The sequence below is a fragment of the Camelus ferus genome, chromosome 23 (genome assembly GCF_009834535.1).
Source record: "Camelus ferus isolate YT-003-E chromosome 23, BCGSAC_Cfer_1.0, whole genome shotgun sequence".
NCBI classification, from domain to species: Eukaryota; Metazoa; Chordata; class Mammalia; order Artiodactyla; family Camelidae; genus Camelus; species Camelus ferus.
In genome coordinates this window covers 6,814,179-7,325,096 of record NC_045718.1, presented here as the reverse complement: position 1 = coordinate 7,325,096, position 510,918 = coordinate 6,814,179, and the positions used below count along the sequence as shown (strand labels likewise).

General features: G+C 39.4%; 5 protein-coding genes and 2 long non-coding RNA genes across 33 annotated transcripts in view; 2 read left to right on the top strand and 5 right to left on the bottom strand.

Moving 5' to 3' along the window:
• Positions 1-46,362: 46,362 nt before the first annotated feature.
• RGS2 (regulator of G protein signaling 2) lies at positions 46,363-49,620 on the bottom strand. Its single transcript, XM_032466779.1, has 5 exons — positions 49,463-49,620; positions 48,355-48,456; positions 48,193-48,254; positions 47,473-47,639; positions 46,363-47,194 (listed from the first exon to the last, which is right to left on the bottom strand). Exons 1-5 carry the CDS (start codon positions 49,570-49,572, stop codon positions 47,000-47,002), a joined length of 636 nt encoding a protein of 211 aa, XP_032322670.1. The 5' UTR covers positions 49,573-49,620; the 3' UTR covers positions 46,363-46,999.
• Positions 49,621-49,747: 127 nt separating this feature from the next.
• Positions 49,748-264,429, top strand: LOC106729812. 7 transcript variants are annotated; one of them, XR_004314676.1, is made up of 11 exons: positions 49,750-49,942; positions 56,984-57,095; positions 59,679-59,763; positions 60,005-60,235; positions 60,889-60,988; positions 70,245-70,396; positions 134,725-134,840; positions 214,261-214,654; positions 217,578-217,957; positions 219,912-220,039; positions 223,892-226,144. It is a non-coding gene; the product is annotated as an uncharacterized LOC106729812 (long non-coding RNA). The 7 variants fall into 7 exon arrangements; XR_004314675.1 differs by lacking the exons at positions 214,261-214,654; positions 223,892-226,144 and adding an exon at positions 264,319-264,429; XR_004314679.1 differs by lacking the exon at positions 214,261-214,654 and having other exon boundaries at positions 60,951-60,988.
• On the bottom strand, positions 136,718-159,615 carry RGS13 (regulator of G protein signaling 13). Of its 2 annotated transcripts, XM_032466782.1 has the most exons (7): positions 159,473-159,615; positions 158,097-158,167; positions 152,583-152,651; positions 149,377-149,438; positions 141,678-141,844; positions 140,313-140,524; positions 136,718-137,721 (listed from the first exon to the last, which is right to left on the bottom strand). In XM_032466782.1, exons 3-6 carry the CDS (start codon positions 152,645-152,647, stop codon positions 140,339-140,341), a joined length of 480 nt encoding a protein of 159 aa, XP_032322673.1. In that variant the 5' UTR covers positions 152,648-152,651; positions 158,097-158,167; positions 159,473-159,615; the 3' UTR covers positions 136,718-137,721; positions 140,313-140,338. The 2 variants fall into 2 exon arrangements, with proteins under 2 accessions (XP_032322673.1, XP_032322672.1); XM_032466781.1 differs by lacking the exon at positions 136,718-137,721 and having other exon boundaries at positions 138,224-140,524.
• RGS1 (regulator of G protein signaling 1) lies at positions 202,906-207,122 on the bottom strand. Of its 2 annotated transcripts, none has more exons than XM_006186118.3 (5): positions 206,904-207,122; positions 206,450-206,530; positions 205,977-206,038; positions 204,455-204,618; positions 202,906-203,732 (listed from the first exon to the last, which is right to left on the bottom strand). In XM_006186118.3, exons 1-5 carry the CDS (start codon positions 207,038-207,040, stop codon positions 203,547-203,549), a joined length of 630 nt encoding a protein of 209 aa, XP_006186180.1. In that variant the 5' UTR covers positions 207,041-207,122; the 3' UTR covers positions 202,906-203,546. The 2 variants fall into 2 exon arrangements, with proteins under 2 accessions (XP_006186180.1, XP_032322671.1); XM_032466780.1 differs by having other exon boundaries at positions 206,450-206,583; positions 206,904-207,040.
• Positions 264,430-265,938: 1,509 nt separating the features above from the next.
• Positions 265,939-496,499, top strand: LOC106730317. Of its 18 annotated transcripts, none has more exons than XR_004314664.1 (27): positions 265,939-266,151; positions 270,174-270,243; positions 271,163-271,345; positions 272,001-272,749; positions 273,808-274,041; positions 311,437-311,538; positions 313,307-313,415; positions 314,247-314,356; positions 318,609-318,740; positions 328,045-328,096; positions 336,114-338,443; positions 339,390-339,529; positions 340,126-340,304; positions 343,493-343,691; positions 343,808-343,902; positions 344,445-344,549; positions 355,165-355,432; positions 358,383-358,611; positions 358,825-359,181; positions 359,989-360,090; positions 369,525-369,856; positions 452,413-452,490; positions 488,361-488,559; positions 488,704-488,914; positions 489,029-489,067; positions 489,373-489,475; positions 492,127-496,499. It is a non-coding gene; the product is annotated as an uncharacterized LOC106730317 (long non-coding RNA). The 18 variants fall into 18 exon arrangements; XR_004314661.1 differs by adding an exon at positions 356,035-356,156 and having other exon boundaries at positions 271,163-272,749; XR_004314665.1 differs by adding an exon at positions 340,817-340,852 and having other exon boundaries at positions 271,163-272,749.
• RGS21 (regulator of G protein signaling 21) lies at positions 356,884-378,367 on the bottom strand. Its single transcript, XM_032466783.1, has 4 exons — positions 378,355-378,367; positions 373,823-373,899; positions 370,509-370,675; positions 356,884-357,087 (listed from the first exon to the last, which is right to left on the bottom strand). Exons 1-4 carry the CDS (start codon positions 378,363-378,365, stop codon positions 356,884-356,886), a joined length of 459 nt encoding a protein of 152 aa, XP_032322674.1. The 5' UTR covers positions 378,366-378,367.
• A 6,367-nt stretch (positions 496,500-502,866) lies between the features above and the next one.
• The window catches only part of RGS18 (regulator of G protein signaling 18), an 18,880-nt gene continuing 10,828 nt past the window's right edge, over positions 502,867-510,918 (bottom strand). For both annotated transcript variants that reach the window (XM_032466778.1, XM_006190156.3), the window contains 2 exons: positions 506,270-506,436; positions 502,867-504,325 (listed from right to left, as the gene is read on the bottom strand). In XM_032466778.1, the coding sequence (XP_032322669.1) occupies positions 504,068-504,325; positions 506,270-506,436 (425 nt within the window). In that variant the 3' untranslated portion in view covers positions 502,867-504,067. The remainder of the gene's footprint in view (positions 504,326-506,269; positions 506,437-510,918) is intronic.

The following is a 510,918-nucleotide window of genomic DNA, read 5'->3' as shown; positions in this document are numbered from 1 at the left end:
AATAATTTGCCCACTGTCACACCAGCAGTGGCAGAGTGGTGATTAAAACTCAGCTCTGAAATCCACATACTGGACCACTCTCCTCTGTTGGTTGAAATAACTATTTGGTTTGAGAGGCTTTGGGTTTGAAAATTTCAAATGCTTTTTTTTTTTTTTTTAATTATTTTTGTAAATTGAAGTACTGTCAGTTACAATGTGTCAATTTCTGGTGTGCAGCACAATGTCCCAGTCACGCATATACATACATATATTTGTTTTCATATTGTTTTTTCACTGAATGCTCTTTTTAATTTGATGACCAAGAAAAGGAGTGAACTCTAAAGTGTCTTTCTCAGATGATTGCTGGGGGTGGTATGATTTTGTTGAATTTGAAATGTCAGTTAGATATGTCAACTGAAAACATAGGTCTGGGGTTCTGAAGACAGGTCAGAGAAAAAGGACAGAATACTAGAATTATAGAGTCAAGAGTTATCTGCATAGAGATGGTAGATCAGGGGATTATAGAAAGTCACCTAGTATATTTACATAACATTAAGATACCTCCACTTCATATTTTAAGCCATTTGAGCCTAGCAAACCAACATCAAAAGAGAGACAATTACATGAATTAATACCATTTCTGATTTTAATATGCCTGAGAAACTTGAAGATATCATAAGTTTAATAATATTAAATTACTATACATTAGGATTGTAACTTATATAATAATAACAGTATTGTAATATGAATTAATAATATCAGTATATTATTCAGTATTAATTCTTTATGTTACTGTGCAAAGAGGTTAGAGTATTTCTTAGCAAAGATATTGTCCCTGTGATTAGTGCATATCATGATATTAAATTCCAATCAGGGCCTGACAGGCAGAAGTTTACTAATTTATAGAGTTGGACAGAGTCTTTCAAAATTAGGGTGGTCACAGAAAACCTAGCTCATATACTTGCTGTATTATGGAATGCCCTATTCTCTGAACAACTTTGAAGGAAAGACACCACAGTTGCCTCTGGAATCCTTCTTGGAATTCTAAAAATTTAGTCTGCTCTCTTTGAACTTTTATACAAAATGGTCTATGGTAGTAAAATACTGAAAAGGCTATCTTTCAGCCATCTGAAATCACCTCTCTCCAGGGCAGCATTAAGGACCTGTGATTATTCATTAATGGTCTCTCTCAAGGAACTTCTGAGGAATATGGTAATTCATTTCTTTCAAGATGTGTGAAGTGTTAAAAGGGACATTCACCAAAATTTAAAATGAACATTGTCATTCCAAGTGAAGTCAGCCAGAAAGAGAAAGAAAAATACCATACGATATCACTCATATGTGGAATCTGAAAAATAAATAAATAAAAGAGACAAACCATCTTATTTACAAAACAGAAATAGACTCACAGGCATAGAAAACAAACTTATGGTTGCCAGGGTGGGAAAGGGGTGGGAAGGGATAAATTGGGAGTTTGAGATTTGCAGATATAGACTAACTAAAATGTATAAAATAGGTAAACAACATGTTCATACTGTATAGCAAAGGGAAGTATATTCAGTATCTTATAGTAGCTTATGGTGAAAAACAGTATGAAAATAAATATATGTATGTTCATGTATGACTGAAGCACTGTACTGTACACCAGAAACTGACACAACATTGTAAACTGACTGTACTTCAATAAAATATATAAATACAAAAAAATTTAAAATAAACAGATATATTTGCTTCATATATAAAGCTAGAGAAAGTCGAACATTTTTTCCTAAGAAACTTTTGATTACTTTAAATGACAATTATAATAAAAACACCCACAATTTCTGGGACAGGGTCAGGTAAAAGCAGGTTTGACTAAATTTCAGGAAGGTCTCTAGGAGGGAAAAGTCAGCATTGAAAAAGTTACGTTTTGAGGACTGTGTGTGGCAAGTGAGGAGAGGCAGTCCCCCTCTATCCTGGAGAAGATGTTGTGAGGGGAGTGGTTGGGTTGGCTGGCGCTGCCCAGACGAACGAGATCCCTTCAGGGCCTGGGGTGACTGCAGGGGGAATGCGTCTCCTCACTGTCCAGCACCCGCTGGACACAAAGGGGTAGATTTGTTACTCTTAATATTAGCAATTGCAGTGACGAGGACATTTCAGTTAGCCCCAGGAGCAGGTGCCATTGTCGTGAAGTCTGACTTTGCTCTGAGACGCTTATGGGTGCAACCATATATTTTATTACAGCTGATTCATGAGACTAACTCACGCATTTTATTGTCTAGGATCCTGCTGTAAACTTTATTCATCTTTAATCTTCATGCTTATCAGTTTTTGTGCTAAAGTGATAAGTGCCTCCGTGGAGTCAAGACTGATTTGTAAACGTGATAATTTCAACATTCTGCAGCTACATGGAGTCCAGCTCTCTTGTTATACAGATGATAAAATCGGAACCCTAGAGAGATAAGGAATTTATCCAGAGTCACGTAGCTATTTAGGGCCAGAATTAACCTGGAACCCAGACTTCTGAGCTGAAGCTTTTCCTGTCGCCTGTACACTTTGATGGGGTCAGTTTTCTGACAGATGAGTTCTTGTCTTCAGTGATTATGGACGTTCCTCTTCTGAGAGATCAAGTTATTTCCATCTTCTGTATTACTAATAGCAAGATTGGGTCAGCTCCCTAGGAGAATTAGCATTGTATCTGTCTAGGTGTATTATTTGTGATCATTAAAAAAAAAAAAAAAGAATGGCGTTTAGAGGCGTTTTATTTTCCTGGAGGACTGGAGATATGCAAAAATAGGAAAATGCAGTGGAAAGAAGTTAGAGCCAGAAACTTGGACTGTAGTTCTATCTTAATCACTGAGCCTGCAGAAATCACTTAAATTCATGGCATCTCAAGTTTTAAATCTGTAACATAGAGATCGTAACATCTACTTCAATCTCCCATATAGAGTCAGGACGAGAATCAGCTAAGAATGGTGAAAACCTGTTAGACAAGTGTAATATATTTAATATATATATCACAAAGCTAGAGAACACTCAAAAAGATCATCCAGACATGTGGTAACATGACTAACCAACTAAATGATAAGCCTGTAAAGAGATACTCATATTATTTGCTTTGGGAATTTCTAAGGAACAGGCTGACTTCTAAACCATTGGTGAATTTCAAGGTGTGGTGATAAAAAGAAACCTCCTATTTATCCTGTAATGCAATTCTGATGAGACACGTCAGGGTGAGTCTTAAAGAGCAATGACACCTGCTAATTAACATTGTGCCAAATTTTACAACATCCTGAGGAAGGCTGGACAGAACTGACTCATTTTCACTGCAAGTGGTGTTCTCATTTTGCAAACAAGAACACAATGGACTCTTGAAAGTTGAGACGTGAACGTTTTCTATTCATTTCAAGGAACCTGTACTTTGTTTGCACAGCTGTCCCCTCATGTTCCTTTTACAGGAGGCAGAAATTTCTTTACAGTCCCTCAGTAATAATAATGATACAAATAATGGCCATCATTCATTGGTCTATTTTATGTCATTCACTGCAAGAGTTTTACATGCATTATTTTTAAGTCTTAAAGTAACCCTATGAAAGATGGGTATCATTATGCCGATTTTGCTTATATAATATCCTTATAGAAAGAAAATAAAATATATTATAATTTGAATGTCTCAGTTCCCATTTGTACTACAGCGGGTAGGCTTGTTTCTCATTTTTCTCATGACTCTTGGCTGAGCAGAGGCAAACGCTATTCATTCCAACTAGCAGATAAACCAAGATAAGATAAACTTAAATAACTGACTCAAATATCAGAGTCGAATCTATGACTGGGGCCTTAATTTCACCTTTGGCTCTTTTTTTTCCCCATTAGATCAATGGTTTTCAAATTAACAAATTCAACAGTTATCTGCCTGGCATGTCTGGGATACAGGGAATGGGAAATGTACACAGCCCTGCCCTGTTTGAGTGGGGATGAATTGAAATCAGAACTCTTTGAACAGGCTTCTCTTCGAGGGTTTGGATGGTATCATCTTTCCTTCTCTTTTCCCCACAATATGTTTATGCCACTTAACACAGTTTTCAGCAGTCAAAATAACTCATCAATACCACTATTTGTTTTTTTTTTTAACTGACATATAGTCAGTTACCATGTGTCGATTTCTGGTGTACAACATAATGTTTCAGTCGTACATATACGTACATATACATACATATTTTTGTTTTCATATTCTTTTTCATTACAGGTTACTACAAGATGTTGAATATAGTTCCCTGTGCTATACAGAAGAAATTTGTTTTTCATCAGTACCATTGACTGAAAACTGTTTTAAACTGTTTAAAGTGCGCTCCATATAGTATTTTATTTAATCCCTTCAACACCTTGGGAGAAAGGATGATCATTTTTTCTTGTTTGTTGGTTTTTTTTTTTTTTTCAAACCAGGGAAGAAGAGAAACATGGAGAAGATAGGACGCAGAACAAACAAGAGGCAGAGATTAAGAATGGAAGGGTGATCGCATGTTTTAAAGCTGGCCATTCTGTCTCTTACCCCAGATGGCGTCTTGGTGAAGTTTTTAAGTGGCATCAGGGGAATCCACCTTCTCTCCTGATCTCCACCCTTTTGGACTGAAAGTGCAGGGAGAAGTGAGGGGTCTAGGGATTTGGAGAAGGGGGCAATTCAGGTCCACTGCCTGCTCTAGGATTGTCACGGGAAAGCTATACAGAGGCTTGGTAGCAGCAGGCTGGAGTTGTGGGTTCGACCGAGGGGGAGATTTGACCTTTAAACCCTCTGTGAAGTAGCCTAACTGTGATACAGGTTCCGTCCACTCCCTGAAAATAGAGCGTTCCCTATGAAACCTTTCCTTACACGAAATGATGTAAAGCAAAGAAATAATTCCCTCAGGACACATCTTGCACAAAGTAAATGGACATAAAGCACAGATGCTCACAGACACAGTTCAAAGCGATGACAGCTGGATGCTGAGATGCTGAGATGCTGAGTGTGGTTCCCGGAGAAGGAGCCTGGTGGGACTGCTCTCACTGCTCGGGGTGCTGAATGCTATTTCCACTTTTCACCTTTTTTTTTTTTTTTTTTGGTAAAAGCAAAACTTCTTTCTGGATTCTTCTGGTTGGTGGAAACAGGTACCAGTGTAGGCATTTCATAAAAGCAAAGTGATGTAAAGTTGACCCTTTGATCTTCTGTGATCTAGCTGATTACTGATCCCTGTGCCTCCACCTCTATACTAACTCAGCAGATAGTGAGTGTTAAAGCTTTGTGTTAAAGCCCGTTAGAAGGATGTTTCACTTGTAATTACTGGGAGTATGTGATAAAATAAAATTTAATTACATAATCATCTAGTGGTAGAAAAGTAAATGAATAACTTGGCTATATTTTTACTCTAATCATATCTCTAGGTAATTTAAATAGGCAAACCGATGATCATTTCTAGGGTAATCTGTTTGACATTATACTAGCCAGTTGAAACATGTTTAATGGACTACTGTAATTTTGTTCTAAAATTCATTTAAAATTTGAATCTTATGATTATTTTGTGCTTCATTCATTCCTTTAAGTATTTGAAATATATTAAATGAATACTAGGTGTCCGTCTTGGGTTACATTGTTTAGAGACTTAATGTACACTTAGTATTAGGCTACAGGGAATGATGATAAAAGATTGTGTAAATCAGTTATCCTGATTATTTTATTACTCAGAATTCAAAGCAATATTAAACATGTCTGTGTGCCTAATAAATATTTAAACATTGCTTGGGTTGTTGATAAATGATTGCATTCTAGTTCACTGTTGACAAGCTCTTCATAAAAAAAGTTCCTATGTTAGAAAATAATAACTAATGGTATGTTTTTCTAAGGCCTGGATCAGGAAAACGGAAGAGTTCCGGCAAGAAGCTAAAGTTAAAACCAGTCTCTCAGTGCTTAGATTTTTTTTTTCTGTCTAATATAGTTGAATTTCTTTAATGATCTTGTCCAGCAACTTCATTTTATAAATTAACCAAACCTGATGACCAGTTATTTCAGCTGAAATTTCCTCATACTCTTAAACTCTTATTTGTAAGAGTTTACTTATAAGAGTAAGAATTTAAGTGATTTTCAGAGATTTTAAAAAGCCTGGAGATCGATCATACCCCAGATTTACTTGATCAGGGATTAGGATCCCTAGGGAGGTGGAATCCAGCCCTTGACAATTTTTTTAAAATAATCCCCCACCCTTTGAAGGTATCTCCAATGTGCAAACAGTGCGGGAACTGGTGACGGAAACTCTACTTCCCAGTCTCACTCAGGTGCCTTCTCCCTGCACTTTTGAGCTTTTCTTCCACAGCTGACTCCCTGGAAGGGTCAATATCGTCTAAAGTCAATTTAGTCCATTCCTTTTAGGACACTCGTAAATGTATATGCCTGCCATTTCTTAAAAAAAAAAAATCTGTTCTACTCTATTACTTTAACTTTTTTTCTGTTTTCTCTTTCTTGCTGTCTCTACCCCGTGAGTGACAACCTTGACCTCTCAGAGCCACCATCATTCTAAAATGTGTACAGAAACCTATGAGTTAGAAATATTTCATGCAAGCTATGCATTCCACCTTAACAATATGATCTTAAGATCAAACAATTTAAGAAATCAGTTCTAACATCCTGATTCTTAGCTCCATAAATTTGTAATCTCTCTTTCATCTCTTTAGCAATAGAAGGCTGATTCTGAAGTTCAAAATTCTTCAACGTTTTCCATGATTTTGGAAAATATGTCTATTTGAAATATATGCATTAAATTATAGATTTCAATTGTAGCTGTATTCATTTACACTTCTCAAAAAGACAAGTCATTCATGGGGAGGGTACAGCTCAGGGGTAGAATGCTTGCTTAGCATGCATGAGGCCATGGGTTTGATCCCCAGTACCTCCATTAAATAAAAAAGTAAAAAAAATAATAATAGAGGAAAACCTAATTATGCCCTCCAAAAAGACAATTCAAATGGATTAACTATTAAATGACACCAGACTTACCCACGACTTTTATGTTATAACACTTCCCACTAGAGACCCTCACTAAGCTCAGTTCAGTGCTTCTTTACTCTAAACTGAACTGTTAAGAGAGAGAGAAAAAAACAACAACATTGAACCATAAACCATTTAGATACAACTTAAATCACAAGAAGAAACCTGGGCAGTGTGACTTGCTTGGTTTGCTTGGCGTTTATCGTAGCTTCTCCTTAGGTATTTTTCCCTCCATTTTTCAATCTCAACCTTCTGATCACATCACAGCTCCCATCTGTCTTCCAGGCTAGTCTTCTCTGATAGTTTTTTATGCCAGTTGCTTGCTTGGGTCACAAGTCATCAACTTCCATTTACGTCATTATTTTGACCTGTCTCAGTCCTCTGTGAATATTCCTCTTTGTATTTGCTCTTGCTTTGTATCTACTCTTTATAAACTACCTCTGCTTATGTGGGGATGGAATTGGTGCCTATGTGTCTAGGGGAGGTCTGGCTGGGGCAGAGAGGGCCAGTAGTGTCTTGACTGGCTACTGTGGAACTTGTCCTCTGTTTTGAAGGCCAGAGACTCATTCTTGTTGGTGTCCAGGTCTAAACAGATCCTGAGAGACTGAGTAACAACAACTAAAACCCAGACATGGCTTAGGCAGGTGCCAAAATGCCAATTTAATAATTTACTGTGAGAAATAACTGTTATGAGAATGGAGAAACCAAAAACCTGTGTGGTGAGCTTCTGTTCTTCTTGTAGTTAACCTACATGGGAGTCATCATTAGAGAGGTTTTTTGGAGAGGTTAAGATCAAAATAAAAAGTTGATGGGAAGTCCTTCTATAATAGAGTCAGACACATCCATGGTCGGCTAGGGGACGTACAGGAGTCATGTCAACCAGGAGGGGGAATGTGGGAATTGGAGGAGGCAAGCCTGCTTACATTTTTCTTAATGACTCTGATCCACAGAATTATTGCCCCGTGTTCTCCAGAGCACTGATTTTTCCATAAAAGCCAGAAGTCAGCCAGAAATCCGAATTTTGTAAAAATCATCATTTGGTGACTAAATCTGAGCATCGATTTGAGCATCCAAGGAGATGACTGCAAAAAATTCTAATCCATTATTTATATGTGTTACGACCTATTGCGTGAGTTTATATTGATATTTAAACAAAGAAAAATCACAGGGAAGGAGGGAAAGATCTTCCCTCTAGTCAACAGCCAACTAATAAATGATGACAGAATGGATGGCACTTGTGAACGACCATTTGGCAACCTTGTATTAGTGATTAACTTAGGCAGGAGTCACCATTAACTTCTAACTCATGTGTGAAAGTCTGAGGAGTAGCCGGATATTCACGTAACGGCTCCCCACCAAGTTCTTGTTAACTCTGATGGGAGAAAGAGTCCGCTTACAGTGGAGAAACCTGGCGGAAAAGAGCCGAACACGTTGATTGAAGTTCCATCAGCAGTGGGAGGGCAAACGGACACGAGTGCCTCCTGACACAGTCACCACGAAGAGAAGACGCCACTCTGTGACCTGCCTGCCAGCGGTGACCTAATCGCACGGAAGCACCAGTTGAGGGCCAATCTATCAGAAGAGTGACATATACTGTTCAAATGTCACTGGCATGAAGGGCTGAGGAAGAGTTCCAGGTAAGAGGCTAACACAACAGCTGAATCAATGCTCGCTCTTCGGTTTTTGGTGTTGTTATGAAGGACATTACTGGGATAATTGATAAAATCCAAACAGTGTCCACAGAAGAGGTGATACTTATTAAACCAATGTTAATTTCCTGATTTTGATCATTGCACCGTGGCTAGATCAGGAATACACGCTGAAGTATTTAGGGAGAAAGGGATGTGAAAAAACAAAATTCAACCAAGTTTGAAGAACTAATGGGCTTTGTTCAGTGAGTCATGCATTGGGCACCATCCCATCCGGCAAATAGGAGGAGGCTCCAAGGAATGGCAAAAAATAGGATTTTATAGGCAGAGGGAGGGTGGGGCGATGAAGTTATTGGCAAAGGGAAAGAAGGACTTGTTTGGGGACAGGCAGTCTTCTTTTGTGGGGCAGGGAATGGCAGGGATCCTGTTACAAAGATCACCTCCCCAGTGCTGGTCAGGAAATTTCAGATGGTCTATTCATAGGGCACAATCCTGGGAGGGGTTGACACTGCAGTTAAGTCTTGGTTTGTTGTCATGGGGGCAAATGACTCCATACTGGGCTTTTTAATAGGGGCATTACAGCTGCAACCTACAAGGAAATAACGCAGGGAAAAAGTCGTGCGCAAGAGAGAGAGAGGAAATACTAACATAAACGAAATGTTGCCAACATCTAAATTTAAAAGCAACCCCCAGTTTGAGTCAGTGCTCTGTGAAGAGACCACGCTCCTGGAAGTCCTGCTCTTGGTGTCCCTTGGATGGACCTCTGAAGTCACAGGGTGACAGGACGCACAGGTCTTGGCACCTGTACCTTCCCCTTTCTTCTCCCCGTTAGATACATAAACACCATCACGGCCCCCGTCTTCAGCACTGAGAGAGTCCCAGCTAGATCTACACCTCATTCACACCACAGAGGAAAGCCTTCAGCCTCCCGCTTACACGTCATCGTTTAGGGGCACGACTGCTACCTTGGGGAAAAACTTCCATCTCCAAGCGTTAACTTCTCACTTTAAGTTTTTTCAGGGAGCAATCCCTAATTCCAAGTTTCGGGGTATGATTTCCAAATACAGTTACCCTCCCTTCCCCCAGGTGGACTAAATACACGGCAGCCCCAGCCCTATTAGGCCGCTATCACATCTGCGATCCAGAGAATTCCCTGAAGGTCTGAAGGCTCCCCCCCCACCACCCCAATTTCCCGGTTTCTTTGTCTCTGATCTAGTTCTGGGCAAACGCAAGGGTTCGCCTACAAAAACATTTATTATAGTCACATTCCCTTAAAAGTAAATGCTTTCAGTGCACGAATACTGTATGATCCGGCAGGGACTCCCGAATGATAACGAGTATTCCCATTTTAATGAGGTTTGAGGAATGTGTGCTGCCTCGGTAAATTTCCTAAAATGACACAGTACCTGGGGTAGAAATCCCAGGCACGCCGATGCTAGGGACCAGCAGAGGATTACTTATTGCCACCCTCGTTTCTCTTCCATAAAAGGGAAGAATTGCTGGGTAAGCCACTTTATTTAATAGCAGAGGAAGGCGCAAATTGATTTTTTGACAGGATTACTGAGGAGAGTGATGAGGAGTGGGTGGAACTGACTGAGAAACAAGAGAGAAAAGGCAACAACCAAGAAGCAGCCAGAAACGCTGACAGTCGCAGTTGGATGTAACATCGAGTATCAAAAATGTCGGGTCTGAAATTGTTTGGAGGGAGGGAAACCATATTGATGTGGATTTTCAAATGGCAGTAGGCTGAAGCAGTTTGAATTCTGTAATGCAAGGCTTTTCTGTGACTGGGATAGGAACTATTCTGGAAAACAAAACGTGGCCTCTGTCAAATGCGGTTTCAAAGGACACAGGGCTCTCTCCTGGGAATTGTGATGTGCAGGACAGTGCTGTTTGGTCAGAAAATGATTAGAAAACATGGGTGGCCAAGAGGAGGAAGGGGAACGTGGGGAAGAGAAAGGCTTTGATGTTGTCTTGGCAGAAACGGCGGGTGGAGGGGGACCGGGGAGGGAAAAGAGCATCTTAATAACTGGTATTTTGGAAAAATTGTTCTCTGAAACAGTTTCCAAGTTTGATAGGAGCAGCAGTCACTGATGTGAAGTTGAAAACCAGAAATGCTCAATAGTTAGAGTCTGAATTAATCACATGGAAGGGCCAAGAAAAGAGACCAAGTGGAACGGGTTCTGCTCCCACTTGCCGTGGGGCGGGATTTGGCCTCCTCGACCTGTCCTCAGGACAAGGGAAACTATCCTTTCTGTCCTTGGCTGAAGTCTCTGACCACGATCCAGTGAGGAGGGGGCTCCGGGCGGGATGTCTCTCCCAAGGCTGGGCCAGGTCGTGGCCTGTTTCACCCCGGGGAAAAGTGATTCTCCAGGTTGGCCAGAGACCCCCCCGCCCCAGCAATTGGAAGTCGTTTTTTAAAGGCTGTGGGTCCATGGCCAGGGTGCTTCGGTGTGGCCAGACCCGGGTTCAGCAGATTTCTTGATCGTCCTTCCCATTGTCACATCCACCACCCAGACTACACGGGTACCTGTTAAGGAAGAGGTGGCTGGGGCTCTAACACGAAGGGCAATTGTCTCCCTTGGGTCATGAGCCCACGTTCCCCACGGTCAGTGTTCCCTGCAGTAGCTGATGCTCCTTTCTTCCGGGGCATTTGTATCTGCTAACAAGACTTCACATCGTCTGTTAAAGGAATTCAGCAAGGAGGCCACCAGCTTGAGGGCTTTAATTCCTTAGCAGCCTGCGTAGGCAATCCAGAACCAAAGCCTGGAAGGGTAAGAAATCCAAACCTAAGGACACCCCATCATAGACCGCCAGCCATGTAGGATTTTCCAACTGAGGCAAAAGCTAGAGTCACAGCCCATCAAGTCATGTCCTTGCTTTGCTTTCTCCTCTTCTCCAGAGAGGTCCCTCCCTCAGCTCCTTTCCCTCAGGTGCTCCTCACCACTTCTGGTTTGGGGCTGCCTGGTTCCAATCGATTTTCTGCTCGAATAAACTCTGCATATTCTTTAATTCTCAGCTTATCTTTGAACAGAATTTCTTACTGCACACACGTCTTTGCACTTCTCAGCTCCGTCATCATCACACGCTTCCTTCCTCCATCTCCTCCCCTCTCGTGTGTCTTCAACCCCTCCACCCCCGCCAACTTGTATTCTACTGTCCCTCCTAAAAACTGTCACCACATTTGTTAGTAAATTCCATGTAGCCAAACTCAACCGATGATTTTCTGTCCTTGTTTTTCTCAGTCCTCATCAGCATTTGGTATAACTGACTGGTCCCTTTCTCTCTCTCTCTCTCTCTTTTTGTCTTTTTTTTGTTTTTAATAGAGGTACTGGGGATTGAACCCAGGACCTCATTCATGCTAAGCATGCACTCTACCACTGAGCTATACCCTCCCCACCCCAAGTCGCTTTCTTTTGATGAACCCCTGTCCTGGCTTTCTCTGACCACATGGGACAATGCCCTCCCCCCTTTTTTCTGCCAGCTTCTCATTCCTTATCTAAAGGGTCAAGTTCTTTAGGGCTTCTGGATCATTTTCTCTTCTCTTCCTCCCTGACCTCAATTCTCCTAGGTAATCTCATCCGTCCCCGGAACTTTCAATACCATCTTTACACTACTGACCCCCAGCTTATGTCCACAGCCCACAGTTCTCCACGAGGTTCCAACATTCAGTTCTCTAATATTCCTAACAAAATATTGCCAAAAGAGAATTCTTGATTCTTAATGGACTTGTCTCCCCTCTGTCTCTGATTCTTCCCCCCTCCCAATTCTTCTTCATCCATTCTGATGAAAATTTCTCCTCCATCTCTCCCCAGAAACTTCCTCTGTCAGGGTTGTTAACTGACTCATTGTCAGCTGATATGTCAAATTCTTGATTCTGAACTTCCTTGACCAATCAGGACTGGAATTGCTGGATCATATGGTAGTTCTATTTTTGTTTTTTTGAGAAATCTCCATACTGTTTTCCACAGTGGCTGCACTGGTGTACATTTTCACCAACAGAGTATACATGTTCCCTTTTCTTCACATCCTTGCCAGCATTTGTTATTTGTGTTTTCTTTTCGATAACAGCCATTCTGACAGGTGTGAGATGATATTTCATTGTGGTTTTGATTTGCATTTCCCTCATGATTAGCAATGTTGAGCATCTTTTCACATGCCTGTTGGCCATCGGTATGTCTTCTATGGGAAAATATCTATTCAATTTTTCTGCCCATTTTTTAATTGGGTTGTGTTTTTGTTTTTGTTTTTGTTTTTTTGTATGTTGAGTTGTGTGAGCTGTTTATATATGTTGGATATTAACCTCTTACTGGTCATATTTCTTGCAAATATTTTCTCCCATTCAGTAGGTTGTCTTTTCATTTTGTTTATGGTTTCCTTTGCTGTACAAAAGCTTTTAAGTTTAAGTAAGTAGGTCCCATTTGTTTATTTTTGCTTTTATTTCCTTTGCTTTAGGAGATGGAGCCAAATAAATATTGCCATGATTTATGTCAAAGAGTGTTCTGCCTATGTTTTCCTCTAGGAGTTTTATTGTTTCTGGTCTCACACTTCAGTCTTTGTCCATTTTGAGTTTATTTTTGTATATGGTGTTAGAGAATGTTCTAATTTCAGTCTTTTACAGGTAGCTGTCCAATTTCTCTCGCACCATTTATTGAAAGGACTGTCTTTTCTCTATTGTATGTTCTCCCTCCTTTGTCACAGAATACTGACCATAAGTGCATGGGTTTATTCCTGGACTTCCTATCCTGTTCCATTGATCTATGTGTCTGTTTCTGCATCAGTACCATACTATTTTGATGACTGTAGCTTTGTAGTGTAGTCTGAAGTCAGGGAACATGATTCCTCCAGATCTGTTTTTCTTTCTCAAGATTGTTTTGGCATTTCAGAGTCTTTTGTGTTTCCATCCAAATTTTAAAATTATTTGTTCTAGTTCTGTGAAAAATACCATTGGTATTTTGACAGGGATTGCAGTGGATCCAACTTTATTTCTGAAAGGCTTTTGTTCAACTTTAAATCATTCTGCACATTGCAGTGGATAAGGATCACTGTTGAATGACTCATTACCTGGCTCCCATCACTTCAGGCCCTCCTTTCTTAGCTCCTCCCTATCACCTCATAATTGACTATTTAAAATAGTCCTGAAGAGGAAAATCTTGTTTTGAAGCAGGACTCCATGTGACTCAGACGTGATAAACATTTATCACCTTTGGCTTCTTATCCTCCCAGAGGTAGGCTGTTTAATCTCCTGTTGGGTTGGGGGCCAAATGAGATTTGGTTCCTATTTGAAGTTCAGATGTGCTGATGACATAATGCTGATTAGGACACCTGTTGAAAGACCATGGTCTCCTTTCTAGGAACAGAAAACTGTAAACTATGAAACCTCCCAAGTGATTTTATCCTAAGGCCAGGCCTACATACAGAATTATTTGTATAGCTAGTGATTTAAAAAAAAAATTAAAACTCACTTTATCCTCAAATATTTCTTCTCTTTTTCCTACTTTCTCCTTATTATGAACCAGATCCCTGGAACCAAACTGACATGTTTCTGTCAGTTTCCCACATATCTTGCATTTTAGAGTAAGCCTAAATGCCCATCAAAACTCTCTTTAAAATAGTTTCAGCAATCTTATGATGTATCAATTGTAATAACTTGAAGTTTTTGAAGATGCCTTCTATAGAAAACCTGAAGTTACGTTTGCTCGTCTTCTCCCAGGGACATTTTTACCATGGAGAGTCAGTAGACATGCACGCTAACACTCTCTGAATCTGGTAGATGTGTTTGGCAGCAACTTAGATGCTGCTGCTGATAATAATTACAAACATCATAATTATAACATTTGTTTAGTCCAACTTGTGTCCGCAAGTCATGTGGTGGGTTAATTAATCTGTGAGTGTGTTTTGAGTGCCGACTTTAACTATCATCTTGTCTTTAAAAATAGACCTGTAAGAGCTGCTTAACTTCTACTAAAACAAATATAGAGAAGGTTTAACTTTCCTAATTTATAAATGGTCTCCCCACCATCAGCCTTTCCTCTCTCTAGAGCATCTGGCTTAGCTACATAAATCTTTTTAAGAAATTATTTTTCGTGTCATGTCAGTATTAAAAGACTTTAATTGCTTTACACTTCCAGTAGAAGCCAACTCAGTTGCGCGTGCACACACACACACACACACACTGAGTAACTACTCTCTAAGAGGCAGTGGGCTAAGCTAGCAGAAAATTACCAGAATAAATAAGATACAGTTCTCCTCAAATGCAGTCTTAACGTTTGATAAATCTCTACATTTGATGGCTTTTAAAATCTGATCCTAGTCTACTTTCCTAAACTCGTCTCCCACCAAATCTTAGCTAAACCCTCTGCTGAAGTGCAAGTGTCCACATGTTCTCCCTGAATGTGCTTTGTGCATCCTTGGTTCTTACGTGGGTAAATATTTTTCCTTATCTATTTTCCCACTCCTTTCCTTTCAGACCTGCTCAAATCATGTCTCTTTTTCCCTTAGAGTTCCCTAGTTCCTAATCTACACAGATTTCTCCAGCACTTTGGTGTCATGCTTGTCTTTGTTAATCAACTTTTTATTTATTCATGGATCTTATCTCTCCAAATTGACTGTGACTGCTCTGGGGACAGGAACTATGTCTTGTTTATTTTTTATATGCCTCACATATAGAAAGTGTTCAATATTTTATTTATTTTGGTCTAAGAGTTTATAATTTTATGTATTTTTCTTATGGAACTTTTTACAGTTTGAAGTTCTTTCAACTTTCTATGTAGCTGGGCCTTCAATGTAAAAAATAGAAAGTATCCACTTATATGGGCATCACATCACAGGCTTGGAGATTCTGCTTATGTGAGCGCTATTTGCCATGTTTGTAAATGTTTATAAATGGTCTTGATTTAGAAATGAACCGGCAGCAGTTAAGTAGAAAGCGGGATTGACAGTCAGACTCGAGTATCACAAACTGGTGTCCCTTTGTTCCTAGTCTGGATTTTAGGCCTTAGATGCTCTTAATTGATTTGTGCTAAATGAATTCACAAATTTATTGACTTATAAGAGCAGATTCTGCCCAAGATATCATCTTCCTGGAAATTTCCACTCAGGAAAAAAATATTGCTTAGGAATTTGGTGAATAGAGAATAAGCAAAGGAAATTGAATATTTTAAAGACATCTTCTACCAAGTTATGACATCCTGAAGAGTCTTCCTTCTCTGGTTAGCCAGAGAGCACTGTCTGGGCTCTTAAGCCAGGACTGACTCACTTTTATTTTTCAGCTCTGATTTTCTTAATGATCTTTTGTGATCATTACACTGGATTGGCGCCGACTACCAGTTACCTCTCTCATGTTCATGTGCTGTCACGGTCTCTTACAACGTCTGTGCTTTAGACCATATCCCTTCTGACTGATGCCTTTTCAGGTGGTTTGCTCATGACTAAGCACGTTGCGGAGTGTGTTCCTTCTGGGCTAGTCTTCAGGGGACAGCTAATCCACTCTCCGGGGTGAGGATTTTTATTACTCTGACCCTTCTCCAATTTCTGGTGTATACTTTACTGTTACACCAAGCTGTTGACTAGAGAGAACATATTCTAAAAACTGATTTGTACATATTTATTGGTAAGGCGTATCATCTTTTACAAAAAGTGAACTTAAGACTTTTAAAAGCAGATAATGTGTTTTGTATCCTTGCTTCTTAACAGTTATTAGGGCATTTGAATTATAGCGTGCTCTGTAGAAAAATGAGCCAAGATTTATCATCTCTAATAGTGAGTGGTAATAAGAAAAGTCCAAACATGCAGCCCTCACGATAAATAAATACAATGGGGAAGCTGGGCGTGGGAATAGCTCTCATCCATGTTAAACTACGATGGTCACTTCATGGATGCTCAGCAATCCATCCATTTCTTTCTCTAGCAACAGTATTTATCACTTTTAAAGATATCCCTATGCAGGAGTAAAATTTTTTTAAAAATCTTGCAGATGTCAAGATTTGATACATGAGTATTAATTGCTTTGTTTCAGTTGGACATTGTGTTACAAGAGAAGTCAGCCCTGTTTTAGAATAGCTGAGTCTGACACCCTCCTCCCCAATCTATGTGGCATTGGCCAACAAAACAAAATAAGTAAAATTAATCTTTGAGGAGATGCAGTAAAAGAAAAATCTCCCTAAATATAAATAAGACTAAAACAGAATGTGCCCATTAAAAAAGACAAAAACAAACAAAAAACAAAACAACTGACCACAATTGTTCAAAGCCAACTGAAGAATTTCCTCTCCTGTTTCAGCAGACTCCTTCCTTCCTCTATTGTATAAAGTGTTTAACAGTATATACAATGAAATCATATGGAAACTGGTTTGGTCATAAATCAAGAGGTATTTCCTATAAATGATACCCCCATATTAACTGGTCAAACATAGATCTACAGTTTACATATTGTGTCTTCTTTGAGTTCATTGACAAAAAAGAGGAGTGAGTGATATCAGGCAATCTGAAAAAATAGGAGATGATTTAGTCAAATTAGTTTTGATATTAGTTATCATTACTCATTTAGCTGCTGTAAAATTCTTGTAGTACTTTTAATTATATCTTCACAAATATTTTATTGAACAGCTCATAAGCTCATTGAAAGCTTTCTATAAATTTGGTTTTTTTTTTAATTTCTCTTATGTGTGGAAAAGAAATTTTTGTGTGTTCTGTGCTTCATAAATGTGTTTTGGATTTTTGAGGAAGGAAATGTGTAGTTAAAAATGTGATTTATATCCTTCCTGAATTCGTAATTTACTGAGAATAAGAACATCATTAGATACACTTTAAATCTAACTTGGGCATATTTCAGTGGGTACCTAAGGGCCTAATCTAGATGCTAGATTGATATCAGAGTGATATCACTTTATTTCTAAATGTAAAATTAGTAGCTGGAAAAAGGCGCTAATTAACAATGGAGTAAATAACAGGATTGATTTTATCATGTACATAAACTCATGACTAATACAAAGGCATTTGTTATATAGTCAAATTGTTCACAGTTCAAGATGTGATAAATCACATAAACATTAAATTAGACAAGCATGTAGAAAACAAGTTAGAAAGACTATATTAATAAAATGATCTGTGATTGGTTCTTTTTGGGAAAATGTCAGATGATTTAAGTTAAAATTTAATGCTTTTTATGATTTTTTTCTATTGTACCATTTTTTTGAAAGGATAATCTAGTACCAAACAGAGATTAAGAAAAATGTTTTAGGGGGTGGATATAGCTCAGTGGTAAAGCACATGCTTAGTATGCATGAGGTTCTGGGTTGAACCTCCAGTACCTGCATTAAAAAAAAAAGGAAAAATGTTTTATTCCCAAAAAAACTGGAAAAAAAAATTACAACTTCATGGCTGTTCCTTCCTTAAAGCACATATAAATTATGAGAAACAGGAAGTTTTGAAGGATGAATGTTTGATATACATTACTGGACATTTAATAATTTAATATTGATAAATTATTTAGAAAGTAACAACCATATATACAAAACCCATAAAGGAAATGGAAGAGTAACTGAAAATCCTCATCTCTGTTAATTATTTTATTAATTTACAAAAAATGAAAATGGTGATTCATAAATGACTGTCAAGACACATGGCGTTATTCACCATATTTGTAGAATAGAAATGTCATGTGGTTCTCCACTGATGAATTGAAAAAGAACATAAGATAGTATATTGGGACTGAACGAGCTGTAATAAAGTTTCTCTATTCTTAAATGCCGTAATTTATACCCTCCTTTTGTTCTGAATTTGCTGAAAGTTTATAGTCACCATTACGTGTGTGTGTAAAAAATTATCAGCTCAGTTTTTAGGGATCTCAAAATGTTTTATGCAAACCTGTTTCCCATGATAGCAATGAACCCCAACAAGCTTAACAGCCATCAGACCCCCAGCGATTGCCTGTACATCCATCTGGAACACCAAGCTTAACATTTTAGAGATGACTCTTAATTTGGGAAAGATAGTCTCCACTTGGCCAGACTCTGTGTTAGCCCACATGGGTCCTCATTCTGCCCTGTGTCTGGCTCTGGGAAATCTGTCTCCCGCCCCATTCCCTTTTCTGTTAGATTTCAAGTTTTTTCATAAAGCTCCCCTGGTTTTTGCAGGTCCTTAACTGTCACGCTGGTTGTTTTATTTTACACCTCTTTAGCTTATCAGGAACATCCTTTTTAGAGCTTAACACCTGGAACTGGACACACGTCTGGGTGGTGTAAGTAGCATGCTTAGTGTGGTATCTTTCTTTATTCTGGACATTAATTTTCTGGTAACACAGCCAAGCACGACATTTATTTTCAGCAGCTACCTAGCACTAAGCTTACATTAATCTTATGGTTCATTAACAGTCAAAATCTGTTTCTTATGAACTATTAGTTCAGTTTTGATGCAACTTGAACTTACGAAGTATCTATTTTTAACCTTAAATGCATAGCTTTCCAAATATGTTTTATCGGATTTCATCTCATTGGTTCTTTTCTTGGTCTTCTTAGCTCTAGCCTGAGTGTCTTTTCTCTACATTGCCTCCTTACGGACTGCTATTGGACTAGACATTTCCGTTCTGTTTATTTAAATCTTCTGCCCAAAAAACAAATCAAGTCAAACACTCCAGCCTGGCGTCCGGTTACAAGTGTCTGTGTAACGGGGCACTTTGGTGGCTCCCAAGGGCCTGTGGAGAAAGCACGGCGTTGGGGAAAGGGCCAACAGGCTTGGCTTCTAATCTGACCTGATATTTGTTGGCTGGTAACTTGGCTGGTCACTCAGACTCAGTTTCCCTTTCTGTATTAAATTAGGGGTAATTTAGGACATCTACCTACTTTCAAGGTCTGGGTGACTTTCAACTGAGATGACGCACGTGGAAATAAAGGCGTATAAAGATGTAAGGTCTTGTTGATACAGAGAGTGCCAAGCCTCCTACCGTGCGCTTAAAAACCTTTTATGATCTGACCCTGAACTGACTTCCCATCCTGTTTCCTGCTCCTGGCCACCGACTCCTTTCCTGAACATCTAAACATATTTTATTTCTTACACTAAAACACATTTTTTATTTCATACAAGCCTACTCCTGCCTCTGCATCTCCCTAAAACCATCTGGAGTGTCTCCCCGGGGATCCCTCTCCCTTCCTCCCCTCCTACCTCTGATCCAAGGCCGGACTCACAGGCCATCACGTTGATGAGGCTTTGATTTCCCGAATCAGAATTAATCTCTATCTTCCCAACATTCTTGTGGAAATACGTCTGCACCTGCGCTATTTCATTCTCCCAGCTCGTCCTTTATTCTAGATGGACTTACTCCTATCTGTTTGCCCACGACCAGGAGCTGGAACCACATATTTTTACATTCCCACAGTACTTGGAACTGTGCGTTATAATTATTCCCAATTTTAGAGGTGATTCTGTCAAGGTAGAGAGGTCAAGCTATTTGCCAGGCTCATGTTGTCTTTTAAGTGGCAGGAAGACCCCAGTCTGCCTAATTTCAAATTTGGGGCTCTTCCTCCAGTGTTATTTATACGCACCCAGCCCTCTCCACATCTTGAGGACTCCTGACAAATGTTCGTTGATGTGAATGAGCACCAATCCTCCCGTCCTCCTCTGCCTCACCCTCCTCTGTAGTGTCCCGAATACTCGGTTATAGTCACCCTTGCTCAAGAATTCTGAAATGTGCTCTCGTGCAATCTGGAGCGCACATTTGACTGTGCTTGTGTTGGCCCTTTTTGCTAGTAAGAATGTTAAGGTGATATTTTTTTCTCCTCCAAGTTTTTTTCTTTTTCTTTCTTCTTTTGTAATTCCTATGTCGCCAGTTCGAGAGTTCTTGCTGGTCAGAATAAATCTCGAGCATCAATCTCTCAGGACTTCCTTTAACTTCTGAAATAAGATCGTTAGTATCACATGTCCTCCTGCTCTGGTCTGACTCACGCTGAAAGCCTGCTGATTGGGAAGCCGCGTGCAGCTCTCGCCCGGTGTGAGCCCCTGGGCCCTGCCCCCCGACCTGGCTGGCTCGTCCTAGGTGGGTTCTCGTGGCTTGGGCGTTTTCCAGCTTCTTCCTGTGCCTGGTCTCCTGCCGGTCTCTTCCCACCGGGTGGCCAGATGCTGAGCTCAGTGCGGTTTTTGTCTTGGTTATGTATCACCTTATCCTTTGACCACTAACTCTAGTTCCTCGGCTCTTGTGCCTAATAGATATAGAATGTAGTCTTGGGCTCTTCAGCTTGTTAATAATAATGCCTAGAATTGGCATTTATTGAGTGCTCACCCTGTGTCAGGCACTGAAGGCCTGACACGTGTTCTCTCTTTCCATCCTCAGAGCGCTGAAAGTACCCACATTTAACAGATGAGAAAAATGAAGCTTCTAAAGGTTAGGTGACTTGATTAAGGAGAAATAGGACTTGTTTCTATGGCTGCCTGGTGCCCAAACTCACGGTCTTGACCAGGACCCACTCATCGTTGTGTTTTCCCACCTGGGAGCTTAATCATGAACTGGCATTTCTACCTGTGTTATTGAAAATCAGTCATTATTTACATTCAATTTATATATGCAGGTATATGTGGCTTGTACATAGGTGCAGTAGCTTTTGTATTTTTTTCTCATTACAATAATAATTTTACTAGGAATAAGCAAGCTCTCCAACAACCATTAAAAATATTTGCAACTATTTTTGTCACTGGATTTAATATCAAGTGTCAGTGTTAACCATGAATTTTTTGTAACAATAATAAATGACATGTACCAAGTTTTCCACGTGGTAGGTACTATTCAAAGTACTTTTCATGTATTATTTCATTTATCCCCTGAATAAACCAGTGAAATAGGGTTCACATTGTTATCTTTTTTCTTTTTTACAGTAAGTAGGACTAGACTTCAAAATTCTGGGGGCTGGTATAGAACACATACCCCAGAGTTATTTTTCACCCAAGGGGTAGGGAGTTGGAATATTTAATACCCTAGCTTTTTTCTGGAAGGGAGCGAGGTAATTAGGTTTTCTATGTATTTACTTTTTAAATTTTATTTTTTATTTATTTATTTTTAAATTGAAGTATAGTCAGTTTACAATGTTGTGTCAATTTGAGTAGAGGAATTACTTGTTTGTATTTATATATTTTAAAAAGTCATTTTGGCTGGAGTAGAGGGAATCAATTGAAAGAGGTGGGAACATAGGCAGGGGGTGTTGAAAAGGACTCCAGGGAGAAAAGATGAGGGTGGAGGGAAAAAAAATTTGAGACAGTTTATATGGTCAAATGTTAGGACTTGGTGGAGGGTTTGCTAAAGGAGGTGGTGGAGTGGCAGGAGAGACTCCTGGTGACTGCAAGACTGGGTGACTGTAGGTGGTGGCATTATCAACCACAAAAAAGCCACACAAGAGGAGGCAAGAGGAGGAGGAGCACAGGGGATCTTCGAGAGTAGAGAGAAAATGCGTGTAAGAGGAGAGACTGGGGTGGGGAGGGTATAGCTCAGTGGTAGAGTGCATGCCTAGCATGCACAAGGTCCCGGGCTCAATCCCCAGCATCTCCATTAAAGATAAATAAATAAAAACCTAATTAACTACTCCCCCCCCCCCAAAAAAAGAGGAGAGACTGGGGCTGAGCTAAGTTTGGGGTGTCTGTGAGTCATCCTGGAAGACAGGTTTTACAGGCAAAAGAATATATGGCTCTGGTGTTTGGAAGTGCCATTAAGTGGTTTGTGTATTCTCTCTGTCCACAAGGAAATCTAATCCAACACACCTAGATTTTATGGCTGGGCTAACTCCTGAAAATAGGAGAAAGAAAGCTGGAAAGAAGAAAAGCATGTATTATTTCATCAGAAACCTGAATCCCTAACAGCTGGTGCTTTGGGAGTTGAGATAACTAGGAAGCACCACTCCAAATCAACTTTCCCAGCAGTTATGCCTGGAATCACAATCCCTGATGTAAGGAAATACTGCTGGAGGCAGAAATGCTAAAAATGGCTTACCTAAAAGATGATTTTCAAACGGAAATTCCTCTGCAAGTCTTACTCAGCCTAAAAGGAGTTGAGTCATTTAGAATGAAAAATTCAGACCACGCCTCATTGATTCTCCCTCTTTGCCGTCATTTCAAATGCACTAAGACATTGATCCCTTGAGCTCTTGCCTGGGGTTGTCAGAGCCATACATTCCTAATCACCTGGGACCTGGAGTGGCCTCACGGAGCATACCCTGTGGTCCTGACCCCTCAAAATGTGATTTTCTAGATGTACCACCATATGAAAAATGTTGGGAAGCATTTTGTAAGGTATGCTTAGGGTCACTATTCATTCATTAACAAATATTGATCAATACTCTGTTCTCAGTACATGGTGTTGGCTCCTTTTTATAGTTTCATAACAAAAGGTAACCTTGGGGAGTGGGTGTAGCGCAGTGGCAGGGCACACGCTTGGCATGTACAACATCCTGGGTTCAATCTCCGGTACCTCCATTAAAAAATAAAAATAATTATATAAATAAAGACAGCCTTAAATTAACGATAGTCAACTAAATACTTTGAGACAGAATAAGAAAATACTTATGAAGGGAGCATATATTGGTTTTTTTTTTTTTTTCATTTAAGTACATATTGAACATCTTTTAATTTATGTACTGGCCAGGAGGGGAAAAACAAGGTATACAATGTTTGACTTTTTCTATAATCTCTCAAATAGTTCTTCAAACAAACTAATGTATTCAAATAGTGAATGAAGGAATGAGAAAATCTCAGACTTATTCCTCATTAATCCACTTGTTGCATACAGATGAAGGAGTTTTGACTCTGAGATAGGTACCAGAATGGTTGTTGGAGACAGTGACTTGAAAACCAACTCCAGCTCTAAAAGGATGCTCGCTGTCTTCTCAGGGAACACACGTGGAGATGGCAGAGATAATGCAGTCAGGTGTGCTGATGGGCACTCGTACAAAGTGCTTCTGGAGCACAGAGATGCTCAGAAGGATTTTAGCCAAGTGATGGGGAGAAATAGAAGCTTTCTTTTGCTTCTTTCTTTCAAGTTCCAGGTTGGTAGTTGCTGTTTTTATATACAGTTTCAGCTTTAGAGCAAAATTTATACTCTGAATGTGTCATGCGGCCAATATTGTGCAAAACAGACGGTCATAGGTACACGTTGCATACTTCCTGGAGGGTCTTCTCAGCCATCCCCTCTTGGGAACTGCCCCACAATCTACCCCCCATGGAGTCACCAAAGTGGATCCTTGGGAGCCCTTTCACATAATGGAACTCCAGCACATGACTGGGGAGTCACCTGACACAGACTGTTAGAATCTTTTTCCTGGAATTCCAAAACTGAGATGTGCAGCATTTTCTCCGGGAGCTGGACCACATGTCCAGTCAGGAGCCATTGGAAGTCTTACCTGCCACGTGGATGTTAGAACAAACGAAACCAGTGCACACACAGAGAAGAAGCCGTATACACTCGGAGGAGAAGTAAAAGGAGGAGAGAAAATGCCAGTGACTTTCATCCTCTGTTCCCAACCCTTCCAGAAGTCCAACAGTTTTCATGCTTTTAAACCTAAGAGGTGGTTGTTGTAGTTTGGGTTCATATAATAAAGTTCCGTTCTCTGCTTAGGCTAGTTAGAATTGGTTTCTGCAATTAAAAAAAAAAAGGAATTCTAAATAATTGGAGCGGGCATCAATTGCTCACCTCCTCCTCAGAATTCTTCCTTGACCCCTCTCCACCCATGGCCCCCTTTTCTACCAGCATCTAGATATTTCTTTGAGGGAGTTTTTATTTTAACATTCTCAGTCATCATGGTGGGTGGAGTGGATGGGGCTGACTTCATCCTCAGGCCCAGGGAAGGGCCCTCATTGCCAATCAGCTAAGCCCTTGGTCTTGCTCACTGTGGTTGGTTTAAGAAGAGACTTGGAACGAGCCCTCTTCCCCCTCCTCCCCCACCCAGCACGACTTAAGTGGATGGGTGAGGAGGGTGTAGGGCAGATAGCCCCACTCTCATTTGGGAGAGTGATGGAGATGCTCCCGTTTCTTGCAGACTCTGGTGGTGGGGAGAGTGTGAAGTCTGGAGCGGCAGCACATCTCTCCGCGCTGAGAGCAGCCGGACCCAGGACAGCGGGGACGGCAGGTAGAGGGCAGGGCTGAGAGGACCCAGAGAGACCGCCGCAGTGTGGGCTTCGGGGTCACATCAGGACTGAACCCAGCATTGAGTCTGTCCTTTTACTTATTGCTCATTCTTTATTTTTCTTTGAGTTATTGGAGTCAGCTTGGCTACTTCAAAACAAAAGAGTCATAACCAACAGTAAGGCATTCAGAATACTTCCCCCAGGTCTTTATTTTTGTTGCTAACATCTTGGAGCCTGAAAACCCTCCTGAATCATAGACTCCGGATTTATGAACGCAGTCGCCTCTGGGCTGTTCTTGGGAAATGTTTATCTGATGGTGTTGTTCTTGCTTAGATGTCACGATGAGGCTGCACTTGGATGGGCCACAGTGACAAGGGAGGAACAGAGTGACAAAGGTGAGCGAGGGACCTCGGCTATGCTCTTCTGATCCGGAGTCTCCCAATGCTGCGCTGCAGGCTTCAAATGTACGGACTCCTCAGAAGCCTTAGTCTCCAGAACTCTATTTTTTGGTGAATACTTTCAACTCATAGTTTTAGGATTTTAGGCCTTGACTGAAGATTGGAAAACTTTCTGGTGAGGCATGTGGTGGATAAAGTTAGACCCCCTGAAGCAGGCCACCTGCTCCCCAAATTGTTAAATGATAGTCTTTGACTCAGAGAGCCAGTCATTGTAAAGAGGGATGAGAAACATTTTTGACAACTTAAAATTAGACTGTCCCTCTAGAAAATAATCAGGTATCCTGTGCTTGGGCTGGTCTTCCTATCCGGTTAGCTGCCTCAGAGGAGAGCGAATTGTGTCTTTTACCAGCACCAACCATTGGGCACTGTTTCCTAAGCGGGAGGTGCGCAGACCTCTCATTTCCTGGAAATGTGGAAAATTCCCTTCCCTTTTCCATTCCTTTAACGCCTCCTCTCTCCCTCTTCCTTCCTTTCTTATTCTAACAGACCCAGAGAATGTTCTTACTAGAAACATCCATCTGTCTTTAAACTTCTAGTAATAAAACCAGTACATTGAAAACAAATCCATCCGACCAAATCTTTATTCACGCTTAACTTCAACTACCAGAAAGCAGTGGCTAAAATAAGCCTAAATGATCTGCTTACCAACTTCTCTATACAAGTGTTAGCTGCCTTATCTTTCCTTGGAAGGTGAGTAAATTTGGACGAAGATGTCTTATGTATCTTTTTGACTGTTTGTTCCTTTGCCACAGATCTGTCTGGTACATTGGAACCTTGGAAACTTGAGAAGACATGCTGTTAGTGTTACTAGTTAAAAGAACTGGCTTAAGACTTCTTTTTCAGATACCATGAGGGGATTTAGAGAAAAGTAATCACTCTCCTTTCTCATATAGTGACATTTAGCAGTCCAATTCTAGACAACAACTTATTTTTTTTGTTACAGTGTAACTTTAAAACATCAGAATTTTTTTTATTGAGATATAGTCAGTTTACAATGTTGTGTCAATTTCTGTTTGCAGCACAATTCCTCAGTCATACATGAATACACACATATTCACTTCCATATTCTTTTTCACCGTAAGCTACTACAAGATATTGAATATATTTCCCTGTGCTATACAGTATGAACTTGTTTATCTATTTTATATATACCAGTCAGTATCTGCAAATCTCGAACTCTCAGTCTATCCCTTCCCATTCCCTGCTCCTCTGGCAACCACAAGTCTGTATTCTATGTCTGTGAGTCTGTTTCTGTTTTATATATAAGTTCATTTTTGACAATAACTTCTTAAGTGTGTTGTGATGAATAAGACTTGAGGCTGAAATGTCAAGTTTAGAAAAGAATTTTAAGATGTAATGTTCTTTCCAGTAATATTAAACACAGGTGTTGAAGAATGATGAACCGGGGAAACTGCACAGTGAGGCATAGTGACTTGCCCAAGGTCACACAGTGAGTGATAGAGCAGGAATTCAAGCTCAGGTCCTCCTGATCCCAATATCTAAGCCCTCGGCCACGATAGTAAGAATTCCGAAGACTCACTGAGCACTTTCTGTGAGCCGGGCACACCTCATGTGCTGCGACTTGACAGCAACTTCGGATTCCTGAGCGTAGGAGACTGTATCTTTATTTCTGTATGTCTGGTGCCTACACGGAGTGGTAGCTCGATAATTCTTAGTTTAAATAGACCCCCAGTGGGCCTAAGAGATTCAGTAGGATTTTGATGGAAGTGAAGCTGGGGGTGGGGGGCTTGGGAGAGGACCTGTTCTTGGGATAAAGAGAAGTGGGGATTTCTTTTTTAATTGTTGATGGGACCCTTAATATGAGAGCTACTGTCTTAAATTTTTAAGTTTAGGCTGTACTGCAGGTCTCTGGAATGTATTCATCTTGTGTAACTGAAATTTTACACTGATTATATAGCAACTCCTCAGGAACCCCCTCCCCAGCCACTGGCAAGCACCATTCCGCCTTCTGCTTCCACGAGTTTGACTGTTTTCAGTTTCTCATGTAAGTGGAATCATGTAGTATTTGTCCTCCGTCTCCGGCTTATCTCACTAGCATGAAGTCCTCCAGGTTCATCTGTGTTGATTCATATGGCAGGACTTCAGCAGAGAGTTCTAATAAGAAGAGCTGCCCTGCCCTGATGCTGGTGCTCAGACCTCTCGGGCTGTGGCAGAGGTGGGATGCTCTTTCCCCTTCTCCCATAGTAAACCCTTCGGCTAGCCGAGCACACCTGTACAAGTGGTGTGTGCCACCTCCAGGAAACGTCTTCAAAGAGCAGGAGGATGTCAGAATGGCCACCATCAAAAAAAAAAAAAAAAAAAAAACTACAAGTAACAAAGTCGGCAAGGATGTGGAGAAAAGGGAACCCTCCTACACTGTTGTTGGGAATGTAAATTGGTGCAGCCAGGGTGGAAAACAGTATGGAGGTTCCTCAAAAAACTAGAAATAGAACTACCACATGATCCAGCCATTCCACTCCTGGGTATATACCCAGAGAAAATGAAAACATTAATTATAAAAGACATATGCTCTCCGATGTTCATAGCAGCATTATTCACAATTGCCAAGATATGTGAGCAACCCCAGTGTTTGTCCATAGATGAATGGATTAAGAAGATGTGGTATGCATATATATATATACATATACATATATATATGCGCATGATGGAATACTACTCAGCCATAAAAATAATGAAATTTTGCCATTTGCAGCAATATGGATGGACTTGGAGGGTGTTATGCTTAGTGAAATGTCAGACACAGGATAGGAGATTATGGGGTACAAGTTACTAGGTATAAAATAAATAAGCTACATGGATATATTGTACAACATAGGGAATATAGCCAGTAGTTTATAGTAACTATAAATGAAGTATAACCTTTTTTAAAAAAGAGTGAGAATGTGCCCTTCTCTTCCGCCCCTGTCCTCCTGCGTGGAATGGGGACTGAATCACATACCATGAGAGAGGCTTGAGGCTGAGGCAACCAGGTAGACACTGTCTGAGCCTCTGATATCACAGAGGGCCATGCCTGTCCTGGAATGGATATCTTTGGACATTTGAATGTAAGAGTAAAAGAAACTTCCATATTGTCAGAGTCAGTTATTTTTTTAAATTCATATTCATAGCTATTCATAGCTGAAACCATCCTAACTCACACACACGTACCATTTCATTTGACCCTGACAATAACCTTCTGAGACAGGTGCAGTGATTATCTCCATTTGTAGGTGAAGAAGTTGAGGCCCAGAGAATCTAAGTAACTTTCTCAGGGTCACACAGCTACTGGGTGTCAGATTCTAACATCCCCTCTGAGGCACTGAAATATATTCATCATCTATAAGATGAATGAGACAAAAGACCCCTACTGGTCTTAAGTCTCTAGTTAGGGTACCTTTTTAGTAAGACTGAATCATGGATCTGAGCATTTGGTGGCCCATTTGGTAAACGTGGGTAGTTCAGGGCAAAGCCCTTGCCACAGTCAAACACCTAGTACAGAGTACATGATGTTTTGGTAAGGATGTTTTTGACTTTGTTACAGAAAATCCAATTCAAACTGGTTTGAACAAATTTAGACTTTTGTTAGCTGGCGTCCAAGGAGATTCAGACATTGAGTAGTCTTCTGGGTTGGTTGACTCAGCAGCTCTGTGATACTAACAAGGTCACATGGCCCCACCATCAGCTTCGTGCAGAAGATGGTTCTCCTTGTGGTAAAAGGAAAGCTGCTTGTTGCAATTAGATTACCCACATTCTTATTCACATCTAGCAGAAAGAGAGAAGGCAGAACTTTCTCAGAAGCTTCCCACCAACATTCTCCTATCCAACAGCAGTTGGTTGTAGTTCTGGTCTGAAGGCAGATGTCAATAAACAAATGATAGTTGAAGCCATAGGAGTGGATGAGATGCAGGGCTGCCTGCTGGCAAACACAGCATTTGTGATGTTTAAACATGCCCTCTGAGCCAAATAATTAGAAAGCCACACTTCACCCCTCCCTCCCCTAAGGCCAACTCTGCTCCTGCTGACTAGGACTTCAGCTGTGGCTAAATTCCCCTCCTCCCTTGACCAGGTGCCTTTGTATAGGACACACCCTTCCCAACTGACCAGATGTGCCAACAGAGACGAGATGGTCTAGGGAAGAGGGAGACTGCGAAAAGAAGAGGTACGTGGCCGGAACCACAAAGAGGACAGGTTCTGTGCATTGCCTAGAGTCCAGAACTGTAGTGGTGCTCGTACTGTGACAGGTCCACAGCAGAGTCAGTCTATCACCTCCCTCATCCTACATAGTCCATCTCTATTAATACAGCCTAAGGCTGTGCTTGATTTTTGGAGACCACAGTCAATTTATGTCATCTTGAACTCTCGGTCTTTTTCAGAAGGACTACTGCTCAGATACATTCCTCTTATCAGGCAAAGAGGTTCAGGGGAAAAGCCTGGAATTTAGAAAGAGACCACAAAAGTGAGGCCAGAGAGTCAGAAGAGTGGCCAAGAGAGTCTGATGCTTCAGTCTTGTAGTTCACTAACATGCGAATGAAAATCTCCTTTCTAAGGTGACAGACTGAGGGTATATTGATGCATTTAAACTCATGGCCCAATTTCTAGCATCTTGAAGGTATTCATTCACCACATTAGACTTTGCTGTATGGAGAGGACTGTCCAACCTTGTTACCTGGTTGTCTGTCTCTCTGAAGCAGGGAAACCCATAAATGTGAAACACAATCCCCTGTGCGACGCTTCCAGGACCGGCCCCACCCCTGTCCCATCTAATACTGGCAAGCGGGTTTACTTTTCACTTTGGCACTTATTTGCCATATGACCTTAAAAAAGGCACCTGCACTCATGGGGCCTCAGTTTGGAGTCTTTAAAATATGGGCTAATCTATTTCAGGCAACCAGTTTGGATGGAAATGACCTGGATCTGAAATCTCATCTGGGCTCTGTCCCAAATGAGCAAAGTGACATTGGCAGGTCATTCCACCTCCCCAATTCTTTCTCTCTGATGAAATAAGGAGATTGGATTAGTTCCTCTTTCTGTTTAAAAGACTCATTTCTACACACAACTATTTCGTTGTAAGTTTCACGTGAGTGTGGAAGTGCTTCGTAAACTGTTAGACATACAATTCTGAAGTATTAGCGGTGTAAATAATCAAACTGGCACTGAAGATGAGAGGTTAAATAATCAAGAGTTGCTAGGCTTTGGGGTTCTATTAGGATCTATAAAGATTAGAATCATTTGAGTTCATGAGCAAGTTTCCCCCCCAAATTTAAATGTTTAATTAAAACATTTAAATGTCAAAATGGATGCAAATTCATATACTAGTTTTGAAGTTAGAGCTTATCTATTTATTTATTTTTTATCACAAGGCTGTCTCCTTTCTTGGGTGATGGTTTTTAAGGGACTAAATTTTTCATCCTTTAATAGCTGTGGCCCTTGGGAGAAGGAGGTCTATTTCTTTCTTCCACTGGCAAGAATGCCAGGAGCCCTGGCTGTCCTGAGGAAAGAGAAGGAGCCAGGAGCAATTTTTAAGTTAAAAATAGAAACACTGAATTTCTAGTCAGCATCAGTATAATTACTAATATTTATTGTTTATAACAGTTCAGTGTTGGTAGCATAGTTCCTTATAGTATATTCCTAAACTGTGTACCATAGCGCACCCTACACTTAGGAAGTGTAAAGGTGCCATTCTGTATTGTTTCTCTTACTTCTAGCAGGTTGCTTCTTAAAAAGTGTCATTAAGCATTTTTTGCTTTAAATGAATGATGAATGAGATTAGCCGCTGCGGAATTGAGCACAACCAGGAGGAATACTTAAAATAGGAAAGTATAAAAATCTAGTAAAAGATAAAAGAAACTGTATCATGTAGAAATCTTCTGATACAGTAAAGAGATCAGTTACTATATGACTCAGAATTCTCAAAAGTTTTATAGGAGGAAGGAGGTTCTAACCCTTCTAGGCTGACATAACTTCTCTGTTCCTATTTTCTGTTCCATTCAGGCACCAGTTGAAAGCTCAAAGTCTTCATCTTTTTTTCTAGGCAATGATTGTAGGACAGATTTGAGAAGCCACCCGTCCTCCCTTCAAGGTCCAGTCTGAACCAGGATGAACACACACACATACACACACACACACACAGAAAATAAGTCTGTTTGAAAATGACATCAATCCATTTGGAAGTTTAACCCACCTAGGCAACTTATTTGATGCTGCATTTATCACGTCTTATGCAACCTGGGACTTACAACTCTATAATGCTAATTTTATAGCAATAAAGCAAGACAGTTTTAAAACATTATCAATTACAAAATTAATATCCATGTTTTGCATGCACTCTGCTTGTAGTGCATTACATCTAAAATCTGTCTTTTATCTCATCAAAACTTTTTATTTACTTCCGATATTTGGTTTTTAATTCAAACAACAAATCTTTTCTGTTTAAGCATAGAATATAAATTTAAAAGCATATATCTGCCTTTAAAAATTTTTAATTTTTAAATTAAAATTTTCTTTTAATTCCTTTATCTATCTGGGTCATGCAAAAGGTGTTCTTCCTGAGACCTGAATCTATTAATTCCTCAGCTGTTCCTATCGCACTGATGAAGAGTTCCAGGCGGGTTATTCACTAATTACTGTCGTCCGTAGCCTCACTCACAGTATTAGCTGTCAGATTCACTGCCAAGATTCCTTTGTTATTGGCCTTCATAAGACTGACCTGAGTTTGTCTTTCATGACAGTTCACGGGCCTTCCTCATGCCCTGCCCAGAGAGGAGGCGAGGAATGCCACCCTCATTTGTAAGGTGTCATTCCTGATGCCGCCAACCATTTCCCAACTCTTCCTGACTCATTTCCTTTCAACTCCTGGGCAATGTTTGTTTCATTTCTTGGACTTGGTTGAGTAGCTAGTTAACCCTGAGATGTGCAAATCCTTTCTTTATATTATTGTTTGCTTTCAAGGAGAGTTTGTTGTCGAGGAGGGCTACATGGGTTAAAGGTTTATGAGACTCTGCTCAAGATTTTTATCTTTTTGTGTTTCCAGACTCTAGTTAACTGAAGGTATTACCATCCATCATTGGCAGATCACTCGAGGTTATCTGAATCAGTCTTGTTTCTAGCACGATACTATCCAGGCTGTCGCCCCAAGATGTGTTCACCTTGACCCTTGGTTGGGTGGGGGTGGTGAAGAGGAGGCGAGGAATGGCAGTGTTGTGACTGGAGCTGGAAACCTTGAGCCACTCGTTAGCATATTTATGTGGTGGCAGCATGCGTGATATCTGTGCCAGCCTGGGAAATGGAGAAAGTATGCATACATTTTACTGTACAACTTCAGGTGAGTCATAGTGGACGGATAAGAAGAAATTACAAACAGAAGTCCAACAAATGACTGAAATTTGTCTGAAATAATCCAGGAATGTTCTTCTGACTAAAATAGAAATATACAAGCTTGAGATCTTTTGGTAAATTCTGATATATGCCATTTCTCTACAGGATAGATTTGCTTATGTGTCCATTTAAGCCAACTTACTAGGCTTCTGCCATATGCCTCGGCCTGTGCTAGGCACTGACAATTACATATGTAAATATATAAACTGTAATATGCATAATATTTTATATATATCTTCTTTTGGGGAATTCACAGCCTAATGCAAGGATAGATATAGCTTCAGTATAATGTGATAGTGGTTGAGCAGTCCCTCTCAAGTCCTAGTGTGTGATCTTCCCCTTCTGTTTCTCCACCTGCCATCAGGGTGACCCGGACAGCTGTCCCTTTCAGGGTGGGAGGCATGCCTGTGAGTATTTTAGGTCACTGAGAAGGGGATCTCCAATATAGTACAATTAAGAAGGGGCTGTCCCGGGGAATGGAAAACCCACATGCAAAGTGATCAGAAGAATGGCTAACTTGACTACTCTCAGGATGACAGGCGGTGTTCTCTGGAGTTTAGAGGAAAGTCCACAGGCTTGGGCCACCTGCTAACCATGCCACAGCCTTGCCTGGTGAAGGACAGCTCCCTACTCCTCTCCACGTTATAGTCCTGGTTCTAGTTGTAGTCTCCCTTCTCCACATAGCCCTGGGTGGGGTAGGAGAGGATGCGTCGAAGTTAGAAGAGGCAGTGTGTGCTCTGGAGAAGGGAGCTGAGCCAAATGCATCATCTTCGAATATAATTTTGTGCTGCTTCCTTTGGGTGTCCTTTAAAACTTTTCTCTAAAGTGATGATTCTGTGCTCTAGGTCTCTCTGGGGCTGCTGGTGATTCTCAGAATACTGCTCATAAGTGCATCAGTAAAACATAGGATTGCAAAGGAAACCAATTACACTGAAATATAGTAATCAAAATACTTAAAAAATAGGAATGGAGGAGACTCCCACTTCCTGGAAGATGAAACTGATATACTTTTCCTATTCCTTCCACTAAATACAACTAAAATCCCTGCACACTTTATAAGAAACAAACATAAATAGACTCTGAAAAGTGGAACAAAGTAGGAAGACCAACTGGAGACTTTAGGGCCCAAGGAATAACATGACGATGAGCTTCCTAGTCTTTTTGTTTCACATATCCCGGATTCGGAGTTGAAAAAGCTGGCAACCCAGAAATGTCAAGGTGTGCAACAGAAAAGTCTACAAAAGCCTTCTTTCTTTAGCCAAAGGATGGGGAAAGGGGCAGCCTAGCAACGCAGACTTTTCAACAATAAGCACTCCACTTCAGCCAGACATCACACACACACACAAAGTCTGTGGCCCTCCTCATGCTCATGCCAGCAAGGCTGAATGGTGAGTACAGACCACCTCTGTCAGATTGTAAGGCAGGGATGTATCAGTGAGGTCTAGTGGGGAGCTGAAGCTCCCACCCCCTACCCAGCAGTAAGAATGAGCATCTTCTCCTCTCAGGTGTCAACAGAGGCCAAGTGGGAAACTTGGACTTCTAATCCACCTGAAAATAATAAGGCAGCATCCACCTTCTCCTACTGGCGCAGGAAGACAGGAAACCAACTAACACAGAAGGTTTAAAGAAGATCCAGGATCTCATAACAAAATAACTTAAGCTTTCCAGATTTTAACACAAAATCATTTGTCATGCAAAGAACCAGGAACATCTCAACTTAAATAGAAAAAGGCAATCAGTAGATGCCAATAATGAGATGACAGAGACATTAAAATGATCTGACAAAGATTTTAAAGCAGCCATTATAAACACACTTCAATAAACAATTATGAACACACTTAAAATCCGTGAAAAATAAAAAGTTTCAGCAAGGAAATAGAAGACATAAAGAAGAATCAAATGGAAAAATTAGAATTGAAAAATATAATAAACTAAATAAAAACACTCAATGGATGGGCCCAATAGCAGAATGACTGAGACAGAGGAAACAAGCCAGTGACCTTGAAGATAAAATAGGAATCACTCAATCTGAAAAAAAAGAGAAAAAATAGACTGAGAAAAAAAATGAACAGAGCCTCAAGTACCTGTGGGACTGTAACCAAAAAATGAACATCTGTGTCATTAGAGTCCTGAAAGGAGAAGAGATAAGGTGGGGCTGAAAGCCAATGGCTGAAAACTTTCCAATTTGACAAGAGAGCTAAACCTACATATTCAAGAGGCTGAGTGGACCACAAAAAGGGTGAACCCATAGAAACCCACATCAAACATATCAAAGTCAAACTTTTAAAACTAAAATGGAGGTTTCTTAAAAAACTAAAAACAGAACTACCATATGATCCAGTTATGGAGAAAATGATTTGACTGACAGCAGCTTTATCAGAAACCATGGAAGTTAGAAGGCATATCATTTTTCAAGTGCTGAAAGAAAGAACTGTCACCCCCAAATCTATATCCAGCACAAATGTCCTTCAGGAATGAAGTGGAAAGCAAGACTTTCTCTGATAGGAAAAGGTAAGATCACATTATTATTAGACTTCTAGCTCTTATCTCATGAAAGCAAGAGGAAATACGACAGGCATATCAATAACCAATTCAAAACATGAGAGGCAAAGAGAGTTTAATATTATTAAAAATCAGATGTTAGACATTCTATTTCTTCTTTCACAGTAAAACGAATAAACAAAATAGAAAAAGAACACAATGACATGAAAAAAGACATGAGTAGACATTCCACAAAAGAGGATATTCAGGTGAGAAGTAAGCTCATGAGAAGAGGTTCAACACCATCAGCCTTCAGGGAGATGCACACGAAAAGCACCATGGCTATCACTACACAGCTACCAGGACAGCTAAAATAAAAAACTATTTTAATGCAAAATGTTTGTGAGGATGGGAAAAAACTAGATTATTCATATGTACACTGCTCATGAAAATGTAAAATGATACAGCCATTCTGAAAAACAGTTTGCAGTTTTCCTACAAAACTAAACATGCAACCGTGTATGTACAACCCAGCAATTGCACCCTTGGGCAGTTATTCCAGAGGAATGAAAACTTGTCACAACAACTTGTACATGAATGCTTACAGCGGTTTTATTTATTGACCAAACAGGGGGCAATCCAAATGGACTTTAGTTGGCAGTGGTTAAATAGATGGTGATACATTCACACTATGGAATATTATTCAATGTAAAAGAAATAAACCACTGATACACACACCACTGAATGAACCTCCACAGTATGATGCTGATTCCATTTGTGTGACATTTTAGAAATGGCAAAATTACAGAAGAGGATAGGGTTGTGGTTGCCAGGGTTTAAGGATGGGGTGGGGTGGGTGGAAAGTATGTGTGGCTATAAAAAGGACAAGACAAGGGACCGTTGGGGTGATGGAAGTAAGTTCTGTTTCTTGGCTGTGTCCATGTCACTCTCCTAGTTGTGACATTTTACTGTAGTTTTGCAAGATGTTACTATTGGAGGAAGCTGAGTAGAGAGCACACAGGATCTCTTTGTATTATTTCTTACAACTGCGTGTGAATCTACAATATCTCAAAATAAAATATTTACTTAGAAAACCACAATATAGTAATATATGTACTTCTTTCTTAACGCTTTGAACAAGATCTAGTGGGGGTCTAATTGCTATTAAAATTTGGAAGTGATAATGAATGTAAATAATACTTCAAAATATCTTCGACAATTGTAACGTCATGTAAAAACATCTGAGGTTTCTATTTGTGACAGGGTCACATGCCTAGATTCACAATGGAAGGAAACGCTAAATTTAGTTGAGGGCTAGTGAAAATAAAGAGGTAATTCTTCCCTCTCCAAGGGCACAAACCCCTAAAAGGTCTGTGGCCAAGTTCACAACCTCTGCTCTAGAGCATATGTGAAGTGTTAAAAATAATAAATAAACAAGTAAACTGAACACTGAACAAGAGATAGAGTTCTCTCCTCCCCTGGATCAGTCGTACATCTTGCCCAAGCAATGAGAATGCTAATGGTTGACAGAGAAATGTCTCTACAAGCAAGTACAGAAGAGAAGATATGATGGTTTTGGGATAGATAATACCTCAGTGAAAATGCTGTCATGGAGGTGTGAACAGAGTAATGTGGGAGATCAGATGAAGGAAGTATTCACTCTGCCAGGGTTTGTCTGTGAAATTTTAAAGAGTTCAAATTTTTACCAAGGATTTGAAGAGAGAAGAAAGACCTCTCAATGGGAGGAGGGAAGAAGGGCATTTCAGACAGGAAAACAATACATGCCAAGGCCTGGGACATGGAACCCTGGACAAGCTCGTGTGGTCTGGGGACACTGAGATGTCCGCTTTGGTGGCAGGCCAGGGTGCCCTGGTGGAGAGTGAAGAGAATAATGGGAGAAAATCTGAAGGAAGGCTGGAAACGTAACTGAACAAGAATGAGAAGACCTGCAGGCAGATTTGGGGCTGAAGATGTAAGTAATAATGAGGCTGTGAAGAGGCTTTCCTAGGGGGAGAAATGAAGTGGTCTGATTGGATGTTTAGGAAGGGAAGGGGAAGTAATAGGGAAGAGGATGCCAGCATAGTGCATGCAATGCTTCTTCATTTCTTAAAAACATTTATGGGATTGATACAATTTGCAAGTGAGAAAACAGTCTGAGAGAGGTTCAGGGCTAGGCCAAAGACTGAACAACAATTAAAATGGTGGAATCAAGATGACAGCTAGAGTCTGATGGTTCTTTCTGCTCCGTTATCTTTCCACCTCATTCTTAGAATGAACTGAACATGCCTAGTCTGTAGATGGGAGAACTTTCAGGAGAGTCCTGTAGTCCTGAATCCAAGTGAGAGGTGGTGAGGACCAGCCCAAAGGCACACTGTCTTTATGTAAAAAAAAAAATTTTTTTTAATGTAAATGGTGTTACCTTGGAATTACTTATGATACTACTGTTGATGATTGTCTTCATGTAAATTATTTCTCTACTGTTCTATTTTATTTTCCAGTTTTATTGATGTTTTCAGGTTGTAAATGTAAGGTGTAGAGCTGTAAGGAGAATCTCTGGGGTTTAGTAACTCAGTAATGTGAATGACTGAAGTTTCTAACTTTCATAAAAAGTGTCTGTAGTGGCAGAGTTTTATTCCTGGGAATAAAGTGAGTGATGAAGTCAGTAATATGGTAGGGTACTAGGAAGAGAAGCAGGGTGATACCAGAGGAAATAAACCATCAAAAAATAATAAGAAGGACAGAAGCTCTCTGGAAATATTAGCCTGGAGTATCAAAATAATATTATCAAAAATTTGGATAAACCTGTTATCTTTAGTGATTTGAGAACTACTTCAAGGGGTTTTAATTCTTTTAGATTTTTGAAAATACTGAATGTGATATATTGATGAAAAAAGTTACTCTTTTTTTATGGATAACAATTATTTTGGAAATAATAGAAAGCTATGGCTTAGCTAAAACAAGTTTTATATCTCTTTTATTCAAAAAGGATTTGTTATTGCAAAGCAGAACCAGGCTTTTGTTTAGTTAGTGTTGGTCAATACAAATTCACAGAGCATCTGAGAATCCCACACAGCTAAAATGTGCCTTCCCAGACCACCCAGTCTCCTCTCTATCTCACCCCTTAACGTACTTTTTTTGGTAAACATTTGTCATAGACTAGAATTATCTTGTTTGTTTACCTGTTCATTATCTATTGACCCCAGTGGGATGTCAGTTCCACAGGGGCAGGAAACCTCTCTCTCTTTTTCAGCATGGTACCCCCGGTGCTTTGTGAGATTAATAAACTGGGAACGTGAGTTGGGTCTTGAAGTGTATATGGAATATGGGCAGGATAAATGGAGTTGGGGACCTATTCAGACTGGTCAATATGAGTGAAACATTGGTGGCTTTGTTTGTGGGGGTAAGGAGGACAGCAGAGGGATTAAAGCAGTGATTTTATGTAGATTGTTTGGGGAAAAAAATGAAGGTTGTTAGGCGAGGGAGAGATTACAGGGAATATCCAAAGCCAAGCAGAATTTTCGAGCTGGAAGAGATCTTTGATATCCAGTGAACGCCCTTAAAAATGCAATGGCTGAGGTCATGAAAGGTGATGGATTAACTAGATAGTTAATGCTGTTACGACCAGAAATCTCATTCTGTTGACCAATCCAGTGCTCTTTCTATGCTACTTTGAAAACAGGAAAGCAATGAAACTGAATGAAAGACAACGTATGCTAAATTTGGTGTTTATGGAAAATAATCTGACTCCATGTGTAGGGTGAGTTGGTAAAGGGACAACACCAATTTCAAGAAAAGAGGCAAAAGACTAGGAAGTAATATTGTAAGAGGTGGAGCTGCAAATCAAATGTCTAAATCTATTCTTCGTTTTATATTTATTTGCTCATTTAGTACTTTCCAGCCCTGTTTGAACTGATAGAGACAATAGTCCGTGTGTGTCCTAAATTTCATTTTACAGTGACCCATTTTGTGATTTCTCCCCAAGTACATACTGTGTCATGGACTGCCTCTTCAGTGACCTTAGAACAATTATAGAAATAAAGGTTCCTTTTAAGCATCGTGTGATAGAAATTGTTGATTGTCGGCACAGTTTCAGATCCTCATTACTAACAAAATTCTACTTTCCTTCAGTGACCCCCCCTAACCCTAGGTAGGCAGTAGTATTGGATGGTGAATAATATTGGATGGTGATGATCTCATACCTTTGCCAATGATCCTTTAAAAACCCAACCTGAAGCCAATCCCAACCTTCATTTCTTCTCTGGACTGCTGCAAGTTGATCCAAGTAGACTTAAGAAAGCTTTTTCACTGTAGTTGGAGGAGCAATCTTTTTTTCTCCATTGCTCCCCTCTCTGGTGGCAGCCATTCGTAACCAAGGTGGAAGCTGGTCTGTTGACAAAGCTGAAATATAGAGAAGGACCTATGAAACATGTCACATCATGGCAGGAGCTCTGAATGCACAATGACTGGGGTCAATCCTATCTTTGAATTTCTGAATCTTGCAAACCAGCTTAATTGGGGTTTTCATCTACTTATAGACAAAAGTCACTCTAATGATCAGTGTAAGCAAGAAAAAGATAGAGGGGAAATCCACTGAAACAGATGTTTCCCCGATTGCAGACATCAAGTGCCTTGTTCGCTGCTTAGTTGTGTACCTGGCTCAGCATTGTTGAATGTGTGAAAGCAACACTCTAATCCTAACCCTAATTCTAATCCCAATCCTAATTTGCTAAGGAGTCAGTTCCCTTCCAGTTCAGGATTTTCTAGTGATCTTCCAGTCAATAATATTTACTGATCTCCACCAGGTCTAGAAAATTATACGAAGTAGTGTTAATAGCTAACATTTAAATGTTACTGTTACAAATCATTTGCTAGTACTATCATAAGAATTTTACATGTATCAACCCACTTATTTTGGGAAAAAATTAAAAGAGAAAAAAAAAACCTGTAAGGGGTCTATTACTCTGTTTTATAGATGAGAGACAGTGAGTTTGAGAGGTTCCGTATTATGTCCATGTTTGGTTGCATAACCAGGAAGAGATGGAGGTGGGATTTGATCTCAGGCATTTGAGTTGACTGACTTTATGCAGAAAATAAAAGGTAATTTTCCCAATTAAAAGCAACAAGGTGGTAAAGAATTTTGAGAATGGCCAGTTATGAAATGTATTTTGGGGACTGGAAAACAGAAGACCAAGGGTAAACTTATTCTAATTTATAATCTATCATCTCAGACTGAGCTTTTACTGCTGTGCGCTTCAGTAAGGTAGCCACCAGCCACTGAGTACTTGAAATGTGGCTGATGTGGATCTGGATGTGCTGTTAGTATAAAACATACACCAGATTTTGAAGACTTAAGTCTCTTAATAAGAAAAAAATATATAAAATCTCTCATAATTTATTATATGGATCACATGTTGAAGTGATAATATTCTGAATCTACTGCATTACATGAAATACATTGTTAAAATTAATTTTATTTGTTTCTTTTCACATATTTTAATGTGGCTATGAGATTTAAAATTACACATGTGGCATGTTATGTTTTATTATATTATTGTATGTTATCTTTTTTATTGGACAGTACTACTTTACTGATTTTGTGTTCAGTGCTGTTTCTGCGTTCTTTCTACATTCTCTGGATGTAAAAAAATTCTCAAGGTTCAGAGATACTTCATTAATATTAACATTTTCAATAGTAGTTGAATTATCAACTTTTTTCCTGAAAATCATTGTTATGAGGACCAACATTATTTTTGAAATAACTGTTATCAGCTTCTCTTAAACTGTTAACCATCTTCCTAGCACTTTTGTAGAATGTTGTAGGATTTGTGAAGTTGTGGAATCTGAACACAGGAGTAGAAGAAATTAGAAAGAGGCAGAACTTCGTCCTGACATTTAAATCACCATGCTCAGTGGCCACTTCTGTAAGACATCACTCTCTATGAGAAGGCACAGGTTTGTGCCAAATGGAGATTTAATACTGTAAACTTCCCTATTTTTGTATTGTAAACAGGGCAAAGGTCTACTAAGTACCACCTGCCTTTCAAACCAAAGCTTTCTATCTGGTCTTTCTCAGACTACGCTGTGGCTCACATAAGCTGCATATTTTTCTTAGTTCTTTCAATGTTGCAGTTTAAAAAATGCACTCATTGTAGATAAATTGTGATTGCATTCTAAAGCTAAAGACTGAGAGAGTAATTTGGGATAGAAATGGGAGGAGGCCTTCCAGAATGGAAGTGGCAAATGCATTAGAAAAAAAAAAATCAGTTCCCCTCTTATCCCAAAGTAGACTGCAATAAATTGTTTTTTCTTGCTCTCGTTTTTGGCCCGCTTCTCTCTCATTATTTTGATTCTCGTATGACGTCTGTACATGTCTAAGATATACAACAGCTAAATAAACACCCAGCCCCACTTAAGGGAAGTTTCCATATAGGTCAGTGAGCTTTTTAAACTATATAAATGTCAGATTAACTTGGAATTCGAGGAAACCTAATGTTAGGATCTTATCCAAGATCCACACAGTTACTCATTTTTTTCCTTTTTTTCCCTAAATTTACAAGGCAAAAACATAGAGATGGAATGAAAAAGTGTGTTGACTCTTGAAACAATATTGTTTTGCAAATGAGTTTAGTAAATTTAAATGAAATTGTTTATATTTCTGCATGCATTTTTACTGAGGAGTTTGTGAATCAATCAGTCAGTGAGCAAATTAGTTAATCAGTGATCAGTGAGCACTGAATATCTTCCTTGTCTGACCAGTTACTCCAAAAATTAAGAATAAGCCTAAATGATCCAGTTATTGACCATTTAGTTGGAAGGTAAGACTCTCACTCCCTTGGCAATATTTCATAAAGGTGAAACTTGATCTGAGCCTTGAAAACTGAGTAAAATTTAATGGAAGAGAGGGAAATTCTAAGGGGAATAATTTGACCTACTAATAGAAGAAAAATAATACATCTCAGTAACAGTGAGAAAATCCAGCATTGAATGTTTCTGGTCAGTAGTGAGAAATAAGATCGGATGGACAGAAAAAGGCCAAATGGTGAAGTTTTAGCCTTAGGTATAGCAGTTTATCTTGATTTGGGAGATATCAGAGAGTTCATATATTTTAGGTGAGAAAATCAGTGTTTAACTAGCAGCCTAGAACATGGATGACAAGCAGACACAGGATCTGACCCATCAAGCTCCAGTTGAGAGGACAATGACAATGGCGTCCTCCATGACCAGGCTGGTTGATGATCTTACAGAAAAGTGTGTAACAAAAATAAAGCATAGCTTGTAGTTGTGATTATGGAACATTCAGCCCCTCTGTCCCTTTCCTTTTCAGCAGGTGACCATTTCTTCTGCTCTTTTACATCTTCCTTGCTCAGAGAAACTCTTCATAAATATTTGCCGAAAATGAATCAATGAAATAAATTTCAAATATACATTCCCCACCAAAAATACCTGCCTACAAAAATACCATGGCACAATGCAAAATGCAGCCCTGCTTTCCCCCTTTCCCTTTATTTAAACTTTCTCCACCGAAATACTCTCCCCTTCATCCTTACTAAACCTGTCCATTCTTTAAATCTCATCCAAAATGCTGCTTCCTTTTGTTTCTTGATTCATTCCAGCTAAAGGTATTTGCAATTCTAAGTGGGATCTAACAACAACAACAAAAAAAAGATACAAATGAACTTATTTACAAACCAGAAACAGACTCATCACAGATATTGAAAAAACTATGGTTACCAAAGGGAAGTTGGTGGGGAGGGATAAATTAGGAGTTTGGGATTAACATATACACACTACATAAATAAAATAGATAAAGAACAAGAACCTACTGTATAGCAAAGGGAACTATATTCAAAACTTTGTAATAACCTATAACAAAAAAGAATCTGAAAAAGTATATATACACTGAAATGTATATATACATATATAAAACTGAATCACCTTGCTGTACACCTGAAACTAACACCACATTGTAAATCAACTATACTTCAAAAAAAGGCATTTGCACTTTTGTTTTGGTAATTAGTCATCAATTATAGCCCACCTCATGTTTTAAGCTTTGTACATTTCTTCAGATACTTAACTGGTGTCTCTTGGTGGACAGGAATGTATCTTACACGTCGTTCTCTTCAGTCCTGTCTGGTTTAGATCAGCACTCTGTACAGAGCAGGTGATGCATAATTTGCTATTAAGTTATGGTGAATTATTTGGTCCTGGTTGGGCACATGGCACGTCTCATCTGGGCCATAACTGCATTCTCTTATCTCCTTGACTCCAATTCACCCCTCATTTGCCGCCCAGGTTTATTTCGTACATTTTGGTTGAGACTGGTATCTGTTGCCCCAGGAAAAAAATTCCAACTTTAAGTCTTCAAGGCTCTCTATCACCTGGTCCTGGGCCACGCTTTGACCCTGGGCCACAACCCATCCCAGGCCTTGTCCTCCCAGGCGGTCTGGTCATGCTGCATCGTGGACCCAGAATGGTTAATACCAGGCCTTCATTTAATGCTCTCACCTTAGGCTGGAATGTACTCCTTATGCCTGCTGGTGATGCCTCTTTTCACCCTTCAGGTCACAGGGGAAGTCCTTTGGGGCTGTGATTATAGCCCCAAGCAACTCTAAGCTACTCCTTAGGGAGGATGCCAAAAATTAGATAAACCTTATTTCCTTGCCATTGACAAAAGCATTGTCTCCTCACTTGACAAACCTCTAAGGTGACAATCACTGCCAGAAATGATCAGATAATTGTGGTTAACCGACCCAATCCCAAAGACCCATTTCCTGTATGATTCTGAGTGATCACTTTAAGCTACCTCATTGAAATCCATATATTGCCTCTCTGTGCTCATGTGACAGATAATACATAATTCTGTTTTTTTTCCCCTCCAGTGGGACTGTATGAAGTTACACTTTGAAATGCTCCTCAGCTTTGAACTATGTGAAAAATGAAATATTATCAGAGTGGACCATGGATCCTAAGTGTAAGCACTCGGAGGAACTGGAACACTAAGTAATATTTATTTGTGGAGGTATGTGGTTCCTAATCTTAAATCTATTTCAGCTTGTTCCACCCTAAAGAACATTGGAAAATACCACCTGAATAAAGCCTGTACTTTTAGCAGCCCTGAAAAAAATCAAAACTCTTGCTTTCACTCACTGTAATCTGGCTTCTCCTTCTATTAAAGGGCAAAAGTTGGAGAGAATGTGCTTGGTAAGAGGTATTTATTTTTTGCCCAGAAAAAAACCTCTGCAGATATTTCCAGACATCTGAGCCAATGGGGATTTTAAAACCTTGTGCTTATTTCCTTGTGCATTGGTAGATACTTGGTCAACCAAAATCTGAGTTTTTCATCTTTATTCATTTATTTGGCAGTGATTTGTGCAGCTGGCATTGTGTGCCAGGCCAAGAAGCTGGGTGTTGGGATTCAGCACTGAGCAGAAAAAGAGCTGGAGCCTTCAATTTGTGACACCCACAATCCAGGAGGAGAAGAGGTAGAATTATCATATTTTGTATAAATTCACGAGAATTTTATTAAACGTGCTAAGTTAGAGAAGCTGGTGATCTGACCCAGGTAAGGAGGTCAGGGAAGGCTTCCCTGAGGAAGTAACAATTGCACTGATCTATGAAGGATGAGTAAGAGCTCAGACTGCATTCTGTGCAGAGGAATTGTGATGTACAAAGGCCTGACAGGACCGGTGGGCACGGCACCTGCTGGGGAACAGAAGGAGGCCGGTGTGGCTCTCAGAGAGAGCTGGGGGCCAGGGCCGCGTGGTGGAGACAAAGTTGGGTCTGAAGAAGGGGTCAAGCCAAGCAGGTGTTAGACCATATTAGGGATTATGCATTTATTCTGATTGTTTGGGAAACCTCTCAAGGATTTATAAACAATAGGAGATGAGATCAGGTCTCTGTGCTGAAAGGATCCCTAGAGTGAAAAAGCAGGGAACACCCCAGAAGAGGGAGAAATGAGTGAGTGGAGACTGATGCAGTTGTCTGGGCAAATGGTGGCATCTTTGATCAGGGTGGTAACAGAAAGAAGGCTAGACAGAGATCTAAAGTAAAACAAGACTTGGTGACAAACTGGATCTATGGTGTGATTCCTGGGTCTCTCTGTTGGCCAGAATCTTTCCAAATTAAGGCTTGTGCAGATCTGACATATTTATTCTCCAGAGAAACATCTCTTCCAGGGACCCTTCAGAATTTTTGTTCTATCATTCTTTATGGGCCACCTGTTACAGATTATTTTGGCTGCTGGTGACACAGCAGAAGACAAATTAAAGGCTTTCATGGAGCATGCTTATTGGTCCCAGAAAGCCAGGTGAAGATGAAAGAAAATTAGTGCCAGCACAATGAAAACAGTATATAAACTACGGGAGGTCAATTTTTCTTTTGGAAAATCAGAATAAATGCTTTTTTCCCCCTCTTAGTTCTTTACACTTTCTAAAGCTCCTTACGACCCCCCAGGAACCAATGGGATAGGCAGAAAGGAGTAAATCAAGGGACCAGAGAAGATGAGGACTCCTAAAGTCACAGAGGTGTGAGAAATCATTACATGGGCTCATGTTTTCCAAGTCCAAGATGAAGGTTCGGCCTCCTTTTCAAAATGAAAACCATAATCAAGGTTGAAACAGCAGCCTGCTGTTTGGGGAAGGGTATTCCTTTACTGAGTAGCCAGCTGTAAATGTAACAGATCCAAGGCCTCAGTCAACTAGAAAATTCCATTTCTAGATTCAGTCTAAGTAGCAGAAGTGTGCTTCTTGCTTTCATTGTTAAAGCAACATCACCAGATTCTTTACTGGCCAAATGAAGGCAGGACAATCGGGAAAATTCTGCTTTTGTATTGACCCATCATGAAAGTGAAGTTTCAGGAGGGATCTCGGGAGTTCATGCCAATCCGTGGGGGAACTGGAACCAAGAGGGGAAAAAAAAGGCAGGCCTACTTTCGCTTTATGTGACTTTATTTGTGAATAACTTTGGTGCTTGGTCTCCATGACATTATTTTACTTTTCATATTTAGCTGGTCTTTAATTGATACTCATGAATGGACTTTAAGCCCATGTTCTTGTATTTTCATTAATAGGAAGCTTGGTTTTTACAAGATTATATTAGGAAGCTTGATCCTAGCGTGGTTCTAAGGATGTGCTCCACCCTCTTTTGAGATGTGAAGGCATCCTAGACATGGGGTATGTCTTCCCTGCAGCTGTAATGTCTCAGTTCTGAGGACTGTCAATGTTCACTGAGTAGGATCATCAACTGATACTTCTCTACCAGAGAGGAGGTATTTTACCTTCTATCTGCCATATTTGATTACCACCCCCCCAATCACACCTGGGCCAAAGTATTCAATAATATTATTTATCAAAATAAATTTATTAGACGTATTCAAAGACCACTTCGAAGTCTAGCTGCCATCAGGACAGGTTTTGGCACTCATAATGGACGTTGTTTTCTACACAACAGCACTCATTCTATTACACACAACACTTGACAATTCCAACACAGACTGTTTCAGTCTTAGAGTTACATGACATAACAGTACTGATGATCTGTAGGCATAAGAACTTCAATACCTTTGCACATAGTAAACACGTTACTTAGTACTAAAAAACCCCCAAACTACACCACTATGTGGTAACACGGACTGATTCACGGAAAGATGTACAGCCAGCTAGCTAAGGCCACATGATCCCAGACCTATTGATTTTAAATGCTTTTGGACCAATAGCGTCACATTGTTAACTTTCAGTCTCACGTTCCTGCATTTCCAGTGTGAGACACGCCACGTTTCGCCTGCTCTCCCTGTGTTCCATCACACTTGTGGAAGCTACCGGCTTCCTGCTTCACTGTCAATAGTTCTGAGTGATGTGTGCTGAACACCCAGGCTGAATTCAAGGTCAGTCTTTACGGCAGGTCACGTCCTTTCCCCTTAGGAAAAAAAAAAATGAAATGTCCTTTGCCCGTGGGCTTCCTTTCTCATCTCATGTAGCATGGGGCTCTGTGGTGGGCTGAGGCTGTTTACACAAGTCCTGGTAGAATTCCGACTCCAAGAAACGAGGGTAAGAGTTGTTCTCCATCAAGCTGTATACCCTTTTCTGGGCAGTTGTAAAGCAGCCACTTGTAGCCTCTTGTATGTTTTGGGCGATCAGAGTTTTGGTTTGAAAGTCTATGTTTATCTGAAATAAAACAAGAAAAAGTGGTTTATTCCATATTCAGAGATAGAGACTGAAAACCTACTGAATATCTGCAAACAACAGAACAGGAAGTATGTGATTAGCTTCAGCAGCCACGTCACTCATGAAGTGTAATTCACCTCATTGAAAGCTAGAATTAGGCAAAAAACATTTACCCCCGCCTCTTTTTAGTTTGAGGTCTCTTTAATTCTTTGGTTTCACTTTGGTGCTAAGAATGTTCCAAATATGCTGAAATGAGGAACTTTTTTTTCCCTTCTTACCTCTTTCGGAGCTTCTTTTTCTATGAAGTCAGTATATATTTTCCGTGCTTTCGAGGACAGCTTTTGGGGTGACTTGGTTTTTTTGAAATCTTCACACGCCAGCCAGAATTCAATATTTTCTTCACAGAACTCAGATTTTAAAAAAGCTCTGAATGCAGCAAGACCATCTAGGGGGGAGAGGGGAGAAAAACAAGCATGCAGAATGTGAACTGAGTGACCAAATAATCCCACACGTTTTTCCTAGAGCTCCTCCTCTACTGTATTTTCTGATTTCTAGGTAGCAATTTTCTAGATTTCCCTCAAACCTGTAATCCTCAGAACTTAGTTCTTTAAAGACTAAGATGCCAGTCGGCAAAATCCTTAAGTTGGCACACTGCTACAAAAATATACTTAGCTTTGCTATAGATGGAAATCCTTATAGGGGAGCCCTAAGATCTCCAGGAACTAAGCCTCTTGAAAACACTGTATGCAGAGGAAAAGCTGACTCAATCTTAACAAAGAGCAATTACCACTGCAATTTTTTAGGCTAGTATTCCCCCCTGGAGTGAATAAGCCATGCATTTCCGTGGTCAATCACTGGGAATTTAAAGAAAAATAAGCCTCATGTCATAGGGATCTTAAGTCCAATTCCCCTGGGGCAAGCTGCTCTTGCTATGCAGACGCAAGCTTTCTAGACTCCTGTGATACTGGAAATGGATCAAATTCAAGAGGTTAACTTACATTTACTGGCTAGCAGCTCATCAAATGCTTCTGACCACAGCTGTGCTTCCTCAGGAGAAGGCCTGCAAGAGAGGTTCTGCACATTAGCTCACGCATCTCAGCTTCCCTCTTCAGCTCGGCAACTAGTTGTGCATATTGGCAAGTACAGGATTTTTAACTTACTTGATAAAGGTTTGCTGTTTGCTTTTCTTGCCAGTTTTGGGCTTCCCAGGAGAGGAGGAATTTTGCAAGAAGTAGCTCAAACGGGTCTTCCAATCTTTTAATCTTTTAAAAAAAAAAAGATTCACTATGTGGCAACACTTGACATTGCCATTGCAGCTGAAGGCATTTTTACCAAATAAAGTCACCCCCAGTAGGTACAAAACCAAGTAAGACAAAACAACTTACTCCTTTAACGTTTAAACCCAGCACCTAGGTACTGAACACAATTAGTTTCACCCATTCATCTGAACATAATTACTAGTTTTCTAACTAAGGGTAGGACTACATAAAATTAAAATGACAGGGTATTTTAATGAATTTAGTTTGCATGACTGGGCAGATGCTATTTCTGGCCCACAAAAGGCAGCAGTTTTTCTGCAACGTTAATTACAATTCTGAGACATGCACACTTGAAGAAACCGAGGTGGAACTGCCCTGAGCCAGCCGGTGCTCATTTCCCCTTTACCCTTAGAGCAGGAGGCTCTGGACCACCCTAGAAGCTGTGTATAATGGGTGTGCATTAGTGAGAGAGAGAATTCCCCCCTCCCCCAACTACAACACTCGTTTTAAGCAGATGATGCAGAATAATTTGTTCCACAGTCCTGAGTGGGTGAGATCTGCTGTTTAATTAAAAAAATAGATTTAAGAAGCATATATTTAGAATCAGCAGCACTATCTCCATCCCAGCAGGTGTGTAAGCTAATCAGAATTTACAAGGCAATGGACTAATGCTGGGGACACGCTTCGGGCGCAGGATTCTCTGGTGTCATTTTAAACGCAAGGAGACAAAAAGACAACCCGCGATTCTTTAGTGCATTTACCATCGCCTCTGCATCAAGAATTGTCTGCAGTTCGAAACTCTACCTAAGAGTCCTCTCAGTAACAGAATTACCTACCACACAGCTTAACCCTACTTAACAAATTAACCTTTTTCGCATTGTTTTTTCCTGCAGAGGCGCCGGCTACACAGTTCCAATGTCGAAGCCGAGCGCGAATGTACCGCGTCTGCAGCCACCCGGGACACGGAGGTCGGCAGAGGCGGCGAGGGAGAAAAGAGAGCAGTACTCACAGGGTCCGCTTCATTTTTTCCCGCTTTTCCTCGCCCTTGGGGCTGGTGCCTGCGCTCTTGTCCATGGATCCGCAGTCGTGCTGGACAGCCAGGAACATTGCACTTTGCATTATCGTCTTCCCGTTGGGGTTGCAATGCCTCCCGGCCGGCCGCGCGCCGCTGCATTTATAAGAGGCGGAGGCGCGGGGGCGGGGCCCCACGACGCCGGTCCCGCCTCCAGCGGGCGCCGATTGGCCGGCTATGGCCGGGCACGGGGGCGGGGTCAGCGCCGCTCCGTACAGTCACGGGCGCCGCCGAAGGGTCCGGAACGGGGTGCGCCGCTGACGTGAGCAGTCCCGGAGTCGTGCGCACTCCGGCCGAGCGCGGAGACTGGCTGGGGCCGGTGTGGGAGCAGACACAAATTTTCCCTGGAGCGGTCGCCGGCGGTCTTGGCCGAGTTGTGGTGGCCAGGCGGGGTCGCGAGTGGAGGCAGGGAGCCAGGTTGGCGGCAGGCCCGGCAGGGGCGCTCGCCCTTCCCCGTCCCCTCCCCCGCCCCTCCCTTCCCCCACGCTCACGTGCTCCTGGTTTCAAAGGTGTGACGATTCCTGGGCTCGCAGGGAGAGGTTGTTTCCTAGGAACCTGAGTTCAGTCACCTTATCTTAAATGAGGATGTGTGTCCCCATTTTGGAGCGCATGCCCTCTCCTCATAGCTCCTTTTTGGTCTGTATCCTAAGGCAGCGCTTTGGTCTCACCTGTTCCTCTGTGAGACTGTTTAATTTGGGGGAAGGAAACGGTGAACGGGAGGAACGGTGAAGTCCAGGGGCTGCTACTCCGCAGCTTACCTGAGCATCTTGGAGCACTTCGGGGAATGAACGTTAGTCAGGGAAGGGGCAGGAGAAAGTGCTCTAACTGGTTGTGCAGATTTGTTCGCCAGCAGACACGTGGCTGGGTCTGTTCCTGGGGGTGCAGACATAGTCCTCAGGAGTCCTTGGCTGCCTCTCCTTCCAGAAGAGGAAGAGAAATCACAGATCTTCTTGTGATGAGATAGAGGGAAACACCAAGATCTCGCAGCTGGCATGCACCAGCATCACTTAGTGTAAGAGTGCAGGGATGCAGGATTTCCTCATGATTCATTCTTAGTTGGCTTAGAATTTACCAGAACACATAATTGGCAAAAAAAAAAAAAAAAAAAAAGGTGGTGGGGGGAGGGAAGGGGGGAAGTTAACAGTTTGTTGGAACGAGCTTAATTTGTTAATTCTTCAAAAATCATCTTGTTACAGCACAATTTTAATGGTTTGGTTGATAAGGACAAGAAGATAACCTCAACTCCAAAACGATTTGCTGTCAGGTAGCATTATTAGAACCGTGGAGTGGACTTTTCAGGGGGATTCCCTGTGAAGCATCTGAGTGACAGTAAGATTAACAGCAAGGTATTAGGCTGCGAATATTCTCTCGGCTTTGCGTTAGAACTGTTAAAAGAAAATTGAAACTAGTTTACCATATTCTGATGATGAGCTGCAGGTAGTTGGAGCTCTAAGTTTGATTTGGAGAGGAAAACCTGCAACTGTTAGTAAGAAGAACAGACATATACTCAATTATGGAAAGGAAAATCATTTAGATTTCAGTAGTAAGGACTTGGAAGCATTTTGTGAAATGTAAGAATGTAATTTTTGTCAAGCATTTGCTCTTCTTCATCTTGCAAAGAACTTTGCGCGGTATTTCCTACATCTATTTTCACTTTCTGTTGATTCAGTGCTCATTTGTTAAATATGTATAATATGCAGACACTTGCTTTTTCTTGCTAATATAAACCCCAATATATTTTTCACTTAGAAGCTTGGATGGTAGAATTCACTCATAGTGGAAAAGACAGGAGTTCTGACAAAGAGGCAGTGAGGAGAGCGAACTGTCAGGATCTCTAGTTAGACTCGCACCTTAACCAGTAAATGCTAAGTTACTACTGGGACACTTCCATCCCACCTTCTTGAGCACCAGTTTCTCATCTGTATTAAAGAGTAATGTGTCTTTCTTGCCAACCTCATTGAATATTATGTGAATCTTTTGTGAAAGGCCCTTGTAAATTCTAAAGTACTGTAGGGAAGTTTGTTGTTTTTCTTAATTTGCATGTGTGTGAAAAAAGAAATACCTGGAAGCATAGTTATTCAAGCTAGAAAAATCATTAAAGGATTCACTTAGGTGGATTATACATGTGTTAAGTACTATTAAAATGTCAGGATAGCGTCACATAGATTTGTAGAGTATCAGGCTCGTAATAGATACTTGATAAATGTTCTCTGGATAATAAATAAGAAAATAAGCAAACTTTCATATTTAAACTTTTCAGAGATCAACGAGCCAGAGAAGTTTAATCATCTCAATACATTCACGAAAGTGTATGTGTATCCATGTCAGTATCTGGTTTAAGTATATAGACTATTCTAGACATTATTTTGTAAGTGTGTAACATAATTATTTGCCTTTTTCACAAACCATTTCAGATTGACAGCTGATGTTAAGACAGGCAGACCATATATTTAAAGAGAAAGCTAGTGTTGATGACTTCCTTTTGTTTTTTAGTTGCAGCTGGCTTTTAGGTAAATGGGATTGCTCAATATTAAGATGACACGTATTTTCCATTCTGTGGTGGAGGAAGAAGCAATGCAATAGGTTGTAACTACTGCACAGGAAAACCACGGCTTGAGAGTGATGTGGGAAAGGACGCATAACATTTTCCCTGCTGGGTCTGTCTCGCCCCCTACTGGAGAGCATGTTAGTGGTGCAAGTTTGCAGGCTGGTTCTTGAACTTTTTGCACTTAAAAAAAATTTAAGTTACAAAAGAAGGCAAACAAACAAACAAAAAATCAGTTTCGAGGAATACCGTGGGGAGACTATGAAAAGCTCAAGTCGCTGCTGCCCAACTTCTCTCTCCCTCTCCCGCTATGTGCTGTGATTAATAAAAAACAATTATGATTAGCTAGAAATATTTATACACAACAACTTTCATACTTGTGCTTTAGAAATTTAGGAAACAAGATACGTGCTTAAAAAAAAAACCACAAAAGGATCATTGTGTGTGTTACTCTATGCTTTACTTTTTTTGGTCAGTAAGATATCTAAATTTGCAAAAGCTGTAAACCTACTGCTTACCTCGTGAAAGCTTCAATCGGGGGAAGTTAAACAAAAGGAAAAACAGATTTAGGGAATTAAGTGCCATGTGGCAAAGGGTGATGAGGAACTGGGAAAAATGAAAGCTTTCAGCATCCTTGTGGTTGACCGTATTTGAGGAAGTGTGACACCTGTCTTGTTTTGCCTGTCTGTCTTTCTTTCTTGTCTTTTTTTTTTTTTCCCCTTTGGTCTCATTCTCATTTAACTTTAATTGGTGGAATATTACTTTAACAGAAGGAACACATGACCCCACAGGATATTGTACGCCACTCTTCACCCCTAATATAATCTGAGACTTTAAAATCTTAATTACCGTCTTTCTTAGAATGCAATTTGCATACCCAGAAGCTGGTAAGAGAGAAAGTTAGTATTTTATTCAGGAATGAATCAGAGTTTCAGCCAAGTACTTGACATGTGTTATAGAGGAGTTAATAATTTTACTAGTCCTTGTGTTGGTAATTCCAGTAAGAGCACTTCCATGGTTCTGCCTTAAGTTCACCCATAGTAAGATGTATGTCGTACTTCAAATGCAGGCAGGACCTACTTGAATTTAACAAGTCCCCCCTTACTAAATAAAGCATATGGATTCTCTTTGGAAACCGACAACAGAAGCATCACAAATTATATTTTCTCCCTGAACTAATGTGCAGTGCAGTATCTCTAGTAGGTTTCTGTAGTTGAAGAACAGTTAGTGTGAAGTCTGGGTTTGGGGCATCGTTCCCCCCATGTGCCTGTTGCTGTCTCCTGGGACAGTGGACTTCCTGGGATCGCAGGGGAGGGGCAGCAATTAGAAACACTTCCTTAAGAAATGAGTTGCATAGATGGCATATTGTAAGCTGCAGAGGTAAAACTAGGAATTTCTTTCCTGACTTTTGTTCTCCTGGTTTTTTAATTTTTGTGCACAGAATTTTGTCAAATTATTAAAAAGACAAGTGTCTTATTGACCTTTTTTTTTTTTTGAAATCTTAGGATATGGGCTTCATAATATACACGATTTCAAAGGTCTGCATGTTATCAGTTGCAGAGAACCCAACTTTCAAAAAAATTTTTTTTCTTCAAGTGTGAAGAAAGCCGCCTTTTCATCTAGTAAATAAGGATTCTGTTTGCACTGGTATTTCCAACTTACTTACTTTCCCTAGGTAGAGAGTATTAACCCATATTATAAATTGGTTTTCAAAGATCTTTGATCCATGGACTACTTCACAAGAACCTAAAACTTTGTGGATTTTTGCTCCCAAACACATTTAAAAAAAAAAAATAAAAGAAACCCCCAAGTTGTAACCGAATTAATTGGAAGAACAGTGCTTTCCAGGAGATACCAGTGGGCCCTGATACAGCTGCCGTGAAATAGACACTCAGGTAAATGCTGAGCTGACATTCTCAGCTTCAGAAGACAAAATAATTTTGCCTTTCTTTTCATAAGTTATCCTTAGGAGAGCAGGATCATTGGAGGGTTTGTCCATAATTGGGATACTTGCCTTTAGTTCCCAGTTGCTGGCATTGTTTTAGTTATGACCCTAGGCAGATTGCTTCGCCTTTTTGTGCCTAGACTTCATATCTTTTGGGGAGAAGTAATTAAAGCAGGCTTCCTCTGCAAGGAAATGAAGACATTGCCGGGAATGCCCCGCATGTCTGGGCGATGACAGTGCACGGTGTGCAGGTCTGGCACTCGCAGCACTTTGCAGCAGGACTGGTTTCTTCCACGCGACTCTCTGCCAGTTTAGTTGCTGCTTTCCTAGCACCCGCTATTTGCTGCTGCTCCAAGGGTGGCAGGTCTCCCATTCAGGTGGGAGAGTTAGCTGAGAAGAAGGCCCTGAGTGTCTAACAGTTCGAGGACAAGCTCTGTCTTGCTTCAGTGGAGGACGAGCTGCGTTAAGTTTGGGGGTGGTCTATTGGGGGGCTCCTTGGTCTGTGGTCCTGACCGTGGGAGGGTGCGTCTGCTCCATGCCAGGCACTGGACCTTGGATCCCGCGCCTTCACTGCCTGATCCTGCTGCTTTCCTGGGAGTTTGTTCATCCATTGGGTTCCCTGTTGGTCCACTTAGCCTCTTCCAGATGCCCCATTGGGAATATCACAGATGTAAGGTTACTTTTGGAAATGTTTTAGGTTCTTCCTCAAAAATGTTTTGGAAATGTCCAGCTCTTCACTTGCTAATCTTTTCATCTATTTTGGAAGAATTCTCCACTGTCTTCACTGGGCAAATTCATTTCTCTTTCTCAGCGCAGCGCAGGAGGATGTAAAGCTGCTGCTTCTGCCTCTTCCTTTCTAACTGCATCCCGCCACCCACACCCCCCTCCTGATTGTAGTCAACCTTTCTTATTTGGAGACTTACAGTGCTTTAATTATTTTATCTTCTTCAGTTACTTCAGTTTATATTTGGTTTCATATATTCAAGAGGTTTTAAATAGGCTTAAAATAAACGCAGCTAAGGTGGGCATAGTCACCTGGCCTAGCCAAGCCTGGATCAGCCATATTGAAGCCAGCAGCATGAAGCAGTTTCTTAACTCTTGAATTCGTCTGACTAGAAGTCTCCATTTTCTGATCTGTGTCTTACACCCAGTTTCAAGGCTCCACCGTCCATGTTGTCTTCATCATGGTCAGTCTCATCTTTAGCAATGATCTGACTTTCTTAATCATTTAGAACTTACTCTATATGCAGTAGAGTTAAAAAAATTTTTTTTTCAGAAGAGTAAGTTTGCTCACTCTTTCTAACCATTATTTAGTTTCCTGTGAAAGTAGTTTTATACTTCCCCGAAGATGGAGATTTTCACCTGAAGCATCTTTTTAGTGCTGTCTGAAGTTGTTCTTCACTTTTCTGATGTAGTTCACTGGTGTACTTTAAAGGCTGTTTTGCTTGTAGTTACTTAAAATTGGATGTGTTTTGATGCATTTTTAAAGACTGAATACTTCGTGTATTATCAACTTGTTCTGAATGTTTAGATTTCTCTTTGCTAAGTCCTTGAGTAAAAATCTGTGTTTTAAGCCCAGGCAGAGAGTTGGAGTTTTCCAGCTCTTTGTTAACGCCCTCCAGTTTTTCTATTGCTGATCGTTTGTTCTTGAGTCTGGCTTCCATGAAAGTTGGTCCAGAGCCTTCAAATTCTTTTTAAGTTGGGTTGAACTTGCCAAAATTTTGGAGGGCAGAAACTTTAGTGACTAGTTCTCTGTCTTTATTTCTATAAGGTAGGCTTTTAATTATGAAAAATCTATGACTACACATAACACCATCTCTGGTCTGTGGGGATCTGGGTCTGGTTTAATGGTGTCTGGCGGGGCTGCCACTGGCTGACACTGTGTCTGCAGAACCAGGGCAACACAGAGCATCGTGGCCATGAGCAGGCCCTGTGAGATCCCCTTGGCTGTTCTGAGCCAGTCTAGGTTGCCAGCCCTCGGATGTCTTCACCGGCTGTAGAGAACACTGGTGAGCATCTGCCTGGAATCAATCCCGTGTCTGGTAACGAGGGCAGACCTTAACGCAGGTGCAGGAGAGAGGACAGATGCACTAAATTCTTGGTTAATGTTCCTTTTTCTCTTGACTGACTTTTCATCCTGTGGCTCTTTGAGGTCTTATTTTTTCTACTCTCAGAATCCCTCTGTGTCTGCGTGGCCTTGAATGTATGTGGGAGGAGGCTGGGGAGAGATAATGGAGGACCCTTCCAAGGCTTCAGCTTACTTGTCCAATTTCACCTTTGAAAAACAAGAAAGAAAGAAGTGGCATTTTAAAAAGTTTTCACATCTCAAGAATCTACAGTCCGACTATGAGCAAGGAAATCGTGATTTTTTTCAGGCTCTACTTACATGTAGTGAAACGTTGATTGATACAGAGGCCCCTCAGTTGCTTCCTTTCAGAACCGTCGTTTTGGGAGGTGTTAGACGTTGGATGCAGAGGTCCTCACAGAGGCCCCTAGGCCATGGGGGACCGAAACTTTGTCGAGCAAAACAGCTCAGTCTTCTTGTCAGTCAGGCTGCAGGTTGGTTGGAAGTTCACTGGCTTTGGCTGGGCCGGGCACCTCTGCTGACCTGGCTGGGATTGGCTGGAGATTGGTCAGTCTGGGCCAGCTGAGTGTGGGTGGCTCTGCAGGGTCTTGGATGGGTTTCTCATGTGGCTGGAGCTCAGCGGAGGGTCAGCTGATGTTGGCTCTGGCCCTTGTGTCTCTCATCTTTGTCTTGTAATCAGGCGATGGCACAGCACAGGACAACCACTGGAGAGAAGTCAGCTGATGTGCATTTCGAAAAGTTCACCCCAAGAGATGTCAACATCACATTTGGTGGCCTTTTGTCTTCTTGAAGTCATGATCCTGAGGGAGACTATAGGTTGTCTGGAATAGGAGTAGGAGTCGTAGTCACCCATTTCTCCTCTTTCTCTGGCTCGGTTCACAGGCCACTGTGCGGCTGGGACATGTGGATGACAGAGGTGAGCTCCTGCTGCAGGGGACAACAACCCCGAAGTGGCGGAACGAGCATTCCCAAAGCGCTGCGCTCTGCTGACCAGGTGAGGAGACCCTCTGCACAGCACGCTGTCCAGAGGGGATAACGACAGTGTGGGTGTCAGGACGCTGAGTCAGGGACCAAATGCCGAGGGACTGCTGCACCCCAGGGGAGCCCTTCCTATTTGCAGGCCTCTGTTTCCCTCTCCGCAGAGCAGGAAATAGGTGAACAAAACTCAGATCCTGAATCTGGTGGAGCTCAAGCTGGTGTGAAAAATTCATCTTGGGCAGGATTGAAACCACTTTTTCCCGAGAATGCTACATTTTTTTTGGTGGTGGTGGGGTACCTATTGTAGAGTTTTCTTGAAAGAATAAATCAACATCAGTGTCAAAGTGCAGGGAGTGATGCTCTGAGTTATTCCTTGTGTTGTCTTTCCAAAAGGTGATAAGCCTCTAATTCCTGTTCGGAAATGTCTGGCTGCAGCTAAGAGCTGCAGAATTTCAGTCAGCTTGACATGTTGCTCTTTATCTTCTCTTTTCCACCTCTGGGAGGCCCTGGCCATCCTTCCCCCTGGGGGACATCCCGATCCCTTGGGCTGGTGGATGCCTGTAGCAAACCTGAGGGGCTTCTTGGAGGAAGCTGCCTCTGCTTTGTGAAGATACCAGCAGGATGGAACATCTCCCTTTCTTTTAAATATTACATAGTTAAGGTATCTTTTTGCCATAAACATAAACAGACCTTCTTAACAGACTGCTTTTTGATTTTAAAGAGTGCTTACAAACTTCGTGAAAAGGCGAAAGTGAGTCCTTGTGTGTTGGGGGAGGGTGGAGAAGAGGCAGGTGATGGCGGCGGGGAGGTGTTGGAAAGCTCAGCAGAGGTGTGAGTCAAGGTGGTCTGGAGAGCTTTCCCCGTGGGTCTCCCGGGTCTGGGCCGGGGGCTCTTTCTAGGGGTATCACATTTACTTTCTGTCTGGAAAGGGATTCTTCTCACAGCGTCCTCTGCAGCGTGTGCTCATTTGTCCCTTGGAGGCTGACATTCCTTACATGGCTTCTTTTTTCCTTCCGCACGTCCACACTCTGCATTCACTCCTGTGAAGTCAGCTGTGGTCTGTCTGCCAATGAATGTCACCGCTGGTCTCTCTCTTCCCACACAGTTGTCCATCTGCTTGGTTCACTTAGATGACTCATGGGCGGTTCGAATGAACTTGTTGAAAACAGCGTTTCCCATTTTTGCACCGAAACCTGTTTCTTGGCCTTTGTTCTCCATCTCAGTAAATGGTACCATCATCCACTCAGTTTCCTATGACGAATCTGTCCTGCTTATTAATTTTACTTCTTAAGTGTATCCTGAGACCATAAACTTCTCTGCATTCCCATTTCCACTTTCTTAATTTTCTCTTCATCCCTGTCATGGATCCAAGCAAGACATCACACCTTCTAACTGATCCTCTCTCATGAATTATCTGTTTTCAGCCAGCGTGATTTCAATAAAATACTTATCTGATCATTATTGCTTTTCTGATTAAAACCCCTAATGGCTTTCCATTACCGTTAAGATAAGTTCCACATTCCTTGAACTGACCTGCAAGATGATTTCTGGCCGCTGCAAGCCCTTCTGGCCTCATCTTCCGTTCGGCTGCCTTGCTCTCTGTGCTCTTGTCCTGCTGGATGTTTTTCAGTTTGTTCCATGTGCTGTGCTTCCTCCTTCCTTTAGCCATTTGCTCGTGCTGTTCCCTCTGTCTGGGCCTTTTCCCCTTCTTCCCACTTTTTATCCATCTTCTATATCGTTCATCTTTTTCCAGGTATTGTTTAAATGACTTTTCTCTCCGGCACGTCGCCAACACACTGTTCCTCACTCCACTAACACATCCTCCCAATATGATTACCTGGTTTCTTGTCACTGTTCCTCACTAGACAATTTCTTCTCCCCCATCTCCTCCTCCTCTGTCGTCTTCTTTTTCTTCTTAAAAATGATTGTATCCTGGAACATAGAGCATACTCAGTCAGCATTTGCTGAGGGAATGGAGTGAATGAAGGGGTGGCTACTTTTCCAGGGCCTCTGCCATCTGTTGTCAGTGTGACTTGTGTCAGAGGTTCATATGTCCTCATATCTATAATTAAATTTCTATTGTAACCTTGTAAAGGTTCCATATTAACACTGAATTTTGCAATGTTTGTAAGTAAGTTTTCTATTGTTTCTCTTGATACTTTTTCCATTTGCAATGTGTAAAATAATCTATTTGTTTGTGTTTAAAAAATCTGACTTTTACCTATTGTAAATAGGTAGAATAAACTTTGTTTATAAAACCACTTAACAGAGATCCATATTAGGAGGAAGATTGACAAGGTAGTGATATGCAAGCTATACACTTAAAACATTATGAACCAGGGAATAAGCTCACATTTCCTCTAATAAGGATGTTTTAAAAAAAAACCCCATAGGATTAAAAAGTCACATGGTATTGTCATTTGTTCTCATTTCACTGTCTGTTACAATATATATTTGAACGAAGTCATGTGTATGTGTGTATATGTATTTACTTAATAATAAATTAAATCTAATATAAAAGTAGCTTGTTTCTGAGGCTTTTTAGGAAGTTCCTTTTTGGACTGTTACCTAATAGGTTGCTTCTTTTTGTTTTTGTCAGGCGAGTAGACTGAGGCCTAACACATTGTAGATTTTGAAGGACGATGTTTCCTGATGGTTTTGAAGCTTTCATAATGATAGAAGACGTAAGTTCCTTTATACTTTCACTGCTTTTAAGCTCTGAATTTCCTATATAAACACTATTATTTGGATTATAATGTTCAAATTTATTAAAACATTATAATATACAATATATAATATATCCAATGATCAGTTTAGGTAATTTTCTTTGGTTCAAGAAGAGGAAAAAGGAAAGCATGATTAAGAGTACAGTTGATTGGGTAGCATTTGAAAGAGTTAAAAAAAATTCTGGGCTTCTGCTTTAAGGTCTTGTCTTGAGCCTTCTTCCTCACAATCTGCTGAAAGAACTAAAAACGGAAAAAAATAAAAGAGAGCAAAAAGGAAACAGGAAAACCTCATAGGAGCGCTAAAGAGGAGGAGAAGGTACCACTGACATACGAGAAATGTGGAACTTGGGGAACATGTGAAACAGAACGAACCAGACTGAAGCAAAACCAGTCAGACTTGAATAGCAGGTGAATTCGAGCCTCTTGAGAAGTAAGTGGTTGGTTTCCTCAGTGTAACCTAAAAAAGTTTCCTTCTAGAGCAGTAGAGGTTTAAACAGGGCTGTGCTGCAGGGTCACGGGTGAGGATGCTGCAGGGTCACAGGTGAGGATGTGCTATAGGGTCACGGGTGAGGATGAAATTGCATTATTTTAGAAGCTGTACCAGTGACTCACATAACAAGTTTCCCCAGGTTTTGCTTTACACAGACAGTTTACTAAATAAAGTACTTGTAGGCCAAGGAGGGAATAAAAGTAAAAGTCAAAGGCTTTTTAGAAATTATTAAAAATAATATAATCATATATGAAAATCTATGGGAGGTGGCCAAAGTCATACACGGAAAATAATGTCTTAGTTTCTTTTTTTCTTTTTTAAATTGAAATATAGTTGATTTACATTATTATGTTAGTTTTAGGTCTACAACATAGTATTTTTATATGTTATACTCCATATAAATTTATTATAAAATATTGGCTATATTCCCTGTGTTGTACATTACATCCTTGTAACTTACTTTATACCTAGTAATTTGTGCCTCTCAATCCACTTGACCTGTCCCTCTGCCCACTGGTAACTACTGCCTTGTTCTCTGTATCTGTGAGTCTCTTTCTGTTTTGTTATATTCATTCATTTGTTTTATTTTTTAGATTCCACATATAACAGAAGAAAGAATGAAAATAAATTAACCCTGTCTGTCTTTGTCACCTAGTGGTCATGTGGAGTGCTGTGTTAAGAGGGAGTCTGAAGGTGAGTCTGTACTAACCGGAGCACTGCTGTTGGTGAGTAGTGACTTCATGGCTCCCTGACGCCCGCTTGCCCCAGTTCTGCATGAGCTCACCCGGGTGCTGCCGCAGCCTGTGCTTCCCTCTGCGGGGGCATTTTATCCGCTGGTAGACAGTGGGCACTTGAGGTCAGAATCTGTCCTCTCCATCCCTGCATCTGCAGAGACCAGCCCTGGGCTGGCACACAGTACAAGCTGATCACGCTCATTATGTGAATGAGTGATTTAACTTCTCTGAGCGTAATTTTTTTTCCATTTGTAAAATGGGACTGCTAATACTACATGATAATAGAGTTTTCAAGAATCTTCCATAGGAAAAGTCTGGCCTTACCCCCTTTAATAAAAATGGCAGTCGATTTTGTATATTAAACACCGATTATGTGCTCCAAACCCTGACCAGGCACTTTACATATATTATCATCATCTCTTATCCTTACACCTCCATCAGATAGCTACTGTTATCTCCATTTTATAGATGCTTGGAGACATCAAGAAACTGCCCCCAAATAAGTAGCAAGGAGGTCTGGCAGAGCCAGGATTTGAATTCCAAGTCTGTAGAATTGAAGTTTCTATGGGAAGTTCAGTTTGGGTTGTCATCATTAGGTCTGTCTCCTCCTGGATACCCTGCCTGTGTAGTTGTGATCTGTAAAAGGTTAACCTAGAAAGTTGAGCTGGTGAAATCAGGCCTTGAATACGTGGCTTGGCACATGGTAATTATATGCTCAATGTAATTGTTGAGTGAAATAATGAATTAGTTAATTAATAGAAAGCCCGTGAATGGCATTAATGATTTATGTTATACACCAAGAGACTGTTCGTATATGTGTGTTTCAAGAGTTTTTAAACACCCACAGCTTCAGTTCAGATGCTGTGCAGATATGCCTAAGAAGGTAAAACTGGAGTTTGATTTTCATTTAGTGAGTGAGAAAATGTGAAATAAAAGAATTGGTGAGTCATCTAGTGATCTCATTAAAGAGGAAGATTTCTAGATTCTATTCCCAAAATAGAACTGTTATTTTTATATTTTCTTTTTGTGAATGTGAAATAAAATGCTTTGTAAATTGTGGAGTGCTGTATACACAACATATTAGCAAGAAACTGGGTTTTTTTGTTTTGTTTTGTTTTGTTCTGTTTTGCATGAAGCTTGGAGGAAGTATCTTCTGGGACCTGTTGAAACCAAAAGAGGGGAACAATTTAGAGATTCTGGTAAATCGACAAAAGAAAAGGGCTCTTTCATTCAGTGAAAGCAATGTTTGTTTTGTCAGCATCTCCTAGAAGCAAGGCTGGTTGACTAACATGTAACAAAGAGATTTCACTGGTGTGTCTGGTTATTTCACGGTTGAGACCTCAGCGGTAACCCCAGGTGATAGCGGTGTATTGTCACCACGTGCACGCAGTCTGAACGGAGAGTCAGGGGACTCTGAGACAGGCCACAGTGCTCAGAAACCCAGGCAGCTCTGGGAGCCAAGGGTGACTCCACTTGTCTGTCATGCTTGTGACTCAGCCCCCTCTCTGTGCTTCCTTCTGGATTTCTTCCTGTTCCAGCATTGGTTACTTCTTTTGTCTCTCCTTGTTTCTGCCTTATGGCTTCTGCTTACTACTCTCTGTCTTTAAAAATACCAGTAAGCAGCATTTATTGAGGCTTACTGTGTACCAAGCAGAATTTCATTTTTATTGTCAGAACAGTCTTTTGAGGTAGGAATAGGGTGCCTTCCTTCTTTGATTATTCATGATTGTCATCTCCACGATAAGTGCACAGGAATGCAAAAGCCATCAAAACAGAAAAACTTCCACTAATGAACTGAAAAGCAATGCATTTTACACTCAATACCCTCTCCCCACTTAATAGTGGTAATTAACAGTCACTAAGATACAATGTAGATGGAGGGCAAAGCCTAAGAGCAAAATTTGCAAAAGATGCAGAATGTCAAGAAATTGCTGTCAATAGGAAAATTATTGGTCAACGAGGGTCTGGGAGTGTGGCGAGTTAACAGAGAACAGGGAACCAACAGGTCTGGGTTAATTTTGTTACTTGGAAACTGGGTTTGCTGTTCTGCTGATATGAAATATACTTTGCTTACCTTTGGTATGTGCACTATTATATAATTGAATGTAGGCACTAACATAGGCCAGATTTTTATCCTTTTTGGGTCTGTCAGGCTTTCATGGAATAAGAATTAGGCTTCTGAAACATAATGCCCATGATTTTGACTGACACATGCTTATGGGGTTAGGGAAACATGGATACTTGGAGTCCATATACACTGAGGGTCATCTAAGATTTATAAATGATGGAGGCTGTGACAAATTATTAGACCCAATTAGTGTCTTTAGCTTTCATTTTGAAGTCCTGATAGTTAGCATCCTACTTTTACATAGGATGTTACAACTTGAAATTGTTTTTCATGTGCATTATGTCATTTCATGTTTACAGACCCATGTGAAGCACAGAAGGGAAATAGCATTCCTTTGTGTTTTGAAGATGAGGATACACAGGTTAGTGTGATGTTGTTAGTCAGTGACAGTCCAGCACTAGAACAATTTTCCTGAATCCCGGCTCAGTGCTTTTCCTACTCCCCAAAATAAAAAGGGAGAAAAAGGAAGGAACACTATCATCTCTATTTTATGAAGGAAGGAATTATAGATAACAAACAACGTAGATGCACATGGGGAAATTCAGTTGGCAAATTAAATAGAATAATCATGTGTCCACAATCTGGCAATTACTAAAATAACGAATAAAAGTGGAGTTATCCAGACTAATTACCCTTTGTACCCAGGGCAGCTTTTAAAATCTTACCTGATTTTCTCATCTTTTTCAGCAATATGTTTTGTTGCATTTTTTTTTTTCTTTTTGAAAATTTGTTAACCATGATACTACATGATTATAGATCACTACAGTTTTTGTACTTTTTGTGAAAGATAACATGTGGTCCTAAGCATTTACTAAACGATATAAGTTAAAAACAAAATAAAACAAGACAGCTCCAGCCAGGAGAGACTTAGTCTTGTGGTGATTGATAACTGATCATATGCAAATTGTTTCTTTTGCACAAAATCAGTGGTATACTTGTAATTACAGCTTCGGTTCAAGGGGCTAGGGAAAGAACAATGAACAAAATTTTTGTGAGTCCTTACCTTTCTGATGGTTGCCCTTTATTATTCTTTATTTAAGTAATTAGGAAAGTGTAGCTTGTGCAGAAAAGGTTGGTTACTGGTGATAACTAAGTCAGCTCTGATTTTGTTGTAGGCAATTGTCTGAAGGGGAAAAGTCCTGAAGGTTGAACTGATGGTGTCATGTTACCCACTTCATATTTAAACCAAGTTTATAGACTGAAAAATGTAGCTTATGAGCCTCTTTTAGTAAGCTCCTGAAATAAACAAAGCTTTTTTTAGACATGTCCGTGATCTCAGTGCTTATCAGAGCGGCATTTTTGTGACTCTTGGCACATTCAACTTTTCTGATTTTCCTGACTGGTCATTTAAGGACAAATTAAGAAAAGACTCAGATAAAAAAACGTCTCTGAAGGCAGTTGTATCTAGTGCTAAGGTGAAATAAAAAGCTGTCAAAATACCATGTCTGACTTTAAAGCAGAAAAATATCTGTGACTTTCTGAGACCTGATCTCCAGGCAGGAGAGTAGACTGTCAGTCTGAGAGAGTTTCCTTGGGATTAAAGTTCCTGTTTTGTCAAGGAAAACACACGCAGGAAAACATTCCATTCCCCTGAATAGGACTAAACATTGCTCAAGTATACGAACATCTTATACACAGTTATTTTATAAAAATATTTATTAGGTTTTGGTCATATATTTGGTTTGTTTAACTTTATGTAGCTAAATCACCCCAACATACAGCTAAATAGAATTTCTGGCTAAGTGTTCAATTTTTTGTCACTTTTGCACATTATTATCTTATACTCTTAAGACCATCAAAATCTTTCATTTAACAAAATTTAATTTTGAAATCACTGAGAACATTTATCTTTAAATTTGTATCGTGTTTTAAAATATTTTAGATAAAACGATATTTGCTGTATGAACAGTTTAGGCGTATGCTATAAAAGTTACAGTAGTTATTAATTAAGGTTTTTATGAAGTCAAAGAAAGAAAAATGAGACATAGTCATTTTGGACAGGAAGAAATTTCCCTCTACCCTTCTAGGTTCTTCTGGCTGGTCTAAGAATTAAATTGACATGAGACAGATTTACAGGAGATAATCAAACAAAATTTTAACAACATGTATACAATGGGAGAGACCCAGAAAAACTGAATAACTCCTCCCAAATGGCTGAAACCCTCACATTTAAATACCATCTTCAGCTAAAGGCAAGAGAGGTTATTGGGGATAGTGATTTGGGAGTTCAAAGAGGAGGAAGTCAATGCAGATGGAGATGGAAAAGCAGATGTTTGGTAAACAGTGTTTGCTGGGCAAGGCAGATGCAGTGAGACCCAGAGAGGAATTTTAACAAACAGACTTTGCCAGGTCCCTTGCTGTCTCCAGGCCTCGCTCGCCCTGTAGGTATCTTTGCGGTAGCTCTCTTCCTGGGGTAGGTCCTCTGTCCTCTCTCTGAAGTTTTTTTAGGCCGTTAGGGGGAAGGTCAACGTTTCTTCCTGCGTCTTTTGGGCCTTCACTGTTTTCAGTTCATCATAATCCGCATGCCAAAGAGACATTTTGTGGTGGCAAGTTTTGCTCCTCTACATTCATGTGGGAGGTACTGTAGGGTTGGGGAAAATAACACAAGGTTTGCACCCTGCTTCTATTATTTATAACAATGGCAGTGATTCAATTAGTCTGGGTCCCTGTTCTCTGAATTATAAAATCTTTATCTCAGGTAGTATTTGGCATATGTATTAATTTCTGCCTTTTTATGTATTTAATATACTCTATATTATTTTATACTTGTAAAATATGATTATATAAATTAATAGGCTTTTTTTAAATTGTGAAAAGTCACAATATGTTGCTTATATATGTTTTGTAAGTTGGTTGTGTTTTTAGGATCAGTGAGTTAAGAATTCTGACTTTTCAAAATTCTTTAGTGTTTTTCATTCTTCCCAGTAACTTTGTAGTAGAACAGGTAAGCCAGAAGCGAATGGCTTTTAAAGAAAACCAGATATAATCATATCACTCTTTGTTGGAGCGTCCCAGTCCAAGTTAGACAGCTGTGCACCGTGTAACCTGTGCTCTGCCTTCTTAAAGTGGAAGTCCCTTTGCTCACCTGTGCACCTTGTAATACGAAAATTATAAGAACTCTCTCTATATTGAGAAAGTTAGTTTTTTATTTATCATATGTTATTAATATTTGTTTGTTTTTTACGTGTTTTTCTTTGTTTAAATCTTTTTCTATTTTCTTTTCTATATGGCTGTTTTACTCTATAAGTAGTCATTATCTTCCTCCTGACAACCTTGGGCCTTTATGTCATTCTCAGAAAGGCCTTTTCCACTCCAGGATGATAAAAATGTTTGTCCATATTTTGCCTGGTACATTTATGGTCTTATTTAAAAATAAAAAATCTTTAGCTCACTTGGAATTTATTTATAAATAAGGAACAAGGTAGTGTTACAGCTTTCTCTGCCACATGACCAACCAGTTATCCCCATGTCATTTATTGAATAATCTCATTTTAGGAATCTTGGGATTTCAACATATGGAAATAGCAAAATAGAAACTTACTAAAGCTCCAGTGTGTCTTTTCACATGAATTCATTACACAGTATGTTAAATTCTGCAATACAAGTATGAACAAATTCTATGGGAGTACAGAGGAAAAGACTCATTGACTCCTGGGGAAATCTTGGAAGCCTTTTGTGATGGTTTTAAAATATGTCTGAATTCTTTGATAGTCCTCGCTGCAAAGGTGGAGACTTTTCTTAAGCATTATCAGGACTTAGTGATTCACTTCCAATGACTAAAATGTGGCTGAATAGGTAAAAGACACCATAGTTTCCTCCTTGTACTCTTTCTCTCTCAGCTTTCTCATCTAGGCCAACTGCCATGTCATTAGAACACTTAAGTGGCCCTAGGAGAGGTCCCCATTGTGAAGAACTGAGGCATCCTTCCAACAGCCAACAAGGAACTTTTGCCAGTAGCCCCATGAGTGAACTATCTTGGAAGGGATTCACCAGCCCAGTCAAGGCTTCAGATCACTGCAGCCCTGGTCAGCACCCTCACTGCCTGAGAGTCCCTCTGTTGGAACCACCAGTTAAGCTCCATACGTGTTCCTGACCACAGAAACTATGAGCTAATGAAAATTTCTTGTTTTGAAAGTGGCTGTGTTTTAGAGGGAGTTACTACAGACCATCAGGGAGACAGAACACTTTGAAGATAAGGTATAATTTGAGTTGGTTCTTAAAGGACCAATAGGAAAATCTATTTTTATTTTTTTTGGCACAGAAGTTGGGGGGAAGGCATTCTAAACGTAGTAGATGGTATATGTAGAGTCAAAAAAAGTCCTGCTGTATCCAGGAATAATTTTCAAAAATCTAATGCATATAATGAGACCAGAGATTACTCTATACAGTGGGGAGCGGCATGAATTGAGTTTAAAGCTTGTAAAAGGTCTCTTACAAAGCTCCGAAGTTTAGACTTTGTCTTTAAGGTCACGCAGAAGCAACAGAAGGTTTTAATTCAGCAGAACATGATGAGATTTGGATTGAAGAGCAGTATAGTCTGATAGGTAAATAGTCTGAAAATGATGCTCTCATGAGAGACATGATGAGTTGGATTTACTGCTCCAGTAGTAGAGATAGAGGAAAAGCATAAGAATATTTCTGAAGTTAAATCAGTAAGATTTGAAGCCCAAGAGTCAAATTACGTAATTGAATCAAATAGAACTGGTGTTAATATTTCATGGCATACCATAGGTATGTATTGATTTATGTATTGATTTGTTTCAATGAAAGAGTAAAATTTTGTGAAGAAATTTTGGGAGGATAAAAGCCATTGTATTTAGACAGTACTATTACATTTTACATTTGCATCAAAACTCTGTGAAGTCATCAACTAGAGATTTTCAGAATGACCCTTCCACTTCCATTCAGTATTGTGAGGCATCCTGTTCGCTACAATGTGAGAGTAAGTTGGAACACGTTGTTTTCTCCGAGGTAACAAGAGCCTGAAAGAAAGAGAACACTCAGGAAACATTTGGTTCAGTCTCCATCGGAACACTGTGACTGTTCCGTTGGATGTTTTGTTTGTATCTGTTCTCTCAGGAGTCCACCTTTGAAAAATCTTACAAAAAAAGAAAGACTTGTGTTTTTCTTCATTTCAGAAGTTCCATATGTGGGAAGGCACGAGGGTAGAGCAGGACCACTGAGACCCCCTCAGCCTATACCCCTGCTCCCCAGGCCCCCCAGGGCTAGAGACTAAGGGCTCAGCGGACACCCCAGAAGAGTGGGGTGGGGATGCGAGCTGATTTGAAAATCCTCCCTTGGTGACTTGAATGCACCTTCTCTCACCTCCCACTGTCTTACTCCCTGCTCCTTTCTGAAAAGGTGGTTGAGTACAACCCTCCTGTGCTGAAAAAGTGTGCAGTTAGATCCTAGGAATTTATGTTGTGAAAAGGCACTGAGCTGGAGACCTCTGAATATACGTGTCTCAGATTGTTGCTGGGCCTTAGTGCTGATGGAAGCAGGGTTTGCATTTCGCTAGGAGCCCGTCAGGCTGGTGGGCAGGCGTGTGTGTTTGGTTGTCCTGGGAGACCTACGTGAGCTGCACTGAGGCAGCGCAGAGTGGAAAGGCTTGGATTCCGAACATGCTGCTTTGTTCAGCTCAGTGAGCCATTTAGTAATTACCTTACCTGTGTGCGTTTGTGGGCTTACCCCAGTACTTTTAGGTGCTGGCTGGAGCTTTCCCCTGTTCCACGGGTGGTCATTGATGGCTCTGCCTTGTTTACTGTCCTTGGCAGTGAGTGCTGTTGCTTTTCGTATGCAAATCTAAGATATTCTTATCTCATCACTTTTTTTTTTTTTAATGCAAAGAAACTGATTTCTGGTCCTTCTGGTCTGTGTTGCCCTAAATGAGCAGATGACACTTATGCCTGTTCAGTATGGCTGACCGAGAAAACATAGATACAGTTCATTGGTTCTCTTATCTAGATGCACATTGTCAATGTCTCTTTTATGTCCATGAATTTAAACACTAGTCTGGGATGTGCAGTTATTTTTTATTTTATTTTATTAAGATTCATTCTTTTATACCATGCTTTCTCTAAGGCGATGAATGAGAGGTCCCAAAAATACACTTGTCTAACTCATAGGCTAAGTAAAGACTTTGTTTAAATAACAAGGCCCAAAGTTTCCATAGAGATAAGCATCTTTGTAGTAAATGGATTGCAATGCTATGGAATTCGAAGGAGGAGAAAGTTGGAAGGTGCTATATTAGTCAGGGAGGCTGGGGTGTGCTTCAGTAACAAAGCAACTCAGAAATCTCAGTGTGTTGTTACATAAAAGCCTTCAGTGTGTCAGCTGGCTCTCCAGGGCAGCTTGCTTTAAGCAGTGATTCAAGGTTCCATCTTGACTCTGTCATCTCAACACCAGTTTTCTGTTCACTGAGGCAGAGGATGAAAATCTGCGCAGTATCCCTCTGGGATTTCTCGCTGCCTCAGCCTGGCAGTGACACACATTACTTCTCAGGTTTCGGTCAAAGCCAGTGACACAGCATACCTCTCTCTGGTGGGACTGGATCGTGAAGACGTGCATGGGTTTTAGGTGAGAATTGCGGGTCTGTGCCACGGCTGTTATGTCATTATGACTGAGGTAAAGGCAAAAAATAATGAAATATTTGTGGGGTCAGAAGCATAGTGGGTTTTTTGTTGTTGTTGTTTTACTTTTGTTTTAAAATATGATTTTAAAAAATATGTGGTGTGGGCATATAATCACAAAAACACCCCTGTTACAGGTGCTGGTTCTTTCTGTGATCTAAAGGTTTTGTGAGTTCTCACATGTGCTGGAATCTTTGCATCCTTTTGACTTCTGGTTGTCGTGCATGTAGGTAATCAGTATTTTTAAACTGACATGTACGTCTGCACTGTGATGCTGTACTTGTGATACTGGATCTAAAATGTAGCAGAATACTTACTAGCATTTCCAGATAACTATTGTAAAGAAGGAGACCTTTTTTATCTGGTAGGAAAAGGTAACTTTTTCAAAGTCACAAGAAGTAAGAGGAAGATTATTGAGATTGAAAGATTACAATTTTTTTCTTTGTTCTCCCACACAGAGTCTACAGTTGTCCCTTGAATAACATGGGTTTGAACTACGTAGGTCCAGTTATTCATGGACTTTTCTCAATAAATATATAAAAAATATGTGCAGAACATCATGTGTAAGATTTGTATTGAAGTGGATAGCCCATCCTTACACGGACATAGGGTAAGTGATATTTAATATAAAATTAGTCGTGTGTTAGTTTTCTTACTGTTTTATAACTTGGCTTTCAAAGGATTACATTACTGTACAGCATGCCTTCCAGGTTATCATAGAAATCAAAGAGAGTGGGGGAAACACAACAATAAACTCCTTGGCCTGGAAATGATACACATTCACATTATATGGGCCCAAAGTAGTAATGTAGCTTCACTTAGAGGATTGGAACTTGAAAATTGGATAATCACCCCCCAGCAGCAACTTTGCACCAGAGACAGAGTGTGTGGACCTGTGGGTCAGCTTGCTGACTCTCGTACCACTGTTCACGTGTGTCTTTCCAGCTATCCCTAGACTCACACACATACCCTTTCAACAAAAATGGTGTCACACCGTAAGACAAAACATAAACATTCAATTTGCAAGCTAGGTAAATAGTTCTTAGAAGTGAAATGTGCCTTGTCAAGTTTCATTCTCCATTAAAATGTATATAAGGAAACTAAAAGGAAAAGGAAAGATTGGTTTCATTAGGTGAGCAAAACAAGAAGATTAAAACAAATTATAAAGTAACTCTTTGCTTTCTTTTTATAAAATTCATTGAAAGATTAAGAAACCAGGCAGGCAGTTGGGGTTTTGAGAAATTAGGGAATTTTCTGTGTTTTATTTTATCCCATTTGGAGTATGCTTAATTTTAGCCAAGTTATTAGAATTTAAAGATACGTTGCTGGAATACTAGTGATGTCACTAAAGTACATCCAGCTGTCTATAAGGAGGGAAAGGAGAGTCTTAAGTCTTAGGTACCAAATTTGCAACATTTTCTTGTGTGACTCTCAGATTAACATACTTCCTGTTTCTTGGTCTCTGTGGCTGGCATTTGGTAACATTTAATAATACTTTAATAGTATTTTTTAAAATAATATTTTGGGGGGGAATAATTTTAGGTTTACAGAAAGGTTGCAAATATAGAACAGAGTTGTTGTGTACTCCTCATCCGGTGTCACCTAATTGTAACATCTTACCTAAGCACAATGTATTTTGTCAAAACTAAGGAGTAATTAACACTGATGCAATGTTATCAACTAAGTCACAGACCTCCTTTGGGTTTTGCCAGTCTTTCCACTAGTGCCATGTCTCTGCCTGTATCCGACCCAGGCTGTCATGTGGCATCTGATTGCTGTGTCCTCAGCCTTCTCCCGTCTGTGACAAATGCTTAGTCTTTTCTTCCCATTTGTGACCTGGAGACCAAATTTTGAAGAGTTCTGGCTTGGCATTTTGTAAAGGGTCCCTCATTCTGGGTTTGTCTAATGTATTAGGATTATACTGGGATTTTGGATTTTTGAAAGGACACCCAGAGCGAGGTGTTCTTCTCATTGCACTGCATCAGGGGCTGCATGACACGAGTGTGGTGTGAGCCTGGTGACCCTAACCTTGGCCACTTGGTTAAGGTGTGTCCATCAGACTCCATGGGTATGTTCCTTCCAGATTAGAAGATAACATAGATAACAAATATAAATAGAATATAAATATTAATCCTTGTGCGTCTCTGTGCAGGGCTGGAGCCCCTCCTCAGTATGTTCTGTTGGTGATTTGCATTCAGCTCTTTTGGGCAGCATCTGTGGCCACAAATCCTCTTTGTGACCTTGAGCGCACATATGTGTGCTCCTGTATGTTTAAGTGAATATCATATGTGCTACTTCAACATTCCTTTAAGGGGAAGTAAAAAGTGACCCTTTTGCACAGTTAGTGTGAGTCAGTTTCAATATCATGGGCCTCAGGCTAGAGAGTGGGGTGTAGAGGAGGGAACACGTGACGCAGTTGGAAGTCCTCTGCATTTGCAAGTTACATGGATGCTTCTGAATCAAAACACGGAGACCTGGGGCAGCAGGCCAGCAGACAGCCACTGCACGTTCATGATCGAGTGTTTAGGTGACCCCAAATTAGAAACTTCTGTGATGTTTCCTGTAGCTAGTACTGGGCCTGGTCGTGGCACCTGGAGCCGTAAGCGATCTTACAGTCGATGGGCAGAACGCACCCGTCTCAGCGTGAGCGTCCTCCCAGCTGTTGGGAGGCTTTTCAGAAACTAACGTGTGAGATACAGGAGTTGGTACATTTCATGCTGAATGCACAGATTTTTAATTAGTGTTGCCTTAGAATTTGTCTTGTCTGTCCTTCTAGCCAGTGAGAAAGTCCTGGAAGAATCACTGCTCTTTCCCTAAGTACTTTTCTTTGTAAGGAAGTTGATTTATGATTTGAATTTATACATTGTCTACAAATTAACATATGATCATGAGAACAGGTACAGAAAAAGTATTATTTGTAGATAAGATGACAGTTATCCTTTCATTTGACTTTTACTTTAGGAAATTTTATCCCTTTTCTATAAGTGTAAATAATAGTTCCTTCTATAAGGAGAAATTATTTTATTTGGAGGTTTTTTTGTGCTTATAAGGGGAAATTGTTACCTTTTCTTTCTGGAATTGGAGATTTACACTGCTGTTATGGAAGCATGGTTTGACTGGACTTTCAGTGATTAATGGTTCAGTACAGAAATGCTATACTGGTTGCAACTGACCTAGAGCTTCTCTTCTTGGAGAACGTGCAGTCACTGCCCTTTGGTGTTGCTGTGGAAACAGGAGATCGGGTGCTGTCCTGACTCACAGCAGCAGCGCTCTCTCTTCTGATCAGACGGTAGCGTCTCAGAATGCAGGGAAAGCAGAGTCTCTGTGCTCAGAGTTAGGCTCAGCTTTGTTTGCCCCAAGTCCCTGTGGCTCTGGCCTCCCAAGGTTACCACATTTCAGTCACTAATCCCAAGGCACATCCCCGTCCTATGGTAGCTGAGTCCGATCCGTGCAGTACCTGCAGCCAGCCAGGCTCTCCACATGAGAGTCTAGGCTCTTCCCTTGAGCCTAAGCCACCACACAGCTAAATATTTATCAAGAAAGAGTAGTTCAGGGATGAGAGATGTTCTAATAATGTTGAACATCAAAAGAAAAAGCAGTTGGGGTCTTAAGCTCTGTGCAGATTTGGACTGACCTTTCTCCGGTAGCTTTTGAGTTCCACGTTCTAAGGGATGTGGTGGTGGGGTGACTTTAATCAAGCTCTAAACTTTATCTGTTACCCCACGATACTGAGTTAGGCTCTCATTCCATTCGTTCTATTTTCTCAACTACTTTCCTTTAGGCATCTCTTTATTTTGCTATATTTTATATAGATGGCATCCTCATGGTCACTAGACTATATAGATGAACCAGAACTTTCCTCCATTTTTGTCATTACCCTTAGACATACTTACCAGGTCCAATTTAAAACACAACATGCAAAAATATCTTCGTACGTAATGGACTGAAATACAGACATGTGCTAAACAGGAGTTCCCAAGGACTGTCTCAGACACATGATGTAAGGAAAATTAGAGAAGGAGGTTGTCAGGGAGGGAGGCTGCCTCCTCTGGAGTAGGATTGCCAAGTGTTCAGATACAGAACGAGGAAGATGAACAGTGATGGCCTCTCTGTGGCCTGTAGCTTTTCACAGGGCTGCACGTCAGTGGCATTTACTCTGGGGTGATTCAGAGGAAGTTCTTTGCCTGGCTCCAAGCCTCAGCGTGAGCAGCGTGTGAAAGCAAGCCTGGGGGAAGGAATGGATGACAGAGATGCTTCCAGTAAGGAGCTTGATGCAGACGGGAGTGAGGACAGCAGGGAAGGTATGAGACTTGCAATGTGAAGCACCACCCTGCAGTTTTGAATGTGGACCTGTGGACGGTTAAAGAGTGATTTAGGTGCGTTAGCTGGACAGTCACAGTTTAACAGTTCTCACTGCCTGCACACTTACTGTTTGATCAATGACCTTGAAATATTTGGGCCAGTTCACTTTCTTAATCCAAGTGTTTGGTAAGAGTTTATCCTGTATTGTAGATATTGTTAATAACAGATGGTGACCATGGAATAGGTACCATTCAGTGCATCTAATTTAAGAAGAGAGTGTACATATCAAGGTTTTATTGATTTCCTTTTAGCAGTAGTTTTAAGGAGTTGTTTCCATTCATAGGAAAGTGAAAAATAACAGTCAGACCACTGTGGCTGTAACAGAGAAGTATTGTTCCCCAGGGTGAATGAGCAAGTGGAAACATGGTAGGGAAAAAGGAGAGATGACTGTTTCTCTTGGTTGGGGAATAGAGAAATTGTTAGATTATTTAAACATCATAACAAAAGTATTGCCAATATTTGCAATTCATCATATAAGAAAGAATTCTGAGTTATAAAAATGACTATTCTTTAAACTTATTCTCCCAGTATCCCACTGCCATCCCGAAAAGATGTAGGCCACTGTCTCCTAAAAGCCTAGAGAATCACGAAGCTAAATATTGGGATTTAAAACCAAAATGCTGCAAAAACTCTAGGGAGGCCACCAAGTACTCTGGAAGCAGTCTCCGTTCAGAAAACTGACCCGTCATAGGGCTTGTAAACAGTGTTTATGCTCAGTGAACTAAGTGGCTTCTCCAAGCCCTTTTCTGAAAATGGTAGACCCTGACATCATGTGCAGTATGTGTAACAAAAACATTGAGGGCAAGGAATCAAAACAGTTTAGACAGATAACATCTCTGAGACCATCAGATAATGTGTGTGTCCCAGAGTTACAGAGGGAAGGAAGAATGAAGCAGGGTCATAGGCGTCTTCCCGCAGCATCATAAATCTGTTGACAGTCACCAAACTTGGAAAGCCACATGAGAAGAGAGAGGGTCAGAGTGAGGAAAGTCAGAGGATGTCTTTGACTGTCATTTCTGGTACGAGCATTGGTAAATGTGCTCATCTGAATTCATGGCAATGTGATAAGGAAGGTTTTGTGCCCAGTGACTTTATCTAAAGACAGAGAGTGAAAGAAGCCCCCACTAAATCTTTGATAAGTTGTTCTTACGTCAGCGTGCTCACAGAACTGCAGAACGGATTTCTTCCACTAGTTGTGAAATTGTGATGTGTTACAGACAGTATATTTATTTAGAGGTCCACCTCGACCGCCACAGAGAGTCTTTGGAACATTTGCATGTAGCATATATATTTCTTCCCAATTGTAGTGGTTGGCTGGATGACTCCTTTTCAGGCTTATATTTATGCTAGACGGAAAGTAAATTGTTCACTGTTTGGCACAGGGCTGGGGAGCCCGGGAGGTGATTCTCCACAGCCACTTGCTAGCTGAGGAATCTTGGGCAAGTCACTTAGCTTCTCTGAGCCAGCAGGTAAAGATAACCATGGATTGGGTGTGGAGTATAAGAGGAGAATAGGCGTCAAGAATGAAGCCATATTTTCGGCTTCAGCAGTTGGAAGGGCAGAGTTGCTGTCAATAGGGCTGAGGGTTTTCGGGGAGGGGATAAGGGTTTGGAGGTGGTGCTCATTGTTGGCCATATTAGATATAAGATGCATTTCAGATATCCAAGTGAAGATGTGGAGTAGGAGGTGGAATATAAAGGTCTGGAAAGAGGGAGATAACTGTTTGGGAGTGGACAGCATGTGGACGGTGTTCAGAGGCATCACTAAGGGAGCAGGGTACATAGAAAGATGTTCTGGAGCTAAGAGGTTGGAGGGAAGGGGAGGGCTGCACAAAGGAACCTGAGAAGGTACGGCTGTGAAATAGGAGGAAATCAGGAGAGTCCTGGTATCCAAGAGAAGTAAAATATCCCAAGGAGGAGAGAGAGCATTTACTTGTGTTACACCCTGCACTTAAGTAACATGAGGACCGAGAAATGCCAGGTGGATTCAGCTCCTGGATTACTGGTGATGCTGACTAGAGTTGTTTTTAGAGGAGTGGTGGGGATACAGTTTGTGGTGGATTTGAGACAGAATGAGAGGTGAGAGGAGAGAAGTTGAGATGGTGAATACAGGCAGAGTTGTCAGGAGTTTGCTGCAGAGTGGAGCAAAGAAACAGGACTTTAACTGCAGGAAAAGCGAGGATCAGAATCCCCCCCCCCCTTTTTTTTTGTAGTGGTAAAAAGAACAGTGCTGGCATGTGATGTGGAAGACCCGGGGATGGTAGGAAAGGAAGAATTGCCGACAGAGGAGAGAGAGAAGCGCGGGGAGGGTTCCTGGGCGGCTGCGAGGGAAGGGGGTCTGGGTTCCCTCTGCTTGGAGTGCAGACATGCCTAGATGGTAATGGGGAGAAGGACAGAATGTGGCCCAGACACGGGGTGGAGGGTGGGTTCTGAAGCAGGAAGGAAGGCCATTGGCTGAGAGTGAGTCTGGGAAGGGGCATTAGGATGTGGGGAGAGGAGCAGTGATGACAAGGCATCAGGGAGGGCAGGGGGCACAGGGTGGTGGACCATCAGCTCGGAAGGACCCCTCCAGGCAATGATTAGATCATACAGGAGTCGAGTTCTTTTATTTTGTGTAGACGTTCCAGCCTTCCAGATCCTCTAAAGGGTTTCAAACAATGGATGCATTAAGTCTGAAACAGTGACATTCTCCTGAGACTGAGTTTCTGTCAGCCTTCCCTGTCACTGCAAGTTTGGCCTGTGCCGTCCCTGGAACTATATGTTGCAATCAGGCTTTGCAGCAGCACCAGGCCCTGTCCTGTCGAGAGAATCAGGGCTGAAGAGAGAATTTAAAATGCATGTAAACCACGTCCACCTGCATGTGAACTGAGCATTTCAAGCTCAGCACATCCAAGACCGAATTTCCGAGTCAGTTCCCCAGCCTCCGCCTCACCACTCCTGTCCTGAGCCTTTCTGGGTCTCCTGGGTCTCAGCAGGTGTCACCACCATCCATTTCCTTGCTTTTAGCCAGGCGTCCTGTCAGCATCTCCCCGCTCTTATGACTGTAATTCAGGCCACGCTTGCTCCTCACCCAGAGACTGCAGTAAGCCTCGAAGGCGTCTCCCGCTTCTGCCGGCGACTCCGCCACGTCCCCAGCTGAGCCAGACAGGCCCACAGCGCCCTGCTCGAGACTGTCCAGTGGTTTCCCATCCTGCTGAGAATAACACCTACTCTGTGCCTAAGTGGCTGTGTCTGAGCTCGTATTTCACCACGTTCCACGGGTGCCCTTGCTCACTAGCTTTGCGTCATCTGGGTCGCCTTTTCTTTCTTTTCAGGGCTTTGTGCAAATTAAGGGCTTTCCTCTCTCAAGGCCTTTGTAATTTGTTACTTCCTCTGCCTGAATCCTGCTCTCTCCGCTCCGTGTAGCAGGTTTCTGCTAATTGCCTTTGGGAGACTTTTTTTAAAGTTCTAATGCCGCCTCCTCAGAGAGGCCTTTCCTGGACACTGTACTCAAAGTACCCCCTTGTGTCAAAGGGACTCGCTGTTAAACTATTCAGTTTTCCTTCACAACGTGTGGCATATTCTGAGTCTGTCTTGTTTACAGTTTTACTCTCTAGACAGAAGTCAGCCCTGTGACGACAGGAGCCGTGTCTGTCTCATTCATGCAGCTGCTGACACAGTGCCAGGCGTGTGGGGTCACCAGGAAATGGTACAAGGTGTTGATAAAAAAATGGAAGCCCGAGCGTGGGTGTTTTCCTGACTGTTAAATGTGCTATTTATCTGTCAGGAAACTGGTTGAGTTGTGTGTATGCGTTGGATGATTTAGTTGTACTGCATATGATGGGGTTGAAAGCGTGCGCTCCGGAGCTGTACTGCCTGAATGGAAATGACTGGCTGTGTAACTTTGGGCAAGTTACTTAACCTCTCTGAGCCTCATTTTCTTCATCTGTAGAGCAGGGCTGACAATAATGTATACCTGTAGTACTTTTCTAAGGACTGAATGAATTAATTTAACATAGTGTCTGGCATGGTAAGGAATTCCTTACCATATAAAATTCCTAATATTAATGTTTAATTCATACATAAATCATACCATTTCCTGTCCATAGAATTGAAAGCTGAGGAAAGATAAAAATAGTTCAAATAGTTTCTAAAGATATTTTGAATATATTCTATGTTAGGAAATAAGCTGCTTTAAATGATCTTAAAAGTTCCTGTTTGATAAGACGGAAGTATTTATGGGAAAAGATGATTGTCTCTCTGGCTTCAGTGTCGAGTGGTTCAGTGTGATCTGCTGACAGTTGTAATGGTGTCTGGCCGTGAGCCACAAACAACCAGTTCATGCAGGTAAACCGATGGTTAGGAGCACCATGTTGAAAATACTGTTGAAGCATCCAGTGTGGAAGTTGTTCCATAAAGACGTTTCTTGTAGCGTGATTGCCCTGCTCAAAGAAGAGGAAGACTAGCTTACCCTGTAAACTGGTAACGGCGTAAAATGTTTGCCCTCTGAAGAAACACCTGCCTGCATACTTCTCTTTAAATCTTCTGTTATATGTAAGTTTTTGTTTAAGCTTTGCTGAGGTAATTAGGGCTTGTTTTCGTAAGGAAAAAAGCCATTAACGTTCCTCATCAGAATGTGACAGCAAATCTCTGTATTAAAGCCTAAAACATAATCTTCATTCAGCACAAAGTTACGTTCACGATACTAGTTCCCAATCTCAACATAAAGGGGGGAAGCTTTGTCAACAAGGTAGTCTTCTCCTTGGGTTCCATTCTCTTTGTCTTTTGGACAAAGGAGTGAGAATACAAGGCAAAAAGGCCCAGAGAACCATTTAGACACAAACTTTGGGGTGAAGGAGTTTTCTGTTACAGGTCCACATTATAATTAAAAGTAGGCTCAGGAAGTCAATGCTTGCTTTTTGAAAAGGCAAACAGAAGGTTCCTGGTGTCTTGCCCAATATTCAGAGAGCTGGTCACCACCACAGGAGAGCAGCTCAAATCCCGAGGGGCCAGGCCAACTCTTCTTGGCTGAGTAGGAACTGGAGGAGCTGGGGCAGGACCAGGAGAAAGGAGGCAGCGAAGAAATGACAGCTATGCGGAGATTTTCAAGCAACTGAAAATAATCAAGCTGCTCTTAACCTTTGTTTCTTCAATTCAGTGGCACCTGATGTTCTTTTTTTTTTTGTATGGAAAATTTTTATTATACAGAAAATAGCTCTTCACATGATTACATGAAGTATACAACAATGAGGTGAAAGTAGCATTATTGTCACTGTTTGTATATGTGACAACTGCGACCCAGGTTGATTTTGCAAAGATCTAGCTGCTCTAGGATTTGAACATACTCTTCCTGAGGTATAATTAACATACAGTAAAAAATTCAAATCTTAAGTGTATAACTTACAACTTTTTGACAAATAATAACTTTTAAACATTGTAACTACCAGCAAGGTCAAAAGACAGAAAATTTCCATCACCTGAAAAGCAATGAAAACTGAGTTCATTTGCCACAGGGCATCTGCCATGAAAAAGAAAAAAAAATTAGTAATTTATTTAATAATTGTCTTTAACAGTTATTTTTGTGCACAGCTTCCATCATTAACAGCATTTGTGCGATGAACTTTGCCAGCCAAGTTAATGGCACAGATGGACAGAGTGATCAAGTTTGAAACTCTGTTTTGTTCTCTACCTATTACCCCTTAAATAGTTTATGGCATATTTGGAAGACACTGGAGTAGAATGTGGTGATGGATGGGCAGGGGTGGGAAGGTTCCTGAAGACATTCATTGAGTTCATTGAGCTGCCTTTTTTTAGATCACTTTTTTTTTTTTAATCAGTCAAAAGATTTTGAGAGAACAAATTTGGTGCATAAGTGGATCTTAAATTGTGCCTTTGTATGATGTGACCAGAAATCTGAGCATACTGAACTTTAAAGAAAAGAGCAAAATGAATTGTACTAATGTGTTCAAGGAAATATAGGTATTTAGGCTAAAACTGGGTGTGTGAATAAACCAGATGCTAAAAGAAAGTTGAATTTTCCTCCCTTGCTTGAATGTTCTGACTTAAATGGAGCAATATGTTTTGGAGAATTTCAGAGCTTTCCAAGTGGAAACAAAGCTGCAGTTTTAGAGATAAGTCACGGGATCTGAGTATAAATTATCCTCAAGCTTTTGCAGATATATTTCTTGAGCTAACCTTACAAGTTAGCTAAGTACCTGTCCTTCAAGAGAGTAGAAAAAGTGTATCTTTGAATTCCTAGAATTTTTATTTTTTTAAACAAGTGTATCAATCTTAGAATATCCTTATGATTTGGAACATATGACGAATCTGTAGACATAAGTCCAATGGCTTACACACTCTTTTTCATGGAATTTCTAAAATCCAGTGAAAGTTTTTAATGACTGATGTAGACCTTGAGTTATAAATGAGGTATTCTCTAATAGAACCCACTTGTTTCTACCTCCCCAATCTGTTTCCAGGTCTCAAAATATTTTAGTCTGTTAATGTTTCCCTTAAACTTTATCAATATAAACTAGAAACAGTACTGGTCTTATAAATTAGTACGTTTGTATACATCAATTTGATTAAACTTTTGGAACCACTTCCATATTATTTCTAGAAAATGAAAATATACAAAAGGCTCTCACATCAAAAGATTTTTGTATAGCTTGCTGTAGAAAGTATTCATTTGACTGCAGGGAAGAAAAGAGTTGTGTGGGTTTTTTTTTTTAAGTATAAATTTGCTTTATAAATTTGTACATTTGCTTAAATACAGTTTAAGTCAGCAAGCATTGTACAGTTCCTTGTCTTTAGCAACCAGTGTGTGCTGTTCTAATTAAGAAATATCCCTCAGCGTTGAGGAGGGATCTGCACTTGAACAACCTTCAAACAAGTGTATGTATATCTACAAACACACACACACACACACACACACACACACACAGGAATACTACTCAACTGTAAAAAAGAATGAAAGAATGCCATTTGCAGCAACATTTGCAGCAACATGGTTGGACATAGACCTGGTATCATGCTAAGTGAAGTAAGACAGAGAAAGACATGTATCATATGATGTCACTTATATGTGTAATCTAAAATGTGATACAAACAAATTTATTTACAAAACAGAAACAGACTCATAGCCATAGAAAACAAATTTATGCTTACCAAAGGGGAAAGGGGATGGGGGCATAAATTAGGAGTTTGGGATTAGGGGATACAAACTACTGCATAAAATGAACAATAAGGTTGTAATGTATAGCACAGGGAACTATATTCACATCCTGTATTAGCCTATAATGAAAAAGAATATGAAAAACAATATATACATAGACACATACACATATGCATATATATGTATATAAATAACTTAATCACTTTACTGTACACCAGAAACTAACACAAAACTGTAAATCAACTATACTTCAATTTTAAAAGAAAGGAGCACGCTGGTGGGCTGGTGGCGAGACCTCCAGGAGCACCAGCTGCTGTGGGCTCAGGAGTGTATAGACCACTTCTTACCCTGCCAGTCAATGGTGCTTAGCCTCGTTGCGTAGCACCCCATATTCACACACAAGACATGCCAGGGATTGACTGAGATTTGGGCCATCCAGATGAAGAACGAAAATAAGTTCCCAGGGATGAGCAGTTCCTTTGTATAAGTTCCCAGGGATGAGCAGTTCCTTTGTATAATCACAACTCCGCTCCTTTCCCACTGCTGATCGCAGCAGGTCATTGTGTCCCTAGGCAGCCAGGCTGAGAACCGCTGGCCCAGATTAGCTCACACAGGACTGTGTTTACTGCTCTTGGCTGCTTTGTAAATGGCCGTAAACTGAACTGAAAAGGAGCAGAGGTCCTTCCTGTACAGGCCGTCAAGCTGTATACAGTGGTGCCTGGAGTGGGGGAACTGGTGATGACCCTTTACATGGCACTTGACCGGCAGGGAGGTCCCTCTCTACTCAGGCAGGGCTGACTTTACTGGCAGAGCGACTGGGCATCTGGGTGATTTGATTTGAGGGGTTTCTGTTAGAAAGCGTCTCTCCCCGAGTACGCTTCTGGTTTTTAGAGTCAGAAATTAAATTCTTCTACTAATGATTAAAGCAATTTGTCTGAAAACATATCTATTAAAATATGAACCCCCAGTCCCCATGCTCTCCCAAGGGTGTAACTTATGTTATCATTCATTTGAATCTTATGAGTATTCTTTAATGGACTTCAGTTAATTTACAGAAATTTGAATAATGAGGACTGATTGAAGGAAAGGCAGAAACAGGTTTTCTGAACACAAAGCTCCCCACATTTAGGATCTAGGACACTGTAAAGTATAGCCTTGTTCTTTCAGGAGGCTGTCACATGGGATCAGAGGCATTAAAAAAAAAAAAAAAAAAAAAACCCAAACTCCCAAATTATTTCCTCCACAGTTTTGTCTCTGGCCAGTTCTAACTCTTGCTGTTGTAATTCCCATCTGCAAGAGACTGGACACTGGAGTTGAAAGCAGGTTTCATCATTAAAAGATGGTAAATGTTTTCCTATATCTGTATTTAGATGTGCTTCATACACATTTTTAGGTTTGGTCCTGAACCAGATCTATACTGAAGGAAAAGAAAATAATGAATGCAGGTCAGAGAGGATCCATTATTCTCCACTTCTACGACTCAACTTTTCTTCTAGGGTAATAGATTTCTACGAAGACCAAAAATTACTCATTTATCTCAGTGTGATGTCTAAAGAAGGACTTACATGCCATATTTTAATATTTTTAGTTAATCACAGACAAAAAGAGTATATTTTAAAATCTGAACTGAAATACATGGAAGCCTGTATTAAATTTTAGATTTGAAATTTTTAAGAGTTCTGAAAATTTAAAACAAAAACTTCTATTATTTTATTTTTTATTTTTAATATTTCAGAAGACATAAACTGTATAGGAATCCTTGGTATGCCCTAAAATCACTTTGAGTTAAGTGTTACGAAATTTAATTTGGTGTGCTTATCTAATTAATGAGATCTGATGGTAGCTGGCTTGTATTTGGAGTGATGTAATACTGAAGCCATTTTTTTCAAGACTAGGCACACAGTTGACTCATTAGGTAATTTCTGTTTACCATTTTGTTATTCTCTTCTACTTAGAGACCTTAGTAGGCCAGACATGTTTAGTTTCTTAGGTAAAAGCAGAATAACTATCACATTATCCGTTGAAAGTCAAAGAGCCCTGTACATCTATCTGAAAATGGAATGTGATGGGGCAGAGACGTAACTGAGATGCACGGTTCAGAAAATCTAAACGTGCTTCTAAACAGGTCAGAGACTTTAATTAACATCTTGGATTTTATTCTTGAAAGTTTGTTGTTGGGGGGAGGGATATAGCTCAGTGGTAGAGGGTGTGCTTAGCATACACGAAGTCCTGGGTTCATTCTCAAGTACCTTCATTAAAAAAAAAAGAACAATAAAAAAATTAAAATAAAGAAAGAAAAAAACTCTTAAGTTTGTTGTCAAAAGATAAATTTTGTAAATTTGTATGAATATTTTTGATAAACATGAAGAATCATCAGTCTCTTATTGCTGCCTGTTGCTGATACAGTGCAGATTATTTTGCCTTTTACTCAAAGTTCCTAATAATTTGGCCTCTACTTTCTTTTCCAGTATTACATCCTAGTCGGCTTCAACCCACACGTCTGCTCTAGTTAGACTGGTCCAGCAAAGTGACACGTCTGTCCTTCCTCTATTGCTCCATCCAAGCTGACTATAAAGTACCTGTCATCTCCGCGCATTCATATCCTAACCATCTTTCAAGTCCCCGTTCAGGTCCTCTCTCGTGTTTGAAGTTCTCTTTGACTGCTCTGTTTCATTGCACTTCTGCTCCGCTTCCAAGTTCTTATCACCTGATCTGCATGACTCATTTGGTACCAAGTGACAGTAGACAACATTTCCTGAGTGCCCAGTAAGCGCCAAGCATTGTGCTAAGAGCTTTGCTAAGAGCTTTTTCTTATTTAATCCTCAAATCCCATAGGAAAGGTACTGTTCTTATCCTCATTTTGCAGATGAGGAAACACCTCAGATAATTTAAATGAAGGCCACCAGCTAAAATGGGTAAAACCTGGATTCAAATACATTTTCTTACCTACCAAATAATATTACCTGACATTAATAATTAACCTTTTATCCATTTCAATCCCCCTCCCCCATTGTAAATTCTTCTGGAATTTTGGAATTTTGGAGTGTTGTAATATACATCTTGGGCCTTTCTGATGTTACCCCTCTCCTGCCTGTGATTTCCAGCATAATGCTCTGAATTCGGTTGAATCTCAGTAAATATTTGTTCACTAAAGAAAGGAAAACATAATCAATGTACTTTTACCATGGATTTGTGTCTTGTTTCCTTACCTTTTTTGCAAACAAATACTTCTCCCTGTAATAAACAATGATTTAATATTCCTCAGTGATGTGAGATATTCAGTCTACAAATGCCTTAGAAATGTTACTAATTTTCTTTTTTTTACCCCAGAAACATTGAGGTATTTTCAACTCTAGGGCACTTTATTGCAGTTATATGATAGACTTTGAATGTATACAACAAACCTTACACAGAATTTTGTTCAGTTTACATTGTCATACGCCAACAAATGTTTGTTGGAAAAAAAAAAAAGAAACTCTCCATGGAGAAGAACTAGGAATCAGCATAAGGGGAAGAAACTTCCATGGCGTCTTCCATGCCTTGAACATTTTTCTCAGTCTCTGTGGTCATGATTTGATCACTTTAGTGTTGAGACAGGGGAATGGGTCAAAGCTGAAGGGAAAGAGAAAGGAGTTATGAACATTAAAGATGTCTGTATACTACAGGTACACTGTGTTTTGGTTTTTTTTTTTCATTAAAAAAGTCTTAGTTTTTCTCTAGTAGAAAAAGAAAAGAGAAGAAAAAAGTGAATAAATGAATGAGCAAGAACTAAAACTACAGCAGTGCCTTTCTGGCAAAGATTAAAAATGGGCTAATGTCTGTGTGTAGCTACTTTTAGTGTCTGTTGCTAAATAAAACCTTGATACCGTGTTTACATCATCCCTGTAAAGCCTACTGCTATTCATTATTACTGTAGGAACAAAACCTTGCATTCATCTGCAAGTTAAGATGGTTATAGGTATGGTATCAATGAAATATTCTGTAATATCACGTCAGCAGATCATCACACATGATTAATCTTATCTTATTTCCCCAGAGGCCAGTGTGGCTTCTTGGGTTCCAGGGTAACTATCAACACAAAGGTATAAACAGTAGCACAGAGCATTGCATTTGCAGACAGAATAATCTTGCTCATGGGTCTGATTTCTAAACTCTTTCACTTTGGGGCTTGGTAATAAATTGGGTGAGTGGAGAGAACTTTTTGCCAAGACACATTCCCAAACTGAATGAATGTGTTAGGCTATTTAAGAGGGTGGAGGTGGAGGGGGGAGAATCAGTTTCTAAAAACTACCATGGCAAGATTATTCATGCATACACAAACATGCTTAAGTTCTTAATTTCAGCTCCAGAGTTAAAACATTAAAGAGTCTCACATAACAATTTATGTTGAAAATGCTTCCTGGCTAGTATTGCATTATTTGTGGATGCATCATTAATTCACACATGGACTACTAACTACTCAAATGCCAGAGATTCTTGTTGGATTACTTGTAGATTGCAGTTCCCTCATACACATCGATAATTTTAGAAGTTACACTCGCCTATCATCTGGCTTGAACTGAGTTAAGCTGATAAGCCCCATGATAGCGAAGGAAATCATGTGCTCTAAGAACCTGGAACGGAGGCCTCATTTGTATTTGTAGGGAGTGGGTAAGCTCAGAACTTCGTCTCTGGTTTCTATCTTTAACCCTCTCCATTTTCACCATCAAATAGAAAATCTTAATTGCTGGGATGACTAGAAACTTCCTTGTTGAGGGCACTAGAGGAAATCCTTACTTGATTATGAGAATGTCACCTGACTTCCCTTGGAAAGACATTATGATAAAGCAAAAATTCAGAATTCATAAATAAAATGAAATCTAATATGTATTCTTGTTCAAATGCTCTCCTATTTTAAATGATATTTAAAAATAATATTAGATATCTGTTCAAACTGCTTTTTAAAAAGGAGGATCCAAATGTATTCAATGAATTCAATTTTTATTTTCACTGAACATGCCCAATGGAAATAGAAATTGTATGCTACTATGATTAGCTAATTCTTAATTCATATAGAAGAATAACTTTTTGATTACCAGTACATATATATTCAATTCTTCAAACTTGGATTGCATACATAAGAATTAAGCTCATAATTTTCTGTCATTGCTCTTGTTTTAGACAAATAATATCCAGTGTTTTTACTAAATACATTTATCACAGTTGGAATTTGCAGGCCCCTTGTCTGTTTTTTTAATTGATTTTAAATTTTTAATTGAAGTCTAATTACTTACAGTATTATATTAGTTTCAGGTATACGACATAGTGATGTAACAGTTTTATACGTTAGAAAATGATCATTGTGATGTCTATTTAACATGTGTCACCATACATAATTATTAGAGTGTTACTCACTGTATTCTGTATGTTGTGCATTACATCCCGTGATTTATGTATCTGATAACTGGAAGTTTATACCTCCTACTCTTCTTCACTGATTTCACGGATCTGCCCACCACCCTCCCCTCTGGCAACCGCTAGTTAGTTTGTTCTCTGTGTCTGTGAATCTGTTTCTGTTTTGTAATGTCTGTTCATTTGTTTTGTGTTTTAGATTTCACATATAAGTGAGGTCATATGGTATTTGTCTTTCTCTGTCTGACTTATTTCAGTTAGCATAATACCCCCAGGTCCATCCATGTTCTTACAAATGGCAAGATTTTACTCTTTTTTATGGCTAATATTCCATTGTGTGTGTGTGTGTGTGTGTGTGTGTGTGTGTGTGTGTGTGTCTGTGTACACCACATCTTTTTTATCCATTCATCCATCAGTCGGTGTGTAGATTGTCGTTTTTTCCCTTTCATCACTTTGAATATATTGTGCTAGTCCCTTCTGGCCTTCAAAGTTTCTGCTGAAAATTATCTTGTGGCCTTAAGGAAGTTCCCTTGTATGTAACGAATTGTTTTTCTTTTGCTACTTTTAAGATTTTCTCTTTCTCTTTAATTTTTGCCATTTTAATTGTAATGTGCCTTGTTATGGACCTCTTTGGGTTCATCTTGTCTGGGATTCTCTGTGTTTCCTGAACTTGAATGTCTGTTTACTTCCACAGGTTAGGGATGTTTTTAGCTATTAATTCTTCAAGTGAGTTTTCTACCCTTTTCTCTCTCTGTTCCTTCTAGAACTCCCATAATGTGAATGTTAGTATAGCTATCTTAAACTATCCTCATATTTCAAAATTCTTTTTTCTGCTCAGCTTGGGTGTTTCCACTGCTCTTGTCTTCCAGTTCGCTGATCCATTCCTCTTTGTCATCTAATCTATTGTTGATTCCTTCTAGTGTATTTTTCATTTTAATCACTGTGTTCCTCAGCTCCATTTGGTTCTTTATATTTTATAACTCTTTGTGAAACTTTTTACTTTATTTGTCCACTCTTCTCCCAAGTTCATTGAGCAATTTGATGATCATTGCCCTGAACTCTTTATTGGGGGATCACTTATCTCCACTTTGCTTAGTTTTTGTTTTGCAGTTTTGACTTGTTCCTTTGTTTGGAAGCAATTCCTCTGTCTCCTTGCTTTGCCTAATTCTTTGTGTTTATTTCTATGTATTAGGTAAGTTGGTTACATTTCCTGCTCTTGGAGAAGTGGCTTTATGTAGGAGATGTCTTATAGGACCCAGCAGCACACTCCCCTCTGGTCAGAACTGCATTCTCTAGGAGTGCCCCCCACGTGGACTGCATAGGCCCTCCTGTTGTGGTGGGGTTGGCTACTATGGGCATGCCGGTAGGTGAGTCTGGTCCCTGGCCCAGTTGACTGCCAGGCCCTGCGTTGTGCAGTGGCTGCAGGCCCACTGGTGGGTAGGGTTGGGTCCCATCCAGCTTGCTGTGCAGCCTGGGTTGGGGGTGGGGTGTCTCATGGCTGGTGCCGGCCCATTGGTGGGTGGGGTCAGGTCTCACCATGCCCCTTGTCTTTGAAATTCCATCCCAGGATAATTCAGCAAATGTCTGTGACTGTTAAAGGTGGATAGGCAAATTTTGAGATTTTGGCTTTGTTATGCAAAGTCATTATTTGGTAAGAAAGAAGTAAAAAGAACCTTGAGTTTGCCCTTCAGATTCAGAAAACAAAGGAACAAAGGAAATGCTTTTAAATAAATCCATCCAAACTGTCTTTTACTGAGTAAGAGGCTATCCTTTGGGGTTTAAAGCAGTTGTAGATCTGATCATTCATCCTCAGATATCCTGTGTGTAAGGTTAGGTGGTATCCAACTCACTTAAAAGCTGATGAAAATCGCGTGACCTGGCAAGTAAGTCCACAGGAAAGAGTTGTTTAGACCTCATCTTGTGCTTTTATATACTTCATTCTAGACTATGCTGACATTTTTTTACCTATGAGTTTACATAAACAAAACCTTAGATCGAAGTGTTTCGGTTGATGTAATTAATCCTTGAGAAAGATGTTAAAGTGAGATAGAGTTTGTGAAAGAATAGTAGTGAAAGTATGTATGGTATATGGTAGAAAACATTGATTATTTTGTAGAACAGATTTATTATAGCAGAGTTAGCTATAAAATATATTTCTGTGAAGCAAACTTGTAGGATTTCCCTGCCAGCTTTTATTTTTCTTTGAAACGTGGTGAGATTAAAAATTGAGCATCTGGTAACATGCTGGTGACACAGTGGCTAATGTGACTCTTGTTTATTAGAACACCAGTGGAAATTTTATCTGTTGAATATTGTAGTTCCATTTTAACAGTTTATTTTGTTTTGGCAGTATGTTCCAATATCTCATTTCGACCACCAGCTGTTTCTGGGTTCCTCCTTTCTGTCTCCTTTTGTTTATGTTTATGAAATAGTAAAAACTCTCAAGCTTCTCTTCCTTGAGTAAGACTTGAGTGACAAACAGGTCCAAAGCAAAATCAGACTTCCCCAGTAGGTTGTGTGTCTGCCAGGGTTAGTGAGCTGGTAAGTTAGTCACCCACGTTGTGTGATTGGAGAAAGTGCTGAGAAATACCTCTGCCCAGAAGTGGTATCTCACTCATTGTTCTGTCATTGTGTCTACATCCCGGATACAAGATTTGTTTTTTTGAATCTAGAAGGACCTTCAAATTCAAGAGCCTGTCACTGAAAGGTAATTAGTCCCAGAAGGAGAAATTTGTTTGTTGTTTAACCAGCTAGCTTTGGCCTAGTGGAGATGAATTGAGAACTCTTTGAGAGTAAGACATTTTAGAAAAAGGGAGGTAATTGGCTTGAGGGACTATTTTCATGATTTTTTATGAATGCTTTAATTGAATGTTTTTAATTAGAATTTCTTCAGTGGCTGGGAAAAACACATTGAAGTGCTGATTTTTTTTAACCTTTTGCTAGCTAGACTTTTTTTTAAGCAATTACTTTTGCAAGAATGAAAGTTATGATATGTGGCAGAAAAAGAAATGGAAGAAGTCAAAACAGTTTTCACAATCTCATAACTTAAGTCTTACCATTGTATTGCTTTTTAAATGTCATGTCACAAAATGAAAAATTAGATCTACCTTTCTTGGTGTAAACACCCCTATTAATTTGACTTGGATTTCCTGATAGGGATGACTAGAGTTGATTTCTTCAGAAGATTGCCTGCTTTGATTTTGTCCTGGAGTCCACTGGACCAAGAAGCTTCACAGGACTTTCCCAGTGTGTTATAATGCTTTGTATTTCTTTTATTAGTTCCCTCAGTCATTTCCTTATTGGAACTCAAGAGTATTTAGTAATTATAGAAATAATTTATCTGATGACAGTCTGCCTCATGGGCTTTTTTAGAACAAAGGGAACAGTGACTGTTTCATTTTGGGGAAATCCACAGATGAAAACTATTGCCATGTGACATTAGGAAAATAGTTACCTGAAACAGGTAACTCACCTTGGGGAGTTTCTAAACTTACCTAGAGAGTGTATTCTAGGAGATCAAAAATTTTGCAGTCACCTTAAGGTGGCTGTCACTTCCCTGGTTCTTGACTTATATAAATTACTATCTCTTCTAAAAGTTGATTTCCTATGGCTTTAATTTAATGGCCTAAAATTAGCTTCCTAAAAAGTGACTACAGTTTATTGTTTAAATAAAGTTAAGTCTCATGACAATAATCATTTTTCAATTTTATGGTTGCTTGTAGAGTGGTTCATGATTAATAGTGGAATTTAAGTATCCAACTGAAAAGTCAATTTGTGAAATCCTGGATGAGAAGCAAGTTTTAAAAGGAATGCTGTAGTTGTAATAGTGATGTTCATGGTGGTGCTTGTGTTTGGAAAAACTATATACAAAAGCAACGTTTAAATAATTGATGTTTTTGGTGTGTACTTAAGGAAAAAGTGTTCACATTTTGTAAAAGCATATCATTTAGATTTAAAGCAAAAACTATTTTTTAAAAAGTTGCACCTGTTACAGATTTAAAAACCTAAATCTTTGTTTAGCCAATGTTTTAAGGTACATTTATTTAAATGAATAAATTATAAAGTTTTTGAGAAATCTATCAATTGATACTAATATTAATATATTAACAGGTCTAGACAGTCTATTATTTTATAATGCTCTTGATTTTAATACCAATTTCTGAATGATACAGGACAGATGTCATTTTTATGAAAATTCACAGTTTAGAAAGTTATAGCCAGTTATTTTTATAGATATATGTGTAATATGTCTTGTTTCAATTCTAGAAAGTTTCATTTGTTCCTGAGTCTAGAGTGAATTTACCCTACATTTGAATCTGAGCTATGGTATTTAATATCAGTATCACTTCAGAGAATCTAAACCATGGCTAAATTTTCTCATCTGTAAAATGGGTTGATAATAGTATCCATTTCATAGACTTATTGTGAGGAATAAATGTATTAATTAGAATTAATGAATTACCCCAAGCTCCTGGTATTGTGCCATATACACAGTAAGAGGGCATTAAATAGTTATCATTATTTGATTATAAAGAATAGATTACCAAACAATACAGGAGTCATAGAGATCTGGGTTTAATTCCTAATCCTAGACTTTTTAGTTAAGTGACCTTAGACAAGTTAGCGAACCTGTCTGATCTCAGTCTTAACATAAATACATAAATATAACTGGGTTTTATTTATGTGTTTAAATATAAGATAAGCTTATCTCATTTCAACTTATTAGTATACCTTTTGGTAGGTATTAGATATGATAAGAGGTAGCTCAAAAGAGAACGTAGTTAATGGCAGAGACTAAAGTAGTTGCAGATAACACCTGTAAAAATACGGGCTTAAAAGATCTGTATAAAGACACTGAAAGCCATTAAAAAGTAAATAAAAATATGCAACTGTAAGGGTTTTTGAAAACCTATAACTGGAATGGGTAACAATTGTGAGTTTGCAGCTTATGGTACAAGGCTGATGCCCAGCTCCCACAGATACACAGCTGTGGAAAGTGGTGATGCAAATAAATGGAAGCCTCACCAGCTGAGGATACCAAGGTTAGAGTTTGGAACTGGGAAAGCAGCTAGAAATTTCAAGGAAAGTCCAGCAGCATGAGACGCTCAGAAGCGAGACACATTTGGAGCATGAACTGTCTAAATCCGTGTTTGACTGCTGTGCTACTTATGTACAGATGGGCTTAATGAGACAGCAAGCAGACAGCGGAGAGAAGTCTGCTTCTGAAAAGTACAAGTGTGTAGATGCAGATCTGTGAATTGGACACTTTTCTGAACCGAGTGCGTTTTTCAGCTGTGCACAGCGCGGGTGCAGAAAGCTGAAGCAGGATGGATTTGGTGTATCGTGATACAGAGCCCAAGGGTTAGTAGAGCTGCTGGAAAATAGGGAGAAATCCCTAGAATCAAGGATTCACGGAGCAAGCAAGCCCCATCTCTGCCTAAATCTTTGGTTTATCAGAGAATTTTATAGAACAGGGAGACTTACAAGGATCAGGCGAAAAAATAAGCTGTAAGAAACCACAGGGCCGTACAGGGAAGCAATAGTTTTAGTTTGAATCCAGGGAAGTTAATTGCCTGATAGAATAAAATTTCAGTAATTCTCAGAAGAGCAAATCAGAATTATGAGTAGCTATAACATATTAGCTCCAGTATCAATTTTCAACCAAAAATTTATGATATAGGCAAAAAGACAAGAAATTGTGACAAATACTTGGGGAAAAAGGCAGTCAATAGAAATTAACTCTGAGTTGGCCCAGGTGTTGAATTTACTAGATAAAGCCTTCAAAGTAACTATGATAAATATTTTCAAAAAATTTAAAGAAAATATATTCAAAACATTTAAAGGAATATTTATTTATTTAACAGAGAATTGGTAACTATATAAAAATGCAAATTCTAAAGCTGAAAAATAAAGTAAATGAAATTTTTAAAATGCTAGTTGGACTTAACAGAAGATTGGAAATAGATTAAAAAAGAGTTAGTGAATTTGTAAAAAGATCAATAGAAATTACATAATCCAAAAAAAGAGAAAACAAAGATGAAAGAAAAATGAACAGAATCTCAGAAACCTCTGAGCCATTATGAAGCAGTCTAACATATGGAGTTGGAATTCCATAAAGAAAGGAAAGAGAAAAGAATCAGAAAAATTATTTGAGGAATAAATGGCCCAAACTCCACCCAATTTAATGAAAAACACTGATTTACATTTCAAAAAACTCAACAAGCCCAAAGTAAGATGAGCACAGAGGATGTTCCTCCTGAGCACATTACAGTCCTGTATTGCACATGACAGAGTGGTGTTAGGGATGCAGGGTACTTGGAAGAGATGGAGCAATGAAGACACATCTGTGTTTGCCTGCCTGCCCTCCTCTACTTTCCTTGGCGTCCAAGCTGACAGACATCGGTGAACCACCTAATGACGTTTAGGGTGTGGAATACCAGGAGGCTAATTATTTTGGATTCATTACCTCATTTACATCATATATTAATTAGCTAAAGTCAACTCCTCTCTTTCTGTACACATACACATATATGTGTGTATATATGTGTCTCTGTGTGTGTGTATGTATGTTATTGGTAGACTTTAGAAATTGTGATCATTTCCTAAATTGTGAAGGAAATTTATATATTTTTAATATATAAATATTTATATAATATGTTTAATATACATTTTCTCTATAATGTAAGAAATCGTCGTATTTTCTAAACTTTACTGAAAATATAACGCTTCTAAAGAAAACTTGATGCTGTTTGGTAAAAACTAAAATCTGTGAAAGGCTGAGTAGCCATTAATTTAAATTGTAGTCGTGTGAGTTTGTATTGAAAAAGCCATGTAAGTACAGTTCCTGACAATAATATAATAGTTTGTGTTGTGAAGTTAGAAATGTATGGAGTGTGTGTGTGTTTAATCTAGGAGGACTAGTACAGCAACTTAATTTTTATTTATTTATTTATTTTTTTAATGTGCTTTCTAACTGCATGTTTCTTTTTTTTTTTTTAACATTTTTTATTGATTTATAATCATTTTACAATGTTGTGTCAAATTCCAGTGTTCAGCGCATTTTTTCAGTCATTCATGAACATATACACACTCATTGTCACATTTTTTTCTCTGTGAGTGATCATAACATTTTGTGTGTATTTCCCCGTGCTATACAGTGTAATCTTGTTTATCTATTCTACAATTTTGAAATCCCAGTCTATCCCTTCCCACCCTCCATCCCCCTGGCAACCACAAGTCTGTATTCTCTGTCTATGAGTCTATTTCTGTCCTGTATTTACACTTTGTTTTTGTTTGTTTGTTTTTGTTTTTGTTTTTTTAGATTCCACATATGAGCGATCTCATATGGTATTTTTCTTTCTCTTTCTGGCTTACTTCACTTAGAATGACATTCTCCAGGAGCATCCATGTTGCTGCAAATGGCATTATGTTGTCAGTTTTTATGGCTGAATAGTATTCCATTGTATAAATATACCACCTCTTCTTTATCCAGTCACCTGTTGATGGACATTTAGGCTGTTTCCATGTTTTGGCTATTGTAAATAGTGCTGCTATGAACATTGGGGTGCAGGTGTCATCCTGAAGTAGGGTTCCTTCTGGATACAAGCCCAGGAGTGGGATTCCTGGGTCATATGGTAAGTCTATTCCTAGTCTTTTGAGGAATCTCCACACTGTTTTCCATAGTGGCTGCACCAAACTGCATTCCCACCAGCAGTGTAGGAGGGTTCCCCTTTCTCCACAGCCTCTCCAGCATTTGTCATTTGTGGATTTTTGAATGACGGCCATTCTGACTGGTGTGAGGTGATACCTCATTGTAGTTTTGATTTGCATTTCTCTGATAATTAGTGATATTTAGCATTTTTTCATGTGCCTTTTGATCATTTGTATGTCTTCCTTGGAGAATTGCTTGTTTAGGTCTTCTGCCCATTTTTGGAATGGGTTGTTTATTTTTTTCTTATTGAGTCATATGAGCTGCTTATATATTCTGGAGATCAAGCCTTTGTCAGTTTCACTTGCAAAAATTTTCTCCCATTCCGTAGGTTTTCTTCTTGTTTTACTTCTGGTTTCCTTTGCTGTGCAGAAGCTTGTAAGTTTCATTAGGTCCCATTTGTTTATTCTTGCTTTTATTTCTTCTAGGAGAAAATTTTTGAAATGTATATCAGATAATGTTTTGCCTATGTTTTCCTCTAGGAGGTTTATTGTATCTTGTCTTATGTTTAAGTCTTTGATCCATTTTGAGTTGATTTTTGTATATGGTGTAAGGGAGTGTTCTAGCTTCATTGTTTTACATGCTGCTGTCCAGTTTTCCCAACACCATTTGCTGAAGAGACTGTCTTTATTCCATTGTATATTCTTGCCTCCTTTGTCGATGATTAGTTGACCAAAAGCTTGTGGGTTCATTTCTGGGCTCTCTATTCTGTTCCATTGGTCTATATGTCTGTTTTGGTACCAATACCATGCTGTCTTGATGACTGTAGCTCTATAGTATTGTCTGAAGTCTGGGAGAGTTATTCCTCCAGCCTCTTTCTTTCTCTTCAGTAATGCTTTGGCAATTCTAGGTCTTTGATGGTTCCATATGAATTTTATTATGGTTTGTTCTAGTTCTGTGAAATATGTCCTGGGTAATTTGATAGGGATTGCATTAAATCTGTAGATTGCCTTGGGCAGTGTGACCATTTTAACAATATTGATTCTTCCAATCCAAGAGCATGGAATATCTTTCCATTTTTTAAAGTCTTCTTTAATTTCCTCATCAATGGTTTATAGTTTTCTGTGTATAATTCTTTCACCTCCTTGGTTAGATTTATTCCCAGATATTTTATTACTTTGGGTGCTATTTTAAAGGGGATTGTTTCTTTACTTTCTTTTTCTGTTGATTCATCATTAGTGTAAAGAAATGCAACTGATTTTTGAACGTTAATTTTGTAACCTGCTACCTTGCTGAATTCTTCAATCAGCTCTAGTAGCTTTTGTGTGGACCTTTTAGGGTTTTCTATATATAGTAACATGTCGTCAGCATATAGTGACACTTTTACCTCTTCTCTTCCAATTTGGATCCCTTTTCTTTCTCTTGCCTGATTGCTGTGGCTAGGACTTCCAAGACTATGTTGAATAGGAGTGGTGATAGTGGGCATCCTTGTCTTGTCCCAGATTTTAGTGGGAAGCTTTTGAGTTTTTCACCATTGAGTACTATGCTGGCTGTAGGTTTGTCATATATAGCTTTTATTATGTTGAGATATGTTCCCTCTATACCCACTTTGGCAAGAGTTTTTATCATAAATGGGTGTTGAATTTTATCAATTGCTTTTTCTGCATCGATTGAGATGATCAGCAACTTTAAATATTTTTAAAAAATCAGCTAGGATAATATGTAAAGAAATATAAATATTTAGGAACAATTAGGATTTCTTACTAGTTCAATCCTTTTTCTAATAAATATTTAATATTGCTTCATATGTAGAGGATACTGTACCAGAATCTTGGTCGGGAGTATGAAAATATGAATTGTGATTTCTGTTTTTAAGGTTATTAAATCTACGGTGGGAAAAAAATGTATTCAAAACAATTAGGAATGTTCAAAACTACGTCTAGACCAAAAGTTGTTTCAATTTGAAGTCTTTAGAGCACTTGCATCAAAATTACCTGGGTGCTTTTTAAAAATATAGCTTTCTTGGCTCCAATTACTACCTATTTATTGAATCCCAGTCTCTTGCAGTGTGATTTTGGGGTTGAGCATGTTTAAAAACACCCGAGATGGTTCCAGTGCTCACCAAAGTGTTGACATTGTAGTCTAGAATGGTGGCACGGTGAGAGTTTACTTACAGCGGGTGGGGTCTGCTCAGTCGTCAGGATGATGCTTTCCCTGGACCTTCAGTGGAAGGTTGAATTTTAAAGAGATTGAGATAAGAGTGGAGGATATATTCCAAGAGGATAGAGGGATGTGAACAGCCTGAAATTTTATCATTTTGCAGAAGAGCTAGTATTCTATTTTGTCTTAGGTTTGCTGTATTCGAAGGATAAAAATTGAAAAAATACTGGAAAATTAGGTTGGTGTCATTTTGAAAGGGCCCTTGGTTTTTTCCCATAGATAAAAAGGAAAGCATGTGTATTACACCTGCTGACAATAAACCTCCAAGATGATAATGTGGTCTTAGAACCTTTTTTGTCAGAGGCTGCCTTCCCATTGTTAAAGAGAAAAAACACAGGCCCCAAATGGCATCACTTGTGCTGAAGCCCATGATACCAACCCTAGATTTAATGTCTAGCCTAATTGCAGTTTCGAACTTCACCAGAAATGTAATCTTAATCAACCAGCCTGGAATTTCCTGGTCAGCACCGGTGAGGTCATCTGTCATGGGTGTCCTCTCCATCCCCCAGGGGAAGAAGATGCAGTCTGCATACTGAAACCCTCTTCCCTTTCTTTCCCCAAAAAAGAAGTTGCTCTGGCTCAAAATAACCCTTTCTTTTCTTTCCCTGATGACTTCCTTGCTCCACCCTCTTTTCTGTGGAACCGTCTGTTTGTACCGCTCCTTGAAGGGCCCTTCTGCTTGCTAGACGAGATGCTGCCCAATTCATGAATCATCTAATAACGCCAATTAGGTCTTCAGATTCACTCGGTTGAATTTGATTGATTTAACACCATATATACCTTCTGTTATCTTTGTGCCTCCTTTTAAAAAAGATATTTTAAAATAAATACCAAAGGTTCTATTTATCCCAAATACTTCACTGTACATATCAAAGAAGAAGGGATATTTTCTTACATAACCACAGCACCATGTTAAGTTGATACAATTGTCTCGTCAATGATTTCCCCAGCTATGCCATTTTGTTTTTTACAGTTGCCTTTTCCTGCCCCCAACAAGATCAAGTTAAGCACCACTCACGACATTTGTTTCTGATATTACTTTCATTCCAGACTGCTGCTCTCCCTGACCAAATGCCCTTTTTTTTTTCCCTCTGCAGGGCAACTTTTGAATTTTAACTAACAGGATTGGAGAGATTTTACCTTTTTCCATTTTCCCAATCATTTATTCATTCACTCATTCACTTTTAAAATTTTTTACTCATTTTTTATTGAAATATAGTTGACATAACAGTATTATGTTCAAGTGTACTACATAGTGATTTGTTATTTGCATACATTGTGAAATGTTCACCATGATAAATCCAGTAACCATCTGTCCCCGTAAAAAATTATTACAATATTATTGATCATTTCCTTATGTTGTATATTATGGCCTGTGGCTTATTTATTTTATAACTGAAGATTTGTGCTTCTTAATCCTCTTCACCTATTTTGCCCCCACCCACTAACGCCATTCCCTCTGGCAACCACAAGTTTGTACTGTGTATCTATGGATCTGTTTTCCTTTTCTTTTGCTTCTTTTTAGAGTCTGCATGTAAGGGAGATCATGGTATTTGTCTTTCTTTGTCTGACTTATTTCACTTAGAACATTACCCTCTAGATCCACCCATGTTATCACAAATAGCAAGAAAATCATTCTTTTTTATGGCTGAGTAGTATTTCATTGTGTATATATACACCACATGTTCTTTACCCATGCATCTGTCGATGGGCACTTAGGTTGCTTCCCTATTTTGGCTATTGTAAATAATGCTGCAGTGAACGTTGGTTGCATCTCTTTTTTGAATTACTATTTTCATTTCCTTTGGATGAATACCCAGAAGTGAAATTGCTGGATCATATGGCAATTCTGTTTTTAATTTTTTGAGGAACTTCTGTACAGTTTTTCATAGTGGTTGTACCAATTTGCATTCCAAACAACAGTGTTCTGGGGTTCCCTTTTCTCCACATCTTTGCCAATACTTATTATTTGTTGTCTTTGTGATGATAGCCATTCTCATTGTGATTTTGTTCTGTATTTCCTTGATGATTAGTGATGTTGAGCTTTTTATTTTGGATGGATGTTGGATTTTGTCAAAAGTTTTTTCTACATCTATTGAGATAATCATATAATTCGATTCTTCAGTGTTCTAATGTGTTCTATCACATTGATTGATTGGTTGGTGGTTACTGAATCATCCTTGCTTCCCTAGGATAAATCCCACTTAATTATGGTGTATGATCCTTTTAATGTCTTGTTGAATTCAGTTTGCTAATATTTTGTTGAGGATTTCTGCATCTGTGATCATCAGTGTTATTAGCCTCTAATTTTCTTTTCTTGTGGTGTCTTTGTCTGGTTTTGGTATAAGGGTGATGCTGGCCTCATAGGTTGAGTTCAGAAGTACTCCTTCCTGTTTAATTTTTTGGAATAGTGAGAAGGGTAGGTGTTCTTTAAATGTTTGGTGGAATTCCCCTGTAAAACAGTCTGGCTTGGACTTTTGTTTACTGGGAGTTTTTAAAATTATTGACTCAGTTTTGTTACTGGTAGTTGGTATGTTCATGTTTTCTATTTCTTCCTGACTCATTCTTGGGAGATTTTTTGTTTCCATTAATTTATTACTTTCTTCAAAGTTGACCATTTCATTTCCATATAATTCTTTGCAGCACTCGCTTAAGTTCCTTTATGTTTCTGTGGTGTTGGTTTTAAGGTCTCCACTTTCATTTCTGATTTTATTTGGACCCTTTCTCTTTTTTTCTTGCTGAGTCTGGCTAAACTTGTATCAGTTTTGTTCAGTTTTTCTAAGAGCTAGTTTTTGGTTTTATTGATCTTTTCTATTGCTTGTTTAGTCTCTATTTCATTTATTTCTGCTCTGACCATTTAATTTCTTTTACTCACTTTGGGTTTTATTTTTCTTTTTCTAATTCCTTTAGGTTTAAAGTTAGATTGTTTGATTTTTCCTTGTTTTCTGGGGTTGGCCTGTATCACTATAAGCCTCCCTCTTAAAACTGCTTTGATTGTGTCTTACAGATTTGGGGTTGTTGTGTTACCATTTTCATTTGCCTCAAGGTATTTTTTTTTTCCTCTGTGATTTCTTTATTGATCATTAGTTGCTTAGTTGCATGTTGTTTAGACTCCACGCGTTTGTGTTTTTTTCCAGTTTTCTTCCTGTATTTTGATTGGAGTATTTAGTCCAATACATTTAAAGTAATTATTGATAGTTGTGTATTTATTGCCATTTTATCAATTGTTTTTGGTTGTTTTTATAGTTCTTTTTTGTTCCTTACTTCTTTGCTCTCTTCCCTTTGTGATTTGATGACTATCTCAGTGTTACATTTGGATTCTTTTCTTCCTTTTTCTGGTTATCGATTATAGGTTTTTAGTTTGTGGTTGTCAGGAGGCTCTTATATAACAACATAAATATATTACACGTATGTTTCATATTTTTGTTTGTGTCACCTTTAACTACTTTTTGTAGATATAGATGGTTTTACTGCTTTTGTTTTTAACCTTCCTATTAGCTTGGTGAGTAGTTGATCTATTACCTTTAGTGTATATTTGCCTTTACCTGTGAGATTTGTCTGTTCATAATTTTCACATTTCTAGTTGTTGCCTTTCCTTTTCTACTTAGAGAAGTCCCTTTAACATTTCTTGCTTTTAAAGCCAATTAGTGCTGCTTAACACTTTCAGCTTTTGCTTTTCTATAAAATTCTTCATTTCTCCTTGAAATATGAATGATTACCTGGCCAGGTAGAGTACTCCTGGTTGTAAGTTTTCTTCTCTCTCATCACTTTGAACGTATCATGCTACTCCCTTCTGGCCTGCACGGTTTCTTCTGAGAAGTCAGCTGATGGTCCCGTGTTCCCTTGTATATTACTTGTTGCTTTTCTCTTGCTGCTTTTAAGGTTCTCTCTTTATGTTTAATGTTTGCCATTTTAATTATAATTTGTCTTGGTGTGGACCTCTTCTAGTTTATTGGTTTGGGACTCTCATTTCTTTCTGGACATTAATGCCTGTTTCCTTCCCCAGGTTAGGGAAGTTTTCAGCTATTATTTCTTCAGATAAGTTCTCTACCCTTTTCCCTCTTTCCCTTTTGTGACTCCTAGTATGCTTGATGTTGTCCCAAAGGTCTCTTAAACTATCCTCATTTTTAAAAATTCTTTTATTTTTCTGTTCAGCTTGGGTGATTTCCAGTAATCTGTTTTTCCAGTTCACTAATCTGTTCCTCTGTGATCTAATCTACTGTTGATTCCTTCTGGTGTATTTTTTATTCTAATTATTGTATTCTTCAGCCTTGTTTGGTTTATCTTTATGTTTTATAACTGTTCTTCTCCCGAGTTCAGTAAGCATCTTTATGGCTATTATGATGAACTCTTTATTGGTAGATTGCTTATTTCCATTTTGTTTAGTCCTTTTTCTGAGGTTTTATCTTGTTCCTTTGTTGGAATGTATTCCCATCTCCTCATTTTTCTCATTCTGTGTTTATTTCTGTGTGTTAGGTGGGTCAGTTATGCTTCCTGATCTTGGAGAAGTGGCTTTATGTAGGAGACATCCTGTGGGGCCAGGAGCACACTCCATTCTGGTCCCCCTGCATGGGCTGCCCGTGCCCTTCTGCTGTGGTGGGGCTGACTGCTGCAGTTGCACTGTAAGTTGGGCTGACCTCCAGCCCAGTCAGACGCAGGACCCTGCCTTATATGGGGACTGTGGTGGGCCCACTGGAAGGCGAGGTAGGCTGTCTGCATGGTTGGCCTGGGAAGCATGGGGCTGCGGCCAGCTGCTGGTGGGGAGAGCTGGTTCCCTGTACAGCTGTGCCTGGGGCTGGGGCTGGCCTGCCGATGGACAGATGAACTCTTGGTGCTGCTAGGCTAGTAGGAGGCTTCTAAAAGTGGTTCTTGCCAATACCAGCCTTGTCATGGTAGAACAAGCTCTCGAAAATGGCGCCATCAGCGTCTGTGTCCCCAGGGGGAGTCCCAGCTGCCTCTGTGTCTCAGGGAGGCCCTCCATGATCAGCCTGGGGGTCTGACCCAAGCTCCTTTCAAACTTCTGCCTCTCCATCGGGACCTGGGGCATGTGAGACTTTGCACATGCTCTTTTAAGAATGGAGTCTCTGTTTCCTATGCCCTCCTGCCTTCCAAACAAGTATTGTTGGTTTTCAAAGCCAGATGTTCTGGAAGCTCGTCTTCCTGGTGCAGGTCGCTTCCAGGGGCTGGGGAGCCTGACATGGGCTGGACCTTTTGCTCCTTGGAGAGGACTTCTTGGATTGTGATATTCCGCCCGTGGTTGGTGGGTCCTGACTTCAGGGGTGTGGCTCCTGACTACATTGTGTCTCTGCCCCTCCTACCCATCTTGTAGTTCCTTCTTTGTGTTCTTAGTTGTGGAAAATCTTTTCTGCTAGTCTTCAGGTGGTTTTCATAGACAGCTGCTCTATAAGTAGTTGTAATTTGGTTGTGCTGTGGGAGGAGATGAGCTCAGGGTCTTCCTGCTCTGACATCCTGCCCCCCCCCCATTCATTTATTTTTTTCAAGAATTGTTGAGCCGCTTCTGTGTGCCAGGCATTGCACTTACCAGTGCACGGATGAGAGGATAACAGTGTCTTCCTTATGGAGAGTGGGAATTATTTTGAAGGAAACGTATTGTTTTATTAATGAAAACAGAAGTTCTGAAATATCATTAAAATACATACATACACCCCCACATGCTAAACAGATGGTAGCAAACTTTTAAGCAGGGTATAAAATGGTCTTTATTTACTAAAACTCTGTTGCAGCGTTTACGTTACACAGCCACAACATTGCAACTACGTGAATCAAATGACATGATTTTCTAAGTTGTAACTTGAAAATAGAAACCTGTGGTTAGGACCAAGAATGAGACTCCTCTAACTTAGGCATCTAGACTTGGAATTTAGACCAAACAAATAATAGACAACAAACAAGACCCGTTCAGAAATGAGTGTCGTACAAACACACTTGTCTTCCGAGTGTGGGAAAGTGTCAGGAAGTTGGGAGATTTCATTCCTGGAATCTTACTGAGCTTGAGAAGAAAAGCCAGTTGAGGAAACCTGGCAGAGGAGCTGGCAGGCACCAGTTCAGAGGAAGAACTTTATCTTTGTCCTTCTGTTGTTCTCTTTCCATGTAAGCACATTTAGAAGGTGGCGCTGGGCTCCGGGTACCCTGAGGCCTCACTGCCCGGGGCTGTTCCTCCCTCCCTCATCTGCCTGGACCTTCTGGGGCCGCCTGGGGAGCAGACAGTAGGAGGCCTTCCCTGGGGAGGCTGTTAACACTGGAACTGAGAAAAGCACACTAGGTTCTGAGTTCCTAAAATGTAAGATGTAAAACTTACAGCGAGTCAGCCCTTGTTTCCCGCCTGGTTTCAGAGAGGAGGAAGCCATTTTGCAAAGAGAGAGAGAAGAGAGAAGCTGTCCTGGAGAAGGGCAGTGGGTGAGCCCGGCGGGGTGGGAGTTGCCTGGGGCTCACCGGGGCTTCTGACCAGGTGCTCCACAAGACATGCACCTTTCAAGTTCTCTTTGCCTAAGTTCCGCTGAAAAATCCAGTCTGAGTTGGGTGTCTGTCTCCTACAACCTAGGATTCACAGTATTTTATTTTCACCTATTTCTCTCCACATTTACATACAAATTAACATAAAAATATTGGAATGATAATGACCTATGCTGATAATATGGCAGACACTGTTCTTTATACTTTACTTAAATTAACTTATTGAATCCTCAGAATGATCTGGTGAAGAACCCATAATACTATCTCCATTTCCCACAGGCAGCACAGTGAGATTAAATCACTCGTCCAAGTACCTGTGTGTGTACTGGCACCAGCACGCCAGCCCGAGTGGTCCGGCCCTGCTGTGTGGGACCCGCTGCACTCTCGGCCTCGGTCTGATGTGTGTCTTTCCTTCCCTCCCATCTTTCTGTCCCGCGGTGACTGTGTCATCTCACAATTAAGTGAGGAGACAAAACAGAGGTGCCTGTTTTGAAAGCGATAGCCCCATTTCGTCAGTTCATGTGTTTGTGGTCAGCGCAGGGCTTATTCTCCTCTGCATTTATTAATTCTCTCACTCCTCATGCAACAGCGTTCAGATACAGACTGTTCGGCCTGGGAGTGACAAGATGAATGGGGCATGAGAACTCGCTCTGAAAGCGGTGCCAAGTGTGATAAGGTCAGCTCATCATCTAGGAATTAAACTTAAGTGGAAGGTAATGTTCTAAGAATGTCTGGGACTGATCTGCTCTAGACTAAGACATTTCCCCAGTTGTTTACAGATATTTTAGCCTCTCAAAAAGCTCATCAGTCACACACACAGACACACACACACACACGTTTATCCACACCTCACACTCCCCCACCCAGTCAACAGCTGGAAATTGTCACAACTCAGGCATTACCAGGGCTCTGCTGTGACATTCCCCCATCTTCCACTAAAATCTGCCTGATCTCATCTGCATCTTGTGGCCTGGCTGTTTGCTGCCTGATGAATCTCATCATTATTGTATGATACTCCCCATTTTAACCATGATTCAGTTTTCATAAGGTCATTATTTTTTTTTTTTTGAATACATGATCATGAAAGATTTGTTTCAAATCGTTCTGTTCCTTGAACATTAAAAGTATTTAACCTCCAGATAGGTACCCCGATGTTCACAGTGTCACCGGAGAGGTAAAAATGGCTGAGAACTTTTCTCTGGAGGTGATCTTCAAGGTGGGGTGTGTGTGTGAGGTGTGCTGGTGGTGGCTTTACTTCTTGTTGACTGAATTATTTTATGACCCTGATTTTCCTAGGAACTTTTCTCCTTTAAATACATGTCAAATCAGCGGTGCCTTCTTCTTCTAAAATGTCACAATCATAGTATAGCGATTGCTTATGCATGAGTATTTTGTTAAGAGTTGCTTTTAATTTTTAAAGACTGTGGAAAAACCTGCTGAGATTCTTGTCTCAGTGAGGCCGTATAGAAGACTAAGGAGTTTTGCCGTCAGGCTGTGCCAGAGCCACTCCCATAATGAGAAGAGTCCTGATAGAACTGGTTGCGTCGGAAAAAAAAGTTTGGAAACTAGTAGTTCAGGGAATAAGCTGATTTCTAATCAAAGATGGAAAATGAGGGCCTTGCTGAAATTTAATCAAGGCAATCAAGGTGAAGTCTGGGGTAGTTAAATACCATTTATATACATAAGAATCTGTAATTTATATAGCAACCTACTTAAAGAATTTCTGAATAAAAGGATTGCAAAAGCGGGCAAGAAAGGTTTTGGCGGGGGGCGGGGACTGGTTAGATGGATATGCTCATTGTCCTGATTGGGCTCAGAGATTTTTCGTTGCAGAAATGTGTAAAAACACACATATAAACGCGCTGAAGCGTAGACTTTACACTGTACATGCGTACGGTTTATTGTATGCTAACTGTACCTAAATAAAGCTGTTGAGAAGTAAAAATAGTAAGGCTCCAAATCATAGTGAGGCTTTCAGGTGCTCACCAGGGAGTCCACACCAGACAGGCCTTCCCTTGCTGTCTAGGCTGGAGGCGGGGTAGGGGGCCAGGCTCCTTCATTAGGGAGCGTTACCTGTCCCACAGGGAGGGACATGTGAAATGCAGCCGGGGGTCACCAAGCGGGGGGCTTTAAGAACCACTGCATGTGAGGACGGCGAGGGGTGGGGACTGAGAGGTTCTCTAATTCCCTGGGAACATACATTTACAGTTTCCAGTGACTTGTCCAAGAGAACACAGCTGTTGATTGGAAAGACAAAGAAAGCAAGTGATTTTGGAGAAGGGGTCAGTGAGCTACTCTGGAAGGCTAGCTGGGCTGGAACACGTGGGGAAGGGCCTTGCAGCCAGAAGTGCAGGTGGCCAGGCACAGAAGCCAAAGAACAAGAGGTGCAGGGGCAAGACTTTTAGTGAAGGCACAGAGCGCTGAGAACAGCAGTGAGAGGCACAGTTGGAAACTTCTTTTTTCTAATGAGAGAGTAATGAACCAAGAGAGCTGCTTTCTTCAGCCAAGATTCTTCTAATTCTCTTATTTGACACAGATCACTTTCTGCTCAGGAGTTCTTGTTATTAAGTAACATACGTACGTGGGTGTCTGCACGTTTGAAGAATTTATTTTTTTTTACTTGAATAAACCAAGTTGTAACACATCATTTAATTCTTGCATAAATACTTCAACTAAAAAACCTAAAGCTACCTCCATGTGCATTTATATGACTATAAATGTATTTTTTAAAGGACTGAAAGCATTCACATCAAACTGGTTACACCTGAGGAAGACAGTGGGATTGGATGGGGCCACAAAATCTGTGTTTAGAAACGTTTCAGTGAACAGAGGCTATCTTCATGTGTTAACTGTGTATTTAAAAATAAGTTTCAGAAAGATGCAAGAGAAAAGGATACAGTGAGGAACAGACTAAATAATTTAGTGCCTTGAAGCCTGGAAATAGAAAATTAAAAGTGATTGTGTTAAAATCTATTATAAATGGATTAGTTAATAAATGGAATTGTAAAATGAATATAACTTTTTTGTTGTTGTTGATCAAATCACAAAATACATAGGAAATGTGAGAAAAATCTAGACTGTGTGTGTGTGTGTGTGTGTGTGTGTGTGTGTGTGTGTGTGTGTATGTGTGTGTACATCTTCACATAGTGGAGAGTAAGCTTACAGAACCCACTTTTCAGTGGCAGCCAGGCTGATAATACAAATGAGTGAATAGAGAATTTAGATGAATCCAGAGATGGAAGACCTATACTGGCTTGTAAAGGAAAATTATGAGGTTTGGGCTGTATTCCTAAATCTTGGGGTATTATCAAAGAAGATATTTTCAGAGCTAAATTACTGAGTTACATGATATCTGAGTATTTCCCAGGACAGGTTTATCCATGTTCTCCAGGTGTGACTCTGGCTTTTCTTTGAGCACCTGCAAGAGAAGGAGATTCAGTTTCACCCTCTGTGAATTCTAAACTGAGCTCTTTTGCCATCCAGTCTCATCTCTGATTGTCAGATCACCCGGGAGGGAATCTGCCCTTCCTGTGATTTTAGTGTATTTAGTCCTCATTGTTCCCAAAGCTCTTCAATGTCTTTAAGGGTGTGATTTTTGGTAATTTATTTGGCTTTTTCTAATTGTTGCAAGCGTTACCTTGCCATGACCTACTGCATCTTTCATGGAATGGAAATCCTACACATTGTGCTTAAAACCTCATTTTGATGTTGCATATAATTATTGATAGCATATCTGACATGCAATATTTCGCCCATGATTTTTATTTGCCTGCAACTGGGAACACAGTTGCATGGGCTGTGGGCTGAATTTCTGCAAAGAATGCTTTGTTGGCCCACATTCCTTCTAGGGTGGGTAGTGCTCTCTGCTAGGGGGCTGCCTGCTCTCTGTTCTCCAGGTCCCCACTGCAGCCCTGTTGGTTGTACCTGGCTGTATCACAGCCTCTGCTGACTGCCTGGATCCTGCAGTCATCTGAGTTTGTGATAACCGTCTACTCCAGCCCTGAGAAAAATGGTATCTGTTCTGTCTTTGTTTCAGCATCTTTGTGTGGGTGAAGCTATCACATTGGAACTCCTGGAATGTTGTCATCATGGTGCATCTCCATAGAGACTTTCTGGTTTATGTTTTGAAGATTATTCAAAGGGGCTGTAAGAATATATTTCCTTTTTATTCACCAGTTTGCTCTCCTTAACCTATAAACTCTTGGTCAGTTTAATGCTGGGAAAAATTCTTTTTCTTTAAAGAGTTGACATGGTTTTTCCAGTGCAATAATGGGAAACAGCAGTGTCTCTCTGTCTGTCTGTCTGTCTGTCTGTCTGTCTGTCATGTATTCTAACTTCGTATGAGTCTGTGCAGAATCACATTTGAATTTCAGTGGCAGCAGTGATGTTATCGTGTGGTTAAAATGTTTGTGTCTTCTTTTTAATCCTCTGCTTGGAAATTTTTTGTTTTTCTTAGTTGTATCTTTTGTGGTAATCTAGTTTAAATTCTTTTGGGAAGAGGGAGGGATGTAAGTCATTTGACACCTCGGAGGAATTTGTGTAAAAATGAAAAATCACACTTATTCATGCAAACCGGAGTTTGCTTAAGTAGCACAGCAACAATTATGCGTGTTTTAAATGTCCATCTACAGAGCATCTTCCTTAAGGCGTATAGGATTGTGCTGTTGCATTCTGCTCACACATTTGAGTAGTTTAGAATCCCTGAGGCAAACTCTATTCTTAAAACAAAACGAAGAGAGCCAACATTTATCATGTGTTAATCTCTGAATTTAGCAGTTGCCTTATTCTTTAGAATAATCTTGGGAGATAGAAAATATCCCTAAGAAAATTGAGAGAAGATGGAATGGCATGTCTTAGAGTTCAGGGCTGCACAGTTTGCTGTATTACATTTTAAATGGAGCCAAGATTATGCACTATTCATGCCTCTGTGGATAGACAGAAATTGCTTCTTATCATCATTTGTTCAGAAACAGAAGACATCTGGTGGGAGATTGTGCTGAAATCATTTGGCTGGAAAAAAAAGGGAAGAAATTATTCATTTAACAGCCTGCCAGATGGTTGACAAAGAATGCCTTTACTGATTTGTGAGACAACTTTTCTTAAGTACTGGGGTGTTCCTGAGACCAGAATGCTCAAATGAGCAGAGGGCCTCAGACAAAAGCGGAGCCATCCTGCAGTGTCTTGACAGGTATTACCGAACTTTTCAGTCCTCAGCTCATTTGCTTTAGAGTGAGGTCTTCTGAGTGAGGGGAGAACAGGATACCTTGGATTTCAAATCCAAAATCTTAGAATACTACATTGTTACTAAATTTTAAGCATCAGATCATTCCCAGTTTTCACACGTACTTGTTGACTGAAATAAAATGCACAATGTAAAAGCTGAGAAGTAGGTTTTATTTGGTGGACATTTCTGAGGACTTGAGCGCTTCGAGCCCAAGGTGACAGCTTCCCAGATCTCTCTGAGGGACTGCTCCAAAGAGGTTAGGGGAGGAGCCAGGACATACAGGAGTTTTACAGCAAAGACCAGGTCGTCGGAACATTAAAATATGTATATGCATGACTGGAACATTGTGCTGTACACTGGAAATTGACACATTGTAATTGAGTGTACTTCAATAAAGATTTTTTTGAAAAGGATAGAAAATGCAAAAAAAAAAAAGATTACCGTTAACTAAAGAAAATCAGATTATCTCAGGTTAAAGAATTTAGCACTTTTCTATATATGAGAGGGAACAAATGTCGGGGCTCATTGAAATCATTCCTTTGACAAGCACCTAGCTGTCTAGGGCAAGTATCCTATCCTTTCACACCCTGAGTTCTCGCGGAGTGCACTCTCGGGGGTGACGGCAGCTGCTGATGACTTCATGGCGTCAGCATCCTTTGTTTACTGTTATGGCTGACAGAACTTTTCGTTCACATACCTGAAAGGGAACGTGATCTAAGATTGAGAAACATGAGCACATGATTATCTGGATCAGACAGAGTCCCTTTCAGAATCTTTTGAGATTGATCACTGTCTCCATGTGCAGCTTTGGCTGATGCTTTTCACCTGGATTAATTTAAAAGGGAGAATCATGTTACAGAGAAGAAGCTGCTATTTCCCTTTGTCTCGGCAGGCGCTAAAGAGAAGTACCTTTTATTCTTTCTGAACGTCTTGAATCTAGGTGTTGTTTGCTGGGTTTCCACCCTCCTGGAATTCAGCTGCTCAGGGAGCTTCGCCAGAAACCCCCAGACTTGTCCTGCCACCTTCCGCAGGATGCGAGGCAGAGTCGGGGCTTTGGAGTCAGAGCCAGGGTCCCGTCCCTGTCCTGCCAGTGGCTGCTGTGTGCTCTGGGGAGATGGCTGAGTCCCTCTAAAGTTCAGTGTGTGGGGGGTTGTTTTGAGGATTAAATGAGAAAGTGTTATGTTAAATATTCAGTAGGTGGTAGCAAGAGTAATAATGACAATAGCCGTGTGTCTCAGTGATAAACACCTGTATTCCCTGTTTACCGTCTCTGTTAAAATGCATAAATACTTCCCCCAGTGAACTTCTAACTGAGTAAAGCCAACAACCTACTTGTCACCTGGGAGCAACTGGTGTTTCAAACCCAGTTGTGTTTTGTGTGTGTCTGCTGAGCCCCTGATTCTTTGACAAGTGATTATAGTGGAATATGCATGAATTTTCATCTCTTTTTATGACCCTGTGTATTGAAATAGTTTAATATCTTGAAACAGACATTGGTCTTTTTGGAAATAACTCAGAACAATGTAATGTCAAAAAGTGTAGGGAGATCTCCATTTGAAGATGTCTTAGCACAGACGGGACTGAGAGGATCTTGGCCGGCAGACTAAGCTCCACGAGAGAGGAGCTGTGTGCGGCTCGCTCAGGGCGGCGCCCAAGCCTAGCACTCTGCCTGACACACATTAAGCATCCCTGCTCCTCTGTGTAACCCAGTTAGGAGTCACTCAGCAACAACACTCGTTTACTTGACACATGTTTTTCAGTATGTGTCACGTGCCAGCCGCTGTCCCAGGTGTCAGGGAGCACAGTAAACAAAAGTCCCTGCCTTCCAGCATGGTGAGACAAACACTAAGGGGAATCAGCACGCGATGAGCGATCAGGTGGCCCTGATGCTCTGGAGGAAAGTAAAGCTGATTAAAAGGATAGAGGACCATCCAGGGTGCTATTTTGGAGGCAGTGCTCAGGAACATTCTCTCTGTGATGGTAACAACTGAGCAGAACTGGAGGAAGTGAAGGAACAGCGTGGCCACCTGGACACATTCCAGGCAGAGGGACAGGATGTGCAGGCATTGTGCTTGATGAGTTCGAAGACTGGCAAGCAGATACCCGTGGTGGAGGCAGAGTGATGTCGGTATTAACCACCTTTATAATCCTTGTAGAGGTAACTCCAGAAAAGAACCATATTCATTCTGTGAAACCTGACTAACATCTACAGTTCCATTTCCCCCCAGAGTTGTGCATAAACAGTTTTATGAGGGATAAACATTGCCCTGTTTCAGTCACTTTACTAGTGACTGCATGTGGGTGGCCGCATGGAATACTCAGAACGACCTCATTTTCATCCTCATTTCTATGTCCACTTGGAAGGACCAGGGGATGGAGGCTTTCAAAGCTTCCACTGGTCACAGAGCTGGTGATTGTCAGAGCCAGGACTGACCAGGCAGCCTCACTGCGGAGGTGGTGTGCTCAGCCCGCAGAGCTGGCTTCATATCCAGGCCTGTGAGCTCCTGGGACCTTCAACTCTGCACTGTCTAGTTTCTTTCTTAGAGTGTGGGAAGAAGGGATGCTTTGGGCCACAGCCTGAAAATGGATTCTGGGGACAGTTTCTAGGCTTGGTCATTTTGCTGGGGGCTTATTCTGTATATCTTTTTCTATGGGGAATTAAATGATCAATCTTAGAAAAAGAAAGTGTATGACTTTTCTTTAGGACGAACTCTGTCTGCAACTCTGTTAGCTTTATATGCAAAGGCCATAATGGAAGTTAACAGCAGCATGAGTCCACTTTGGGCTTTGTTGTCAGAGGCGGAGGAATAACCTTCATTTGTCAGGGTGCACTCACGGTGTGGGCATAGCAGATTCATGTCCATGAGCCATCCTTCTACAGGGACAATTAAAAATTCAACTGTACTGGCAAAAGTCAAGGAGTGTCATGAATAGATTCTTGAATCTGGGAGCAGAAATGAAGCTCAGAAATGGTTCAGGTCTCCTAACGTTAGGTCAAGGCTGGTTCAGAAAAGCTACCTGGCAGGAATTAAAGCCACACAGAGCTTAGGATGCAGTGCACGTTGTTGAAGGCTGCCCCTCCAGGCACCTACTGGTGAGACCCGGGTTCTCGGGCCCCAGCCCTGTGGGTGAAGTGACAGGAGCTGCGTCGGAGGGCTGGGTCTCCTGTGCCGGCAGGTCCTCTCTCTTTCTGGTCCTAACAATTTGGGGGCAGAAACTCCGATTTTGAGCGTTTTCAATGCTGCCTGACTGGGCACTGGGCACTGTTTTCAGATAGCGCTCTGTTATTTCTTGTTTCCTGAGGAAAGATGCCTTATTTGAGATATCTTTCTCAGTGCTGTGGTTACTTTATTTTCCCTCAAAGGAAATAATTAAAATTCAATCTGTTTTTGAATCTGGAGTGCCGTTGTAAGTCATATTCGCTGATTTTGGCAAGTGTTCTCCTACTGTTAGGACTTTCCGTTTACTTGCTCGGTTCTTTATGACGTGAGAAATGGGAAAAGATTTGATATTAAGTAACGGTGCTCTTGAGTCATGGATATAGCATTAAGTAGCACAATGTAACAGTAAGTGAAGACTTTGTTGTTGGGCCTGACCTACTTAAAATAGATAATAAGCGAGATAGTTTAAGGGCAGACAAATACCAAAGATGACGCATACAACTTTCAACCCAAAACAAAGAGCTTTCTTCATATCAATGGTCTGAGGAAGGCTGTGTCTGGGTTCTTGCCTCTTACCTTATAGGCATGACGAACTCTGTCTGAGAAGACAGACCAGATATTAATTACAAGGGATACTTCTGGATATGAATCACAAGTGAGGTTATCTGTAGATCATTTGATTTGTTTTTCCATTATTGATTTGGAAATAGTGATGGTTTTAATTCAACATTTTTGTTGTTCTGTTACTTTCCCTATTAAATGCCTGTAACATTTTGGCTTAATATATTCAATGATTAACTATGATAAATTCCAGGAAGCTGAAATAATGACTAATTTCCATCTTGATTATGGTCTCTCACATTGAAATAGAAACTTGAGAAGTTAATTTTATAAAAGAAAATAAATAAAAATACTAATCATCTTCTAAATATTTGATTAGAAATCATATCAGGTATCAATGAGACTCTTCCATTAATTAAAACATTCTTTTTTTTTGAATGATCAGATTTTATATAAGATTAATAAAAAATACAAGAAAAAATGGGTTATGATGTAGTTTCATGAAATTATGTACTCTAGGTCAAAATGTTCCTTTAAATTCTTAAAACAACATAAAACTGACTCATCAAGATATTGTGTGCACTTTTCTGAAAAGGGCACTATTACTAGACTTTAGAAAGGTACTGAGCTATTTAACTTTTCTCTTAACGTCTATTGTAATATGTTAGAATAGATTTAACTTCCTGATACTTGGTTTACTCTGTTTATCTCAGATTATTTATCCCTTGATTATTTAGTGAATCAGGTAAAAGACGAGTCATGTTCTGCAAAGAATAGAAGGTAACGTAGAATATAAATAGGAGTAAAAATTCATAAAGTATCAATTTTATTTTCCATAAAGACAAACAAGTTGATGGTTATATTCACAGGTCAAATACAGAACATTTTCTGTACATTTTCTATGTTAATGATGGGTAAATAATAACTTTTTATAAAAGTCTCATTTATGTTACCTCTCACCTATCTGGGAAACTCAATCACCAGTATAAACAGACATGTAAAAAGGAAGGAAAGACTTTTGGGTAGCCAGGTGCAGTAACACAGAACCCACATGCCTAACCTAAGTCCTGTTCCTCGTGGGTGAGCACTCTGGCTGTCACCTCCAGGCATTTCCCTTCCACGTTACACTCAGAACTACGTATCTCTTTCTTATCCATCTCTCAGAGGACTAGAAACGGGAAATCAAAGCAGGGGAGAAGGAGAGGTGACAGAGGCAGGTACAGTGCCTTCAGTGAAAAAGCAACACCTGAGAGCTAAGTGGGAAGGAAAAGGCAAAATGATGATAATGTTACTAATACTGTCTGTCTAGGAGGAGTTGTACAGATCCGTGTATATCTGTGATGATTTTAGGTGTCAACTTGACTAGGCCACCTTGAATAGGTACCTAGCCATTTGGTCAAATATTAGTGTAGACGTTTCTGTGAAGGTGTTATTTAGATGGTATTAACATTTAAATGAGTAGATTTTGAGTAAAGCAGATTAGCCTCATAATATGGATGGATCTCATCAATCAGTTGAAGATCTTAAAAGAAAAAAAAAAAAAAGGGACATCTGTTGAGGAGGAGAATTCTGCCAGCAGACTGCCTTTGGATTTGAGCTGCAATATTAACTCCTACCTGGGTCTCCAGCCTGCTGGTCTGCCCTTCAGATTTTGGACTTGCCATCTTCCACCAGCACGTGAACCAGTTCCTTAAAGTACATCTTCGTCCCTCTCTCTCTATATGTACATGTGCTAGTGGTTCTGTTTCTCTAGTGAACTCTGACAAGTCTCTGTCTCCCATCTATCTGTCATGTATCTATAGCAGTCGTAAGAACCAAAAAGGGTTTGGGAAAGGTGTCATTTAACATAGGGGTTAAAAAATGAGAAGACACCTGAAAGCAATGAGTTAACTGAAAAGCGCCATTTGAGTTATTAGCACATAGTTTTTACCTATCTTAGAAGGCCCTGAAATGATCAGTGAATCAAAAGTACAGTATATTAGGCTAGTTGTTATAATAAACATCCCAACGTTCCAAAGGCTTAGTAAGTGTTCATTCCTACTCCTTTCGTAGTGCAGTACAGATCAGGCCAGGGGAGACGGTTTCACTCCTCGTGTCCCTTGTTATGTGGTGCTACCGTATCCCAGGACCTTGGAGCCCTCCACGGGATGCTGTGTGTTCAGGTGAGGAACAAGGGAAGAGAGGGCATGGGTGATCACGTGTGAGTGTGTAGGGCCCAGGCCGAGAGTGGTTTACACCTTTACACTTACATCCCGTTGACCAGAATTTAGTCACCTAGGCACAACAGATTGCAAAGGAATACGGGAAAATGTGATTTTTGCATTTGTTCAGGAAGAAAATGAAATGTGGTTTGATAAACATGCATCATTGTTTCTACTATAGACTGTAAAATAGTTACTGTAATGACTCAAGTCACTGCAAAAAAGTCTAATCTTTAGAAGAAGGGATGAGGGCCCTCCTCTTAGAGAGACCTAGTCTTAAAATTATTAATAAAAACTTAAAATTAGATATGTAGCAAGGAAGGGAAGAGCAAAGGGATAGTAAACAATATTTCCATTCTGAAAATGGGTTCTCTGAGCAAAAGTAACTCAAAGACCCAACTTGTCAGCAAAATGTAATGAAGCTGGTGAACATATAAAAATAAAATGTCATTCTACTGCTCTTGTAAAAATTTTGATATATGACAAGAATTTTATTTCCCATAGAATAAGAATGTTGCTTAAGGGTTAAGGTCACATACTCCATCTTTACATGCTCCAAAGCATATAGAAAAGGCTCAAAAAAAAATGCCTCTTAGATAAATGAAAGGCAGCAATTCAGATATCCCCCCACTGTCACTTTTCCCCCCACTTCATAGATACCCTCACTATCCAAGAAGCAGTCACAAATGTTCCTTAGGTTGTTCACCTGTTTGAAAATTTTTAAGAAGGATTTTGAAATCAGGAATTTCTAAAGAAGAAATGTCTCTATTTGCTCCTTTGATGAGGTTTCACTTCCAAATTGATATTCTTGATATTCATTTAGCACATGGTTTAATTTTGTGATTCTAAATTGTTTGCTCATAGTTAGCTTCTTCTCCTGGAGGACGTAGATAGAAGGAAAGAAAGTGGGATTCCATGATCTGACACGCCATTACTTTCCTTGCATCAAATGTTGAGATTAGTTTGTTGCAAAATGTTAGAAAATGCAGGGCAAAGGCTACTTAGGTTATTTCTTAATGTTGAACAGTCTTGAGGTGCGTTTGTCAATTAGATTTGTCATTGAAATAATATCTTACCAGTCAACAAATTGCTTTTCTAGTCTATTCATTGTCTGAATCCAATGTTAGCAGTTTGATGTTTCAAAAATAGTTAGAATATAATATTTATCTTTTGCAAAAGGATAGTCATTCAGAAATTTTAAACTATTTACAGTTGCTTAAGTTCAAATCACGTTCAGAAGAATTCTATGGTTTAATTGGTTCATGAGTCACATTCTATTTAGATACTTGTTAGAGTGGATTCTAAGAATATGTAGGATTTTTAACGTCATTTAATTGAAGAATGTGATGACAGCTGCAGGGCTGCCAGGGCACAAAGGGCCTCTTTGTGGGAGATGTCTTAGACACATCCCCTGGGTTTCTGAAAGCCTGTAGGTGCATGACTAGGGGAGACAGCTCAGCCTGGCTTTCAGCCCCCACTCACCCCCTTTGCTTTGTGCCTTTGTACAGAGAACTACCTGTCGAACCCTTTGGCGTGGCCCTGACCAGCTTTATTTAGAAGTGAAGAAATATGGGTCCCACAAGTATTCTCACTATTAGTTGACTGCTTAACCAGAAGGATCATCTGAACAAAGTGCTTTAACCATTAATGTGATTTTATTTGCACTATGTTAATGACATGATCATTAAATCAGTTGCTTTCTATACAACTACTATAATCAAGAAAGTGAACATCAAACAGTGTCAGCAGTCTAGGTGCTGTCTTGTTTTTTCTTTAATAATTTATTCCATCAACTAATGAATTACACACAGTCAACTGAGTATTTTGACCATGGTAGAACTATTACTCATAACCATCCATCCTGTGTGACTAGAACATGGTACCAGTGAAGTTTTGGCATCTTATTTGAACTTCATGCCAGTGGGAGCACTTCATTATTTTCAACAATCATAGCAGTAAGTGCTTACCCTAATCAGTTTGTCAACTAAATCCTACATGGCAGGTAATTCAATATCATGATTTTGTAAGTTATGTTTTGTTTCACTTACAACGAATTTGCCACACAAGACTTTGTAGATAAATAACATTGCTCAATATTCTTCCTATGATATATGCTATAACATGGGTTGTGCTATGCAGCAGTGAATTGTATTTGTTTATTTAATTTTGGCAAGAAACCAGAAAGTCTTGCATATGTATGTATTTTATAAGGTCATAGTAGTAAAAAAATGTTAAAAATACAATTTTACCATAGTCATTTAAGAAGATTTCTTGGGGATGTACTCTCAAAGAAAGCTCAAATTCAGATCTACATTAGTAAAAAACCAACAACAATTGCAAAAAGACAAAACAAAACATAGCAAAAACTGTTCCACGGAGTTTATATTTAGTGATCTGACTACATCAAATTGAATACAGAGATCCAAACTCTTAATGACCCAAGAAAGTTGTAAAGGGAAATGTTATTCAAGCTGCTTCTAGTGTTTCTAAAAGTGTACTAGAATCATGTATGTACCTGCAGTATGATTGCACAGATTAATTGAAATGTCAAGCTATTCTCACCTTGAAAAATATACTCAGGTTCACACACACACACATTTTTTTTGTATATAGGAAAATAATATATGTTTTGTTTGACAGATTAAGTACACAAACAAACACAGTTAGCAGCAAGTGCTTGGGGTGCAACTCAGGGGAATAAATAATAAGAAAGTGCACTATAGCAAAATAACTGGGAACCCCTAACAAGCCCATGTTCCATCATACAGTGTCATAACTCTCCTCTTAGGTTACATAAACCTCATCCAGTCAGACTATTATTTTTGCTTGTACAGTGTGTAGAAGTGTACAAATTATGTAGCTTATTTTTCAGTTATGTGCTTATTTTCTGGTTAGTTTTCAGGTTCTCCTGTTTTCCCTGCCATTCTTTGGATTTGCAGTGTATGTATTTGCTAGGGCTGCTGTAACAAAGGACCACACTCTGAGTGGCTTAAACAACAGAAATTTAATTCTCATGGTTCTGGAGGCTCAAAGTCCAAGATTAAGGCTGGTTTCTTCTGAGGCCCCTTTCCTTGGCTTCCAGAAGGCCACGGTGTCCCTACACGGTCTTTCCTCTGGGAGTGCACATCCCCAGTGTCTTGCGTGTGTCCAGACTTTCTCTTCTTATAGGGACATCAGTTAGATTGGATTAGGTCTCACTCTAACTTAATCACCTAAATCTCATTTAACTTAACTGTCTCTTTAAGGAGCCTTTCTCCAAATACATTCACATTCTGAGGTTCTGGGGGTTAGGACTTCGGCATATGATTTTGGGGAAGACACAATTCAGCCCGTAATATGCATTAAATCTACGTTGATCAACTTTTTGAGTTACTTTAAAAAATTCCATTCAGTAATATTGTGGTGCTCACAGTAGTATGTATATGTTGTGTGTTACTGTGTATATGTGTGTATGAGAGAAAGAGAAAGAGAAAGATGATTCCTGCCCTTTTCTGGGAAAGGAAGACCTACAAAGATTTACTTCATTTCACCCTTCCCAGCACCTTGTTTGTGTCTTCCTGTGATGTAAAATCTGCCTGCTGTAGTTGATTGTTTAGATTGTAAATTTTTGAGGAGAGACACTGTCTGAGTCATTTTGTTTTCCCTAGTACTTGCCTGGTACAGAGAAGAACCTCCAAAATGTTTATTAGATTGACCTAGACCTACTATAATTTAAAATGGTATGTAATAGGTACCCTAGCAGAGATGCAGACAAAGTATAATGAGGAAGAGAAGAGGAAGACAGTTACTCTGACTCAGGGAGGTGAGAAGAGTTCAGAGTTCAAGGACATTAACAGGATTTCAAGGTGCAAGTAAGGACAGGTCAGAAGAAAGGCCATTCCTTGAAAGATAAAGGAAGTGGTCTCAGGTAGTAGAAAGTGTGTAATTGGAATAGATTAATTCACGGTAGAGACCAGGGGAGGAGCAGTGAACTGGGAGACACAAGCTGTGTTGGACCCACTTAGGGGAAGCTCTGGAGTATCCAGACCAGATGCCAGAATCCTCGTCTTTGGATGTTGGGAGCCACTGCTATGTGGGGGAGGTTTAAACTCATGTCAGGACGAGTGGTAAGAAACTTGGTGAAGTGAAGTGAGACGTGAGACGTGGTGAGAGAGACACTAGGGAAGTGTTCATGGAAACGAGGAGAAAGTGAACGTGGGGAATAGATGAAATGCGAATGAATGCAAGCGTGAGGTGAAATGAGTTAGATGAGCAGACAGACCGACTGGCGGGGAGAGTGAGAGAAGCGGGTGGGGGACGCTTTGAAATTCTGAGATTTCAGACGTGGGCAGCTTGGCGTGTGATGAGGCTGTAACATGCAATGTGGAATACAGGAGGGAGGCCGCATCAGGAGGAAGGTGAGGAGTTTGAAGCTTTGAGGCATTTGATCTGCTTCTGGAAACAGACCTGAAAGCTGGACGTGTGGATTTGGAGTTAAGAACACACAACATGAGAGATGTAGATTTAGAAGTTGACCGTGAAGATGGGTCATTGGAGATGAAATTGTTCAGAAAGTTGAAGAGAAAAGCACTGATCTTTAAAAATATTTAAAATAGTTTAGACAGACAGTTAAGCCCTGCATGTGTGCGCGCGCGCATGCAAATAAGTGTGTAGGAATATACATGAGGTAATTCATACAGAAAAGGTTAAAAAGGAGAAAACAATATGTACTTTCAAAGCACTAATTTGCGGTTTAGTCAAGCCCACTATTTCAAAATCAATCAAGTAGTGTCTTGCTGCATTCTACTGCAATTGTATCAAATTAGTACCAATTACCAGTTAAAATTTTAAGTCCAAGGGACTCCAGAAATCACTGTGTAAGATTTCAATTCTGTTATGTCAGATTCATAAAATAAAGATGCAGGTAGAATCCCATTTTAATTTTATTAATGGTTTCAGATTTAAGTTATTATTATTGCTAAAATATGCCTGGTGATGGGGGGAGTAGAATTGTTTATATGTGCAAAGACGTTGCACATATAAACAATGTTTTTGCTAAGAAATTGAAGTCATATCCAGCTTTTTACTTCTTCCGTGGGCAATGCCTGTTACTCTGCAACTAGGTAACTCCAGATGTGAGGGTAACCTCTTTACTGCTGAGATAGGAATCTATGAGGAGTGTGTTATTTGACGTAGTTCATTGCAATCAGGCAAGCTGAGCTTTTTGCTACCATTCTACTGGCACGTGCAGGATAGTGGAAACAGTCATGTTTTACAGAACCACGGACTTGTCACTGCATATAGTACAGCAGGTGGGTTTCCTAACGTGCAGTGTGACCTGTGTCCTCACTGTTCAGTGAAGATTTACCCTGATTTTCGTGGAGCTTGGCTGCCTTAGAAAACAAAATGATCTAGTCTGAGATCTGAGTTTCATTCATCGGAGACACCTCAGCTTTCTGAGTTATTGTTTACTTATTTACAGAATGAAAAGTGTAATGATAATAGTCTCCCCAGTGGAGGAGAAATGACTGTGAAGATCAGATACGTTTATGTGTAAGAAAGATGTTGCATCAATAAGGGAATGGATAAATACTTTTTGGTATGTTCATTCAATGAAGTAATACTCAGCAATAAAAACAACAAACTATTTGATACATGCAAGAACACGGATGAATTTCGAAGGTATTACTCTAAGTCAAAGAAGCCAGACTTGAAAGAGTCTGTCTTCCATGATTGCACTTAAATATAATTCCACAGTAAGCAAAATTGATCTGTAGTGACAAAAAGCCTATCAGTGGTGGCCTGGGGCTGAGAAAGGATGGTATGGAGTTGACCTGAAAGAGGCAGGAGAGAACCTGTTGCTGTGATGGACGTGTTTTATAACTTGATTTGAGTAGTGTTACATCAATCCTTACATTTGCCAAAATTCACACTATACACATGAAACAAGTGTATTTTATTGATGTAAATTATACCTCGATGACATAATGTTACAGGGGAACACTAGAGTATTAGAATGAATGCTGGATGATGTCTGAATTTAGTTAATGTTCTGAAACTTAAGTGAGGATGCTTGCAATTTTCTTTTTTTATCAGAATACCCTAAGTTTCTGGCTTTTAAATCCTGTTTTGTGTTTGTCCTGTTTTTCCTGTGATTACCTTTTTAAGCTAGTGAATCAGTTTTTCTGAGCTTTATTAATTCATGTTAAAAGCAATATTCTGGGATTTGGTGAATGGTTAAAAATGGTAACAAAAGTACACTATAAAATAACATGCAGGAAGTGTAGAATTTTAAAAATAAAACAATTGACTGGTTTGTGGGGGAAAGTTGCTATGACTTCCAGGGTTCATACAGGTATGATTTCACCTCCCCAACAAGATGGAGTGTTGCAATCTGTATTTGGCGTTTCTCTTCTTCCTGGCAAGGATTTTAGAAGAGTGTCAGTTTATTTTCAAAATAAGCTATTAGTACTTCATGTTCTAAAATCCTTCCAGGATAGCAATCTCTCCAGGAGGAGGAAGTATTTAACTGTAAATAGTAGATATATTCATCCCCAGCCAAGTACGTGGATTCTGGCTGAAATGTACTCCCATGTCTGTTAAAAGCTGCATTATAGTAGATCCCTGATGTGTGACTTCTAGCGTACTGCTGTACACACAGTTAGACTTACAAATCCAGGGGGCACATTTCTACCGCAAAATCAATTTCTCAGGATAAACTTTAAAAACTACGTTTAATTTGGGTTTTTTTTTTAAATCCTCAAAAATTACTATATAGTGATTCCTCTAGGCGTTTAGACTGGCAGAGTAAACCCGTCTTGCTTTGAAGACCAAATAGTCTCATTGTAAAACCAACGGGACTATTAGCATGGTATGAAGAAAACCGAGATTGTGAATTTAGCTCAGGCAGACCAGTTATCTTCATAATACCACAGAACTACATTTTTACAAGTACCTGCCGTTGCTTTCAGCAGGACCCGGGTAAGAAATGGAGGCAGACGAGGGAAATTCTTCTTCTTCCTCTTTCTTGGGAAACTCAACATAGCAAATTGAAAAGAGGCTACAGATTTCCTCTGTGTACATGGCAGAGTATTTTTCAGTATGTGAATTAAGACATTTTCCATTAGAAGTTTAAATTTGCACTCGAAGTATTTTTAAGGCTCTTTGATATCCTTGAGTCTAGGAAAACTTGGACTTAAGGTGGAATTAACTTCTGCATAATTTAATTATTATAAATAGCTGAGGTTATTTTACGTTATTCATTTAAATGATGTTAACTAAATAAGTTATCGAATTTAATTAAATATGTAAGTTGTATAAAATGTGTAACTTGATAAAATCGGTAAGTTGATTAAAATGTAACCTCTGTTTAGGTAGAATTAACTCAGAATACTCCTGAGCACTTTAACTGGAGACATTTAATGCTGCCCCGTAGGAAATATTTGCCCAACGAATGACCCATTTTTAACTTAATCGTTAGTCTGGAAGAAATGCTTTTCTCCATGGAAAACCACATTAGTCTTCTTTCCTCTGCAGGGAACTAAATAAAGTATTCTTTCCTTTGGCACAGAGAGAGTAGTTGCCTCACCGGGAGCTTGAAATGCCGTGTAAACAGAGGAAGAGAACACGTCGGGGTTAGCGTGGAAAGCATGCAGCTGACATTTTGCAAAGCTTATTGTTAGAGAAACATTCCCTTCTCAGCTGTCCCACAGGTGGTTGAGTGTGCAGCTTGGAATTAGACAGTTCTGCATCGGAATTCCAGTCCACTGTTTCCCAACTGTCTGACTTTAGAATATCCGTAAGCCTCAGTTTCTTCAACTACACGGTGGAGGTCAAAGTAGCTACCTTGGCGCAGGGAGGGCATAGCTCAGTGGTAGGGCATGTGCTTAGCATGCATGAGGCCCTGGGTTTAATCCCCAGTACCTCTGTTAAAAAAAATCTGCCTTACAAAGGTCTATAAATATGACATGAGTTAATAAATGCAATAGGTTTAACAAAGGGATTAGCAAATACTGAGTAGTCAAGAGTAAATATTAGAATGAAATGAAAAATCTCGAACTTTCACCATGTGCAAAATTAGACTGAGAATAGAGGTCCTGGTGCTCAGTAAACCAGCGTTTCATAATAGACTAGGATGGCACAAGAATAGCGAGATATTCACTAAAGGAGAAGAAGATGCTAAAAAAGGAGAGCTCCAGACCAGAATGGAGACCATTCTCTTTGCTGCACTAGTTAAAGTGTATTATTACTGGTTCACTGTGAGAAAGCCATGGAAATTTATTCAGATCCTCATTTTATCCACTGAATATTTGTCATAAATGTTACACATATGATGGATGCTATTTATTTGCTTAGTGTATTCTAACATATAGTAACATCTCTACACATACCCTTATATATTTTACTCATATTGGGTGTTATTCATTCTTGGCATTCTCAAATACAGTTTTGATGATCTCATAAAGTGCCAAAAAATTTTTTTAAAAAGAACCCTTTGGGATGATTGTGTATTGATACCTGAACCAGGTGGATGCTGCTGGCAGGTGCAGTCAGGAGTCCTTTGCTGAGAGGGAGAAAACGCACGCACAGTTTACGTAGTTTAAAGACCACAGACTTGGAGTCAGACGTGCCTGAGTTTAGGTTCTGCATTTTCTACTTAGGAAGTTAGATGGTATTTGTTCTTAGATTCTCTGAGATTGCATTTTCCTGTCTGTAAGCTGAATATAATATACAGCAGTAGTTGTGAGGATGAGAAAAGACCTTATTATCTGAAAAGAGGCTTTCTCAAGGGAGGGGTGTCTGGCTGTGCTGTAACATTGTAAAGTGTTAGATGTAAGAATAGAAAAAGGGAAAAGGAAAGGAGTGAGATGATCAATGACGTGATTTATGTTTATTTACAAAAAGCAGATGGTTCACTAACACATATATATGTTTTCCTGATATATTTATTCTAGTTCAGGAATTTTTTTTTATGCTGTTAAAGACTTTCAACATAAAATAAATAGGCAGATAATAAGATATTTTAATAAAATGTTGCCAAAATTTCCCCTCATTTGTATTTTAGGAAAAACTGTAAAATATTCCTTACATATTACAAACTGGATTTAGGTAGAATTACTTTTAAGTGACTTAACCTGCATTGATAATAAATGCACAGATATATCACTGCATTTTCCCAGTGCATTTATTAATCATTAATTTGTTATAACTCCTATTATGTTTATTAAGCCTTGCTGAGAACAGCCACTCTTCACCTAACTTTGTATTTTGCCAACATTTGCTTTTATGATGTTCTTGATGTCATAGGATAGGGTTTATTTTTAGAAACCTGTGAAAGCTTAAAATTTTTTTTTTTAGCTAACAGTTCACAAAAAATTCCCTGTACCCTTTGCCTAGTACAGAGAGCTTCATAGATTGCTACGTAAATGGACACCCCCATGTGAATTTTCCTTAAGAACTCTATCTTCTCTGGCCTTGCTCTTTTAAGAATTGCAGGACAGCTCAACCTCTGTATTAACCTGCATGAACAGTATTTTAGCCAGTCTGACTATTTATGATTTGTGACTATTTTAAAGAATAAGTGACTTTTGTATATTGTGGTTTAATAGTTCTGTGAACAGGAGCCAGTTATGTTGCAGGGAATTTTGGTGCCAGAATTGTGTTGTACTTCTCTTCTGTTTCCTTCTCTCTTTCTCTGTCTTTCCCTCTCCTTCTTGCCTTTTTCTTTTTCTTTCTTTTTTTTTTTTTTTTTGGCTTTAGAGTGCAAAACTTCTCCAGAGAAGGAAAAGTCAGGTTAATATGGAGATAATGAGTGGAAAATTTTATGGAAAGATTACATGCTTAGTATTAAGGTGCAGGTTTCTAAGTAGGTTCTCACCGGGCCTGGCAGGTAGCGGAAATGAAGGCACAGGAAGAGTGCGAGACTCTAAGGTAACCAGGGCTGTAGGACCTTGGTGGTCTGGGAACTGCATTCGCATGGACCAAACAAATCGCTTCTGAGAGCTCCATTTTGAGGGGCTGATAGCTACCTTGTCTTAAAGGATGGCTCACGTTTGAGTGGGAGAGCAGAGAAGGGAACGTCTAAGACTGGGGCCCACTGTAAGCAGAATTAAAGACAGAAACGTGCTTAGTGGTTGGGGGTGGCCTTCAGGAGGGAGCCTGGCATGAAGCCCTAGTGCTCAGCACCGGGCTGGCTCCCCTACCCGGGACATGGGTGATGCCTGCAGATGTGTTCGCTTAACACAGCTGGAGGAGGGTCCTGCTGGCCTCATGTGTAGACACCAGGGGTGAGCCCAGCATCCTGTAACGCACAGCCCATCACCCCGGACAAGAGAGGCATCCAGTCCCAAATGTCAGCAGAGCCGAGGTCAAGAAACCCTGCTCTCAGTGTGTGTGGTGAGGGGAGGGGGTAAATCAGATGTTAGCTCCTGCCATTGGTGTTAAATGCTTCAGCCTAGAAAGTGCTAGTTAATTTTATCTACATTTTAAGGTCAGTCAGTTAACATTTTCGACACCTCAGCCAGGAATATGCACTTGAGTGGTGGTTGGTCAGTATATGAAAGACTAGACGGAGGCCCCGAGTCCGGAGGCCCCCCTGGCAGTGAGCTGTGTTGTCTTCATTTCAGATCATAGCAGTTACCTTATTAATTCCTATAGTGGATGTTAGATACTATTTTTTTAATCCATGAAAGGGCTGTTCAGTCTAGAAATATCATATAGACGTGGCCTCTGGTGCATAAACAAGGACCGGAGATCCCACAGACAGGTGCTTCCTTTGGAAAGACAGCCTGGGCTCAGGTTTCTGCACCTGATCTGTGCTCGGCCATTCCACAGAGGACACTGTGCCCAACTCTGACCTTGGGAGTTGAATCCTGCCCTTAGAATAATGTAGGGGTGGGGAAAGTGGGAAGACGTTGGTCAAAGGGTACAAACTCCCAGGTATATAACAAGTAAGTTCTGAGGACCCCATGTACCACATGGTGATTGCAGTTAATACTACTGTATCATGTGCTTGAAAGTTGCTAAGAGGGTAAGTCTTAAATGTTCTCACCCCCAAAAAGAAATGGTCGTTGTATGATGTGAGGGAGGTGCTCAGTAACATCGTGGTGGTGATCATCTTGTAATATATGTGTATCATACGCACGTGTTGTGCGTCTCAAACTTACCCAGCGTTGTATGTCAGTTACATCTCAGTGCAGTTGGGGAAAAAGAATAGTGTAGAGTCTGCTTCAGGCAAATGTTCCACTCAGAACGCTGGTGGAACGACAGGAAGGACAGAGAGATGGGTGTCCTCGGCTGACAGCACGGCTCATCTGGCTGACTGGGGTCAGGCAGGTGGCAGAGGTGGTGAGGCACCCGCAGTCCTGCTTTCGTCTTGGTGGAACTGAGGGCCAAGGCCGTGGGAGTAATACGTTTTGCTTGGCCCTAGGATCTTTTAACACAGGAACTGGAATTTGTTTCCATTCTCAGTTCCTGCAATATGTCAGACATTAATTTAGGCAACAAAGGGAGAGCTGTGAACAGGACAAGTTCCCTGTCTTCAAGAAGCTTCTACTCTGAAAATTTAGCAGACTCACCAGACTTGATGATGGGTCGCCTAACGTGAAATTCACGTGCAGATTCACTTGGTGAAGAGATTAACTGGGATCCAGCGTCACTTTGGCAGATTACAGAGAAAGCTACACATGAAGCAGGTCATTAGAGACCATGGTTTTTTTGCCCTGGAAAAAAATACCGAGCTCCCGTGTTTACTGTTCACTAGCACATTAGCGAGATGTACCAGTCAAAACGAATCAATTGCAGCTGCTGGAGAGCAAATACTTAACATGTCTCATTATAGAGTTCATCCTCTCAGCCAGCAGAGAGTTGATCATGGGGTCTCTGTGTGCTCCTTGACTGTTTGCATTTAATTTGAATTGTAATCAGAAAATACACAAAGATTCTCCAGACATTTGATGGCAGAAGATCCTAGTCTGAGCTTACTGACACAGAGATCTACTCATTTCTTCTTAAATAATCAGTCTTTCCAAGAAATATTAGGGAATGAAAGAGATACCATTTACATGAACATATTTACTGAAATAAATTATCGTGAAAATTGGTCCTTCAAACACTTGGACGTTGTGCAGGTGTGCTGTCAGAGAGAAGGCTTAGTCCGTAATGTAATGAAGGCCATCATAATCTGGGTTTTTATGAGGTTATTTTGCTTTTTCTACAATCCCAGATGCAGATTATTATTGTAAACAGTGCAAACAGGCCTGCACTTGTCACTGTTCAGATTGCAGACTAACAATTGCTGTGTTACATACCGCTTAAGTGACAGTGTGGAATGGTCACACTCTCCAGGCAGCTGTGTTCTCCCATTTACAGAAAGTAGAATGGGAGCAATAAGGGGGAAAAAGATGTGTTTGTGAACATTTATTGAAGGCTTGTAATAGCTTGGTCAGTTTATTAGATACTTTGCATATGTTACTGAGAATAATTAATACTCATAGTAACTCTGTGGAGCAACTTTTATCCACTAATACTGCTTTTATTATTTTTTAGGGCAGTTTTAGGTTCACAGAAAAATTGAGCGGAAGGAATCGAGACTTCTCATATACCTCCTGCCCCCCACCACACACACATGCGCGGCCTCCTCCCCCATTATCAACATGCCCCACCAGATGGCACATTTGCTACAACTGATGAACCTACATGGATGCATCATTGTCACCCAGAGTCTGTTTACATTGCATTTCACTGTTGGTGGTGTACATTCTATCGATTTTTTACACAAATGTGTCATGGCATGTATCATCATGGTATCATACAGAGTATTTTCAGTGTCCTAAAAATCCTCTGTTCATGCTTCCCACTTCCACCAGGCCCCACGACCACTCATCTTTTTACTGTCTCCATGGTTTTGTCTTTTCCAGAATGTCATGTAGTTGGAATTACATAATATGTAGCCATCTCAGATTAACTTCTTTCACTTAGTAATACTCACTTAAGGTTCCTCCATGTCTTTTCATGATAATTTATTTCTTTTTAGCACTGGAACTTTTTAGTTTATTTCTTTTTACACACAGACCATTGTCTCTGTCTTCTCTACAGCTTATCCATTCATCTGCTGAAGGACATCTTGGTTGCTTCCAAGTTTTGCTGATTATGAATGAAGCTGCTCTAAACATCTGTGTGCAGGAGTTTGTGTGGATGTCAGTTTCACTACTTTTAATCCCTAACCTTTCTTCTCAGCAGCCCTACTTCATTGCATTTTGCAGTTGTATTTTTGGACAATTTCATTGTTGAGAAATTTGCAAAATGACCAACTAAATATATATTAAAAACTTCTTAGTATATATTATTTACTTATTTATTTATTTTTCTGTAACTCCTATCAGGTAGAACCTACCAAGAACATACTTTTAAATATATACTCTGTGTGTGTGTGTGTGTGTGTGTGTGTGTGTGTGTATGTATGTTTATATATATATATGTAATATGTTAGGAATTGCATGTTGTATAGAATAATGAGGTCAGGGGAATAGAAAGAAAGAGGTGGTAATGATGATATGTTACTTTATTTAGGGTGATCAGAGAATGTCTCCCTAGGGCATTTGAGCAGAGAACTGACCTGAGAGCATCCCAGGCACAGGGACAAGTAGGTGCAGATGCCTTGGAGTAGAGAGAGAAGAGAGTGATGAACTCATAGAGGAGCAAGGAGACCCCAGTGTCTGGAGTAGAGGGAGGGGTGCTGGATCTTTGAGCAGGAAAGAATGATAGGAGGAATACGAGTTAGGCTTGACGGTGAGGTATCGGTGGGCCTAGCGGTCCATGGCAAGGATTTTGGGTTTTTTCCTTGAGTGCTGTTGAAATTATTGGATAATTTTGAAGAGTGACATCATCTGACACATTTTCAAAAGAATACTCTGGCTTGTATGTGAGAATACTCGCATGTGTGTGTATTGGGAAAAATGATGGAAGTGGAGAGGTAGAAGCTGGAAAGCCAACTAGGAGTCTACTGCAAAAATCCAAACACAACCTGACGGTGGTTTGGTCAAAGTAGTGAAGACAATGAGTTGTGACAGGATTCAGGGTACAGTTCAAAGGAAGAGATGACCAGGTTGACTGATGCATTGCATGTGGGATGTGACAGAGCAGATTTCAGGAAGATTCTGAAGATTGGGGCCTAAATTTTTATGGCCCATGAAATGCCTTTATGATGGTTGGTGTGGGCACTCAGAGGTGAGAGAGAGATGGTGATCATGAGGACTTTGGGAAAACCTGGTAGGATTTGAACTGGACATTGAGGGAGGAACAGGATTTGTTTAAAGCCAAGAGGAAGGGGCCAGACATTTCAGGCCAGTGAAACAGGGCCTGAGACAGAGAAAAGCACAGAACTAGGAAGAGTCGGTGGCATTTTCTGAGGTGAGGAAAACTGGGGAGGAATAGCTTTTGGAGGAAGATCAAGAGTTCATTTTCGGGCATATCAGTTTTGAAATAAATGTCCTGTTGGACACCCTAACTGTTTACAGGTCCTTAAGTATTTCATACTCCTTTTATGTGTAATAATTCTTTGTCTGTCAGAAGCAATAAACCAAGAACAGACAGTATTGTACTCAGAGTACTTGATAATCTCTTTGTCTCTGTCTTCAGTTATGATTCATGTGTGGATGATTTCACCCATTCCAGAGCCTATTAGGTTTTTAAAAAAAACTTTTCTCTCTCGCAGTGATTTAGTTGACAGTGATTATTTTATTCCATGTTGTACTTTTTAACTGCCTAGTTGTTTTTCAGGGTTATCACTAGCTCTGTTATTTAGAAAACTTTGTGTAATATTTATCATTATTTATTGCAGACTTCTGGTTCATTATGTTTTCTATTAATGTGATTTAGGTTTTTTTTTCCCTCTGAAGATTTATGTTACTTCATTAAAACCATGAAGCAACTTTAGCATCATCCACTTCTTACTTATGGGGACCATACTGGAGTGCCTGCTCGTTGCTCTCAGGTGACTTAGACAGTTGAAGGGAGAATGATTATTAATAAAGAATACTTTTCCTAAAACAGTGACATCAAAAAACATAATAAAATTATGTGTATCTGAGGAAGTCCTAGATGCGCATTCCTGCAAGTAGAAATTTAACGCTGGGGATAAAACTAAGTTCTGGTTTTCCTATTTCCATCTGTGTGGCCTAGATTAAATGACTTAACACCCCTGAACACTCTAAAGTCTGTTTTATCTGCAGAAAAATAAAGGTAATAATGGAACCAAATTCTTAAGTTTATGTGAGAGTTAAAGGATGTAATCCACATGAAGTGATTGGCACAGCGCCTGCACATAGGAAATGCTTAATAAATTTTATTATTATTATCATCATCATCAAAGGGAAAGCACCATATCAAATGTGCTTTTAGCATTTACTCCTTGCAGACCACCACTGATGTGGTCTCTGGTGGATAGAAAGATGGGAAACATAGTCAGCTTCCTCCGAAAATTTATACGCTGGTGGCAGAAATAAGAGTACTATTCTCGAAAAGAATATGGTGATAAAAGTATTAGAGTAGTTCAGTGAGGATGCAAATTGGAACAAAAGGCCACCAGGTTCATGGCCCATGGTTTCACTGATGGTGGTTGCTGTGGGCACTCAGAGGGGAGAGAGATGGTGAGCATGAGGACTTTGGGGAAACATGGTGGGGTTTGAACTGGACATTGAAGGGAGAGCTGGATTTATTTCAAGCCGAGAGAAAGGGGCAGATGTTTTGTTTTACTTATGGTTCTTTGAACTCTTTATTTGGTAAATTTCTTATCTACATTTTGTTTAGTTCTTTTTCTCAGGTTTTGTCTTGTTTTTTCGTTTGGAAGGTATTACTTTTTCTCCTCATTTTGCCTAACTCTCTGTGTTTTTTTCTTTATATTAGGCATATGAGATGCCTCTCCCGGTCTTTAAGGAGTAACCTTATGTGGAAGGTGTCCTGTGGGACCCAGTGGCTCATTCACCCCTGGTCACCAGCACCAGGTGCCCCAGGTGTATCCCCTGTGTGGGCTGCGTGTGCCCTTTTGCTGTAGTTGGGCTGGAATTGCTGCACGTGCTCTGGTGGGCAGGGTTGGCCCTTGACTGGCTGGCTGAGAGGACCTCATGCCAGCGCTGTGGCTGTGGGCATGTGGATGTGTTGTCCCCCAGTATAACCGGCCGTGAGGCCTAGCCGTGACTCTTGTGAACGTGCTGTGGCAGGGCTGGGAGCCGCGTTGGAGAGGGCAGCTGGGGCAGGCATGTTGAGCGGGGCTGGTCCTGAGGAGAACACTGGGGTGGGCGCGTGGTTTTGGCCGAGTTGATGGAGAGTGACAGAAATGGCCCCTGCCAGGCCAGGCCAGGCCAGGTAGGTGGACAGAGAGTGAAAGAAAATGACACCTGCCAGTGCTTCTGTCCCTGAAGACCGTTTAACAGATCCCTGCCCCTCCAGCGCACACCCTGAAGTTAGTCACAAGTCTCCTTCTTCTCCAGTTGGCACTTTTCGTGAGGCCCTTTTCACGTTGCTGTCTCTGTGCTGAGAATCAGTGTGAGTGAGCAGCGTCCCAGTCTCCCGCCTCTCTGGCTCTCCCCATGTAGGTCCCATGGGGCTTCAGGGCAGACGTTACTGGGGCTCATCTTCCCGGTGCAGATCCCCCAGCAGGGGACCCAGGGTGGCTTGGACTCTCTGCTCCTCAGGGGCCCCTGTGGTCGGGGTACCCTTCCAGCCTGTGGCCGCTGCACTGGGGTGCGGGCGCTGAGTGGGCAGCCTCTCTCCTCTCCTGCCAGCCTCGGTTGTAGGACGTCTGCTCTGCTGGTCTTCAGGTTGCTGTCAGAGAGGGTTGTCCTGTGTGTGGTTGTAGTTCTGCTGTGTCTGTTGGGGGAGAATCTGAGCTCAGACACTTCCTGCTCTGCCATCTTGATCCCCAGAATGGAAGACTGTCACTTTAAAAGGGATGACAAATGATTAACCTTTGACTGGCCTTTTAATTAGGAATGTGTGAGGTAAATAAATGGGAAAAGGGCACTCCTTGTGCAAGAAACCACACACTGGATAGAGAGAACAAGGGTTTAAAGGGCTTACAGGCAGTTTCTGATGGCTGGACCACACTGTGTGTGTGTGTGTGTGAGAGAGAGTGTGTGTGTGAGTGTGTGTGTATGTGAGAGTGTGTGAGTGAGAGTGTGTGTGTGAGAGAGACAGAGAGCCAGCAAGTGATGAGAAGATTGGTAAGCAACAGTAGGAGCTTTGAAGACAAGTATCTGGTGGAGCCAGTGAGGGGTCACTGAAGAACCAGGTCACATTTGGTAGACAGTGTTGTAGATAGGAACCACCTCAGTGAGAAGGGTGTTTACATCATTAAGAAGAAAACTATAGTCATCCAGGCAGGAGTGGTGGGGAGAGTAACTAAGGCAGTAGTCACTCAGATGGAAAACTGAAGACAGCCTCAGGAGACATTTAAAGTAGAACAGACAAGACTTGGTTACTAACTTGGTTACTTGGGGGCAGAAGGAGAAGAAAGTCTCGGATGACCCCTGTGGTTCTGGCTAAGGTGACTGGGGAGCACCATTTATTAAGAAAATATTTACATATTAAGTGTGTCAAACTGTGTGTTGGGCTCTCTGACGGGTTGTAGGCACACAAAGGTGACTGAGAGCTTAATAGGAGGGACTGACACGTCAACATGCGCATATGTCACACTTGTTAAGTGATGCCGTTCATTCTGACCAAGAATACAGGAGAGAAAGAAAGCAGGCATGAATTACAAGGAGAAAAAGTGCATTCAGTTCTAGACACAAAAAATCAGGAGAGCTTTGGAGCCACGGGTAGAACGAACGGTGGAAACACCCTTCCCTCTGAGGTGGTTCCCATCCATAGCAGAACATTCCCAGAGGCAGTCAGGGCAGGAGGGACAAGAATGAGCCTTGGAATCAGAAAGACCTGGGCTCGAATCACTGCCTGGCTCCACCAGCCATTAGGTTTATGGCTGCAGGTAAGTTAACAGTCTCATCACCTGAATAATGGGATTCAGATCGCCCACTTTGCAGCGTTACCAAGGATGCATGATGGTGATGTATTGCATATTTAGCACAGGAACTGTTCTGAAAGGTGGTGGCATTGCACAGCTCAGGTCTGGGGTTCAGGTACAAGATCTAGGCTGGGGGAAGTAAATGATGGATGATGCTTTGTTGGGTGAGAGACCAGACAAGTCTAGCAAGCAGGAGGGGCCTGGATGCTTTCTGAACATCATCCTGTTTCTGAAACATTATTCAGTTCATTTGTCTGAATAATTTCCCTGCCTTTGGGAAGACAGGAAATTACTGAAGACAGTAATATCTTTTAAAATTAAGTCTTTGTTTCTTTTTTTCTTAAAATGCACATCAGAGCGCACATATCAGTAACTTGCATGTTGCGTAGAAAAAACTTTATAACTGGTATATCTTTAGGATAATCCTCACGATATAATTTGAATAATGACAGTAGCTCTTCTGAGATTGATCAAGAAAATCAGTCAGTACTCAGTTACACGGGAGTCTTTGCAGTTTCAGGGGCTAATTCATAAGCATGTGACTGAGAGAGATTTCAGTTTTGGTCTTTAATAAGCAAAATCTCACTTGATTTATGGGAAGAGCATGGATTTCAGAAGTCAGAAAGTTTAATTTTAGTCCTGGCTTGGTTTCTTAGTCCTTGAGTGAGCTTGGACAAGTTTTTAATCTCTCTGAACCTCAGTTTTCTCATGGTTGAAATGTAGTTAATAACAACTTCTTTGCATGTTTATTGTGAGACTGAAATGAGATAAGAAATGCAAAATGACCATCACAGTGCCTGGCACCTAGTCACTTCCAAGTGTTTTCCTGGAAGCAGAACCTCCATATCTTTTTTTCCATTCCTCTTCTCAAAGAAGATGCATCGATGACATTTTCTGCCAAAACTTTAAACTAATAAAATAACATTCATCTGTGGCAACTCTAGAAACAAACTGCCAGGCTGAGACATAAAAACTGAGCTAGCACATACAGTCCAATTTTAGGTTCAATCACTTGGGATGGAACTTGCATATGAAGCCCCGAAAGGCTTCTTCTCCTCACTAGCAGAGGCCTGGGGGAAAGCACTCAGTTACCAGCACTGCCAGAAAAACACATCTATGCATCCACTAATACAGCTAAATGCAGTATTAATTAGAAGCAGCAAGACGAGCTGTAATCCTGACAAGAAGTCAAATTATCCCGTAGGGCTTCCCATCTCGTTGTGTCTACCATTCCTTTTAGAGGATACGTTTCAAACTAAGTGTGTTTACAGATCTGGCAGATTCCTTTCTGGTATTGAAGAGTTTCCTTTCCTCATTAAGAAAGGAAGCTCGCTAATGGTGGGTGTTTATCATCGCAGGGCTGCTTATTTACTCTCGTTTCTCCCCGCTCCCTGCTAGCGTTGGACGTCAGGGCTGCTGCTCCCATCTGTCTGTTGACAACACCACTTCTGCTGTTTCTCCTTGCGTGTTTCACCTGATTTTCCTCCTGTATCTGACTTACTGCGTTCCTCCATTTTCATTCTCACATGCCAGTGCTGCCTCAACTCCCATGCTGTCTTAATACCTACCTTTTTAGGCTCAGAGTGATCTGCTGGGTACAGTGGTCTGGACATCTGAATCCATCAACACACTTGTTTCACATGACACCCATGCAGGGCAGTTCCTGCTACCACCCTACTGCCGGGCTTTCGTTGTCATGCTGGAGCCTCACCGCTCGGCCGCCGCCCATGTGCTCTCTGGGTCTCAGTACTTTCCTCCTCTATGTATTGAGGGTAAAAATGCATCCTGGTAGGATTGTCTTGAGGCTCGAGTGAAATATGATTTTTTAATTTGTTAATTGTTAATTTATCAAGAGAAACTGTCCCTTAGACCAGATATTCATAGTTTATGGTTTCATAGTTCAGGAACACAGGTAAGTGACAAACTTCCATGGAACTGAACCCAAAGAAGTTCTTTACAACCAGGATCACTGTGCACTCTAGAAGATACCAACCTTCCTCTTCCCTTGAAATCTTCAATGGAATTATAATTTCCATAGAAATCTGCATATACCTTCTTTCTTGGTTCAGCCATAGCAAACTTATAGAAAGCTGCAACTCCCAGGGATTTATTGATTTTTGAAGCTGAGTTCTTCTTTCTAAGGCCTTCTGCCCATAAACTGCTAAAATTTGGAAATGCCACTGGTCAAATCCTTTTTATAAACATGCTTCTTTATACTTAGAGAAATGATCTAAGCTCTAAGTGACTGGTTCCTAATTTTGAGCAAAACGGTAGGACAGGGTCACAGTGGTAGGTGCCGGATGTAGGGTCGTGTCTTCAGAAAGTAGCAAATGCTGCTCTGTGTCTGGCTGATAGAGTTTAAAAAAAAAAAACCCATATGAAAAAGATGCTGCTAGTTAAAGTAAATAAAATGCCTTCATGATTTCATACTTCATTTTCTCTAAATTCATTGGCCATAGATGGCAGATTCTTTCAGCAATTCCGTTCTTTGGTTTTTGGTGTTTCTCATGATATTTTTCACCATTAGCCCACATCTGTCCCTACAGGCTCTCAGATGGAGGATGTGGCAGTTGGTACTGACTGACCGAGACTGTGGTCCTGAGCCTGGATCTCCTGCTCATTCTCATCCAGGACAGTGATGACCGCCACGGAATGCTGCGTGGTGAGTACCGTGACCTCCAGCCTCTTGACAGGCCAGTCGCCTGGCTCTGCCCCCCCCCCACAGCTTTCATAAATATATGCTGAGTGACCATATGTGTGTTGCACTTGCTGTCTTCAGCAACACATTTGCGAATGAAAGAGAGGAGGTTTCAGCTTATTATTGGAACTTGCGGTGCCATTACATCAATCAGTTGCCTGATGATTCTTCTTTCTAGTAGAGACCTGAACTGAGAACATGAATGATGTTTTAAAGCAGTCTGCCTGAGTCTATCAGCAGCAGTGCCTAGAGAGAGCTGCAGTAGTGCCCTTCCATATTGAAACAGCCTGTAGAGGTAGCGGCATTTTTCATTTGAATTCACACTTTGTATATTGGATCATTGTGCGTTTACTTCACATTTAGCTTGTTTGTGGGAGGCTTATGGTGGGTAAGGTGTTAGGGTTAGAAGAAATTTTGTTCTAGTCCAGAGGCCCTGAAAAAGTAATAACTTCTCAAAGCCTTGGATTCCTCATCCCCAACTAGGGTTGTCAGGACGGAGGTGCCCAGAAAGTACGTGGAGAGGGTCCCCTGACTACTTTCTCCAGTATGTCCGCGTCCTGCCTCTGCTTCTCTTATCATACGGTCTGTTTTTCCTTCTTTATAGCACTTGTCATAGGCTGGTGTGACTTCATCTATTTGGTCACTGCTTTATTACATCATGGCAATGCAGACTCTGTGAGGGTAGCCATGTCTTCTGCTTGGTTTGTGGGTGAATCCGTGTCTCTGGGAACCAGGTTGGCATCGGGCAGGTGCCCCTGTAACTGTTTGTTGAATGAATGAATAATGTATCTACACACATAGCACCATATCCGCTACATGGTAAGACTCAATAAACGGTCATTATCAGTGCTATAAATACCATGACGAGCCTACGGTGAGAATGTAGGAGTCATTAGTTTGTTATTTTTCTCTGAGGTTTGATTAGGTGCTTTGGGTTTCTGCTCCCTGTTCTGCAGTTTCCCTCTAAGACCTTCTCTGGTCACTGACTCAGCTCTGCCAGCGGTTCCTGGGTCTACATTTCCACCTCTCTCTGGAGTCCCAGGTACGGCACGTGGACCCTCACACCGAGCAGGTCCCCCAAGCCTACTCATCTTCCCAAGCTGCCTTTCTCCACTCAGGGCATCAGAACTTACCCTGATACTCCTATTAGAAGCTTTGGATCAGCCTTGATCTCTCCTCACGTCCCTTATCTGACCAGCTAACCATTCTTCCCTCAGAAATGTCTCTCTTTTCCTCATTCGCCTAGCTTGGACTATCACCACCTCCCATTTGAACTTTTATGGCCACTAATAATATGATTCAGTTTTATTGAACAGAGAATCAAGACTTGCTCTGCCTTTAAATATACAAAAACCTACAAGGTAGACGTTATTAATGTTACTGTTATTATCATTTTACAGTGAAGAGAAAACAAGGTTCAGAGAGCTGAGTGCTAACTGTTTTGGAGCCAGGATTTGAACTTAGATCCGATTCAGAGCCTCCACTTTCTTTTAAATCTTCCTAATTGCCGCAGGATTTCCCTTCTTCGGTCCTCGTTTCAGTCCGCTCTGCCTCCCCTTTCCTCTGCATGATTTCTGCTTACTCTTCAAGAACCATCTGACACATCACCTCTCCTGCCCCCTCTAGGTTCTGGGAGGGGAAGACATGCTTCTGCTGGGAAGCCGCAGCTCTCTGTACACATGCCAGCCTTGGCCGTTACTGTTCTGTGTTTTGATTACCAGCTCACACATCCTTGAGAGCAGAAGCCTCATCTAATTAATGTTCATATGTCCAGTATCTGTATTCGATAGGAGTTGGGTAGATTTTTATTAAAGGAATGCATTTACAAATACTGTTTGTTTGGGAGTTTAATACTTGCTTTTCTATTTTTATAGGAATGGTATTCATTTTTTCTGTTAAAATGTATAATTAGCAATTAGGGATAGCTGCTTTTTTTAATCATCCAACATCAGTTTTTTCAGTGGGAAAGAGTAGTTCAGAATAGCCTGAACAGGCACATTTTTTTCCATATACTTTATTTTATTATTATTTTTTTTTATTGAGGTATAGTTGATTTACAATATTATGTTCATTTCAAGTGTACAGCATAGTGATTCAAGATTTTTTAGATGATATTCCATTTGAAGTTACTATAAAACATTGGCTGTATTCCCTGTGCTGGACAATATATCCTTATAGCTAATTTATTTTATATAAAATAGCTTGTACCTCTTAATAACTGCTTTTTAAACAAAGGCCCCCCCTTCCCCCTTTGATTTTCTGTTAACAACATAGGGAGATTTTAATAAGAAATCCCCTTCTACTTGTCCTGTTTGGCATCTGCTGGCCGTTCGTCACCAGCAGCCTTGTTCTCTCAGCCTGTTTTCCTGTGCCTGTTCCATGCCTGCAGTCTCTCTCCTCGAGTTTCTCCTTCTGCTAGGCAGCGGGTAAGGTGTCAGCACGAGTGTTCACTCTTCACTTAAAGCTTGGATTCAGATGCCACACTTCATCTTTTATGACCATGACGGGAATTTCAGGTCCCAGATATGAGAAAGATATTTGGAGGCAGTGAGATCTCATGATTTTCTTCACATCACACCCTATTATGTCTTTGAAGACAGCTTCATGCATCTCTTTTCTATAATCACTCTTCCAAAACTGGTAAAAAGCCCTTTGCAGTTGATGAAACTATGGTGTGACTGATAAATTATAAAGAGTAAAGTGTTCGTCTATGCCAAGATGCTTGAATCTGAGTTGTACAAATTCCTGTCACTATCTTCTTTTGGAGAAGTTAAGGCTTTATTTTTTTTTATGAGGAGACAATGAAGGCTTATCTTGTACATCTCCAGAGTTTGAAAATGTATGTCTAAAAACAGGAAAAAAAAAAATCTTAAATATATCCAGGTTTGATATCAGAAATCTAACAATATGTTTTAATTTATTAATCCGAAAATACTAAGGATAAAACAAATGTCATGTGAAAATGTGTTAATGTGAACATATCTTTGTAGCCATTTGATAAATAACATCAATTTTTGAATTATTTTAATAAACTGAAATATTTATTATTTTTAAAAATCCCAAGAAAAATGAACAGGATTTTACATATTAAGTTAAAATGATCTGAAAGCTATTTTAACTATTAGTCATGTGAAATACATACTTCCATGTAGAATTCTTGAAGAGATAGCACTTTAAGTTTAAATTCTCTACAGACTTGTGGTTACCAGGGGGGTGGAGGGTGGGAAGGGATAGACTGGGATTTCAAAATTGTAGAATAGACTACACTGTATAGCACAGGGAAATATACACAAAATGTTATGATAACTCACAGAGAAAAAAATGTGATAATGAGTGTGTATATGTCCATGAATAACTGAAAAATTGTGCTGAACACTGGAATTTGACACAACATTGTAAAATGATTATAAATCAATAAAAAATGTTAAAAAAAAAAAAGAAAAGAAAAAAAAAAGTTTAAATTCTCAGTTCCTAAGTAGAAAATTTCAGAACTCCCTTAACCAGTGTTAAACACGAAATGAGTAGTTCATTATCCACTTTCCCATGAAAATGTCAACTTTAGGAGGAGTTACTCTTCAAACTGAGTATTGTAGGAATGAGCTTGAGGGAAATGATGAATTCATTAGTAACAGGATGTAATAGAACATACTGCACGGGGCCCACTCCATCAGCTAGTCCCGTTTTTTGTTTGATAGATGAGGAAACTGCGGCCTCTTGGTGCTGAGGGTACAAAGGCATCAGGTGAGTGAACAGGCACTGGTCCAGTTGCTTTGTGCCTCCGTCCAGAGCTCTTTGTTCCTTATCACCAGGCGGCAAAAGCACAAGCAGAACTGAAAACTCCGACCTGTCCCGTACTGCAGTACAGGGGGAGGAATAAGCAGCAGAGGATGCTGAGAATCTGTTGTTCTGCCAGTGCTTGGCTGACTTAGTACAAGGTGGACGAGAAGGGCCTCAGGTGTTTGAAGCCACGTGCATCACGGCCACGTGTGTATGGGCTTTCCGACTTGCCCATAGATAGACTGCTGGTGGAGTGAGATGTGGAGACTGTTTGAAACATGTGGAAACTTTTTTTTTCTGGCTTATTGTGGCTGGGGATCATTGTCACATTCAGATATCTAAGACTTTAACCTGTATTCTTACATGGGTATTTTTAAAACAAAATAAATAATTCAGTGGGTTAGGTAAAATTGGACTACTGTGGTAACACCTCCTACAAGTGACTGGAGACCCTGTTAACCAGCTATGTACTTTTTAACAACAAAAAAATGTTCTTTTGCATAGCTGATTCTCCTTCTCAGAAATGAAACTCCAAGTATTGGTTCTGTGTTATAATAATTCTTTGCTTAATGAGAATAATTCCATTTAATGTTCATTTTTATGTGATGCATCTTAGGTTTAGTGTAATTTGGAAATAGTAATGCTGTTTCAGTCAAATTTGAGATCTGAGAAACACTTTTCTCACAGTAAAACTAAACTTTTTCCTGCACTTAATTCTTTGGAAAAAAACTGTGATTAAATATTTTAGGTATCTTACTCTTTATCAAAAGCACAGATTGTTCGCCCACTCCTCTGGCGCAGTCACCCTACGCCGTATGCTGATTGCAGCAAGTGAAATAGAGATTCTTTCTTCTAGAATCTTCCAAGATACTCTAAGAATCTTCTATGACAGGACAAATAAAAATAGTCTTACTGGAAAAATAACTTTATCATGTCTTTGGAAAAAAATCATATACTTACAAACTTTTTAGTTTATATTTGGATTTACTGATTATCAGGACCATGAGGGATTCAAATTGTGAGAGCAAAAAAATTCTCAAAACATAGGAACCAAAATCTATATAAGTATAGAAATAAATGAAGAATTTCATACATTTAAATAGCTTAGACTCTTGGAATTTTTCACATGTACGAGATGCATGCAGTATAGAAGTTCAGTTATGGACATAATAGAAGGAGAATTTTACAGATAAAATATCTTCCAAGAACACATCTTTTTATATTGCTCATGATATAGTACAGCTGATTATACTTTGAGTACCAAGTTTATCTACTAATTAAAGTTATTATGAGCACTCTAAAGAATACGTTCATGCTAGAGACACAGCTCATTTAGCTACAGTTTTTAAAGAACTGATCTGGGCAGTATGACAGTAAAATTTCATTAATAAGGAGACATCCATTAGCTGACTTATACAGTAATAATTTTATAATTTTGATGTCATGAAGAAAGACCTTCCTTTTTCTTATGTATTAACTGAGCTACATATGTGTGTCGTACATTATGTTATTCATGTTATAAGAGTCCTAGAGTCCATCCTTCTTGGGATCTGTTTCTCCTTGTTGACAGTTTAATTTCTTCTATTTCATTCCTACTCTATTTCTGATTTTATGGGGTTTTTATATTAAAAGAACAAGCCCAGTATTTGAATATACCACCTTCAGTTGAAACGTCTGAGTGGTGGTCAGGAGTTGCTGTTGGGCCGACTGGTCTTCAGAAGGGCCTGGTACATTTCTGACTTCAGAAACCTGGGATAGGAGTCCCTCTCCATGTGCATATACACTATTTTCTGAGCTTCTTCAAAACATGTCTGAGTGGGTTCTTGAATATTCCTGATGATGGTTTCTCTTGTCGAACTGTCGATGTTAATCTGAAAAGGGAAAGTACACGTCGAGCGTAAGAAGGCGTGACTGAACGTGAAAATGGGATGGAAAGGTCTGACTTATACCCCACCCCTCCCCTTTCAGTGGAATACGGTAAATTTTTTTGCAGCTTCGTTGGTATCTAAAAAGACTTAACAAGAGATAAACTTCTTGCTTTTTATAAAGTAAACATCCAACTTCACATCTTAGATTTAAAAAACCCCCATAAAACACGAGGCCCCAAACCAGGGAAATCTCAGAAACCACTGCTTACTTAGGTGGTTGCAAGTGGTTTGTTAGTGAAGTCTACAAACAAGGAAGTTTATAGGATGGCGGCCTCTCTTTTTAAAAAAGGGAAGTTGGTGCTATTTTGAAGTTTATCTTCCTTAACAGTCCTGAATGTTGATTTAACTGAATATGCCCAGAAATGAGAAAAAAGTGAAGTAGACAAACAGAGGCGAGAAGTGGTTATTTCAGTAAACCAATACTCTATGCTTTTGGTAAGTGGTTATTTCAATAAAACAGGTATTTCCAGACAGAAGTTCTGAGGGACAAGTCAGTAACGTAGGACTGTCCTCTGGAAGCATCCTCTGCCCTTCTCTCCTCTTGGCAAGAATCTTCATTCCTCGCTCTCTCTCCGCCAGGAGGAGTCTCAGTGTTTCTGTTTCACTCATGACTCTATTTTCTTTCTGTAGTTGTAAGTGATTGGCAGTAAGGTCAGTGTGGGTGTTTGCTGGGTTCGCTGGATTCCAGCAGAGGTGAACAGTGAGCTCTGGTGTGGCGTGGACTGTGCCCGACTCCACGGGGGAGTCAACATGTCTGTTTATGGTGTGTCTGTAGTTCCTTGTAGCAAAGTCAGTTCTTCCTATTAGGTCTACTTTTTTTTTTTTTTTAATTTCCTGAGTATTAAGATAATTTAATGAGGAGAGACTTTGGAGTCTAAGACCTAACTTTCCCACTTAACTGCTTTGTGACACTGAACATGTTAATTAACTTCTCAGATTCAGGTTTCTTATCTGTAAAGTAGGGTTAACACTACTGACTGTATAGCACTGTAGGAGACACTGGGCGTGAAGTGCTGGCACTTATCCGTGCCTGGCAGATATTGACACCTCCCCGGGATGCGCTGATTTCTGGGTACCAGCGTTGCCAGGTAGTTACCTCTCTAGGTGACTGTGGCTGGATGTAAATTTTATAAAGCTTCTTGGCCCTGGAAGTTCTGCTCCATCGTGATGCAGTTTTCTTATAGGTTTCACATGCCATCCAGAATTTAATATTCTCATCACTATGCTCCATTTTTAAGTACGCTGCATAGACTACTGGCCCATCTAAAAGTAGAGGAGAAATCAGTTTATTCTCATGGGTCAAAATCATAAAAAATCTGAACAATGTTTAATGCAGGTTGAAACTGAAGCCTGAATCAAAGCTCCCAAATTATTTAACAAGTGAACATTGTATAATGATACACACAGACACACAGATACACACACACCCCGCCACATACACACACACCCCGCCACACACACCACACTTAGATCTGTACTTCTGAAGCTTGTTCTAACAACGCCAGTCAGTGGTAGTAGGGTCATCCCTTTATTCCCTTTTGCTGAGGTACTCAGAGCAGAATACCCACTAGTGTGAGTGCGTCTAGGATGGGCCACAAGGACCCAGAAACAGGGCTTAAATATGATCAGCGGGCAGAGCTCTGATCATGAAACTGACATGAAAATCTAAAACCCCAGGACAAACTGCAGGGTGAGAGCAAGGTTTAAAAGCTAAACAGACAGGTCAGGGTTGGAAAATACCCAAACTGTGTAGAAGTGATACATTGATTAGAATGTATAGCCTGGGGTGTTTCTCAGTATCCGGTTAGAGCAGAAGAACCTGGATAATGAAAAATACAACTTCCTAGTCATGGTTTGTGGTTCACACGAGCAGTGAAGGACTAGGCAAAGAATGGAATTCAATGGGGTGTTGGAAACTGCCTCAGAATCTAGACCAGGACGGTGAGTATGTGTGGAGCAGCCATCAGGTGACACTTGATGCCAGAAATGCTCCTCCCCAGCTCCGGTCTGCCGCTGCCTTTCTGCAGTCGGTGGATAAGGGCAGGTGGGTGGGAAGAGCTTTTCTGACTGAGCCACTATGTTGTAGGTGCTCCTGTTTGAAGAGGGGGTTAGGTGGGCGCTCACAAATCCAGCACAGAAATAAGACACATTGCGGAGACCAGGTGTTCTCAATATTCAAGATGAACACTCTGAGAAAAATATTAAACTTCTTTTGGCAACTAGGAAGTCTCCTGGCCTATCTGAGAAATTGAATTGCTAACTGATAAAACAGCGATGTAACTTTCCATCGATAGTGACAGAAATGTGTATGTAAGCACGTAGACTGTGTGACCAAACATACGATTTTTGATGGACAACACTTAGTCTCATTAACTGTTACAAGAAATAATAGTAAATCAAAGGGAATGGCCATGGTGAGTAAAATCAGATTTTCCCAGATCTTTGCATGAGAGATTGAACTGCATTTCCCAGCACTGGAAGACCAGGCTCCTTGATGCCTTGGCTTCTGCTGGCTCTGTCAGCAGTGATGCAGAAATCAAGGTAACAGTTAGGGTATTTTGTATAAAGAGAAAAACTCAAAGGGAGGCAGACCTCTTCTAAGGAGGCATTAGGGTTCAGAAAGGCTGGCATCTGCAAGAAATGTGCCTCCTAGGGAGACACATAATTACAGCGAAGTTCGTTACTCTTGTGTGAGCAGGTGTACGCTTCACGACGTGGGGTGGGAGATGATTCAAAAGAAACATAGTTTAAATTGAGAGGACAGACAAGGTGGGTGTAGGGCATGTGTAAAAATGTCACATAGGAAATGATATTGATTGGATATTTCCACCCAATGGGGAACATATTTTAACTTCAGTTTAAAAGAAGGAGTTTGTTTTCAGAGCAATTAACTTTAACAACGTGCCTCACCTCATCACCGGCACAGACAGAAAGCTAGGGTCAGAGAACAGATGTAGCAACTGGGGTTCCTGTCAGAGAAACAGCTGAATGCGGAGGCCAGCCAAAAAACAAAATGCAGCAAAACAAAAACCCATTTCTAGCCTCACAAGTAAAGCTGGAAGCTGATAATTTGCCATGTGTATTGAAAGAAGTAGAGTTCTCTTTAAGAAAATGAAAAACAGTTTGATATACTTTGGACTTAGAGAAATTCTGACTGCTTTATTAAGAACAGAAAATAAGGCTCCTAAAATAAAGGAATGAGTTATGGACCAGGAAGAAGGTGAGATACCAGATAAAATCTACAGATCCTGGAATGAGAGTTAGCCACCGAGGTACCTGGATGGGTTGAGTGGAGGAGTGGGTGGGGTTAGGGAGATATTTTGGAAACAAGCGTTAGATTCCATGGTACAGTATTCTGAATTTGTGTTTATGTTTATGTTGAACTTAACTGTATATGAAATGGTTTAAAGCTGTTTAATTTAGAGCATTCCAGCATCTGTATCTGTATTCTTTAACTTCCCTCCTGACTGAGGGAAGGAAGGATCTTTTGGGGCTGACCAGAGGGTTCAACAGTGCTCAGCCTACCCAAGTTCTCTGCTAATGAAGCCATCTCTGTGTTGTGATATATATTTTTATATAGATACTTGATGTGGTAGATTGTAGTATTATTCTCAGTTATTCCTGCCCTTCTTGTCAGAGGATTGTACTTTCAGGCCCCACGTGTATCAGCCTTGCTTATTGGACTTGTGCTAGCCAAGGAAATGCATGCAGAGTGCCACGTGCAGGTGCGTGCAGAGGCTTAAGGACCATCAGGTGGCTCTGCCATTGCTCTTCCCCCACTGTGAGAAGGACACATCCTGGAAGAGCTGTTCCTTTAGCCTGAAGTCCAGAAGAAAGACATGGAACAGTTGACCCCAGTCGTTGTGTAGCATGACCAAGAAATGCAGCTTTTTTATAAATTAGTGGGATTTTGATGTTGGGTGTTACTGTATCACAACCTAGTGCCTGCTGACCTGGACCACCTGAAGCTGTCTGATATTTCCGATGTGATTTTGGTGTGTAGCTCAAGTAGACCCATGTGATTTGGTACGTTTTACAGATTTTTGTCTTCGTTGGGCTAATTTTTATGGTAACCAAGTAAGCAGCCCAAAACCCATTTGTACAAAAGTGTTCCAGGAATCTGAGCAATTATTAAAGTCAGAACTGAATTGCTCTGTTTAGAATTTCTACTGATTCATATACCAAGGGAAACACAAGGTGGGAAAGCTTTTTCCAAATGAGGCCACGCAGCCCAGTGTAGCCTGTTCTGAAGTTCTAAATGATGCTCTTTTCTGAGCATTCTGCTCTAGAGATCATGATTCTACTTGAGCACAGTAATAGGGATGAACCACGGAATTGCTCATTCTCATTAAACTGAGAAGAGGGAAGAAGTAGCTTTATGTCATACACAGTGTACATCTTTTTCTTGAAGAATGAGCGTGGTGCCTTTGGGACTCCCTAGCATATTCTTTTTAAACTAGTTACTGAAATGAACATTTCTATGACACACAAGGTGACACAGGCTGGCGTCTTGATGCAGAAAGGAGACGTGACACTCCTCTTGGCTGAGTCAGAACAGTGGCCCAGGTACCTTTTCTGGGATGGTTTTCTGCGGAGCGGCAGGGCTCATGCCATGCAGTAAACCCTAAAAGTGAGCTATGTTGCAATCTGCCATCAGAAATGTGTTTAAAACAATGTTAAATCCATTTTATTTTCAATATGTACCACTGGGGAAAATGAATCCCATAATTCTACCAGCCTCTGTGTCAAGCTTTAAAATAAATGTTTCATTGAAATTCTCTGGTTAAAAAAAAAAAAAGAAAGTCTCTGGTTTGACTTCTGTGATATTCATCACTTCTGATTTTTCTCCTAACTTCTCTTTGCTGTATTATTGTAAAAGTAACTTGCAGTACCATACATTGTTTTTAATACAGAAATTTGTTTAACAATTTGGTATATTTTCTTTTATTATTTCAGTCTTTTGTTTCTGTTTACCTTTTTTTCTAGCCAGTATTCGTTCATCTTTACAAATACAGATACACATTCAAATTACTTTATTGGCATCCTTGTATCTGGTTTATTTTATACCTAGTAGATTGACCCCCCCCAGCCTCAGAGGGTATTTTAAAAGCATATGAATGCTTGTTACTCAGCAGTTTAAGGCCATTCACGTGGCCTCTAAGGCCCTGTGCTCCTGTCATGTTGAATTTCTTTTTGTTACTTGAAGGCACTAACCTCACTCATGTCTTGGGACTTTTGAACATGGTGTCCTCTGCTTGGCCCACTCTGCCCCCAGGCCCCAGTGCTGCTGCCTGCTTCTCACTGTGCAGTTCTTAACTCAAATTTTACACCTTCTGACAGTTTGGTTCTAATCATCCCATTGAATTGCCCTTTTACTCCTGCCTTTCTTTGTCCTATGGCCTGGTTTTATTTTCTTCAAAGCACTATTACTTTCCGAAATTAATTTATCTAATTATTTGCCTGTTTGTCTGTCCCTTCCCGCTAGAGGGAGCACGTGAGCCGAGCACAGTGACCCTGTAGGCAGCCAGAGGCGTGGGAGGACTGGATGACTCATCCACAGGCGTTAGTTGCAGTTTTGAACTTATTTTTATTTACATTAAATATGCTTTACTTGAATATTAGTGGGCAACCTCTATCCTGATCTTTTGAGATTTAGCTAATAAATATATGTATGAGCCTTCTGCACTTTTTCTGACATTGTTTTCTGACATTCTAATCAAAATCAAAAATACAACTTTGATTAGTCAAAAGTTTTGTTTTTAATTATTTTTCAGTCTTCACCTTGCCAATTGGAAGAGCCCTCAGATTTTAGGTGATTGTTGGTTCCCTGGTCATTTTAATGCACATTTTTGTATCTTTTCTAGTTCTACTAGATTTAGACATAAGAAATATAGATTCTTCTAGGTTCGCATCAGAAATACCCACAGGATTTTCTTCCCATTTTTCACCTTAGTGATGCCTAACACTTTGATGATATTTTGTGGTGCAGCATCATATTTTAGGTCAGCCCTCACTCAAGGAAAAATCTTTGGCAAATCTCAGGTATTTTGGCGGGTAGATAAATAGCTCAGACAGATTTTTTCCTGACCCATTTAAAACTTTATTACTACTTTTTGTCCATTTGAAAATAATTTTTTGCTAAAAACTGGGACGTTTGAGAACTTGGAGGACACTCTGTCATCTGTAGACTTGGAAATTTTGCAGGGTACTTTCTGCTTAATTCATTGTGGAGATTGTTTTAATTAGATCACTTTTCACACCAAATCCTGAGGAATCCTACACACTAGATTTCCTCATTGAAAGAAGCACTCATTTATCTTTACTGTACTTCTTCTAAGACCATTTTCTATCTTTAAAATACAATCAGACCTCTTTATCATTTTATAACACTCTGAGTCCTTTGAATCCCAGCTCAAAATTTGCCTCTTGTGAGAATCTTTCCCACATCATTTCTGAACTACACGTTCTTTAGACACAGGCTTCTAGTCCGTGTAGAGGCATCCGCATAGCTTAGCTATGGGGTGCGTTTTACTCCTGTCCTTGGTTGATGTAAACACACTCTCTTCTCTGGCACATCTAATGTTTCTATTCTTAGTTTTATCTTTCTGATTGCATGTCCCATAGAATGATTTGTTTTATAGCTTTTTTTATTTTATGTGATTGTTGAATTTGTACGTGAATTTCGCAGTAACTCAGTTTCTGGTAAGATTCTTACCCTGTTTTTGCTGGTTTTTATAAAGAGCAATATGCTGTCTTCCTGTCTTCATCTTTTCTGTAGACTTAACTTAGTCTCATGATGCTTAATCTCTAAATTGCTAATTCTAGCCAAGCTCCCACTTGAAATTACTTCTGAGTAATTTTATTCACTTTGTTGACGAGGCCTCCAGGACTGGCACAGGCAGTCTTACATAATATGGCTTAGTGTTTTGATCTTTTCTATTTGTCTTGTGTTTATTCGCTGAACATTTATTGCATGCCCAGTGGGTCCAGAACACATTTTTTGTCTCTGAGAGGAAAGATGAAAGGTGAATTAGAGGTGATCTGTGCTCTTAGGGAATTTGCATTTAGTGAGAAAGTGGCTGTGGAAAAAACCTTGAATAGTTATAATTAGAAGCAAAATAAATAATGGTATTAACAAACAGAGGAGAGAGAAAAAAATATTTCCAAGAGGTTTCCAAGAGGAAAAGGTGGAACTTGAATTTTGCTTTTAAGGGTGGGAAGAATTGATAGAGGAGGCAGGGGGTACTTTGTGTGAAGCCTGGACCAGGAGAGCCGTCCACGTACAGGATGGAGGAGTAGTCGTGGTGACAGAGGGCACGTGATGTGAAGGGACAGGGCAGGGCAGTGTGAGAAAGTCTGCTGGGTTAGGGTGTAGAGTCCTGGAAACCAAGTGAGAGCTTCTGGACTTTTTGATAGGCAGCAGAGAAAAAGGAAGGATATTCAAGACCAGCATTTTATGACTGTGTGCCTCATCTGTCTCGGGCATTGAGCTGGGGGCTTGTATCTAACGTGCACCGTGGTGCTTGAGGGACAGATGATACAATCCCATTTTGCAGATGAAGAATCTGAAACTCCACGAGGGAGATTAACCTGGCAATGTTGCAAAATATGGATTACGGGGGGTTGGGACTGAAATCTGAATTTATAGCAGAGGATCAGTCATTACGGCTGACTAAACACTCTTGTCTCTCCCTCCTAGTCCAGTGTCCTAAAGTTGACCAAACAAATACTTTAGAAAAAAATTTACAAACATGCTGGCAAACTGGATGAAGAACACCTGAAAAGGGAGAGGTAGGGGTGGTTGTGACAAAGAAAGAAACCGAGGCCTTAATTGTTCACTGGAAAGGGCTGCTGCGTGGGGTGGGGGCTCCGGCAGAACGAGCCTGGAGGTGTGGGTCCCTGCACTGAGCAGGCGTGAGGTCACAGCCAGGGTGGCTGTCAGGGCTGTTCAGTGCGAGTTGCCAGGGGGCCACTCCTGCTGCCACTGCCCAGCAGGCCAGGCGGTGACGGCTGCCTCCTCCCCTGGAGGGCCTGGCCTAGGGTCGGAGGAGCAGGCGGTGCCCCAGGATCCAGGCCGCCCCCTGGGGGTGGGGAGAACAGGAGGAAGCGGATCCAGAGTCACCGCCAGCACCCCCGCCGGCACAGCACCCAGTCCCCTCCTTAGTCAGTGCATAGTCAGGTTGTCAACCTATCTGATAGTTAACATTTCCTACAACCTCCCAATTTCCAACCCCAAACACAAGGGACTGCACCTTCTGTTTCTGGCATCGAGCCTCTGACTTCACCTTCCTGGGTCCACTGCTCTCACCTTTCTGTTCCGTCTGAATGTGGGTACTCACATGCAGTCAACACAGACTCATATAAAGTCTTAAGTCACACACTGATAGAAGTTAGAAGTAAACTTTGAGGAGTTCTAGAACATCAAAACTCAAATTTATTCATACTCCTCAAGGCATGAAGAACAGCAAATTGTTCATTTTTCAAAAAAATTATAACTTTAGAAAGTGATGGGAAGGCAGTGTATTTCGGTGTGTTACTATTTAAGCACATTTTCCAAGGGCTTTTACACATAGACTTGTGAAGAAGAAATATTCACAGTGACTAATCTTGTTTTAATTAACACCAAAGAAAATAATAGTGGTTGACACAGCAAACCATTTTCAGGTTTTCTTTTTTTAACTGTGGCAGTTACCGTTGAGAAGTCTGAACAGCACACGTTCAGCACAAGTGCCCGCCTGTCCCCCCGAGAATAAAACTGACTAGTTATTAAAAACTGACATGTATGTAATACTCACATTTTGTAGCCATCAATTTTTCAAAAGACTGTGCCCACTGTAATACTTCCTCCGAAGTCAGGCTTTGAAAAGAAACAGAAGGTGCTCATTGTATTGAAGGGTTCTCAAGGTTTGTGCTGAACTAAACAGAAGTACACTGTCTTGAAAATGATGCTAAAATATAGCTACACTCTATTTGTGCGTGGTTTTGGATGGAAATTTATCTCCTAGTGATCTTTTACATTTAATTTTTACTTTCTAAATGATTAGAATTATCAAAAATATAAAAGTAGAATAAACCTGAGAATCTGATAAAATAAATTTCAAAAAGTTAAAGAACCATAGTCCTGTAATCTCTGTGGTCCCGAATTACCATTGTTACTGTTTTGTTGTATTTCTTTTCAGTTTTGTTGTTGGGTGAATGCCTGTGTTCTTTTAACCAAGAAGTAATCATTGTGTGCTTGTGTGTGTGTGTCCTTTATGTGTGTAGGGGGATGTGTATGTACATTTTAATAAGCTTTATATGTCTTCATAGCTGTCTTAGTGACCACCTATAGAGTTATAATGTATAATTGTTAATGTATAGCAGCTGATAGTCACTGTCCTCGTGGTGATGGCGTATTCTACAAGGGCATTCCATAGTTTACATAATTATTCTCAGTGAGCATTTTGATCATTCCTCATTTTTTACCATTAAAATCAAATGTAGCCCAGTTGTGATTAAGGCTTGCTGTGCCCACAATTAGGGTTGTTCCTTGGGAGATGAACAGAAGTAGAATCGATGCTTAATTTTAAAAGGATCACACACTGTGTGCTGTGGCCACCAGCAATGTGTCCGCCCCTTTATCTGTTAGAATCTTAGAGTTTATCCACAAAACTTGTTTGCATGTATTCATCTAATAAAGTTAATAACTCTGTATTTATTATGAATAATTATTTTCTCAGTTATTTGCTCTGTATTATTTTACAATGATGGTTTTAGTTTTTTACTGCTATGAATAATAGATCAAATTACATTTGACCTAAACAGTATGAAAAAAATTATCATTTTTGATAGTATTTGTGAAAGACGCTGGCTTTGAAGCTTCATTTCTGTTCATTTTGGTGAGCCTTTTGAAGTGAATTGGCAAGTGACTGTTCTTACATATGAATCTTTATTCCTCCCTCTTTAACATACTTAGTGTGTTCATTGCTATTCAGTTTGTGGTATGTTCTTGATTTTCCTGTTTTCAATAACCGTGTGTAATCACAGGCAACAAGCAAGCCCTGCCCATTGGCTGTTACCTGGCATAGTGAGCTCAGTGCTTGGAGTTGGGGGAACAGCCACCAGCATTAGCAGGTGCTTAACACAACAAAGGACGGTTAGTTAAAGAGGTTAAAAAATAACCTGGGACATGGAACAATATTGGGAGTCCTAAGAAAGTCAAGTATCTTTTGTTTTCTAAAAATTCAGATGGCTCTTGCTAGTTTCAAATGGACGGTTTGCATCAGTGCTGAGGCTTAACAGCTTACTGCCGTGAAGATTGCTTTCCACAGACATTTCCATGAAACGGTGTCTGACTCATTGTTCCTTTCTCTTATTAGAACTCTGGAAATAGAAACCTAAAATAACCTTTTCAATCCAGTGGAAGAAAAGCCCTTGGCAAAGTGTACTGCAGACCTCTGTCCCACCAATTGCTGTCATATAGAAAAGAATCACATCTACATATGGGTGGAGATGCCAGCGCCGTCCTGGGTTAGCTTAAACTTCAGTGTTGGTGACCGTTGGCAAGGGAATTCCTTTGCGTCTAGGATTCATGAGATTTGTGGAGATACATCATGATTGGGGTAATTATAGTTAGGGATAAACTTGAGAAGGAAAATTTGGTTTTGGTTTAATCCCATTTTTGCTTGTAATTTTTTCTGAGTGTTTCACCAGTTTCATGCTATCCTGTGGCTACCAGTTTCCCTTTGTCAGAATAATTCGAAACAGCTTTGTCCTTGCATCTGCTAGAACTTTTTGTTTCCCCTCCCTTCTCTGGTGAGAGAGAGAGCAGGTACCAGATGGACACGGGAGCATCCTGTGATGTCAGCACGTTGCGGAGAGAGGAGTGAGGAGTTCTTGGAGTCCGGTGGTCCCAGGTCTAATTCCAGTGCTGTACTCAATAGCTTCTGGCCTCACATAAAATCTCCAAGCTTCATTGTTACTGTTCATGAAAGGGGGATAATACTATCTACCTCACAAAGGTATCGTGACAGTTAAGTTAGGTTATGAATGTAAAGCACTTATCAAATGACTGTCATCCCCGGGTTTGCCAGGAACGTGACTCTCTTTCCCTGGCCTACGCCTTCCCTGATGGTGGGTCCACATGGCAGGTACAAGGAAATATGAGCATTGATGGAACCATCCACGGAAGAGAAGGGAACTGTCCCGACTAGCCTGTTCCATCTTTCCTCTCACACGTTCCTGTGCAGTTCAGCTGCCTTAGTGCGTCAGTTAAAATGCTCAGTTTTGGGTCTTGCTGTCTCTTCCACCCACCACTGTGGCCTCCTCCTACCCACCCCCTCACTCCTCCTCCACACACATAACAGCTGGTAAGCATTTTTGGACATTTGGGTGCCTCAGGACAGGAGCATGTGCACCAGGAGCTCTGACTGCAGCAGGACGTGTGGCCAGAACTGAGGTCTCCACGTGGACCGGACCAGGCACTCTGCTTAGCCTCCACCAGGCAGTCTGCTGAGGTGAGCACATCCAGTCAGTGCTTTGTTACCCTCCTCAGGTGTTGCCCTTTCCCATCCAGACGCTTCATTTTCAGTTGTGGCGAATGTGGAAGAGACTTGGGAGCTTGGTGAGCATCTGGTAACCCCTCCAGTCTCACCTCTTCCAACTGGGGATGAAGGTGTCTGGCACTTCGTAGATGGAGAGTTTGAACCATGTAGATATACTGGATCAAAGAATCTCATTTTAACATATAAAGTTTTAACACTATAAAAAATCTAAGAATATCTTTTCATAATAGACTCTCTAAAAACATTAAACGTGCTGAATTCTCAAGTGGAAACCATGAATGATGAAAACGGAACCTTAGTGTAAGGCATGACTGGCCTTCTGGTGGAATTACTCATGTGTAAATGCAAATTTTACTTTCTGAGCAAAATATATTAAGATAGCAGTTGAATAAACATACACTGATTTATCATGTGATAAATAGGCATTATAATGGTAATAGAACTTAAATGCTACTTACTTTGAAGGGAGCCTCTTAGATGCATCTCTGCACATCTTACAAATCCAACAGTTCCGCCTACTCATTTTTCTAAAGAAATACAGCATATACTTGGTATAATTTAGTCATTTAAAACGATTATATGTTAGAATCAATTTCTAAAGAACACAAAGTTATAAGTCACAAAAATGTTATAAATCATGAAAAAATAAGGATAGGTTCTTGAAGTTAGTGGGGTATAGTCACTGGCGGGGGTGGGGAGGAGGGAGGAGAATGAAATGACTCATAAGTATTTTACGGGAAATCCAGGTGCTCTGAGCTGTGACGTTAGAACTCATCTGGCCCACCTAGTCATCAAGTGACGGCTTTAAAAAAAATACAGCTCTTTGAAGAAGATCTCCCCATGTCGGGTCTCCCGACAATGAATTTGCCAACTCCCAAGTCTTCCCTTTTTGGATAACTCTTATTTTCAGAAAGATCTCTCAATATGCTGAACAAGAATTAGCCTCTTTGTAATGAGCCTAATAAAATAGTGTAAATGGCCAAATTAAAAAAATAAGCCTTTGAAGGGTGAATTCTGGGCGGGGTGTTGCTTCCCTGGCTTTCCCCACTCTGGATGGTGTGATCTTGACCTTAAAACTCAGGTGGAGTTAATTCAGCCTAGACGCTGTCTAACAGAGTATGTCACAGAGGGTTTTTAACTCCTACTTTGAGAAACAAACTAAAACATTTGTTAAAAATTATTAACTCCACACTTTATAACAAGAGCTGGATGTATTTTGCTAAACATATATTCACACTTATCTCTAATGAGTCATTAAGGATGAACAGTGAGTTTTTATGTCAGTCTTTATTGATTCATTCACAACATCTGGTGAACCCTTGTTACGTGCCAAGTTCTGGCTGCCAGGGGTCTAAGTAGGTCCTCTTCCCTCTTCTGTCCTCACTAACAAGCTGGGGAAATTTACTTGGTGGGGACTTTGAAGCAGGGAGTCCAGGGGCCCGTGAGTACACACAGGAGGAGAACCTGACCCCACGTGGGGAGGTTAGGGAAGTCGTCCCAGCAAAGCAGGAGCTGAGCTGAAACCAACAAGGTGTGTGGCACCTGCTGAGGGAGGGAGGGAGCAGCTTGTGCCAAGATCAGGATGCAGCAGTCAAGTCCTAGTTGAGGAAATGGAAGTGATTTGGTCACCACGTGAATCCAGAGTATTGGCAGGGAGAGAGCTCGAGAAAAAGGCTCCAGAGTGTTCATTGCAGCAAGAAGGTGGTGGGAGGTGAGGTTAGTTGTAAGGACAGACAGAAGCCAAGCAGGACAGGCCTCACTCATCATCCGTTTCATAATAAGAAATTGAAAAATCATTGCAGGTTGTAAAATACAAAACAGAAATGCTAACATTTGAAACTGTTTTGTGGTAGAACAGATTGTGGTGTGGCCAGGGTGGAACTGGGACCAGTTAGGAGGTGACTGCAGGTGTCCAGGTGAGGGACATTAGGGGCTGAGGTGAGAAAAGTGGCTGTAGAAATGGGGGAGAGGGGAAAGAGTTTAGATGTTCTGGGGGAGGAACTATCATTGGATGTGCACAGTGGATGAAAGAAAGGAAGCAAGTTCAGATGAGAGATTCACCCTCAAGGTGAAGGTGGGCAGTTTTCCTAAAACACATCAGAGAGGCCACGAGAAAAGATGCGACGGTATAGGAGACAGTGTAAACTGAGAAGAGCAGGTGGCTCAGGACGGACAAATGACAGACACATTTAAAGGAGACTGAGGAAGAGGCACTTGCGAGGAGAATCAAAAGAATCTACTGTCACAGAAACCAAGGATGAGTTATCAAGAAGTAAAGAGTGGCCAGTTGAGAGTTAGAGGCTGGGAAGACATGAAAAGAGCAAAAGACCGAAAAATATCTGTCAGATTTGTTAGTAAGAAGGTCATCAATGACCCTGGTGAGCGTGGCTTCAGTGGAGGGAGGAGGGTGGAGACCAGGAGATGGAGACCAGGACAGATGTGCGGATACTTGCACAGCCCGCCTGCACTTTTCCCCTCCCTCCCCCAACCTCTCCCTCCACCCCCCCTTTCCTTCCTTCCTTCCTTCCTTCCTTCCTTCCTCCCTTCCTTCCTTCCTTCCTTCCTTCCTTCCTTCCTTCCTTCCTTCCTCCCTCCATTTCTTTCTTTCTTATGAAAGCTATGGACAGAAAGGTTTACTAGAAATGGAGAGGCAGGACTGTGACCTGTGACCCTTCTGGCCTGCCCATCTCCGAGGACATCAGTCATAAAGTCTGCAGTGTGAGTGATTCAGCCTGAGGTTGGCTGCGGTAGCCATGGACAGAGGTTGAAGACACAGGGAAAGAGAAAATCAGTAGAATTTCAGTTTTCTGAAAAATAAGGAGGAGCGAGGATTCAGAATGTGGGGACTGGGACCTTGGAGAAGTCCCAGTGGAAGCACAGGAAGAAGTGACCATTCCCTGGTCAGTGGAAGGGCTGGGGAAAGCATAGGAGCAGGTCTAAGAATATTCGTGGTTTTGGGGGGAAGAACTTCTGGGCGTCGTGGTCTGATGGTGTTGACTTTCTTTGTGGGTCTCCACTGTGAGGAGGACCAAGGGACAAGGTGGTTTAATATACCTACAGGATGGAACAAAATTGGGGTTCAATGGCAAATATAGATTCAAACTAGTTTAAGCAAAAGGGAGAGTTTATCAAAGGGATGTGTTCATGTGTGCAGGTGGATTCTGGAGGGCCTTGAATGGTGGACTCTATCCTGTTGGTGGTGATAATTCGTTGAGGCCTTTAATAGTGTGATGAAAATAAGTCTTTTTCTGGAAAGATTAATCTGACTGAAGATGATTAACACTGAAATAACTGAGGCTGAGAAAACCGTTAGAGTGACTAGCTATCCATAACTGATCCTGTGTGTGATTGGACCCTGAACCACATTAATGTAGTTCAGGATCTGAAGATACTTCATCTCTGTGATCACCTCTAAGACACAGATTACCCAGTCAGTCCCTGCTTATCTTCTCAGAAGGAGGACAGTCGAGAACTTCTTTCCTTTATGTGTCTTTTCTGTCTGTGGAGCTGGTCAGCCCTGTCTTCTCCCGGGCCTTTACTTGTCCTCCAAGCTCTACCTCTAAGAGTAGTTTTTACATCTCATTGTCTCCTCACTTGACCTGGGGATCCACATGCACGCACTGGTGGTTTCTGCAGCTAACATTCCTGTCTGTTTACAAGTTACCCTGTTTCCTTCTGTCAACTCAGTGGAACTGTTCGACAGAAGCAGAATCGTCTCAGCATGCAGCGCCCACGGAGGGCGAAGCACAGGAAAGGTAAAGTCATTTCCAGATGCACTCAAGCCTGGGGGCTCCCGTGGCTCCTCAGAGGTACCAGGTGTATCAAAATAATTCTGGGCTCTGAAAACAGACACGTGCTTGAATCCAGGCTCTTACTAGCTGTGTCAACTTGGGTATATTAATTGCACTCTCAGTTTCCTAATTTCCTTTTTTCTGAAATGGAACTGTAAAATTAGAAAAGTGCACATGTGCAGAAACTTTCTGTTCCAGTGAATCTGATCCTTCAGCCTCTTGAGCTCTGTCACTCAGGAAGTATTTCCTAAGCCCTTTTGTATGTGCAGGAAACACACGTTCTGTCAGATTGCATTCATTCCTCTTTTTAAATTTCAACTCAGACCTAATACGTTGTTCCAGTTAATCTTCCTCATCCCTCAGTGTGCATGTACTCCCAGTAAGTTCTCCTTCCTTCACTTGTGTTTGTTCTTGTGTTCCTGTCCTTCTGTTGTTCACATACAGCATAGTAGCGTAGGTTCCAGCTTTATAGTTAGCTGGGTCCCTGCTGCAGGCATCCAGACGCATTGGGCATGTGCATCAGACTGAAGGGATGGGGCTGTCAGGGAGGATTTGTTTGGCCAGAAGAGCTCTCGGGCAGGCCTGAGTGCAGGGGGGAAGGGACGAGAGGATGTCCCCTTACATACAGTTTTGCAGGTTGTCCCCCGACACAGATACCTGGAGAAGAGGACTGAGCTCCACCCACACTCGCCTTGCCGGGCTGTGGCCCCCAGGTAGGGTTTCATCCGTGTCGTGGAAGGGCTACCTTTGTAAATTCCAGCTAAGGCCAGTAGCAGCCGTGTGACTAATTCAGACGGAGGTTCTCTGGCCCAAGTGGCTCATTAGTTGGGTGACGTTGGAAAAGGAGTGGAATGTAAATATAAATATGTATAAAATACAAAAATGTATACAAGTATACCAAACTAATGTCATTTGTATTTCTGACTTAACCGCTCCTGCTAGACTGTGCTTTCCCTGAAGCATTATGTTCACATGCTATTTGCTAGTCACATCTAAGTAGTTGTCTAGTCTTCTGAGTCAGACAGTCACGGATTTACTAAATTATGGGATGCCAACAGAATATAAGGACATAAAACCATTAACAATTAAATTAAAGAAAATACTTAGTGGGGGAATTATGTACAAGATGTATTCTACGTAGGAAAAATAGACCAAACAGTCTTGCTTTATGAGGTCCCCTGGTTTTCTCGGCCATTGAGAAATGGAGCGTACTGGATAGACGCTGTCCCAGTGGCTGGAGCCCTGCTGCCTGTCTTCTCAGATTTCTGGGACTGGATGTCCGTTGCCTGCCTGCATTCTATCTCTTGATTATTGCTGGGTTGACTGTCACTATGCACCACCACTTTGCTGGAATATCACAGAACATTCTGCCTGTCCCCATGTCCTCATAATGCTTTCTGTGCACAGGTGTGCACAGGTATGCAACCCCGCGTCTGGTGATAGAACAGACTGACCCCCTGAGTTTCTTACTTCTTCAGAGTGACACTGCTGAACGTACAGTAAAGGAACTTACAAGGCTAAACGTGGAGGAAAGGGGTGGGTCAACAAGGAGTCAGAAAACAAAATATTTCAGACTAATTCTGGAAGGTAGAAAGCAGACAAAGTAATAGAAATTAAAATGTTCACACCTTGAAAATGAGAAGAGAAAAAGCCTTTGGAATTTCATCTGACAAAATGAAGAAAATATAATTCACCATGTGAGGACTATGAACTTCCAAAATAATTAGCGGTTTAAAAAGAAATATCTGCAGTCCTGCATTCAGCGATACTTGTCATTAAACAGTGTATGCACGTCTATAGTTTAATAATACCAAGGTACAGAGTGGCAGAGTAAAGCACTTTCATATTTATAATTACAAACTTTTAAGAAATATTTTTGGTGATTCCAAAAGGAGTACATTCTTAAAAAAAATTAGAGTATAGTTCCTCACAGAGTTTTATTAAAATATCCTATTGATAAGCTCATATTTATTTTGCTTATAGTTAAATCCAATTAAGAACATTTGCAGTTAAATTGTACCCTTCAAATTAGAGGACACATGATCATTTACTGGTAAAAATAAACAGGAGCTTCAAATATTCCATAGAACTACAATTCTATTTTGACAAAAAGAGAGTTCCCTGTGAAAGAATGACTTAAAGTGATAGGATATAGAATGTATTTAAGTTGGAGAAACTCACCAAGCTTCAAATCAACAATAATCATTTTTTTCTCATGTTGGTGGTATGATATGTGGAAAAATTCCATTGACCTAAAAATAAAATAATAACAAAAACAAGCAAAAACAAACAAAATTATTGGGTGCTTCCTGGAGAATGCACATTTGGCAAAGATTTCTATAAATACCCTGCCGTATATTTTAAGGAAATAGTTATTCCACTTTGTAAGTGCCAGATTATGGTTATCTTCATTTTTGATTTATTAACTCCTTATTTAGAATTTTGTTAGTTTCATGAATTGATATTATACAAATTCCTATACTTTTTATTTGCATTTTCCATTGCTTTTTCTTTCAATATTTTATGTATTATATACTATGTACATGTAATACATAATGCAATATTATGTATTAATTGACCTATCTTTTTTATTTTTCAACATCCTCTCAGTAAAACTAATGTGCACTTTTACTATCTAAGTATAGAATATTTAGAACAAGTTAGTTTTCCATATGATTTTTCCTCCAATGTTTTAAAAAAGGAATACATTTTATCTGTGGAATCCAATTCTTAGAGTGAGTATAAATGCATTAGTTATCAATTGAATTGGGTATATATTATGCCAGAAATAGATTCAAGCTTCCCCTAACATTTAAATGAAATCTTCCTTCAAGTGATACGAAAATAAATTTCCTTAAATTGAACCTTTTAACATATTTAAACATTTTTATTATCCTGATAGGCAATTGATAAATTCTTTCTGTTCATATACAATATCTGCATTTATATGTGTTTATTTTACGATGTAGCATGTCACGTAAATTTTAGAAAAACCTAGAGACATGTTTTATTTTAGCGAGATTTTGTTTTCCATAGCACAGAAAATTCTTGCCTTTTAAAAAACAAGTCATTTGTGTGTAGTTGTGCTTAAGCATAGGATTAAAGAATGAAGAAATTTCATAAAATCAAGTTAACAATGTTTCATAGAAACCTAACAACTACATCTGAAATCAGTACAGCTAATTACATGATGGAACTCATCATTTGGTAATGCATGATTTTTAAAACAAACAATTCTGAAACACATGACTTTATAATATATCTTTAGCTAAACATATACACACGCGCACACACAAAACATAAAATGAAAGACCATATTCTACAATAAAACTGGAATATATATTTTATTGCCTAGTTTAGAAGCTTCATTCATACAGGGGTGACTGTAAGTTTTGTGGAAGTACGGACAGCCTAGGCCACACAAACATAGGTGTGTACTAGTTTGTTTTTTTGTTTCCCTTAGAAGAAACCTGCTGAAATAAACATCCAACCACTGGTCATTCACATCAAGTCACAGTATTGTATGCATAGACTGCTTGATAGAATCTCATACTTACGAATATATGCTGTAGAGTAGTCCAGCATGCTAAACTTTATTTCCTTCCTCCATGATCCTTTTGAAGTCAGGTTCTGAAATTCTCTGGGACACCCAGCATTTATTTTTTTCTGGCATCAAAGAACTTTACTGTCTCTATAATTACCTTCAATGGCACTGTGGCTTCTGTACCAAACGTTCTGTTTTTACACACATTTCTATGCAAAGAGGGAGTTTGTTGAATATGGAAATTAGAGCTTTGGGATCCATTGTGACGCACTGGTGATGAAGAGGTTTTATCTAACATTACAGCCCATCTGAAAAGGTCTGATGATTGGAAACAGTAACTCCATGAACTCTTCATGCAGTAGTCAAAGCTTTTTTCCCCAGATAACTCATTTTTCTAGTTTTAGGAAATATATAGCTTAAAGTAAAATCCCCCTTTAAAACAAGACAGAGAACTGACTACCAAAAAGTATCACATTGTGAAGAACTATTAAAATCAATCTGTATGGAATAGTCAAATTACTAAGGACTTGTCACAATTGAGAGATCTGAAGAGGCCCCTTTTCTCATTAAAACTTTCTAGTTCTTTCAATTGGTCCTCATAGGGCAGTTTTTGGATTTTCCATCATTCTCTAGTTTGTTAAAATACCTTTTAAAATCTGAACGGAACACAGGGGACTGGTGTGAAGACTGGTGAATGCAGAGGATGGCAAGCAAGGTTGCTAATGCCTGTGTCCTGTATCTTATGTAATTGTGTGTAGGGACTGGGGGTGATTAAGGGGAGGAACAGAGCTGGGGGGTGGACCGATGCTAAATAAAACAGCAGGGAAGAGGGTAAGGTGTGATTGATGGACTCTTTCTTTAAGTATTTAGAAGCCTAATGATGTAGAAGATTCCCTTTACTTGTATTTTATGATTTTGAGGTTTAAACCCAGGGAAATTGAGTCCATCAAGCCTAGGATAAGTTGTGGACTAGAAAAGGCAGATGAATTTCAGAAACTCAGAAGCTGAGTAGGTGTAGCAGTGACACAGGAAGTAAAGGGTGAGGTGTGGATTATTTGGGGAGGACCCAGGTGTTTGTGGAATGCATGCACTTTCTTTGGTTTCTAGTTCCCTACCTCAGGACACTTGGGACTCTCCCCAGGCGTTGTGGCTGGGGTTCAGGAATGATCCCTCTTTCTCATGGTTGGGGGCAAGGAGCAGGCAGGAAGATTCTGAAAGTAACACCCTCTATGAGTGGCCGTTTCAAAGCCTGCATAATGGAAGAAAACTAGAGCATCTTCCCATATGGAGTGAAAACTGGGTGCCAACAGGAGCTGGGAAACAAGAAGGCCACAGAGTGAAGAGTAACAGAGTGGGCAGGTGGAAGGCAGCCCTGGAGAACTGCAGAACAAGGTGTAGATGCTCATGGCAGGTTTCTAAGCTTTTGTAGCATCTCTGGAAGAGGGTGGTTAAGTACAGTTAATGGAGTCAGAGCGATGTAATCCTTGGTGCATCAGTGGGTCCGACTGTCTCAGAGCTGTCAGGTCAGGGCAGGTACCAAGATCACTGTGTTCTCACTGGTGCAGCTCAGGAGTGCCCTTGCCTTTGAAAGCCTGTTGCTTTCTGATAGCTTTGATCTGCAGACTCTGCATAAGCATTTTTACTCTTTTTCAGCCAAACTAGACTAAGTCTACAGTAACACAAGTTCACATGTGCACAGTGAACATTTAATATTTTTGTATGGTTAAAATCCAAAGTGAGCTTCATATGAACAGAATAATGAAGTGCTGGAAGTTTGCTGTGGGTGGTGGTGATAGTTTAAGAAATAAGTCTACTATTTACAGTGCATCTTATTTCTGTTGTGTTGCCAATCGTAACACGTTTTAATATACCCTGGAAGCAAAAGAAACCCCTGGTGAATCGGCTGAGAGGCACAGGTGAGTTCTTCAGTAAAATGTATTCTGCAGTCAACAGTTTGTGGCAGTGTTTTCATTCCCACGTGGGAGACATTATCCGACACGTCCACAAATACAGTCACCTCTTCGAGGACTGAGGAATGGTTACCACACATGCTGCTCTGGGGGGTTTTCTGTGTACGTGGAAGCATAACCTTTTATCTTCTGCCCACCTGCCAGTGTAGACTACTTTTCAGACCAGATTTTGTAATCATAGTCAGCAGCTATTTCTGGATATGCTCATCTGATACTTAGGAAGACTCATTTAGCATATGCTTTCATTTCCTTTAACTAAACTGAAATCAAGTGGTTAGAAAATAAATTATAAAAACATTTATAAATGTGCTTAAGTATGGTTTAAACATACTAATTCCTTTTCACTAATCTAAAAAGACAAGTGAAAAGAAAGATGTATTGGAACAATCTGTCAAAGACAATATTGTCTGACATATGTCAGACTTTAGTCTTTAACGGAAGCTTTTTATTAAGCAATTGTTTTAGCTCTACTTTCTTTCATTAAAGGATTTAAAAATATCTTATTCACGTTCTTATTTACAAAGATCCAAAATGTTTACCTAAAGTTAGGAGACGTTTGAGGCTTGTGTCATTTATAGATGATCATACCTTGCTCTAAGAACCCCTCCCAACTGCTAGTTTCTCCACCAGAATCCTCATTGTATCACCAAATAAGAGACAAGGCCCCTTTTCTGGAGTGAGCAGGTGTCTGTGATCTACCCTGCGTGAGGACACAGCGGCCGTTCCCCTTCCTGAGATGTCCCTCTTAGCTTCAGCGTGGGTGTCCCCGTGGTCTACCTGTGCCCTTGGCTCAGGATCGTTGGAATCTGCTGGTGCCTCCCTTCAACTCTGGATCTGGCTTTCTTAACCTTTGTTCTGGTCCTGTCTGCTTGCCTCTCCTTCCCATGTTACATCGTTGCAGAGCAAGGACCTTTCTCAGTAGCCTCGAGGCCCGTGGCTTGGAGTGTGGTCCACCGTTCTGCTGCCGAGAGCTGGCTCGTCGCCCTGTCTGGTCCCTCTGGCTTGCTGCCGGCTAGAAACACTCTAACTTTGGCTTCTCCCCTGTCTGAACCAGAAATACTGTGATGACAAAAATTAGAAACGCTTCCTGAGAACCCCACACTGTTGCCGGGGCAAAATGCACTGAAATGGCCGTTAAAACTAGCTACCAATTTTGTCTGCGTTTATTCAAATGGCTTACTCTAGAGATGTCGCTGTTACAGTCACGGTCCCGCCCATCTGTAAAGTTCAGCCACTAACTCCCAGTCACCCCAGTTTCCACTGGCGGCGGCTCTCAGCATTCTCTCAGCATCCCAGGAAAGCAGGGTTGCTCTCGGGTTTCTGATCTCCAGCTTCTGATTGCAAAGCCACAGCCGCCCTACTTGGTTTCTTTCCATTTTCCCTGAGCGCTTTGTAGTCCCATTCCGTCTTTACCAGTTAGGTTCCTGGGGATCAGTCAGAATTTTATTGTTTTCCCCAGTGTGTTTAAGGCGGCATTCACATAGCTGGGAAAGTGATGTTCTTTTCCTGGAAAAAAGAACACAGTGCACAGTTGTCTAATTTGGACTGGGGGGCCCTTATTAGCTTTTTGTACATTCATCTTGTTTATCTTGGAACCTCCCTTTGAAGATTTGCATTGGCTCTGTCAGGTGGCCCAGGCCTTTCCAACACAGGGCAGCTTTGTGATTTTGTTGACTGGATGAGTCGGGTTTGGGGGAGTTGGGAGGTGGGTGGGTTCATGGACCACACAGGCAGGGTAAACCTAAATGATAAACCCAGCAAAGAATACACCTGGGATTATGCTGAATCCAGCGCGCACTTGCTTTGTCCTGCTGGCAGTCCTTGCAGGTAACTGCTTTTTCCCACCTGCTTTTTCACGAAGGTGCAGCCCTTTGAGGGTCCTCAGCTCACCTTCCTACCCGAGGTCTCTTTTTCTGGTTTGCGAAGGACTCCTCAAAGCCAGCCCTGTACGTAGACGAGATGAGCGAGTACTGAGCTCAGCTGTGTGCATGGAGTGTTTACTGCTCTGCTGGAGGAGCCCCTGACCCCGCATTCTTCCTTGGGGGTTTCTCTCACTTTCTGTGAGCTCAACTGTGCATTTAACTGGGGCTATTTGTTATATATTTTTCTCTAGCATTTGTAGGTGTTTGATAGTGAGAATATCTTTCAAGATATGTCTTGTCATAAAAGAACAACAACAGAAAAAGAAATAAAAGAATGTGTCTAGTCTACTATAATTCATATTTTCTCTTAGATGAAATAACATGATGTATTTATTTTATAACAAGATCAAATGCAGTGAAGTATCAGGAAAGCTGGGACTTCAGTATTTCCTTGTTATCTCATATGGAAGACACAGTTATTTGCTTCTTTAAGTGAGAAGTTATTTGCTTCTTTAAGTGAGAAGTGCCTTAGACATACTGGGCCCCCTGGAAGTGGTTGCAGAGCAGAGGCCTGTCTGGTTTCTCATCACCTAAACAATTCACCTCACTGCCCTTATTCTTTATATGAGCCTGTCGTCTTATGCAACATATGTGAATTTTCTGCTGTAGGTGGGCAGAACAAACACACCTGGGCCACATTTCCTGTGTTTTGTTTAAAAAAGAATTTTTTTTTAATCATAGAGATTCAAACGGCTCTTCTGCAGATCACTATTCCAAAACTTGCTGACAGTCTGGAAGCAAAACAGATCTGTCCCCAGAGCAGTGTTGAGTGGTGATGAGAGCCCCATTTCCCCCATTCAGGGAGGTCTGTGTGGTGTCCAGGGGCAGGAAGGCAATTGGCTGGGTAGTGATTCAGAGGCATGGGCAGCTGTAGAAGAAGTAGGTCCTTCCGCCGGCTGGTAGGGGGCACATAAAAGGGGAGAGAACTCAGGTTAGCCTGGTATCTCTCCCTCCTTTACCAAAGGAACTCCTGCTTTTCTCACAGGTGTTTCATGTGCATATATGGACAGAGCCCTGAGACTGGCGTGGTAGGTGCTCAGGAAATATTTGAATAGTTAATGAATATATTCCCTTTCCAACAAGATCCATGCAAAATAAAAACTCTCCTTAATACTCTTTTAACCAGTTCTCACTTACATAAAAATTGTGGAGTTTAGCAAGAAGGATTATATTGTGTAACTTTTCCCATCACAAGCCTTCCTTGCGGACAGTCCTGGTTCTCTGCTGTAATCTTTTTATAACCTATAATTGGTGTAGTAGTTAATGAGATGTATCCGCAAATGCTAAGCTTTGGAAGTATAATTTACTCAAATATGTATCTTTATGAAGCATGCAAATCTGAACAATGAAGTCCTTGTGAGTCTATCAAACAAGGAACTACAATAAGACACAAAGCAAACATTTGTCTTTAGAATCTGAAAAATAATGGAAAAAAAACTACATCTTAAAGCCTTTGGAAGGACATGATATGCAAATAAGATTACTTAAAACATATTTAATTTTTCAGAAAGGCAAGGAATTAAAAAAATTGGAATCCTAAAGGTTTAGAAATCTACTCTGATATGTTTTCCTCCATAAAAAATACATGTTTTCCCCCAACTTAAGTTTGAATATTTAGGGGTTGCTTTAACAACTGTGTAAGTCCATCAAATAAGTGATTTTTTCAGATACAGAAAATAAACCCTTAAAACATTTTTGCATAAAGGAAGAGTAATTTGGCCCAAAGAAAATTATGCCCAAAGGAAAATGAGAAGTAATTGCCATTATAAAGTGTATAATCCTGGAGGCTAGAATCAAGGACCTCAGAGCAAAGGAAATTATCGAATGGTTTCTATAGGTGAAGCCAAGGAAAAAGGCAGAATGCGAATTAGACAAGGGGGACTGAGACACAAGGAAGTGTGACTTTAGTCTGAAGAGGAAACATTCCTGGGCTGTAATCACAAACATCCATTTTTTTCCAAATATAATTTCAAACAATATTTAATAAAACATGAAAATTTTAAGCTTTATTGAAACCTTCCAAAATAATAATACAGGAAAAATGGAATTTTTTTGAGGTTAGTGGACATTTATCCCATCTTACTGCTTCACTAAGTGAGTAGGCAGAGGGTAAATAAAAGTGTGAAATTTATATTAATTGGTTGTTTTCTTAATACCTTTGCTGAACAGCTTTGTGAAAGAGACTTTTACAAACAGGGTGCTATTTCTGTATTTAAGTCTTGGTTGTCTATGTAAGGAGTTGAAAAGCTTGTATTAGAGCTACTTCTCCAACCTCATTTTAAAGTAGAAATTCTACCACGAAAATTTAGAGTTTAAAGGAAACTTGGAGATAATCTAGTTCAAAGCTTTCACTTTATTGACGAAGAAACTGATCTCTTTTACATTGTTCCAAATCACACTAAAACCCAGGCTTCCAACCCATGCGTTCTGTGGGCTTTTTACTATAAGGTCTCACATCCTTTTTTCTGATTTACTTCTGATTGAAAACTGAGGAATTATACACATCTTATGTTCCTATTTCGACATATGTAATAACTGAGAGTTCTCAGGAACATGTGTCTAGGTGTCCACCACCCCCGCCTTTCTTTCTTTACCAGAAAGACATGTGACAGAGATGTACTTACGCAAATTCTGCTCCATTCTCACTGTATTATCTTCATGGCAATTAATTAGTTTCATGTTGAGAACTTGGCATCTCCATTTGAGTGTTATTAACATGGTTTCATGAGTTGAATACATAGAATGCCATACTTCTAAATCTAGTTTATCTGTCTCAGATGATGCAGTTTTGGGCATCATTCTTTGCAGAATGTATAAAATACTTGACAGAAAATCTAGATTAAGGGATGATTATTCATGTTGAAAAATAGTGATTTATTTTACCAAAGAATTCCAGAAGAATTCCTTTAAGTGAATTCCTCTAGTGTAAATTTCTGAAACATCAGTTGTTGCTCAGTATTTCAAGAACTTAACATGAACGAAAAAGTGCTTGAATTTGATGATACATGAAAAAAGCCCAGACTTTTTGAAGTAACTCTAGCAGTTCAAAACGCTAGCCCTGTCTGATTATATGAACAATAATATACTTATATTTCCTATTATTTTATTTTTGTTTTCTGCCAGGGCGCCGAGTGGTTTGGTAGGATGAATGATACTATCTGTAGATTGGAAACAGATTTAAAATTGCTGAATTGTAATGCCTAGTAATACCCTGGAGAGTCAAACATGCCTGAGAAAAGAGAGTCAAAAAAAGTATTATGAAACAGCGGTAATTAAGGAATATTCCACTTGGCTCTGGTTTAAGTCAAGCAGCGCTCCAGAGGGACTGGGTGGCTTTATTTTTAGGCTGCAGTTTATTGATTCAGCCTGTGGCCTCTGCTAATTGTCAGGGCTGCTCTTAGCTCACAGATGTGTATTTGGTTTTAGAGAATGAGAAATTAAAATTTTATCTGTTATCCTGGAGAAAGAAAACCAATTCCTTTGCTGGGGAGACTTTCTCCAGGCCTAAGCCGTGTCTCTAGTGGCTGCATGCAGGGTCACTTGACAGATGCTGGGAGTCACACTGTCCACACACACAGGGTGTCCCCTGGGCCGGTTAGGGACAGACGTCTCAGTACAGTGCAGCCAGGGTTCCAGGGACTGCTTGAAGCGGGGTGTGAGGGTTAGGAGATGGTGCAGGTGACTCAGGGCACAGTTCACCTAGCCAGTCAGCTAGCTGGCAGCTTGGTCTCTGAGGGCTTGTGACAGAGCAGATGTCAGTGGTGCACATGATGAAGGCCCTGACAGACAGTCCCCGGAGGCTGCTGTGGGGGGAGAGGCGGTGTTTCAGGGTTGATGAGGACACTGGAGTGTATGTCGTTAGAAGAGACACTGGGAGACAGGGCCCCTTCGTGTGCCATGACCTGTCCCACAGGTGCACAGGGCCCAGAGCGTGGTTTATGCTCTGCTCTATTGTCATGATTTTAGAATTCTTCAGGTTTTTTTTTTTTTAACAAAGGGCTCTGTGTTTTCATTTTGCATTGGGCCTCACAAACACTTTTGCTGGTCTTGCTTGATAGAATGGGAGATAAAAGGTCAGGAATTGATGTCAGAAGGCAAGTTCTGTGTAAACCTCAGCTTGAGCTGTGGAAAATTCTATTCTCTGTGATGGAGTTCAGAGGGCAGGCGTTTAAATAATCCTTCTAGCATCACGATTGGATGCAGTGTCTGGAGGGCTTTTGACCATAGAGGTGCTGAGGGGAGGGAGCCCGTGACAGTGGGGCTGACAGCGGCGCCTGGGGCGGGGTGGTGGTGAGGGGCAGGGCGGCGAGGAGGCCGGGTTGGGTGCTCAGGGGAAGAGGCTCAGCAGGGGCCCCAGGGCAGCAGTCCACTGACACTGGCATCCTGGCTGCCCGGACAGTTGCAGGTGATCAGGAGTCCTGAGCTGTGGAGATAGTTTGTAGCTACGTGGCCTTTGACTTAATGTGGTGCTCAAGGGAAAGTCACTTGACTTTCAGGGTTGCAGATCCCTTATCACTAGAAGGATTTTTCTGCACTAGTTGGTCTCTAACGATGACCAGTTTTAATGTGACAGTAATCTGTCAAGGGCTCCGAGCCCCCAGAGATAGGCTCTTTATCAGTCAGTACAGTAGCCTGTTCTTTTCAACAGACAGTGAATTTGGGGTCTCGCAGGGCTGCCTGGGAGGATGTGGTTTGAAGAAGTTCAGGGGTTCTACTTAACAGTTATCCGGGGAGACATCTTTTTATTTTACTTTTTTATTTTATTTTGTAAAATTTGTTTAATTGACATACAGTCAATTACACTGTGTCAATTTCTGGTGTACAGCACACAGGGAGATATCCTATATGCAGGCCTCCTCTCCCCCGAAGCTCCAGTCACGTGTGGGGTCAGACCCAGACACCAGGGCTCGCAGATGTTGTAGGTGGGCCCTGCTTAATCTAGAGGATTCATGAAAACGATAGTCTGGGGGCTCCGGAGCTTTTACAAAACAATTTGGTTCTACTCCTTAAATTTTCAAATGACAAAACTGGGGGAGAGAAAGGTGATGAGTGGCCCAGGTCGCATGGCCAAGGGCGTAGAACCTTGTCTAGTGACCAGATCTTGTAGCTCCTGGTTCAGGGCTTTTCCCTACTATCACAGGTCTTCTGGGCAGTCAGGTCCATTGTCGGTCTGTTTGAGGAGTTCTGTTGCATTTTGTGTTTACACATGTCCCAGACTTATTACGGGGTGCTTTTTAATCAGAGCATTAATAATAATAATAGGTACCGTTTATGTAGGGCCTGTGATGGGCACAGGGAGCTCAGAACGTCATCCAGTCCTTTCAGCCACCTTTTGAGGCAGGTCTTATTATTTTCAATTTTTTGAAGAGGAAACCTGGGGCTCAGTATCCTGTGGCTCTTAATTAGGGAGATTTCAGGATTTCATCAGCCTTCTAGTGGTTCTTAGCAGCTGCCCATGCTGGGCATCCTCCAGGGCGTTCAGTGGGGGCTCCTCCATCCCGTCCTTCTCTGCTGAGCAAGAACTAGAGCACTAATTACAGGGATGTTCATCTTACAGCATTTAGTCTTTCATTATATGCATTAACCCGTGGTATTTAATGTCACTGTTTTTCCAGTTGATGACACAGAGGACTTAATTCTAGTGAGAGAAATAGGAGTGAATAAGAGCTCTGAGGGCCCCCTTATAGCACTGCTGTGGTGACTTCTCTGTGTTTGTCGATTACCCGGAAGACAGGGTCAGACGAGGTGTTTGGGTTATAAGAAAGGACACTATTTGAAGTCGATTTAAGCAGACTTGACTAGGAATTGAAAAGAAATGGAAGGCTTTTCTAGGTCCTACTTGCCCAAGATGTTCAGCATTTAGGCTTCAAGTCAGAGCAGGCATAGTGACCCCTCTGTGGGGTGCAGAGCAGAGTCAGAGGAGTGTGGTCCATGCCAGTCTGGGGAGGGTTGTAGACGTGGTGGCCCTGCCCATGCAGCATGGTGCCAGACCTGTGCAAAGGACATGGCCCCTAGGAAGGAACTCAAGGCCCTCTGTCACCACTGTCATTTGTGCTAAACAGTGGAGCCACCAGACTTCATTTACCTAAACTTTTGTTGTTTCTTCCCCCCGGAACATTCTTGGTCGGCGAAGCTGCTGGAAGTCCAGCGAAGTGTAAAACAGCCACACAGGTTCCTGTCCGACCAGGGGGAGCAAGTCTCTCAGTCACTCCCCAGGGGCCACTTATAATGAGAAACTGGCCTTGTGAGCTTTGAAACTTTTCCACTCACCACCCTGTATGTCTTTTATTATTTTGCCTTTTAAAATTAGCATGCTATTTCAGAAAATAAAGACAGCCAGCTTCAGAAGCACAGCAAGGGCATCTGCTCTGCGGAAACTGCTACTCAGTCCCCATCCTCTCATGTTGTCCTAACTTGTTACCAGAAGAAAATAGGCCAATACAAGCCCTGCGTGCTGATGACACTTTTATCTTCAGGCTCTTCTGCATGTCTGAAGGGGGCTATCTGTGTGCCGACTTGATTCCTGTTTCTTCAGATGACCGTGCTTGTGGATTCTGGAGTGTGGCATGCCCCGGAAGGCATGCTCATTCTCTCTTGTGGTACTTGGCACCTTGTGCTGTGCCCCCAGCGTGGGACCATGACATGGGTTTCATGTTAGTACGGACCATGCTTTGTAGGTACTGAGTTTTCACTGCTGTGTGAAGACGTGAGGAGAGTGAGGACATTGGTTCTGATGCTGTGGGGGCCCCTCATCGGGGCCCCGCGGGCCCCCTGTACTTGTTGCTGCCTCTCCGGGCGGCTCCCAGGGTCTACATCTGCGTGTTCGAGTGTGTCTCCTTCACTCGGCTCTAAGCTCTTTGAGAGCAGGGCTGTCCCAGTCTGGTTTATTCTTCGGTCCTCAGGGCAAACTCGTGCGTAATCCTGAGCGAGCACTCAATAAATATTTGTTTAATTGATTTGGTACCTTTCATTCAATATTTATTAGTACCTTTTTCATGTTGGGCATTCGAAAGAGTGTCTTAAACACATTTGGAACTCAGATAGGGTAAGCAGCATGCCTGGGTGGTCCAGCTGAGCTACATTATTTGGAACTGGGTCTGTGTGACTGCAAGGCACTCACCTTCTCTGTTTTGTACGTCAGAAGGTAAAGGGATATAAAAACCACTCCAGATACTGATGAGGATATGCAAAACACGACAGACGGGGGGTTGTGTAGAGACATTGCCGGAAGGACACTGGGGAAGAGATGGGCCCCCTTTGAGATTTTCACAGAGAAATTATTTTCTTTGAGTAGAAATATTTTTTGCTCCTTAGATAAAGAAACTAGATGAGACATGTTTGTTCATTGTTTCTGCTGTTTGAATTCATTTACATGGATATTGTAATTATAGGTAAGAACGGCATACCCGTTACTACTTGATTTAATTGACATTATTGAGCAATTTCTAATTCTGAGAATGATACCGGGTGAGACAAAGGGTTGCGATCACATTTGAGAACACATAGTACAAAATACCTCTTATTTTCATAGGCTTATAGTATAATGGAGAATAAGAAAAATAATCAAATTACTATATACTAAAAGAGAACATAACAAAAGTGGTACAATATAGAGAGGGTATAAAAGGAGTAAGAAATTATATCTGGTTGGGATAGAATTATATTATGGAAGGGTAGTGTTGGGATAGATTCTTGAAATATGGGTGGACTCAAACAGCTGGACATTTGAAGATGAGTAATGACATGGTCTCTGCAGTTAAGAACAGCTAAGACTCCTTGGCAGAAATGAGTACTGAGTGAGTATTGATTGGTCAGAGAACAGTGGACCAGAGAAAGCAGTTTCTGTTGCAGCACTGTTCACAAGAGCTGAGATGTACAAGCAGCTCATAACACTCCTGTCTATGCGAGTGTCCACGGATAAAGAAGATGTGTTGTATACACACACACACACACACACACACATACACACAATGGAATACTATACAGCCATAAAAAGAATGAAATCTTGCCATTTGTGACAATATGGATGGACCTAGAGGGTATTATGCTAAGTGAAATAAGTCAGAGAAAGACAAATACTGCATGATTTCACTTACATGTGGAATCTAAAATATAAAACTAACAAACATAACAAAACAGAAACAGACTCATAGATACAAAGAACAAACTTATAGTTGCCAGAGAGGAGAGGGGTGGGAGGATGGGAGAAGTAGGTGAAAGGGATTAAGAGGTACACACTTCCAGTTATAAAATAAATAAGTCACAGGGATGTAATGTACAGCATAGGGATTATAGTCAATAATATTTTAATAACTTTGGTAACAGATGGTTACTAGACATCATGGTGATCATTTCATAATGTATAAAAATATTGAATCACTGTGTTGTATACCTGAACTAATATAATATCAAAAGTCAACTATACTACAATTTAAAAAAAGAAATAATTATGCAAGGTAATATTTAAAAGGTCATGTGGGACTTTGTGTCTTTCTCAGGGAAGTAAAGATGTCCAATATGGGTGGTCAGCAGCCCAGGAGCCTGGGGTTTTAGGTTGTGTTCATCTGGCCCTTAAATTTTGTTCCAAGAAAAGGATCCCAAGGGGGTTTTAGAGGCACGTAGGTTGCTCAGCTAACATAAGCTCCTGGTCAGTGACTCAGTCTTCATGAGAACTCAGGATGCTTAAAGGATGGAATCCATGATGCCAGGAAGGGAAAAGGATTCTTCCCTAAACAGCGGAGAGTATTGTAACGCTACTCATCAGAGTTGGCAGAGGAGAGTCAGGCCACATTTGGGTTGCATTATGTTGACATCATGTCAGAGCCTGAATAATTAAAACCGCCTTTAAAAGGAAGTACAGCATTCCCCCTTGCAGTACACATGTGACTCTGACACAGAAACATTTTTCTAGTTAAATTACGTTTCATTTCCCATTTAGGATTTGTCATGGTAAATAAGCCTTTCTCAAGTGGCAGTATCTTGAACATAAAATATAGGGGGTGCTGTCCAAGTATTAGGCAGCCAGCCCCATTGTGGGAGCAACTACTTCTCCTTAGATGAATGTTGTGGAACTAGTAAAGCAGCACACGTGATCCAGTGCCAGGAGTGTTTCCATGGTGAGGTTGGCCAGCGATGCTTTCACTAATGGAAGGAAATGGGGTGGACATGAGAGATGTTAATTAGCTGTACTACGGCAGCAGCTTCTTTTTGAACAACCCTAAGTGTCTCCATTTGTCTCCCATGTCTGCAGCTCTGTGTTGCTGGCTATGAACATACAAGTCATAGAGACGTGTTTTATTAAAAATTATCACTATTATTTTTAGCAGCCTTATTGAGAAATCATTTATATACCATAAAATGTACTCATTTTGATTGTATAACTCAGTGAGTTTAGTAAAAAGTACAGTTATGCAACCAACACCACAATCTAGTTTTAGAACATATCCATCACTCCCAAAGGGTCACACATGTCCGTTGCAGCCTCTTCCAGCCCCTGGCAACCGCTGATCTGCTTTCTGTCTATAGATTTATCGTTTTTGGACATTTCACAGTAAGTTATCCTTGATTAAATTCTGTAAGCTGGGGACTATGGGATATATATATATATAAAAGAATAAAGCATGTTTCCTGTTTTTAAAAATCTGACAAACAGCTAAGGAAGGTGAGATTAACATCATTATTCTTTCAAAAGTGAATCATAAAATTAAAGGTTATATTCTGTATAGAGACCAGATACTGAACTAAAAAGGGCCAAGAATTATTCGTGTAGAGATGAAGAAATGAAACATCAGACACCAAGACATTTCACCAGAAATGTCCAGTTTATTTAAATGAAAATGTTTGATTGAATAATGCGATAGTCCCTTTAACTCTGTTTTTTAGTGAAGAAAAATATTTATTGGGATCGTGTGAAATCCATCTGAAGTTGTAGTTGACCTTGATTTTACATGTTGGGCAGGTATTTTTGAGCTGGAGGGCATGTGATGCACATCACATCAAGCCTGTCCTGCCTGGATGTGGGGGCGGGAAGCCTGCTTGGCAAGGGTGGAGAATTCACAGGCTGCTGGGTCATGTCACTCCCCACGGATGGGACATCCGTGCAGAACGAGGCCAGTGCCCTCTCTCCCTGTGGTCCTTGGGGAGGCGATTCTTTCTCAGACCACACTGGAAAAAGGAAAGTGGGTGTTTTCTTAGAGAGAAAGTAGGTTTATTTTAGACTTCGTGGTCCTGTTTCAGGTTAGGAGTGTTTTATCCAGTGTATCAGTTTCCCAGAGCTGTTGTAACAAAATACCACAAACTGGGTGGCTTAAACAACAGAGATGCATTGTCTCACGCTTCCAGAGACAAGATCGAGGTGTCAGCAGAATCGGTTCCTCTGGAGGGCTGAAAGGGAGAGTCTGTGCCACAGCTCTCACCGAGCCCCTGGTGGTTAGCTGGAAGGCTCTGCCGTTGGCTAGTAGAGGCATCCCCAGTCTCTGCCTTCATCCTCACGGGGTGCTCGTCTGAGTGCACGTTTCCCCTTCTTGTCCCGCCCTACTCCTGTATGATTTTATCCTAACTGACTTCAGCATATGAACCTTTGGGGGACACAAGTCAACACATGATGTCTAACAATAATAGTAATAAACCACAAGCACACAGCACAGAATGTGCCAAGCCCTGCTCTGCCAAACACTTACAAACATTAACTCACTTAATCCTCGTAAAACGCTCTGACATGGGCGCTGTTATTATCATGTCTATGTAGATTAAAACAATTGAGGCACAGAAAGGTCATATACAGCTTGCACGTGGTGGCTCTTGGGTTAGAACCAGGATCCCTGACTCCAGCGTACATCCTCTCACGCCCCGTAGGACATGGTGCCACCTTCTAGGATATTCATAGTCTGTCCAGGATGGCTCTTATGTTATGAAATTTCATAGATGATGGAGAGTTGATGAGCCTAATCTCTGCAATGGCTCTAGGAAAGGAATTATATTCCTTCTCTACAGAGGAATATAGATTCTGTAGATTCAGAATGGTCCTCAATTTCCCTGTTAGCGAATCGGTTAAGCTGGTGAACTGACTGATTCTAACACTTAGGTTAACCTATAAGAAATCATCCTTTTATAAGGTAAAAATGATAGTTTATGTTAATAATTTTGTATGATTCAAGCTAGTATCTTTACTCATGTTTGAAGCCAACTCTTGTTGGCTTCTAAGACTTGTCTCTTCTTTGCAAATAGTGCAGGCACATCACCTCATTTCTTTGGAAATTTCTTTATCCTTCCATATTCTGCCACCCCAACCTGGCCCAGAGATTTGGGAAGTTAGTCAGGCTGCCAAATTCTTTGCTTCAGGGAAGGATGGTACACAACACAGGAAAAAGAGCAACAAGAAAGTACAATTCAAACACTTAAATCAAAATATAAAATATAGATTTTGAGGACAAGTAGAAATGCTGCTACTTCTGTTCCCAGATTAAAGGTTCTTAGTACCACAAAAGGAGAGGAAGTTCTGTGTGGCAGCAAGAACCTCCTGTTCTGAGGAGATGGGAGCTGGTTACTGAGCAGGGGCTGTGCCGTCCTTCCCAGGCTGTTCCTGGAAAGGGTGGACGGTTAAGGATGATAGAATTGTGCTCTGGGTTTTAGTTGGTGCTGTGGAAAAGATCAAGATGTTCTGCTGGGATCACATAGTCTGAGTCACATTAGGGTAATAAGTCTTAGTGGTTCATTTCATGGTAAGTCTAAGCTTATTGGTAGACAGTAAGTTTACTTTAAAAAAGTAAAGTGTTTTGCACATTTGAATTTGTTGACTGACATAATAGCTATGTGATAAAATTATGATTTTGAAGTTTTAGATCTTAAATTCAGTTTTGCTCTTTATTTTTACACTAAATAAAAATTTCTTATAGACATAGTTGCCAAGGACTGAAGTTTCAGTAATCTCTAGGGAAATGTTATATTTTTATTTTATTTAAAGCTGTAGGTTATGCTGTTAAGTACTTAGAGAAAATATTTTCAGATCATTCTGACTTCATTTTGCAAAATCAGGCACTATGAGGATGTGGGATTAGATAGATAAGTAAGACAGAATCTCTATTCTTGGTTGTATTTTAAGTATTTTTTTTATGACTTAATCTCTATTTGTGATAACTTATGCAAGTTGACAGATTAAAAAAAATAAATTCTGGATGTACAAGCTGATGGAGGTGAACCTAGTGGATAAAGGGAAAAGTACCATGCGTTTTACTTGGGTAAGCTTGAGTGCAAGAGTTCACAAATAAACATCCAGAATAAGCAAAGTGCTCCATGATTGTGACCCACGAATGATACATGGAAGTTCCTGTGCAGGAAGCTTACCAGCTTTGTTGTCAGAAAGAGATGGATCTGGGTTCCCAACTCAGTCATCAAACTAGCTGAAGACTATGAACAAGTTCATAAATGCTAGTTTCCTGAGGGAAGTTGAGAATTATTATAAGGGTTAGTAGCAGCTGACACATTGCAAGTTCTTTTTTTAATTGAAGTGTAGTCAGTTTACAATGTTGTGTTAGTTTCCCGTGTAGTGATTCAGTTATACATATATATGTGTGTGTGTATATAAATATATATGTGTGTGTATATTCCTTTTCATATTCTTTTGCATTATAGGTTATTAAAAGCTATTGAATCCAGTTCCCTGAGGACCTTGTTGTTTGTCTGTTTTGTATATAGTAGTTTGTGTCTGCTAATCCCAAACTCCCAGTTTCTCTCTCCCCCACCCCTTTTCCCCCACTGGTAACCAAAAGTTTGTTTTCTATGTCTGTGAGTCTGTTTCTGTCTTGTAAATAAGTTCATTTGTGTCATTTTTTAAGGTTCCACATATAAGTGATACCATACGTTATTTGTTGTTCTCTGACTTACTTAGTATAATAATCTCTAGGTCCATCCATGTTGCTACAAATGGCATTACTTCATTCTTTTTTATGACGGAGTAGTATTCCATTGTGTATATACACCACATCTTCTTTATCTAGTCATCTGTCAATGGACATTTAGGTTGCTTCCATGTCTTAGCTATTGTAAACAGTGCTGCTATGAACATTGGGGTGCTTGTATCTTTTTAAATTAGAGTTTTCTCCATTTATATGCCCAGGAGTGAGATTGCTGGATCATATGGTAAGTCTATTTTTAGTTTTTTAAGGAATCTATATTGTTTTCCATAACGGCTGTACCAAACTACATTCCCACCAACAGTGTAGGAAAAGCCCCATAAATTTAGAGCCCAACCTCACATTGTACACAAGAATATGGGTTCAAGACATAGATGTTAAAGCTTTAATTTAAAAAAAATTAATAGAGACTCATTTTATGACCTTAAGCTAGAGGAAAATCCTTTAAAAATTAAAAGTATAAACCTTATTGGAAAAGATTGGTAAATTTTACTGTTGAAATGTACAGCTTCTGTACAGACCAAAAAAAGATATATACTTATATAGAAAGTGTATATAATGTTTAAAAACATGCAAACCAATACACTTACTATTTACAATTATATTGATAAAATATAGATACACAGGTAGATTATAAGCCACAACTCTAGACAGTGATTTTCTGTAGATACTGGATATAGAGGTGGGTACACAGGGTCTCAAGTATACAGTGTTCTATATTTTACTAAATCAAATATGACAAAATGTCAAAATGTTCTCCCAAAACATGGTGGCTCCATGAGCCTTTGACATATCATTACTTAAACTTTCTCTCTGCTCAAAATAGTTACTCATAATTTTTTATAGAAAAAAATGAAAACTAAAATAACAAGAGACTGAAGATAAGAAAAGTGGTGGGGACACCTAGTGGGGAGTGGGGGAACTGTGAGAAGAGCCCAAGCAGGATGTAGGCAGTGCAAGACTGAGAAGACTTGGTGGAGCTACACAGAACTGAGAGTTTCACGGGTCGAGTATATAAAAAGATCTGTTTTTTAAAAAATACTAAGTAAAAGGTGCGAGTGATTCCTTTTTCATTTTAGTGAAGTTGAGTGGAGAAAGCATTCAAAACGAATATCACATTATTCAACAGCTAATGAGATCATGAAACATTTATTCAAGGTTGAGACCTTAAATGAACTAAGTTTTAAGGACCTAAATTTTATGACCTAAAAGAAAATTCTTGTGCCAGAAATGCTGACATATATTAAAACTGTAATCCTGAGTCACAACAGGGCGCTTAGATGTTCTGTAGTGTTAGGAACAGAGGTCAAAGTAAGGAAGACTGTGTAACAGATTGTTGGAAGCCTCTCAGAAGTCACCTAAATTCTAACCTTCTTACACTTCTTACACTACCAATTATGGATTTGTGGCACAGAGAAGTTACACAATTTTCCCAGGGTCACAATAGCTAATTAGTGGTATAGTCAAGCCCATAAATCTGTGACTTCCACACCAGTACTTTTATATTAAATAAGTCGGCCTCATATTGTGATACTTTTTGGGGGGAGTTAACTGATTATCATGCATGCATTCATTCTGAACTTGCATAATTTTATTTTCTGTGTTTCTTTTTAACTATTTGTGATTAATAGCTGATATCAAAAGCTTTATTTAAGTAGAATTTTAAAAGGTGTCCTTTCTTAATTACAGAGTGCTCTTATGAGCATGTCTGTCTTTGTGATGGGAAAGGGGAATTTCATATATTTATTTTCTTCTTTAAATGTGCCAGAATCCATACGTGGAAATATAGCTGCATTTATTAAAAAAAAAAAAAATTGTTTAAATTGATCAAACTGGGGATTTCAAAATATGCCCATTAGCCACTAGGTGGCATCATAACCCACTGTAATTAAAAGCGATACAGTAATTTTGTAGAAAAAGTTAATAGCACCATTTGTCCTGAAGCTTAATAAGTGATACCTTTAGAGGGCTAGATGCATAGTTCTATCTTTTTGATCCCTAGGATTCTATATCTAAGCCCTAGATGGAAAAATTAATTAGGAATAGAATTCATGTAGTTATTCTCATGGTCCCTGAACTAGTGATAATTATAGAACTGAGAGGATTTTAGTGACCAAAATAATGTGTTCTATCAGTGTTAAATAATGACAGCCTTCCTCTTGCCCTGGAGTTCCACGTGTCAGGTGTGTGTTATTCCCCAGAGAAAGCAGGCTGGGGGAAGACTGGTCCTGTTGTGGGGCGGGGCTGGGCGTGGTGGGGGCTGCCAGGAGGAGGAGGCCCCTGCGCTGGTTCTGCAGGACTGCAGCTTTGGTGCTTACCAGGCACATCCAGCTGGGCATCTACTCTCTCCTACACTGGTTTGCAGTACTTCGGTTTAACCTAGATGCAAGTTTATTTTCTTCAGGTAAAACACTCTTGGCTGAAAATGAAGGTGTTAAAGAGCTTTTAGAATGGGTCTGTCACATCCAACATTGATTTCTTTGGTCTCTGAGTCCCTTGTTTCAGAAAAGAAAACTCGGACAGGGTGAGACACTTCGAGTTCTCATCATTTCCGCCACAGTACTCATTGCTGAGTGTTTGTCGTTCTGTTTGATTTCTCAGCATCTGAACCCCATGAAGAACCCCATACTCTCCAAGATAGAACCCATCTCCCACTTTGTAAGTGAAAATTTAAAATCCTTCACACTCCCTTGTGGCAAAGACATAGGTACAAGTCATAGCACCTGCCAGTCAGGTGTGTCTGCACGTTCATGGGTGTGACTCAGAATCAGTCACGTGGAAAAGGGGGACCGCAGAGCCTTCTGGTGAGAGTGGTGGGCGAGCGGCAGCTGCCCTCTGTTTCCCAGGGCAGCAAGGCTGAGCCTCCTGGAAGCAGCATGTGGTGCCTGGTGTTAGGAGTGTTGGTGAAGCAAGGAGCAATGCCTGTGCCTGGGCGCACAGAGCTGTAATTTGCTTTCTTAATTACGCTAGGGTATCATTTACCTGGCATGTCCAGGATTTGGTCTGTACAAGATGGATGAAGTATCCAGAGTTTAGATAACCTTAATCCCCAAGAATATAGAGCAATTAAAAAAGATATCATGGCATGCAATGTATATATTCCATGCCAAATGTGTATTTTGCGTCTGTATATAAATCTGTGTATTTACATTCTTGTTGTCCTCAACATTTGAGTAAATATGGATTTCAGTCCATTAACTCATGCATTCACAAAATTTCTCATATCCTCTAGCTTAATTTCAAAATCTCTCTGGCTGTTCTAGAGGTTTCCATAGAACTGTGGCATCAGAGTAAGGAGTGTAAAAAGATAAGCTGAGGCATATTAAAGATTTTAAGAGTTTTTCTGAGTACTAGTTGGTTCAAATTGGGGAGCATCTAATTTAGCAGATAGAAAGGAGCTCTAAGGAGCTGTACAAAATGAAAGACTCATAGTCAGAAGGAAGCAGGAACAAGGAAGTCGAAACAAAATCGTGTTGGTTTTTGCAAGGTTACTTTCCTGCTTTCCTTTAGGGGATGGCAGGGATCTACCAGGCAGGTTACCTAACTGATAATCAGTGCTGATCAGGTGATTCCTGATTCACTCGTTTAAGATTCCATTTCTGGAAGAGCCAAAACTGTATTTAAGTCTCAGTTTGGTGATGTGAGGCTTATCATAAGGGACTCCATTTGAGGCCCACTGTCTTGTTTTTGCCAGGAAAGACTGCCTGGTCTGAGGCTCCGTCCTCTGTCCATCCTGAGTTCCCTCCATGCTGCCATTGGTGGCCCAGCCACACTGATGGCCTAGTCCTCCCGGGTCCTGCCTAGTCCTCAGCTGTTGGTCCAGGCAGGTAACTGCTAAGCTCCCCTCATCTCTGGCTGCAAGGCCTTCCCAGTCCAACTCTCAGCTATTTCTGTGCGCCTCGTAACTCAAGGAGAGGGGCATTCTGAAGCTTCCAGAGCCCAGCAGCCTAGGGACTCCAGGCAGTTCTCTGCTGCAGGAGCAGCAGAGAGGGTATGGGGTGTCTCTCCTGGACACACTGCTTTTTCAGACTCAACCCAGCACATCCCTCAGCACCCGGAGTCCCAGGAACCACCTGAGAATGTGTGATATTCCTCCCCTGCCGCCATCAACCCCTCTTGGTAGGTTGGTCTGGGAGACTTAGGATCTTTTGCTGTTTCTGTTAGTTGCAATCAGTGTGACATTGAGCAAGTCATTAAACTTTGAGTCTAATCCTAAATAAGAATAGTAAGAATGCCCACCTTTTTAAACTCATAATTTCTACAGCTAATAGGAAGAAAGGGAAGATAACATTTTACTGATGTATCAGGAACTGCTATAAGCAGTCTTAGTGCTTCACTGACTCTTCCAAACAGTCTTTCCTGGCAAACATTATTATCTCCGTTTTACACATAATACATGTAACTAAGTTCACAGGGCTAGGAGTAGGATCACTGGAATTTAAACCTCCAAATTGTTGCTCAGTCCAGGATAGTGTGCTGTTTGCACATAAGCTCTTTGTTCTCTCTAAAACACTGTACAAAACTCATAATCCCAGAATGTGGAAGATGTTTTAGCCAGTCCATCTGACCACGCATTCCTGAGTCTCCGCCCTGTGTTCTCCATCGAGGCTGCAATTAGCTGGAGTGGCAGAGAGCAGGCGTCCCCTGCACATTCGCAGCAGAGACGCAGCCTAAGCTGGGATTCGACGTGGTTCTAAAATTCCGTTGTTTGGCAGTTAATGCTTTTTTATTCAGTTAGAGTTGGACAGAATGGCAGTTTGTTGTCATTTCATAAACTTTCTTTGGAAACACTTTTATTATTAGTTAAATAAATTAGGTTGAGAACCGTTGGCCAGCCTGTTTTCATATCAGAACTTCACAGACTTGAGGAAGTAGTGGTCTGTGCCTACCTCAGTGTTGTGCGGTCATCTGAATGTTTTCCAAACTACCCAAGTAGAAACACATGTTAAAATGATATTTTTTTTTAAAAAAACCAAAAACCAAAGAAGAAGTACGTTGTGATCAAACACGTCACACATCTCTGTCTCAATACAGATGATGACTCTTCTGTGTGGAGTGAGACGTCACCAGAAGGCCTCGGCTCTGGTTAAAAATAGTTGCTGTGGTCAGACATGTGAGACCACAGAGCAGAAGAGGGCTGATCTTAGGCCACATGTGTTTTTTTAGATACATCCTACTGCCCATTTATTTACAGCAGCAACCTTGGCCGTTCACTGGTAACCAAGGCAGAAGGATGTCATCTGATATTAATGTGAAATTTTAGCTGTTTCAATTTGAATGACTTTAATCTTGAAAGATTTAGTTTTTAGATGGTTATGTTTATTCTTAAAACAATAATTAAATTTTATATAAAAACATTATTTGTATAGCATTTTAATATATATTATCTTATATGTTTTTCGTAATATTGAGGAAGGAAGGGTAATTGTTTTTATTATTTCTATTTTACAAATGAGGGAATAAGGTCAGAGAGGTTAAGTGCCCTGTCCTAGGAATGAGGCTATTTATTGGTGGAGCCCAGACCTAATCCAGTCTCTAATCACGAAGACTGAAGTCTTAGAATAAAGTTGGAAACCATAAAAAATATTATCCAGGCCTGTTTCTTTGCATATAGTCTACCTATTATTGAAATTAAACTTATCTCAAGAACCTGTTGGCAACAGATAGTTTAGTATTTTATTAACCCTGTAATTGTAAAACCAGGTAGATCCTAGAGGTCTAGCTGGCCATCTTCCTTTGTTTTGTGTTGTAATATTTCCTTCCTGTTTATCCATAAAAACCAAATTTTAACTATTCATGTTTGTTGAAAAATACCAAATAAATGTAGTTTGTAACAAGTTTGGTCCTAGGATGATAAATACTTTTTTTTTAATGTGCAAGAAGGTCGCATCACCATGTACTAGAACAATTACTATAATCTCTCAAGAGAGAATATAACTTAAAGCAGTTTATCCAACATCTGTTTACATCAAATGGTTTATATTTTACTCTTCCTAGTGTGTCTTTAGTCTACTTAATATACATGCTTTGGATAAGCACCAACAGCAGAATAGAATTTATGCTGGAAGGTGCTTGAAAGCTTGAGGCTAAAATTTTTCTACGGCTTTGACATCATGTAGATCATCTATCTCTCCATCTGTATACTTGGGTTAAATTTGTAGTATGACACTTTGTGATTTATTTTATACAAAAATCCGCACAACGCTCCTATTTTGAAATATGCTGAATATTGAAATGCAGTTTATGCTGAAATCAAATTTTGTTCTATAAATGCAGTATTATTAGCAACAATTGTGTTTCACACTTGAGGGAATAGAGAAGGAATTAATTTGTTTTTATCTGTTTATTTTCTGGTGTGCAGCACAATGTCCCAATCATGCATGTGCATACATGTATTCATTTTCATTTTTTTTCCATTAAAGGTTATTACAAAAAAAAAAAAGGATGCTATGAACTCATCTACAAAACAGAAACAGACTCACAGACATAGTAAACAATCTTATGGTTACCAGGGAAAGGGGGTAGGAAGGGATAAATTTGGGAGTTTGAGATTTACCAATGTTAGCCACTGTATATAAAAACAGATTTTAAAGAAGTTTCTTCTGTACAGCACAGGGAACAGTTGTTCAGTATCTTGTAATAATCTTTAATGTTTTGGTCTATTTTTATGTATAGTGGTTAACATTTACAAATCTCAAAAAACCAGGACTTTTGACTGTTGGGAGAAAGCAAAGTGGGTGACTCATCAAGGGTTCAAAACAAGGACGAGTCAGGGAGGAGAGAGTATAACTGTCAGCAGAGGTTGCAGCAGCAGTCAGCAAACAGAGGTCCAGGGAGGCAGCAAGTTGGGAGATCCATCAGTGGAGGTCTAGTACTAGTGCCTGCGTGCATGGGGTTGATAAAAAGTAAAGTACATGAGTATGAGGTACTGGTGGCCAGAAGGAAGGATGACAGTTACTCATGTCAGAGTGGAAGTAAGCAGCAAGACATGGCCCACGCACCACCAGTGAACTATTACTCGTGGGATCCTCGTGTTCCCCTGCTGTAAGTGTAGGACTGTGCAGAGCCTAGAGACATAGTTGAACATGTGAGTAGGGTTACTGAGGCTTCAAGGTGGAAGGGATGTAGGGATTAGGAACCAAACACACCATTCTTCCTGATTGGATTTGGGAGCATGAGCCGGAGTGTGGGAACTGCAGTTGGAGATGAACACCTTAGAGACTGCGAGAGGAGTTCAGGTTCGGTGTGATTGGTCTTCAGTGGGTTCTTCAGGGGAACAGCCAAGTCAGGGTGGTTCTTCATGCAGACTATTCTGGCAGGGGCACGCAAAGTGACTTGGAAAGGGAGGTTGAGCAAATGTAAGTGTGGGGTCCTGGGACACATTAACTTCGTTTGTCAGGCAGTCTCAGAGAAGTTGTGGGGGTAGAAGTTTCGATGCATTGGGTTGTAAGTGAACGGGAAGTGAGTCAAGTGAATGCCTGGGCGAAAGGGAAACAAGTAGGAAAGTAGTTGGAGAAGAGCTCAGGACATCATTTTTTTTTTTTTTTTCCAAAGGCAGGGAGACACTGACCATTTTTATTTCCATGTGGACTCTTGAGGAAAAACACTTCTGCTTTTAGGACCAAGAAGAATGGTACTTCTGAGCATTGCTGTGTCTGTTTGTTTGTTTAATGTCAGAGACACTTTTGATTGTGAAATTGATCAGAATTTTCCATTTTGCCTTGACTGAAAACAATTCAAATTAACTCTGATCCACCTATGGGAAATTTATAGATCTTCATGGGATGGATTTTAAACCTAATTCCTGATTCCATTTTATAGCCTTGTTCTTAATTTTCTCCCATTTGCTTCTATTTTTAATGTCATGTTCTTTCTTTCTTTCTTTCTTTCTTTCTTTCTTTCTTTCTTTCTTTCTTTCTTTCTTTCTTTCTTTCTTTCTTTCTTTCTTTCTTTCATAAACATATACATCATTTATATTACTTTCTGGAATGAGATGGTTATATAAATAAATTAATTATACCCCTGCTACCTATAAATATATAGCCTTCACAGGGTGAGATCCTAATCAGTGTTTGTTAAGTAAATTAAATAAACTGAGCCTAGAATATGAAGACAAAGAAAAGTCTTACTGACACTTTGAAGGATGACATGACAGGGTTTAGTAGCAGACTGGATAAAGGCAGTGAGGACAGGAAATAGTGAAAAATACATATTGGTTCTAACCTGGATCTCTGGTGGGGAAACCTGGAACATGAGTGGGTACTAAAACAATGCAGATTTATAGAAAAATGATTCACTTAGATTTGAATAATCTCTAATTAGCTATCATGTGTGAAAAGTTTCTGCTTTTTGACAGTCAGATGGTGACTCTTGTGCTCCTCATTTATGAGTTTATCTGGGCGGGGGAGGGGCATTCTGAGTGGGAGCGTGGGCCCTTGCAGAGGAAGAGAATGGTGATGCTTCATGTCCTTCAGCATCACCTAGGGGCCTCGTGCATAGGGCTGTGCTCACACCCAGCTGGACATAGTTAGGGACCTTTTTCTTTAAAATTATGTTACTGGGTCCAAACTCATACTGCTTGCTGCACAACAGGCCAGTAAATTGGAAGGCAGGGTGTTGGGGCAAGGAATAACGACTTTATTGGAAAGCCAGCAGACTGAGCAGATCTGGGACTGATGTCCTGGAGAACCATCTTCCCCAAGTCAGAATTCAGGCTTCCTTTTATACTAAAACAGGAGGGGGTGTGGATGGTTGTTGCAAATTTTTTGCTGTCAGAATCCTTTGTTCTTGCAGCTGTCCACGTGGGTCAGGTCATTATATTCCTGTAAACCTCCAACAGGACAGATGTTATTCCCTGTTCTGCAACTTTTCATCTGTATGTGAATGGAAAAGTGTTGTACTCTTGAAGGTCAGAGCTTTGAGAATGGGCTACCCTGTATATTTCAGACTAAAGGCAACATTCTTTTACAAAAGGTGCAGAACTAGCATGACTAAGCCCAGGAAACAGAGCACTGAGTTAGAACCAAAGGAACAGATCTGATATGGAGTCAGGTTTGTTCTTCCCTATTACAATTAGAGATAAATTTTTAAAATTCTGATTCTACACCGTCAGCATGATCACTTCCTTCAATTCTAGTCCTTCTCGGTGCACATGGCACTAACGTGTGTGTGGGGAGGATAGGGGCATCGTGAGAGAGAAATGAGAGAATCAAGAGTAAACAGGGTTCTTAATACCGTAGAATACAAACTGAAAAAGTTAGCAGGAATAAATCTAAATCTGGCATTTAGGTTCAAACAATAGAAAATGCTTCCTTCAAAAAAAAAAAAATTCACATGGCCATAAATGAGAACTTAATGCAGTACAGCTCAAAAAACATCATGTGATTAATTAAGGAAGGGATACAAACACAGACTGCGTGGACAGAGGTGAATTGGGCTCACGGGGGACAGGACTTCCTTTCTGTTCTGCTGAAATCCTCTGCTCTCAGTCTTTGTAACACTTTTTAGGGGATGACCTGCGGCACATTCTAGGGACAGAGACTCCAATGGAACAGGTTCTGGGGCAGTCAGATCAGGAGTTGCCACGGGATATGGGGTTGTTAATTCTGGAGAAAAGAAGGTCTGTTAAATATCCTAAAACATGTAAAGGATGTCACGTGGAAGAGTAACTGGATTTATTCTGCAAATCTCTAGGGAATGTACCGAAACTATTAAGCATGAAATCACGAAATACTGACTCCGTATCTCCTGCTAGGTGCTGGAGAGAGCAAGGAACAAGACAGGCACAGCCCCTGCGTGGGGAAGGTGACAGCTTGCAGCACTTAAAGGAGGTGAATGCCGAGGGGTGGGCCCACGGCACCATGGGTGCCTTGGGAGCACATACGGGGAGTTAGATATCTAAGTAATTAGCATTATACATGAATGAAGGGCCCTTCCCAGCCCTTCGTCCTCAGCCTCCGGTTGGGAGTGCCTCCTGGATGGATGAGTTCTGGGCGCTGCCAGATGGCTTTCTGTGCCGGAGCTCACAGAATCTTTTCTTCAGGTGCAAGACTGAATGAGAGAGCCTCTTAATTAATCTCCCAACTCCAAGACTGTATGTACAGTGTTAAAGGTTTCAATTGCAAATTTGTATACCTATTGAAGTTACTTAAAAGTCTTTAACACACCAGGTAGTGAAGCAACCATCAGTCTCCGTGACTTCCTTTTCTTCTGTGACTGAGTGGTCTCATTTACAGTAAGTGTTGAGTGGGCGGGAGTAAGGCAGTGTCTGAGAAGGAAAGAGAGTGCCTAATTCCTTTCAAAAGCTGATTGCCATCCTTAGGTTTTAAATAAACTTGAGAGGAAAAAAATGCCTCATCTAGTCTCCTTTTTTTCCAGAAGTTTCCCAACGGCTGGTGTTTTCTCACCTCTTGAGTAACCACAGTAAGAAGGAAGGGGGTCACACGGTTCATGGTTACGTCACTGAGCCACCAGAGACTGATGCTGGTCATCTCTGGGCGATGCCTTACGAGCCCACACCTCCTGGCTGCCCTGCTATAATTTATTCTTCTCTGGATTTTCCTTTGAGGCTTTCAGAAAATTCTCTCTGGCCGTTAGAGGCCATGGGCTGAATCATGCAAATTTATCCTTTTGGATTATTTTCAAATAAAATTAGATTTGAATCATCAAAATGCAAAAGAGAGTAAAACATCATTAAAAGAGCACCTGACTGAAATCCCAGAGAGCTGAGCTCTAGTCCCCCTTTGCTTTGGATGATGTTGAAAATAAGAGCACATCTCTTCAAGGGTTGTGAGTGAGGATTAAATGAGAAGCTCCGGCAGGACACTTAGTGGAGAGCCTGGTACCTGGGATGACAGCCACACGGGCCATCGGTCACCTTTACCTGTGCCTCTCAGGTAGTGACCGGAGACCTTGTCAGTAAGCCCAAGTCATGTTAGAGGGAAAAGCACTGTCTTTTCTACTTTTACAGGAAGAGTCTAGGTGTTAGGATTTGTTTTAGGAATAGCATTTACCCTTTTGAATGGTCCTAAAGTATGGAGAGAAATTATGAGTGATGGAGAGATCCTGTCTCTGAGCCCATCGGTTGTCCTCACTCTGCCCCTAACTGATTAGTGCCCGTGGAGGAGTTATTTGGCTTTTCTAAACTTTTATAAAATGTCTAGATGATCAGTACTTCTTTCAGATCTGATAGCCCATGATTCTCATGCATCTATATATGTACCTATTATTTATATTTATAAGTTATACATATATAATTGTATTAAAATCTATCTATCTATTTGTATCTATATTTATTTTTTTCCTGAAAATTTCTCTTTATAGTGTAACCATCACATGCTGGGAATTTTCCTTTGGATAAACTTATGGTTTGAGCACATCCTGAAATCACCCCTAAAGAAGGGAAGCCCGTTGATCCTGGCAGAGGTGCGCTGCGATAAGCATGAGGAAGTAGCATTTAGCCGGGTGGCTACTTTGCTTAAGGAGTTTGTCACCTCAGAGATAATGCAGCTTTCAAGTGTCAAGTGTACCAAGTCCGGCCACCATTTATTGCTGATTTTCCACATGCTGACCACCGAGTCGCAGGCTTTGCTAACAGTGCTTTATCACACACACACACGCACACACACGCACACACACATGTCAGTGAGGTATTTCTCTCATCTTATAGTTGGGAACCTTGAGGTGCAGAGATGTTAAGTACCTTGTCCAAGGTCACACAGGTGGTAGTGATGCCAAGATGTAGGCTTGGGTCTGTCTGACAGCTCTGACCTTGCCCTTGACAGCCATGCTGTCTCCATAAAATAGTCTAAGTGCGTAATGGTTCAGAAGCCAAACTAAACTTTCTGGGGAGATCCTGCTAACTTTCTGAGTTTGACGTAAATCAGGGATAGTCTTTTTCTCTAGCATGTGTCTGAGCAGCAGTGGCAGACACCAGGCCAGATAAACTGCGGCTGCTCCCACCAGGGAAGGATGGTGGGTGTCTTCCCCGGTGCCTACACTCAGCCCAGCACTGCAGTGTGGGGGGGTCCCATCAACAGGTGTGGAGAGACTCACATTCAGGATGCTGATTTATCCATTCCTTGTTCAGCAACCATTTCTCGTGCCTCTTCTGTGAGGAAGGCATTCTAAGACATGTTCCTAGCCTTCCAGGAGCTAGTAATTCGGGGCAAAATAGACATGTATGAAGTGGCATGTTTTCCTCCAAATTATTATTGCTTCATTCAGCCTTAAAAGGTAGACAATAATCAAATTGTCTTTAGCAAACTTTCATGTTGCTTGACTTCCTTTTTTTTTAATTGGCTTTTATCTAATTTCTCAGCTCAAGAAAATATTCTTATGTGTCTACTACCTAAAAAACTGAGCAATTAAATTCTTTTGCTAGGTTAGCCACCTCTCTCCTATCTATCCTCGTCAGTATTTGGCAAGACTGTTGCCAGTAGCCTGGTGCAGTCTGTCTACTGTATCAGAATTTTCCACAGAAACAGAGCCAGTAGGAGATACATATGTCTCTTTCAAGGAATTGGCTGCTGTGATTGTGGGGCTGGCAGGCTGGGAACTCCTGGGCAGGAGCCAGTGCTGCTGTCTTGAGGCAGAATTTCATCTCCCAGGGAAACCTTGATTTTACTCGTAAGGCCTTTCAACTGATTGGATGAGGCTCACCCACATTATCAAGTGTAATCTTTACTTAGAGTTAACTGATTATACATCTTAACCATATCTACAAAACACCTTTCACAGCAACACCTATATTAGTATTTGATTGAATAACTGGATGCTATAAACTAGCCAGGTTGACATAGAAAATTAACCATCATAGTCAACTTTTTGATTATGAAGAAAATTGCCCCCAAAATAGAGTAATAGAATAAGCAGTTTTTTGGGTTTTTTTGTTTGTTTGGTTGCTTGCTTTTTGGCAAAGTGTAAAGGATTCCTTTCATGGATTGTTACATTCAATCTCCAGATTAAATTTTGGGGGTTAGAGTCTTCAGGAGGAACCATAGAATCTGAGAGATGAAAAGCAGTGTTTTGCTTCCAATAAAAAACAAAAAATTATATCCTTTCCAGGAGTACCATGGCAAATATTTCTAAGAAATCTCTACTTCATAATACACAATTGAAAAGCACACCATTTTGGTTAAGATTTCATTTTCATTTCTTCCTGCCACTTTGCACTCATTGAAGCAAAAACATCTTCTTGTAGCAAATCAAGTGAAGTCTGGCCTTTGGAGCTCATCCCTTGAGACAGTTTCTTGTAAACCAACACAGACCTTTAGCTCTTCTTAGACCCAGTTTCTAACTGGCTTTCACTGTGAGATGAGTTTGGGTTCAAAGTCAAGACTGATTCCACATCTAGTTTAATAAGATTTCTGTGCATTGATCTATGTATTTCTCTGAAACCATTTTTTAATAATTTTATTTCAGTTCACATTAGAGCGTTCGTTCTCAGAAACCACATGAAAATGATACCTCTTTTGGGGCTTTCTTTCCCCCACTGAGTTCTTGGTAAAAATGTTCCTGAAACTGTTTCATAGCCAGTGTAATCCAAAAGCCGTACAGGATTTCCTGTGAATTCCGGGGGTGAGGGAGGGTTGGCTGAGGAGGGTTGGCTGAGGAGGGTGTGGACAGCTTACAGTGCGTGGTTTCCACTGCTTCCTAAGTGTCTTTTCTTTTCCGTTACAGGCTTTGCTTATTCTTTAGCACCTTGACACAGACAAGCTCAAACTCCTCATATAAGCAACAACACGAAAATATTGTCTCTGTTCACACAAAGCATTTATTAGGAGAAAATTTGAAAAAAAACCAACAACTGTGTTGAAATGAAGGGGTTCAGCGCATACCAAGTCAGAGAGAGTTCAATGAAACCTTAGCTCTCCAGTTTGCCAGGTTCCCTCCCTCCCTTCTCCCTGCCCTCTCTGTTTCTCTGGCCCTTTTCTCCTTTCTCCTTTTTCTCTCTTCTGCATTTATAGCTATCACTTCCTTCGAAGATCTGTTATAGCAAGTGTCTCTCCTTTCTTGTATGGAGCTTCTTTCCTCTCCCATATTCCTTCTTTTCATAATTTTTTTGCATATTTTAGATGTTTTAAATTGAGGTAACACTGGTTTATAACATCATGTAAGTGTCATGTGTATAACATTATAGTTCTACTTCTGGGTGCTGTATAGCCTGCTCACCACTGAAACTTTAGTTTCTTCTCTCACCACACAGTTGATTTGTTTGACCCATTTCACCTGGTCCCCACTTCCCTCTCCTCTGGAAACTACGACTCTGTTTGGTTTGGTTTGTTCATTTATTTTGTATGTTTTTTAAAATATATTCCACATATGAGGGAAATCATTTGATATTTGTCTTTCTGCCTCTGACTTCTTTCACTTAGCTCAGTACCCTCAAGGCTCATCGATGTTGTCACAGCTGGCAAGATTTCATCTTTTTTATGGTCGAATAGTATTCCATTGTGTATATCTCTATCATATCCTCTTTATCCATTCATCCACTAATGGGCATTTAGGCTTCCGTATCTTGGCTATTGTAAATGATGCTGCAATGGACACAGGGGTCCAGAAATCCTTTCAAAGTAGTGTTTTGTATTCTTTGGATAGAAACTGGGATAGCCTGATCACCCCATATTCCTTCTGATGCCTATGTCTTTAGATTCTAATTTTACCCTAAGGAAAATGCTGACTTTTTATCAGATATGCTGTAATTATCCTAAGACAACAATAAGATATTAAACACAAAGACTACCTAATGAAAAGGGCACACATTTACTGCGAATGATGAAAATAATACCAGCTAAAATAATACTTCCACCAGAAGAACATATAGTCTCCAGGTAAGGAATGCATCACCTTCTGTTCTGTGCAAAGCTGCTCCTGAATCAAAGGAGGAAGTTCTTTCCCTTCCTCCACTCTTTTAGGGAAATGTTCAGTGTTGTTCTTCTTAGCTCTACGTCCACAAAGTACAACAGTGGGCACTGTGGTTGGGACTTACTGATGGAGTGAATGATGTTTTCATTTATTAAGCAAACCCGCATGTTTATCAGAAGCAATAGGGAACAGTGTACAGAAGTAAAGAATATGTTTTGACTTCAAAGATGTTACAGTCCAATGATTAGCATTTAAATAAATTGTACAAATACATGTTGTCAGTGCTCCAATAAGCTCGTGTTTGGGGTCGATCAAGGCCACCAAAGACTCTCTGGACAGATCTTCATTGACAGTGTTTGGGGGTGGGTGACACAAGTCATTTTGAAAAACAAGTAACTGTTAAGTGCTGTGAAGGTGGAGAGTTGAGTGCTGGGGAAATGGAAAATGCTTTTCTAATGAATGAAGGTAGGTATTAGTTAAGGATAAGGGCAAGTGCAGAGAAAGATGAGAAATGATAGAAAAGTGGAATAAAGATGAAGGGAAAGTGAAAGACAACAGAAATTGTGCTCAATTTATTCAGTCTGCTGCAACCCAGTCAGATTACTGGCAGCAATTTGGTAGAGGTAGCTAGTGGAATTTTGCTGTTTTCCAGCAAAATTTGAGGGTAATAGTGCATGGAATTTTCACTAACAGGGTAGGAGATAATGGGGAGTGTGTAAGTGGTGGGTCAGCAAATGGGTCTTCGTGAGTATGATGTAGAGTCAGGTTGAGGTCATGTGTCTGATGCTCGTGTGTAGAAGAGTCATTGGCCAGACACGAAATTGATGCTTCATAAGTTCTTGTTTAACAGAATGTGTTCTTTCCTGTCCCACCTCGAGAAGCTTTGAAAGCCGTAGATGTGCTACTGATGTGTAATCGTGTATGTGGTAAAGTGCTTTGTTCTAATGCACTGAACGGATAGAGGGAACAGGCTCAGCGTGTCCTACTGAAGACTTCCCAGGCCGTGGTTTGACTGGAGTATCGCTGGACTGTGACCATGTTACACTTGCATGCACCAGCTTTCATTTATAAGTAAACTCTCATATGTCGAGGCAGGCTCCGGGGTACAAACAAAGTTAAAAAAAACTTGATCTTTTTGCACTGGGGCTTCCTAACCTACAAATAAGAAGAGTAGATGGGACAGCACCAGATCTGAGAGTCTGATCCCAGACAGCAGCAAACAGCAGTGGGATTTTGTTTCCCTCCCACAGAGTAGATGCGGGAGCACTTAGCTAGACAGAAAGCCCACTGGCACTGCTCCCCGACCTCACATTCTGCCCCAGACGTTGTTGGAGTGGAACAGACTGGTAGTGGTCCTTGTCTGACCAACTCGTGTTCTTCCCGATGGTCAGGAGCCCTCAGAGAGTTTTGCAAATAGTCTCTAGATTTGGACTCCAGTTTATTAAAGGAAGATGCCCTGTTTTGTTAAGTAACATTCTTTTTATGATACAGCAGAAAGCTTTGATTTAGCTTTGGGGGAAGGTGAGTAAAGTTGTTTCAGTCAGGCATGTTTCTGGAATAAATTTTAACTTCCAATTATAATTGGAATTTTTTCCTGTTGTGATTATATTCTAAAGGCTGGGACATGGGTTCATTTTGACAAATGGGAAAGTATTAAGTCATCCAGGCTAAGGAGATTCATGTTTGAAAGAGAACCAGGTGGAAATACAAGACAATCCCACCTCAGAAACTTGATGAACAAACCCCCAGGGAGAGAGACAGAAACCACAGATGATAGAAAAGGGCTCTGAACTGTAAGAAGCAGGAAGAATGTGAAAGGAAGGGCCTGAGTTCTGACCACGGGAGGAGTCACCTGAATCTCCCTTTGTGGTTTCCAGGGAAAGGGAAATGAGTGGTGACAGTCTTTCAGTTTCTCATTTTAGTCGAAAGGAAAATCTGTCCTGTTGCATGTGGCTCATGCAGAAAAGAGGGAAATTAAAGGGTGAGGAAGCCATTTAAAAGGGGGAAGTAGCTTTCAGCTAGTGTTTTTGATTGTTTTCATCTACCACGTCTGGATGAGACCATACATGTGACTGAGGATGGAGGACCATGTAAGGATATGAAGTGAAAAGTGGAAATAGTCATTTGAAAGAGAAGCTTAAGAACTTTGGGGGACATGTTTAGAAAACTCTAAGTTAAGGCCTTTCTAACCTTTTTGCATCATAGCACACCTCTAAAAAACATGATAAAATGTATCCACGTCACCGTGGTGAGCGCTTGAAGACACCCGTTGTCAAGGATGACAGGCCAGCTCTGGGACTTCGGCCGCCCCGGGCCCAGCCTGGCCAGACCTGAGGGCCAGGGGATTAAACATCCTTGTTCACCTGCAGTTTAAATACAATGATAATAAATATATCAGTGTCTTAGCAAGGGGAACGGTTCTAACAAAGAGACTACAGAGGCAATGGAACATCTCCCTCAAGAATTAGGGCAGGTGGGCCTCCCCTACCTCCCAAGGTTATCCAGAGACTCGGGCTGGAGAGTAGCTCTGTCCTCCTCCTGGACCTTGTCATCATCTGCAGACTGAAAGCGGGGTGGGTGCAGGTCTGAGCTCCAGCCGGCAGGGAGGGGAACACAGTGTGGGGGAGGCCTGCCCCCGCCTTGTAGCCTGGGCATCAGTGGGACATGTCACTGCCACCCACGGTCCACTTCAGAGGACTGAGCTCAGCCACACCTGCCGGCACAGGGGGAGGAGACGGCAGATTCTGCCGAATATTCAGCATTCTACACCATGGTCACCACTGTAGCCTGTCCTTAAAAAAAATACTTACAGTTTACAAAGCACTTTTATACCTGTTTTCTTTATTTTTACCCTACGAGGTTGGGTATATCAATTAAAGAACTAGAATTTCTCACAAAAATTTTCAAAGGTAAGTATATTTATAAGAAGTTATTATTGAAAACTTTATGCTGCGTGTGCTTTTATAAGATTAAAAAACATAATTAGCACATGGACTCTTCTCTCTAGGAACTTCCATAGGAGATAGAAATGCAAAAAAAAAAAAAAAAACCCAAAAAACAAAAAAAAAACCCCAAAACAAAAAAAAAGCAGGTTAAGCTAACAATAGAAGGGGCACAAAATGAGTCCCTATAGAGGTGATTGCCAAGCGGGGGTGGGGTAGAGGTGGGAGTAGAACAGAGCAGAATAATTCAGAAGAGGACAGATTAACTGCAGTTTTGATTGCTCTGAGAGGGCTTGATGGAAAGGATGAAATGAACTGGAGTTTGAAGGAATAGTAAGATTTGGATGGGAAATAAAGAGAGGGAACTTATTCTGTATGAGGGAAAACGGCTACCCTCAGGTCCCCTTACACAGTATTCTGGGACTCACATGGAATTTGGCATATTAATGAAGTTTATTGAAGAAATCGAAGCACAGAGATAAGAAATTAGGAGGTTTACTGATGAGATACTTAGTTACCTTCTTGGATTCAGGCAGTCAGAGACTAACAGATGGCCGTTTGGGGTATGTTGCAAATATAAATGGCTTTTTATAAGAAAAATATTGGATAAACAGACAGTTGCTTGTTATTAGCAATAGTTACTGCAAACTGTGGCATAGATATAGTCCTTTCTTTTCCTTTTTCTTATCCAGAAAGGCTTCCTGAGGATTTTGCCCAAAGGAGGGACCCGTTCTTGAAATTATCTGCTTCATTTGTCTCTTCCACACTTTAAACATCCTGGGGCAGAAACGGTCTGCTCTATGTTCCTGTTTCACTTTTATCGTATACATTCACTGCTGGAAAGTGGCTGTCCAACTAGGGACCACGATTCCTAGACTTCCCTGAGGGCTCCTGAGGCCATGTGATTAGTTCTGGTCAAGAGAATGGGGGCTGAAATGATCATACTGCTTCTAGGCCCTGCCCATGAAAATCCATAGGTTTCTTTCTTCACTTGCCAGCTGGATACTGACGGCCAGGGTACCATGTGAGCACACGCTGGGAGTGCCAGGCAGGTCTTGGAATGCCAGGTCCGGAGCAGAACTTCTCTAATCCTCCTGGCCAACAAAACAAACAAACAAAAATTAGACTTTCTGTGACTGAGAAATAAACTTCTTTACTTAAGCCACTGAGATTTTGTCTTTTTCCCTTGTTAATACAGGTGGAATTGACCTTATCTAATATACTTTTGATTCCAGAAACATTTGGTCTGTGATTTTCTTTTAATACGCTTCTTAAGGTGCCTTACTTATGACACACTTAATAAATTCTTATGTAAAGATTAGACTATATGCATTGAGTTCTTTGAAAGAGGGCATCAAGAATCCATTTTGAGTTTTTCTTATTGTTTCAGCTGAAACTTAAGATTTTTTTGTGATAAATACAAATACATGGAGTTGATTAATAAATGGAAATAACAATAAAAATCAAGTTTAGATTTTAAACCCACACCCACCTCAAGGTGGTTTCTAAACTCTGAGGCATAGGGACTCAAAGAGAGAAGAAAGTAGAGAAGAAGGAAACCAGGCATCTGTACGTGCTGTTTGCTCCCAGGGCTGGTTTTGTCACCCTTGTATCAGACCATCCTTGCATTCATGATATGGGTAGGGAGGGCAGGTGATTGGGTTTCCTCCTTGCTTCCTATTTTGGTCTCCCTCTTCCTCCCTTCCTTGCTTCCCTTGTTTCAGTTCCTGTCCTCTTGCTGCCAGATTAGAACCAGAAGCTTCCCATCAGCTTGAGATAAGGCAGGTTTGGAATTCAACAGACTTGACCACAAATCTTTGACCAGTAAGTTAAAATGATGCTCCAGGTGTTCTGTCTGCAGCTGGACATCTCAGATGGCTCCTCGGGGGGAGCCTGCACGTCACAGGGCTCATCTCATGTCCCCTCGCCGGTGTTCTCATGTTCCTGCCCTGTCCTCATCCTCGTCCTGTTCAGCCCTTGTTTTAATACCCTTTGTCTGTTTTTTCTTTTTCTTCTTCTTTGCCTCTTTGCGTTGTCCCTCCTAGTCCTGATCCTTAGCCTGTTTTCCAAGTGAGGACCTTTGATCATTCAAGGGAAGGGGCTTCACGTCCCTGTCAGCAGTGACCCTCTGGGCAGCTGCTCTGTCTGGCGGCTCTCCCCCAGCCCCATTCTGCATCTGCCAGCTTCTCAACAGCCCAGCCCCAGCCTGCATCTGCCCTGCTTCTCGACAGCCCAGCTCCAGGGGCAGTGGTCCTCCTGCTGCTGCTTTTCTTCCCTGCCTTTCCCGCTCCGCTTCCTCCTGTTAGGAAGTCAGGTGAACCTTCTCCTCTTGATGATTCACCTCCTGCTGCAGGCAGCTTTGTCAGAACCTAACCCAGGAACTGAACCTTCAGAAAACAGAACTCTGCATTCTTTATTTTTACCATTACTATTACTAGTAAGCAGAGATCCTTCCGTGAAGTAGCAGTTTCATAATAGTGGAAATACCTAGGATATGAGTCAGCAGTTAGCCAAGTTGTCATTTTAATCTCATGAACCTCGAAGGATTCATTTAGCAGATGGTATCTAGCATTACCCAGAGACGCTGAATATTTTTAAAATGTTGAAAAAAATAATGCAGGATACCAAGCAAGATGAACCAAGTTCTCAAAATGGTTAGTGTCGCCCCCTCTGTCCCAGCACGCTTGCTTGGAATCATGATTTTACTTGGTGATTGGCCAGTTTAAACCTCAGAGCATTTGTGTCAATATCTATCATATGTCGCCCTAAATAGAGTCAAAGCCAGTGAGCGGGAAATACAGGCAGCCCAGCCAGCTCATTTTCACTTAACGTTTTCATCAGTTGCAAAATTTTCCATCATTTGTTCTTTCCCTGCTTAGCCCTCACCTCCCTTTTCTGTGTTGTTTTTGGCATTTTTCTATTCTCAGTTGCATCTGAAGGAAGCTTTTCACATTTTGTTCTCGTCTGTAGCTTACATCCTCTCTTCCAGGCAGCTCTATCTGGAAGAACATCACAAGGTCGCAGAGATAACCTTTGCCTAATGTGGAAACTAAGTAACAGGGCGCTATGACCAAGACATCACCCTGGTTTTTTCCAGGATGGCTCCACCTGTCTTTAGAGATGAAAGAAGAATCATTTCTTTTTGAAAGAAACTTAAATGTATATCAGCGTCTTTTTATTTATCAGGATACCCCTCCCAGTTACTCTGACAAATCACCCCCAGATCTTAGAGGCATTTAGTTTTCACTCACACAAGTGTCAGTCTTCCGAGTGTGGCAGTTTCTCCACGCGGCTTTGCAGTGTCAGAGCCCTTTGCTTCCAGCAGTGCATGTGGGGAAGAGGGCAGGCCTTCTGGATGCCTTATTGGCAGCCCTGGGACCGGTGCCCTCCCTTCTGCTCACCACACAGAACTCAGTTTTGTGGCCCTAATAAGTCAAGGTAAAATATCAAATTGCAGTTCAAGAAAAAAAATTCTAGTAAAAAAGCTACTGAGACATCTGTACCCAAAAACTGATTGTATAGAAACACTCATAGAAGGTTCTGTATTTGCCACTTGCTGTAAGTGGGGCTGGGAAATGTCATTTTCCTGGTGCCCAGGGAGAGGGCCTAAGATTGGTGAGCCTGTAAGCAGACTCCGTTACACCCTCCTGCAATGAAAGAGAAAAAGAAGTCATTATCTGGGGACAATATAATGATCAAAAGCAAAAAGACATCAATGTGAGCAGAGTAATGTTAGTAAGTAGGAAGGCAGACTTATTCCAGCCCTTTTGCAGCCCAATAATGGCAGACTTTACATTTATTTATGCTTTTCAGAGCTTGTAGGGAATCCAGTGATACCAGTTGAAGATGTAACCTGGGTTACTTTGCATTTAATCCGCATTTTCTTGGGCGTCTGTCACTTCTCTGAAGCCACACTGGACTTGCTGTTCCCTCCACTGAGCTCTGTCTGCTGAGAGGAGGCTGGGACAGACCCCATGATGCCACAGGAGCAGAAGGGCAGGACATCTGTGGTGGCTTCGCCTCGCAGCATCCCGTGAGGGGGCAGGTGTGGGCGGCTTTCGCCGCTCCCTCTTGAACAGGCGCCTGGGAAAGGAGCACGTGGCACCCGCCTGAGTCCGTGGTGCTGGAGGCGAGAGCTTGCTAAAGGAGACACACTTGATGTGACTTGAAGCCCAAGGAAGCTGCACGTGGTGGTGGCATAACAGCGCCTCGGCAGCTTGCCACTGCAGTCTTTCCCATGAAGGGGAGGACGGGCCACCAGTCCCACGTGGCTTTTCCCCAGGGACCTGGAAAGAGCCTCAGGAGAAGCCATCTCTCAGACAATCTTTCTGATTCTCCTCTGCACCTCTCTCAGGAGGCTTAGTCTGTTTGACTGCAATTCTTTCTGCCTTTTTTTCCCCCAAGAGTATGTGAGCCTCTCACTAACTGAGGGCAGTATCTTGGTCCTCTGTCTCCCTGGCACTGAGCACAGCTTTTGGCACCTAACAGGTGTCACTCATTGGAGAGTCTATCAAGGAGGCGGTCCCCTAGACTCTTCCAGGGGTGTGCAGTGGAGCCTCGAGTTCTGAAGATGGGCTACGTAACCCCTGAGCAAGGAACGTGTTGTGCTTCTCCCCCTCAGCTTTGGCACTTTAATCATCCCATAGGTAGTGTGAGTTACAATCATTCTAGTCAAAATCATGCCAGATAAGCATTCTAGGAAGCATCTGATTGAGTTCTCAATATGGGAACCTGTTCTCCCAACTCCTTGTTCACGGTGGGTCATTTGTAAACTGAATTAACAGATTTAAGAAAAAAGCACTGGACTAGAAATACAGTTTTTACAGCTGATTCAAGCTGAGGGGTTCAAGGCAGAGGTTAGAAGGTAAGACCAGTGGAGAGCAGGCCAGTCTGACTGATTTACACCCAGCCCCCTGAATTTGCACCTTCTAGGTTTGAAAGAGCAGCAGACAGTTTGGAGGGGGCAGGTGGGAGAATATCTGAAATCCATGGTATTGCTGTCTTTCCTTTTCTCTATCCAGAAATAAAAGATTAAAAATAACCACCTATTTTGAGCAGTTAAGGTAAGAATGATTGAATGGGAAAATGTGCCAAGAGACTAACTGGCTTCCTTCAGGTTTCCTGTCCTCTTTTTTGTCTCTGTTGCCGAGAAGTGGACACTAGAACATTCCACCACTCACGCAGACCTGCTGTCAAGCTCATGGCCAGGCCTGCCTTGTAAGGAGGCAGAAGACCTGCCCCCAGCGCTGGTTGCATCACACTGTCTCCTGCTGTCTGGTGCTGGGAATGTCTTGGAAGTTTCTGTCTCTGTTTGACAGCTGCTTTGCCGGTCTCTCACCTAGACTCCAGTTTGGTCTCCCATCTTTAAACAGTGCTCTCAACCATAGAGCAGTTTCCTGCTGCAAATCTGTTGAGTCTTTTGGTCCTTGGTTTTTGTTCTCAGCCTGGATGCTGGCTTGCAAGCCTCTGCTTTTGTCCAAGAGGAAAGTGAGCTTTGAAGGAAAACATGTGGAATGTTTCCTTTGTAAGGGAATTATGAGTAAGCTGTTATCTGTTGAAAGCACTACATCATTTATTTTGCACGTGGAACCTTTGAAAAGCATGTGCCTCATCTTCTGCAGTGTCAGCTCTTCCGTTCCCACACTGTTTGATGCACATTTGTAACTGAAGGACCTCAAAAATGGTATGTTTAAAATTCAGCCAGAAAGGGCTGTGCTGTGGTTGTGAGGGCCCAGGCTGGACACCCCAGAGGTATCCTGTATTTCTCGTTTAATTATTCCTCCCAGTGCATCACTCACCAAGTCCTGTCTGTTCACCCTGTCCTTCCCATTGCCTGGGTTTCCACCCCATCTCAGGCCCTGATTCCCTCCTGCTGGGCTTTATGCTTTCCTTCCTCAGCTATGTCTTCCTTTGTACACTTCCTTCCACGCTAAACCCAGAGCTAACTTCTGAAAACACAGGGCGGTCATGTCACTTTCAGGACGAAGCACAAGAGAAGGGTCTTCGGAGACATACGTCCTGCGTTGAAATCCTGGGCCTGCTACTCACTAGTTATGTGTCCTTAGAGAAATTTCTTCCCCTTTCGCTTTCTGCATTTGTTGATCAATAAAATGAGGTTGAGAGTGTTTATCCCGAAGAGTTCTGGTGTGGACCAAACACGTGACTTGTGCATCTAGCTAACAGTTATGTCTTTTTTTTATTTACTTAACATGTCAGTAGTTGCCTGTCATATAAAAGATAAACTTACCCTCTTTGGAATAGACTGTGTCTCTTCTCAGAGTCTCCCCTAAACTACCTTTTTACTTTTCCCTCTTTATACGCTCTTTTCCCCCAGGTATTCCAGCCGTGCTAAATAAATCACCATTGCTGAACAGAGTATTTTTTTTAATTGAAGTACCATCAGTTACAATGTGTCAATTTCTTGTGTACAGCATAGTGTCCCAGTGATGCATATGCACACATATATTTGTTTTCATATTTTTTATTAAAGATTATTATAAGATATTGAACATAGTTCCCTGTGCTATATAGCAGAAACTTTTTAAAAAATCTATTTTTATATATAATGGCTAACATTTGTGGATCTCAGACTCCCAAATTTATCCCTTCCCACCCCCTTTTCCCGGTAACCATAGGATTGTTTACTATGTCTGCGAGTCTGAACAGAGTATTTTTTTTTTTCCTGATTTCCTGATTCTCTTACAGACTTTTCCCTGCACCTGAAATGTTCTCACCTCCTTTCTACCCTGGTTGGGTTTTATTTATTCTTCAAGATCCACCCCAATTATCTCTATCCTCTGGGGAAAAAAAGGAGAAAATCATCCAGCTAACATTATAACAAATAAAAATTCATATTAAATGTATAACAAAAGTAAATACTTTTCCTGGATGAACAAATGGAATGTCTATTAAAATGCCTAGTTATTTTGGTAAGTATTTTTCTGCTAAGAAACCTTGGAGTCAAAGGCTTTTTTAGGAGGCTTACATCTTTCACTTGAGAAGTGGGAAGTTGGTTGTTCTCTTGGGTGACATAAGGGAGGGTCAGTTGGAGTGTCCCTAAGCGCTTTGACATGGTACATACTCAGCTGCGTGGGCCCTAGACATCTGACTCTGCTTGTGAGCCTGACAGGAGGAGAAGGGCTAGGTGAACCCTTACTTCTGAATGTGGCAGTAGGACTAGAAATGGGAGCAGAGTGCCTTGTATTTATATGGCCTCAGATCACCTCCGTTAGACATTCAGAATAGCTGCACGGTGGTAAAAGGTGTTAGAAACCCTTTGTGGAAAGGAATTCTACCTGGGCCTTGAGGAATTCATTGGACTTTGAAAACTGGAAGAAGATAGAAAAAAGGATTTTAGATCGTAGGTTAACCAAAGGCTGGAGACAGTGAAGACAAGGGCTTCTCCAAGAAAAGGCAGTTAATCCAGTGTGCTGTGTAGGGGGGAGGGGTGCCTGCAGGGGAGTAATCCTGGGAGAGTTTTGGATTCTGGAAATTTGAACGTTATGTTGTATGTCATGGGAAATGACAAGGCCAAATCTGTGTTGGAGAAGGTGACATTTGTGGCTATTCAAAGGATGGAAGAGAAGAGGCTGGAAAGAAGGAAAGCAAATCACATGACTTAGCAGGCAGTGAGCGTGTAGGCTAGGGCAGGCGTGACAGCACGAGGGCGCGAGGCGTGCCAGCTGCGCACATGCTTGTAGGGGGAGGACGGATGGAATCTGGAGAAGGAAAGGGTGAGGGGAAGAAGCACCTGACGACGGCGACGACGGTGAAGCTAGCTAGGCTCCCTTCCGAAGCTTCCGTTACTATACGACCTGCTGAATCGTGGGATTAAGGTTACAGTAGAGACGACTTGGATTTTGTCCCATGGAAACTGAAATGTATACTTTTTAATCCTGTCTCCCCATTGCCCCTTACCATTGCTGTGTGCCTGGGGACTGGACAAGCCTGTGCTGAGAGTGCCTGCAGTGTTCACTGTGGTGTGAGGATGGCTGGTTATCTGTAATGTGCAGGGCACAGGCACCTGGGAGGGCACACCCCTACTGGCTCTGCTGGGGTCGTCGTTGTCATCATCTTGACTATCTTCTGCTCTCACCTACTGAGCAGTCTTACGTTCCTGCTTAGGTGACACTTAGGACTGTTGAAGATTTGGGTGATTTGGGAAATGTCTTCTGGCCAGTGGGGGGCAGTGTTGCGTAGTAGACGGCGCCCAGGTTGTGCAGTCAGAAGATTTATGTGTAATCCCCGGTAGTGAGACACCAGAGCATCTTCAGAATCACCTGGCGTTTCCTTTTAAAATACACATTCTCGTGCTGTATCCCTTGGGAATTCTGATTCAGTCAGTCTGGGGTAGGGCCCTGAAATTGGTCTTTTTTTTTTTTTTTTTTTAACATTCTAGGCAGTTTTGATAGCTAAATTTGGAAACTAGTGATTTAATCTTCCTTAGTCTCAGATTTCACAGGACAGCTATGAAAATTAATGAGAAAATACTCTGGGTTTTGTAAACTTTAAATCGCAATAAATTATTAGTTGTTAATTAAATTACTTCTTGAAATAAAATTTCCATCCCTTTTTAGAAGACTTCTTAAATTTCTCATCAGTTTGAAGCTTGACTACATGAGAGCATGTTATATTGGTTTGATCTTTATGTGTTATGATAGCAGAGACAAAACTAATGAATTTGTCCAATACATACACTTAATACATAAAATTATCAGATTAGTTGGATGATAATTTTCATCAACAATGATGATAGAAAGTAGAATTACTTAAATTGTTGTTAAATCTGAAAAATAAATGTCAGATTTTATAGATGGCAAGGAAATACAAATAGAAATTGCTTCTATATTTTTTAATACAAAACTCACATTTATTATTGGCACTGTGATAATTTAATTTACAAATACAGTCTGGCTTCCCAATTTTAAGGCAATAGCTTAAGATAAATACATTGTTCTCCTCTTCAGCTCTTTCAAGCCCCAAACAATCAACCAAACAAAACAACATGGAAAAACACTGTATCAATAACAGCAATGGTGTTTTTCAAACACATGCTTTTCCAATAGTCATCCAAGTAAAAGAGATTTCAGCAGCTCGATGCAATCTCTGTACGACAATATGCAGCATAAATGTCAGTTGACCTTGAAGCTTATAGCATATTCTAATCAGTTTCAAAACCTTTATTCACAGTTTCTGTGCAGCTGGAGTTACCAGCCTTCTCAGTTCCCAGGGACTTTCTAATGCACAGGGCCACTGCATTTCAGGACAGTTTCAGGTATCCTTCCACCATCTCTGTTCTCACCTCATGCTTCCTTAGCCCGGAGCCTGGATGACCTCTGTGTTAATCCGTTCTGAACCCGTAGTTCTTCCCCTGGGCCTGTGAGCCATCCAGAAAGGCCAAAGTGTCCCACGGGGCACTATCCTGGTACATTCCTTCTGTGCCTCACGTCGCTGTGAGTCCTTCCAGTGGGGAACCAGTCACTTTAGACTATTGGCCTGAAGGTCATTCAGAAGATTTAAGTATGTATTTGATTTGAGGAACCTAGGATAGGAGTCCTTTTCCATAAGAGTGTATATGACTTTTTGGGCTTCATCAAAACACGTGGGCGTTGGTGCTTTAATCTTCTTGGCTGTCGATTCTCGAGTGCGAAAGTCAATATTGATCTGAAAAGAAATCCTCATTAGTTCACATGTACTTCCAATTCATTGCACACTTTCTGCTGTTACTGTTGTTTTTGAAGCAACTCAAGACAGTGGCTTTAGGCCCTCATTTAAATCAGCCCAAATATCTCTTGAATGCCTTACACTAGGTGTGGAGGAGTGAAAAAGAAACATCACAAAAAAGCAAAAATATCCTTGCTCCAAGTTAACTCACAGTATATTTGGGAGATGCCAAAGAGGCAGATATGGAAAATTTAAATATTTATACAAGGGCGATACATGCATCAAAACAGTGATGCTCACATTTAAGATTTACAGGAGGAGGGGACACTTTGTGCAGCTAGTTGCTGCTTGAAGCAGGAATGTTTAGCTGGAAGCTGGGCGCTACTACTAGGTGGAGACATTTTTGCTGATGCAATCCGTTATTGCATTAATCTGCATTTTATCCTAATCTGAGACCCCCTAATATGCAATTCTAGTCACTGACACCGGTATTCCTCCCCCCTTCACATTAGCTTGTTTTACAAAGCCAATCTTTCATCCAGTCTTTTCACAAACGTGGAAAACTAGATTATCATTGCACTGAACTGTATGAGTACACCTAAATATCTAGCAGTGAAAAATGGTGATACTCAGAAAGGATGTCACCTTGCTAGAATGTTCAATGTTGCTCTGTATCTAAGTGCCTTTACATAGAAACTGAGGGTAATGAACTTGATACTCACTTGTTTGGCAGCATCTGACTGCACAAATGCTTTATATATTTTCTCTGCTTTGCAGTGCAGAAGATCAGACTCCGTTTTTTTATAGTCTTCACATGCCAGCCAGAACTCAATATTCTCCTCACTAAACTCAGACTTTAGGAAATTTCCAAAGACATCTTGACCAGCTAAAAAAAAAAGGGGCGAGGAGTGAGATAAATTAATTGAGCCAATAAATGTATACCTTGAAGAATTTTGCAGGAAAAATACTCTTGCATTCTCAGCATACAAAGGTAAGATGGCTGCTGAAATATCTGTGTCATAGTTCAAAGAGATGGGGAGGCCTGAGAGATTCCTTCATTTGTAGTTTATTTGGGATCAGACTAACTTGTCCGCAGTTACACAGCTGCTCAGTGGTGGCCAAAAAACTGTGCTGTACTTCCAGCTGCTCATTAAACTAAAATTCTGCTCTGCAGTCTCTTTTCTTCTAATACCGACTCTTAGCCAGAGTGCAGGGTATCTTAGGGAATCAAACACGCTGACGAAGGCATTAACACCATGTTACTCGTTAACATGTATAATGTCTCCATCTGGTTCACATCAGTCGGAAGACATGAGGCCTATGTATTACCTACTGCAATGTCCTGATTGTGTTTGCTACTGTTCCTGAGACTTTCCAGTGGGCCACTCTGTAGCATTATTTGTTTGGCTGAATCTAAGTCAGATAAAAAGTGGAGGAACCAGGTTGCACTACTTGAAACCAAGCTCTGTAGGCTCTGTAGGGTGACTGTCGGGGCGGGGGGGGGGGAGTCCGCTCACCCTGGGATTGGGACAAGCTGCCCTATCTGCTGGGGTCCCAATCCCGACAGAACCACAATGTCTGTGATGAGGTTAAAGCAAGCTGATTTCATGTTTTATCTTTTCTCACCGGAAACTACCCACAAGACACTGTGTTGAAGTCTTTTTATTGTATCTGTGTTAGAACATGTGTCATGTTGTGCATCGTACAGTTATATGCTGTGTCTCAGCTACCTTCAAGGCCGTAAAGCACTGTGTCTTTGTTTTTGTATCCTTAGTGCTTCTAAAATGCCTCCACATAAAAGTGGGCTGAATGAGTGACAACGCATGAATGAATGAAAAAATAATGAACTGATGGAGTGGAATCCTACCCCTTACATCCAGTGCTACAAAAATACATTCCTGGGGTAGCTCTCAGAATAGCCGTTCACATTTTGAGATGTGTGGTTTACTTTTAAAAACTTTAAACTTCGGAACACCAGCAGAATTTTAAGTTTTGCTTCTCTAATGATCCATGGAAACACCTACGTCTCTTGGCAGATTGTCTAAAGGGCTGGCCGAACTGAGTGCTAAGCCCACACAACACCACTGTGAGGCGTTTGTGCTAAAGCTATTAGTGCTACAGAAAGACTTGAGTACAACTTTTCACACGCTCTCCCATCCAGAATACTGTGTTTTAATGAAACCATTCAATCTGTTAGCACATTGAGATAAACCCAGAGACATTCAGCAGTTAAACTGTACTTACTTTGGTTAGCAAGAAGTTTTTCCAGAGACTGAGACCACTGCATTACTTCATCGACAGAGAGTCTGCAGGGGACAAGATTTACATAAATTAGTAAAGTATTTTTTCTGTATAAGCACAAGTGAAATCAGAATGGCTGCTGCATTTTGATAACTTCACTAAGACTCTAGTTCCAATAAATTTTATTAAAATTTGTAAGAAAACAAAAATTTCCTTAGACTACTATAGTTTTGAAAATATCTGCCAGTAAAATGTGAAAAAATCCAAATATACTCCAACGGTATAATAAATAGCAAATATATGCACACACATTTGTATTCAGTTTACATTGTTACTAATGTAGTTTAATCTTATTAGGTTTTTACTTAAAAGAAATAAAATCCATTATGTGTAGTATTAGTCTTGCTAGAATATAGACTATAGAACTAACACGTAGGGCTTTTATACTGATAGTTCAGTGTATTCAGTGTACATACATGTCCTTGGACTTGGAAGGTTTCATTCCAGATTCCAGATGTGGGAGCATAGATCTCAGGTACGCTTTCACATCCATCCCACTACGAAAGATACAGAAGTGAGTACTCATATTTCCTCAGTAGAAGACATTTTACTTGTAAAAAGAAAAGAGCATGAAATAAACATCTCCAAGGAATAAGGCAGAATAAACCTAGTTGATGCAACATTCATTCTGCAGTTACTAAGATTGAGCCAATTTTTCTGAGCCCAGATCTGGAAGAATTCCCACCTCATTTAATGCCATATCATGATTCATTTTTAAGTAAAACTGAATATACTTATAATTCACAACAGGTTATTGCTCAGATCCAGCTAAACTAAAGACCCAGATTTTCTACCATTCATTCTCAGTCCTTCTGCTGTGAAAGATCATCCAAGTCAAAATCCACAAAGCAAGACACTGAGTGAACTTACAAAGTCTTTGGCCTCCTTTTTTGCGTCTTGTCCTCTAGAAGGGAGTGATCAGTTCCTTTCAATTCCTTTGGACTCGCAGAGAAGAACATGCCTGGCATTGCATCCAGCCTCAGCGCGGAGGTGGCCCCTGCTCGCATAGTCCCCAAGAGGCAAATGTCTGCTAGTCCACATCTCTGCTGCTTTATATAGTGACGGCTCCCAGGCCCTGGCTGTTCAGACGAGTCTGTTTATCAAGTGATGTTACCACAGACACTGGAAGTTCCCCCTTTCTTGGTGTGTCGTGACGTGTATCTTGAAAAAAAAAAAGCACACAGTGATGTTTTGTGGTTGAAACTTAACTAGATGAGACTGGGTCACTTGATTAGATAGAAAGAAAGAACATTAAACCTACAGAAGCCCCACACGCACCACTAAGGCCTCAGCAGCGTCAGTCTTTGGTTCTAGGGGACTTTTTTTTTTCATAAAAAAATGTATATTGCAATAAAATGTTTCATTTGGGGTATTTATTGTTATCGCATAGAAACTCAGTATTAGAGCTGGATCCCCTCAATGGTTTGAATAGTCCTTGACTGTAAAATTCTTCTGATCACAGTATTTTCAAAAAGAGGTATTTCTTTTCCTTTCAGGAAGCAATGTAGACACATACTTTTTTGTTTATTTGTGCATATATCTGGTAGGAAGGAGAGTGCTGAGAAGTTATTTTAACTTTCCCCTTCTCCAAACCTCATCCCTTATTTCCATGGCAAGAAATTTCCATTTAGTCTTTTCCGTGGTGTGTACTGGGCATTCTACTGCTGAGATACAAATGTTTTTAAGCAGTACTTGGATTTTAATATGTATTTGGAATATAACTAATATATCAAACTGGGATTTTTTTAGTGTATTACTGCTTAGGGTAAGGAATAGAGTAAAATTTAAAACAGAACTATAAGCAAAAGCACAGTTAACACAAAATTGTGACCTAATATGTAAATATACTGATATGAAAGAATTGCACAATATCCAAAGAAAAACTGCTCTTGGTAAAATAAGAGTATAATTGGACAGGCAGTAGTGTGCTTCTTAGGTGATCTTCCAGATTTCAGCAGGATCTCTGGAGAGATACAGTCTAGCTTTAATTATGATTAAGGGTTAAAATAAAACCCCAGGGAATTGGATGACTAATCACTGATCATGATATAGGAGCTGATACAATATAAGCTCTTACAGAGTTTGTATATAGAGTATGGTTTATTTATTGAGTGTCCAGTTTAGTTTAAACCTCCTTTGGTTTTTATGCCTGAAAAGACAAACATTTTACTTAGAGGGGCTCCTGAAGATATTAGATAAAGCTGACAAAAGGGAATTAAGTATTATTTTTCCTGTCTTAGTTCTATTGTCATGATAAAAAGTATTTGAAGGAATCACATTTACACTTAAAATTTTACTTACTACACAGTCATGCACATATATCACATTATATGTAGCAAGCATCATTTGATGTTCGAAAGATAACATAATGCATTGAGAAAGAGAACTAGAGAGATATGCTGGCCATTTTGGAAGTTACCCAAACAAAAATAATGGGGTTTAGAGACTGATGACGTAAAGTTATTTGTTGTGTATTTCTTGTGGTTCAGTCCACATTTACTTTTCTGTTACAATCTTCAGCATTGTTTACGTTTGTTTATTTAGTAAACTCTCATTCCTCTAAATAATTGTGGATATGTTATGTCAGGGAAAATGATTAAAGCTTATTTTTAATGGCCACTATCATTATTATCCAAATACACTGATAATTTCCAAAGCATGTTTCTGCAACAATAATTCCTTTGGATGTTAATAAGCATTGCAGGGACTGTGACAGCAGCAGCAGCAGCAGCAAATGTCCTGGGGCTACCTAAGTTTGGGAAATGGGTTAATGATCAATGCAGATCTTCTGAGAACCTTTATTATGTCAATGCACATTTTTCAGTCTCTAAAAGGAGGTTGGAATATGTGGCATATGTGTCCTAACATTTTTGAGAACTGAACTCTCAGTAGGAAAAAGAGTTTGCAGAAATAATGTTCTCCTGACAACACGTTAGAAAGCTCTGGTCTGAGACAGAAATAAATATTTGCCTCTTACATAGTAATAATTCCTTAAACCTCCAACCTCTTACTACCTCAGTATACTTTCAAGCTTAAGCATTCACAAGCAATTACAATTGGGTGCTTCCCAGCCCAAGTGGTAAATTAAACTCCTGATAGAGGGGGTCTGTCTGAGATTCCTGCATCATGGTTGGCTGTTGAAGCCTCCTCACTGGCACTGTAACGTAGCTGTTCTTTCAAAGGCTGCTTGGAAGCACGTGCAGACCTTGTGTGTGTCAGAACTGGGCAAACCTGGAGAAGCTGTATCCGCAAGCGCGGGCGAGTCCAAGGCAGGGCACTGAAATTGCCTGTCAGTCACACGCACAGAGTCACTGTCTGGTCCCTTTTTGTGAAATTCATTAAGAAAAGACACATGATCAAATAGTGTCTTCACTGAGTTAATAATTTGGGTTGAAATTGTAGATGATTTGACAAAAGTCAATAGAATAAACAGTGGCTCTCATAAACAGTTGAACCGAAAGCACAGAGTTCCCACAGACTCCCGCCACCCCCCACAGCCTTCCTCACCATCGCCAGCCCACATCGGTGTGGTGTGCTTGTTACATAATCAGTGATGAACCTGCACTGACACATTCACTATCACTCAGAGTCCTTCAGTTTTGGTGTTGTAAATTATTTGGGTTTTTGACTAATGTATAATGATATATATATCTACCATTATAGTGTCATAAGAAGTTTCCCTGACCTAAAAATTCCAGTGTTATATTTTAAAATGTCAGGAGATCAGTTCAATGAAGCATTGCAGATTATGGCTATCAATTTCAACAGGGTAAATTTTAATCTTTGCTCAGGTGATTTTGCATTTTGTTTCCACTCATTCCAACTGCCTGATTTTAGTAGGGAATGCTTTGCCGAGTGACTTTTTCAACCTTGATATCGATTAAACTGATGTTGAGCCTTCATAATTTTGCTGATGTTTTATTGTGGACATTAGGAATTATAGGGAAGAGGACAAAAATAAGTATGAAGTTATATTTTAAAAGCAGAGTTATATCTATATGGTAAGAGTCAATGACATGAACAGAAATTTTGATCCATTGAAACAAAATGTCTTGACTTAACAAACTTGAACTGCAGTCCTAAGAACTGCAAATAGAAGAGTGCATCTCCATCCAAAGGAGGTCAAAGTATAGTCTGGGTAGACAGGTACTTAAGCAAGTAATCAAAGTGAAGAGACGCCAGAGAGGAATGTGCGGAGGAAAGATTAACGCTGAAAGTGCGGGCCAGGGAAAGTGCTGTTGCTGTTAACTCAAAGTCAGCACGCGGTGTTCCCTGCCTGCTTCTGCATTCGAGGTCAACATCCCTTGGAAAGCACAAAAACACTGCAGTGGAGAAACTGGTCTTTAGCAGGTAGACAACCCCTACGTGCATAAAGACCATGGCGGAGTGAGTGTGAAGACACAGAGCTTTGCAGAGTTCACAGGGGCTCTGAGAGACTTTGTTCAGTTCACACAGCCACTCAGTGGTTAGGGAATTAAGACAGGGGGTGACTGCCTGGTCTTTTTTGGCTCCTGCACCCCCTAGCCTTTGACAGTGTTTCAGCTACATTTCAAAGAATTTGTCTGGAAAGCTTCAACAAAGGTGAATTTGGAAGGATTTTTCTCTTTGTCTGGGTAGAGCATGGGTGGGGACATTGATACCTTCTTTATGCCATTTATGAAAGGATTAAATGTTTTAGAACTGTTTATGATTTTATCTTCTAGATGAAGAAATCAGAAGATAGGCTTTAGTAAGAGAGAATCTTTGCAACTAGGGGAAATTCAATGATCTCAGTAAAAGCAAACTGATCGAGATAAAAATCTAGTTTCTTTTTCTTACCCAGTTCTAATCTGCTTATAGTAAACACTGAGCGCCTCCTTTCTGTAATATAAGAGTTTATAGAAAATCGAATGTGGGACCTTCAGTGCACTGGGCTCATGTGATTCTATAAACCTCACCCAGCCTAGATCTCATCTTGCTGATAAAGTTATTAAAGGCCCATCTTTCAAGTTGTTCTTAAAGTCCTAAAGAAATCTTTGATTAATGTTATCTCTGATATACTTCCTGCACCCTATGATTTATAATCACCCTATAATTTATAATCATTGCCACAAGGGAGAATAGTCATGTCAGACTCTATTTGCTTTGTCAGACTATGCTTTGCAAATAGAATTGAGCCAGTACTGAATAAATGGAAAACTGTGCCATAAGAACATTGGCACTTTACTTGCAGTTGGACTGGAATGTTCTGTTACATAACACAGGCCGTAACTGCAAAAGCAAAGATGTTCAAAGGTCAGTCAGGAGAGGCAATTTGTAAAGGAAAGTGTATTTTAATTATCAGAGAACAACTTCAGTAAATGACTTAATTTTTCAAATTTCTGATAAACATGACTTCAATAATTTGCCTTTGCTTTTACTAAATGGTTAACAGGAGTGACTTACATCCTTTGCCTTTCTCTATTAATTATATAATTTTCCTTAAAAAGTTCTATCAGGGTTGCTCGACACGCTCTGTCCTTTGCAAAACCACGTCGCTGACTCCGTGTGACTGTATTGACGCCATTTTCTTCATATACTTTCTAATGTTTTGATTTTGTGTTTATTTACCTTTTTTTTCAAACTAGGTATTGATGTCTCAGACCCATGGGACATTTATTTCATAATAAATGTCTTACTCTTAAAATAAATTATGGTCTTCCTACTTAGGTAAACACTTCTGAGTCAGTAGTGACCATGCTATTGTGAGTCTTCTGTTCTTGTGGGCGCAGGTGGTCTGTGGTGTCCCACCGTGTCCTCTGCCTGCTCCGCCCTCTCCAGAGAGAGGCTTGATTCTTTATCCTGTTTTTCCTTTTTTCCTGTTTTATTTAGATGAAAAGTTTTGAGCCCACTGAAGCTCAGTGACGGGCTAATCTTGCTGCATTTCAGAGACCCGTGGGCTCAATACCAAGCTCTAACTCTGGCCTGATTTGTGAGTTTGATTGTATCAGCTAACTTCTTGCCAGTTTCCTGTGTGTAGAAGTGAGAGATGATGGTTAAGCAGTTTGCCGCTGTGACAGTGGGGTCGGGAGATTTTGGCTTCTTCCCAGATTCTACAGTGATCAGAGCTAGGCCCCAAAGTATGAGCATTTAGATGGAATTCCTTATAGGTAGTATGTGTTCCACTTTTACTTCTAGGTTCGAGCCCTTTACCTCGACTTCTCAAAACACTGTGAATGTGGCAGCCCAGCTGCTCCGGAGTCAGGGCTCCTGGCCCCACGGCTCTGCACGCACTGGGTGGGCCTGTCTTCCACGCCGGTCCTTGCTCTGTCAGTATTTATTTGTCATGGGGCTCCTCTGCTCTCAGCTAGTGTATTTTTGTAAAGTAATATGTTAGACACGTACAAATGCATGTTCAGATGTTAACGATGTGGAAACATCACAGACTCTTCTGGCCAACCCCAATCTAATTTTCTCGCCATCTGCTTTTTGATACTCATAGCTGGAAATATGGATCACTCCCAACTGCAGACCTTAGCCAGCTCCAGTTTCTGAGTCAGCCCACAATGAGGCTGGAAAGCGCAAAGTTATTTCAGTTTGAATTAGGAGTGGCGGCAAGTTTCTGTTGGGAGTCTGCTGTTGGAAAACAGGATTTTCATGGTTGCCAAGTGTCAGCAACCCCATTTTGAGGGTTAGGTAACTCAGGCAAACAGAGATGAATGAAGTATCCCAGGAGTACCTTGAGTCGTGAAAGGAAATGCTGAACAAACTCTCTCTTGGAAGGCCAGCTAACCCTAAGCTAGGCCTTGGTGTGTTGCAAGTTTTGAATTTGCTTTGGATCGGGGGGGGGGGGGGGAGCGCCTCATTGCGTAAGCACGGCTGCCGCCAACCGTGAAGTCTGCATACAGCAGTTCCAAAGGTGGCCGCCTCCCAACGTGTAAATAGCCCTCCTCCCAGTCTCTTCTCATCCCTCTTTTCTTCCCCTATGTGTCTTGTCTTGTTTTCGCCTGGATTTGTGGAAGCAGGAAACTAGGGCCATATATTTGGTGGGAACTGGAAGTTAGAACAAGCTCATAATCTTATTTGACCATTTATCTCCGACAATGTGGAAGATCAGGACATAGAAACCTTCAAACTGCCCTGCCCTTCTGTCATTTTCCTTGTGAATATCAGGTCATTTTGACTTTGTGAAATTTTTGTCTTTTATTTATTTATTTATTTATTTTTACCATTGTGAGGTTTTAAGTTCTAGTTCATCTTGGTTTGGTGTCTTGTTGATGACTCTTTGGCTTTTTCCTCTTGTGATTCTGTTTTGCCCAAGCTCTCTGTTGAGACAGTGAGATCTCAACACACCAAAGACAGTGCATAGAGCTGTTAAGAGCAGCCTGGTATGTGTGGGAGTTTGTTCCATTCTTCTAGCCTGGGGGTTTTCTTCTCACATTTTGTCTGAGCGAGGTTGAGGTAGATTTGCTTCCCCCGCTGAAAGAGTGGGCAGGCAACGCAAACAAAGTGAGGTGACTAGTAAAGCCTGCACTGAATTATAGCAAGAGGTTGGACATGTGCAGGAAGCCCGGGAAACTAGGTTGGAATGGGATAAGGATTGGAAATGTCATAGTGGGGCGGGTGACGCCCATGACTATCTCTGCACTGATCTGCCCCTCTTCTGACTTCACTGCCCACCATGGGGCAGCTGTTGATTCCTGAGAAAATTAAAACCTCTTTAGAGTTGCAACATGAATTACATGGTCCTATCCAACCCTGGAAGTCACATTCTTTTTTTTTTTTTTTAACTTTTTTTTATTGGGTTATAGTCGTTTTACAATGTTGCGTCAAATTCCCAAATTCTCTTTTAATTTTAATTTTTTTTGATTTACAATGTTGCATTAGTTTCTGATTCAGTTTTATACACACACACAAACACACACACACACACACTTTCTCATATTATTTTCCATTTCAGGTTACTACAAGCCATTGAAGATAGTTCCCTGGGCTATACACTAGGACCTTGTTGGTATCTGTTCTTTACATAGTGGGTTGTATCAGCCAATCCCAAACTCCCAATTTATCCCTCCCTCCCCTCTTCCTCCTCTGGTAACCATAAGTTTGTTTTCTATGTCTGTGAGTCTCTTTCTATTTTGTAAATGAGTTCACTTGTGTCATTTTTAAGATTCCACGTGTAAGTGATGTCATGCAATGTTTGCCACAGTCTTTACAACAAGTGCCTTGCAGACGTTTGCATTTGTACTTTGTCCTTCTCATCTTCCAGTGAATCATCGCTCGCCTTGCATAGACAGTGAAAAGCTCCTGAGAGGACGTGCACATGAAAATGTCCCCCTTTATGCAGAATCCGCCTGATCTGGGACAGCTATAGAGTCAGTGGAGCAGCCCCAGGAGTACCAGGGAGAATGTCTCCGTTTCACTTCTCTTTTCATGAGCAAAGTTGTTCTACACAGTGTGTCGCTTCAGAGCTCAGGATGAAAGAGGCTGAACATGTTGAGGTCGTTTCTTTTTTTCCTGGTAGAAACCATACCCAACTATCAAATCACACACCAGTCAGTCCACAGGAAGAAGGTCTGGATGTCTCCAAAACCAGTGTCATCTGACAGCAGAAGGAGGATGCTGAGGGTGTCTGTGATCACAGAAGACTTAAAGTCCCCATGGTTATGTCAAATTAAAGTCTATTTTAAGCACAGCCTAACTCAGTAGCAACAATTTGATATTAACCAATGATTAAACTGTACCAAATATTGCGGAGTAAGCAGGCCGTTATCCATATTTGTTTATTCTTTCTCAGAAACACTGTTCAGTCCCCTTTTCTCCCCTCTTTAATTTGCCTTTTTTGCTCAGATCCTTGTATTTTGTACCCCAAAATTCTTCTCTTCCATTTTCTCCCTTCTGCACCCCTCTCCTCTTTTTTCTTCCCTAACCTTTTTGGCCTCTGGATGTGTGGATGGACTGTGGCTACCTGATTTCACTGTGAAACCTTTACCTTTATGAACTGTCTGTCATTGTGAAATTAGAAGAAAGAACAGAACAAGCCCTTGGTCAGTTGAAAGCTTAGGGCTCCTTAGGGCTCTGTCTCCCAAGCTCCCATCGAGTCAGTCGTCTTTTAGTCATAATCCTCAAGCAAAGCAAATGTCTTCTAAACAGACTTTTTTTTTTTTAACTTGATTGTAATGAAGCAGGAGTCTGTGTTGCTCAAATGTCCAGAACAATGCCTGGAACCAAAAAGAGCTTGTTGAATAAGGGGTTAAGGGCTGAGCCTTACACTCATTTCTTCAACTATTCAACAAATATTTATTGAGTGCTTGCCGCATGCTGGTTGGTCTGGTAAGCATTAGGGAATCTAGGGGCGGATCTCATCCTGGAGAGAGACAAATGGATGGGAAATTTCAAAACCCGCGTTGAGCGTATGAGATAGGGTTTGGCACAGGGTGTTCTGGAGGCAGATATAATGTGGCACCTGATTCAGTGTCAGCAGCGTTATGAAATGTGTATTCACTCAACAAACAGTGCTTATGAGGTGCCAGTTACCGTTCCAGGCACTTTGAGAAAGGCCAGACTCAACGGGCATATGTCTTTGCCCCTTTCCTTCCTGCCATCTTGCTACTGTGAGACTTCAAAGGATGAAAGCCAGAGGCTGAGGATGGCTGAGCAGAAATATGGAGGGACTTGAGGCTCTGCTGCCATCACAGAGCCACAGGGCCTGCCTAGTCAGCAGATCTCAGATCTCTTGAACGTGAGAAGAAAATGGTCAGACTTGCTTATCTCACCACGTTCATTATGTTAGGCTTTCTATTCTTACCATTTTTTAAATTGAAATATAGTCAGTTACAGTGCATCAGTTTCTGGTGTACAGCACAATGTCCCAGTCAATCAATGTCTTGTATTCTCATCATTTAAAAATACACAGTGTTATTTTTTGCTATTGTTTTAGTTTGTGTTTGTATTCCTCCTGATTAATTTGGAGGGTTGCCTTTTTGTCCTAGTGGTTATCTTTGTAACTATGACGTCAGATTATATGCCTCACCCTTCACTGTTTCAGTAGTGTCTGTTACTGCCTATGAATTATCATCCCCATAGTATATTTTCCTTTCCCTACATCTCTCCTTCCCCTCTTCAGTACAGTTTTGGAAGTGATATTTTCCTGGATTGTCCCTTAATACTTTCAAAGACTTTTACCACTATAACTTGACAATATCTTTAAGAGATATTGTGTGATACCCAGCAATGAAACAGAAGACAGTCAGGGTATCTCCAACTACTTCCCGCTTCTTTCCTTGTCCAGCTCCTGCTGGTCGGAGCATCAGTCCCAGGTGATCGGGGACGTGTGGGAGTGGTGATGGGAGACGGGCTCCAGCCTTTCCGGGGGGAGCTCCTGCTCTAGGTGGATGTGAGGCAATGAAAAGCTCCGCCCCTCCCCGTATTTTTCTGATTGTTTTCATCAGCAGCTGTGCACTGCAGACTTCTTTTCACAAAGCCGTGGGGGCAACTTAAAACAGTGAAGTGTTGGAGATTTCATTCAGCTTTTCAAGGTGAGGCAGCCAACCCCCTGGGCAGCAGAAGCACAAAGCGGATGTCCTGTGTGGAAAACTGGCTGTGCTTTTGGGACTCCAGTGGATTCTAATCCATTATGTCAGCCCGTGTGGCCATTGAAAACTCTGCTGTTGTCTTCACTGTGGCGTTTTCTCTGCCTGGTCCAAAACCCTCCCCTCCACCTGCGCCCGGCTGTGGCAAAGAAAATGACTGTGATCTCAGCCCACCTAGGAAGGGCTCTTCCCTCTCTGACTTTTAATTAATCTAGTCCTCTTTGCTTCTCTAACAATTGGTTATCTTTAAAAATAAGATTTTTTTGAGATTACTATCTTGGAAAGATATTTGCACCCCCATGTTCACAGTAGCGTTATTTATAGTAGCCAAGACATGGGAACAATCTAAGTGTCCGCTGATGGATGACTAGAGAAAGAAGATATTATATATCTATCTATAGATAGTGAAGTAACATTCAGCCATAAAAAAGAAGACCCTGCAGTTTGCGATAGCATGCTTGAACCTTGGGGACGTTGTGCTAAGTGAAATAAGTCAGACAGAGAAAGACAAATGCTGTATGATCTCATAAATGGAAACTAAAAAAAATGAACTCATAGATACAGAGGACAAATTGGTGGTTGACAGAGGTGGAGGGGGAGTGGAGTGTGGAGGAAATGGGTGAAGGAGGTCAAAGGTACAAACTCCCAGTTACGAGATAAACAAGTCCTGGGGACGTAATGTGCAGCGTGGGGACTGTAGTTAACGGTACTGTGCTGTGTAGTTTGAAGTTGCTAAGAGAGTAGATCTTAAAAGTTCTCATCATGAGAAAAAAGCTTGTTAACTATGGGAGGTGATGGCTATTACTAAGCTTATTGTGATCCTTTCGCAATATATACATATATTGAATCACTACAATGCACACGTAGAACTAATGTACTGTTACCTACCAATTATTTTTCCATAAAACTTGGGGTGAGGGAGAAGTTAAACACTTAATTAGTACAACACTGAAAAAAGAGATGTTTTGGTGTTCTCTTGTTCTTATTTTCCTAGCTGTTGCCGCAGGAGCCCTATTACCACTGCCTGTTACATCCTACGCAGAGGCCGTATTCTGAGCTCTTCGAGAGTGAAATTCCGGAGATGTACTGGGATTCCAAACGGAAGGGGCTTTTCTCTGGAGCCTCAGGAAGAAGCACGTGCGGGCGCTGCTGTTTGACAGCTCTCCTCGGCCACGGTGCCTTTCCTGTCCTGATGTGATTTTGCAAGAGGCACTGCTCACAGCTACTTGTGGAGACCACTTGTGGAGTCTTTAAAGATGGGAAAAGAATAAGCTTGTTAAGCTGACATGAAACACATGTGAAAAGACAAGGAGACAAGCAATGATTATAGAAAAGTCAACCTGAGCATCGCGCTGAGCTTAAGGAGCCAAGCTGGTACGTCTGGGCATCTCAACTCACTTCTACCTACGCACCCAGCCCCACCCTCAGCTCCCGAGGAAGCAGGTCCTGTTGAGCAGTCTGATGAGGAAAGTGATATCACTTAATCTTTAAAGCAGTGTACGAGGTCTGTATTATTACTTCCATTTTAGATATGGGAATGGAGGCTCCTGAGGACTGAACGGCACACCCAGTATCCTTCCCACCCCCTGCTCAGGCCCTGCCCGTTCCTGTGCTCTGAGCCCAGGCCAGCTCCCCCCTGAGAAACCATCTGCCTTCACTTGGCTGGGGGCCCCCTGCAGGCCTCGACCCACCGGAGACCCTCCCCAGCCCCTCAGCTCTGCTTTCGTTTCTGTGCCTTCCCCTTGTGAAGGAAAAGAAACGCCCACCATTCGTGCTTCTGAAGAAGGAAATCAGAGTCTCCCATCTAAAGTGATTTTGCCCTCTTTTTTTTTTTTTCTTTTTGGTCTCAGAGTTAGGACATTATATATTCCTATTAAGGCCTCTCTGTTGCTCTATAAAGCCCTAAGGTTTTATATCTTGAGGCGCTGCCTGTAATGTTCTTTTCAGGAATTGCAGTAAATGGGACTCAGACACACACACACACAAACGTACACGCTCACACACCTTATTTTCTCCTCTGCAGTTTAGTCTTCATGTAATACGACACTGTCCCATCCAGTGCATTTTTCGTTTTGGATGTTGTCGTTTCTATCTCTGAAAGTTTAGTTGGTGTCTTTTTTTTAATTGAAGTGTAGTCAGTTTATAATGTTGTATCAATTTCTGGTGTCCAGCATAATGTTTCAGTCATACGTACACATACATATATTCGTTTTCATATTCTTACTCATTATAGGTTACCACAAGATTTTGAATATTGTCCCCTGTACTATAGAGTATAAACTTGTTGTTTATCTATTTTATATGTAGTAGTAAATATCTGCAAATCTCGAACTCCCAGTTTATCCCTTCCCACCTCTTTTCCCCACTGGTAACCACAAGTTTGTTTTCCATGTCTGTGAGTCTGTTTCTGTTTTGTAGATGAGTTCATTTGTGTCTTTTTTTTTTTTTTTTTAAGATTCCACACATGAGTGATATCATACGGTATTTTTCTTTCTCTTTCTGGCTTACTTCACTTAGAATGACGATCTCCAGGTCCATCCATGTTGCTACAAATGGCATTATCTTATTCTTTTTACGGCCGAGTGGTATTCCATTGTATGAATATACCACAACTTCTTTATCCAGTCATCTGTCGATGGACATTTAGGTTGTTCCCATGTCTTGGCTATTGTGTCTTTTCTTAACATCTTCAATCTTCTAACTTCTTGAATGTATGGGATACAGTTTTAACGACTGTTTTGATGCTCTCGTGTACTAGATGTGTTATCTGTGTCATTTCTGGAGAAGTTCCAGCTGATTGATTTTCATCACCATGACAGGTCACATTTTCCAGGCTTCTTTGCACGCCTGGTAATTTCTGATTAGATGGCAGGAGTTATGATTTTACCTTTTTGGGTGCTAGATATTTTTTCATTCTTATAAATATTCTTAGACATGGTTACATTATTTGAAAACATTTTGATTTTTCCAGGTCAGGCTTTGTTATATGGGATCAAAGCGACGATTTGTCACAGGTTGATTTTTTCCTGCTTCTGAGGCAAGACCCTCTGCAGTACTCTACCTAAGGCTCCTTGAATTTTAGGTCTTCTGCCCTGGCTTTTGGGACAAGTTCTGTCCCTGTGTGATCTGAGTGTTGTTCCTTCTTATCCTCTTAACTGGTCCTTTCTTGGCTTCTGGTGGTTTCATCACAGATAAGCACTAACCAGCATTCAGCTAACACTGCAGCGGGTCCCTGGGCAGAGTCATTTCCCTATGGCTGGGTTTTTTCTTTTTCTTTTCCTTTTTTTTCCTGCTGACTCTAGTCACTTTGTTCTCCCTGAACTCCCAGTGCCGCCGCCTCAGCGCAGCTGGGATGTCTGCTCCCGACAGTCAGCTCTGCAGTCACAAGGCACCGGGTTTCCCGTCTCGCAGGGATCGCTGCTCTTCGCTGTCTGATGTCCCGAGAGCCCGAGAATGGTAAGTCTTTGAGGAAAGAAATCCCCAGCTTGGTGACATCCTTAAACCCAGCGACTGTAGTTTTTGTGTCATTTTTATGTGGATATCAGTAGTACCTGGTCCTGGCTCCGTCCTGCTACGACATGACATGTTGATAACGACTCATTCATTTCAAAATTTCACTTTTCATTCATACATTTATTTGCTTACTATGTTGACCTTCAGAGAACTGTTGTGCTGATCCTGCTACCCTTACTGATAAATATAATATAATACATATACAGATTATATAGAATAGAATCACACTGATTATCAAGTGACCTGGATTTATAGTTTTCGGAGTTGAAGTGTTGGACTTTGTCTCCGGTGTGGTGGCATTTGAGGTTTAAAAGAAGTAGTGTAAATGATCACATTGGCTCACAACTGTCAAATGACTAGTCTGACGTCAACCAGCGTGTCACTGTCAGAGGCAGGGACACCTCCTGGGAGCATGACTTCCAGCCACTTGTCCTGACCACTAGACCACACTTTCCATCATTCAGAACCCTGTTCACCGGTTAAGGAAGTGTCACTTGCTTTGTTGGCGTACTTAATTCAAATGGTAACTCTCAGGTTTGGATGTGTCACAGGTAGTTCTAGAAATTCATTCATAAAATAACATGCACCAGTTTCCCCTTCTTCTCACTGCAGGAAATAGCACATTATATTTGCAATAGTTTGACCAGTAAAAAGACACCTTGCTACAGTACAGGCATCTGAAAATGAAAATTGCATCCAAGACTGATTTCACGTAGCGGATCCTGCTCTGTTGTGTCTGGAAAGGGATAAACTCAGGGAAGTAAAAAGATCTGGAAGAGGCTGATTGTCAGGAGACTTCATGCTCCCTCCTTGCTGGTGCGACTCTCTATGTCAATTTTTTATTTGTTATGTACTCCCGTGATTCAAAGGAAATAGTACCCTAGCCCACACAGGCCAATTTTTTCCCTTCCGATTTGGTATAGAAGTAATTTTATGCTCATTGTGGAATTAATAATGATAGCTAATAATAAAGTGAGACAACAGCTGTAAAATCATCTCTGGTATTTTAGATGACTTAATCCAACCTTTGACATTATCCTTTGAGACAAATGTCATTATCCCCATTTAATAAACAACTGAGTTTCAAAGAGATTAATTTTCGAATTGATGTGTCAAAACTTGGAATAGAGCTAAAGTCTGACTTCAGAGTCCCTGCTTGATCCATGGTTTTAAGCTGATTCTCAAAATCGGTGCTTTGTGTGATGAAAGCTGACAGGACTCGGAGGTACCAGTTCCCTTCAGTGTGTGAGTGCAGTGAGCCCCGAAGACTCTCAGCTCCGTGAAGAGAACGTCTTTCCCACGCAGATCAGGGTTTTCCCATCCTGTGTAGTCCTGAGGGCCACCTTGTAGCTTCTTTTATGCATCTGTGTCTTTCCCAAGTTGGAATCTGCTTTGGGGATTATCTCCCATGTGTGGAGCCCTCAGCTCATCACTGAAGCTCTTTTCTGGCCACTTATCTTCCGGAGCTGCAAGGGACCACTGTGTCCCCGCAGGTCTCCTCATGGAAATTTTCGTCAGTGTGTGAGGGGTTAGGGCCTTTATGTAATTTTCAAGTCTGATTTAGAAGCTTGAGCTCTTTCAGTTCAAAATTAGAATAACAATGTACCATCTTATGGGATTTTTAGGACATGGCTTGTGGGCTGCCTTCCTCACTGGACATCCCTCATCAAGAATCCCTCTTGCTACAACTCACAGACACAGAGAACACATTTATGATTCCTAGAGGGTAAAGGGGGTGGGAGGGGATAAACTGGGAGTTTGATATCTGCACCTCCTGGGGAGTGATGGAATTGTTAGGGATCCTGATTGTGGTGGTGGTGGTTTCATAGGTGTACACAGCTATCAAAACTCATCAAATTGTATGTCTGAAATATGTGTAGTTTATTGCACAGAAATTATACCACAATGAAGTTGTTTAAAAAAAGATACTTAATATGAAAAAAATCCCTCTTGTTTTGGGTTTCAAATTCATCTATTGCATAATGACTTTGAGTGTATTTTGTGACTTTTAGTGTAGGGAAATTCTGTGCAGAGTTCTTCATGCTAATGTTTCAAGATCACTTAGTAGGACAACGTTTTGTGCTGACCTGAAAATATGAGAAGACGTTTTGATGGCAGCAAGCTCAGAAAGAAGTGTGAGATCGACTTTAATAATATGATTCCAAGGTGCTTTATGAGAACCCTGCAAACCATGGGGGTTTCCATTAGAAAAACATTAGAATTGAGTTCTGTGAAATCTAGGGGCTTTCTGTTGCTCAGCTGTAACACATCTGGACTGAAAATTTAAATCTCGTTTCACAAGCATCCTGTGTCAGTTTCTTTGCAGTGCAGGAAACAGGTTGAAAAAAAGATGAGAAAGATATACAATAGCTGTGCAGGATGCCCTGCACACTAGTTCATATTAACGTGGCCATTTCCAGGAATCAGTGGTTGATTATTTGTCACTGTGATATACTTACAATACTGTGATGGGAGAATATCCACGTTCAGTCAAGTTCTCAAGCGTCTTTGCTCGTGCAGTCACGTGCTCTTAGACTCACCTTAACGCTGACATGTAGACACATGCATCTGAATGTCTACATGCTTTCTCATGTTCCTCTTCTTACTTATGACTCAAGAAACATTTTAAGATAAGTCCCTTCACTTCTGATATATCACACTTCTCCTGAAGAATCTCAAAAGATCTTTACTAGAAGGGCACACTGGGTTACAAATGTAGGAATTGCCTCATAGATTTTTAGAACTTATGCACCATTTTCCCCCACATATATCAGTTCATCTTTACTACAATACAATGAGATAGATATTTTTCTTAGTTTTTACAGTGGAACATCTAGGCTCAGAGATTTTTTTTTAAACCTGCTTAAGATCACACATGGAATAAGAAATATATATATTGAGAACTCACTCTGTGCATTCATCAGACCTCATAGGGACCCAGGAAAAAAGGACAGTTTCATCTCTGTTTGATAGACACGCAGTCACTGCTGTGAGAGGTTAGGTAGCAAGTGAGTGTTAGCATAGTTAGTACAATTTAGGGCTGGAGTTCTTGGTGCTGGGTGTCTGATTGGATACTCCAGGGCTGTCCATGCCACCGTATTTTCTTTCCCTGGTTCATTGAGCAGGGCAGAGCAAGGACACACACCCAGAGCCTATGACTCCGTTGACCACAGAGTATCCACTCTAAGACATGTCAGTTTTATAAGTACTAGAATTTAATTGGTGCGGAAGTTTCAACAAATTGATGGTTAGAGTTAGCAAGTATCCCCACAATGGAATTACTTTTTCACATGATTTATTACTCAGAGGAATAGAGCCACAGGCATGTCTGCCCTGAGTCACATCCCTAACTGAGGGTGACAGAGATGTGACAGCAGTCAGTGCCTGGAACAGCCTCTTATCTAAAACGGCACCTCCAGGGGTGACTGCTTGCTGCTATGATCATAAACACGTACAAAACAGAACCAAAACAAAATCTCTCCAGGGCACTTCCCATAACTGTTTGAAGCATGAACCCTGGGTCCTTTGCAAAGCCTTGACTTTGATTCAGCCAAGAACACCCTGGGAGAGAAGTGGTGATGGATTACTCTGGTGTCCTACCCCGGACCTTCCCATCCCATAAACTGAGATCAGATTCCCCGGTGATCAACTTCAGACCTGGGTGTATGAGAACCCACTGCCCTGTCTTCAAAGGTCCATTCTCCTTCTCAATTTCAGTCTCACTTTGGAACTTCCCCCATGACAACTGATATGAGGGAAGTGTTCCAGCTAACAGTTGGCTAACTTCTCTTCCAGGGTGGTGCCAATGTAGGGGGTTCTATTTCAGACTGAAAAAGTGGCTCCGAAGCTTTGAGAAATGCTGGTGTGAAAGCTAGTGGCCACAGTCAGTCCTGGGTGGCATCAACCAAAAGAGAGCCTTGCTCTGTCACCTCCACTTGGACACCCTTTACTCAGTGAGGGCTTCAGGGTGGACGCCGTGGCTGAAGGCCCCAGTCGGATGCCTCAAGCAGGACTCAGGCAGCTCCCGAAAGGAAAACTGTGACTGCAGACAGACACCCTGTGTGAGTGAATGCTGGGAATTACATCTTTCGCCGGGGAGGAAATGCGACTGGAAACCTTAATCTTGAGAATTCTGGCAGAAAAATCCAATGTAAGTCACAAGTACAATCATGAGTTAGATGGAACTGATGGCGGGGGATGCCCCATCGTCTCTCTCTGGATGGACCTTCCCAGCTCCCTCCACTGTGCTGCCTTCATGGATCTCTTGGGTAGCGTCACAGGCAAAACACTTATTCCTGGTGTGTTTTGACGGTTCCTGTGATAATTAAGGGAAGGTGCTTCAGCTCAGGACTGTCGCTGCCTGAGCTACCCCAGCCCCTCCCTGATGCTTACTCTGAACAGCCTGCAGTTTTCAGACCTTCAAAGCTCATCTTAAAAGGGAACTTGCTATAATGAAAAAGAATATGAAAAGGACTCTATGCATGTATGTGGATGACTGAAGCATTATGCTGTCCACCAGAAACTGACACAACATTGTACACTGACGATGCTTCAGTTTTTAAAAAAATGGTTAAAAGGGGGGTTTGCTTGGCTATTTACTAGTCAAGGGAGTGCTTATTGCGTATTTTGTTAAGCAGAGGAGGCTCACTCATCACAGGAACTGTAAGTAGGGTTTAAAGGCTGGAGGATGCAGAAGGGAACTTTCTGGAGAATCTCAGATCTGAAAGCGGCACAGACATGGGCATCTGTGCCCAGAGAGCTCGAGAAAAACCACGACTTCCTCACCAAACACCCTCGCCTCGTCCGCACAGCTGCCTTCCGCGGGCTCACAGGAGGTCACAATTTCTAAATAACTTTAAGTAGGGCAGCATCTGGCCACGGGCTAGGAGCTTTTTACTTATTTGTTTTTTCTTCTTCTTCTTGGTTAAAACCTTTAGTCAGTGGAAGGCAGTTTTGAAGACTTCTGAGGAATACTGTGGGGAAAAAGACACCACTTATGGTTACAGATAAGTACGAGTGAAAGGAAGCATGGTATTTCAACCTCTAACTTATGTTAAGGGTTGGAATGTTACCATCATCATCTATTCAGGTTAAGACATTTCATTAGCATGACCTGCACGCTATTCAAAGGAATACAGTGGTTTTTTATTTAACCCAATAGAGAGAAAGCGCTCTGTGCTAATTGCTCAGTTATGTTTAACGCAAGGCAGACTAAGCCCAGCGTTTTTAGAGGAGTACAGGAAAGTGGCATGAGACCGAAAAGGTGAGGACTCACAACAGAGGCACCAAGTGCAGTCCCCAGAGGCTGCTTCCGTCCTCTCTGGCCTTGCCTCCGGGGTTCACTGACACCAGAAGGTGTGGCCGATCTTCGTTACAGAGCAGACTGAGAGTGAGATCTTAACCTCTTTCATCTCCCATTGTAGTTAAATAAAAAATGCCTCCAATTCGCACGTCCAGACTTTGGAAGGCCTGTTGAAGTGGTTATACCTGGTGACCTGTAGGAAAAAAGGAAATCCAAGTTCAATTAAGGAGTGGTTTTTAAAAACTTTCTATTTCAATATAATTTTTGACTTAAAGAAGACTTGGAAACATAGTACAGAGTTCATATGAAATTTTTACCCATGTCCCTGAATTTTAACTTCTTATGTAACCAAATTTACAATTAGTAAAACTAGAAAATTAACTTTGGCACAAGACTAACTAACCTACAGACTTCTAAATCAGATTTCTCCAGTTTTCCACTGACATCTTTTTCCTGCTTAAACTTCAGACGGGCAAAAAATGGAAAATATTTATTGCTAACAATTGTTGATAAGGATATACAGTAATTGGAAGTCTCCTATATTGGTACCAGTACTTGGGCAAGTAATTCAGTGACATTTAGAACCACACTGAGCCAGAGAGTAGCCACTAGCCACATGTGGCTGTCGAGTGCTGGAAATGTGGTAAGCTGCGCTGAGCTGACCTCGAAGGATGACCTACACATGGGATTTCAAAGAAGGAGTACCAAAACAGAATGTTAGATATATTATTGATAAGTTTTATGAGCTACATTTTGAAACAATATTTTGTGTATATTGTATTAAGTAAAATATGTTATTAAATAATATTAAATAAAATATATTACTGATGTTGTTTCTTTTCAATTTTTTAAAATATGGGAACTAGGAAATTTAAAATTGTGTGTGTGGATCACATTATATTTCTGTTGGACACACTGATCTTGGTTGTAAAAGGAGCACTTACCTTACAATTCAGATGTTTTAGATACATTATAAGGGAGTCATCATACTTTTGCATGAAAGGACGTATGCAAGACTTTTATTACATTAATTTTGTGATAACATAAAATTGGAAACAACTGACATGTTTGTCAGTAGGAGGATACATAAATAAATTATAAATATTTATATAATGGAAACAATTCAGTAGTAAAAAATTAAAAAATCTAAATTTATTGATGAGCATGGATAATCCTTACAAACAAAATGATTACAAGAGGCAAAATGTACTAGGTTAAATAAATTATTGTATCACTTTACTGTAAATTTTAAAATTTGAAAATACTCAAACGACTAATTCGATGTTTATGGATCTAGACATAAACGATAGAGTGTGAAATCATGGATGAGAGCTGAGATGGACTGCATTTTTGGCCCCAGTTTTTCACCCTTTGGTAGCCACAGCCCACTTGACCTGTAACTGTGGCCAACAGTGCCCTCCCATTATGTGTGAGCTGCACTTTCCCCCTCTTAACTTTGGATTTGGCCATGTGTCTTGTTTTGACCGTAAGTATGTGGTGGAGATGATGGTATCACAGTTCCTGGCCTGGGCCTCAAGAGGCTGTGGCATTTCTGTTTGCTGTCCTTTGCCCCTGCACAGTGAGGGAAAGGGCTCATCTAGGCTAGTGGCCAGTCCATGGGGAGACACACGGAGGAGAGCCAGGGGGCCCCAGCTAAGCCCAGCCCTCCTCAGCTGTCCCCCTAACTCTCACACATCTGAATGGGTTCACTCAGCAGAGCCCAGCCTGCATTTGCCGAATCCTCAGCACTTCCTCAGGTCTATGAGAATAAAAGATTGTAGTTTTCAGCCACTGAGATTTGGGGTAGTTTGTTACACAGTATTTTTCATGGTGACAGAGCACACAGAAGCTGTAGTGTCATTATTTCTTTCTCAGATAGAGGAAAGTAAATGTTTTGTACTCAATTATTTTCTTTTAAAAGTTTCTCATATAAATAGAAAAAAGTTAACATTGATTAAATTGGGATAGTGAATATATGAGTGCTGTAATTCAAAATTTTCTATATATATTTGAAATATCTTAATTTTTTTAAAGAGAAAATATTTTACAAAGTAAAATTAAACTGTGATACGTCCAGGCATGGAATATTATGCAGCCCTAAAAAGAAATGTGCTATCAAGCCATGAAGAAACACAGGGGAACCTTAAATGCAGCTAAGTGAAAGAAACCAACCTGAAAAGGCTATATACTGTTTGAGTCCACCTGTATAACATTCTGGAAAAAGCAAAACTATGGAGACAGTGAAAAGGGCAGTAGTTGCCAGAGGCTAATGAGGAATGGAGGTATGAAGAGGCAGAGCCCAGGGGATTTTTAGAGCAGTGAATCACTCTGTGTGGTTGCACGTCATTACACATTTGTTCAGACCCATAGAATGTACGACACCGAGAGTGAACCATAATGTAAACTAAGGACTCTGGGTGATCCGGATGTATCAATGTAGGTTCATCAGTTGTAACAAATGTACCGTCTGGTGGGGGATGTTGATAATAGGGGAGGCTATGCACATGTAGGGCAAGGGGGTACATGGGAAATTCCTGTATCATCTTCTGCCTGTTGCTCTGAACCTAAAATTGCTCTCAAATATAAAGTGTATTATAAAGAAATAGGAAAAAAAAAAGTAAAATTAGAGTATGAATTGCCTGCTTTCCTATTACTTCACTTGTGATTTCATGCCAGTATTCATTCTTTGATATTTTTTCCACACTCGTTACTGGTTTACGTAAATAGCTCTGGCTTATGCTTCATATTCATGTTTATGTCCAGTCATCTTTTCTGGTTTAGCATTTGTCCTGACCCAGATTTTTCATGCTTTCATGAAGTACTCTCATGAATCACTGCATTAAAATACAATAAAGTGGACTCTGTGACCTTTCTATGTGTATTTCCAGCTTGTGTTGTGATCTTATCTAATAGCTTGTGAATCAGTTGGCAGGGAAGAGAGTTCTTCCTTCACACATGGTTAAATCTGAAAAGCACTGAGTGATAACTCATCTCTCATTTTCCTGCATCTTTTCAGAGCTAATGGGACAGCCACAGGAGCTAGAGACAGCTAAATTCCTCTGGTGTGGGGATATCCATAGAAGCACTTGAAGCTTTTTTTCACAGCTAGTGTCTTTTTACACCAGCCGTTTGTGCCCTGCTGTAGTCTGTGTCATGAGTGTGATGTGAAAAGAGCTGCAAAACCTCACATGGGTGGGGTCATTGGGGAACGTGGACAATGGGAAGTTCATTGTATGTAAAGCGTGGCCAGGAAATAGAAACTGAGTGCTCCTGCTGAAGAACGTGTCCATATGCTTCTGCAAGAGTGTTTCACTTTTTTATTTATCGTGTAATATAAATGCACAATCCCTTGTTTATTTATTTTTTAAATTTTGCACCAAAACCTTTTCGGCAGCAATAGGCTAAAAAAGTTCATGTTTAATTAAAAATGGAGATATTTCTGTGGCTCAAGATCGATGATGGACGTGCACTTGTACAGAAAGCTTGTCAGCGTTTTCTGTGGATGGTGGGGGCTGTAGCGCTGTCACTGACCACGTGAAAATGGAAGACACGAGCAGACTGAGGAAGCAGCGGCATCTCCTTCATAAGTGAGTAACTGTGTTATGAAAAGTAGGCACAGAGACTGGATCTCAGCCACTCAGATGTTAATGAAAACCTCTGTGATCTTAGTGAAACAGCACCTGGCAACCATAAACTGCTAGATCTGTCAGAAGCCACCTCAACCTATCGCCGGAGGGTGATTCAGAGCCCCCTTAATGGACTTAACCAATAACGCAGTAACTCTGAGCCCTCAGGCGATCCTCAGATGCAGGTCCTTCCTCAGTCTGCCATCTGCCTCTGTACATCCACAGTTCTCCTTGGCTCTCATCTCAGGTCATGATTTTGATGGAAACCTAAAATACGGCTTTCAATCAGGATTGCGTCCAGAAAGTCATCTGCTTCCTCTCACCCTGTCTTCTGTGCCCTCCTATTTTTGACAGTTGAGTCATAGTTTTTGTACAGGAGTGTTTTTTCCAATTGCTGTTAATGTGTAACAAGGAAGTGATGGGGGAAATCTCAGGGAAATGTTCTTAAAAGGTGGGGACATGCCATCTGTCATTTTAGCTAAATTTCTTGGTACAGAAAATCTCCTCAGGAATGGAGATTCTAAGGGCAAAGATTCTTCGCCTGGTCAAACTTTAGTCGGGCTTCTAAGCCTTCTGTTAGGCCCACTTTCTTGAAAAATCCAGTTTTAGCAAGATTCATACTAGGTTAGTTTAGCAAGACTGCCCCATGCTGTGCTCCGTGTCCAATCGCTCTCAATGTCTAACTGGTTTCCTCATCCTCCATCTTCCCCAGGTGATGTCTGATCACCTGGCCAGTCTTCAGCAGGAATCCTGTTGTGTCGGTTTGGCCAGAATACTCCCTTACCCCTGATATTTCCTCTTAGTAATTTCATCCACTGACCCTTACCCCGCCGCTTGGCTATAAATTCCCAAGTGCCCAAGCTGTGTTCAGAACTGAGCCCAGACCTATACTGAGATCTCTTTTCTCCTCTTGCAATACTCCTGAATGAAATCCGTTTTTATTGCTTTAACTACCATCTAGCTCTGTTTTTTTTTTTTAACACTACCTTGGTATCTCATAGAAATGAAAGATATTTATGTCAAGATAGAGTTGGCATAATTGGAAATAATATTTGTAGTTCCAAAAGGCTACCTTCCTTCCCCTATTATGAATATTGTAAATTATTGTTTTTATAATATTGTTATTCCAAGTAATTAGCATTATAATCCCAATATTGTGTCACAAATATAATCTCTCTTGAAGACTTCATATCGTTTGGTGAAGGCTCTTTTTTTTTTTTTATACAAGGTCAGGATTGCTTGAGACCAACGGATTCTCAAGTCATACCTCATAGAGTGTTCACATTTTCCATGGGTTCCTCATTAGAAATGACTAACAATAGTGAAAAAATTATAATAAGGTTGTTATATTAGTACTGGAAATTTCCAAGTTGTCCATGGAGGTGCTTTCTTTTTAGGAAAGAATATTCAGTGAATCACAGTTCCTTGCATGAATCCCTTTGAAGGAAAAAAAAAGAGTTCAAAGGGGATGTCCAGAGGCCAGCTCTTGGGACTACAGCGAATTGATTCTTAGTCAACAGGGGAATTTCTCTAACGTTTTTCAAGCTTAACCCAGATCCGCACCTGTCAGCAGTGTCTGCCTTCCAGGTCAGAAACATTTAACAAGTATAAAATTTTAAGTATCTACAAGTCCCTCTTAAACAACTGTTTTCACCTCCTCAAGAGAACTGAAAATCATGGGACTCTGCATGTTTGATGAATTACTCATTTCCTGCAAAGGCACAAATCTAACAGTGACATGAAATGAGGATAGTTATAGGTGGTGTCTTGTAAATGTGTGTTATAAATTTCAAAGAATTCAGGCTACTCTGAAGCATTTCTGTTTAATCAAAGGCCAAAGAAAGAATGGGACTTCTATCTCTACTCCAAGAAATTTCCATTTTGAACCACCAATGGGAATTTCTTTTTGCAACCAGTTGGCAAAAATGACTCTATTAGTGTGAGTTTATTTCGTGGTTTATAGGTCCTACGCTAAATCACAGTTTTTTAGATGAAATTTGAAGGGAAGCTTTCCACTCGTATTCAACCTGAAACTGTAAGCAGACTAGAAATTTCTAACATTTATTGACTGGTTCATAATACTGAGTGGTACTTGAGATATTTACCTCATCTGTCAGACTTTAGGTAAAAATCAGGAAAAAGCTGATTCTGGAGAAAATCTCTGGAATTCTGGAAAACGTCTCCCCTGTTAAAAGATACATTGAAAATGTGCTTTTATAGACATAGCAAATCATTATGGCATTTTGTAATCTTCATAACTTAAAATAAAGCAATATAAGGTTTTCATAGAGGAAATAAATTAGATTCTTATGATTTGATAGGATAACAAGTGAATCTAATAAGAGTAGAAGAAAAAGAAAAAAAAGAAGATAAATCCTTCTCTTGTCAAAGATAAGCAAAGCCGGACTATTAGTAAAACTGGTACAAACAGATTTTATTCAGTAACTACTGACAGTGGGAAAAAATGCTGAACTCCATTCAGATTTGCACAAAGAGACCTGGGCGTTTTAAAGGCAGAATGAAGGAAAAGGGAGGGGAGCGAGTGGGGGCTCGGATAGAGTCAGGTAATTGAGGATTGTAAGGGGTTGGTCAGGGCACAATTGAAGCCATGGTGTCTGCGAGCTGGCGGTTGTGGAAGTTAGGATCTGTCCTCAAACAGAGACTGGGAGACAGAGACCCTCTCCTTCCTGATGGTTACATTTCAGAGGAATGGCTTTTGGGTCCTTGAGAATGACACTCCGGGTTGTAGGATATACAAATACATCTCAAAGGGACAGAGGCAGGATTCACAGTTGTAGATCCTTTCTAGTAAACGCTCTAAGAAAGGGAGGTCAGGTGGCCATCATCAGGGGTCACGTAGCACAAGTTCTTTTCACAGCCTGAGCTTTTCCAGACAGGGGCACCACCCCCCAGTCTCTTTGCTCTCTCGCCCACTTCCGCTCCCCCGTCCTCTCATTCCTTCTTACTGTATTGGACAGGATGAATAAGAAACAGAAACTATCACTGTAGGTATTTTAAGCAAGAAAGGTTTTAATACAGGAAATTATGTGCTTACACAAATATTGGAAGTGACAAGCAAAGCTTCTGGGCTGGGCCTCCAGGTTGATCCCACCTCCGAAGTCTTTACCAGAGCTCTGACTTCTAGAATAATTCCTGGAGCTGCACTGCAGCTATTTGTATGTTGGAATTAAGAAACTGTCACTGCTGTCCCTGTGACTGTCTTCCAACACTCGGGACTCTAGGAAGTGGATTCCCAGAGCTGCAGGCGAGGCAAGGAGTTGTGAATAGGGGCTGGGCAGGAACGCTCCTGTTTCCACAGCCTCACCCACAAGCAGAAGGAGGAAGAACATTTTGACTTTGCTGTGCTTCTAAATCTTTTAAACAACAGAAACTAATTTGCATCCAGAACACTAGCTGCAAAGATGTCGTTGTGTCTTGCCACCTTCCTCCCCTCCCCCATCTTTTAAACATATTAGTGTATAGTTGCTCTATGAAAAGTGCTAAACATCGCTGAGCTTTGAAAAGTATACATGAGGTAGGTGAACTCCACGCGTTTGTGTAGTTTGTGGTCTATCAGGGAGATAGACACGAGTCTCAGTCCCATGGGTTAAATGCTTAAGTAGAGTTCTGCCTGCAGGGTTTTGGAAACATAAAAGAAGTTAAGTGTGTGTGGAAGCAGAGCAGTCATCACAGAAACGACCCTAATGCTGTCTGTGGAAGGATGACTACAGAGTAGTCCACTGGGGAGTAGGTGGAGGGTCTTCTTAGAACAAAAATTTTAAAATTTAGGTTTAAGAAAATCTGGTAACAGATGACTGGATAAAGAGGTCGTGGTTTATTTATACAGTGGGATACTGCTTGGCCATAAAAAAGAATAAAATAATGCCGTTTGGAGCAACGTGGATGGACCTGGAGATCGTCATCCTAAGTGAAGTCAGCCAGAAAGAGAAAGACAAATGCCATGTGATACCACTTATATGTGGAATCTTTAAAAAAAAAAAAAAAAAGGAACAAATGAACTTATTTATAGAACACAGACATAGAAAACAAACTTATGGTTACCAAGGGGGAAGGAGCTCAGTGGGATCCATAAGTACTAACTACTATGTATAAAATAGATAAACAACAAGGACCTGCTGTATAGCACAGGGAACTATATTCAATATCTTGTAATGGTCTATAATGAAAAAGAGTATGAGAAAAAAAAAAAAAAATATATATATATATATATATATATATATATATATATATATAATCACTATGCTATACACCAGAAACTAACACAACATTGTAAATCAAATATACTTCAGTTAAAAAAAGAAAATCTGGTGAGCTAAGAAATAGCAAGTTCGATACAGTCATAATATGAGGGTAGTGGCTCTAACTCTGAAAAGTGTAGTTGGAGACAAGATGTTACCTCTAAGCGTGAGGCTCCGACTCCTGAAACAGCAATCATGTCTCAGCAAGATGCCGCTTGGCCTTTCTCCAGCCTTGCTTTGTAGTTGCTGGAGGAATTAGGCCCAGGCCAATGGTACCCAGATCCTGTTTCCCTGGTGAGCTTTTCCCCTCTAAGCTTCAAAGTCTGTATTTGTTTTCTTAAGTTTAGCAGGGTACAGAATGTCTTCATTAGTACGGGCATGCACATTTAATTTTTTGATTCATTTAACACATACTAAGCTCCAGTTGTGTGATGGGCCCTTCAGTCAGTGCAGAGGAAAAGCAGACAGTTGTGTCGTGATGAGGAGTCTTCCGTAAGGGAACAGGCGTGCAGACACCAGCGATATCATCAGACAACTGATGTGAAGGAGTAACGTACAGAATGTGCTAAGAAGCCCAAAGAGGGCTCTCCTCCATCACGTGGAGACGTCAGCCAGGACCTCATGGAAGAAGCAGTGTTTTACCTGACAGATGGCTTCATATGTGGGTGGGAAAGCATGTCCCAGGGAGAAGAAACAGCATTTTGTGTATCAGCTGTCCTCAGTGAGGAGACACTGAGTGTTGGGGAAGGGGTGATATGGGACCAGGATGATACCATGAGGATGTACAAAAAAATGTGTGCTAGGAGCTGCCAGTACTCTGAGGACTTCGAGAAGAGAGGTTTCCTGAGGTCCCAGAAAGTCAGCGAGGGCTCTGAGGAGGGGGTAGAATTTGATGAAGGCTGAGATTTGGAAAGACCGCAGGGACACTGCACCAGGGCTGGAGAGCAGTGGGAACTACCGTCCAGAGGTAACGTTGAGTGCAGTCCAGCTGCTGGAGAGCAGGCGACAGAACCTGTCTTTGGCAGAGACACATCTATGAGACTGGCCAAAATTGACATTGGACAGGTCACTGGCACATATTATGGAAAGCTAAAAATGCTGGGGGCTTTTAAAGGAATAAGGTTGAAAAGTGTAGCAGAAAATGCTGTATCTGAAGTCAGTAGATTCAAGTAGTGACCGAGTCTGTAATCAGGTCTGCAGTGTCGGACATGGTCCCTGAGTCTCTGGAGCTGCATTGTATGAAGTGGGGTGCTGGTAGATTTTGTCATCTGTGAGGTCGTTTCCAGTGCTAAATTGCTACATGTCTTCTGGACATGTTGAAATTTTCAGTGGGTTTTATTGTGGTGCTATTGTTACTTGGCCTTAAGAAGGCAGAAATAGTTTGGGGAACTGGGATTCCGGCCAGAGCTGCAGCTCTGCAACCTGGTAGCTTCACGACCCTGAGAAAATAGTTCACTCTCCCTGAACCCATTTCCTTGTTGGCAAAGCTGAGATGATGTTTGCCTTGCCTATCGCACAGGTTGTTTTGAGGGTCAAATGTGATGTACTGTATAAACTATTGTGTTTTTTATAAAAAATATTGTGCTACTCGGAACATTTGAAAAGAAATAAAGAATCAGGCCATCATGTTAACCCCACGTGAGGAGACATAATCTGGACATAAGCAGTGCCTGTGTGAATAGAGAGTCACAAAAATTTAGGAAGATATTTTGAACAAAATGCAAGTAGAATATAGGTAGTGACTTGGCTCATAAGATTGATGGGAAGAGAATCAGGTAGAGAGGGGGCCGCCAACAGTGACGAGAGGCAGTCAACAACATTTACTTAAAATCTCTGTGCTTGGTGCAGAATCTCAGGCTCATCCCAGAACTAAGGAGTTAGAATCTGCATCTTAATGAGGTGCCCACGTGACTTGTGCACACATCAAAGTCTGAGACCCCACAGCCCTAGAAAGCACCAAGACTGAATGTCGTGTTTTGTCTTCACTGGGTCTAACCAGCTGATGCCGATGGAGGCCTGGGGACTTTGAGTGGTCCCTCTGCCCCAGCCTGACCCCTGGACCTGATGCAAGGCTCCTTTCTGATCAGTGGTATATGGGGATGTTTTCAATCAGTGGCCCCGCTTTCCAAGGAAATCAGGAGACTAAATAGTTCAGCCAGAGGGATGACGATATCTTAATGACAAGTGGCACAGAGGATTTAAACTCAAAAAGAAAAAGAGAGGCGAGAGAGAATCTGTTGAACACTGTATAACAAAGCCAAGAATATGAAAGATGATGACTTACAGTCCCAGCAAATAGCTTGACCAGAACCTCATGAGAAACCCTGAGTTGGAACCACTCAGCTAAGCTACTTCTGAAAAAACTGTGAGAAAATAAATACTTGTTGTTTTAAGCTACTAAAAAAATAAAATAAGATAAAGTAAAATCTCTATGCCAGACACTGTAGAAAACATATTTTAATGCAAATGGATAGTATAATAAAGTAAATTTTTGTTGTCTGGGTCAACAATAAGCCAAAACAAGAAATTTACTTTTGAATTTCAAGAAGCATATGGAAAGAGAACCAGGTTTTAGGAAGATATTTGCATCTCTGTAATCTCCACTAATATTTTTTATACCAAACATTTTAGATAATGAAAAGGTGATAATCTATTTTTCCACTGTGAAAAGAGCAAGAAAGGTCAACTATGAAGTAGTCAAATGTTATTAGCCCATTTCAGAACTGAAGAAGAGGATTTCTGAATGCCTTATAAACAAAAGCTGAAGACTGCAAGCACGAGGGGGACGTTTCTAGAACTGAATACAAAGCCCTAAGATGCACTTCTGCTCCAGGTTTCTGGAGTGACTACCATAAAGGGAACATTCCAGATGCAGCGCTCTGGGGTGGGGTTCCAAACTCTCAGGAATGTCTCTAAGCCCTGACACAGAGCGGGAGGAAAGCAGACCTGTGGGGGCTGTGTTTTCAGCGTTGCTATGGAACTGTCTAAATATTGTGAGCAGAGCAGTGGTATATGACATACAATGGTCTAACACCATGAAATTATGGAGGCTAGAAATCATCTTCCTGTTTCTGAAATGTAAGCTTCTACTTGAAAAGAATGACCTGAGTATCTTTAATAAGTGAATTATTCTTTATTGCACTAAATTAGATGCTAGGTGGAGATATGAAGGCTCAGACGCCAAAGCTCTAGTCCAGGGAGAGTCCCGCAGACCCTAACAAGGAAGTGCACGGCAGGCCAGGCAGGGCCCAGTGAGTGTGGGGCCTGGGAGAGAGCTCGGTGCTTCAGGGATCTCAGCTAGGGCTCTGATGTTACAGACAGAGCTGCTTTAAAGGTGTGTTTGGAGGTAGACAAGGCACCCTCAACTCGAAGCAGCGCAAGCCTCCCTCTACTAAATCCCGCGTTTTGATCAGTGAGACCCCAAACCCTCTGCTTCTCAGGCTTTGGGGTCTGGTTCTTTCTCAGATTCCAATCATTGTTTATGAAACTTTGTTCAAATTTTACATCAGAAGTTACCTACCATAAAATACACCTGCTATTCCCCCGTTAGAGCTAAGCTAAGGTTCATTTAAACAAGAAGTACAGTTCTCTGTGATTCTTTTTGAATAACATTTCTGTGAAAGCTGTTTTCTTCTGCAGATTATGCCAAAGCCAGTTTCCTCTCTGAATGAATGTTTCTAATATGTGAATTCAAAATACAGCCAGCCTACGTCACCAGCTGCCCTGAGTGAACAGGAACTAAGTGCGACTGGGGCTTTGTGGCTTCTCTTGTTTCTTTCCTTTTTTCTCCCCTTCCTCAGACAGTTGCTGTTGAATATATATATGTATATATATTTTTTTAATTAAAGAAGGAAGAATGTTTCTCAAAAATCTTTCGACCTGCCTCAAGAAATTCAAAGTAAAAAAACTGAAAACTTTCAAAAGAATGAAGAAGTTTTACTTTGCAAGATGTGGGGAAATCCATCCATGTCCTTATCTGGATAAGTTTCAATACAGTAGAAAGTCTTCACTTCTCTCCACTTCTCTGTTCTCTGGTCTACCCTGCCGAGGAAGAGAGGAACAATGTGTTCCCTCTTTCCTTGTTGGTTCCTTATTAAAACAGCATGGGAATAAATTTTTAAGATTGTTCTTCTTTACATCAGTTTTTTTTAGATGTGGCACCACCTGGGTATTCTTGTCTGGAAAACTCCTTTAAAAGTGTGGGAGGTCTTGAAAAAAGTATAATGGGTAAAGGAAGTTTAAAAAATTTCTGTTGAATGAAACATTATCTCAGAATTATTTGCAAACATCAAACTGCCTGATTTTCCTTTTTTCTTCTTAAGGCCTTTGATGCACAATGGAGTGAAGTCAGCAAAACAGGCTCAAAGTTCAACCACGATCAAGCGTAAACATAATAAATCGTAAGCCCTGTTCAAACTCGGTGACACTGGTGGTATGATCTTGCACCAAATGTTGCTTGAAATAAGTGGCTCATTGATCCAGTCTTGCAGATAATCTACATGAATAGGCTTTGCTTCAGAGATCCTCATTACAGTCCTCATAAGAAATAGTATATGTGCATGAAGTCTGTACAACTTTGGCTTTTCATCAAAGAGCAAGCCAGAATGTAATAGGTAAATATGAAAAAAAAATAGCCTGGATTTATTTATAGTCCAGTCGTTTCAAAGTTTCTAACTGTTGCCTTTCCCCTATGAAGTAGAAATCTAAGCAATTAACATAAAGCTTCTTAAATGTCAAGACATGAAAAGGAATATTTTGAAAAGGTATCTGTGGTAAAGTTTGCTCAAAGTTAAACTGTTATCAGTAAACAGATTAAAACCCAGCAGGGTTCGACAGCCCCGTGTTGTGGTCTTCCTGCCCGTTGCCCAGCTTATTGAGACGCAGGTCCTACTGAGTGGACAAAAACCGCCTGATACTTGCAGTTTCTAGGCTGTTGCATTTCTGAAGAAGGAAGTAGATTAGTCAACGGTGTCGCCTGTGAGCAGCAGGGCTATCGCTGTGACACAGAGATAACCGATCACATGTGTGCTTCATCAAACGACAGTGTGCGTGGTCCTTTGATGATCTGGGGAGAGAAGATGTTTTACATTCTCGTTTTGGCAAAGCCTTGCCATCTTCCCTCGGGTGACAACGTCAAAAAGGTTGCTCAAAATTAAAGAATAACAAAATGTACTATGAAAATGAACTTAAATCTCTGTTGTCATTGTAGTAATGGGTTCTATGTCAGCCGTTCTCAGCCAGGGATGATTTTGCCACCCAGGGGACATGGAACAACTTCAGGAGACACTTTAGATTGTCATGACTGGGGTTGGTTAGAGACCAGGGCGGTGGTCAGCATGCTCTAGGGCATAGGACAGCCCGTATTTTATATGACTTTATCAGAATGAAAAAGTTACCTAACATATGTGATACAATCCTATGTATTTTTGTTCTTTTTAGATTACAACAGAATGTTTTTTCCATGTTTTTAGAGGTTTATTATCAGATAAAACAGTGAAGCATGTTACACTCAGTTTGAAACTTCAGAACATAATTTTATATATATATCTATATTTTTATTATAATTTACCACTCTTCTGAGGGTTTATTTATTGACAAGGGCTTAAAGAGCTCTAAATAAATGAATACATAAATCCTAGGACATGACAACAAAAATTGAAAAATCATTTACTTATCACTGATGTCAGTTACCTAAGTTGCCATGGTAACTGCTGCTACAGGCCCCACAGGACAGTTGACTGTGCTTCATGGACTGATCCACAGCCCTGTTCTGAACACTGACAACCGCGCCCTTCCTGCAAGCACCGGCCATCCATGCAACTTTGGATTGCAAGACGAGTCTGTCACAGTCCTTGCCTCCGTTCTTGGGCTCTGGCACTGTGTACCCGCTCCTGCACCAGTGTGTGCAATTGGTCCCACAAGTAGACCACTTGCTTCATGAGGTCCACCTGCCGTCCACTGGGCAGAACGTGGGACAGGCTATTTTCTGCACACTCTGACCTTCACGAGAGGCACCACCACTGAGTGGGGCTGAGTTGGTGCAGGTCCTTGTGTGCGTCTGATGCCCTGGTCCACAGCGCCTGTTACACACAGACCGCCCTGCTGGCTGGGCCAGCCACCGTGTGCATGGACTGTGACAGTTGCGGCTGTACTTTTCCTCTTGGCGGCAGTGTTTTTAGCAGCACGACTATAGTTTGCAGTATCCAGGGGCGAGGCCTGCTTGGTGACAAGGTTGTGATCAGTAGTAATGTAAACACTCCACTCCTCAGCAGAATCGAGGGTGTCTGCATTTTCCTGCCATTCCGCCTTCCCAGTTGCCATGCAGCCCAGTTGTTTTACAGGATATCGGAGACAGCTCCTGCCCAGTGCAAGTGGCTACAGCTGGTTGGGGCCCCTTAAAACTGGCCACAGGCCTGGTTTCAGGTGATGAGTGGCCTGTAGACTCCATAATTGTATTTTTAAAGACAGGAAAAGGAGACTTATGTCTTCTTCCGTTGGTGTTAGGACCAATTCACCTTTTCTACCCATTCATAAACCTTCCAACTGAGGCCGTCTTCAAACCTGGGAATAAACTGAATGCAAATTTCAAGGGGGGGAAGCTCTATTTCACATTGAAATACTGGAAACATTATTATAATCCATATTATACTGAGTTTTTAAACAGTAACATCTCTAGGTTTTCCTCATCTGGTTGAAGTGTGAGAGTAGGGTGAGGAATATAATATTATTGCACAAAGATTATCACTGCATTTCGGACTAGAGTGAGCAACGGGAGTCTGTCTTCATTCTGGATTCCAATCATAGAAGTTCTCTTCCCACCCATCTCTCCCACTGTGACTGAGGGCAGGAGAAAGGAGATAAGGCAGAAGACTGGAAAGAATTCCAGTTACAGCTCCCTCAGCTTAGAGAGATGGACTGGTTCTGCGTTATTTCACCAGAGCTAGCAGACCATGCTGGAGGAAATCAGCTGCTAAATTCACAGGACCTCAGGCCCTGTTTGTTGTATATATATATGGGTATATATATATATATAATGGGTAAAGGAAGTTTAAAAATATCTATTGAATGAAACAGCGTCTCCGAATTATTTGCAAACATCAAACTGTCCAATTTTCCTTTTTTCTTATTGAGGCTTTTGATGCACAGTGGAGAGAAGTCAGCAAAACAGGGTCAAAGTTCAACCATATATATATATATATATATTCATCTTTTACCAAGCTAAGGGTAAAAGTGGTGTCAGCAATGAGCTAAATTACAGTGACCCTGACTGTCTTTTGTTATAATTACTGAATATCACTCCTCTTCTGTAAAACATTTTCAGATTACTTCTGAGCTCCTGAAGGGGTGCTCACATCTCCTCCTCTCTCCTCTCCTGCTGCACCTGCTTGGTGTTTCCTGTCTTCACACTCTGTCCCCATTCCAAGGCCCCTCTCTGGGGTTGACAGGGTCCTGCTAAGGGAGCCATCTCCTGATTCTCCTAAAACTGCTGCTCTCTGTCTTCCCGGAAAGACATGCTGGAGTCGTGCGTTTGGTTCTGAACAGGCTTAGGGAAAGTGCCCCTCTCTCCAATTTCTTGCCTCCTTTTGCCACCCAGAACCTCCTACAGCGTTGCTTAAACTTAGAGATTCATGATGTCTTTGTAAAGGCAGCTCCTTCTCTTCCGTATTTCCCAGAAGCAACTGCTAAAACTAATTAATTACTTCAGCAGGTACAAGCAGAAATCAAGACACGGTCCACTGCTGGACCTTTCCATCCCTGGACACTTCTTTTTTCCATTGACAAACATGAATAATATGCAGCCTCTGCTCAACCTACTAGTTAATGTTACCAAATATTTATTGTTTATTCCCAAATATTTGTTATCTGCATTTAGATTAGTGATGACATCATGGATGTATTAGATGAAAATTTCTTTACATTTATGTAATGTAAGGGTCATTCTGGAGATTTAAAAAGTAGATAGTCTGTTCCAAAATCAAATAGAAAGACTGAAGCTGGTACAAAAAACAGATTGTGAGATTTAGAAACAGTTTTCCCAACTTCTTAATCATGTTTCAAACTCCTTGGTGTTGCAGTTTCAGTCAAGACATTCTCTTAAATGAGGAGGAAAAAAGACTTTAATCAAAGGGAGATGGAATAAAAAAGTAAATACTAAACTCCAGATGTCATGAGCCAGGATCAGTGTGGCACACAAAGAAGAATTTTGGTTAGTCTAGAACTTTTGGAGAATCTAGAGCAGTTGAGACCTTTACTTTTAGTCGCACCGCAGAATGAAGGCTTTTCTGATTACTTTCACATTTCTCTCCAGCCTGAGCACTCTGGTGAACACCACACGCGTGTATCCAACTGCCACCTCACTCTCTCCACTACTTGAGTGTCTAAGCGGAATCTCAGACATCTGGGTGGGAACCCAACTCCTGATCGCCCCCCTGCACCACCTCCACATCTGTCTAGACTTCCTTGTCTAAGTTCTTGACAACTTCCATTTTTCTGTTCCTCAGACCCCAAAACCTTAGAGTTATTCTTCATTCTTTTTGAAATTTCTCTTTCTCCCACGTAAAACCCATCATTGATCTGGTGAGTTTCATCTTCAAGATGTCTCCAGAGTCTGGAACTTCTTACAACCCCTGCAAATATTATCTTTGGGCCAAACCACCATCATCTCTCTCCTGGATTATTGCAGGAGTCTCTTATGTAACGTCCTGTGTCAACTTTGGGCCCCTTAGACTAATTTCGGCATAGATGCTGTAAGTCAGATAGCTTGAAGGCCTCCAGTGAGGTGCCGTTTTCCTCAGAGTCAAAGTTCTTCAAGGGCCTGACCTCAGCTCCTACCAAAGCTGGCTTTATGGGGTGTGACCTGTGCTCAGAGGGTCCCTGTGCATGGTTGAAGAATCTGCTAGAGCTATCTTGAAATTCTTAATAATTCTGAAGAAGAGGCCACCCATTTTTTTGTTGCACAGGGCCCCACAAATTATGTAGTCATTCCTGTCTTCTGCTGTTCTCTCATCACCCACTATCCTTAGGCTGACCCCCTGCACATCTGCAAACCCTCCAGCACCCTCTCCCCTCCAAGCCTTTGTACTTGCTGTTCCCTCTGCCAGGTTCTCTTTTCCCCAGTGAACTTACATGACTCACAGCCTCATCTCCTTCAAGTCTTTGTCCCAGTGTTAACTTTTCAATGAGACTTACTTTGACCACACCACTTATCTTGCAACTTGGCTCTCCATTCTACTGACTCGCCTACATTGTGCTTATGACCTCTTGTGTATGAATTTTTCTTACTTATTAAGTTTATTGTCCATTATCTGTATTCCTCTTGAATATAATAAGCTTCATGCAGGCAAAGATCTTTATCTATTTTTTCACTGCTTTATACTGTGATACATGGTAGGTAGTTTAAAAATCTTTGTTGAATGAATAAACATTGGAGATTGATAACAGAGCCCCAGATGTAGTCTCTATAGTTAATTACATATAATGTGGAATAATAAGCTATTATATATTTTTGTTGAATAATGTGACTCATTTCTTTCACAGCAAATCTTTTTGTTGTGTTCATATAGTACTTGTTTCACTCTAATTCAAAAAGTAGCATGTCAACACTTAAATTTCCTTCAAATATGAGAGAATCCCAGTCTGTATATTTTTTTAAAATCCATTTGGCGCCAGTTTTGAAACAGGAAATATTTTGTCCAGAAGAGCATGGATAACTTTGCAACAGAAAGATAAAAACCTAGTAAGTTAGGATGTCTCATTAAAAATAAGCAAACACGATACAAACCCCTCCATTCCTCAACATACCCCCCCCCCCCAGGTTTAAGTACATAAAGAACTTTTTGCTTTGTAAAACTGAAACTTATTTATAGTGATGGCCGAGTCTGGACAGAAGTGAAGGCAGAAGTAAACAGCCAGATCTGACTTAGCTTTACCAGGTTTCATTTCCTTTAAGTGCGTCTCTGAGTGCACAGCTCTCCTCACCTCTGCACAGCGGGCAGCTGCCGCGGGTGGAGACATCGTGCGCATCAGCACATCTTGTCCTTGCGCAGATGCTTGTCTGTAAAGAGATGGCAGCTGACCAGCACGTCTCAGCCTTTTCTCTCTGGACTGGGGTTTTGTTTTTCCCTTGAATGATCTTATGGGTTTTATTCTCTGAACCTTTCCTATCAGGGGCTGATCTTGTTTCCCGTTTCACTGAGAGAATAGAGGCAATTGGAGGATAATTTGTGCAAACGCCCACTCCCTCATCTCCCCAGCTTCTGGCCTCCGTGCCCACATACTCTACTTTCTCTCCTGTTACCGTGGAGGAATCGTCCGTGTTGAAGTCCCAAGGCCAGCTCCTCCCCTTCCAGAAGAACTTGCTCCAACAGTTCTTCTCTCTCTGAAATTTCCCCCATACTAGCCTGATCTATTCCAACTGCAGGTAAACAGGATCGAGTTCTTACTTTTCCTTTCCTATCAAAAAAAAAAAAAAAAAAAAGAGAGAGAGAGATCTCTTGATCTCATTACCCCTCTTCAACTACTTCTACATTTTTCCTCTTTTTTTTTTTTAATGGTAAATCTCCATAGAAGTCATCTGTGCTCACAGTCCTCAATTTCCTGGCATCAAACTTTTGCTTCTGGTATTTCACAGAGACTGCCTTCATCTGCATCACTAAGATCTTGTGTCACTAAAAACCGAGATCTGTGTTCAGTCCCTCTCTTACCTGAATTATGAGTAAAATCAGACAGTTTATTATTACTTCCTTCTTGATTTTTTTTTCGCTTTTCTTCCAGGACAGCCTGGTTTTTCTTTTACTTCACCGGCCTTTTCTTTTCATTTTCCATTGCTGGTTCCTCTTTACCACCTAACTTCTTAATTTGGAAGTGGTCCAAGGCTCAGTGCTCAAATCTCTCTTCTGTTCTGGCTTAATTCCTGAGTGATCTCATTCATTCTTATGGTTTTCATCCCATTGATATGCTGAAGAAATCCCGAAATTTATATCTCTCTCTGGATCTCTCTTTTTAACTCAAGATTGAAGCGTCTCAACTTGAATGTTTAATTGTTTGCTCAAAATTAGGATGTCCGTATTTCTTATCACCCTTCACGTGCTCTTGTGAACTTCTGTCTGATCTCTGTGGACATATAGGAACTCCATTTTTCTAGGTGCTCAGGCCACAAGCCTTAGAGTCAATTTCAGTGCTTCTTACATCTCGTCTCTAGCACATCCTGTTAGTTTTGTCTTCAGATAATTCAGAATCTCATTCTTTGTTATCACTGTCGCCGCTCCTAACCTTGTCTAAGACATCATGATCCCTTGCTTAGATTATAGCAATAACCACTTGTTTAGTCTTTTTTAATCTTCCATTCCATCTCTCACCTTTAGTCTATTCTCAATATAGCAGCCAGCGTGATCTGTCTTTTAAAAGTCAACTATTCACTCCTCTGCTCAAAACCCTCCATTGACTTTCCATTTGACTCAGAGCAAAGCCAAAGTCACTACAAGGCTCTCAGCAGTCTGACCTTCTCTGATCTAACGTCATCTCCTTCTTGAGTGCTTCGCACCACCCACATGTCTTCCTTGACCACGCCAGGTACATTTCCTTGGCACCAACTGTCACTCCCACTTAGGAGAATATTCCTTGAATATCTGAATGACTTGCCCTCCTACTTCTTTTAGATTTTGCTTCAGTCTTTTCTTCTCAATGAAGTCTTCCTTAATGTTTATGTCACAACCCTTCAAAACACCTAATCCTTCCTCCCTGACTGGTTCTCCTCCACAGCAATCATAATGATCTAACATTCTACGTATTGACTTGTTACTTATTTATCATCTGTCTCCTTACATTAGAATGTAACTCCCACAAGAACAGCTGTTTTTATCTTTTTGTCCACTGCTCTGAGTCCCTGTCTGAACGGTGCTTGTCACAGAGTAGGTGCTCACTAAGTATGTGTTTAATAAGTGAGTAAATATATTTGGTGCCTATTTGATTATAGACATATACAGTATTTGATGAGTAAAGGGGAAAAGTTGCAGATCTTATTTTAGGCCTCTGAGAATAGGTGGATCAGGACAATGTGAGATAGATTTTTTTTATGAGTGATCCTTTTAAAATATAAGCCAACCACTTATTCAAGTCCTATTACCTACTACTTTCCTATCTAGTTTCATTCCTGCCTTTTGTCGGTTTCTCCCTGGGATTAGAAGGCATGTTCCAGAACCACATCAAATGACATCTTTAGTAGTTATTTTATAATAGTAATTTTCAGCTCAAGAGTTAGTGTGGGCTGGGAGCAACTCCTTGATACAGGCCACTCACAAGGCCCAGGCTGAAGAGGAGGACATTCTGCCTCTGCTCTCACTCAGCTTGTGGGCTATGAATGAAGGATTAAGAAGAAGGTAGAAAATACTTGAAGTTACTTAACAACCTTCTTTTCCATGATTGACTCTTCCCCAAATGTACACATACCCTAATTCTCAGCTATATTAGTCTAATTATCCTTTTCAAAACATGCAAATGATAAATCAGAAAAAAAAAAAAAAACTAAAAGGAATATATGAATGATCCACATGTCCCCTGTAATCTCTTGTGGTATATCTGAGTTAGCATTTGTCGGTGTATTTATGTGTGTGCGTGCGTGTGTGTGTGTGTGTGTGTGTGTGTGTGTTTACACCTCTGCACGTATGCCTAGTTTCTGGATACATTTGAAGCGGCTCAAGAGGTGGGGACTATCCTCCAGAAATCCCCAGCATTTGGTCATGAGAGCTGCACAGATGGTTTCCCTCATGACTTTCCTGATCCTTGTCCAGAAGTCAGTGGCATCGAGCCCTGGTGAAAGTGACTAATGGCGAAAGTCTTTTAGTTCCTGGAATCTCCAAGAAGGCTTAACTTGATATTTATGAAAAACTTCCTTTCGGACACCTCTAATCCATTTAAGGTGTGTGCAGAGGCCTGGATTCGTTAGTTGTCATTCAAGGAGTCCCCCAAAGTATTTCTTCTTGGACCAGTTCACTGAAAGATTTCATGGGTAGACATCATACTATCTTCTAAAAATTCTAGAGGAAAGACAATAAATGGCCCTAGAAGTTTCCCTGTTTTCTGTGGAAACTGTGTAGGTTGATCATGTGGAAGTAAGTCAGACGACCTGGCCTTGATCTTTTCCTGCCATGGTTGGTGATCTCAGGTTGATACCACACATGTGAGTACTAACCTTCGCTTTTCCTGTGTGTGGTCCCTTAGTATTTGTTTGGTGTCTCTTTGACTCTGTGTGACTTCAGATTTATTGATCATATTTTATTACTTTTTAGTTCAGGAGGCACTAGTTAGCATCCAGGTTTCGTTACTACTGATGTAAGTAACACTAGCATTTGTGTATACGTGATGTCTTGCTCATACAGATAGAAATGGGTGCCAGAACCTTGTCTCCTGTTGCCAGCCAGGTCCACAGGGATTCAACTGGGGACTTTATAAAGCCAAGAGAATTCATTGGGATGGACTACACCCATATTATAAGCCACTTGTAGCTTAGTAAATAAGTAACACATATTCAATTAGTGGTTATGTTATTTAAAAAATTTATCAGTTCCCATTGTGTTTGGGGGATTGTTCTAGATGCTGAAAGAAGAGCAGAGAAGAAAACGGAAACCTCTGTGCCCTCGTGGAGCTTACGTTCTAGTGCGAGTGGTGGGGCAGACAGTAAGCAAGTAGATGGGTAAATGATATAATGGCCTGGTAGTGATATGCGAGCCAGGAGAGAAAAAAATGTAGAGGCTAACATTAGAGAGAAAGGAACAGGTGTCAGGGAAAGTCTTTAGCAGGATGCTGTGTTTAAACAAAGACCTGAAAGAAGTCAGGGCATAAGTTATGGGACTGTCTCAGGGAAATGTATCTGGACAGAAGGAACAGCAGGTCCACAGGCTCCGTGGTAGGAGATTATGAAGTGAGGGACAGTGAGGAAAGTAGTGGCAGGGTTCAAGTATTAGCTGTTTGGGATGCTGGAGGACCTTGTAGACCAATCTGAAGAGTTTGGGTTTTATTCTTAGTGATGTGGGAAGTCACTAGATGTTTCCAAGGAAAAACACTGTAGGATTTTATCTACATTTTAAAAAGAATACCTGTGTGCTCTAGAGAACAGACTTAGATGGGAAAGGGGCATAAACATGGAAGCAGAGATATCGGATAGGAGGCCGTATAGGGATCTCGGGGAAAGCTGGTGGCGCTTGGTCTAGGATGGGGGCACTGGACAAAGTGGAGATCTTGGACGTGTCCAGATTCACAGTAAAATCTGGACAAAGAGTGGCCAGGATTTGCAGAAGGAGTTGAGATAGGATGAGAGAGAAAGAGGAGTCAAGAAAACTTTAAGGCTTGGGGGCTGAGCAGCAGATGAATGATAATGGCACTGAGCAACATGGGGGAGACTTTTAGGAGGAGAAATAGGTCTGGATGGGTGGCGGGAATCAAGAGTTTGGCTTGACAGATGTTATGTTTGCGCAGCCTCTTAGGCAATATTGAAGTCAGTTGGATACAGGAGTCTGGATTTTCTGGGAGAGGTGAGGGCTGGAGGTGTAAACGTGGAGGACACCAGCACACAGAGGGGACTTGGCGAGAGCACCTGTGAAGTAAGTGCAGAGAAGGGAAGAACCTCAGTGCTGAGAAATCGGGAAGGAAGAAGGGGATGATCCAGCGAAGAAGCAAGAAACAGGAATGGGGAGAAAGGCTGAAGGGTGATGTCTCTCTGAACAAAGTGAAGGAAGAAAATGTTTTTAAAAGGAGGAGGCCTGTATGTGTTAAATGCAGCTGATAGATCAAGTAAGAAGGAATGATAATTAACCCCCAGAATTTGAAATATGAAGGTCCTTAGAAGATAATTAACAAGGTGTGGTAATAAGTTTCTAAAAGATCCTTTGCTTTTTTCACCTCAACTCTCCATTGTCTGCTAATATTTTCCTGTCTTTCTCAGAAATCAAAATCCTGTGGTCACCTAAGTTGCAATGATTAATTCTTCAGAGAAAGCTTTTTACCCCCCCCCTTTCTTAACTTAATGTGAGGGCTTCCTGCTCTCATGTCATTGTTCAAAATTCAGATTTTAGACTGTTTATCCATGATCACACTTTCAAGCATATATTACTTCCCACTCTCTGGGATTTCTGTGTTGGGAATTGTAAGTTTTGAAAACCAAATGCAATTTATCTTACTAGTGTCCAAATATCTACTTCAAATTTCCTGTTATGACCACTTGCCAATGTTACTCCAACTATGTGCTTGTTATTTGGTATCTCAATGTTTCAGAAAGACTGATTTCTCCAGAAGGGATAGACTAGTCTCCAGGTGTTTCAGGTAAATTGGTGCTGTAAGTAGTATTTCCTGGGGAAATTTCACTGCCCCTCCTCCTTTTTCCCAGTATTTCAGTTAGCAGCTTGCTTATGTCATCACTGATTATTCAGTGGGAAAAATGAAACATTATGGTTCTTCAGATGGTGAAGAGGGAAAGACCTTTAGAAAGGGCAGAATGTCAGTGAGTTTGTGTTAGGGGAAGCCACTGTTTTCCCCAGCACCTTCTTACTAACTGCCTGGAGCACTGAATGAAGAAGAATTGGGAAAATTCTGTATTTTAGTTGGTAGTTGGTAGAACTTTGTGGCTTTGGGGCTTGATAGCTCATGGTATATTTCTAGGTGGGAGATTTCAGGGCACTGAAGACAGAAGACTTTTTTTCTTGGCTAGAATTTTTGAGAAATGAAAACTTTTCAGTATACGTTAAAAAAAAAAAAAAAAACCCTACTGCTGTGGGCATGAGCATTCTGGCCATTCTGATTTAATCAACTCAGCTGCCATTTTGAGCACTTAATCTGTACCTAGCACTGTGTGAGACCCTCTTTATTAATTTTCTCACTTAATTTTCCCAACTATCCTCTTAAACTACTGGCGACATTATAGAGAAGAAAATTCCCATGCCAAGCATGTTTAAGTAACTTTGTTAAAGGCACACAGGAAGTAAATGATGGAGACCCAACTTCCTGAATCCAAAGCCCGTATCTACCATGCTGCACACCTGAGTGCAAGACAGACACATAGACAGCGAACCAGGGCACCATCTGATAAACACGCTTCTGAACACATTGTGATGAACCAGTGGCAGAATCAGGTAATGATCTTTGGAAAAGGCCTCAGAGGTAGGTTTTCTGCAGGGTGTTAACAGGTTAGGTCATGGCGTTCCTGACTTCTGGAGATGCATAAGCAAAGGCATAAAAATGCAACAGTGATAACTTTTGTGATCATGCACATCTCCACGAACTAGTAAACCAGTTGTTGAAAACCTTCCGAAGTGGAATGTCACATCTCTTTGTATTCAATTATCCATCCATACCCTTTGGAACTGGATATACGCTGGTTGTGTTGGGGGTTGCTAGTACGGTGCGTATCCAGAAGCTTACTTGAACAATCACCAGCAGAGAGGCAAACTCTAGGCAAACTCCTCAAAATCCTGGGCTATCAAGTTACCTAGAGGACCAAGAGTTGAGATATGGAGAAGAAGCGGGAGGCAGGAGGGCAGGTTGTCCCCCGTACAGTTCTGCACTTGCTTGTAAACATCTCGTTTGCCAATATTTTTTTATTGATGTATAGTCAGTTTACAATGTTGTGTCAATTTCTAGTGTACAGAATAATGTTTCTGTCATACATATACATACATATATTCCTTTTCATATTCTTTTTTATTATAGTTTACTAGAAGATACTTGAATATAGTTCCCTGTTCTATACAGTAAAAACTTGTTTATCTATTTTATATATAGTAGTTAGTATCTGCAAATCTCTAACTCCCAGTTTATCCCTTCCCACTCCTTTTCCCCTCTGGCAACCGTAAGTTTTCTATGTATGTGAGTCTGTTTTGTAAATAAGTTCATTTGTGTATTTTATTTTTAGATTCCATATATAAGTGATATCATATGGTATTTTTCTTTCTCTTTCTGGCTTACTTCACTTAGAATGACAATCTCCAGGTCCATCCATGTTGCTGCAAATGGCATTATTTTATTCATTTTTATGGCTGAGTAGTATTCCATTATAAATATACCCCAGCTTCTTTATCCAATTATCTGTCAGTGGACATTTAGGTTGTTTCCATGTCTTATTTTTTTCCAGGATTGATTGCCCTTATAATATAACATCAGAAAGGTAATATTATTTGACAGTCTGAAGTCAAGTCCAACAAGATTAATTAATGTAGGAAAGAGTAAAGGGCATTGCAGGTCTAGGAGATCAGAAAATCCAGTCCAAACCAAATCCAAACTGACTTGGAGATTAAGACAAAAAAGAAGGATGAAGCATCTAGGTAAAAAAATCTTCTTATTAAAGTATCTCCATCTAGGCATCAATTGGGGAAGTGGCAGTGGGTAACCATAGTTACGAATATATGTGGTTTGATCCTGAGCCAAAGCCTTTCTGGTGCAGGATGGAACACCTCTCCTTTCCAAGGATAGAACCACCGCAAGGTGGTTAGTTTTGATTTTATAAGTGAGGCTTGTTTTATGTTTGGCCAGACTGAGAGAATAAAGCTGGAAGAGATAGGTGGAATTCCTAGATCTGAGCTTGCAGTGACTAAGATCACTTTTCCCGGATCATTTTTCCCAGTGGGCTTTGAGGTGCATTCTTGGCACTCCTGTGCTCTGTTCATTTGTTTCTTGCTCTGCTTTTCTCTGTGTTTCCCATGCAGTCTCTTATAGAAATGTTGGGCAAAACTCCACTGCATGAATCCTCACCAAATACTGGTTAGAACGTCTGCAGTGTCACTCGGTCTGAGCTAAGTGTCCTGACTAGTGCTCCTTCATGAAGCCCATGTAATTCATAGGGGTTTGGCCTTACTTCTGCTTTGCAGGGTGTACCATGGAAAGGCATCTAGTTATGCAACTCAGAAGCTGGTATTTCCCTTGACTTCCGGCACCCGGACTCCTTCCCCAGCCCTTTATGGGTCACATTCTGCATGCTGACAAGATAGTGTGCTAATTACATTTTCAAATATAGCTATCTTAGCACTTAGACTGTACTGTGAGGTCCTGGTGGCCAGGGAACATGGGGGTCTGTTTTGATACTGTATGCAACACCTAGCGTAGTGTGCAGTGCCGCAGTTTGCACATTCGTTTGCCCACCGGAATCACCTGAGATGGTTGTTACAGATGCATATTCCAGGATCCCTCCTCCAGATACTGTGATTTAGTAATTCCAAGGTGGAGTCCTGGAACATACTTTTTTAAACCAGTTATCTCTGGGGATCATGATTATATGTTGAAAAACACTTGAGTCAGTAGTAAGAACTCAAAAAACACATATGGAGTGATTATTGATGCCTAGGAATAAGTAGAGGAAACAGCAAGGAAAATTAAGATGTATTAATGTTGTTTCCTGTGGTGACTGCTGGCTCTCTTAGTGGGCATTGCTGTTGAACATTGCTGCAAAGTGCAAAATGTTCCTTTGTGCCACGTCACCTGTTCACAGTTCACACACCTCTACTCCCACCTGCACTTGCCCGATTCACTCTTTCCTATCTTTCAAATTTGGACTTAAATGTCACTTCCTCTGAGACTCTCCCTAACTTCTTTAAGCACTTGAAGTAAACCTTTCCCCCACTCAGCTCTTCTTCTGTTGTAGCACCTATTTCAGTGGTAATTTTTTGTAAATAACACACACACAAATTATCCTTCATGGGCAGATGCAGAACCTGAGATCTAGAAAACTGTCTGATTCGTAATGTCATAGGTAATCAGTGACAGTGTCTGCCTGTCTTCTCACCCCAAGTCTAGCATGTGTGCTTCTGCAGGACATTGTACAGACCAGGTGATCAACCCTGCTCTCGTGAGAGTGTCTGCCTGTCTTTAGAATTAAGGACAGGATCTCATGATTAGTAACTCAAACTCCATATTTCTGGAACTATGTCTTGAAAAAGTTTGTGTGTATCTCTTTTTGTTTCTTTAAGACTGTATCTTGGTTCTGCTAACAGTGGTCTTCAGAGTATGGTGGTCTGTCAACCCTCGGATAGCAGCTGTTGAGGAAGGCTCTTTTTAGGGAGAAATGGCTTCCCTTCTCCAACTCAGGATAATGTAGACAGAGTTTAAGCTTTGGATTGAATAGTGTAGCAGCATGAGAGGACACGTTTGGGGAGAACTCAACGTTTCTGTCGGCTTGCCGACTGTAGGAAGTACTTCTCAGTGACACCTGCCCTGCCTCTCCCACCCCAGGGCTGCTGGCTAGGTCTTTACTTTCAGTGGTGGTATGGGTTTTCTTATATTCATCTTTGGTTTGTGTGAGAACAAAAACCACTAATTCATTCTTCACAAGTGACGGAACCTCATGCAGATTGGAATTGTTAACATCCTTGTTTATCACAATATTCTATGCGTGCAGTTGGATCAGTTCTGAAACTTAGAGTTGTATAGATCCCTTACGATGGTCTCCTAGAGATCTAAAGTTTCTAATTATGATAATTTATGTATATTTATGGCCTCAAATAAGAATTTTTGATGAAAATATTTAATGAAACACAATGTTGTCAAGGCTTGTATTAATCTTTTTGTTTAGAGTTTTGTTCTGTAATTTTTTTTTTTTTTTTTTTTTGGAAAATATATTGTTCAGCATGGGCATGAAGAAACGGGTAGGATTCTTTCAGGGTCTTAGATCTACTAAGGTAGCCTACATTTTAAAAAGATTGCAAATCAATACCACAAATTATGGTGCCTCATTACTTATGCATTTCATTTCTTTTTAGATGTTTCAGTGTTAAAGAATTTTACAGTCCAGTAAGGTTATAGGAAGTCATGTGATTTAATATTGCATCCAGGAAAGACTATTCCACTGCCTACCAACTCTTTTAGCAGACATGAGTAAGAACTGAAGAGGTAACCCCAGAGCCACCTTCTCAAGTTCAGGACCAGATCAGAGAAGGTGACATCCAGTCAAATTTAACCTTACCCTTGGGTGACCTACAGTCTATCATCATGCAAATCTGAACCTTGGTGCATGGCCTTACCTGGTTTCTGACTGAGTGGGTGGCAATCATTCTAGAGTGATCAAACTGACTTTATTAAACTGAATAGTTGAGAGGGAGGCTGGATTGGTCCAGACATGGGTGAGCCAGGCAGCTCTCTGGACACCTGTCCACGTGATGTTATCATGTCTCTACAGTGCATCACAATGAAGGGCCGTGCCAGTCAGTTCTCCAATCATATCTTTTTCATAACTGGGGACACGAATCTTACTTCTGCCAAAAGAGGCAATGCCCGAGAATGAGAATCGAGCAAACAACATCCTGACCAGCACTGACCCATCTTGGTTTAGTAGTCTGATGACACGTGCATAGGAGGTTGCACAGCACACACAAGGCCACACCATCAACCCTGAAAAAATCCAGCGGACAGTCCCTCTGGGTACGTGGCTCAGGGCACTGACATTATGAAAATGCATAGTGCACTGTGTAGCACTATTTACCGGGGTGAACGGTGGGCTTCCTGCTCCACGTTTTTAAACCCACGCCAAGAATTTGAATGTTCCAAGGAATTAAGGGGGCGGGAGGAGAGGGAAAGCATGGATTCTAAAAAGTGGGAAACATTTTTAGCTTAAAAACCAGAAAGTTCCAAAAGAGTGACGATGTTATGGTTGGTGAACATAATACACCTATTTTTATACTAGAGTGGTACATAATCTACACTCAGAGGAAGTTCCTTCACATCTTGTGAAATAGATACTGAACAAGCTATTTAAAGACTGTCTTCATTTGAAGACAGTCCAAAGGATTAGTCTAATGGGCCTCTCACATCTCTCCTCACACACCCGGTCCTAACTCTGACTCCTGCTCCTTCTCCTGCATGTGACCTCCAGGTTGACCACATCACTCAGTGGCTCAGCATTACCTGTGGAAGGAGGTCTGAACTCCTTGGCTTTGCATTCATGATCTTGCTCATCTAACTTCAACCTGATTCTCAGTCCTACTCTTTACTCTTCTCCCAGGGCCTTTCTGCTCCAGCCAAGGAAGTCCAGTCCTTGTTTCCTAAACTTCCCTAAAGCTTTTCCACTTTCTTACTCCTTTGCTCCACTCTCCTTTCCCCCCATTCTTACTCCTGTATATCTTATTCTTCTGTTTTATCCAAATGGTACTCTTTTCCAAAGCTCACATCAAGTACAATTTCTTCCTAGACTGTGCTAACTCCTAATTATGGTTATTTAACTATCTACGTATCTCTGATTATCAGCAGCAGTCATTTGGCAATGGATTGCACGCACCTTGTTTTGCTACTTCTTTTTTTATCACATGCCTAAAACTTCCTCCCCAGTTGGATTGCAAATTCCTTGAGGATAGGAAGCATATTTGATATACCTTCTTCTCTGCAGCATCTCCAAGAGTACTCTGCAGATAGTAGGTATTCAGAATAAAATTTCATCTAGAATCATTTTGGGGAGTTCAATGTAAATAAAAATGGCTGAATCATTCTCCCCAAACTTGTTATATGGTTCTACATTTTGATCTGAGATTCTCAGAGATGCTGTCTGTTTAAGCTCAGCATCTTTTGGCTTTGTTTTAAATTTTAACAGATGGAATCCCCACAACCAGTCGACAGAAATGTGTCCTAAATTAATGTGGGTGACCTAACTAACTTTGCTGTGTCTTGTACAAGTTTTCTGTGTTGCATCAAAAAAAGCAAACGATTGGTGAAATGAGTAATACAGAGCTTCACTGGTTAGTCAGTCTTCCTATTCCGGAAGCAAAGACTTCCACGCGAGGCTCATTTACATTTGCGCCCTGAGAAAGGAAGTTTTGGGCTAAGTGTCTGTAGTCTCTGTTCAACATGCGTGTCCTACACAACCACATGGTCCTTGTAAAACCACCTATATCCGTTCTCAGACCCCACGTCTCGCCGTTGTGTTAATCATCACTGACAGCTGCACTTTTTTTTAGCTTCTGAGTTCTTCTGTGGTGATGCGAGATGTGGTGGATAGTAAGTCTAGAAAATGCCACTTTAAAGGGAACCAGCCCCAATATAATGTTTACATCCCATCAAAAAGAGTTACTTGACTCCGTATCCATGTCCTCCTTTAGACTCTGAGTTCTTCAAAGTCAGGAACTGTTTCTTACTTATTTCTTCATCATCTCCTGTACAGGGACTGACAGGGTGCAGGTGCTCAGTGAATGTTTATTGGGTGAATATTTGGTGAAAGGATAAAGCCATCAATGAAGTGTGTATGGGAGGTGAAGGAAAAATTGGTTCCCTCAACCAATGAATCAGTTGGCACCTGTATGCTGAGCTCGTGTTTACAAGCTGTGGGCTTCAAAGAGTGCAGAAGAAGTATGATAAGACAGCCTCATTAAGGCTCACTTTTTACCCAGTTTACAATGAAAGCAAGTAGAAAGACAAAGTATGAAGAAAAGAATTGTCTGTTCTCCCCTAATTCCTTTACTGAGTACAGATCTTGTATGGATGGTCTTATATGTTTGAATGCTTGTTTCTTCACTTTATCCCATTATTCCAGAAGGCACAAACTAGTGGTTTGTCTTTCCCTCTTGATGTTTAAAAACACAGAAGAATTCTATATCAATATTCAGATGTCTGTCTATTCTTGAAAAATAACCAACTGTGGGTCAGCATTTCGGCAGAGCAATGATTATCTGAACAGTAGCTGCAACTGTTCCACTGGGCATGTGGATAGTATTTGCAGTCTGTCACTACATACATTTTGAGACACATGGCACTATACAATCGTAGTTTCCACTACACATGGGTTTTGAAGAATTCTTAATTAAGTTTAGAATGGGAAGAGGCATGGAGGGTGAGTAACACATGAACTAATTTTTAATTTAGCTGTGTACTTTAGCTAGGTATAACAGAAACGGCATTACATTTGGGTGTTTTTGGTTTTACTAAATTTGCCACCATTTAGCTTTGCTCATGTCTTCAAACACTTTGGACCTTGTTCTCTTCATTTGATAAATGAGGTCACTAAGGCTGCTTTCATTTTGACCATTTTCTGATTTTTTTAGTTAACCATCCAAAGAAATGGCATATGAGATGGGAGAGAAACCTGTAGGGAGAGAGGAATGAGAGGAAGAAGTGGAACTTACAGGAGACAAACTGACATTGAGTCCCTACTTCCCAGTTGCTTTTGGCATTGTCTCCTTGAATCTTCACTCACACATCACAAGGTAGTTTTATTACCCCCAGTTTATAAATAAAAAGCAAGGCTCTGAAATTCAGGAACACACTGTAGGGGCAGAATGTGTGCCCTCGTTTCTTTGATCCTCAACTCAGGATGCTTCTAGCCAACCCTGTTGTTCTGAATGCCTTTCCTTCCATGGAGATTGGGCTGGTGATGCAATAGCTTTATATAAATTCTGAATGATAGGGTGAGATTAGAATGCTGTGAAATTTTAAAATAAGAGAACAAATATGAATCACCTGGCATGAAACCAAGTACCTAATAGGTGCTTAGTAAACGTAAAGCCCTCTCCCTTTTGACTGCCTTAAATTAAAAAGCCATTGCATTTAAGTAGTTGACTGGGCAAATTCACAACCTTAGATAATTAATAACTGAAAGAATTAATAACAATAAAATGTGAGTGTTTTCTATTACAGAGGCAAATAGCCATGCATCTATATGCAGGTATCTGTGAGTATCCAGCTATGTCTTTGCCTCTCTCAGGACACGTACCCCTTTGAGTTTGAAGACTCGAGCTGAGGGCATAGCTTCCTTAGGTCAATATAACGTATTTACTATAATATAATAATAATATAGTTGCTACAGTTAAGATAGTTGCTATTTCCCATCACTGACTGGAATCACTGAGCTCATTATGTGTATGAGCGGGAATCACCATAGCAGAGAGACTCTAACGTAAACGTTGGCATAGTGGTTACTAAATATACTTGGAAAGGGCAGTATAACAAAGCTCTTTGGTCTCCAAGGTGCTAACACAGACTGAAATAATAAACTGCTCTGTTTTTTGGAAACCAGGAATGTCTCGGGGAATCCTGGAGAAGGGAGACAAAAATCTCTATAAGTCCATCAAGCCCAAACTGTTGCCAAACAGAATTAACTCAGATAACACGGCCACGGCCCTACTGCATAGCCCATTTTCTCGTGATTGGGAAACAGATTTTGCTTTGCACTGGTGAGTTGTAGCCCAAGTGAATTCATTATTAGTGATTAAGAGAAACCCTTAGAAACAAAAAGGGGTCTCCTGTTTAATGATAACGAATGAACCTGCATTGGTGGCAGGTCATGGGAGGAAACGCAAAGGAAAGGGCCAGGTAGAGAAGATGCCTGTCATTGGTTTGATGGGCGTATGTGACCTGCTTCCGTCCTGAGGAGGGTGAGCAGGACCTGAGCACCAGCTCCTTGCCCCCGTGGGGGTCAGGGATGCAGCAGTGCGATGAAGAGCAGCCTCGCCCTGCACCTGTGCTGTGGGACCCCTTACCCCGCGAACAAGCAGCCTGTGCCCTGTAAATTCAGAAGCAAAACCTCTCATTTTCATTGCCTGTTTCTATTTTTCTTGTCCTCTAATGCCAGAGGAATTCTTTAGATTTAGAAGTGATAAACATCAAGAAAGTAGAATTTTTCTTTAACTTTAAATAATTTAAAATGAGAGAGCATCAAATTTGATCATACTTGACCTATGAGCCTGTCCGCAAATGTCTAAAGAAAAATACATGTGATTTTTATCTTTGTATTTCATTTAGCTTGAATAAAATGAAACTAGTTCCTGGGTTCCTGGTGTTTTGTTTTGTTTTGTTTTGGGTGTGGGGCATCAGGGAAGGGAATTAAGTTTACTTATTTATTTATTTTAAATGGAATTACTGGGGGTTGAACCCAGGACTTTGTGCTGCTAAGCGCACACTCTGCCACTGAGCTGCACCCTCCCCTCAACACTAGCTATTTTTCTTAACCCATGAAGTCCCCATACTCAATGCAAAATCATACCAGTGTTAACCGAACCAAAGAGCTCAAGTGTTTTACTATTCAAACAAGGCTATTTCTCCTGTGGCGTGTGTTGTGGGCCACAATGCAGTGGGCCAGTGACACAGGTTGGTAGAAGAATTTACCAGAGGCCAAGGAAAGCCAGGAAGGTTTACTAGGCACGCTGCCTGTAGGCAGCAGCAGGCCACACAGACCCGAGGTGTCTGTGTGTGCACTGAGGGTGGGCGTGCAGGGTACTTTTATTGGGAGAGGGGGCTGTGAACACAAAGAGTAGGGGCTGAGTGATCAACTCGTGCACAGGTCCCTGCTTGGCTGTAAGATCTGTCAGGGACTTCTCTGAACACTAGGATTTATGACTTTGATAAGGGCAGGATGTGAGACCTTTCCCCTAGGGTATTGTGAGCCAGACTATCTTGTGGGGTGGAGAGCCCTGCCAGGGTAAACCCACAAGAGATGTTTTTATCCTGCGAAATGCAGGTATGGGACGGGTCCTAGAGCGGGAAGTGAGGGTTAGCGTGTCAGTGGCTCCAGGTACACAGAGAGCCCAGGGATGGGGGTTTTATGACTCCAGAGAGAGGAAGAGCGCCAGCCAACTCCACAGTGTGGATATCAGAAGGCTTTTGAACTAATTGTTTTTAACTCCTGTAATTTCTAGTTTGTCATTGTACAGGCCTGATGGAGGCACAGAGTAGAGAACTTTAGAATTAGCAGTTCAATGTAAACAGTGCCAGCAAGATGAAAGATGCTGGAATTTTGCTGGCTGATTGTTCATCCTTCCATCCACCAACTTGAGTGGCCATGCTTGTCGTCAGCCCTGCCCTTCCCGAGTGTTCTGAGGTAGAGCCTCCAAGAGACAGATTTCTCAAGTTTCAGATCAGACAGTTTGATCCTGACCCCAGACGGCTGTGGGTGAGTTCTGTTTGGAGGGAATGCTCCTGCCCGTGGTCCTTTGTTGACTGGCCGCTAAGGAGTAGTGTTGTTTCCCATGTCTCCTCATTCTTATCATTCAGACGGAATGAGAGCTAAGAAAGTAGGCGTGTGGAAGGTTGAAGATGAGGGTTCTTCACCTTGTAAAAGATAAGATTTTACTTAAAGTAAGTAGTACGTTCTAGACAAATAAAGGGGAGTCCAGTGGAAGGCTGTCACACGGAAGGGACAATTAGACGCTCTCTTGGAGCAAGAAGGCTCCAAGGCCAGCCGCGCTTCCTGTGGGGCCTGTGATCATTCTCTCGTGGCGTCGGAAGTGAGGAAAGCTCAGCTGTGGGAAGGGGTTTCTCCCCCTTGTCCCTGTGGGTGGTTGTGAGGTGGGAGCAGCTGGAAGTCAGCATTAGAGATACTTGTGCACCCACTTCCCCGAATCTACTGTGTTTCCTCAGTGCATCACACTGTGGGCGGAGTGGGGGCAGGGCCTTATTTTCTGTGTCAGTCCTAGGGTTTGGGAAAAGGGTCCAGAAATACAAATTACTGACAAATCAGAGATGGAAGAAGGGAGTCCCAGTACAGTTTAGACTTCCTGTCTTTTTGATATTTGGATGAGACCTACGGCTCAGAGAGATTGGGGAACTGGTCTGAGGTTGCATGGCTGGAACATGCAGAACCAAGCTTTGGACCAGTATCTGTCCACTTCCGAAGCATACACTCTCTCCACTTCATTGTCCTGAACAGCAGGATATAGAAAAGGCTGCCAAGCCAATCAGCGGGCATCTTTCCTGGCGAAAAAAATCAAGCAAGCAAACAAATCTTGTTTATGTTATTTCATTTCATACAATGGCTTGTTTAGAAAGAGATTATAAGCAAGGTCTTCCCAAGAAGGCTGCTTCTAACTTTTGCTTCTTGGAGACATTCTTAGAGTAAGGGGTGTCTGAGAAGACTTGGATGGTCCTGGAATAACTGTTATGACAGGTGTAGCTAGGGCTGTGAGGTGACCTCCTGTTTGATAGAATGCCTGAGGTGATTATATACACGTACACATACAGGCATGTGATTATATTACATATAAATTATTTAGTAACTCTGTTGAATTTTAAAACATCTCAATCAAAAACTCCGGTTCTATGTCTAAGAACCCATTCTGGGTTGTAATTAAATAGATTTTGAGGGTAGTTAGAGCAGTTCTTCTCAGATTTCAGGGCTCCTGAGAATCCCCTGTAGGGTTGTTAAAACACAGTGTCTTGGGCCAGCTCTGCATTTCTGGTGCAGGTCATTGGCAGTGGCATCTGAGATGTGCACAGACAACAAGCCCTCAATTGTGCTGATGCTCTGGTCCAGAGACCACCTTGAAGGAGCCTGGCTGAGAAAGTGAGCAGGGCAGTAAAGAAGAGGGACAAATTCTGAACATCTTTTTGGTATTCAGGCTTTGTCAGCTTGGGAATGAGACTAGAATTTATTCTTTTTCTTTGATAATTGCTTGATTCTGTTCAATTCAATTCAGGAGATAATTTTGAGCATCTTCTCTTCCAAACATGGTACCATGTCCTATGGATGAAACTGAATCTTAAAGCCTTTTCAGAATTATTCTGCTTAGCGTTAATTCAGATGGTTAGTCAGTCGGTCAGTGTCTTTCATCAATTTTTGAAAAATTTTGGCCATTATCTCTTCTTGATGAGTTACTTCTCTAATTCCTTTGTCTGATTCTCCGTCCTCTCTCCTTGTGAAACCCGTTATGTGTGTAGGAAAGTTTCATGTTGCCACATAGATCTTAGATATTCAGTTCTTTTTCTTCTTTTTTTTTTCCTTTTTCCTTTTTTTGTATATATATTTTTCTTGAAGTGTAGTCAGTTTACAATGTTGTGTCAGTTTCTGGTATACAGCACAATGCTTCAGCCACACATAAACATACATATAGTCATTTTCATTCTTTTTTTTCTTTTTGTGCGTCAGTTTGGATAATTTTGATTGACCTGTGTTCAACCAAATGGCTTTTTAAAATCTGTGTCCAGTTTTCAAATTAGCCCATTGAATAAACTTTCTATGATACTACATTTATTATTTCTAGCGTTTTCTTTTTTTTCAAATAGTTGCCCTCTTTTTTTTTTTACTGTAATTCATCATCTGTTTTCATTTGTTGAGTAACATTTCCACTAGTTTCTTTAGAACATTTATTGAAACATTTTAAAGTCCCTATGATAATTCCATCTTGCCATCCATCTGTGGGCTTGTTTCTGTTAATTATTTATTATTTTAAACATAGATCACTTCTTCTCACTTTGGATGTCTCAGAATTCTGGGTTTTATGATGGGGATTGTAAGTAAAAGAACAGGACAGACTGAAGCAGTGTTATTTACTACCCCCTCCCTGCCCGGATCAAGCCTCTTTTTTGCTGTCAGGCCTCTAGCACAGGCAGCTAAATTGGCATAATCTGATTAATGTCAGCTGCCTCTGCTTTGCTACAGCTTTAGTGAGATTTAGATCACCACTGTCTTCAAACGCTTTGAAGGCTGGATCAGGACTTTCCCTTCGGTAGGACTTGGATCTGAGCTCTGACAAGATCTCAAGGTTCTCATTATGCTTTACAGTCGAGTTCCCTTCTGCACGTGGGCTGCTAGCTTTTCGGATTGCTCAGGGTACTCTTTGTTATTTATTCACACTCTCGGTTTCCTGACCTTTGGGAGATCTCTTTTCATCTCCCCGCCTCACCACCAACCTTCAGCAGCAATTACTTGTATCCACTGAGAGCCTGAAGTGCCTCAGGCAGATTTTTCTTGCCCTGTCCCTGGTCTTCAGTGGGCTGCTTCTGTGAGAGAGGGCCCAGTGTGCTTTGCCCCGTCCCCAGTGGTAAGTCCATCTGCAGTGATGCTCTGTGGGAAAATGGCGGGTGGGCGAGGACTTGCTCCGGGGCCCAGACCCCTAGGGACTCTAAGTCATCACCAGCCTTCACACAGTCATTAAGACATAATGGGAAGTTTGGGTAATTTCTTCTTACTCTCATCTGTGGTAGCTTCCTCCTCTTTCTACACCATTCCCTCATGGAGGAAAGCGGGTTGGCTCACCTCTCTACCAGGAAGAGCCCACCAGTTTTTGGAATTTGTTCCTTTAGGATCTTTTCATCCTCAACTCTGATTATTTTTAACTATGTTTTTGTAGCTTATGCAATATATTCTCATTAGGGCTGTTCTCCTGTGAATTTTCCCATGCTTCTTTACAGCACAAGTCCCAATTCAATTTCATGGCAATTACAAATAATTTAATAAAGGCTCTTACTTGAGTGGAATTAAGGCAAAGGATGTTTTAAACAAATCCATAACAGATGAAGGTTAATTTTACAGAAGTTCTTTATGGTCAGGAAACATATCTTTGAAAAATTCATAGCCCAGTACAGAATTAAAAATTTGTTTTGATAGAATGAGAGAAAAAGTTGGTAAGAACAGATCACTAAAACTTGTAACACCAACAATGCTATTCTTTTTTTAAGGCATATTTATACTTTGTCTCATTAAGTAAGAATATATATATATATATACACACATGCACACATACATATACATATGTATGCACATACACACTTATATATAATATATATTAAATTCTTGAAAAAGAAGTATTTTCACCTCACTAAATATTAATGCATACTCATAAAAAATCAAAAAGCACAGGAATATGTAAAATACAAAGTATTTCTTTAATCTTACTCTTTAAAGATGATCATTGTGAACTTTTTGTATATATATTTCCATGTTTTTAAATTGTCTATATACAGAACTACCTAGATTTTTAAAAACAAAATAGAAATTGCATTAGGAATTGTGTTTTTTCCCTAGATGATTACAAAGCAAATACCAGATAATTGTATCATTTCTCCTGTACATATTTCAATATAAATCTCTAATAATGACTTTTTAAAAACTCAATTTAGTATTATTTTATCACAAATAACATTTTATAAGTACTTACTACCATATCATCTTTTAACCAGTCCATGTTCTATTTTCTTCATGGTTCTAAAAAAAAGTCTTTTTACAGTTATTTGTTTGAATCAGGTGACACATTATTTGTAGTTAATATGCCTCTAAATACCCTTTTATAATGTTATATATTTGTTAAAGATAGTACTTCATTTGTCCTGAAGAATTTCCCACATCTGGATGTGCTGATTTCATTCACTTATCTATCTATCTGTCTGTCTGTCTGTCTGTCTATCTATCTCATCTGTTATCTGTCTATTTATCTATCATTAAAGGAACCTATGGCTGTTAAACTTAGCTTTTAATTGTAGATTAATCATTCTTAATTTTTATTTTTCCAAAGTATCACTTAACCTCAGCCAACCCTGTTCCTTATGTTATTATTTCTCCCGTATTTCTCAAATGTCTGACACCCTGCACGAGCTAATGTATGTCCTTCCACCAGGGTACCAAACTGGTGAAAATATTAGCAGTTACACTACCACCAGTGCTAACGTCCATCTAAGCTCCACCTGCCATTCGTGAAGAGGTTCTAATTGCCAGCTAGGGAACAAGAGATTTGGCTCTAAAATCCTATCTTAGCATTTGTTTTCTTAGACCAGACATGGCAGTCATTGCTTGCAACAGGTTGGGTCTCAGAGGATGCAAACTCCGTGATGGAGATTAGCATCTGGGGTATTTATTAGGTAATGCTCTTGGGATAAGAAGGAGGAGGTGTGACGAGGGAGAAGCTGACCTGTGATCAGTGTCAACAGTGGCTTCAACAATGAATGACCTTATTTCCATGGTGAGCTTTGGCCCCCTGCTGACCCGAGTTGTACCAAGTTGAAGCAATGGTTACCCTAGAAAAACAATGTGAAATAAACCATATAAAGGAACAGCAGAATAGGTCATGCATAATCCTTTCCCTTTTATTAAATCAATTTTTTTAACCTTCTAGTAGCTATCAAAGATAACCAATGAGTGTGTGCCGTTTTTGTGTGTGTAATTACTAACTCGTGATTTTATATACACAGAAGATTTATTTCAGGCTTTTCCAGTCATTTCTGTCGATGCCCAAACTGTTCCACAAATGACCCAGTGGGAGCTGCTCTCATTGTCTCCTCTGTTGCTTTGCTTTGACCTCTATAATCTTTGACAACTTTCTTGCTTTGAAGCACAAGATGCCACAGATTTATTCAACATATTTTTTCACTCAGACACAGACTCAATCAATTTCCCATGGAGAAAAATAAAGTTCTGAGACCAGAATCAAAGAGGTGGTCATTGCTTCGGATCTGTCACTGCTTCTGGAACGGCTCAGTGAGCAGATATTTACATAATATGCATTTTTTAAGAAGATGAATGTAGATGTCTTTGTCAGGCTGCTGTAACAAATATGATAGACCGTTGGCTAAACAACAGCATTGATTTCTCACAGTTCTGGAGGCCAGGAAGTCCAGGACCAAGGTATGTTTATGTCAGTAATTGGTTATGCAAAAAAGATTCTTTTTTTTTTTTCATTTTAAGGAATTGCTCAGCTTTTTATTTCTGAAATAATTATATTGTTTGATTATATAAGGTTTTTACAGAGTCCCAAAGTCAACTATATAGAGACATCCACTTCTTATTTCTGTTTCTTGCCCCATGGTAACTATTTTAAAATAGCTTTTGGTTTATCTTTCTAATTTATATTTTTATTCCCTATTTGAAAGCATTTTTTTTTAATTTGAAAATTAGAAGAACTTTCAAACATAGTCATATACTTGTATGATCTGGCCCTGTAGTTGGACAACTGTATCAGATAGAAAACTGCTTCATTTTGTGCTAGCAGAGACTCAGAGAATCAGACTTCTAATTAGAAAAAGCAAGTGTTATAAATCTTCAAGGAAGCATATTGGAATATAATAATAAAAATAGAAATGAAATCATATTCACATAGTGCATTTCAGCTTATACAGCAATTTCACTATGAGTTTATTAATTTGATTTTCACAACAATCTTGTCACTTTATCTCCATTTTGCAAATCAGAAACTGAGGTCTGGGGACAAAAATGCTTTGTCCAGGGTCTTGCCAATTACTTGTCAGCTAATTACTGGCCGAGGTAAGGGAAAAATTCAGGCCGTCTGCCTCCCGTCTTACGTTGTAATGCCCCTGCCTCTCAGATTACTTGCAGAGACATCTGTATTTGCATCTTGTGTCTTAAGCCAGGGTTTCTGTAGTTGTCCTAAGCTACTCCAGGTAAGTTTTCAAAGTAGGAAACCCTCCATTCCCTTTCTGAAGATTCACATACAAAAGAACATTCAGTCAAGTCTCTGAAAATTTCAGAATTTTTTGTAATTTGTATAATGTTGCATTTTTGAATGTTTCCTGATTTTAAAAGACCACAGAACATCTCCCTTGCTCCCCAACCCCCACTCCGGACTAAGCCTGAAAACATACCAAAACTCTAAGACTTGTTACTGTTAAAAGCATATATGAAAACTAAAAAAAAAAAGTGCAGTATACTGTATATATGTATTTACATGCAATATGATGTGTATATGCAGTTAAACTGTAATAATTGTACATAATAAAACTGAAAAGGAAAAAAAAAAGCATAGATGAATGCTCTTCATGGCAGCTTCAGTAAGCGGTCATTCTCTTGACATAAGCCACACTTGAGAATTGTATTTGGTTTATTTAGATGGACATCTACGATGTGTCAGAAGCCAAATTTTGAAGATCAATTATGTTAAAATTTGATTCAGTCAGTCCTTTAGCAAGTTCATTAGGCCCTGATGTAATTTAAAAAGGCATTTATTTGTAGTGTTTTCCATATGGGAAAATTTACCCATATTTAGTTAACAGACTGACAGGAGAATCTGTAGCAGGCGTCAGTGCTTCTGTGTGTCCGTAGCAACGAGAAACTGTGATGGACCACGGCCTCCCTGGAGCCTTCTGCATATTCTCATCTGTGATGAGGTTAAGTTGATGCTGGAGATTAATGAATCTGAAGACAGAAGGAAGCAGCATTCACCACGGGAAAGCATGCTCTATGCTAAAACAGAGGTGAGGGTAGACGCAAGCTGAACATAGTATGTGGAGCTCTCAAGCCCTGAGATTTTAGGAATTTATGTACAAAGTAATAAAGAATGGATATACAATTACTTGAGATAACATGTTATTCTTTATTGTCTCAATTTTTTTTGTTATTTTTGTTATGATTATTTCAGATCCACTGACCTTTTTAAAACTTCTTTTTTTAATCGAGGTACTGGGGATTGAACCTAGGACTTCGTGTGTGCTAAAGCAGGCACTCTACCACTGAGCTATTTCCCCTCCATAACTGACCTATTTTTGAAGAATATAAGGAGTGCTGCTTGAAAAAAAGAGGAGGGACTTTTTAAATTGGATGTTTTTCTCCATTCTTAATTTCTGCAAAATGTCCTTGAGAATTTAAACTTTCCTTAAAAAGTTTTTTCAGAACAAAGTACAGTTATATACAGAAGTAGGAAAAAATGGCCCTCTGGGGGCTAAATTGAAAACACTGTTTTCTTGGATGAGTTCTTAAAGACAGTGGGGCAATTAATTGCAGGATAGATTTTTTTTCCTAAGATAATGTCAATTTGCTCCTTCATCAAGGGTTACAAAATTACTGTTGATTAAGTGCTCTGAATTCTGATAGTCTCTTCGGGGAATAAAATCCAAATGTAGCGAATTCTAGGTCCATGGAGTGGCTTTCTAGTACAATTGTGGTAAGTTTAGTATTAATACAAGGAGAGCTATTTAGTTGTTTGTTGTGATGCAGTACTGGGTGGGTTTTAGACAACGGGAGGAATTTTGGAGATAGGCGTGTATGCCTGGAGGAGTATAGTACAGAAAATTTTTGTGGTAAGTGGTGGTATTTGAGTCGAGAAGTGAAAGAAAGGAACCCTTGGGCAGCTGGGGAAGAGCAGAGAGAGCAGGCCACACAGGAGGGCTGTGTTAGCAGAGGCAGGAGAAGGTACCTCCCCCCCTCAACCCCAGTTGATTCAGGGTTGATTCATTGCAAGCATTTCCCTTTTTTTTAAGTGTTCACAAAGTAACAGACTTGGGTGTGGGGTGCACTGAGGAACGTTTGAAGGGAGAAACTGACATAACGATGCACCAAGAAGGACACACTTCATCTGCGTAGTGTTCGTGCTCAGAGTGTTTAAACTGAGGCTAATCATCGGAACAGTCCAAACTGTAGCACATTCTGGATGACCACTTTAAACAGACCTTTAAACATGTCAACGTTATGAATGGCAAACAAGGCTGGGAAACTGTCCCAGATTAAAGGAGACTGAAGAGACGTGACAAGTAATTGTGATGTGTGATCCTAGATTGTAGCCTAGAGAGGAAAAGTAAATTTTAGAAAACAAAGGACTTTATTGGGATCATTGGGAAAATTGGAAGTTGGCCTGTGTATTAGATAGTGGTATTGTATTAATGTTGTATTTCCTGAGTGAGATAATTGTATTGTTATATAGGAGAAGGCCTTTGTTCATAGGAGACTCGCATTTAGGGATGAAGTGTTATAATATCTGCAAGTAATCCTCAAATGGCCGGCGCGCGCGCACACACACACACACACACACACACACACCACACACGCACACACACAAGAGAAACAAATACAGCAAAAGATTAACAGTGAGAGAACCAGATAAAGGGCATATGGGTCTTTCTTTTACTGTTTTTGCAACTTTTCTGTGGATTTCAAAATTTTCAAGATAAAAAGGAGAGAGAAAATAAATTTTCTGTGAACATTTGGATGTTCATAATTTTTTTGTTTTACAACTTCTTTTATTTACTTGATACTCATTGAACCTCTGTTAGTAAATGACCTGATGGCTATATCACTAGGTTTATGGTGATTATTTTTGCAGAAATATTTGCTTTGTGATCATAAGTAATGCATTTTAAGGTAGTGTGATTGCACTGTAATCTTCGAAATGATTGGATAACTATGCACCATTTTTTCTGTTGAGTGATAGCCTCAGGTAACATGGCAGTCTTTTAAAATGGTCCAAATCCTTACCACCACTATAAAACATCTTCCTGTAAGCATTTCACTCTTTTTAAGTGTTCATGAAAGAGGATAGATTGATTCATTGTGAATAAAGAATTCAGTACATATGTATTATATACCTGTAACTTGGCCAAGTGCAATTCTTGCCTTCAGGGAACGTACACAATTGCAGATACATGCCTGGCCAGCATGCTCCAGGAAGTATGAGGAACAATGGGATGATGATTTTCATCTGCCTCAGGATGAGAGAGGTGGTATGATTTTCTGATAACAGTGAGATTTAGAGAAACACACTTGGATGAATTGCATTGAGGCCAAAGATCTGAGCTGTTCCCGAGCAATTATGGCTTCCAGAAACTGCCAGCAATGGATAATTCTCCTTATTGAGAGTTGTCCCAAGTGCCTTCCCCCTTAGTCATGCTATCTGAAGAGTTTGGGCTGTAGCAGTTCTTTGGTAACCTGCTCTCTGCTAGCATCTGGAAGGAGTCATTTTTTAATAGGCTTTCCGTCTACTAAGATGGTTAATAATACCAGCTCAGACAGTCCTAGTTACCTTCTCTGGCGGAGTTTGTGGGGGTGTGCTGACTCATCCGCCGTTTTATGTCCTGTCCCCATTGTGATCTTGAGCACACATTTTCAAGAGGACTTGACAGGTGAGAGCCAGGCTCTACCCGTGGAACAAAAACAAGTTAAATGTTGCACAACCTAAAAACTTGGCTGTGGAAGTGCCACACTCCAAATAATAAATCTGCCATTCTGTGTGAGAATTATCAGTTCATTTCATCTGGTTTTACCTTCCATGGAGGGAAGTTAGCATTAAGAAAATTCATCTCACCATTCAGCAGGGTCCAAGTAATGTAGCCACAAAATTAAATTAAAATCAGCATCATTGTAAATTGAAATCATGGTTCATTTTACCATATAATGCTGATAAAGAGAATTGATTGGAAGGTAGATATTGAGTTGATTTCTTTAAAACATTCTGAAGCCTAATCATCTGTAAAATAGGACACAGAGAAATACAAAACAAAAACTGTAAAACAAACAAAAACCAAAAACCACAATTGTGAGGAAAGGTTTCATGGTCAGGATGGGAATTCAGAAGCTGAGTAACAGGTGGGTCAGGTGTTCTGTTGACTGCAGAGCCTGGGGTAGACCAGATGTGCCATAGAATGGAGCATTCCACAGTGAGAATTGGAGTGATTACATCCAGTGTGTTTGGAGATGGAAGATCACACACCAAAGAAGAGAGCAGACATGGAAGATTAGGAAAGGCAAGGTCTAAGGGCTTAGGAGAATAATTGTAATCTACACAATATTATAGAAATGATTAAAGAATTTGATTTCAGAATGAGGATACTGGGAACTTTAGTTGAATAATTTAATTATTTTCCAACAAAATTAATTATTTCCATTCTTATTGGAAATTTATATCGAAATGCCATTATGCATATATTTAAAAAGAAATTCTAAGAATCAACTAGGTCTCCATTTCAATGTCAGATTTTGGGAAAAGAACAGCAAATTAAATCCAAAGAATATATGACAATGTACAAAAATAATGGAATAGAAGAAACACGTAATAAAAGGGATTAATAATGTCCAAGTTGCTAAATTGAAAAATTAATAAAGCTGCTGAACTCTTAGCAAATGTTGAATGTAATGGTAAAAAAATAACTTCTCAATTCACGTCAGGAACAGGGCTAGGATACTGCTGTCACTGCTTTATCTCCTAGTATACTGGTGGCCCCAAGCAATGCGATAAGGAAAATAAAACACTTTAATGTTAGCAGAGGAGGAAATTGACATTATTTGCAGAAGATATAATCATATACACAGAATTTGAGATTTTATACACATAGTATCGATTAATAATTAAGCAAGCTTGTTGACTATAGCCAGTGTATAGAAATCATTGCATTTATATATATATATCAGTAATATAGTTAGAAATTAAACTTTAAGAATGAGATACAACTTAAGGCAGTATAAAAAATATTAAGCTTCTTTATTCTACTCTCTCTATTTGTTGCTGCAGCAGGATAAACTGAAAAATATGGCTTCCACCCACATTCAAAAAGCAGACCAAGAATTTACTGCTTTGCCTGGTATGTACTGATTTTTCCACTGTACTTGTCTGCCCTCTCATGGTTGTAGAGCAAAGTCCAAAGAAAAAAATTCCACAGGTCAGAATCAGACGATTAATTTTTGAGAAACTATTATTATTTTTTTTTAATTTAGCCTGGCTCTCTCTGTAACGTGTTACTAAGTCATACGACACATCAGTAGCCTAGACATCAGCATGCACCTGTCCGATGCTGCTACAGAGAGTGTGGTCCAGGGCACAGGATTTTCACCTCCATCCTAAATTAGAAGACTAATATCAAAATAATTCATACATTGATAAAAATGATAAAAAAATAACAATGGAAACAAGTCAAAATGATAAATATAGATAAAATTTTGGAGCCCTTGCTCATTGTGCTAAGAACTTTCTATACGTTATCTGATTTTATTTACACAGCAAATTCAGAAGCAGGTCACCATTTTACAGTTAAGGAAGCTCAGGCTTAATGTCATTAAGCAAGTTGATTAAGGTCAAATACATGATATCACTTATACAGGGAATCTAAAAGATAAAACCCACTAGTGGATATAATAAAAAGGAAACAGTCTCTCAGATATGGAGAACAAACTAGTGGTTACCAGTGGGGAGAGGGAAGGGGAGGAACAAGACGGGTCAGGGATTAACAGGTACAAACCACCGTGTATAAAATAAGCGACAAGGATACATTGCACGACACGGGGAATACAGCCAGTATTTTACAATGACTATGAATGGAATAGAACCTTTAAAAATTGTGAGTCACTACATTGTACACCTGTAATTTATAATATTGTACATCAACTATATCTCAATAAAAAAAGTTTTTAAAAGGTCAGATATAAATAATAATAATAACTAGCATTTCTAAAGCAGTTTCGAAGTGCATGAACTCTATTAAGCTCTTTGTATGTCTGTATTAGGCCGGGCTCAGGATCAGAAACAGAAGCTGCTCCAGAGACGTAAAGTGGAAGTGAGTTAAGGCAGCAATGAGGTCCTTACAATCAGCGGATGGAAGGGCCACAGACGTAGGTTCTGGGGTGGACCTTCTGGGACAACCGCCAAAGCGTTCCAGACCCGACTCACCAGGAGCTCCCACCTCTGAGGTAATCCCTGCTGTAATGCCACAAGTCTCACGACACTGAAAAATCCGGAAAATGGACAGACCCCACTCCAGAAAACCTCCTAGTTCTAACACCATGCTTGCCAGCAGAGACGGCCAAGCACTGAAGGAACATAGTCTCTTGCTCACGTCCAGCTTCTGCCTCTGATTGACAGAACACAGTTCATGCCCGGAGCCCCTGCGGCAGGGACTCGGGGAAAGGAGATGTTTGGCTTCCCAGCGCAGTGGACCGGGAAAGGCTGGGAGTGGATGTGGGGCTGTGGACCACATCCTACAGAACGTGTTGTCCTGTTCAGTCTCCGCAGAGATACATATTTTTGTTTCTCCACTTTGTTAGATGCAGAATAGAGGTGAAATAATATGCTGGCAGGTCAGGGTGGGAAGCTATGGCTCTTTTATTCCAGAGCACAGCACACCCCACTATCCTGATGTCATGAATTCTGTGTTAGAAAAGTGTGGAAACAGCCCTCACTACAAACACTTTTTCTTCCTACTTATATCAGGATGAGAGGTGGATTCAAGGAGAAATGAAGGAAGATGGTGCCTTCCTGTTGTCTCCTGGGGGGGGTTGGCTTCCAAGGCTTGGGGGGAAAAAAGATGTAAAATCAAAACGCAGCCCTCCTGCTGTGTTCTTGCAGGAAAAACAGACATGTTCACTGACACGAGTTTGCTGGGCAAAGGGAGCCCATGGCGTTGCTGGCGCTGAAACGTGGATGTGGCTGGCATTTTAGGAGGACTCGAGGTGGGCTATTTGCTCAGAGCAGAAGAGCATGGTGTGGTGTGGAGGGAGGAGGCGGAGGGGTAGGTGCTGTTCCTGTCCGTCCAGGCCCCCCCTCCACGTGTTCACCAGACGTGATTCTCCGGCTTCAGAGCTGGACATGGATCCACATCAGGCCAGTCTGACGTCTCAGCTCAGGAATGAGACCCTTGACAAAGGACCCGAAGGGACTGAAGATAGACCTGAAGCATTTCGTGGCAGCCTTTGAGGCAGTTATTTGGTAATTATGCTTTAAGGAAATGCCCACGTGTCCTACAGTGATTCCTGGGCATGTCCTGATTCCTGTCCTTTCTGAAGCACAGTTGTGCAAAAATATAAATGTATATTTCAAGGCTGGTTGAAGACACTGGCCTTTGTCCTCATCCATGAGTGTATCAGAAGCACTTGGGGATCTGCTAAAAACCTCATGAGTTAGTGCTACACCCTGGTGGTTGCGATTTAATGCATCTGCTGGATAGAGTGCGACTCAGGAGTGCGTATTTTGAACATTCTCTGGCGTGGTTCTAGTGCTCACCTAGTTGGTCACTGATCATTCATCACGTGAGTCATCAGCCTGACATGGATAGCACTGCGATCTCTCCACGGAAACTGAAGACAGGAGTTACGATGGTGAGTTAAATAAAAGTAATTCATGAGTTAGTGACGTCAACTTCCTGGATTAGAAATAGCTCCTTTGAATTTTAGGAACTGGAGATTTATAAGTGTCAGAATCAAGGATTTGTAGAGAAATTAATTCTTGCCTTTTTGAAAGGTGCTCAGCATTTTTTTAAAGAGTGCCTATAAAAGAGCTGAAGTGCCCTCAAGTGGCTAAACTGTAAATTACACTTTAGTGAAAATAAGGTTTATATGAAAATTATGAGCAGGGAGGGAAGAATTCTTCGGAGTCCAGGATTTTGAATTCGTGCAGTTTGAAAAGAAGATCTGGAGGCCATGAGATGTGCCTTTTATCTGAAATTTCCTGCAAAAACTGGTGGTGAATTATCTCCATACCCAGACCCCAGGTGCACCAGGGATATATATCACCTTAGAAGGTCCAGACTTCACTTCCAGGTGGGTTCCCTTGTTGTAATCTGGACTGGCCTCCCCAGACTCGCTTCCCATTGGAATACACGAGGATTCTACCTTCTGGGTTGACACTAAAAAATAATCACATATTATCTTGCATCAATTTATCCAACAAATATTAACTCAGGAGGTATTTTGTGCCAGCATTGCTCTGGGCATTGGGATTACAGTGGTCACCTAGACAGGAGAGATCTCTGCCCTCAGGGATGTGTGGGAGGAGTGTGTAGAGAGAAGACAACACCCAAATCATACCCAGCCCACCTCACCAGCACCGCTTAATAATAAACACAGTCAGTGCAGATCATTTACTTTGAGGGCAGTAAATGTGGGGGTGTGACAGAACCTGGTGGGTGTGCAGGCACCTTTAATAGGATTGGCAGGGATGGGCTGAGGTGCCATTGGAGGTGAGATATGATCAAAGTCAGCTGCATGGAAAATAGGGGAAGAACAATAAGGTAGAGAAAGAGCAGAAGGGGAACAGCTTAGCGTGTTTCCAGGAAGAGGACCGAAGGCAGAAAAGCCAGCACACAGTGAGAAGTGTGGCCAATGGGTCAAGAAGAGGCAGGTGAGGACCTGACCTTTTCCACTGCACTTCATTCCAGGTTCACGAGGAAGCCATGGAAGGTTTTTAATAAGCAGGATGTGGAGTGAGTCCATTGGATTTGCATTTTTAAAAGTCATTCGTGTGCTCTCGGGAGTATTGACTGGAGAGAGGCAAGAAGAAGGAAGAAAGAGATCAGCTGGGAAGCTATTGCTAGAACAGACCAGGCGAGAGAAGATGCTGGCTTGAACTGAGAAGGTGGAAATGGAGGTGCAGAGAAGTGGACAGGTTCAAGGTAAGTATCTGAGGGGAAAATCGACACATCTTGTTAATGACTTAGATTATGATTTAAGGGAGGAAGGACATGAGGGTGGCTCTGGAATATTTGTTTAGAGGTACTGGGTGGTGGGAGGTGCAGTTTATTGAGATACATCACACAGAAGCGGAAGTTGGGATGAGGTGGGAAAGCCCCTTTGGGGCTTGTTTCCTTTGAGATGCGCATGGTGTATATGCCAACGTGTCAACAGGCAGCTAACACTAAGAACTTAGAGCTCAGAACAGAATTAGGAGCCGGGGCTATACATTTGGCACTTGGAATCTCGTCATACGCGTTATTTAAAGCCATGGAAATGAATGAAATTATCTAGTAAGAGGTTAGAAACACAAAACCTGGAATGAACCTGAGGAATTCTAACTTTTTGAGGTCAGATGGATGCAGTGAAGTCATTAAAGGTACCTGAGGTGAGATATGGTGAAAAGCAGAGGAGTATGACATCCCAGAAACAAAGGGTAGTGTTTTGAGGAGTGAGTGGCCAAGTGTGTGAAATGCTGTCGAGTGTAAAATAAGATGAGAATTAAAAAACGTCTGCAGAATTTGGCAGCATGGATTATTCCAACACTTTGACAACAACAGCTCAGTGGAGTGGTTGGAAGACAGCCAGGTTAGAACAGGTTGAAGAGTGACGTTGTACCATCACCAAGAAGAAATGTCACGTAGAAACTGACAAGAATTGTGCTATAAAGGGGGAACAAAGAAGTGCATGGCAGCTTGACATTTTTCCAGTAATTTCTTTTTCAAAATAGGACTTGCAAAAGAATGTTTTCATACGTTATGGCCAGCATCTCAATGGAGAAAAATATCAATAGAAAACTGGTGATACAGGAATAAGGTTTTGGAGAAAGTAACAGGGGACGGCAAGCAGAGTGCACATGGAGGGGTCAGTCCTTATACAGGAAAGGGGCACCTTTCACTCAGGCAGGAGACACGGAGACCATGGGTATAAACATGCATCATGTTCATCTGTAGCTAATTCGCATGGTCACCTTTACAAATCGTGTGCTTTTGAGTTACAAGATCACTTTTTTTGGCCAACATTTCTTTGTGCTTTCCAAAATTTAGGAAACATTGGGCTAAACAAACTGTCTTTACCGTGGGACTTTTCATGCTGTTTGATTTGCTCATGTGTGTTGTGAATTTCGGGAAGGGAGTTTGTAGAGTGCAACATTCTCCAAACCAATGTGACCCCATAAACCTTAATTCATGAACGATCCTTTATATCTGTGGGAAGAAGTTTTCCAAGGAACAAACTGTAGGAGATTCTGAATCATCAAAAAAAAAAAACAGAGTTTCTTTTATTAAAATCGTTTTTTTTTTTGAAAGGCAGTTTTCTTTATATTGTTTCTCATAAATCCCATTTTCTAGCACTTCTCAAGAGGAAGAAAATCAATACGTGGGTGCATGAAATTTTTATCCAATTCCTGACTTTTCCTTAATGAACTGAACACTAATAATGTCAGCATTACTTTTTATGTGATATTGACATAGGTAGACAAGTCTCTACCATCTTTGTTAATCTTTCGTATTTGTCATTCTCGTTCTTTGTTCCTGTCTTTGTCTTTCACTCTCTTTCTGCCTTTTCTGGTTTTAATTGAGCATTCTATGAGATTTCATTTTCTCGGCTTTCTTAACATATCAGTTATACATCTTTTTTAACTTTTTTAGTAGTTGTCATAGAATTCTCAATATACATTTATAATTAATCCAAGTCCACATTCAGATAATGCTACACCACTTCACAGGCAGTGTGAGTGCTTTATAGTAACAAAATTATCCTAATTCCTCCCTCCGGTCCCTTGTGTCATTGCTTTCTTTTCACTTACACACAAGCACCCACAAGCACATATGTACATAAGATGTATGCACCAGCATATGTAATTGAATACATTGTTGCTGTTACTTTGAACATGCTGTTATTGGTTGGATCAATTAAGAATAAGAGAAATGAAAGTCTTTACTTTACCTCCACTTATCCCTTCTCTGATGCTCTTCCTTTCTTTATGTAGATCCCAGTTTCTGACCTGTATGCTTCCTTCTCTGTAAAGACTTTCTTTTGACATTTCTTGCAAGGTAGGTCTACTGTCAACCAATTCCCTTCACTTTTGTTTGTCTGAGGGTCTTTATTTCTCCTTCACTTTTGAACGATTCATTTCACAGGGCACAGAATTCTAGGCTGGTGGCTTTTTCTCTCAATACTTTCAATATTTCACTCCACTTTCGTCCTGCTTGCGCGGTTCCTGGGGGGAAGCTGGATGTAATTCTTATCTTTGTTCCTCTATAGGGAAAGTGTTATTTTCCTCTGGCTTCTTTCAAGATTTTTTCTTTATCTTTAATTTTCTATAGTTTGAAGATGATATGCCTACGGGTAGCCTATGTTGGCATTTATCCTACTTGGTGTTCTCTAAGCTTCCTAGATCTGTGTTTTGGTGTCTGATTTTAATTTGGGGGAATTCTCAGTCACTGTTATTTCTAGTGTTTTTCTGTTCCTTTCTCTCTTTCTTCTCCTTCTGGTGTTCCCGTGATGGATCTGTTACACCCTTAGCAGTTGTCCCACAGTCCTTGGATTTTCCATTCTGTTGTCTTCAGTCTTTGTTATCTTTGCTTTTCAGTTTTGGGGGTTTCTGTTGGGATGCCTGAGGCTCAGAGATTCTTTCCTCAGCCTTGTCCAGCTTACGAACAAGCCCATCAGAGGCCCTCTTCATTTCTGTTACAGTGACTTTTATCTCTAGCATTTCTTTGGGGTTCTTTCTTAGATTTCCATCTCTCTGCTTACATTGCCCATCTGTTCTTTTTGTTGTTGTTGTTCTTTTTTTAAATTGAAGTACAGTCAGTTACAATGTGTCAATTTCTTGTATACAGCATAATGTTTCAGTCATACATATATATGTGATTTTCGTTTTTTTTTTCATGATAGGTTATTACAAGATATTGAATATAGTTCCCTATGCTATACAGAAGAAATTTGTTTTTTATCTATTTTATTTATAATAGTTAGTATTTGCAAATCTTGAACTCCCAATTTATCCTTTGCATGCTGTCTACTTCACCCATTAGAGCCCTTAGCATATTAATCACAGTTTTAAATTCTAGGTGTGATCATTTCAACATCCCTGCCACGTCTGGTTTTGATACTTGCTCTGTCTCTTCAAATTGTGTGGTTGTTGTTTTGTTTTGTTTTGTTTTGTTTTGTTTTGTTTTGTTGCCTTTTGGTGTGCCTTGTCATTTTTTCTCCATAGCAGGACATGATGTACCAGGAGAAAGGAGCTGCTGTAAATAGGCCTTAGTAACATGGTGGGGAGGGTGCTGGGGAGCGTTCTGTGGTCCTGTGATCAGGTCTCAGTCTTTAGTGAGCCTGTGCTCTGGGCCGTGAGCTTCACAAGTGTTTCTTAGTCTTTACTCCCCTCTTATGTGGGACAGGATGGCTAGAGTGGGCTGGAGTTGGGTGTTTATTTCCCCTCCCCAGGTCAGCTGGGGTCTGATAATCCCCGAGCAAGTTAGGCTCTGGTTCTGTGTTCTGGGTTTGCAGGAAGTTCCCGCGGGGTTCTGTGAAGTCTGGTATGTTTCTGTTTGGGTACAAGGTGGAGGTGTGTGTGTACATATGCATGCACGAGCATGGGTTTGTCCACACACACACACACACACACACACACACAGGCGTGCTGAGATCTTTTTTTCTTCTCCAGCTGGCAAGATGAGCAGCTGCAGGGCTGCTTGCTACCCATATTTTATTCCCTGTGCTGTCACTTCCATGGCACACAGCTATTTTATATATTTCCTCTTTCAGTTCACTTTCCTGGCCACTTCGTTGCAACACAAAGGCGTCCCAGAGTCTCCTGCTGCCCATCCTCCCTGAGAACCTTGCTGTTCTCACTGGGTACCGCTGCTTGCCCTGAACACATCACAGGGTGCTGAACACATCACCTGGGTTCTGCTGAGCTCTCGTGCAAACTTTCAATGCCCTGGTCTAATTTTCATTGCCCTTTGGAACTCTTCTTTGTGTATTTTCATCCAGAGTTATAGACTTTCATCAGTTTTTAATGATGATAAGGTGGCCTTTTCTGTCTTTCTCCTTGTTATTTTTGGATAGTTTCTAAAAAGGAGAGGGATGGAGAAACTTTCGCTCTGCCTTCTTTTCCCAGAATTCTCTCAAAAGGCTAAAAAAGTCGTTGTAATGGGAGTGAAGAAGAGAGAGACAGAATGCTAAAAATTGCTGGGGATGGAGAATTAAAGTTTGAGATTTAAAAGGTGAAGTATTAGCTAGTGACATGTTTAAACATGCTCTGGGTATCTGTGGTTATGTGGAGATGAAAAATAATGGAGATGAGGTAAAAAACTGTCAGGCTGGGGTCTTGATTCAATCATCCATGTGAAAACTGGGGGATAATTGCAGTAATCGGGGTTGGAGAGAAGGCTGTGGATCCTATAGCAAAGTCCTCAGAGAATATGCAGTTAATTGGAAACTGTGGGGTGATGAGAGAGAATGCAAACATTTTATGCTGTGTTAAACCCATGACAGTTTAAGAGGAAAAATCATAAAGTGCAGTTAAGCAAGGGCGGGTGTGGAGGGCAGAGTCTGTGTGCATCACCTGGGGCTGGCTGGCAGTCGGAGGACTTGGGGGATGACGGATGCTGGAGATGCAGCTCTGTGTTAGGAGAGATGGGGTCTGCTTTCACATAAGTCACAGGAGCTTCGCTGTGTCTGGGCTTTTTATACCGTTGTAGGCATCTTTCATGACACACAGAAACTGCCAAAATCTGTGCAGGAATTTCTGATTTCATTAAATCTTCCCAGTTGTATTTTCCCTGCTTCTTAAATAATGATAAAATAGCAAGAAAAATACTATTTAAAAATGTGTGGTGGCTACTGCTTCCTTCTAATGGAATTGCTTAAATGATCTTGGGGGTAGATGGTTCTTTTGCTGATGAAAACTACTGTGGTGGGCTCTGATGGCATTTTTGCTTGAGAAATGCGATGCAGTGGGTTTTGGGTGGATGGCGTGAGTGAGAGGAAGACAGGCACGAACTGTTTGACAAGATAAAGTGAGAGGAATCTCAGTTACAGTGAATCAACAAGAAGAGATCGTTTAAGTGATTGACAATCGGTCGAGGAGAAGGAATGCCTGTGAACATGATGGAAGGCAGGGCACTTGTGGGTGATGTGGACGTGGATGGATATTGCTGCAGCAGAGAAGTGGTGACAGAGATCTAGGAATGGTGATGTCCTCCACTGAATTTGCAGTAATTTCTTTCCATTTTATACGTTTATGTGGTTACCATCAGGCTTCCGCTTAAAGTTTTTTTCTACAAAATAGCCTTGTGTTGTTTATAATCTGGGGAGAGAAAGTGTTTCAGTTGTATGTGGCAAAAACTTGAAAGAACATGGCTTAAATATGATGGGATGTTTACTTATTTGTCATACAAAGAATTCTCAGGGAAGGTCCTCCAGGGCAGGTGTGCCAGCCCCAGAGTCATCCGGGACCCACGGTCGGTCCTCCCTGTTCTCCATTCAGCCACCCTGAGGGTTCGGCTCTCATCAGAGCAGTTCCCTGCGGTCCCTACAGCAGCGCATCCTACCTGCATCCAGGGTGCAGAAGGGGGAAAGGGAGGAAGAAGGGTGTGTTTCCTCTTTTCTGATGAGGTTTCCGGGACATTCCACAGAACACTTTCCATTTACACAGAACTGTATATACGTCCCGCTCACCAGCACTTGGAGACAAGGAAGGCTGGAAAACCAGGACTTCCAGCTGACTGCAAGTCATCTAGCTACAAATTAGGAATCTTTATTTTGAGAGACGAGGTGAGCATGTGTGCTTGGAAGGAGGCAAGTACTGGTGTTTCTGCCATGGAACAATGAGCCCCAGCAGGGAAGGCCACGGGGTCAGCGGGGACCACAGCTGGGTGAGGCCGGCAGCTGCTGAGAACCAAGTGGGCCGACCCAGGAGAGAAACCCCTCTCCCTCCTTATCCCCTCCACCTGTCCCTCAGGAATGTTCAGGAATTTCCTGGAGGGGACTGGCAGAACCGCAGGCCAGGAGGGCTCAAGCCATCTTCCTTGAATATTCTGCTTGATCTCAATACAAAGACCTACACCCCGGTGGGTGGGGGGCAGACCGGGAGTTCTGGTGCCAGAGGCCCCTTCGCCCACTTAGGCGGGTGGGAGGGCTCAGACCTGACTCTCTCCAGCTCTCCTCCTTACCCACTCCACACGTTGACGCCTCTATATCCCCTGTCTTGGTAAAAGTATTTAGTTAGGTACCTTTAAGTAGTATTTCTAACAAACATCATCTCTTTCTGTCTCTTTTTATTAAAGAAATACACGTTGTATGAATTCAGGATCTTTGTCAAGACCTTGGCCAGTTTTATAAACCTTGACCTACGGACCAAAAGTCTGGTTTTCACTGCGTATGTCCCATTGCAGGCTTCCTTTGGGCTGTCTTGGGAAAATATGGAGGGAGCTTCCGGGTCTGTGTCTGTACGATTTTGTAGGATTAAGATTCCCGAAGGAAATAGGAAAGCAAAAGACTATTGTCCAAGCCCCCTTGACCTGTGCTCCAGGAAAAGAGTTTTCCAGTGTCGGGCGTGGGAATGAAAACTGTTGTATGAGGGCTGCCAGTGCAACACTGGAGTCATTGCAGAAGTCCCTCAGTCCTGCTTCTGGAAGACTTGATTTACAGAGTTTTGAAAAAAGTAACGGGAAAGGAGAGGGACGAACAGACTTATAATTTTATTACAATCAGATTGTTTCAAATATTTTAAAGTAAAACCGAAGCCCTCGGTATTTTTTCTTTGGTGTATCTTGTGAACTAAGGGCAACATAACATTTAAAATTCAGTAACTTAATTTGCGGCCATAATAGAAATCGCAATTACAGGTGCATTTTGCTCAGCTAAAGCAATTCTCAAAACTGTGGTTTTAGAGCCCCTTTGCACATTGAAACACTATTAAGACACCAAAAAAATTTTGTTTATATATTAATATTTAGAAGAGTAGAAATTAAAACAGAATTTTAAACATTAAAACAGAATTTTAAACATTTATAGTAATTCATTTGAAAACCAATAATAATCTAATTGCATGTTAAGGTAAATAACATACTTTTAATGAAATAACTTGATTTTTCAAATAAAAATTTTGTGAGAGGAGTGGCAGTATTTTACATTTCTGCAGATTTCTTGAATATCTGCCCTCTGTAGGTTTGCTGGATTAGCATATCTGCTTCTGCATTCAGTTTTTTGTGATACGTTGCTTTGGTTGAAGTAAATGAAGAAAATCCAGTGTTGCACACATCTGTGTAGTTGAAAAAGGGAGGACTATTTTAATAGCCTTCAGAAGTAGTTGTGAAGAACTTCCTTTGATACTCCACCCAAACTCAGCACGTGGTGGATTCTTAAAGGTTAATTGTAATATGGAATCTAAAACTGTGTCAACAGACGTATCACATTAAAATCCATTCATTTATCTCGTTATTTGAATGTAGTTTTTTACCCATGCATGATTCTGTAATATGGTGCATTGAACATTTGGAAAACATTGTTGAGTTTTGCAGCTCTTCCAAATGTTGATGAAATTTCATTACACAGTATAAAGAAATTTCATTAATATCACTACCAAGTTTATCAGAAAAGTCTGAAAGCATTGGAAAGCTGTCAAGCTCATGGAAGCTTTCACTTGAGGCTTAAATTGTATTGTTGGCAATGAATACTGTTGGTTGTTTTCCTTAAGTGACAGGTGCACTTTGTTCATTTCTGAGAAAATGTCTTCCAGATATTCAAGTCTGAATAATATTTGTCTGCCAGTTGCTCTTTTCAGTAACAGTGATGTTTCGTGAAAATGGTAGAAAGTTCAGCTCACAACTTAATTGCACAAATGTTTTTTCCTCATGGCAACCTCATACTTTGGTGTGATGGCAACAGAAGTGCCTTTTGTGTACTTCCCACTTGGTCACATAGAATATTGAAAAGACATGTATGTACTCAAGGGTCCACACTTGATAATACCAGTATTTTTGCTGCTTCATCAAGGACATCCTTGAGTGGAAATGGACATGTTGGTGTGAAAAAAATAATGACCACTATACAGTTGGGTACCACTGCCTCCCTTCATTCTAATGTGCCAGCTGTTTAATCCATCATTGCTGTGCACATTCAGTACAGATGTCAACACAGTGAAAATGACAAATAAGGTCTGAGTCTTATTATTAAAATGGCTCTAACCTTGCTGGCCACCTGAAGGGTTTGGGGGACCCTCAGGGTCTACAGACCATATTTTGAGAACTACTAAACTAAATTATCCAATGATATGTTTCAGCATAACTTAGTGTCCACTAGATTTTAGTGTTCAATTCTATTTTTGAACTCCTTGAAAATTAATGATTTTTGTATTCTTAATCAAATAAGTAGTTTATTGGATAAAATTATATTTTGATGATTAAAAATGTCTACTAGCAATTAAAGTGGTTGAATATTATCCCTTCCCTGCTCAGCCCCTTCCTTGGAGAATATAATTTATGAAGCAGGAGACAGAAGGTGACACTGCCTCTGAGGTCCATCTTGGGGAAGCTTGATGGCGTCAAAAAACCTGTTCCTTTAATATGCTATTTAAAATTATAGCATAATAGTTACCACATTTTCTTCAACGATTACTGATCTCTTATTCTTTTTAAAAATGTCTTTCAGTCATTCATTGAATTAGTTAAACCTCATTGTCCAGTGAGACATATTATTTTCACACACTGAGCATATCTTACATGTAGCAGAGGTTTTATTTTTTTCGGCTTTGTCACATGTATCTCTGTCTCACTAGCCACAGGGCACGACTTCACTGGGGAGCCCTTGGGGATCTCTTTCAGAGCCTTTGTTCACCTTTTCTTCTCTCTTGGAAACTTCATGTATCAGTCGTTCTTCTTCAAAGCCACCAACTTCTTTCTGACCCCAAGTTTTCTCTGTCCTCAGGTGTCTTTGCAGAACACCCCCAATCTCGTTTGTTCTTTTCTGCCTGTAGAAAATAAGCATACAGATCCTTATTTGTTTTTGGATATTAACTAAAAATCAATATGGGAGATATTAAAAATTAAAAAGTCAATTCAGTCATCCCATCTTCCACCTGTTTTATTTGAGCTGAGTTGCTCCCATAATAGTCTGTCACCTCATCAGGGCTCCACCTGTTTCTCCCTTGCAGTGAGCCCGCTGGTCTCCACTTCCTTTCCCAGTCACTGTAGACTTTCATGGGCCAGCTCTTGAACATTTTTAGATCACGTATTTAATTATCTTTCTTTTTTACCTACTGTGTGCTGACTTGTGTCCCCCCAGATTCATAGGCTGATGCCCCAGTTCCCAATGTGATGGTATTTGGAGATGGAGCATGTGGGAGATAGTGAGGTGCAGACGAGGTCGGGGGAGGGCCCCACGATGCTCTCTCTCTCTCTCTCTCTCTGCCGTGTAAGGACACAGTGAGAAGGTGGCCATCTGCAGTCCAGGAAGAGAGCACTCAAGGGGGAACTGAGTTGGCCAGTCCCTGGATCTTGGGTTTCCTAGCCTCCAGAACTCTGAGAAATATTTATAATCCATTGTTTAAGCCACTCGGTCTACAGTATTTTGTTACAGCAGCCTAAACAAAGACACCATCTATCTGGAAAAATTTCTATCCTAGATCATTTCAGCCACCTGCGTTTTCCATGTCCACACTTGACTGACATGTTGTTGAGCACATCTTGAGATTTCTGAGTGGCTGGTGACACAATCTAATTCTATTCATCTTGAGCACTACCTGGGTGCCCTTGTCATTAGAACAGGAGAAGCTGGTGGCAGTATTGATACTTTTTCTCCTCCCCTAAAATTTCTATCTCCATTTCCCTCTGACTCTCACAACAGAGAAGTCCTTCTTCTGCTTTACTGGAGGAAGTGGAAAGGAACACGTGGTATAGAGACTCTGAATTCATATCTCTGACTCTGATCAAGAACAAACTATTTTCTCTGAGATGTTCTTTGTTATCTGCAAACTGGATATTCTGTTAGCAATGTCATAGAAGGTTCTGAGTATTAGATAAACTCTAATCACACTGATTGAGACAAAGAATATACTCCATACTCGATGAATATTGATGACTAGGTTTGTTCCTATTAAAAACCTGAAACCACTTTAGGGGAATCTCTCAAAGTTCCCGCCACGGCGCCTTTCAATTTGTTTACATTCTTGTTTCTTCTTTCCGTCCATCCCACCGTGCTGGTCCTCCCTCAGACTCACTGCCCCGCCGTGCTCTGCCCTCTGCAGGGCCTCTTCCAGCTGCTTTGCCCTCTGTTCCTCTGGCTGCATGCTCGTCCTCCACACGGGACCCTTCTCTTTGACCTTCAGCCCTGGACAGGATTCTCTCACGTCTTCAAGTGAAGTTACTTGGTTCTCTCTCATTCTCGCCCTATTTTGCTCCATTTCTTCAAGCCACCCACCCGCCTGCACCTGGCTAGTGGCTCACCACTCGAGATTCAGCTTAACGTGGGGGAGAGGGGACAGCTCAGTGGTAGGGTGCTTAGCGTGCACAGGGTCCTGGGTTCAATCCCCAGCACTGCCATTAAATAAATAACTAAATAAACCTAAGTACCTCCCCCCACCAAAAAATTAAACAAACAAACAAAGGGATTCAGCTTAGATGTCACTTTACCTAGAAATCCTTCCATAATTCCTGCAGCCTTGTCTAGATGCCTTTTTCCAATGCCTTCCCTTAGCAGACTGGCCCTCCCTGCCAAAGCACATACCACACTGGAGTTGCCTCATTACTGCGTGTCTCTCTCCAAAATATCGCAAGCTCTCTCAGGGCAAGAAACCCATATTTATTGTACTTACTATCATATCTTCAATACTGTGCACAGTGCTTGGGATACAGTAGGCATTCAATAACCATTTATTAACTGAATAAAGAAAAAGAGATAAAGCTTAAGGAAAAAACAAGAGAAGCTGAAAATGTTAGAGCTATTTAAAAATCATTGTCTGGACTGCTCGCTGACTCACGTGCTACCCTGAAGCTCTGTTACAAGGTGTGAGATATATTTAAACAGTTAACAACATGGAGACGGTGCTGTGGAGGCCTGATGTTAGTCCTTATGTAAAATGTGACTTAAGAGTAATTAAATGGTCAGTGCACTTTTGAACTTACTGAATTGCTTTCCCATTTTCTGTCTGCCATCAGACTTAATTTCTCCCAGGAGTCCTAATGGCCAGAAATTTATGTGAAAGCTTTCCTTTTCTTTTTTTTTTTCCCATTCACAAATAATAGTCTTGACATTCTCCACATTCTGAATGGACTTAAAAGGGGACTTGGGATGTTCTGAGCATGACACAATATATTGAAGGCTGATAAATCTTGGGCCGTTGAACGAGGCAAGGCCGTAGTTTCTCAGATAAGGATCCTCCCACTCCTTTCGTTTCGTCATAGAGGTGGAGGGCTCCCAGCCGGGAGCACCCTGGAGAAGAGAGTGTACCATTTTGGCTCATAAGATTTTAGGAAATCTGTGTTCTCTGAGTTAAATTATACTGCCTGACTGCTAGGGCACAGAGGATGCCCTGTGGCCAATAAAATAGTTTAACATTCTTTCAGTCATGGTCTCTGCTTCCTTTTAGAAATTATGCCAGTCACAAAGGGCCATGATGACGACAATAAAAAGGTAGTGGGGTTGATAGGTATATGTAGCCACAGACAAATAGCTCTCACTGCTTTTATTGCTGTGGCTAGACCTTAATTATTAAGACTTCTCCATCATATAAATCTTCAGCCACCTCAAGGTCAAGGAAAGCCCCTCTTCCCAGGAAGCAGTGTTGAAACAGACATTAGAGAGAAAAGACAGAAATGCTGCACAGCTTGATCCGTACCCATAAAATGCCTTCTTACTCAGGTAGGTGATTTGCAATTCAGTGGTCCGCATGCTAGTGGCACCCAGTCTCCACTGCCTCCAGCCACTCCGAGAGCATCGTGGTCCTCTCCCTCTCCTCTTGAGAACAACTGAAGGAGGAGAGAGGTGACTCCCTTTACTGTGCTGTGTGACGGTTGCAGAGGCAGAGCAAACAAAAACATTAAAATGAACAGGCCGGGATGTGTGTCTGAGCCCACTGTCTCACAGCACCTCCTCTGGCCTGACTTGAAAATAAAATCAGAGAAGGATGAGTATTTCTTGTCCTGTTTATTACAGTGTAGAAAATGGTGATGTGTTATAATACTTCTCTAATATGTTTTCTAAACTGAACATTTTTGCTGATCAATATAAGGGTTAGCCAAGATTCTTAATTTGTGACCATGGGCTTGGAGGTGAATGCATATATTGTAACATTGGTTTCTGTGTCCGTACACGGGTGCATTTTCTGTAGGAGTTTGTGTATCTCTCTATGTAGAAATATATAGATGTAGCTACAGATAAAAATATGGATATAGACCTTATCAACTAAACTAAATATATCTATATATATGTGCATGCGTGTACACGTGTGTGAATACACATGAATACACATATATATGTGCTTATATTTTCACATAGGCATATAATACCTACAAACATAGAAATTTGTTGACATTTAAAACAACCAAAGTTTTTCCAGAAAGAGAAATACTGAATACATTGAACATTTTTCTCCTAAGGAGACATAGATCATGATATGTTTATGTCAAGGTCATTAGGATGATAAATCGCTTGGGAAAGAAAGAGATGCAGAGATGGTTTGCAGTGAGGTCAAAGCACATGAAAGAAAGAATAAAATCAAGACTTTTGTGAAATTTCATCTTTCTTATTCCTTTCATTTTCTTGATTTTCCTTCTTAGTTTTATTTTACCAAAATGACTATCAATAAATGGCTATGTCAATATTAACAATGAATGAAGTAAGCCTAAATTATTAATTTCATTAATGTCTTTTTGTCACTCACCAAGAGCACGTATATCACTCTAGAGTTAAGTCAGGGATGAAACTCTTCAGATGTCTTCTACCCCTCATGATACATAGAGAAAACACTGAAATTATATTCTCTGTTCAAAGGGCCAGAGAAAAATCCAGCATTTTTATCATGGAAACTTTACAGATGAATTCCACAGACACAGTCCGAGGGCCTATAACACGACATGGAGTTTCTAAGTCTTTCACAGACACCTCGGATTCCCCTGACCATGCTTTGGGATTTATCCTCCCTGTGGCCGGCAGGAGGGACACATCCCAGGCGTTCAGCGTTTTGCTCTGTATTCAGTTGGGGCAAAAGTGTTCAACGATGCAGAGAAAATATACTCTGAAAGGGCCTCTAAGCACCGTTTTGTTCACAGCCAGTGCTGCCCTTTAGCCAGCAAGGGTTCAGTTCTAACTTAATGAAATTACCAAAATATGGGCTTTAAAATAGGTGTTTAAGGACTGTCTCTCTGGGGAGGGATTGCGGTCCGCTGCACGGAAGGTGAGACTGAGTGGCAGGGGTACTTACTGACAAAGAGCATCTGCTCCTGGGCCTGAGAAGCCTCTTGCCTATAAAACAGACCCAGGCCTAAGCGCAGCAGGAGGGGAAGGGCGGGGAGGGCTCAGCATGCACTGCCTGCGCCTCCGGTGGGGCCAGCCTGGCCCTGACAGCATCCCTGAAAGCCACTTGCAGGCGCTAATGCTCAGCGTCTGCTGGCTCGCGCTGGTTTATAACTCTGCTCGGCCACGTCCGGTTTATTCAGTCTAACGTAGGTAATGAACACGAACACTTTAGGGTCGCTAGGGGCATTTCCTAATGAATATGAGACCCTTAGAAAGGGACATGATGGTAATGGATGCTGCAGTGTTCGCTGAGTCACTAGACCAAATAAATTGGACAAGACATAATAGCTTCTTGTTTTTTGCCAGAGTCTCACTCTGGTTCCTTAGAGAGGAATTCAATCATTTTTGTTTCGGTCAACTTTTTATCAGCCGTTTGAATGATTTGATGAATAGCTCCAATGAATATTCTGGGGCTGGGAATTTTTATGAATAGCTTAGGGTGCTTGTCTGTGTCATGGGAGAATTCAGAACAGTTTGATTCAGCATATTTTCCTTGCCAAATCTTGCATCCGAAGTTAAGGGTAATGAAGTGGTGAGTCTACTTGGTGTCTTTGGAGAGTTGCTTTCATTTTCACCTTTTTATTTGAGAGGAGTAATACCAATGATCACACTCTGAACGGGAAGCATACCACCAGTTTCCAGTAAGATCAACCACCCTTTTTAAGTAGATGATACTGTTTGAAAACTGAAATACAACCCCCTCGTGTTCCAATTACTGTCTCACTTAACAACAGGGATAGTGATAACTTGTTCTCATACAGTGCTGATTATCAGCTGAAGTTCTAAATGCTTTCCCTATGCAATTCATTTGATTTTCACAAAAACTGTGTGAGGTAGATACAATTAATATCTGTTTTCCAGAGGAGGAGACTGAGGGCCAGAAAAGTTTAGGAACATACCAAGATCACAGAGCTACGGGGCAGCAGAGTTGAGATTTGAACCCGTGCCCCAAGGCTGTGTTCTTCACATCTGTGCTCTATTACCTCTTGAAAATTTGCAACACAAGGGAAGATGACTTAGTGTTGCTCATTAACTATGCAGGCATTTAGAGGAAAGTTTGAAAATATTTGTGTCATTACAGAAAAGAGCAATTAGCACTGAAATCCAGTGTTTTTTTACCCTATTTTTAAAAGCAGATATTTTCCCCTTTTTACTTATTTATTTTCTTAACGGAGGTACTAGGGGTTGAACCCATGACCTCGTGCATGCTAGGCATGCGCTCCACCTTTGAGCTGCGCCCTCCCTGCTCTTACCCTATTGATCATGCTTAGTGAAGGGTGTTTAAAGCGCTTGGCCTTATGGATTTTTGAGGCTGCAAGGAACAGAGCTGTGTTTGGCTATGGTATGTGATGGGGCTCTTGATTAAGGAAGGTCAGGAAACAGCCGGAAAAGCTACACATCCAGGTCCCACGCTCCGAATAAAACTATGATTTCTGTAGGCACGCCTTCAGAGGAGTGGAACTTTGCTTAGCTGTTCATCATTGCTCCGGTCGTAACCTGGCTCTCTGGTGCTGCCTCCAGGAACCCCAGCCCATCTTCCTTCCCAGTGAGTCTGCTGTTTCACGCCCCAGCCCGTCTCTGTTTCACCTGCTGAGACTGCTGCTGCTGCTAACTGACTCTCTCTCTGGGTGCTTCCCATTCAAAGTCCCAAGAAAGACTGTTTTGGTTGAGCAGTCACTGTCCAGCGTAAGGACATTTCTTATGGACAGAATCCGGAGACAGTCACCTGTGGGTGGCCGCCGTAAGGTACAGCAGCCACCCCTGCTCCAGACAGCCGTGCCCAGGACCGACAGCCTGTGCGTGTGAAATGCCTCGGTCAGTTCCCTCAGAGGAAGACTGAGGACATCAGCACATCGCGTCCCAGTTATACCTCCTGCATCCCCACTAACCTGTGTAAATGCCATCAGCAGAGAAGCTTCTCTCAGTTCAGCTAGATAACAGTTATGGTCAATGAATTTCTTATTTAACGTGAACAAAAGCAGTGTTTTCTAGAGACATAAGGTAAAGCTATTTGCTAAGTATTAGACTGGAACACATATTACACAATATGTATAAATTTAAACACGGGTGGGAAGGGATAAATTGGGAGTTTGAGATTTGCAGATACTAACTACTATATATAAAATAGATGAACAACAAGTTTCTACTGTACAGCACAGGGAACTATATTCAATATCTTGTAGTAACTTATGGTGAAAAGAATATGAAAATGAGTATGTGTATGTATATGCATGACTGGGACACTGTGCTGCACACCAGAAACTGACACATTGTAACTGACTATACTTCAATTAAAAAAACTAAAAAAAAAAAAATCTAAAATACAAATAAATAAATAAATAAGCATGGCCAACCTCCTAATCCTTCCACGTCCTTTCCTACAGAGCTTTAAGAACTGAGAGTAGACGTGAGTTCAGTTAAGGAACTCCAAGTTTAATGTGGAAGGCAATTCTTTTCAATAAGCCTTCAGTTATTCAGTTCTATTGCTGTTGGTTTCTTTTTTCATTTGGCTGTTAATAAAAAAAAAAGCAATTACACTGTAATTTCTAGGGCATGAAGTGCCTTTCAAATTTTAAAGATTGTTGGCACATGTCATCCTATCTGTTAACCAGAAAGGATTCAGTCTTGGTGGATAGATGTGTCCTCCTGAGTGTCTTGTGACCTTGACTCAGTGTCAGCTCTTCCCTGATGGATCGCTCACCTGAGCTCCCCTCACTACTGGGAATCCTCCCCCGTCCCACGCTTTCCTGTGGCAGTTTAGTGCGGCAGCCCTCCACGCTGACCCTTGCAGAGCAAGGGAAACGATCTGTTGGGATCAGACAAGAAGCCAAAGTGGGAATGAAAATGAGCTGTGGCAAGCTGATCGTTCTCAGAAAACTGAGACACTTCGTGCCAGAATATTTTTCAAATGTTCTTCCTTTTGTTCCAATTTGATCTGTTTTAGAAACAACAGGTTTTCTTCATCAATTTATTTCTTCTTTAATCTTTAGTTGATAGTTGTGGAATTCAGGTTCCATATGCCACATTTTTTTTTTTGTTACAAAGAATTTTACTTCATATTTGTCATTGAGAAAAAAATGTCTCCAGTACATTTTACCTCAGGTGAATGCAAAACTGTATTATGTTTTTTCCTCCCTCTGCGGATCCCTGGAAATGTGTTGCGAATTGTCGATTATACTAAATTCCTGCTGAACTTTGGTTCCGAGTAGCTTAGAGACAGCTCTGTGCTCCTCATTAGTGGAAATGTGTTAAAGCCCATGGTGGCAGGTAAGGGAGAGGGTCATAAAATATTTATAAAAAATAGAATAAACTGGATTAGGAGGGGAGAATCAGCACTAAATTGCACCACGATTCAAGGTGAGTCAGTTAATCCCTCAACCCCCAGTTTCTTCACTGTACTAGTATTTGTCACCACAGATGGTGGTGAGTTTGAAATATTAATACCAGCTATTTGGTACACAGTGCCATTTCTGGGTCATTTGAAAATACTATTTTTTTTTATTAGAGAAATATGATTCCCTGAGAAATAGAAACTCTGTTAGCTAAATGATGCTCTATTCCAAGAGAAGTAGTCTGAAAATAGAGCTAATGTGTAGACAGTCCGTCTGTAATTTAGCCGCTATACCCGAGACTGCCAGACCCTCCCAGGCAGAAGGGACTGATGGAACTCAGGGTATTCAGGGTTTGATCTTAGGTGCCCTAGAGGTTTGCCTAGGTCCCTTGGGGACCCCAGAGCTGTAATGAGTGAAAGAGGCAAGTCAGTGGGATCTGACTTTTCCCTCCTCTATTTCCATAAGAGAAGTTCAGATTTCTTTTACCCATATTTCTGGCGTGTCTCCAAATAATTTCAAAGTATTATGCCAAAAAACTTTTGAATATTACTCATCATATTCAGCGTCCTCATTTACAGATAAAATAGCTGACCTCTGAATCTGCCCCTAAATTACACAAGACATTTAAGATCTTAGAGCAGGGTTTTTCAACCTTGTCTGTAGACTGGAATCACCTTGAGAGATTTAAAACTCGCGATGCCCAGGTGGCTCTCCAAACTAATTATCTCGTCTCCACAGGTGATTCCGATGAGCAGCTGAAGTTGGAAACCACTGGCTTGGCGGGGGGAGAGGTGACTTTGACTTAAGTTGGTGGGGAAGTGTTTATGGAGAAAGAAGGCTCTGAGGAGGATTTGACAGATGGGCTGAATTCTTATGGAAAAAGAATATTAGGTGATACATTAACATTTGCTTCAGGGAATAGAGAAGGGTGAGTAGAGAGAGAAAGACAAAGCAAGAGAAGACAACCAGAAGTACAGTGTGGCATTAAGAATCAGATAACTCCATATATCAAATTCTGGCTCTGCCATTTACTGGAAGTGGCAGAAATGTGGCCAGGTTACTTCATCTCTAAATCTCTGTTTCCTCACCTGCAAAATGGGAAATAAAAGAGCCCGCTGATGAGGTTTAGAAAAGGCTAAATGAGAAAATTTATGTGACGCACTTTTCTCAGTGTTGAGTTACAGAAAGTGCTCAGTATTTCTTGTCTTTCATAATAGTCGTCGTTACCAGTGGGTGTCACTGAGACCGCTTCACTAGACGGATTAAGGAGTTAGGTGGGGCCCAGACTGTGGGAGACCTTGAATGCCAGGAGAAGCAGCCTTCTCTTTTCTTTGGTCCTTGGCACTTGAGTTTTTGAGCACGAGACCAAAGCAACGGATCTGTTAGGTGTGTGTGACGGTGAAGGGCAGGGATGATGGGGGAGGGGGGAGGAGGGAGGGCAGGGGCTGGGGGCTCGTGGGGGAGGTTTAGGGTCACCCAGGAATGTGGTTCCTGGGCTATAGCAGTTGGAATTGATGAGAAACACCAGATAGTGACACATTGTAACTGACTCTACTTCAATAATAAAAAAATACATTGTTCAAGAATATTAGAGTAGAGAGCAGGAACTGATCTGATTTCTATGGCAGCAGGAAAATCTAAAGAAACAAAAAGTCAAAGTGACTTTGAGGTTGACCCAGTGACCAGAGGAGACAAGAGTTTGGAAGAAAGGACGAGGTCCTTGTAGACCTTTCAAGTCTTGGGTTAGGGCAGAACCATTAAAAAGAAGAGGTCAGAGGCTTGAAAATGTAACATGGGGTCAGGAGGGGTCAGATGTGGTGATAGAATTTGATGGTCACTCAGGCAGAGTCACGGCTGATGGCAGGAGGGTAACTCAGATCCCACGGGAGGCCTGTAACGTCTGGGGAGCAGAAGACTGTTCAGATTCTACTGGTGATTCAGAATTTGGCTTCACAAACCCCTCCCATTCTCCCTTTCTCTCTCCTCCCACTGTTTCTCCTCCCTTCAGTCTTACCTTCCCAGACCTGTCGTTTCAGTCACATGGAGCTATTCTCCATTCTCTTTCATATGCTGGAGAAAACAGTTTCATAGTGTTTCCTCTGACTGGAACGTTCCCTCAGTCTCCTGGGCTCCTCTCCGCTTCCTTCAAAACTGAGAGAAGTCGTTTCCCTCCTCTTTAGAGCCGTCTCCATCCTCCCTGTCATTTCCTCCTTTTTCTTTCTATTAGCACTTTGTATATATTTTTCTGTAACATAAATTGAGTTGTCATTTTATGTTTGTTTTGTTTTTCCATTTAGTGAATTCTTCTTATGTATTATTGGATTCTAATTTAGATACTTAATAAACTTTTGTTGACTAAATGAGTATTTCTCTAGTGTGTACTACAATGCTCATCTCTATGCTGTAAACCTCTAGGGAGCATCTGAACGTGTATAGAAGTGTTATATTTTGTTTTAAAGGCTGGTAAGGGCTGCTGGTATTTGGTGCCTAAATCCCAGGAATGCTGAAATACACTGCGATGTGTGGGACACTGTTTCCAGTGAGCAGTTGTTTCTTCCCAGATGACAAAAGGGGTATGGAAACTGCTGGTCTAAACAGTGCTAAGTGGATAGCAGCTGCCACCAAATACAGCTGCTGAAATGAGTAAAGGATTTCTCAGCCGACAGCAAAGCATGATACGGCCCTGCTTGGGGAGCAGAATTGGGTTTGAAGTAGTTTTCAGGTACCGTGGGGGCAAGAGAGAAAGAGATAGAGCAGAGAGTGGGAAAGGGAGTTCCAAGTGAACTGAGTTCTGCTGTTGATACTGTTACTTATTTAATGAAACCAGGATGCTCTTTCTTACCTGAAAATGTAAATTATACAATTTGATAGCTTTCAAAATAATCAGCTGCTTATTTAGATTATTAATCTCTTGGCAGTTGCATGAAGAACGGTTAGCAGAGATATACCTCTGCAGCTTCCCGAAGCAGATGAAGTCGTTCAGTTACAAGACAGTTTTTCAGTCTGACCCAAATGATGATAAAGATACAGAAATGGTTTCCACTTCTATTATAGGTACTGAAACAGTGTGTTATTCTCTTTAAATCTCATCTTTGGTCCCTCCCTCAAAACACATATCAGAAATGACATCCCTTGAGGAAATGTCCATTGATTATTTCTTTTTGCGAACCTAATGACTAACAAGATTTCTGATCCCAATATAATGCTCAATAAATAGTTGTTGAACAGATGCTTGAGTATAGTATTTAAAATTTTTCTGTAACAAAATTAGTGATCCATTTTTCAGTAGGCTGTCATATGGAAATTAACCACCAGGTGGCACCAGAGTATTTGAAGTAAGTACATTTTAGCTCTCCCTATTACAAAACAATGATGGGATAGTGTTCTTTTAAAAAATAGTTTTAGATTTATATGCAAATGACTTAATAAAAGCATGATTAAAATTTTAAATTTCAAATATTTTCTGGGTACTGTCTTGCTCTCAGATGTGAGACCACACTGAGTAAGCATTTTAAAGAGCAAAACTGTGGATCAAATCAGAAATGGAGGACCAGAGAAGGGATGTGTAGCAAAGAGCGTTCCACAGGCTGGTGAAGACGGCTGCCTTGCTCAAAAGGATGCAAAATACATATATGTATCTATCTATCTCTATATATTATTTGTTGTGTATATGTATGTGTTATGTATAAACATCTATTTTATACTAATTTCATATAATGTACATATGTAATAGAATATGTCTGCTCTTTTCTCTATATTCATCTATTCTTTATCTATCAAAGCAGAACATTTTCTTCAAAGGAGGCAGTCTGGGCTGTTTTGTGCCTTCAAATCTTTTCTGGAACAGTCTCCATCTCACATTCTTTTCCAGACCCCACTCAGAAACCCCTTCCTTTGTGAAGCCTTTTCTGATATCTCTCCCAGGTGAAAAATGTATTACTTGCTTTGTTGTCTCTGCTCCATTGTTTCCTTGTACAATTTTCCATCAGTATCTAGGCCTTTCAAGCACACTTATTTACTTTCCTACCTGCCAGATTTTATTTAAGTGTGAGTCCTTTGAGAAAGGAATTGTACCTTATTTGTTTTCAGCTCCCAGGCCTGGCACTTAATAGGGACCTAAGAAGTGCTTTGTGAGTGACTCTGAGGTCTACCATGCTGACAGAACACTATGGAAAAAAAAAGTACAGAACAGAAGATATACTTAAATTGTGGCCCAAAATGTCAAAATTTTCTGGATAATGTTGATATCAGTCACATTTAATCAATAATGATGATCATGAATTTATGAACTCATCATGATTTTTACTAATATCGTTAATATGAAAACTGTCATTTGATGGTTACTATTCTTCCTATTTCCTGGGATGTGGGTGGAAGAAACTAATCTTAGTAGATATGAAGATTAGGTGGAAAACCATTATCTTAGCCATTTTGCATATTAACTTGTAAAACTTTCCGACCTCCATTCACTGCATCTATAAACCAGATCAATTAAAACTAGACTCACCATTGATCCTTCCATATGCTGGTTGGTACTCCTTCTTCAGCTAGGAGGTTAGATTTCTAATTTTTCAAACCTCCTATTTCCAAACCTTCTGCTTATTTTCAAATAATGCAGCAATGCTAAAATCCCAAGCCAACAAGACTTCATTTTCAAGAACCAAATGCTCAGCTAAATAAAGGTACAGTATCTTGGAGATCTGTAGACTAATGAATACCTTTATGAGTAGTTTCTTTGAAGAAAACTTTTAAATAATTAAGTTTGCATTATATAATATTGGAATAATATTTTCAGTAGCAGTATTGTAACAAACACAGTATTTTGTTTTATTTTTTAATTTTTATGCAATTTTCAAGGTCGTACTCCACTTACAGTTATTACACAATGTTGGCTCTATTCCCCGTGTTGCACAGTACATCCTTGTAGCCTCTTTTACACCCAGTACAAGCACAAGTATTTTAAGTTTCCATTTTAAAGATGGAAAATGGAGTTGATCAAGCTCTCACTTCTGCTGCATACCAGTACACTAAAGAAACCAAACACACACACACACATAATTCTCTGTCTCCACTAATTAAGGTCTTTAGTGACTTGAGATTAAAGACGGGTAACGATGATGCATTCTGACCAAACACAGAAGTCTCCCATGGTGTTCCCTGGGAAAACTGGGAGGTGGTACAGAATCTGTAGTCCCCATGCTCCAAGTCTGCCGTCCTCTTAGACGTCTCTTAAGCTTTCTCAGATTAAAAAATAATAGAGATTTCAGGAAGATGGTGGAGTAGAAGGACGCTCGCAGGTCACCCTCTCCCACAGATACACCAAGACCCACAATCTACAGACCCACTCAGCCAACCAGAGCACCTGTGGAACTCCGACAGAACATCGCCCTCTTCAAAAGATAAAGACGCCAAAAATCTGGGAGGAGAAAAGGAAAAAAGAAGGAACAAAAGGCAAAGCAGCGCGGGGCGGGTCCCGCGGGGAGGGAGCGGCAAAGGAGGACTGGCGCTCGCTCGCTGGGTCTCCCCTCTCCAACTGAGAGGCCAGCGGGATGGAGGGGGAGCCTCCGAGGCTCGGATCTGTACAGAGCAGCCCTTGACTGACAGAACTAAGTTAAACGGGCACAGAGTGTCCCCCTGACACCCAGCCTGAGACGCGGGCCGGCAGCGGCGGGCAGGGCCAGGCTGCACAAGCCGGGCGGAGGACGGGGGCGGCTGCACGGAGGCAGCCCCAGGGGAACGCAAGGGGCTGCGCGCCGTGGCTGTGGGTGCACAGGGCAGAACAACCTGGGCCCTCCATAAAACAGCAAGGTTGATGTGCTCTCGGGGGAAGGGTGCACACCCCCATCTCTGAAAACCCGCGGAAAGTTTTCGGGGGAAGAGAGGCGGGGCTCTGGCACAGCCGCCATATCCTCCGCGCTGAGCACTCAGGCGGGGGCGGGGGCGAAACCTGCATCCGCACCGAAGGGCTTAGCAGCCTCAAAGGCCAGACTGGGACTGGCCTGCAGCCCGGGGCAGACAGGATCCTTCCATCCTGGTCCCTCAGAGAACTTGCTCCTCGAAGACAAACAAGGAGCTGGGTTTTGGCTCGGAGCAGGGACAGGGCTGTCCCTCGGTCTTCCCCGAGCCCACCTGCGGAGCGCCGACCAGGGCGGAGCGCCGACCAGGGCGGAGCGCCGACCAGGGCGGAGCGCCGACCAGGGCGGAGCGCCGACCAGGGCGGAGCGCCGACCAGGGCGGAGCGCCGACCAGGGCGGAGCGCCGACCAGGGCGGAGCGCCGACCAGGGCGGAGCGCCGACCAGGGCGGAGCGCGCAGCCGCACAGAGAGCGGAGCTACCGGCGGCGGCGCAGGTAGAGCGAGAGCGGCCCCCCGCCTTTCGGGCAGGAACACAGCCCCTGACCGAGGTGCTGGGAGGGAGCACGGACCCGCCCTCCTACCCGGCCAGTCTGCAACATCTGACTGCGGCATCCGGAGGGGCAGCGACCCGCCCGCCCACAGCAGAGAGCTGCACCTGACCCAGTGTTGGGAGGAGGCGCGATCTGCTTGCCGACAGGTGCTGGGAGCAGCACAGAAGAGGGCGCCAATGGAGGGCCTCTGAAAACAGCAAGCTGAGCTTCCAAAACAGGACGAAGACAGAAAGACTTCACATTAAAAGCACACAGACTCCAGGAGAAAACAACCCCCCTCCCTTTTTTTTTTTAAATCTGTTTTTACCTGTTCTATTTTATATTACTCTCTTAATCTTTACTTCTTAATTCATTTCTATTTCTCTTGGGTTTTGATGTCCTGCTATTGATTAGACACAGGTTTCAAATACATCTATTCATATCCCCCCCCCCCTTTTTTTTGTAAAGGTTTCAAAAGGACATCTCAACCCGATTAATACTCTGCTTCAACTCACTCTTCTATTATTCATTATACATTTTTTTCAAACCCTCTTTCTCCCTTCTTTTAAAATTCTTTCTCTCTCTCTCATTTTTTTTTTCTTTTTTTTTCCTAAGTTCTATTCCTAAATAGGCATCAGATACATAAAATCCTTAAGGACCAAAATAAACAACTGATACTCCATAAACCACAGTGCCAAAGAAGTATGAGCAAGATGAAGAAGCAGAGAAACCTTTCCCAATTAAAAGAACAAGAGAAATCCCCTGAAAGAAAGATCAACGAAATAGACATCGATAGCCTACTAGATCAAGATTTCAAAAAAGGAGTGATCGAATTGCTGAAGGAATTAAAAGAGATAGTGTTTAGAGGTATAAAATATGTCAAAAATGAAATTGAAGCTATAAAGAAGAGCCAAGTAGAGTGGGTAAACTCATTGACAGAGATGAGGAATGATCTAATAGCTGTGCAAAGCCGACTAGATAATGCAGAGGAACGAATTAGTGATCTAGAAGACAGGGCAATAGAAAGCACCCATTCAGAAGAACTACAAGAGAAGCAAATAAAAAATAATGAAAATAGCATAAGGGACCTATGGGATAATATAAAGCGTCCCAATCTTCGCATAATAGGGGTCCCAGAAGGAGAAGAAAGATCAAAGGGGATTGAAAAGGTCTTTGAAGAAATCATGACTGAAAACTTCCCAAACTTAAAGAAGGAATCAGATATCCAAGTACAGGAAGCTCAGAGGGTCCCAAACAGGAAGAACCCAAATAGACCCACACCAAGACATATCATAATCAAGATGGCCAGAGTCAAGGATAAAGAAATGATTCTAAAGGCAGCAAGAGAAAAGCAAAGAGTAAGTTACAAGGGAACCCCCATAAGGCTCTCAGCTGATTTCTCTACACAAACACTACAGGCCTGAAGGGAGTGGCAAGATATATTCAAAGCCCTGAATGAAAAAAAGATGCAGCCTAGGATCCTTTATCCAGCAAGGCTATCCTTGAGGATAGAAGGAGAAATAAAGAGTTTCACAGACAAAAAAAAAGCTGCAGGAGTTTAGCAACACTAAACCCATGCTAAAAGAAATATTGAAAGGGCTATTCTAAATAGAAAAGCAGCAGGATACTACAGAAATGGGAAACACACAACTGGAAAGGTGATAACTCATGAATTACAAATAAAGTAAACATGAAATTATAAAAGAAGACATAGAAATCACTGAGAGTGGGAGAGGGAGGCAGGGAAGTATAGAATATTTTTTTCTTTCTTTTTTAAATTTTTTTAACAGTAGGATGGGTTTGAGGTCATGTTACTATCAGTTTAATAAAAACAGTTATAGTGATGGGTTGATAGATTTACAAAAAAGGGTAACCACAAGCCAAAAATTTACAAAGGAGTCACAAAAATTAAATAAAATCCATGATAATACAAAGGAAAATTACCAAACCACAAAAGGAAGAAGAAAGGAACAAAGAGGATATACCAATTCAACTGCAAAGATAAGTTCAAAATGGCAATAAACACACATCTATCATTAATTACTGTAAATGTTAATGGACTAAATGCTCCAGTCAAAAGACACAGAGTGGCAGACTGGATAATAAAGCAAGAACCTTCAATATGCTGCATACAAGAGACCCACTTTAGGGAGAAGGACACACATAGATTGAGAGTGAAAGGATGGAAAAGGATATTCCATGCAAATGGAAAAGCCAAAAAAGCAGGTGTTGCAGTACTGATTTCAGACAAAATAGACTTTAAAACAAAGGCCATAAAGAAAGATAAAGAAGGACATTTTATAATGATTAAAGGAGTGATACAAGATGAGGATATTACACTCGTTAATATATATGCACCCAATATAGGAGCACCTAAGTACATACAAGAATTACTAACAGAGATAAAGGGGGATATTGATGGGAATACAATCATAGTTGGAGATTTTAACACTGCATTAACATCACTAGACAGATCTTCCAGACAGAAAATAAACAAGGCAACAGAGAAATTAAATACTACAATAGAAAAACTAGATTTGGTGGATATTTTCAAAGCATTACACCCCCCAAAAATAGGATATACATTCTTTTCAAGTGCACATGGAACGTTTTCCAGGATCGATCATGTACTTGGGCACAAAAGAAACCTCAACAATTTTAAGAAGATAGAAATTATCTCAAGCATCTTTACTGACCACAATGCCATGAAACTGGAAATCAACAACAGAGAAACAAAGGAGAAAAAAAGGAAAGCATGGAGATTAAACAATATGTTATTGAAAAAACAATGGATCAATGAGGAAATCAAAGCTGAAATTAAAAAATACCTTGAGACAAATGATAATGAAAGCACAACCACTCAAAACCTATGGGACACAGCAAAGGCAGTGCTAAGAGGGAAGTTTATAGCGATACAGGCCTTCCTCAAAAAAGAAGAACAATCTCAAATAAACAATTTAACCCACCACCTGAATGAATTAGAAAAAGAAGAACAAAAAGCCCCAAAAAGCAGCAGAAGGAAGGAAATAATAAAGATCAGAGAGGAATTAAATACAATAGAGATTAACAAGACCATAGAAAAAATCAACCAAACCAAAAGCTGGTTTTTTGAAAAAGTAAATAAAATCGACAAACCTCTGGCCAAACTCACAAAGAAGAAAAAAGAGAGAGCACAAATTAGCAAAATAAGAAAGGAAAATGGAGAAATTACAACAAACAAAATAGAAATACAGAATATCATACGAGAATATTATGAAAAACTATATGGAACCAAACTGGATAACCTAGAGGAGATGGACAAGTTTCTGGAAACATACTGTCCACCAAAACTGAATCAAGAAGAATCTGAACACTTGAACAATCCAATCACTAGAAAGGAAATAGAAATAGCAATTAAAAACCTCCCTACAAATAAAAGTCCAGGACCGGACGGCTTCACCGGGGAATTCTACCAAACATACAAAGAAGAACTCATACCAGTCCTTCTCAAACTCTTCCAGACGATTGAAAAGGAGGTAATACTCCCAAACTCATTCTATGAAGCCACCATCACCCTGATACCAAAACCAGGCAAAGACACTACAAAAAAAGAGAATTATAGGCCAATATCACTGATGAACATAGACGCCAAAATCCTCACCAAAATTTTAGCAAATAGAATCCAACAACACATAAAAAAGATTATACATCATGACCAAGTGGGGTTCATCCCAGGGACACAAGGCTGGTTCAACATACGCAAATCAATCAGTGTAATACAGTCACATCAACAAGAGAAAGGACAAAACCACATGATCATCTCAATCGATGCAGAAAAAGCAATTGATAAAATTCAACACCCATTTATGATAAAAACTCTCGCCAAAGTGGGTATAGAGGGAACATATCTCAACATAATAAAAGCTATATATGACAAACCTACAGCCAGCATAGTACTCAACGGTGAAAAACTCAAAAGCTTCCCACTAAAATCTGGGACAAGACAAGGATGCCCACTATCACCACTCCTATTCAACATAGTCCTGGAAGTCCTAGCCACAGCAGTCAGGCAAGAGAAAGAAATAAAAGGGATCCAAATTGGAAAAGAAGAGGTAAAAGTGTCATTATATGCTGATGACATGTTACTATATATAGAAAACCCTAAAAGGTCCACACAAAAGCTACTAGAGCTGATTGAAGAATTCAGCAAGGTAGCAGATTACAAAATTAACGTTCAAAAATCAGTTGCATTTCTTTACACTAACGATAAATCAACAGAAGAAGAAAGTAAAGAAACAATCCCCTTTAAAATAGCACCCAAAGTAATAAAATATCTGGGAATAAATCTAACCAAGGAGGTGAAAGAATTATACACAGAAAACTATAAACCATTGATGAAGGAAATTAAAGAAGACTTTAAAAAATGGAAAGATATTCCATGCTCTTGGATTGGAAGAATCAATATTGTTAAAATGGTCACACTGCCCAAGGCAATCTACAGATTTAATGCAATCCCTATCCAATTACCCAGGACATATTTCATAGAACTAGAAAAAATCATAATAAAATTCATATGGAACCATCAAAGACCTAGAATTGCCAAAGCATTACTGAAGAGAAAGAAAGAGGCTGGAGGAATAACTCTCCCAGACTTCAGACAATACTATAGAGCTACAGTCATCAAGACAGCATGGTATTGGTACCAAAACAGACATATAGACCAATGGAACAGAATAGAGAGCCCAGAAATGAACCCACAAGCTTTTGGTCAACTAATCTTCGACAAAGGAGGCAAGAATATACAATGGAATAAAGACAGTCTCTTCAGCAAATGGTGTTGGGAAAACTGGACAGCAGCATGTAAAACAATGAAGCTAGAACACTCCCTTACACCATATACAAAAATCAACTCAAAATGGATCAAAGACTTAAACATAAGACAAGATACAATAAACCTCCTAGAGGAAAACATAGGCAAAACATTATCTGATATACATTTCAAAAATTTTCTCCTAGAAGAAATAAAAGCAAGAATAAACAAATGGGACCTAGTGAAACTTACAAGCTTCTGCACAGCAAAGGAAACCAGAAGTAAAACAAGAAGAAAACCTATGGAATGGGAGAAAATTTTTGCAAGTGAAACCGACAAAGGCTTGATCTCCAGGATATATAAGCAGCTCATAGGACTCAATAAGAAAAAAATAAACAACCCATTCCAAAAATGGGCAGAAGACCTAAACAAGCAATTCTCCAAGGAAGACATACAAATGATCAAAAGGCACATGAAAAAATGCTCAATATCACTAATTATCAGAGAAATGCAAATCAAAACTACAATGAGGTATCACCTCACACCAGTCAGAATGGCCGTCATTCAAAAATCCACAAATGACAAATGCTGGAGAGGCTGTGGAGAAAGGGGAACCCTCCTACACTGCTGGTGGGAATGCAGTTTGGTGCAGCCACTATGGAAAACAGTGTGGAGATTCCTCAAAAGACTAGGAATAGACTTACCATATGACCCAGGAATCCCACTCCTGGGCTTGTATCCAGAAGGAACCCTACTTCAGGATGACACCTGCACCCCAATGTTCATAGCAGCACTATTTACAATAGCCAAGACATGGAAACAGCCTAAATGTCCATCAACAGGTGACTGGATAAAGAAGAGGTGGTATATTTATACAATAGAATACTACTCAGCCATAAAAACCGACAACATAATGCCATTTGCAGCAACATGGATGCTCCTGGAGAATGTCATTCTAAGTGAAGTAAGCCAGAAAGAGAAAGGAAAATACCATATGAGATCACTCATATATGGAATCTAAAAAACAAAAACAAACAAACAAACAAAAACAAAGTGTAAATAAAGGACAGAAATAGACTCACAGACAGAGAATACAGACTTGTGGTTACCAGGGGGGTGGAGGGTGGGAAGGGATAGACTGGGATTTCAAAATTGTAGAATAGACTACACTGTATAGCACAGGGAAATATACACAAAATGTTATGATAACTCACAGAGAAAAAAATATGACAATGAGTGTGTATATGTCCATGTATAACTGAAAAATTGTGCTGAACACTGGAATTTGACACAACATTGTAAAATGATTATAAATCAATAAAAAATGTTAAAAAAAAGAAATGTTAACTACAGTTATCACATAAAAATAATAATAATAATAATAAGTATGAGCTATTTGACGTAGAAAATGTAGAAGAGCTAGGGACTGTTTCTACCTCTTAAAGAGCCATCCTTATTTTCTCTGGCACAATTGACAAAACCCTTTTTCATTCCTCAGAACACCTTGTGTGGAATTTGTAAATAAAACTTGACAAATAAACAGCAGAATCTTAAATCTGTGCATGTAAACCATTCCCCTAAATATGAATAACTGAATGCCGCATATTTAATGTCAATTTTGACTTATTCTTCCCAGAACAGTCCTGTGTGTGCTTCCTCTGACCTGAATCTCTCCCCCTCCCACCTGGGAACGTACGTACCCCATTTTAGTCATTTCTCTCCTGCTTCCTGTAATCTTTTAGAATCTGTTTTTCTGAGTGAGTCGTGTATCACTTTGATGAATCATTTTCTCAACCTTCAATTCTAATATGTTTTTCCTTTTATTAGCAAAGTGCTTTAGAGATCTTAGAATAGATCCTAGATTTAGATTTAGATTTAGAGATCTTAGAATAGATCCTAGAATAGAACACAGATGGCTGATTTATCAAGGTGCCCTCCTTCATTTCACTACTTACTGTTCTCTCTGCCTATTCTGTTGGCTGGTTTTCTTTCTTTTTATTGAAAGTCAGTGTACAATGTTGTGTCAGTTTCTAGTGTACAGCATGATAGTTCATTCATACATATATACACATATTCTTTTTCACTATAGGTTACTACAAAATATTGAATATAGTTCCCTGTGCCATAGAGTATAAACTTGTTGTTTATCTATTTTATATATAGTAGTTACTATCTGCAAATCTCGAACTCCCAATTTATCCCTTCCCACCCTCTTCCCCTCCTGGCAACCATAGTTTGTTTCTATGTCTGTAAGTCTTTTTCTGTTTTGTAAGTTCATCTTTTTTTTTCTTTAGATTCCACATATGAGTGATATCATATGGTATTTTTCCTTCTCTTTCTGTCTTACTTCACTTAGAATGATGATCTCCAGGTCCATCCATGTTGCTGCAAATGACATTATTTTATTCTTTTTTATGGCTCAGTAGTATTCCATTGTATAAATATACCACAACTTCTTTATCCAGTCATCTGTTGATGGACATTTAGGTTGTTTCCATGTCTTGGTTATTGTAAATAGTGCTGCTGTGAACTTTGGGGGTGCATGTGTCTTTTTGAATTAAAGTTCCCTCCACAGTATATGTCCAGAAGTGTGATTGCTACATCATATGGTAAGTCTATTTTAATCTTTTGAGAAATCCCCATGCTGTTTTCCATAGTGACTGCACCAAACTACATTTTCACCAACAGTGTAGGAGGGTTCCCTTTTCTCCACACTCTCTCCAGCATTTATCATTCATGGACTTTTTAATGATGGCCATCTGACTGGTGTGAGGTGATACCTTGCTGTAGTTTTGATTTGCACTTCTCTTATAATTAGCAATATTGAGCATTTTTCATATGCCTGTTGGCCATTTGTATGTCTTCATGGGAGAATTGCTTTCTTAGGTCTTCTGCTCATTTTTGGATTGGGTTGTTTGCTTTTTATTATTAAGTTGTATGAGCTGTTTATATACTCTCGAAATTAAGCCCTTGTCAGTCTCATCTTTTGCAAATATTTTCTCCCATTCCGTAGGTAGTCTTTTTGTTTTGCTTATGGTTTCCTTTGCTGTGCAAAAGCTTGTAAGTTTAATTAGGTCCCATTTGTTTATTTTTGCTTTTATTTCTATCGTCTGGGTAGACTGCCCTAGGAGCACATTGCTAAGATTTATGTCAGAGAATGTTTTGCCTATATTTTCTTCTAAGAGGTTTATAATGTCTTATCTTAAGTTTAAGCTTTTAAGCCATTTTGAGTTTATTTTTGTGTATGGTGTGAGAGAGTGTTCTAGCTTCATTGATTTAAATGCAGTTGTCTAGTTTTCCCAACACCATTTTCTGAAGAGACTGTCTTCTCAATTGTATGTTCTTGCCTCCTTCATCAAAGATTAGTTGACCAAAAGTCTGTGGGTTAATTTCTGGGCTCTCTGTTCTGCTCCATTGATCCATATGTCTGTTGTTGTACCAATGCCATGTTGTTTTGATTAGTGTAACTCTGTTTAATATAATGTTAGGCATCCAGTGGCCACTTACTGAATTAAAGATTTTGAGAAAAGAGAGATGCCACGTATATATGTCTTGATTCCTTATTTTGCTTAGAGAAGTAGCAAAGAGAGGGGTTATTTCATACATTTACTTCATATTTACTCAGTGCCTAGCAGAGTTCCATACCCGTAGTGTGTAGTATAATGTCTTTTACCATTTCTGACTCTGTAACTGTGTTTGAATCATGGTTCTATCATTTATTATCTGCATTAACCATTCTTAAGGCTCAGTTCCCATTGTAAAATGCAGAGAATAATCATACTAGCTAATAGATTTCTTTTGCAGATTAAATGAGTTAAATGGCAGGAACATAATTGTTCCTGTTACTGTTGCTGCTTAACAAACCACCCCTAAATCTGAGTGGTACAAAATGGAAACTGTTATATAATGCTCAGAAATTCAGACAGGAATCAGTGAATTCTGGGGCCTCAGCTCAGAAGACTCAGATAGCTGGGGCCGCACCAAATGCTGGGGGTGGAATCCCATGGAGGGCTCTTTACGTAACACCTGATTGGTGATAACTTCAGGAGCAGGCATCCCTGTGGTTGTCCACTGCAGCTGCTACGTGTGGCCTTTCCATCTTGTTTGTGCTTCTAACAGCAAGGAGACTGGGTTCCAGGAAGACCCATTCTGACAGTGGTGTCTGGAAAGCAGGTGTTCGGAGAGAACCAGGTGGAAGAGGTATAGCTTTTCTGACCTAACCTTAGGTGTCACACGAAGTCACTTCCTTTAAGTTCTTTTGGTTACACACTGGTCACTAAGTCCAACCTAGATCCCAAGGAAAGAAGAATGAGACTCCATCTAGGAATAGATAAGGGCCTGTGGCAGGAAAGCCCACAGGTGGAAGATACTGTTGTCATCTTTGTTTAATGCACTGTCTACATAGTGCTTGGTATAGACTAAGTGATCAAAAACACTTTGCCAGTATCGTAGAGGGTGATATAGCATTACATATTTATGAATATTTTTGCATTTGTAGGATTAACAATGTGTTCAGAGTTTATCCAGCACTCAGAGTTCATCACCTGTGACAGCAACTTATATATATGGCCTCCAATCATTATTAGTTGAAAAAATATAAATGATTTGGTGACTGAGCTAGTTATGTCTCCTGATCACACTTTTGGTTCTTGGTCACCAGTGCTCCGTGATACCTTTTCCTGGAATGAACTACAAGAAGTTTGGCCACTATTGATTCATGATTCTATGTGACAAGGAATGGCACCCAGTTCTAGGCTGTGTCCTCCCTTCTCATGGCAACATGCATTTGCTTCAGCCCCTTGGATCTCATATTAACACTCATCCTTGTTAATATAAGTTTTAATATATATGTATAGCAACTCCATCTAGGTCTCCTTTGCTGATTTCTCATCTTCTCAACCTCTAACCGGAGTACCCCAGGACGCAGTCCTTGCACCTTGTGCCTAAACTCCCTGACTTAGTGATTTCATTCAGTGCCATGGCCTTAATAAGTCATCTATCTACCTATCTACCTGTCTGTCCATCTGTCTGTCTGTCTGTCTGTCTCTCTCTCTCTCTCTCTCTATATATATATATATATATAACAAAAACTTTAACATACACTTCATTTCTGGTTCAGACCACATATCTACATCTCCGCTTTGCTGTCTAATAACAATCTACACCTTAATGTGCCACAAACTGAATTGCTGCCATCCCATTACCCTCCTGACTTGCCAACCTGCACCCAGAAACCTCCTTTCCTTTCAGTCTTCCCCATTCTCCAGTTGCTCAGGTTAAAACTCATCTAATCACTTTGTCTCCTCTCTTTCTTCTGCCATCTGCTCCAGGATGAAAGGTAATTTTCTTGACTCTGCCTTTAAAACACATTGTCACCATTCCTCGCATCTGTGGCTGTGGCCCCATTCCATTCCATTATTACCCCCTCCTGCATTATATTCCCATAGCCTCCCCCTGGTCTCTGTGTGTTTGCCTTCTGGTCTATTTTCAACGAAGCAGTCAGAATAACTTTTTACAAATTTAAACTAGTTCATGTTACTTTTTTGTTCCTAACCCTGCTATCTTAATGTCTTTCTGTTTTACCCAGTGCCTTCCTATCTTACTCAGACAAAAGTCAAAGTTCTTTGATTTACAATGTTGTGTTAGTTCTGGGTGTACAGCAAAGTGAACCAGTTATTTATTTATGTTTTTTCCAGGTTCTTATCTACTGTGGATTATTACAAGATATTAAGTATAGTTCCCTGTGCTAAAAAAACAAGTTGGCCTCGAAGGCCCTGCAGGCACACACACGCGCGCGCACGCACACGCTCTCATCTGGCCTCCTTCCTAGTGTTCTCCCCTGTTCTCACCATGTGTGCGCGGTCCTCCTACCCAGCATGCCTACTTCAGGGCCTTTGCAATTGCTGTTCTCTTGTCCTGGACTTTTCTTCTTCTAGATGAAGCCACAAGACCAGCTCACTCATCTTCAGGCCACTGTACAAATGTCACCTCTTCAATGAGGTCTTCCAGACCATGCTGTTTAAATCATAGCCACTCCATCAGTCCCTGCCATCCCACTCTGCTTCATTTTTCCCCACAGCACTGTCTCACCATCGGACATACTACGTATTCACTTGTTTTGTCGATGGTTTATCCCTCCCCTGGAAAGCAAGGGCTCTGAAGGCAGGGATTTTTGTCTGCTTTGCTTTCCTTGTTTTCTCCCAGCTCCCAGCACAGTGTCTCTCCTCGGCACTCAGGAAATATTTGTCGAATTACTCAATGAATTAATAATGTATAAAATATAGTAACATGTTCATATTCAAATAAACTTAAAAGAATTGACCATCTATCATATATTTAACAAAAATAATACCCATCAGAAATCTCCATATGTGTTTTTTTCTTTCGTTAGCTAGAGTTTCTGACAATCCTAGGTTTACTGCAGGTTATTTTGCTTCCCCAAGAGCCTCGGCAGCTGCAGGTCCTTTACTAGCTGCTGTGAGCATGTTGATGCAGCTTCTCCAGTGCAATAACATACATTAGGAGCCATTGGAAAGCCTTTAAGAACCTGGCTCAATTTGTGTCTTCATTTTAAATAAATTATTATTCAAGATAAAAATTCCCTTCATCATTTTGGGAGATATTACCATGCACTTTAAAAATACTATCTTCTAAATTATTTTTTTAACACATACAGGAAAATATAGAGATTTTAACTGTAAGCCAAATGCAGACTCAGTCAAGTCAAAGTTTTAACCAATATTACCAAATTATAAATGTTCTGGTCTTACAGATCCGTTTAGTGCAAGACGACATAGCCAAGTGTAAATTGATTCTTCTTGCATTCACATAAGATCAAGAACATAAGTTAACAATCTTCTAAACCTAGGCTAGTAACAATTGTGAATTATGTGCATCCTAAAATTTAGATGCATAATCCAGCCATGTGCTCAGTTTTTTCAGAGCTTAAATGAAGAACTGTGCAAATACTGCTGTTATTTACTGAGCTCTCCCACAAATGGATTGCTTTATCTTTGTAGATTTCTCTTCACAGCCAGAGAAAATATGAAAAAACTCAAACCCATATGTGTCATTTAAAAGGCGAACTCTTATGCTGTATTTAAAAGACATTTATTTTGTTCTATCACTTTACCTTAACTTTTAATTCAGTTGTCAGTTCTGTGATATATATAGCTTGAAAAAGCTGAGTTTAAATTTCAGTTATTAGACATGATTGGTTTAAAAAGTAGGAATATTGAGAATTGAATAAACATTTATGGGCTAGTTTATTTACCATCACAAAGCTTATAGGATACATATGCAGGTGTATTTACATAATGTAACTAATTCTCTGTGATGTGAGAAATGTTTCTTAGACTGTATTAAGTAGGATGAGTGTAAGATAAACAGATCCTGATCAGAAGGGAATATGCCTGTAGGAATACTGTCCTCTAGGCAGGTGATGGGCTCATCACAGAATCCCTCATGCTGTAGGACTCCAACACAATCTAAACTGGACTCGGATTATGTAGACACGCTTGGGAAAGTGATGGGGGTGGAAGTATTCTTAGGGATCTTCCTGAGCAGGGACTATGAGAGTTCCTGGGAGATGGCACGTAATACACAAGGGTGAAGCCAGACATGGTGGCTGTGCTCAGCCACAAAGCCTTGATGATCTTAGTGAAGCAGTGGTCCTGAGTTCAGAGTAGTGGCTGGCACATGAGTTCATTCAAGGCTGATGGCTTGTGTCTGGGATTAGAACAAGAGTAAGCAAAGCATGGCACTTAGAGCCACCTCCTCTAATGGCCTCCTTATTTAATTAACTTAACAAACTAGGAGCTCCGAGCCCAGCAGCACTTGTGGCAGCTGGGGGAGTATCTGTCAGTCCTGGGAACTCTGGGTGGTTCATCAAGGGTCCAGACCAGCTGTTCATTCCTAATTGTTCAGGTCACAGCTTTTGTCACTTATTCAGAAGGGCTTTCTTGACCTCTGTGGAAGACACACCCTAAGGTGATCTCCAGTGAGTTACTGCTGAATCATCCGTTCCCCCTGAGTGTGAGTAGAATCTGTGGCTTGCTTCTCATAGGTGGAATATGGCAAAGATGTGGGATGCCACGCCCCTGGTTAGGTTGTTATGTAAGAGTTCATCCTAGCAGACTGGATTGAGAGGCTCTCACTGGCTTAGAAGAAACAAACAGCCTTCCCTATGGAGACAGCCACGGGGCACAGAATTTGGCATCTTTAGAACCTGCGGCTGCTTCCAGCTGATAGGGAGGGAGGAAGCAGGGCTCCCAATCTTGTAGCCCTGATGAAGTGATTTCTGGCAACCAGGGTGCTTGGAGGAGGCCCCTGAACTCCAGAAAGAAAGCAGCTTGGCCAACCCCTTGACTGCAGCCTGGTGAGACCTGGGCTGGGGACCCAGCAAATCTGACCCAGGGAAACCCAGATAATACATGGGGGTTGTTTTAAGTCGCTCAGTTTGTGACAATAGAAAAGTAAAGCAATCATGCAATCTAGGGAATGCACGTATGCCCTACCCTATCTCTCCGTTTAATTCTCTGCATCGTACTTCAAGCCATACAATATTTGGTCATCTACATGTTGTCCGCTTCCCATCATCAAAGTGAAAGCAATCTGGAGACAGTTGTCTTGATGTCTTATTTCTAGTTTTGTTCCCAAAATGTAGAGCTGTGTTGAGTGACATGAATAAGTGTGGAAAGACACGTGGAAATTCTCCTTCCTAACCCTCTCTGCCCCTGTTCCTTTCCCCAGAGCTCACTTCTGGTATCATCTTCCAGTTCTAATTTTATTCACTCATGGATATACGTGTGCAAATATGTACATTAAAACACTTGAATGTGATTTGACTTTTTATCTCATTCTTTGACCCGCTCTTTCCTTTTAGAAATATTTCACATATTAAAAATATTTCCATGTCACTTCCCAGCAGTGTAATTGTCTTTTAATTACTGCATAGCATTGCATAGTATGGATATATTGTCATTTATTATTTCCTGGATAACACTTAGGTAGTTTTCCATTTTTAAATACTATCACTATTATTCAACAGTCGGACAATTTCTTCTTCATACTTACGTGTAAGTACACCAGTATCCGTGTGTCACAGATCCTAGGAATGGAATTGCTAGACTGAAAGTGCATTGCATTTTCACCATTTTTTTTTAAACCTGAGCTGTTTCAGTAATTTATGAAGAGAGCGTGTCATCCCCAGGTGTTCCTCACTCCTCCAGCCCACAAACTGTTAGTGTTTCACTAAGGTGTCTCTGATCATGCAATAAATAACCTTAAAACTTTCAGTGTTTCCTTATAGTCTAGGAAACAAGGTCTCAGCGCCTGAGTCTGGCATTCTGGGCATCCTTTATTGTCTTCACCTACAGCCTCACGTGGAACTCTCTACCTTACGTGCTTTATGGTGAGTTTATGGGGAGATCTTCTATTCTCCAAGCATCCCTGACCGTTCATCTTTCCCGTGGCTCACTCACCCTCCCTCCCTCCCCTGGAAGGCCATTCTCTTCCTACCCTCTGCTGCCCCTGCCCTTTCGTGGAGCTCAAATGCTGTCTCTTCTAATTAAATATTTCTTGAGTTTCCTAGTCTTTGATAATGCTTTTACATTTGTAGGATTTTTAAAACATAGTTCACAAGTCCTTTACATATTTATTATATTCTTTAATTCCTAAAACAATCTTTTGAAACAGGTAATAGTATATTTTTGGCAGGTAACTGAGGTTGAGAGTTGCGCACTTCGCAAGGGCAGGGCTGCAAGGAAGAACCTCTGACCCCAAGTCTAGGCACAGCCTGCTTGGCCGCCACTGCCTGTCTCCCGTCCGAGCCCCGGCAGTGCTGCGCTCGTGCCAGCCTTGGTGCTTGTTCAATTCCGACATACATTTTAAATATTATTTTTGTTATCATTTTTCCTTGAAGTCAGGAACTTCTCTTAATTTTTGAAAAATTCCCCACGACTTCTTATTGTCTCAGTTATGTTTAACTAGTGAGCGAGGATGGAGGATTCGATTATATATCCTTTGCATGCCATAGGGAAAGAAAGTCATATTTGGTTGGATAAAAGCCTGTCTGAGTCTGGCCAAGCCAAACACCTTTTTGGATTACGTACTCAGGTTCGCATATCACTGGCATCCTTGATGCGTTGCTCTCCCTGCCCAGGGTCTGTGTGCACTAGGTCCCCAGGTCCCCAAGCACATGGCTCAACCACTATTTTTACAAACCAGCTTACAAGTTATGGATGTAGCGTATTTTCTAAATACCACCTGATGATCAGTAATCAATCCGAGGAACTCGGCAGAGATTTTAGCCATGCTGAGACTCTGAGTCACCTCTGGCAGGCTGAGGGTTAAATCCCTCTCCCTCCCAGTGCCAGAGGCTTTGCTGGGGACAGGTCAGGCCAAGGCTGTTCTTTGATGTGTGGGTTTCTCCTGTGTGGATTTCTCCTGTTTTTCACATGAGAATCAGCAACTCACTAGTTTACAGAGAAATCCCTAAAACCACCCATGCATGCTCAGAGACAAACTCACAGACAAAAATGAAAAATGAAGATAAATGTATATTTGCTACATAAATATTTTAAATATTGATTTTCTTCATTCTCTTAAGAATTCTTGACATATAAAATATCATTAATTCCCCCTTCGAGCCATGCTATCAAAGATTATTCGTCTTGGTAAGAAAACATTCTTAATGAAATCATGGATTAATTACTGCTTTTACTTAGACCAGTAACTTTTCTGTCTTTCCAATCCCCAGTGGTCTCCCTGACAGTTAGGTAAAAGAAATTGTTCGAGGTTATGACCAGGTCTTAAAGGCCAGAGCATATTAAAAACCTGTGAACAGACCTCTCTTTTTTGCCTCAATGGTAATACACGATTCTAAGCCTTCCTCATGTTTTAGTTTGTTGTTAAATTACAGAAGGAGTGTTTGTAAAAAATGTATTTCCAACAACACTGAAGGATGGAAAACGAACTGTGACAGTCTCTATTGTCCCCCTACTTTCATTTCCATGAAAACAGTAACTGTTAATATTTTTGGTTATATCTTTCCAGATGTGAGAGAGTAAGTGTGTGTAAGATATACTCACTCTATTCCACTATTTTTGCAAATTATTATTTTTTCCCCAGAATATATCACAGATCCCTTCCATGTTAATTTCATACCTTCTACCCTCCAGATCCCTCTGGGTACAGGCTGACTTTTATCCAGCTTCCTCTGCAAGGCGGGCCTTGTTTATATTCATCGTATTTCCTTGTCCAACCATCGGGGAAAGACCACGGTCAGAGGTGAGGCAGCGCACGTGGCGGTATTTGCATCGCCCTGGGGTTCCGCGGAGGGGGTGGGGGGGACGCTTCTTGTCCTTTGACCCCACCTTGTGTGAGTGCAAAATGATCTTTCCTAACAGTAGGCTGATCACCCCTCATGCCTGAGAGTAATCTGTAAAACAAAATAGAACAGTTTTCTTTTTAATTATTGATGACTGGGTCATACCATCCTCTGGACACTTCGGTGATCTGGAAGAAAAGGTCTTGAGCCTGTCAGTGCATCTTCATTTCATAACATTAACTAGAGGTTTCTCATGGACTGCATGTTTTTAGTAGACTTTATTTTTGCAGTAGTTTTAGGTTCACAGCAAAATTGAAAAGAAGGTGCAGAGATTTTTCCCTAGATCTCCTGTGTTCACATATACATCCCCTTCCTATCACCAATCTCCCCCATCAGAGTGGCACACTTGTTGAATCTATGGACTTAAATTGGCATATTATTATCACTCAAAGTCCGTAGTGTACATTAGAGTTCACGCCTGGGGTTGTACATTCTGTGGGTTGGGGCAAATATTTAATGACATGAATACATCATTCCAGTATCATACAGCATAGTTTCACTGCCCTAAAAATCCTCTGTTCTCTATGCATTAATGTCTTTCCCTCCAATCCCTGGCAACTACTTATCTTTTCAAGGTCTTCATAATTTTGCCTTTCCTAGAACATCTTATGGCTGAAATCATACTTCTTTCATTTAGTATTAGTCATTTAAGTTTCCTTGCCTTTGCATAGCTTCATTAACTCATTTATTTCTAGTGCCGAATAATATTACATTTGCTGGTTATATCACAGTTTATCCATTCACCTACCAAAGGACTTCCTGGCTTCTACGTTTTGGTAGTTACAAACCAAGATGTTATAAACATCCATGTGCAGGGGACGTAAGTTTTGAACTCCTGTGGGTAAGTGCCAAGCAATGTTATTGCTGGATCCTATGACAAGAATGTGTTTAGTTTTGTAAGAAGATGGCGAACTGCCTTCCAAAGTGTCTGTACCATTTTGCATCCCCACCAGAAATGAATGAGCGTTCCTGCTGCTCCACATCCTCATCAGCCTTCGGTGTTGTCAGTGTTCTGGATCCGGGCTGATTTAATGGGTGTGTAGTGGCATCGCATTGTTTCAGTTTGCATTTCCTTGATGACATATGACTCGAAGCATCTTTTCATATGCTTATTTGCCATCTGTGTGTCTTCTTTTGTGAGGTGTCTGTTGAAGCCTTTGGCCCATTTTGTAAGCAGGTTGTTTGTTTTCTTGTTGAGTTTTACTGGTTTTTTAAAAAATATTTTAGATAATAATTCTTTATCAATTATGTCTTTTGCAAGTATTTTCCCCACTCTGTGGCTTGTCTTTTCATTCTTTTGACAAAAATCTCATGCAGCATGGAAAATTTGGATTTTAACCAAGTCCAACTCATCAATTATTTCCTTTATAAATTGTGTTTTTGGCGTTGTATCTAAAAGTCATTGCCAAATACAGTATCATCTAGATTTTCTCCTATGTTATCTACTAGAATTTTATAATTTTGTATTTTACACTTAAGTCTGTGATTCACTTTAAGGGTTCTTTTGTGATGGGTGTAAAGTCTGTGTCTAGATTTATTTTTTTGCATGTGGATGTCTAGTTTTTCCAGCATCATTTGTTGAAAAGACTGTCTTTGCTCCATTGTATTTCCTTTGCCCCTTCGTCAAATAACAGCTGACTGTATGTATGGGTCTGTTTCTGGGCTTTCCGTTCTGTCCTCTGGATCTATCTGTCTTCCTTTGTCAATACCACACTGTCTTGACTACTGCAGCTTTATCGTAACTCTGAAAGTCGGGTAGTGTCAGTCTTCCAACTTTGTTTTTCTCCTCCAATGTTGTATTGACTATTTTGGGCCTTTTGCCTTTCTATATAAATTTTAGAATCAGTTTGTCAATGTCCACAAAATAAGTTGCATGGATTTTGACTGGGATTGTGTTGAACCTATAGATCAGGTTGAGAAGACCTGACATCTTGACACTATTTAGTCTTGCTACCCATAAACATGGAATATCTTTTTATTTAGTTAGTTCTTTGATTTGTTTCATCAGAATTTTGTACTTTTCCTCATATAGGTCTTGTATATATTTTGTCATATGTATACCTAGGTATTCAATTTTTTTTATTCTAATATATATTGTACTTTTAATTTCAAATTCTATTTTTTTCATTGCTGTTTTAGAAGAAAATGTTGAACTTTGGTATATTAATCTTGAATCCTCTCATCTTGCTATAATTGTTTTGGCCTACATGTTGTAAATGTCTCATGTATAAATATAATCAAATTATTTAGGATATTTAAACATTCAGAAGATGTTATATGTAAACCTGTGCTTACTTAACATAGTCACCTATTCTGCATGTGACAAATCATGTCAAAATTTCATTTCCATTTATCTTGACTAATCAAGATTTGAAGATTTTTTGTTTTTCTTTCTATTTTCCTACATACATATATGTATATTTATATAGATATAGATAGATATTTATGAACATAAATAATTATTTGTTTAATTAAGTATAATTTTTTAATAACTTCTTTCTAGGAATCCTCTTCCTTTTAGGTAAAGCACAGAAAGAATCACATATTTGAATATGGCTTAAAAAAAGTAAAAATGTCTCTTAATTTAAAGGAAACATTTCAAGTTAATGGAGAAGAGGTTTATTTGGTTTATTCACTTTCATTTATGTCTTTGTAAATTTACCTCTTCTCAAATACAGTTTTGTATATGTAGGGTATAACCTTATTTTTTTACTTTTTTAAAGATCCCTCAAGGTTATTGTTGAAAGATACTCTGCCTTTCTAAAAAGGAGTAAAACTATCTTCTGGGTGTAGATTTCATTCATCGCTCTCAGAACAGGGAATAGAAATTCTCTATTGTTGATAACATTCCAGATTGACTGCTGTTCAGGTTAAAGCCTGAACAGTCATTATGATTTCCCCAGGAATACTTAATTACTCTTGATATCCAAGTCAGAAAGTCTGGTTAGAACATGTAGTTCTTCTCAAATTGTCGTTTGGCCTACACTGTTGGCATTCGTGAGGGCCATGCCATTTCCTACAGAATAGCACACAATAAATATGTGTGCCTTCACATGCACACTTAGAGGTTTTTATTATTCATGTCTCTATTTTAATTATTAGTTTTGGTTTTCAACTTCCCTTTTGAAGGTCTTTCAAGATAGTATTTGTCCTGCAGCTCAGAGGTCAGCAAACATTTTCTTTAAAGGGCCGAATGTTAAATATTTTAGACTTTGTGGACCAGCTGGTCTCTGCTGTGAGCACTCAGCGATGTCTTTGTAGTGCTGGTTGTGCAAAAGCAGTCACAGACTAAGAAAAAAAATGGTCATGATTGTGTTTCAATAAAACTTTATTTACAAAAAAGGTAGTGGATCAGATTTGGCTCACATGCCTTCATTTGCTGACTTCTGCTTCTGGTTCAATGCTATTCATAGTTATTACTATTCTAGAAGGAGATAAACAGCTTCTACTGGAATGTAAATCTACACAGTGCTTTCTCACTGAGGAAGTCTTGTTATGAAGATAAGGAAGTTGAACTGACTATTGCTGGGGGACTGTAGTTGGCTTATATTCCGTTGCAAGCTCCTTATCTCACGATGGACTGGGCTTGGTTTTTCAGTCCAGCACTGGAGCAGGAGGACACTAGGGGCGGCACTGCTCAAGCCTATTCTCCTATATTTCAGTCCCTGGAAACTTTGGGATCTATGATGAGATTAAATCTATTTTTTCCAACATAGAGAATATTTTTTCTGCTACTTATTTTGTTGTTATTGCTAGGAATACAGCTCAAATAAAAGGCAAAAAACACAAAACAAAACAGGAGTTATGTTAAAGACCACCTACTTCTCCAGCAGCTGTGATAGTCATCTCCTCAGCACTTATGGACACCCTCACCTCACTCCCTTTATGTCTTGATTCAAGGAATACTCATGTTGTTTTGTCTTTAGGGACAGCAGATGTGCAATCCTTAACGTTCAGTAGATTGTTGTGAAAAGACATATTTAGGGGGTGATAATTAATTTTAACTTTTTATGTCAGAACGGACAATTAGAGAAAACATATACATTTACCAATTGATTTGTTTATTCATATCAAAAACATACAGTTAAAAATGTTATGATCTGTTGTCTTGATAAGTACACATGAAAGTGTTTCCCTTCATATTATAGATAATTTAGGGGAGTGTTGAGGAATGGGTGTATAATATTTGCATGACTTTGCCAGCCAACACCTACAATTTAAGACTGTTTTTATATATGTATTTCCAGCATGTCCAGTCTTCAAACAATACAAGACATGCAATTTTAAGTGTGTGAAATTAGGAGATTGTATTCTTACCTCCTTCTGTCCTTATCTCTGTGATAGAACTTCCCACTTCTCAGAATCTGAACTATGGGGTGTTTTCCTGTACTGTATAATCTTTTTCTAATTGGCCATTCAGTTTTGAATTTATGTCTCCAATTTTTTAATCTATCAAATGACAGGTTAAAATTAACTAAATGGCTTGCATATCAAATCTATGATCATCTTACATTTTTTGTTTTACTGGTCGTAGCTAGAGGATACTTTGTGGGATGTTGTGACATTTCACTACAGCAAACAAATAATACATATTGTATTTCTATTCACACTTTAAAATAACTCCTCAATATTCAAAATGCATAGGATTTCTTCTGTGAATAGTATAGCACCCTTTTCTTCTTCCACAAATCACTCGGAATAGGTTGCCAGTCTTGGATAAAGTTGGGTTGGTAGAACCATATATTCATTCCTTTATTAAAGCATTTATTGGTCCATTATTCAGTGTTCAGAATTTCTGTTTAAAACACCTAAAGATAACCATTCAGCTTGATAGAACTTCATAAATGTGCTTTATAATTTAGATTTAGGTTTTCACGGCTTTTATCAATTTAGTCACATACAAGCAGGGCTGTTTGATCATAGTCTATTTCCTGGCTTCAACGTTTCCAGCCTCTCCAGGGCAGAAATGAAAGATTATGAATGTGCTACACTTCTATAGCTCTTTCATTTCTACCCCAACCCTAGCTTACTTTCATGTCTGCAATAAAAATTTTGATCCAGGTCGGATTTATGTGAACATTACTTTTTTTCAGATTGACCTACCCTGTGACTGAGTTTTGCAATGAAACCTTATCAGGTTGTTATCCACCATGGCAGCTGGGCACCTTAACATTAGATGGAGGAAACAGAATATGCTACCAAAGGATGTGCTGACTGGATAAAAAGTAGGTTTTACCTTGTTTCATTTTTTTCTTTTTTGAGCCTAGAAGCCACTTTAAAAAGTTTGCAAGTCTTTAAAGCATTAGCTCCAGATATTTTAAATGTGCTCGGGTTAGAAAGTACAGTGAAAAACATAAAACATTGTGTGAAGATTTTGCTGTACTATTACATTAAAGAAAGTAGATGGAGGTTCAGGAACATACTGGAAAGAAACCAAAAAAGCCATGTTTTCTTGTTTTAACTTTCCTACCCAGTGGTTGATGATGGTAAGTCATGATCTTCCTTAATTCTCAATATGTCTACAGACTCCAGATCATAATTTGTAATTAGTTAGCGTTACCACTCTGCATTGACGTAATTTTGACCAAAGTCAAAGAAACAGTGTTTTATTTAGTTCGTCCAAAATAGAGAAATGTGCAATGTCTAAAAGACAGTCTGGAATTCAGAAAGCTCACAGACTTCCCATGACTATCTTGAGAGGTGATATGCATAGTGATTAAAATATCTCCGTTGCTTGGGTTCAAATTTAACTCAACCAGTTATATGGAACAGTTTCTGGAATACAGTAGGCACACAGTAAATGTGTTGTCTTCTTATTTTATCTATATAATCATTAGTATTATTATTGTTTTTTTGGAGTCTATTTTGGTGTGAACCCTGGAGTCCAGGGTTCTAGATTGAAAACCATTGAACCAAACTCATAAATTCAGTAAAGCTGAATTTTAATTTAGAATAATAATTAAAATTCATCAAATAAGGATGTGTAAAATGATGTTCTCATTTTTATTAGAAAAGTTATAAACCATTAGGCATTGTATACATATGGTCTAAATACTTAATTCAAAATAGTTTGCCTCTGTATTTTGATTTTCTACACTGAGTTGACAAAGATCAGTCCATGTATGAACCTTATTTGCTGACAAATACACAGAAGACTTTTCAATCTAAGGATGTCCACAGGTTGAAAAATAAATTATTGTTTTGGGATTGACACTACTTTATCCAGAAATCACTTTTATTTTTAATTTCCAGAAGTGTTTTCTTTTTTATTTTTCATTTCCTTTTTTTTTTCTGTACTGATAACTATAAGGTAAGTTTTCTGTTCTACACCCTGAGGATGCCACACTTGGCCCATATATTCAAGTGTATCAAAGAGTAGAAAGTTTTGAGTTATTTATAGTCATACATACCATATAAAAGACTTGTGGTAGAAAAAACGTGTATAAAAGAGCCCATAGTCTAATATATACCATATTATGATGGATAAAAATATGCTAAATTTATTCCAAATTGTAGACTTCACTGTGTGATATGCTTCCACAAAATCCCATTTAGTAACGCACACTTCTGGTTTATTAGTTTGCATGGGAAGGTTGGTTTCTCCTGGGCAGCTCTGCCTTAAAAGTAGAACAGCTTCTACCTAGTGAAGCATGTTAACCTAAATGTTGCTTGAAAAATTTTGTGTTCTATAATAGACACAAAATAATGTAAATTTAAACAGGTGCTGGTCTGATTTTATTACATTTAGTTCTGAGTTACATAACATGTATTATCTAAGATCCACTTGGCACCATATAATAATATATTATTGGTACAAAAAATGTTCTGTAAGAGAAAAGCATCACTGTTCTTTTTATTTGAATGTATAGATTTGCCCTAGAGCCACACTGTCACTTCTATTTATTAAAATACATTGCCTTAAGAAACACTATCATAATATGATTCAGATCCTGTAGAAATCTCTGGATTTTAAAGTTTTATATTCTGGTATTTTCTTCTAGTAATAAAACAGTCCCAGTTCCTCATAAGGACTAACACACTTGCAGAACCTCATAGGAATTCTAATTTTTAAATTGGAAAAATTTATGATACTGGGAAATATTATAACTATTTTCATTCATTTTTACTTTAAAAGAAATGGCCTGAAAGAGTTTTAAACTTTCTTTTTTAAGGTCTTTTACTTTTTCTCCTTTCCAAGTTCATATTTTTTCAGCTCTTTTACATCATTGTCAAGAAAAAATACCAAACATAAACATGAAAAATAAACTACTTAATAGTTACCAAATGAAATATACTTCATTTTAATAGGAAATAATTAAAAGTCTCTAGTATATGTCATACAATTTGGTCTATAATGGTAGATTCATATGGGAAACCCAGAATATTTCTTTTTTCTTCTATAATAACATCTTTTATTCACTTATAGTTAGTTTTAATTAAAGTTGAAATAGTATTCATATCATAAGGCAAATAGCTAATTTGTATACATTACTTTGGGGCTTCTGTATTAAATTTCATTTTATGTAAACTTTGGACTCATATTTGTTGGGTTTTGATCATTGATTATGATACTTTGTTTATAAAGTGGTCAATCATTTTATGTCATATTTAGCAATATATCTGTGTATGACTTTTCTGACAGTCAGATCACGTCTGATAGACTTGTATAGAAACTCTTTCATAAGAATTCAACAAATCTAATTCTCACAATTTGATTTTTGTAATTAAATATTTCACTCAGTCTTTTTGTACGTGTCCTGGGTAAGATCACAGAGATCGCTAATAGTCCATGTTTGTTTTTAAACAATAGTTGAAAATATATGATGACATAGGAATTTATCAACCTATTCGCAATATGATTAACAAGAATTATATTAATGATTATTTGGCATCTAGCAAAACAGTTAAGTACTTCTTTAGTTTAATATCTCAGGAAGATAAGGTAGTAAAAGTGTGACTGGTGTACTTTAAAGGTGATGTAGTGATACTGTCACAGTAATCATCTGGAATAAAAGCTCTATTTTATCTTTTAACATTGGATTATATGTTTTTGATATTCATTATCTTTACTCTTCTCACCATTCAAACATCAGTGAGGGTCTTTTTTATGTCCACTGCATCAAGCATACAATAGTCAGAAATATACCTACTATTGTTAAGAGTCAGGTGCTTTAAAGAGAAAAGCGTTCAATGAAATTTATTATCTTATTAAAAAATATCAACATCCCAGTAGGATGTGGGTTGTTGGGTGACTCAGCACATGGGGATTATACCAGTGAGAGAGAACTGGTGATGGGTAGAGACAACACAAAGACTGGATTGTCCAATCAGGCTCACTCACGTGGGAAATCGTACCCGAGTTCAAGGAGACATATAATCATGAGGCACAGGTAGAACAGGGAGAGATCCAGGACCTTCCGTGCAGGTACTCAGATTACTTCTTGCCAGTAAGGCTGTGCTCTGGCTCAGGTTACTACATGGGCCTCTGAGTGATATTTGTGTCTACATAAATGATACAAAAGAGGACCATTTTGCTATGATACTATCATCTTATTTCCAGATGGTTGTGTAGCTTATGTGACATTTTCCAGGAAGCCATGTGTTATAAATTTGTAGATTCCAGGTTTGCTTAGTGCAAACAATCATTGACAAATCAAGTGTATTCTGCTAAAATGTTTTCCTAGATGAAGGCTCTCTTGGGAGAGAGCATCACTAGTGTGTGTATCAGGAGAACTATCATCCACATGTTTGCAAGATTTGGCTGGATTAGCTTCTTATTTTCAGGGTATCTTCCCCATTTCCCTCCTCCTGCAACAAGGGAGAGTGCGCATTGCAGGCATCCTGCTTAATGATTCTCTTCCCAGGAGCCATTCTTGAAGAAGATGGGTTCAACTGCAGGGCAGGAAAGAGATTGGAGGAAAGTGCGTTTAGTTTAATGGTTGCTGGGTTGATAAAAATAGTGATCTGGAGAAGCAACTCTGTATTTGTATATCTTGGGATTTATGGTAGGAAAAATGGAAATTATGAAAGTTTATATATTTGTTTTCCTGGAAATTCACTGATATGAGATTGAAAAAATCAGAATGAAAATAAGACGACTTGGTTTTTATTCTTGGGTCTGTCACTAACTAGTTCTTTGAACCTAGGCTCTCATTTTCTTCCTTGAATCTGTGTTTCTCTTTGGCAAAATGAAGACAATGAAAACATGGTGTCAAAAGGTCTCTAATTTAACTTAGAATGATGATTTTAAGTGAATTAAGCCAGAAACAGAGAGAAAAATATCATATGTGGAACCTAAAAAAAAGGACATTAATGAACTCATCTACAAAACAGGAACATATTTGCGGACATAGTAAACAATCTTATGGTTACCAGGGGAAAGGGGGTGGAAGGGGATAAATTTGGGAGTTTGAGATTTGCAAATGTTCACCACTATATATAAAAATAGATAAAAACAAATTTCTTCTGTATAGCACAGGGAACTATATTCAATATCTTTAATAACCTTTAATGAAAAAGAATATGAGAACAAATATATATATGCATGACTGGGACCTTATGCTGTACACCAGAAACTGACACATTGTAACTGACTATACTTCAATTAATAGAAAATCTCTAATTTCCTTGTTGTTCTAACATAGTCTGAAAGTAAATTGCTCTATCATTTTTTCTGAACTTCTGACTTTCTCAACACTTGGCATAACTGTCTGATGGTTTTTATCTTTCATAACTATGCTTTTGACATGACATTCTTGTGGCAATGTGCATGGACATAAGATCCATTTGGAATAATATACCGAAATGGACATTATTTTAATAGCAAAAACAAAAAGAATGTTTCATCACTGGAGCTGGAACTCCCAGGTTCAGTGAGAAGCTTGAGTTTTCCTGTACACCATTAGAAATGCATTAGGAATCCAGTGACAAATTGTGCTTTTTCTTACTTGCACAGGATTTTTCTTGAAGTCAGCGGCAACTGACTTTATGAAAGGCGGTTAGAATATCACCTTGCAACAGGTGTCACTGATACCTGTAGCTCACGTTCTTATTCAATAAACCTCCAAAGAGTGCTTGTCAAATTCAGTTGCACATCTGAGAATCCAGTTGTAATGAGTTGCTTTCACACTGTGGGCTGAAGTGAGCAGCAGGGGAGGGGCTGACAACCACAGGGTAAATTTACTGGCTTAGAGTCACTAATTACAGAGGCTGAGATGAAAAAATCTGAAGCTCTAAAGAAGATTGGAAGGAACATTTTCATCTAACAAAGCAGTGGAATTTTAAATTAAACACAATTGGGGGATGACTGTATACTAGTTTAAAGTCATCCCAGCCGTTGCACTGTTATAGACTTTGAAATGGTCTTTTTGTGCAAGAATAATAGTTAAACCTGGTTTTATTATTCTTTTCTTCAGAAATCTTGAGATGAAAGAAGGAGTTTTCGTTATGATAATAACTGACATAAAACTGGAATTAGAAATGAGAATAAAGTTAACATTCTAGAAGAAGGAACAGACCTATATCCACAATGGCCTGGACTAGATCTGTATTTGCTATGGAGAGCAGATAAAGCCTCTATTCAAAATTATTTCTTGAATTGGATCAGTGTGGTCAGTTCACAAGAAGTTTTTAAGCCAGTCTAACAAAATCAAAACAGACAAATTGGTCATCTAGATGGTATCAGTCTGAGAGGTTTAAAGGAATCCAAAGAGAAAACTGGAATTTTACAAGATAAAATGTACCATTTATATTTAAAAAGCTTGATGACATATCAAATTTGTTGTGAAAGCAAAAATTTGAATCCATCAGTTTGGCTAAGAATTCATTTATTCGGTATTTTTTTCTTCCTAGATTAAGGATAAACTTCAATTCATTATCTAGGTTACCATAAATTTTGAATTAACAGAGCCTATATTGTAAAAGGTTTTACAAGTCTTTATGAAGATGAGTAAATACGTAGAATGTTTTCTCCACATATCGACAATTAAAATGTGTGTCTTTCCAGGAAACCTGCAGATTTATAACAAAAGCATAGCCTGGAGAGTAAAATTAAAATTAGTATCTCTCCAAGGAAACTACGCACTTGTGAAGAATGACCAGGCTGTTTACTGTGAGTAGTGCTTACGATCCAAGGAGTGATTTAGTGTTGTGCAATTGCTTTGTCTTTCCCTCTGGTTTTACCAAGTGAATTATTGAGCAACAACTTTGTTTATGTCATTAAGATTAAATCTCTGTCAAAATTGTCCTGGAGGAATTCTTAAAGGTCTGGGAAAATGTTTTGGTATTAACAACAATACCAATTTTTCATTAAAAAATGTTGCTTTTCCTGACATCGTAATTTGTGTTTATTTATGGAGAGATGTGTATGTATGTGGTGTGTTGTGTGTGTGTGTGTGTGTGTGTCTGTTTGCAGGGCAGAATGAAAAATAAAACTTAAGAGTGGGTAGATAGATATTTCGTTAGAAATATCCCATTTCTTTTTGTATATACAAGCATGCAAAATTTTGGTGTGTCTGAAGATGGAAGACTGACTTGTTAGATACATTTATAGGTGGCACATTTTTCTGTCGATATGCGGTTCACACTCTGAAATGCTAAAAGACATAGTAGTATTATAATCTCTTGAGAGTGACATAGGTATTAGAATGAGAGATATGATAAGTTGGGCTACTATCATTCTACTTTAATTTCCAAAATTAATTTTAAATAATGTTTAATATATGTTGAATGCTGAAAGTAATCATGCTTGAAAGACAACCACTTTTTTTAATTGAATGAAAAATTCTTTAAATCCTGTAGTACTTTACAGTTTTCAAAAGTTTCACATACATGATTCCATATAATCCCATAATAACCCTTTTTTAAAATCACGTACGCCTATATTGCCCCTCCTTCCTTCCCTCTCCCCACTGGTAACCACTAGTTCTCTATATCCGTGAGTCTTTTTTTGTTGTATTCACTCTTTTGTTGTATTTATTAGATTCCACATGTAAGTGGTATCATACAGTATTTGTCTTTCTCTGTCTGATCTATTTCACTTAGCATAATGCCCTCCAAGTCCATCCATGTTACTGCAAATGGCAAAATTTTAGTCTTTTTTTATGGCTGGGAAGCATTCCATTGTGTGTGTGTGTGTGTGTGTGTGTGTGTGTGTGTGTATGTATGTATATATATATGTGTGTGTGTGTGTGTGTGTATATACCAGATCTTTGTATCCATTCATGTGTTGATGGACACTTAGGTTGCTTCCACACCTTGGCAATTGTAAACAATGCTGCTATGAACATTGGGTGCAGATATCTTTTCAAATTAGTGGTCTTGTTTTTTTCAGAAGTATAATTCAGAAAAGGAATTGCTGGAGCTTATAGTTCTATTTTTAGTTTTTTTGAGAAATCTCCATACTGTTTTCCACAGTGGCTGCTCAACTGACATTCCCGCTAACTGTGTACAAGAGTTCCCTTTTCTCCACGTCCTGGTCAGCATTTGTTGTTTGTGTTCTCTTTGATGATGGCCATTCTGGCTGGTGTGTGGTGATACCTCATTGTGGTTTCGATTTGCATTTCTCTGATCATTAGTGGTGCTGAGCATCTTGTTCTGTGTGTTGTTGGCCGTCTGGGAAAGACAACTACTTTTGATCTTGGGGGTTCTGTGCCTACACACTGTGACAAAGTCTTGCATTAATAAACTGCTAGTGAGAATTCATTTTCTTCCAAACCCAGATTTGCTGTTGTTGTTGTTCTGATTCTTTAGCTTAAGGAAAGAGGGAGAATTTTAAAAATATTATTCCAAATTTCCATTTGGAAGATTTTTGGCATTATAAGAAAAACCTCTTGATCTTAATATTCTTGCAGTTCATGGCCACACAGTGCAGCGCTCTGCTTAGTCAGTCGCCTCAGTAGCAGCACCTGATCTTCTCGAGAACAACAGTGTCTCAAAATGTTAAGTTATTTAACAAGCCTCACCGTTTTATCTAATGATCTCACTTTATTCTTAGAATGCATTCTAGGGAAATGTGAAGTAAAGGAACCGTGTGGGAATTCAGCACACTAAGGGACAATAGGGAGCAGAATCTAGTCCTTGAACCTTTATTGACATAAAGTCCCATTAACCGAGTTTTCTGTACATCATTAATTGATTACTACTCTCAGCAATGAATTCTGCTTGGAAAGAGATGGTAATTCATATATTAGTGTTCTGTTGCCACACCTTCCTTTTGTGCGTCTCCTCTGTGATAACCTTTTATGTGGTTATCATAATTTAATATGTATAAGAATTGTATGAGATGATTATTAAAAATCAAATGGAAACCCTCAGTGCCGGTGTGTTTGTGTTGGGTAAATACTGTGGGAACTTACTCTTGGGAAGACTCTGTTCAGAGTCATATTTGATAGCCTTATAAAACAGACCAAAGCTCATTTGATGTATACATTATTAGATACTTGATAGAGTTTGAAATAGTAGAAGTGGTAGAAGTCATAGCAACAATTATTAAGATAACATATTTATGTTCATAGTTTTATAGACACATTTATGTGCATCATTTCACAGGTATGACTAATTTCATGATAACTTAGTCTGTATTTATTGATGATGCAGGTGCTCAGTTGGAGATGAAATCCAAAAGACTAGACAGCTCCACTCAAAACTACCACGAGGTTAACTTCCACTCTTAGCTCTGAATTTTCTTGCCTACTTTAATTTTCTCATTCAAATTTTTATTTCTCCAACATTAAGAATTTCTTGAGAGATTACATAGTCTAGGAATTGACTACACAATGTTGAGAATAATATTTCTATGAAACAAGGAAAGGAAATAAATGTAGACTACTTCTTGAGGTCAAAATAACAGTGACAGATGAAAGTTTTAACACAATGTTGTAATTATTTCTTGGGAAGTCACCATAACATTTCAGTGAAAAAGGCACTATGAAAAATAACAGCTTCCATCAGGATTTTGAGTTAAAAATGTGACAATAAGACAAAAGCATCTTAGCAGTTTCACTCTGGGGGAGATAATGCCTCGTGATGATGTCAACATCCCAATTTAGAGTTTAACTGCCTTGTACTTCCAGTTATGTGAACAAGTCTGATAAAGGACGGGGGTTGCATGTAGTTTTTCCTTGATGTGATGTCGTATTTTAAACTAATTGTTTTTTACTGAGCTGCTCTTTTCTTGTTTGGACAAAAGAACCAAATGAATGGAGTTCAGGGTGGTATAAGAGCAGGTCTTGGTTTAAACCAGAAATTCTGAGCTCATAATCTGAACATTTGTCTTACTTTCAGGTGACACAGTGAAACCAAAATCCAAAGCTTGTTCTCTTGGTTCTTTAAGACTGTTTTGGAATTGATATAATTGGGGGGTTACTTTTTGCTCTTGAGTATGGAGAAAAAAGCAAATAAATTCACCCTTGTCTTGTGAAGCCAAACAGAAAAACCTAGTTTTAATACTGAATTCCTGTTTTTACAGTTGTTGTGCATCAAACAACTATGGCTTGGGAATAATTCTTTTCATTTTTCAAACCCCTTTAGGACACTGTGATGCTGAGAGCTGGCTTTGAAGTTAAGAAAACTTTGGATACAGGTAAGATGTCTGAGAAAACCTGAAAGTGTTAAGTCAGACTAAAACTGGCAGATCAAGGTGAAGTAATAATGGGGAATATTCATTTTGTTGTGAAAGGTGCCAAGATGGTCATGTCAGGACAGCTGATAGGCACTCGGGTTTGTATTCATGCTGTTCACATGAGGGATCAGGAGAAATTCTCAGGGGCTCTGCCACATTTCTCTCCCGTTATTTTTCTTATTTTAGAACTTTGATTTTGCTTTCAAGAATGCATGAGATGCCTACCTCAGGGCAAACTATCTCACCCCATGTGTCTTATCTGGAAATAGCTGCAATCTGCAGCTTCTGTAGATAAAGAGATCAACTTGTTTTATATAATATGATATTATTTGGGAAATAACCTTGGTTTTTAGATTCAGGACCCAAGGTTTCAAATATTTGCTCTTTCCCTAGGAGTGCCCCATGGATTTAATAGCCACCTATTCCTGGAGCCACCATGCATCTGGGTCCCCTGCTCTCCCTGTCTCTCCCACCCTCTTCCCCATCTTCTTCCTGAAATGTCCTTCCCGCTGCACACCATGCCGGACTTGAAGTGGACAGACAGTGAACCTTCCTGTTAACAGGGAGATTCGTACACTTCATAGAGCAGTGGTAAAGGCAGGTGAGCACCTACATAAGGCTTTCTTCTTATATAATCAGAAGGATTAAAAATTCAAAAGAGGAACCTTTGGAGAGCAAAACAAAACAGGACCAGTAGACCCTTGTCTGAAATGTTTTGCATCTGGAATAAATGTTTGCAACTTTGTTCTCCTCTCGGGCATCTCCTGTCACTGGGGCAAGTATTCCATAGGAATGTTTTGTTTGAAGAAGCCAGTACAGTTGTTAATTTACTTAGTCTCATTTCATAAAAACTTTAAGGGGCTTGCAAGAAATTACCACGACAAATGTGAAGCCAGGTAGGTAGAGTTTACCACATATAAACTGTTCTCAGTTGAGATTGTGGATCTTTCTGTGTATTTTTTGCTTAATGGTAGTATTTGGTAACTACTAAAAAGCCCAACTGGTAACTACTAAACAGTTATAAATTCCTAGAGCTCACTGTAAACTCTGAGTAGCTGTTCTGTTGCTGCCCAATTGGAGGGCAAGATCCATGGTCTGGACGCCAGGATTGATGCTACCACGCATACACTATGAGAGCATGAGAAACGTATTACTCACGTGGAGAGGAGCTCTGGGAACGCAGGGCAGGCAGTCAGGTTGGTGTGAAAATGGCTTGAGAGGTGGGAGAGGCAGATGGCTTTGGTTGTCTTGTGGAGAGGGCGTGGGTGAGGTGAGGGTTCCCAATGTGTGATTTGAACTTGTCCCTGGTGTTACTGGAAGGAGAGCACGGGGCTTGCTAACTGGGGGCCCAGTTGAGGGACTAGAGGAAAAGTGAGAGACATAGGGCTTAAAAGCCGTCAGTGGTCAATCATCAAACTCGGAGTCTAACTCGGTATTGCCATAGCAGTGAAAATTACCCAGTCCCTTGATGATTATGTCCCCTTTCTTCACCTGCACTGTCATCTGTGTGTCGCTGTCACCTCACTCTGCTTCCTTATTATTTTCATGGACCTGATCCCTGTCTGACGTAGGAGTGTCTTTGTTTATTGTTGCCTCTTCCAGCTGCAGTTGTAGCCCCTGGGAGCTAAGGTGGCATCTGTTTGGTTTACTGCTGAATCCTCAGCACCCAGACAGTGCAGGAAGCATAATAGGCACGCGGTAATTTAAGAAATAAACAGATGTCTGTTAGCATTACTAGACTATATGCTCCATGAAGGTAAGACCGTGGCTGTTTCTACCATGACTGATTCCAATTCAGAGGGATGCTTTGTGCTTCAGGAAATACTGCTGGAAAGAATTCATTCTTTCAGTTATTTTAAAAGAGCACTTTCGCAAGGTTCTCATAGCTTTTACTTTCAAGGGAGAGACTAAATATATCTTTTATGAAATCTTGGCTCATTTAAGTCCTGAAATTGAGAAAATTTTATTGCTTGTTGATTCGTTTAAAAGCTTGGGCAGAGTAGCAACTTTCCCAAAGTAAGAGTTGGGAATTCACTTCTGATGGCAAAAAGATGCTGAAATTTTAAACAATTTAGAGGTGACACAGACATGGCTACTCTTTTGTTCACAGAAAACAATAAGAAATATCTTAATTTCTGGAACACTAAGTGAATTTTTGACTTGGAATCAACTATATAAATTGAGGACAGCACAATTAACGTCAGGGAAAAAATCTAGTGTTAGCCTTCAGATGAAATTTGTTATGTGTGTTTATTAATAAACCAAAATATCCCCTCCAACATAAGTGAATAAATATATAGATGAATAGACGCATAGATTAATAAGTAAATAAATAAAATGTACAAATTAGATGTCAGTCTGCTTTCTAGACTAACCCGCATGAGAACACAAAAGTTATCGTCTTGAAACTAAACAGTACTTTTTGATTTATTGTATGTTCTGAGTCTTAGGCTGGCTGTTTTCTGTACTTCTGAAACATTTAGTTCACTCTAATGTAGTCAATGTTATTAGGAAGGCATTTGATATTCTGCAGCTGTGCAGTTATATGGCTGCCAAAGCCCACAGTTGATTGCAGCGTTGTCATAGAAAGCAGATATCCTCTGAAAAGAAATCATTCTGGATGGATCTCTCCAGCCCACAGAGAAACCAGTTAATCTCATTAGACAAGGGGTTAAAATCTGTTTGCTAGGAAGGCTCTTTGCACTGTCACCTGCAGGAGAGTTTTAGTGGTTTTAAATAGCAGCTAAACCCAATAGCATTCCATTTGATAAAGTTAGAAATTTCAATGTGGTATGACCATCGTCTCAAGGTCAAACAGAGACTTCACTCTTGAAAGACAAGAATGGATGTTTTATCTCATCTAGTTCACTTATTATTAGTTATTCAGAAGCACTTAGATGTCATAATAAATTCTAGCTTTTTCTCATCACATGAAAAATTCCTTGAAACATCTTTCTTCTCCTGTCACTTAGGACTTCTGAATGATAGTATTTGTCAGGAAAATCCCAAATGAAAAACTGCATTGTAGAATCTCGAGTATCTTTAACTGAAAAATTTGACACAGAAAATACTCTTTTAATGAAATTTTTTTGCATGTATTAAATGAGGTGAACTTGTGATAACTGTATGACATTTGATGAATTTACAGTCTAAAAAATTAAAAATAAGTTCTGCAAACATATGGTAAAACAGAGACGTTTTGGCTAGGAAAAGTAGTCAGAAAAAAGAATCCACGATCCTTTAAAAGTCCACCTTTACCACTCTTCTTAAAACAAATTTTCTTTTTAAAAACATTTTGTCTCAGCTGGTATAATTTTACATGCTAAACTGTCACACGTTTTTTTCCTATACTACGTGACTGACGTGCTGTTTAAGAGGGACGCTATGCCGCTTCAGTTACTTTTTAGTTAAGACCTTTTTAGTGTTCTCAGGAAGTAGAGTTTCTCAGTGGTAAGGCTGAAGTCACTTAAGAAAAGTGGTGTCACCTCACAAGGAATAGCCAGGTGTCAACGCAGGATGCTGTGGGTACTTCTGGATAGGTACTGATGACGCTGCCAGAATCTTAAACTGGATTGATGTCGTTACGTATTCGTCGATTTGTTTACAATTCATTCATTCATCTACGATTCCACTTGCACAAGGCCAAGGAGAAATACGAATAAATTAATTTGGCAATGATTTATTGATTCTTAGCTTGAAAAGAATATATTGGCTTTGAGAACTGAAGACAAGTGAGATTTAAAGCCCGTAGAAAAATATGGAGGGAGAGTCAGCCCTCATTTTATTTATGATCAGCTCACTAGATTACAAATTGAGAGATGTACCTCTACTTCGTCTTCTGTAAAATGGGGTTTAATTCCTCTTACATCTTTGAAGAGGTACCCTTTTGGAGATTTTATTTTTGAGTGTATTTGAGATCTTAGTTTTAGTTAACTACATTATAATTAAGAACAATCTTGTTACCTAACCAATAATAAATCATTCTAATCTATGTATAATATACACATATTTATATGCATATTTATATATGTTTTATGTATTTTTTGAGTTTAGCTCATGTAAATTGCTGTAATTTTCAATAAGTTGTAATTATTGTGATTTGTTCAATATTGCTACATGATGAATAATGGGAAGTTCTTTATCACATACACACATGTTTATATTTTACTGTGACCCTGTAGAATTAGTTTAGCTGATCATAATTGTAATTTAGATTTAATGTCTCTGTCTTCGTATCTATCTTTAGAGCTGGAACATTTCCATCCACATCTTTTTCACCCCCACTTTTCTGTTCTCATGCTGGCAGTTAAATCTCAGAAGCATCCACCCACTTCCAGGACTATGTTCTGACCTCTTGTGTTAGTTTTCAGCATCCTTTGCTAAAACCCAAAGAGGTCACATTCTGTGTGAGTGATAGCCTTCCTCAAAACCCATAAGATGTAAGACAAATTCCCATAGGGTATTTATATTTTAACACAGCCTGGTTGGGTTTTACTGGGGGGAAAATGTGGCAAAAATATGCTTCTATTATTTCGGCACAATGTCCTTTTTTTTTTTAAATAAAAAAATAACACAAGCTCATATAACTTGTGCTAGGCAGCTCTACCTAACCTCTGGAATCTCTTGCTTTATAAGATTTCTTCACAACTGTGCAGACTGGCAGTGTATCAAACAATTTGCATTTAAACGTGATGATCAGGAAAAAGAGATTCTTTAAAATACAAAAGCTCAGATTAAGAATACATTGGACATGCAAATATGCTGATTTAGATGCAGAGGGCGAATTCTAACAGTGAGCGACTATAGAAATTAGGGCTAATGCTTTTCCTGAGTGCCCAGAAATGTAGAATTACAATTGAACACCTATAGAAATAAATGTGACATCCAAATGGTTACCAAATGAATGTATTATGCTCTGTGATGTTTCACTGAATCCTAAATGAGTTCAGAATGATGACATACCAAGAGGTGCTGGAGTACTTCAGACACACTCAGTCAAATACGTGTGGTTAAATAAAAATCCGTGGAATGTTCCTTATATAAATGAGTTTTTCCTGTTTAGAAGGGAAGTAGAGCAATTTGGTTTTTCCTTATACAGACTCATCACAAGTAGGAGTTTACTTTCATCAACTGGCTCTAGCTTTTAAAGAAACTCTCGTGGTTTCAAAGTTACTCTGCAATATTTTCAGATTCTGATGTGGTAAGGTACCATCTCGCCTTCACTGTGCCCTGTAGCATTTCTTAAGCTACATTTTCTGTATGTAATAGGAGAAGCAGTAGTGACCTGGATAAGTGGGCTAATGGGCAGAATAAGTTTATGCTACCAAACGGCTTCCCAGCAAACTGGGGAGCTGGGATGTTCTAATTAGTTAAATATGCTGGTTAATATTGTTTACCATATATACAAGAACTCTTAAATGTTCTACATTTGGATTACATTAAAAATGCACTTAGATTCCAAGTTCCTACTCCTTTTAATGGGTGTGAATCAATGATTAGGGAGCAAATTTCAAAGAGTGAAGAGTGGCCCCTCTATATGGCACAAAGACTGCGTGACCAGTCAATGCAGTTGTTACTGTTATTTCGCTGGGTCTCCTTGAATCGTGGCCCCTCCCATCCTTGGAACCCCCACGCTCCTCCACCACCCCATCTGATTCTCCCTACTTCATCCCTGGTGTATTAGCCCGTGGTTCATCCCTCCTACAGTCGAGCCCTTTGCCTCAGGGTTCACTCCAGCTGCTCTCTTGATCTTCAAATGGGTGCCTTCTTCTTGTGTTCTTAGCTTAAGTATCTCCATCTCTGTTAGGCCTTCAAATCTAATTATAAAATAATATGAGCAATTTTATCAAATCGCCCTATTTTAATTTTCCCCTAGCAAGCATTACCATTTCACAGTTTCCTGTTTGCTATATTGATCAGTTGACCGTTTTTGCCCCAGGAGAATGGACGCCGTCGGACAGCAGAGTTTGCTTCACCTTCTCTCCTGCACCTCCTCTGCCGACTCGGTGCTGGGACATGCTAGGTGCTCAGTGAAGATTTGCTGGATGAATACGTTAGCTCTGGAGTTACATCTGTGTTGCTTACGTGTGGAGAAGTCTTCCTACTCTGTGCAGGCCTTAAACTCTCCCCGTTTAGATTAGGGATTTCAGATTTCTTCAGGATATACTGAGGACATTTTTCTCTCAGCTGGGAGCTGAATACTAATGACTTCTCCTTTCCCTCATCCTCCTCCTTATTTTCTTCTGTTCCTTCTTTTGTTCCTCCTCCTCGTCCTCCTTCTGGCCCAATTTACCTTAATTTGTCCCGAGACCCAGTTTAAGTTCTCCCCACTGAGAGTCAGTGTAGAAAGCAGTCATCTGGAGAGTCTGGTCGACAAGGAATAAATTAAGAATAGGAGGCTTGTGAATTCAGGTTTCTGTACAGGGCTCTCAGCAGAAGTGCCGAGCTAGGAACTGCCTCGTGTCCACTGAAAAGAAAACACCACTGAGTAAAAGGCAGAAAATACTCTCCATCAGACCTCTGATGGCCTCTTTTTTTTTCAAAGACACATGGAAGCTGCCCAGAGAAACTACTGGCCCCTCACCAGGTCCCAGACTTGCGGGCTGGCAGTTCCCGGAACATGGCAGCAGAAATCCGCTGAGATCCTAAAACTGAATGAGACTACAGGAGAGCTGTTTTCTTGAAACGAATGTCTTGATTTAGTCTCTAAATTTGCAACTCATTGACTTCCAAGAACATCTGATTCAGATAATCATATGTGATTAATTCTTTGTATGGAACATAAATTAAGAAACATCCAACGTTGACTAATGGGAAAAACCAGTTTCTTCCCCGCTCTTTCCCCTTCAGTAAAATTGAAGAGGTGCCATGTTGGTGGTCTGCCCTGAAGTCCATCCTGCTCTCAGCCTCCATACAAGCCTCAAAGACTCTGCCCTCCTGATGAATGCTGTCCTGGTCCTCTTCTCCCAGTGTTCTTTCTCTCCTCTTGTATATAAATCCTGTTACCACTGAATGTACTCCTTCCACTGTAGAGGGTGGATACATGACAGCTTCCAGAATTATGGAATAAGAATATATTAGCTACAACCTTCCTTTAGTACCCTCTCCCCCTATGTTTTTCATCTGGTGCTGACAGGTTAAATCCTTGAGAATCAGACATTCCGTTATCTTCCAAAACCATTTTCTGGCACCTTGTGTCATCTGCTCATTTTCCGTCTCCCACCACCACAGCACAGAGAGGCCACATTCTGTGTGAGGAGCAGTATTCCTCAACTCTCACCTGTTAAAAAAAAAAATTTGCACCAGACAAGATGTGCAGAGAGAAGCTGATTTTTTCTGATACTATTTCCAGCAATATGGAAGCCAGCACAGACAGACCAAGTCTGGATATCAGCTCCCCCAAAACAAAGGGCAGGAGTTTTTAAGAGCTGGGGTGGGAGCATGTGTTTGCTAATTGACCTTCACCAAAGGAAAAGTAAACTTTCTCCTATCGTCATGACAAGAGGAAGTTTCACTACTTGGAGCAAAGTGTCCAGGGAGGTTAGACTCCTCCCTGCCCACTGAGCCTGGGAGAGAAGGGTGTTGTCTTCCATGATGTTTACATTCAAGGGCTCCTAGGTCCTTGCGAAAGACTTTTCTGGTTATAAAATGACAAGAGGCTTTGAAAAGAACATTTATTTCTCAAATGAAAAAAACATTTACCATCACAAGTTTTCTCGAGTGAGTGCTCTAAGAAAAACAAGGTCGGGGGCCTCGAGTCTAAAGTTAAGTCAAGCTGCAGAGAATGTTAAGGCCCCCTGGTCATCAAATGTGTTTAATTTCCCTTAGGACTAAACTCGTGCACTTTACAAGGAGAAGTTCATCTTGCAACCACATGCCAACAATTTGCTTGTATTTTCTCTATTTTTCTTGCCTGGAATGTTATGATTTTGGCTAGTTTAAAGGTGTGCCTGGTTTAATGGTATATTTATTTTCTCAGCTTTACTTCCAACAGGTCACAGAGCTGTTGGAGGAGGCTGTCAAAAAGACATGACCTCTACTGACCTGCCAGCTGGTCCCTGGCGTTGGAGGCTCCCTGACCCCCTCTCCTGTTCTTGGAACTTGTATCTACTTGCTTTCCTGCTCCCAGAAGCTGCTCCAAGGATACAGCCTTGAAATAGAAACATGGTGTTGAAGCTATCAGGGTGAGTACACAACTGAACTCTGTTAAGGTCTCTATATAAACTTTCAAGATTCTGGCAGGTGGGTACGGAGATCAACTCATCTTACAGCTGCTCAAGACAAGCCTCATGCAAATTCCTTTGTTTATTAAACCTTCCACCTACCAATTTGGGGTGACCTGCCTCTTTCTTTGGTCTCTCCCTGCCCTCTGTGTACTGGGCGGTGGGAGGAGGGAGGGTGTCATTTCGGATTATAACCAGGCAGCTCCAAGGAGGTTCTGAGGCAACAAGAGTGCACGTTCTCAGATTAACAGGACAGTGAATCATGCTGGTTCTTTGCCTACCATCATAGAGGGGTTTTTTTCATATTTAAAAATTCCATTCCATAGTTACTGATTTTAATCACTATCATTGCCACTTTATGAATGCTTGAATAATATTACTGGAATTTTTTTGAAGGTTTATATTATTTTATGTTAAAATAGTAGCCAAGTGGTAACCCTAATCATCTGTAGAAGTTCCTATGTGTATAAACAACAGCTTGGATCACACAACATTGTAAGTTTAGAGGTGGGTATTTCTATGTATCTGCAAAAGTACTGCCTACAAGGGAGGCTAAGGCTTGAGCAGACGTTACAATCTCATCACTCGTGTCCATGGGGGATTGGTTCCAATAGCTCCCACACATGCCGGAATTCTCAGATGTTCAAGTCCCATTGTTGACCCTCCATATCCATGGATTTCACATCTGTGGATTCAGCCAACCTTGGATGGAAATTTTGATCTATGGTTTGGTGAATCCATGGATGCCAAGCCCAAGAATACAGTGGGACAACTGTATGTTTATTTGAAAAAAACCTGCCCCTAAGTGGACCAGGGACAGTAAAACCCATGTTGTTCAAAAGTCAGCTGTAATTCATTTAGCGTGCCGACTTTGCCATCTTGCCATTATTAACTGAACTTTACAATCTTTTGAGGTTTCCATTATTTTAAAATTTCTCATGAAATGGATTAACAATATTAATCTATAGCAATGCACAGACCTGTATTTTCATTTTCAAAGAGCACAACTGTACTTTAGTTACAGATGGCTACTATCTTAGCCAGTTACATTTTGAAAAAGCAGAACATTTCTCTAAATGCTTAGGGTCAAGTACACTAATGCCTGACAGTATGTACTCTCAATGGCTTGTGGCAATTATCTGAACCATCTTTGCAAATATCAGCATGTGAATAATGCTCACATTTGGTCATTAGCTGAGGGTGTTATTGTCTTCGTTCACCTGCCAAATGTGCAATAAGGAAGGTCATCTTTAGACGGCTATTAAATCTTTTCCTTAATGTTCCGTTATTTCCAAGTCTGCGGCCACTGTTTTATGCCATGTGGTTATCTTAATGAAATTATTGAATTACAGTTATGAGGTGTCATGTGGCATGTCTAATATTTAATGAATGTCTGACATGACTTGAATGATTTCTGTTCTTGTTGAATTGATCAGTCAGGTCTCCTCAGTACAAGATGTTCTGTGTTATTCTGTAATAGAAGTCACAGTAAAGAAGAGCGCCCTGGACTTGGTAAGACACATATAAAGGAAATGACCAGTGTCCTCTCTGCACAGTTTGGTGGTGAAATGGTAGTGCTCGGAGCCTATGACCACTGTATGGGACAAAGATTTTGTTTTGTTTCGTTTTGTTTTCAATAAAGAGCACATTGCCTCACACTTTTAATTTCAATTTAAATGAAATTTTGGAATATAAAATTCCATAATTATGAAAATTGTGAAGCAAGTGTGGCTTACACCTTTATGCGTGTTTGCTCAGACTCAGCATGAGTGGGACTGAAGGAGGGTCCCCACTGGAGGGACCCTTGGTTTTTCTGGTGGGTCTGGGGAAGAGGGGATGGAAGAGGTATGACTATGCCTTCTTTCCCTTTCTTTCTTCTGCACATCACCTCAGCTTTCTTTTTCCTGCCTAATGTGGTGGTCACAGGACCAGGGCTGCAAATCCACCTGCCGAAGACAGAGACGATGAGTCCAAGCAAGGAGCTGTAACTGTGCCTCTAAATTCCAAAGAACCTGCTGAGGAGGCTTGCGCCTTCGCCCATCTGGCAAAACCGGGATGACCGTGAATGCAGCTGTATTGCCTACTGGTCAGGGGGGCCCACTTGTTTGGCACCCATTGTAACCTTACCCTGTGTGAATGGGAGTGGACTGAGGGGGATACTTGCTAGACCAGCAGAGCGGCCAAACCTAAAGTCCCTTCCAAAGGTGGAAAAGTTTGGACATAGTTGAAGAGAAGGAGGAACAGTGGTTGAGGGTAAAGGAATGAATACACAGATTATCTAATTAGGGAAATCCAATATTACATGAACACCTCAAGAGAGGCGCAGGGCAAGAGATGATATTGTTTTGTAGCTCAATCATACTTGATTCCTTGAAGGGTGAAGCTGTATCTTGCTGAGATCACAGCTGCTCTTGGAAGCTCAGAGACAGTTAGAGGGAAGATGGCCTCATTCAGTGCCCATATTGAAATCAAAAGAACCAACACTGTAGCTACAAACGCACATTCACATTCTAACCATGATTTGGCTGCAGCAAAATGACATTTCTGTCATGATAAATCAGTGTTGTTAATTTACATTTATTTTATTTGTATAGAATTTATAATTTTGTTTTTGTCTGATTAGTGTTATGTGAAGTATTAAGAAATACTTTTCTTCTGTTACTCACTTAGCTAACATTAAAACAAAAACAATTCATGTTGGCTGTCTGTTAGCATATTCTGCCCTTTAAAAGAACCTCGTACCTGTTATGGGTCGAATTGTGTACCACCCAGATCTCATAGGTCGAATTCCTAATCCCCAGCACCTCAGAATATGACCTGACTTAGAAATAGGACTGGGGCAGGTGTAATTAGCTAAGATAAGGTCATGATGGAGTGGAGTGGGCTTCTAATTCGGTATGACTGGTGTCCCTGTAAACGGGGACATTTGGACACAGGCTCACATACGGGAAGAATGCCATGTGAACATGAAGACGGCCACCAACAAACCAACAATAGGCACTCAGAACAGATCCTTCCCTCCTGTCCCTCAGGTGGAACCACCCTGCCACATCTTGATTTCAGACTTCTAGCCTCCCAGACCGTGAGACAATATGTTCCTGTTGTTTAAGCCAGCCAGCTCGTGGTACTCTGTTATGGCAGCCCTCGCAGCCCTGGACTGAAGTTCTGAAAAGTGTGTAGCTTTCTTCTCCTCTGTAGATTTGCTCAATGTTCTTGAAGCTCTCTACCATGATTAATTGCTTAGTAGAAAATTTTTATATGTATCTGTTTTTAAACCTCTTTTTCTCATTGTCCTATGCATTTACTCGTAATGTTATTTATTTAATTAAACTAGAGCTTAAAAAGATCTGATTTAGAATAATTTCCATAATGTCCCTTCTTTTTCTGCCCTCTTTTCTCTTTTCACACGTTCACACAATTTTAGAGAATCAGAAACCTTAGGACCATCACAGAGAAAACTGCCAAGGTATAGTATGCATGAATGTGGCACGTGACTAGATTGTGACGAAGCTTATATCAAAGAATGCGAGGTAGAACCCATTACATTCTTTATCAGCATCATTGGTAAAGTAGTTACATAACTGCCTTTCTCTTTTCTTTTCTTTTTATCCTTTCTACCTGTCTGGGCATTGACGCTTGTCTTTTTTCTATATTTCTCTCATTTACATATATTCTTCCTGTCCCAATTCACATACAATTTTTTTCGTGAAAGATGGTAATTTTGAATGATGTTTTAGAAAATTTCTTGCCTATCATTTGCGTTCCTAGAACTAAAGAGAAATGAAAGGAAGTCAAGAAATCAGTAATACCACTGAAGAGGAAAAAAATGGCCTCCAGATTCCATCATTTCCTGTACGTCGCCTTTGCTTGTTTCTATGGCAAATGAATGCAGAATGGAAATTACTCACACTCCACCAGGAACCTGGATGCAAACCCACTTGCAGAAGGTTGGAATAAGAATATCATTAAGGATTCGTTCATTTTCAATGCAAATTGTGGAATCTGAGGAGGACTAGAGGGTCAGAGGGAAAGGGTGTGTTTTCAGCGCTGCCGAAAGCTGTCACGGTGACTGGGAGGCATAGCAACTCACTTACTTATAAAAATAAATCTGAAAAGAGAGTGGGTCAGGCGCAGGTTTGCAATTTTACTCCTGTCACTATTAGATGGATAATATATCCTGAAAAATCTTAGTTGTCAGGATCCTGAAAAAAAAAATTAGGAGAGGACTAGTAATAGAAATCCCTAACTTTGCAAGGGCGGGGACATAAAATATACTCACCTTCAGATTATTTGAGATTTCTATAACTGACAGTTTTTGGAATGTTTTCTAAATTAGAGAAAAGGAGTCGTTTTTTTGTGTGTGAGATTCAAAAAATAACTGTGTAGTGAGTTCTGGATTTTATTAAATTGTGCGTTTTGAGTTTTATGATGATACTTTTGTGCTCACCTTTTCCCACAGGTGTTTTTCTCCAGCATTAATCTTGTTTATCAGAAAGTAAGTAAATAGCAAAGACCAGGGAATATGTTAAAATTCAGAGAAGAAAATTAATTGAAAATCAATCTTAAATAATATGGCAATATTCTGAAGGTAGATGTGCCCTCTCTTGGGTTGAGTGCATTAGGGTAAAATGTCACTGAGATTAGTGTGGAATTGAAACCATGCTCTGGACAAAGAAGTCCCTGAAGCTACGGCTGTGAGTTCTGTAAGGGCCAGACCAGCAAGGCCCTGGCTCTCAGCCTGAAGCCTAATTGGCTACCCGCCTTCTGTGGGGGATTGTGAAAGGTACTCTCTCACTTCCTCCCATATTTAGACTTTGAACTGAGTTAAAGTTTAGAGGTAAAATTTCCCCCCTAATGGTATGAATTTTGATGTGGATTGATCAGACAGGAAGTTGGTCTCATTGTAAAATACGTATGTGGGTCCCACTGGGAATCCCACCTGAAGATTAGCCGGAGAGGTTCTTGTGAGAGTTTACTCTGTGAGAAGTGTTAGTGGTTTCCCCATCTGCGAACCCCACTCCTAGGGGATAGACCAAGGAAATAGGCAAAAAGGAGGCTAGTTGATATTTTTAAGGAACTGGCTACAGAATTTTAGTCAAACTTTGGCATAATTTTAAAATTCTGTGGCATATGGAATAAGAAAGCCTTACAAAATCAAGGTGCTTATAATTGCATTAACCATTATTTGTAATCACTTTTAGGGTTTGTGATGAACGTATTTATTGTTCACAGAACAGACACTGCCACCTTCAATTGTTGCATTTTCTGGGTTTGGATTAGATATCACAGGAGTATTTGAAATGTGTTTACTGTGTGTGAAGCACTGTCTCACTACTCGGTGAAAGGAAAGTTACGTGTCCTAAAGTTGCTTGTAACTTGTGTGTGGAAAAGACATTGAAGAAATAGAGTATTTGGGTGACCATCCCTACATTATATGCATTACATATATAAGATCATTTGAAGCAGGAGTTTTGGTCATTTCCAAGGCATGTCAACACTCTAGACATTTATCTTTCTACAGAAAAATTTTAATTTTGTTACTTTGTTGCTTAAACCTTTTGACTAGCTTTCTCCTCTCTTGTGCGCACAGAATCTTAGACGCCTGTTGGAGGCTGTACCTGAGCTTCCATCGCTGTCAGAGGCTCTGATACATCCTCCCGTGAGCCCTGTCCTTTCCCTTTAGTAGAAAATATTACTGTGCTCCTTTAGTTTCCTCTCCGCTGCTCAGCTGTCCTTTCCGAGGAGGTGGCTGTCCTGGCCGCCCTTTCCTTCTTGTGCCCCTGGAAACTCGCACATTGCATACCTCATAGCAAGTATTCAGTGAACGTTTCTGGAAGGTGCGACTATGAATACCTGTGACTGGTTGCAGTCAGCAGGCAACAAAGCAAAGCCAGAAGGGGATGTTCTGTTCCTCCTTTGTGCTACACCTACAATCCCGGCTTAGCAGGTGTTGGCTGGGGAGAGGAGTGGTAGGATTTCTAGGGCTGCATGTGTCTCCGCTTTCAGGTTCAGCTCAGAAGTGAGGAGACCAGTCACCGAGACCGGACAGGGCTGCAGATGGGTCACTCAGTTCTGGAGCTGTCTGGATGTTGAGATTTTCTGAACTCGTATGCTTTCTCTCTCTCTCACTCTCTCGTTTTTGTCCTTAACATAATTTTCATATCCTGTCATGCTGTCCGGTAGCTTTTTAGGATTGGTTTAAGCCTACCTGATAACTTAGATTTTCCTCTGAGACTCTTCCTGTTCCAAACAGATACACACAGGCACATTCACACACACACACTCTTTCTCACTTTCTTAAACTCTCTGCCCCATCCCAGCTGACTCTCATACATGGCCTTCTATCATTGTGTTCCTGTAACAATTTCCCTATAATGTGATCCGTGAAAGTAACATGTTATGTAACCCATTCAAAGAAGTCCCTCCTCACACGCTTTTCTATCAACCACAGTTATGCAGCAACTCAAAAATTAATTATCTACTGAATTAATTAATGGTTGAAAGGGTTGTATAGATGACCAAATAAATGGGTAGATGGATGGATGGATGGATAGATGGATGGATGAATTGGAGCAGTAACTGCTTTTTTACGTTATCTTGTTTGCATTCTCTTGTCAACTTGGATTATCCTTACATTCCAACAGTAGATTAGGTAGATAAGAGTAAAAATGCTGCAGGAAAGAATAGCAAAACAATAAGCAAAATAAAATACTCTTATTACAAGCAGTATGGTGCACAGCCTTAAACTTTTATATTATAGTATTATACAACAGTACATGAATTACTTAAGATATTTCCCTACTTTGTGGAGATTTTTGTGAGGGTTAGAGTAGAGATAGTATAAATTTTAAAGAGGAGACCAATAAAGAAAAGAAAGTAAGTTATTTTAATGCATCGTTATGATTATGGTTTTCCTTAAACCTCCTACTATATATTTTATTTAGTGCATGCATAAATTATATCTGTGTAGTTGATGAGTGAGTGGATTGGTAAGGAGGTATCCTGTGCCACTTAGAGTGGAAAATGTGTTTAATTATTTTTAAAATGTATGTAGCACCAGAATTTAGCATTACTCCCAACAGACATACATTGATTTAAACACACATGGAATGGTTGCTTTGATGTCTTCTCAAAGGGCCTTCAGAACTCGAGCAGCACAGGAGCTGAAGCTCACTCCAAGAGGGCAGCGTTGTCCCGCCGCAGTGTTGCATAACTGAAGCACGGAGCTCCAGGGCTGTGGCACACGGAGACTATATATGGTGCATTTGAGAGCTGAAACGATGACTTCTTTTTAGAAGACAGCAAACAGCAGATCGGGGAGCAGTGAAGTTTCAGTTGAGTCATCTCACTTGTGACACTTATTTTAAATGCAATCTGTTTAACTCCAAGTATTACCATCTTTAGAAAGTATAGGCCTCTTTTCCAGGGCACTTCTCTTAACCATTTGCAGGTAGCTTGCTGAAGAGCTTCCCAAGAGAAAAGTCCATCTCCTCCGAAGGAATAGACTTTGCCATATTTTTATGGAGAGCATCTTCTCTAAGGAAGGTGACTGTTACCTTTTCTCTGTTGATCATTGCCCCTGCTCTCAGGGAAGGGCTTCCTGCAAGCTCAAGTGCAGCTCTGCATTCACCATCCACAGAGCAAAGATGCCTCAGCATTTTCCCCATGTTCCCTGTGGTAAGGCTAGTTATTTTCCAGCCTTTGGGTGGTTGTTGAGAGTCTTTGCATGGTTGTTGCAGGGAACCATGGCCCCTCACATTTCCGCCCATCTTGCAGAGGCACAGGCTACTTTTGTTCTGCTTTAATTTTCTGAGAATGTTTGTGTTGCAAATAGCCTTAGAAAACAGTGTGTCTCTCTCCAGAGCAAAGGGTAGGCATGTTTACTGCCCATTATAGAGATTCAGGTTCCCTAAGCTGAGGTTTTCCCTCTTGTAATGCAAACCAATGAGTATGTAACACAAACCATTGAATAAGCGGGTGTCACCTGGCCCTCTGCACATTACCCTGTGGGAGGTGGGACTCGAGGGCCCTGATACTTTGGTTACTGTTACTGCTGTGACTAATAACATCTTTTGTTTCGTATTCAGGAGTCTTGTGTTTTTTGCTAGCATCTGTGGAGTTGTAGCAGGCTAACTTATTAGCCTGAAAGTAGGATAACATCTCAGATCCTTCCAGTAAGTGAGAACAGTAAGGTAAGATATATTATTTTAAGCATTGTGATATAGAATTAATTAATTAAACTTTTGGTTTTAACAAATACTTATAAAATATATTAAATAACACTTTAACTGATGGCTGAGTTATATGGTAAGTTTAAAATAGTACTAAGAAGAAATGCTTCATTATGACACTATATGTGCATTTATTCAGTGTTACAACGAGGGTAAAATTAAATTTGCATAATGTATTGCATAGCTCTTGACAGCCTGCATGTTTCGTTGAAAAGTTGAGACTTTTCTAAGCGTAACATTTTCATCTTGAGAGAGAAGTGATCTTAAATTAAAAGAGTTTTACAGCTAAAAATTTTCCAGTACTTTCCTCATAAAATTCCTCAATTATTTTCTTGTATTTCATGTCCCCAAGAAATTATTCCCCCCAAGGCATGTTTTCTGAAGTACTCATGCTTAAAAAAACTCCCTATGTTTGTTCACATTCAAATATTCTGCTGAATATTATTTTAAATTCAAGGAACAATTGTAATCGTTTATAAGGTTGGTAGCATTCTCTTAAAATACTACAGAAGCCTAATTTAAACAACAGTTTTAAATAACTCAAATATAGTTTCATAATAGATGCATTGCATAAAATAAATTTTTTCATTAAGCACTTTACTTGGATTTAAATATCTTTTATTTCATGCTGTAGATTTAATAAAAAGTAATCCAGCACAATAATTTTGTTATACTTCAAATTTAGAATTATCTGAAAATGCAAGTTCAGTGAGATGTAACAGTGTTCTTTCTCATGCAAGTTTACATTTTTTTAATAGTGTCTGATAATTGTTCATAGTGATAAATATGTTTGAGATTAGTGGGTTTTGTATATTGTACAGTTTTTTGTTTCCCTTTTTTTAACACCCTGTCTTTCATAGATTAACTTGGGAGGCCTGTTAGGGACTGGTAACGTCCACTGTGCAGCAATGAAAGCTTCCTCTCGAGAATAAGCGTGCTCTGTTGTGCACTGTGCTTTCTCCTCTCTTCATTCCTCTTTGGTTCTTGTTTCTTCCCTACTTCTATTTCCATATTTACCTTACTTTCTTCTTCTTCTTTTTTACACACTAGAAGGGTTGGCTTGTGGCGCTACAGACAGGGATTGGTGGGCGGAGGGGGCAGGGAGACTCCAGAATGCTTTCCCCCCTCTCTGTCCTGGGTGGTGTCTCCATCAGTGACTGTGCCTTCTTGCCTCCAAGTGTAGCCTGCCTTCTGTGGTTCCATCTACCGCCGGTCAACCCTCACATGGTGTTCTGGCCCCAACAGACACTTCCGATTCTTGAGGCCTTAACACCCCCTCCTCTGATGTACCTCCTGCCCTAAAACAGCAGTGCTGCTGCTGATGTTAGTCTCCGGGTTTCACCACCATCCTCTGCTTAGCTGTTCAGCTCACCCATCACTTTAATAATTAGTTCCATGTATCCAGCTTCCTCTCATTAACCTACCCAGAATGGCTTCCGTTTTCCCTACTGGACCCTGACAACTCTCTTGAAGGGATAAAACATCTTTTTGGCATTTCCTAGTCAGAGTTTCTTCATTCCCTTTTATTCCTTCCTTCTGGGTTCTTCTCTCTTCTCTCATTTTTGATTCTTTGACTGGCATCGATGTTTGCACATAGAATAGACTGTGATTGCAACTACCTAATGTAGCAACATGGAAAACAACGTTAACTGAATTTATTAACCATCTTATGCATCACGATATAGAATAAGTAAGTAAAACAAAGTCTTTTAAAAAATGGTTCATTAAAACTGTGTCATTTTGTGTGTGTGTGTGTGTGTGTGTAGGTACCGTATGCATGTACATGATTTAGACAGACAAGAGAACAGGGCACTGAAGTCCAGCTCCAGTCCCAGTTACGCACCTTGCTTTACAGCTTTGGGCTAATTAACTCTTTCTGCCTCTGCTCCTTCATTTCTTTGATTAGCCAATTACCCAAAACTTGGAAAACAGGCGAGGGAAGACTTTTTTTTTTTTTTTTTTTGGTGTCACACTAGAGCCTTGTGCAACTGGTTCATTCAAGGATTATTATATTGTCTAGGGAAGCAAGTTGGCAAATTATGGCCCACAGATGAGATCTGCTTAAGGGCCTGTTTGTTCAGCCTTTGAACTAAGTATGGATTTTACATTCCTAAAAAATGGGGGGAAAAAAAGGAAACTAAGACTAATATGTGACAGAGATTTTACATGGCACACAAATACTAAAATATTTACTATCAGGCACTTTACAAAAAAACATTTGCCAATCCCTTCTCTGAGGGAATGAACCATTGTGTGATTTACTAGTTACTGTTGATCAGGATTTAAAAGGTAGATGACAACTTATAGATTGATAAGTTGCAAATGAATTTTGTCCAGTGCAAAGGCAATAGATTTGTGTCTGGTAGGAAAGACAGTCCTAAAGCATATGGCTGTGGCACCCTCCAGGACATGAATTCACTTCATATATAACTTTGTAATTCTATTTCAGCATCTTCAATTGATTGTAAGTAGTCCAGTGTCTCTCATTCTCTTTCAAAACAGCTTTAATATCCTGCTGGTTCCCTTATTAAGAAGTCGAATGATTTTGTCAATATGTATTTATTTTATATTTGCATTTGGATGATATTTTAAACTCTTAGAAATGTAAGCTTTGACAGTAAATGAGCCACCTCCATCTTCCCTGTCTAGGTATCGGTTCTCACAGTGTTTTCATACAGCGTGATGTTGGTGACTAAGTGTGGGTTTTCCTGTATTTCTCATCGTGGAAGCCACTCTAGGTATTCTCTCCACAAAACTCCAGTCAAAGGCGTCTCTAAGTTATTCCACTTTCTCTGTTTTTCTTTTTAACATCCTGTCTGATGTCGGCAATACTGAGTCTTTGGATCTAGTGCTCATCTCCTCAGACCAAGAGTTGTATGTTTATCAAGAGACAGTGATTTTTTTCCCTTTTTTCTGTATGTAAGTCTTGCTTATTGTTAACTCATGATTCGATCAAATAATAAACAAATAAAATCAGTGGTGGGAAGAGAGAGTGAATTTAATGAAGAACACATTGAAGGCTTTGATAAGATTCAACAAAGATGAATTGCTAAATAATCGCCATGCAGTTAAGTCTGGGTGAAGCAGTGGCCAAAGGCTGACGTGCGTGGCTGTGACTGGGCTTCTGCTTGGAAGTGCACAGTTTTGAAAACACCAGTGCTCCTTGCAAGCCCCTCTGTTAAATGTGAACATCTCCGTGTTCATGGCGCATAACAACCAGAAAGCTTATTACCTTTCGTGTGATATGGTAATAACAGGGTAGTTACATCTTCTTCTTACGTGGGGATTAGGGCTAATGGGAATTAACTGGGGTGAAAATCTCAGTCACCAGGAGACTCTCCTCTCTTAACTCCCCAGCCCACAGATCCAGAGCACAGCTTGGGAGGCATCAGGAAGGCACAGAAAGCAGGTGTGTCTGTTGCTCTAAATAGCTCAACTCTTCCCTACCCAAGTTAGGAGAAACGTAGGGACTCACTGTGAATAGTCTGAGTGCTGACCCCACAATGAGACTGGGCTCCCAGGCTAGGAAAATAAAAATCAGGGAGAATTCCTGCACTCAGACTACTTCTCTAAGTTCTCCTTCCCTTTAAAGAAACTGGAACTGTGATTTGAAGAATTTTTACAGTGGGTATGAAGTCAAAAGACAAAGGGGACAAAGTTGAAACCAAACTCATAGATTAAACGCAGAGGAAAAATATTTTAGATACTACTTACTTATTTACTTCTGTATTTATTTTTGTGATTCTCCACTTTAACTGGTCCTGATCTTGTTGAATAAGGGTTTGATGCAGTCAAATAAGGAGCTTAAAAAGCACAAAGATGTTTAAGCAGATTTGATCTCTGAGATTTAAAAAATCTGAGTTTATGAATGTTACACAGCTTCTGCCTTCATAGGACACTTGGATTATTATCAGCTCTCATGGAACATTAACAAGATATCAGTATGTTGTCAAAAGACAAACTTAAACCCATCACAGTCCCCTCCAGTGAGAGCATTGTATACCAAATTAATGTATTTTTTAAATGTGAATGTGGATATAAATTATAATATATGATTCATACCCTAATAAAGGTACAAAATCGATTTATCTGGTGAGCCTTGATTAAAGGTTAAAGAGATAAAGAGTGATGTCAGTGGTGAAAAAAGACATCTTGGAAAGGAATTCAAAAGGCCAGAGTTTAACCAAGTCGTTCAAGGGGTGAGATTTCTGGCAGAAGGAGCAAAGGTACATATACTTGATCATGGTGTAGCCAGTTATAATATTTCATATTATTGGGATGTAGGTGGTGTAGAGATGAGGAGTAGATAGTAGATGCGAGGTGAGGCTCAAAAAGAACACAGGAGCTATGTTATGAAGGGGTTGGCCTGCACGACTAGGAAGTTTGGAAATGAGTGTCCATTAAAGGTTTAGGTAAGAGGGTGACTTGATATGACTTTCCATTCAGAGAGCTCTGACAAAATACAAAAGTGGATCACAATGTGTTAAGACCAACAAAGGGGGTGCCAGTTAGGTGGCTGTTGGAAAGGCAGAGGAAACAATGGGGCTCTGACGTACAGTGGTGACCGTGGTGATGGGAACCCACCAAATCAGCAGCACCTACCAATTAATTAGACCTGAGACTGAAGGAGAAATGTTCAGATGACTCATTGATTTCAGGCTTAGGCATCTCGGTGATGAGTGGCTGGTAAGGGAAGGAATGCTAGAGGGTATCAGAGGTCTTACTGCCTGAAGGGCACATCATTTTCGATGATGAGATGTTTGTGTAGCAGGCAGGTGGGGATGTCCATCTGGATTAGACAAACCCGGTCCCCCTCACTTGCATGACTCTGGGAGGGACATACACTTTTGTAAAATGTGCACAATGAGATATCTCAGCCTCCGCTGTCTATGGCCGCTGCCCTTCCCTCTGACTTCTCTTCCCCACACTCTCCTTCTCGACGGTGGCTGGGTGAGTGTGGGGGGCTCCAACTGAAAGGTGTGGAGGAGAGACTAGTTTAGGTTTAGAATCAAGTGTGTGGGGGGTTTACAACCCTGGTGCTAGCCATCCTGGCTCGGGAAAGGCTTTCAGGCACATGTGTATGGTCCCCGGTGCCAACTCACCTGACCTTAGGATGTGAAGGGGCAGGGCTGTGTCCCAGGTTGCCTGGCATAGAAACACATGGGTCACGGAGGAGAAATAAAATCTCAATGGATGGAACCACAAGACGTTTTGTGGAAAGTTCTTCCAGTTACCCAGATGTGAAAGCCTTTGTGTGGAAGATGTGGCTTTAAATTAGTGCTTGATCAAAACAGCAGCTCTTTTCTTTTATGAATATATTTGATAATGAAACACATGATTATAAATGCACCATGTTTCTTGCTTTCAAAGGGAATTCAAGAAATGAAGTTATCTGAATTCCCCTGAATTTGCTGGACACAAATCTCTAATAGTATTACACACAACGAGTTCATCTGTGTGAGAAGTCTCATGTTTTCTGCATTCATTCCAACTATCAGTAATAAGGAATATCTGACTAACCATGCCAGATGAAAGACTGATTTATCTTTCTATTCTCTATATAATATTCTAAGATAATCAATGAAAATGGAGTGAAGTATGGAGTTGTGTCAGACAGTTAATGAAAATGTGTTTCTTTTTTGGCTTCTGTGATATTAGGTATTTGTCAGCCTTTTAAAAAATCTTTTTGTTCAAATACGTGTTCACTTTTTAAACTAATTTCATATTCAGAGTTCTGTATTCCTTTTCATAAGGAAGGTCTTCTATATCATATAAGCTTCAGACCTCACAGGACCTGAATCCCTCCGGGAGTCAGAATACTCACAGTGATGGAGATTGGGGGTGAGGAAGCCCTGGGGAGAGTGCACTGAGGGGTGGGGAAGGAGAACGAGAATGGAAACCCAAATTTGGGAAACTAAGGAGCAGGCAGAGGAAGAGGAGTCCTTGAAGCAGATGGAAAAGGAGCAGCTAGTGGGGAAAGGTGTCACAGAGTCGAGTCACGTGAGTTGAGTTTTCAGAAGGAAGTGGTTAGTAGTTTTCAGTTCCACAGAACGGCCGCCATGAGTGGGCTGAGAGCTGGTCACTAGATTTATCTCAAACAGTCATGGCAGTTTTGGTGAAAAGTGAGTGCTAATGACAAGTACAAGTTGTCATTGTACTAAGTCATGAACTTAAGATGAGCAAGTGAAGACAAAGTGCAGACACCATTTTCATGATGCTTGGTGGTGAGGACTAAGAATCATGGCACAGCTAGACCGGGGGTTAATAATGAGAGACAGCTGTTCCATTGGAGAGCGGGGGACTCAGGCGTCTGTACTGCTCACGCAGCTGAAGGACAAGCATGTACTTCCTTTACATCCTTCTAAGTCACAGGACACGGGCAGTTCGACAACTTTACTTGTGAAACGGAATTCCTTCAACATAAACCTAAGTCGTGGTCTTTGAGTCAGTCATTTCTCTTCTGCAAGATTTCCTATGCGTTTTAGCATGATTCTACCATTTTTCCAAGGCCCAAATCTTGACAATCCACCTTCCTTCCATTTGTTAAGCCAATCACAGGTGACCTGCACTGTTTCTTCCCCAGACCTCTCTTGACTGCGCTCACCCACGTGCTCCCTGCTCTCATCTCTGGTAAATGGCCACTGTGTTTTTCACGTGTTAGTGCACAGCCTGTCTTTTCTAAGTCTCAGCTAGCCCCTTTCAACTAGTCCATGTCTTTATATTTGCATATTTTGTATACAGTGATATTAATCATCAACATTCATCCTGCGTACACGTTAGCCTGCAGTTAACGTTTATGCCCTAGTTCTTTTAATTGTGTATTTTACGCAAAGGAAAAAGCTTACTCTTCTCTGTGAAAATACTTTAAGCTATGAGCTGCTGTCCAGATTCTGCTGTCTTTCCAGTTTAGACTTTTAAAAAATCTTTTGCATTTTTCACATTAATTACCTCAGAATTAATTCAATGAAAAATTCTTAAAACTCGATTGATCAGACAGTGGATATCAAACTCTTATACTGTTATAGCCTTTCAACATTGACTTAAGAAGTGTTCATTTATGTTTCAGGGCTAATGACTACATTTCAATTTTAATTGCAGAATGAGAAAATGAATGTATTTTGCTTATATTTAGCCTCTTTCTTCAAAGCTTTTGATTTAGAAAAATAGGTCTAATTTGATTAACACTTGCTTGCATTTTGTTTTTTCTGAGGCTTTATTCTTGTTTGAAATGGACGTGTCATGAATCACAATTTATATGGGCTTAAAAATAACCACTTGAAATAAGTAGGTAATGCTTTCACAAGACAGAAACTTAAACAGAAACAGTTCCCTAAATGGATGTATGTATGTGTTCACATATATGTATAACCTTAGATTTCTCAAAGAAATTCTAAGTTTACTTGAAGCCACTATGTAACAATACTTTTTACTCTTCATTGGCTTCTGCCATTTAATATAAAAACTACATTTGAGAGAATGACTTTTATCTGGCTTAAAACACAGTGAAGGCTCATGGTTTGAAGTTTCCAATCAATCTTTAACTTTCTAGTGTTGGGGCTCATTTATTCATTTTAAAGCACTGCTTCTAACAAAAAAAGAAAATCTAATAATAGAATCTATAGAATTGTTAGACAATAAACAGTGCTTTAAAAGCAAATTTTTAGTAGCTCCATCATAAATTCAACATTTACATCTCCCTTGAAGTGCTCCTGGTTTTCAATAGTGGATTTTGGTATGATCCCATAAAAGATTCATATTCAGACATTAAACAACACTGCTTTGAATGATTAATTTTAAAATCTATTTTTGTCTACTACATAATAGGAATTTCCCCTATCTTTCTTGTTTATAAGAAGTGAGGAAAACCAGTCTTGTGATTTTGATTCATGATTATGTCTTTGTGGTAAACATGACATATTTGGAAAGCAGAACAAAAACAGTAATTCAAAGGCGTTATTGACAAAAATATTTACTTCATAAAGACCTAAAGTGATACTCTAAAAATAAGACATTTTAATTAAAATCTATGTGAAACAAATGTAAGAATATGTAATATACCTCCTTTAGGACATTTAATTTTTTTCTTCTTAATTTTTAAAAAGAGCCAGATATTTATTGTATTTTATATCTAAGCCATCATCAGTCACAAAATTAATTATCCAAATATTACAACTTATTTTCCCTAATGCACAAAAAGAACAAAAGTATTAGAATAAAGAAACTACACCATATTTGTAAAAAAATTAATTGCTTCAGAATTCTTATTTGTAAAAATATAAGTTGATGAAAAGATACTTTATGTGAGATATCCAGAAATAAACAATCATCACCCAAGAAAAAAATGTGAACTTAACAAGACAGTTTTCTTTTTTCAGAAATATTCATAGCTGACTTTTATCTGAATATAACACAAGGCATAAATATTCAATATTCAAGGCTAAACAATAACCCTATTAAACTTCATTTTTTTTTCTCTACTAGACATCCAGTTCTGTTTTTGGATCTTAAATGAAATAAAGAGGAAAAAAATGATGTGGTTTCTTAAATAAATTAGGTTATTTAAAAAATCTGATTTTCCCACATTCTGTATTATACTTTTGAAACGCACCAGTATCTGTTCATTATTAGGATTAATTATGCATATGTATTTTATATTCAAATGCACACTATAAATAGTATTTTTAATAAAACATAAAATTCCTCTGAAATGGAGTAGCCAAAGTAAATAGTTATTCCTTAATACTCATTCCCACCCCTTCCCCATGAAAATGAAATGGCAACTCTGACAGAATAGGAGGGACCCAGAGTGAGTGACTCTATTCATCTACTAACTGACTACTGCTGCGACATCATCCCACCAGTTTCACATCGTTGTGAAAAGAGTTCACTTTAAACTAATTGGCATCACCGTGAAGTAAATTACATGACTGTGTCGTTGGGCAGCAGATCAGGCCCATGCTAGGTATAGTTGGGGTGACACTCTTCTGTAGGGATAGTGTGGGTGAAGGCTGAAGAGGGAAGTTTTGCATAGGAAATAAATGTGTGAAAGCTACTGACACTGAGGCTCAATTGTCTGTTTTTGTTTTTAAAGAGACTTTTTTTCTTCTTTTTTTTTGGAATGGATCTTTTTAGTTTTCTGACAATGATTCATATTGATTACTCATGTTAGAACATGGCCTATATGATTGGGAAGATTAGCTGATCAGCTTCCATTTAAACAACGAGAAGGTCCATTTAATCTAAACCTCAAGTCTAGGATAATGGATTTGAACTTTCCTTGAAATTCCAGAAAATAAATCCAGATTGCTCTCCAAAGTTATGGGCCAGAAAACTACTATTGTTTAAAAGCCAAGATGGTACCAAGCTTATTGGAAATGATATTGGAAAGGAAATAGAAAAACAAATTTCTTTGCTTTTATTCTGTCAACATGTCCTCTCATCAGGAATATTATGGATAGACATAGTTACTACATCACACAAAATTAGAAAAAAATCTAGGAAAAGGTAAAGCAACAATGGTGAATAGAATGAATTCTATATATACACAGACTAAGACAAAAGTTTGGGAAAATAAAGTTTGACACTAGCTTATGCTTGTAATGCCCTAAAGGTTTTAGATTTTCGTAATATAGTGTTTAAAAAAATCTGATTATATTTTGAGGCTGAAATAGATCCTTCTGATGCAAGTATAAGAAACTATTTTCATAAACTTTTAGGAATCAGTACTCATTACTGATGAATTATCACTATTTGATATTTAAATGAATTCAAAAGAATTTTAGATTAACTGATGGATTGTGGCTCCATATTGGATTGTTAAAGAAGCTCAAATTCTTTGTGGAATACATATATCATTTAATTTCTTTGGGTCTTATCAAATGCAGGTCAAGTATAAATTGCTTTAAAATATATTTCGTAGGAAGTGTCAGAAAGTGGAAAACACTATGCTTGGAAAAACCCTCCTTATAATTTGAAGATCATATCTATGCCACTATCTTGTCATTTTACTAGTGCTTAGTTTAGTTTTTAATATAAGCATAATCACATCTTAAAGCTGATGTAAATATTTTTAGAAAGTGGCATTACACAATTATTAAATATTTAAGTATGTTACCAGGAACGTTAATGTTGTTATTCATTTTTCACAAGTCAATTTTTATATAAAAATCCCATCTATAAAATCACTTATCAGTGATAACTGATGAAATAAAGTAACCTGTGGAGTGAAAGAGACAGAGAACAGCATCTGAAAGATGCACTTCTGATATTTTCCTGAAATTCCTGAACACCAAGTGGTCCAAAAACCTGAAATTATTTTTATTCCAAAAACTTGCAATTGTTTTCTTTTCTGTTCTGTTAAGCCAGGAAATCTATCATTATAGTTTGGGAGGGGGACTGAGTTGAGGAGATGAGGGAAGTTTTGCTATTGAGGGTCTTTGGTTGGGATCTATTAGGGGCCATTCAACATCCAATGTTTTTAACAGATCATTTAGACACGTACTGTATTTTTTACGCACTGGCAGTCGTCTGCTTCTAGGTGATGAAAGTTTGATTTGCGACTCCTCTGTGTCCTTAGAGAAGAGGCAGTCGTGGAACATGAGGCCTTACTCTACACTAACAAGAAGGAGTTTGCAAACTGACTGTGAAAGGACAATTCCAACATTCGATGAAAGGAACAGCGCCTGGGTATTTGAGGACGCGTAGAACTTTAGACTCCCAGGCTGCGGCGCAGTTTTAATTGGGAAGGCGATGACTCTGCTGTTGTGGGAACAAGCAGCTGGCTGTGGCACCGTGGGAAGATCATGTTCCTACCAGCTCTGCCACTTACCAGCGTGTGACCTTAGGTAATAACCGAGATTTTTTTTTTTGTCTTTTCATGTCTAAAAGGAAAGATGTGGTTTTCATTTCTAAAGTCCCCTTTGTCTTTTAAAGTCTTTTTCATCTGTAGGAATAATTTTAAAATTTCCTATTTAAATAGGGACTACATTAAGGCTGGAATCTTCAGAAGAAATGTTCAAAAGGAAGTAACTCTTTTCTATTAAGTGCACCTTAAGATGCACTGAATACTTCACGACCAGTTCGTGTTGTCTTTCCTTTAAAGAATTTGCAAGTGTACAGGGACAGTTCCATTTGCATGTGTTTAAATCTTTATTTTTCAAGACAAAAAGGAGGCAAAATTTTGTCTATCAAATAGGTAGTCTGTGGAAACAAAATAAATCATGCTATTTTTCCTCCATTTTTAATGTTTAAATAACCTGCAAAATAGAGATATCAACAAAGTTAAATAAATCTCAGAAAATGAAATGGAAGCATGAAAGATCTATTGAATCTTAATAGTTTCTCATATCGACATGAAGTTATTCTTACTGATTGTGGGACATTTACATGTAAAAAGAAGCAATTTTAGGAACATCTAAAAATAAATGCATTTTAAAATTTCTTTGAGTTCTATAAACAAGTCCCTATGCTGAAGGACCGAGTGGATACTCAGCTCCGCACTCACTTGAGGAGGCGATGTTGCAGCAGTTTTTCATTTTATGGGACAGTTACTGCTGTGCAGTTCACCGTGTAAGGACTTAGCCATACTCCTTGCTTCTCCTCTTTCCTTTGTATTTTTATTGCTCTAAGAAAATCAATCGTCCCCACCCTCAGGGCCTTTTCCATACATGCCTATGTGATGCCATTGAATTAAACCAATTGATATATTTTGACAGTTTGATCAATTATATATATATTTGCCATTTTTCTTTTTCATTAACCTGAAGGCCATAGTAGTTTTGATAACCACCACATTATTATGTAGCAGATCCTGGCTGAAAAGAAGTAGTTGAATATGCTAAATGAAGGGTTATGTTTTGGTTCAGAATTTCTCTTTTTACAGAAGTGAGGTATTGAATAACGCAAGTGGTATTTAAAATCATGTATATGATGCTAAACAGACTCCCACTCAGCAACATGAAGATATATAGTTTCTTGAATTTGTAATGTCGTAGGAGTATTCACTTATGGTTAAGAGTGTATTATATTTCGATAAACTTCCTTTGTGTTCTCCCAGTAGGAGATTTTTAAGTACCTGGTAAAATAAATGCATTCCAAACAAATAACTTAGACATTCAGACTTCATATATAAAATATTATTTGCCTATTGGAGTACGACATGTTCTCTAAATCCTAAAAAAAACTTATGTTGTGGTTGAATATTTAAAACATTCTAGCCTTGAAGTATAGTCATGAAGAGTTAATCTATGCTATCACTTGTTTTCCCCCAATTATAACCGATTGTCATTTACCTTCTTTACAGGAAAGGGAGCCATTTTTTATGATTGCCAACCTGTTTGCTATTTACCAGTTGCTTATAAATCTCTGACTTTAGAAATCGAGGGAAAGAATCCTTGGCCATGAGACTGTAGATTAACTTCTGAGCCTCATCAAAGCATTTGAGAGTTGGTTCTGAAATGTTCTTTGAGATGAGGTCCCTGGTACTGAAGTCAATGTTAATCTGTGGAAATAAATTGCACAGCATTAGTTTAGTTTAATCAAAGAGTGCGTGTTTTGTACAGATGATAGATGCACAAATGATTTGAATTTTTTTCTAAACACAAAGTTAATCCGATGCAAAGCAACAGAAAGTCAGTGTTCATTTTCTGAAATGCAGAACACGTGCTTGGTTTAATTACTTTTCCTAGGTCGAGAAAGTTGGCATTGACAGAGAAGAGAGGTCAAACCTTATTTTCAGATTATGAAAAATGGCAAAGTGAAAAGGCAAACAAGGTATTTTATGATTGTGAATCTCTTTTCCCACCCATCCTTTATTTCTTTCTAGTACTTTGACCTTAGTATCTAATATGTGATTTCCACAGACAGGATAGTAATTAGAATTGACTAGGTTGCTCCCATCACCCATCCCCACCCTCCATACCTCCTCGTGTTGTTTCCCAGAATGTTGCTTTTCATTCTAATTTGTTCTTCTTGTTTGCCAAAATGGACCAAATAACAGCGCCCCCCCCCCCCAGTTCACAGACCCCCATGCCTCCCACATAATATACATATATATGTGTGTGCATACATCCTTGTCCCCATAACACTCCCACAGAGTGCTCTCAGCAAGGTCTCATAGAGATCTGTTATGCTGGAACACACCATTCATCTGCAAATGCCCAAACTTTGTGGAGATACTTCTTCAGTTCCTCCCTGATTCCAGGCTATATTCTGAGAAGCAGAAAATTTCATATCCAAGTTGTTTCACTTCAACTGAAGATATTCATGAAGTGCAAAAGAGATCTGAATCTTAAAATTCAAATCTCACCAAAGGCAGGTGCTAGATTCGTCTTATTCATCAGTTTATTTTTTGGCACTTAGCAGACTGTCTACCCCACAGTAAGCCATCAATAAGTATTTGTTGAGTAGAATTAAAATGTCTTTTGGCAAAATGGGGGAGACTTTAAAAATGCCAGAATTTGGGGGTCTGGTAAAAGACTGTAAGTGACCACTTATGCTTATTGAATTGAAGCTAAAATACAGGCAGGCAGACCTTCAATCAAATCTCTCCTCAGCCGCCTACTTGCTATTCAGATGAGTAAAGCAAGTTCTGTAATTTGCTTCAATCTTCAATTTCCGTGGTGTAAAAGGGAATGGTAATAGCATCGATCTTAAAGTGTCCTAAGGACTAAATGAGATAAGTCACGTCAAACTATTTTAATATTGTTATTCTAGGAAGAAGAACAGAAGAAAAAATTCATTTTGAAAAGAATCATCAAAGGCCACTATTTGCTCACTGATGTTTTCTTTCTTTAGGGATTTCAGCTCCTCAGGGATCCCAGGATACACCTGCCCTTTTGTTTTTCTGATCATCCTCTCAGGTCCTCCAGCAAAGTTCCAGATCAAATGCTGCAACTTCCTTGAAGGCCTCAAAATCTGGGATCAGTTTCTGCTTCTTTGTACAGGAAGATGGTGTGGAGTAGTGGGAACATTTTAGGATACTTTTCAAGTCTGCGCTCTAAAACTTCTGAGCTTGTGACCAGAGGTGAGTTACTTTCATGCTTCCAAGCTCAGCTTTTTTCATCTCTAAGCTAGGCAGTTCTCGACTGGGTTGTTAAAAGGATTAAAGTGAGATGACCAGTACATTCACTGATTCCACAAATATTTATGCGTCTGTTATGTGCCAGATTCTTTCTGTATTTGGGGAGAGACCACCCAGCACTAAATAAATAGTATTATTTTAAATGTGCACTTGAAGGATGAGAAGAAGCCAGCTCTCTGAGAATCTGAGGAAGAACATTTCCTGGCAAAATACGACAAAGGCAGAGTCCCTGATGCAGGAAAGAATTGGTTATGTTCTGCAGAACCCCTGAGCTTGGACGGTGCGAGCAAGAAAGTTCCTGTGGTCAGGCTGGAAGAGGAGACTCAGGCCGAGTCCCGTAGGCCTGTCTCCTGTGGCGAGGGCTTCTCAGCTTTTCTACTGAAAGCAATGGGAAGACACTGGAGAGCTTTGAGCAGGGAAGCGGCATAACAACACATCGTGAACCTAGGACAGTGCCTCCCTCGTGGCGGGAACCAGTGAGTGGCGGGTGTTGCCGAGATCGGGGAGTGGCTGGTAAGCGGGGAGTCTAGTCTGTTTCAGTGCATCCTGCCTTGTGTTGTGGGGATATGAGGATATGGGAATATGCGTTGCTTGCTCTCTCCTTTAACTGTGTGGTTCATGCTGTCATGGCCTCGTCTGCAATTTGTTTAACTTTATATCCCCTGTAATGATGAATATAGCAAGTTCACTCCCTCAGGCATTCATTCACTGATATCGGGGCCTCTGAGTGCTGGCTTCTATTACTATTCTGTTATTTCGGTCACAGCTGAACCTCTGCAGTAACTCCTCATTCCCTATTTAAAAAGCCCAAAGCCATCACCTTGGCATTCACGGCCTTCGCAATATGATCCAAATGGATACATGTCCTCTCCTCCCCTCAACTTCCTTGTACTCTCTCAGCAATGGACGTTTTCCCACGCTATCCCCACTGAGCTGAAAGCCACTCCTGCTCAGCTAAGTCTTTCACAGTCTTTTGTGTCCTTAAGGCTACATTCAAATACCATCTGCCTTGTGAAGTTTACTTGTAGATTTTTTTTCCCCTTGTCTGACTTCTCAAAAGACTTTGTGTTACTTCCACAATATTTACATTTCACCCGTCCCTCACCATGTTTTGTGCAGCCTTAAGGACTCAATAAATATATGTTGTATAAATAAAGTGAAAAAAGTTTCTACATTTGTTACAAGTCATGTTAAGATTTTAAACAGAACAATTCCATTTTAGTCTGATACTGATAATTAATATTATTTGTTCAATATATTGAGATTGTACTTCTGACTTATCCATCCCATTTTTTCCGATTTGCCTGTTTCCCTACCAAGGAGCTGCCAACATCAGCTTTTGATTGCTAAGTGATGAGCAGAGATACCGTACCCAGGAGATAATCAGTAGTATTATGATGTGACTTGGCAGTTCAGTTTAATGTAAGTGACAAAATATCACACCCACATTATTTGTATAAATGTCATTATTTTTCTCCAAGTTGTTCAAGCTCAAAATGTAAGAATCATCTCTGACACCTCTTTTTCCCTCTGATCTCTCTGTCTCTGTCTCTCTCTCTCTCTCTCTCTATATATATATATATGCTTTCCTTATTCACCTTTTATTTTGTAGTTTCACGTGCTCTTTTTCATTCTCACTCCTGTGTCTCCAGTTTAATCTCCCATAACCTAACACTTCCCCTAAACCATGGAATTTACCTCTTACCTGATGCCTCTTCTTACAATGTCTTTCCTTTCTAAACACTGTGGACACCATTACTAGATCAGTTTCACCAAAACATCACTTTCATTGTTTGAATATTCAGCTGACAATGCATTACTTACTATAACATGAAAGTTTAAACATCTTACCCCATCATTAGAGCTTCCTCACACCTGGACTCTATGTGTTGTTTTGAAATCATCTCCTACGTATCTTCAGTGCTGTCCATAAAGCTGGCCTACTTTCTGTTCCCAAAATGAATCTTGCATTTAAAGCCCTGTTTATACTGTTTCACCATCTGAAATCCCTCTTGCCTCCAAAATTTTACTCTGTGCAGAGTATCCTCAATCCCTGATGATTTACCTTAAATTGAATAGCCTCCAAGAAGCCTTCCCTGATCACAGAAGGAAAGTCACTATAATTTCCTTATCATCATACATTATTTTGATTTAAAAATCTTAAGAAGTTTGACTTCTTGCTTAAACAGATTTGGATACAGTTGTTTCTGTTACTGTTAAGTATTCAGTTTGATAATCAGAGAAAGAAGATTTGTCACTACCAAGGAAATTCAGTAGTTTGTGACAAGGAATTAGTTAATCTGTCTTTTATCTGCTATCTTTTCCTTATTTTTTTCATGAATTCTTTTTTTTTTCCTACATGTCCCTCCAAGCATGAGCAAAGCAGATAAGCATCATCTAATGTCTGTCCCAAGTCTTCTTCTCTCCCTGGATTTTTTTCCTTGTTGACTTTGTCTCTCCCATTTCAAAATATTTGAGCAATGGCATTAACTCAGAAATAATCATAAGGATACTTAAATATGATTATTTTATAATAATAATAATAGTAATGATAGTAGATAATAATAACTAATGTTTATCAACTATTACTGCTAAGTTGTGCTAAGTCTCAGTCTTCATACAGCTACTTGGTGTCACGCAGACGACTATGAGATAGTATTATTACCCCTTTTTTCTGAAAAAACAAAACAAAAACTCATCTGAAGAAGTAGTTGGTTTTTGGTAGTCATTTCTAGAATTTATTCATTTAAAGTATTTCATTGAATTGTGCTCAGGTTTGATGATATAAAGATGGTTAAGTTGAAAGTCAATCAAGAAGACAGATTTTGAGAAAATAATTCAAAGGGAAAAATATACCTTCTGAAAAATAAAAACCACTTTCTGAAAGAAGTGAGATTTTAAGCTGAGCCTCAAAGTATTATTATGAGTAGAGAAGGTGAAGAAAGGGACTTGTTCAGGGAGGGAAAACGGAAGGAAGCCCAGTGGGTTTTCAGGGAAAGAAGGGCCACAGCCTGGAGAGGCATGAAGGTCCAATCACACAAACTTCTATAGGTCTTGGTAAATAATTTTTACTTAACCTGAGAGCAAAAGGAAAATTTTAAGTAAGGGACTGATGTAAACACGTGTTTGAAAAAAACATATCACTGGCTGCTGTGTGGTATAATAACTAGGTGTGGATAAAGGGAAGAAAAATTAGGAAGTCATACCAGAAACTCAGGTGGTCAGTGATGGTGGATCAGGCTGGGTCATGTCACAGAGAATGGGGGGAAATGCATAGATTTCAAAGATATTTAGAAAGTAGAATGGGTGGAGCTTACGATTGAATATTTATCAAGGAACAATACCTTTAAAAATGGTGTTTAGAAATATTCTGAAGAATGAGATGATAGCAAGTATCTGATGGATTGGATATGGTGTATAAACAGAAGAAAAGAATCAAGGGTGACTATTGATTATTTAGCCAGAGAGAATAGAAGAGTGGAGTGGCCAGGAACTCGGCTGCAGAGGCTCAGGGAGAAGAAAGTTCTGAGCAGAGAATCAGGACTCAGATTTGTGTTTAAGTTTGAGATGCCCTTTTAAAGCCATAAGACTGGAAGAGACCACCGAGCAGCAAATAGGTGAGGACCGCCTCCCCTCAGGATGGTGTGTGCTGGGTCATGAGTGGAAACAGCACAGAGTAGTCACTAAGAGGAGGAAACCCAGTTCTGGAAGCCAACTGAACATAGCGTGTCAGTTAGGAGAGGTGATCATGTTGTGAAGTGCTCCTCAGGAGTCTGTCCTGGTGAGCTTTGAGAACTGTCTGCCCAAAGTGCCTTGTCTTGTCTTCTTGACTCCCCTGAACTTTCAGTGTCAAGAAAAAAGTGAAAATATCAGGCCTCATTATATATTTTGAGACACATATTCCTTTAATATAATCACTTTTAAGCACGTGTTTGCGAACTGCAGCCCCAACTTTGCACTCATCTCAAACTTGATTTTTGGTTGGGTTCTGCTGGAAGATTCATTCATATCCATTCATTGCTAAGTTTCTATCTCAAAAAGTACAGCAGAGGAGGTGATGATCTTGGAGTGGATTGAAGGCGGGGCCGCTGTGAGGAGGTAACCCTCTACCGAGGCAGACCTTCCAGCTACATGGTCTCAAGGCCCTCCTGAGCACTTGGGAATTACAAAGTTTGGCTCCGTATCTCAAACTCGTGGGTCCAGAGAATGGGCTGAGTGGCATATCAGTTGATGAAATAAACAGAGTTATATCTATATTATTTACTGACACGAATAGCCACTTGCATTTTGTTTCTATGGATACACTCAAGTTTCAAAGGTGCTGAGAAATACATTTAATCTGCTTATTTTTCAAAAGGTCACAAATTATCTTAGATTTCTGAGACCACAGCACTGCCAATCTCAGAAAACAAGACTCAGGATTGTGATTCTTACTGAATGACAGCTGAGATGTCATCGCGACTGTTTAGCGGCTTTTAAATCCTGTCAGTTTTGAAAAGGCCTTGACACAGCTGACATTGACGACAATCCATTGCATTAATATGACTGCCTTCTGAATGATGTTCGTGGTAGCTGTTTAAAAACGGTTTTATTATAACGAGCCAGGGGTATTTTAATAATACTCAGGTGATTTTGATATGTGCAAGTTATGCATGCCAATTCTTTTCTACACCAGCAGTTTTAAATTCTTTTGGCTTCCAACAAATTATTTTAGCAGGAAGAATACATTTTTAACTATACCTTTTGGCTTTCCTGTGACCCTAAACAGTGCTTTATGTATTTTTACATAATTTGAATGAAAGTTTTCAGTTGAGCTTCTCACATTCAAATTAGGTGGCCTTTTCCTCATTTAGAATGTATAGCGAAGCTGGAAACTGTCATTATGCAAAAAGTGTGCACATGCATATGTAAAACGCCTTACTCAAATGGGGCAGGCAGCTTCCTAGACCTCATTCACAACCAAGCTTAAAAATTACTATTCAAACGAAAGCTACCTATAATCATGTTTTTGGTTACATGAGTCTATTTAATCACCACTAGCACCTCCAGTCTTACTGCGTTTTTGGCATCATTAAAGGTGGACGAACGTCCTGAAATACATTCTCAAGGGTGGCTATTACAGTTGAAAAGAGCCAAGTTTGTAACATGGAGATGGAATTACCCTGCACAGGACAGGATTCTTTTGTTGGGATTGGTTTTAAAGGCAGAAATAAAGAACATGGAACTAACACGTTAAACTGGTCAAGAGAAAAGGGGAAAAAAAAATCAAATGTATGCCATCATAATGCATAAAAGCATAATGTACACGGATTGCTAAAAATAGATATAGGTAGCAAATGCTATGGGGGCAGCTGAAAAGGAGTTAGACTCACAGTTTCCTTCACCCACCCCAATATGCTAATCCAAGATTAATTTCAGTGGCGCAGGGACCTGTGGAAATTCAAAAAACCCCTGAGCATTTTGTTCTCGAGTAGAAAATGCAGCCGTCGTTTTTTCAGAGGGCCACAGTGATACTGCAGGTTATTAGAGGAAATATTCCTGCCACTTTTTTTTTTTTTTGCTTTATATTTTAAAAAGTTATACAAATTAGAGAGAATATGAGAAAAGAAAGAAAGCTTTTGATAGAAAGGAAGATAGAATCTTTGTGAGAAGGTAATTGTATGCTTTCGCCTTTAGCATAAACATCAAGGTTCCCAGGCTGTGTCATGAACCTTGAAACTAGTCTTAGATCTAGAAAAAAGAATTTGAAATGTAAAAGCTTGGATGGAAGACCTCTCTCCTTGTGATCTGTGTCTCTTAATGACTGCAGGCCTCATCATTTTACCTCTAAGTCTCAGTTCATTTTTCACCTGTACAACGTGGATGAGCGTCATGCCTCCCTAGGAGCGAATGTGGTGATCAGATCAGGTCGTCCATGCGAGGGCACTGGGCAGTTGTTGCTTCTAGTTTCTTCAGCTCTGCTCCCTTGTCTTTCCCTCTCTTCTTCCTCCTCCTCCTCTCCCTCACTCCTACCTTCTCTCTCTTTCTCTTCCTTTATAAGCGATCCCTTTAAGATGAAATAAACAAGAATGCAAACATCACAGGGGTGCAGGAGACCGACACGCTGAGACTCACAGTGCTAGGCTTCTTTCACTCCCGGACTAACCTTCTGGGCACTGGCTGGTCCTCTGGTTGACTCATCTGTCGTCTTCCTCCCCTGTTGTCCTTCCCTCCTCCCGTTTTGTCATAGTTCCTTCTATACTCAAATTTCTTTTTATTTTTTAATTCTTTTTTTAATTTTTAAAAAATTCTCAGGGGAGGTAATTAGGTTTATGTATTAATGGAGGCACTGGGGATTGAACCCAGGACCTTGTGCATGCTCAGCACACACTCTACCGCTGAGCTCTACCCTCCCCCCACGCTCAAACTTCTGATCAAAGCTTACTGATTCTTTTGAGCTACATTTGCCTGATGCCTTCAACTTGGATTTTCCTGTTGATGCTACCATATCACCTGTATTTCCTTCCCGATCACGACACTCATGAAAGTTTATTATAATTCTCTATTTCCTATACTAGAATCTTCCCACCAAGAGGGTTAGCTTCATTTATTCAGGGACTCTGACTGTCTTTTTTTGTTAGCTGCACCAACATGGTGCTTGGTATATAATAGACACCTAACTATTGATCAGTGTGTAAAAACTTAGGAAATTAATAATCAGCAAACATTGTATCTGGAGGTGATTCTATCGTTGAGGGGACACTGTGGGCCAGCAGCAAGTTGTGGGGCAGGACTAAGACTGAAAATAACATCAGCACATTGGGGAAGTGGCACTGAAAAATGCAAAGAAAATACGGATATAAAGTGGAGAATACAAAATTGGCTTTATAGTAATATCAGGAAATGCCTGCAGATGCCCATGGGCTTCCCACTACCAATAAAACGTCAATCTATTTCTTCCCTCAAGACTCAGCTTAAAACTAACCTTATTTAAAATACAGGCCTTCTCTCAATGTCCTGCCTCAATACTTCTCAATCATTATATCATTTTAGGTATAATGCAAACCATTTCATCTGCTACTTTTTAAAAAATTTTTGCACTTAATCATTTATTGCTTTGCTGTTTTTTCTTAGTTCTATAAATTTCATTTTTTAACCTGAGAAGGAAAGTTTCCTTTGAGCCAAACCATAGTTTCAACCTATTGTATTTTCTTGCATTTTCTTATCAAGCTGCTGAGTTCACACAACATAGTGCATTATATGTATGTGTTTACTACCTGTTCTCTTGCTTAGACTGGGCTTCCCTTTCATGGGGGGAACTTATCTTGGGAAAGTGAATAGTAGGCACAGAATAAGCATTTGTTGAAGTGAAATCAAATATGAGTCAATAAATAATATTATACTGCATTAAAAATAAATGCAAAAAACCCAGACACAGATATTTAAACAGTGTCCTGCAAAGTCCCATTAAGATATCTTTTGCTTTCTGACAATAATTTCCTGTTTTATGAGTTATGATGTCCTCACATTGAATAAATACATTTAAGAATCAAATATTTTGTATTAACATTTTTTTTAATTTAAAAAATTGCCATTGTATTTGTTCCTGGATTGGTCATAATATTAAGTTGAATTTATATAATTTTAAAATATTTCACTGTATTATAACTTGGAATGATTTCTCATCTCACAGAATGACAATCAAGATAAATGTTTTCTCTTTAATCACATATTTTCCATCCTGACCAATTTTCTTTTTAATATAAAGAAGCAATGATATAAATACAATATATATAAATGATAGAAATGTAAATATTTAAAACAATGTCTTAGCTGACTATGAAAATATTATTTTAATTTTTGGAAGATTTACATTCTTTTAAAACCAAGTAATAATATTATCTCCTCAAAATTTCCAAATATTATGAAACTAGTAGTCCAAATTAAAGGAAGAACAAATACAAGAATTGTTTTCTTTGCCACTCACTGGTTCTTACTGTGTGCAAAGTAAGGACACTTTAAAATATATATTGCTTATCTAATAATTTTCTTATTTTCAAATCACTTAGTCATAACTAATTTTTTTTCTGCAGTATCTTCTCCTGAAAATATCTAGGTACAATCCATTGAATGAGTAGCTCTTTCTGTCTGAAACTAGTGATTTGTTAACATGTTTTTCTAATATGTGTTCACGTATATATATTTGTCAAGTCCTTTAAAGTTGCTTGTCCTCAAATGTTCTTAGAAGCTAATGGTTGTTTTCAGGGTGATTTAGTGGTACTTACAGTGACTTGTGTAAAGAAAGAAAAGGATTAAACTTTTTAAAAACTATTCAGCATGATGTAAACCCTAGACACATGGTCTTGTTTATCATTGTCATCTGTCCTGTGTGGTTGTTATATGATTTTTTATAGATGAGGAAACTGAGGCCCAGAGGGATGAAAGAGGTCACAGGATTTGAATCTGTTAACTCTAACCTTTAGGTTTTCCACTACGTCACACAAACTCTATTAGTGTAGAAACCAGAGAATGTAACACTGTAAAGTAGAGGGTTGAGGTCCATTGGGGTTATTACCATCTCTCATAGAGACCTGGAAGTTCCAATGCTGTGGGCAGTTTTGCCTATTAGAATAGGAAACTGAGAACCATTAGTAACGTCAGTCTATCGACAGCGGTCATTTGGTAAATTTAGTATAGTCTAATTGTAAATTGTGTGATTGCATCAATTAAACATATTGTCATGTTAGCAATTTTATAGATAGGAAATAAAGACATGAAAAGTTGAAAAGAAAGTAAATGGAATTTAATAGACATCTGGATAATGTGACTTTGTCATTGTACTCTACTTTTGAGGTTTTCTGTCAAGGAAATTGGTTATAATTTTGCTTCTTTGTAAGAATCAGGTATATAACTAGGAGTATAAAACATGGAGAATACTCTCATGAAATCTCATTCTTGAATTAATTTTCTGCTTATGACAATCATATTTTCCAACCTCCACATGAAATATATCACCTTGTCTTGTTAAGTCTGCCTACCAAATAAATCCAGACCTCTTCCCAGTCTTTCTTTATCTCTCCTGCTGCCTATCCCTCTGTAACCGCCTCCTCCTCATTAGCAATATCAACATGCTTGTGATTTCTGGAGAACACTAGGGGGCTTTGTTCATCCCTACTACACCTGTGCCCTCAGTCTGAGATATTCTTTCTTCATTTGCTCTCTTGATAAATATTACTTATTTTTTCATGACATACCTTTTTCATGTGAACTACCCTGAAAAACCATCCCTTCAACTCTCCAAATAGACTTAATTCGCTCTTTCCCACTGTGCTAATAACAACTTCAAATTATTAAATTATTATATTGCTTATTATGTATTTGACTGGTTTTTTCACATGTCACTCTCTCCTTTTACTCCAACTTCATTATGGAAACAAGCACTCAAAAAATTAATTTAATGAAGTAACATACTAAGAGTTGGATTATATTTAATATATAACTGAGGAATTATAAATACCTTGAAGACTGCAATTGGTAAATAAGAGACAAATGCCCATTAGTAATTTAAATTGGAAATAACTAATGGCAAATAATAGGAAAGATAATGACTATTTCAAATGTAGAAATACACTTTGCTTTCAATGAGAATTTTGTCATATCCAAAAACAACATTTTTAGATACTTTAAGGAGGCAATATAATCTACTATTTGAAAATCAGCCATAAATTTAATTATGTTTTATGTAGTAAAGATTAATTAGATGGACAAATTATTAAAAACTGTGAAAGTTTTATATCCTAAAATAGTAATTGTATTATTTAAAATTATTACCACATAAAATTATTTTGGAAGGAAAGAGGAAAATAAGCAAACCTCTTTTGTCAATATTGATAATTTATTATATATCATAACTTTGAATTCAGCTATAATTAAGAGATTACCTTTCTTATTAGAAGATTTTTTCATACATAATGTTTGAGAAGGTTATCCTAAAATAATCATTATTAAGTAGACAAATTCATAAAGAAGAAAAAAAATCTGGCTTTCAAACTAATATTACAGAAAATAGGATACTTTTAGAGTTGATTTCAGAGCCTTTTAGGGAATGACACATTAATCAACATGACAAATCTTATATACTACAGTTTCAGTTTTCCAGAATTATTTATTGATTCTTAGATAGTGACTGATAAATGAGTGCTGAAATAGGTCCATAGGAGTTAAGTCATTTTCTCTTTCCCCCTTTGAATTCCAGGCTAAGTTTCAGTGCTTCATATGTCTGCAATGTTGTGCTCTGCCAATACATACAGCAGTAATTAATGTTCATCTAAAACTTGTACTGTTGATCCGGCAACTTTATGCCCTAGGTTTTCGGAAAGTGTTTGCCTTTCATCTATTCTGTCCTCTGTCTTCATAAGCACAATAACTTCTCATACCATGAATTTTAATTTCGGATTAGAAAATACAGTAACTGTCACTTATGAGGATATCAGTATTTCAACTCTGTAGGGAAAGATGACGTCTTGTACTAGTAGTTTATGTTTGGTGCCAGAAGTTTAATGTAGCTTCCCCTTTGCTGCTTATCATTAAAACTCTTTGCTTGTATGTTATGTTCAATGAGGAACCAAAACAGTTTTTAAATATAAATAGCTTAAACTTTGAAGTTAAGCATTAAAGGGATATGCAGAGATGATCGTGGTGTGGTTCTGGATATTAAGTCAAAAATAAATGATATGTTACACACGTAGAACACTTTTTGGGGGACTATTCTCTGTGTCATTTCAGGTTTTCTATTTTCCTGATCTTAAAGCAGCATTGGTGGGTCCTGACCACTGGAGACAATGCCTCACATCTTTGGCTCATTTTCACCGTTGTAGGGTCAGGCCGCTCAAGACGGCTGTGCTCTTGCCCTCTGCACATCCCCTGCACATCCCCTGCTGGACCAGTGCCTGCTTCACCTACAGCTCTCACCTGCCTGGCCGTCCTATGTGCCAGCCCCAGGCCCCAGCTGGTGCTTGTTCTCATCAAACAGGCGTGAAGGGCGTGTCCCTCTGCGGGTTTCCCTGGTAACCAACGAGGCACCCTGACGTCACTTCCGATATAACCGCTAACCTCCCCCTGACCCCGGGGAGCGAAGCCCGGCACTACGTCCTCCGCTGCGGTCCACCACACACGCTGGGGAGTCGCTGCAGGACATTGCTGCCGACAGGTAAGCTCCCCGTCCACTAAACGACTGACGTCTCTGTCGCTGACTCGGGGCTCCTTCCTGCGTCTCCAGGCTGGGCGGGCACAGGCCTTGCAGGCCTGCGGAGTGCCGCCCAGCAACCCGCCAACAAATGACGGTAGGCGAACCCCTCTTTTGGAAGCTAAGACATCATTATATGCTGTTATGTGGGCCTCCAAAATATTAAATGTAAAGAATTTATACTGTGGTTAGTAGTTTTTTCCCTCACATAGATATTTTAATTTAAAAAATTTACTCAAGAAGACTATTACAAACTGACCTCCTGGTTTACAAAAGGAAAAAAGAAAGTGAATTTTAAATCCAGCAGCACATTTAAGTGAGATTTCTGTAGGGTTAGCTGTAGAGCTGTTTAATTTGAGATAATTAGACACTGTTTTTAAGAGACTGCCTGTTGTGCGCAGAAAACAGAAACGTTTAAGCACATAGAAGTGCTTAAAATATTTGCTGAATCAGTACTAGAGGGTCATCTTAAGGAAATTCTGTTGGTATTTACAGACATTTTCTGTTTGAGAACCTAGTGACAATTTAATTTCCCTTGAGATGGACTTAGCGTCTTTCACCTGGGAGCAGATTTGTTAATGGAAAAAGATTCACTGTCGTGGAATATTTCACTCACCTCTTTCGGGGCATCAGCTTCAATGAATTCAGAATAAATCATCCTGGCTTTGGAAGCAATTTTTTCTGCACATTCCGTTTTCTTAAAGTCTTCACAGGCAAGCCAGAACTCAACATTTTCTTCACTAAACTCTGATTTTAGGAATGTTCGAAAAGCATCTAGACCGGCTATAAAATATGTGAGAAAAACTTTTGTATATCACACAGTGCAGTAATAAGGCCAAAACTAGTACCTTGGATAGTGTGAGCATTTGAGTATTCAGTAGCAAATATTTGTCATCCCTCTAAATAAAACACTTATGTACTTTATTTTTTAGCTTTAGAGAACTGTATTTTGGATCAGTAGTCATAAACATTAAATATTTATATCTATACTTCTGCAATTAGCATTTTTTAAATTGAATAGCAACAGGTAACCTTTGAAGCCTGGGATTCCCATTGCTCCCACCTCTTCCTGTTATCTTATTTTCAACCAAATTTACCCATTTATTATTCCTTGCTCCCATAAATATTTAAGTTTGTGACCATCTGTTTAGACTCTTCCTTTCTCTACTTTCCTCATCACAGTGTGCCCTGATATACTCTTCTTTGGAATATACCTAGAGCTCCTTTGAGAGGGTAATTTTTCTAAATCTTTCAGGGCTAAGGATGGTTAAGAGTGCGCCTCTACTTAGGTAGGTTAGAATCATCATCATCAAATTCCTGCACCTGACTGAACTAAGCCAGGACTTTAAGTTGATGTTTGACACTTGGCACCTGCTGACCACAGTATGTGTTCCTAAGCGAGTGTATCTCAGAGGAGGAGACACCGTCGGCAGGCTTGGTACTGGGAGGGCTTTGCTCCCAGTTTCCTCCTCCACCTGCCGTGAGGGCCCCACTGCCTGCGCTCAAAGCAGCTCTTCCCTGGCTGTGTGCTGGGAGCGGACTCTTCAAGTTGCCAAGCAGGGAGAAATAAATTTATGGGGAATCAGGGGAAAGGAAACATGGACTAGGAAAAAAAAAAAAGGAATGATCCGAGGAAAGTATACGGAAAAGGGGCCTGAGTTAGTCTGTAGCTGTTGCTGCAGGAAGGAAGCAAAGTGAAGGTTAGTGAAAGAAAAGAGAAATGGGCTTTATGCAACAAGATGAAAGTGTCTAAAAACACTGGATTAAAAATAGATTTAACCATTTTTTTAATTATTTGAAATAGAGTTGAAATAAGTCGTTGTGAAAGGTTATCAGGTACCAATTAAAATTCTCAGTAGACATACTGGAGAGTGCAGATGTGGTTAATTTGTGAGCACTATAAAAATTCAATTAACTGCATGTTTCTTACATTTAAAAATATATCTGAGAAGCTTCTGTGATACAAATTCGGGTTATAAAAATTCTGTTAATAGCACAATTAAAATTTTCCATGAATTTGGTCCAAACAATGGTGGATTCGAGAGGTCCAAATAGAATTTATACTAAAACCTATTTTATGTAAAAGTTAAAGTATGCTTTAGTAATACTGAAAGAATATTGTAGAGTCACATTGGGCACTATTTCATATGTGTCACTAAGGCATAGGAAGCTTTTTCCCAGTGAGGATTAGCTGCATGCATTCCAGAGAGCTGGGAAGTTAGACATCAAGGAACTGTTATGTTTTCTCCCATCCTGCCTTGTTAATGAAGGGCCACATTGAACTAACCACTATCAGGGTCTTTTCTCCTCCCATTGTTCTGTGTAGGATACAAGGGAACAGAATAAACAACAGAAGCTGGGGCAGTTGTCTGTGTCTTGGACACACTGTTGTTGAACTACTTTCTATTTCTGTACATGCAATCTGAATGTTCAAAAGATGTCAGGGGACTTTGGAATAATATGCTGCAGATAGTCACGATGATATTATCCGAGGGTGCTCTCCGTAGTGGGGCGTGGCTACCGGTTGGGTGCTGCAGGGGTGACAGGTGGAGCAAGTCACAGTAGGTGGTGGAACCAACACTTGGACCTGTGCCCAGTACCCGCCAGGCATATGCTCAGGTCACAAAACGAGTAGATAATATGGTGAATATGGTCTTTAAAACATTAAAAAACATGGGAGCTATTTCTCTGGTATTACAAAAAGCAAACACCAATCAGCTTTGCAAATGAACCTAGGACGTTTCTACTTTATGTGGGCATGAGGTATAAAAGCCCAGGAGGTTTGCAGATGGAAGCACTTGCCTTCCTCACAACACCTCCCGCGCCCTTTTCTGTGATGCTGTCCCCAGAGCCCCTGGCCCCCAGGGAGCCAGCCAAGTTACCTCCTGCAGAGATGCTCTCCTGAAGCCCTTAGCAAACCTCGCCTGTCCTGCCACGTACATATTTAAGGAAAAAAGAAACACTCCATCCAGAACTTACAAAACACAATTCCACATTCTTGGCATCTTTAACATGTGTTCTTAGTTGGCTTCTAGGGGTATTGCGGATTATTTTATGTCTGTGCTTTAGGAATTAGTTATTTCAGAATCATAGAATCGGAGTGTAATTTCATCTAATTCAGTATAACTTCATATCATACAAATAAACAGTTGTGAAGAATTTATTCAGCTTTATCATGTTCTAAAATAAACTTTTCTAATATTCTCATACTTTATACATTTAAAGTGGAAATGCCATTTGATTAGAACAAATAGTACTGCATTTTCAACATTTTCTACATGTGTATAATGTCATGTCTGTTTCGTGTGAGACATGTTGCAAAGCAGGATTATTTATGATGAAAACTGAAGTTCTAGATATCTTTGTAAGTGACTATTTTGAATTAAATTCTGGGCTATTTTATTTATAACTGACCAAGATTATCTTTTTAAACCGTGATATCAACAATAAATATATAGCCACAATGTACATATTAATAAATACACATACATTTAGGTATGTTTTTATATTCACTAAAATAAGAACAACTCAGTTGAAATAAATACTTAAACTATATTTTAGCCTACAGGACATGGGAAACAAGTGATTTATTTAAATTTTCAACTTTTCAATAGTTTGTGCATTTCTTTTCATTTGTAGCAAAGGTAGTCATGATACATATCAAATAATAATGAGTCTAAGGAAATGACAAGTTTATCACTTACATTGGGGGTTTTCTTTATGTTTTACTGTTTGGAGTTCCTATAATCATACCTTATTTTAGGTCCAGCCTAAGTCCATTTAAACATGTGTAACTTTGTGTGGCTTTTGGGAATCTTATACTTCCAATATTGATCAAACTCATACTTTGTAACATGTCTACAACTTTCAGAATTTAATGATTCACTTTTAATCATTGTATTTTTAAACCTATTTTTAGTGGGGTCTTACCTTGGCTGGTTAAAAGCGTGTCCATATTTTCAGACCACGCCACTGCCTCTGCCGTTGGTGACCTGTGGAAACAACATCTGCCCTTGACAATAGCATTGTGATCTTTTTCTTCCGTAACCTGTAGTAATATCTGAGTTACGTGTACTTGTTGAATTACGTCATGTAAGTGAGCTTTGCATTGTTAATTAAACTGCAAAAGGTCAACAAGAATTATATATTTTTCCACAGTGTACAGCAGTAGCAAAGCAAAGCGAGATGCAATTTGACATGAGCAAATTATTTATTATTCTAGCCAACATTGTGAACAATGTTTGCAAATTCCTGGGCTCTCATAAAGGCACGAGAGAGAGATTACTCATCGTTCTATGGAGTAGAGTGAATTTCTTCCCGATTCTGTTAGTTTCTGTGGCATTACTCCAGTCTATTCCTGAAAAGTCACCATGATAGCAGTAGTGATGATGAACTATTTTCAGCAGTAGTGGTGGAAGAACTATTTTTCTGTGTTTCCACATTATACAGAATTGTCCATTTCATAATTATGCATCTCAAGAAAGTTTTTAAAAGTCTTGGTTAAGGATCTCTAACATGGGATGATCTTGAAAAAGCTTATTTATAGTATTTTGAGAATTCCTTTCCCCATTCTGAGACAGCCTTTATTTCTCTTTAGACTAGTATGTTTCCAGCTCTGGGTTGATTTATTTAAATCTAGGAATCTGTCAGGACAGAGTAACATCTTTTCCGAAGCAGTCAAAAGATTTATTGACTTAAGTCTTCTGAAGAAGGTATACTTTGGGGGATGTGATGTAGAAATAATAAATCAGGTTTAAGATAGAAACTTTTTGAGATGTAAATATATCATGCATTATTCCCCTTAATAAACAAAGATCCTGCAGAAATCAGCCCCCATCCATGGAAAGCCTCTGCTGCCCAGAAAAAAAATCGCGGATGACGGCTCTGTGCTGTGCAGAGGACTTAGTCACGGAAAGGAATGGTCTAATTGTAGGTTTCTGTTAAAATGGTTGATAATGAAATAGTCTCACATCCTATCATTCTTAGAAAATTTTATATTTGCATATCAAGGCGACTAATCTGAAATAGGCTAGTGTGAGCGATGCTGGTGTGAAGCAATCTCTATGCTTTTGTATTGTATTACTTCCTGTACCTTTTCCGCAGTTTTTGTTACTTGTGTTGACATTGCCTGTGCTCCCTTCTGCTGTTGCAGTTGTGGTTGTATTTTCAGACAGTGAAGTCTGTTCTCATAGAGGCTACATGGGGTACGGGGGTGGGGTATGTGATTGAGAAATTATTTTACCATCTCCCATTAGTTTTACTTCCTATCTCCCATGTCTTTTATTTCCTTCCCCAATGGTGGGCAGATGATTTTCCCTTCTCCCTTGATCGACTAAATCCTGGGGACACAAGGTTTCCTGTAAAGCCATTTTGAAATGGTGGTTTTTCACTCAAGTGAACATTTAAAAATATATTGAGTGTTCAGTTTCGATTTTTCATAAATGGAGAACAGGACCCAATCCTAGACTTCATTTTGCATTGAAGAGCTTGTGTGTGCTATAAAGCCTGTTCCTCTATTACAGTTATGTTCTACTTCATATATGACTCAAATACTAGGTCTTCCATCAAATATTAAAAATTCTATCAAACAGTGCAAAGATTATCATAGAATCTCTTAAAATGCACATGTTTAAAGTGCTGTCTCTATTTGTAGACTAAAGTTGGCATGGTATTCAAATTTCTACTCAGTTCATGTGGGATATATGTTAATGAATAAGGCAGAGAAGAGTTGGACTCCAAGTCTGGCCGTATAGTAAACCCCTTCTGAATGAGGAACAGCCATCAGAAAAAAAAAAACAAAAAACAAAACAAACAAACAAAAAAAACAAAACCCAAAACCCTGAGAAACAGAATCTAGGCAAAATTCATTCAAGAATGAACATAGGCTCCTCCATTAGTATGTGAGTTCTCTGATGACAGGGAAAAAAACATTGTCTTCCAGCACCAAGAACAGTGTGTCTGGTTCAAGAAATATTTGTTGAACATATAAATAAATTTTGAATGAATGGCCAAACCCCAAATAGAAGCAGGCACGAAAGCCTTCATGCAACAGGGTATTGTGGCTTTCAGGCAGCTGGGAGATGATGCTGATAAGGTTATTCAAGATATAGCTGAACTGCGTTAGCTTCAAAGTGTGTTCTGGGTGAGGAAAGAAGAGAAATGGCATGGAAACATCCCTGAGCAGTGACAGACCAGGGAGCTCACTCTTGCCCCTGAGCATGTGAAATTGGAGGAAACGGACAACATCCATTCTGAAGGCATCAGGGCAGCCACGTGCTTAGGGAGAGCCAGAGCTGGCATAAGCCAAAAGCAAAAGGAATATTCAGTGAAGAACTTACTGGATACAGAGGAGTGTCTTTGGAATGCAAGTGTTTAAGTAAATGGAAGCTATTCTTACCATCTTCGATAAGGTAGGAAAACAGTGGAAAAAAAAAAAAAAAACCAGAAAGATGAGAGCAAAGTCTGAGAGATGGTGTAGAACCAAGGGCAAAAGAACAGTCCTACTGTTTTGAATTAGATATACTGAAGTATTCCAGATATTCCTTAGATACAGAATATTAGAGGTAATGGAATTAGAGATACCAGGGTATTCTAGCATTATTTAAGGTCCGCCAAATGGTAACATTGTTTTAAAGGGGAAAGTTGCCCTTCAAGCCTCTGGGAAAAGTGCCTGCATACCCCTGCTGACATGTAGTAGTGCCTGGAATGCCCACAGCTCACTGTTTTCTAATAGATTTCAAATCTGACTCGAAAGCTTCAATCTTGACTATCTGATATGATGGAAGGATTGGTGGTAACACAGTACATAACTTTTCAGAAATTAGGTGAAATGCAACTATTGAGAAACAATGTGAATTTACTGTTTAAATGTTTTAATTTGGGGTTGATTGTATATAATTCTGTGGAAGAGTAACTTACTGCTATATATGAATAAACTGAAAGCTAATTTTTATAATAGCATTAAAATGCACAACAATGTATTGAATGTTTACAATCTATACCACACTGTGCTAAACATGTCATATACTTACCTCACTGAATCCTGAAAATGACAGTCGTTTTAATCCCACGTTACCCAGGGGTAAGGAGGCACAGACATGCTAGTAACTGGTTAATATCACACACGTATTAATGGGCAGTTAGAATTCAAACACAGGTTTGTCTGCTTGTAAACCAGACCCCGCAATTCTTCTTAGAACGGTTGAGTCAACATACATACGCTTGCACTTTGTTCATATTTTGGAACATCTGTAATAAATGTTTCACGTAACTTTTAGAGTGCTTTTTCTGTAATAGGATTACTACACTTCACACAAATATTTCCTCTACATAACAGTTACATTGTAATTTCTACTCAACAGAAAGTTTTCAGAAGACAGCGATTCTTAGATTTTGTACATTATCAAATGAAAATAGGACATGGTATTAGATGTGACTGAGAAATATGTTGTACGTTTTTGGAAATGCAACTGTATGAATGTTAAGAAAAATCTATAGAATTAAAGTTGGGAGATAAAAGGGTAGCTTGATTGAAAAACAAACAGATTTGAATTTTACTTGACACATGTTACCTTAAATAAATGGAAAATATGTCACTCCCTCCCTCACTTCTCTCTCTCTCTCTTTTTCCCTTTTATTCAGATTTTAGTTGTAACTTTACAGAGCTCTTCCCCTTTGTGCGAGCGCGTATCTTTCCAGTTCAAGTTGTGATGCACCATCAGAGTTACTTTTTTTGTGCTTTTGATTTGTCGTGAAAATTCACGATGTATCTCGAGCCAAAATCGCACTTAGTATTGAATGGGGTTTTGGCTGACTTCCTTCCTGTTTCCCTCATTAAGCGAGTGCCATCAAGACCAGCAGTCCCCACATTCTGTGTCCGAAGAACCAGGCCAGATGGGAACTGCGTGAAAGCTACCAGTTATCTTGCTAATTGCGCCAGCTAGGACCAGTTGTACTGCATGAGAAAATGTGCGCTCCCACAAGTGAGCTCGCCACACTCAATTAGCGGCGTGCCGGAGAACGGGGGATGCGCGCGAGGAGCCCGAGCGCTCGGGGAAGTGACGCTGCTGCCTTACCCGGCACTTAATACCTATTTTCACATTTCTCAGTCAATGTTGCAACAACAAACACTTTTTGCAAGGATCGTATATATCATATGCCTTTAACTCGAATTTTAATACTTTGGAAAATCTTCAGATAAAGAGAGCTCAGAGGTTTTTCTCCACTTTGTCACCTTCCTGGATCTTAAGTAGAAAGAACTGACTGTAAAAGCAAGCCATGCATCGTTAACATATTTTAGAAAAGAAGAGTGCAATGGAGAAAGGAGAAAAAAATAAATCAGGGGGAAAGACAATTAGCATATTTATCATAAATGAAGGAAACAAAACATCGAGACTAACAAAGACTCAAGTGTTTCATTTGTACATCTTCTGAGATAAAAATAGCTTTAAACAGCAACTCACTTTACTGGCATTTTTCGTTCCACTGTCTGACTGTCACGGATGACGCCGAGTTTCTCCTTCTGACTGATCTTCAGGCTGAAGGGAATGTAACAGCACGAACATTACAATTAGTATGCAAATACCTATCCCCTGGGTTACAAATTGGCATTCTTTAATCATGCAATTCTTGGCTTGTTTCATTTTGTTAACTTTTCAGTGGTCAGATCACTTAAACTTCTAAGTAACGAATAACTCTTTGAGTAAAGTGCGACATTTCCTTGTGTCTGTGGCATAACCGAAAAGAATTCCATTTGAAAGTTTGGTTTCTAAAGTTCATATGTATCTGCTTACAGGGTAACTGTTGTTCACATGGGGTAGATCAACTCAGGAAAAAACATTAGGTGAAATTCACTATTCACCTTTAGGTCTTTGTCTCAAAGATCATTGTTTTTCCTTTGTTCTTTGATTTTCGGGAAGTCTGAGGAGGACTTTTTCATACTCAGTTTTACTGCATATGTTTAAGGATTTTTACAGTTTTATTCATGGACTGAAATATTCTAGCACAAGGCATCATACTTCTTTTAAAAAAAGTGTGCATTTATTGCAGCCTAATAACACACATTTCTCTATTTAACCATGCAGCCAAAGGCATTTTGTGCCAATATTTCTTTATGCAATGCTAATGTTTGAGAAAATAATACTTGAATATATTTATCACCATAAAGGCCTTATATTGGTATTTTTATTTGTAGTCAAAAGTTTTGTGCATGTACCCCCGACGCTTCGTCAAGCTCTCATGTCAACACAACAGAGTTCTTCAGCAGTAAAATCCTACTGGTATATATTCATGACCCTTGGTGTCAATTAAACCCCCCTGAAAGACTGACAATTTTCTGGGTGGAAGAAAGAAAGGAGTTGGAAGACAGCAGAAAATCTGCATCTCCTTGAGTTAGCATTGTAACAACCCCATTTCACTGATCTACAGAAATGCCAGAGGACACTTCCTCTGCAAGTGGTCCTGGGCTAATGAGACTCTTAGAAATTGAAAAGATGACCTAAAAAGTCAGTGTATCGTTAGAAAGGGAGGCTATCAGTTAGATCAGTTCATTTGGTTAATTCAAGCACCATTAAGTCATGTGCTTATGATATGCAAAAATGGAGTCATTAGACATGTTTCGCCTTGTTTTGCTGAAGGAGGATAATGAAGTGCTCACTTTATGATAGATGCTTGAACATGGTGCATTTTAGAAAAATAAACTGTCCAATTTTAAAGACCCTCATTGTAAAAACCATGTTAAGTCAGTAAAAAAAAAAAATATTAGCCAGGCATAGACTTATTTTACGTTAAAAGTTTAAAACAAAAATTGATAACTCTATGTTGAGTTCAGTGAAGATGCTAATACACTCTTTCTCGTACCTCCTTGGACACACACAGTTGTTATTTGTTTGATGTGTGCTTCCTGTTTCTTCCAAGCTTCTTTTAATTGTTCAGGAAGAATAGAATTGAATTTTATTTACCAGAGTGGAAGTTCATAATAAACAAGCAGGTGAGTAAATAAACTGTCTTCGTAGACTATGTGGTTCTTCGTTGCATTCAGTACATCTTGAGGAAGGATGGCCGTGTGTAGGTATTGTTGGGATATCTCATTATCACCAGCTCTTATTTTCAGGGGATTCAGGCTCCCTTATCAGAGCTCATGCCTGGTGGGGGCTGAATGATGCCCCCAAAGGTGACCGGGTCCTAATGTCCAGAACCTGTGAATGTATCACCCTACACACAAAGGGATGTTGGTGTTCTAGATTAGTCAGATGGGCCCAGTGTAAGAGGGGACAGGGGTGTTAAAGCACATAGTAAAATACGTGAGCGCAGAAGCAAGAGATTGGAGTGACGTGAGGAAGGGGAAAGAGCCAAGAAATTCAGGAAGCTTCTGGAGGCTGAAAAGGGCAGAAAAACAGATTTTCCTCTCAGAGCCTCCAGAAGCAACCAGCCCTGCCGACACTTTGATTGTAGTCCAGTAAAACTGATTTTGGACTTCTGACCTCCTGGACTCGAAGATAACAAATTTGTATTGTTCTAAACCACTGAATAGGTGGTAGCAATGGGCAACTAATTAATCCAAGGAACCTGAGTCTTTAAAACACGGCTTAAAAGAAGGTAGGAGTGGAATAAAATAGGCAGAGCGGTGAGTCCATATAGAAGGGTGGCTGCTTCCTGCTGAACAGTAATCTTGACCTCTCTGGGCCTCTTTACTGCTGAAATGGAGACAGTACTTTTTTCGCAGGTTATTGTGTGAGACTAAATGGAAATATACTAAGACAAAGCATCTTACGTAGTGCTACTTGTACATGTTTGTTTCATATCCTTTCCCCTTACTTGACATTCGCAGAACCATAGTTAACATGTAGCATGGGACTCTTGCAGACAACACTACTGTCAATCAATGCAGGTGTCTGTGTAAGGATACAAATTTTTGACAGTTTACATTGTGTAATAAATTACAGGTGTACAATATGATGGACATGATAGGAATATGAAATTTTAATCAGGCAGTATGAAATTGATGATTTTGGAAAATGATGAGGCTGTGTGTGGAATGATTTGAAAGTGTGAGGAAGAAGGCCGGTGGGAGAGTTAGAAGTAGAGTATAGTGGTCCATGTATGGGATGACAAGGGTTTGGACAAGGGCGATCAGAGAGGGATGGAAAAGTGAGCATCAGTCGTGTGGTGCCTGGGTAGAAGGGGTGGGATAGAGAGGGTCAAAGGACCAGATTTCAAACCTGATAGCCCGAAAGAATGGTGTTCCCAATGGTGATCATGGCAATAAAATAAGAAAAGCACGTTTGGGGAAGTCACTAGGTAAAAGAAAGCTTAGAGATAATGCAGAATGTTGACATGGTTTGATGAACTTTACAGTCAAAGGTCACAGCGTTTTGACAACATGCCCCAAGAAAATGCAGAGCTTTTGTGTCTATCTGAAGCCTCTCTGTTAACCTAGGAAAACTATTGCTGTCTACACTTCACTACTCAAGGTAGGAGAAAAATAATTAAATAATTTAACACTGGGTACTTGCATAATTTAATCTTAGTGAAAGCATAACATTTTAATTTGGTGCAAGTTCTAGAAAATGTTTACATTAAAAAATACGCTAAATTGATTTTTGTGACATCCAAGTGAGGATGTCCTGAAGGATCTGGGAAAAAAAAACAATATTTAAAAATAATTCAACATTTAAAATCTATCAGAAGCTTCCTAACCGTGATTTCTCTAGTCATTACTCCATGAGATAAACAATATTTTTGTCGTCACTTTACATATGAGAAAACCAAGACTCAGAAGTTAAATAACGTGGTCACAGTTACATAGCTAGAAGGTGACGGGGTGGAGTGAGGCTGAGAAGTGGGACATAATATTTGAGTAGTGGTGGCAGTTAAACCTGTAAAATTTACTTTAATAAGGGAAACAGCACAGAAGAAGAGAGCAGAGAACCAAGAGCTTAACTATTTATTTATTTATTTATTTATTTATTCATTCATTCATTCATTCATTCATTCATTCATTCATTCATTCATTGTTTAAACAATTTAGTAATTCTGAATGTAAAGAAACACCTAAACTAGGGAAGAAGACATAGCACAGTAAGTCAGAGAAAGACTAAGGATGTAGACTGGTACGGAGTTTCCTTCAAGAACACTGTTCATGGGATTTTAGAGGGGAAAGGGTGATCAAGAACATCGGGTGACTAAGAGAAGTTAAGACTGAGGAGAAATGAAATACTGGAATTGGCTGAGGTGGTCACGAGAAGAGCAAATAGAAGCATGAAGAGTGAGATCAGGTGAGAGAGGCAGCTTACAAAAAAGTGGGCTTACTAGTTTATACTATGTTCTTGTTCAAATTATAAGGGGAAAGGAAGGATGATGATTTTTGTATTATTTTTACAATTGTCTTTCTGGCTTTAAATAATAGGCTTATAAATGCAGTTTATTTGGGAACTGAATAATTGAGCACTGAGAGATAATTGAGTTTCTTTTTGTAAACGAGAGAGGAGAAAATTGTATATTTCAGCTCTGCTTTGCCCCATTTTGCTGCTGTATGAGGCGCAATTTATAAAGCAATGAGCCCGAGTCTTGCATGCTTCATCCGTCATTCCTGAGAGCATTCTAAAGGAGAAGTTTGCAACATATTGAGCACTGTTATCACCACTGAGATACGTCTGATCTCCCATAGTAGCTGCTTAGAAATAGCATGCTCATTTGGGTGGCCAAGTCAGTGATGGCTGACAAATCAGCCATCGTCACATCTCATGATTGTAGGTCCTACATGTACTTTTTTTGTTGTTATCTCAGAATACCAAGTCACTGATAGAGTCAAACATCTGCCTCCATGAAGTGAAGTCTTTAGTTTACCAAGCTTCTGATCCAAGCAGAAATGTCTCTCACATTTTAAAGTTTAAATACCATTTCACATTGTAATGATTCATATACCTAAGTTAATTAATTAGGATTAAACTTGACTAGATGATAGAAATGAGTAAAGCTACATGTATTACCCAAATCAAAACATCAGCTATTTTTTCCTTTGGTAAAGAATGTTTACCACTACATTATAATTGCACAGTCTTTATAATATTTGTTATTAATTGGCTCCTTGTGCTTTTTCTTTACTCTAGCTGTGTATTTTAACAACGTAGAGAAAAATAACCATTTTGTGTGTTGCCATCTTGTACACGCAGCATCTCTCTGACTTTTCCCCTGAGCTGAACTTCCCTTTCCTTACTGCCTGAGATTTCAGTAATCAATGCAAACATACGTAAGTCATGGGAGATGTTAATAAAGCTAAGTACTGTAACTTTTAAAAGAATATTTCAACTGAAATCTGTGTACATCTTTTGGCTAAAAATATTTTGGTCACTTTTTATGACCCAACAGAATATTTAAGACATTTTAGTAGGGAGTACCAGTCTGAGTAACAGAATTTTGATGTGATGAGAAGAATGATTCTCTGTACATTTTAATTTTAAAATACACAATAGAAAGAAGATGCTAAAGTTCTCCTTGTATTTGACGGCATTAATCCCCAAAAAGAAAGGGTGAAACACAAATTCACACTATGAATGTCTAAATTGAAACTCTGTTATATCCAAGTGTATTTTAAAAATAGCATACAATATCTCATACGATTTTATAAGGCACTGGTTCCATTTCTTTCATTGTGTATTACTAGAATCAATTATCCAAACAGTGATATAAATTAAAGTTTATTTAATTCTGTTATTACAGCCAGATTCAAATTCCTGCTTCGGGATAACTTGATCCACCTTACTTATCAGTTAGCCAAAATAAAAAAGGAAAATGGCAAAAAAAATTCTCACCAAACCAGTCAACTTTCTCCCTCAACCCATAGCAAGATTATTTTTATTTGTTGTCTTCATAACCATGTATTTCCCTTTGCATAATAATTTGCTTTCATATATAGTATATATGTGAGTATATACATATATATGTATATATTTTAACTTTTAAACTTGTGAAATTTACTTTGCTAGAATGGGGAAGGAACAAAGGCAATGAAAAACTATTCACTCTTTGTAGCAAGTGTTAGTAAAATATCTGACTGGGTACTTAGAGATATCCAACCATTTAATTTTTTTGACAGGTTGAATGGGTTTCCTCTTAATTTGCAGATTATTGCTGGAAGAACTCTCTTTTCAACATTATAAAGTAGGCAGGAAGTCATCAAGTATGTGCACTGCTGGGAATCAGACAGGAGCAACGTCTTCCATTGAATTTATCATTCTTTGACTACTTGAGCCTTTTAATCTTCTGATCAGTGGTGCTTAGGCTTGACTTATAGACTGGCTACAGGAAATTCAGAAATGTCATTCGTACATTAATTTTCAATCAATTGATTTTTAGACAGTATGCTTTACACAGAAGGATGTTATATGGAGCTGTTAACCTAAATGCTATTACAGCGAGTACACTTTCCTGAGCACTGGTTTCCCATTGCTTATCCAGTAAGTCCACAGTTCTTAGCTTAGCAGTGTGTAAACCATTTCTCTAAATCACAGATTTTTTTTTCCTTTAGACAAACTGACTTCCTGTATTCCCCCCGCAATCTAACCACTGTTCTTTATGGAATTGATTCTACTTGGAATTCTCTATCCATTTTTTGTCTTCTGAAATATGTCTAGAGTGTAGCTTAAAAAATTGCCTTTACTTAGAAGCCTTTGGTGTTCTCCAAAAAAAAATCATCCTGTCAGTCACCTTCAGCCGGTAGCACCGCAGTATACTAACCACCTGTTTCCTACGTGTGATCCTGTGTCCCAGTTGTCCTTTCTTGTGTGAGGCAGAGTTGTAGTCGTGGGCATTTCACAGCACATGGCTTAGTAACTCGTGCTCCAAGAATGCCCACTGAATGTTTGTGAACAGAATAAGGTGAGGTGGATATGGTAGGAACTAATACGTAAAACTAAGGGGCACACTGAAAGTGCTAATGAACCCACAGGTAGCAATGAGGAGGAGGCTAATATATAAAGTAATTATGAAAGTGATTGCCATTAGTAAGCCTCTGCTGTATGCCAGATAGGATGTATAGCTTTACACAGAGTGTTCAAGTTCACTCCCATACAAGTTCTAAGATTCTCATTGTATATGAGGAAACAAGCTAAAAAAATCAGTTCTTTCTTTCCAAATGTCACTTGGTTTAGGTGACAGAGCAAGGATTCAAATACAGGCTTAACTGATTCCGAAACCTATATTCTCTCCTTGCGCGTGATTTAAAATCTCAAATTATATGCATCCTTTGCTGTGAAGGTATTTGTCGTAAATTTAAAAGAACAAAAGTATCAGGTGTTATTCTGATGACTGTGACATTGTTATTTTATGGAAGACATGTGTGAGAATAATATAATGAACACGTCTGTTCAAGATCATATCTGAATACTATTATTTGAAAGTCCAGATATGGTCATAAATATTTAATTGGAAGAGTTTATGAAATACAACTTAAATAGGATTTAGGCAATCTCATTAGCAAACTTTTAAGTTTTGCACTGACATAATGATTTATGATTTATTTTGAAAGTGCTACTCTGGTGTCAACCCAGTCTTGGTGGGAGAAGGGAAAGAAAGTGAAGGGGTAGGTACAGAGCACATCTTCTTTTGCAGTTGTAACAGTGTGATTTCACACACTTCATGCCTTTATTACTTGGTTAGCTAAATACACACACTGGTAATCACCATGTATTATCTCCTTGTGTCTGTTCAGAATTTAACTCATTCTTTATTCAAACATCTTTTCCCTCTTCAGCATTTGTCTTTCCCTGATTTTTTCTTTTTTTTTTGCGGGTGGGGAGTGAGGGATGTGGGGGGAGTCCTAGTTCTCCTGCTTATATTCCAGCATAATTTAAACATTACTTGTTCTCTTTATTTGATAAAGTTTCTAAATTAGAAAAAAAAAAAAAGCACATGTTAGGTGGCCTTTTATGACAGTCATAAATGTAGGTTATACTCATTGTTCTGTGAAGGGATGTAAGTTCTTCCCAACATAGATTCAGTTCTAACACTAAAATGGAAGAATGTTAGTCGAAGTCATTTCATAAATTGTGTTTTATCTGGACCACAAAGCCACACAATCACTATTATTATCTACTTTTTAAAGATTATAAATGGAAGCTCAGGAAATGCATTAATAGTTTTACATACGGTTACACAAGTAGTGAACTTTGTAAATGAATAACTGCTGGATCTTGGATTGAAGCTCAGAGCTCACTAAATATAAGTGTGTTTTCTACTACACTTCTGATGGGAAGTTTTCCGTTTTAAAATAGAGCCTAGATTAGCAAAGGACATGCAGACTCGGAGGCGATGCTCTATATACAGGAAATCTGTCTTTTTGTAACCACAGCATGTTTAGGGAGCCATATGTTAAAGTAGTTCACTCTTTCCATAAGATGAGTGATACAATTTTGAGTTATATTTTAAGTCATACAATATGTTTAATTTTACTTTTTATAGCTTTGTATTTTGACATAATGATGGATTCACAGGAAATGATAAAGATAGAACAGAGAGGTCCCAGATACCCTTCACTCCGTCTTCCCCTGTGCTTGCCCTATAAATGGCCAACAGGTATATGAAAGGTGCTAAACATCACTATAATCATGAGGGAAATGAAAATCAAAACCGCAGTGAACTATCATCTCACACCTGTTAGGATGGCTATTCCCAAAATGCAAGAGATAACAGGTGTTGATGAGGATGTGGAGAAAAGGGAACCCTTGTACACTGTTGACAGGTATGTAAATTGGTACAGCCACTATGGAAAACAGTAGGAAGATTCCTCAAAATTAAAAATAGAACTGTCGTATGATCCAGATATATATCCACAGGGCATTAAATCTTGATTTCAAAGAAGTATCTGCACTTCCATATTCATTGCATCATTATTCATAGTAGCCAAGCTATGGAAACAATCTAAATGTCTGTTGATGGATGAATGAACAGAGAATGTGATACATATATATGCATATATATTAAGACTGAATGATATTCCAATATATTTCTTTAAAAAAGAAGAAAATCCTACTATTTGTGACTATGGATGAACCTTGATGGCATTGTGCTAAGTGACATAAGCCAGACACAGAAAGGCAAATACTGTATGGTCTCATTTATATGTGGCGTTTGAAATAGTCAGACTTGTAGAAGCAGTGGATAGAATGGTGGTTGCCAGGGGTGGACACAAGGTGGAAATGGGGGATGTTGGTCAAAAGTTACAAAGTTTCAGTTATGTAAGATGACTTTGTTCTGGAGAGCTAATGCACAGCATGGTGACTACGGTCAGAATTGTGTGCTTACAGTCTGCTGGAGCATAGACTCTAAATGTTCTCACCACACAGACCCACAAAGGAAGAAATTGGAAACTGTATGCCATGGTGGTTATGTTAATTAGCTTGACTGTGGTGATTATTTCACAATGTAGACCTGTATCAAAACACCAAGTTGTATACTTAAAATGTACGCAATTCCTTCCTGTCTATTATATCTCAATAAAGCTGAAAAAAACAGTTTAAATTATACACACCCACTTTTATTTAAAGTAGTAAAATTTTTATCAGATCACCTATACCTTTTTGGTCCAGGAAGAAGGGAGAAAGTAAATTGTGCAAAGTTTGCACGGCTCCATGCAGCTAGATTAAACAGGAATGCAGAAAATCCTGTCTACCCAGGGCTACATGTGCTCCACTGTAAGTGTTCTAGGTGGCACTGCCAAACTGTGTACATCCACCATAACTATTAGCTAAAACTATATATATAGGAATCAGTACACTCTGCTATGTTATAACCACTCAATTAATTACCAAAATAAGTCTCGGTGCCCCATTGCCAATCGTTACACACCTCCATCCTGGTTATCCCTCAGCTCATCAATTCAATATGTCAAAAAAATGAATTCTTCATTTTCCATCTTCCATCATTCATTCTTCAGTGTTTGCTTATGACTCAGCTGTGCTCTCAGTGTCTCAGATGTAAACTCAATAGTCATCATCAATGTTACATCACACAAAGGTAATATATTATCAGATCTCATTTAAACATCTCTCACGTTTATGTGTAGCTCCCAAGTCTTTCGACATTACTCAAGTAACCAACTAAACCAACACGTCTGTCTGAACTGATTGCACTGTCTCCAGATTATTTTCTCTCCAACCCATCCTACACATCTTAGAAGAAAGAGTCTTACAGAAAAGTTAGAGTCTCATTATTTTCTGTCCTAAGACCTTAGATGTCTCTCTATTCGTAAATTATGTATAATCCTTTTAGGATGACTTTCAACATCTTCCACAACCTGGTTTCAGTCTGATTCTCTCCATTTTAGTGTCTCAAAGTAGATTGTGCTTTAGGAAAACTCTTTTTCTCCACTTTAATTTATTCACTGTGTACCTTTGTCCATACTTTAACCTCCCTCTGAAATTGCTTAAATCTCACCATCTTTAATTTTCTAAATTCCGTCCATGACTCAAGTTTGGTTTGCGTCCTTTCCTGTCTGGGATCTGCAGAACTGCAAGTGATCTCGTTCCACTGAGCGTCCGCAGCCGCTGCAGAACACATAATCGCGTTCTACCTGGGGTGCTTCTACTGTCTCTCCTAGATTTTTATCCATGAGGATAAGTTTGGTTTTCATTTCAGCTTTGAAGTTCTTCTCTGTACCTAGCATTCTACTTGATACCTAACAACAAAACTGGTTGACATGTAATATTACTAACATTGGATGTAAGAATAGAATTCAATAGAACAGAATAAAAAATAACTAATGTTTTCCTTCTTCCCTCAACTGCTAGGGAGATTTTCAAGGCAACATGGCTTTAACTTGCCATGAACCTATCTGCAAGGTGGAATCTATCATTGAATTAAAATATCTCTGTTAATAAAATAAACTCCTCTCCTAGTCCTGTTCATCATGTGGAAAAGGCGAGGAATGTCTTATCCTGTATGTGTAGATTTGGGGAGTTTGGGAAAGATTCAGTTTTGTGCTCTCTCCTGTCTCTGCTGACCACCTTTCCTCATTTGTATTACGGCCTCAGGCAGAAAGATTATAGCACAAAGATTTGACTACAGTTTTACACTAATTGCACAACACACCTCATTTGAGAAACATCCCTCTCCTTTAGATAGTCCATGACGTTGCCTTAAAACTTTAATTCCTCAGAAATATTTGCTTCAAGTCAGGGTAGCAGGGATGTTTTTCTTATGTAAGTTGCAGTTTGCATAGATACCTCTTTTTCCTCCTAACAGTAGTCAGCAGATAAATTAAAAGACATTTCCGTGTTTTATTCTTTTCAGAAATGGACACTCAGAATCAGAAGCAGTCACAATATTGCTTTGATGCTTGCAGGAGACCTGGTTAATCTCAGGGTAATGGCCTTGAGAGGCAAAATTAACAATGGAATGATGTACAGTTTGTGTTCATCACAAAGCTAACATACATCCAAGGGGAAAAAGAGAATAAGGAATTGGATTTTGTGCTCATGCTAATGGGTCAGTCCTATATAATTTGGGTGCCCGATATCTACTTTTTTTCACTGAATTTAGCGAGGGGCTAATCATTTATTTCCGATTAGACCTGGTGATATTAAGTCACTAAATGTCCATTTGTTAATATTTAATTTGTGATTTATTAGATGAGATAACTTTTATCTGCATGACTCTGATTGCCATTAACTTCTCTGAATCTCTGTTTAAAAGGAGACAAAAGTGGCTCATGGAATTATTGTAAGAGTTGATCTATTTGAATTCATCTAAAATCATATAATGCTTCACAAATCAATTAAATTTAATCATGTGTATATTATGAAGTATGACAGCCTATTAGTATCAAATTTTAATCTTTCCATATCAATAAACATACTTCTTGAGCATAGTAGCTAGTGTCTGCAAATTATTTCATGATTTATTTAATCAATCCTCTATAAATTGTGGCCTGTTTTCCCTTTTTCACTATTGAAGGTAATACTGTGGTGAGTATTTTTGTGTGTACATGTTTTACACATGTGTCGCTATATCAGTGTAACTTCCTAGAAATGAGATTGCTGCATCAAATTTTATGCATAATTTATATATTTTGATACTTACTGTCAAACTGCCCATTTGAAACTTTTTACCAATTTGCATTTACATCAGTAGCATTTCCCCAAACTTTTTGTACCATGAGTTTTTATTATTTTTTTACATATTTGCCATTCTGATTGAAGGAAGTGATAAAGCGTCACAGCATAAGGAATGGCTTATTTGGTTGAAACTCTTATTTGCAACTTGTAAATATGTCTGATTCAAGAGAAAAACATAGAGACAAATTATTCACGGAACTTACTAAGCACTTAAATTACAAATAATAAAACCAACTAATTTCAGGTGAGTGATAACCATCTGTGTTTAACTTTTGTCTCCAGTTCTTTTACCTCCAATTTTATAAGTTGAGTTCATAATATAAAATTACATAATATGTATATAATCATAATATGAAATTAGTGTTAATTTCAGTAGGTCTGCATCATTGTGTATGTGTTCATTTTTTTTTTACTTTGAGAATATTGTATTTTATTTTGCATATGGGATATAGTCATATTGGCAATTACTTGCATTTTGCTCATCAAAGTAAAGACAGCCTTCTTGGTTTTCACTTGATTAGGCAATGTGACTTAAAAATAATACACATCTCATAAGGAATTTTAAATACTCTATTGCTACAAATGATGAAGCCAGAATTTCAATTTTTTGTCATGATGATTTTTCCTCATGTCGTCATTTTGAGGTTATAACTGATTTTCCATATGCACTAAGTACTCAGTTAACTATTTAATAAAACTGATTTCCGGATAGCAAATTCTTGTAAGATACTTTCACTTTCCTTTCAAAAATACAATAGTCCTTATTTCATGTATTTTTGAGATTCAGTATTCTTTACTTTTTAATTTCCTGCTTTCTAGATCTGCTTTATACAATCTGTACATTGTATAGTCTGCTTGTGGTTCGAGTGTTGTGACGTCCCTGCCCCTCCTGATGTCTTCTGCAAGGCTGTAGGCACTTTCCTGGGCTCTGCTCTTTTTTTTTTTTTTTCCCACCTTGTTTCTTTTCACACAGTGCCCTTTACCATTTGGTAACACACATATCTACCTGCTTATTAAGGCTATTTGTCTGATTCTTAACAGCTTCCTAAGAAGTTTAATAATACCCCTATTATTTAGTGCATATTGAAAGAGTTAATGTGTTTCCAGAGATTCTATTTTTGAAAGAAATTGTTGACATTGCTAAAGGAGCCGTTGTAGTAAACATTTCATCAGAAGACAAAGCATATTTTGGTTCTCCTGCCATCCTTGATAATACTCTAAAACAGACCCAATGGGGACTAGAGCCTTCTGTCTGCTAGAACTTTTTGGAAAGCTTTGTTGACTTCACTTTCTACTGTGTTGGTATTATGCACATATGTACATCTATTTATTGGTGTTACTCACCTGCTCTGAGCAAGTGGCTGGTACATTTGATGTCCTTATTGACCTGAATGATGGGTAGGTACATCTAAATGCAACTTTCAAAGCTTAGGAGGAATGCTGTATTTGAAAAAGCAGTTGTATGCATGTTATAAATGGAGTTAGTACATCCTGCATGTGAAATTAGTGTTAATTTTAACAGAACTGTATCATTGTGTATGCTTTCACTTTCTAAAATTGAGAAAATTGTATTTCATTTTTGCATATGGATTATTCACACTGCCAATTATTTGGGTTTTACTCATCAAAGTAAATAACAACCTTCTTGGTTGATTTTGTTTGATTAGCCAGTACAACTTAAAAATAATAAGCACACACATATATTTGAGTACTTAGAAAATTATTTCCATTAATCATCTCAAAGTTAACACTGAGATAGATAACTGGCTTCTTTTTTTTTAAGTATGGAAATTGACTCACTTAGTTCATAAAACTAGCAAACAGAGTTAAAATTGGAACCCCGGTTTGTCTAAAAGATTTGGGGGAGACTAACTTGGCTTCTTCCTTTCCCTATCCAGTCCAGTAGCCTGGGTACACCACCATTGTTTATCTTATAACTGTATTTTAAGATAAGGTTTGTCTCATCAAATGATACAACATAAAGAGGAATACCATCACTTTAAGGTCATGCCTAGCATTTTTCTAATCCAGTCCCACAGAGCTTACACAGATTTGTCAGTCCATTTAGACAAGTCATTCTAAATTTTTTTATGCTAGAGTTGTAATAGTTATAGGATACATACCTTTTAGTATTAATTATTAGCTGCAGACTAGCCATATTTTATTTCTACAATGTAATAAATAAAGTTACAATCTTCCATAGGATATTCTTTCTTTTTCACAAAATAACCTAAAAAAATCCATATTCTTCCTTCAGGATCTGTCTCCAGTTAATCAAAGCAAAATTCTTTTTGGCATCACAAGACATTTTTAAAGTATAATAGTAAGATATACAAGCTAGAATGTCTTTATTCACAGGAATAGTGCAAGTTAAAGACAGAGAGAAGAGGGAAATTTTATCCCTGCTATCACAAATGTTTTTTTTGAAAGACATTATTTTTTAAGAGTAGTTTTAGGTTCACAGCAAAACTGAGAGGAAGGTACTGAGATTTCCCATATACCCTCTGCCCCACATATGCATGGCTTTCCCCATTGTCAACATCACCCACCAGAGTGGGACATTTGGTACAAATGATATCTGAAAAATCTACACTGATAAAACAAAACCACCCAAAATCCATGATTTATCTTAGGGTTCCCTACTGGTGTTGAACATTCTATGTATGGGTTTGGGCAAATGTAAAATGACATGTATCCATTATCATGGCATCATATAGAGTATTTTCACTGCCCTGAAAGTTTCCTGTGCTCTGCCTGTTCTCTCCCACACCCTCCCCCCAACCCCAACTCCTAGCAGCCACCAATCTTTTTTTCTACCTTCTTAGTTTTGTCTTTTGCGGAATGTTATATATTTGAATTCATGTAGTAGATAATCTTTTCAAACTGGCTTCTTCCAATTAGTAATATGTGTTTAAGTTTCCTCCATGTCTTTTCATGGCTTTTCAGTACTGAATAACACTTCACTGTTTGAATGTATCACAGTTGATTTACATATTCACCTACCGAAGGACATCATGGCTGCTTCCAAGTTTTGGCAATTATAAAGAAAGCTGATATAAATATTCGTACACAGATTTTGGTGTGGGTATGTTTTTAACCCCTTTGGCTAAATACCAAGGAGCCCAAGGGCTGGATTGTATGCTAAGCGGATCAGTTTTGTAAGAACCACCAAACTGTCTTCCAAAGTGTTGCACCATTTTGCATTCCCACCGGCAAAGAATGGGTGTTCTGCTGCTTCGCGTCCTTGCCAGCATTTGTTGTCGGTGTTCTGGATTTTGGCCATTCTGGATTTTAGCCATTCTAGTAGGTGTGTAGTGGTATCTCATTGTGTTATTTGCGTTTCCTGGATGACATATGGTGTGGAACATCTTTCTTATATGTATTTGCCATCTGTTTATCTTCTTTGGTGGGGTGTCTGTTAAGATCTTTGTCTAGTTATTAGTCAGGTTGTTTTCTTATTAATTTTTAAGAGTTCTTCGTGTATTTTGGATAACAGCCTTTTATCAGATGTGTCTTCTCCAAGTTTTTTTTCGCAGTTTGTGACTTGTTACTTGTCTTCTTGTTCTCTTGGGAAGTGATTTTTCATAGCTTAAGAAGTCTCACTTTCTCAGTCTGTTCTTAGAAACATTAGTTTCCTATTATTTCAGGGCAGTTACTGAATGATTACCTTGTGACTAAGACATTTGTTGGCATGGGATAGATTTTGTAGGCTTACCTTTGGTGAGATTTGATATAACTTATTTTTCAACATTCAAGTTAAAAGAGATAAGTAGTTTTTAACTAATATAGATGGAGCCAGTATATTTTTTTTGTGTGGATAGAGATTCTTATATAGGTTAAAAATTTTATAAATATATATCCCTCTGTGAATACTTTTGGTTTTTTATGTGTAGATTTCCAAGTGCGACATACTCATTATTTCTATTTTCCCAGTGTGAAATTCACATCAAGGTGAAATACTATTCCAAAGGGAACACCGTATCATGTTTTTGACTTTTAGTTCGATTTCACAACCAGTACAACATGAAATCACTACTAAGTGCAACTACTAATGTCTTATCCTTCTGTGAAATAGATCTCTTTCACAAAGAAACCTAAGTAAGGGGAAAATTATACCAAATGTAGACTAATAATCAAAGTGAGGTGAAAACTCTCCTAGGGAGAAAATGACTTAAGTAGAATAATTGTAAAATTATTCTCATAGAATTCATCATCATGCTAGGGTTTTACCAACTTCATTTTAACCAAAATGAAACTATATAGAGTTGGTCACAAGACTCATGGTACTTTTACTATTAAAGAAAACTCTGTGTGCTAATTTTTGACACTATGACTTATAGAGAAATATACATGTGTCTGTGGAAACAATACCTATTGCATGTGGTTCCTTTCAGTTTGTATTTATGTATTTGCCTTTCTTTATCATTTGTGGTATTTATTAGGAGTGAATAATGAAACATAATATAATCATTTACATGAGGCAGAATTGGCTTTTAACAATCAGTCTTTCCCTACAAGCTACACTTTTTTGTATAAATTCCATAGCCTAAGGCTATGAATCTTCTCTAATAAAGAACTTGGTGTCTGATCATAGGCTGTGCGTTTCTCTGACTTGACAGTTGACTTTCTTCTGTTCTGAATGGGCATTCTAATTGCATCATCCCAGTAACTATTTGAATAATCTTCAAAAAATTCCTCCACACCACATTAAGGCTGATGATTTTCAAACCTTCATTTGTAGCTTGGCCTTTTCTCCTGAGCTGCTTCTCTAATAAAATTTCCGTAGCCTTTGAAGTCTGTGTGTGTTTATCATCTTGGTCCTCTGTCTAAGTGGCTCTCTTTTTTGTAATTTCTTCGTCGGTCAGTTGTCCTGTTATTTACTCGGTGGCCTGAGCAAAAGCAGTCTGGGAGTCCTCTCTCTCACTTCCTCTGTAGTTTTTTTTCAAATTTCTTTTTTATTGAAGTTTAGTTGATTTACAGTGTTGTGTTAGTTTCTGATGTGCAGCTTAGTGACTCAGTTATACGTGTATGTATTTTCTTTTTCCTTATAGTTAATTGCAAGATACTGAATATAGTTCCCTGAGCTATACAGTAGGACCTTGTTATTTATCTATTTTATATACAGTAGTCTCGTGCTGTCTCTTGATTCATCATTTTACGTTCTCTTTGTTTTCAGTAGTTCAGGACAGCTTTTGTCTGATATTTGTACACTGTTCACCTGGTGTCCTCTTGACTTCTAAAGGCCACGCTCCATGAAGCAATACGGTTAATCTTTCTGAAAAGTAAATCTGAGATGATGTCGGTGCCTGACCAGATGTCATGCAAATCAGTGCAATTTCCTTCACAGCCAACCTTTATGCAAAGGCAGAGACAGGCAGCTGCCTCTAAAAGGTAAAGCAAGGAGTGACTGGAGTTTCTCCTTCTCAAATATCTCTCTTTGCAGAACCATCACTGTATCTGAAATTTCCATCTTCCTCATTCTTTGTGTTAATTAATTGAAGTCTTGTTTTAAAATGCAGTACTTGTTTTTTAAAATAAACTCTTTACTTTGCACTAGTTTTAGTTCTACAGAGAAGTTGCAAAGCTAATACAGAGTCCATTCTAGACCCCTCATCTATTCTGCCCTCCCCACCCTTAACACACTACATTTCATGGTATGTTTATCAAAACTAAGAAACCAGCATTGTCATATTACTGTTAACTAAACTCCAAAATGTATTCAGATTTCATCTGGTTTCCCATTGATTTCCTTCTTCTCTTCCAGGACCCATGTCAGAATGCTACAGTGCCTTTAGACAACACTTACATTGATAAAGAAAATTAAATGTAGTTATTGAAAACTTAAGACAGTTTATTAGATGAATGAGCCAATCACTGTTTATACTCTGCAGAAATGAATGCAGAATAGGACAGTAGGCAGCAAAATTTAGGTAGAGCATGTTGGGGTGTTGGAGTGTCGGCTCTAGTGTGGGATCCAGGCCAGGCTGGGTATGGCATTGGTGGGAGGCCCTGGGAAACCAGGAAACACCTTGAGGACAATTGATTCAGCAGATATAATGTGAAGGTGGCAATGAATAAAGGAGCAAAATGAATCATTGCAAGCCAACATTTCAATCCCTAGTTTGTTTGTGAATAATATTTATTGATTCATAGATAATGATCAGATTGTTCCAAGTCCAAAGTGGGAAGATATTTGAAGAAAAAATAAAAGTATATGTACCATTGACTAGGACTGCAATTCTACAAATGTCTTCTTAAGAGACGCTTTGTGCATTTGAAGGAGATACCCGTGTGAGGATGGGAAGAGACACTCAGAGTAACTAGTCTGATTACTGTCTTGTCATGATAGGCTTTTCTTCAGCTGCCACAAAACTGATGATTGACCTTAAGTATCTGAATGTCAGGTTTCTAGATTCAAATGAATCTAAAGGGGCAAACTGAACTCTCTGGCTGGCTCATCTACATAGGAAGCTGGGGGACTGTCTGTGTGTTGTCAACCTCCCTGGAAGCATCAGATGTAGACCCCTGCAAGGGCAGGATATTGGATTAGCTGTTCCACTTTTAATTTCCTGGGAACATATTGTGTGGTTCCAAGGACATCATAAGAAAAACCTGCATTAAATTCCTTTTTAAAAATGAGATGTTAACAAAAGATTTGCATGCTATAATCTCTGTGTGGAGGAGGTAAAGAGTTTCTGGGTGTGGATTTGTGTTTTTGTTGTTTTATGGAGTTAAATTTTCCATTCCAAGATAATATAATGTGCTGCTGAAAATGAGGGGTTTGTTCAAGTACTAAAAATGAAAAACATACTCAGAAAGCACATTATCCTCAGCTGAGGGCTCTTATTTTTATATCAGTGTGTGTAGGTAGTATTATGGAGAAAATATTTTGATTTATACTAATTGTGCAGTCATATAGTACATATTTTAATTTATCATCATGTTTATATTTGAATATATAAATAATTCATAAAAAAGCAATAGTGAGGCATAAAAAGAAAATCAATTAGGATTTACTCCTTCTTATAAGGTGTCAATAACTTTCTTATTTATATTTTTAATGTTTAATACCTAAAGTTGTAGCTAGAAAACAGCAAGGCCAAGGATGATTTTTGTTTATTGGAGCTGGGTTTTATCAATATGCTTTGGGATTAGAAAAGTCTCACATCATAAACCTTTCCACTAGTTCCAGTGATAATTCAGCCATAATGTCAAATCATAAGTTTATCAGGCATTTGTCATAACAACACTAATGATAAATTAGAGCATTTTATATTCTTGAGAATGAGGAAAGTAATTAAATTGGTGGTTTCATTAGTTGATGGACAGTTTAAAAGAGTTAATTTCTTCTGGAAAATCCAGGTGTATTGTTCTTTCCTCTTCTAAGTAAGTGCTTAGTAGAAAAATGGGTTTAATAGAAATCTCAATTTAACAATAAAATAATGTTATAAATATTGACTTGATTTTATTAATAAACTTTAATATACTTATTTTAAAGATGTAAAGCCTTAGCTTGGAATTTAAATATTAGAATTTTTCTGCATTATATTAGATTTCATTTTTAAAAGATAATTAGATGAATTCAAGACCAAGTCATGATAATATTACCTGTTGTATGGTCTGTTCTTTGAAAATATGCTAATTGCAAGCTTTACAAAAAGACGTGGAGATTAAAACCTTTGTAAATCCTTAAGCTTTGTAATTAGCCTTTCTGATTTTTTTTTTTTTGCTAGCCAGATTTAAAAGCATATAAATGATTAATTTGAGATCAGCCAAGCTGAAAAAGAATTTTTCAATATTTTTAGTTAGTTAATTCTAAATTGGCTTTGTTTGCTCTCGTGCTATTTCCTTATTCTCACTTTTTCCTGAAACTGCTAATATCACAGAAGGAAATTAAAATAACAGTATAGTAAATTATAAATACCTTGTTCTGATGTTTTAAAAATCCATCGTTTGTAGCCCTGTTTTAGATTACCAGTGTTTTTTTTTACCAGAAAAACTTGAAGCATGACTACACATTCTCACACATTCTTTCCTTTACATTTTTTATGCTACAGAATTAGCATTTAGTGAGCTTCTACTGTATATTGTCCTCTGATTCTCCACCTCTCATGCGATCATTGAAATGTGAAACATTGCGTGGGCATATACTCTTGCAAAACGTGCATTGCTATGTGTATGCATATACTTCAATTTAAATAACTAAATGATGTTTGTGCTGTATTTCATCCTGTTTCTTAATGTCTCTCTTCAGTTTTATGCTTTTTTAAAAGACCCAAACATGTTGCTCTGTAATACACTTCACCCCTCCCCCATCTGCCCTATAATCAAATGCTTCCAGCTCCCAGCAGCCACAGGTACAGCTCAACTGAGCATCCTCCTTTGACTCCCCTCCATCACTGGTTTTCAGATGAGGAGACCGAGGCTTGGAGAATTGCACAGTCTCATCAGGATTGCATGGCTGGGATTAGAATGTGGGTACTCCACCCCCAGACTCCCCCAGTGCTCCCAGCATCTCTGGTGCACTGTTCTGATTTCAAAGCCATCTTGTGCAATCCAGTCCAAATGGCTCTTTCTGGAAGGACTACACTAGCCTTTAATACTTAGCTTAAACAGAATAACTCAGTGGTTGATACAACAGTCTAAACTATTAGCATTATAATAAGGTGCATAGTGTGCAATGAAAGAGCTGAAAATACCATGTTGTATGCATCTAGTCAAGACTGAAGTGGCAAGGGAACCGGCAGTTGTTAAGTGTCCACCACGTGTCAGGCACGGTAGCAGAAATTTTATGTTCAGTAATTAACTCTGCCCACTTAGGTGCCCTTTGAAGTAGCTAAAATCACTCTCTTCTAACAAATTAGAAAAGCAGCCTGAATTCTCATCACTCCTCATCAACAGAGTCTGAAGTTCAACCAATATTGGTCGGCCCCCAAAGCTCATGTTTTTCTTAATAAACCACAGTATCTCATTTTAATGAATCTACTTAAAATTAAATAAATAAATAAAAAGACTGTGGCAAGTTGGCTGGATGAGCCAGGTGTTTAACTCCTCGCAAACTACAGGCACCGTCAGCCTTAGCAAAGATTTGTGTGAAATTCTTTTCAAATGCCAAATTCTATACGTCTGTGTTTTCTTATTGTTAAATAACCTCTGGGAGGTATCAAGAGTAGAAAATACATGTTTTAAAAATGAATTGGAGATTCATTTTCCTAGAAAACAAACATCAAAACTAAATTGATAAATCAGTTGGAAACAGGATCTCGTATCACCAAGCCTGTTGCACGCGGAAGGTTTGGACCTGGCCCTCCTGTGTTTGTTGGTGTACAGATGGACACCCAGATGAAGTTAGAACATTGTTTCTGTCTCCCATTTACCTCTCAGTGAAAACGACCTGCAGGTCTTCATGGTGATTGTGACAGGGAGTTACTAAGGGTCTCTATTAGTTCTTGGAAGGACCATTTTGAGAATTCCTGAATATTGTTGAACAGAAACTCTCTTGTTCTCTCCATAGATAGTTTTTCTCCTATGCTTGAGCAGTGATGAACGTGATGGTGAGTCAGTAACAGTGCAGGTATCAGAATGTCTCCCAGATGACAAATCCCACCAATAAAGACGGAACTGACGTAGTGTAGCCAAGACTGGGAAGTAAATTCAGTTTGGCACAGGAGTTTCTCTTCCATGAGAAATATCTCTCCCCTTTTTTTCTGCTACGTAGACCAATCCCAGGAGAGAACAATGTTGCAAAAGGGCCAGAACCAAGAGCTGAGCTCAACACAAAGTTTGGCAGATCTTGCTAATGTAGGAAGGTCAGAGTCCAGCCCCAGGGCAGGGGGAAGTTGGAGACAGGCTGATAGAGTGAGATCCTGTGACGTCCCTCAAAGCAAACCTGCATAGGAGACCACTCTGCTTCTGCCCCACAGTGTGCACTTGGCTCAGAGGTAATTAGCAGACGTAATTAATAATGTTACTTCGAGGATGTTGTAGCTGCTTGATTTATTTTCAAGTCAAATGGAAAATTGTAGTGTCCCCTTCACAGACCCAAAAGCATACTTGACATTTCTAAGTTTAATGACTATGTTTTTTGGATAATGCAATATTTTGAGTGTCTGGAAATAGCAAGGCATGGGTTTCTTTAAAATACAAATAAATGAGGAAATTAATTATGAATATTTTATAATATGATATATATTAGAAACAAAGGGAAAGAGGTGTCAGCATTTGATGCTATACATTTTAGAGCATGTTACCAATCACTAATATGTGACTGTATGCACATATATGCTAGTACAGTACATGTAATAGTAAATGTACAAATATGGTGACACCACTTCTTGAGTTAGAATGTGCATGCTGACTACCAAAATCTTACTAAATTACCAGTTAAAATATATAAACTATTTATAAGGAATGCATTATTTTAAAAGACTTACACTTTTATTTATGATGGTATGAGGCTGTGTTTTTCAAAATTATTTTAAAAAGAAAAAGTTGAAGAATAGTGAAAATACTAAGATAAATGTATCTTTAAAATTTTAAACATTGTAAAAGTAGTACTTTTAATCCTTTTAAGTTCTGCTTAAGTTATTTAATGATACATGAATACAGATAGAGGAAAAATAATTTTATATTTAACTTGCCTTGTATACTCTAAATAACATCACACTTCCTTTATTTATATAATACATTACTTGAGACGATGGTAATCAGCCACCTGCTCACCGTTCCCTTGAGTAAGGTCTACTTAGTATCGTTCTAGTTGCTTTTCTAAAAAGATCTAGGAAAAGGATGCGGTAGTTTCTTACGTTTTCTCTAGTTCCAAAATTCTGTGGGTTCTGTGAGCCTACGTCTTGCCTCTTTTCTTCCTCCCTGTGAAGTCTGATGTCCTTTGTGGACCTTACTCTTTTACAAATTTGAATCAAAGACTTCTTGGCAGACTATCAGTTCTCTGACAATCTGTGACAATATATTATTTTGTGCAAATGTTACCAAATGAATAGCTACTAAAAGTTTTCCATTTTATGATTCTAAACTTGCTGAGTTTGATGAGTAGGATCTAATATTTGGCATTTTTATCTTTGCATGTCATCATTTTAGTCTTGGTAGCAAGTTCATTTATATAACAAACGTTAAATCTCTGTACTCACACCAATGCAGTGCAGGGAAAATTGCTTTCCTTCTTGCTCCCTTGATTTCTTCTTTGTTGACCAGATGGATGGAAGAATCTGTGTTGCTTTTAGATGAATTTTTTTTCCAAGTGGAAGCTTTTCTATATTGACATATTGCCTATCGTATTTTTTCGTACACAATCTTCATCTAACTGCATTATTTTTGAGGTCAAGTTTAATATCTAAACACCACTGAATCCATTCCATACTCAAGATGTTTAGATTTTAGATTTGGGTGGTGTTTCTTCTAAGTGTATAATAAATCAAGTTCAACAATAATCTTAACTATCTGAGTGTCGTTTTTTAATTGTCTGGTACGTATAGTGTCAGTGGGTCCTGAAATCTTCACATTGTGAAGTCACTTACCTTGTGATATGTAAATGAATTTTTCAGTCAAAAATATGTAAATCTCAACTTTGCAATTGTGCTCTGAGGAACGAGCTTCATTTGAGAAAAAAAAAACCAAGCTTTTTTTTCCTGCTTCTGAAAGGAGCATTTGCATGACTAACATATGGTATAAATGTTTGCATAGGAAATTTATCTTTTATTTTACATCTGCATGGCTTATAGTCTTTAGTTTCAATGATTCAAAGCTTATCTGAAGGACATAGAAAATACTTAAAAGCTACATACCATTTTTATGATTTCAGCTAATTAGGAAATAATTTTTAATGCATAAACACCATCTTCATCAAGTTAAATAGACTTGGAGGGAAATTGTCACACAAGAGTATTTTTTTAAAAGGACTGAGCCTAAAATTGGAGAGACTTACTTGAAGTGGTGAAAGAGGAAGAAATAGGCACTGCATCTGCCTAGATCTTTGAATCTTCCTTGTAGGAATAAAATACCCAATCTGGCAGTGGTATAGCTGTCGTATCATTTTTAATGCCCATCCTATTCAAGCATTTAAAGGCACTAAAGATTAATTTATGGAATATGGTTTATCTTCTGTGTAACACTGATGTTACATAAAAAGCTAAATAGATTAGCTTATCACACTTTGTTTTTTGCTCTTGACCGACCTCTCCGGATTTAGTTCAAATAATTAACTCTTCTCTCTCTCACATACCCTCAAACTGAGTAATGTTACTTCAGTATCACGTTGCGTGGGGAGGGAGATTCGTATTCTTTTATTTGGTAGTGCACTTGGCATTTCATTTTGCCCTGTGAGTGAAGGATTAGCAACGTGATACACCTGTAAAGGAAAATGCTGAGCACAATTGTTAGCTTTACCCAAACAATCCTTGAAATTTGACTCTTAATTTTGGCTTCTGTCTCAGTGTCTGAGCATTTAACGTGGTTCTCGGCCCCTAGGGGGCTACATACAGTGACTCGAGAAGTGAGCTTCATGAGAAGAAGCCAGTTCATGTGGAAATGCTAAGTCCTCAGAACTGAAAAATCAAAGGGGAAAGTCAATGCCAGATAATGAGGCAGGCCGTCTGTAACAGAGGAGCTTCAGCTGACACAAGCGGGCCATTTCATCAAGAAGAACAAAGCGGGACCGGACAGCTCAGGACAGAGAAACAGGAAACGCATCCTCTGTAGAATGTCTCACTCCTCTTAAGAGCTCCCTAGTGGCTTTACTTTACTTTAAAATACATATTGAAGGTAATTAATTAGTTTAATTCTGGTTAAAGAATTAAATGGCTTATTTTAAGCCTGAAAAAACTTTGACATTTGAGTACTGGCAATCTTGTCTAAGTAAATGGTCAGATTTCAGAGCGACTTTCTGAATTCCAGGAGTTAGCCATGAAATGCAGTGTTTTATAGATAATTGATGAATTCTGAGGAAAAGTAATATTGCTTTAAAAAATTCAACCTGAGATCGTTGTGTAGAGATGACGTAGAGTGGCAAATAGTGATATCTTCTGGCTACTTCGGTCCAAGTCCATGTTCAACTCCTTTCTATGTTAATCCTCTGGGGCAAGTTATTTAACCTTTGAAAACCTTAGTTTTTCTATCTCTAATGTATAGGAAGTAGGACTGAGCTTTTATGCCTATAGTGAAAATTACATCAGTCAGTTGACCTGAGCATTTATACAGGCAACTACTTCGTGGTAAACATTTACAAATGCTGTCTGTTACTAGCAAGGAATCAGCATTTCAAAACACATATTTGGCATGTACATAAAAATCAAATAAAACTTAGACTTTTAATTTTTCATCATTAGTAGAAAAAGAAAATAAATTGAAATGGGACACAGCTATAATTTAGAGCAATGTGAGTGACACAGTTGAGAAAGCAGGTACCACATGGTATCAAGTCAAATTATTTCATTTTCCTGAAGGAGAAGTTCCAGAGAGGAGTGGCAAGACTTCAGTACCAAAGGCCCACCAGGTCGATGGTGGTAAAGTTTTAAAATAAAAACGGTGAATCCTGAGAACCAGGTTAGAAAGAAACGTCATTTGAGTGATAGAATTATGCTTATTTCTCCAGATGCAGGATTCTGAAAATGTGATTTACAGAGTTTACAGGAAAGGCAGTCAAGGAAGGAAGAACTAAAGATACGGATTGAGGTTTCAACCGAGGCATAGTTTCGCCGGGGCTATGGGTGTTGTGAGAGAAATTTTAAGGATGAATGTGGTAATATATATGAAACACTCTCTGTTCCCTGGAAGAAAGGTTCTATAAAAACATAACATATTGCTGATTCTTAGAATGAATGGTGAAGGTTGAAAGATTTTCAGACACAGGAAAAGGGCATTCACAATCCAGCGAGAAGCAAAGGATATTGAAAATGGAAGGTCAGAATCAAGAGAAGGACCTTTTAAAGCTCCTTATAAGAATACACACACACACACACTCATGCACGCACAAAGAGCAGTTTTAAAGAGAGCTGTCTTCATTTTGAGTTACTCTGTACAATAAATAATAGGCTGTATTTTTAAAGGATTTTTATTTCCAAGATCACTGCACTTAGAATTGAATAATTTAAGTGCATGAAGTTAAAATGAATACAGTGATCAAAAAGAACAGAGTGAACTTGGGATAAATGTTGAAGGAAGCAATGTTGTCAAAGAAAAAAGTATAATAGAAACAGGAAAGAAGTTTCTTCAAGAAAAATTATTTTGCCAAAAACTTCAGGAGAATGTTTTGTAGGATGAATTTTTTTTTTTTTTTTTTTTTAGAACTTCCCTAAAAAGGTCTGCACATAGTGGGTAGAGAGAGCAAAAGCTTGCAAGAGGATTTATGGCCACTTTTAGAAAGACAAAATGAGTTGGAGGAAATACAAGGAAATGAGAGCGTGCCACCAGGGCATCTCTTGTGGAGCAGCTGATTGCATATCTGGATATCAGAACTGATGCAGAGGTGGCTATCAGGTAACTTGGCCAACAGGATGCCTTTGAAACAAATGAACTGTCCGAGTTACAGACACTGTTGACTTGAAATGTGTTGCCATGAAACACCCATACTTCCTTCGTGATTTGAATCTGGATATAATGTTGACTCTGAATAATTAGGCAACCTTCTTATGTTTTTACTGAAACATTGTTAATTGAAATTTCATAGTTAAATAGAATTGGGATTCTAATGGTAAATGTCTGAAGACTTAAGGAAGGGACATTTGGAAGACAGATTTAGCAAATGCTCACAGGGAACAATTCAGTACTCTAGTACTATCATAAATTGAAATCATGTGTTTTGTTTTGTGTCTAATATACACTTGGAAAGATGATAATAGATTTTTCATTTGCAACTACCGTAAATCTTATGAAAGAAGTAATTCAATGTCCTTGATTTCAGAATGTTATCAGAGTCTTTTATTATACCAATCTGTCACATATTTAAGTGCAAATAAGGAAAGAATAATCTCTAGCTATCTCATTAGAATTTTCTCAGGGACTTGCAGAGAGGAAATAATTTTGACTTTGTAGACTTTTCCTTTAACTCTTTTTTTTCTTTCACACTCCTCTTCCATTTAGTTACCAAGTTCTTTTGCTTCTACTTTCAAAATGCATCCACCACCTGACTTTTGCTCATTCACATCCATCACCACCACACTGATCAAGCGTCAGTTCTCTCTCCCCTGGATGACAGCTCTTGTCTCTGTGCCCCGTCCTTGTCTTCACCCCTGCAGTCTTTTCTCACCCTGGTGACCAGGGTGACCCTTTTCTTTTTTTTCTCCTTTTTCCTACCATTTCTCTGGTAAGCTGGGAAGACATAGGAGGGACAAAATCAAAGCTATATTATAATAAGATCCCTATAGGTATTGTATATAGAATGAAAAGCTGGAAGTGGTAAAAATCTACTGAAATAATTCGGGTGAGAATATATGGTAGCTTCAATGAAGGTAACAGCAATGGAAGTAGTGAGGAGTGATCAGATTTACTGAAGACTTTGACATGCGGTGAAATTTTACCAAAAAATTAGACGCGTATGAGTAAAACAAAGGAGTTTTTCTTTGTTTGTTTTGCAGATCCTAAATTAAGTAGATTAAACTAATCCCTAATTTTACTGATGGAATTTTCATATAAACAGCTTAACTGGGTTACTTAAAGGCACTGATTTTATTAATTGAAAAAAATGCATTTTGTCTTTTTATAGTTGACCTGCTCTTTATCTGAGTTAGAATTCTTTATAACTTGAACACTAAAACATTTACACATATTTCTGAAATATCTTTTTCTCACTAAGTACTTTCTTAAGAAACCCGCCTCAAAAAAATTTGGTAAGACTGATTCACATCGATTTTCACTGTTTATTTTGTTTATATGTATATAATATTTGCTAAAATATCTGCATGTAAGTCAGATCGTATTTCTCTTCCACTCAGACCTTCCCATTTCCATCCCACTTGGTGCTACAGCTGCGCGCTGGAGTGAGCTGAGTCCCCCAGGATTTGTCCCCCGTCACCTCTCTGACATTGTCTCCTTCACACGACCTTTGGCTCTCTCCCTCCAGTGACATGGGTCTCGTTGCCACCTTCTGTTTTTCCAGCCCTCATTCTTCCTCAGCTACGTGTCCTTCTTTCTGGACATTTCTCCCCTGACCATCTTGGTGACTTACCACCTCACCTGATTTGCTCACATGTGAGACCTCACCTGAAAGCGACGTCTAACACATTAATACGGTGCAGCCTGTCTGCTGCCCTTATGATTGGGGCCCCCTGCCTGTGTCACTTAATCCATACACACAATAGCATTTATACCATCTGGCAAACTAGCCTGTTTTTTTGACTTTTTTCTCTCTCGCTACTTGAGTGGAGAACTCCAGGTAAACTGGGGTTTTTGTCTTTGTTAACTTTTGAATCACGGAAGCTAAAACATTTTTAGTATGTAGAGACATGTAAAAGTTTTTTCCTAACATACAAATCAATGATGTTACACCCAGACGCTTGTTAGTGTAAAGACTCTTTGATAAAACCTCATTGTCTTAAAGTTGTAAAATACTGGGAGAGGTTGCTGGATAGAGTCAAGGAAATGGTACGCAGTGGGAGGGGGGAGTTAGAGAAGAGGATGGAATAAAGACAGTGAAAAGCCCACAAAAGTGTGCAAAAGAAATGAAATATAATCAGACTAGCTTGCTAATTTCAGAAGACACCTTGGCTTTTCTATTTTTAAGAATTAAGAGTACCATGTATTTGATGAGCTTAACTAATCTTTGGGAAAATTAACAAATAAAGTTTTCCAAATTTGAAACTTGTTCTCCAGCTACACGTTTAATCTTTTTTACAACAACAAAATTGGTGCTTTTTAATTTTTTTTCCTCATAAGATGACAGCTATTTAAGCCACTTCTAACATAACTTCAGTATTTGGGGTTACAGATTTTAAATAGTCCTGTTGTTATATAACTTAACCAAAGCTATAACTGAACATTAATTTCTAAATAAACTTTTAATATTCAAACTAGAGCCCTTAAAAAATGCTACCCAGTTTGTAAGTGAACCAAAATTTGTCTGCTTACTTTTGCCAATAGATGTCAGTGGTGACCATGTTAGTGAAGTCACTGCAGATGTACGTGTTTTATGCCGCTGTTAAAAGGCTTGACTTTAAAGGAATGTCTCATTCCTTAAATGGTCCTTTTTATTATTTCACCTTGAGAAGTAACATATTTATGACATGATAAAGTTGACAATAGGAAATTTTAATAGATTCCCTAATTGATTGCAACTATTGAAATATTTAAGAGCTATAGGAAGTATTCACAAAATTAAAATGACTTTTTAAAAAGCTTGTTTTGTTTACATAGATTTATGTCTATTCCTCCAACCAAGCAATTTTCAAAGTGCAGGAGCAGCTGTTCACACGCACAGGGTTTTATTCACATTCATATCTGCAATGGAGGTTTTTATTGAGGTTTCTTGCAACTTATTCAAAAACAAAACCAGGAACATCGTCCAAGGCAGTTTGAAAATAAAGCTTTTTTTTTTAATACATGACTGTATGGTAGTTGAGTAGTCATCATGGTCTTCCTGTTAGATGTAATTGTGAACATTGCATTCGACATGAAATCGTCTCGTTCTAAAGTCTTCCAATGAGATACAGTGTTGTTCCATTCCCTTGTCTATTTAGTGTTTTTATCCTCTCAGTGTTTTTTTTTTTTTCCTTTAATATATTGTCTTCAGTTAGATGTAATGTTAAAGTAAAACAGTGTATGGCATGTTTACTTGGACTAATAATTTGAAAAAATTTGAAAAAATTATTAGTTCTTCAGAATTTTCAGGAATAGTAATCCACACATCTCTCCTTTGGTCAATGGGAAACGCTCAAACCTCTGAGATATTTCAAAACTTTCCTCATTCGAGATTTTTTTCTCCTAGAAAACTGCCGTTACTAGATTGAATAAAATATTGAGGTGATATTTTGATAAGGACTTTATTGAACAGAATTGAAATGTATGCTGTCATTTATTAATTCAACACATACATACTGAGCTCCCACTCTATACCACGGTCTTAAGATGATTTCTTTCTTACCTGTGGTTATCTGATACCCTGTAGAGATCTTTGCTCTCTTTTTCCAATGTGTAAGATCACTGTGTGTGTGTTTTCAATAAACTCCTTGAGTGAATGAAAATACCAGCCACAGAGTGGGAGGCAATATGGGCAATATAGAATCTGACATAAGATGTGCGTGCGGAACATAGAAGGAACTCATAAATAAATCAAGAAAAAGACAGCCCAACTGAAAAAAAAAACAAGCAACAAGGTTAAGAAGCACACTTCATAACAGAGGTCATCTTTAGTTTCTTTTACAGATGTCTTTGCTCACTTTTTACATAAGACTGTGAAAATATTAATTGTCTCTGTGCTTTTTTTTAAAATTGTTGTCGATTTACAATGTTGTGTTAGTCTCTGGTGTACAGCAGGGTGATTCAGCTAGACACACACACATATATATTCTTTCTCATCTTTTCCATTGTAGGCTATTACAGGATACTGAGTATGGTTCCCTGTGCTATAGAGTAGGCCCTTGTTGTTTATCTGTTTGATGTACAGTAGTTAGGGTCTGCAAGTCTCAAACTCCCAGTTTATTCCCACTCCTTTTACTCCCCTGGTAACCACAAGTTTGTTTTCTGTGTCCTTGAGTTTCTTTCTGTTTTGTAAATAAGTTTATTTGTGTCACTTTTTAAGATTCCACATATAAGTGATAGTTATCTTTCATAGCAGAAGTTATCTTAATGGCTGATAAACTATTAAAAGATACCTACAAATTTGAGTCATTAGAGAAATAAAAATTAAAACTTAACCCCTTAACACAATAACTAAAAATTTTAAAAGAAATAGCAGTATCAATTGTAGGCAAAGCTGTGGAGCAGCAAGGTCCCTCACACAGCTCGGATGGGAGTGTAAATTGTTAGAACCATTTTGGAAAGCTGTGTGCAAATTATCTTTAAAGCTGAACATGCGCAAAAAAACGTGACCTGGTAATTCCAAGAGAGTGGCACACACACGTGTCCTTAAAGATACGCATCAGAATGACGTTGGCAGACTTGTTTGTACAAACCACACGCTAGAAATAACCCTCATGTCCACTTACAATAGGAGGGATAAATTAATAGTGGAATTCACACAAGGAATACTCTACAGCAATGGAAAGAAGGAACTGTCACTACATGCAGCAACGCAGAGGCATCTCACAAACATATTAGGTGAAAGAAACTAGTCGAAAAAGTCTACAATTTAATTCCATTTTTATAAATTAGTTCAAAAGCCGTCAAAACTATAGAGGCAGAAACAGCAATGCCTTGAGGAAGGTAATGACTAAAAGGGCTCTTGATGGAGGCTTCCCAAGAGACAGTAACCTTTCTGGATTTGAGTGGCTTTACACAGGATGTGCACTGTGACATAATTGTGGTTCCTCCACTTTTCTGTTCAAGTGCTGTGCCCCAGCACAGTGCTCGAAAATTGAACTGTGATTATGCTTCGTAATAGTTCACTGAGTAATACTGTTACATTGTCTGTCACTTCATTAAGCACTCCATTCCAGATAAAGGATTTTTTGAAACTCTTCATAAGATATGCAGATGAGTTTCCTTATTCACTCGTTAATATTTTTACCATAATCTGTTGGTGAAAGGACAGGACTCTGGTGGCGGACAGGCAGAAGTGAAATAACACAATGGCGCTCCTGCCCCAAGGAGAGTCATTTAAAGCACAAACTTAGTTCTGAAATCTTTTGGAGATCCCATCAAGAGAGAAACATAATGGAATATGGAATTTTTTTTGTTTTGTTTTTGCCTGATAAAATAAAGACTATCAAAAGAAACAAACTTTTTTTTTTTTTTTTTGCCACGTCTTAATGTTGAGGAAATCATGTTTTATGGGGTTTTTTTCTTTTCCTTTTTAAATAAAAGTCATTAAACAACATAATACCTGTAGTTTATGGCTGTTTGTACAAGATACATATACAATGAGAAAAATTCAAATTAGAAATTATCTTACCTGCTACTGTTTCCTGGCAATAAGAGTTGACATTTAATTCCCAGTGGGTACTTGAATCCTATCACGAGACACAACTGAAACAGCCAACTTCCTTGTTTCGCCAAGGATTCTGTGAAAGATGCCACTCCTTTCTTTCTTTTCAACAATATTTTGGACATTTATTACTTAATTCCACAAATATTTACACATTGCTTACACTTTGTGTAATAGGTACATAAAATAATAATGAAAAACAGAGGCTTTTCTATGAGAAAAACGTTTAAAGATGCGATTGTGACAGTCCTTTTTTCCATGTTCATTCTGTTCCAGCCTGACTCTCGGTAGCACACACACCACTTAGGTTCAGTTCATCTGTCAGGTGTTTTTTGTTTTTTTTTGTTTGTTTGTTTGTTTAGTGTATCATTTTCTTAAGTTCTATATTTAAAATAACAGAAGGAAATAAGTGAAATGAGTCAGACAAAGAAAGAGAAATTCTGTGTGATTTCACTTATATGTGGAATCTAAAAAACAAAATAAATGAACAAACCTAACAAAAGAGAAACAGAGTCCTAGGCACAGAACAAGCAGACGGTTGCCAGGGAGGAGGGAGTCGGGGGGTGGGGGGCAGGGATCAGATGAGGGACTTTTAAGAGGTACCTACTTCTGGTTACAAAATAAATGAGTCATGAGTCTGAGACGTACAGCAGGGGGCATACAGTCAGTAATGATGTGGTATCTGTGTATAGTGGCAGGTGGTGTCTAGGCTTAACATGGTGATCGTTTTGAAACGTATAGAAGTATCGAATCACTGGGTTGTATGCCTTGTATACCAGGAACTGTCACAGTGTTCTAGGTCAATGACACTCAGAAAAAGATGAACAAATTCAGAGAAAAAGAGATCAGATTTGTGGTTACCAGATGTAGGGGTGAGGGGGAGGAGAACTGATGAAGATAGACAAAGTGTATGAATTTCCAGTTATAATTAAAGAAGTACTAGAGAGGTAATGTACAATGGAGCTTGTTAAGAGAATAAATCTTAAGAGTTATCACAGGAAAGTTTTTTTTTAATTTCTTTAATTTTATGTCTATATGAGATGATGAATGTTCACTAAATTTATCCTGATAATCATTTCATGATCTATGCAAGTCAAATCATTATGCTGTACATTTAATTTTATACAGTGCTGTATGTCAATTATGTCTCTATAAAACTGGAGGAAAAAATATGGTGAAAAAGAATATGAAAACAAATACATGTATGTCCATGTGTGATTGAAGCATTATGCTGTACACCAGAAGTTGACACAACATTGTAAACTGACTCTACTTCAATTAAAAATATATATATATATGAATATATATATAAAAAACACTGGAGGAAAAAACAATGAGAGGAAAATAACTATATGGTTTAGTCTTAGCCAAAAATCACCTCTTTTTCATTTGTTTATTTTTTAAAATTGAACATAGATCATTTTTCACCTGGAGTTCAGAGGGCTTAAGGAAGTCAGCTTCAGGCTGGTCCGTCTGAACTATAATATGGCTTTAATATTGCTGACTAAAGCTTTCTCATCTGTAGGTAATGCTGTAGCTAATTTTGTGTATAATGTACTATTGGGACCGGATGGCTTAATGGGTGTCCCTTTCAACTTTTTCAATATTACGGTCTGAAAACATTATTTAGAGGAATGTTCTGAGTTGGTAAATACATAGAGGCAGAAAGTGGAATATAAAAAACCTTTCAGACTGTAGATGTTACTGTGATTGGGTCCAGAGACTGAACTCATGTTCATTTTCTTACTTTTCTCCACTCAAAAGCTGAACACACAATTATAAAGCACTAGGTTTTGTTCATGATGATACATCATGATATAAATGCAAGAAAGGGGCTTATGTATGTATATACTTTATACAAGTTACATGTATATGTAGTCTATATAAATATATATGTGTAATTTATCTTTATAAATAAGCTTTATGTATAATATACACATATACATGAAAAATGGAGCTAAGAAGGGTTATGAGGAGAACTCACACTTTATTTTAAATTTTCATTTTTTTGTTCTCTTGGTTTATTTGATATTTCTCTTGAGATTTCTTCCACAATAAAGGAAAAATAACTGTTTATAAGCATAAATCTTTCTCTTATATTTAGCCATAGTCCTTGGGCAACATCCTGAAACTTAATAAACTTGAATTTTGTCAGAAGAAAAGTGAAGGTAATTTAATGGTCAAGACCCTGTCAAAGAAAATATGTTCTTCTTGGAGCTCTCTGAAATTTGAGTTGGTGAACTTCTCTCTGGCAAAAGGCAGTCCAGAGACCAAGTAGAAGAGATGCTCTTAAACCAGTGCAGGCAGAAACTATAAAACAATATACTGTTTAAAACTTCTGCCTTTATGGAGGCCATGTTCTGTAGGAGAACAACGTGGTGGGAATTTCACTGGTTTTAGAAGACATAAGTTCAAATCCTGTCTCTGCCATTTCTAGTTGAACAGTGTTGAAGAGAACAGTCATTTCTGGACCTCAGATTACCCATTGGAAGAGTTAGGGATTTGGACAGTCTTTTATGGCTCCAAGTAATGGTACAAATTCCAACACATTCAAATATCAGCAGTTTAAAATAAATTCACAAACACTGACTGTGTTCTATTGAGTGTTCTAATTGTTGCTGCTGGAAAACAAAACAAAGCAAAAACAGTAATCAAAAAACTCACAAAAAATAGTCTGCTCATGAAGGGCTCATAGTCTGTAGAGGCAGAATTTAATAAATCCAGCAATTAATATCAAAAACCAAACAACCCAATCCATAAATGAGCAGAATACCTAAAGAAACATTTCTCTGAAGAAGACAGCCAGATGGCCAACAGGCACATGAAAAGGTGCTCAATATTGCTATTTATTAGAGAAATGAGAATCAAAACTACAATGAAGTATCACCTTACACCACTCAGAATGGCCATCATTCAAAAGTCCACAAACTATAAATGCTGGAGAGGATGTGGAAAAAAAGGAACCCTCCTACACTGTTGGTGGGAATGTACATTAGTGCAGCCACTATGGAGGACAGTATGAAGGTTCCTTAAGAAAATAAAAATAGACTTACCATGTGATCCAGCAGTCCCACTCCTGGGCATGTATCTGGAGCGAACTCTAATTTGAAAAGATACATGCACCCCAGTGTTCATAGCAGCACTGTTTACAATAGCCAAGACATGGATGACTGGATAAGGAAGATGTGGTATATTTATACAATGGAATACTACGCAGCCATAAAAAAGAATGAACTAATGCCATTTGCAGCAACATGGATGCATCTAAAGATTATCATATTAAGTGAAGTAAGTCAGAGAAAGACAAATATCATATAATATCACTTATATGTGGAATCTAAAAAAATGATACGAATTCTATTTATAAACCAAAACCAGATTCATGGACATAGAGAACAAACTATGGTTACCAAAGAGGAAAGGGTAGGAAGGGATAAATTAGGGGTTGGGGATTAACAGACACACGTTACTATACATAAAATAGATAAACAACAGGGACCTCCTGTGTAGCATAGGGAACTATAGTCAACTTCCTGTAATAATATATAATGGAAAAGAATCTGAAAAGAATGTATATAATCTGTATACCTGAATCACTTTGCTGTACACCTGAAACTAGCATTGTAAATTGACTACACTTCAAAAAAATTAAAATATATATATATATATATATATATATATATATATATATATATATATATGAAAAAGAAAAAGAAACCCAGCAAGAAATAATGTAAATTTTAAAATAAAGCTTGAGTTTATATGGTTATCTTTCCTGCTTTTCTTTCACTTGCATGGACTTATATCAAGAATTGCAGCTCCATCATTTAATTCCTGTGTAAACTCAAGCAAGCTGAGCCTTGGTTCTCTCAGCTGTTAAAGAGAGAATGCTAATATATCTACCTTGGCAAGATTTAGTGAGATGAAAAAAGATCTGTAGCATGTGCAAAGCCCTTGACACCGTGTCTGTACTTCATAAGTGCTCAAAATGGCTAGTTTCCTGCCTTATCCAACCTTATTATTTTGAACAAATTATGGTTAGTTTATGAGAAAATGATAATGAAGAGGTCAAAGATAATAATACAAGATTATTGGGAGGTAAGGACAATAATGCAAGATCCTCACCTTTGTGGAAGGAAAATTGTTCTATATTTATGGGTGTTGGTCCCAATTGCTCATGCTTATCTGGAAGGATGCCACTGTTCACAAAGGAACTTATGTTTAAGAACTCAGAGGAAACTTCTAACTCCTGGTAAAGTCTGAGGAACACTGATGGACAGTGGGCCAAATGAATTGTATGATCTCAAAAGGATGGTGATCCTGTATTTTGTTTTAAGGAGGTGGAACATCAGTTAACAACAACAAAAATAACGACTTCAAGATACAAAAGTTTTGTCCTTGAACTTCAGTGGAGACCTTTATTGCTTCAGTTGAAATGCATAATGATTACTCTTTATGTACACTTTCTCCTTTCCATTTAAGGATGGGTTTTTAGAAATTTCTAGATAATATTGCTTTAATTGCCTTAATATCATTACCTAATATTTAGAGACATAATATATTTCTAATCGAACGTTAAGAGTAAATTAGATTAAGAAAAAATGGAAAACATAAGATTTGAATTTCTAACTACATTCTTTAGCTTACACTCATTTTGTCTTCAAAATACTGACTGTAACAGTATTAATGACACCAGTAATTACCCAAGGGCACTGTGATTTACACACTTGTCATCTTTAGCAAGTCTTTAAAAAATAAACTCAGATTTTGGGTTCATTAAACCCAATATTTGTGTCTTACACTGTTTGTCTCAGACTCTGACACTAAGGAAATAATTTTGAAAGTACACTTTCTGAGGAAGTCACCCATGATCGGCTCAAAATGCTAACTATAGTTTTCTCACCTTAATTTTCCTTTGATACAAACTGTTGCCAGCATATCATCCATTGCTGTGTAAAGATTATTACAGAATCTAATTTTTTTCAGTTTTGGAGTAACATGTACTATCAGTGCTCTCTCCTTCATGTGCGTAGTGTATTTTCTCTCTCTCCCTTTCAAGATTGTAAGGTACATCACTATTTCCGGTACTTTAAAATGTTTTCCTTTAAGGATAAAATTAACTTCTGCTTCTCATTGCTCATGGCATTATAAATCTTTTTATCCAGAGTCCCCTGCTGCACTGATAGATTCAGAGAGCATGCATCGGTGACTTCGACTTCTTTCTCCCCAGTAAAAATCGATAGCTTCAGAGTCCATCATCACATAACTATGATTAGGATTGTTTTTCTCTCAAATTCCCAATATATTTACTTTACTCTATAGAGCTTTGCTTTATCTTCCTATAGCTAAGTTGGTTTTTTGTTTTTTGTTTTTTTTTTTGAGATGTCAATTGTGTGGCAGAATCTGCTAATTGTGTTGCCTCACAGCAACCAGTCCTTCCTTTTCTCTTTGATTAATGGGCTCCCTGAGTTTTTGCTAAGCACATTTCCCAGGTATCTTTGCAGCTGGATGCAGCCATGTGACTAGGAACTGGTCAAGGGTCTACAGCTGGAAGTAATGAGTTTGCTACATCATAATTTTATGAAAACATTACTTGTCCTCCGATTTCCTCTTGTCTTGTTACTGGCTTGACTGTGGGTGTGACAAGGCTAAGAAGCAAGGGAAAAGCTATTAGGATCACTGGATGATGTTGTGGAACAGGATTCTAGACTGACTGCCCATCACTGGATTGGTATGTGGGAGATAAGTGAAGTTCTCAACTGGTTGAGCCATTGCATTCATCTTCCTTGGAGTAGCTTAGCCTATCGACTGAGCAGTGCACTGTATAAAACTGAAATTATATTGCATATTGTTCTAGATGATTTATGAAGTGCCACAGGTGCCCCTACTCTTGATATTTTTCCATCTTTAGATTCATTTTTAGTTTTTTAGCCTCCCTCTAAATTAGTTAAGCACAACTCATTGAAAGACAACTGAGGGTACACCATTGAAATATATGTTGCAGGACCCCTTAGATTTCTTTTTGGAAGGAAAAAAAAAGTGATTTCAACGAATAAAACAATACACCAAGCCACTTTTGCATACTAAGAAAATCAACATACCGAAACTTCTTGACATTGCTTGCAGCTCTTCCCAAAGGGTTACTGAATCTAGTTAAGGTAAGAACAATGAAAATGTAATCAATCAACAGAATACAAACACTTGGGAAAATGACATAATATTTTTGCATACGTACATTTTGAAAAGATTAGTAATGGGTTAATATGTTAATCTCACAGAGGGTGACAAAGATAAGAAAGAACAATGTCTCTATTTATGTACTGACTTAGAATATTATGATTAGTTCTTTTCCAAAAAGGAGATATTGTGTATGTTCTGATTTAAAAGGTGTCAGAGATTAGACACTGTTGTATTTGTGAGCAGTCTGGAAAGATAAGTGCTTTGCCTTCTGATAGAATTTGATTACATTTCTTTCAGTATCATAATATAAATTTCAACTCATTAGACTTATTTTCCTTCTGTCTTTCCTTCTAGACTGGCCTTCTTAAGGATAGCATCTGTATTGTTCAGTACTCCATCCTCAAAACATGTAGAATTAGCAAATGGATGAATGAAACAAAACGTATCTAGGTCATTTGTTGTCATGAGGATTTGCAAGGAAATCCCTTTGATAACATTAACTTATTTATGATGTAACAGGTGGCTGTTTTAGAAATTTAGCCAAGCTCTACCCGATTTCTGTGTAGCACATCATTCCCTTTTGGGCATTGGGGAGGATTTAAAAGTTGTATCGGTAAAACCCCCTTCTTGAAGAATTGTCTAATGTATGCGGGAAAAATAAATGGCTACATGATAAAGCTGAAAGTAATGTGTTCTATAAACAAGACTCTGCAGGAGTTCAGAGGAAGAATCTCCTGGTACCAGGGAAAACATCATTTTCAGATGACACTTGAGATGGGTCTTAAAACATGGAGAGTAACTAACTAAGAGAAGAAGGTCACAGGAGACATTCCAGGAGTACTGAATCCTATGAAAAACTGTGTGAGATTTAAAACTCTTAAAAAAACCATTCTGTTTAGCCTGAGCATAGTGATTGGGGAAACACTGGTAAACATAACGGGAAAGTAAGGCTGTCTAATTGTAAAACTCGTCAAATGCAAGCCTGCAATTACACAGTTTGGGGCAGGGAGCAGTGGAAAATTTTCAAGATTTTTGAATGAAGAAATGACATGAGTAAAATTATGTGTCATAAAGGCAGTGTGGCAGCTGCACAATAAAATAAATCAGGGATGAGACAGATACAGCAAAAGGCAAGTAAAGATGCCCAGCAGAGTAGCCTATGAGGGGATCAAGGTAGGACAGGGTATACACAGAAATATAATGCAGAGGACTTAGCATCGTATTTGTGGGCAGGAAAAAGGAGAGGCATGGATGAGTCTGACGTTTCATGATGTTTTGTCTTGGAAAAGTATGTAATTTATAGAAGAACACAATTCTCCAGGGTAAAATTTAATCCAGTACAGGTTATGAAGAATGAAATTTTAAAGAGAGAAGTAGCCATGTGTCTTTCTTGAGGACACAAAGGAAGGATAAGTGCATTTTTAGACTTAAGAAGTCTTTACAAGGAAATAAGTTATCATTTTCAGTGAATATAGAAGCTATCTTAGCAGATTTAACTGTCCAAATATGAGAACAGCATTATTCTGTGATAAAACTGCGAAATTGGCAGATGATGCCTTTTTATTGATTGACCGAGCGAATTGATTGATCGATTGTCTTGCAACCATGTCCTGCGCTCTCTTGGACCCAGCGGTTAGTTGGGACTTCATCCTGGGCAGGCCTGCAGAGGTTGCCTCTGTCCTGTGTGTCCTCCGTTCTCTTGCCTGCTTGCTACCGAAAGTCTTCGGTGGTCTCAGTTCCTCGAGGTCTCTTGTCTCAGTATCTCAAGGTGAAATTAGATCACAAGAGCCAACTTGTGTTGACATTACTAAGAGATTGGGCCAGGGCTTGCTCTCCTCCTTTCAGGGAAGATTTCATTTACCCAGAGACAAGTTTATGCTGTAATTGTGCCTTGATTGTTAATTCATCACAGGGTCCACGTGATGGCAGTTTCAGAACTGATAAAACACAGAGACAAGGGAGGGACGTCGGATGGTTGTTTCTGGAACATCTCAATCCTCGGATTCTGACTATGTCTATCTCTGTTTTACCCAATGGTTGGCTGTTCTTGGATTAAAAAATTGAACCTACAGAACTCACGAAATCTATAAATTTGGCATTACGTGCATCTGATAAAAATGTTGAATCACATTTTGCAAAGAATATAATATGATGTGTCTCTCATGTGACACTTAAGGGGCTTCATGCCAGCTTCCTGATAAGCAAAGTAATGATAATATACCTGCACAACTTGCATTCTAAAGTTGTCATATAATTTGGATGAAAAAAAGTGTAATTTGCAAACCATAGAGTGCTATAAAATGCATGGTATTGTTTGTGATTAAATACACTCAGCATATAGTTTTATATAAAGACTCTGCTTGGTTTCCCTTGTAAGACTTTGAGTATGTTTATTTCACAGAGTCTAGCTCCATGTCCCCTGGTGACTACTGAGGATACAGCTGAACGATATAAATTCCCAGATTCCATCCTGCAGACTTGCTATTTGATGAGGTATTTGTGTTATCATAAAACAAAAAGTATAGAAATTTTTTTAAAAGACCAAAACTGCCATGTGGCATACTTTACAGTTGCCATCAAACTAAAAATCCTACAGATGCTAATTGGACTTTTAATGAATTATTAAAATAAAGGTAATGAATATTCAGATATGTTGCAGTCAATAGTTCATAAGTGATCATTGAGAGAATCTTTAAATCCTAAACAATAATAATAAAAAAGCTCAATTCAATTGTTCCAAGTTTATGTAGAGATCCCAATGTTCGATTACCACCAAAATTGTTGTTGCCTAATATTAAAATGCGCTTAAAAACCTAGTCTCCAGGTTTCTAAGACTGGGAAATCTGCAGGTACCTTGGAGACTCCCATGCTCAACTCTTTCTTATAAGCTCAGTTATTCATTGAAAGAATATTTATTATATTTGGCCAGAATTTATTTGTTTTGAAAAAAGAAGTTTTGTCATTTTTTTTTGTCTTTCAGAATATCTTGTCCTCCATATTTTTGAAATTGAAAAATCAACCTCTTTATAAAAGAGAGGGTGAATAGCTCTTCTTCCTGCAACTGAATCTATTCTGGAAGGATTCCACTTTCATATGTAAGCAGTAGATTTTAGCGTGCTTTACTTAACTGTGCACTTAGAAACAGTTTGTGACATTCTAGTCCACTCGTGTCCAATAGTGTTTTTTACAATAATAGGTAGGGTTTATAAATCTGTGTTTTCCAGTATCTTAGCCATTTGGCACGTGTGACTCGAGCATTTGAAATGTGGCTAATATGCCTGAATTTTAAATTTTAATTAATTTCCACTTCAGTAGTGGTATGTGACTGGTGGCTGCCATATTGGACAGTGCAGCTCTGTACATTTACGTATAGAAGCTGATTCAGTGGGTAAGAGAAACAGTTTTGCAGGACAGAGAAGAGTGTGAAGAAAAGAAAATAGTAACAGAAGCAAAAATTCTGAAACGAAGATTCTAGAACCATGGAGCTATGGTGAGAGAGAGAAGCTTGAAATAAATTGGCACAGGGTCAACAGTAGTGAATACTGTTGGTTACCTACCCAACCCTTCAGTCTTCCTAACAGAACACTGACTTTTTAAAAAAACATTCCACTTTTTTCATGACCAAGGCGACTGCATCCTTAGTTTCAGGATTAGACCTTAAGTGGTTTAAATTTCTTTAAATTTTGAACTAGTTATGGTCATCTCATTCTTCTTGCCAGTGATTGGGTTAAGAGTGAAATATTTAACCCAACAGTGAGGAGACGTGTCCTTCATTGTAAGAAAGAGACTCGATAGCTGCTGTTTTCTCCCAGACTTGCTGCTTGGGTTCTCATACCTGAGGCTACTGCAGTCTGTCAGTCTTGCTACCAGCTGTTCCCTAGCAGCTGCTGGGGGAGAGCAGAGCTGGAGAATGTCAGAGACAGAGAACCGAGGGCCTGACCCTGGAGCGCATGCTGCCTCTCGACCTCTTATTACTTGAATAATATGACATGAGGTAACATTCCAGCATTTGCTGTAGTGTAAGTCGGCTTGCATTGATGTGTTCTGCTATGTACGGCAGAAGGCCTCCTGACTGCTGCCTTCAGGGTATGATGGTCAGGAGGGTTTTATTAATTTTTCTATCCTTTTTTTTTATATCACAGACATAAATAGAAGCATTCTTTGTTCCCCTTGAAGCTGTCAATTGGACGATGTCAGGAATTAATTCAAGAAACCCTTCTCTCTGGTGTTACCCCTTATGTTAGGAACAAGAAATGATATTTACTAATGACAGAAAAGTCTAGAGAACTATTTAAGGATTTCTCATCACTTATTTTACCAGCTGAATTATGAACTCTTTAAAGGTAAATACTTTGAGATAGTGTCTGGTAAAAGTCTTGACACATAATTTCACAATAAACTCATGCAAATGGTATATGGACAAATAAATAAATCAACATTTGTTCCTTAGCACGCTAAATAGATTTTTACACTACTAGTTTATATAAATTTAACTTTGCTTTGTTTGCTGAGTTATACCAAGATTTTACTCACAAGACTTATCAAGAAAATGTAGAAATTGCAGGATTATTTCTTGTTCTAGGTGGCCTTTGCTGTTACACTATGTCTGATTTCTTCCTACTCTGATTTATCTCTAGAGCAAAATGACAACAGACGTGACCTACTTCCTTCTTTTCCTTTTTCCTAATCAGATCAAATATCAAAGTAGAATAAATGACAAAAGAAACAATAGCATTGTCATAACCTCTGGTTATATTTTTCCAAATAAAACCCAGAAGTCCTCCAACGTGTCCTTTGGCGTGATACAGCTCTAACCTTTAAAATGTTCTTTTCCTTTGCCTCGACATTCTGTGGCTTATCAAAAAGTAAATTTAAGTTGATGTCACGTAATGGCTAGTGGGCGACTGGGCAGTGGAAGCCTTGTCATTGACGGACCTGTCTCTAGCTTTATAAGCTGTGGCTCTTACAGTTCTTACTTCTGTCTGGCCAACAAGTCATATAATCAGCCTGAGCTTGAAGGGATAAATTTGGTAGTTTGAGATTCACAAATGTTAGCCACTATGTATAAAAATAGATTAAAAAAACCAAATTTCTTCTGTATGGCACAAGGAACTACACTCAGTATCTTATAGTACTCTTTAACTGAAGAAGAGTATGAAAATGAATATATGTATGTAAATGCATGGGTGGGACATTGTGCTGTACACCAGAAACTGGCACATTGTAATTGACTGTACTTCAATTAAAAAAAAAATGGAATCAAAGAAAATAAAACAATAATTGTAGAGAGATCATAACTGAAAATGATCTGTTTCCCAAGTGTCTGGCTGGATGATATGTATTCATACTATTTATCATCCTGTATCTAATTTTACCATAAATGATTGACCAAGATTTCTTCCCTGTCTGGGGGATGTCTTTTTACATTCTTGATGGCATCATTTGCAGCACAAACTTTTTAATTTTGTTGGAGTCAGATTTATTTATTTTTATTCTGTCACTTATGTTTTGGTGTAATATCTAAGAAACCACTGCTAACATGACTCACAAATATTTATTCCTATGTTGTCTTCTATGAGTTTTGTAATTTTAGTTCTTCGACTTACGTCTATGATCTATTTTTAGGTAATTTTTTGTGTATGATGTGGGCTAAGTCCAGTTTAATTCTTTTACATGTAGATATCCAGTTCTTAGCACAATTTGATGAAAATACTGTTTTCTCCCTATCAAATTATCTTGGCACCTTTGTTAAAAATCAACTGACCACAAGTGGAAAGATTTATTTCTGGACTCTCAGTTCTATTCCTTTGCTCCCTATGTCTGTCCTTGTGCAAATGCCACAATGTCTGATTATTCTAGTTTTGTAGTAAGTTTTGAAATCAGGAATTGTGACTCTTTCAGATATGTGTTTTTATTTTTTAAGAATGTTTTGGCTATTCTGAGTTCCTTGCATTTCCATATAAATTTCGGAATCAGCTTGTCAATTTCCTGAAAACTCCAGCTGACATTTTGATAGGAATTACATTGAATCTATAAATCAGTTTAAGGAGTGTTGTTATCTCGACAGTAATATCTCTATAGATCCGTAAACTTGGGTATCTTTTCATTTATACCTTAATTCCTTTCAACAATGTTTATAGTTTTAAGTGTACAAGTCTTATAATACTCCGCCAACTTTTTATCTAAGTATTTTATTCTTTTTGATGCTATTTAAATAGAATCATTTTCATAATTTTATTTTTGGTATGTTCGTTGCCAGTATATAGAAATACAGCTGATTTGGGGATATTGCAACCTTGCTTAAAGCTTGAGATTTAAGATCTTAATTATTTCTTGATACTCCTGTGGTCTCTTTCTAGTTCATCGTTGACTCTTACCCATACCCCTCCCCCTTACTTTCTCAGGAACATAGAGGTTTTTTTCTCTTTCTACTGGATGACTACATGGTTACCTGTTTTCTTCATGGTATGCTAACCCTCTTCATCTCAGCTGTTAAACACCACAGCATTACGCTCTCACTCCACTTCTGTAGTTCCTTAAGTCACCGTTCTCAGCTCAACCCGGCCTCCTGCAGTTCTACACGTTTCAGCCGCCACGGTGTGTTCCAGATGGATTTGACTATGTCATTCTCTACTCAGAAATCCTTGACGACGTCTTGCTATTTGTATAAAGAATATTACGTTAATGTTCTAAGAGTCCTACCTGGTTGGACCCTGCGTGCATCTCCATCATATTACACACAGAATACCGCTGTCCTCTTCACCCTCTGACCTCCTGTCACACTTTCCTCCAGTCTGTTCCTGGATCATGCTATTCCCTCTCTATCGTCAGGCCCTGACAGGTGGTGCCCTCTGCCTGACACTCCCTCCCCTCACTCTCCCCTTGAGAACACCACACCACCCTTCAGATCTTAGAGAAGCCCCCATGACCTATGCCTTTGGCCAGTTTTCCTGATTTTTAACCTACATAATGCCATGCTCCTTTTCTTCATAACAATTACTCTTGTTTATAATTGAACACATTGGCTTTAGTACTTAATTCACTACTTCATCTTTCAAAGGACAATAACAGAATATCGGTGACTATGTCTGTTTTTGCTCCATTGTAACTTTAGTGCCTGACACCTAGAAATGTTTCAAATACAAACGTATTGACTGAATGAATCCTTACTATCATTTCTGGCAAGTAGTTCATACCTGGAGTACTTTGCTTTGTTGTGGTTGCTGGAGTCATAAATGGGAGTGGATGCTGTTTGGCTGGTTAACGCGTTAAAGGTAACAGCATTGTTCTCTCTGATCAAAGGAATCTAATCAGGAGTTTAAGGTTCAGGAACTTTCAATTGTGACTATTGGATCTGTTCTCTCTTGCCTCAGGGAAGATACTTCATTATTTATGTCGCTTTTGCATTCAGAAATCTCTGTCTTCTTTTAGCAGAAAGTCACTAATGGGGATGGCGCCTCCAAAAGAGTGTAGCGTAAGGTTCTTAATGACCCTGTGACTCTTTGAAAGTTATTTAATGCCTTTGAGGCTCTGTCTCTACTCAGTGAAACAGCTACCTCACTGGTTATAGATGAAATGCCTCATGCATAAAGATGTTCATTTCTTTCTCCTCTCTCTGTCCACCTGCCTCCCGCCACCTCTAACCTAACGGTTTTCAGCCTGCTCACACATGTTAAAATAATGTATAATTTTCTGAACCAGTGATCTTCACAATGAAATGCACACATACAAAGAGTCCTAAAGGTAATCCTCAAAAGTCTAGGAAGAATATATTAGAACTTCAGTTTATAGTTATTTGTATTTAACAATAAAGACATGCACAAAGGTTTATTTTGTATACAATACAAATGGATTCTGGTAGCCTCAGTTTCTAGTAAGTAAAATTTAAAGTTATCTGATTTATTATTTTTACTGTTTAATCTCAGCAAAACTAACTTTTGCAAAATATTCATGTTGCTTGGGAAGATTCTGGGGAGGAAACCTCAGGTTGAGGGTACTGACAGTTTTCATCTCAGCTTCTCATCTGGTGTATGTTGGGTGGATCAAGGAAACTAAAGCGCTCTCAAACAGTCACACTCTTGCATGCTGTCTGAACTCTGTTTTTAATTATAATCCCTTTTTGGTAAACATGACCTTTTGCGCAGTGAGTGAGAAGGAAACTTGTGCCAAGAAGAGAGCATTTTGAAGATAGATATTTGGAAATGTTTTGTTACAAACATGTCGCCCATAAAAACTCTCATTGCTTGTTACATTAAAAAGATCTGGGAACCATTTTTCTAACCAGTTCATAAGAACAGCTGGCTCAAAGAACACAGAAATTTAATGTAAAGCTAAAATTCAACAAAATTTTAGTCTAATTCCATGTGGATTGAAAAACACATGCCATAATTATTAATATAGTTGATGATACGTTCCTTCCACTTGTATTTAAGTGTTTTCAAAGTAATTTATTTTGCTAAAATGTTAATGTCACGTCTTAAACCCAATTACCAAAATACGCTTCCCATAGAAAGGAAATTTGGATGCTCCAACAGAAATACTAAAACATTTACATTAAGTAAGTTTTTGTACACTTAGCCAATAAATGATTTATTAAAGTATTTGTTTCACTTTTGAAGAATCATATTTTATGTAAATTTTTAATATATTAAAGTATTTGTTTCATTTTTGAAGAATCATATTTTATGTAAATTTTTATGTCATATGTTAGCACATTAGTGTGTGAGTATATTTTTAAGTAAATAATTCTACATATACTAAGGGTGCATGCTCAATTAATTTTTTTCTCTTTCCCTGAATCAGGATTCACATGACTGGCAACAACCTCCAAAAAGAGGTGGTTTAAGAAGAAAAATGAAGAGATCGTAATTATGCAGCTCTGAGAATTCGAATTTCACTTCTTCTTCCTTCTCTGCAAGCATTTCTGTAACTCATCACCCTTTAGCCTCTGGTTCTATTCTCCTCTATTGTTTCAAAATCATAGTTTCTCTCCTGTTGACTTCCTGGCTAGAGTATTCCTGACAACCTTCTCAGGAATGCCTCATTATCTCTTAAGTTTGAGACGTGTTTTTATGCTCTTTCGTCTTCTTCTCTAGTTGGAGACCAGCTCCTAGTCCGGGAGCACTTAACTGGCAAATCCCTCAGGCAGTGAGACAAACATAGCACAGACCTGCGGTCACCGGAACAGGTCCCCGTGGTATCCGTCCATCCATCCGAGGAGGCCCTAGTTGAACTAATTTCTCTTCACCTCCTGTGAAGGCTGGTCTTAAACTCCTCCCGTTGATTCTCTCCCCCTCATCAAGTCATCTCCGCATTAGTAGATAACAGTAATTCACACAGATGTGTTGAACTCAACCCCCTTAGGTCCCTGCAGCAAATACTGTGAGAGGCTGGGGTGGGGGGTGCCAAAACCTCTCATTTTCTGCTCCCTCTTCTTCTGAGAGGTGTTTTCGCAGTTTGCCTCCTGAGAAATTTGTATTTTTCAAAGTAAGTGTTGCAAACAGATTTTACCAAGGAGAGGTTGGTCTTTACATTTTATTGTTTAATTTGTGGTTTAAAAGGTTCACAGAGAAGAAGTATGAATTAAGACAAGGCTAATGAACTAAAAGTGACTGAGTTTAATACGTTTACACACACACACAAACACACACACACACACACACACTCTAACTGGAACAATTTTTTAAAAGAAGGAAAGTAGTAGTAGGGAAGGAAGAAATGCCTCCTTTTTTTTCTTAATCCTCTCAGGGTGATACCTATTCAGAAGAAAGGAAAAAAGAGGTCCAGGTCATTGGAGGGCAACTTCTGCCTAAAAATCCAGGACTTACAGATGAGGCTACCAGCCTCACTGGTGGGGAGTCATGGGAAGGGCTGAGACTCCATCAGGGAGAGGCTCCAACTACGACATAAACATGAGGAATAGAAAAACACTGTCCAAGTCCCGGGAAACAAGGCGGCTCGGTTGCAAAGATGATTTGATTAATTATGCTGAATACCGTTCTTCACTGAGGCTGCCCTTTAGAGGCTTTTCTGTATTTGCTGTCCTTTGAAAGAGGTGGCTGGGTCTCTGGCGTGTCTTACATCTACTGAAAAACTGGTTGAAAAGAAAAATTCAGGCGCTATTTGGCTTCTTTCTTCTTATGGTGCCAAAATCAGTTTTGTTACATACATATTTTTAAATCCATGTTCTAATGAAAAGTTTTTGTATTTCTGTGATTAATTGCTGTCATGCTTACATGGTTTTCTATTAGCATATTTCCACACACATTTATTGCAAAATGTATTTCCCCGAAGAATACCCCAAAGTCATGAAAATGCAAAGAAAAAATACATTCCATTCACGTTGTAAGTTATCAGATAATGACCAGTGCCGGAGGTTAGATTTTTTCCGCAGAGGTCAGATTTTGAGACAGAAAGACCAAAGTTGTGATCTCATAGAGCAGTCTCCTTCTTGCTATCTTTTCCTTTCAGCTCCTAACTTTAAAAATGTGTTTAGGTTGTTGGCACTTTATTATATATATCCAGAAGGAAACTTGACTTACTTTTCAGAGGTGAAAAAAATCTGAAAGTGCACAGAATTAAAAATAGCTCTTACCTTTAAGATAAGTGAAATATATTCAAATTTAAATCATAGTTACCCTTTTGATTAGTAACTTACAGTCTATAAAACATGTGGTACTACTTAGAGAGAAAGTGCCACATTAAAACACAACTGTAGTTTTGAGGAAGCGCAGTGTGAAAATTATAACTTCGTTCTAAATGTCTCTTAATGCCAGTTTAACCATTTGAGGAAAAAGATCGTGATATTTTTCCTATAAAGTTTTCCAAGTCAATTGGAAAGTTTTTTTTTCCTTACTGGCACTGCTCAGAATTTAAATAAAATTAGTTCGAATCAGTGCACTGGTCCCCATAAAGACAAGAGAGGAAACTAGAGCTTTGTTATTTTCTCTCCGTAATCTCTTCTATCATGAAATTTAACAGATGCAAGTATAAAAGGATTTTCTAGTCAGTTATGTTCCAGGTTTTTAAGATAAAGGACCACGACCAGCCCTTCTCCATTGTTGGCGGACAGGAACGGCGGGTGGAGGGGGAGGAAGCGAGGGTGCATTTAGATACTTGCTGACTTCTTTCCTTTTACATTGTACCCTCAGTAATTGTCCGAAGGAATCATTTTCCTTTAAAGTGCTATCTCGGCTTAAATGAGAGAGAAGGTTCTCAGCTGAGAAGAGGAGGATTTGGGGGGAGAATAACCAGGTCCCAGACAAACAGCAACTCCACTGAGTCAGAAATACTCACAGGCAAACTCCGGGACTGTCAGGAGAGCGAAAGCGAACTTTGTATAGGAGTCAGGGCAGCCGTGCACTGCCCAGGCCTAGACTCCCCGCCGGTTATATTCATTAATTGACTGAGCATTTACTGAACAAACACGTGCGTGTGCATGCAGAATGTGGTGCAGGTGCTCTAAGGGTCAGGCGCGTCTTGGTGAGTGGGGGACCTGTAAGAAACACTGAGTCCCCAGGGTTCTGGTTTTTGGAATTGCCTGGAAGTGTGTGTTCACACAACTTCTTTCACTGGTCACCATCTTCAGCCAAGTGACAGGTAAAACTTCTCAGGTTGTTCCAAAGACGATGTCATTGTCTAGAGAGTAGAATTTTCCTGCTTAATAAATACAGTTGGCCTCAGTTTGCATTGTGAAATGTAGCACATCCTTTTCTTTTCTGCTGAAGAAAATATGTATGATTCCAACTTGAACCAGATAACCAAGAACCGATTCTTTGTGGGGAAAATAGCTATTTTTACAATTCAAGGAAATAATAGTTGAGTTCAAGTTGGTTAGAATTCTGCAGAGAGTGTCTGATGACTGGAAATGACCTTTATTTCCACATCGGGGAATGGCTCAGAAAAATCTCAAAGGATTAGTGAGGATATATTAAGAAGATAACGTTAGGGAAGGGCTTTGGATGTGAAGAGAGGTGGTGGAAAGTGCTGGAAACCAGCTTCTCCACAGGAAGCTCTTGTGAAGGGCGGGCATTTCTTTCCTAACATAATGTTTTCTAATTGCAATCTTACTTAAGCAGTATTAAGAATGTACATGCCTTTTAGTAAGATAATATGGCATTTATATCTATCCTTCTGCTAGGAGACTTGTTGCCTTTTTTGAGGAAGTCATCTCTAATTCGTGAACATGACTAAGGGCTCAAATCGCTCAACTTCTGCTGGGTTCCTTCAGTTTTTCCCTTTACATCTAATTTACTTTCATATATGATAGTTCTGCTTTATAGTTCAGGTTCTGGGTGTTACTTAGGATCTGTTTAAACTGACCATTTTGATTTCCCCGTGGAAAAATAAAGTCAAGTGATGCATATTTTGTAAATAACCTTAGTATTTGGGGAATATAGGCAAAGATTCATTTTTACGTCCAGTCACAGTATCAGATTGGATGGCCTATTTGATAAAACGCAAATAAAGCGGCCAGATGTAATTCCAGGTGGGTGGGGAGGGTAAGTGAAGAGGTCAGTAATGAGGATCAGCAGGTACACTCGGGCCAGATAAAGCCCCAGTGCAGGGATCTAATGTGTTAGGGGAATTTTTATAGGTTTTGATACAGCTGAAGAGATTGTTTAAGGTTGGCAACTTTGCCAGAGGCTGGCTCATTTCTAGAAGAGACTAAAACAGGACAGCTAGGTTAAACACAATCACACTCGTGTAGGAGAAAGGTTCTAGGGGCGGGAGCTGAGGTGGCAGGAGCTGAGAGGGGAGGCTAGGTTCTGGAGATGCTGAGGAGAGAGACCGCAGAGGGCGTGGTGGTATTTGGATATGAGAACCGAGTCGGTGTGATAAATTGAGCTACATTATTTTAACAGACTGTCAGGTATTTATAATTACAAGTGCTAAGTTAAAATGTGGGGCATTTTTATAGCAAGCCAACTCAAAAACAGAAGTTAAAAATTGTGGGCCAGTTATTGAAAGTGTGTGTACGTGTGGGCAAAGGCAGACCTTAAATAAGGAAAGAGAAAAACGTTGTGTTGATGTTAGGGATGAGCTCTTCAAGAATTCCTTTAGTGCACTCTCGTGCTGTTTAAAAAAATAATAATAGCTCCCAGTTCCCAAGCACGTCCTGCTGAACTTAAACCACCAGAACTCAAATACTAGTTCATCTGCTTGAATTGTAAATGTAACCAAGTCAATTAAACAAAAGAGGAAATTGACAAATAGAGGTAAAACATGTTAATGAGTTTTTAAAAACCTAGCCCGAAGACCTTGCATGATATCTCTGACAGCTTTATTAAGATAAATATTACTTCATGTGGAGTAGGATTAATCGTGTTATTGAGTGTCTTCTTGTCATCTCGGACAAAAAATTAAACCCTTGGGACTGTGATATCTCTATCTGTTAAATGGAGATAGGGAGTTACATATCTCAATGTCTTGGAAAGGTTTAAATGAGATAATATATATATAAAATAGTGTGCAGATTGCCTGGAAAATATCAGTTGCCCAATCTGGGTTAGTGGTATTTTTTCCTGTCCTTTCTTGAGACAAACCTACATGAGTAAAGAAATATTTGTAGAGCATGGTCTTACTGATAACACGTAGATCCATACAGCTTCATATTTGTTCTGGGAATTTACAACAACAACAAAAATCCTCTCTTAGACTTGTGACAGAGAGGGAAGTGTGCAGCTCTCAAGCCGGATTGCTTGGTTGATGTTTATATGAATTCAGTGCTGAAGTATTAATTACCCCATTCTGGGGAAGATTCCTTTCTCAGAAATCTGCATTTCACTTTTGTAAATATCCATCATAAAACTTACCAACATAGAGGAGCTGAGCTTTTTTAGCTATGATTTGCACTACAGATATGTTGCACGGGCACAAACGAAGGGAAGCCTGAAACACGGCAGGCTTGGCAAAGCTAATCTCTCCCTGTGAGCGGCCCCGAACCCTTCAGACAAAGCATGACGGGGTTGCAGTCCCTCTGGGCACTGGTCCTGTGCCCCTCTAGGTTACCCCTCAGATAGCTACTGGCAGGTAGCGTTTGCCCTTCAAGCCAGGAGGCGCTCTGCTCCCTTGAGGGCCTGCAGTGTTCGTAAGGACGCCCGTGGCGTCACCCGCCCACGGCACGGCCGTCTCCGGTTGGGCCCTTTATGCCGCTCTGGCCCGCTGCTGGGAGGCGAGGGTGCAGCCTTTCTGCTCTCAAGACCCCTGGTCTTGTCTGTCTGTCTCTTTGCAGTCCGTGGGGGTGGAGGCGATGGGAGTGGAGGAGGAGGGGCACGCTGGGGGCGGGGGCACGTGTGCCTGGAACGGAAGAAGTGCTCTTTCCCCTGCCTCCGGCCAGGGTGGTCTGATCTCTTTTTGTAGCGCTGACACGTTTCGCATTTAACACAGTGAGCGTTGAGAGGAGGAAAAAGAACATGAACCCAACAGGCTAATATCTCAGAATACCCTCAAGAGATTTGCCTAACAAGCAGGCAGCTATCTTTGAGAGTAGGGTGAGTGTGTGTATATACGTATGTATGTATATATATATATATATAAAGTGTTTCAATGCCAGCCCCAGTGCAGTGTCTAGAATATAATGATGTTGAATAAATATCTTATTTGTCAAAAGATAAAGAGGTCCACTGTTTAAAAACATCTTTTAAAAAGGGTCAACCTTCATTAAGTCCTTACAAATCTCTTGTACTACATTTTGTTGAAGTAGAACATGCTATTTATGAAAAAAAAAAAAAGTTAACATGAAAGTATTCCAATCAGTGGTAGTTTGGGATGCATGGAGAGATTATCTGACAGAAAAACCAGAAAAGAAGGCAAATACATTTAACAGAGATTTTATATCCAGGTGTATGATTTCAGGATTGCAAGTTAAAATGTTTTATTATAATGTAACTGTTTAAAGGCCATTACAAAAATTTCATTTCTTAGATTTTAGAGTTTATAAACTGTAGAAAAAGGAAAATTTTAAAAATACTAGTGTTATACATGTTGGTACTTGGGCTTATGGTAAAATTTTTGGTGAGCATTACATATAATATATTATTAATCAGCTGGCCTTGTGATAACACTGCATAAAAATAAATACCTTAAAGGTAGCTGTAACTAAGTGTTTATTTTTCTCCAAATATCAATAAGATATTTGGTAACGACAAACTTTTGAACACCATGCTAGTTTTAAAAACCTGAAGGAAAGAATTTTTATGTTACAAATACGCTTTGAATTTTGTGTCCAGATTTTAACTGATATAAATAAAACAGTATATTTTCTAAACATATGTGACTTACATCAAATTTCTGTTTACAGTAAAGAAGCAGAGCTCAAGTTTCCAATATCAGAGGATAAACACCATTTTTTTCCTATGTTTGTTGTTTTAATTTCATGGTGAAATAACAAGGTTTATAACCATTTTCCCCAAATGTAACCAGTTTAAAATATTCAGTGTGAACTATGATTTTTCTCCTCTGTTTTAAAATATTGCCTCATGTAAATCTTTCAGAAATGGAAAAGCCACCCAAAGATGCAAAAAGGAGCAAAATAAGTCATGCTTTATATAAAAAGATTTGAAATTTATTTTAAGCTTTAATACAGATATGACGTTGATAGATAAATTTAATTATGTAAGTATTTTTAATTCATGTATCTATGGAATTCACTCTGAATTATCTTCAATATATTAAGTAGCAACTGAGCAAGAAAAATTTTAAGGCAAAAAATATACCAGCATATTTATATATTCTAAAAGGATAATTTGCAAGATTATTATTTTCAGACAGTCTTTGCCTTTTAGATAATTCATATTTCATGCATGTTTTACCTAGAGGGTTGGAAAGAGGCATTATCTAAAAATATGAAGTGATTATCCAAAAGTGCGGCTTACTCCTAGAAAGATACTGATACTCCGCAAGAATTGTAGGGCAATGATGGAATCAAAGACATCATAACTTCCTGGCCACCCCCCTCCTTCCCCTCTTGCCCTGATTAAGTCACACTGAATTTCTCTTCCATTGAACTGTGTATTTCTTCCTCCTTGAGCCATCATCAGGCAACTCTTACTGAGTCATCACAACATGTCTTCCAATGTAATTGTATTATGTGATGCACTAATATATTCCAGTACATAATTGACTTTTAATGACTTCAGTTGGTCGTGCACTTCAGTAACTGCATTTGGCAGGACCAAACTTACTCTCCAAGACTGTACATTATTTAATTTAAGCAATGCCAGTTTTAGCCATTTCTAGTTCTCTTTGTACATACTTAATGACTCTCTGTTGAATGCGTTCATCCTCTCTGTTTCCTAACATAATACACCTGCCTCGAGTATAAACACACACACACTTGTCTTGGTCTTCATATCTCTATCACTAAAACCCTTCTGAGCCTCATTTTACTCATCTGTAAGATGAGGCTAATACTATATGCATCACAAGATTACATGAGGATTCACTGAATTCATGTGTATGGTTAACTTTAACACACACATTTCCAGAGACTCTTACTGATAGTACAAAAGCTTCTTGTTATATTTATTCCAAAAAAAAAAAAAGAGCAACTCTTACCTAAAAAGCAATAAATAAAGAGCTGCCAGATATACAAAGCTGAACAAGACATGGTTCCCGCCCTTGAGGACATTTCAGTTGAGTAGGGAAGGTAGCAATCATTTATTGTTGCAAAGTAAACCACCCCCAGGGTGACCAGTGTTCAGATTGCCTGGGACTGAGGGGCTCTGTGGGACAGGAAATGTTCAGTTTTAAAAGAGAGATAGTCTGGAGTAAACTGGGACAAGGAGGTTGCCATGAATCCAACCCAAGCCTTGGTGGCTGAAAGCCACAGTGGTTAATTGTTTCTCATGAAGCTGGCCAGCCCTTCTCCTGGTTTTCTCTGGGCTTCTGTGCACAGCTCTCTTCAGCCAGAGAGGTATCTGGGCCTCTCCAACGACATGGTCTTTGATCCAGCCAGACATCTTCACAGCATGGTGAGTGGTCTCAGTTGTAGGCCCATATACCTCAGTGCTCAAGCACTGTATCAAACCTGTGCTTCCCTCACCTGGGCTCCTGTCCCATCGGCCAAAGCAGGTTTCAAAGCCCAGTCCTACTTCAGTGTGAGAGGAGCACAAGCGGGGCGTGGAAAGCAGGAGGCCCAACTTGCTTGAAGCCATTACTACAGAGATCGCCACTCTGAGCAAGTCAGTGTTTCGTGGTCTTCCTGTAAGGGGTGCAAGGGATAGAAGAGAGGTGGTAGAAGAAATATGTACCATAGAAATGGCACAGACAAACCGAAGTGGGAGGCAAGAGCAGTGGGCTCGGGTTCCGAACCCTGGGCCAGAGACTGAGCTCTGCAATACTTACTTGTTATTCCTCAGTTACCTAACTTCTAGAAGTTTCATTTTGTCATCAACAATACCACCCATGCTGACCTCACAAGGTCCTTATGCTGTAAAAATTTAAGTTTAAGATATAAAAATATGACATATTTTTAATTAAATTATCTTAGGATGTGTCTTTTTTTTTTTTTTTACTACTTAAACCTTCTGATGGGGTAAAAAAAAATCTGATAAACTAGCACTTTATAATAATTCTTTTTTGAAATCAGTGCAGCTGGTTTACTTGTTTTAGCTATGTTAAGTCTTCAAAAATTATTTAATTTTCCTTTTCCAACTTCTTGGTTGTTTTTATTGATCAAAAAAAGGATAATTTCCATTTTTTGGCATTTGAGTTAAAATAGAAAAGTATTTATCCAAACCTGAATAAAAACTATTATCAAGTACACAGAAATAATTACATCTTGGTGTTTGAATATCATATTTAAATGCATTCTAGCATCACGTTAAGCTTTAAATACAGTGTCTGACTTTCGATGATTTGACTTTGGGTTTTTTTTACTTCATGATGGGGCAAAAGTGATACATTCAGTGGAAACCATACTTCGAATTCTGAATTTTCATCTTCCTCCGAGCTAGCGCCATGTGATACGATACTTGTGATTCTGGACAGCGACATCACGGGGCCACGGCTCCCGGTCAGCCCAGGAACCACGAGGATAAATAACAAGTACACTTACATCGATTCTGCACCCAGACAGCCTTCTGTTTTTCACTTTCAGTGCGGTATTCAATAAACTACATGAGATAATCAATACTTTCTTGTAGAGTGGGCTTTGTGTTAGATGATACGGCCCAACTGCAGGCCAGAGTAATTGTTCTGAGCATATTTAAGGTCCGCGAGGCTAAGCCATGATGCTCAGTGGGTTAGGCGTAGTAAATGCATTTTCAGCTTATAATGGGTTTATTAGGCTGGGTAACCTATTATATTATAATTTATTATAATGTGTAACCCTGTGTAAGTCGGGGGAAATCTGTGATGTGATTTCCATGTTGTTCACTCATGTTAAATTCCTCATATTTTTATTTTTTTAAAAAACTGGCTATTTCCTTTGATCTTAGTAGGCTGCAACCATTCAGTCATTTCAGACCTATGCCTGTGCCTTTTCCATATGACTTGGGCAGAGCATATCCGACTGAAATCCATTTCATAATGCTTAACTGTGTGTGTTGTATAAGTGACTTTGGGAGTACTTCTTCTTTTTCATTGGAATTAACCTGTTACACAGAAATTTTCCTGAGGTAAAAACAGTGAAAATCTGAGTTCTGAAGTTTATCTGGGTTCAAACGTCAGCTCCGCTACTCAGTAGCTGTGCGTCCTTGAACAACTTTCTGTGCCTGTTCTCTTCTAATGGTGATGATCTTTGTACATATCTGGTGGTACTGCCATGAATATTTAATAATTTAACACATGCTAAGTGCTTATAACAACGTCTGGCACAAAGGGGTGTCTAAGTAAATGCTTCCTTTGTAACTACTACATTATTTATGTTTCATCATAAAATGAACTAGATTTTTCCCTCACCACTTATTTAATTCTGTATCCATTCAACAAATACGTGTGAAGTGCCTGCTCTGCAGCAAGCATTGTTCTAGGAAAGGGAATCAGTGCTGCTGGGGTGGCGTGATGGGAGTAGGTTGCGGTGTTCAAGGTGGTTCTCACTGAGTCGATGATATTTATGTAGGGACACGAGAAGATGCTGAAATAAGCAGTGATGACACCTGGAGAAATGATGATCCAGGTACAGGAAGAGCCAGGTACTGGTCCTAATGTGGAAGCAGGTGGAAGTATGCCTGGGGGGGTTCAGAGCACACGGAGGCCAGTGGGACTGGAACTGAATGAAGGAAGGAGGAATAGTAGGGATAAAAGAGAGGTAGTGGAGGCTAGATTGCCCAGACTGGTAAACCATTATAAGGACTTGACTTTTCTGCTGAGGAAATTGAGGAACCATTCTAAGACTCTGATTTAATGTTTTAAAAGGCTGCTCTGTTGAATAAAGAGGTCAAGATAGAAACAGAGAGACCAGACTCCACCGATGATGGTCTTGCCAAAGTTACCAAATACCTCCCTGTTCCTGTGCCCTACGGGCGCTTTTCAGTCCTGTTACCCAAATTTCCAGCAGTTGGGGTTACCGTGGGTTACTCTTTTTTGTTTTTGGTAAAGCTCTCATTCCTGCCTATTCTGACTGCACACCTCTTAATATTCTTCATCCCCCCCAGCCCCCCGGCTTTTTCTCTGTCTCATTTATTAGCTGCACTTTCTGTTCTGGTACATACTGGTCTTGCCACAGAGTTCTCATCCTATGCACTCTGTGTAGTGGCATGAAGGGCAGTTGAGTGGTTAAGAGCAGAGGCACTAGAATTAAGTTGATCTGATTCACCTGCCTACGTGTGTGTTCTGGGGGTAGATTAGGGAACCTCTAAGGTTAGAACATACTACCTTGTACAAACTATTAATCTCCAAGATCAAGTGTGACTTTGTTTGGAGAAGGTTTTTAAAAGAAGATTAAAAAATATTTCCTAACACTGCATCCATGGCAACCGTTCAGAAATGCAGTTTAGTTGCCCTTTTTGTTGTTTGGGTTACTTACCAGATACAGAAATATTGTCATAAAGGAGCTTTCATCGCTTAAAAAAAATGCGCCTGAGAAAGAGCTGAAATGTCCTTGGACTAGGGTACATTGTGCAGAGATGCTGTTTGGTATAATTTGTATGGGCTTACCTTTGAGAATGCTATTTTAACAAAGAAATTAAGTCATTATCACAGAATGATCTGAAAAAATGAACATGGCATCTCTCTGAAAATGGAAGTTGATGTAGGAAAGGTTGACGGAATCAATGATTCACTTCCCTAATAAATTTTGGCCACCTCAGCATAGATCATTAATCTAGTGGATTATATTTTGTAGTAGACGCAGGTTTTTTTTTTTGGTGTATGTATTAAAATAACATATGGAACCTTCCCATTTTAATGCTCACTTAACCTTCACTGTGTAAAATGCTTAAGTGAATTTAAACATTTGTATTAACATCCATGGCATCTACCCCAGACACTAAGTAGTGGAAGCGTCAGTTGGTTCTCCCGTATAAGTAGCAAATATTGTTGGCTGGCATGGTGCTGTTGGAGGCTCCTTTACCTTGGATCCAAGGGTACTTTTATTTTTGGGGAAATTGGGAAGTAGAAAATATTTGTCTTCAGGGTCCTATTTAGTTCTCATTCATTTGCCATCTTTCAGTCCTGGTTACTTAGAAAAAAGTTACAGTAAAGGGATTTACAGCTATATATTAAAGACTTCTTATGCTATTTTTAAAAAATACTCATAGTTTTAAAAAGATTATAATAAAATGATAATGTTTATTTATAAATAAATGAATCTTAATATTAGCATTTTAAGTATACACCCATCATTTTGGAGAAAACAAGTAATCCATTAATTCAAGAAACATTTATTGAACATGTATTTCATGCCAGGCATTTTCTGATTTGGGGGTTATCATTACAAGATACGTGAAAGAAGATCCTTCACCTCCCGGAGGCCGTATACTAGTGAAGAAAACGCTAGGTAAATAACAACAACAACAACAACAACAACAACAACAACAACAACAACAACAACAACAACAACAACAACAACATGCAGTGATAACTTCTGCCGAAGAGGAAACTAGAGAAAAGAGAGAATAATGCTCCTATTTCAAAACACAGACCTTGTTGCCGTGAATCTAGAAGGAAACTTGCGCTGAACTGTAAACGATCAAGAGTCAGAAACGGTGACTAATACAAGGGTATGATTGGGGTAGAGAGCGTCTGTGCTGGGTGTGATATGAGAAGAGAGAGAACCAGAATCATGCTTGATATGGAAACTGTGATATTACTGGGCTGTCTCTATTACAAAAATGTGGCTGCCGACCAAGACCCCTACCTGGGACTGTGGGTACAAAATGAAACAGAAGGAAGAGCCTGAGTGATGGTCTAGGGAGCCACCTGGACCACTGCCTGTGCAGCTGGTTTATGGAGGGTGCCGATGCCAGATCCAGTGCAGCACCAAGATTATTTTTAAGAGTCTCCCCAGTCTCGAGGCAGGAGGAGAAGTAGGATGGTTAAAGTGGTAGAGAGGACTTCAGACCCCTCACATCAAATCCTGCTGACGGCTGTGTACATTAGACCGACCCGTCCTAGGGGACTTAGCAGATCTAGATGGGAAAGTTCTCACAAGGAAGCTCCACACGCCTTTCCTTAATTCACAAGCTTTCTGCTTTGGGTTCTCTCTGCACTCTGCCGACTGCATGCTCCCTGACGCAGCTCTTGAAGAGCAGGGAAGCAGGTCACAGCCCAGAATACTGCAAATAGCAGCCCTGAAATCATTATCCAGGCTGATGAAGCCCAGTTCTGCCAAGAGAGGGCTTCAGTCAGACTTCCTAGTGGATGCTGAAGTTCAGGTGAAGTCAGCACACCCACCAGAAACCTGGTGTTTTAGGAACTCTTCACTAGCAAAAAGTCTCTGTGATTTGGTCAGAATTTTGACTGCTTGACTCCAAGAGGTTATTCATTTCTCACTGGTGGTGGGATTTCAGTAGAGAAAAATAGGAACATTTGAGCAAAGAAAAGTGAGGCATAATGATTTTCAATGACTTTCTCATTTATTTTAGTACCACTATTTCGAAGAAAATGAATCCATCAATTAAGATGTTTATTTTTAACTTGCATATTATACAAGACTATGTGATGTTTCTGGGTGTGGCATGTACTTTTATAACTCCACATCTTTTTCTTTTTTTGACTCCATACCTTTTTATTCCATTCTTTCAGCCTCTTGCCTTTTATCTATTGTTTGGAAACTTACTCATTAGTGCTCCACTGAAGTGGCTGGTCACCCGTTTGGCCGTCCCCAAGACCCCTTCTCCAGGAAGGACTGAATGTACCAAAATACATCGCTAGTGACTTTGTTACGCCACTTACTTTTATTCTTCTTCTCTTCTAACGAGATCTTTGCGTGTCTCTTTCCCAATCTAGACTAAATGACTTTAGCAATAGTTTACACATACCCAGCTTTCACCAGATGCCTTATTTCATTTAGTCCTCAAAAGACTCTTGCAAGATAAATACTATTATTAACCCCTTTTTACAGATTAGAAAAAAAACTGAGACACAGAAGGAACTTTCTCGAGGTCAGTCTAGCAATTTACTAAGCAGATTTCTAAACCCAAGAAGTCTGACAACAGAAACTTTCCTAACCACTAAGCTTTTAAGTGACGGATTTTATAGAAAAGAAAACTTTATCTCTACATAGGGATATGAAAACAGAAGGCCACATTTTTAGGTGTAAAGCAGTAAAGAGGACAGTCCATTTATGGTGAGATGTAATTCTGCGTTTCCTCCTGTGTTACCAAAATGCAGCAGCTCAGATAACTCACCATCTGTATCGATGACACTTAGACACAGAACACGCTTTATGGTAATTTGGCTTCTTTACTTGCATTTTGTACTTTCTTTGAAATTGGGTCATGAACTTCCTTTATATACAGCCCTGAAATAATAGATAAAACTTTCAGAAAATTAATTTCTTGATCAAAATATTTTCTGGATTGTACATTAAGTTCTAGGCATATTCTTTTAAGGAAAGAGTATTAAGACCTCAAATCTGAGACTTTTCTTCTCATTATCTCCATATTGGTGAGAAGGAACTGAATCTTCAGTTATTTTTAATTGCACTGTTTTACATTTTTTTAAAATATATGCATTGTGTAGTATAGGCTTTAATGGATTTAGGTGTGTTATTTCTGAGGAATGAATTTGTTGTATTTTATCCTATATGTATGTGTGTATATATATATATTTTTATTGAAGTACAGTCAGTTTACAATGTTGTGTCAATTTCTGGTGTCCAGCACAGTGCTTCAGTCATACATGAACATATATATATTTGTCCTCATATTCTTTTCATCGTAAGTTACTACAATATATTGAATATATATTTTACTCATTTTTAATTTGTGCTCCTGGAAGAGATACAGCTCAAAAATGCTAGCTAGTTTACAAGACATTTAAGGTGAATATGAATGTCAGTGCTAAAAATTAGGTGAGATTAAAGACTCAAAAATCTGTCTCGTGCTACAGCAGAAGCATCTGCTTTCATTTGAAAGAGGAAAACGTTTCTCTGTAAGTAGGCGCCACTCGCCAAATAATGACATCACCCTTGCTTATTGACAAATGTGCTGCTTCCTGCTTTGGTTTTATCTTGACATTGGCTTAAATTTTTTTTCCCATGGAGCTAAATTGTCATGTTCACAGCTATGCTCAGCAATTATCTCTAAGAAATACACTTGCAGAAATGAATTATATTAATGCAAAAGCTGTTACTCTTTTAAAAGTTTGCTACTGTATTTAGGGCTGTTGTACAAACAAGAGTGAGCAAAACCTCCAGGCCTCCACTTCAGATTAGGGTAATTGGAGAAATCTATGTATACAGATGTACTTATGTATATCTTACATAATTATACATGTACTTCATATGATATAATTATAAATATGTATTATTTTATGAAGTATTACAGAAGCCCTAGAATTTTTAATAATTCTATTATTAATCTTCCATATGAGAAAAAGTGGAAAACTGCTAATGGTCTGAGTGTATTCAGAATATTCTGAGCCAAGGTTTTTTTCTAATCCACCAAAAAACTGTTTTATGCTCAAGTCCCCAATTAATTTTATTGTTTACTATCGTTGTTGCAGATCAGTTTCTTTTCAGAGAGATAAACATAGAAAAAGATGTTTAATGATAACATACAAATAACTAGGGGTTATTATTTAGACATAGGATAAGAAAAATAATGTTTGAAATGAAGACAAAGAAGAACTTGACATCAAATGGGAATATATCAGGTATGGATGGTCTTATTCCAGAATTCTGACACTAAGTTAAAAATGTGTATATTTAAATTTATTGTTGAACAAGACACACGTGAGGAAGTGCTTTGGTAGGAAGAGAGAAATGAATATGATGTTTCTTCTGTAGTGTAGCTTATAGGAAAAAAGTAAGTGGCAGAAGAGAGAAAAGCAGATTACTAATGTGTTATTAAACAGTAAGCAATTCAAGATGTGACATCATAATTGCAGAGTTTGTATTTCAAGTCAAATTTCTACATGATCTGTGGTACTTTAGGTATAGAATCCATTTTATGTCTTCAGAACAATTAAAAATATCTGTGACACCAGGAAGGGCTCTTGCTTCCCAAGTTTAAACCTTTCATTGTGTTATTACTAGTCGCTCTCTTCTCTTATTCCATATGGTGAATATTATGTTTTTATTTTGATTTGAAGTGTTTTCTGTTACATGTTAAACTTTGGTTTCTCTTGACTGGATTCTTCAATTTTTCTTCTACCACACAAAATTGACTAGCAATGTCCTGTGAAATACAATCACTCCATGAACATTTATCCAAATGGCATTTCTAAGTCACTGTGGCTTACATTCATTTTTTTTTAGAACTCCTGCACAAAAAAAAGATCATAGTTTTTCTCCAGAACTGGTGGCTTTTCCTCGAGTCCATTACCCTCACAAGTGCTGATCACATGAAACCTTAATCAGTCCCACACACATCTTTTTTGTTTTCTTTGGGGGGGGGGGGATTAGGCTTGTTTGTTTGTTTTTGGTGGACGTACTGGGGATTGAACCCAGGACCTTATGCATGCTAGGCATGCACTCTGCCACTGAGCTATACCCTCTCCTGGGATCTATTTGTTTTCATGATGTCCATTCAATTCACATTTTTCTGAATGCAGTTGGTTCTGCATGTCTAACTTAATCTAATGGTCTGTTCCCCAGAGAAATGGATCATTAACACACACACACTCTACCACATGCAGATTCCCTTCTATCCAGGCAACCTGCAAAGGTGTATCCTGGAGGTTCACATAAGTCATTTTTCTTTCTCTCTTTGTTCATTGAATTATTAGTAAATGATATCGATGTTAACATCTGTCTATGTACTTTACAACCATATAGTAAGATTGAAAAGTCATAGCTTATGATATTTTTCATATTTTTCTCATTTGTATTGCAAATACCTGTCATCCTTGACACCAAGCCTAGGGGTCTATCGTCCATTAGAATGGGTGACCCAAAGTTTGAGAGGTGAGCAGAAGAGGTAGATGCGTAGTGGAAAAAGGGAAATGAAATAAAATCTGAGAGTAGGCATAGCAAAGTATTAGCTTTAAATATGAAAAAAAAAAAAATTCTACAACGTCTTGTGAAAGTACATACTCAATCGCAGAAGCACTTTGGAATCCATGCCTGCAAATTATTCAGATAACACTTGAATCAAACTGGTTTGCCCGTAACAATTGCAGCACTACCTGTTTTTATTTCTGTATCTCAGATGATGTGTATACATCATTAAAACTAGTCAATATCTTGTAGTAACCTATAATGAAAAAGAGTATGATAATGAATATATGTGTGTGTATGTATGACTGAAGCATTATGCTGTACACCAGAAACTGACACATTGTAAACTGACTCTACTTCAATTAAGAAAAAAAACTACTCTCAAAATATTAACTCAAATGAAGGGCATCTCTTACTGTTTCCTAGAGTGTACAACTGACAGATCATCAGCGTTTGAAATGTAGAACTATTTATTTTCCTTTCTTTTCCTCATCCTTATAACTGACTTGCTTATTCTTTTTGTCCTTACACCTGAAGTCCATTGTACACTCCCCACTCAACATGGGCACCCATCTTCATGTACCTATTGCACTTATTATGATGATTATTGTGTTTATTGTCATGGTGTGTTTTATTACTATTGGGTTTACTATATTGTGTTTCTTTTTCAAATGACTCTTTGGTCCGCAGACATTAAGTATGCATAAGTAGGATGAGAGAACATAACCCAGTTTTCCTTTTAAAAGTAGTCAGTCCATTTCCAAGATTATTCACGTTCCTAGATTTAACTCTAACATGTTGCTTCCAGCTTCCCCACAATCCCCCACGGTGTGCATCCACCAGGTTTTCACATCTAGTGTCCATCTCTGTAAACAGTCCTCCAGTGAACATCTGTTTACATCATCCTCTAAACAATCTTACGAAAATTTCCCTGGACGTGTAATCAGGAGCAGATTGTGTATATTTTCTTTAGCTAAGTAATTCAAGGCTGCTCTCCAGCATGGCGTCAGCGGTGTGCCTTCCCACAGGAGAGCGTGAGGGCTTGCAATGCCTGACACTTGGCGCTCCACAGCTTTCTAATGGAAGTAAAATGGGAAGTTATTAGTGCTTTAATTTGCATTTCCATGGTGACAGTGATTTTGAGGCCTTCATCTTCTGTTTGTCAACTTGTTTGGTTTTCTCTGATAGAGAAGGCCTGACACATCCTTCATTTTTGTTTTGGGGTTTTATTTGTTTTGGGTTGATGGTCAGATGTGTTTGTATACTTTTTGCTTCTTGGGTTATGCTTTGGCAATTTTATTTAAGTTCTTTTTTTGTTCTTGGTCATAGTAATTTAGTCATTTTCTAACATTTCTTTTACTGAACATTTATTGGGCTTTTGGATCTGATCTCGCATCTATCTAGAGTTCCCCCCCCTTTTTTTTTTGTATGATCTTATGTAGGGATCCAGTTTTGTATTCGTCCATATAGTCAGCCCATTTTCCCACACCAAACGATCCTTCCTTTCTTTCCTGATTTGCAGGGTACCCTACTCATAGGGTGTCTGTAAATATATCTGTCTGTGAGCTCTCCATTTTGGTCTATTGGTCCTTTTTTTTTCCCTGCACCAATGGCTATTGGTCAGAGCAGCCCATATTATGCTTAGGTAATAAGCAGCTCGAAAACATCAGTGGTTCAGAACAAGAGAAGTTTCTTTCTCACTCACGCTGCAGATCCACTGCAGGTCAGCACGGTGCTCCAGCTGTTAGTTTCTCAGGAACCCGGCTTTGACAGCAGCCTGCAGCTTGGGCATTGCCACTCACGGGTCAGAGGAGAGGACAGACTAGAGGTTTTCATGTTGATAATTAAATACTCCGGTCCCAGAGTGACCTACATAACTTTGGCTTACAATTTATCATCCAAAACGAGGGTCCAGCAAGTGGCATCTAGAAATAGCGAACATCTCTGATGACTGATACAAGTTGGCAGTAATTTCTGATTGTCATACTCTCTTATTTACACATCCTTCGTATGCCTCCTCTTTATTCTCTCCCCTCCAAACACAGGGCTAGTCCAGGTTTTTTTTAATCATTTATTAGATTCACTTAATATCTCTGAGTATCTCCAATTTGCCTTCCCTGCTTAACAGTTCTACCTTTAACCACCTCTGTCTCCAGTTCCAGTTCATCATTTTCACTCCTGCAAATGTAACTGTTCCAGATTCAGTCCTGGTATTTTCAATAACCAGCTCGAAGTTTATCACTTTCTCTCGTTGCCATTTGGCATGGTGTTCAAGGCCTTTCCTCTGCTTGCTCTGCTCTTTCTTAGATTGCTCTCCAGCCACGATGGAATTTCCGTGTTTACCGAAAGCGCTTTATGCCTCCATATCTACGTGCAGCGGGTTTCTCTCCGTCTGTGCCCCTCTCATTTGCCGCCTCTTAAATTTTAGGGTTCTCTTCCTATTCTAATACCCCAGTCATGTTTTTATCAAAGCGATTACAGCACCATTTGCCCTTATTGGCTTGTAAATCCACTCAAGCCTAATGTAAATATCTTAAAGAAGCTTATTACATGAGATTTGTCTTCATATTACTCTGTCCAACATGTAGTTAGCATTCACTGATCTTTTTTTGAATTCACTAGTGTATAAGAGTAGGCAGGTAAAATATATTAGTGATATTCAATTAGAATCTCTGTAAGATTCAGTTCTGGGATTTAACAAGAGTTATTTTGATTTTTTGAACCCCTCTGAAATTTTAGGACACATTGAGAGGTTTATCCACCTAAGTTAGACTGCCATGATGGACAAGTTGCCCAGACTGCATAGAAGAAAGGCTTTAGCAAAGAGTTGGTGGAAAAGTTCTTTGTCACAGCAGTGGTTAAGTAGAACTCCTATGTTAGGTAACAAGTATCAGCCATTCTTCCTGTAAGTCACTTGCAATTTCACGTCTAGACCTTTGAGAAATGTTACCTCTAGTATAAATGTACAAGTGAAAATAGTATGATCCATCTATCTACCTATGGACGCATAAACGTGCTGACATTATATTTCACATGGTATAGTTAGAAAATAAACATCCCTAAGGTATGTTTCCAGTGAGTCTAATTAGATGACCCTAAAGCCAGGTGTTCTCACAGAGCTGCAGATATTTTGCATTTAGGAAAATACATTACAAACAAACTGTTAAATATAGCTTCTTCCAAAGGATACAAGATCCCAAGAAGCCATTGATTTGCACATTGCTTAGCAACATGATCATAACATTTCTAAAATTTAGAAACTGAAGATGCAAAAGATTTAACCCTCTACTTGTTTCCATGTCCTTTTACAAGGGATGGAGACAGTTTTTCTATTATATGCAGTGAGCAACTTAAAAAAAAAATACCGTCCAGGCAACTCATTTTTATGTAGTTTTGTTTAAGAGTGTATTTTAGAATAGTTTTGAGAGGTTTTTTCTGCATTCTGTATTTCTTATTAGATTTGCTATGATCCCATGGTGAGAGGAATGGCTAAAATCTGGGGGAAAGGAATTAGAACTTAAAGTGGCCTTGACGTTTTTGAGAAATGGTTAGTAGTAATGCTTTGTGTTACCTTCCTTCTCTAATGTAGTGCTTGATCTGACTGCTAAAAACAGAACAAAGAAAATTCATTTACATTTGAGCAAGAGTAATTTGGATCAAGCATAAGAAAAGTCTTTCTGGTTCAAAGAGAAGTTAGACATGAAAGTGGATTACTGATGAAAGCTGTATCTTCCCATTCACTGGAAATCATTAAATATGGACAAATGGTGATTCGGACCAGAAAAGCTAAGATATAGATAATGGAGTAAAATTTATGACTGAACTCTGAATGACTCTTTCCTCTTTTTCTTGCTTTACGTATCAATATTTTCTTTCCATTTATATATATAATGAGAAAAGCAAAAGTTAAGTTCGTACAATTATACATTATAAAGTAATGTTATCCTAATTAACACACCTTTTTGAAGACAACATTTCTCAACATGCAGTCCATAGAACATTACTTCCAAATAACATAAACATTATTCATTCATTTACTTATTTCTAAAATTTGTATTATTAGGTGCCTATTACTTTCCAGGGGGATGAGGTAATGATATAAAATTAAACAAGTAAATATGATTATTTCATATAGATTTAAAGATATTGAAAGAGAATATCAAGAATATCTAATACAGTAATTTTTAAAATATAAATAGTATTAGGAGATACATTATAATTGCTGATCTCATAAAACCTCTGTGAGAATTGTAATAAAAACTGGAGATTGAGAAAGTCAGTCAAGTAGATACCTAGTCAAGAGTGTTCCAGGAAAAGGAACGTATGTAATGCAGCCCTGTGGGCATTATAAACATGACGTACTTGAGAAAACAAAAGAGGATCAGCATGCAAACAAAGCAGAAGTTGATATGAAGCTGAAAACTAAAAAGGTATGTAAAGACTAGATAATGAAGGGCCTTAGAAGATAAGAAAGGGTATTTGAATTTTCTGTAAATGTAGTAGAAAGTCATTGGAAGAGAATTATAGCACCCGATTTAATTTTTTAAAAGATAACTCTGTTGCTGCTGTGTGAAGAGTGGGTTGTAGGTTCAAAAAAGTAGAATGAATAGACCAGTTAGGAGACTACTGCTGTGCAGTAAGATTGAGGGATGTTTGAGTAGAGAACTTCTGGTGAAGAAGGAGAGGAGTGAGTGGATTGGAGATGTATTTTGCAGTTAGAAGTTCTGTTTGTCTTGCTAAGAATTAAAATGCAGTGGGTAAGGGACAGGGATGAATCAAAATGACCCCTTTTCTGTGGTTTGAGAACCTGGGAAGTCAATGATTGCACTTATTAATATGAAGAACCTGGCATATAAGCAGATTGGAGGAAAGAGTTCAATAATTAGGTTTGGGGAAGAATAAATTTGAACTGTCTACTAGACATTTGAGTAAGGTTCTGGCACAGTCATTGGATATGTTCACAGTAAAATCTTCATCAGAAAAAGATGAAGAGTTACTACTTCAATAGTGAATCTTAACTGCATTGTAAGCTACGTGGAGATAGTATTCACCCTCCTGGTTAGGATTTCCAGCACCTGGACTGGCACATAGATGGTACTAAACCATGTCTTGCAGGATAAATGGATGCTAAGAAAATGGAGCCATGTTAATCTTTATTAAAGTAACTTACACATGTACATACATGCGCACAGTCTTTGTCATGGTGGTCCACTCAGCATAATGTAGTAATGCAGTGTAGAATGCCTAGATTCATATCCTAGTTGTTATTCACTAGGCAAGTGAACTTAGGAAGTTATGAAACACAAAGTTCCTACATCTTTTCTACATTGTTCACCATGACTAAATGGGATTTATCTCAGAACACAAGTTTAGTTTAATATCTGAAAAACCATTAATGTGATTATGATACACTGTATCACTATAATCAAGAACTGAAAACCACATGATCAATTTAATAGACAAAGAAAAAGCATTTGGCAAAATACTCCTTTTTAATAAAAATGATTAATAAACTACAAATAGAAGGGAACTTTCAACCCATATGAGCACCTATTAAAAAAAAAAAACCTATGGCTAATATTGTACTTAATGATGAAAAATCTAGATGTTTCCCACCTAAAATCAGGACAAGATAATGATGTGGAATTTCACCTCTTCTATTCAGACTTTTTCTAGAGTTTTAGACAGGGCAATTAGGCAAAGAACCCAAACCAAACAAAAGAAATCCAACATGGAAAGGACAAAGTAAAACTATCTCTATTTAAAGATGATATAATCTTATATTTATGAATTCCTAAAGAATTCACCAAAAAACAATTAGAACTAAAAATTGAGTTCAGCAAGATTGGAAGATACAAGATTGATATACAAAAATCAATTATATTTCTATGCAGCATCAATGTGAACCCCTCTCCCAAATTAGGATAACAGTTTTATTTACCACAGCATGAAAAAGTATAAAATACTTAGGAATAAACTTAACAAAAGAGATGCAAAACTTACAGTCTCAAACTAGGAAATATTTCTGAAAGAAATTTTAAAAGACCTATATAAACAGAAAGACATACCATATTCATGGATCAGAAGATGTAAGATGGCAATACTCTCCAAAGTGAACTGTAGATTGAATACAATCTCCATCAAATCTCAGCTGATTTCTTTGCATAAATTGATAAGGTGATACTAAAATTGCTATGAAAATTCAAGGGACCCAGAAGAGTCAAAGCAATCTTGAAAAATAATTAAGTTGTAAAGCTCACATTTCCCAATACAGCAATCAAGATAGTGCTGTGCTGGCATAAGCGTAGAAATGTAGATCAATAGAATAGAACTGAGAGTCCAGAAGTAAATCCTCACATTTACAGCCAATTGCTTTTCAACGAGTGTATGAAGACAGTTCAGTGGGGAAAGGATAGACTTCTTTTCAACAAAGAGTGCTGAGACAACTGGTGGTCCACCTAAAAAAGAATGAAATTGGGCAACTACCTCACTTCTTATATAAAACTTAACTCAAAATGTATTGAAGACCTAAATGTGGGAGCTAGCCCCACGGTCACATAAGCCAGCTTCTTGAAATTAATATTTTCTCTCCCTCTCACTCTCTCTCCCCCAATATACTATTGGCTCAATTTCTCTGAAGAAACCTAATACTGACATATTTGGCTATAAAGTATCTGCCTCATCATGAAATCTGACTTTTATTAGGTCAACTCAAAATCAAATACATCTCAGGGCAGAAAATGCTTTACTAATGCATTAAGAATTCTGAAACACAAAAAGCCAAAGTAAGTTCTATGGTGGTTATAGGAATTTGTGAATCATTGCATAGAAAATGTGAAAAAAAAAACTTGTTTCAAAGAATTTGAGATTAAAAAGCACCACAAAAAATACACAAACATCTTTTCATGCCTTCACTCTAGCTAATGTTCATAAGGATAATTTACTCAGTCAAGTGAAGAATTTCTATACATTGCAATTTCCAATGTTAAGATTATTTATTTTAAAGTTTCTTTTTATTTCTATACACGCATTCCTCATTAAACAACCCACTAGATTATGTTATGGATCCTGAGAATAAAAGACATTTCAAGGATTTTAGCATGTGAACATGAGAACTTTGCATTTTTATTTTTTTCCACAACTAGTCTGAATGATCATCTGTTGGTTGAAGCTGTTGTATGTATGAAATGAATGAAAGCTGTCTGAGGAATGCAAAGTAGAATTCTTTGTACTAGTGGTGCAGGGATTGTGCTGAAAGTGGAGTATTTAGAAGGTAATTTCAAGTTAGATAAACTTGGTAAATGCTTTGCAATGATAAAATTCATTTGCTTATAAAGAAATATTTTTAAAAGCTATTTTAGAGTTTGAAAACTTTTTTTTAATTGAAGTATAGTCAGTTTATAATGTTACATCAATTTCTGGTGTACAGCATAATGTTTCAGTCTTACATATACTTACATATATTATTCCTTTTCATATTCTGCTTCATTATAGGTTATTACAAGATACTGAATATAGATCCCTGTGCTATCCAGTAGAAACTTGTTACTTATCTATTTTATATATGTTAGTTAGCATCTGCAAGTCTCGATCTCTCAATTTATCCCTTCCAAACCCCTTTCCCCACTGGTAACCATAACTTTGTTTTCTATGCATATGAATCTGTTTCTGTTTTGTAAATAAGTTCATTTGTGTCATTATTTTAGATTCCACATATAAGTGATATCATATGGTATTTTTCTTTCTCTTTCTGGCTTACTTCACTCAGTGTAACAATCTCCAGGTCCATCCATATTGCTGCAAATGGCATCACTTTATTCTTTTTTTTATCACTGAGTAGTATTCCATTGTATAAATATACCACAAGTTCTTTACCCAGTCATCTGTCCGTGAACATTTAGATTGTTTCCATGTCTTGGCTACTGTAAATAGTGCTGTTGTGAACACTGGGGTGCATGTATCTTAAGTTTATTTTTAAAGCTCTTTTTAATGTTTTTTTTTGGGTGGGGAGGTAATTAGGTTTATTTATTTAATTAATTTATTTTTTAATGGGAGTACTGGGACTTGAATCAGTACTTCATGCATGCTAAGCAATACTCTACCACTGAGCTGCACCCCTCCTCAAAAAGGTTGATGACATGTTCAAAAGACATTATAAATTCTTTAATAGCTGAAGAACTGGTGGGCCTCTCTGGGGCTTCAGGGCTCATGACAGCGTGGTGGATGTGTTCTAAGAGCGAGCATCCCATGAAAGCAAAATGAAAGAACCTGACGAAAGATCTGATGATCTGCCTCAGAAAGAATACGGCGTCATCACTGCCACATTCTGCTGCTTGAGGTTGTCACCAGAGTCTTCCCAGATCCCAGGTGCAGGGGTGAGGAATAAATTCCAGCACTGATGTGAGGAGCATCTAGATCAGAGTCACATTGTGAGATCGTGCAGATGGGAGCTAACGTGTGGTCATCTTTGGAAAATACAGTCTGTTGCAGGGGTGTAGTAGAGAAGTGAAAACTTCCATCACTGTGGGAAGAATTCAGGTAATGAAGTTCTGAACCTGAGGACTGGATGATCTGGATGATCAGAGTTGCCACTGATCAGTCAATCAGAGAAGCCAAGTGTGTGTGTTTGCCAATTTGGAGCAGTCTTTGGGAACACCGTCTAGCATTGAGTGATGAGCCTTTGCCGTTTTTGCTCAGCAGGACAGACAGTCCATGGCTGGGGGCAGGGGGCTGGACACAGAGCAGCGGGAGTGAGGACGAGCGGGGATGTGGGGAGCAACGTTGTGGCTATTTGTCACGTGATGTCACGTATCCAGCCATGATGGCCTTCAGGTGGTAGTGGCATCTGCCTTCCTTCCCTCTCCAAAATCTTTACAGTTTATTTTTGTAAGTTTTGAGAAACATACTACCATCTTAACAAATTTGCCACTGTACACACCACCCCACTGAACCTAAGATGATCTGGGGGAAAGTGGAATAGAGATGAAGCCTTCGTATTCCAACAGGGCCCTGAGCAAACCCCTTCTCCAGCTGCTCCAGCTGCTCCAGCTGCTCCAGCTGAGCTCAGTTAGTTAGGCCTGAGGATATGGACACAGGAGTACTATTATTCGTTGACCCAAATAATGGGATGCAAGTATTCTCAAGAGATGATACAGTCACCAAAAATGATACAACACACCTCTACCAGGCAACTTAAATAAATACAGGTACATTTCACTCCGCACATAACTTTTTGACACAGAGCATGGATGACACTTGTGCTTTCTTAATGTTGTTAGATGTGCCTACAAGAAAATTTGCGTTGTTTTAAAAATAATCTCTGAGTTTAACCCTGGAATTCCTAAGAATAATGAAAGCCATTAAAAAGAGGTCATGAATTCATGCTTAAGCGTAAAGAGTTTTGGGTGGTTGTTTAGTTTAAAGATATCTTAAGCTTTATGTAAATGAAAGAAGGATCTTTGATTTTCCAGTATTTCAACAAATATATTTTGGTTCTTTTACCCTGTGCCCTGGGAGCATCCAAGGGTACAGAGATAGAAGGCATGACATTTGTCTTGAAATTACTTCCATTGTTTACAAGGAGACAAATTAGACACAAATGGGATAATCAGATAATGACAAATAGGTTATCATTAAAAGCTAATATGTATGGTGCAGATATTAATGTTATGAAAATTTCAAGAAGAAATTTTTGTTAAAGACAAGTTAGAACACTTCTTGCAAGAGGGATAGAACTGGATTTTGAAGATCAGATAAGATTTGGAGACATGAAAAGAATGATGGAACACACTCCTTGGATGATATGAAGAAGTAATGATTTGAACAGTCAGGTGGTGAATTTAGTTCTTTCCTCCTTAAGAGTCTAAAATCTGTGAGGCACAGCATGAATAGAGATGTGAAGGAAAGGGGTGTGTGTGTGTGTGTGTGTGTGTGTGCGCGTATAACTGAGATTGTACACGATTTATAATAAATAAGTCCTGGGAAACCGAGGTGGAAGTTAAATGGTCATGAATACTACTGAAAATTCCTAAACAAATTTATGGGATTTATTTTCTTTTAAAATTCTTTTTATAAGCCTAAATACACAGACTCAAACTACAGTCTGTGGGCAGATAATTGGAGCTCTTGGTTCCTCTTACCGAAGATAAGTTCGCTGGTTTTCTATCACATCACAATAGTTTCAGCATTGCTTAATCATGCTAAGCCTTAGCATTTAAAGCACTTTACATAATATAATTTTACTACAGCACAAATTAATGTTTAAAAGTCCTTCCCAACAAGTATATAAAATATATGAGGATACAGTACCACTTAGGAAGCGTGGGAGTAATGTGACCATCAAGACTCATTTCTTTTAATATTCTGGTTCTTCCCAAATAACGTCTCCTCGCTCTTTGAATTACCTTGGCTGTTTCCCTTGGCTGTTTTGACTAGCAAGCTATTAAAGAAATTTTCTTCTATTCAGAAACAAACTCTTCTTTCTAATTTCTGTGCTGAGCTTTCCAGGTTTTTAATATTTCCCTTCATTAGGGTTTTCATAAACAATGTATTAAGCTAATGATACTAATGATCTGTTCTCTCTTCTGCTTTTCAGATCTGTGACAGGCTAGTTAATCTTCAGTGGAATATGCAAATAGAATTTCTGAATTTGGCATGCAGGTATCTGTGAGAGGTAAGTGCAAAAGTCAACTTCGCTAACAACATCAGTGCCTGCAAAAGCTTTCATATTCCGGGTTCGTGTGTTGAATGTTACATTTAAGTTAAATTTAAGAAACATTATTCAATTCAGACATGTATTTGTGTATTTGTTTGCTAATTTGTTGATTTATTTATTTTAGTGCTTTAAATATTTACTTTGTATCTGAGCCTCTAAAAAGACACAGTCTTTCCAAAGACCTTTCAAAATACTTCCGATAGTGATATACGTGAATCTGTGAGTTTTGCATTTTCACTGCCAGGTGCTAAGAAAAGTGAGGACGACATCACGAAAAAAAATCCATCTTGGGTTAATATTTGCTCTTCTGTTTTCTAACTTTCAAGGAAAATAATCCTTTTTAGGATCTTAGTTGCAGTCATTCAAATGATTATTATTGCAACCTTTTTGCAAATCAAAATATATTTATTAATAAATTTGCTCCCACAGTGACTAAAAGGAAAGTAAAAAGCATCTTAATTGTAATATTGTTTGAAGTTTAAAATTGTCAGACTACTTTAAAAGTCAATTTCACAGATAATAAGCACTTAAATGGTGGTTCTTCTATCACTGAAATGCACCTACGTGCAAAACTTAAATCTTTGACTTTCCAGAGATAAAACTGGGTATGGCATGAACCTCTGGTGACACAATAGCAAATGTAGCTTGTAAAAGCATTTTAATTGACCGTGCATCTGGTTATAGGTTGAATTCCCTGGGAAGCAAATTCTGAGGTGGAGGTTAGTTTGTAAGATGTTTACTGAGGAGTGCTTTTGGATCAATGCTGTGGAAGGGAGAAAAGAAAGCAGAAATAGACAGATGTTTGGCTGTGAAGTCATCCTTATAAAGGCTTGGGAGCACCCCCCCCCAAACAGGGACCATGGAACTGGGCTTGAAAATTGTCTCAAGTCGGGGCGAGGGATCCAGACCTTGTCTTCCCAGTGTAGCTGGCCATTGAATGTGGAATGCCTCTGGATGGAGATGTGACATTAAAGAGGCAAGTTTCTACATCCAAAGCAGTGCAACCCCAAGGAGGCTGGACACTGAGAGCTATTTTGTTGGCAGGACTCTCAGCAAACTGGGGGATATTTACATCATTCTGAAGAAGGATCTTGAGGAGTGTACAGTATTCTCCAGCACAGTTTCCCTTGTAGATTATCTTATGGCAGCAGCTCTTTCAAGATTCTAGCGCTTGTCTCTCCCTGGGGAAAATAGCAGAGGAACGTAGATAGGACAAATCACACCCCCACCACCAGTGTAACCTTCCCTTCTGAGCATACCATTCCGTTGCATATCCGTGAGACCAGTATTTCTTCCTGGCAGCTGCAAGGTGTCTCCAGTTTGTCCCAGGAGACCACCTCTAACTGCTCCTCAGGTCTTTCCCCTGAAGAAGAGCCTCAGGGCATTCCTCTCTCTATTTGACCAGCCTGACTGCCCACAGCCTGTGATGGGGGCGCTAGTCCCTTCCCCCAAACTCCTCCAGCAGGAGTTATTCTCCTCTTTGGAACATGGTGAGGATGCTGAGGGCAGGGACAGTCTGAGTGGGTGGAGGATGGGGTTTCCCAGCAAAGCAAACAGTGCAGTTGGAGTTGGCAGGGGTGTAGGTACAGAGGACACAGATTACCCAAATGGCTCACAGGGATTGATGATAAATTTGGCCACTCCTGTTGCTACTTCTTGGGTCCCTGGCTCATGTGTCCCACCTACTGGGGACATAGCAGCATATAAAGATCTTTTATTTAAAATGCATATCGTGCCCCAGAGGATGGTGTGCATCCATGTAAAGTGGCACCTCTGAGCGGATGCCTCAGCTGTACCTTTAATGGGCTGTTCCAGCGCTTTATCCAGGCTGATGGCTTCTGGATGCTATAGTTTGCGATGTGAGTGGTGAATCTCAAGCTCATGTACCCATTCTCACTCGCTCTTTGCTATAAAGCAAGTCGTTTTTGGTCTGATGCGCTAGTATGTGGGAAACTGCCAGCGAATCAGACATTCTCTAAGCCCTCAGTGGTTCTGGGTGAGGCTGTGGGCAGGAGAGAGAAACCCATGCCTGGCCTACATATTTATTTCTGTTAAAATAAATAGCTACCCCTTCGTTGAAAGAGGGCCAGCGCAGTCAATTTGCTACCAAGTGGCCAATGAGTCTTCTCCAAAGGCGGTGCGTACTGGGGGCCCTGCAGTTTTCAGCTGGTACATCCAGCAGCAGCAGAAGCTAGATCGGCCTTGGTGCTCGGGAGCCCGTGCTGCCGAGCTCACGTGCGGCTCCCGTCGCGGTGACGTGGCTGTGTGATTGGCGCACCTGTTGTGCCCATGACGGGGCGGCTACAGACAGCGGCCAGCCGACATCATCTGGCCAAGCCGTTGTGCCTCCCTGGGTTGTTTAAGGCCTTTCTCATGTGCATGATCTCTGATGAGCATTAATATGCAGTCTTTCCAGGGTGGTCATCCCGTGTCCATTCACATGCCTCATGCCTCGACCTCAAAACTCCTTGTCTCTAACCTTCCCATATTCCTATTGTAGCCCTTGACCAAAGTCAAACCTTTCATCACTGCCTAAAAATCTATTTATATTTTTTACCTCTTCATACTTCTCCTCACACAGGCATCTCCTTACCATGGTCTTTTAGAGCCGACTCTGGGTTGGCTTGTAGCCCGGTAGCAGTCCGTTTTTGGCTTTCATGCACCTGCCAAGCTGCCCTGTCAGCAAACCAAACTCCACCATTTTCCTCTCTGACAGTGGGTTGTGAGGGTTCCTCGCAAATGGCCATAGGAATGAGCTGAGTCGGGGCAGCGCATCCGTGGGGATGAGGCGGAGTCTGGGGTAACTGCCCTTGCAGGTGGCTTGTGCCCTTCGGTTCTGTTTACGCTCAAGCCCAGTTGTAATACTACCGTCGGGTTCTGGTGGGCTATTACTGGGCCTGCCCGAACTTTTGACTCGGTGCGTCTGATAAAACTCACCTCATGGTTGGCTGTCCTGGCTTCACGGTTACTGGGTGTTCCGTGTTCAAACACTCCATCTGTACCAGGACCCAGGAACTTAGGAGTTGGTTTTAGAGAGGTATGTAGTTCTCCATTTTAGTTGGAGGATTTCTCCAGGACACTAGGGAGCTGCATCATGGTTCTCCAGTTGGTGTTTTATGAGCCCTGTGTAGCACCTTCCCCATCACAGATACCTCTAAACCAACGGTCTGGCAGGTCATGTGGCTTCAGCCCCAGGTCTGCTTGTACACAGTCTGGGTCTGCTGCAGAGCTCTTCCTCGCTCTGGGTTTTATACACATCTTAGAGCTTTTCATATCATTTAGTTTGTGGGTATATTTGTCTGCTTGGGCTGTCATAATATAACACCACAGGTTGAGTTGTTTAAACAACAGAAATGTGTTGCTCCACAGTTATGGAGACTAGCGGTCCAAGGTCAAGGTGCCGGCAAGGTAGATTTCACAGTGGGGCTTGCTGTATGCCCGTGTGCACACGGGGAGAGAAGGACAGGGTGAGCTCTGCTGTCTCTTCTTCTAAGGATGCTAATCCTACCAGATCGGGGCCCCACCCTTACAACCTCATTTTCCCCCCTTAATTACCTCCTTATAGGTCCTACGTCCAAACACAGTCACATTGGGGGTTAGGGCTTCAACACAGGAATTTGGGGTGGGGGGACACAATTCAGTTCATAGTGGTGGGTTTGTCTGTGCACCATTGTATGAGAGATTTCATGAATAAAGACAGAGGTGAAAGGAATGCGCCTGAGCATCTGCCTGAAAGAAGCCTCGCAGGTGCAGCTCTTCTCTGCAGCGTCACGTGTCTGTAGCCCTCCCCCTGCAAGTTTACGTGCGAGAGTGAGAGCTCCCTTGTCCGCTTGGCTGAGACTTAGTCGTCCACAATGACTCACTGTGAGTGTGATCGTCCACAAGAATCTCTACTTAGTCCTCCTTCAGATGAGATTGTAGTCATGTGCCTGCATCACTTTTTAAATACAAAACAACTGAACTAAAAATTAGCATTTAATGCTCTAGGACTAACGCTCGACCACCCTGATAATGAATACCCCTAAGGAATTGAGCTTTGCTTCATTCTGTCTCAGAGTACGTATTCTTGGACATTTTGGGAATGTTGCCTGTTACACTCTCCTGTTGGTCAGAAAAGTTGAGAGGGGCAGCCAGGACAGTATAAATGTCCTTAGGTAAGAGTGACAAAAGATGCTGCAAGGAATGCTTCTGGAGAGAGATGGCGAACAATATCATCATCTCTCAAGATCCAGAGATACCTCCGGATCATGATGTCCGTACTGTAGTTTACGAGTTTCACCCCAGTTGCAGGGGAGGGACGGGATCTGTCTGAGCCGATCAAATGATACCGCTCCCCTTCACTTGCTGATTTCTTCTGAACCAGGCAGTTCTTAGCTAATTGGAATATAGCATTACCAAGGCTGCAGAGATTTATTCAAGAAGAAGCACGCAGTCTGACTTTGACCAATGAGATGTAAAGACAGTCTAGGTAGGGAGCTCTAGGAAAGGTGATTCTTTTATCTCATGAGAGAGTCTCCAGAAGTGCCTCTGTTCTCTTTCTTTGGGCATGGGTTGGTAGGAATAAAATGAAAAAGTCTCCATTCCCACACTCTTAGGAAAGGCAGATTATTCTGTAGCCATTGTAACAAGTATCCATCAGAATCCATTTTAATCCATTAAGTTAGTCAAAGACAATACTCCTCACTGGCCGTACTTTTCAAACTTATCCAAATCAGGGACACCTTGCTCCTGAGCGTCAGAAAGTCAGCAACTGTCACACTCCACTAGTGACTGAACAGTTCCACCTTGAAAAGCACACCAGTCTCTGAATTCTGTGCTTCCTAAAATCTCATATAGGGTCAGCTTTCCTCAAGGAGAGTCTGCCTGAAAAAAAGACAGTTCTTCCTTGCTTACTTAAATAATAAGCTTTCGTTTCAGATATTGAATGCTGATCTCTTCCTTTAACAGAATCCAGGAAACGCTATAGCCATTTTGTATCTCTGTAGACTGGGGATTAAAGCAACACACAGAGATGTCTGCGGCCAGGAGAAATGAGGAGAAATGGATTGAGCTGGAACCACTGGCTTAGGCTCATTTAGAAAGATCTCCTTCCTCGGGATTTCCAGCTCCATGAGCTAATAAATTCTGTCATTGTTTAAGCTAGTGAAGTAGGGTTTTCTGTGACTTGAATGCAATGCAAGTTAACTGATAAAAGAAGCGATGTTTAGGCTCATTCTTAAAAGATATGTTGGTGCTAACAATTGAGGACAGAGAGAGAAGTTCTTAGAAACAAAAAGAACAGCAACTTGGAAGATAAAGGAGGAACAACATTTGTTAAGGAACTTTAAGTACCGTCACTCAGTATAGTTGGAGTTGCAGGTGTATATAGAGATCTGGAGAGAAAAGAAATTATGGAAATTGTAAAATTAAGATATAACGTGAGGGAGAAAATACCAAATCCAAATCTCTTTTTTTATGTTTTCTAGGCTTTTGTATTTGTCTGTCTACTTGACCATCCAGTTGAGTAACTCATGATACTTGACTTATTCAGACTGATTTTTTCCTTCCCCAGTTTCCGTAGGGGTTGGGATGGTCTTCTCAACAAAAAACAACTCTGCATTTTCTGTCACTTGTGCTGGGTAGCCTCCTTTTAAAGCTCCTTCATTTCCTGTCTCTCTGTCTCTCTCTCTCTTCTTTCTAACCTTTTCTCACTGTGGAATTCTTTTGAAATCGTAATTTTCTTCCCTTTCTCCACACTGTAGTAATTCTGGCCTTTGACACACCACTTGTATTTTTACTTTTTGGTGTTTTTACTGGTTGGCGTGTTCTGCTCTTCCAATTACCATATGAAGATTTATTCCTTTCTTTCTCATCTCATCTCAAAAGCCACCTTGTAGAGGCCTCTCTCTGGACATCACAAACCAAAAGCGCACCCAGCATCTAGGCACCATTGATTATATCACTTTATTTTCCTCCTCAAAGCGATCACTATCTGAAATTAATTTCTCTTGTTTGTTTTTCACCATCTTCCTCTTCCCAGACTATAAGGTCCACAAAGGAAAGATGCTTTCTGATTCCTTCATGACAGTATCTACAGGGCCTAGAAAATGACCTGCCACTTAGTAGATGCCCATTGAATTTTTGAAAAAGTAACAAAAACATAATCTGAGCTGAAAATGTTTCTCTCTCCCCAATTATTTTTATCTGACATAGAAACGAAAGAGAAGAAAAATAACAAATAAAATGAATTAGAGTCGTGTGAAAAATAGAACAGTTCCATGAATAAATCAGCTATCTCATTAACTCATTAAAGATGTGAAGAGGATGATTACATTTTGACTGATAACCCAGAAATGGAACTGAGGTTGTGTATTATGTGTGTGTGTTGGTCAATAACTAGAAGCCTGTGGGTTATTTCTCCTTTGGCAGCTTAAAGGAGTTTTGTGCAGATGAGGATGACAAATCATTAAAGTGATGGAAGGAGGGAGAAGAGCCGGATGGCCCTACTGAGCCGGTGTCCTCCGGTGTCTTTGTCCTTGAGCAATGACTTTAATTGATCATGGTTGCCTTGTGTTACCTGTTCAGCAGTTTTCCAGATCATTTCTCCCCAAAGTTTGTGGTAATGACACATTCATACAGTGTCTTCAACAACCAAACCAACAGATCAAGGCATCCTGTTTGCATTTAGGAGAGGAACAAAGGAATTCGGAAGGTAGCTGCTGCCAGGATTTTAGTAAATTTTTTTTTTTTTTTTTTGGTTCCGATTAGGTCTCTCACTGGTACATGTCTTAATCTGAGAGTTCTCTCCTTGTTTATAAGACTGAATTGTATCAGTCATGATTATCCTCAATAACTTTCTGTTCCTGGATGCATTTGATGTTTTCAAATAAGCGAAAGACCCAGACAAGACCAAGGAGAATTCTGCTCCTGGAATTCGAAGCGATGGTTCTAAGATTCTGCTCCGTCTGGATTATGTGACTTGCACTGATATCAACTTGGGGGTTAAGGTTGTCACTTTGGGGAGGTGCTTTGTAAGACAATGTGCATGACACAGACTTAAAATCAAGCTTGCAGAAAGAAAACAAAATAAATTTAAAATGGAGTATATTTGCGGAGAAACAGAGATAGGGGACCAATATGAGAGTCAGAGAGAAAGGAAGGACAAAGGGGGTTTCTAATGGTTTTGCAGGTTGGGGTCCAGTCCTCAGGAAGCCTGGCTGTGGTCTCTGCTCCTGGTTTCTGCGAAATACTCAGATCTGTTATTTAGAAGAGCAATCAACCCTTTTTCTTTGGCTTCAGAAATATAATTATCTGATTAGTATAATGGGGCTAATACTGTGCATATATTATTACAGTATGCTCTCCATCTTTACAAACATGTTCAGAAATGAACAAGCTTTTTACCAAGTCAGCCCTGAAGAGGAGGAGCAATGCTGTCCATGAGGAGAGTCAGACGAGAAGTGGAGGTGCAGTGACCACACTTCCCAGACTTGGCTGACCGTGGGAGGAAGCCTCTGAAACTGGAGAAAGCATCGTGGTACAACTATGTATGTCTCCCTAGACTTAAGTCCCAGAAATCGGCCATGTGTTACATTATGTTGAAATAAAAGCCAAAACCACGGGGCCTTTGGCCCCACCACATTTCAGTCTCTGAGAGGAGACCCCCTTGCAGAATGAGCCTTCTGTTCCGTCAGGGAGAAGCGGTGCTGTGGGTGCTTACCTAGAGGGATTGCTCAGAGGCTCTTCTGTCTCCCGACTGATTTGATGGATAGCAAATCAGTGATGCTGCCAACTTTGGGAGAGGAGTGAGGTTGCTCTTACTAAGGCAAAATGATCCTGAAACTGGAGGTTGCAGGGAGCGAGGACTAATCAGAACCACACCCAGACCTTAGGAGAATACACAGAGAGGGCCTGTGAGCAGGGGGAGAGCTCTGCGGAGTTTGCTGCTCCCGGGAGCTTGTTCTTGGTGCGGTCTCTGCCGGCCGGGGGCACTGAGCAGTGGGCCTGGAATATGGTCCCCGCAGCCCGGTGGGGAGCCCAGAAGCAGCGCGAGCTGTCGGAAGTGGACTTGGGGCTTGCAGCCTCTCATCAGCATGATGCTACAGGAGACTCCCCAGTCTGTGAATCTACCTGGAAGAGTTTAAACGGGGGAAAAACGTTTAAATTTGAAGAAACAGATATTTTGAGTTGAGATATTTTAATTTTTTTTTTTTTAATTTTGCTACCTAGCACGGTGGGGGCTTTGAGGAAGGTCAGATCCCTTATAGACACCCGAGGAGCTAGGCCTTCTTTGTACATCTGCATAGTAATGGTGAGTTCAGTCAGAGGAGGGTATTTTTTGCTATTATAACAAGCAGTGCAGGCGAATGGCTCATGTCTAACTTACGTAACGCGTCTACCACGGGTCAGCAGCAGTGTTTCTGTCTCGTCGTCACCCAGGGGCACCGAGTGCCTCACAAGCATGGCTGGTCACCTGGCTGGGGGAGGACAGAAGGCTTCACACTGGAAATTAACTGCTTCTGCCCAGAAGTGACGTTCACCGCTCACGACGCGTCGTTCAGAACTTGTCATATTGCTTCATCAATCCCGAGGGGCCAGAAAGGACAGCCCTGCCCTTTGCGTGGAAGGGAAGAGAGCCAGAAATATTTCAGGGGCAGCACCGATGCCTGGAGTGCGTCCCGCTGAGGGAGGGGAAATAAACTGTCCCGTTGCTCCTTTCCATTTAAGAAACTGAGGTGGAAGGAAGTCACAGACGAATGTGCTTTATCAGGGTGCACTGATACAAAGGTGGGCCCCGGAGCCAAGTGGAAAGGACTGAGCTCAGTTATTCTGCCTAATGAAGTAAAGGAGACACAAGGGTGAACCCATCTTGAGGAAGACAAGCTGGGCCTCCTGCTCGTGTGACTAAATGACAACGACAGACAGAGAGGGGCATCTAAGATCTCTCACTGCGGGTGCTGCTGGGTGTGGATCCCCAAGGTAGCCCCCACTTGATAAAGTCTGTCACACCACACAGCCCTTATAGAAGGGTTTGGTGATGTTTGTTTTGAGAAAATTAAAGGGGGAGAGTTAAACATCTGTCTGGGAAGAGAGGAAGAGAGAGAAATAGAGGGAGAGAGAGAGGAACCTTAGGTTAAGTTGAGAATTAAATAGGTCCAAGGACATGCAGCCAGCGGGACTCCTGGGAACTTCCCATAATGACGAGGGTGCTAAGTTGACCACAGAATACGGGGTAGAGTCCCCAGAACCGTTTCTTTAAACCTCAAAGCCCTGGGGCAGGAGGGTACAGCTCAGTGGTAGAGTGTGTGCTTAGCAGACTTGAGGTCCTGGGTTCAATCCTCAATACCTCCATTAAGAAAACCAAACCAAAACAAACAAAAAAAAAGCAAAACAAAAGAAAAACAAAACCCAAAGCCCTGAGTAACTTCAGCTGGAATCTGAATAATATTCAGAATAATATTCCAATACATTGATCTCTTTGTTTGTCCTAGCCCAAAGTATATGCCTGTTACCTAGAACCAAAGTAAATGTGACCAAGACCCTTTATAGAATACTTAATAACCAAGAGAAACTGCATAGATTTTCTATATTCATAACAAAGGAAGCGTGACAGTTATAGGAGAGGAAAATTTTAAAGCATGTTTTAAACACTTCTGTTTTTCCAGACTAGTTTTGCTCCACACCCAGAGTTAACGGTACGTGTTATTTATGGTCTACCTGTACTTTGCATGAGAGGACACTGGATCCTTTTAGCTTCAAATGCCCTTTATTTTTTGATACAAGCCTTTAAATTCACAGTCATCTGAGTTGCTGAGAAAAAGCTGCGATCAGCCTGGAACATCCTGCTCTGTAAGAAACCAAGATCCCTCAGCTGCACGTTTTCACACATGGGGGATTTTAATCCTTCTGTTTTTTAAAAACATTACATGAAATTTAAAGGAGGTCTTTTTTGAGAACATCAAGATATTTAATTTTCCAAATTACTCTCATAAACAAATGAATTAAACATTATTTTTTAAAAAGAGGTTTGTAAGGAGAAATAAGTGTGGCCATTTTGAAAATGTTCAGTGAGGAATATAATTCCTTTAGCCAGACTTCTGACTTGTGGACGGGGCAGATGCCCACACAAATGACGCAGCTAGTCTGCCTTTACGACGCTCCTGCAGCCAATGTCTCCTCCTTGGTCCTCGTGATAAAGGTGCAGACCTGTGAGTGGCCGGTGGGGATCACAGGCACCTGCCTAACTGGGGCTGCTCTGTTTGTTCAAGGTAGATAGTGTCTTCTTTTTCCTGAAAATGCAGCGTGCAGGGAGATAGCACCTTCTGTCAGCTCAGCACACTCAGGCTTCACACTTGAGAAAGTGAAGCTTGTAATGTCTAAATAAGTATTCTAAGTGGGCAATTTCAGGAAATTGAATGGCAGTCAATGGACCTTTCTACGACTCCCTCCCCTTCATCTATTACCATTACTTCCACGTGGGGGTTTTTAGCTCCGGGCAGACGTTACTGGAGAGCTCACGAATGACGGACATCATGAAATATATTCCTCCTCCAGCCCCCGCCAACTCCAGGGACCACACTCTCTATAAGATTTAACAAGACATTTATGTTGTACTATGTGCAACTTCTGTAAAGGTGTTCAAACCTTTAAAACATTTCACAGGTAGCATGCAGATGTTGCTTTATAAAAAATGATGAAGTGTTAGATCAAACACTTACACGAAATCTTTTAAAAGCCAAGATATTTAAGTCCTATCGTATTTTGGGGTGGATGCATAGGTCTCATGATCATGCTAACATTTGTAGATGTGAATGAAAACTATGTAGATTACAAGCCTTATAAAGCTAATTACTGGTTTTTATTCTTAACTCAGTATCTCTCTACTATATATTTAATTTAAGCCACAAATAGTTTAATGTTTCTAATTGTGTATCAAATACTTTACATCATCAAGTCATTTCATTATGACAATCTGATAAAATGTGTGTGTATTGTGATTTTGAGAAAGATCCAGAGGAAACAACACAAATTCCTAAAAAAATCAAAAGAGACTAATTTATTTGATATTGCTAATAACTTTTTTCTTCTTAACTGGGCCATAAACAAATTTCATAAGCCTCTAAGAAAGACCGTTTTATATCTTTCATTGCAATTGTTTTATGCATCTTTTTTAAAATTTGCTCTGGAAAGTCTAAGACCACTGCTATAGCTTTACAATCTCAACTCCAAATAAATCATTGAAATCTGAACTATCAGTAAACCTGATTGATCAGGCTAGCACTTTGTTTGCTCCCAAGTTTGCCTCAGAACAGTTTGAAAAATGTTATATTTACATTGTATGTACAAGCATAATTGGATTAAATTCACCATGACTTGGCATTAGTTACAAAGACGAAATAGAGAAAATGTTATTATGTATCTCTTTCTAAAGTTTCTTCCCACTTTAATATTTTATACATATACAGACACAAATACAAATGTAAACATAGGTATACACACATATATACATACATAAGTGTATATAGCCACTTTTTTGATTCTTTGCTCTTTATTGTTCAATGAGCCGTCGGTTCTGCTCTGTTACCTGCTGTATCCTTTTTTCTGAACATATAAAAAGGAAAACAAAAGTGTAAGGGAACAAAATTTGCCACCCCAAAATGTCTCTTTGGCATGTGGATTATTTCGAGCTGAAAACAATCAAACCCCAAAAGACTCAGGAAGAAACTTTGACCATCCCCCAACTGCCTAAAAGAATTTATCTAGAGGGCCTGTTACAGGAACAGAGCCATCACCAGGGACATCTGTAATGAATACGAACTGGGTGTGGAGATGGAAACTTGGAGATCAGAGTTTACTGTGTCGCCTTGTCTCTCCAAGGCTCAGCAAACATTTATCTGGCAGATGTTTGCTTTTCCATCTCCACGTGAATTGCCTTCCTCCCTTTTGAAGTCCAAGCCACTACCTCCAACAACCTCTTTTGTCTTTAGCTGAAGATGTTATTTAAGGTCAGAGTCTCAGCCATGTTGGCGAGTTACTCACTTTTCCTGGCTGTCTCCCATGTGCACACGTTACTGAGCTTTTGTTTGATTTTCTCCTCTCAGTCTGTCTCATATCAATTTAATTCTGAGACCAGCCAGAAGAATCTAGAAGAGCAGAGGAAAGTTTCTTCCTCCCCAACAAAAGGAGTGCCTTTCCTCATTTATTTTTGGTTGTGGCTTAAAAACAAAACAAAACAGAAGACTGCTTTTCTTCCATCTGTGGGATGGCAAGTGAAGGTTCTTTTCAATTTTTGCTTACCTGCCATTTCCAGTTGAGGCGATATCTGAATTGTTTGAAGAGTAGAGTATGAGGGTTGTCTTCTCTGCCAGCTGCAGTAGAGACAGCGCGAGGGAAGCAGCATCAGATAGGCCCTGAAGTAAGAAAGTCTCGCCAGGAGAGAAGGTCCACATCTGCCCTAGAAAAAGCTGTTTAAATAACCCTGACTTTGGAGCCATCTTCACTGGAACCAGGGGAAAATGACAGTTGGGAGTGGGCTAAGCCAATTTGTCCCTTTGAAAACTCACCTAAGTTTAGGTTCAGAATGAGACTCTTACAAGAAAATTGCTTTTATTCCTTTGAGAAATTTAGGATTTGCTGACCACAGCAGTTTTTGTGTTGCCTATGACATCAACCGCCCTACTTTTTCTAGGTTGTATTATATATAGAACCAGGTTATGTTCCTCAGTTAAACACCACCTTTTGTGAGAAGCAAAAAGTGAAACAAGTTAAGATAAAGTAGTTGAAAGTTTGAAGCCAAAAGGAAGCACATCCATGTGGGTGATTAATAGTACCTAATATAGATATGACTCTTTCTTTCAGAATCTATTCGTCCACACTTTTTGACCCCTACGTTCTTAATAAGCAGTGTTCTGTAAAATTGGTAATGTTGCTTCATAACTTCATGGTTGGTCTGTTTGCATCACCTTTAATTTTTTTCTTAGGATCATTGAAAAATCTCATTGAGGAAAACAGGATAATACTTCATGATTGTTTATCAAATGGGGATGGTCTGAAACTTTTAACCACTTTTACAAAAAAATAGAGGGGTATCTCCCACACCTTAAAACTGAGGTTTTCCTTTCCACCACTAGTGTTGCCCCCTGTTGGTTTGGGGTCAGAAATTTTTACTGTCTGATACAAAGATTGTGATCATTTTTTACATTTAAGGCAGTATGGTAGAAAGAAATCAGGAGATGTTTTATCTAATGTTCAGTGTTCTATCACTTAGTTAGAATTGTCATTAAATGTCTCTAAACACAGATTTCTTCATTTGCAAAACAAGGAGTGGGATACTTCACTTATGACATCGTAGTTCTTATGAGTAAGGATTGTCTCATTTATAGGCATTTTGCTCTTTATTAGTAGTAAAAAGTTTCAAATCTTTATAAAAGTTAATATTCAGCAATAATCCTGTACTTCTGAGATTGTCTAATCCATCTTCAATATTAAACAAAATAATATGAATTATGAAATCTATTTATGGAGATGGATATCAGCTTAAAATTGAACTCTGGACAGTAGCCTAAAATCCAATCCAGATAATATTTTTTTTAACATTTTATTCTCTAAGTAACAAGAATGATAAAGCTTTCCTATAAAATTTATTTGAACTAAGTATAGTTCAGACTATTGAGTTTCAATAAAAATAGGCATTGTACTTTAAATTACTGAGAAATTACAAGCATAATGAGTGATTGCAAGTTTGTATTTTTATTATAAATAATTTAGTCTGATTTTCTTTATTCTTATAAAATATATATTAAATTGAAAAATAGGTCTAAAAAATACAATTCTTAGTATTTCTTTCGTTTTCCTCCCTTTGTCTTTTTTATCATGGTTTTTGCACCCAAAAAAATTATTCATCCAAATGCCTTTCCACTTCTACCTTCAGCCACTCAATACCTGCCACCAAATGAAAGTTCTTAGGGTCAAGTGACAACAATATTTTTAAAAGAAACTTAAGTTTTCTTTTTGTAGAGTAAATTAGTTAATGTCATGGTTTTAGCAAATGGAATTGGAAGAGAGAAAAACTCTGGAAGGAGAAAAGTAAAGTGAAGTAAAACAAAATAGTTAAGTAAACTCTAAATTAAATTGGGCTAAAACAACTTGAAAATGTCATATATTTAAATCTTTTGATTTGGCTTTTCTAAATGATTCATTTCTGCCATCATTTATTTCATCTCTTTTTTAATACAGAGTGCATTGTTTAGCATTTGATTTCTTGAGAATTATTTGTAATTTCAAATGTTGAGAGTTTGGTAACTGAAGAAATTCTAGGCTTTGACCGTGACCCTTGATGTGTATATGGATAGAAAATGGAAATTTAAACTGTTGCTGTTTTGTATTTCCACAAAGTGAGGGATCACTTAGCCTTTCACACATTATTTCAGTTCATTTGCATATTTAAAGGCATTAAATTATTCCTGGTGCCTAATAAATCCTCTCTCTATACAGGTTTTAAAATTTATTAACAAATGTTCTCTTGCTTTAGCAGAAGGAACCGGTTTTCCACTGTTTAATTCTGTAAGTTTAATTCTCTCTCAAAAGCTCTTCCAGGAACATGTTGAAGATGTGATATTGGTCAGACTGTGCAGGCTATTTGCTCTTTTCTCTCAATAACCATCCGTGCAATGCATGTGCTATCCAGGATCAGTTTCTCAGCGTGAATAATGGAGACCATTTGAATTGTCTTCCATTTAGACCTTAACTTCTCTGCTTGATTTGCTGATCTAATTATATTATGTCTGTATTCATTATGGGTTGGAAAGGTTTTAGTGTGTCCCCTATTGCTAGGATCAGAGGATGACTCACATATTCCTTTAACCAAGATGACTGCTGGTCAAGACCTGCGTCTGAGAGGAAGTGGTGTACTCAGTATCCATAGGAAGTGATGTAGCTGGTTTTGTTATATGTATATACATGTGTATGTCTGTGTGTTTTAAGATAGTGTATGACTTATATTGGGTTTTCCCCAAAGCAGACCTTGAAACAGTGGTTTGAATGCAGATAATTCATCTAGGAGATGATCATAGGAAGTCTGAAAGAAAAAGAGGGAAAACAGAAATAAGGGCAAGAGAAAAGCTAAATAAATATGCATTTATTAATGGTTTCCCACTGTGGTCAGTGGGGACTCAATCCCATTGGGGGAATTTCTGAGAAACTTGACTCTGAAGTATCTTACCAGGCAATGGGAGCCTAGGACACTGATGTACAGACTCTCACCCTTGGCAGAAGATTGCTCTGGGCTCATCTCCATCCCTCACACATCCCTGCCTGAAACCACAACTTCGGGTGAACTCAGGTCCATCAAGGGGACATGAGATAAGGCGTCACAGGTCTGCTACTACCTATTCTAGCCTGCCTTCTTCTTCAGGTACGTTTCTACTGCTGTAAGTTGCTTGCCTGGTGGAGTCACCTACACCTTCATCCCTGAAGGGACTGAATTTCTGATTACCTTGCCTTTGTTAGGCTACGGTGGCTATCATTGTTTCCTTTGTATTATTAATGGGTATGAGAATGTCAAGAGATGCCCCAGCGTATTATTCAAGTTCAGAGACATATTTCTCCTTGTTCTCAATAGGAATCATCAACTCTAGATACTGATGATAGTAATTCCTTTGTTTGTAGTCTAGTCTACCTGCATGAATTGCCCGAGATGACTTGGTATCAGTTGTAGCTTTGGGTTTAATGAAACACTTCCAGTGCCGTCTGGCCGGAGAAGCATGCCCTGCTGCACTGGTGTAGGGCACTAGGGTCACTTACCTTTAAAGCCTCAAGTTGCGTCGGAAGGAAACAAAAATTCCCCCAAAAGTTCACTGAGAGTACTGGTAAGAGCCATTCCACTTTTGTTCCAAAATTCTTGGTTCTATGTGTTCTGGCTGCTGGACACACGACACCATCTCATTGTCACTGACTCAATGTTTATGCCACATCCTGAAGGAGATTGCTCCAACTCAGTTATGTGTCTCCTTGTTGTTAGCTTAGATAAAACTTTGAGTATTCACTCTAAAATTCAGGGCATGAACTTCTGGGTGATATAGTGTATGACAGGACTAGGGAATCTCATGGGTGCATATTCATTATTACATTTCCTTTGCTACAAAATGACCTCCTTGGTCTGTGGCGATACCATTTAGTATACCACATCAGTTATTCTGTCAGTGCTAGGCTGGTAGTACTGGGGCAAGGGGAAAAAATCATTCCAGCATAAGTTGCAGTTGCAATAAGGATGGATCATTGCTCCCTTCATGAAAGAAGAGGTTTGATGTAAACAACATGCTAGTAAATGGTTCTCTGCTTTTGAAAGTTCAGATACTCAGCAATGTCTGTGACTATCAAAGCCTTGTAAAACTGAGTTATTGCCTTTGGGCTCATGCATAGCCTTCATCCCTGCCACTATAGATCCTCTGCTCCTTGGTTAATTGTGCCAGAAATGGAATGGTCAAAGACAGAGGCCGACTGACATCTACTGGACAAAGTCATCTAATCCACCTAGTGGTTCAGGATCTCCTCTGCAGTAGACGTCCCCTTGTGGACAGTGACATGACATGTGAAAGTCTTCATATTTCAGGTCCATTCACATAGACCCACCCATATTGCTCTTCACCATAACTCCTTTATCAAACCTTCAGTATTGTTTCTAGTTTCTAACCAACTAACCAAGCCATTTGCCATTGCACTACAACCCATACGGTTTTTATCTCCACCACTTCTTCTTCCCTAAAAGGCGATCATCAGGTGTATTGCTTAAATTCTTACCACTGGGATGACCATGTCCTTAGGGCCACCCTGAGTGGAGCTGTGTGTGTGCCTCCAGAACTCAGAAAGGACCACCACATTGCTTTTTCATAGTGCTGCGAAAGTAGTAACATGTCTTTACAAATAGATGTCCCATTCCTCCCTGAGATCATTGGACCTCCAAAAATTTTACTGATGGAGCAGGACTCTGATTATCGTAGAGTTTCTCTCCCACCCTCTGGCATGTGTGTGTCTTAACAGGGGATCCATTATGTTCTTGATACTCCCTCCTCACTAGGTTCAATTATCATAAAGTCACCAACATGGTGGACCAGTGAGATATTCTACAAAGTGTCAAGGTGATTGATTTTTCTCATGAAGAGTAGGGAAGTTAAAATAGCCCTGGGAAAGACAGAAAATATGGTTTAATTTCTTTCACAAGTGAATAGGAACATCTTTCCTGATGAGGAAATCGCGTTCTCTAGAACAGGGTTTGGCAAACTACAGCTCATGGGCCAAACTGGACCCATAATCCATTTTTATAAATAAAGTTTTATTGGCACACAGTTGCATTCATTCATTTTTGTGTTGCCTGTGCCTGCTTGTGTGCTGCAATGAGAGAGATGAATAATTGGGATATAGACTATGTGGCCTGAAAGTCTAAAATATTTACCAAGCAGTCCTTTACGAAAAAACATTGCTGACACCAGCTCTGGATCAAAGACGGCATCACAAGGGCCAGAAGCAGCGCTGCTCTCTGGCTGGAGGTTCCGCCATATGCAGCACAACAGCTGGTCTGCTGTTGGCTTGAGTTAATGATATCTTGTTATCATCCCCATGATCCATTTTTTGAAACCATATTGATGTGATGAATGGGTATATGGTGGGGACCATCACTCCTACTACTTTCAAGGCTAATATTTATAACTCCACCCATGATGCACTATTGTCTCTGATTTACTCTCATGGTTTTGGAGGGGACAGTTCTAGGAACTTTGGCTTCACCTTTTGTACGATAATGACTCATTTTCCACTGGCCAGAGTGGTTTAGCAAACTGACCAGTATGTCTATTTCAGTTATATGCTGTGAGGACAGGGAAGCAAAGACAGCAAGGACCCACAGACTCATAGTAAACCTGCCAGATGGACAGAAACCAGGACTTCATTTCTCACTTGCATCCCTAAGTCCCCACACTAAGAGGAGGTGTGATGACATCTGTGTTGACAGATGACTCAGCTGAGAGTCTATGTCCAGAGACTCTCAAAACACAAGGTAATTCCCTTTCCCACTGTTCTGTTTCTCTGACAAATAATCAGGATTGTGGCTACATTTACTGTATATACTTGTAGTGGAATTTCATGGACCTTCCTCAGCAGAACTCAGTTTCTGATGTAGTTGTGGACTCTGGGTCTGAGATTTGACTCAATTCTGGAAACTGGTGGAGGGTTTGTGCTTTTCTGTGTTGGGATCTGACTTCAACCTTCTGCTCATCCATTCCTGATTTATTTTTGCTGTTGTCAGAAGCCAAACACTATCCTTATTGAATGACTCCTCAATTATTTCACCCTTGGGAGCATCGTAATCTATCAGCCATTAATGTGGACCCTCAAGGTTAGGATCCTGGTTGCCACGTAGACACTTGCTTATTGTGGTGGTAAAGCCCACCTTCCCTCTGGCACCACCTTGTCCCTGCTAGTCTAGAACACTGCCAGCCATAGAAATACTGTGGAGCCCAGTTCCATGACGGCGTCTCACAGCATTGAGCCTTCCTACACAGAACAACCACCATTTTCTCAGTTTTCGCAATTGTGTCACCGTCTACCTAATTAGCACATTCTTTGCTGCTTTAATGCAGGGAGTTCCTGGGCCATCTCAGGCAACACATCCAGCTAGTGGAATCTCTATCATCAGATAATAAATCCATTAAAACATTCTCATCTCTCTGAGCCTCTGATCTCTACCTCAGTAATCTCTCAAGGCTGTTTCAGCATCTCCAACACATTTACCATCGGCAGCCATCATGTCCAAGATTCTGAGAACCATCTCAACAAACTGATAAAACCGTCTGCAGATGTCTTTGCCAGGAAATTAAATCCTGAGTCACTGGAGACTTAGTAGAGTACCTCCATGTCGATCAGTATTTCTGTATGCTGTCTTTTACCCCCTCACCCTGCTGGCCTGATACCCTCAAGATTCTCCCCCATGTAGGCTCCCTTCTTCCTGCTAACATGTGTTAACCAGATCTCACAGCTCTCTTGGTGAATAAGCTGATTCCTCCAATAGACGGGAGACAATGAAGGGAGGAAGGGCAAACACTGATGGGGACAAATACTGTCATGAGGTGTGAGCCTCAGGGAAAGCTTTGCTTAATTTCTAGGCATTGGCGGAATGGCAGGCTTCCATGCAGCAAGATCAGGGGATGGGGACCACTCAGGCAGCGAGGGGCTCAGGGCAAACAGGTTTCAAGCTTCTCAAGCATTCGACTAAAGGCTCCCAGCCGTGGTCTCGTGGTCTTTTACTCCTCCTCTGTCAGGGCCCTCACGGTAGCGCCGGTGACCTGCCAAAGTGGTGTACCCAGTCTCCTTTGTTCTCTGAGATCTTTATGATCCAATTCTAGACAAAGTTAATCAGTCCACTGTGTCCTCAAGCTGCTTAAGAAAAAATATCTTCAAATGCTGCTCCTCGGTAATTGGCTGCCTTGAGTCAGTCATTGTTCTGTTTAAAGGCTTCGAGGGCAGTGACCCCGCGTTTCTTACGGTTACCTCTGCCCTCACGTCCACGTCGTTAGCTGCTGCCTTCCGCCCCTGCCTCACCCTGATCCAGAAGAAATGAGAGTTTAAATAAGTGTGCTGCCACAGCATGCCCCCTTTTTAAAAAAGGAAACTGAGGCTTTTTATTAAGATAAAACTTTAGTTACCAAAAAAAGTATTAAATGGGATATGTTTTAAATTTGATATGTATATGTATAAGATATGTATGTTTAATCATGAGAGATGAGTAACAAAGTATTTAGTATAATTAAATTCTTATAGAGACTAGTTTAAAATCACAAATTATATAACAACAATCTTAACTAATGTTGATGTTTGATGTATCCTTATAAGTATGTTGCAGTGAAAGTTAGTGATTCCAGCAAGACAAACTACGGCAGATGTAAAATGCAGGTTAATTAAAAATACCTTTAAAGTCAGTTTGAATACTGAAATATTTAATGATTTAATGACTGAATTTGCTTCAAAATAATATAGGAGGTATAAATAAAATAAGATCAGCTTAATTATTGAAGCCAGATTGAAGTGCATGGGTGTTCATTATATTATTCTGCCAAATACTCTGTTTGAAACTGTCCATAATAAACAGTTTAAAAAAAAAAGTCAATGTACAGAGAGACACCGAAACCAGAAGTCATGAGGATGATGACAGATTTAACTTCGTAAAAGCGCTAACCTTATATGGCAAAAAGAAAGCACATAAAATAAAAACAAAATATCATAACAAAACATGAAAAAATGGGAAAACATTTATAACACATGACTTACAGTGTTAATATTTTTAATATGATTCTTGATTCTTATCAATCAAAATTTTGAAGACCCCCCCCAAAAAAACTTTGGGGCATAAATGAGATAGTCATAAAAGAAACATAAAGGGCAAATAAAAATATAAGTGGGGCCTTGCTATGTCCCCAGTGATGTGGTCTCCATTGTCACCTGACCAGCACGAGGACTAATTCCAGAATACTTTCTTCAGGGGCCACTTCAAGAGCCAGCTTTCTTAGATTTGTTCCCTCAAAAGCAGACCTGAGAAAAAGACATGATGGTAAATATTTCATACGGGAGATGATTCCAGGAAACACACGTGGAAAAGTAGGGTCAGTGAGTTAAAAGTGAAAAGCCAGTGATGGTGTGTGTTATAGAGCAGTTTCCATTGTGGGGGCTGGGGTTCAGTTCCACTGGGGACTTCCTGAGAAGCACAGGGCACACTTGTCCCACCAGAGAATGGGGACGGTGAGGCATTTATTCATTGTCCCCCTTTCTGTGTTCTCCTAGTATACTTTTTTCTTTAGGTACCTGATCATATGATACCTTGTTTCCTGCTTCATATTTCATATGTCAAATATTTTATAAGTTTGGTATTTGGGCATTCTCTCCAGGGCCCTGTCCAAGATAGTTTATATCTGAGAAGTCTCAGAGACACAACTCTTCTTCGAGGTTTTCTCTTAGCCTTTGATTTTTTGCAGTTTGAATCTGATATGCCTAGGTGTAGGTTTTTTAGTGTTTACTGTATTTGGTGTTCTCCGAGCCTCCTGGATCTGTGGTTTAGTGGCTGTCGTTAATTTTGAGAAATTCTCAGTCATTATTTCTTCAAATATTTCTTCTGTTCCTTTTTTACTTTCTTCTCCTGGTAGTCCCACTACAGTGTTTGGATATTCTGTTCCATCTCTTCCATTTTTCTTTCTCTTTGCATTTCGACTTTGGAAGTTTCTGCTGACATAGCTTCAAGCTCATTGATTCTTGGCTTTATCCAGTCTCCTGAGGAGCCCATCTACTGTGTTTTTCATTTCTGTTACAATATTTTTTATATCTAACATTTCCTTCTAATTCTTTCCTTGTAGCTTCCACTGTTCTGTTTCTATTACCTATCTGTTTCTGCATTTCATCTACTGTTTCCATTAGAGCCCTTAGCATGTTAATCATAGTTATTTTATATTTCTGGTCTGATCATTCTAAATTCTCTGCCACTCATAAACATCAGAATTTTTTTTTTTTTTTTTTTTTTTTTTTTTTTTGCCTTTTAACGTGTCTTCTAACATTTTGTGGAAACCAGGCATGATGTATCAGGTAAAAGGAACTGCTGGAGATGGGCTTTTAGTGTGAGATCTTCATTTTCCTTTGACTAGGAGTTTGGCTATCTATGTGATTTGCTGTAGCCTTAGTGTCAGAGGCTAAAATTTTCTCTTGCATCTTTGTCTCCTGTTGTTTGGGGGTATCCTTAGCAACTTTTTAAGGCAGATCTGAGGTTTGCAGGGTTTTAGCTGTAATTTTCTTCTATTTTACAGGAATTCCATTGATGTCATGGTAGGTGCGTGAGGAGGAAAAGTATTCTCAAGTCTATGGTTAGGTCTGTGTCTTAGAGTGAGTTTGAATTGTTTATTTCTCTTCCGCCATGTGGAAGGCTGGAGGGAGCTGGGGTTAGGAGTTTTTCAACTCCCAGGTCAGTGGGTTAGGCTCTGGTAAAATAGTTTCCTTTCACAACCGGTCTTATGAAGGAGAACAGAAAGTTCTGGTCATATTTCAAAATGGTTACATTTCCCTGCTCCCTGCTGGAAGCACTAGGAATTTATTCTGTGATCTTCACAGTCAGAACCTTGTAAGGCAAAATGTGGGGGCTCCTCTCAGTCTAGGCTCCTTTGCAGTTTCTAACTCTCGAGCTGGTCTACACTGAGCCTCCAGCAATCAGTCAGTTATAGTTTTAAATGTTCTTATTGCTTTTGGCTCCAGCTGTGGGCTTCTGCTGCTGGCCTTCCACTCCAGGTATGCTGTGATTTTCTGTATCCATCTGTCTGTCCAGTTTTCAGGGTAGCACTTCGTCCTGTGATCTCAATTCTGATGGGTCTGAGAATTGTTGTTGGTTTCCAGTTTGTTCAGGGATTTTTTGTTATTGTTTTGAGGATGGAAGTGATGGCTTCCAGCCTCTCTTTATGTCAAGTTGGAAACCAGAAGTCATACTGATAAACATTTTGCCAAGTTATGGATCTTCACTGCTTTCTCATTCACCTGCTATGTCTCTAGAGCAACCAAAACTAAAATGATATGAGTTAAATAATCTCAAAACAAAAAGAGGATGGAGAGACTTGCTGGGAATTAAAGGAGGGAAGAAAAAGAGGTGAAGTAAAAAAAAAAAAGAAAAAGAATTAACATCCTCATTATTCTACTTCACTTGTTAAATTTCTGTTTTCAAGGTGATAAGCTTATCATATGGAATCTAAAATAGTCATGTGATTTGTCAAGTATAGGCAAAAAGTTAGAGGCCTTGCTCTCAAAAAATTTGTTTAAAAGTTACTTCCTGGAATAGAACAGTGCATACTCTTCTGCCCCTTGAATGAAGGAAATCCACATTTGTTTTTATCATAATGTCATCTGCTTTACTTAATCACAAAATTCCTCTCATAAAAATAACTGAACAATTTTTCATACATTTTTATATTTCTGCTATCTTTTTTAGTAACAATAACAAGTAGATAAGTAAATGAAATTTTTTTATTGAGCAAAATTTAGAATAATATATAAGTTTTGATAAATCATCAATACAAGTCAAATATAGATAAAAATCAATAAAATGTCAGAACAATTGGAATGAATGTTATTATGCTTGGCTTTAATTTTTTTCCACTACATCATCTGACAGTCTGCTTCCAATGAATTCCCACTCGCAGTAAATATGATCACTGTTTTTGAAACTGAAAAAGGAGGGTGAAATCAACCAGACAACTGACCTATAACCCTCCACAGGGAGAGGTTAATAGCTGTATCTGGGAAAGTTGTCTTCAGAAAAAAGTATTACACCACAAGAGATGATTTATGTAACTCTAAATTAGACTAAAAACAAATGTACCATAATGAAAAGAAAAATGTGTAAGTACATCTGAATGAGGAAAAAGCAATTTTTGCTCAGCCCAGGTGGTTTGGGGAGTTTTCTGAACCAATTGAAAAGATCCTGTAAACAGGTTAGCCTTTTTCATAACATGTGTGGTTTGGGGTTTTTTTTTTTTTTGGTTTGTGTTTTGGAAGTATAGTCAGTTTACAATGTTGTGTCAATTTCTGGTGTACAGCATAATGCTTCAGTCTTATAGGAACATACATGTATTCGTTTTCATATTGTGTTTCACCGTAAGTTACTACAAGTTACTACAACTGAATATAGTTCCCTGTGCTGTACCGTAACATGTGTTTTTATGCCACAGCACTGCTGTTCACTTTCTTGAAACACACCCTGACTCGAGTCTGGGTTAAATGCTGCTCAGTGAATCTGCAGTGTTTGACATTGTGAACATTTTTCTCCTCTTTGCTTGAGTCCCTTGAGGATGAGACAAAGACTCCACTATTTCTATACATCATATTCTTTTTCACTTTTATCTGACACCTGAGTTTTGTTCCACATGTATCCTACCAAATGTCAGGGTCAATACAGTTATGGAATGGCACTTTTATTTTAAAGTCTGTTTCCACTAGATGTAAAGACATCTACCTACCAATTTTTCCATCTGAGCTTTTTCACTTACCACATATTTTTCTTTTGCTTGAATGGAACTTAGATCTCTGTAAATGAAGTTAACAAAACGTTCCCAGAGGAATAATTATTTTAACCTATGAAAAGAAACATATGCTGTTAGATACCACTCTATCAATTTCTTGAGCTAAAGAGAAATAATCTAGAATGAAATATAACTAGCTAATTATGCTTATCTAATAGAGTGATTAGTGTGCATAGCCATTATTTTGAGGGGTTAGAGCTTTTTTTTAAAAAAAGATCTAAGCACTTTCTTAACAGTTGGGAAAAGACAATACATGTAATATTTGAAGAATCTTTAGCCTTCCTTACTGGAGGAAATTAGAAACCAGAAATGTTGTCTGTCCACTTAATGGTTTCATGAGTTTCAGGGGGTTATTAAACATAATAAGATGCATCTTTTTGAAATGTAGATAGGTAACTTATGTTTTAAGATAACAAGACAGTCTGATGACTTTTTCCAAATACTATATAATGCACAAAAGTTTATTTAAAATGAGAGAAAAGGAAACAAAGAAGAAAGGATGAAGAAAAGAAGACATTCAAATACACTGAAAACAAAAAAATAAGAAGTATCTATGAAACAGAAACCAGGGGCAACTATTCCTGCATCAGAGCCCTTTGGCACGGTAATGGGGAGCACAAATGGTTGTCATTCTATTCTCCGCCAACCTGAAATAAAACACCCTACTGAGAGGTCCGCCGCTGGAGGCCCGCTCCCTTTCCTGGGCGGTCTGGCCTGGCTGAGATGAAGGCTGCACTAAGCAACGTTCGATAAGCCAGATAGATTTCTCCATGGGCATTTCTTTCTGAAATGGTGATTCTCTGTTCTTTTGGCACCTCTATTTCAGTGTTTGTTAAAAGACTACAGATACAAGTTTATATTTTTGCCAGCCCTGTGTGAGATTCTCCGTTGCTCTTTACCTGCGTGGTTTGTTGAGTCATTATTTTTGGGATGCGCACTTGTGTGGGCGCGCACACACGTAGGCACGCGTGTATAGACCACTGTATGTTTAATTTGCATTTTACTGATGGGAGACAGCTCTGAACTTTTTTTTTTATATGTTTACTGGTCATTTGAGTACCTACTACCATGGCACTATGTTCGTGATGCTTGTTTTGTTTGTTTGTTTGTTTGGGGGTTTTTTTGTTTTTTGTATTGGGTTTTTAGTCGTATTGAGCTATAGAGTTCTTTTCTTTAAAAATAAATAAAGTATATTCTGGATGTTAGTGCATTAGCCTTCATGTATCAAAAGACTTTTCTCGATACTTTGCTTGCTTTTTCGTTCTCTTATAAGTTCTTATGATGAACAGAATCTTAACTTTCATATTCACCAATATATCAGTAGTTATTTTGATTACTCTTCTTTCTGAGAAGCTTCAAGTATGTTTCCCTGTCCCCAGGCCGTGAGGACATTCTCCTGTAGCAAATCTAGAAGCTTTATTGTTTTACCTGCCACAGTTTAGATCTACACTGAACCTGGAATTGAATTCTTGTTTATAGTTGAACGTTGGACTTAGCTTTTTTTTTTAAAGTGGGTAGTCAATGAAAAGGCCTTTTACAGTCTTTTTAGTCTGTAACATTGGACAACTTGTCTCTCCGCCAGTACCCTGGTGCTTTACTTATTACAGCTCTTTAATAAGTTAGTATCCGGTAGAGGCTGTTCACTTAACTTACTTTCTTTAAGAGGTCTTTGCTCCTGGCTCTTTATATTTCCAGAAGAAGTTTAGAAGCTGCTTGTTAATTATCACAAACGTATTTCTCTAGGTCTTAAATTGTGCATTTTTTTTAACCTTTGAATTAATTTTGGAAGAAATTATATTTTCAGAATAGTGAGTTTTACAGTCTGTAAACATGATGCATCTGTATTTATTTAGAGTTTTTCAGTTTCCCACTGCAGTGTTTTGTAGTGTTCAGAGTGTAGGTCCTGAACTTGGTTCAGTTGATTTGTATCTAGATATTTGATATATTGATGTGTTATTAAATTGCACCTTTGGAATGTTTATGTTCCTAATGATTGATCCTAGTATATAGAAAAACTTATTTTTGTATATTGCAGTTGTACCAGAAACATTCCTGAATGCACTTATAAATAATAATCCTTATCTGGGGGGCGCATTACAATATTGCACTGAGATTGCTGTTTTGTCTGTAGCTCTTTTATTCAGTCATTGTTGCTTTATATTTTCAGAAGCTGTGTTATTGACAGCATAAGAAGTTAGAATTTCTATAATGCAATGGTGAATTAAAACTCTCACCATTATAAAATATCTCTGTATTCTCTTTTTTCTTTAAAGTTTGTTTCATGAAATAGTAATACAGCTACTGCATCTTTCTTTTGATAATTTTTGGTCCATTGTTCTTTCTCATGCTTTTACATTTTCCTTTCTGTGCTTTATATTTAAGGTGTTTCTTTCACAGGCAGCATATGTTTGATTTTTTTTTTTTAATTCCAATCTACCCCTCCTAATTGCAATATTTAATTTGTTTTCATTTATTTGCATTCAATATCATTATTGGTATATTTGGGCTTAAATTGACCATATTACTGTTTGCTTTCTATTTGTATTGCCTTTTTTATTTTACATTTATTTCTTTACAGCTTTTTGGTTGAAATATACATTTAACGGTTTTATTTCCTCCTCTCGCTGCCGGCGTTATTACATCTTCCTTTACCGTTTTAAGAGGGAGTAGACTGCTTGAAGCATATTTCATATCCAGTAGCAGGTACACTACTACAGTCTTGTTATTTTCATTCTATTTTCTATTTTTAAAGTTCAAAATTAATGATTATTATAGTTTGTACAGTCAGGATTGATTTTATTTCCTCGCTCATTTACCACTTTCTTTGCTTTTCATTCCTGCAAACATCTCTGATGGTGCCAGTAATCAAGTCATTGCCTCTTGGTTCCAGATCCACTCATCATTGCCTGTTCTGTGGTCACGGAGATGGACTTGGTGAACCTGACTTTGCGGGCTGATGTGATGCTAAACTTTGTCAGCATAGGGCGCAGGGCAGACAGTGAGGCACAGAGAGTGTTTTCTTCCAGTCTCCAAGGCGCCCTCATCACCAGCGTTTGCCTTGTATGGATCTTCTGCAGGGCGTGGCTCCCGCACAGGCACAGCTTCTCCAGGAGCATCTTCCGTAGCAACGGCAGCACCCAGCAGGTCCCCCACACCCCACTGGGTGACATCATGATGGTGGAGTGGGGCTAGCTGGCTACCTCTCCTCTAATAACCCACCCCTCCCCCCGCCCCTGGTGGCTTAGCAGTGACACCACCCCCCGCACCACCCCCCGCATTTCTGACGGTAGATTTCAAGCCAGTTCTACAACAACTTTAGTACCCAGTGAGCCAAAGCTGCACACTCTCCAGTGAGGCCTGGATCTCAATTTGGGGCAGAGGGTCTCTTACTTGAGCACTCTCTAGTGGCTGTCCCTTATGTCTGCTCTTTCTGTCGTGTTAAAAATACTCTTCGCTTCTTCTTAGCCAACTTCTCGTTACCCCAGTCCTTATTGCGGTTAGTTATTACTTACATTAAGTGTTCTCCATTCAGATTACTGTGTAGTTTCTGTGTCTCAGAATTGATTGATAACCAACTTTCTACCTGTGATCATTTTTTAAAATACTTTAAAAATAAGAGAGTTTTGGGTTTTTTGAGCAGTTTTAGGTTCACAGTAAGACTGAGCATTAAGTGCAGAGAGTTCCGTGTACTGCCCCTCTCACACATTCCACATTAACCTCCCACACCAGGACATCCCTTACAAAGGATGAGCCTACAGTGACACATTGTTACCACCTGAAGTCCATAGTTCATATTAGGGTCTGCTCTTGATGTCTGTTCTGTGGGTTTTGACAAATACATGATGATGTGTGTCCAACTCTATAGAATCATACAGAATAGTTTACCTGTCCTAAAAATTCCCTGGGTCCCACCTCTTTATTCTTGCCTTCCCCCAAATCCATGGTAACCACTGATCTTTTCACTGTCTCCATAGTTTTGCCTTTTCCAGAATGTCATATAATTGGAATCATACGGTATATAGCCTTTTCCCATTGGCTTCTTTCACTTGGCAATATGAACTTAAGATGCCTCCACGTCTGTTTATAGTTTGATGGCTCATTTCTTTTCAGTACAAAATAAAATTCCATTGTCTGGACGTACCATGGCTTATTTATCTATTTGCCTACTATCTTAAAAACATCTGTGTACAGGTTTTTGTGTGGTCATGAGTTTTTAATTCCTTTGGGTGAATATCCAGGAGTGTGACTGCTAATAGTAGGTGAGAGCAGGTTTAGTTTGTGAGATAATCCACTCTGTCTTCCTAAGTGCAAGTACCATTATTTCCCGTTCCCACCAACAGTGAATGATGGTTTCTCTTGCTCCACATCCTTGCCAGCAGTTGGTGTCATTCTTGTTTCAGATTTTAGGTGTGTGGTGGTATCTCATTATTTCCTTTGCAGTAGTTCCTTAATGACGTATGATGTTGAACATCTTTTCGTGTGCTTAATTGTCATCTCTATATATTTGGTGAGTTGTATGTGAAGAACTTTTTGCTCATTTTTAAATTGGGCGGTTGATTTGTTTTTTTATTGCTGAGTTTTAGGAGCTATTTGCATGTTTTGAGTAACAATTCTTTATCAGATATGTTCTTTGCAAACATTTCCTCTGAGGACAGTGCCTCGTCTTTGCATTCTTTTGACCGTGCCTTGAAGAGCAGAAAGTTTAAAATTTAATGAAGTCCAACTTAATTATTTCTTTCATGGATTATACCTTTGGGGTTCTATCTGAAAGTCATAGCCAATCTTAAGATCACCTAGATTTTCACCTGTGTTATCATTTAGGCTTTAATAGTTTTGCATTCTCCATTTAGTTCTGTGATCCATTTTGAGTTACTTTTGTGAAAAGTGTGTTTGAGATCATTTTTCTTCTCCCTGAAGAAGATCCTTTTGTTTTTGTATTACAGTGAATTTGCCATTGTTGGTTTGTCTCAGGTTTTGTTTGCCCAGGTATGTATCTCACTTTTATTCTTGATGGATCTTTTTTACTGAAGATAGGTTTCTATATGCAATTATTTTACTTTAAGACTTTGAGAATATTGCTCCTTTTTAACTTCTGGCTTCTTTTATTTCTGTTCAGTGGTTAGCTGCCAGTCTGATGGTTTATTGAAGGAATTGTGGGCTGTTAATTTTTTTTTTTTCACTTCAGTGTTTTTAGATTGTTTTCTTTGTCTTTCATTTTCAGCAGTTCTACTGTGACACAATTAGGTTGATTATTTAATGATTCTGGCTTGCGATATAAAAGACTGTCAACTTTTCATTACTTTGGAAAATTCTCAGTTGTTATCTCTTCAAATGTTTTGTTTCTTCTTTTTCATCTGTCTCCTTCTTTTGGTATTTCAATTAACATAAGCATTAGAACCTGTTACTACACTCCTTACTCTCCACTTTTTTTTTTAAATTTCCATTATTGTTGTCTCTTCAAATTTTAATCTGAATCTTTTCTTCTGAATCACCTTTCAGGTTAACGACTTTGTCTTCATCCATGTTTAATCTGCTGCTAAACCGACCCATGAATGCTCACATTTTTCCATTTATTTTTTTTCAGTCCTTGAATTTCCATTTGATATTTGTAATTTTCAATTTTCTGCCCATCGAGTTTTTTATCTTTTGAAGCATGTTGAAAATAATTATTAAAGTTTGTGTCCAGTAGATTAATTTTCTGTGTCATTTGTTAGTTTATTTCTATTGACTTTTTTCCTGCTATCTATTGACTATGTTATTATCTTAACTTTTCAGGTGTCTGGTTATTTTTAATCGAGGTATGAAAAGTTTGTATTAAAAATTGTCAAGATAATTTGAGAGTTAAGATGCTGTTTTCTGTCCCAGAGAGGATTTATTTTTTGCTTCTAATCTGAGGTTAAAGGACTGGTCATTTCTGATGTTCTTGGTTTGGTTTCTGGGACTGAGGCATCTAGAAGCCAGGGTTCACTTCATTTCTAGCTCACCCTTACCCTTTACTACTGGGTATATGCCGGCAGGCTGCAAACTGGGAGGCTGGTGTATCAAGCATCTCGTCTAGTAGTGTCTTAGATTCCATTTCTGTCCCTACAGCTTCTTAAAAATATGAAAAATGCTGCTTAGTGTTTGAGCATCACATCAGGCTTGAAGTTCATACAGGAAAAGACCCCAGACTGTCGAATTTCCCTCTATAGGATTTCTTTTTTTTAATGGATCTTAGTCACATAATATTTTACTGTCTTGTTAGGCTTTTCCATGACATCAGGCTGGTGATTTTTATACTATTTCTATCTTTTCTAAATGTTCTTGGAGGTTCTCTGAATTACCTACTCCACCATTATTGTTTAATGGACATATTTTTCTAAGAATTAAAAAAAAAACCTCCGGAAGTAAAAAGAAAAAATATTCCAAAAAATCGAAATAGAATTGGCCTCAGCTTTCTCTTTGACAAGATTAAAATCCAGCAAACTGGCAACATCTCCACAGACTGAAATATAAGACTAAATACGTGTAAATATGCTTACACAATTTAAAAATAAACTTTTTAAAAGCTTAAAAGTTAAAAATGACAAAAGTTAAAAGACAATTCCTTTCAAAGAGAAAATAAGAAATTAAATGACATACTTCTCAGACTATTTTTGTACAGGAAATAGATTCAGTTCCATGTTCTAGAAGGCCTACGTTACAGGTGAAGAACAAACAGAAAGAACTGAAACTGTGACTAATCCAAACAGTAAGCAGGATAAAAACAATTTTTTTAATACTTTGCTATTATAAAACAACTATTCTCAAGATTGCTTTAAGTAGAGATCTTTGCTCTTGTGCTTACGTTACACACACCTACTGAAAACAAAATACAAAGAAGTTTTGACAATTAAAAGATGGGGAAAATGTACATCAGGTTTGGTAAAAGTTTGCACTTCAAGTATGAATGCTAAACATCCCTGAAGATACTAAAATTATAATTTAAACTTTCAAAGACTTTGAATGGAAGAAAGTACACAATTTTAAGTTCATAGTTAAGTATATTCAACAATGGAGATATAATAGTGCTCATTATTTTGCATTAAATAAAAAAGAATCCGCTCCACAATTTCTTAGGAACATTTTCGTGCAGCACTAGGGGCCTTGGGCCTCTGGAACTCCGTAAGAGGAGGAAGTGAGTAAATGCTGCTGTTGTGATCGAATCAGGTTCCTCCTGATTCTTCTGTTTTCCTCCGACTCAGTTTTCTCAGCTACAAATGTACATGTCGTTCAGGGTTCTTGTGAGGATCAGGAATATATACATAAATTATCTAGTTTAATTCCTGGTACATAATAGATGCTCAAATGATGGTGTTACTACTCTCATTATTGCTATAATTTTTAGTACATATTTGGCAAATAAACTTATGTTGTCTTAATTTTAGCAAATCACTATCATTTAATACAATTAATTTTGTTTTTAAAAATATCGTTTTATAGTTTTATTTGAATGTCAATCTAATAGAAAAGCCTCATTCTTTAAAAATTTTTTTTTTGTTGAAATGTATTCAGTTTACAATGTTGTGTTAGTTTCTAGTGTGCAGCACAGTGTAGACATACATATGTTCCTTTTCATATTCTTTTTCATTATAAGCTATCACAAGATAGAGAAGCCTCATTCTTAAAACTTTATTTTTATTCAAAGACTCTTTCTTTTCTAAAATCCCATATTACATAATGATTATCCATACCTATCAGGAGAGTAGAATCAATACTTCTAATATCAAATGCGCTGGCTCAGAGATCACTTACAACTCACTGATTTATATCTAAACTTGGGGAAAAAATTTCCCACTATGATTCTGTTATTTATAGAACTGGCTAAGATTGCAGTGTAACAGAATTTTACCACTATGCCTCAGTAAAATTCTACACTCAATATTTACTTGAATAAGTGGAAGTAAACAAGGTTTTTATATTATCTCAGGTTATGAAAAAGCTTAAGGGACATATATTAGATTTATAGAAAAACAGATGGTATTAGAAATGCATATGGATATCAAATATTGAATATTTGCTTCATTGCCTTGTTTGCACATGTTGATGTTTACTTGTGATGTGATTTACAGAGTTGCATACTCAACAACAATAGTTGTAAAAGTTGCTTTTACAATATGCTTTCAAACTGGAAGAAAAAATCTTACTGATTCTACGATTGATTTGTAAAGAATCATACAAGATATTCATGAGAAATGGAAAAGAAAACTTTAATACATTTGTTCCTATGAAGAGTAAAATTGTAAAGGGATGACTTTTTATAAGTATTTTATAAGTTTAATGCACTTTGAATCAATACACTCTGGATCCAGACAGAGCACACATTTCCCACCTATATGCTTGGCTTTTTAATGGGTGTTTGAAAAATAATATGTGTGATGTTGTAGCTTCCTTTTTTCTGGCCTCACAAAACCTTAATCTTCTCAATTTTTAATTTCCATGAATTATATTATTGTCTACCAACTAGCCAAGCCAGCAGCCAAAGCAGAATCTGTACCTGTTTTGTGTTCCTCACGGTGCCTTCTAAGGAGTCACCAAGTCTCACTGTACTTGATTCTGCATTGTTCCCTAACCCATCAATTTCTTTCTGTCTCCATGGCCAATACATGAGGCCAATTCAGCATCATTTTTCCTAGATTACTGCTACATTTTGGTAATCTCTTTGCCTCTTGTCTTAGTTTTCTCTAATCTATTTTCTTTAATGCCAGCCTTAATGACCTTTCTAGAAAAAAAAAAATGATCATGTCATGTTCCTAGTTCATAAAACTTAATTATTCTGAGTGCTAAAATAAAATCCAAACTTCTTAATATGTCTTGTAAGTCCAGAACTATCTGAGCGTTGTTTATATCTCTAGTAGGATCACTTAGCATTCTTCTCCACATACTCTAGTTTTAACTATACCGGATTTCTCTGTTTCTTGAAGGTCTTATGCTTTTTCCTGCGTCCCAGGCTTTACAGTCAGTTTCAACAGCTTTATTGAGATGGTCAAACAATTCACCCATTGAAATTGTACAGTTCAGTGGCTTCTAGTGTATTCATAGAATTGTGCAGTCATCAACACAATCAATTTAAGAACATCTTCATCACTCTTAAAAGAACCCCCACATCCATTAGTGGTCGCTCCCTCTCCCCTACTAGTCCCCTCCTCTCCACACCCCCCTGCAGCCACTAATCAACTTTCTATTTAGATTTGCCAACTGTGGACATGTCGTAGATGGACTCAAACGTTTATGCTTTGTGTCTGTGTTCTTTCACTTAACATAGTAGTTTCTGTGCTCATCTGCGTTGTTGCAATGAATAAGTACTTCATTTCTTTTTGTTGCCAAATAATATTCCATTGTATGGATATCATAGCACTTTTATTTATCTTTATCAATTGGTGGACTTTCGGATTGTTTCCACTTTTTAGCTCTCATGAAGTATGTTTTTGTGTGGATGTGTATTTTCAGTTCTCTTGAACATACCATTTTCAGTGAAACTGCTGAGTCATACGATAACTCTCCTTCCTCTTTTCAAAAAACTGCCAGGCACTTTTCCAAAGCTGCTGCATCATTTTACATTTCCACCAGAAGTGAAGGATTCCAGGTCTTCCACATCCTTGTCGATACTGATTATTTTTTGTCTTTGCAGTAGTTTCTTTTTTTTCCTGGAAAACGTCTTCTTTTGTGCTAGCCTCCTTGTCTCTTTTCCAGAGGGCTGTACTTCATCCTTAATTCTTAGTGTGAATGTTACTTCCTCAGAAATTTGTCCCTGACATGCTCAAATATTAGGTGTCTTAAATTGCCGGTTGGCATGACATCATATATTACCAACATTTATTATAACAGTTAGTCCAATCAGATGTCATACCAGTCACATTCTAGCCTTTGTGAGGCACTAGGACTTTTTTTTTTTGCTACTGAATCTGAGCATCTTGAAAAATACCTAATATCTAATAAATGCCCCAAATATTTGCTAAATGATTGATGGAATAAAAATCTGACTCTAAAATCTATTTTTCAAAAAAAAAACTTCTGTAACCAAACTTTTAAACATCAGTTTATTAAAGAGGATCACAATTCCTCCCAGTCAGTTACTAATACCTACATTGTTTCGAATTCCTTAAAGGGAAGTTCTAAACATTCCATAGAGCATTCTTATGCATTAGCTTCTGCAGTGTTTTTTTCAGCAAAAGAGCCAAGATAACCCCAACTGTCCTTTCTTCACTCTTGGAGCTGTACAAATTATGCTTTTCAGTATTGTTGGACAAGATCTGGTACCAAGCAGCAGATGCTCTGGTCCCCTCTGAGGGCTCGCCGAAACTTCGTGGATGAGATGTCATTGGTGATCCACTTAATCACCAGGTGAATGTTGTTCTGATGTTTACACAGCACGTCAGCTTCATAGATGAAACCACTGAATCCTTTTACAATCAGGGCCTAAGTCTCTTTCTAGTGACACCGTCTACAAAGCTCCCCTCGCAAGTTCCCACCTCCATCCTCTGATTCGTGGACCATTGTGATCCAAGGTAGTAGCCGTTTTCAGAATGGGACCAGGACTTTCATACATTGAGACTGGCTGTCTTTTCCTCACTCTCATCTACATATTCTGCTTGTTGTACAAGAGGGGTGTCAGTGCCACCTTGCTTTTGAAGCAGTCTTGAAAGTTTCTTAGACTTCTCGTATTCAAGCAATGATGATGCTTGAATATCCAGACGCTGTTCAAGACGAATTTTAAAATGTCACTTTGTACAAGTGTCTTATAGAGAATTTTCATGTTACTGTGTCAAGGGATTAGTTGTGATTACCATAGTAAAGAGAGATGGCAAGAGCAGATACTGTGAACCACGAACAAGGAAGGCGGGCAGCTTAGCAGTGATCTGTAATCCATCCCAGCGATAATTTGCGCCTTTACTTTTTGCTGTCGTTACAAAGCCCTTTATCCATGATGATGATCTAAAAACGGAAGGTGGTCGCCTGTTCTCATCGCTTTTCCTTGACTCTGCTCTGTTATGCATCCTGTTACCCTCTTGGTAGTTTTAATTTATAATGGTTTTCTGCTATCACCTGGGTTTTGAAATATTGAAACTTTTATGACAGAAATACAATTACTCTCAGTGCACGTAGTAAACAGTAAGAATAGAGACTGATGCAAAAGAGTCCACGGATAAAAGAAGACAGAAACAAAACAAAAATTGCCACCTCCTACATCCTGAAGGCCGATACAGCCCAACCTCTGTTCTGTTTGGGACCCAGCACATTGAGAATGCTCTGTGAATTTTTTTACGACAGCAGTCTCATAAGTGCACAGTGCCTATGCTTTAAATATTCCTGGTTTAGTCATTCTTATCATATTTTATGGCTAAAATTACTTCCCCTTAGATTAAAAGTAAATCTTCTTTGATTGAAAAACTATTAAATCTTTATTTTTCAGCAGTTTGTACTTACTGGCACATTGAAAATGAAAGAAAACAGTGTGTTCCTTCCTTTGCTCTCATAAATGGTAATTAGATTATTTGCTAAGAAATTACTTTTCAGAATTAGCTCTCTTCGTGGTTATTATTTTTCCCTTTGACGGGACTTAACTGATTTAATGTGCTTCCCACTACCTTTGGCAACCATATAGAAATTCCATGGTGGGATGAGTCAATGTTTGCACGAGGAGAACTTTCAGAATTATAGACAGATAGATGAATGTCAGAAGATTGGAAGTCTAGGGGAACAAAGCTTCCTCTTAAATTACCTTTGTTCTTCCTATAGTGCTACAGTTTCATTCTGCAGTGCGACAGGAAGTGGAGTTCTGTGAGCTGCCTAAACTGCAGGTGGGATGCCACGGGTATGGGGACAGTGACAGCGCAGTACTGATGTGTCTCTTTGTCAGCGGTAAAGCTGAATCAGGGCAGCCTGTGTGCTGGGCCACCTAGCTCTTCCCTGCTGCTACTTGCCCTCGGGGGAAATTGTGAGTATAAAGTATATTCTTACAGAAATCTGAAACTTATGTAGGCTTTGTGTGTGTACGTGTGGCTGTGAAAATAAATTGCCTCTATGTCTTCCACACGGAGCCTTCTTGACCTGACCACCTTTTGTCCTTTTTATCTCCCAGACACGTGAAGTCCCTTGAAGAGCTGCCAGTGTCGTAACCATGAAAGAGCAACGAGTCCCTCTGTGCTCCTGAAAACGCGCGCTCTTCGTCCTGGGACCGAGCAGCCACGCTGGGCCCGGCGCCCGCACGGCCCTGCCTCGCCCCAGCCCTGCGCCGGCTGACGGAGGCCCCCGGCTTGTCCCCGAGCAGCTGGCGCTGCAGAAGTGTCCAGGTGCTCGCAGGCACGCCTGCTTTTGCTGCGCTTTGCTTTACTGCATTTCGCAGACTTTTGTTTTGTTTTTTAATTTTTTGTTGAAGTGTAGTTGATTTACAATGTTGGTTTCAGGTGTCCAGCAAACTGATTCAGTCACACATATGCACACATGTATGTATTTTTTCTTCTCAGATTATTTTCCATTATATATTATTACAAGAAATTATAGTTCCCTATGCTATAGAGTAGGTCCTTGTTTGCTTTATATGTAGTAACGTGTGTCTGTGAATCCCAAACCCCTAATTTATCCCTCCCTGGCATTTCCCCTTTGGTAGCCACAGTTTGTTTTCCATGTCTGTGAGTCTGTTTTGGGTTTGTAAATAGAATTTGTATCATTTTTTTTTTAGATTCCACATGTAAGTGATATCATGTGATATTTATCTTTCTCTGACTTCACTCACTGTGATCATCTCTAGGTCCATCCACGTTGCAGATACTGCATTTTTTACCAATTGAAGGTTTGTCACCAACAGCAATCCACCAGCGCTGTTTTCTCAGCCGTCTCACATTTTAACTAAGGTGTGTACATTGTTTTCTTAGACATAATGCTACTGCACACTTTATCGACTACAATATAGAGTAAACATAACTTTTATACACACCAGGAAACCAGAAAATTGTGACTTGCTTTATGGTGATACTCACTTCACTGTGGTGTCTGGACCTGACCCACAGTATCTCCAAGGTCTGCTTGTGTAGGAATGTAAGTATAAAGCCGGCTCCAGCAGTGCAGGCAGCGTGAAGCTGTGAGCACCGGGTCTCCTCCTCAGAGCTGGCGGCAGTCCCCAAATTCTGATCTTTTTCATGTCTTCTGTGGATTAACAACTTGGCTTGCAGATAGACAGGGCTATAAAAATACAGATAACTTCTTGTACACGTTCTCCTCCCGTGCCCATTTCACTCTCTAACTCTTCAGCATAACTCAAAATATATTACGCTAGCGTGTGAAAGATTTTGTGGGTTTGGATGGGAGTAAGAAGTAAATCTTAGTGTTATTTACCTTCTCGCTGTGATACTTTTTTTTGACTGCCAAGGAAAGGTGTGGGTGACATTTGAAGTACGGGTGGCTGATTTGGAAGAAGCCTTCTTTTACATAATTCTAGCGGCTTTTAAAAGTACGAGTGGGTTTTGCACAGCAGGTGGTGAATGGCAGCTGTTTGGGCAGAATACGGATGAATACAGACACCTCCACATTATAAAAGTTTCAAAAACAAAACATGTTGGGTCTGATATATGACAGTGCATATGAAATTACCTGTTCTTTTTTTTTTTTCTTTCTGCTTTTTTTTTTTTTTAAGTGTTGGTTACATTTCTTCTGTAGTTTTAATTTAAGACAATGTATTTTAGGTAAAATTAACAATTTAAATTTTACCTAAATAAACGCTTTCATCAATGGTAGGATTGTAGCTTTAAATGTTTTAAACTTCGTATTTCTCATTTGTCAGTTTGGTTAGGAAAGTAATGAGAAGGGGACATTGTAGTTGGAAAAACTCTGAATCTTAGTCTGGATCTGACTTCTAATCCAATTTCAACCACTATCACCTTAACATAGTTAAAATAGGAGTGGATATTTAAAATAATTTTGAAGATAAAGTCTTGAAAAAGTCAATTTCTGCTTTTCAGCCCAGACATTCATTCATTTACTCATTCATTGAAACTTTTTTCAGTTTCTACTGTGTGAGACCCTATCCTGGATACAAAAGAGAATAAACCATACTTGGAATCTTCAATGAGGCTTTTATATGGGAGGATGACAGAATAATATAAATAATCATGGATATAGAAGAGAGAGGATAATTGCATCAGAATGTTATCTCTGTGTTTTCAGAATTTAGAGGATGTCTGTCAGGACTTGGAAATATGAAGAAGGGAGAGGTCACTGTATTGATCTTGACAAATGTCTACTGTTACTACAAAAGAAAAGAGATAAGGAGACTCAAGGAATGATATGAGAAAAACTTTGGAGAATAAGAAGTACTGAGTATGTGCAGAGGACCACATAATTTTCAACTCAGAGTCAGGGAGTATTTAGCAGAGAGCAATGTTGAGATACGGCTGGAAAAGAATTTAAGGGCTCCACCAACACACAGAGAAACAAAAATCAAGAGATGTCGAGTAGGCTAGGCAAAAAATTTTCTTGACAATAAAATAAAAGAGCTTCCCTGTTCTAAGTACTATGAACCTCGAACATAGTGGATATTAAGCAAACGTTGCTGGTATAAAGGTCTTATCTCATTTTGTTCCCCAAGCAATTAAATGAAGTAAGAATATTTCTCAAACAACCAAAAATAGAACCACCATGTGATCCAGCAGCTCCACTCTTGGGTATATATCAGAAGTTAAAAAAACACTAATTCAAAAAGATAGTACACCCCAGTGTTCATAGCAGCATTGTTTACAATTGCCAAGAAATGGAAGCAACCTGTGTCCCATCAACAGACGAATAGATGAAGATGTGGTAAATACATATGCGATGGAATATTAGCCTTAAAAAAGAATGAAATTTTGCAACAACGTGAATGGACATGGATGTTTTTTGCTTGATGAAATAAGTCAGAGAAGGACAGACACTCTGCTATCAATTATATGTGGAATCTTAAAAAAAAAGCACAAAAAGTGTGTATAACAAAATGGAAACAGACTCACAAATATAGAGAACTGGTTATGAGTGCAGAGAGGGATGTCTGCTGACATAGTTCAAGTATATTTTATGTTAAATAGAAGTGTGCGTATTTTGTATTAAATAGGCTACTCAATGAACTATGTGACTCGGGAAAATCTCTTGTTAGGTCTAAGCACTCGGCTTACAAATGAAATACTGAAATGCAGACCAACATACCTTACCCAACACGTCCACCTTCACCCATGAAAAGAACCCCAGTGCTTCCGTAAAGTTTTTTATTTCTAAATAAATGAATTCTGTGTTCATGCAGTTGATATTCATTGAGTGTCAGCATGTCAGGCACTGTGACAAGCTTTTCACATACGTTGTATCATTTAAATGTGATTCATGCTAAAATGATACAGTCGAAATGGCAGTGTCTGTACGCTAGCTGCGGCCAGGGAGCACGGCGGGCGCAGTCGGGCCGAAGTCCTTTAGGAGGGTGTCTCCCTTCCCTGGGAAGAGGCCCTTTGCAGTCTTCCATCTGTCCTTCTGTTCTTTCGATCAGGCAAGCAGACATCAAGCCAGCAGCTGCTGCGGCACACTGCAGTCACGGGGACGAAGGCATACACGAAGAAAACAGAGCATTAAAAAGACCGAAGGAGCCTTGCCCACAGATGTCCTCTTCAGCCTCCCGAGTAGCCTGCTGATCAAGAGAGAGAAATGAAGCTGGTTTAGCCACTGTTAATTTTTGACAAATAATACCATCACACACAGAGAACACAGTGAAGGGCTAGCACAAAACATGAGCGGCTCGCAACGCTAGTGTGTGCTGCTGTTTGGCCAAACTGTGTTCATGCCCTTCAGGAAGTCAGGTGTCGTGGAGAGACAGGCGGGCAGGATGTTACGACTGTGATTACTGTCAGCAGAGTTTCACTATACACGTTTTTTTCTCATGTGTGATTCTTCTGTACTGGCTCCTGGAGTTTGAAGGATTAACCTTAGGAGAAGTCCTTTGCCTTTTCTACCACCTTTTAACCCCCTCCTCATCCTCCTGTAATGTGCGTCTCATAGTGGATGAGACAAACTTTTGGTCGCAGGATAGAGAAAGAAAATGTAAAAAAAAAAAAAAAAAACAGTAAAAAAAAATGCAACTTTACATGAGAAATTTGCTCCCTAAATTCATGTTTGCTTGTTTGTTTTTGTGTATGTGTTTTCAGAGGTCCTAGAATTATTTAAAAAGTTAGTAATTTTAGTGTCCATTAAGGAAGTTGTTCAAAAGTTCAGACGCCTAGTGTCTTGAAAGCTGCTTATAAAACAGTTTTGACTGTGTTTTAACAAAACTCCAAGTGACAATGACAGTAGATGTTTCTAGAAATGTCAACTGCTTTCTGGTCTAGATTCACTCCATAGCACCAATAGTAGTTTCTAATTGACATTTTACTTTTCTGTTTCAAGCTAAAGACAGACGGGTGTGTATCTGTGTGATATGAAAAGCAAGTGTTTTCTCAGTGCTCGTTTTCAAATCGAATTGTTGTCAGGTTCCATTGGACTTTTTGAAGAGGTCTGCGTCTATTCTTTATTTGTAGTGTTTTTGTTTTTGTTTTTGTTTTCTGTCTCTGATTGCAACCTGGCTCAAGGCTTTTGCATCCTAGAATCATTAAGTATGGCAGCAGGCAGTTGGAAATTAGAATTTCAACGTACCGATTTTCTCCTCCGGAGGCTTATAGGAATTGGTGGTGAAACAATAATAAAGTGATTAGGTTAGACAACACTCCAAAGCTGACATCTGTCTCGGGAATTCTCAGTGTGAGTATTAAAGCTAGGGTCAAATACAAGGTTGCAGTTTAATTTATTATACTGCTTGAAATGATGAAACCATGATCAACTCTGGGTCCGATGCCTGTTGAAATTAAGGTTAAAAAGATGCCTATAAAACTGTCATGTAATGTTCATTTCTAGCACTAAGTATTGCCTAATGTATTTTTTTTAAATGGAGGAAGATATTTGAACTAATGAAGTAACTAAAAATTAAGTCCATTCTTAAATAAATAGGACACTATGGCAATATATTTGGATAAGGGTGATTCTATAAATAAGATCATGTAAATGCCTTTTGTTAATGGTAATCTTCTTTAGCATTTGCCAAGTCTGCTTCCTTCAAGAGGCTTAAAAAGTGCTTTTTAATATCCGTCTACTGCTTCACAGTAGCTCTGTGTAAAATGAGGCGGATCTCCTCTCTAAAAATGTCATTGCAAAAAGAATTTTCTCTCTGGGAATAAATGACCTAACATTGAATAAATAGCCCCCAAAAATCTATTGCTTCCTTTGTCTGCCTGAGAGTGTACAGTCAGATCAATGTCCCATTGAACTTTGCACTGGTGTGAAATCATCTGATGTATTTGGTCAATTTGGGGTGTAACATTTTAAGAATAAGTAGTCGATCATGTCTAATGTATCAGTTCGTGTATCTTCTTATATGTTCATCATATATAATAGTTGTTCAATAAATATTTAACACCTGATTTAGTATCAGATGACTGTATAAATGCCATAGAAGGTGGTATGTGGCGATGATAGGACACTGTGCTTCACACATATGCCCTCAGTAAATGCAGTTATTAATTTGATTATTATTCAAGATTATTAGAAAAGAAAAATACTATAGAAAAGCCAAAAGGACATGAATAAATACATTTACTTAACTAGTATTTTTACTGCTTTATGTTAGAACTCGTCTGGAATAGCACCCATCCCAGAGGAGTACAAAATCGAATTCAGAAAGAACTTCTAATTCAAAGTCATTTCTGTGTAGCAGTGCTTATTGTAGTGCTGCCCGGCTTCTCAGCATAGTGACTAAGAAAACCCAGGGTTGGCGGGGGCGGTGCGGGGGGAACACTCAAAATCTTAAAATGACCATAAAAGCTAAAACAGAAGCAAACCACAACTGGATAAAATCTGCATTGTATTTGAGAAAGCAGATAGTGAATGAAAAGCATGTGTCCCAGGTTTTATTTAACAACATAACCGAACTTTGACCTCATGGAAAAGAAGCTAATGCAAATCCTACAAGAAAATGCTTCGTTTCTCTCAAAGCTGGATTTTGTCTCTCCCACCGGCCATCTGGGCGATGCCCACTCCGGCTCTCAAGGGCTGACTGTGAAGTAGCTACAGGACCATGTCTTTTCTCCATCTCTTATCGCCAGGTCCCCTGCCCCCAGTACTGATTGTCCCCTCCGAACAGACTTGATTCATGTGGGCAGAGACTACAAAGCCCAACAAAGCACTCGGAACCTGGACTGCATGGCAGAGTTGCTCCAGCATGTGGAGGTGGCGTGGAAAGAGAGGGGAAGCTGCGGGAGGCACAGGGGCATTGTAAGAGGTTTCACACTCAGGATCCAAATGCTACCAGAAGACATGTGGGAGCAGGACTTGCCGTGCAACGTGTGGTTTAAAGGCAGTATAGCCACTCAGATCAGCAGAGAAACAGGATCATGGCTCTAAATTAATATTTTGTAGAATCTTTCGTAAAATTTCAAGACTCTACTACATGCTCGATAGGGTTCAAGAAAATCAGACTTCTTTGTCAAGAAATGTAGAGAATTATTAGTTATTTCCATTGAAAGGGAACAGAGTAGAGATCAGTTGCATGACCCTGAGAGAGACTGTAATTCCACGGCACTTTTATTAAAATAATTTGATTTGAAGATAAAAAAGCAACAGATCAACAGATGTTTGCCACACTCTTGTGAATAAAAAATGCAATCTGAAAAAGAATCCTGTTCAAATAAACACGGGACATAGCCAATGAAGAAACATGTGTTGGTTGCCATGGTTAAAAAAAAATACTAGTGTAAGTCTGGTGAGATGCAAAGAGATAATCAACATAAATATAAAACTAACTTAGAATTACTTGATTAGTAGAACTGCATAGAGAATCGTGTTAATAGTTGACAACTTAGCACTGATAAACATCTTCTAAAAGCAGTGAATGTGTTACGGAGGCACTACAGAGTATTGCGAACTCTAAGGATTTTACTATCCTGCAGGATTGTTTCTTTATGTCTGTCAGGATGAGAGTATATTGGTTGACGTCATCAAAAAAGTTTGTTGTAATGGTTGAGCTATTTCCTATAATAATTACTTTTTTGGCCTTGACGTTGGATTTAAAAGCTTGAATTATAAATATTTCCTATTATAGTTTTTTCTTATTCCACGTGCATACCTCATGCAAATTAACTATCTTATAGCCTTGCCCTGACCTTTACCTCATTGAAGGAAATTAAATTGTAGAATGAATCTGCTTTGGCGAATCATTCTCAGAAAACATTTTTTTCCTCTACATTGTTGAAGTTTAAGAGAAGCCTTTAGTATGCCAAGTCATCAATCTTATTATATAATGAAATAAAAATCTAGATCATTGGTAAAATATTAAAATAGTTTGTTTTTCTGAGGATGAAGATGAAATAGCAACTTTCCAAATATTGGTGTATAGCAGAAAAGAAAGAAGTGCCTGTAACAGTTAGCTCTTCATGTTGTCAGGATTTGAGGGTGCTTTTCATATGGTATACGGGCACATTTGACACTTTTCTTGGCTGCTTGAAATCAGTGAAATACATATTGGGACAAAGACATTCGATCCTGTAGACATCTGAAAATCTTCAATTTGTACAATTTTAACCACTAGTAGTCATTCTAGCATTTATTCTATAGATGTATTGAAATCTTGGAAGCAAATCTGTATAGCATATGTAAAATAATAAAGAGAAACAGTAGGCCTTTTAAATGAAACACAAGAATAAATCAGCAGCTCCAATTAGGTCTTATAAAAATTATTCAACCAAATATCTAAAAATTGAGGTAGTTCTATTTAAGAATGAATTAAGAGATTAACTCGTCTACTATATGACATGTATCCTAAGAGTTAAAGCCAAAGACAGAAGTACCTGAACTTAGCATTTTTATAATTGAGTAGTTATTAGATGAAATATGCAATTTTAATATGAAAAATATTATCTCAATACTTCCAAAAATCAGGAAATCAAGAAATGAGTAAAATTTTAATACTCTTAAGAATTATGACTATCAATTCTTAGTATTATTTTTGACTTTTTAAGGGTTTTGTTATAATATGTTCTACTTACTATTAAAATCTAATTACATAGACTTCAGAATTTTCTAAGACAGTCCTTTGGATCCTGTAAGTGTGAATTTTGATGTAATAACTGCTAATAAAATTATATTAAAAAAAGGATTATGACTAACAAATTCAAATACTATGCCAATAAACATAATTTACTTCATTTTTTCATAAAATAAAATTCTCTGAATTTTCTCTGCTTCAAAAATTACCATTCAATTAAATGGTAGTATCTGTAGCATTTTATAAGTAAAATTAAATTAAAAACAATTAAATGTAAAATAGTTTGCATTTTTTGAATAATTATGACTGTGTGTGTGTATATATATATACACTAACACACATATTTATAATATCAGCAAAAAGAAATTTGAAGGAAAGAGTCTAGTTTCATGTTGAGGTCTGATTAAGGTTTCATTTCCAGTAAAACAAACAGACGCCTTTTTGGCAGAGCACTGTGCTTGGTATACTCACCAGGTGGTGTGTTTTATTACAGGAGGCTCCTGATACTTAGTAGGCACTAAGGAATTATTATCGATGAGATGAACAGGTAAATGGCTGCTGGTTGATGTGTGAGTCATGTTTTTACTCAAATTCTTTATTTTGCTCTAAATTATTCTGCAGATGACTTCATTATTTCTGACTTACGAAATGTGAAAGGTTGATGAAACATGATCTCTAAATTTCCTTCCAGCACTAGTGTTCAGTGATGAAATAAAATTTAAGAAATCTGCTAATTGTGTAAGGCAGACTCCTAGTAATGAAGTGGGCTTCCCTTCTCAGAACAATGTCATGCCTTTGAATAGAAAATTTCAAATCTTGCTGATCTTTTCTTGTTCAAGAGCATCCCACAATGCGTTATTTGTAATAAAATACTACCTTTTGGGAGCCACTGTTACATCGATCTCATCTTTGTTTTTTTTTTTTTTTTTTTTGGACTTCCTTTGGTTCCTCAACTCTATCTTCATACCTTCATAATCCAATAATTATTTTGGACTTACCTCAAGTATATCATCACCTGTCATTTTTGAGATCTGGCTGTATTCTACTCATGGCTTCATTGCTCTAGTTCATTACTGATATCAGTAAAATTAACAGACTTTTTTCAAATATTAATACTACTTTTAAAATACAACTTTTTGTAATCAATAGATAGAATTTTCTGACAATTAGTATTCATGTTCATAACCCGTTATTCAAATGATGAGAATTTAAAGTAGATTTTTAAAAGATGAGAAGGAAATACACATGTATGCTAAAATACTTATTTCTGGATTGAAAGATTGGAGGGTTTTTTTTCCAGTTTATTCTCTTCATATATTTATTTGTCATTAAGTCATATGTAGAATAAAATATGGGTTCTTTTTGATATGACTATGATACTAGTGCTTTTAAAAAATATGGTATGATATTAGAGATTGTGGTTCAGATGATCATGGTTTTCATTTTTCTGTAATGCATTCTTTTTTGTCCAGAATGTGTACATTGTTTTTGTTGCCGATGTATATGTCCTTGAAATGAAGGGATTTCCGCCAGGTAACCTTTACTGTTAACTTTACTATCACTTGGACATGTCTCAAACATTTGCTGGGAAACTAGCTGAGAAATATTATATGTGCTGTGATAATTACTCAACTCTGCCTTGAGAGGTGCATTTTCTGACTCAGCCACTTAAGAAAACGGAGGCCCCTAAATTACTCTGAAGTTTCTAAAGCCTTCAGAGATTTGGTACAAAAAATGAGAAGATGAAGATTAAATGATTTCTTTCCTCAGATACTGACAGTTGCTAGAATAAACAATCAATATTTGCAATATTCAGGAATAAAAAAATTCTTTTCACATACTTTTTAAAGCACAGAATTTCTGTTTTATTGATTTTTCTCTAATTACTTTTTATCCATTATTTATAACCTAAATTTTCTAATCAAAATCCTTTGGGAAGAATAAACAGTCATATCACCCCAAACATTTACCTAAGGATGTTCTTCAGTGAGGGAGAAATAGTGAAATTATGTGACAGAAAATGCACTTAACCCAATAGACTGAAGAATAATTATAATTATTATTTATTATCTTTAAACTCAATCTATGTATGTATGTATGTGTATATATATATTACCCTGAAATCTTCTTTTATTTATAAATTCTTGGGAAAAAAGCCGCCTAGAGAAAAAAAAACCAAACAAAAATCAGAATAGAAGAAAATACACCTAAAATTGGCTAGCAAAAAGTAAATTAATGGATGAAATTGCAAGGTTACTGTTTCCTTCATGATCATGTGAGTTTTTTAGAGAATGTATTTATTGTATTTCACAATAGAAATGCTTATGAAAAATACAGATAAATAAATTTTATAGATTGAATCATGACTGTTCAGTAAATTTACTTCATAGTTTCAGGTATCGTCTATCTGGCTTTTTGGTTAATACTCATCTGTCTTTTGATGCTCTGCTTTTGACTTTCCTGTCAAAAACCTACTTCCAGAGGCTCTCTGTTAAGTAATTTTCTGTGAATAAAGCCTAAATACATTTCTGGGAGCTCGTACTTAAAGGGAACCTGTAATGAATCACAGTATAATAGGAATGACACCCATTTATATAGTCTATGTGATCGGTTCAGGTTTCCAGGGATTGGCATTTTAAGGTAGGTTTCAATGGAAAGGAAGCAATTCAGTACCTAATCTCGTATTATAAAATGCACTCAGACATACTGTGAAGACAAAAGGTGTGACTCTGGTATCGCACTCCATCGTGTGAGACCGTCTTGCCATTTTTTAGAGGTAGGTGAGCACAGATAGATACATGTGAGTGTTTTGCACGTTATGTTGAAATGACTGGCTTATGTGCTTGCCTCCAGTGGGAACACCATGGGTATAATAACCTCAGGGACAGACTTTATGCTGTGTTACTCATCTTTGCACTCCTTCCACCCAGTACGGTGACTGGAGCCCACGTGAAGCTACAGCAAATGTTGATTGAGCCGCTGGGGTTCTGTAGGATTCCATAAGCATGAATTAGGCATAAGATATTCCAAGCTATGGGTTACTAAATACTCGTATCATTAATATTCATTTGACCTCGTTTGAGTTCATGTTTAAATATTCCAACTTCTCTGCATGTAACAATAGTGTAATGTTCAGAAAATAACTGAGGGGTTTCACTTATCCGTGGCAATCTTTCCAAATGTTTTTTATTCACTTCCTTGTTCTAGTAAATAGAGTCTATTAATCACAATTTTGTTATTTGTGGTAGCTCCAATTTAATAACGTTTTAATCTTCATTTTCCCCACAATTATTATTTATTTCCTGCCAGCAGGTAAAGATATTGGAGGTGAGACTGTAAACAGACTATCTGAAAGTCAATGCTGTTGTTTATAGTAAATCTATAATGAAGTATTTCCTTCGGTTATTACTTCTAAAGTGACATTTCTACTATCGAAAATTTAATTAGAAAACAAAGTTCCACATAAATGTGTGAATTTTCTGTAAAATGATTATCTTCTTGATAATGCCTTTTAATTGATACTGCCTTTTAATTTTATAAAAATGAAATATTTTACCACTGATGCTGTTAATTTCTCTGTTTCTCAAGTGATATGATTTTTTGAACATTCCTAATAGTTATGTGGGTTTTTTTTTTTAACTCCTTGAAGGATCTATCTACAATGCGTTGATTTATAAGGCAAAAACAATGAAATGAAATTAACAGCAACAAAAAAACCTTAATTAAAATGTGTTTGTATACGTGTGTATGCTTTTAGTTAGTTTTGCTTTCATTTTATAAAATACAGGCAAAGTTTAAGTGAGTGGGTCTATTACTTTTGTCTTAAATGAGATTAGCTACTCAAGTCCTAGCTGCAAAAGATAAGTGATCTTTGCGTCATCAGTCATAGAGGGGTTTGCCGTTTGGGATAAATATGAAGAATTGTCTTGTTTAAAGCATGGCTTTCAGTTGCATGTCGTAGACGGCATACTTTATCAGAGAATGTCCCAGGAAGAAAGTTTCTTCCTCTTCCTCTTCCTCTTCCTCCCTTTCACTCCTGTTTGACTCACTTCTGAATGTCCAATAGCTAACAGTGCAAATCAAACACACCACGTTCGATAAATATTTGTTCACTCAATCAGCGTGTTACAGAGAACGGATTTGGATATGCTATCTTACCTTCTACTTTCGTTATTGAAAAGGCTTCAGGTGATGTAGATGAACCAATTTGTCAAATTACCAAGGGTTTTGGTTTTTGTTTTCATTTTCAGACAGCTGATAACTAAAGAGCAAGGCAAGTAAATATAAGGCCAGTTAATACGACACAGTGAAAATAAATTTAACGCGTTTAAATTTAGTTAATGCTGTAGTTAAGTCTGTGTGTATTTCGGGGGTTGTCTATTTTCAATATTCTTTGTCCTCTTTTTTTCTCCTGAAGAAGGGCTACACTACACATAACTAAGAAGTTAACCTTTTTTCAGCTTTGTCTTTGGAAAATAATTTAAGCATTTAATGTGCCAATATTTTTCCTTTAGCTAAATGTCATTATTTACAAAATTTTGTATGCAGTGCAAAAATACAAAAGATTTGGTGAGAGCTGTAGCTGCCGCCATATTTTATTCAAGAAATCTCGTTATTCTCAAGGGACATTTGTTTGGTTTGTAACCCAGACATTACTAGAAAATTTATATTATAATTAAAATGTGATACTTAAATACAGGGAATACTTTTCATAATCCTGTCCATGTACTAAAGTCAATTAATCTAACTTGGTACTTTACAAATATTTTAAAATTTAATCATCTTAAGAACACTGCAAATGTTTTATTCCAAGATTACAAATGAAAAATTGAAGTTCAGAATATTTAAGTAACTTTCCCAACATACTGCATTTGATAAGTGGCAGAGTCAGGATTCAAATAAAAATACGCCACATTTGAAAGCCTTTACTTTTCGCTGAAATGCTGTCCTACCTTGCCCATGTTGCTTTCTGTTGCTTCCATTTGATTCCAAGGTCCTTCGTTGAGCTTCTATTATATATAAAATAAGGTGTTTACTTTTGTCTGTGGGCTTCACGACACCTCAAATTATCTAATTCAACCCAAGTCTCTCTTTAAAGACATTCTGTTCTTATACATGTGACTGGCCAAAAAAAGTAAGATATTTCCTGTAATTTTTTTCTCCTTTGAGAAAGTACTGTGTACTTCCAAGATTTTTGTAAAATCGTTCACTATTCCTAGACCAATATCCCGTATTAACTTTTAGTCTAAAAATGTCCTTCATTAACTGTAATTATTTGCCTCTCTTTTTTGTTTGGGCATCAACCAAGAGGTGCTTTGGAAAACATCAAGTCAATAAATCAACGGAATCCATAAATGTGAGCCCTATAAAGAAAATTAGAAATCCGGAGTCCTTATCTTGGAAAATAAATATGTATGGTAAGGGTGCTTTGAGGGGAAATGGATTTCTGAGGATCAGGCATCTGATCAGGGAGCCGGGCGCTGAGATGCTCAGGCTTTTGTTATATATTTCGGCCCATTCCTTCAGCAAGTGTGCATTACTGTCTGCATGTTTTTACTTGACTTCTTTCTCTTTTCCAGTTGTTGACTTTGTTTTCTGTATCCGGCTACTTATCTCCCTCACTGACACAAGCTCCTTGAATTCAGGGATTAACTTCATCAAAAAAAGTCCAGGTATGTTTTTGAAGGGTCTCATTGAATATTTCAAAATTTAAACATGATATTGGATGCTTTTGAAGAGTATTACAAATGAAAAAGCTACGTACTAGCTCTTTGTGGTCCTAGGAAGATGCTGTTAAAATCAGCCTGTGATTTTTTTTTTCTCCAATGAGATCAGAAAGCTTGGATCAGGTCTTAACTCTGTGTATAAAGCAGTCAAACTCTTTGAAAAGAGACTGCCACAAAAAAGGGAAAATATGAATCAGCCAAATTAGAAATAAAAAATACTTTCTTAATTGATCTTTGAAATGCATGCTGTGTTGTATTCATATTCACAACAGGTATCAGGATTTGATTTAGCATTAAGATTAGTGACAAAAGACCTCGATGAATACTTTCTCCTCCAAAATCATTCTAAAAGAAGAAAGTATGTCTTTGTCTAATTGGAGGACAGGAAGGATAATCAATCACCAGTGAGAGCACTTAGTGGTCAAATAAACACTAACTGTACAGGTGAAAAAATTTATAATATTTATTACTACTGGTCATCTACAGTTTTTATACTTTACATTTCAACGAAGATAACATTTACCAAAGCAAAACGTATGGCATCTTTAAATACAGACATTTACAGACCATGCAACACACATCTGAAAGTAAGTATTTCCCTAAAAGTGGAGACATACATACTTATTAGCATCATCATCTTTGAATAAGATCGTAGTAAATGATTCCGTGAGACGTGGAATAGGAAGTCATCCGTGGAGGAACACTTCCTGAATGCGAGCCAGTGCGGCCGATCCCTGAGTGTCCACGGCCTTGGATTCCCGATTTCTTTTCTTCATCTCATTCCAAAAATGAAGGCTCGTTACTTTGGGGATGTACCTCCTCTGGTCATCATCCCAGTGACTGACTGCCCACTATTTTAGCAGCAGGTTCTCCTGACGGATGAGAAGATGCTCGCCTCAGTCCTCACCTGGAGCTGTTGCACCATCTGCTCATGTTTCTGTGGCCCGCAGACATGGTTCTGTGTATCCAGGTAAGTCCATGCTCACTGAAGAATGAGCCCAAGTGTGGATCCACCCTCCGTGATCAGCCCAGGTTATGTCTAACTTGGAAGTTCTGTAGAGATGAATGTGTCCTCTCAAAGGTTGCTGTTACTGGCTTATATCTGGAAGTGATACATTGCTATTCATGAGCCAGGGTTAGTAATCCAAGAACAAATGATCATCCACTCCCTTTATAAGAAGTGGATCACTTCTCCAGTCTCTGTAACTGAGCTGGAGAGAAGTTTCATCATTACAGAAAATATCCAAATGTATCAATGTCTGAGCATTATAATGTTTACATCTAGAAAAAAAAAAAAAAAAACTAGATATTTGGCTTTACTGTTGACAATTTTGCAAAAGCCTAACCTTTACTTAACTTTACAAGCTTATACAACATTGCTGTTATTTCTTTACTGCCTTTTAATTAAGCAGTAAGTTTTTTTGACTATGAATGAAATAAAGTCAAATGGAAACTTTTACAGACTATATTGGCAGATACAGTATACAGTGCTAGAATAAAAGTTTTGGTTTACATTTTTAAAATCATTTCAAATGACATACTTTATTTTAAAAGGCATACCCATTTGTTAGCATAAAGATGCTGTATCTCAGAAGCAGATGTGTAAGTATGCCAGCAAAATGAGCAAAATTGATTTTTCTTTATAACCAAATGGACACATCTGAATTTACATCCTGGAATTCATTGTAGGTAAATGAACGTGATCGTCTTCTAAGATTTGTTGGCCTCTGAGGTCTTCCTTCTATCAAGTCTAAATAGATGTCAGATTTCAGAAACCGCGTGTAACTGTCTTGTTCCATGAGCTGGTACACTCTGCTCTGTGCCACATCAAAACTGTGGAGGGTGGGTTGGGTGATGCTCCTGGCGATGATTTCTTTGGTGTGAAAATCAAGGTTAACCTGAAGAAGAAGAATAATTTAAAAAGTGTAATTGTGGTCAATCTTCTTAAGTAAACACCTTTGAGAAACAGAAGTTCAGGACTGACTCAGTGTTGGAGGGGGCACACTGCACCTGGGTGCCTGGTGCTTTTCCTGTTGCGGGTCTGGCGATCCAGTCATCTACTCGGGGCTGACATCTCATGTGGTTCTTCTCTCCCTAGGCTACTGATCTCTCTCACTCTCTGCTAACTTAGGACCATAGAACATTGTAATGGTAAGTATCACAGAGATCATTAGACCAACTCATTTTCAAAGTGGAAACTCAACTGCATCAAATTATATTGAGTGAGAGCAAACAGCATGTTGGGGGCATGCTTGGGGGATTTCAGTGTGAGCGTTCTGCTTTATCCAGTACTCTTTTCATTATACTGTGTCTTTCCTACAAGCAAACCTGTGCTGAAAATGCTTATGTTTTAAAGATACAAAATTCTTTAGTGCCTTTTATCACAGCACTGATGATGTATTTAGTTTTGATGGTGATAAGTTTTCAGTGTTCAGGTAAGTTTCTTCCTTCTCCCTGGTAGGTGACACCACACGAACAGCCTTTGTTTACCTGTGTATGAGGGTGGCCTTGGGGAAGACAGAATAGTACATTAAAACCGAAAACAGACTGAAACATACTGAAACAAGGAAAATAACTGTCATTTCATGGGGGATGATATCTACATAGGCAATGCTGCCTCAAGGATAACACCAATTTATGGTGAGACAGAACTCTGAGCAGTGACGGACTGCCGTCCTACTGCCTCAATGAAAGGACGTTATTTATTGAACACAAGATGAAGACATAAAAACTATCTGATTTGTCTTCAATGATAGTCATGTAATATTTGCTAGTTTGACAGCCATTTTAACAATTGTTTCACACAGTTACTTCATACTGAGCTTGCAGTCAAAGAAAATCACTTTTGTTTTTTCACTTGAAGCATCGCCTGATTAGGTTTACTTTGTCTTTCTATTATGAAATTTTCATTTTAGTCTCTCGTAAGATGTAGAGATAATTATTTCTGGGCAAGCAAAACTTTGTTCAGGTAGATGAGCCAACATTAAAATGGTGTATAATACAAACTTTTTTATTTCTCTTACTTTCATCAAGTTTAAAAATCTTTAGTTTCTATGGGAGGTTACTTGTGCTAAAGTGATTAATATGATCAGTGAATGAATCTGAATATTGCAATTCATTGTATTTACTCTTCATCTAGAATAAAAACACCCTGAGGAGTGACTTCAGTTATCCCTTTCCTTCCATGGCAGTATCTTGTGATGCATCCTGTTTGTGTATAGAAGTGAGTGCACAAGCAGACCTCAGAGACAGCGCGAGTTCAGTTCCAGACCCCCGCAATAAAGGGAATATTGCCATGAAGAGAATCACACAACATGTTTGGTTTCCCAGTGCATAGAAGAGTTATGTTTACACTGTGTTCTAGCATAGTAAGTGTGCAATAGCATTATGACTGAAAAAAATGTACATACCTTAATTCAATAACACTTTATTGCCAAAAAATGCTAGCCATCATCTGAGCCTGCGGTGAGCCATAGCAGTAACATCAAAGATTACTGATCACAGATTATCCATAGCAAATATAATAATGAAAAAGTAAGGCATATTGTGAGAATCACGAAAACATGATACAGAGACAGGAAGTGAGCCAATGCTGTTGGGAAAATGGCACCAACAGACTTGCTCAAGGCAGGGCTGTCACAAACCCTCAATTTGTTAAAAACACGATGCGAAATGCAGTAAAGTGAAGGACAATGAAACGTGGTCTGCTCGTAAATAAGCACCATTGTTGCTTCAACAGAATTCTGACCTTCCCAGTAGAGTGTACGGGCATACCAATTTGATGAAGACATATTCTCTCAAAAAGTTTTCAAACCGATGTAAATTTTTACAACCATCTTTACCTCCTGTGGAGCGTCATTCTGTATAAACTTCTCATATATTGATTTTGCTTTACGAATTATTTGTTGAGGGTCTTGGCTTTTCTTGAAATCTTCACAGGCTATCCAAAATTCAATGTTTTCCTCACTGAATTCGGTTTTAAGAAATCTGGTAAAAGTCTTCAGTCCATCTACCGAGAAAAGAAGTGATGTATTTTAACTATAAAATATGAATGCTGAGAAAATGTGTCACTTGATATTCAAGTATAACCACGAGTGTCAGCAGAACAGGCATAACTTCCCTCTAATACGCTGGAATCTGCACAGCTTGTATAGTACACACGAAGGACTGAATATAAATTAGCTGAAATCTCCATGGTTATGGAGGTTGAGTATCATTCCTGCTGAAGTGAGGCTGGTGTCATACTTAGACCTGACTAACAGGGACCTGTAATCTGGACCCTGCTTTAGGTCTCTCTCAGCCACGCCTCTCCCCTGGGTGTATGTGGTGGGGCTATTCCACAGAACCAGAAAGTCATTCCAGCTTGAGTATCTCTCATTATCTTTACCCAGAAGCTTCTAGAATGCCTACCATTCAATGAAGCCATCCACTCAACAACTTAACCCACAACTCTGGCATCCTTGGGGCTCCCCAGTTTTCTTCTCAGCCCACACCCAGTTGATAATCAAATTTTGTCTACACTGTCTGTTTCATGTACCATACATCTGTCTTTTTCGTACAATCTGGAATTACTTTTATTCAAACCAGAATTATCTTTTACGTAGACTATTATAACAACCTTCTGACTGGTGACTCTGACACCAGGCTTCCCTTGCTTTCTGCCCACCCTCCACTCTCCTAGCTTATTATTCATATTTCAGACAGTACTATCTCTCTAGAGTACAAATTTAATTATGTTTCTTCACTGTTTAAAAATTTCCAATAATGTCCTTAATCTCTCTCCACTATCTTTTTCACACTCTAAGCCCCAAGCATGCATGCACCATGTTCCCACATCGCTTCACATTAGCTCCTGTTGGAAACATTTTCTCTTCCTACTCCAGTTGTATCAGTCTACTTTCTATAGTCCAATCTGTGTCATACATTCAGGTTTAAAATTAAAAATTATTTTATTGGGAAAGATTTCATCAACCTCCCAGGACTAAGCTGGGTGCCCTTCATACATGACTTCCTAGTACCCTGGGTAACACTTACAATATTTTGCTACGTTGCTCATTTTTGCTTCTCATGTTATACTGGGAGATTCATGAGATGGAAACCCTTGGCTAGTTGTACTCAAAAAATCCCAGCATGAAGAAATCAATCAATATTTACTTACTGAAAGAAATAATCAATAATTGAATACATGAGAAAAAATACAAAATTTCATTAAAAATACAAAAGTTCTAGGAAACTTTTTTGTGTTTAATGGAATATTAGTTCTATAATATTTTTAAAAGAAATCATCAGAGCCAGTAAGCATAAAAAGGCAATAAACAAACAAAAACCCCGTAAAAAATCTTGTCCTATTTTACTATGGACACCAAGGATATAAAATTAATAATATACTAGTTCATTTAAGAAGTCAATCCTTATCTTAGCCTGATGCTATTAAACATTTAATTAATGTTCTAATTTCAAGCTTGTCTAGCACAAATTTTATTATGATTTGGCTGCTTCTTTGAGCACACAGAGAGAGAAACGGCCAGTGACAGTTTTATTTCTGTGTCTGTATTATTAAGCTGGAACTCAGCCTCATTTTTTGCCAACACAAGCCTTCTCCTGAGAGTTGTGTCCTTCTTGGCATGCTAACGAATGACAACGTCAGTATCATAACCTGCAAGGTTAGAGTTTGGGGGAAGTGCCAGCCTATGTGGCTTCAGATAAGCTGACAAACTCCTAGAAGTACACTGCTCTCTGTTGGGTATCACTGTGGGTATCAAGCATATTTGTAATTCTTTGGCCAACTATTTTATTAAATAAGTTTGTTTTCATCCTGTACTACCCACTGAGCAACTCATTAGTTTATTGGAAAATATATTTATTGAGTCCTGACTACCTCCTGGACAGTCTTCTAAGTACTGGTGGTCCAGTAGTACACGGAAGACAAAATCTTTGATGTTTTCAGAGTCCTGCCTTAAATGGAAAGAAATATTGCAATTAAACTATAAAGGAGAGGAGAGCCATGACAGTAATAGGAAGTAAATCGGCCCTCTGGCTACAAATAACTATAAAGCTGGACAAAATATCAAGACAGTAGTTTTCGCAGAGCACAACTGGCAACAGAGACGGGAAGCAGTGTGAGAAGAGAAGCAATGACGAGAGCCCTAGGGTCTGCTCTGGCTTTTTACCTGAGGACACAGATAAGACTGGAATGCATGCACATGGAGCCAACGCAAAGTGGAAAATCTTAAGTTGAGGAGACAGAGATGAGCTTGGGGATCATAATTTGTTTGGAGTTTGTAGGTTAGGGTACTGAAAAGAAAAGAAAGAAAGAAAAAAGAAAAGAAAGATGCAGAGGGTGCCCAGAAGTCTGCATGCAGGTTCCCCGCAGATCTTTGGCTGAGGGGCAGGCTGTACACGGGTAGGGCAAACCCTGTGAAGCCTGGAAGGGTAGAGCTGCTCTGGGTATGAAATGTAAATGGAGAAAAGAGAGTTTGCATAGGTCTGGGAGACTTTGGAGTTCTGGCCCAGCCATAGTGGAGATAACCAACAAAGACTATGTTTTTGGTATAAATACTATGCCTAAAGGCAAGGTTTTTGTCCTCATACTAGGATAAATTGGAAAGAGATTGATTTTAAAGCTCAAACTGATCAGAAAGAATCAAGAGGATCTACTAGTGATTTAACTGACATGCCAGAAAAATAATCTAACACTCTTTAAAGGAAGACAACATAATCCAGACTCCTATGTCTTCTTCCATGCTCACATGCAATAAAAATGTATTAGGCATGCAAGAAATTCTTAAAGTGACTCATTATCAATAATAAAAGCAGTCAATAGAAACTGACCACAAGGTATCCAAAATGTTAGAAACAACACACAGGACATTGTAAAAGCTATTATTAATATGTTGAAAAATGTAAAGGTTAAAAAAAGATATACTGAGTGAATAGATGGAAAAACTCAGCAGAGAAATTGAAACTATAAAAAACAATCAAATGGAATTTCTAAAACTAAAATGGAAAATACCTGAAGTAAAAAATTCATTGGGTAGGCATGACAACTGATTCAAGACTGCCGAAGAAGAGATGAATAGATTAGAAGACAGTTGGATAGAAATTATTTTAATCTAAGGATAGCAGGAAAGGAGGGGGAAAAATTCACAATTATAGTTGTAGTTGTAATTTTAATTCTGTTCACTCAAATTTATAGAACAAGGAGACTATATAAAATCAGTGAGAATATATAAATAAGTGAAAATATATAAAACTTGAACATTATTAACCAAATTGAACTAATTGACAATTATACAACATTCTACTAAACATGTCTTTTCAAGTGCACATGGAAGATTATTCAAAATAGACCACATGCTAGGATGTAAAGTTAATCTAAATAAATTTCAAAAGATTGATTTCTTGCAGAGTTGTCCTTTGCCCCTAAGGGTTTTAATAAAAAATAAATACTAGTAACATAGCTATAAAAGAAACAACACACATAAATAATTTGGAAATAAAACAACAGACATAAATATAGGTCAAAGAAGAAATCACAAGAGAAATTAGAAAATATTTACAATCAAATTATAATAAAAATACAGCACAGCAAAATTTGTGGGATGCAGTTTAAATCGTATTTAGAGGGAAATTTATCACACAAAGTGTTATATTAGTAGAAAAGCCTATGTTTCCATCTCAAGTTTGAAAAACAAGAGCAAATTAAAGCCACAGTAAGAAGAAGGAAAAAAAAATTACAAAAAAATAGCTGAAGTCTATATAAAAGAAAGCAAACCATGAAGAAAATTAACAAAGTCAAAAGTTGGTTCTTTGAAAATATTAATAAAATAGAACCGCTAGTAAGGCTGTTTCATAATAGGAAGCGAGTCAATGATATTACCATAGATCTAGGAGATATTATACAGATAGTAAGTAAATATTATGAACGAATTTGTGCCAGTAAATATAATTTAAATAAAATGGGGAAATTGTTTAAAAACAAAAGCCTACCCAAACTGACACTGCAGAGGAAAATCTGTAACTTTAATTTAATTAACAAATATAGTTTATATTAAACATACCCTCCACCCTCCAAAAAAAATCTTTGGGCCCAGATTTGTTGCATTTCATCAAAAATTTAAGAAAAAAGTATTCTAATCTTATACAACTTTTTTTTTCCAGAAAGTAGTGGAGGGATGAATACTTTTCTTCTCATTTTAAGAGGCTCAGATAACTCTAATACCAAAACCTGACAAATAGAGCAGCAACACTCCCCTCCCCGAAATACAGGTTAAGAAGGAACGAAAAAAGGAAAGAAAAGTCTAGACCCAGTGATCACAGACAGATGTAAAGATTCTGAACAAAATATTAAAGACTTAAATCCAAAAATTTGAAGAAGGAGAAGCAGATTCTAGCATTGTGGTTAAAATTTTGTTAAATTCTGAAATAAATGATAGCTTTCTTTGCTTAACTTAACATAAAGAATTAGTAGTCATAAATGATGTAACAACCT

Bases quoted from the DNA above. Each gene is read 5' to 3' on its own strand.
- RGS2 (XM_032466779.1), bottom strand. From the start codon at position 49,572: ATGCAAAGTGCAATGTTCCTGGCTGTCCAGCACGACTGCGGATCCATG. The intron at 48,457-49,462 runs GTGAGTACTGCT...TTTTTTTAAAAG, and splicing joins GAAAAAATGAAGCGGACCCT to ATTAAAAGATTGGAAGACCC. The intron at 48,255-48,354 runs GTAAGTTAAAAA...CCTCTCTTGCAG, and splicing joins AAACAGCAAACCTTTATCAA to GCCTTCTCCTGAGGAAGCAC.
- RGS13 (XM_032466782.1), bottom strand. From the start codon at position 152,647: ATGAGTAGGCGGAACTGTTGGATTTGTAAGATGTGCAGAGATGCATCT. The intron at 149,439-152,582 runs GTAAGTAGCATT...TTCTTTTCAAAG, and splicing joins TCTAAGAGGCTCCCTTCAAA to CCTGACTTCGGAGGAAGTAT. The intron at 140,525-141,677 runs GTAACTACCTGG...TTCCCTTTTCAG, and splicing joins AGCCACAGTCACCTAGAGAG to ATTAACATCGACAGTTCGAC.
- RGS1 (XM_006186118.3), bottom strand. From the start codon at position 207,040: ATGCGAGCAGGGGCCACCTCCGCGCTGAGGCTGGATGCAATGCCAGGC. The intron at 206,039-206,449 runs GTATGTACACTG...TGTCCCCTGCAG, and splicing joins CCTTCCAAGTCCAAGGACAT to ACTCTCTGTCGATGAAGTAA. The intron at 203,733-204,454 runs GTGAGTATCAAG...ATTTCTTTTCAG, and splicing joins AGTCAGATGCTGCCAAACAA to ATCAATATTGACTTTCGCAC.
- RGS21 (XM_032466783.1), bottom strand. The intron at 370,676-373,822 runs GTAAGACCCCAC...CATATTTTATAG, and splicing joins CACGCTTTTAACCAGCCAAG to CCGGTCTAGATGCTTTTCGA. The intron at 357,088-370,508 runs GTGAGTGAAATA...TTATTTCCACAG, and splicing joins AAGCTGATGCCCCGAAAGAG to ATTAACATTGACTTCAGTAC.